Source organism: Rutidosis leptorrhynchoides, chromosome 4 (assembly GCF_046630445.1).
Source record: "Rutidosis leptorrhynchoides isolate AG116_Rl617_1_P2 chromosome 4, CSIRO_AGI_Rlap_v1, whole genome shotgun sequence".
In the NCBI taxonomy this organism is placed as follows: domain Eukaryota; kingdom Viridiplantae; phylum Streptophyta; class Magnoliopsida; order Asterales; family Asteraceae; genus Rutidosis; species Rutidosis leptorrhynchoides.
Window position 1 is genome coordinate 177,792,573 of NC_092336.1, and position 576,716 is coordinate 178,369,288.

The window sequence follows — 576,716 nt, forward strand, 5'->3', positions numbered from 1 at the left end:
TTCTCGTATAATGCGAATTGCATTTTTATAACAAACGATCTCTGCTTTCACTTCTTTCAACCAGTCCATACCGATTATCACATCAAAACTCCCTAACTCTACTGGTATCAAATCAATCTTAAATGTTTCGCTAACCAGTTTAATTTCTCGATTCCGACATATATTATCTGCTGAAATTAATTTACCATTTGCTAATTCGAGTAAAAATTTACTATCCAAAGGTGTCAATGGACAACTTAATTTAGCACAAAAATCTCTACTCATATAGCTTCTATCCGCACCCGAATCAAATAAAACGTAAGCAGATTTATTGTCAATAAGAAACGTACCCGTAACAAGCTCCGGGTCTTCCTGTGCCTCTGCCGCATTAATATTGAAAACTCTTTCGCGGCCTTGTCCATTCGTGTTCTCCTGGTTCGGGCAATTTCTAATAATGTGGCCCGGTTTTCCACATTTATAACAAACTACATTGGCATAACTTGCTCCGACACTACTTGCTCCGCCATTACTCGTTCCGACACCATTTGTTCCTTTCGTTCTATTAACCCCTGGTCCGTAGACCTCACACTTAACCGCGCTATGACCATTTCTTTTACACTTGTTGCAAAATTTGGTGCAGAACCCCGAGTGATACTTTTCACACCTTTGGCATAGCTGCTTCTGATTGTTGTTGTTGCGGTTATTATTGTTGTTGGGATGATTGTTGTAGTTGCTGTTGTTGTTGTTGTTGTTGTTGTTGTTGTTGTTGTTGTTGTTGTTGTTGTTGTTGTTGTTGTTGGGCCATTTGTTGTAGTTGCGATTGATGTTGCGATTGTTGGGATAATTGTTGCGATTATTGTTGTAATTGCTGTTGTTGTTGTATTGGTGATTCTTATCACCGTTTTCCTCCCACTTTCTTTTGACTTGCTTCACATTGGCCTCTTCAGCAGTCTGTTCTTTAATTCTTTCTTCAATCTGGTTCACTAGTTTGTGAGCCATTCTACATGCCTGTTGTATGGAGGCGGGCTCGTGTGAACTTATATCTTCTTGGATTCTTTCCGGTAATCCTTTCACAAACGCGTCGATCTTCTCTTCCTCATCTTCGAATGCTCCCGGACACAATAGGCACAATTCTGTGAATCGTCTTTCGTACGTGGTAATATCAAATCCTTGGGTTCGTAACCCTCTAAGTTCTGTCTTGAACTTATTGACCTCGGTTCTGGGACGGTACTTCTCGTTCATCAAGTGCTTGAATGCTGACCACGGTAGTGCGTACGCATCGTCTTGTCCCACTTGCTCTAGATAGGTATTCCACCATGTTAACGCAGAACCTGTGAAGGTATGCGTAGCGTACTTCACTTTGTCCTCTTCAGTACACTTACTTATGGCAAACACCGATTCGACCTTCTCGGTCCACCGTTTCAATCCGATCGGTCCTTCGGTTCCATCAAATTCCAAAGGTTTGCAGGCAGTGAATTCTTTGTAGGTGCATCCTACACGATTTCCTGTACTGCTAGATCCAAGGTTATTGTTGGTATGTAGCGCAGCCTGTACTGCGGCTATGTTTGAAGCTAGAAAAGTACGGAATTCCTCTTCATTCATATTCACGGTGTGTCGAGTAGTAGGTGCCATTTCCTTCAAAATAGTCAAATGGAACAAGTTAATCATACAGAATATTAAGAGTAGTTAATAGTATTTCGTAGCATAATATGAACTCATTTATAAAAGCTTTTTCTTCATATTAGCATTTTATAAGTTTAAATTCGGGTAGTACCTACCCGTTAAGTTCATACTTAGTAGCTAACATACAATTCAACTACTACAATTCTATATGAAAAACTGATTATAATAATATTTCGTGTTCAAACTTTTACACAATATTTTACAAACTTACAATACAGCTTATTTTACATATAGCATGAAATATAGCACACAATAAATTTGATACAAGATGGTTGTGAAGATAATTCTAGCTAGTACACAAGTCGTTCAGCAAAGGCAATAAAGACACGTAATTCATACGTCCATAAACAAGTCATGCATTCTGGTTTTACTAGGATTACTTCCCATCCTTGGTCTTGTGGAACATAACCGTTATGGCCGTTGATAAGACAGCGTGTTGTAACGTCGTCAAAGGGACGAGGGTTACGTAATGTCCAACAGTCCCGTAACAATCTAAAAACCTCATTTCTTACCCCAATTACCGACTCCGTCACTTGTGGGAACGTTTTGTTTAATAGTTGTAGCCCGATGTTCTTGTTCTCACTTTGGTGAGAAGCGAACATTACTAATCCGTAAGCATAACATGCTTCTTTATGTTGCATGTTAGCCGCTTTTTCTAAATCACGAAGTCCAATATTCGGATATATTGAGTCAAAATAATTTATTAACCCATTGCGTAAAATAGCATTTGGGTTCCCCGAAATAAATGCGTCAAAGTAAACACATCGTAACTTATGGATTTCCCAATGTGATATCCCCCATCTTTCGAACGAAAGCCTTTTATAAATCAAGGCATTCTTGGAACGTTCTTCGAATGTCTTACAAACTGATCTCGCCTTAAATAGTTGTGCCGAAGAATTCTGACCGACTCTAGACAAGATTTCATCAATCATGTCTCCGGGTAGGTCTCTTAAAATATTGGGTTGTCTATCCATTTTGTGTTTTTATACTATAAAATAGACAAGAGTTAGATTCATAAAAAAAAAATACTTATTAATACAAGCAATTTTTACATATATCATAAAGCATAAGCACACTAGATTACATATATTACACCACACGAATACAACTATCTTATTCCGACTCGCTTGTTTCTTCTTCTTCGGTTTTGGTTCGTTTTGCCAAGTTTCTAGGGATATATGATGTTCCCCTAATACGAGCCGTCGTTTTCCACATTGGTTTAGAAAAACCTGGTGGTTTAGAGGTTCCCGGGTCATTGTTACAACTTAAGGACTTCGGGGGTTGACGATACATATAAAGTTCATCGGGGTTGGAATTAGATTTCTCTATTTTTATGCCCTTTCCCTTATTATTTTCTTTTGCCTTTTTAAATTCAGTTGGGGTAATTTCTATAACATCATCGGAATTCTTGTCGGAATCCGATTCATCGGAGAATTGGTAATCCTCCCAATATTTTGCTTCCTTGGCGGAAACACCATTGACCATAATTAACCTTGGTCGGTTGGTTGAGGATTTTCTTTTACTTAACCGTTTTATTATTTCCCCCACCGGTTCTATTTCTTCATCCGGTTCTGATTCTTCTTCCGGTTCCGATTCTTCTTCCGGTTCCGACTCTTCTTCCGGTTCCTCTTCGGGAACTTGTGAATCAGTCCACGAATCATTCCAATTTACATTTGACTCTTCATTATTATTAGGTGAGTCAATGGGACTTGTCCTAGAGGTAGACATCTATCACATAATATCAAATGCGTTAAGAGATTAATATATCACATAATATTCACATGTTAAAAATATATAGTTTCCAACAAAATTTGTTAAGCAATCATTTTTCAAGTAAACACGGTCGAAGTCCAGACTCACTAATGCATCCTAACAAACTCGATAAGACACACTAATGCAAAATTCTGGTTCTCTAAGACCAACGCTCGGATACCAACTGAAATGTCCCGTTCTTATTGATTAAAAACGTTCCATATTAATTGATTTCGTTGCTAGGTTTTGACCTCTATATGAGACGTTTTTCAAAGACTGCATTCATTTTAAAACAAACCATAACCTTTATTTCATCAATAAAGGTTTAAAAAGCTTTACGTAGATTATCAAATAATGATAATCTAAAATATCCTGTTTACACACGACCATTACATAATGGTTTACAATGCAAATATGTTACAACAAAATAAGTTTCTTGAATGCAGTTTTTACACAATATCATACAAGCATGGACTCCAAATCTCGTCCTTATTTAAGTATGCGGCAGCGGAAGCTCTTAATAATCACCTGAGAATAAACATGCTTAAAACGTCAACAAAAATGTTGGTGAGTTATAGGTTTAACCTATATATCAAATCATAATAATAGACCACAAGATTTTATATTTCAATACACATCCCATACATAGAGATAAAAGTCATTCATATGGTGAACACCTGGTAACCGACATTAACAAGATGCATATATAAGAATATCCCCATCATTCCGGGACACCCTTCGGATATGATATAAATTTCGAAGTACTAAAGCATCCGGTACTTTGGATGGGGTTTGTTAGGCCCAATAGATCTATCTTTAGGATTCGCGTCAATTAGGGTGTCTGTTCCCTAATTCTTAGATTACCAGACTTAATAAAAAGGGGCATATTCGATTTTGATAATTCAACCATAGAATGTAGTTTCACGTACTTGTGTCTATTTTGTAAATCATTTATAAAACCTGCATGTATTCTCATCCCAAAAATATTAGATTTTAAAAGTGGGACTATAACTCACTTTTACAGATTTTTACTTCGTCGGGAAGTAAGACTTGGCCACTGGTTGATTCACGAACCTATAACAATATATACATATATATCAAAGTATGTTCAAAATATATTTACAACACTTTTAATATATTTTGATGTTTTAAGTTTATTAAGTCAGCTGTCCTCGTTAGTAACCTACAACTAGTTGTCCACAGTTAGATGTACAGAAATAAATCGATAAATATTATCTTGAATCAATCCACGACCCAGTGTATACGTATCTCAGTATTGATCACAACTCAAACTATATATATTTTGGAATCTACCTCAACCCTGTATAGCTAACTCCAACATTCACATATAGAGTGTCTATGGTTGTTCCGAAATATATATAAATGTGTCGACATGATAGGTCGAAACATTGTATACGTGTCTATGGTATCTCAAGATTACATAATATACAATACAAGTTGATTAAGTTATGGTTGGAATAGATTTGTTACCAATTTTCACGTAGCTAAAATGAGAAAAATTATCCAATCTTGTTTTACCCATAACTTCTTCATTTTAAATCCGTTTTGAGTGAATCAAATTGCTATGGTTTCATATTGAACTCTATTTTATGAATCTAAACAGAAAAAGTATAGGTTTATAATCGGAAAAATAAGTTACAAGTCATTTTTGTAAAGGTAGTCATTTCAGTCGAAAGAACGACGTCTAGATGACCATTTTAGAAAACATACTTCCACTTTGAGTTTAACCATAATTTTTGGATATAGTTTCATGTTCATAATAAAAATCATTTTCTCAGAATAACAACTTTTAAATCAAAGTTTATCATAGTTTTTAATTAACTAACCCAAAACAGCCCGCGGTGTTACTACGACGGCGTAAGTCCGGTTTTACGGTGTTTTTCGTGTTTTCAGGTTTTAAATCATTAAGTTAGCATATCATATAGATATAGAACATGTGTTTAGTTGATTTTAAAAGTAAGTTAGAAGGATTAACTTTTGTTTGCGAACAAGTTTAGAATTAACTAAACTATGTTCTAGTGATTACAAGTTTAAACCTTCGAATAAGATAGCTTTATATGTATGAATCGAATGATGTTATGAACATCATTACTACCTTAAGTTCCTTGGATAAACCTACTGAAAAAGAGAAAAATGGATCTAGCTTCAACGGATCCTTGGATGGCTCGAAGTTCTTGAAGCAGAATCATGACACGAAAACAAGTTCAAGTAAGATCATCACTTGAAATAAGATTGTTATAGTTATAGAAATTGAACCAAAGTTTGAATATGATTATTACCTTGTATTAGAATGATAACCTACTGTAAGAAACAAAGATTTCTTGAGGTTGGATGATCACCTTACAAGATTGGAAGTGAGCTAGCAAACTTGAAAGTATTCTTGATTTTATGAAACTAGAACTTTTAGAATTTATGAAGAACACTTAGAACTTGAAGATAGAACTTGAGAGAGATCAATTAGATGAATAAAATTGAAGAATGAAAGTGTTTGTAGGTGTTTTTGGTCGTTGGTGTATGGATTAGATATAAAGGATATGTAATTTTGTTTTCATGTAAATAAGTCATGAATGATTACTCATATTTTTGTAATTTTATGAGATATTTCATGCTAGTTGCCAAATGATGGTTCCCAAATGTGTTAGGTGACTCACATGGGCTGCTAAGAGCTGATCATTGGAGTGTATATACTAATAGTACATACATCTAAAAGCTGTGTATTGTACGAGTACGAATACGGGTGCATACGAGTAGAATTGTTGATGAAACTGAACGAGGATGTAATTATAAGCATTTTTGTTAAGTAGAAGTATTTTGATAAGTGTATTGAAGTCTTTCAAAAGTGTATAAATACATATTAAAACACTACATGTATATACATTTTAACTGAGTCGTTAAGTCATCGTTAGTCGTTACATGTAAGTGTTGTTTTGAAACCTTTAGGTTAACAATCTTGTTAAATGTTGTTAACCCAATGTTTATAATATCAAATGAGATTTTAAATTATTATATTATCATGATATTATCATGTATGAATATCTCTTAATATGATATATACATTAAATGTCTTTACAACGATAATCGTTACATATATGTCTCGTTTAAAAATCATTAAGTTAGTAGTCTTGTTTTTACATATGTAGTTCATTGTTAATATACTTAATGATATGTTTACTTATCATAGTATCATGTTAACTATATATATATATCCATATATATGTCATCATATAGTTTTTACAAGTTTTAACGTTCGTGAATCACCGGTCAACTTGGGTGGTCAATTGTCTATATGAAACATATTTCAATTAATCAAGTCTTAACAAGTTTGATTGCTTAACATGTTGGAAACATTTAATCATGTAAATATCAATCTCAATTAATATATATAAACGTGGAAAAGTTCGGGTCACTACACATTCATGTTCGGGTCATCGAAATCCGAGCCACGGATCACCCGTTATGACTAAAACATGATTTTGAACGGATTAAAGCTCCAATTGATATATGGCTGATGGTCACGACTTGGTGGCTGTTCTTGGGGGTTCTTGAGTGCACTAATGTGTCGGGTGATTTGGTTAGGCGGAGATATATATAAGACTAGCTGAAAATCGATACCCGGGGCTCAAGTTATGACCCGATGAACTTTTAATTAAAACTTATGGTTATGAACTGGAACTTATGACATAAATAATGATTTTCATTATTAATAAATTACTTATGATATAAAAAGTAATTATTTTAATTTAAGACTTATGATATACATATTTATTATATCATTTATTAATTACATTATGATTAATTAAACATTTGATTAAACTTATGATTAATAATACTTTTATTATTAATGAGAAATACTTATGGTAAGTATTAAACTTATGTTATGAGATTATTATAATAAGACTTATAATAAGGATTAATTAATTATTTAATTATTATAAGGCTTAGTTATTATTTAATTATAATTTAATTATTTAATACTTATGATTTAATGATTATAATTAGAAACTTATGATATGATTAATAATTCATTATTAATTTTTAATTAATAATACTTATGATACGATTAAAATTGATTATTAATTAATAATACTTATATTATGATTAATATTTAATTAACTAATTAAATACTTATGTTATATTAATTATATCATTTAAACTTATGTTAACTTTAATAATTCAATTTAATTTAATTAAACTAATGTTATGACATAATTATACATATATGACTTTAAATAACATTATAACTTATATTATTAATATAATTTATACTTTAAAATTTAATATTGACTTTGCTTGACCAAGGTTGACTTTTGAGTTGACTTTCGATTGACTTTGACTTTTAGTTGACTTTCTACTTAAGGAAACTTTCCTAACTTAAAAACTTTCTAAAAATAGAAACTTTCTAAATATGGAAACTTTTTAAATTTGAAAAACTTTCCAAAAATAGAAACTTTCCTAAAATAGAAACTTTCCTAAAATAGAAACTTTCCAAAAATGGAAACTTGCTAAAAATAGAAACTTTCTAAAAATAGAAAGTACGTGTCCTTACGCTGTTCTGATCAAACCGAAGCATGTTGAGTGTTGTTCTATGTTTACTTACGACAAGTACTATAGCTATCATACTAAGACTTGACCTAAGTTAGTTATTTATATCGAGCTGCTTTGTTTATAGGTTGGCGTTGTGATCATTCTTGATCACTTACTTCATTTGCTGTTCGCATTTTTTTGTGTGGTTACTTCATTTGCTTTAAGGTGAGTTATAGTCCCGTTTTTACATACTTTTCAAAGTATATTTTTGGGATGTGATTACATGCATTTTATTTTTCGTTTAGACGCAAGTGGCAATTAAAGTTAAATTATTCATTTTGAGTTGAACAAAAACATTCCCTAGTCTGGTAACTGTAATCACTGGTTTTTACTGGTGAACGCGAATCCTACGGATAGACCTATCAGGTTTGACAAACCCATTTCGAGCTAGTCGCGCTAGCAATTTATAATCGGAATGTTTAGTACTTCGTATTTAGTTGAAGATACACTTGTTCGGTGTATATTATTTATTGTGTTTGGCAAGGGTAAATAAAGAGTTAAGTGGTTACCAGGTGGCTCATTGATAATGGAATTATGTTTTATGTTTTCTAACATTTTAAATCTTGTGGTCTAAAGTTTTTACGTTTATTTAAACCTATAATTCACTCAACATTTTTTTGACAGTTTACGCGCATGTTTTCATAGGTACTTGAGTTTGTTTGATGCTTCCGCTGTGTTAGAAGAGTATGCATGCATTTGGGCAGATTTTGTTAAACGATTTATGAAACATTAAACTTGCATTCTCTTTTTGAATTATTAAACTTGTGGGTGTTTGGTTGACAACGTTTTTTGTTAACTTTGGTTATTAATATGTTGGGTTGTTTAAACTACATATTTTGGTATGTTTCCTTTTTGGGAAACTTTTGAAATAAAAGAATGCAACGTTGTTTATTAAATTCATTTAAGTTCGATCAAGCTGTGGGACCAAGTGACGGAGCCGTTAAGTGTATTGATAGTCTAATGACCTGTCCTAATCCATTCGGACAAAGTCCATATCGATTACAAACGATTCACAATAGTTGGTTACATCGCGAAGTACTTGACCTCTATATGATACATTTTACAAACATTGCATTCGTTTTTAAAAGACAACCTTTCATTTACATCGAATGTTGATGGCATGCATATCATTTCATAATTTATCCAACTATAATTAACTTAATAATAATCTTGAAGAACTCGACGACTCGAATGCAACGTCTTTTGAAATATCTCATGAATGACTCCAAATAATATCTCTAAGATGAGCAAATGCACAGTGGAAGATTTCTTTCGTACCTGAGAATAAACATGCTTTCAATTGTCAACCAAAAGGTTGGTGAGTTCATTAGTTTATCATAACAATCATTTCCATTATTTTAATAGACCACAAGATTTTCAGTTCTCATAAATATACGTCCCATGCATAGAGGCAAAAAAATATCATTCATATGGATTGAACACCTGGTAACCGACATTAACAAGATGCATATAGAATATCCCCATCATTCCGGGACACCCATCGCACATGATAAAATCGAAGTACTAAAGCATTCCAAATTCCAGAATGGGGCTTGTTGGGCCCGATAGATCTATCTTTAGGATTCGCGTCAATTAGGGGGTATGTTCCCTAATTCTTAGGTTACCAAGCTAAAAGGGGCATATTCGGCTTCGATCATTCAACCATATAATGTAGTTTCAGTTACTTGTGTCTATTTCGTAAAACATTTATAAAAATTGCGCATGTATTCTCAGCCCAAAAATATAAAGGGTAAAAAGGCAAATGAAACTCACTCTTCAATATTTTGTAGTAAAAATATTCGTTCGACTGAACTGAACAATGCAGGTTTGGCCTCGGATTCACGAACCTATATCATCCATATATATATTAATATCTATACTTGTAATTGAACAAAGATATATATTATTATTAGTGATATAATTTTTATTTTAATAATTTATGTTCATTTTATATATACAAATATTAAGTTTCGTTATGTTATATGTAATAAATATATTTATATATTTATATATATATATTATTTGTTAGTTAAAACAGTACTTTAGTAATACTAAGGTAATATTTGAAATGATAATAGTGTTAATACTAATATTAATAAAAATCATAATATTATTTATAATTCTATTAATAAATATATTAATGATAGTTTTCATTAATCAATCTCATAATATTGATAATATCAGTAGTTTTTAATAAAATGATTAATTTAATAGTAATGGTCATGAAAATATTAATTTTTAATAATAATACTTAATCCTTAATAATAATAATAAGTATAAAAATATCTATTTGTTAATTATGATGATAAATTTAATTATAACTCTACTAATAATCATATTAATAATAATGATATTGTCACTAATACTTTTGTGGATAATAACAATAATAATACTAATAACAATCATACTTATAATCATAATAATCATAATATTAATAATAATAATCATAATAATTACAAGTAATAATAATAATAATAATAATAGAAATAAAGTTAAGAGTGTATACCCTTGAAACTTTGCGTAAAAAGAAATGTTCCTGACAGGACTCGAACTCTTGACCTCCCGCTAACACCATAACCCATCAAGCCATTCCTCCATTCATTCTTTTCTGATTTAATACCCACTGAGTTATATATAATCCGTATATATTTATGTTTTATCTACAACCTTAGATTCTTTTAACTTAATTCCAGTTTCATCTTCTACTTAATAATCAAACATCATTACTCATCATCCTAAAATCATCTAATATTATTGACACTATCTTCATCATCTTCGAAATCATAATGGCAACATTATTATTATTGTCACAGATTATCATAGTGGATCATAATCACATCACTTTCCATTGAATCCTTCACTCATTCATACCTCCTACATCATAAAAAAATATATATATATCCAAGTGTCATTACACTATTTTGGTCTGCCACTAAGTTGTCACTAGTCCCACTTGGATCATTTGTCTTGAAGATTAATGATGCTGTGTAAATTAATATTCCATACATCCGTTGTTAACAAAACTCTAACTAGGAACCATCATCAATTTTCAATACGTAGCTTTACCTAGTTGTGTTTGCAAACAGAAACAAGCGGACAGCAGTAGAACACGTTATGTAGCAGCAGTAGCGAGTAATAAGGTAACTTAGAGTGTTGTTTGATTTGGTTATCGAAACAGAAACATAAGTAATTAACTGTAGTAGCAGCGTAAAATTTATTAGTTGGGCTGTTTTCAAATGGAACAAAAATAAATAAGCGTAGGAGTAGTGAGTGGTGGTTGCAACGATGATTAAGGTATTCAAATGGGTAATCGAAAAAGAGAAAAAAATAGTGGGTTTAATGGAAGTCGATGGTGGTTTTTGGGGTTTTTGTTCAATTGTTTTAGGGTATCGAAAAGAAAACGGGAACAATAGCAATCTAAAAGAAGATGTTAAAATAAGTGGGTTTCAGTTCATCATCATCATTATCGTGCCTCATCACATGAAATCACAGAATCATCTTTTCATTCGAACGGTTACTATACATCATCTTCTTCATGTCATCATTACGTCCTCTTCAACGTTCTAATCAGCTTAACATCATTACTGCCACACTCGTCTTCTCCATTCAAGTATCATCAACATTTTAACAAGCATCAATACATCATTATCATCATTACATGATCACAGCTTCATTGTATCACGATTACTCTCATCATCATCTTTTTCGTTGTTAACAGTAATTAGGACTGCAGCGAATTTAAACAAAAATATGGTAGCAGTAACGGTTGTATCAACGGTTAAACTAGGGTGATTTACAATGCTTACATGGTGGTGGTTTCACGTGGTGGTCACGAGTGGTGAGGGTTATAGGGTTGTGATGTTTTACGGTAGTGATTAGAAGGTGACGGTGGTGTTGTATTGATGGGTCACGAAACGAAAATAGAAACATAGTGATGTTCATGATGGTTTGTTGTGATGGTGGCTTCGGTGATGGAGTTTACCGAAGGTGGTGGATCATGGTGCTCAAGGTGGGGAGATGGTGGCGATGATGGGATGGTGGACGGTTGTAGGTTCTCAATGGCGATCACTTGGTTCAGTTTGGTTACCACAAAAAAAATTACAAGGTAGTGATGGTGGAAATCAAGAAGTGAGTGTGTACATGATGTACGTATATGTTATATATAATTTTGTTAGTTTAGTTGAAAGTAGGAACAAACACTGTTAAATCACATGTGTGATTATGAACCAAACAAACACAGTGACACATATATATATATATATATATATATATATATATATATATATATATATATATATATATATATATATATATATATATATATAAAATATTAACTCTTAAATCATAATTGAAAAGTTAAAGAGAAAACAGTGAATGAACAATTAAGCCACCTCCTTTCTTGTTATTTTTAACGACGGTTTTCACGGACTGTGTATCGTGCGAACAGTGGCGGATAAAAGTGTTCAGAAAAATCTCATATTTTTAAATTATCTATATTTATTTATTTTGGTCATAATGATATAAAATTCAATCATTATTTTATTAAATAAAAATTACATCAACTGTCCCTCTCATTTATGGGTAAAATATAAAAAGTGTTAAAACTTAACAAATAATTCCTAAATACATTTTTTAATAAGCCTAAAATTTATAGAACTCATTTAAGTATCACCGTTTACTTTAAAATAATATAAGTTTGAATTTAACTTGTGTAATACCCATCGAATGGCGATTGAGTGTTACTGTCGTTTTCTAATTATATTCGAAATCACAAAATATATATTTTCATACTTTATTTATATATATAGATATGTTGTAAATAATCATCATAATATCATATTTTTATTTTATTTTACATAATTAATTTTTAATACAACAACATATAATAATTAAAGTAAATTTCTAAATTATTGTATATACGTATATATTTAAATACACACAAATCTATTTACAATTAATTGTTCGTGAATCGTCGAGTGGATTCAAAGGACAAATGGATTAATGTAAACTGTTCCAAAATTTTGAGACTCAATTTTTACATACTTTGCTTATCGTGTCGAATTCATATAAATATTAAGTTTAAATTTGGTCGGAAATTTCCGGGTCGTCACAGTACCTACCCGTTAAAGAAATTTCGTCCCGAAATTTGAGTGAGGTCGTCATGGCTAACGATAAAAATGTTTTCATGACGAATATGAGTTGATAATTTGAGTTTTTATCATCATTTAGTAATATTGATAAAACAATTCGATTTCGCGAAGCGTACGAGTGAAGCTATCACAAAAGAGTGAAATGAGAAATAAAGATTCATCTTGACTTTTGAGGTAGTCACTGTTGAATTCCGGAACTCAAGGGATCTAAAGAAAATCTTCGAAATCTAAAAGATTTGATTCTTCAGCGAATAAGGAAATTAAGATCTCTATAATTAAATACGGTGATCTGCCTTGATTACTCTGTCTGATATTTTCATTATAAATTAAACTTTTTCCGTTCCATTACTTTTACTACTCCTATACTTTCTTTCTTAGTTCATACATCGAAAAGATTCTGAAAATGCTTAATCCAGTTCTGATCCTTGTCCTCATCCTTACTATCGCAACAATCATTCTCCTTTTCCAACTTTCACCAGAGGAATCTGCTTTCTTCTACTTCGCCCCTGGGATTATAATGTTTTTAATTCTCCCGTGTCTTTATGTTGCGATAAACATTGATATACACGGTTTGTAATTTATGTGTTGTTATCGGGCTTTATATTCTCCCTTACATTTCGGAGTCCCTGTTTCCATCTTCTATAATCATTGTCATTCACAGTTAATGTTTTCTCCTGTTTGCTGTGATTTATACCCCCTTTCTATTTCGGAGCTTCATGCTTTTATTTTTTTTCTCAAGTAATGGTCCAGAATTCGTAGGTATAGAGTTTCGAATTATCATGATATACAAGGTAGAAAGGAAAGGTAGTAGCAAGATTTGATTTGTCAAATTACCAGAATGTCCGAAAAAGACTGAATCATCAAGAAAATATTTTCTTGATATCTTTGAGGTTAAATAGAATACAAGAGTCGTGTAACATGGCACATGATGACGTTAGGGTCTGTGAATCATCACGTTCCATTAGAAACTCAGCATGACTTACTGTAATATAATCACGTTGATCAAGTGTCATTATATTATACTAACTCATGCATCAATTTCCAACACTACTTCAAAAACATTCATAGTTTAAACTAGAAAGTCTACAGAATATAGAAACTAAACAGTTTCCTTTTATGAGATAACACAGATAGCGCAGAGAGATAATTAATATCGAACGAGAATATTTATGAAAATATCTTCGGAAATATTGATGATATTAATAAGGAGAGATACGTTAATATCTTAGAATTTTAGAATCAAATTGTGATGAAGAAATTCATTCACAATGATTTAGAGTGATTACGGAGCAAGGTATTCGCTAAAGATTTCATCAGAAACAGAATCATCAGGATTCTTTATGTACAAGTTTAGTCCTTGGTATTGGTCCACAGTCTTCTTCATAATTTCGCATAATTCGCTTTTTGGTACTAAATCTTCTATTAAGCGTTTCCAACACTCCATTCTTTATCATCATACTTTTGACTGTTAAGGTCGTTTACAGTTTCTGCTGCTTCATTCGGCTTTTTGAATATTCAGAGTATTGGTTCATAACCTGAGTGCTTTTCAGAATTTTAAAATGGAAGATCAAAATTCTAAGAGATGAATGTTATATGTATACATATAACTGTTGATGAAGAAACGCTGCGAGATTCAAAATACTGATTACTGATTCCCGGTAATTGGTATGGCAATTCTTGTTACAAGATGTGGATGAGTAGATAATGGGGTTTTTTTTAAAAATAATGATTTTTCGGAAAGTCAAAGATCAATGAAGTTGATGGTACATCTGCTGATAATGTGGTGGAATATAAATGGTTCCTCGATAAAGATGACGAAAGGCAACTTATATATCAAGGTTATAATAGAGCTTATTCGAATGAAAAGTCGAAATTGATTTGCTGAAGCTGTGACAAAATTGTCTAATTTGAAAAGGAACTGTAAAGTTATTTTGGGTAATAATAATGCTAAAGGATCTAGCACAGATACATGTTAGAAGTTTATTCAGGTTCCGAGAGTTTTAAGGTGCATAACTATATGAATAAATCTTTCCTTCTGTAGCTGAGATACAGTTGGTTCATTCTCTCGATTGAGGTATTTTCAATAATCATGAAAGGTTTGAACGTAGATTGTAATTGTCAAGATACAAATGAGGTTTAAGGTGAAATCAAGTGGCAAACTTGAAGAAATGTTTAGTTTCATATGTTATAATCACTATTTTAATTCATTTTAATTGTCCATTATTGACAGTCCACAGTTAGCAGTCCACAATTTGTAGTTCAACAATTCATATATAGTTTATTATATAATATTCGAATTAATTAATACGTATCGTGACCCGTGTACATGTCTCAGACTCGATCACAACTCAAAGTATATATATTATTGTAGAATCAACCTCAACTCTGTATAGCTAACTCCAGCATTACTGCATATAGAGTGTCTATGGTTATTCCAAATAATATATATAGATGCGTCGATATGATATGTCAAAACCTTGTATACGTGTCCTGATATTTAAAGTGTGTAAAATAAATAACATAAATTAAATGACGATAAATAAAATTGCGATAATTAAATTGCGATAAATAAATTGCGATAAATAAAATGTAATACGAAATTAACAGTTAGCTAGGAACAGTTAGCGTGGATTCTTAACAAAAATTTTCTCATAGTTAATTTGTTTGTTTCTAACAAATTTTATTTTGTCCAATGTTTTCTTCATTATGCCACTTGTTGGATTCTGATAGGTCAAAATCCAAATATTAAATTGAATGAAAATGGTTATTTTGTGGTGAACGGATTCGTATATCTTGTGGATGTAAGTAGGATAGTAAATGACTGTTGAATCAAATTCGAACAATGTACAATGTAACTTATTAATGTGAAATCTAAATATTCCTTGGGTATTACCTACCCGTTAAAATATTTTCATCATTAACAGTTTTGTACGAAAGAATTTTTTATTTCAATCTTTATGAAAACATATATACATATATATTTCCTTCAGATGTAATCATGGATTTAATGAGTCAATATGATATTAAAATCATTTGATTTACCATTAGAACAAGAATATATAATCTCTAAAACATTAGAGATTACATAATCGCCATGTCGAACGAAAATAAAATAGATAGAACGATACGTAGTATGATGATTATACTCAAGGTACAGAATAAGATGTTGAGACACGGATTGTTGATGGTACTGGTGCTGTTATTGATGGTACTGTTGGTGCCGGTGTTGTTGCTGAAGCTGGTAAATTTTGCACCATATTCTCCAAATTGATTACTCGAGCGTGAAGTTCGTTGACTTCTTCTATTATTCCGGGATGATTGTCGGTCGGAACGAGCGGATGAATAAGGTTTAGAATCTGAGATAGTATGTAATCATGATGAGATATTCTGGAAATGAGGGTGAAAATGGTATTTCGGACTGGTTCACCGGTAAGTGCTTAAGGTTCTTTGCCAAGAGGTGAATTTGGTTAATGGAAAGGATCGCCTTCTTTTTTGTCTCCAATGATTAAGTAGGCTACGAACCCATCAAATGAATTGGTTGATTCATTCTGGTGACACTGCTTTCGGAGCTTAGGTGAAACTCCATATCGGAATAGCTGTCGGAATTCGAGGAATTCGAACTGGTTGAGGGATTCATCTCGTACGATCAGATGAAGGATTTTCGATAAGAAATAGATTATAGGATGTAGATTAGTACCCTGCAATACATAATTTACATATGCATATATAATACTAAAATCCCATAAGTTACGGAGGAATCTACGGAAGCTGTCAAGCAAAGGTAACAGTAACAGATACGTTAAGATATGAATTAACAGATATGCTAAGATATGAGTTTTGTCTATACACTATCTAGGCAATAGAGGTAGTAAGATGTGTCTAGACTTTAAGGGTGATAAGCAAATAATTTTCGACACTAAATGATAAGCAAAACTTTTGACATGCAGGCACAGTCGAAGTCCAGACCCACTAATGCATCTAAACAACTATCAGTTAGACACACTAATGCAAGACCTGGTTCGCTAAGACCACCGCTCTGATATCAACTCTAACGACCCGTCCTAATCCATCCGGACAAAGTCCATATCGATTACAAACGATTCACAATAGTTGGTTACATCGCGAGGTACTTGACCTCTATATGATACATTTTACAAACATTGCATTCGTTTTTAAAAGACAACCTTTCATTTACATCGAATGTTGACGGCATGCATACCATTTCATAATTTATCCAACTATAATTGACTTAATAATAATCTTGAAGAACTCAACGACTCGAATGCAACATCTTTTGAAATATGTCATGAATGACTCCAAGTAATATCTCTAAGATGAGCAAATGCACAGTGGAAGATTTCTTTCGTACCTGAGAATAAACATGCTTTCAATTGTCAACTAAAAGGTTGGTGAGTTCATTAGTTTATCATAACAATCATTTCCATTATTTTAATAAACCACAAGATTTTCAGTTCTCATAAATATACATCCCATGCATAGAGACAAAAAAATATCATTCATATGGATTGAACGCCTGGTAACCGTCATTAACAAGATGCATATAGAATATCCCCATCATTCCGGGACACCCATCGGACATGATAAAATCGAAGTACTAAAGCATTCAAAATTCCAGAATGGGGCTTGTTGGGCCCGATAGATCTATCTTTAGGATTCGCGTCAATTAGGGGGTCTGTTCCCTAATTCTTAGGTTACCAAGCTAAAAGGGGCATATTCGGCTTCGATCATTCAACCATATAATGTAATTTCAGTTACTTGTGTCTATTTCGTAAAACATTTATAAAAATTGCGCATGTATTCTCAGCCCAAAAATATAAAGGGTAAAAAGGCAAATGAAACTCACTCTGCAATATTTTGTAGTAAAAATATTCGTTCGACTGAACTGAACAATGCAGGTTTGGCCTCGGATTCACGAACCTATATCATCCATATATATATATATATATATATATATATATATATATATATATATATATATATATATATATATATATATATATATATATATATATATATATATATATATATATATATTAATATCTATACTTGTAATTGAACAAAGATATATATTATTATTAGTGATATAATTTTTATTTTAATAATTTATGTTCATTTTATATATACAAATATTAAGTTTCGTTATGTTATATGTAATAAATATATTTATATATTTATATATATATATATATATTATTTGTTAGTTAAAACAGTACTTTAGTAATACTAAGGTAATATTTGAAATGATAATAGTGTTAATACTAATATTAATAAAAATCATAATATTATTTATAATTCTATTAATAAATATATTAATGATAGTTTTCATTAATCAATCTCATAATATTGATAATATCAGTAGTTTTTAATAAAATGATTAATTTAAAAGTAATGGTCATGAAAATATTTATTTTTAATAATAATACTTAATCCTTAATAATAATAATAAGTATAAAAATATCTATTTGTTAATTATGATGATAAATTTAATTATAACCCTACTAATAATCATATTAATAATAATGATATTGTCACTCATACTTTTGTGGATAATAACAATAATAATACTAATAACAATCATACTTATAATCATAATAATCATAACATTAATAATAATAATCATAATAATTACAAGTAATAATAATAACAAAAGATATAAAGTTAAGAGTGTATACCCATGAAACTTTGCGTAAAAAAAAATGTTCCTGACAGGACTCGAACTCTTGACCTCCCGCTAACACCACAACCCATCAAGCCATTCCTCCATTCATTCTTTTCTGATTTAATACCCACCGAGTTAAATATAATCCGTATATATTTATGTTTTATCTACAACCTTAGATTCTTTTAACTTAATTCCAGTTTCATCTTCTATTTAATAATCAAACATCATTACTCATCATCCTAAAATCATCTAATATTATTGACACTATCTTCATCATCTTCGAAATCATAACGGCAACATTATTATTATTGTCACAGATTATCATAGTGGATCATAATCACATCACTTTCCATTAAATCCTTCACTCATTCATACCTCCTACATCATAAAAAAAATATATATCCAAGTGTCATTACACTATTTTGGTCTGCCACTAAGTTGTCACTAGTCCCACTTGGATCATTTGTCTTGAAGATTAATGATGCTGTGTAAATTAATATTCCATACATCCGTTGTTGACAAAACTCTAACTAGGACCCATCATCAATTTTCAATACGTAGCTTTACCTAGTTGTGTTTGCAAACAGAAACTAGCGGACAACAGTAGAACACGTTATGTAGCAGCAGTAGCGAGTAATAAGGTAACTTAGAGTGTTGTTTGATTTGGTTATCGAAACAGAAACATAAGTAATTAACTGCAGTAGCAGCGTAAAATTTATTAGTTGGGCTGTTTTCAAATGGAACAGAAATAAATAAGCGTAGGAGTAGTGAGTGGTGGTTGCAACGATGATCAAGGTGTTCAAATGGGTAATCGAAAAAGTGAAAAAAAATAGTGGGTTTAATGGAAGTCGATGGTGGTTTTTGGGGTTTTTGTTCGATTGTTTTAGGGTATCGAAAAGAAAACGGGAACAATAGCAATCTAAAAGAAGATGTTAAAATAAGTGGGTTTCAGTTCATCATCATCATTATCGTGTCTCATCACATGAAATCACAGAATCATCTTTTCATTCGAACGGTTACTATACATCATCTTCTTCATGTCATCATTACGTCTTCTTCAACGTTCTAATCATCTTAACATCATTACTGAGACACTCGTCTTCTCCATTCAAGTATCATCAACATTTTAACAAGCATCAATACATCATCATCATCATCATTACATGATCACAGCTTCATTGTATCACGATTACTCCCATCATCATCTTTTTCGTTGTTAACAGTAATTAGGACTGCAGCGAATTTAAGCAAAAATATGGTAGCAGTAACGGTTATATCAACGGTTAAACTAGGGTGATTTACAATGCTTACATGGTGGTGGTTTCACGTGGTGGTCACGAGTGGTGAGGGTTATAGGGTAGTGATGTTTTACGGTAGTGATTAGAAGTTGATGGTGGTGTTGTACTGATGGGTCACGAAACGAAAATAGAAACATAGTGATGTTCATGATGGTTTGTTGTGATGGTGGCTTCGGTGATGGAGTTTACCGAAGGTGGTGGATCATGGTGCTCAAGGTGGGGAGATGGTGGCGATGATGGGATGGTGGACGGTTGTAGGTTCTCAATGGCGATCACTTGGTTCAGTTTGGTTACCACAAAAAAAATTACAAGGTAGTGATGGTGGAAATCAAGAAGTGAGTGTGTACATGATGTACGTATATGTTATATATAATTTTGTTAGTTTAGTTGAAAGTAGGAACAAACACTGTTAAATCACATGTGTGATTATGAACCAAACAAACACAGTGACATATATATATATATATATATATATATATATATATATATATATATATATATATATATATATATATATATATATATATATATATATATATATATATATATATATATATATATATATATATATAAAATATTAACTCTTAAATCATAATTGAAAAGTTAAAGAGAAAACAGTGAATGAACAATTAAGCCGCCTCCTTTCTTGTTATTTTGTACCGACGGTTTTCACGGACTGTGTATCGTGCGAACAGTGGCGGATAAAAGTGTTCAGAAAAATCCCATATTTTTAAATTATCTATATTTATTTATTTTGGTCATTATGGTATAAAATTCAATCATTATTTTATTAAATAAAAATTACATCAACTGTCCCTCTCATTTATGGGTAAAATATAAAAAGTGTTAAAACTTAACAAATAATTCCTAAATACATTTTTTAATAAGCCTAAAATTTATAGAACTCATTTTCGTATCACCGTTTACTTTAAAATAATATAAGTTCGAATTTAACTTGTGTAATACCCATCGAATGGCGATTGAGTGTTACTTTCGTTTTCTAATTAGATTCGAAATCATAAAATATATATTTTCATACTTTATTTATATATATAGATATGTTGTAAATAATCATCATAATATCATATTTTTATTTTATTTTACATAATTAATTTTTAATACAACAACATATAATAATTAAAGTAAATTTCTAAATTATTGTATATACGTATATATTTAAATACACACAAATCTATTTACAATTAATTATTCGTGAATCGTCGAGAGCAGTCAAATGACAAATGCATTAATGTAAACTGTTCCAAAATTTTGAGACTCAATTTTTACAGACTTTGCTTATCGTGTCGAATTCATATAAAGATTAAGTTTAAATTTGGTCAGAAATTTCCAGGTCGTCACAGACGGGGCCATCACAAATTATTAGGAATGGTGACGGTTTGTGGTGTTTGGTTTTTTGAAGAAGAAGAAGGAGGGTGGTCAGTCGAAAGAAGGAGATGAAAACATACTGTAAAGTGCTAGGTTTCGATGATTTTAATGAAAGTGGTGAAGGTGTTGTAGGGTGTTGGGAGCTCACGGTGGTGGTTGGAGATGACAGGCGGTGATGGAAAATGCCGGTGGTGATCATAGGTGACAGTTGTGATGGTGGGTTTAGTGGAACGTTCCCGGACCTAAACTGAAACAAAACAGAAATAAGTAGCTGCAATCATATGAACAGAAACAGCAGCTCAAAAGGGTTTTTGTTTGGAACAAGAAGTTGGGTTACAAGTGATTGTGGTGTTTTGTGGTTCAACGATTATGTGGTTAGAAGATGATGGTATCCGAAGGTGATGGTGGTTACGGTTACATGAACAAGGAAGAAGAAGGGTGTGTGTTCATATAAGTGTCTGCGTGTATGTATACATATATAGATACAGTAATATGAATTTAATAAAGCAAACAGTAATCTATTTCATGATTCTAATTATCACGGATCAATTAACTATTACACCCTGCCGACAGTTTCACCTGGACTGGTATATCGTACTCCGTTGTGTAACTCAGTGGCGAATAAAAGTGTTCAGAAAAATCCTATATTTTCACAGTAATTATTTATATTTATTTTGGTCATTATGGTATAAAATTTGCTCATTAATTATGAAATAAAAATTACATTAATTATTCACTCCCAACCCCAAGTAAAATATTAAAAGTTTTAAAATTTAACAAATAGCTCCTAAATACATTTTTACTAAGTCTATAATTTATAAAACCCATTTTCGGATCACTGTTTATTTTAAAATCACATAAGTTCGTTTCTAACTTGATTAATAACTATCAAAATGACAAACGAGCGCTGCGAGCATTTATTAAATAAATTCTAAATCACACATATATATATATATTCAATATACTTATATATATATATATATATATATATATATATATATATATATATATATATATATATATATATATATATATATATATATATATATATTATATTATTTACACAAATGAATTAAATCATATAAGTTTCTATTTCAAATTTATATATATATTTAAATATATATGTATTTATTTACAGAGTGAATCGTCGGGAATAGTCGAAGGTCAAATGAATTCATAACATAGTTCAAAATTTTTGAGACTCAACCTTGCAGACTTTGCTTATCGTGTCGAAATCATATAAAGATTAAGTTTAAATTTGGTTGGAAATTTCCAGGTCGTCACATCGGGAGTAGTCATGAGAGCAAATTCTTGAAATCGGTTGGTGTAGCTCATGAGATCAACAGTCACCATTTCTATATTACTAAACCCAAGTCTTTCAGTACTCTTGTATGTAGGGGGCTGGTAGTTCATGAAATTTTGATGTGAATAAATAGTCGAGAGATTTCGCGGTGCGCCATTGTTGCTATTACCTTGCGCGACAGCTAACAGTTGTTGAAATTATGCGGGAGTCAAAGTAACATTTGGAAGAGCATTAGCACCATGAGTTGATTGAGCCATTGATCTTCATTACACGAAACAGTATTAGTTGATGAGTTATGGTGCTAGTAAATCTATAAATTTGCTAAATAAATGCACAAGATTCACACAACGCGTAAAAGGATAATAGGGGAAACAACGAGATGTATTTAAAAACACTTGAATTTCATTAAACATCACAAAGATAACTAACATCTTTTATTACACACGAAACGAAACTATAATAAACTCGAAACGAAACTATAATAAACACAAAACGAAACAAAGGTAGTAGGTTTAGGCAAAGCCTTTACAATGAATGGAAAACACAGATACGAAAATGGAAAAGAAATCCTAAGATCTAATTCTTAGGTGATGGGGGTTGGGTCTTGAAATGTTCCCACAGAAGATCCTTGAGAAACTGCACCTCCTTCTCCAGTTCCTCAATCCTTTGATCTTGAAGCTCAATTTCTCTATCATGTCTCTTAGCAGTCTTTCTAAAGATGTTATACACATCATATGAGTATGTTGACAATTCCTCTTGTTGATCTTCAAGCGTACTAAATTGACCATCCAGAAGTTCCTTTAACTTACCAAATTCTGTCTTCACTTCATGTAAATCACTCTTTACCTTAGCATGTTCAACAGAGTTCGTGCAATGCACGAAAACAGTGGTAAGATGGGGTTCTTTGGATGAACTTGAACTCTCGGTTTTTTTATGTTTCGGGTTCCTTTCTTTTTAAATAAGGTGGTAAGGCAAAAGAGGACTTGGACTTGGACTCTTCCTCGGGTTCTTCCTCGGAAGGCTCCTCCTCCACTTCTTCTTCAATCATCTCTTCCACAAACTCTTCTTCCTCGTCATCCCCATCATAGTTAGCATTTGTGTGGGATTCTTCCATAAGAGGGGAGTCTGGTGGACTAGCATGAATATAATATGGGTGAGTTGGTGATAATGGCGGGGAAACGGGTCCATAAGCCGGTGTGCAGACAGATCTTTCGGAGTCGGATCCCCCAGAGTCAGAAATGATGATTGGGTTACGGTGAGACATCCTAAATGAAAAGAAAGAGAGATGATTAGGTAGGTTCTAAGGATGACGCAAAAGCACAAATAAAATGTAAGGGGAAAAGCACTAGAAACTTAAACAGGAAAGGTTATAGACCTATAGATTGCTAAGGCACCTAACTAACACATAATGCACACATAAAATGCAATCCTGGTTCTCTATAATAGCTAGGCTCTAATACCAATCTGTCACACCCCCTAAATGGGACCGAGGGTCATATGTGACTAACCAATATCACAACACAAGTGTAAAGCAAGAACTACTCTATATGAGACTTTTTTAATATAAACCAATGTATTAAAGCAGCGAAAAGTATTAAGTCATTACAATGAATGTTTTAATGCAATAATATGAATGTATAAATGCGGACTCCAAAAGCAGCAAAGTCCAAGTAGCAAATAACTCTAGCAATCTTTACCTGAGACAAAACATGCTTAAAGTGTCAACCAAAAATGGTTGAGTGAACAACATAGGTTTATAATAGTTTTTAGACCACAAGATTTACTTATAAAGTTTAATCAGTTTGTTAGTAGTGATGAGGTGTATGATATCGAAACTAAACAAGTTACCCCGTGATCACTTTATTCGTTCGTGTCATTAAATCATTATTATGTATCCATTGACCAACGGTCATCCGGATAGAGACGTCACTCTCAATAGCGCTACCCACAAGAATTAAACTTGCCAAAATTTCAGCAACTAACGATATCATGGCAGGGATTAAGCATGAAACAAAGCATGTCATAGCACAGTTTGAGCTAAACAAAATGTTACCTATATAAATATACACCTATGTGATACACTTAACAAGTTATTAATGTACTTATTAGTTATATATATATATATATATATATATATATATATATATATATATATATATATATATATATATATATATATATATATATATAAGTGATAATATATTTAGTGTAATTAAGTGTTACTATATAGTTAAGTGTATAAGTTATACTAATAATAGTATTATTATTTAATTAATCAACTATTATGTATACTTATCATTATATGTTACCTAGATAAATATACACCTATGTGATACATACATGTATATATTCTTTATTTATGATCATACATGTTCATAACTATATAGTATATATATTAGGTGTATGTGTTACATATACATAAGTGTAAGATGGTACATATATATATATATATATATATATATATATATATATATATACACTTATTACTTTTCTTTTTACATTTACTAACCTTATATATTTACACAATACACATTCACACATACATACATACGTACATATACATACATATATACACATACATATACACGTATGTATATATCTAAATATATACACAAGCATATACCTACCTATATATATGTACATACATACGTATGCATGCATGCATGCATGCATGCATGTATATCACTATACTTTACTAATCATAAATTCATAGCTTTTTATCATAATCAAAACCTAATAACATTAACATAAAATCATAAGCTTTCAATTATAGTATTTATCATAATCATAAACTAGTTCAATAACTTATTCATAATCTAAATCTTGAACTTTTAATCATACACATAATCTATATCATGATCATAATCTTCATTTTCAACTTTTATTATTACCTAGCTTATTAATCAATAACCCTAATCTTTCATTATAATAACTAATCATATTCATAAATTAATTTCCTAACTTATTCATAATACTTACAATTTAACATGTTTAATCTTATTAATCCAACGATAATCATACATCTTTTATCATAATCATAATCTTATAATTATACTTTTAACTTTGATCATAACCATTATCATTATTCAATATAATTATCCATACAACATTCATAAATCATATTCATTATCAACTTTAAACATAATTATTATTCATACTTACATAATAACTAATCAAGATCATACTTCATATTCTTAATACTTTTAACAATATACTTATAAGTAACTTAAGAGATTAAAAGTAGGATTAAACTAGGGTTTTTAGGATTACCTTATGAAGGTTAAGATCAAGGATGGATGATGATGATGCGAAGCAGAAAACAGAAACTAGTGGCAGTAACAACGACCCAAAATAGAAGGTTTTTGTGTCCTCTTGATCACGAACAGAAATAGATTACAGCAGCAACAATGGAATTGTTTTCCTAGGCTGTTTGATTCGAGAATTGCAGCTGCAACCTCAGGAGGATGATGGGCGGTTAGGGATGTTGAATGGAGGCTGTTTAGTGCTGGTTTTAGTCGACTGCAAGTGGGGTTTTGTGAGGGTTTACAGTCGACACAGGAGAGGGTTTTTGGGAGCTGTGTAATCGACAGAAAAAGGCTGGATTGTGATGATGATTTACGATGAAGGCTAGGCTGTGGAAGGTGTTATTTAGTTGACTGAAAATAGGAGGGAAGACAGCAGAGAATTTAGTCAAGTAGCTGCAGATTTGTGGGGTTATTTTGTGGTGAACTAATGAAAAACTTGATCCCTTATATAGTTGTGTTTGTTTCCTAATCCCACTCAATTACTTGGAAATCAAGGACACTAATTAGAGTTTGGCTAGAATTGTGAATGCTTAAGGTTCAAGTTAACTTTATTTTTTTTATTTACACGGCATTTAATTTATTTATGTATTATATATATTTTATTATTATTATTATTATTATTATTATTATTATTATTATTATTATTATTATTATTATTATTATTATTATTATTATTATTATTATTATTATTATTATTATTATTATTATTATTATTATTATTATTAATATTATTAATATTAGGGTTACATTTTATTTAATTATTAACCCCTAACTTTTATTAATTTTTATTAAGTTTATATGAATTCTTATTAGATTAATTCATATAATGTCATAATATATTTAATACATTTTATATTATTAATTTAGTGTTAGGGTTTAATATTAACTATTAAATGGTATTAGGGTTTAGCATTTAATGCATAAGGTTAGGTTTAGGGTTTTAAATAATATTAGGGTTTTAGTATTAATTACTTTTTTTATTATATCCGGATAACAACCCTAATGCTAATACACAGAGTATGACATTGAAACCCAAGGGCAATTTGGTAAATTCAGAAGGAAAAAGTGAGTTGTTATAAATTCATCCAGTGTTGTCCGTATGAATGATCTTGTTCACATATTTATAGATGTTATGAGGGAATGGTGACGTGGCACATGTCCGTTTCATGGTTGTAACGAACTTTGCCAATCCCGAGGGGTGAAGTGGCACCTGTCCCTTTCATGGGAATAATCGAGCAGATCCTAACAAACTTTCCTAGATTCGTGGGCTGACATGGCGTGCAGCTTGTTTATATGCTTGTTACGAGATCAAGTACTCGTTCCGGGACAGTGCACTTGTTCCGGGATGAAGCGTCTGCTCCGGGACATCGCACTTGCTCTAGGGCAGGTGCTTGTCCCAGGACGTTACCATTGTACCGGGATGAAATGCTAAGCCAAAAAGTTGTGGTAGTTCTGGTAATGTGGTGCCCCTGACTAGGCCATTATGGGTGAATGCCTTGATTAATCGAAAGGGTTTTTGCTTCGTATTTTACTCCAAGTGTTTCTTCACGGTGTCTGTTATGACCGAGCAAAGTTATTGCCAGTTTGTTCAGCAGGCTTAATTGTGTTAATATAGTCCTTATCTTCTTAGTGTTTTTGCATACGGCTAGCTGATGTCGGTAGCGTGTGTGCTTGTCCAGGCTGGATTTTATATGGCATTCCCGGCTAGCTGCTTATCCGACCGATGTGAGCCTTCCCGGGTGCATGCATAAATAACCTTCTTGTCAGATGCCGGGAAGGAGTTGTTATCCAGGATAGGCCTATGCCGGGTGAAAACCATACCCGGGACGCTGCTTAATAGTTTCTTTTTGAGACGGATCGTTATGCGTATCATTACAAACCTTCATGCATCTCTTTCACCACATCTATTGCTTTCTGTGGTGCTAAACACCTCAAATTTGGACCATTGAAAGATTTTCTATAAATCACACCATTTTCCAAGACGTAAAACGGAGCACTTACCTTTATCCGTCTTGCTTCTGTGACATCACCTGGCAGTGTTCCATCTTTCAAATATTTCACATAGGGAGTCATCCAACACGGTCCTCCTTCTTCAACTGTTGCTACTACCACTTTTTCATCAATTGATTTATCCTTCAAAACTTCCACCAAAACTTTCTTATGCAAGTGGTCAAATGTTAGTGTTGCTAATTTGCTCAAAACATCTGCCTTTGTATTCTTATTTCTTGATATTTGCAAAACCTCCAAAGTTTCAAAAAATTTTAAAATCTTTTCAACCAATTGCAAATATCTTTTCATTGAGATATCCTTTTCTTCAAATGCTCCATTAACTTGTTGTGCTACAATCTGAGAATCTACATATGCACGAAAATGCCTTATTCCCATCTCAGACGCTATGCGGAGGCCGAAAAGCAATGCCTCATACTCTGCTTCGTTATTAGATGCATAAAAACAAAACTTTAGTGCATATGTATGTTCTTCCCCTTCGGGCTGGTAAGCACCAATCATACACCAATTCTTTCCTCACTTGATGCACCATCAGTGTGCAATTCCCACATGCAATTACTGCTTTTAACATCTTGCAAATAATCCACCTTTCCAGTTGTTTCTAAAAGAAAGTCTGCCAAAATTTGCCCTTTAACTGCATTTCATGGTGAGAAATTTATTTCAGATTCTCCCAATTCAACTGCCCATTTTGCTAAATGTCCTGACGATTCTGGATGTTTCAAAATTTGATTTATTGGTTGATCTGTCAAGACGAGAATTGGATGTGCTTGAAAATAATGTCTGAGTCGTCTAGCTGTATGTGTTAAAGCATATACCAATTTTTCAATTGGCGGATAGTTAACTTCACTTTGCTGTAATATCTTACTGACAAAGTATATTGGCATTTGTAACCCGTTCCGTTCTGCGATCAAAACTGAACTAATGGCTTCTGCCGATGCTGCCATATATAAAATTAACGTTTCTCCTGCTATTGGTGCGGTTAAAGTAGGCAATTCTTTTAAGAGTCGCTTAACATCCTGAAAAGTTGTTTCAGCCTCTCCCGTCCACATAAAATCCTTTTTGTTCAAACAACTTTTTAAGACCCTCACAAATGGTAATGATCGATCTGCTGCTCTGGATAAAAACCTTGTTAAGGCTGCCAATCTTCCATTTAAGCTTTGCACTTCTTTCTTTGTTTTTGGAGATACCATATCTTCAATTGCTTGAATCTTTTTTTGGATTGCCTTAATTCCTCTCTCTGTAACAATATGACCTAAAAATTTTCCTTCTTCCACACTAAAAGTCCTCTTAGGATTCAACTTCATATTAACTCTTCGTAATGATTCAAATGTTTCAAGAGTATCTCTCAGCATACTTTTGTGATGACCCGGAAATTTTCGATCGAATTTAAAGTTTAATCTTTATATGTTTCCGACACGATAAGCAAAGTCTGTAATATTAAATTCTCAAAAACTTTGATTTGTGTTCTTATATCCATTTATACCTTTGACTATTCCCGACGATTCACGAACAAATGTGTGTAAATAATATGTATGTATATATATATATATATATATATATATATATATATATATATATATATATATATATATATATATGAATTCTAACCATAAGTAATATTATATATAGTAAAAATTATAAATATTAAACATTTAATATAATGTTAATATATTGTATATTATAAATTTAGTAAATATGATATAATTAATAAATTGTATTATATTAAATTAATTAGAAGTTTCAATTTAGTTGTTGTATTAATGTTATTAATATTGCCTCATTATTATTATTAATACTAATATTAATATCAGTATTATTAATATTATTATTATTATCATTTTCACTATTATTATTATTGTTACTTATTATTATTACTATTATTATTATTATTATTATTATTATTAGTATTATTATTATTATTATTATTATTATTATTATTATTATTATTATTATTATTATTATTATTATTATTATTATTATTATTATTATTATTATTATTATTATTATTATTATTATTATTATTATTATTATCAGTAAGTGTGTTATTTATACTATGATCTATCTTATTGTTATTAATAATATAAATTCTAAATAATATTAAAACTAATACAGATAATAAACTAAAGACGGTTTCATATCCTTTTCAACTTGTGAATTATTTTCTATTCTACTATATGCTTGTGATAAATTGGCTACACAATTATATATCAATGATTGTATATCCATATAGATAATTGCTTACACAAAGAAATGAATATAGGAAAACACACATTTCTACTTTTAAAATTCTGTCTACGTGATTACCCGTGATTTCATACATGTCGACACCCACTTATTAATTATTAAATCAATCATTGATAAAAATCATTCATGTATCAACTGTTATCATTATTTTGATTCATATTCTATTTTTGCTCAACATTCATATCTCCATGAAACTCATCTTCAACTTGAGAACCACTTTAAACCATTGACACTTGCTAACTTTATTCAATCATAACCGTAAACCACCTGCAACTTTGCTACATCTAACTCATCTTGTGTTAGTTGTTGTTCGATTAGAATAAAGGCCACCATGAAACCATCATCACATTAACATCCCCAATTACTACTACCACCTCATCTTTTTGATTGATCATCAACCATGGAACCACTTCCAATTTCAATTGTGCTTCCTCATTCTTCCTTCCTGTTCACCAACCGAAACAAAACTCAAGATGGGGCACGGCTATACACCACCGTAATCACCCATTCAAACTCAGTCCAAGAATAAAGCATGACTGCTACAAGTTTAGGTTCTGTTTTTTCTATTTACAAAGCTTAACCACCACTTCCACCATCTTCCATCACCTTGTTCTTTTTCTCTTTGAAAATCATTAAACTGCCACCACCAACAATTTTGATTAGGATGCTCGACAACCATCACCTCAGCAAACTGTTTGCTGCTACATATCAGGTTCCAAATGACTGTTTTAATTGAAGAAACTGCTACTACATCAATATTTACCGGTATCTTTTATTTCGAGCTCAAACACAAATCAAGCACTATCATTGTGCTACTAACATGCCGCTGCTACAACTACAAGTTACAACACTTTTGACTTTTAATGATAAGTCATGAATCAACCCATAACACCATCGAAGATTGTTACATAAATCGAACCTGTTTACAATTTAATACCCAATCCCTTCATATACAAATCAAACAGCTATATAATGTATTGATTAATAGCTTATGATGAACGATGGCGACTAATAAAAATATATAATTATATAAATTAATAGGTAAATAAATAAAAGAACACAAAATTACGGTTTCTGGCCTCTACTATTACTCGGTGATGATAATAACCAACGATGATTAGATCGATGATTAGATCGATGATGATGATGATGATGATGATGATAATTGATGCAGTACCTGAAATCATACGCTGCTGTGATTGTTTATTTCTCCTAATTAAGCAGACACCAACTACTGCTTCGATTACCCTATTATTATTCGATAACAATGATAATTAAGACTGACGAGGACGATTACACGATGACGATGATGAATCATTGATGATTGTTGTTAATCGATTGATCTGTGATGATAAAGATGATGATTGAATGAATGAAAGATGATGATATTTTTTTTTGCTAATGGCGATCTGATTTGGGGAAGAGGAACCGACAGATACCAAAGAAAAGGGAAATCAGATGGTATCAGATATTATAGGTGGGCTGTTAATGGGCTTGTGCACTTTTGTAAGGCCCAGTAAATTAATATTCATAGTGGACTACCATAAATTCTCTTAAGTCCCAAGTGCAACTAACGCTCGACTCTCCCGCCCAATTTACACCGAGGGTATAATTTTGAATCTTTTACGTCTGATATTATCTTTAAATATTTGATGAGATTATGATTTATGATCAGGAGTTAAATAATGATAAGAAATATAAATATAGATATAGTTGCAAGTATGGATACAAGTATGATAGCTATTATGATTTAATTAAAATATTGATAAAGTTAGGGTTATAAATATAATAATTAAAATGTCAAAAATGAAAACGATTAAAATTATAATTAAGATATGATGGAATATCATTATTAATACTGATATTATTATTGTTATTATTATTATTATTATTATTATTATTATTATTATTATTATTATTATTATTATTATTATTATCAAAACTATTAATAGCAGTATCATTACTAAATATAATTACTTTTAGTATTATTATTATTATTATAAAAAGATACAAATTTTTATTTATTATTATTAATATTATTTTAACAAATAAATAGCTATATAAGAATATATTTAAAACATATCACATAAGAACATTAATATTTTCGTAATAAACATTAATTATTTATCTAAAGTATATAAAATAAATATAGCTAATATAGTTATCAATGCAACAAACAAGTTATTGAAATAACAATTAATAATAATATATAAACCTGTTCAATTAAAAATATATGTTTTAATAAATATATGAATAATATAGGTTCGTGAATCCGAGGCCAACCCTGCATTGTTCAATTTTGTCATATGTATTTTTACTACAAAATACATTAGGTGAGTTTCATTACTCCCTTTTTAAATGCTTTTGCAATATATATTTTTGGGACTGAGAATACATGTGCTGCTTTTATAACTGTTTTACGAAATAGACACAAGTAAATGAAACTACATTCTATGGCTGGATTATTAAAACGAATATGCCCCTTTTTAGTCTGGTAATCTAAGAATTAGAGAACAGACACCCTAATTGATGCGAATCCTAAAGATAGATCTATCGGGCCCAACAAGCCCCATCCAAAGTACCGGATGCTTTAATACTTCGAAATTTATATCATGTCCGAAGGAGGATCCCGGAATGATGGGGATATTCTTATATGCATATTGTGAATGTCGGTTACCAGGTGTTCAATCCATATGAATGATATTTTGTCTCTATGCATGGGACGTATGTTTATAAGAAATGGAAATATGAAATCTTGTGGTCTATTAAAATTATGAAATGATTATTTATGTTAAACTAATGAACTCACCAACCTTTTGGTTGACACTTTAAAGGATGTTTATTCTCAGGTACGAAAGAAATCTTCCGCTGTGTATTTGCTCATCTTAGAGATATTACTTGGAGTCATTCATGACATATTTCAAAAGACGTTGCATTCGAGTCGTTGAGTTCATCAAGATTATTATTAAGTCGATTATAGTAAGATATATTACGAAATGGTATGCATGTCGTCAACTTTCGATGTAATGAAAGTTTGTCTTTTTCAAAAACGAATGCAATGTTTGTAAAATGTATCATATAGAGGTCAAGTACCTCGCGATGTAATCAACTGTTGTGAATCATTTATGATCGATATGGACTTCGTCTGGATGGATTAGGACGGGACATTTCAACTTTCTTCCGTATGACTCTTGATAACAATATCATCAATATAAGCTTCCACATTCCTGCCTATTTGATCTTTAAACGCCTTATCAATCACACGCTGATAAGTTACTCCTACATTCTTCAACCCAAAAGGCATCATGATGTAGCAAAAAATTCTATCTGGTGTGTGGAATGCTGTTTTATCTTAATCCCGTATTGCCATGTGAATTTGATGGTACCTCTTGAATGCATCCAAAAAAGATTTAAATTGATATCCGCTTACTGAATTCACCTTCCAATCTATTTCTAGTAAACGGTAGTTATCCTTTGGGCATGCTTTATTTATGTCTGTGAAGTCCACACACATCCTCCATGTGTTATCTGGCTTTCTAACCATCACTGGATTTGCTACCCATGTCTGGTATTTAACTTCCCTCAATATCCCAGCATCCACTAATTTTTAACTTCTTCTCTAAGAAATTTGCTACGATCTGGAGCCATGCCTCTTTTCTTTTGACATACTGGTGGGATATTAGGATCTACACCGAGCTTATGTTCAGCTATATGACGTGGTACTCCAGTCATATCAGAATCTTGCCATGCAAAAACATCTAAATTGGTTGCTAAAATTTTATAAAGTTTTTCTTTTGTTTCTTTTGCTATCGTGTTTCCAATAATAATTTTCTGATCTGGGAATTCTGGATTTGGTGATACTGACCCATCTTCATAAACAATTAGATTTACAGTAGTTCTATTTATTTGCACACATTCTGTTGCTCTTCTTCGCTCAGCGTATAGCGTGGCAATGCCAGCTATTGTAGGAAATTTCATCATTCCGTGCACCGTTGATGTCACATCTCCAAATGTCATCATATCTGATCGACCTAAAATGACATTATACTGTGGATTCACTTTGACAACCAAAAACTCGATATGAGCTGTTCGTTTAAATGGTGTTTTTCCCAACACTACTTCTAAAACTATGCTTCCTTCTGACCATGTCGGATCATTAGCAAAACTTGCTAAGGGAACAAATGTATCTTTTAGCTTCTCCTTGACTCTTTCAGGTAATTGTACAAAACAATGCTCATACATGATATATGCACCTGCTTCTGTATCAGTATATATTCCTCTAACAACACAATTTGCTATATGAGCTTCAATCGCTACAGGAGCATCAGATGGATTGTTATTAAACATGGAAGGAAAAGCAATTAATTCATGTTTCCAATCTTCTAATACTTCTGCTTTCCTCCGCTATCCAGCTTGCCATGAATGTATCATGTTTGTTTCAATAGGTGTTATCTTACGATTACGCCTCTTGGTGCTCTTGAGAGTTGAGTGATCCTTTAGAACGGATGGCGCCATATGTTGGTACGATTTTTCGTATAGCGTGTGTAAGGTACTAGTACAATACAATAGCTACTTAGTGTTGAGCGTATGATATCGACTAATGTTTGCCCCCGAGAAATAATCTATGCAGACCCAGAACATGGATGGGAGATCTGTGGGGTGGCCTCAATCAGTCTGGGGATCAATCTGTAATTGATCCGTCTAGCGTATTGCTGCTAAGCGGCTAATGTGCATTTAGAGTGAGAAAGAATAGTGTGATAAAGAAAGTGTACTTCTCTCTGACTGAAGTTTCGATGTGAAATGTGGTAACCAGGGGGTCTATTTATAGGCGTAGAATGTTCGAAATTCTCGGGATACACGTGTCAAGCGCTGATTAATTCTGCTATGCAAAGTATCCGGAACTGACCTTGACGTGGCTGACGTGGCTGTGTGCTGCTCACGCGCATAGTAAAAGGGCTTAAGTATAGAAGCTGCATGCAGGGCTTACGCATGACGCTGGGCGGCCTGCTGAACGCTGGGCGGCAGATGTCAAAACTCGCCAAATATTGTTATCTTTTATGCTCTTTGATCCATTTTTCTGTATACAAATGGTGTTTTTATATGTGTATCCCCTAGGATACAACATTAGTTAACATCCACACGAACCACTATAAATCCTTGTGTTCTTTACGTTTATCTTATGCAAACACATACGATTTAATGTTAAAACTCATATTTTGGTCTCAAGACAACAAAAGTAATCGAAAAAGTTTTAACAAATCACTAACGAACTATTCACCCCCCTCTAGTTCCTTACAATTGATATCAGAGCGGTTGCTCTAATCTTTACTCAAAAAATATTTTTGCCATGCCTAAAAACTATTTTGTGCAAAAACCCGAGTGAAAGATCTTGGAACTAAGCTCTACTTGTTTGGAGAACGTAAAACAGATTTTAGATGAGTTAGTCTTGAATCACGATGAACGTTTTCATATGAGAAGCAACTTCAAGACACCCGTGTGATGTGGAGTCAAGGATTGAACCCGAATGCTCAAACTTACATCCATTACATTGCGGAAAAATACCACCATTTACATGGTGAGGTAAACTTGCTTGTTTTTGGTATATTTAATATTTGTGTACTCTAAGTGTTTTGATAATTAACAAAACTATAATTGAAAGAAAACCTAGAACAAAGAAACTTTTTTTTAATAAACCAAGTTAATTTTTGAAAAATAAAGTAAGTAAAGAAAAATGTGGGGTTGGGTCAAAATCACAACTATAGTGTACATAATAGAAGCACACTGAAACTTGCCATGAAACTTAGGTCAATGCAATGTATGTGAGAAGTGAAATTACTTGGCCTTGAATCCTTGCATGAAAAGTTACATGAGTTATTCCTTGATGTGTGCTTGATTAATTGATCATAAATGCTAGAATACGTAGGTTGTCACACATCTTAGAGCCTTAAGTGATAGACATAATATCTAAGATTAGATTCTAAGCATCTCAATAAGTATTCTTGATACTCATATAGTCATACAAAAGGTTACTTAGTGGTAATAATAATTTGAAACTAAAATCACTAGCTTGTAACTATTTTGAACAAGAAAAAGAATTATCTTTCTTCAAAAATGACAAAAAATGGTGATATAGTAAAAGTGATTTTTAAAGTCAAAGATACCAAATGATAAACCAACACTTGGCTATAAAAGAAACCTTGAGTGAACCTATCACAAGTTTTTAGAAAACACACTTCATAAAACTCAACATAGTGCCAAACTAGTCAGCGATCGAGCCTACGGTCGACCGTGGATCGACCGCATGTGCTCTGATCAAAATGTGCTTTCGCAATTCTAAGATTGGCCGTGGTTTGACACTTTTAGATGTTGAATCATTTTAAAATGATTATAACATTAGTTTTTACATTGTTTATTGAGAAGATTTAAACATTTGCTAATGTGAAGCTAATTATTGTCTTTAAAAGACACTCGTTTAAACTGTCAAGTGATTTTCAAACAACTATAAGCATATAAGATCAATTATTCTCACTCAAAATATGAAATTGGTTTGCCAAATTCTAAATATAAACATGTCTAAAAGAACAATAGTCTATTGCTTGAGAAAGGTACTTAGATAATTTATTGTGAGAATATTTGATGCTAACAATCTCGGACCCAACAAACATTGGGTTCCATGTTTTTTGTCTCTAACAAGTTGTATGTTTGCTAACAAGTGTGGTGAAAGACGATGTAATCAGAAGTACTCAAAACACATGTCCATGATAAACATGTTACACCGAGCACAAAGAACATGATGATGGTGATGTAATGTTTGATGGACATATTTGAAGGACCATTATCGGTAGAGGTAACATTTCTTGCAAATAATGTGCTACTTCAATTCTAGTTTGCTATGTGAATATATCTTAACATGCTAGTTAGGTCACAACTTATTTGAAAGTAAAAACATGTTATGCATATAATTAGGTAGAATGTCTTATGTGCTTGCTAGTAAAATTAGAAATAAGATAAAAACAACTCAATATATGCATTTCATCAACACATATTCTTATAAGATTCTACGAACATAAAACTAATCACCTAAGATAAAGTGTGATGGTCATTTGAGTGAATTCATCCTTTAGTTACAATATATATAGGGTCATTCTCATTAAATTGCTTCAACAAAGCAAATACTTGAGAAAAGATGCTAGCATTAAGAGAAGATAAATGACAAGATCACAAAAAGAATCATAACAAACAAATCTTAGGAGACATCAATACGAGACAAATTAGATCTTAAGTGTGTAGTCTAAGTTCTCAGTTTTCTAGGTATAGTGTAGAATTCTAAAGTTCAACTTTGTAGTCTTACTAAAGGGGTTGTATATGATTTCTATAATCTATGCTTTATGAGATGCATTTGTGATAAAATAACTCATTCAAGGCTTACAATTAAATGATATTATTCTTGTCTAAATTGCTAGAGTATTAGTCATTGATAAAAAATGTTAGTTAAATGCATCAGCGTTTGCTGAGTTGTTATGTCTAAAACACATTTAGACATATTAGGATGGATGATTCTAAATCCTTGAGGTTAGAAAGCTTTAAGAATAATTCATGCTCTTAATTTCTAAACTAGGATCAGGTTTGCGTCAAACGAACACCTAGAACAAACAAGTGAAATGAAAGGTTTCACTAACCTTTTAGATAAGTTCTAAGGCATTAGAAAAACCTATGGAAATCAATGCTAGATTATCACCTAAAGGTGTAGGTGTGACTCTAAATATAAGTACGTCTCTACGATACTCTTTAGAAATGAAAACCTCGCAAGGTCCAAATAGACATCCTAACAGGCTAAAGGAATAATCAAACATAACACATGAAAAGTTCAACACAATGTGATTAATAGTTAAGAATGTCCTTGAACTAGAAACAAGAACTAAAGCATTTCAATTATCTAGTTTAACAAAAGCTAATCCTATTGAAAACAAAAGATAAGTTTTTGAAATTAACCATAATAAAAGAACCTCAAAAATGTATGATATCATCTCATGTGTGTTCTTAACATAAGAATAAGTAGATCTCATGCTCTTAATGAAAATTCACGTTGTGAAATTATTTATACACTAGAGCCCAACATGGTTAAACACATTTCACTTAATGAAAATTGGGCAATAACCAAATAATAAGAATTATATTAATTCTTGAGAAATAATGTATATAATCTAGTGAACACACAAAATAAGAATCAAATGGTCTCTTATAAAAGATGATACATAGAGAAAAGAAATTCACTCTAGTTGTTAGATTAGAACCCACAAGGATTTTAATTGATTATGTGTGTATTATAAGAATGAATGTCAAGAATGCATATATACATGAAAATTCCTATTCTCTACTACCACCACATCTCTTGATAGACTTAGGGCATTCTTATTTGGTCATGCATGAAAAATGGTAAAAAGCTTACAATACATTATTTGCTAAAAAGTATTAGAATGAAATCTTAATTATGCAAATAGATGTTCATAACTTGGTCATTTATCCAATTAACCATTTTCCTTGTGATAAGTTCTTTGAACTCATGGATGATAAGTTTGAATATACTTGATAGAGAAACTTGAATGCTTTATTGTATGTTTTACACTCTAGGTGTAAACCGCATAATCTTTGTTTTATATCTCATATGTGCCATATATGCTTTCATTGCTTGTATGATTATGTGTGAAACATCTACTTGTTATATTTGTATGTTCAAATCTACATGTCATACTTGTATGCTCATATGATTATCATGCTTGACAACTTGAGTTATCTCTCTAAAACTTATATTGCTTGAAATCACCTTGAAAAATGTTACCCTATACACCTAAGGACCATTAACTTGCTAACTGAATTTTATTTGTGAGGGTATTATGCTTAATATTTGTGCATCCAACATGCCATATTTTTTTTTATCATACTTATGTGCTTACATGCTTATGATTTATTTGCACACTACAAATAAAAAGACATTTAATGACATACAAAAATTTCCACTGAATGCAAGAAATGTGCCACTATAGCACAATTTGGGAATGTGTAGCATACAAATAAAGTGCCACTGGAAACGGTACCACAAATCCTTTTAGTGGTACTTTTCAAATGTGTTGCTGTAGGTTTATAGGGCTATTGTGGCACATTCTATGAGCCACTGTAAAAATCATGGCTTTCATGACATATACTAAATACCACTAAAATAAGTATCACGTTTGATGACCATCCAAATAGCAAAATCATATCATGAAATCTATTTTTTTTTATATTAAGAACAAGCAAAATGCTTATTGTGATCATAATTGAGTTAATACAACATTAATTGCCTTCACTATTTGTAATTCCGAATATGCATAATGGTTAAAGGACAAGAGATTCAACACAATTCAATTTCAACATTAATAACTACCTAAACAAAACCCTCATTGCAAAAAAAAAAAAAAAAAAAAAAAAGAAAAGAAAAAAATTTTGATCTTCATTAACAATGAAAAAAGTTGATCTTCATAAACTGCAGAATAAGTTGATTTTCTTCATAACAAAGCTGCCCTTTGGACAATACATTTCAGCTCAACTTGTTAGCCTTTATCTGGTTATAAGAACAATATATACCTGCCAAAGAAATTAGACATGGTATCGTCAAAGAAAATTAAAGCAAGATTTATGTTTGATTAATAAAATTCCATAATATTTAGAACTATGTCAAATAAGATTGTGCTTTTGTATTTACCATTTCAATGCAGATCATGTTAATTACGGAGTAGTTCCATGGTATCCTAACTGGCATACAACAAAGAAAAAGAGATGTGAATTAGCAACCTAATTATCAAATATCATCTAAACAAAACATAGTAAGAGTTATAATCACTTTGCTAGCACGCTTTTAAAATAATAACCCAATTTATTCTTTGAAGTATCATCTCTTCTATCACCAACAAAAACACTTATATATACAAAATGAATAATTGAAAAACCTACTATAAGTTTCTGATAGTATGTTGACATGATGATAATTGTCTTAGATCATAATTGTTAAGTGCCTGATAAATAATTTGATATTAAATTGCTTACCATGAGTTCTGTGATTGCTTGTTACGTTATATCATTTAAGTGCACTCTCGGGTTATATTTGGAAAGATAATGAAATAAGCAGTGATTTAACGTATATCATATTTTGATATTAATTTGCAAGCTAAATGCCTACTTGATCTAGTTATTTAAGATATGTTCATCATTACTCATGCCATGGAACATGCCTTTCTTTGATTATCATGATTACTAGCTTGCCATGGATGATTGATACTGGTAGGGTGAATTCTAATTGAGTTTATTATTCATGATTGCTTGTTTTGATGTGATATATGCTTGCTATAATGAAACTTATTCTTAAGTTCTATGTATGCATATATTTCTAACAATACATGTGAGACTTCAAAAGCATTGTTATGCTTTTAACTCATGCAAAGGAAAGTCTAAATATGTCACACTTTCGAGCCGTTAAAAGGATCTTTCGAGAAATCTAAAGGCTCTATGCATCATGGATATCATGTGCCTTGGAGATTCAGGTGATGGTGGATCGCTACTGCTTAGGAGAGTGGTGTATGTGCATTAGTTGGTTTATGCATAACCTCTTGGTTCTTAAAGGAACAAACACATGTAGCTCTCTCTCTACTACCAAAGTCGAGTATATAATGATTGAAAGATCATGTACTCAAGGCTTATGGATAAAATAAAGTTTCCTCGATTAAGGTACCAATTCTTCCGAAACTCATATATGTGTGCATCCTCTTACAAAAATTGGACTAGTCAACCTAATAAGTGTTTATTTGAACACCAAATTAGCTTGATCATTACATGATAAGTGATCATTACATGATAGTTGAAATATTAACATGCTCTATCTATTTAGGTTATACATATGTTCATCACAAAGTATACAAAGATATATGCTCTTAATTGAATAACCTGAAACTTAGTGTATGATTTTTCATTGATAACTTATCATGTGGATAACGTTTCGACTTATCATATCCGCCTTATTGATCACTATTACTTGACATGCTTCGACTAGTATGCTTAAAATGTTGAATAGATGTGCCTCATGCATGTTTTAAGCTTATATGTAAATTAGATCGTTATGCATGATTACGTATATTAGCTTCAACTTGCTACTCTTACTTGTATTCTTACAAGATGTATTCAACATGCTATGCTTATATTATGTGCAATATGCTTGACATGCTATGCTTATGATATGTGCCATATGTATGCCATGCTTGTTCTTACATGCTTGTTTGAAACTACTGCGATAGTATCTATAGTGTTGCATGATATAATTACATGAGCTACTCTTACTTGTTTGCCATGCTATGTTATGCTTGTGTTTTAACATGCTTGCTTGAACCTACTTTCTTTCATACATGCTCTAGCATCTTAGCTTATAAATATGATTGTTATGCATGATTATTTGCTTGACAGTTGATCTCATGTATATTAATTTTTGCATGATACTATCACTTATGTTTCCACATTGTGCTATGTGCAATATGTATACCATGCTATGCTATATGGTTCCACATGCTTGTTTAAACCTACTTGCTTCTATACATGCCTGAAATTGGTAGAACTAGTAGAGTAATGTTGGTACTTTATGTTAGTGTTGCATGATATACTAAGGCTTCTGCTCACTATATGTTTGATATGGCCGAAATGGACGGTTTTGTTTATGCGGTGTCGTTAGGCCACAAGGCGTCAGAATCAACCACCAACAGGAGGGTAATGATTTTAAATTTATATTTAGCAGGGCCTAAATCTTACTACTTCTTATTATGAGTAAGGGATGTATGACCTAGAGTCGTATTTTTAAGATATCAATAGAATCGAACCTATATGTAAAGCTTAAGATAATTCTAAGGTGCAGGAGTAGTGGTTTGTTACCTAATTTTTGAGTTTTCTAGTTTATAAGATAAAGTAAAGTAAATACGATAAAATTTGTAATTCAGATAAGGTTAAAACAAGCGCATGCTATGATTTTGTCAGTTACTTTGCCGGGATTATGGAATGCTGGCTCATGAATAGGTAGTGACCTTGTATTCATTATACTAGTCCAAAATGACCCTGTCATAACACATGTTACTGGGTAATGAGATAGGCTTGAAGATTCTGAATAGACAGCAACATCCCTTACCCCCGACGCCCGTGCAGTCTGACTACAGGCATACACATTCAGACAGCTCATCCAATTGAGCGACTCGGTTGGGTGACGTATTAACATTCCACAAAGGTCTAAACTTTCTTAAGCATAATGGAATACAGGGTTTACCGTATCCGAGAGACGTGATGTGTTTCGATGCTTTCGTTAATGATTGGGTTTAAAAGATAGTTAGGCCGTTAAAAAGAGTTAAACCATAAACAACACCATGACCAAGTCAAGTTTGACTTCCATGAACACGTTTGGTTATCCTAACGGTCCAATCCTTTATTTGTTTAAACAAACAGTTCCTTAATTAACCGAGAATCCCTCAAGCGGAGTGCAATGCTTGAAACCGCATTATGGTGAAGTGTACTAATCAGCACTGATCGGGTTCCATGGCCTTACTTAGCAGAGGTACAGCTTACAACAACCGTTGTGCTTCAGCGTGCACGTACGAAGTTTATATGCTTGGTGGCTACACTAGCATGGTCTAGGACCGACAATGTACTAGGGGTCTAGTTAGATGTTTCACTACGAAAGAGTCCTCAGTCGGAATCCAAGGCTCGGTGCACTTACTACAACCGGTGTGCCTCAGTCAAACTTACGTTGTATCCGATAGACTTCTCTTACCAAGATGTGATGATCCGTCCAAATCCCTTTGAACGAATACATCATTCATCGATTTCACAGTGAGGTACTGACCTCTACATGATACGTTTTGTAAACATTGCATTCTTTTGAAAAGGCACACCATAATTGAATATCAAATTCCAAGGTTTTCAACATCTAATAATTTTTACATATAGACAATCACCGTAAATAATAGTTTACCATAATACATCCGTTGTCAATGTAGTCAAAATAAGATACATAGTGATAATTTTGTGAATGCAAAGTTTTATCGAATAAAGCATATATGACTCCATGCACATAGCTTGTATAACGTATAAGCAAACAGCGAAAGACTTCTAGGAACATGAGAATAAACATGCTTAAAAGTGTCAACACAAAGGTTGGTGAGTTCATAGTTTTAATGTTGCGCATAATCTGTATTTATAAAGGTGGATCACAAGATTTCAGTTATTTCATCCAGAAACGTTTATCAAAATATTCTACGAATTTGAGCACCCTGGTAACTAAACTTTAACGTTATTATAAGTACCCCTGTTTTAACATACATGCAACCAACATGTACAATAGACGCAATCCAACGTGTATTAATCTCAAATAGCATACGTCTGTTTTATAGTTCAGGCTAGGGTTTCTATACCTGGAACAGACGGGGATGTCAAGCCCTATGGATCCATATACAACTATTCGCGCCCACCAGTTCTTATAACCGGCAGTTACTAGTTACCAAAGCTAAGGGATTTTCGGTTCAAACTCGGTGTAGAATTTTGTATGTACTTGTATCCATTATGTTTAAAATAAAGTGCATGTATTCTCAGCCCAAAAATATAGATTGCAAAAGCATTTAAAAAAGGAGCAAATGAAACTCACCTTAGCAGCACATAAGGTCATTCACCGAAATGTGACTGAAACTCGGAATGCAAAATAATCGTAGATCTCAACCTAGAGAACATATGTTGGTCAATACATGTCTAACAAGCTAGGTCTGGTCATAGTGTATCACAATCCTAATGCTCGAGACCGACATATAAAAGTTAACAAAAGTCATCTCAAAAGTCAACCTGACCCAATATGATCTTTAAATCTATACATGTTTATTAACATAGTATAAGTCTTGATAATTGAATGAATTTATAGTTTATCAAACTCAAAATATTATTTATTTCAGGAGCTATATTATATTTGAATTATCATGGCAATCGAAAATGTTTTATTATTTCACATAGTTTTTCAATACATGTAAAATCAGATTATAGTGTTTATAAAGCTTTAAAACATGATAAGACAGTCAACTTTGACAATTGATCAACAGAATAAAACGTGCCTTATATAGAAATTCATTTACTCGATTAGTAATATATAAAAATCCCATTTATCAATCTCATAGACAAGTTGTTTAAATATTAATTTACAGTTTCAAACAAAATTTCAATTAACGTCAATCATAATTCAGTTGACCATAGCTTTTAATCCGTTCATCGAAATCACACGATTTCTAAATGAAAAGTTATTAATTTTTCGATAACTTTCCAACGACATGCATATCATATACTATATATTAGTAGCATATGTATTAAATTCGTAATTCATCATAAACTATTTAATGACGAAATTAAGCATACAAGCATGCATAATCATATATACTCGAGCACTAGACATGGATACACTATTTATATATAAAAGATAAGATATGAATGCTCACGTATCAATATTGTGATTCAATATTGCGGGAAAGTATAAAGACGCAACGGAGATGATAAACACTAGGTTTGGCTTGCGAACAACACCCACGAACATTACCCATAACCTCCATAGCTATAACCCATAGTTTCCTTAGCTCTATCCTGCTGGAAAACCCGTTTTTGAAAATAACTCGCTCATGACCTTGTCGTAGTATTTTATGTATAATAATACTAATAATAATACTCCTAACTATAAGATTAATAATAATGTTAATCTTAATAATAATAATAATAATAATAATAATAATAATAATAATAATAATAATAATAATAATAATAATAATAATAATAATAATAATAATAATAATAATAATTATAATTATAATAATAATAATAATAATAATAATAATAATAATAATAATAATAATAATAATAATAATTATAATTATAATAATAATAATAATAATAATAATAATATAAATATATATAGAGAGAGCAGATAGATGTGTAACTCGTCGAACAATCTGGCCTTTTTATAGTGCATTTTTGATTTTGACTTCTCCACAATCGTGGAGCTTTTGTGCCTTACAGCTCCGCGATCGTGAGCCAGCTCACACCTGATTTGTTTTCTTGTTTGTCGACATATTATTTTATATTTAATATATATAATTTATATTAATTAATTATATATTATATTATATTCTCGTGCATGGTTGACTTGTAGCTTTAGCTCCGTTGTTTTGTACGTTGACGCTCGACTTATGTCCCGGTTCCGATTTCTCGAACGTCCTTTCGTACGCTTAGAAAACGCGTACTTTACGTTTTGCGACGTGTACATTTATCAATAATTAGACTTAATCAATGATAAACTATTTTACCCGAAGTATTACTTAATCATTTGAGTGTTTTGGTCATTTGCTTCTATAAATCATCTTTTCGTTACCTATTAAAATATATTTAATAATATCGAAACGTTTTATATCAAAATTACGTTCTTTTAATAAAACATTTTAATAATAAAAATTCTATTATATTGAAAACGTTTTCTTACATTAAATATTATGATAGTTAAATAATTAACTTATCAAGATCACGAGGAAAAATATTGTAAAGCATGCATTGAAAATTAAGCAGGAATCTCTACTACTTTTGTCTAATTCATGTTATTTGACACTTTGTTCTCACTTGTAGATTACACTACTATTTATTCCGAATATCATTAAAAAGAAAAGTTTTTCTTAAATCACAGTGGACCTCACAACAGAGACCCATAACAATAACACAATCTATAAGAGATTTGATAAATATCTTTTAATTCCGTAGATGAATATATTAAGCATATATTGAGACGAATACGCTTAATGTAAAGTATTATACATTTAATACTTTGTTAACGTTTTCAAGTTTAATATATATATATATATATATATATATATATATATATATATATATATATATATATATATATATATATATATATATACATATATATATACATATTCATATCCATTTATATAATCTTTCGTGAATCTTCGAAATTTGGTCGAGGTTAAATAAATACATGAACATAGTTCAAAATTTTGAGATTCAACTTAACAGACTTTGCTTATCGTGATGGAATCATATAAGATTAAGTTTAAATTTGGTCAGAAATTTCCGGGTCGTCACACAAGGGGTGACACAAATAGTATACTCTGAATCGGGGTTCGCGACTTCTCCATAACAGAGCCAATAACTACGTTCTATTAGTTGGAAAAGCGATTAAGTTCTAAGCATAATCGGAAAGCATCTCAACAACATACACAATGAAAGGACCCGTTCATATACAATATAAACGATTCACAATAGTTGATTTCATCGTGAGGTACTTGACCTCTATATGATACATTTTACAAACATTGCATTCATTTTTAAAAGACAAACTTTCATTTCAATGAAAGTTGACGGCATGCATACCATTTCATAATACATCCAACTATAATTGACTTAATAATAATCTTGATGAACTCAACGACTCGAATGCAACGTCTTTTGAAATATGTCATGAATGACTCCAAGTAATATCTCTAAAATGAGCAAATGCACATCGGAAGATTTCTTTCATACCTGAGAATAAACATGCTTTAAAGTGTCAACCAAAATGTTGGTGAGTTCATTAGTTTATCGTAATCAATCATTTTCATAATTTTAATAGACCACAAGATTTCATTTATTCAATAATCATACACTTGCAAGTGTTTAAAATTCATTCATATAGATTGAACACCTGGTAACTGACATTAACAAAATGCATCTAGAATATCCCCAAACATATAAACATCGAAGTACTAAAGCAGTTCAAATTCTCTCACTGGGGCATGTCAAAGCCCAATGATCTATCTTTAGGATTCGCGTCAATTGGTGGCAATTATAATAAACACCAATTCTTAGGCTACCAAGTTCAACAAGGGCGATATCCGGTATAACAATTGAACCATAGAATGTAGTTTCGATTAATTGTGTCTATTTCGTCAAACATTTATAAAAGTGCATGTATTCTTAGTCCCAAAAATATATATTGCAAAAGCATTAAAAAGGGAGCAAATGAAACTCACGATACGATATTTTGTAGTAAAAATATGCATACGACGATACTGAACAATGCAGGGTTGGCTTCGGATTCACGAACCTATATCAATTATATATCTATTAAAACATATAATGGAAATCACATAATTTCCTTTTTTAATTATATTTTATTTATGTGTTTGTAGTTTATATAATTTATATTAAATTCCATTTAAAAATATATACTTATATTATATCTTAAAGTATATGTTATATATATTTAAAATGATTAGAATTTATACATTTAGTTATATTAATATATCCATGTATATATTTAGTATTATATTAAAAATATTGAATTTGTTGTATGTCGGTATTTATATAAGAAATGTTAATATGTCTTGTATATAGTTATATAGATTATTAATATAGTTGTAGTATATGTACTAAGTAGGTTTTATGTACCAAATATCTATTTGTTAAAAATGAGAGTTTTGATATTAATGATTTTACTAATAATAGTCTACTAATAATAACTTTATTAATGATGATAATACTAATAATAAAAATGATAATGATAATACATATTTTAATAATGATTCTAATAATACTAATAAGTACCTAATGATACTAATACTAATAATAATAATAATAATAATAATAGTTTGTGTTATTTTGATAATAATAATAATCTTAATCATAATAATAGTAATAATACATATATTAGTAATAATAATAATGATAAAAATTATAATTTTAGTAACAATAACATTAATAATAATAATAATAATTTTGGTAATGAAATCTACCTTCCAAAGCTTTTCAAAAAAAATATGTCCCGAACAGGGTTCGAACCCGAGACCTCTCGCTCACCCGCAAACACACTTAACCATTCTGCCATTCTTATTTTTTCTGATTCCTCAACCCAAATATATATATCTAATATTTGTTTCAACTAGTTCATCATCTTCTTACCCTTCTACCTTAAATCCATTCAACCATGGAACTTCAAAAATCAAAATAACGAATTCGGGTTTTCATTTATGACTTGTAAACAACATGAAACAAAAAAATAAAAGTGTTCTTGTAATTAAAAAAATTGAGAAAAAACTGAAAACATCCTACTACTGAAGCTAGTAACTCATTAACAAAAAAATTAATGTTTTCAATTTTGAGTTCGTTTTGGACAATCTTTACAACATGAAATCTGTTTCAAATCATTCGTAAAAACTTTGTGAATCATTAATTTCAACAGAAACATCAATTATAACTCGAATTTGATTGTAGAACAATAGTTGACTTTTTAAAATTGAAACTTTGACTCGTAAATTCGAATTCGTTATTAAGAATTGGAACTTGAGATTTTACAGGAAGTTTAAGTAAATGATTCCTAACAACTCTGCATTTTTAGTTTTTGAAATTTGTTTCAAATTCAAGTTAGTGTATATCACTGTCAAGAACTCATGAACTCAAAAATTGATTTTGAGATTAAGAATGTTATAGGTTATGATTACAACATGAATTGTGTTGCAAATCATTCCTATAATCTTTATGGATCATCAAATTAACTGGAAACATCAAAACAAACTCGAATTTGATTCAAGAACACTTAGTTGACTTTGAAACCCAAAACTTTGACTCTCAAATTAGAAATTAATAGAAAGAATTGAGGATTGAAAACTTACAGATAGTTTAGATAGACGATTCCTAACAAGACTGTATTATTACATTTTGAAAATTCATTCGAAATCAAAATATGGTTAAAAAGATGAAGAACAGAGGATACGAGCTTATATTTGTGATTTTTATGTTTTACTTAATGAATTGTAGAATGTATCTATATGTATATAAATATAGTAATAAGAATGATTTAATAATAATAATAATTAATAATATTAATATAATAATAAAACTGAATTCAAAGAATGCACAGTAACAAATAGTTCAGCAGCTGGTTGTTTGGAGTTTCCTACCGACAGTTTCCATGGACTGTGTATCGTGCGAAATTAGTGACGGATAAAAGTGTTCAGAAAAATCTCATATTTTTAAATTAACTATATTTATTTATTTTGGTCATTATTGAAGGTATTTCGTATGCCCGAGAGACATATTAAATTAATGTGGCTAACATGTTATGATCCAAGTATGGTCATACCCAATAACAAGTTTACCGACACCTTATACGTATTTAATCTTAACGATTGGTTCGTTAAATAAATACGTGACACTTGGATTTTAGAAGATCGAGTTTCTAAAATATTATCACTTGGGATAAATTATTTAGATATTTTATAGTTAATTATTTATAGGTTTAAATAATTATGTTGTGTTATATTTTATAAAGTGGTTTATAAAATAAAAGGAACTTAAAAATGCATTATATTTATAACAAGTTTTATAGAACTTATAACAAGTTTTATAAAACTTATTATATACAAAAGTTATGGGCAGTTTTTTTGGGACTCCAAGGACCTCACCCATGCTTATTCTTTGATGCTTTCAATAACACAATCCCATAGGTGCATGTCTAATACTTGTACCAAGGCTTGACTCCTTTTCTCTAAGGTAAATTGCTAGACTTTCAAAGAAAAAAACTGCACAAAATCCTCTCCTAGACTGCTGTCCAGGCCGTGAGGTATATGCAGCTCCAAGGGGTTCAAAATTTGGTTTTGACAAGCTTTATTCAAGTGTAATTAAATCCTAACTTAAGGCTAGGTGTTGGTGCAAAAGCTTGGGGTATTTCTACTTGAGGTTTCATCCTTTTGAAGCTCCATTCATCATCATCATCTTCATCATTTACTACCTAGCTTGGAGAAGGTATAATCTCTTTTCTTGCTTGTAGTTTGTAAGTATATTTCATAACTTGATCCTAATTGGGATTTAACTTTAATTGGTTAAAGATTAACAAGTCTATAAATGGTTATTTACATGCTTCCGCTTTGAATGATTCTTAAAAGGTTTTAAGTATTATGAAACGTGTTAAATCCCAACAATGGTATCTAGAGCCGAAGTTGTTGAAATATGCTTCGAGATGATTATTAAACTCACTATATATTTTGCATTTTATGTACATGCATGATTGTAAAATGCAAAAATTTATGGTATTGGGTGGGTTTATTATATGGCCGAATTTATGGAGTTCCAAAAGTGGGTTTTGGTTCTTCCATTTGGTTCATACTTGGTTGTATGTTAAAGTTCACAATCTTAGCCTTGACCTTGTGTTTGGTTGCATGCTTGTTTGGTTAATTATTCATTCATTTGGTATGTAATAATAATTATTCTTTTGGCATGTAATTTATTTATTCATTTGGTTATGTAATTTATTTTATATTTGGTATGTAAAATAGATTAGGTTGTATTTTCATTTTCTAGAGAAAAATGTATTAAGATATATTTTTTGTAAAGAGTATGAAGATGAAAGATGGAGCAAAAGAAGAACACATGCATTTGGATGCAAGATTTAGTGGGAGATGTTAAATCTCCTACTTTGTATTATAACCCATTTACCGGTGACATTTGTTTTTGACTAAACAAATGTCCACCAAAAGGCTAGATTGTGAACATATTGTTTTGCATGCTTGGTTGTTTATTGTATGATTGTGGATTGTATGTTTGTATGCTACAAGTTAATCACACAAGTTAACAACAAGAAAAATGACATTTAATTGGTTAAATTAAACATTAAAAACGACATGCAAAACGTCAATTTAAATGGTTAAATTAAAAATGGCTAAAAGGACATTAATAAACGGTTATTAACAACATGATAAGGATCATATATATAAAATGGATTATATCATGTAATTGGCTAAAATTACAAGACTTGAAAATGGATTTCATGCAAACCATACACTAAATGCATGTTGGTGTATGGTGTGAAAGTTTTCTCAAACTAGAATTAACAAAAACTTAAAATCCCTTAATCGACAAGGTAAACAAGTTTAATGCCATCCTTTTGTGGGACACTTAAACATAGTAGGGAACTCATAATGGGATAAAGGTCACCTAACCGTTATGAGCTAACTAATATGGTTAAGGTAAAATTCGCATGCTTGTGGGATAAAGGTCACCTAACCACTTGTATGTTAATTTTACATGTTTACACAAGTAGGACGACTTGATTTGGGAATCATGAACTTAGGGTCACCGAAGCATGAGGAACAAATAGGCGTTGATGGGATAAATATGCCATGCAAAAGGATTGCATGATCCCATAATTTGGAAGTTGCAAAAGGATTGCAATTGTCATATAAATGACTACCTAGCTAAATCAAATAACGGGATAAAGGTCACCTAACTGAAATTTGATTTACCGTTGGATTCTAATATTTAATAAGTCAATTAAAATTTAAAAGGGTATTGTTTATTAAATTTAAAATCGATACTTAAATGAACTTTGTTAAATTTTGTAGATGGCCGCCAATAACAACAACATGCAAAACGCACCTATTAACTTGAACAACCTATCGTTAAGGTCTCTCCTCGAGAAAGACAAACTCAACCATACGAACTTTATGGATTGGTTCCGCAATCTTAGGATTGTCCTCAAACTTGAGGATAAGGCGTATGTGTTGGAAGACCCCATTCCCGATCAACCCGATGAGGATGATACGTAAGGCATGGCTTATTGGGATAAGTATTGCGCCGATTCGGTGCAAGTCGCTTGCCTAATGCTTGGGACTATGATACCCGAACTCCAAAAGGATTTCGAGCATCATACTGCATACGACATGATCACGCAATTGAAGGAGATGTTCCTTCAACAAGCACGTGTCGAGCGCTTCGAGACCGTTCGAGCGCTTCATGCATGTCGTATGGACGACTCCCAATCCATTTCATCTTATGTCCTTAAGATGAAAAGCCTCATTGATCGCACAAACCGTCTTAATCTCAATATATCTAATGAGCTAGCCACGGATCTTATCCTAAACTCCTTGTCAAAGAGGTTTGACCAATTTGTAATTAATTACAATATGAATGGGATGGATAAGACCATTGGTGAACTTCATGGCATGCTTAGGACGGCGGAAACTAGCATGGGTAAGAGGGCTTCACCCGTGCTAATGATCAATGATGGTGGGTCCAAAGGTAACAACACCTCTAAGCCAAAGGCGGCTAAGAGGAAAGGACCCGCCCATCAAGACAAGGGAAAGGGGAGGATGGTTACCCCAACCAAAAACAAGAACAAGAAGCAAAAGGTTACCGGACAAGCAAACCCCAAGGAAGACCCGTGCTTCTGTTGCGGTGAAATGGGTCACTGGAAACGCAACTGCCCGGTCTACCTCAAGGAGTTGAAGGAAAAGAGGGATGCGAGGCAAACCTCAGTAATATATATATGGTATATATAGAGCTTAGTATTACTTCTTCTAATACATGGGTATTAGACACTGGATGTGGAACTCACATTTGCAATTCTTTGCAGGGGTTCAAAAGAAGTAGCAAACAAACGGGAACATCAAGTCTCTTTATGGGTAATGGAGCCAAAGTGCAAGTGAAGGCTCAAGGAGACTTTGTATTAAAGCTTCCAAGTGGTTTGGAACTTATTTTGAACAATGTTTTGTATGCACCAGATTTATGTCGAAACATTATTTCAGTTTCCCGTTTAAAACAATGTGGTTTTTATCTTAATTTTGTTAATGATGATATCCACGTTTATTTAGATAATGTATTCTATTTTAAGGCTTCGCCTTCAAATGGAACTCAAAAGGGATTTGAGTGATTCCTACTTATGGTATTGTCGCCTTGGTCACATAAACAAGAATCGAATGCATACACTTCAAAAGAATGGCCTTTTGAAATCAAATGAACAAGACTCGTTTGATGTATGTGAATCTTGTTTACAAGGCAAAATGACTAAAGCACCTTTCAAAGGGACCTACGAAAGGGCTAAAGACTTATTGGGATTAATACATTCGGATGTATGTGGACCCTTTAAGTCCATAACTAGGAATGGTGAAAGATACTTCGTTACTTTCATTGATGACTTCAGTCGTTTCGGATATGTCTACTTGTTAAGACATAAGGACGAAACTTTTGAAGCATTCAAAGAGTATCAAAACGAAGTACAAAATCAACTCAATAAGACAATCAAGGTACTTCGTACCGATAGAGGAGGTGAATACCTAAGCGATGCCTTCCAAGATCATCTTAGAAGTTATGGGATTATCTCGCAACTTACTCCACCCGGGACACCACAGCTTAATGGTGTGTCCGAAAGGAGGAACCGAACCCTAATGGATATGGTTCGATCTATGATGGCTAGAAGCTCGTTACCTCTATCATTTTGGGGTTATTGTCTATGCTCCGCGGCTCGTATTTTAAATATGGCCCCAACCAAGAAAGTGGAACGAACACCTCATGAGATGTGGTTTGGAAAACCTCCATCTCTATCATACTTAAAGGTATGGGGATGTGAAGCTTACCCTAAGCGTTACGTCCCCAATAAGTTGAATGCTCGATCCACGAAGTGTATCTTCATAGGATATCCCAAGGATGATATGGGATACTATTTCTATGATCCATCCGAGCAAAATGTATTGGTTGCTCGGAAGGCAGAATTCCTTGAAACTAAGTTCCTAATGGAAGGTAATAGTGAAAGGAAGATAGATCTTGAGGAGGTTCAAGATCAAGTAGATGATACACAATTGGTTGACAATGGCACTCAACATGAAAATGTTGAGAATGATCAAATGGATGATCAAAATACACAAGACATTCGCAGATCTGGTAGGATTAGTAATCCTCCTGAGAGATTGGGTTTCTCATGGATGGTTGCTATGTGGTTGATTTGGATGAACCAACAAACTACCAAGATGCTTTATCAAGGATTGATAAAGATAAATGGCAGGAAGCCATGAATGCTGAGATGCAATCCATGTATGACAACCAAGTTTGGGAACTTGTTGAACAACCTACTGGCTCAAGGCTAGTTGATTGTAAATGGCTTTTCAAAATGAAAACCGACATACATGGAAACTTGGATACATATAAAGCTAGACTTGTAGCAAAAGGTTTCACTCAAACTCAAGGGATTGACTATGATGAAACTTTTTCGCCTGTGGCAATGTTAAAGTCTATTAGGATATTACTTGCCATTGCTGCTCATTATGATTATGAAATATGGCAAATGGATGTCAATACCGCTTTCCTAAATGGACATCTTGAGGAAGATGTCTATATGGTTCAGCCTGAAGGTTTTGTTGATCCAAAATATCCTAAAAAGGTATGCAAGTTAAAGAAGTCAATCTACGGATTGAAACAAGCATCTAGAATGTGGAATCATCGTTTTAATGAGGAAGCCAAGAAATTTGGCTTCATTAAAAATGGTGATGAAGCTTGTGTATACAAGAAGGCTAGTGGGAGCACAATCATGTTCCTTGTACTATATGTGGATGATATATTGTTATTTGGAAATGATATTCCTGCAATGCAAAGTGTTAAAACTTGGCTAAGTAAATGCTTCTCCATTAAGGATCTTGGAGAAGCACAATACGTTTTGGGGATTGGGATCTACAGGGATAGATCCAAGAAACTGATAGGTTTGAATCAAAGTGCATACATTGAAAAGATCTTGAAAAGGTTCAAGATGGAGAACTTTAAGAAAGGTTTGGTACCTATTCAAAAGGGAACACTTCTCAGTTCATCTCAGTGCCCCACCACGAAAGATGAACAGGAGAGAATGAAGAAAGTCCCATATGCGTCTGCCATTGGGTCAATCATATATGCAATGATATGCACTAGGCCGGATGTGTCATGCGCTCTTAGCCTGACAAGTAGAGAATAACCCAGGGAACAGTCATTGGATTGCTGTTAAAAGTATATTGAAATACCTTAGGAGGACTAAGGATATGTTTATGATATATGGGTCTGGTGAGGAGGAACTCGCTGTAAAAGGTTACGTGGATGCGAGTTTCCAAACTGATCGAGATGATTCTAGATCACAATCCGGTTATGTCTTCACGTTAAATGGAGGTTCGGTCTCTTGGAAGAGTTCAAAACAGGATGTTGTTACTTTATCCACTACAGAGTCGGAGTACATCACCGCATCATTGGCAGCTCAGGAAGCTGCATGGATGAAGAAATTCATCGACGACTTAGGAGTAGTCCCTTCCATTCAAGACCCTCTTGAGATCTTTTGTGACAACGAGGGTGCGATTGCTCAAATCAAAGAACCTCGTGCTCATCAAAAGACCCGTCACATTGAGCGAAGATTCAACTACATAAGGGATGAAGTTGAAAAGGGAAAGATATGTATTCGCAAAGTTCACACAGATCTTAATATAGCGGATCCTCTCACGAAGCTCTTACATGGATCAAAACATGCAGGACATATTTGTGCATTAGGGCTTCGATATTCTAGTGATTGGTCATGATCTGTTTTAAGTATTGTATCGGAACGAAATTGTTCAAACTCATTAATATAATTATGGCATTAATTTATTTTGAGTTATGTTCCTATTTTACATATTTTATCCATGAGTAATTAATTATTCTAAATTCTGTAGTCGATCACATTTGTGGGAACAAGTGTGAGGTTTAGACTATTATGAACTTGGATTGGTTTACATTCACGGGATGAATGTGGGGCAAGGTTGCAACCAAGGTTCATAGATATTTGTGGGATACAAATATTGGAAGACCCGCCCTCAAGATTTACTAAATGGAGCAGTTGTGGTTGATCACATGTAATCTTGAGTAAAGGCGAATATCATTGTATCCTCTGACCTGAGATGCATATTGGGTTCGGATATTCACTAAGTATTGTACCTTGATTCTTTCCTTCACTATTCTGAAATATGGTAGTTCATAAGGAAGAGCTCAGGTATAATGTAAGGTATATATTTAGGACGTATGTAGTCAAGATGGAATTTGTCCCTCTTATTCGTTGAGAGTCAGATGTCTAAGGCCTGATAAAGTTAAATCTAAAGGAGAGTGATCACTCTGTATCTCTTGGATTTAACATGACATCTAGGACAAAAGGATATAATGAAAAGATTCACCTATTCATATTCGAGATGGGAACTCGAAAGGGATGATGTTATTGAATGGCATAAAGTCATAACATATTGGGGGTGATGGACGGTCGTTAGGTGGTATCCGTCACTTGCATTAATTTCATATGTCTCTCGTGCAAGTGGGAGATTGAAGGTATTTCGTATGCCCGAGAGACATATTAAATTAATGTGGCTAACATGTTATGATCCAAGTATGGTCATACCCAATAACAAGCTTACCGACACCTTATACGTATTTAATCTTAACGATTGGTTCGTTAAATAAATACGTGACACTTGGATTTTAGAAGATCGGGTTTCTAAAATATTATCACTTGGGATAAATTATTTGGATAATTTATAGTTAATTATTTATATGTTTAAATAATTATGTTGTGTTATATTTTATAAAGTGGTTTATAAAATAAAAGGAACTTAAAAATGCATTATATTTATAACAAGTTTTATATAACTTATAACAAGTTTTATAAAACTTATTATATATAAAAGTTATGGGCAGTTTTTTTAGGACTCCAAGGACCTCACCCATGCTTATTCTTTGATGCTTTCAATAACACAATCCCATAGGTGCATGTCTAATACTTGTACCAAGGCTTGACTCCTTTTCTCTAAGGTAAATTGCTAGACTTTTAAAGAAAAAAAACTGCACAAAATCGTCTCCTAAACTGCTGTCCAGGCCGTGAGGTATATGCAGCTCCAAGGGGTTCAAAATTTGGTTTTGACAAGCTTTATTCAAGTGTAATTAAATCCTAACTTAAGGCTAGGTGTTGGTGCAAAAGGTTGGGGTATTTCTACTTGAGGTTTCATCCTTTTGAAGCTCCATTCATCATCATCATCTTCATCATTTACTACCTAGCTTGGAGAAGGTATAATCTCTTTTCTTGCTTGTAGTTTGTAAGTATATTTCATAACTTGATCCTAATTGGGATTTAACTTTAATTGGTTAAAGATTAACAAGTCTATAAATGGTTATTTACATGCTTCCGCTTTGAATGATTCTTAAAAGGTTTTAAGTATTATGAAATGTGTTAAATCCCAACAATTATGGTATAAAATTCAGTCATTAATTTAATAAATAAAAATTACATCAACTGTCCCTCTCATTTATGGGCAAAATATAAAAAGTGTTAAAATTAAATAACTAGATCCTAAATATACTTTTAATAAGCCTATAACTTATAAAACTCATTTTCGGATCACCTTTTATTCTAAAATCATATAAGTTCGTTTTTAACTTGATTAATAACCATCAAGATGATAAACGAGTGCTACGAGCGTTTATTAAATAAATTTCTAAATTAGATATATTCAATGTACTTTTCATATATAGATAGATTTATAGTAATGTCATGTATTATTTTTTTTACACAAATAAACTAACTCATATAAGTTTCTATTTCAAATTAATATATATATATATATATATGTATATATATATATGTATATATATATATATGTATATATATATGTATATATATATGTGTATATATATATATATATATATATATATATATTCATATATATAATATAGACAATTGACCACCCAAGTCGAACGTTAATACTTGTAAAACCTATATGATGACATATATATGGATATATATATATATATATATATATATATATATATATATATATATATATATATTTAACATGATATTATGATAAGTAAACATATCATTAAGTATATTAACAATGAACTACATATGTAAAAACAAGACTACTAACTTAATGATTTTGAAACGAGACATATATGTAACGATTATCGTTGTAACGACATTTAATGTATATATATCATATTAATATATATTAATACATCATTATATCATGATAATGTAATAATTTAACATCTCATTTGATTTAATATACAATGGTTTAAGATTATTTAACAAGATCATTAACCTAAAGGTTTCAAAACAACACTTACATGTAACGACTAACGATGACTTAACGACTCAGTTAAAATGTATATACATGTAGTGTTTTAATATGTATTCATACACTTTTTAAAGACTTCAAGACACTTATCAAAATACTTCTACTTAACAAAAATGCTTACAATTACATCCTCGTTCAGTTTCATCAACAATTCTACTCGTATGCACCCGTATTCGTACTCGTACAATACACAGCTTTTAGATGTATGTACTATTGGTATATATACTCCAATGATCAGCTCTTAGCAGCCCATGTGAGTCACCTAACACATGTGGGAACCATCATTTGGCAACTAGCATGAAATATCTCATAAAATTACAAAAATATGAGTAATCATTCATGACTTATTTACATGTAAACAAAATTACACGTCCTTTATATCTAATCCATATACCAACGACCAAAAACACCTACAAACACTTTCAGTCTTCAATTTTCTTCATCTAATTAATCTCTCACAAGTTCTATCTTCAAGTTCTAAGTGTTCTTCATAAATTCTACAAGTTCTAGTTTCATAAAATCAAGAATACTTCCAAGTTTGCTAGCTTACTTCCAGTCTTGTAGAGTGATCATCCAACCTCAAGAAATCTTTATTATTTACAGTAATATATCTTTCTAATACAAGGTAATACTCATATTAAAACTTTAATTCAATTTCTATAACTATAACAATCTTATTTCGAGTGAAAATCTTACTTGAACTTGTTTTCGTGTCATGATTCTGCTTCAAGAACTTTCAAGCCATCCAAGGATCCTTCGAAGCTAGATCTATTTTTCTCATTTCCAGTAGCTTTATCCAGAAAACTTGAGGTAGTAATGATGTTCATAACATCATTAGATTCATACATATAAAGCTATCTTATTCGAAGGTTTAAACTTGTAATCACTAGAACATAGTTTAGTTAATTCTAAACTTGTTCTCAAACAAAAGTTAATCCTTCTAACTTGACTTTTAAAATCAACTAAACACTTGTTCTATATCAATATGATATGCGAACTTAATGATTTAAAACCTGGAAACACGAAGAACACTGTAAAACCGGACATACGCCGTCGTAGTAACACCGCGGGCTGTTTTGGGTTAGTTAATTAAAAACTATGATAGACTTTGATTTAAAAGTTGTTCTTCTGGTAAAATGATTTTTCTTATGAACATGAAACTATATCCAAAAATCATGGTTAAACTCAAAGTGGAAGTATGGTTTCTAAAATGGTCATCTAGACGTCGTTCTTTCGACTGAAATGACTACCTTTACAAAAACGACTTGCAAATTATATTTCCGACAATAAACCTATACTTTTTCTGTTTATATTCATAAAATAGAGTTCAATATGAAACCATAGCAATTTGATTCACTCAAAACGGATTTAAAATGAAGAAGTTATGGGTAAAACAAGATTGGATAATTTTTCTTGTTGTAGCAACGTGAAAATTGGTAACAAATCTATATTAATCATATCCTAGCTAACTTATATTGTATTATACATGTATTCTAATATATTATGTAATCTTGGATACCATAGACATGTATGCAAATGTTTTGACATATCATATCGACCCATGTGTATATATTATTTGGAACAACCATCGACACTCTATATGTAGTAATGTGGGAGTTAGCTATACAGGGTTGAGGTTGATTCCAAAAATTTATATAGTTTGAGTTCTGATCTAGCCTGAGACGTGTATACACTGGGTCGTGGATTGATTCAAGATAATATATATCAATTTTTTTCTGTACATCTAACGTTAGACAACCAGTTGTAGGTTACTAACGAGGACAGCTGACTTAATAAACTTAAAACATCAAAATGTATTAAAAGTGATGTAAATATATTTTGAATATACTTTGATATATATGTACATATTTGTTATAGGTTCGTGAATCGACCAGTGGCCAAGTCTTACTTCCCGACGAAGTAAAAATCTGTGAAAGTGAGTTATAGTCCCACTTTTAAAATCTAATATTTTTGGGATGAGAATACATGCAGGTTTTATAAATGATTTACAAAATAGACACAAGTACGTGAAACTACATTCTATGGTTGAATTATCGAAATCGAATATGACCCTTTTTATTAAGTCTGGTAATCTAAGAATTAGGGAACAGACACCCTAATTGACGCGAATCCTAAAGATAGATCTATTGGGCCTAACAAACCCCATCCAAAGTACCGGATGCTTTAGTACTTCGAAATTTATATCATATCCGAAGGGTGTCCCGGAATGATGGGGATATTCTTATATATGCATCTTGTTAATGTCGGTTACCAGGTGTTCACCATATGAATGATTTTTATCTCTATGTATGGGATGTATATTGAAATATGAAATCTTGTGGTCTATTGTTACGATTTGATATATATAGGTTAAACCTATAACTCACCAACATTTTTGTTGACGTTTAAAGCATGTTTATTCTCAGGTGAATATTAAGAGCTTCCGCTATTGCATACTAAAATAAGGACAAGATTTGAAGTCCATGTTTGTATGATATTATGTAAAAACTGCATTCAAGAAACATATGTCGATGTAATATATTTCTATTGTAAACCATTATGTAATGGTCGTGTGTAAACAGTATATTTTAGATTATCATTATTTGATAATCTACGTAATGCTTTTGAAACCTTTATTGATAAAATAAAGGTTATGGTTGTTTTAAAAATGAATGCAGTCTTTGAAAAACGTCTCATATAGAGGTCAAAACCTCGCAACGAAATCAATTAATATGGAACGTTTATAATCAATATGAACGGGACATTTCAGTTGGTATCCGAGCGTTGGTCTTAGAAAACCAGAAAATTTGCATTAGTGTGTCTTATCGAATTTGTTAGGATGCATTAGTGAGGCTGGACTTCGACCGTGTTTTCTTTAAAAATGATTGCTTAACATTTTTGTTGGAAACTATATATTTTTAACATGTGAATATTATGTGATATATTAATCTCTTAACGTGTTTGATATTATGTGATAGATGTCTACCTCTAGAACAAGTCCCATTGACTCACCTAATAATAATGAAGAGTGAAATATAAATTGGAATGATTCGTGGACTGATTCACAAGGTCCCGAAGAAGAACCGGAAGAAGAGTCGGAATCGGAAGAAGAATCGGAACCGGAAGAAGAAATAGAACCAGTGGGGGAAATAATAAAACGGTTAAGTAGAAGAAAATCCTCAACCAACCGACCAAAGTTAATTATGGTCAATGGTGTTTCCGCCAAGGAAGCAAAGTATTGGGAGGATTACCAATTCTTCGATGAATCGGATCCCGACAAGGATTCCGATGATGTTATAGAAATTACCCCAACACAATTTAATAAGGCAAAAGAGAACAATAAGGGAAAGGGCATAAAAATAGAGAAATTTGATTCCAAACACGATGAACTTTATATGTATCGTCAACACCCGTATTTCTTAAGTTGTGACAATAACCCGGGAACCTCTAAACCACCAGGTTTTTCTAAACCAATGTGGAAAACGACGGCTCGTATTAGGGGAACATCATATATCCCTAGAAACTTAGCAAAACGAACCAAAACCGAAGAAGAAGAAACGAGCGAGTTGGAATAAGATAGTTGTATTCGTGTGGTGTAATATATGTAATATAGTGTGCTTATGCTTTATGATATATGTAAAAATTGCTTGTATTAATAAGTATTTTTTTATGAATCTAACTCTTGTCTATTTTACAGTATAAAAACACAAAATCGATAGACAACCCAATATTTTAAGAGACCTACCCGGAGACATGATTGATGAAATCTTGTCTAGAGTCGGTCAGAATTCCTCGGCACAACTATTTAAGGCGAGATCAGTTTGTAAGACATTCGAAGAACGTTCCAAGAATTCCTTGATTTATAAAAGGCTTTCGTTCGAAAGATGGGGGATATCACATTGGGAAATCCATAAGTTACGATGTGTTTACTTTGACGCATATATTGCGGGGAACCCAAATGCTATTTTACGCAACGGGTTAAGAAATTATTTTGACTCAATATATCCGAATATAGGACTTCGTGATTTAGAAAAAGTGGCTAACATGCAACATAAAGAAGCATGTTATGCTTACGGGTTAGTAATGTTCGCTTCTCACCAAAGTGAGAACAAGAACATCGGGCTACAACTATTAAACAAAACGTTCCCACAAGTGACGGAGTCGGTAAGTGGGGTAAGAAATGAGGTTTTTAGGTTATTACGAGACTGTTGGTCATTACGTACCCTTCATCCTTTTGACGACGTTACAACACATTATCTTACTATCGGTCACAACGGTTATGTTCCACAAAACAAAGGATGGGAAGTGGTATTAGTAAAACCAGAATGCATGACTTGTTTCTGGACGTATGAATTACGTGTCTTTATTTCCTTTGCTGAACGCCTTATTTATTAACTAGAATTATCTTCGCAACTACTTTGTATCAAAGTTTTATGTGTTATATTTCATGCTATATGTAAAAAAAAGCGGTATTGTAAGTTTGCAAGTTATTGTATAAAGGTTTGAATATGATATTTTTTTTTGTGATTAGTTTTTCCATATAGAATTGTAGTAGTTGAAATGGTATGTTAGCTACTAAGTATGAACTTAACGGGTAGGTACTACCCAAATTAAAGAGTATAAAACGCTAATATGAAGAAAGAGCTTTTATAAATAAGTTCATATTACGCTACGAAATACTATTGACTACTCTTGATATTCTATATGATTAACTCGTTTCATTTGACTATTTTGAAGGAAATGGCACCGACTACTCGACACACCTTGAATGTGAGCGAAGAGGAATTTCGTGCCTTTCTTGCTTCAAACATAGCCGCAGTATAGGCTACGCTACATACCAACAATAACTCCGAATCTAGCAATGTAGCTAATGGCGCAAGAAATCGTGTAGGATGCACCTACAAAGAATTCACTGCCTGCAAACCTTTGGAATTTGATGGAACCGAAGGACCGATCGGATTGAAACGGTTGACCGAGAAGGTCGAATCGGTGTTTTCCATAAGTAAGTGTACTGAAGAGGACAAAGTGAAGTACGCTACGCATACCTTCACAGGTACTGCGTTAACATGGTGGAATACCTATCTAGAGCAAGTGGGACAAGATGATGCTTACGCACTACCGTGGTCAGCATTCAAGCACTTGATGAACGAGAAGTACCGTCCCAGAACCGAGGTCAATAAGCTCAAGACAGAACTTAGAGGGTTACGAACCCAAGGATTTGATATTACCACGTACGAAACACGATTCACAGAATTGTGCCTATTGTGTCCGAGAGTGTTCGAAGATGAGGAAGAGAAGATCGACGCATTTGTGAAAGGATTACCGGAAAGAATCCAAGAAGATATAATTCACACGAGCCCGCCTACATACAACAGGCATGTAGAATGGCTCACAAACTAGTAAACCGGATTGAGGAAAGAATTAAAGAACAGGTGGCTGAAGAGGACAATGTGAAGCAAGTCAAAAGAAAGTGGGAGGAAAACGGTGATAAGAATCACCAATATAACAACAACAGCAATTACAACAATAATCGCAACAACTATCCCAACAATTTCAACATCAATCGCAACTACAACAAATGGCCCAACAACAACAACAATAACAACCGCAACAACAACAATAACCGCAACAACAACAATAACAACTGCAACAATAACAACAATCAGAAGCAGCTTTGCCAAAGGTGTGAAAAGTATCACTCGGGGTTCTGCACCAAATTTTGCAACAAGTGTAAAAGAAATGGTCATAGCGCGGCGAAGTGTGAGGTCTACGGACCAGGGGTTAACAGAACGAAAGGAACAAATGGTGTCGGAACGAGTAATGGCGGAGCAAGTAGTGTCGGAGCAAGTTATGCCAATGTAGTTTGTTATAAATGTGGAAAAGTGGGCCACATTATTAGAAATTGCCCGAACCAGGAGAACACGAATGGACAAGGCCGTGGAAGAGTTTTCAATATTAATGCGGCAGAGGCACAGGAAGACCCGGAGCTTGTTACGGGTACGTTTCTTATTGACAATAAATATGTTTACGTTTTATTTGATTCAGGTGCGGATAGAAGCTATATGAGTAGAGATTTTTGTGCTAAATTAAGTTGTCCATTGACGCCGTTGGATAGTAAATTTTTACTCGAATTAGAAAACGGTAAATTAATTTCAGCAGATTATATATGCCGGAATCGAGAAATTAAACTGGGTAGCGAAATATTTAAGATTGATTTGATACCCATAGAGTTAGGGAGTTTTGATGTAATAGTTGGCATGGACTGGCTGAAGAAGGTGAAAGCAGAGATCGTATGTTTTTTAAAATTTCAATTCGCATTGTACGAGAAGAAGGAGAACCCTTAATGGTGTACGGAGAAAATGGCAACACGAAGCTACATCTTATTAGTAATTTGAAGGCACAAAAACTAATAAGAAAAGGTTGCTATGCTGTTCTAGCACACGTCAAGAAAGTACAAACTGAAGAAAAGAGCATCAATGATGGTCCCTTCGCAAAAGAATTTCTCGATGTATTTCTAAAAGAATTACCGGGACTACCTCCACATCGATCTGTTGAATTTCAAATAGATCTTGTACCAGGAGCTGCACCAATAGCTCGTGCTCCTTATAGACTCGCACCCAGCGAGATGAAAGAACTGTAAAGCCAACTGCAAGAACTATTAGAATGTAGTTTCATTCGACCAAGCACATCACCATGGGGAGCTCCTGTTTTGTTTGTCAAGAAGAAGGATGGTACATTTAGGTTGTGTATTGACTACAGAGAGTTGAACAAACTTACCATCAAAAACCGTTATCCACTGCCGAGAATTGACGACTTATTTGATCAACTACAAGGCTCGTCGGTTTATTCGAAGATCGATTTACGTTCTGGATATCATCAAATGCGAGTAAAGGAGGATGATATTCCAAAAACTACTTTTAGGAAGCGTTATGGTCATTACGAGTTTATGGTTATGCCGTTTGGATTGACTAACGCACCAGCTGTGTTCATGGACCTTATGAACTGAGTGTGTGGGCCATATCTTGACAATTTTGTCATTGTTTTTATCGATGACATACTTATTTACTCAAAGAATGATCAAGAGCACGAAGAAAATTTGAGAAAAGTGCTAGAAGTATTGAGAAAAGAAAAACTGTACGCTAAGTTTTCAAAGTGTGCATTTTGGTTGGAAGAAGTTCAATTCCTCGGTCACATAGTGAACAAAGAAGGTATCCAGGTGGACCCGGCAAAGATCGAAACCGTTGAAAAGTGGAAAACCCCAAGAACTCCGAAGCATATACGTCAATTTTTAGGATTAGCTGGTTACTACAGAAGATTCATCCAAGATTTCTCCAAAATAGCAAAACCCTTGACTGCATTAACGCATAAAGGGAAGAAATTTGAATGGAAGGATGAACAAGAGAAGGCGTTTCAATTATTGAAGAAAAAGCTAACTACGGCACCTATATTGTCATTGTCTGAAGGGAATGATGATTTTGTGATTTATTGTGACGCATCAAAGCAAGGTCTCGGTTGTGTATTAATGCAACGGACGAAGGTGATTGCTTATGCATCTAGACAATTGAAGATTCACGAGCAAAATTATACGACGCATGATTTGGAATTAGGAGCGGTTGTTTTTGCATTAAAGACTTGGAGGCACTACTTATATGGGGTCAAAAGTATTATATATACCGACCACAAAAGTTTTCAACACATATTTAATCAGAAACAACTGAATATGAGGCAGCGTAGGTGGATTGAATTGTTGAATGATTACGACTTTGAGATTCGTTACCACCCGGGGAAGGCACATGTGGTAGCCGACACCTTGAGCAGAAAGGACAGAGAACCCATTCGAGTAAAATCTATGAATATAATGATTCACACAAACCTTACTACTCAAATAAAGGAGGCGCAACAAGGAGTTTTAAAAGAGGGAAATTTAAAGGATGAAATACCCAAAGGATCAGAGAAGCATCTTAATATTCGGGAAGACGGCACCCGGTATAGGGCTGAAAGAATTTGGGTACCAAAATTTAGAGATATGAGAGAAATGGTACTTAGAGAAGCTTATAAAACCAGATACTCAATACATCCCGGAACGGGGAAGATGTACAAGGATCTTAAGAAACATTTTTGGTGGCCAGGTATGAAAGCCGATGTTGCTAAATATGTAAGAGAATGTTTGACGTATTCTAAGGTCAAAGCTGAACATCAGAAACCATCAGGTCTACTACAACAACCTGAAATCCCAGAATGGAAATGGGAAAACATTACCATGGATTTCATTACTAAATTGCCAAGGACTGCAAGTGGTTATGATACTATTTGGGTAATAGTTGATCGTCTCACCAAGTCAGCACACTTTCTGCCAATAAGAGAAGATGACAAGATGGAGAAGTTAGCACGACTGTATTTGAAGGAAGTCGTCTCCAGACATGGAATACCAATCTATATTATCTCTGATAGGGATGGCAGATTTATTTCAAGATTCTGTCAGACATTACAGCAAGCATTAGGAACTCGTCTAGACATGAGTACTGCCTATCATCCACAAACTGATGGGCAGAGCGAAAGGACGATACAAACGCTTGAAGAGATTCTACGAGCATGTGTTATTGATTTTGGAAACAGTTGGGATCGACATCTACCGTTAGCAAAATTTTCCTACAACAACAGCTATCATTCAAGCATTGAGATGGCGCCGTTTGAAGCACTTTATGGTAGAAAGTGCAGGTCTCCGATTTGTTGGAGTGAAGTGGGGGATAGACAGATTACGGGTCCGGAGATAATACAAGAAACTACCGAGAAGATCATCCAAATTCAACAACGGTTGAATACCGCCCAAAGTCGACAAAAGAGCTGCGACGACATTAAAAGAAAAGACATAGAATTTGAAATTGGAGAAATGGTCATGCTTAAGGTTGCACCTTGGAAAGGTGTTGTTCGATTTGGTAAACGGGGGAAATTAAATTCAAGGTATATTGGACCATTCAAGATTATTGATCGTGTCGGACCAGTAGCTTACCGACTTGAGTTACCTCAACAACTTGCGAATGTACATAACACTTTCCACGTCTCGAATTTGAAGAAATGTTTTGCTAAAGAAGATCTCACTATTCCGTTGGACGAAATCCAAATCAATGAAAAACTTCAATTCATTGAAGAACCCGTCAAAATAATGGATCGTGAGATTAAGAGACTTAAACAAAACAAGATATATTGGACCATTAAGAGACTTAATGGATCATGCTTAAGGTTGCACCTTGGAAAGGTGTTGTTCGATTTGGTAAACGGGGGAAATTAAATTCAAGGTATATTGGACCATTCAAGATTATTGATCGTGTCGGACCAGTAGCTTACCGACTTGAGTTACCTCAACAACTTGCGAATGTACATAACACTTTCCACGTCTCGAATTTGAAGAAATGTTTTGCTAAAGAAGATCTCACTATTCCGTTGGACGAAATCCAAATCAATGAAAAACTTCAATTCATTGAAGAACCCGTCAAAATAATGGATCGTGAGATTAAGAGACTTAAACAAAACAAGATACCGATTGTTAAGGTTCGATGAAATGCTCGTAGAGGACCCGAGTTCACCTGGGAGCGTAAAGATCAGATGAAGAAGAAATAACCGCATCTATTTCCAGAAGATTTGTCAACACTTTCAACAGCTTAAAATTTCGGGACGAAATTTATTTAACGGGTAGGTACTGTAGTGACTCGAACTTTTCCATGTTTTTATATATTAAATGAAATTGATATTTACATGATTAAATGTTTCCAACATGTTAAGCAATCAAACTTGTTAACACTTGATTAATTGAAATAGGTTTCATATAGACAATTGACCACCCAAGTTGACCGGCGATTCACGAACGTTAAAACTTGTAAAAACTATATGATGACATATATATGGATATATATATATATATATATACATATATATATATATATATATATATATATATATATATATATATATATATATATATATATATATATATATATATATATATATATATATATATATATATATATATATATATATATATATATATATATAGTTAACATGATATTATGATAAGTAAACACAACATTAAGTATATTAACAATGAACTACATATGTAAAAACAAGACTACTAACTTAATGATTTTGAAACGAGACATATATGTAACGATTATCATTGTAACGACATTTAATGTATATATATCATATTAAGATATATTAATACATCATGATATCATGATAATGTAATAATTTAACATCTCATTTGATTTAATAAACAATGGGTTAACAACATTTAACAAGATCGTTAACCTAAAGGTTTCAAAACAACATTTAACATGTAACGACTAACGATGACTTAACGACTCAGTTAAAATGTATATACATGTAGTGTTTTAATATGTATTCATACACTTTTGAAAGACTTCAAGACACTTATCAAAATACTTCTACTTAACAAAAATGCTTACAATTACATCCTCGTTCAGTTTCATCAACAATTCTACTCGTATGCACCCGTATTCATACTCGTACAATACATAACTTTTAGATGTATGTACTATTGGTATATACACTCCAATTATCAGCTCTTAGCAGCCCATGTGAGTCACCTAACACATGTGGGAACCATCATTTGGCAACTAGCATGAAATATCTCATAAAATTACAAAAATATGAGTAATTATTCATGACTTATTTACATGTAAACAAAATTACACATCCTTTATATCTAATCCATATACCAACGACCAAAAACACCTACAAACACTTTCATTCTTCAATTTTCTTCATCTAATTAATCTCTCTCAAGTTCTATCTTCAAGTTCTAAGTGTTCTTCATAAATTCTACAAGTTCTAGTTTCATAAAATCAAGAATACTTCCAAGTTTGCTAGCTTACTTCCAATCTTGTAGAGTGATCATCCAACCTTAAGAAATCTTTATTATTTACAGTAATATATCTTTCTAATAAAAGGTAATACTCATATTCAAACTTTAATTCAATTTCTATAACTATAACAATCTTATTTCAAGTGGAAATCTTACTTGAACTTGTTTTCGTGTCATGATTCTGCTTCAAGAACTTTCAAGCCATCCAAGGATCCTTTGAAGCTAGATCTATTTTTCTCATTTCCAGTAGCTTTATCCATAAAACTTGAGGTAGTAATGATGTTCATAACATTATTTGATTCATACATATAAAGCTATCTTATTCGAAGGTTTAAACTTGTAATCACTAGAACATAGTTTAGTTAATTCTAAACTTGTTCGCAAACAAAAGTTAATCCTTCTAACTTGAATTTTAAAATCAACTAAACACATGTTCTATATCTATATGATATGCTAACTTAATGATTTAAAACCTGGAAACACGAAGAACACTGTAAAACCGGACATACGCCGTCGTAGTAACACCACGGGCTGTTTTGGGTTAGTTAATTAAAAACTATGATAAACTTTGATTTAAAAGTTGTTCTTCTGGGAAAATGATTTTTCTTATGAACATGAAACTATATCCAAAAATCATGGTTAAAATCAAAGTGGAAGTATGTTTTCTAAAATGGTCATCTAGACGTCGTTCTTTCGACTGAAATTACTACCTTTACAAAAATGACTTGTAACTTATATTTCTGACTATAAACCTATACTTTTTCTATTTAGATTCAAAAAATAGAGTTCAATATGAAACCATAGCAATTTGATTCACTCAAAACGGATTTAAAATGAAGAAGTTATGGGTAAAACAAGATTGGATAATTTTTCTTGTTGTAGCAACGTGAAAATTGGTAACAAATCTATATTAATCATATCCTAGCTAACTTATATTGTATTATACATGTATTCTAATATATTATGTAATCTTGGGATACCATAGACACGTATGCAAATGTTTTGACATATCATATCGACCCATGTGTATATATTATTTGGAACAACCATAGACACTCTATATGCAGTAATGTGGGAGTTAGCTATACAGGGTTGAGGTTGATTCCAAAAATATATATACTTTGAGTTGTGATCTAGCCTGAGACGTGTATATACTGCGTCGTGGATTGATTCAAGATAATATATATCAATTTTTTTCTGTACATCTAACGTTGGACAACTAGTTGTAGGTTACTAACGAGGACAGCTGACTTAATAAACTTAAAACATCAAAATGTATTAAAAGTGTTGTAAATATATTTTGAATATACTTTGATATATATGTACATATTTGTTATAGGTTCTTGAATCAACCAGTGGCCAAGTCTTACTTCCCGACGAAGTAAAAATCTGTGAAAGTGAGTTATAGTCCCACTTTTAAAATCTAATATTTTTGGGATGAGAATACATGCAGGTTTTATAAATAATTTACAAAATAGACACAAGTACGTGAAACTACATTCTATGGTTGAATTATCGAAATCGAATATGCCCCTTTTTATTAAGTCTGGTAATCTAAGAATTAGGGAACAGACACCCTAATTGACGCGAATCCTAAAGATAGATCTATTGGGCCTAACAAACCCCATCCAAAGTACTGGATGCTTTAGTACTTCGAAATTTATATCATATCCGAAGGGTGTCCCGGAATGATGGGGATATTCTTATATATGCATCTTGTTAATGTCGGTTACCAGGTGTTCACCATATGAATGATTTTTATCTCTATGTATGGGATGTATATTGAAATATGAAATCTTGTGGTCTATTGTTACGATTTGATATATATAGGTTAAACCTATAACTCACCAACATTTTTGTTGACGTTTAAAGCATGTTTATTCTCAGGTGAATATTAAGAGCTTCCGCTGTTGCATACTAAAATAAGGAAAAGATTTGGAGTCCATGTTTGTATGATATTATGTAAAAACTGCATTCAAGAAACATATGTCGATGTAATATATTTCTATTGTAAACCATTATGTAATGGTCGTGTGTAAACAGTATATTTTAGATTATCATTATTTGATAATCTACGTAATGCTTTTGAAACCTTTATTGATAAAATAAAGGTTATGTTTGTTTTAAAAATGAATGCAGTCTTTGAAAAATGTCTCATATAGAGGTCAAAACCTCGCAACGAAATCAATTAATATGGAACGTTTATAATCAATATGAACGGGACATTTCAAATACCGAGGTGAAAACGTCACTTTTTAGCCGATATCAATGTTATATCGCACATTCATGCTATACTATTCATTAACTCTGATATGTAGTGGTTCATACGCACTTTTGATCTTACATGCTCTCTAACGATCACATATATTGGTCAAAGGGCTCGCTCCACTATCTTAGTTATGTATGACGCACAATGATTCTTATGCTTGCTATATATTATTATATGTGTGCACTAACCCTTGATTATAGGTTGAGTTCATATGCTTCCTTACTTAGTCTTATGACTAGGTGCATTTCAAGGGGGAGCAATACTATATCCCACCATGCAAGTTTCAAAGGGGAGCATTACTCTAGGGCACGCTTAGTTCCAGAGGGATCTAACCTATTTGCTTCGACAAAAGGGGGGGAAAGTGTATGTTAAGTAACGTTAACACCTGTGTTGTACTGTACATCTAAGCACACTTACATATGTTTGTCATCATCAAAAAGGGGGAGAATGTTGGTTAGTGATCCAATGATAATATTCAAATGTTAACCACTTTGTTTTGATGATGACACCAAGTCTTATGTGGTTAAAAATCGTATAGAACAAAACAAGTTAACGAGACTACACGATCTCTAGCAAACGACCAATGCACATAATAAACAAGTCAAAAGAGTCATTTGAAAAACTCTAGAAGAGCACGAGTGGGTTCACGGTCGACCGTAGGTCTGACCGTGGATGTTCTGTACCTTGGTTCTGAGGAAGAAGGTGCACGGTTGACTCCACGGTCAACCGTAGGTCGACCACAGTTTCTTCTGTTACAATTTCCAACCATTTTGAGTTTGACCACTTTGAGGCATCTATAATTTACAAAACGTTTTTCAATTTGCTTAGAATAGTTGCCTCCTTTGTTTTCAAAAGAGTTTTGAACTAAAAGATGTTAATCTTGATTAATCACACCTAAGGACATCTTAATGACAATTTAACTTGAAATAAGGTTAAACACATAAGTGTTACATCCTCTTACACCTTATTACATAATGTTATTTAAACTATCAAGACATACTAATAATGGTCATTAAATTTCCAATTAAAGAGACGCTCTCCCATTACTATAAGTACCATTTGTATGTATGTAAGTGTGATTAGTTCAAATTTGTCAAAGAGCTTCAACTAGACTCAAACTAGTTCAATTGAGTTGTAACAAAGTTCCAATTTGCAAGATACTTCCATTAAAGAAAAGACAAGTTGGTGAAGACATGGGATATGAGGTTTGGAATGTAATGGTTTATCTCTTTATGATTAGTGTAACTCTCAAAGATTCTTCACAAGAGTTAAAATGGCCACCTTTGGCTTGTTGCAAGCAACCAATCAAGTTAGATACTTCCATCTATATGTTGATGAAGGATTGAAGACTTGGGATATAAAGTTTGGAGTGACATGGTTTGTTATGAGACAAAAATCTGCATTTTTCTTTATGGGAAATCAGTGACACAAGACAAGGACATTTGACTTTCCTCTTTAGCAAGCTCATGTCCACTTCAATGAATGCATCCAAAAGTATACTGTGTCACGACCCTACTTTTTCCGTTATCTTTTACCGTTTGTAGTTAACGTCTGTTAATTGTTATTCGTGCCACGTCATTTTTATGACTTATATTATTATTTTAGTAATATATTTCTTATTATGTGTTATATGATTATTTGTATTCGTATTTAAAATTGTACGTTTCTACGTGTCGTGGATTTCTATCCGGCGAATCATTTCGGTTTTCAAACCAACGATTAGACTTTTGATATTCTTAAACCCAAATTATTTTAATTATGATATTTTTATATCATATGAATATATATAGTATTTATATATTTTATTTTTCGCGCGTGTGTAATTCTTCCGAATATTTAATCGCGTAACGGTGTTTTCGCGTTTCGGGTTTCGTTCGGGCATTCAGGCCACAAGCAATTCATCATTCAACAAAAATGTCCTAGTTATGGGGCCCACCCCACACCTTTCGGCCGAACCCCTTTGTAGGGGGGTGTTTTGTGCATTTTTGTAACTAGTAATCTTATTCCTAATCACCATTTCATAACTCATTTTGAACCTAAATCACATTCTAATTTTTTTCTCTCTTCCTCTTTTTCTCTCTTGAAAGCCGTCGCCCAACACTCCCAAAATCATCATCATCTTCATCAAATTGTTACTCATTTCAAAGGGCTTTTAGTGTAATCAAGTTCACCGTATCGTTCTCTACAAATCTATACTAATCATTTCTTGATTAGGGTATAAATCCTAACCCTAGGTTTTTAAATTTTGATTATTTTACTGATTTTTATATGTATGATGATGTTATAGTACTTGTGTATGATTGTATTGATGTTATTATGCGTAGAAATACTCGATTTACTATGTTTTCGGTATGATTAAAAGCGGACAGCAGCTATTTGTTTGAAATCTATAAAATTAACCTGTGTTTTTGATTAAATAAAGTGTATATATGAGTTCCTCTCATCAATACAATAACTTTAGGCTTTGGATTCATGTTGTTTTGAGTTTCGGATCAAAAGTTATGCCCGATTTAGGGTTTTGATGAAATTAAAATGTAAAAGCTTGTATGATCTGTTGGGGTCTGACTTTGTGACCATTTTTGGAGCCTCTATGGTGTACCATTAGGTTAGGATTGATGATTGGATGAACATTCATGTTCAGGTCATCGAAATCCGAGCCACGAATCACCCGGAATGGCTGAAACAAGATTTAAAATGGATTAATGGTTGTGTTTGGTTCATGGCTGTTCTTCATGACTTATGAACTGACCTTAGGGTTTTCTAGAGTACACTAATGTGTCGGGTTGGTTGGTTAGATGAAGATATATATAAAATTCTTCGAAAACTGACACCCGAGGCAACAAGTACTATAACTATCATACTAAGACTTGATCTAAGTTAGTTATTTATATCGACCTGCTTTATTTATAGGTTGGCGTTGTGGTCATTCTTAATAACTTTATCTTTTACTGTGCACATTACTGTGTTGTTGCTTCGTTTACGTTAAAGTGAGTTATAGTCCCATTTTTCTATTTTAAATCTTTTGGGATGAGAATACATGCATTTTATTTTTACATATTAGAGACAAGTGGAAGTTGGTTTAAATTATTCATTGTGAGTCGAACAGAAATATTCCCTAATCTGGTAATTGTAATCACTGGTTTCTACTGGTGAACGCGAATCCTATGGATAGATCTATCAGGCCTGACAACCCCATTTCGTCCTAGTCGCGCTAGCAGTTATAGACGGAATGTATTAGTACTTCGTATTTTGGAAGATATACCTGTTCAGTGTATAATTTTATATTTCTTTTTGTTAAGGGTATGGAGTTGTTAAGTGATTACCAGGTGGCTCACGGTTTAATGGAATAATGTTTTATATGTTTTCGAGCATATAATTTTGTGGTCCAAAATGAGTCTTTATGTTTTCAAACATAAATTTTTATGGTTTAAATTAAATATTGTTTGCAATATTAAACCTATAATTCACTCAACATTTTTGTTGACAGTTTACTCGCATGTTTTATTCTCAGGTTCATGATTGATTGCTTCCGCTGTGCTTAGAGAGTCTGCATTGTCTGTCGCAGATTTTGATTTAAACATTAACATTGCATTCTAGTTTTATGTTTAATACTTTGTGGGCGTTTTGTTGACTTGGTTTTTGGTCAACTTTAGATATTTACATATGATGGGTTTTTCTAAACTTACACATTTTGGTGGATTTCCTTTATAGGAAATCATTTTTAAATAAAAAATGCAATGTTATTTATTAAATTCATATAGAGTTACGATTAAGTTGTGGGACCAAGTGACGGAGCCGTTAAGGGTACTTGACGGGTTATCACAGTTGGTATCAGAGCCTTAGTTGTAGGAAATTAGGCTGCAATGATGTTGTTACCCCGAGTCAATAGGGTGCATTAGTGATAATGCTAAAAATGAACACATATTTCATAGCATTATTCCTCAAGAAAGACAATATTTTAGTTGCAATTGTTCTATTTACAAGTAATATTCATTTAAATAATAAAAGGTGAAGATAAAAGGCAGATTCGACGATTTAAAGACGCAAACGATCAAAAAGCTCAAAAGTACAAAGTATGATCCAAGAGGTTCAATTTATTGATGAGAAGCGTCTAGAAATGACAAAAGTACAAGTTACAAAACGCAAAGTACAAGATATTAAATTGTACGCAAGGATGTTCGAAAATCCGAAACCGGGACCTAAGTCAACTTTCAACGCACGACGCAACGAAAAATTACAAATCAACTATGCATATAAATATAATATAATATATAAATAATTCTTAAAATTATATATATATATATTATATTTATTTATTAAAAAATCCTTCGGCAAGCTAGGAGCCAAACTTGGATGAGCTGTAATCTACCACTCCGCGATCGCGGAGCTGTGAAGGAGAAACCCTTCGAGATCGCAGAGCACACCAAAACTGAAATGGGGCCTATAAAAGGCAACGCATTCGATCGATATTTTTACACCTTCTTTCCATTTCATATACGTAAAAGATATATATATTTATAATTTATAATTTTAATTTAAGATTAATAATAATAAGGTAATGCTAGCGAATGTTTTACGGTTTTAAGTCAAAATTCTGTCCGTGTAACGCTACGCTATTTTTAATCATTGTAAGTTATGTTCAACCTTTTTAATTTAATGTCTCGTAGCTAAGTTATTATTATGCTTATTTAATGCCGAAGTAATCATGATGTTGGGCTAAATATTAAAATTAGGTAATTGGATTTTGGACCATAATTGGGGTTTGAATAAAAGAACGACACTTGTGGAAATTAGACTATGGGCTATTAATGGGCTTTATATTAACTAAATGATACCTCGTTAATTTAATATATAGACTTATAATTTGACGTATTTATATATAACCACATACGCTTGACCGGGTACGGTGGGCGGGATATCTATAAATACCAATAATTGTTCATTTTACCGGACACGGAACTGGATTAATAGTTAATAGACTTGTTGAAACAGGGGTGGATTACATTCAAGGGTAATTGGTGTAATTGTTAACAAAGTAGTAAAACCTTGGTTTACACGCAGTCGATAACCTGGTGTATTCATTAAACAAAGTATTAAGACCTTGTTACAATTCGAATCCCCAATTAGTTAGAATATTTGACTTCGGGAATAAGAATAATTTGACGAAGACTTCCGCATTTTATGATTATGACTGATGGACTATTATGGACAAATCCGTATGGACATATCAAATAATCCAGGACAAAGGACAATTAACCCATGGGAATAAACTAAAAACAACACGTCAAACATCATGATTACGGAAGTTTAAATAAGCATAATTTCTTTATTTCATATTTAATTGCATTTTTATTTATCGCAATTTCATTATCGTTATTTATTTTACGCTTTAATTTAAGTTATTTTTAATATTTTACATTAGGTTTTAACTGCGACTTAAATTTTAAAATCGACAAACCGGTCATTAAACGGTAAAAACCCCCTTTTATAATAATAATACTACTTATATATTTTTTTATTTTTACAAATATAGTTATTAAAAAAATATAGCGTTAAGCTTGTTTAAAAGATCCCTGTGGAATGAACCGGACTTACTAAAAATTACACTACTGTACGATTAGGTACACTGCCTATAAGTGTTGTAGCAATGTTTAGGTATATCCATTCTATAAATAAATAAATATCTTGTGTAAAATAGTATCGTATTTAATAGTATTTTCTTGTAAAAATTAATAGTATTTTATACCCCTTCGCTTTAACACCAAGTATTTTTGGCACCGCTGTCGGGGAAAGCCGAAGCGAAACGCTATAATAAAAAAATAATAATATATATAAACATAAACTTATTTTTAAGATTTTTATTTAAAAAATTAATAAGTATTTTTATTTTAAGTTTTTAAAATATATTTTTATTTTATAAAAATTATATATCTAATATTTTATAAAACTTAGTACTAAAAAAATATAAAAAATCGAATTGGGCCGAAACCTGTCGAAGCCCAACACTGTTTTTAATAAAATTTTGAATTGGGCCGAACTGTTTTAGCCCAAGTTTTAATCCGGTAATATTGTCCTCCGCGATCTCGGAGCTGACGAGGCAAAAAAGCTAAGCGATCGCGTAGCACACCCTGACACGCCTGGTCAAACCCTAAATCGCATTAATTACGGAGTATTTTTATTTATTATATTTTTAAACCCTAATTTGGTTTATTAAATTAATATTTAGTTTTAGTTTTTAATTAATTTGTATTTTAAGTATTAATTAGTTTTATTATATATAAAAATTAATACTTTTATAAAATAAATATAAAAATAATATTTTTATAAAAATAAATAATTTTATCAATTTTAAGCTTATTTTTATATTTGTATCCTTTTAATCGTTTATTCGTAATATTTGTATTTTCATTGTTCGTAACTAGTTTTAAATTTAGTATTTTGCCGTAGCTTATTTTTATTTCTAGATTTTTAGGCTCTGCCGTAAAATCCCTTAAGTACTTTTTCTTTAGACTAAGATTTAAGTGTTTTAGAATTTTGCGACGCCGTTTTAAGTTTTTAGTATTTTTTTTTAAGTTATTGCCGTTTTAGATATAGTATTCCTTTTAAGCTTTAATACCTTTAGACGTAACTTTTAATTCCTAGTTTTTAGATTTTTATGTTTCGACGCGCTACGTTCTTTTTATTATTTTTCGATTTTTATTTTTCGACGTTTTCCGACGCGCTCTTTTTCTTTCTTATTTTTCGCCACTCTAGTTTTTAGGAATTAGATTTTTTCTATTTCTTCTCTAAAATTTCTTTAAATTTCAACGAAAAATTATTTTAAGTGGTTAAATTGATAGACATCCAAATTTTCTGCTTCGTAGTAATAGTTGGATTTGTTAGTGGCTGAGTTGTGAGCTTCCGATTTAAAGGGTTCTTGCTCCCTGCTGCATCTATTGGCTATTCGAAACGTGGGCAAAAGCAGAAATATCTATTAATTTGATAACTTTAATAATTTTTATCTTTTATAACTAATAGGATATTCAGTGAATGCACCGAGCAAAACGTTCACCACCTTTTGTACGTTCACCACCTGTAACTCGATCAAGACATCTAGCAAATATTGTCGCCGTTGATTTTTCTTTAGAATCGTCATCCAGTCGACCACGTACTCCAATTCAAATTTCCGATAATCCATTTTTTGAACCCGACCTCACAATTGAGAACCCGGAGGATATTCAGGGACAATTCAGAGATCCTGAACCATTAATTTTTCCTCCAGAACCACCAATCATTCAAACAGAGATTGTAGAGGAACCAACTATTAAATCAGAATCCTCTAGTGATTCAGATTCAACAAATTCAATCATGGAAAATCTGGAACCTCTAAGTATGGAAGACCGAATGAGAGCTAAACGCACTGGCCAAGGTCACGCAATTACTCAACCAGACATTAATGCGCCAGATTATGAAATCAAAGGACAAATCCTACACATGGTAACTAATCAATGCCAATTTAGTGGTGCGCCGAAGGAAGATCCAAATGAACATCTTCGTACAATTAAAAGGATCTGCACTCTATTTAAAATAAGAGAAGTGGAGGATGAACAGATATATCTCATGTTATTTCCCTAGACTTTAAAGGGAGAAGCCAAAGATTGGTTAGAATCGTTATCTGAAGGGGCGATTGATACATGGGATGTTTTAGTTGAAAAATTTCTTAAACAATTCTTTCCAGCATCTAAAGCCGTGAGACTTCAAGGAGAAATTGTTATGTTCACGCAAAAGCCAAATGAAACTCTATATGAAGCGTGGACAAGATTTGGAAAGTTATTGAGAGGATGTTCGCAACGTGGTTTAGACACTTGTCAAATAGTACAAATATTCTACCAAGGATGCGACATCACTACAAGAAAAGACATCGATATAGCAGCTGGTGGTTCCATTATGAAGAAAACAGCAACTAACGCTTACAAAATTATTGATAACACTGCTTCCCACTCACATGAGTGGAACCAAGAAAAAGATATCATTAGATCATCTAAAGCAGCTAGAGCCGATTCTAGCCATGACTTAGATTCCATTTCTGCAAAGATAGATGCTGTTGAGAAACGAATGGAAAAGATGACTAAAGATATTCACTCAATACGAATTAGTTGTGAGTAGTGTGGAGGACCACATTTAACAAAAGATTGTCTCAGTATTGAACTAACAATGGAACAAAGAGAGAATGTTTCATACATAAACCAAAGGCCAGGAAATAATTATCAGAATAATTATTAACCGTCAAGACCAATCTACAATCAAAACCAGAATTATAACCGAAATGTTCCATACAACAACCAACAAGGTCCTAGCAATCAACAAGTATCCAATAATACTTACAATCAGCAAAGGCCTATTTTTCAAAATAAACCACCACAAACCGATGATAAAAAGCGAAATTTAGAAGATATGATGTCGAAGCTAGTTGAATCTCAACCACAATTTTTCACATCTCAGAAACAAACCAATGAACAAAATGCTCAAGCATTTAGAAATCAACAAGCTTCTATTCAAAATTTGGAATAAGAAGTAAGTAACCTAGCAAGGTTAATAGGTGAAAGAAAACCGGGAAGTCTACCTAGTGATACAAATGCTAACCCCCGGAATGAAACAGCTAAAGTCATTACCACAAGAAGTGGTATTACACTTAAACTACCTGAAATGCCTGTAATTTCTGACGAAGCTATTCCTACTCCACAAGAACCACAATCTGAACAAGATAAGGAAACAGAACCGGTAGTTGAAAAGGTTAATGAAGATAACACAGTTAAGGCTAAACCTTATGTTAAACCATACCAACCACCACTTCCTTACCCTAGTAAAATGAGAAAAGAAAGACTTGAAGCCGAGCAATCCAAATTCTTGGATATGTTTAAACAAATAAATGTAAATCTTCCTTTCATTGATGTAATTTTAGGAATGCCTAGATATGCTAAATTTCTGAAAGATCTAATCACGAATAGAAAGAAAATGGAAGAACTCTCGGCTGTTACAATGAATGCTAATTGTTCTGCAGTGCTGTTGAATAAGATACCAGAAAAACTTTCAGATCCAGGAAGTTTCACAATTCCATAATTTCTGGGAAGTCTTAGTTCAATAGAAGCATTGGCAGACTTAGGTGCTAGTATAAATTTAATGCCGTATTCACTATACGCTAAACTAGACCTTGGAGAATTGAAACCAACATGAATAAGCATACAACTAGCAGATCGATCAGTAAAATATCCTAAAGGGATAATGGAGAACATGCTAGTTAAAGTTGGTACTTTAGTATTTCCAGTAGATTTTATTATTCTGGACATGGAAGAAGATTCTCGAGTTCCTCTCATATTAGGAAGACCATTCTTAAACACGGCCAAAGCAATAATAGACGTGTTCGGTAAGAAACTGACCCTAAGTATAGAGGACGAGAGTGTTACCTTTTCAGTTGATAGAGCAATGCAATAACCACAATCTGCAGATGATACATGTTATTATATTCAAACTATAGATTCACATGTAGAATTATTAGAAGAATTTCCAGAATTACAAGGAACAGGAGAATGTTCTTTAGGAGAAAGTACTGAAGCAATTGATGAAACTGAAATGTTAGCTACACGTATGGCTAATGGATATGAACCAACAACAGAAGAAATTCAAATGCTAAAAGAGGAAGACATATATCGTTATAAATCATCGATAGAAGAACCACCGACATTAGAGTTAAAGCCACTTCCAAACCATTTGGAATATGCTTATTTACACGGTGAATCTGAATTACCTGTAATAATATCGTCTTCTCTTACTGAAAATGAAAAATCACAACTCATTTCTGGAAAATTCATGATATTAAAGGAATAAGTCCTTCGTATTGTACACATAAAATCCTTATGGAAGAAGGTCATAAAACGTATGTGAAACGCCAACGAAGACTAAATCCTAATATGCAAGATGTTGTTAAGAAAGAAATTATTAAACTGCTAGATGCATGTTTAATTTATCCAATTTCTGATAGTCCATGGGTAAGCCCAGTTCAATGCGTACCTAAGAAGGGTGGCATGACTATCATCACAAATGAGAAAAATGAGCTTATTCCTACTAGGACTGTAACAGGATGGCGTGTTTGTATTGATTATAGAAAACTAAATGACGCCACCAGAAAAGATCACTTTCCCTTACCTTTCATTGATCAAATGTTGGAAAGATTAGTCGGAAATAGTTACTATTGTTTTCTTGATGGTTTTTCCGGATATTTTCAAATTCCAATAGCACCCGAGGACCAAGAAAAAACCACATTCACGTGTCCTTATGGTACTTTTGCTTACAAACGCATGCCATTTGGACTTTGCAACGCCCCTGCAACCTTTCAAAGGTGCATGTTGGCGATTTTTCATGACATGATAGAAGAATGCATGGAAGTTTTCATGGATGACTTTTCAGTCTTCGATGATACATTTGAATCATGTCTAGTTAATCTTGAATGAATGCTTATTAGATGCGAACAATCAAATCTAGTACTTAATTGGGAGAAATACCATTTCATGGTTAAAGAAGGCATCGTTCTTGGTCATAAAATTTCAAAGGAAGGAATTGAAGTGGATAGAGCTAAAGTAGATGTAATTGCTAAACTTCCACATCCCACCAATGTTAGAGGAGTTAGGAGTTTTCTAGGGCATGCCGATTTTTACCGACGTTTCATAAAAGATTTTTCTAAAATTGCCAATCCTATGAATAAACTCCTAGAAAAAGATGCTCCATTCATCTTTTCGGATGAATGTATCAAATCTTTTAATATTCTTAAAGAGAAACTCACTAATGCGCCGATCATGATAACTCCAAATTGGAATCTACCGTTTGAACTTATGTGCGATGCAAGTGATTTTGCAATGGGAGCCGTTTTAGGACAAAGGATTAAAAAATGATTTCAACCTATTTATTATGCTAGTAAGATGTTACAAGGAGTACAAACGAATTACACAACTACTGAAAAAGAACTCCTTACTATTGTCTTTGCTTTTGACAAATTTCGTTCATATCTCGTTCTAGCAAAAATGGTGGTCTATACTGACCATTCTGCTCTTAGATACCTATTTTCAAAACAAGATGCCAAGCCACGATTAATCCATTAGATCTTACTCTTATAAGAGTTTAATATTGAAATCCGAGATAAAAAGGGAGTAGAAAATCTCGCCGCTGATCATCTTTCTCGTCTTGAAAATCCTGAATTAGAAGTTCTAAATGAATCGGCCATACAAGACAACTTTCCTGATGAATATTGATAGTGTTCCAAATGAAAATATATTTAGTAGCAATATCCTCCCAATATGTAAATTATTTAGTTGTAATTGTCCAATTTTAAGTTGTAATCGTTTATATTAAATAAGTGCGAAGACAAAAGGCGAAAACAACGATTTGAAGACGCAAATGACCAAAAAGCTCAAATGTACAAGATACAATCCAAGTGGTTCAATTTATTGATGAGAAACGTCTAAAAATGACAAGAGTACAAGTTGCGGAACGCAAAGTACACGATATAAAATAATACGCAAGGACGTTCGAAAATCCGGAACCGGGACATGAGTCAACTCTCAACGCTCGACGCAACGGACTAAAAATTACAAGTCAACTATGCACATAAATATAATATAATATTTAAATAATTCTTAAAATTATTTATATATTATGTCGGCAAAGCTAAGATCCAAATTGATGTGAGCTGAAAAATCAAACTCCATGACTCGCGGAGTTTGAAGGCCAAAAACTCCACGACTCGCGGAGTTTGAAAAATCAGAAATCCCTATAAAAGGCCACGAATTCTGCGAGTATAACAAACAGAATAATAATAATACTCCGTAGTATAATATAAATAAATATATATATATATATATATATATATATATATATATATATATATATATATATATATATATATATATATATATATATATATATATATATATATATATATATATATATATATATATATATATATATATAGTATAGATTAGTGTTATATTAGATTAGTTTGGGTTATTTAAAAGTTATTTTTACGGGTTTTAAGGTCGGAGCTCTGTTCGTGTACCACTACGCGATAAATAATCAATGTAAGCTATGTTCTCCTTTTTAAATTAATGTCTCGTGCTTAAGTTATTATTATGCTTATTTGAGCCGAAGTAATCATGATGTCGGGCTAAAAATTAAAGACGGGGTAATTGGGTTTTGTACCATAATTGGGGTTTGGATAAAAGAATGACACTTGTGGAAATTAGACTATGAGCTATTAATGGGTTTCATATTAACTAAACAATACCTTGTTAATTTAATATACAAACTTATAATTTGACGTATTTATATATAACCACATACGCTTGACTGGGTACGGTGGGCGGGTTATCTATAAATACCAATAATTATTCATTTTACCGGACACGGAACTGGATTAATAGTTAATAGACTTATTGAAACAGGGGTGAATTACATTCAAGGGTAATTGGTGTAATTGTTAACAAAGTAGTAAAACCTTGGTTTACACGCAGTCGATAACCTGGTGTATTCATTAAACAAAGTATTAAAACCTTGTTACAATTCGAATCCCCAATTAGTTGGAATATTTGACTTCGAGAATAAGAATAATTTGACGAAGGCTTTCGCTCTTTATATTTATGACTGATGGACTATTATGGACAAATTTGTATGGACATATTAAATAATCCAGGACAAAGGACAATTAACCCATGGGCATAAAACTAAAATCAACACGTCAAACATCATGATTATGGAAGTTTAAATAAGCATAATTCCTTTATTTTCATATTTAATTGCACTTCTAATTATTGCACTTTTATTTTTTGTTATTGTATTTAATTTCACTTTTAATTATCGTACTTTTTAATTATCGCACTTTTATTTATCGAAATTTCATTATCGTTATTTATTTTACGTTTTAAATTAAGTTATATTTATTTTACATTCGGTTTTAACTGCGACTAAAGTTTTAAAATCGACAAACCGGTCATTAAACGGTAAAAACCCCCTTTTATATATTATTAATATAATATATTTTGTACAAATATAATTGTTTAAAAATATAGTGTGCAATAAGCCCGCTCCCTGTGGAACGAACCGGACTTACTAAAAACTACACTACTGTACGATTAGGTACACTGCCTATAGTGTTGTAGCAAGGTTTAAATATATCCCATCTGTAAATAAATAAATAACTTGTGTAAAAATGTATCGTATTTAATAGTTTTTCCTAGTAAAATATACACTATTTCGTATTTATTTATTTATTTATTTTTTATTTTTTTTTTTAAATTTTATATTGTTTTTCTAAAATGATATATAAATATATTTATAGAAAAATAAATTAAAAATATAGCGTTTCGCCGAGTCCCCGGCAGGTGCGCCAAAAACTTGATGTCGTAAAGAGGGGGTATGAAATAGTTTATATTTTTACTAGGAAATACTATTAAGTACGTGAAATATTATATATTTTTGATACGAAAAGCGATACAAATTACACAAGTTTTAATTATTTATTTACAAATGGGATATACCTAAACTTTGCTACAACACTATAGGCAGTGTACCTAATCGTACAGTAGTGTAGTTTTTAGTAAGTCCGGTTCGTTCCACAGGGAGCGGGCTTATTGCACACTATATTTTTAAACAATTATATTTGTACAAAATATATTATATTAATAATATATAAAAGGGGGTTTTTACCGTTTAATGACCGGTTTGTCAATTTTAAAACTTTAGTCGTAGTTAAAACCGAATGTAAAATAAATATAACTTAATTTAAAACGTAAAATAAATAACGATAATGAAATTTCGATAAATAAAAGTGCGATAATTAAAAAGTACGATAATTAAAAGTGTAATTAAATACAATAACAATAAATAAAAGTGCAATAATTAGAAGTGCATTTAAATATGAAAATAAAGAAATTATGCTTATTTAAACTTCCATAATCATGATGTTTGACGTGTTGATTTTAGTTTTATGCCCATGGGTTAATTGTCCTTTATCCTGGATTATTTAATATGTCCATACAGATTTGTCCATAATAGTCCATCAGTCATAAATATAAAGAGCGAAAGCCTTCGTCAAATTATTCTTATTCCCGAAGTCAAATATTCCAACTAATTGGGGATTCGAATTGTAACAAGGTTTTAATACTTTGTTTAATGAATACACCAGGTTATCGACTGCGTGTAAACCAAGGTTTTACTACTTTGTTAACAATTACACCAATTACCCTTGAATGTAATTCACCACTGTTTCAACAAGTCTATTAACTATTAATCCAGTTCCGTGTCCGATAAAATGAATAATTATTGGTATTTATAGATATCACGCCCACCGTACCCAGTCAAGCGTATGTGGTTAAATATAAATACGTCAAATTATAAGTATGTATATTAAATTAACAAGGTATTGTTTAGTTAATATAAAACCCATTAATAGCCCATAGTCTAATTTCCACAAGTGTCGTTCTCTTATCCAAACCCCAATTATGGTACAAAGCCCAATTACCCCGTCTTTAATTTTTAGCCCAACATCATGATTACTTCGGCTCAAATAAGCATAATAATAACTTAAGCACGAGACATTAATTTAAAAAGGAGAACATAGCTTACATTGATTATTTATCGCGTAGTGGTACACGAACAGAGCTCCGACCTTAAAACCCGTAAAAATAACTTTTACATAACCTAAACTAATCTAATATAACACTAATCTATACTATATATATATATATATATATATATATATATATATATATATATATATATATATATATATATATATATATATATATATATATATATATATATATATATATATATATATATATATATATTTATATTATACTACGGAGTATTATTATTATTCTGTTTTTTATACTCGCAGAATTCGTGGCCTTTTATAGGGATTTCTGATTTTTCAAACTCCGCGAGTCGTGGAGTTTTTGGTCTTCAAACTTAATTAGGTTTATATTTAATATTAATATTTAGTTTTAGTTTTTAAATTAATTTGTATTTTAAATATTAATTAGTATTATTAAATATATATATATAAATTAATACTTTTATAAAATATATAGGATAAAAATAATATTTTTATAAAAATTATAATTTTTACAACTTTAATTTTATTTTTATATTTTGTATCTTTTTAATCGTTTAATCGTAATATTGTATATTTATCGTTCGTAGCTAGTGTTAAGTTTAGTTTTGCCGTAGCTTATTATTTTTATTTCTAGATTTTTAGGCTTTGCCGTAAAATTCCTTAAGTGCTTTTTCTTTAGACTAAGATTTATGTGCTTTAGAATTTTGCGACGCCATTTTAAGTTTTAATACCTTTTTAAGTTATTGCCATTTGGGATATAGTTTTACTTGTAAGCTTTAATATTTTTAGACGCAACTTTTAATTTTTTTTAGTTTTTAGTACCTTTTAAGTTACGACGCGCTACTTTCTTTTTATTTTTCAACCTTTTATTTTTCGACATTTTTCGACGCGCAATCTTTTTCTTTCTTATTTCTCGACACGCTAGTTTTTAGGACTTAGAAATTTTCTCTACTTCTTCTCTAAAATTCCAAACGAAATATTATTTTAAGCGGTTAAATTGATTGACATCCAAATTTTCTGCTTCGTAGTAATAGTTGGATTTGTTAGTGGCTGAGTTGTGAGCTTCCGATTTAAAGGGTTCTGGCTCCCTACTGCATCTATTGGCTATTCGAAACGTGGGCAAAAGCAGAAAAGTCTATTAATTTGATAACTTATATAATTTTTATATTTATAACTAATAGGATAATTAAAATTTGGTAATAAGCGCATTATGAAAAGTCTCGAAGATATTTTGGAAACTCTTTATGACATACGAAATCAATACTCTCAACCGAGTGCTGATGACAATTTGTTCGGTCAATCTTGGATCACGAATGACGAAACAATAACTGGTTGTGAAATCTGTGGAGATTATCATTCAACATGGGAGTGTTATTATTACGTTCCTATGGAAAATTACGCACCCATGGAACCTGAATGGAATGATTATGAAGAATACAATTCAAATTAGGATTATTCCCAAGAATATTTCCAAACTCAACAACCAGTAGACGAGAAAAATTACGTGTCTGAAAATTTATTAGACAATATGAAAATCAAACTCGAATAACTCAATGCTCAAAATGAACAAATGAGAGAGTTTGTAAACCGGCAAGCTGAAACTCTATCAGACTACACACCTGTTGATCTGAGGAGTATTGGACAAGAAAATCTCATATCATCGAATTTTGATGAATTCGAGAGCTTTGAAATCACCAACTATCCCGATGATACTTTTTATTCAGTCTTACCAATTTCACAACATAATGACACATTAGCCTCTACCGACGAAATCATCAATCCATCAATGGATGATGAAGAAGAAGTAAGGGTGACAAATTGGTACTCTTGGGAAAACGATAACGTTGAAAATTTTACCCCCGAGGCCAAACCAAACTTCACCATTACACAACCTTCCAACCCAATATTCTCAATAGACGAGTCATCTACCGAAAATGAACTACGAGCTGTAATAGATAATGACACCTTGGATTTCACCCAATTGGGTAATAGAGGTGAATACTTTGATCCCGAGAATAAACGGAAGGAAATGTTAGGAATTGTCCACCCTATAGAAATATGTATGTCGGTGTATATCGATCCATTTGACCAAGAACCAGAAAAGAGACATATCCATTTACTAAAAGCTACACTTAAAAAAGAATTAAGTAGTGACGATCGGGTGGGTCTAAACTTTAAACCCATTGATATAATATATACCACCCGAGATGTAAATAACTGGCTCACTATTTTAATTCTTGGAACTTATTCTACCGACTTCACATGTCGTCAGCTAAGTGTGGGGAAGTTTAACCCCACTTATCGTTAAATTAAGGGTTCGGGTTAGTGCATAACTCGTTAATAAAAATGCATGATTAGGGTAAAAGACGCTTTTTCAAATATTAGTAAACAGTTCAGAAAAGCAGCCGTTTTTGAAAAGAAAAAAAAAGCATGTGTGATAAAACAAGAAGGAATGAACGATGAGGCGCGCCATCTATCATTCGACGAGCTTTGTAATTACGAACTGGGTATTTTCAATCATTTTTCTACACTAATCACCCTCATGAATTTATAATTAGAGTCTGATTTCATGCAAATGAGGGCATTGCATGATCTCAAGTGTGGGGAAGGGTTATAAATTCTCTCGGTTTTATACTTGATTTATTTGCCAAATTTTATGAAAATTTGAAAAATTTTCAACTAAATGAATTTAAAATCATGTTTATATATATTTATGAACGGTGAAAACTAGGTGTTAATACCGAAATTATCGTTACCTCGGAAAGGACATAAATTGAGAAACACCCTAAAACGCTTGAATTCATTTAAAATGGAATAAAGGAGAATAAAAAGGCAAAGAAAGAAACTAAGTGTGGGGAGAATGTACCTAGTTATTTAATTAAAAACTATTTAGCACATGTTTCCTTAAAGTTATTGCAGGTGCTTTTGTTTTGGACTAAATTAACTATTTTACCAGATGAAAGAAAAGAAAAGATGGATCTACACGATGAATCAATTCCATCATTAAAAGGAAGTAAAGTCTTCCGAAAAAGACACGCGCTTCTTGATTTAGGTCAAGAAGTTGTCGTCCAGACCAGCTGTAGGTTGACGAAAAACTAGAAAAGTCATCACTAAAATCAGCAGGAAATCCACGGACCTCAGCATCAAACAGGGTCGCCAAGTGGTCAGATTTATCCTAACCATGAGAAGGATTTATCTAGTACAACGGGGGGGGACACCGTGCAAATTAGCTTGATAAGACTAATGAATCAGATCCCCAGAAAGGATAATCTCCATAAAGATTAAAAATCAGCTTTTAAGCCTGATATTACTCAATCCTTGTGATTGACCTTAAAGATTGAGAATTCAAACTCATGGAATTCAATGATATCTAAACTCGAGCTTGAACGAGAAAATATCTTGATCAAATTATAAACCGATTTGTTTTCTGAAAACCCATTTTCAATGCGTTCATTACCATTGAACGTAAAATCCTAGGAATTCACCTGGAATTCATTAGGTCACCTGAACCAAATCCGGTGTCAACCGTAAGAACGGTGGTTGCATAGCATGGTCGGAGACAGGACCTTGTGCCAGACCGAAAAAATTATAGGATGATCTTACTATTGCTCCTACAAAGGATAGTAATAGCATCCGACACGTTTGTGGACCATAATCAAATGCATGTCATTAGACATTGCCTTAACAGTTTCTTGTTCATCGCTTTCCTTAACAACCGGACGGTAGTTTGCCGAAAGGTAATATACGGGACAAGTAAACTGGACGTGTTATTTTCCTAATACAAGGTTAGCAAGTGGGTAACACAAAACCACAAGTGTTGAGCTAAAATTTTCAAATCTGAAACCCACACCACCCACAAAAATATTTTGCAAACACCGGTGAAGGGTTATTCCGGAAAACTTGTCTAGGGTAAAAGCTAGATTGAATTTTCAAAAGATCAAATGTTTTCATAAAGATCTAATTTCCTTAAGGATCTAAATTTTCATAGTCATGTGGGACTGTAAACCGCCTTTCAAATGTGCACTTTGCTTTGGAAACCGAAAGTAAATCGGCTATTTGATTACAAGTGTCGTTGACCTAAACCCGAGGCAACTGTGGATGACACACCCACCTTTAACCATGGTTCTATCGTTACTATCATTGTTTATACCGCCATCTCAAAATCACTGATGTATAAAGTGTGAAGAATAGAGAAGTGATTCGTGTGATGTATTATATTATTTCAAGTTATGTATTGCTTGAGGACAAGCAACGTTCAAGTGTGGGGATATTTGATAGTGCTCCAAATGAACATATATTTAGTAGCAATATCCTCCCAATATGTAAATTATTTAGTTTTAATTGTCCTATTTTAAGTTGTAATCGTTTATATTAAATAAGTGTGAAGACAAAAGGCGAAAACGACGATTTGAAGACGCAAATGACCAAAAAGCTCAAATGTACAAGATACAATCCAAGTGGTTCAATTTATTGATGAGAAACGTCTAAAAATGACAAGAGTACAAGTTATGGAATGCAAAGTACACGATATAAAATAATACGCAAGGACGTTCGAAAATCCGGAACCGGGACATGAGTCAACTCTCAACGCTCGACGCAACGGACTAAAAATTACAAGTCAACTATGCACATAAATATAATATAATATAATATTTAAATAATTCTTAAAATTATTTATATATTATATTTATTTATATATTATGTCGGCAAAGCTAAGATCCAAATTGATGTGAGCTGGAAAATCAAACTCCACGACTCGCGGAGTTTGAAGGCCAAAAACTCCACGACTCGCGGAGTTTGAAAAATCAGAAATCCCTATAAAAGGCCACGAATTCTGCGAGTATAAAAAATAGAATAATAATAATATTCCATAGTAAAATATAAATAAATATATATATAATATATATATATATATATATATATATATATATATATATATATATATATATATATATATATATATATATAGTATAGATTAGTATTATATTAGATTAGTTTGGGTTATGTAAAAGTTATTTTTACGGGTTTTAAGGTCGGAGCTCTGTTCGTGTACCACTACGCGATAAATAATCAATGTAAGCTATGTTCTCCTTTTTAAATTAATGTCTCGTGCTTAAGTTATTATTATGCTTATTTGAGCCGAAGTAATCATGATGTTGGGCTAAAAATAAAAGACGGGGTAATTGGGTTTTGTACCATAATTGGGGTTTGGATAAAAGAACGACACTTGTGGAAATTAGACTATGGGCTATTAATGGGTTTTATATTAACTAAACAATACCTTGTTAATTTAATATACAAACTTATAATTTGACGTATTTATATATAACCACATACGCTTGACTGGGTACGGTGGGCGTGTTATCTATAAATACCAATAATTATTCATTTTACCGGACACGGAACTGGATTAATAGTTAATAGACTTGTTGAAACAGGGGTGAATTACATTCAAGGGTAATTGGTGTAATTGTTAACAAAGTAGTAAAACCTTGGTTTACACTGTAATGACCCGGAATTTTCCGACCAAATTATACTTATGAGATTAATATTTACATAAATTAAACCATACCAACATGATAAGCAATCCAAATTATTGAGACTTGTGTTTTTGAAAAGAGTTTTACACAACGTTTGACCGTCCAATATGACCGATGATATCACGAACTATATAATATACGATAATTATATGTTTGTGTATATATATGTATTTATATATATTTAAAATGATCTAAGGAAGGTTTAACATCTCATTGTGTACTAATGACAATGAGTTATAAGTATATTTTGAAACTACTAACTTAAGTTTTCAAAACGATAACTATACGTAACATTCTTTGATATATATACTTATAATCTTTAATGCTTATACATGTATCGTATATATAATGTATTTAATCACTTTTTAAGGACTTAAATACATAAAACAATATAAGTATATTCACAAAAGATAGCTATATCTGAATTCTCGTTCCGTTTCCTCAAGATTTCTATACGTATATGTAGGGTATATGTACCCGTATCATACCCAGCTTCTATACGTATTTACTATTGGTATATACACATCAAATCAACATCCTAATCAACATTATTACTGCCCTAGATATGAGGTAAGTAGGATTTGTCAAGTAGTATGAATTATTAGTAAGAAAACAAAATTAGGAATCCTTTTTCTTTCTTTATAAACTAAAAACGTTTTTATAAATGAACACCATTTCTTCACTCCATTTTCTCATACCTACACCCTCATTTCTCTCTCAAAATACTCCTAACTTCATACTTGATCATCTCCAAGCATTTTTCCCATCATTTAGCTTCAATTACAAGCCTTAAACACCATAAGAAAACTCTTTCAAGAACACATCAAAATAACCACCCATTTGAAGAAGTTTACTTCCAACCTTTTGATCTAACTCCACCACTCTTTGATTCCAAGATTATTTATTATATTTTGCAGTAACTTTGTCCAAGTAACTTGAGAGAGTAACCTTGTTCATAATCTTATTCAATTCATATTCATATAGCTATCTTATTTTGTGGTATAAAATTTTAACAACAAGAACATAGTTTAAATGATTTCAAACTTGTTCGCAAACTAAATAGATCCTTCTAACTTGACTTTTAAAACACTTCAAGACCTATAATATATCATAATGATATGCTAAACTAACAAGATATAACTTGGTTTTACAAAGAACATCTTAAAAACTGAATCTACGTCGTCGGAGTGCAACCGGGGGCTGTTTTGGGTTGGATAATTAAAAACCATCTTGAACTTTGAATTGGAAGTTCATGTTCTGGAAAAATGATATTTCTTATGAATATGTTAACACATAAAAATTTCATAGTTTTACTCAAAGTGTAAGTATTTTTAGAAAAATGATCATTAAATGTTATTTTTATGATGGAAAAAGATCACTTTCATAAGTTTCACCAAAGTTTGACCAATAACCTATGATTTCGAATACAAACTAAGGTATTTTCACTTCATATTCTTAAAATTTGACTCGATCCAAGGAAGTGGCAAGTTGAACCAACAAAAACGGAGTTGTAATGAAGAAACTACGACTAAAACAAGATTGGGTATCCGAAGCTAGTTTAGCTACGAAAATATTTGGAGAAAAAGTAAATTAATCATATCTTTTCTAATTAATATGATATTTTATATATAATTACTTATGATTTGATTTTATATATTTCAGCACCACCCGTAAACAACACGAGAAGATTAATCATAAGACCTCATGATTGTACGCAACACGTCATTTGACAACACGATACTTCATGTACGCAACACGTCATTTGACAACATGGTACCATGGGTCGAGATTAATTCTGATCAATACGAATACGATGGGGTCTTTATTTATTTTATTTAAGCAACTAATTGTGGACCACTAACATCGGACTGCTAACTACGGACTAAGAAAATATTAAAAGTATTAAAAGTATATATATATATATGTAACGATTACTTAAAAAGAAAATATGTTGATATATTATATATATGGTTAGGTTCGTGATATCTATCGGAGACCAAGTCAAATTAAATACCTTCAAGGCAAAAGTGAGTTTAATTTGCTCCCTTTTTAATTGCTTTTGCAATATATATTTTTGGGCTGAGAATATACATGCGCTGCTTTTATAAATGTTTACAAAATAGACACAAGTACTTAAAAATATATTCTACATTGAGTTGTACCACTGGCATATTTCCCTGTAGCTTGGTAACTACTATTTACATGGGTATTGTAAACGCGAATCCTGTTGATAGATCTATCGGGCCTGACAACCCCAACCGGACTGGATGACCAATATTCAACGGTTGCACAGTACTTCGTTTTGGTGACTACACTTGGTACGGTGTAGTGAGATTTCATAATAAAGGGAATATGCGATGTTGATTAAATGTTAAGTATGGTTACCAAGTGCTCAACCACTTAGAATGCTTTACATACACTTGCGAGTGTATTATGTTTATGATTATGAAATCTTGTGGTCTATTAACATATTGAAATGATTGTTATGATAAACCTATGAACTCACCAACCTTTTGGTTGATACTTTAAAGCATGTTTATTCTCAGGTACGAATTAAGTCTTCCGCTGTGCATTTTTTCAATATAAGGACATTACTTGGAGCCGATCATCGCAATGGGACCAAATGTTGATGACTTCGTCCAGGTGGATTAGGACGGGTCCTTTCAGTTGGTATCAGAGCGGTGGTCGTAGCGAACTAGGTCTTGCATTAGTGTGTCTAACTAGTAGTTGTTAGGATGCATTAATGAGTCTGGACTTCGACCGTGTCTACATGTCAAAAGTTTTGCTTATCATTTCTAGTCGGAAATCATCTGCTTATCATCCTTAGGAAATTACCTGCTTATCATTCATAAGTCTAGACACATTTTACTGCATTTACTTCATTGATAGTGTATAGACGAATTTTTATCTTAGCATATCTGTTATTGCAAACTTTGACTGATATCTTTTCAAAGATTCTCCGTAATTTACGGGATTTTGGTATTATATATACATATGTAAATTATGTATTGAAGAGGACCAAATCTAACTCCTATAATCTATTCCATACTAAAAATTCATTTTCCCCATTATACAAGATGGATTCCGCATCTAGTTCGAATTCTTTAGATTCCGACAGTTATGCCGATATGGATTTCCATTCGGGCTCCGAAAGCAGCGTTACCGGAATGGATCAACCAATTTTCCATCATCTATTCTGGATGAATTGGGGATGGGTTCGTAATATACTAAATCACTGGAGAACAGAAGAAGGTGATCCATTCCATCTACCAAATTGCCCTCTTGGCGATGAACCTGAAGCACTTACCGGCGAACCTATTCGAAACACCATTTTCTCTCTCATTTCTAGAGTATCTCGTCATGATTATATACTATCCCATATTACAAATCTTGTTCATTCGCTCGCTCCAACCACCAATCATCCTGGTGTACTAGCAGAAGTTAACGAACTTCGCACTCGCGTGACGGCTTTGGAGAACATGGTGCGAAGGTTGCATACACCAGCAGCAGCACCAGCAGCATAATCAGCACCACCATCAATAACATCAACAATACCATCATCACCACTAACAAACAACATCCGCATCACATGTCTCGACATCATAATCTGTCCCACAAACATCAACATCATACGCACCATAGATACCAAGGAGTACCAACAATAATGAACGATGAAGTATTAATCCATACCTTCATTGATATTCTGCGAAGAATATGTGGTTTCAAAAAGTTTTAGAGATTTCTTATTCTAGCTCAAACCGAAAAGCAAATGAGATTAATATAATATTAACTCATTAAATTCATGATTTCATCTGAAGAAAATATATATGTATATATATGTTTTCATAAAGATTGTAATTAAAAGTTCTTTTGTACAAAATATTAATGGTGAAATTTTTTCTTAACGGGTAGGTAATACCCGATGAATAATTAGATTTCATCTTAATAAGTTACATTGTACATTCGTCGAAGCTGATTCAACAGTCATTTACTATCCTACTTACAACCACCGATATACGTATCCTTTCACCGCAGAATAACCATTTTCATTCAATTTCATATTTGGATTTTGACTTCCCAGAATCCAACAAGTGGCATATGAAGAAAACATATGACAAAATAAAATCTGTTAGAAACAAACAAATTAACTATGAAAAATTTTGTTAAGAATCCACGATAACTGTTCCAGCTAACTGTTCCTAGCTAACTGATTACATTTTATTTATCGCAGTTTATTTATCTCAATTTAATTATCGCACTTTTATTTATCGTCATTTAATTTCTGTAATTATTTTACGCACTTTAAGTATCGGGACACGCATACAATGTTTTGACATATCATATCGACGCATCTATATATATTATTTAGAATCACCATAGACAATCTATATGCAGTAATGATCGAGTTCTCTATACAGGGATGAGGTTGATTCTACAATAATATATATAGTTTGAGTTGTGATCGAGTCTGAGAGGTATACGGGTCACAACACGTATTAATTAATTCGTATATTATATATTAAACTATATATGAATTATTAGACTGTTACTGTGGACTATCAACTGTGGACTAATGACATTGGACAATTAAAATGAATTAAAATATTGATTATAACATATAAAACTAAACATTTCTTCAATATTGCCACTTGATTTCATCTTAAACCTCATTGTATCTCGACGATTACAATCAATCTATCATGATTCTTAAAAACACCCCAATCGAGAGGATAAACCAACCGCACTTCATCTACGGAAGAAAAGATTGATGCATATAGTTATGCACCTAAAAAACCATCGGAAACTGAGTAAACGTTTGACACGTATCTGTTCTAGTTCCTTTGACATTGTTATTACCGAAGATCGTTTTGCAATCCCTTTCCAAAGTAGCTAATTTTGTCACAGCTCCAGCAAGTCAACTCCGACTTTTCATCCAAAACAACTTTATTATAACCGCGATATATATGCGTACTCTTTATTGTTACTGGGGAACCTTTTATATTCCACAATATTACCATCAGCGATTAATCATTCTAAAAACACAATTCTCCTGAAACTACCTCGGTTTGATAACCGATGACCCAGATCAGTTAAATTTGAAAATGCTGACGAAGCAGTATGTTGTAGATGATCTTAATGGCCAAAAGTTTGATGATAAAGAAAGGAGTGTTAGGAACGCTCCATAGAAAATTTAGTACCGAAAAGCGGATTATGCGAAACTATGAAGAAAGCCGTGGATAAATCACAAAGAATAAGTTTGCCTTCAAAGAATCCAAATGATTATGTGCCTGCTAAAATCGTTAGAAAACATCTTATTTCTCATTCTAAACCTTCACAGACAAATCTTCTTCATCATCCATTGATATTAGAAATTCTAAGATATTCTCGTATGTTCTATTATAAATATCCTCCATATTTCTGGCGATATTTTCACAACTATTCTTATCTGAGATCATTTATCTCTCCGTAATATCTGCAACATAAAAGAAACTGTGTTAGTTTCTAAATTCTGAAACCTTCGAGTTTAAAATATGAATGTTTTGAAGTAGTGTTGGGAACTGAAGCATGGATTAGTATAATATAATAACACTTGATCAACGTCATTATATTACAGTAAGTCATACTGAGTTTCTAATGAAGCATGATAATTCACAGTACCGTCATCATGTGCCATTTACATGACTCTTACATTCTATCTAATCTCTAAACATATCAAGAGAATATTTTTCTGGATGACTCGGTCTTCTCCAGGGTATTCTGGTAATTTAACAAATCAAAATCGTTCTATTACCATTTTCTTCTTAGAGCATTAGCTATGTTCATTCTAAATTTCATATCTACGAATTCCGGACCATTACTCGCTTGACTCGAAGTCGGGAAGAGAAAACGAAAGCATGAAGCTCCGAAAAATAATGAAGAATATAAACTTCGATAATAACCCCAAAATTACAAACCATTTATATCGATGCAGATAGCAATATAGAGACACGGGAGAATTAGAAACACTATAAACACAAGAGTATAGTAGAAGTAAATAGATTCTTCTGGTGGTAGATGAAAAAGAAGAATGACAGATATAAAAGTTAGGAGTATATCAAGAATCAGGACTGGATGGAGCATATTGATGAATGCTTTAAAGTAAGAATCAAGGGAGAAAGAATAGAAGGTGTGAGTCGTGGAAAATAAGGAAACGAAGGGGTGAATTTATAGTGAAATATCCGACAGAGCAATCGAAACAGATTATTGCATATAATCAAAGAAGATCCTGATTTCCTTAATCACCTAAGAACCAAATCTTATTACGTAAAATTCTCTTTAAATCCCTTAAATCCCGGAAATCAATCATAACTACGTCATCGGTTAAGACGAATATATTTTACTCATCTCACTCTTTTACGATAGTCTCATTTATATTCTTCGCATAATCGAATCGTTTTATCTACATTACTCAATGATGATAAAACTCCATTATCACCTTATATTTGTCATGAAAACCTTCTTATTGTTATCCATAACAACCTCTATCAAATTTCGAGGACGAAATTTCTTTAACGGGTAGGTACTGTAATGACCCGGAATTTTCCGACCAAATTATACTTATGAGATTAATATTTACATAAATTAAACCATACCAACATGATAAGCAATCCAAATTGTTGAGACTTGTGTTTTTGAAAAGAGTTTTACACAACGTTTGACCGTCCAATATGACCGATGATATCACGAACTATATAACATACGATAATTATATGTTTGTGTATATATATGTATTTATATATATTTAACATGATCTAAGGAAGGTTTAACATCTGATTGTGTACTAATGACAATGAGTTATAAGTATATTTTGAAACTACTAACTTAAGTTTTCAAAACGATAACTATACGTAACATTCTTTGATATATATACTTATAATCTATAATGCTTATACATGTATCGTATATATAATGTATTTAATCACTTTTTAAGGACTTAAATACATAAAACAATATAAATATATTCACAAAAGATAGCTATATTTGAATTCTCGTTTCGTTTCCTCAAGATTTCTATACGTATATCTAGGGTATATGTACCCGTATCATACCCAGCTTCTATACGTATTTACTATTGGTATATACACATAAAATCAACATCCTAATCAACATTATTACTGCCCTAGATATGAGGTAACTAGGATTTGTCAAGTGGTATGAATTATTAGTAAGAAAACAAAATTAGGAATCCTTTTTCTTTCTTTATAAACTAAAAACGTTTTTATAAATGAACACCATTTCTTCACTCCATTTTCTCATACCTACACCCTCATTTCTCTCTCAAAATACTCCTAACTTCATACTTGATCATCTCCAAGCATTTTCCCCATCATTTAGCTTCAATTACAAGCCTTAAACACCATAAGAAAACTCTTTCAAGAACACATCAAAATAACCACCCATTTGATGAAGTTTACTTCCAACCTTTTGATCTAACTCCACCACTCTTTGATTCCAAGATTATTTCTTATATTTTGCAGTAACTTTGTACAAGTAACTTGAGGTAGTAACCTTGTTCATAATCTTATTCAATTCATATTCATATAGCTATCTTATTTTGTGGTATAAAATTTTAACAACAAGAACATAGTTTGAATGATTTCAAACTTGTTCGCAAACTAAATAGATCCTTCTAACTTGACTTTTAAAACACTTCAAGACCTGTAATATATCATAATGATATGCTAACCTAACAAGATATAACTTGATTTTACAAAGAACATCTTAAAAACTGAATCTACGTCATCGGAGTGCAACCGGGGGCTGTTTTGGGTTGCATAATTAAAAACCATCTTGAACTTTGAATTGGAAGTTCATGTTCTGGAAAAATGATATTTCTTATGAATATGTTAACACATAAAAATTTCATAGTTTACCTCAAAGTGTAAGTATTTTTAGAAAAATGATCATTAAATGTTATTTTTATGATGGAAAATGATCACTTTCATAAGTTTCACCAAAGATTGACCTATAACCTATGATTTTGAATACAAACTAAGGTATTTTTAGTTCATATTCTTAAAATTTGACTCGATCCAAGGAAGTGGAAAGTTGAACCAACAAAAACGGAGTTGTAATGAAGAAACTACGACTAAAACAAGATTGGGTATCCGAAGCTAGTTTAGCTACGAAAATATTTGGAGAAAAAGTAAATTAATCATATCTTTTCTAATTAATATGATATTTTATATATAATTACTTATGATTTGATTTTATATATTTCAGGACCACCCTTAAACAACACGAGAAGATTAATCATAAGACCTCATGATTGTACGCAACACGTCATTTGACAACACGGTACTTCATGTACGCAACACGTAATTTGACAACATGGTACCATGGGTCGAGATTAATTCTGATCAATACGAATACGATGGGGTCTTTATTTATTTTATTTAAGCAACTAATTGTGAACCACTAACATCGGACTGCTAACTACGGACTAAGAAAATATTAAAAGTATTAAAAGTATATATATATGTAACGATTACTTAAAAAGAAAATTTGTTGATATATTATATATATGGTTAGGTTCGTGATATCTATCGGAGAACAAGTCGAATTAAATACCTTCAAGGCAAAAGTGAGTTTAATTTTCTCCCTTTTTAATTGCTTTTGCAATATATATTTTTGGACTGAGAATACATGCGCTGCTTTTATAAATGTTTACAAAATAGACACAAGTACTTAAAAATATATTCTACGTTGAGTTGTACCACTAGCATATTTCCCTTGAGCTTGGTAACTACTATTTACATGGGTATTGTAAACGCGAATCCTGTTGATAGATCTATCAGGCCTGACAACCCCAACCGGACTTGATGACCAGTATTCAACAGTTGCACAGTACTTCGTTTTGGTGACTACACTTGGTACGGTGTAGTGAGATTTCATAATAAAGGGAATATGCGACGTTGATTAAATGTTAAGTATGGTTACCAAGTGCTCAACCACTTAGAATGCTTTACATACACTTGCGAGTGTATTATGTTTATGATTATGAAATCTTGTGGTCTATTAACATATTGAAATGATTGTTATGATAAACCTATGAACTCACCAACCTTTTGGTTAACACTTTAAAGCATGTTTATTCTCAGGTATGAATTAAGTCTTCCGCTGTGCATTTGCTCAATATAAGGACATTACTTGGAGCCGATCATCGCAATGGGACCAAATGTTGATGACTTCGTCCAGGTGGATTAGGACGGGTCCTTTCATACACGCAGTCGATAACCTGGTGTATTCATTAAACAAAGTATTAAAACCTTGTTACAATTCGAATCCCTAATTAGTTGGAATATTTGACTTCGGGAATAAGAATAATTTGACGAAGGCTTTCGCTCTTTATATTTATGACTGATGGACTATTATGGACAAATCCGTATGGATATATTAATTAATCCAGGACAAAGGACAATTAACCCACGGGCATAAAACTAAAATCAACACGTCAAACATCATGATTATGGAAGTTTAAATAAGCATAATTCCTTTATTTTCATATTTAATTGCACTTCTAATTATTGCACTTTTATTTATTGTTATTGTATTTAATTGCACTTTTAATTATCGTACTTTTTAATTATCGCACTTTTATTTATCGAAATTTCATTATCGTTATTTATTTTACGTTTTAAATTAAGTTATATTTATTTTACATTCGATTTTAACTACGACTAAAGTTTTAAAATCGACCAACCGGTCATTAAACGGTAAAAACCCCCTTTTATATATTATTAATATAATATATTTTGTACAAATATAATTGTTTAAAAATATAGTGTGCAATAAGCCCGCTCCCTGTGGAACGAACCTGACTTACTAAAAACTACACTACTGTACGATTAGGTACACTGCCTATAGTGTTGTAGCAAGGTTTAAGTATATCCTATTTGTAAATAAATAATTAAAACTTGTGTAATTTGTATCGCTTTTCATATCAAAAATATATAGTATTTCACGTATTTAATAGTATTTCCTAGTAAAAATATAAACTATTTCATACCCCCTCTTTACGACATCAAATATCTATTGAAGATAGATTATAATGAAATTCCATGGTTTGCAGACTATGCAAACTACTTAGTATGTGGATTCCTTGAAAAAGGGTTGTCGTACTAAAAACGAAACAAATTCTTTAGTGAACACTATTTCTGGGAAGATCCACATTTGTTTAAAAGTTGTCCCGATGGAATAATACGCCGATGTGTATTCCGAGATGAAGCTAGTCAAATTTTAAACCATTGTCACACAGGACCAACAGGAGGGCATTATGGGCCTCAACTCACAGCAAGAAAATTTTACGATGCGGGATTCTATTGGCCTACAATTTTCAAAGACGCACACCTTCTTTGCAAATCCTGTGATGCTTGTCAAAGGGTCGGAAAAATTAGTCAACGTGATGAAATGCCACAAAATGTCATTCAAGTATGTGAAGTATTTGACATTTGGGGTATTGACTTTATGGGTCCATTTTCAAAATCTCATAATAATCTCTACATTCTCGTTGCCATTGATTATGTATCTAAATGGGCGGAAGCACAAGCTCTCCCAACTAACGATGCACGAGTTGTAGTCAACTTTTTAAAACGTCTTTTTGCCAGGTTTGGAACACCGAAAGCTTTAATAAGTGATCGGGGTACTCATTTTTGTAACAATCAACTTGAGAAAGTTCTCAAAAGATATGGAGTAACTCATATAATCTCCACTGCTTATCATCCACAAACAAGTGGACAAGTTGAAAATACCAACCGAGCTGTAAAACGTATTCTAGAGAAAACCGTAGGATCAAATCCGAAGGAATGGTCCATGAAATTAGAGGATGCACTTTGGGCTTTTAGAACAGCCTACAAAACTCCAATTGGAACCACACCTTTTAAACTCGTTTACAGAAAAGCATGTTATCTTCCAGCAGAAATTGAACACAAAGCATTTTGGGCTTTGAAGACATGTAATCTTGATTTGCATGAAGCCGGACGTCTACGGTTAAGTCAATTAAATGAATTAGAAGAATTGAGACATGAAGCATACAAAAATTCGTTAATCTATAAGGAAAGAACGAAGAAATGGCATGATAAAAGAATCAGAAGTTCAAAAGAATTTAAAGAAGGAGACAGAGTTCTTCTTTTCAATTCAAGATTCAAGCTATTTCCTGGAAAATTGAAATCAAGATGGTCTGGACCATTTATAGTCAAAAGAGTTTTCCCATACGGAATAATAGAGTTAATAAATTCAAATGGGATTGAATTTAAAGTTAATGGTCACAGAGTTAAACATTACATACATGGTCCGATGGAAGTTGACAATGAAGTCAATCATAATTTCATCACCCAAGAAAACCTTCAAAATGAAAACATAAATATGTTATCAACAACATATGAAAAATCAAAATTGGAAAATAGGGAGGATTCAAATTGGAGTGATGAAGAAGAATTCTTATACAAACCTCCCATTCCAAGAAACGAAGAAAAATGTGAACAAGAAGTTCAAATAGAAGTGAAAGAACCAAGAAAAGAACACCCGAAAAAGGTTTACAAACCAACTCAACTTACTAAACCAGGAGACCCGGGTGAATTTATCATTTCTTGCTTGCTTAATGATGGTGCTGTATATAATGGACTCACAGATTTAGGAGAAAGTGTAAATATTATGCCTCTTTCCTTATACAAAAGATTAGGTATTGGTAAATTAAAAACAACCAAAATAGGTGTTCAATCATTTGACCTAACCATTAAACACCCGGTTGGAATAGCAAATAATTTACTTGTTAACGTGGGAAGTTTGACCTTTGTTGCAAACTTCATAGTGATTAATATGGAGGAAAACCTTGATATTCCTCTAATTTTAGGTCGCCCATTTTTAGCAACCACCGAGGCATTCATTGATGTAAGAGAAGGAAGAATGACACTTAGGGATGGTGATAAATCGATCACCTTTGTGAACCGAAAGTTTAGATCTCCACCAACCAAAACTGTTAGACCAATAAAAACGCATAAGTGTGGGGAAGATGAAGAAACACTTAATGATGATCCGATCACAAAGAACCCCGTTGATGATACGAAATTAGATGTACCCGTTTTTAACTGTTCAACGAAGAAACTTTATAAACGGATTCACGATGCTAGGATTAAGGGAAACTTTAAGTTATGTAACAGATTAGTATCCAATTTATCGCCAAAATAAAAGGCAATGTTAGTTGAATTTGTGAAAGTTACGGAGGAAATCAACAATTGGCTTGAAGCAAAAGTCAAAGATATACAAGTTGTTGATAGTCCAATTAAAAACGAAGTTAATCACAAATTTGATACCACATCTAACTAAGTGTGGGGAGGTTCGAATCTTTTTAGGGTAATATGTATTTCTGTTAGAGTTAGATATTCTGTTTTCGTGTAGTTCCTGAGAATGGAATCCGAATGGTCTTTCCCTAGCAGACCCTAAAGAACTAGTCTTCTCCCCCCATTCTGAATTTTTATTTTTTTTAGGTTTTACGAGATGAAGAATTCCTTTGATCTGAACCATGGTCTAATGCTACGCGCTTTGATCACTAAGCGTAATAATGACACACTCCCGAGTGACCTGGTATCAGTAATAAGAGCCAAATTAGACGGAGTAAGAAAAGAACTCAGAAATGATCATAATAAGTTACTTTTTGGTAAAGGAAAATCAAAATCCGCATCGAAAAGAAGAGCACGACACCTTGAAAGATGTCATAAATGCGAAAAATGGTCACACGAAGGAAAATGCTCGACGAATCAGACATATTCCAATACCGAGTTAGTTACTTTATGCAGAGAAGGACCGTTCATATGTTTCGAAGAAAAATCGTTGAATGCTCGAGGTTACGCCTATGTAGCTATGGAAAACTAATTAGTCCGACTATCTCACAGGTAAGTATGTACAATTTTTATTTATTTTATTGCTTTTAACCTTTTGATAATAAACGCTAAATCGTTCGCTATAAAGTATTAAATTGGTATTCAATAAAATTAGGTATGCGTAACCGAAATTATTGATATCATACAAAAATTTATTACATCACTTCGAAATTTACCATTTATTCTTATGGTATAAATATCTTTAATCAATCAACCCAAAATATTTCAGAAATTCTTCAGGAGTAAAACTAGGTAATATAGCCGAAATTACTTTACCGAAAAGAGGGGCGTATATTTTTGATAATATTTTATTGATTAAAGTGGGATAAAAGACCAAAAAGATTTTTAATTTTTACTTTATTTTTAAAATTAATGTATTAATATTAAATTATTATTGTAAACTTTTTAAATTAATATATATTTAAGTTTGTAAATATTTGAAAAATTAATATTTTTAATATAAGTTTGTATGTTTTAAAAACAAAAATATAATAAAAGTTTGGTGTGAATTTTAATAAAATGAATTTTTAATTTTATGCATTTTAAATTTAAGTTTGGTATGAAGTTAAAAACAAAAATTTACTTTATCTCATTAAGTTAAAAATATGATTTTTAAAATTCGTCGTAAGTTGAAGACTAGGTCATTGAGCCGAAATTGCTTTACCCGAGGGCGGGACGAAAAATTTTATTATCATTATTTTTAATCTTATTAACTTAAAGTATGCCAAAAAAAATTAAAAAACCCAAAAATCTTTGCTTTTAAAACGACGCTTCAAAAAGACAAATTTTAAAATTTTGCCGAGGGACGGACTAGGACAACGATCCGAAACGACCTCGTCCTAAATAACAAGGAAAACAAAATTTTTAAATTATGTAATTTCTATTTTAAAAGATAAAGGTTTTATATAAAAAAAAAGCCCTTCGAGATCGCGGAGCCAGGAGGCTGTCCTCCTTCGAGATCGCGGAGCAGCAAATTTCCAGAAAGCATAAACTGGTCGACAGACCAGTTTCATACACACACACCCCACATATTTCTGCGAAAAATCCACGAAAAAACACACACAAATCGCCATTTTACACCGTTTTTCATCAAATTTGTTGCTATATATTGATGTGGAGATTCCTACCTAGAAGCCTTTCAAGAAGAATGGTAATTTCTACACCCCTAACACTCTTAAATTCAAATTTTTTGTGTTCTTGAGCTATTTTTTTTTATTTGATTTTTGTTAATTTTTAGTGTAATTAGTGTTAAATTGTTGATATATTATGCATGTATAGCCTAGATTGATGCTATTTAACATGATTTGAAGCCAAAAATTTCAATATTTTTAAAAATCTAAGGTTTGTGTTCTTAAGCAATTTGGGGCTTTTTGATATAAACAGGTTATGGCCGATTTTTGTCATGAATTATTGCTAAATTAAGTAGTGTAACATGTTTAGGTAGCTAAATGATCAAAACTTTGATCCTAAACATGATTTTTAAGAATTAAAGTGGACTTTTTAAGTCTAAAATTCATGAACTTGATTAATTTGATATAAAAGCCATTTGAAACTTGTTTAATTGCTAGTAATGATTATTTTGACATGTTATTTGAGTAGAATGCTTATAAACTTGGTAAACAATTTCATATATGCTTATTTGAAAAAGTGTAGAATTGTTAAAAATATGAAAATGAGCATGAGTTTAATATGGATTAAACATGTCATGTTAGTTATTTTTAATTGTTATTTTGCTAATACCAATGCATTTTTGGATGCACAATTCCTTTTTGTTTAATGTGTTTAGCAGAATGAACGAGGTGAATCTTCATCCGAGCCACAAAATTTGAATACTTATAATGAAAGTAACGACGATCAAGATCTCAGTGAACAATTCAAACAGAATCAACCGCACCCTTTTATTTCATTGTCGCAAGAAGTTGAAGCAAATCTACACCCTAACTTACGATTTGACAGATTTTGGATAGACTATCCAAAATATCAGAGGAACTTGAGGATTCTTTATCCCAAAGATGTTGAAGTGTCCAGGGTGATAGATTGGGCACCATTAGAGACAGTGGGATTGGCCGAGCCAATAAGAGAATTAATTACACAAAGGTATGGTAATTCTACTTTCAATGATTGGATTAATCTATTCACTATACGTAGACATGTGTATAAGGAATGGTGCGTTGAGTTAGTAAGTACTATTGAAATAAATGATGAAGTAACTAGTTTAACGGATAGAAGTTTTATTAGATTTCTATTAGGAGGTGTGATGCGCCGTATGTCTTTATTAGATATGGCCGAAGCTTTGTGTATTTATACGGCTGAAGAATTATTAACTGATGATTGTAGACAATTGATAAGTAATGGTAGAAGGGTTGATTATGATTTTGATAAGAATGAGTTGTGGAGTATAATGACTAGCCATAATCGTTTTCGCGGAGGTCATTATTCTTATATTGATATACATAGAGCTGAGCTTAGGGTAATCCATAGATTCATTTCCAACTCTATTACACAAAGGGGTAGAAATAAAGATAAAGTGACTGAAGATGATTTATTTTATCTGATGTGTATTAGAGACCCAAAGAGCTTTGTAAATATTCCTTATTGTGTGGGCTATTATTTGTCAGATATGATAAAGGGAATGCGAAACAATAGTATTATAGGAGGTGGTATTTTTGTGACTTTAATTGCCGAGTACCTCGGTGTGGATATTACTCGGGGAAGAGAGTTAGTATAAGTACCCATTCCTCGTGATCGGATTGATATGCGGGTATATGCTGGTGCAAAGGTTTTGTTGAAAAGAAATAATGTTGCACTTCCATATCAAGGGAATCATCCACAGGTAGAAAGAGGTCAACAACAAGGTAATGTGGGAGGAGGAAACCAAATGACCGATATACAAAGAATAATGTCCCAAACTGAATACCAACGGGCTATGCAACAAGAGTTTCAGGCTTGGAAATATCATCAAGAATATATCAAAGCCTATTTAGCCTCCCAAGGTAGGAACTACATTCCTACTGAGCCAGTATATTTTCCTCCGTGGACCGAGGATACGAGACCACCTTTTCCTACCTATAACCCATTTCAAGCATATCAAGATAGATACAATGAACCATGGAACCCCTACTGGTTTCAGAATCAACCCTAGTTTACTTAGTCTTATTTATCTTATTTATTTGTAATGTTGCTATATTTAATACTTATGTTGGTATTGTATTAGTTTTTATAATTTTCTAACTTTTATTATTATATTTTAATAATTTTTGAATGTGGGGTAATATACCAAACTTCAAAAATATGTATATATGTTTGCAGTTTATCTTATGTACACAACAGGGTATAACAATGCATTTTCAAAGACTGGCATTAAGTTCAGCAAAAGCTACTAATTTTGACGACAAGATGCAAAATAAATGTGATGAAACAACAAACAGAATGAACAAATGATGTGCACCATTTATCATTCAACAAACAAACAATAATATGTTTGGAAACTTTGGTAAAATTTAATCGTTTTTCTACGCTAATCACCCTCAATAATTTAAATTGTTACTGATTTCTTGCAAATGAGGGCATTGCAAGATCTTAAGTGTGGGAAGAGGTTAAATTCTTTCGGAATTTTAAAAAAATTTAATTTAAACACTTGGTTACCATTCAAAATACTAGTAACGCAGTAGTTGTATTAGAATCTAGTGCTCTCTGATAATAAAGAACGGCCCTAGTCTTATATACTGACTACCCAATTCTAGTAAATTTTTTCAAAATTTTCAATTAAATGAACTCAAAATCATGTTTATACATATTTATGAACGATAAAACTAGGTGTTAACACCGAAATTATTGTTACCTCAGAAAGGACATAAATTGAGAAACAAACCAAAATGTTAGAATTCATTCAAAATGGAATAGAGGATAATAAAAAGACAAAGAAATGAAAATAAAAGCCAAGTGTGGGAAAATTTGCCAAGTTATTTAAAACATATATCACATATTTTTGTACAAATAACTGAAGATGCTTTTGTTTTGGACTAAATTAACTATTTTACCCGATGAAAGAAAAGAAAAGATGGATCTACACGATGAATCAATTCCATCATTAAAAGGAAGTAAAGTCTTCCGAAAAAGACACGCGCTTCTTGATTTAGGTCAAGAAGTTGTCGTCCAGACCAGCTGTAGGTTGACAAAAAATCTAGAAAAGTCATCTCTAAAATTAGCAGGAAATCCACAGACCTCAGCATCAAACAGGGTCGCCAAGTGGTCAGACTTATCCTAACCATGAGAGGATCTATCTCGTAAAATGAGGAGGGAGCCGTGCAAATTAGCTTGATAAGACTAATGAATCAGACCCCCAGAAAAGGATAATTTCCTTAAAGATTAAAAATCAGCTTTTAAGCCTGATATTACTTAATCCTAGAGATTCACCTTAAAGATTGAGAATTACAAACTCATGGAATTCGATGATATCTAAACTCGAGCTTGAACGAGAAAATATTTTGATCAAATTATAAACCGATTTGTTTTCTGAAAATCCATTTTCAATGCGTTCATTACCATTGAACGTAAAATCCTAGGAATTCACCTGGAATTCATTAGGTCACCTGAACCAAATCAGATGTCAATTGTAAAAACGGTGGTTGTATAGTATGGTTAAAGACAGGACCTTGTGCCAGACCGAAAAACTATAGGGTGAGCTTTACTATTGCTCCTACCAAGGATAGTAATTGCATCCGACACGTTATAGACCATAATTAAAAGCATGTCGTGGAACATGGCCTTAACAATTGCTTGTTCAACGCTTTCCTTTACAACCGGATGGTAGTTTACCGAAAGGTAATATACGGAGCAAGTATACTGGACATGTTGCTTTCCTAATACAAGGTTAGCTAGTGGGTGACACAAAACCGCAAGTTTTGAGCTAAAATTTTCAAATTTGAAACCCACCAAACCCACAAAAACAATTTGCAAACACCGGTGAAGGGTTATTCGGGAAAACTTATCTAGGGTAAAAGCTAGATTAAATTTTCAAAAGATCAAATATTTTCATAAAGATCCAATTTCCTAAAGGATCTAAATTTTTATAGTCATGCGGGACTGTAAACCACAATGTTACTATCATTGTTTATACCGTCGTATCAAAATCACTGATGTACAAAGTGTGAAGAATAAAGAAGTGATTCAAGTATGTTTTTATTTCAAGACTATATTGCTCGAGGACAAGCAACGCTCAAGTGTGAGAATATTGATAATGCTAAAAATGAACACATATTTCATAGCATTATTCCTCAAGAAAGACAAGATTTTAGTTGCAATTGTTCTATTTACAAGTAATATTCATTTAAATAATAAAAGGTGAAGACAAAAGGCAGATTCGACGATTTGAAGACGCAAACGACCAAAAAGCTCAAAAGTACAAAGTACGATCCAAGAGGTTCAATTTATTGATGAGAAGCGTCTAGAAATGACAAAAGTACAAGTTACAAAACGCAAAGTACAAGATATTAAATTGTACGCAAGGACGTTCGAAAATCCAGAACTGGGACCTAAGTCAACTTTCAACGCACGACGCAACGAAGCGAAAATTACAAGTCAACTATGCATATAAATATAATATAATATATAAATAATTCTTAAAATTATATATATATATATATATATATATATATATATATATATATATATATATATATATATATATATTATATTTATTTATTAAAAAATCCGCCTGCAAGCTAGGAGCCAAACTTGGATGAGCTGTAATCCACCACTCTGCGATCGTGGAGCTATGAAGGAGAAACCCTTCGAGATCGCGGAGCACACCAAAATTGAAATGGGGCCTATAAAAGGCAACGCATTCGATCGATATTTTACACCTTCTTTCCATTTCATATACGTAAAATATATATATATTTATAATTTATAATTTTAATTTAAGATTAATAATAATAAGGTTATGTTAGCGAATGTTTTAAGGTTGTAAGTCCAAATTCTGTCGTGTAACGCTACGCTATTTTTAATCATTGTAAGTTATGTTCAACCTTTTTAATTTAATGTCTCGTAGTTAAGTTATTATTATGCTTATTTAATGCCGAAGTAATCATGATGTTGGGCTAAATATTAAAATTGGGTAATTGGGTTTTGGACCATAATTGGGGTTTGAATAAAAGAACGACACTTGTGGAAATTAGACCATGGGCTATTAATGGGCTTTATATTAACTAAATGATACCTCGTTAATTTAATATATAGACTTATAATTTGATGTATTTATATATAAACACATACGCTTGACCGAGTATGGTGGGCGGGATATCTATAAATACCAATAATTGTTCATTTTACCGGATATGGAACTGGATTAATAGTTAATAGATTTGTTGAAACAGGGGTGGATTACATTCAAGGGTAATTGGTGTAATTGTTAACAAAGTAGTAAAACCTTGGTTTACACGCAGTCGATAACCTGGTGTATTCATTAAACAAAGTATTAAGACCTTGTTACAATTCGAATCCCCAATTAGTTGGAATATTTGACTTCAGGAATAAGAATAATTTGAAGAAGACTTCCGCATTTTATGATTATGACTGATGGACTATTATGGACAAATCCGTATGGACATATCCAATAATCCAGGACAAAGGACAATTAATCCATGAGAATAAACTAAAAACAACACGTCAAACATCATGATTACGGAAGTTTAAATAAGCATAATTTCTTTATTTCATATTTAATTGCATTTTTATTTATCGCAATTTCATTATCGTTATTTATTTTACGCTTTAATTTAAGTTATTTTTAATATTTTACATTAGGTTTTAACTGCGACTTAAATTTTAAAATCGACAAACCGGTCATTAAACGGTAAAAACCCCCTTTTATAATAATAATACTACTTATATATTTTTATATTTTTACAAATATAGTTATTAAAAAAATATAGCGTTAAGCTTGTTTAAAAGATCCTTGTGGAACAAACCGGACTTACTAAAAACTACACTACTGTACGATTAGGTACACTGCCTATAAGTGTTATAGTAAGGTTTAGGTATATCAATTCTATAAATAAATAAATATTTTATGTAAAATAGTATCGTATTTAATAGTATTTTCTTGTAAAAATTAATAGTATTTTATACCCCTTCGCTTTAACATCAATTAGTGAGTCTAGTCTACAACCCGACCTATAATATATTATTATATGTGATTATTTATATCGTATTGGTATGTATATTGTTTTCATATACGTACATCTCCTTCTTATGTTCTGAATACGGGAGGAACTCCCATTCCGATTTAAATGTATCCTCCAACGCATGGGAGTCTATCTTTTATAAGAACACCTCGGTTAGTGAAATCGAGGGATGTCATTCTTGACTTCTGGAATTCTTGACATTTCTATGTCATCTATTATGGTTATGTATATAACGTTTGAGTTATATTATGCGAGATGTCATTCTTGACTTCTAAATGCTCGGCATTTCAATGTCAGCTATTATGTTTAGGTATATAACATTCTTGTTATATTACGTGCCTTTGCGTCGTTGTGCCTTTGTGATTTGGGTTGCGAACCCGAAACATCATTCTTGACATTTAAAGATTCTTGATACTTCAAAGACATTTTTATGTCATTGTTACTCTTATTCATTACTTTTGATGTTTTTGTCTCTATGTGCTATCCTTAGCACACTGGTTAAGAAATCGTTCTAGAAAAAATTTTGTTGAAATTCGAGGTTGACCACGTGTCCTGACCTTACGTAGTGCTATTGGAATGGAACTATGAATTAGTGAAATATAATAGCGTCTGGCTAACGGGATTATATTATGGTAATTCATATAGAAATTACAATATTGCGACATGAGGATAGAAAGTGAGTCAAAGAAAATTTTTACACCACTCATTCAGAAATTCCCATGTTATTACATGAGTAAGGAAAACACTCATTTTCTTATTTGTTGATATACGAGAAACTCATTTTAACCAAACTACCTATCTAATGCTTTATCCTTCATACCTCACTTGTTAGCAACAGCTTCGCATGTGAACAATTTTGGCCCAAGGACTTATGTCCTGATAATAGTCAAAACGACATTTAATTCATTAGTTTTCATGACCTCGTCACATTTGTTGGTCAATGTCGCACGATGATCCAAGTCCTCCACTCGATCTTCTCCGATCTTACTTCAACTCGTAACCTCTGAAATACGAATACTCTGTTTATCATCAGGATTTTTACACATTTGTTTAATTGGGCGGTCCTCATGAGATTTATGGACAAATAGAAGTAGTATGATTTTCTGTCACGTATGCAAGTTATAAAATCACATATGTACGTATAAAATCAAATAAATAAATTTACCTTAACTTATTTTAGTTAGTACATAATAAATTATACCTTCAATTTTTTTTTTAAAACCACTCCTTTATTGAGTTGTTTAACTGAGTCAAATTGTTTTGTATAAAATGGTACACGTTGTACATACTTCTAAATTTATTAAGAACTTCGTTCCGTTTATGTTGTCACATCAAACGTATAGAGTTTTTTATTTATTTCAAAACTTCATTGATTGATTATATTAAAATTTTCACAATTACACCACAATGTGTTTGGGTTACAGTTCTTCTTGTCCTGTGTTTTAGGATGAAACTTACCATTAATTCCATTGATAAAAACTCTTACACCACTTTGGATGGTGGTTTTATAAAATTTGTTGGGAAGTCATTGTGCTCATAAAATTTTCTCTCTTATGGTTGGACATGGCCGAAACGCAGACCGATAAATCAATTTTCTGAGGTACACTCGGTGGTCGCCCTATTGTAGGAAAGTTTGAGACCTAAATAATTATTGTACAGAAGTGTAAATAATGTACATAAAGTGTGGGAAGCATTGTGTAATTAAAAAGAAGCCAGAGCCTGATCAGACCCTCGTATGTGCCGCGCACAGTTCCTGTGACAGATTCTTGCTTTTAAAATAAAGTTAAATGAGGGGCATTCTTGTCTTTTCACTTGAGGCCGGGTTTAGGTCATTTATGGCCAGTTTTGTGGTGGTTGAAACACATTCAACACAACCACTAACCTTATCTTCAATCCCACTTCAATTTTAGAGTGAGAAACACTTTGAGAGAGAGAAAGCTCAAATCAAGGAGGAAGAAGCTTGATTCGGGTCAAAGCTCGTGTATTAAAGTTGTTCATCTAGTCACTAGCTACATTTTGATTGTGGTGGTATGTCCTAACCTTGATTTTTCTAAATTTGATTTATTTAAGGGTTAGGGTTTGGGTAAATGATGAACATAAAACCCATTGTTGGTGATTTTGGGGTTTTTTGGGTAAGATTGGGTCATGAGGACTCAAAGATGACTAACCTAGGGTTTTGAAATGATAAATGAGCTTATGAGTCTTAATTTGGTTAGTTGATTACTAGCACACCTAGATATTAAGTAAGTGGGTGTTACTTGGGTATGTTGGTGACCCAAATGGTGCGTTAATCTTGAAATGCGTCAAGTGAGCCTTGGGTGAACTAAGTTGTTAAATGTGTATGAAAATACACTAACCTTGCCTTAATAAGGATATTAAGACCATGTTTGGCTAGTGTTAGGGTTAAGAGTGCAAATGGGTTGAAATTGCACTATGGGTCGAATGACACTAGGATGGTTAGTGAGTTGGTTGACCAACTTGATGGTGCGATTGATTATATGCATAATGTGATAGGTACGTTACATTGAAGGTTGCGAGCTTGATCTAGATTTCACCAAAAGCGTTAAGGTGAGTGGAGTAATTATGCATGTATGTATATAGTATATTTATTTGTATGCTATGACATGATCCACGAAGCCGGAAGTGCCATAGTATGTGCTAGTGTGCTATGATGTGAACCACAGAGCTGGTGACATCATGGTACGTGTATTGTAGTGCAAACTACAAAGCCGGTAGCACTAAGGTACGTGTGCTGTAGTGTGAACCACAGAGCCGGTAGCACTATTGCACGAGTGTTGAGGTGTGAACCACGGAGTCGGTATCGCCTCAACGAGAGTATGACTCGAGTTGTGATGTGAACCACGGAGCCGGTAGCATCATGACAATCTGTATGGTGTGAACCACAGAGCCGGTAGCACCATGACGCGCATATGGTTAACCATATAGTTTGTGTATGATTCGTTATATAGCATAATATATTATTTGGTGAATATTCTATCGGTTACGCTAGTTGGGGTATTTGGAGGTGGATAGCTTATACTTGGAGTTTGTATGCTAATTGATATTGCTAGCGAATATGCGGTGTGTGTGTAATTGTATGCAAGTAGGTATATTATATATGTATGTGTATAACTATTGCACTCACTAAGCGTTTTGCTTACGCTCTCGTTGTTTACCTTTTTAGGCTCCGGCGTGGATAAGGGCAAATGTATTCGTTTGGATTAGTGGCTCTCTGGGGATTAGCTTTTGGAAGTTTGACCAAGATATGGGTAGTTTAAACCCCAAACACCATGCTCTAAGTGTCGTTTGGAAATTAAACTTTTGTGGTCGAAACTTGTATTTTGTACAAAATTTGTAATTCGGGACGATGTGGTCCCGGTGTTGTAAAACTCGTTTTTATATTGGGAATCCCTTAGTTTTACTTATTATAACGTGTTGTGAATGTCGTTTTGTCTAAAAGTGTCGAGAAGTGGGAGATCTTTTTGCCCAAGTTAGAAAATCCGGACAGAAGCATTTTGCGCGCCGCGCACAATGAGGGTCGCGCGCTGCGCACCCCTCTGGATAATTTTTTTTTTTCTGTTTTCGGTTGGATAACGGGTTGGGTCGTTACAAGTGGTATTAGAGCATAGTCTAAGGGATTTAGGCGACTTGAGATAGGTGCCTAGACTTAGACTTTATTATGTATGCGCTTTATGCGGGACTTGTAGGAGATGGGTCGGACCGGGATTGATTAGTGCCTAGGTTTATGTGAACTAACCTTGCGCTAATTGTTTTGTGTTGTATTTGCAATTATCAAGAGAGATAGACGTTGTACTAGCAAGTTAGTGCGGCGTGCTCGCCTAACAATGACTAGCTACCATTGTTACGGGTGCAAATCATGTCAAACAAGCAATGTACGATGAGTGTTGAGCAAGATGGGGTGGTTTGGTATGCGTATATCGTTCCGTTTGTTTCATTTTCTAACTTATTCCATTTTATATAATGAAGATGAGGAACGGGCACGATACCGAAAACGGAGGTACGCGCGAGGACTCCGAGTTCATGGCCAAGGTTGAGGCCATTTTGCAAAGGCATCATGCGTCCTTTTTAGCGGATGTTAAGAAGATGTTTCTAGAGTCGGTTGATGATCAAGAGACCGATCTAATCAAGGAACAAATTAATGCTATTATTCACGGTGATAATGTGGGAAGGTGAGACTGTAGTGACCCGAACTTTTCCATGTTTATATATATATATTAAATGAAATTGTTATTTACATGATTAAGTGTTTCCAACATATTAAGCAATCAAACTTGTTAAGACTTGATTAATTGAAATAGGTTTCATATAGACAATTGACCACCCAAGTTGACCGGTGATTCACGAACGTTAAAACTTGTAAAAACTATACGATGACATATATATGGTTATATATATAGTTAACATGATTTTATTATAAGTATGTATCTCATTAAGTATTTTAACAATGAGTTATATACATAAAAATGAGACTATTAATTTAAGAAACTCGAAAACGATATATATAACGATTATCGTTATAACAACGTCTTACTAGGTAGATATGAATCATATTAAGATATTGATACACTTGGTTAATTATGTTAAATGATAAGTAAATATATTATTAAGTGTATTAACAATGAAATACATATGTAAAAATAAGACTACTAACTTAATGATTTCGAAACGAGACAAATATGTAACGATTATCGTTGTAAAGACATTTAACTGTATATATATCATACTAAGATATATTATATATCATAATATCATGATAATATAACAATTTAACATCTCATTTGTTATAATAAAGAATGGGTTAACAACATTCAACAAGATCGTTAACCTAAAGGTTTCAAAACAACATTTACATGTAACGACTAACGATGACTTAACGACTCAGTTAAAATGTATATACATGTAGTGTTTTAATATGTATTCATACACTTTTGAAAGACTTCAAGACACTTATCAAAATACTTCTACTTAACAAAAATGCTTACAATTACATCCTCGTTCAGTTTCATCAACAATCCTACTCGTATGCACCCGTATTCGTACTCGTAAAATACACAGCTTTTAGATGTATGTACTATTGGTATATACACTCCAATGATCAGCTCTTAGCAGCCCATGTGAGTCACCTAACACATGTGGGAACCATCATTTGGCAACTAGCATGAAATATCTCATAAAATTATAAAAATATGAGTAATCATTCATGACTTATTTACATGAAAACAAAATTACATATCCTTTATATCTAATCCATACACCAACGACCAAAAACACCTACAATCACTTTCATTCTTCAATTTTCTTCATCTAATTGATCTCTCTCAAGTTCTATCTTCAAGTTCTAAGTGTTCTTCATAATTTCCAAAAGTTCTAGTTTCATAAAATCAAGAATACCTCCAAGATTGCAAGTTTACTTCCAAGTTTTCTAAATCCATTCCAAGTAATCATCCAAGATCAAGAAACCTTTGTTACTTACAGTAGGTTATCTTTCTAATACAAGGTAATAATCATATTCAAACTTTAATTCAATTTCTATAACTATAACAATCTTATTTCGAGTGGAAATCTTACTTGAAATTGTTTTCGTGTCATGATTCTGCTTCAAGACCTTTCAAGCCATCCAAGGATCCTTTGAAGCTAGATCTATTTTTCTCATTTCTAGTAGGTTTATCCAAGGATCTTGAGGTAGTAATGATGTTCATAACATCATTCGATTCATATATATAAAGCTATCTTATTCGAAGGTTTAAACTTGTAATCACTAGAACATAGTTTAGTTAATTCTAAACTTGTTCGCAAATAAAAGTTAATCCTTCTAACTTGAATTTTAAAATCAACTAAACACATGTTCTATATCTATATGATATGCTAACTTAATGATTTAAAACCTGGAAACATGAAAAACACCGTAAAACCGGATTTACGCCGTCGTAGTAACACCGCGGGCTGTTTTGGGTTAGTTAATTAAAAATTATGATAAACTTTGATTTAAAAGTTGTTATTCTGGGAAAATGATTTTTATTATGAACATGAAACTATATCCAAAAATTATGGTTAAACTCAAAGTGGAAGTATGTTTTCTAAAATGGTCATCTAGACGTCGTTCTTTCGACTGAAATGACTACCTTTACAAAAACGAGTTGTAACTTTTTTTCCCGACTATAAACCTATACTTTTTCTGTTTAGATTCATAAAATAGAGTTCAATATGAAACCATAGCAATTTGATTCACTCAAAACGGATTTAAAATGAAGAAGTTATGGGTAAAACAAGATTGGATAATTTTTCTCATTTTAGCTACGTGAAAATTGGTAACAAATCTATTCCAACCATAACTTAATCAACTTGTATTGTATATTATGTAATCTTGAGATACCATAGACACGTATACAATGTTTCGACCTATCATGTCGACACATCTATATATATTTCGGAACAACCATAGACACTCTATATGTGAATGTTGGAGTTAGCTATACAGGGTTGAGGTTGATTCCAAAATATATATAGTTTGAGTTGTGATCAATACTGAGATACGTATACACTGGGTCGTGGATTGATTCAAGATAATATTTATCGATTTATTTCTGTACATCTAACTGTGGACAACTAGTTGTAGGTTACTAACGAGGACAGCTGACTTAATAAACTTAAAACATCAAAATATATTATAAGTGTTGTAACTATATTTTGAACATACTTTGATATATATGTATATATTGTTATAGGTTCGTGAATCAACCAGTGGCCAAGTCTTACTTTCCGACGAAGTAAAAATCTGTGAAAGTGAGTTATAGTCCCACTTTTAAAATCTAATATTTTTGGGATGAGAATACATGCAGGTTTTATAAATGATTTACAAAATAGACACAAGTACGTGAAACTACATTCTATGGTTGAATTATCGAAATCGAATATGCCCCTTTTTATTAAATCTGGTAATCTAAGAATTAGGGAACAGACACCCTAATTGACGCGAATCCTAAAGATAGATCTATTGGGCCTAACAAACCCCATCCAAAGTACCGGATGCTTTAGTACTTCGAAATTTATATCATATCCGAAGGGTGTCCCAGAATGATGGGGATATTCTTATATATGCATCTTGTTAATGTCGGTTACCAGGTGTTCACCATATGAATGATTTTTATCTCTATGTATGGGATGTGTATTGAAATTTGAAATCTTGTGGTCTATTGTTACGATTTGATATATATAGGTTAAACCTATAACTCACCAACATTTTTGTTGACGTTTAAAGCATGTTTATTCTCAGGTGAATACTAAGAGCTTCCGCTGTTGCATACTAAAATAAGGACAAGATTTGGAGTCCATGTTTGTATGTTATTGTGTAAAAACTGCATTCAAGAAACTGATTTCGATGTAACATATTTGTATTGTAAACCATTATGATAATCTACGTAAAGCTTTTTAAACCTTTATTTATGAAATAAAGGTTATGGTTTGTTTTAAAAATGAATGCAGTCTTTGAAAAACATCTCATATAGAGGTCAAAACCTCGCAACGAAATCAATTAATATGGAACGTTTTTAATCAATAAGAACGGGACATTTCAGAGACTTCCACTATAAGAATTTCAAGGATGCTCAACCTCCCACCTTTGATGGTGAGTGAGACCCACTACAGAGCAACCGTTGGATCTCCGATATGGAGGGGGCTTTCCATACTAGTGAATGCCCTCTCGATAAGAATACAAGGTACGGGCGTAGTATGTTAAGGGGTGATGACAAGTTGTGGTGGGATGCAAAAAATCCAAATCTATGGTGAAAAACAATGTATGGATTTCACGTGGGATGAGTTCAAGGCGGAATTTTTCAAGGAGTACCGAACTTCGGCCGATCTTTCCAGGCTTAAGGACGAGTTGCATGCTTTGAGGCAAGGGTCAATGGATTTGAACACTCTCAAGTCCACTTTCTTATCAAAGACCCAATTTTGCCCGGAGTATGTTGGGAATGATCATATGTTGAAGGAAGATTTCTATCGAACCTTGAATGACAACTACCAAGAGAAGATTAGTAGGAACTCGGTGAAAACTTTTGATGAGTTGTTTGACATGGCTAAAGGTTTTGAGTCGCTCATTTCGAGAAAGAGTGACTTTACTTTTAGCAAAAGAAAGTTTGAAGCTACTAGTCATTCCAACAAGAGAAGTAAGGGTGCGAGTGAGAGTGTCGGTAGTGTGAAGAAGGGTGCGTCCGGGGGTTATGGACCTAAATGTTATAATTGTGGACGACAAGGACACATGGCTCGTGATTGTACAAACTCATTCTCAACACCAAAACTCACTTGCTACAATTTTCAAAAGGAAGGGCACCGAAGGACGGAATGTCTCGAGTTGCGGGGTGATCAAGTTAAGAAGTTAGAGAAGGCGGCGGGTACGGCAAGGGGACGAAATTATTTAATGACTAATGATGAAGCCAAGCAATCAAATAAAGTTGTCTCAGGTACTTTCATGGTTAACTCTAATCCGGCAAGGATACTATTTGATAGCGGTGCTAATTTGTCATTTGTGTCTCCGAGATTTGTGCCTAAACTTAATAAATCGCTAGCTAAGTTAAGTCATCCGGTAGAAGTTGAAATAGCGGATGGTAAGACGATGCTAGGGGTTGATGTTTGTAAAGATTGTAATGTTGTGTTTGGTACCGAAACGTTTAAAATCAATCTCATTCCATTAACTTTGGGTGAGTTTAATATCGTTGTTGGTATGGATTGGCTCGATCGTAATAGAGCCGATATTGCATGCCATGAAAAGTTTATTCGTGTGAAGACCCCAAGTGGGGGAGAGCTAATCATTCATGGTGATAAGCGAAGAAGGCTTGTACCATTATGCACTTATGCACATGCGCGACGTTTTCTTAGTAGTGGTGGCATGGATTTTCTTGCCCATGTAGTTGATACTCGCGAAGAGCCACCATCCATTCGTGAAATTTTGGTGGTTAATGAATTTGAAGACATTTTTCCGGATGAGTTACCCGGTGTTCCAGTGGAAAGACAAGTTGAATTTCGCATTGAGTTGGTTCCAGGGGCTACCCCCATTGCTAAAACTCCTTATCGTTTAGCGCCGACGGAAATGCAAGAGTTGTTGAATCAAACCCAAGAGTTGCTAGAGAAGGGTTTTATCCAACCTAGTGCTTCGCCATGGGGTGCTCCGGTTTTGTTCGTAAAGAAGAAAGACGGTAATATGCGGATGTGCATTGATTATTAGGAATTGAACAAAGTGACGATTAAGAATCGTTACCCACTACCCCGGATTGACGATTTATTTGACCAACTCCAAGGCGCGACGTATTTTTCTAAGATTGACTTACAGTCCGGCTATCACCAAGTGCGGGTTTGTGAGGAAGATATTGAGAAAACGGCCTTTCGAACTTGTTATGGGAATTTTGAATTCGTGGTAATGCCTTTTGGTCTTATGAATGTACCGGTGGCATTTATGGACCTTATAAATCGAGTATGTCAACGTATGTTGGACAAGTCAGTAATTGTGTTCATTGACGACATACTTGTTTATTCGAAAAGTATGAAGTAACATGAACGCCATTTACACGAGGTGTTGAAGACATTGCGAAAGGAGAATTTGTATGCTAAATTCTCCAAGTGTGATTTTGGTTGAGGGAAGTGCAATTCCTTGGCCATATTGTGAACAAAGAAGGTATTCAAATAGATCCGGGCAAGATAGAGACGGTAAAGAGTTGGGGACAACTGACTACACCTACAAAAATCTGAAGTTTTCTCGGATTGGCCGGTTATTATCTTCGGTTTATCCAAGACTTTTCTAAAATCGCTTCTCCATTGACAAAGTTGACGAGGAAGAACGTGAATTTTAATTGGGAGAACGAGCAAGAAATTGCTTTTCAATTGTTAAAAGAGAAATTGTGTCAAGCTCTGGTCTTGGTGTTGCCGGAAGGTGTAGAAGATATTACGGTTTATTGTGATGCCTCATTAAATGGGCTCGGGTGTGTTCTAATGCAAAGAGATAAGGTCATCGCTTACGCCTCTCGAAACTAAAGGAATACGAAAAGAGATATCCGACTCATGACCTTGAATTGGCGGCGGTGGCTCATGCGTTAAATATTTGGCGCCACTACTTATATGGTGTCAAGTGTACGATTTATTCGGATCATAAGAGTTTGAAACATCTTTTTGATCAACGATATTTGAATTATCGTCAACGTAGATGGATGGATGTGGTAAAGGATTATGATTGTGAGATACTTTACCATCCGGGTAAGGCGAATGTGGTCGAGGATGCATTGAGTCGAAAGAGTCAACATCCGGCGATACGAGTAGGATCGTTACGCATGATTATTACTAAAGATTTTCTTGTAAAGCTTGGTGAGATTCAAATTGAAGCTTTTGTTAACAACAAGCATGAAGAACGAATCATGGGGCAAACGAAGTCTATTACCTTATGCCCGGATGGTTTGTTATCTTTTCAAGGAAGAGTGTAGGTACCTAAGATGGGTGATTATCTACAAGTGCTACTAGATGAAGCACATAAGTCAAAGTATTCCATTCATCCAGGTGCGACAAAGATGTATCTTGATTTGAAGAAAGAATATTGGTGGCCGAGCATGAAACGTGATGTTGTTAAGTATGTTGAACAATGCGTCACGTGTTTGCAAGTTAAGGCCGAACACCAAAAGCTGTATGGTATGTTACAACCGTTAGAAATCCCGAAATGGAAATGGGAGCACATTACCATAGATTTCATTACAAAGTTACCAAAGACGGCGAGAACCCAATTTGATAAGATCTGGGTGATAGTTGATCGGTTGACGAAAAGTGCATTGTTTCTTCCTATCTGAGAGACGATATCGTCAGAGACTTTGTCAAAGTTGTTTATCAAGGAGGTGATATCGAGACATGGGGTTCCTATATCTATTTTTTCGGATCAAGATACTCATTTCATGTCTCGGTTTTGGAATAAGTTTCATGAAGATATAGGTACTCAATTGAAGATGAGCACGGCGTATCATCCTCAAACGGATGGTCAAACCGAATGTACGAATCAAACATTGAAGGATATGCTACGGGCGTGTGTTATTGATTTCGGTGGAAGTTGGGATGAGCACTTACCTTTGGTGGAATTCTCGTACAATAATAGTTATCATACTAGTATCGGGATGCCACCTTATGAGATGCTTTATGGGCGCAGTTGTCGAACTCCGATTTGTTGGGGTGAAGTGGGTCAAAAGGAAATCGGGAGTACCAATTTGGTCTTAGAGACGAATACAAAGATTGAGATGATTCGGGCTCGATTAAAGGCGACGCAGGATAGGCGAAAATCTTATGCCAATAAACGTAGGCGACTGATTGAGTTCCAAGAAGCTGACATGGTGATACTTAAGGTTTCTCCATGGAAGGGTATTATTCATTTTCGAAAACGGGGAAAGTTAGCTCCTCGGTTTATTGGGCCATTTAAAATTTTAGCTCATGTTGGTGAAGTTGCGTATCGTTTGGAATTACTCGAAGAGCTTGCGGGGATCCATAATACATTTCATGTTTCCCATCTCCGTAAGTGCCTTGCGGATGATTCATCATGGGTGTCGTTAGAAGAGATTGAGATAAAAAACAAGTTAGAGTATGTTGAAGAGCCGATAGCTATACTTAATGAAAAGGTGAAAATGTTGAGAAATAAAGAATTGAGAACTTTTAAAGTTCAATGGCATCTAGTAAAGGTTCCGAGTTTATGTGGGAACCCGAAGAGTTCGTGTTAGTGTATCTTCCCGCTTGTCATGCGGCTTAGATCGCGAGGACGCGCTCTGATTCAAGTGGGGGAGAATTGTAAGACCCAAATAGTTATTGTACAGAAGTGTAAATAATGTACATAAAGTGGGGGAAGCATTATGTAATTAAAAAGAGGCCAGAGCCTGATCAGACCCTTGTGCGCAGCGCACGCCCTGTTCCTATGACAGATTCTTGCTTTTAAAATAAAGTTAAATGAGGGTCATTCTTGTCTTTTCACTTGAGGCCGAGTTTAGGTCATTTATGGCCAGTTTTGTGGTGGTTGAAACACATTCAACACAACCACCAACCTTATCTTCAATCCCACTTCAATTTTAGAGTGAGAAAGACTTTGAGAGAGAGAAAGCTCAAAACAAGGAGGAAGAAGCTTGATTCGGGTCAAATCTCGTGTATTAAAGTTGTTCATCTAGTCACTAGCTACGTTTTGATTGTGGTGGTATGTCCTAACCTTGATTTTTCTTACTTTGATTTATTTAAGGGTTAGGTTTTTGTAGCGACCCGAACTTTTCCATGATTATATATTATATGAAATTCATATTTACATGATTAAATGTTTCCAACATGTTAAGCAATCAAACTTGTTAAGACTTGATTAATTTAAATGAGTTTTATGTAGACAATTGACACCCAATTTATCCGGCGATTCACGAACGTTAAAACTTGTAAAAATGACATGATGATATATATATGGATATATATATATATATATATATATATATATATATATATATATATATAACATGATATTATGATATGTAAGTATCTCACAAAGTATGTTAACAAAGAGTTATATGCATAAAATGAGACTACTGAATCAAAGAACTCGAAACGATATATATAACGATTATCGTTATAGCAACGTTTTAATTAAAATAAATACATATGTATTGTATTAAGATATTAACACACTATGTTTAACATGATAAAATGATAATTAAATATATCATTAAGTGTATTAACAATGAACTACACGAGTAAAATGAGACTACTAACTTAAGGATTTCGAAACAATATATATATGTGACGATTATCGTTGTAATAGCGTTTTAACATATATATATATATATATATATATATATATATATATATGATATAAGGATATATTAATACACCATGTTATCATGTTAACATTACAATTTAACATCTCATTAAGCATAATAACAATGGATTAATTACATTTAACAAGATCGTTAACTTAAAGGTTTCGAAACAACACTTACATGTAACGACTAACGATGACTTAACAACTCAGTTAAAATGTTTATACATGTAGTGTATTAAGATATATTAATACACTTTTAGAAGACTTTAATACATATATCAAGACACTCATACTTAACAAAAATGGTTACAATTACATTCCCATTCGTTTACATCAACAATTCTACTCGTACTCATTCAGTATTCGTACTCGTACAATACCCAGCTTCTAAATGTATATACTATTGGTATATACATATCAAATCATCACCTTAGCAGCCCTAGATTAGCCATCAAACATGTGGGAACCATTCTTTGTAATCTAGTATGAATTATTTAGCAAGATTATAAAAATATTATTAATCATTCATGAATTATTTACAAGAAAACAAACTTACACATCCTTTATATCTAATCCATATACCACGACCCAAAACACATACAAACACCTTCATTATTCAATTTTCTTCATATAATTGATCTCTCTCAAGTTCTATCTTCAAGTTCTAAGTGTTCTTCATAAATTCTATAAGTTCTAGTTTCATAAAATCAAGAATACTTTCAAGTTTGCAAGATTACTTCCAAGCTTTCAAATCCATTCCAAGTAATCATCTAAGATCAAGAAACCTTTGTTATTTATAGTAGGTTATCTTTCTTATTCAAGGTAATATTCATATTCAAACTTTGATTCGATTTCTATAACTATAACTCTCTTAAATTAAGTAGTAATCTTACTTGAATTTGTTTTCGTGACATGATTCTACTTCAAGAACTTCCAAGCCATCAAAGATCCTTTGAAGCTCAAGTTATTTTTTCATCATTTCCAGTAGGTTTACCTACTATACTTGAGATAGTAATGGTGTTCATAACTTTGACAACCCGGAAATTTCCGACCATATTTAAACTTTATCTTTATATTATTCCGACATGATAAGCAAAGTTTGTTAAGTTAAATCTCAAGGATTTTAAACTATGTTCATACATTCATTTAACCTCGACCAAATTTCTGATGATTCACGAACCATTATTTAATTGGATATGAATATGTATATATAGGTATATGTATATATAATAACTTGAGAATATTAACAAAGTATTAAATGTATAATATCTTACATGAATGTATTTGTTTCAATATGGTTATCGATGGAATTAGAAGATAATATCAAATGATTGATTTATCAGATACATTGTATAATTACAAGTCTCTGTTGAGAGGTCCACTTTGATTTAGGAAACCTTTCTTTTTAACGGTATTCGGAAAATGGTAAAATGATTTGCATATAAGAACAATGTGTCACTTAACGAGAATTAGTCAAAAGTTGTGGAGATTCCCGTTTAATTTTCAAAAACATGCTATACAATGATTGACTCGTGTCCCTTGGTGTCATGACCCGGAAATTTCGGTCAAATTTAAACTCTGATAACTCCGACAAGATAAGCAAATTGATGTGTTGCATTAAAATACTTTTTCAATACATTTAATTAAACATTGGACTTTACCCTACGATTCACGAACAACCTATAATTTAAAACTCGAACCCGTCATGATTTATATATGATTTTACTTTCTTAAACGAAGACGTTTTATAATATAATAATTTCTATTATTATAACCTCTTACCAAAATGATTTTGAATATAATTAGTTCTAGAAAACTAAATTTTATAATATTTATATATGAAATGATAAAAAAATTTACTATTAAACGATGCTATTTCAAATTAAAATTTTTACGTATTAAGTCGTTTTATTTTTATGATATAATTTTTTTAATTTTTTTTAAGAAACGAAGTTATATTAAAAATGTACAATTTGTAAAGCACAACGTACAACAATGTGTAGCTTAAATAGTTGAATTTAAATTAATTCATTTACTATTCATTGAATAGTAAATGAAACGAAATTAATTAATTTACTATTTACATGAAAACGATATGATAGAAATTATTAATTATAAGTCACATAAAATACCCCTGAAGTATTTAATAAATACGACTTTTTTTTAACAATTTACGATTCCATTTGATTCTAAATTTATTATTATATTATTATATAATATTTCAATATTATTATATTATTATATTTATTACATTATTATATTTAAATTAATATTATATTATATATCTTTGTTCAGCCAAAAACTAGGAAAACACATATTACGCGTACAAACTTTATAAACAAATCTTTTTACAACTAATTTTATAAAGCTTAAGACTAAAACAGATATATATGTATATTCAAATATAAAAAGTGGAATTTTTATCCATATTTTTACCCGTCAATTATTAGCAACAGAGTACGAAATACCAGTCCGTGAAAACTGTCGGTATAAACTAACAAAAATGGGGCGGCTAAGATTACACACGTTTGATTCCTTTTATTATTATATTATTATTTTATTATTATATTATTACTTTATTATATTATTATATTATTATATTATTATATTATTATATTATTATATTATTATATTATTATATTATTATAATATTATATTTATTATCTATATATATGTTCGATCATCTGTGAAGACATTCATAAAAAAAAAACTTCACATATTACTCCGTATCATATTCATTATTATTATTATTATTATTATTATTATTATTATTATTATTATTATTATTATTATTATTATTATTATTATTATTATTATTATTATTATTATTATTATTACAACTATTATTACTATTATTAAGATTATTAGTATTATTAATCGTATATAATTATTTATATTAGTTATGTATACATAAAATACTACGACGGGGTTATGTTCGGGTGATTTCAAAACGAGTTTTCAAATGGGTTAAAGCTAAGGAATTTATGGGTTATATCTAAGGAGGTTATGGGTATTGTTCGGTGGTTTTGTTCGTGAATCAAAGGTCAACCTTGCATTTATCATTTCCATTGCATCTGCACACTTTTCCTACAATATTGAACCACAATATTGATACGTGAGTTTCATTTGCCCCCTTTTTAAATGCTGTTGCATTATATATTTTTGGGCTGAGAATACATACGTTATTTTTATAACTGTTTTACGAAATGGACACAAGTACTAAAAACATATTCTACGTTGAGTTGTACCACTTTGCATATTTTTCCCTAATAGCTTGGTTACTAATATTTACATGTTGTAAGAGCATGTAAGCGCGAATCCTATTGATAGATCTATCGGGTTTGACAACCCCAACCGTGTAAAGACCCGTCCTAATCCATAAGAACGAATACAATAACATATGATTACAATGCGAGGTATTTGACCTCTATATGATACATTTTACAAACATTGCATTCACTTTAAAAGACAAACTTTCATTACATCGAAAGTTGATATGCATGCATACCATTTCATAATATCCATCTATAAATGATCTAATCTGTCATTTACTTAATCATAATCTTTACTGAACTCAATGACTTGAATGCAACATCTTTTGAAATATGCCATGAATGACTCCAAGTAATATCTTTAAAATGAGTAAATGCACAGCGGAAGATTTCTTTAACACCTGAGAATAAACATGCTTTAAAGTGTCAACCAAAAGGTTGGTGAGTTCATTAGCTTATCATAAACGATCATTTTCATCATTTTAATAGACCACAAGATTTTCATTTCCATTTCTCATAAATATACGTCCCATGCGTAGAGACAAAAATATTCATATGGATTGAACACCTGGTAACCGACATTAACAAGATGCATAAAAGAATATCCCCTATCATTCTGGGACATCCATCGGACATGATAAAACAACTTCGAAGTACTAAAGCATCCGGTACTTTGGATGGGGTTTGTTAGGCCCAATAGATCTATCTTTAGGATTCACGTCAATTAGTAGATCGATTTACTAATTCTTAGGCTACCAAGCAAAAGGGGCATATTCGGCTTCGATCATTCAACTATAGAATGTAGTTTCAATTACTTGTGTCTATTTCGTCAAACATTTATAAAAGCGCATGTATTCTCAGTCCCAAAAATATATATTGAAAAAGCATTTAAAAAGGGAGTAATGAAACTCACCGTAATGTATTTTGTAGTAAAAATACATATAACGACATTGAACAATGCAGGGTTTGGCCTTGGATTCACGAACCTATATCATTTGTATTTCTATTAAAACATATAATAGAAATATCATAATTTCATTTATTTAATATATATATTATTTTTATATATTTTGTAGTTATATAAGGTTTATACTAGATTCCTTTTTAAAACATATATTTTATTTTATATCTTAAATTATATGATATATGTATATATATATATATATATATATATATATATATATATATATATATATATATATATATATATATATTGTATATGTATTTAAAGTGCTTAATATAGTTATATTAATATATCCATATTTATATATATAATTGTTTAGTGTTATATTTAAAAAACAATAGTTTGTTATATGCAAATATTTATATAAATAAAATTAATAGGTTTGATATATATATATATATATATATATATATATATATATATATATATATATATATATATATATATATATATATATATATATATATATAGTTATGTAAAATATTAATATAATTATAATATATATGTAATAAGTATATTTTATGCACAAAATATTCATTTGTTTAAAAAAAATAATTTTGTTAATAATAATGATTTACTAATAATAATAATAAATTTGTTAATAATGATACTAATAATGATTTTATTAATATTGATACTTATAATAATAGTAATAAAAATCTTATTAATAATGATAATCATATTACTTAATAATAATACTTATTTTGATAATAATGTTAGTAATAACAATAATAATAATAATCATCATAATTGTAACTAGGGTTATGGTAATAATAATAAATGGTAGTTATACTTACATTAGTAATAATAACAGCAATAACTAATATTCGTAATACTTATTAATAATAATTCTTATACTTAATGATAATAATAATGATATCCTAATTATAATAATACTTATATCAATATTACTACTACTAATAATAATAACCCTAATAATATTTAATGATGTTACTTGGTAACAAAATGATAATAATATTAATATTATTTATAATTGTAATTATATTCATAATAATAACTAACACTTATTTTTAGCGTTACTAATAATAATAATTATAATACTTGTAATAATAATAATAACTAATAATAACAATACTAATAACAATAATAGAAATAATATTTATAATACTAATAATAATAACAATAATAATAATAACAATAATAATAATAATAATAATAATAATAATGATAATAATAATAAACATAATAATAACAATAATAATAATTATAGAGATAAAATAAAAAGTGTATACCCCTTCATAAGCTTTTTATAAAAAGAAATACCCTGGACCGGGCTTGAACCCGTGACCTCTCGCACACCTGAAAAACACTCTGACCAGTTGGGCTGTTGCCCGTTTCCTAACTTAATATAGAACCAAAATTTATTTACCCTTATATGTTTTCTGTTTCTAATTTCTTCCCTTTCCCTTCCACAGAAACAAATCGATTAGAGACTCAAACCAAAATCAACAACATACTGAGATGATTTTTGAATATTCAGACAAAAACAGGAACGATCCATTTTAGTTATTCAAATTAATTAAAACAGATGGAAAATTAAAAAAAAAAACACTGAAGAACACGTTTGACCTTTAAATCAAATTCGAACTTAGAGGCTGTTAAAGACTATGATTCCTTCATCAAAAAAGTTTTAAATCGTTCATGTAAACTATCTAAATCCTCAATTTAATCTAAAACATCAAAACAACTTCGAATTTTTCGATGAACAAAACTTTTGACTTTTTGCAATTAAAGTTTGACTCGAAAATTTTGATTCGTTAGGAAGAATTGGAAGTTCAAACTTTGCAGAAAGATTTGGTAAAAGCATCCTAACAAAATTACACTAATAGATTTTGAGTTTGAGTTTGAAATCGAGCTGTTGTGGTTCTAGTTCATAAACAGGGTGTAACGACCTGTTTTCAGTGTTTTATTCTTTTCAATTCGAGTTCAATTGTGAGGATAGGATTAGATATAGATAGAAGTCGAATAATTGATGCAGTTGTATCGATGGAATAACACTGGACTTTATCAATTATGTATAGGATTGAAATTGACAGGTTCATGATCCAGTACACTCAAAAATATAAATAAATAAAAAGGAGAATGTGATTATTAACAGAATTTGAAGTCTTGTGTTTAATTTAGAATCAAATCGTACTAATTTTTGTTAGAAAACAGATTACCTTTAATCTTGAAAGTGATTGAAAGTTAAATACATTCCATTCTATATTTGTAATTGTATATTCATGTATTTTATACATCTGTATACGTATATAATTATCTGTTCTTATCTATATATATCGTTAATCTGTATCTATATATGGGTATATAATAGTATGTATATATTTCAATAATTATATGCTATAATTAGTCTTTTTATATAATTGTATTAATATTACACTTAATATTGTAATTGATAATAAAAGTAATAATATAATAAAAATAATAATAATGTCATAATAATAATAATTTTTAGTGTAATTGATAATAATAATATTATTAATGGTAATTATAATACTAATATTAATAATAATTATTTTTATAGTATTTATAATATTAATAAGTAATAATAATGATATTAACTATAAAACAGATAGTAATACTTTTATTCATAATGATAATACTATTTGTATTATTTATGATAATAATTGTGATTATAAAAATAATAATCATATTAATAATTAAATTTTACTATTAATTATATCATAATGAAAGAAATAACTATATTTTAACTTGTAATCATTTTTGATATATTAATGTTACATATTATTAATTATATAGTACTCATATTATAAAATAACACATTTGAATATTTAACATCTATATATTTTGTATATATTACAACATGCCTATAATATTAATTGTGTACCGAATTTATATATATATTTATATATATTTATTTTAATATTATTTTAATTATTTTGTATATTACTCTTCATATTTAATTCAAATTAATATATACACCTACCTATATATATTTATTCACATATTTATTTACAAACATTTATTCGTGAATCGTCGGGAATAGTCAAGGTCAAATGCATTCTTGAAAAATAGTTCTAACATTTTGAGACTCGGTTTAATAGACTTTGCTTATCGTGTCGAAACCATATAAAGATTAAGTTTAAATTTGGTCGGAAATTTCTGGGTCGTCACAAACCGGGCTAGTTGCTCTAGTATCGTAAACGGTTGCATAGTACTTCGTTTTTACTACACTTGGTACAGTGTAAGGAGATTTCATAATAAAGGGAATATGCTACATTAATTTTTAAGTATGGTTACCGAAGCGCTCAGCAACTTATAGAATACTTTTATACACTTGCGAGTGTACGGATATTTATGAAAACTGAAATCTTGTGGTCTATTACTATTACAAAAATGATTGATTATGATAAACTAATGAACTCACCAACCTTTTAGTTGACACTTTTAAGCATGTTTATTCTCAGGTATGAAAGAAATATTCCGCTGTGCATTTGCTCATTTTAGAGATATTACTGGGAGTCATTCATGGAATATTTTAAAAGACGTTGCATTCAAATAATTTGAGTTCAAAAAGATTGTTAATAGATGAATGTCAGATTAGTCAATTATATTTAGGAACATGAGAATATCATTGGTATGCATATTTGTAAACTTTCGTTGAAATGAAAGTTAGTCTTTTTAAAATAATGCAATGTTTGTAAAACGTATCATATAGAGGTCAGTACCTCGCAAAGTAATCAACTATTATGAATCGTTTATAATCGGTATGAACGGGTCATTAAAGTTGGTATCAGAGCTGGGGTAAGCTGTTTAATCGGCTTAATCGTAGAGGGGGTTCTCATAGTGTTACCTGTGATGAAGCATTGGCTCTTACTCCTCACGGTCCGATTATGGTTGGTTTTGCCGAGAGGCATGGCCGTAAAATCAGTGTCTGAGGTACGCTCAGTGGTCACCAGGCGGGTATCTGGGAAGGCACTGAGTAGGATACGTCCACAACATTAAAGTTGGTATCAGAGCGGTGGTCTTAGCGAACCAGGTCTTGCATTAGTGTGTCTAACTGATAGTTGTTAGGATACATTAGTGAGTCTGGACTTCGACCTTAGCTGCATGTCAAAAAGTTTTGCTAATCATATCCTGTCGAAAATTACATGCTTATCATTCTTAGCCTAGACACATCTTACTGCATTGATTGCATAAATAGTGTATAGACAAAATTCATATCTTAGCGTATCTGTTACTGTAAACTTTACCTGACATATTCCGTAAATTCCTCCGTAATCTACGAAATCTTTTGTTCTATATATATATATATATATATATATATATATATATATATATATATATATATATATATATATATATATATATATATATATATATATATATATATAGATATTCTATATAATTAGAATACCATCTGATAGTTGGAAATCATTGTATATCAAAAAATCCTTTATTCAATCGTACGAAATGGAACTCTCCACTAGTTCAAGTCCCTCGAATTCCGATATGAAATTCCACTCAAGCTCCGAAATCAGTGTGACCGGAATGGATCAACCAATTAGCCATCATCTATTCTGGATGAATTGGGGGTGGGTTCGTAGTCTACTTAATCATTGGAGACAAGAAGAAGGTGATTCCTTCCATCCACCACATTACCCTCTTGGCGAAGAACCTGAAGCACTTACCGGCGAACCTGTTCGAGACACCATTTTCTCTCTCATTTCCAGAGTATCTCGTCATGACTATATACTATCTCAAATTCTAGATCTTATTCATCCACTCGTCCGAACCGACAATCATCCCGGTGTAATAGAAGAAGCCAACAAGCTTCGCGCTCGGGTAGTGGCTTTAGAGAATATAGTGCAAAGGTTACAAGCACCAGCAGCAGCACCGGCAGCAACAGTACCATCACCACCACCAACAGCAATATCCACACCCCACACTTTAACATCACAATCGGTACCTCGAGAATCAACGTCACACACACCATAGATACCAAGGAGTACCAACAACAACAAATGATGAAGTATTGATTCATAACTTCATCGGAGAAATATTCTACGGTGATTATGTAATCTCTAATGTTTTAGAGATTATTTATTCAAATCATAGCCGTAAACTAAGATGAATGGATGGTTAGAAATGATACAGGGAAGAATAGAAACTTTGACAAGGATGTTGCATGAATTACAAGCTAGACTTGTTTACCAGCAGCATCAACAGTACCGCCAGCATCACCGTCAGTATTACCAACACCAGCAACACCTGTAAAACTACAAGCTCTATCAATTACATAACCACCAACTATATCGACAACACAGTCACCAATAGGTATATCGAAAATAACGAGTTATGAAGTATTAACTCATTTCCAATGAAGGATTTAGATGTATATCTTATATATATATATAAATTTTTAAACCATAATAAATCTATCTGTACTAAGCTATTATGTGTGAATCTTAACTACTCGGTCAATTCATATTACTAAAATGCTATGATGTACATCATTCGTCAGCGACTTAATCATCGTTAACTACAATCTCTGTTTCAATTCAATGAATTCCATTTCATAATAAATCAAGTGTATTATTCAAATATATGTTTGATTTTACACTTTCATCATCGATGTACTCGAAACTTTTCAGATAACATCATTCGTACCTTGCGAAGTTCACAAGATTCCACGAACAGCAACATCATGCATCAACAAATAACGAAGTATTGATTCATAATTTCAATTTCATTGAAGAAATACTTCGTAAAAGTTATGTAATTTCTAAAGTTTTTAGGGATTACTCAATTCTAGTTTCAACCGTAAATCAAATAAGTTTAATTTAATAATAACTCATTAAATCTATGTTACTTCTAAAGAAAATATACACATATATATTTTCATAAAGACTGTAATAAAATTCTTTTGTACAAAGTATTAATTGTGAAAAAAAAATTTAACGGGTAGGTAATACCCGAGAGATATATAAATTCACAATTAATATGTTACATTCTTCGAATCTGATCCCACAATCATCAACAATACTCACTACTTTCACAACAATATACATTCTTTCATAGAAATCAAAACAACTATACTCATTCAAATTCAATTACATATTCTGATTTTGAAATCTCAGAATTCAATTCGAGATATAACCGGTATCATCACTCTTAGATTCCTGCATCTTTCAAAGCTATACTTTGACTTCAAAACTGTGCTAGAACATCATATGTATATTAACGATTACGATCTGTGTTCAAACCCTCTGAAATTTCTGAAGACACTTCAAATAATGAACAATCGAGATGATGATCCCACCACATGTTATCCACAGTTATGTACCTGAAAAACTCTTGAAACTAAAGTCATAATTTAACACGTATCTGTGTCAGACCCATTTTTATTAGCTAAAATAACTTTTCAATCCCTTCTAAAAATAGACAGTTTTGTCACAGCTCTAGCAAACCAACTCCAATTATTCATTCGAATAAGCCTCATTATAACGATCACCCTTTCATCATTGTTACCGGGGAACCTTTCATATCTCGCCACATTAGCAGTAAACTTATCAACAACTTCATTGATCTTTAAGCCTCTCCGAAAAATCACTATACTTATTCATTGAAACCTTATCATGTACTCATTTGCATCTTGTAATGGTAGTTGCCATACCAAAAGCTTGAATCATTATTCTCAAATTTTCGCAGCAATTTTACGCCAACAGTTATATATATACATATAAACGTTTACCTCCAAGACTTACAGTCTTCGAATGTGCAGTTTCTGAAAAACACCCTAAACTGCGAACTGGTTCTCAAAATTTTAAAAAATGCTGATGAAGCAGCAAAAACAGTAAACGACCTTAACAGTAAAAAGTTTGATGATAAAGAATAGTGTGTTGGCAAAGTTCAGAAAAAAGAAGGTTTGGAACTGAAAAACAGATTGAACAAACCATGAAGGTGGCTGTGGACAAATCACAAAGACGAAATCTACCTTCAAAGAATCCAAATGATTTAGTATCTACTGAAGTCATTAACGAATACCTTGCTCCTGACTCTAAACCCTTGCGGACAATATTCTTCATCATCCTCTGATCTTAGATATTCTAAGATATCATCATATCTTTCATTATAAATATCTTAGATATTTCTGAAGATATTTTCATAACTTTTCTTAGCTAAAATCAATTATCGCTTCACGATATCTGTGTTACCTCATAAAAGAAACTATTTTTAGTTTCTAAGTTCTGAAACCATTGAGTTTAAAATATGAATGTTTTTGAAGTAGTGTTGGGAACTGAAGCATGAGTTAGTATAATATAATGACACTTGATCAACGTGATTATATTACAGTAAGTCATGCTGAGTTTCTAAATGGAACGCGATGATTCACAGATCATAACGTCATCATGTGCCATGTTACACGACTCTTGTATTCTACTTAACCTCTAAACATATCAAGAAAATATTTTTCTTGATGATTTGGTCTAGACCGAGGTATTCTGGCAATTTGACAAATCAAGATCGTGCTATTACAATTTCCTTCTTAGAACATTAATTATGTTCATTCCGAAATTCATATCTACAAATTCTGGACCATTACATGCAGTGCTTAATGGCAAGAAGAGAAAACAAAAGAATAAAGTTCTGAAATAGAAATTGGAGTATAAATCGCAGCAAATAGGAGAGAGCATTAACTGTGAATGATAATGATTATTGAAGACAGAAGCAGGGACTTTGAAATATAATGGGAGATTAAAACCCAACAACAACCCAGAAATTACAAACCATATATATCAATGCATATAGCAATATAAAGACAGGGAGAACTAAAAACACTATAAAACCAAGAGTATAGTATAAGTAAATATATTCTTTCGGCAGTAAAAGTAAAAGAAGAATGATTGATATAAAAGTTAGGAATATATCAAGAAGCAGAACTAGATGGAGCATATTGACGAATGATTCAAAGTATGAATTAAAGGAGAAAGAATAGAAGGTGTGAATTGTAAGGAAACGAATGGGTGGATTTATAGTAAAATATCCGACAGAGCAATCAAAACAGATGATCAGATTTAAAATGGATCCTAATTTCCTTGATTACCGATGAATCAAATCTTATTACGAAGATTTTCTCTAAATCCCTTGAACTCTGGAAATCAATCCTATCTACGTCAAAAGATATGAGGAATCTACATTTATTCATTTCACTCTTCTGTGATAACTTCACTCGTACTCTTCACAAAAATCGAATTATTTTATCTATATTACTCAATGATGGTAAAACTTTAATTTCCAGCCCATATGTGTCATAAAGACATACTTATTGTCAGCCATGACCATTCCAATCAAATTTCGGGACGAAATTTCTTTAACGGGTAGGTACTATGACAACCCGGAAATTTTCGACCAAATTTAAACTTTATCTTTATATTATTCCGACATGATAAGCAAAGTTTGTTAAGTTAAATCTCAAGGATTTTAAACTATGTTCATACATTCATTTAACCTCAACCAAATTTTTGACGATTCATGAACCATTATTTAATTGGATATGAATATGTATATATAGGTATATGTATATATAATACCTTGAGAATATTAACAAAGTATTAAACGTATAATATCTTACATGAACGTATTTGTTTCAATATGGTTATCGATGGAAGTAGAATATGATATCAAATGATTGATTTATCAGATACATTGTATAATTACAAGTCTCTGTTGAGAGGTCCACTTTGAATTAGGAAACCTTTCTTTTTAACGGTTTTCGGAAAATGGTAAAGTGATTTTCATATAAGAACAATGTGTCACTTAACAAGAGTTAGTCAAAAGTTGTGGAGATTCCCGTTTAATTTTTCAAAAGCATGTTATATAATGATTGACTCGTGTCCCTTGGTGTCATGACCCGAAAATTTCGGTCAAATTTAAACTCTGATAACTTCGACAAGATAAGCAAATTGATGTGTTGCATTAAAATATTTTTTCAATACATTTAATTAACCATTGGACTTTACTCTACGATTCACGAACAACCTATAATTTAAAACTCGAACCCGTCATGATTTATATATGATTTTATTTTCTTAAACGAAGACGTTTTATGATATAATAATTTCTATTATTATAACCTCTTAATAAAATAATTTTGAATATAATTAGTTCTAGGAAACTAAATTTTATAATATTTATATATGAAATGATAAAAAAAATTACTATTAAACGATGCTATTTCAAATTAAAAATTTTACGTATTAAGTCATTATATTTTTATGTTATAATTTTTTTAATTTTTTTAAGAAACGAAGTTAAATTAAAAATGTACAATTTGTAAAGCACAATGTACAACAACGTGTAGCTTAAATAGTTGAATTTAAATTAATTCATTTACTATTCATTGAATAGTAAATGAAATGAAATTAATTAATATACTATTCATATGATAGAAATTATTAATTATAAGTTACATAAAATACCCCTGAAGTATTTAATAAATACGACTTTTTTTAACAATTTACGATTCAATTTGATTCTAAATTTATTATTATATTATTATATTTTATTTCAATATTATTATATTATTATATTTATTACATTATTATATTTAAATAAATATTATATTATATATCTTTGTTCAGTCAAAAACTAGGACAACACATATTACGCGTACAAACTTTATAAACAAACTTTTTTACAACTAATTTTATAAAGCTTAAGACCAAAACAAATATATATGTATATTCAAATATAAAAAGTATTATTTTTATCCATATTTTTACCCATCAATTATTAGCAACAGAGTACGAAATACCGGTACGTGAAAACTATCGGCATAAACTAACAAAAATGGGGTGACTAAGATTACACACGTTTGATTCCTTTTATTATTATATTATTATTTTATTATTATATTATTACTTTATTATATTATTATATTATTATAATAATATATTTATTATCTATATATATGTTCGATCATCTGTGAAGACATTCATAAAAAAAAAACTTCACATATTACCCCTTATCATATTCTTTATTATTATTATTATTACTATTATTATTATTATTATTATTATTATTAAGATTATTAGTATTATTAATCGTATAAAATTATTTATATTAGTTATGTATACATAAAATACTACGACGGGGTTATGTTCGGGTGATTTCAAAACGAGTTTTCAAATGGGTTAAAGCTAAGGAATTTATGGGTTATATCTAAGGAGGTTATGGGTATTGTTCGGGGGTTTTGTTCGTGAATCAAAGGTCAACCTTGCATTTATCATTTCCGTTGCGTCTGCACACTTTTCCTACAATATTGAACCACAATATTGATACGTGAGTTTCATTTGCTCCCTTTTTAAGTGCTATTGCATTATATATTTTTGGGCTGAGAATACATGCGTTATTTTTATAACTATTTTACGAAATGGACACAAGTACTAAAAACATATTCTACGTTGAGTTGTACCACTTTGCATATTTTTCCCTAATAGCTTGGTAACTAATATTTACATGTTGTAAGAGCATGTAAGCGCGAATCCTATAGGTAACTAATATTTAAAAGAATGCAATGTTTGTAAAACGTATCATATAGAGGTCAGTACCACACAATGTAATCAACTATTATGAATCATTTATAATCGGTATGAACGGGTCTTTAAAATAACCTTGTTCGATTCATATATATATATATATATATATATATATATATATATATATATATATATATATATATATATATATATATATATATATATATATATATATATATATATATATATATATATATATAACTATCTTATTCGAAGAATATAACTTGTAATCACTAGAACATAGTTTAGTTAATTCTAAATTTGTTCGCAAACAAAAGTTAATCCTTCTAACTTAACTTTTAAAATTAACTAAACACATGTTCTATATCTATATGATATGCTAACTTAATGATTTAAAACTTGGAAACACGAAGAACACCGTAAAACCGGACATACGCCGTCGTAGTTAAACCGGAGGCTGATTTGGATTGGATAATTAAAAACTATGATAACCTTTCAATTAAAAGTTGTTCTTCTGGGAAAATGATATTTCTTATGAACATGAAACTATATCCAAAAATCATGGTTAAACTCAAAGTGGAAGTATGTTTTTCAAAATGGTCATCAAGATGTCGTTCTTTCGACAGAAATGACTATCTCTTTCAAAAACAACTTATAACCTGTATTTCTGACTATAAACCTATACATGTTCTGTTTAGATTAATAAATTATGGTTTGATACAAAACCATAGCCTTTTGATTCACTCAAAACGGATTTGAAATGAAGAAATTATGGGTAAAACAAAATTGGATAGAATTACTAGTTTAGCTACGAAAATTTTATAACAAATCTATACTAACCATGTTGTGACAACCCGGAAATTTCCAACCAAATTTAAACTTTATCTTTATATTATTCCGACACGATAAGCAAAGTTTGTTAAGTTAAATCTCAAGAATTTTAAATTGTGTTCATACATTCATTATAACCTCGACCAAATTCCGACGATTCACGAACCGTTATATATAAATAAATATGTATATATATGTATATATATATTATAACTTGAGAATATTAATAAAGTATTAAACGTATAATACTTTACATGAACGTATTTGTTTCAATATGTTTATCGATGGAATTAGAAGATAATATCAAATGATTGATTTATCAGATACATTATGATATCATTATGGGTCTATGTTATGAGGTCCACTGTGATTTAAGAAATCTATTCTTTTTGACAACATTCGAAAAATGGTAAAGTGATTTATAAGTAAGAACGTGAAGTGTAAATAACTTAGATGTTGGATATCAACAAGTTAAGTAACTCGACATTTTTCATTAAGATGATTTCATACGTTTATTTAACCTTTGAACTTTATCCCATACTTCACCAACAAACTGTAATTTAAAAACTTGAAACCTATTATGAATATATATGATTCTACTTTTCTAAAACATTTTATGATATATAATGATTTCCATTATTTTAACCTTTAAACAAAATGATTCTTAAAAATATATTTGGTTTTGGAAAACAAAATTATTATATTTATTTGATTTAGTTTCAAACGTACAAAAACATTTTCAGTTTAAAAAGAACTTTATTATTAAAACGTATATAACTTTTATAAATATCTAGAACCACTTTTGACAACTCATTACTTAACCAGTATGATAAAGATAACGATATTTATATTTTATTTTATTAAATATATATAACGATTTAAATTAATATTATATATATTTATACGCGTATTATACGTACATAGTTTTATACTTTTACTATACTTAAACTTTACCTTTACTTTATTTTTACTTTAGTTTAACTTTAATAATTCACTTTAATAATTCATACTTTAATAATTCATACTTTAATAATTCACTTTAATAATTCATACTTTAATAATTTACTTTTTTAATTCATACTTTAATAATTTACTTTAATAATTCATACTTTAATAATTCACTTTAATAATTCAAAAATCTATTATAAATAGAATTCAATAGGTTTCATTATTTCATAGAAACTTGAAAATATTTTTCTCTAAACTCTAAACTCTCTCAATCGATTTACATATATATATTTACTCCGTATTATTTCAAGATATTATTAGTATACATAAAATATTACGTCAGAGTGCTGTCCGAGTGATTTCGAAATTGTTTTTCGAGTGGGATTGGATTAAGGAAATTATGGGTTATAGCTATGGAGGTGATTGGGTATGGTTCATGGGTATGCTCGTGAGGTCAATATAGTGTTTATCATCTCCGTTGCGTCTACGTACCTTTCCTGCAATATTGAATCTCAATATTGATACGTGAGTACTCATAATTTAACTTTTACATACTAATAGTGTATCCCTGACTAGTGCTCGAGTATATAGGATTATGCATGTTTGTACTTTTGATATTTCCTTTAGTTAGGTTATGTTGAATCCTGAATTAGTTATATATGCGACTGAGATAAGGTATAAGATATGCATGTCGTTGGAAAGCTAGTGAAAAATTAAGAACTTTTCATTTAGATATCGAATGATTTCGATGAACGGATTTGAAGTTATAGTCCATCGAATTTTTGTATTATTATTAAAAATGATTATTATTATCGTCGTTCTAGTTTTATCTTATTATTATTATTATTATTATTATTATCTTTATCAATAAAAGGATTTATCATTAAAAAATGTTATTTTTTTATTATTACTATCGTTATTATCGTTAAAGTTATAATTAGTATTATTATTATTATCCAATTATTATTATTATTATTATTATTATTGGTATTATTATTATTATTATTATTATCATTATTAATATATACATCATTATTTAAAAATGGTTATTGTTATTGTTATTATTATTATTACTATATTATCATTAAGATAATTATTAGTATTATCGTTAATAATGTTATAGTAACTATCATTATTAATATTAGTGTAATTAAAACAAATATTTGTAACACCTAATTATTTTGATTACTATTATTATCATTATTACCAACACGATATAAAAGACGATTAAAAGCTATTAAACGAAACGATTAGGAAATAATGGGTAAGAGTATCATGATGAAATTAAAATATTATAAGATATTGATTTAGATAAAATTATCGTTCTTATTATTTTTATCATTACTATTATTATTAAAATTATCGTTAGTATTAAAACTATCATTTTAACAAAAATTATCATTTTAATAGAAATGTCATTGTTACTATAAAATATCATTATTATTATTATTATTATTATTTTAAATAGAATTATTATTTTAAAGATAATATTAAAAATTATCGTAAATATTAAAGTTATCATAATTAGAATTATCGTTTTATCATAATGTCATCTTAGTAATTATAAATATTGATATTTTTATAATAATAATTATTATTACAAAATAATACAATTTTTACTTACTATCATTATAGATATTATTTTATCAAATAAATATTTGATACAAACATATTTTACTACGTGTAATAACTTACTTTAATAATACCTATCATATTATCTTTATAATATTAAATGAACCCTATAAATTTTATTACTTAATATATATAAAAGTATATTTTATTATATAAATATAATATAAAATTTTATTTATTAATAAATAAATTATATTATTTACTCTAATAAATCTTTTAAAAATATTTAAAAATATAAAACGACGATATTTAAACTATATATTAATCATGTATAGATTTTTGGAAATTATTTTGATTCAAATTTACTTTTGTTGACTTTTGCATATTAGTCTCGAGCATTAGGATTGTGGTACACTATGACTTGACCTAATTTGTTATACAAATATTGACCAACACATAAATATATATAATTAATTTAGGTTCGTGAATCCGAGGCCAACCTTGCACTTGTTCAATGACGTTATATGTATTTTTACTACGAAATACAGTATGGTGAGTTTCATTTACCTTTTTACCCTTTATATTTTTGGGACTGAGAATACATGCGCTTTTATAAATGTTTGACGAAATAGACACAAGTAATTGAAACTACATTCTATGGTTGAATTATCAAAATCGAATATGCCCCTTTTTATTAAAGTCTGGTAATCTAAGAATTAGGGAACAGACACCCTAATTGACGCGAATCCTAAAGATAGATCTATTGGGCCTAACAAACCCCATCCAAAGTACCGGATGCTTTAGTACTTCGAAATTATATCATGTCCGAAGGAGGATCCCGGAATGATAGGGGATATTCTTATATGTATCTAGTTAATGTCGGTTACCAGGTGTTCACCATATGAATGATTATTTTTTGTCTCTATGCATGGGACGTATATTTATGAGAACTGGAAATGAAATTCTTGTGGTCTATTAAAATGATGGAAATAAATGATTATGATAAACTAATGAACTCACCAACCTTTTGGTTGACACTTTAAAGCATGTTTATTCTCAGGTGTTAAAGAAATCTTCCGCTGTGCATTTGCTCATTTTAAAGATATTACTTGGAGTCTTTCATAGCATATTTTGAAGAACGTTGCATTAGAGTCATTGAGTTCATCAAAGATTATTATTAAATCAATTTATAGTTGGATAGTGGATATTATGAAATGGTATGCATGCCTGTCAATTTTTGATGTAAAGAAAGATTGTCTTTTAAAAACGAATGCAATGTTTGTAAAATGTATCATATAGAGGTCAAATACCTCGCAATGTAATCAACTATTGTGAATCGTTTATAATGTATATGAACGGGTCCTTTCAGTTGGTATCAGAGCGGTGGTCTTAGCGAACCAGGTCTGCATTAGTGTGTCTAACTGATAAGTCGTTAGGATGCATTAGTGAGTCTGGACTTCGACCGTGTCTGCATGTCAAAAGTTTTGCTTATCATTTCTAGTCGGAAATCATCTGCTTATCATCCATAGGAAATTACCTGCTTATCATTATTAGTCTAGACACGTCTTGCTACATTAATTGCATGAGTAGTGTATAGACAAAATTCATATCTTAGCATATCTGCTAAATCATATCTTATCGTATCTGTTACTTTAAACTTTGCCTGACATATCCCGCAAATTCCTTCGTAATCTATGAAATCTTTTGATCTCTATATATAGATATCCTACGTAAATAGAATACCACCCGATAACCGAAAAATCATTTTTATATCGAAAATCCTTTATCCAATCGTACGAAATGGAATTTGTCATCAGTTCAAGTCACTCGGATTCTGAAATGGAATCTCACTCAAGCTCCGAAAGCAGTGTGACCGGAATGGATCAACCAATCAGACATCACCTATTCCGGATGAATTGGGGATGGGTTCGTAGCCTCCTCAATCATTGGAAACAAGAAGAAGGCGATCCTTTCCATCCACCACATTGCCCTCTTGGCGAAGAACCTGAAGCACTTACCGGCGAACCTGTTCGAGACACCATTTTCTCTCTCATTTCCAGGGTATCTCGTCACGATTATATACTACATCAAATTCTAGATTTTATTTATCCGCTCGTTCCGACCGACAATCATCCTGGAATAATAGAAGAAGTCAACGAACTTCGCGCTCGGGTAGTGGCTTTGGAGAATATGGTGCAGAGATTACAAACACCAGCAGCAGCACCAGCAGCATAATCAGTACCACCATCATCAACGCTAACAGTACCATTACCACCTCCAACCACAACCGCGTTGTAAACCTCAACTTCACAATCTATCCCACGAGCATCAACGTCATACGCACCATAGATACCAAGGAGTACCAACAACAATAACTGATGAAGTATTAATTCATAACTTCATTGGAGAAACATTCCGCGGCGATTATATAATCTCTAAAGTCTTAGAGATTATCTAATCTAGCCCTAACCATAAATCAGTTAAGCGAACCAAAATGATAGAAGGAAGAGTAGAAACTCTGATAAAAATGGTGTGTGATTAACAAGTTAAACTTGTTTTACCAACAGCATCAATAGTACCGTCAACGTCACCAGCATCGTCAGTACAGTCAACATCAGAATCAACAACACCTATAACATCACAAACTCCGTCAGTTCAAGAATCACTGTGGACATCATTACGAATCAATAACGTGTATATTGTATCAACAAGTTATGAAGAATTAACTCATTCCCTCTGAAGAAATTATATATATATATATTTTGAAATAAAAAATAAATCTTTCCGTGCTAAGCTATTGTGTGTGAATCTTAACTACTCGGTTAATTCATATTACAAATATGCAATAATGTACGTCCCTCGCCCGCGACTTAACCATCGTTAACTACAATCTCTGTCTCAATTCAACAAATTCCAATTCCTAATAAATCAAGTATATATTTGATTTTACACTTCATCATTGATGTAACCGAAACTTTTCAGATAACATCATTCGTACTTTGCGAAGTTCACAAGAATTTAACGAAAACCAACATCACATCTCAACAAATAACGAAGTATTGATTCATAATTTCAATATTATTGAAGAAATACTTATGTAACCTCTAAAGCCTTCAAGGAATTATTCAATTCTAGTTCCAACTGTAAATCGAATGAGTTTAATTTAGTAGTAACTCATTAAAATCTATGTTACATCTGAGGAGAATATATACATATATATTTTCATAAAGACTGTAATAAAATTCTTATGTACAAAATATTAATTGTAAAATTTTTTTTAACGGGTAGGTAATACCCGAGAGATATATATAAATTCACAATTAATATGTTACATTCTTCGAATCAGATTAAGCAAATTATCAATTATACTTCCTACTTTCACAATAATATACATTCTTTCATAGAAATCAAAACAATCATACTCATTCAAACCCAATTACATATTCTGCTTTTAAAATCTCATAATTCAATTCGAGATATAACCGGTACCATCACTTTTAGATTCCTACATCTTTCAAAGCTATACTTTGACTTCAAAAGTGTGTTAGAACATCAAATGTATACAAACGATTACAATATGTGTTCAAACCCTTCAAAAATCTCTGAAGACACTTCAAATAATGAGCAATCGAGATGATGATCCAACCACATATTACCCACAGTTATGTACTTAAAAAGCTCTCGAAACCAAAGTCATAATTCAACACATATCTGTGTCAGATCTTTTGGCATTTATTAGGAAAAATAACCTTGCAATTCCTTTGCAAAGTAGCAAATTATATCACAGCTCCAGCAAGACAACTTCGATTTTTTCATTCGGAGTAGCCTTATCATAATTTTGATATATGTGATTACCCTTTTGTTACCGGAGAACCTTTCATATTCCACCACATTAGCAATAAACTTACCAACAACTTCACTGATCTTGGGCATTCCGAAGAATCTTTATATTTATCGAAACCTCATCATTTACTCATCTGCCTCTTGTAATGAGAATTGCCATACGAATCATTGGGAATTAGCAATCAGTATTTTGAAATCTCACAGCATGTTGACGCCAACAGTTATACATAACGTCTATTTCCAAGGCTTACATACTTCGAATGTGAAGTTTCTGAAAAACATTCTGAACCGCGAACTAGTTCTCGAAATGCTGATGAAGCAACAAAAACTGTAAATGACCTTAGCAGTAAAAAGTTTGATGATAAAGATTAGTGTATTAACAAACCTCAGAAATAGAGAAGTTTTGGAACTGGAAAACGGATTGAGCAAAGTATGAAGGAGGCTGTGGACAAATCACAAAGACTGAACCTGCCTTCAAAGACTCCAAATGATTCAGTGTCTGCTGAATTCATTAACAAATACCTTGCTCCTGATACAAAACCCTTACAGACAATATTCTTCATCATTCTCTGATATTAGAAATTTTAAGATATCATCGTATCTTTCATTATAAATATCCTCCATATTTCTGAAGATATTTCCATAACTATTCTTATCTGGAATCATTTATCTCTTTGCGCTATCTGTATTACATCAAAAAGGAAACTGTTTAGTTCCTATACTCTGTAAACCTTTGAGTTTAAAATATGAATGTTTTTGAAGTAGTGTTGGAAACTGAAGCATGAGTTAGTATAATATAATGACACTTGATCAACGTGATTATATTACAGTAATTCATGCTGAGTTTCTAAATGGAACGTGATGATTCACAGATCATAACATCATCATGTGCCATGTTATACGACTCTTTTATTCTATTTAACCTCTAAAATATCAAGAAAATATTTCTTGATGATTCGGCCTTTTCCAAGGTATTCTAGTAATTTGACAAGTCAAGATCGTGCCATCACAATTTCCTTCCTAGAACATTAAGAATGTTCATTCCGAAATTCATATCTGTGAATTCTGGACCATTACAAGCGGTGCTTAATCGCAAGAAGAAGAAACGAAAGGACAAAACTCCGAAATAGAAATTGGGGTATAAATTGCAGCAAATAAAAGAGAGCATTAACTATGGATGCCAATGATTATAGAAGATAGAAACAGAGACTTTGAAATATAAGGGAAGATATAAAGCCCAACGACAAACCAAAAAAATTATAAATCATATATATCGATGCATATAACAATATAAAGACACGGGAGAACTAGAAATACTATAAACCCAAGAGTATAGTAGAAGTAAATAGATTCTTCCGGCGGTAGATGAAAAAGAAGAATGATCGATATGAAAGTTATAAGTATATTGAGAATCAGAACTGGATGGAGCATATTGATGAATACTTTAAAATATGAGTTGAGGGGGAAAGAATAGAAGGTGATGAAACATGACTAGGAACTTAGAAATCAACAGATTTAACTCACACAATGACGGAATAAGTGAATCAAACCCTCTAGTGAATAGGTTAAGCTTTTTGGGATTAATTTAGTCATACCACAACTAAATCAAGTGTGATTAGATCAACACCTAGAGATATTATTCACCACCTGGGTGATTTGGGTTGAGAGAGAATCGGAGGAACTCACCATATCTGAGTGTGTGTAACAAATGAGAGGCTTAACCTAAAATGAAGAACATAAGACTTTATATACCCCTGCTGTTGACTCACCCGTACGATTCATCCATCACACATACGAGTTGGCTTCATCAGCCGTACGGGTGATCACTCACTCGTGTCTTCTCATTTTGGTTGTAATTGTGACTTAGCTCAGCATCAACCGTGCGTATGAGCCTGTCAACCGTACGAGTGAGGCTTCACTCGGACGTCTGACTAAGTCTAACATAGTCAAACATCTAAATCTCGTTCCTGCAGTTGCTGTAACCACATACAAACACGGATAGGATAATAACGAACGATCATGGTGGCCTATAAACTGTTGTACCTGCAATGGACGTGGGTAGATGTCCAGGGACTTGCATAAAATGCATCAACAGAAGGTGTGAGTTGTAAGAAAACGAAGGAGGTGAATTTATAAGAAAATCTCCGACAGAACAATTAAAATGGACGATCGCATTTAAAGCGGATCCTAATTCCTTTTGTTACCGGAGAATCAAATCTTATTACAAAGATTTTCTTCAAATCCCTTGAAATCTGGAAATCAATCATATCTACGTCAAATGATAAGATGAATCTACACTTACTCATTTCACTCTTCTATGTTAGCTTCATTCGTACTCTTCATATAAATGGATTGTTTATCTAAATTATTCGCTGATGATAAAACTCTAATTTTCAGCCTGTATGCATCATGAAAACATAATTATTATCATTCACGACCTTTCCACTCAAATTTCGGGACGAAATTTCTTTAACGGGTAGGTACTGTGACAACCCGGAAATTTCCAACCAAATTTAAACTTTATCTTTATATTATTCCGACACGATAAGCAAAGTTTGTTAAGTTAAATCTCAAGAATTTTAAATTGTGTTCATACATTCATTATAACCTCGACCAAATTCCGACGATTCACGAACCGTTATATATAAATAAATATGTATATATATGTATATATATATTATAACTTGAGAATATTAATAAAGTATTAAACGTATAATACTTTACATGAACGTATTTGTTTCAATATGTTTATCGATGGAATTAGAAGATAATATCAAATGATTGATTTATCAGATACATTATGATATCATTATGGGTCTATGTTATGAGGTCCACTGTGATTTAAGAAATCTATTCTTTTTGACAACATTCGAAAAATGGTAAAGTGATTTATAAGTAAGAACGTGAAGTGTAAATAACTTAGATGTTGGATATCAACAAGTTAAGTAACTCGACATTTTTCATTAAGATGATTTCATACGTTTATTTAACCTTTGAACTTTATCCCATACTTCACCAACAAACTGTAATTTAAAAACTTGAAACCTATTATGAATATATATGATTCTACTTTTCTAAAACATTTTATGATATATAATGATTTCCATTATTTTAACCTTTAAACAAAATGATTCTTAAAAATATATTTGGTTTTGGAAAACAAAATTATTATATTTATTTGATTTAGTTTCAAACGTACAAAAACGTTTTCAGTTTAAAAAGAACTTTATTATTAAAACGTATATAACTTTTATAAATATCTAGAACCACTTTTGACAACTCATTACTTAACCAGTATGATAAAGATAACGATATTTATATTTTATTTTATTAAATATATATAACGATTTAAATTAATATTATATATATTTATACGCGTATTATACGTACATAGTTTTATACTTTTACTATACTTAAACTTTACCTTTACTTTATTTTTACTTTACTTTAACTTTAATAATTCACTTTAATAATTCATACTTTAATAATTCATACTTTAATAATTCACTTTAATAATTCATACTTTAATAATTTACTTTAATAATTCATACTTTAATAATTTACTTTAATAATTCATACTTTAATAATTCACTTTAATAATTCAAAAATCTATTATAAATAGAATTCAATAGGTTTCATTATTTCATAGAAACTTGAAAATATTTTTCTCTAAACTCTAAACTCTCTCAATCGATTTACATATATATATTTACTCCGTATTATTTCAAGATATTATTAGTATACATAAAATATTACGTCAGAGTGCTGTCCGAGTGATTTCGAAATTGTTTTTCGAGTGGGATTGGATTAAGGAAATTATGGGTTATAGCTATGGAGGTGATTGGGTATGGTTCATGGGTATGCTCGTGAGGTCAATATAGTGTTTATCATCTCCGTTGCGTCTACGTACCTTTCCTGCAATATTGAATCTCAATATTGATACGTGAGTACTCATAATTTAACTTTTACATACTAATAGTGTATCCCTGACTAGTGCTCGAGTATATAGGATTATGCATGTTTGTACTTTTGATATTGCCTTTAGTTAGGTTATGTTGAATCCTGAATTAGTTATATATGCGACTGAGATAAGGTATAAGATATGCATGTCGTTGGAAAGCTAGTGAAAAATTAAGAACTTTTCATTTAGATATCGAATGATTTCGATGAACGGATTTGAAGTTATAGTCCATCGAATTTTTGTATTATTATTAAAAATGATTATTATTATCGTCGTTATTATCGTCGTTCTAGTTTTATCTTATTATTATTATTATTATTATTATCTTTATCAATAAAAGGATTTATCATTAAAAAATGTTATTTTTTTATTATTACTATCGTTATTATCGTTAAAGTTATAATTAGTATTATTATTATTATCCAATTATTATTATTATTATTATTATTATTGGTATTATTATTATTATTATTATTATCATTATTAATATATACATCATTATTTAAAAATGGTTATTGTTATTGTTATTATTATTATTACTATATTATCATTAAGATAATTATTAGTATTATCGTTAATAATGTTATAGTAACTATCATTATTAATATTAGTGTAATTAAAACAAATATTTGTAACACCTAATTATTTTGATTACTATTATTATCATTATTACCAACACGATATAAAAGACGATTAAAAGCTATTAAACGAAACGATTAGGAAATAATGGGTAAGAGTATCATGATGAAATTAAAATATTATAAGATATTGATTTAGATAAAATTATCGTTCTTATTATTTTTATCATTACTATTATTATTAAAATTATCGTTAGTATTAAAACTATCATTTTAACAAAAATTATCATTTTAATAGAAATGTCATTGTTACTATAAAATATCATTATTATTATTATTATTATTATTTTAAATAGAATTATTATTTTAAAGATAATATTAAAAATTATCGTAAATATTAAAGTTATCATAATTAGAATTATCGTTTTATCATAATGTCATCTTAGTAATTATAAATATTGATATTTTTATAATAATAATTATTATTACAAAATAATACAATTTTTACTTACTATCATTATAGATATTATTTTATCAAATAAATATTTGATACAAACATATTTTACTACGTGTAATAACTTACTTTAATAATACCTATCATATTATCTTTATAATATTAAATGAACCCTATAAATTTTATTACTTAATATATATAAAAGTATATTTTATTATATAAATATAATATAAAATTTTATTTATTAATAAATAAATTATATTATTTACTCTAATAAATCTTTTAAAAATATTTAAAAATATAAAACGACGATATTTAAACTATATATTAATCATGTATAGATTTTTGGAAATTATTTTGATTCAAATTTACTTTTGTTGACTTTTGCATATTAGTCTCGAGCATTAGGATTGTGGTACACTATGACTTGACCTAATTTGTTATACAAATATTGACCAACACATAAATATATATAATTAATTTAGGTTCGTGAATCCGAGGCCAACCTTGCACTTGTTCAATGACGTTATATGTATTTTTACTACGAAATACAGTATGGTGAGTTTCATTTACCTTTTTACCCTTTATATTTTTGGGACTGAGAATACATGCGCTTTTATAAATGTTTGACGAAATAGACACAAGTAATTGAAACTACATTCTATGGTTGAATTATCAAAATCGAATATGCCCCTTTTTATTAAAGTCTGGTAATCTAAGAATTAGGGAACAGACACCCTAATTGACGCGAATCCTAAAGATAGATCTATTGGGCCTAACAAACCCCATCCAAAGTACCGGATGCTTTAGTACTTCGAAATTATATCATGTCCGAAGGAGGATCCCGGAATGATAGGGGATATTCTTATATGTATCTAGTTAATGTCGGTTACCAGGTGTTCACCATATGAATGATTATTTTTTGTCTCTATGCATGGGACGTATATTTATGAGAACTGGAAATGAAATTCTTGTGGTCTATTAAAATGATGGAAATAAATGATTATGATAAACTAATGAACTCACCAACCTTTTGGTTGACACTTTAAAGCATGTTTATTCTCAGGTGTTAAAGAAATCTTCCGCTGTGCATTTGCTCATTTTAAAGATATTACTTGGAGTCTTTCATAGCATATTTTGAAGAACGTTGCATTAGAGTCATTGAGTTCATCAAAGATTATTATTAAATCAATTTATAGTTGGATAGTGGATATTATGAAATGGTATGCATGCCTGTCAATTTTTGATGTAAAGAAAGATTGTCTTTTAAAAACGAATGCAATGTTTGTAAAATGTATCATATAGAGGTCAAATACCTCGCAATGTAATCAACTATTGTGAATCGTTTATAATGTATATGAACGGGTCCTTTCACATGTCCTAACTAACTTATCCTATATTCTATATATATATAATATACCTTGATACACCATAGACACGTATACAATGTTTTGACATATCATACTGACATCATCTATATATATTATTTTGGAATAATCGTAAGACACTATATGCGGTAATGCTCGAGTTAGCATATAATGGGTCGAGGTTGATTCTAAAATAATATATATACCATGGGTTGTGATCGATTCTGAGACATGTATACACTGGGTCGTGGATTGATTCGAGATAATATGCATAATATGATATATATATATAGATATATATATATATATATATATATATATATATATATATATATATATATATATATATATATATATATATATATATATATATATTGATTTATTTATGTACTACTAACTGTGGACTACTAATTGTGGACTACTAACGTTGGACTGCTAACTTAACAACTTAAATCGTCAACATGTAATAAAATATGATATGAATATATTTCTTTCATATATTGATATATGTATATAGTTGTTATAGGTTCTGTGAAAGTGAGTTATAGTCCCACTTTTAAAATCTAATATTTTTGGGATGAGAATACATGCAGTTTTATAAATGTTTTACAAAATAGACACAAGTACGCGAAACTACATTCTATGGTTAGATTATCGAATCCAATATCACCCTTTTAGTCTGGTAATCTAAGAATTAGGGAACAGAAACCCTAATTGACGCGAATCCTAAAGATAGATCTATTGGGCCTAACAAACCCCATCCTGGTTACGGATGCTTTAGTACTTCGATTTTATCATGTACGATGAGAGTCTCGAAATGATGGGGATATTCTAGATGCATTTTGTTAATGTCGGTTACCAGGTGTTCACCATATGAATAATTTGTATCTCTATGCAGTTTGCGAAATGCCTGATATGAGATGGATGTTTATGAAAATTAAAATGAAATCTTGTGGTCTATTATTACGAATTGATAAATATATAGGCTAAACCTATAACTCACCAACATTTTTGTTGACGTTTTAAGCATGTTTATTCTCAGGTGATTTTTAAGAGCTTCCGCTGTTGCATGCTAAATTAAGGACAAGATTTGGAGTCAGCATGCTTGTATTATATTGTTTAAAAACTGCATTCGAGAACTTACTTTGTTGTAACATATTATTATTTGTAAACCGCTATGTAATGGTTGTGTGTGAGCGTTATATTTTAGATTATCATTACTTGATAATCTAGGTTATGTCCTTTAAACCTTTGTTAACAAAATAAAGATTATGGTTTGTTTTAAAAATCGGATGCAGTCTTTGAAAAACGTCTCATATAGAGGTCAAAAGCTCGCAACGAAACCAATTAATATGAAATGTTTATAATCGATATGAACGGAACATTTTAGTTGGTATCCAAGCGTTGGTCTTAGAGAACCAGAAATTTGCATTAGTGTGTCTTATCGAGTTTGTTAGGATGCATTAGTGAGTCTGGACTTCGACCGTGTTTACTCTAAAAACGATTGCTTAACACTTTTTATTGGGAACTATATATTTTTACATGTAAATATTATGTGGTATATTACTAATGTGTTAGTTAATGTGTGATAGATGTCTACTTCCTGTACCAATCCCATCGACTCACCTAATAATAATGAAGAGTCGAATGTATTTTGGGAAGATTCAAAAATTCCAGAAGAAGAAGATGAACCGGAAGAAGAAGATGAACCCGAAGAAGAAGAGGAACCGGAAGAAGAGGAACCAGAAGAAGAAGAGGAACCGGAAGAAGAAGAAGTTCTGGATGAGGAAATAATAAAAATCACAGAAAAACCGTTAAATAAAAGAAAATCTTCAACCAATGGACCAAAGTTAAAAATGGTTTGTGGTGTCTCCGCTGAGGAGGAAAAATATTGGGAAGATTACCAATTTTTTGATGAATCGGATCCCGATGAGAATTCCAATAAAGTAATAGAAATTTCCCAGGCCCAATTTAATAAAGCAAAAGAAAACAATAAGGGAAAAGCTATCAAAATAGAGAAACCTGACCCCAAACCCGATGAACTATATGGTAACATGAAATACCCTGACGGAATATACCGTAAACATCCATATTTCTTAAACTTTAACTATAGCCCGTGAACATCTAAACGACCGGATTTTTCTACACCACTTATGAAAAGGTCGGCTCGTATTAGAGGATCACCATTTATCCCTAGGAAATTAGCAAAACGAACCGAGTTCGAGGAGGAATAAACGAGTGAGTCCGAATAAAGAGTTGTAATCCTTTACTTTTATCATACCATGCAATATATGTATTGTAGTGTGCTTGTACTTTTATGTTATATGTAAAAATTGCTTGTATTGTTGGATAATTATCTGTTACGAATCTAATCTTCGTCTATTTTACAGTATAAAAACACAAAATGGATGTTAAGGATAGACAAGCAAATATTTTAGTAGACCTACCATGGGATATGATTGATGAAATCTTGTCTAGAGTTGGTCAGAATTCATCAGCTTAATTGTTTATGGAAAAATTAGTTTGTAGGACATTTGAAAGACGTTCCAGGCATCCCTTGATTTATAGAAGGCTTTCCTTTGATAGGTGGTGTATCTCACACTGGGGACACCCTAAGTTGGCTCGTGTTTCTTTGAGGCTATGTGTGCGTGAAACCCTAATGCACTTTTCCGCTTCTGGTTGAGGGCCTATTTTGACTCCCTATATCCCAATATAGGACTTTGTTCTTTAGAAAGGACTTCAAACATGCAACTCAAAGAAGCATGTTACGTTTACGGATTAGTGATGTTCGTCTCTCATCAAATTGAGAAAAAGAACATCGGGTTGCAACTACTTAATAAAACAATTCCACGGGTGACGAATTCAGTAATTGAGGTGAGAAATAAGGTTTTTAAGTTGTTACGGAACTGTTGGTTATTTCGTAACCCCTGTCCTTTTGACGACGTTACAATGTGCTGCCTTACGAACGGCCACAACGGTTATTCCTCCCGTTCTTATTGATTAAAAACGTTCCATATTAATTGATTTCGTTGCGAGGTTTTGACCTCTATATGAGACGTTTTCAAAGACTGCATTCATTTTTAAAACAAACCATAACCTTTATTTCATAAATAAAGGTTTAAAAAGCTTTACGTAGATTATCAAATAATGATAATCTAAAATATCCTGTTTACACACGACCATTACATAATCGTTTACAATACAAATATGTTACATCGAAATCAGTTTCTTGAATGCAGTTTTTACACAATATCATACAAACATGGACTCCAAATCTTGTCCTTATTTTAGTATGCAATAGCGGAAGCTCTTAGTATTCACCTGAGAATAAACATGCTTTAAACGTCAACAAAAATGTTGGTGAGTTATAGGTTTAACCTATATATATCAAATCGTAACAATAGACCACAAGATTTCATATTTCAATAAACATCCCATACATAGAGATAAATATCATTCATATGGTGAACACCTGGTAACCGACATTAACAAGATGCATATATAAGAATATCCCCATCATTCCGGGACACCCTTCGGATATGATATAAATTTCGAAGTACTAAAGCATCCGGTACTTTGGATGGGGTTTGTTAGGCCCAATAGATCTATCTTTAGGATTCACGTCAATTAGGGTGTCTGTTCCCTAATTCTTAGTTTACCAGACTTAATAAAAAGGGGCATATTCGATTTCGATAATTCAACCATAGAATGTAGTTTCACGTACTTGTGTCTATTTTGTAAATCATTTATAAAACCTGCATGTATTTTCATCCCAAAAATATTAGATTTTAAAAGTGGGACTATAACTCACTTTCACAGATTTTTACTTCGTCGGGAAGTAAGACTTGGCCACTGGTTGATTCACGAACCTATAACAATATATACATATATATCAAAGTATGTTTAAAATATATTTACAACACTTTTAAATCCGGTTGATTCATACTGTGTTTTTCGTGTTTCCAGGTTTTAAATCATTAAGTTAGCATATCATATAGATATAGAACATGTGTTTAGTTGATTTTAAAAGTCAAGTTAGAAAGATTAACTTTTATTTGTGAACAAGTTTAGAATTAACTAAACTATGTTCTAGTGATTACAAGTTTAAACCTTCGAATAAGATAGCTTTATATGTATGAATCGAATGATGTTATGAACATCATTACTACCTCAAGTTCCTTGGATAAACCTACTGGAAATGAGAAAAATAGATCTAGCTTCAAAGGATCCTTGGATGGCTTGAAAGTTCTTGAAGCAGAATCATGACACGAAAACAATTTCAAGTAAGATTTCCACTCGAAATAAGATTGTTATAGTTACAGAAATTGAATTAAACTTTGAATATGATTATTACCTTGTATTAGAAAGATAACCTACTGTAAGTAACAAAGGTTTCTTGATCTTGGATGATTACTTGGAATGGATTTAGAAAACTTGGAAGTAAACTTGCAATCTTGGAAGTATTCTTGATTTTATGAAACTAGAACTTTTGGAATTTATGAAGAACACTTAGAACTTGAAAATAGAACTTGAGAGAGATCAATTAGATGAAGAAAATTGAGGAATGAAAGTGTTTTTAGGTGTTTTTGGTCGTTGGTGTATGGATTAGATATAAAGGATATGTAATTTTGTTTTCATGTAAATAAGTCATGAATGATTACTCATATTTTTGTAATTTTATGAGATATTTCATGCTAGTTGCCAAATGATGGTTCCCACATGTGTTAGGTGACTCACATGGGCTGCTAAGAGCTGATCATTGGAGTATATATACCAATAGTACATACATCTAAAAGCTGTGTATTGTACGAGTACGAATACGGGTGCATACGAGTAGAATTGTTGATGAAACTGAACGAGGATGTAATTGTAAGCATTTTTGTTAAGTAGAAGTATTTTGATAAGTGTCTTGAAGTCTTTCAAAAGTGTATGAATACATATTAAAACACTACATGTATATACATTTTAACTGAGTCGTTAAGTCATCGTTAGTCGCTACATGTAAATGTTGTTTTGAAACCTTTAGGTTAACGATCTTGTTGAATGTTCTTAACCCATTGTTTATTATAACAAATGAGATGTTAAATTATTATATTATCATGATATTATGATATATAATATATCTTAGTATGATATATATACAGTTAAATGTCGTTACAACGATAATCGTTACATATATATCTCGTTTCGAAATCATTAAGTTAGTAGTCTTATTTTTACATATGTATTTCATTGTTAATACACTTAATAATATATTTACTTATAATTTAACATAATTAACCAAGTGTATCAATATCTTAATATGATTCATATGTACCTAGTAAGACGTTGTTATAACGATAATCGTTATATATATCATTTTCGAGTTTCTTAAATTAATAGTCTCATTTTTATGTATATAACTCATTGTTAAAATACCTAATGAGATACATACTTACAATAAAATCATGTTAACTATAAATATAACCATATATATGTCATCGTATAGTTTTTACAAGTTTTAACGTTCGTGAATCACCGGTCAACTTGGGTGGTCAATTGTCTATATGAAACCTATTTCAATTAATCAAGTCTTAACAAGTTTGATTGCTTAACATGTTGGAAACACTTAATCATGTAAATAACAATTTCATTTAATATATATATAAACATGGAAAAGTTCGGGTCACTACAGTACCTACCCGTTAAATAAATTTCGTCCCAAAATTTTAAGCAGTTGGAGGTGTTGACGTATCTTCTGGAAATAAATGCGGGTATTTCTTCTTCATCTGATCTTCACGCTCCCAGGTGAACTCGGGTCCTCTACGAGCATTCCATCGAACCTTAACAATCGGTATCTTGTTTTGTTTAAGTCTCTTAACCTCACGATCCATTATTTCGACGGGTTCTTCAATGAATTGAAGTTTTTCATTGATTTGGATTTCGTCCAATGGAATAGTGAGATCTTCTTTAGTAAAACATTTTTTCAAATTTGAGATGTGGAAAGTGTTATGTACAGCCGCAAGTTGTTGAGGTAGCTCCAGTTGGTAAGCTACTGGTCCGACACGATCTATAATCTTGAATGGTCCAATGTACCTTGGATTTAGTTTCCCCCGTTTACCAAATCGAACAACGCCTTTCCAAGGTGAAACCTTAAGCATGACCATTTCTCCAATTTCAAACTCTATATCTTTTCTTTTACTGTCCGCGTAGCTCTTTTGTTGACTCTGGGCGGTTTTCAATCTTTGTTGAATTTGGATGATTTTCTTGGTAGTTTCTTGTATTATCCCCGGACCCGTAATCTATCTATCCCCCAATTCACTCCAAAAAATCGGAGACCTGCACTTTCTACCATAAAGTGCTTCAAACGGCGCCATCTCAATGCTTGAATGGTAGCTGTTGTTGTAGGAAAATTCTGCTAACGGTAGATGTCGATCCCAACTGTTTTCGAAATCAATAACACAAGCTCGTAGCATGTCTTCAAGCGTTTGTATCGTCCTTTCGCTCTTCCCATCAGTTTGTGGATGATAGGGAGTACTCATGTCTAGACGAGTTCCCAATGCTTGCTGTAATGTCTGCCAGAATCTTGAAATAAATCTGCCATCCCTATCAGAGATAATAGAGATTGGTATTCCATGTCTGGAGACGACTTCCTTCAAATACAGTCATGCTAACTTCTCCATCTTGTCATCTTCTCTTATTGGCAGGAAGTGTGCTGACTTGGTGAGACGATCAACTATTACCCAAATAGTATCATAACCACTTGCAGTCCTTGGCAATTTAGTAATGAAATCCATGGTAATGTTTTCCCATTTCCATTGCGGGATTTCAGGTTGTTGTAGTAGACCTGATGGTTTCTGATGTTCAGCTTTGACCTTAGAACATGTCAAAAATTCTCCTACATATTTAGCAATATCGGCTTTCATACCTGGCCACCAAAAATGTTTCTTAAGATCCTTGTACATCTTCCTCGTTCCAGGATGTATTGGGTATCTAGTTTTATGAGCTTCTCTAAGTACCATTTCTCTCATATCTCCAAATTTTGGTACCCAAATTCTTTCAGCCCTATACTGGGTTCCGTCTTCCCGAATATTAAGATGCTTCTCCGATCCTTTGGGTATTTCATCCTTTAAATTTCTCTCTTTTAAAACTCCTTGTTGCGCCTCCTTTATTTGAGTAGTAAGGTTAGTGTGAATCATTATATTCATAGATTTTACTCGAATGGGTTCTCTGTCCTTTCTACTCAAGGCGTCGGCTACCACATTTGCCTTCCCTGGGTGGTAACGAATCTCAAAGTCATAATCATTCAACAATTCAATCCACCTACGCTGCCTCATATTCAGTTGTTTCTGATTAAATATGTGTTGAAGACTTTTATGGTCGGTATATATAATACTTTTGACCCCATATAAGTAGTGCCTCCAAGTCTTTAATGCAAAAACAACCGCGCCTAATTCCAAATCATGCGTCGTATAATTTTGCTCATGAATCTTCAATTGTCTAGACGCATAAACAATCACCTTCGTCCGTTGCATTAATACACAACCGAGACCTTGCTTTGATGCGTCACAATAAATCACAAAATCATCATTCCCTTCAGGCAATGACAATATAGGTGCCGTAGTTAGCTTTTTCTTCAATAATTGAAACGCCTTCTCTTGTTCATCCTTCCATTCAAATTTCTTCCCTTTATGCGTTAATGCAGTCAAGGGTTTTGCTATTTTGGAGAAATCTTGGATGAATCTTCTGTAGTAACCAGCCAATCCTAAAAATTGACGTATATGCTTCGGAGTTTTTGGGGTTTTCCACTTTTCAACGGTTTCGATCTTTGCCGGGTCCACCTGGATACCTTCTTTGTTCACTATGTGACCGAGAAATTGAACTTCTTCCAACCAAAATGCACACTTTGAAAACTTAGCGTACAGTTTTTCTTTCCTCAATACTTCTACACTTTTCTCAAATGTTCTTCGTGCTCTTGATCATTCTTTGAGTAAATAAGTATGTCATCGATGAAAACAATGACAAACTTGTCAAGATATGGCCCACACACTCGGTTCATAAGGTCCATGAACACAGCTGGTGCGTTAGTCAATCCAAACGGCATAACCATAAACTCGTAATGACCATAACGCGTCCTAAAAGCAGTTTTTGGAATATCATCCTCCTTTACTCGCATTTGATGATATCCAGAACATAAATCGATCTTTGAATAAACCGACGAGCCTTGTAGTTGATCAAATAAGTCGTCAATTCTCAGCAGTGGATAACGGTTTTTGATGGTAAGTTTGTTCAACTCTCTGTAGTCAATACACAACCTAAATGTACCATCCTTCTTCTTGAAAAGCAAAACAGGAGCTCCTCATGGTGATGTGCTTGGTCAAATGAAACCACGTTCTAATAGTTCTTGCAGTTGGCTTTGCAGTTCTTTCATCTCGCTGGGTGCGAGTCTATAAGGAGCACGAGCTATTGGTGCAGCTCCTGGTACAAGATCTATTTGAAATTCAACAGATCGATGTGGAGGTAGTCCCGGTAATTCTTTTGGAAATACATCGGGAAATTCTTTTGCGACGGGAACATCATTGATGCTCTTTTCTTCAGTTTGTACTTTCTCGACGTGTGCTAGAACAGCATAGCAATCTTTTCTTATTAGTTTTTGTGCCTTCAAATTACTAATAAGATGTAGCTTCATGTTGCCCTTTTCTCCGTACACCATTAAGGGTTCTCCTTCTTCTCGTACAATGCGAATTACATTTTTATAACATACGATCTCTGCTTTCACCTTCCTCAGCCAGTCCATGCCAACTATTACATCAAAACTCCCTAACTCTACTGGTATCAAATCAATCTTAAATATTTCGCTACCCAGTTTAATTTCTCGATTCCAGCATATATTATCTGCTGAAATTAATTTACCGTTTGCTAATTCGAGTAAAAATTTACTATCCAACGGCGTCAATGGACAACTTAATTTAGCACAAAAATCTCTACTCATATAGCTTCTATCCGCACCCGAATCAAATAAAACGTAAGCAGATTTATTGTCAATAAGAAACGTACCCGTAACAAGCTCCGGGTCTTCCTGTGCCTCTGCCGCATTAATATTGAAAACTCTTCCACGGCCTTGTCCATTCGTGTTCTCCTGGTTCGGGCAATTTCTAATAATGTGGCCTGGTTTTCCACATTTATTACAAACTACATTGGCATAACTTGCTCCGACACTACTTGCTCCGCCATTACTCGTTCCGACACTATTTGTTCCTTTCGTTCTGTTAACCCCTGGTCCGTAGACCTCACACTTCGCCGCGCTATGACCATTTCTTTTACACTTGTTGCAAAATTTGGTGCAGAACCCCGAGTGATACTTTTCACACCTTTGGCATAGCTGCTTCTGATTGTTGTTGTTGTTGCGGTTGTTATTGTTGTTGGGATGATTGTTGTAGTTGTTGTTGTTGTTGTTGTTGTTGTTGTTGGGCCGTTTGTTGTAGTTGCAATTGATATTGCGATTGTTGGGATAATTGTTGCGATTATTATTGTAATTGCTGTTGTTGTTGTATTGGTGATTCTTATCACCGTTTTCCTCCCACTTTCTTTTGACTTGCTTCACATTGGCCTCTTCAGCCGTCTGTTCTTTAATTCTTTCCTCAATCTGGTTCACTAGTTTTTGAGCCATTCTACATGCCTGTTGTATGGAGGCGGGCTCGTGTGAACATATATCTTCTTGGATTCTTTCCGGTAATCCTTTCACAAACGCGTCGATCTTCTCTTCCTCATCTTCGAACGCTCCCGAACACAATAGGCACAATTCTGTGAATCGTCTTTCATACGTGGTAATATCAAATCCTTGGGTTCTTAACCCTCTAAGTTCTGTCATGAGCTTATTGACCTCGTTTCTGGGACGGTACTTCTCGTTCATCAAGTGCTTGAATGCTGACCACAGTAGTGCGTACGCATCATCTTGTCCCACTTGCTCTAGATAGGTATTCCACCATGTTAACGCAGAACCTATGAAGGTATGCGTAGCGTACTTCACTTTGTCCTCTTCAGTACACTTACTTATGGCAAACACCGATTCAACCTTCTCGGTCCACCGTTTCAATCCGATCGGTCCTTCGGTTCCATCAAATTCCAAAGGTTTGCAGGCAGTGAATTCTTTGTAGGTGCATCCTACACGATTTCCTGTACTGCTAGATCCAAGGTTATTGTTGGTATGTAGCGCAGCCTGTACTGCGGCTATGTTTGAAGCTAGAAAAGTACGAAATTTCTCTTCATTCATATTCACGGTGTGTCGAGTAGTCGGTGCCATTTCCTTCAAAATAGTCAAATGGAACAAGTTAATCATACAGAATATTAAGAGTAGTTAATAGTATTTCGTAGCATAATATGAACTCATTTATAAAAGCTTTTTCTTCATATTAGCGTTTTATAAGTTTAAATTCAGGTAGTACCTACCCGTTAAGTTCATACTTAGTAGCTAATATACAATTCAACTACTACAATTCTATATGAAAAACTGATTATAATAATATTTCTCGTTCAAACTTTTATACAATATTTTACAAACTTACAATACCGCTTATTTTACATAAAGCATGAAATATAGCACACAAGAACTTTGATACAAGATGGTTGTGAAGATAATTCTAGCTAGTACACAAGTCGTTCAGCAAAGGCAATAAAGACACGTAATTCATACGTCCAGAAACAAGTCATGCATTCTGGTTTTACTAGGACTACTTCCCATCCTTGGTCTTGTGGAACATAACCGTTATGGCCGTTGATAAGACAGCGTGTTGTAACGCCGTCAAATGGACGAGGGTTACGTAATGACCAACAGTCTCGTAATAACCTAAAAACCTCATTTCTTACCCCAATTACCGACTCCGTCACTTGTGGGAACGTTTTGTTTAATAGTTGTAGCCCGATGTTCTTTTTCTCACTTTGGTGAGAAGCGAACATTGCTAACCCGTAAGCATAGCATGCTTCTTTATGTTGCATGTTAGCCGCTTTTTCTAAATCATGAAGTCCTATATTCGGATACATTGAGTAAAAATAATTTCTTAACCCGGTGCGTAAAATAGCATTTGGGTTCCCCGCAATATATGCGTCAAAGTAAACACATTGTAACTTATGGGTTTCCCAATGTGATATCCCCCATCTTTCAAACGAAAGTCTCTTATAAACCAAGACATTCTTGGAACGTTCTTCGAATGTCTTACAAACTGATTTTGCCGTAAATAGTTGTGCCGAAAAATTCTGACCGACTCTAGACAAGATTTCATCAATCATGTCTCCGGGTAGGTCTCTTAAAATATTGGGTTGTCTATCCATTTTGTGTTTTTATACTGTAAAATAGACAAGAGTTAGATTCATAAAAAAAATACTTATTAATACAAGCAATTTTTACATATATCATAAAGCATAAGCACACTATATTACATATATTACACCACACGAATACAACTATCTTATTCCGACTCGCTCGTTTCTTCTTCTTCGGTTTTGGTTCGTTTTGCCAAGTTTCTAGGGATATATGATGTTCCCCTAATACGAGCTGTCGTTTTCCACAACGGTTTATAAAAACCTCGTAGTTTAGAGGTTCCTGGGTCATTGTTACAACTTAATGGCTTCGGGGGTTGACGATACATATAAAGTTCATCGGGGTTGGAATTAGATTTCTCTATTTTTATGCCCTTTCCCTTATTATTTTCTTTTGCCTTTTTAAATTCAGTTGGGGTAATTTCTATAACATCATCGGAATTCTCGTCGGAATCCGATTCATCGGAGAATTCGTAATCCTCCCAATATTTTGCTTCCTTGGCGGAAACACCATTGACCATAATTAACCTTGGTCGGTTGGTTGAGGATTTTCTTTTACTTAACCGTTTTATTATTTCCCCCATCGGTTCTATTTCCTCCTCCGGTTCCTCCTCTTCCGGTTCTGATTCTTCTTCCGGTTCTGATTCTTCTTCCGGTTCTTCTTCGGGAACTTGTGAATCAGTCCAATATATATTCGACTCTTCGTTATTATTAGGTGAGTCAATGGGATTTGTGCTAGAGGTAGACATCTATCACACAATATCAAACATGTTAAGAGATTAATATATCACATAATATATACATGTTAATAATATATAGTTTCCAACAAAAATGTTAAGCAATCATTTTTAAAGAAAACACGGTCGAAGTCCTGACTCACTAATGCATCCTAACAAACTCGATAAGACACACTAATGCAAATTTTCTGGTTCTCTAAGTCCAACGCTCGGATACCAACTGAAATGTCCCGTTCTTATTGATTAAAAACGTTCCATATTAATTGATTTCGTTGCGAGGTTTTGACCTCTATATGAGACGTTTTTCAAAGACTGCATTCATTTTTAAAACAAACCATAACCTTTATTTCATAAATAAAGGTTTAAAAAGCTTTACGTAGATTATCAAATAATGATAATCTAAAATATCCTGTTTACACATGACCATTACATAATGGTTTACAATACAAATATGTTACATCGAAATCAGTTTCTTGAATGCAGTTTTTACACAATATCATACAAACATGGACTCCAAATCTTGTCCTTATTTAAGTATGCAACAGCGGAAGCTCTTAGTATTCACCTGAGAATAAACATGCTTTAAACGTCAACAAAAATGTTGGTGAGTTATAGGTTTAACCTATATATATCAAATCGTAACAATAGACCACAAGATTTCATATTTCAATACACATCCCATACATAGAGATAAAAATCATTCATATGGTGAACACCTGGTAACCTACATTAACAAGATGCATATATAAGAATATCCCCATCATTCCGGGACACCCTTCGGATATGATATAAATTTCGAAGTACTAAAGCATCCGGTACTTTGGATGGGGTTTGTTAGGCCCAATAGATCTATCTTTAGGATTCGCGTCAATTAGGGTGTCTGTTCCCTAATTCTTATATTACCAGACTTAATAAAAAGGGGCATATTCGATTTTGATAATTCAACCTTAGAATGTAGTTTCACGTACTTGTGTCTATTTTGTAAATCATTTATAAAACCTGCATGTATTCTCATCCCAAAAATATTAGATTTTAAATGTGGGACTATAACTCACTTTCACAGATCTTTACTTCGTCGGGAAGTAAGACTTGGCCACTGGTTGATTCACGAACCTATAACAATATATACATATATATCAAAGTATGTTCAAAATATATTTACAACACTTTTAATATATTTTGTTGTTTTAAGTTTATTAAGTCAGCTGTCCTCGTTAGTAACCTACAACTAGTTGTCCACAGTTAGATGTACAGAAATAAATTGATAAATATTATCTTGAATCTATCCACTGAAAGGACCCGTCCTAATCCATCCGGACGAAGTCTTCAACAGTTGGTCCCATTGCGAGGTTCTGACCTCTAAATGCCATGAACGACTCAATGTAATATGAGCAAATGCACAGCGGAAGATTTCTTTCATACCTGAGAATAAACATGCTCTAAAGTGTCAACCAAAAGGTTGGTGAGTTCATTAGTTTATCATAAATAATCATTTCATAATTTTAATAGACCACAAGATTTCATATTTCCATTTCTCATAAACATACGTCCCATGCATAGAGACAAAATATCATTCATATGGATTGAACACCTGGTAACCGACATTCACAATATACATATAAGAATATCCCCATCATTTCGGGATCCTCCATCGGACATGATATAAATTTTGAAGTACTAAAGCATCCGGTACTTTGGATGGGGCTTGTTGGGCCCGATAGATCTATCTTTAGAGTTCGCGTCAATTAGGGTGTCTGTTCCCTAATTCTTAGATTACCAGACTTAATAAAAAGGGCATATTCGATTTCAATAATTCAACCATATAATGTAGTTTTGATTTACTCGTGTCTATTTCGTAAAACAGTTATAAAAAACAGCGCATGTATTCTCAGTCCCAAAAATATATATTGCAAAAGCATTTAAAAAGAGATTAATGAAACTCACCTAATGTATTTTGTAGTAAAAATACATATGACTATATTGAACAATGCAGGGTTGGTCTCGAATTCACGAACCTATATCGGTTATATATATATTAACACATATAATTGTAATCGAACAAATTTATATATTATTGTTAATGATATAATCGTTACATTAATAAATTATATGTTTCATTAATAATTAATTTAAATATTTTTATTTTATGTACTTTAGATAAGTATTTATTATAAAACGTTAATATAGATATGCTATATGTATTAACCATAGTGTTATATAACTAAAAATCATTTGATAAAATAATAATAATAATAATTACAATAATATTAAAAAAAATTTAGAATACAACATTTGAAGAAAAACAAGCTTTTAAAAAGAATATAACTCTGCACGGGCTCGAACTCGCGATCTCCTAGGAGTTTAACAGCTTACTTAACCACCCGGCTACCAATGCGATTATATAAATTTGTGAAATTATTAATATATAATGTTTTGTATAAGTCTGATCTTGAAACCCAATCCCCATTTTAAGAGCCCGATAGCTAGCCCAAAGTAATAATTATTCAAGCCCAAGATAGTTGGCCCAAGTTGTTGAGTTAAATAACAAAAATTTTCGCAGCAAGCTGGGATTGAACCTCTAACCTCTCGTTCCCCAACCATACTCCCAACCATTCCTCTGTTTCGTATTTTCTGATTTAATTGATACATAAATTCTTTTAACCCCTTGTATTATGTTCTCGTTTTCATAACAAAACCCATTTAATCCTCTCCTTCTCAATCACCATCATCAACCCTCGTACATCATCATTATCTTCACAATCACACTCATCAACTTCGCTCATCATAACAGTATCACCATGTTCCTTCTTTGCATAAAAAAAAATATAATATAGAAATTGTAGCTGCAGTCGACTGTAGCCCTTTAAACTATCATCACCTTTATCATTTTCTCTGCAACACGAGGTGGCAGCAACAGTATACGGTAGCGACAATAGGAAAATTATAGCTGTAGCAGCAGTAACAGAAGTTAGAGTTTAAGGTTGGTGTTGGTTACGAAACAAAAACGAAATAGGTGATGGTGGTGATGGTTCGTGTAATAACCGATGGTGGCGGTCTTTGTGGTGATCAACGATGGTTTGAGGTTTCAACGAAGTGAGAGGGAGAGATATATATAGAGAGAGAAGAGGAAAATAAAGAGAGATATGTGATGGTGAATATGGTGGTTTTTGGTGAAGGTGAAGATAGCATGGGTGCTCGATCGAAAAATGAAGGTGGTAGGTGGTTTGATGGTCAAGGTGGTGGCCGGTAATTGGTGGTGGTGTTACAGTTGTGATGGCCGTCAGTGGTGTAGGTTGTGGTGTGTAGAGTGATGGAAGGTGGTTAAATGAAGAAGAAAAAGAAGAAGGTGAGTGTAAGTTTTGTAAGTGGGTTTTTTTTTTTAAATTTCATATATGTATGTACATATGTATGAATAAGAATCAGTGGAAACAAAAGCAAAACAGTAGCGAATCATTGGTTAATTATTTGATGATGGGTTAAGAGGGATTTATGGTACTGAGTAAAATATTCTCGAATATTGAAGAGGAGAAAAGAAAAAAAAATAAGTAAGATGAAAACCATGAAATGGGTCATTTAAAAGGAATGCTTAAATAATTAGGAGTTGGTTTAAATTTATTTTGCTGGCAATTATGAGTTATCATATAACATGTGGTAGACTTTTTGGTAGTGGGAGACAGAAAACCAAATGGCTTTTGGTCTAATAAAAGTGATTTTGGTGGGTTGTATAACAGAATGCAAAAAGGTGATGTACAAGTGTAGTTCCAATCCTCATATATATAATATAATATATATATGTGATATTATATTAATAATTATAATCAATCAATAACGATAATTGAATTAAGCACAATTGAATTAAGCAGCCATAATCTTGTTAATTTATGCCAATGGTTTTAGCACTACCCATATATCGGGCTCCGTTGTTAAACAGTGAAGGATAAAAGTTTTCTGAAAAATCTTAAATTTTTAAATTAACAATATTTATTTATTTTAGTCATTATGGTGTAAAATTTAGTCATTAATTATTGAATAAAAATTACATTAATTATTCACTCCCAACCCCAAGTAAAATATAGTTATTGTTAAAATTTATCAAATAACTTCTAAGTATATTATTATTATTATTATTATTATTAGTATTATTATTATTATTATTATTATTATTATTATTATTATTATTATTATTATTATTATTATTATTATTATTATTATTATTATTATTATTATTATTATTATTATTATTATGCCTATAATTTTATAAAACTCATTTTTTGAATCACCGTTTATTTTAAAATCATATAAGTTTGTTTAAATAACCATTTAAATGATAAACGAGTGTTATTATTGTTTCCTAAATAAATTCAAAACCATTTATTTTTGAATTACATTATATTTACATTAACTAACAATTTAATTATTAACTCAAATCATCAAATCATATAATGCTTTATTTAATATCTCTAATTATTATTTATATACCTATATATATATATATATATATATATATATATATATATATATATATATATATATATATACATATTTATTTACAAACAATCGTTCGTGAATTGTCGGGAATAGTCAAGGTCAAATGCATTCATGAAAAAATAGTTCCAACATTTTGAGACTCGGTTTAATAGACTTTGCTTATCGTGTCAGAATCATTTACAAATTAAGTTTAAATTTGGTCGGAAATTCCCGGGTCGTCACAGTACCTACCCGTTAAAGAAATTTCGTCCCGAAATTTGAGTGAGGTGGTCATGGCTAACAATACAAATGTTTTCGTGACGAATATGAGTTGATTAATAGAGTTTTATTATTGTAGAGTAATATGGATAAAACAATTCGATTAATCGAAGCGTATGAATGAAGTTATCACAAAAAAAATTGAGATGAAGAAATGGAGATTTTCCATAACTTTTGACGTAGTCGCGATTGAATTTCGGATTTCAAGGGATTTAAAGAAAATCTTCAAAATCTAAGAGATTTGATTCTTTGGCAAATAAGGAGATTAAGATATCTATAATTAAATACGGTGATCTGCCTCGATTACTCTGTTTGATATCTCCATTATAAATTTAACTCCTCCGTTCCATTATTCTCACCATTCCCATACTCTCTTCCTTAGTTCATACATCCAAAAGATTGTGGAAATGCTTAATCCAGTTCTAATCCTTGTCCTTATCCTTACTATCGTAACAATCATTATCCTTTTCCAACTTCCACCCGAGGAATCTGCTTACTTCTACTTTGCTCTTGGAGTTATAGTGCTTTTAATTCTCCCGTGTCTTTATGTTGCGATAAACATTGATATACACGGTTTATAATTTATGGGTTGTTATCAGGCTTTATATCTCCCCTTATATTTCAATGTCCCCATTTCTGTTTCCTATAATCATTGTCATCCACAGTTAATACTCCCTCCTATTTGCTGCGATTTATATTCCAATTTCTATTTCAGAGCTTTATCCCTTCGTTTCTTCTTCTGGCGATTTGGCATCTCTTGTAATGGTCCAGAATTCGCAGATATAAGTTTCATAATGAACATTGTTAATGTTCTAAATAAGAAGGAACGTAATAGCACGATTTGATTTGTCAAATTACCAGATTCACTGAGAATAGAACTATCAAGAATATACTTTCTTGATATGTTCAGAAGTTAAGCAGAATGACAGAGTTATGTAACATGGCACATGATGACGTTATGATCTATGAATCATTACGTCCCATTAGAAACTCAGCATGACTTACTGTAATATAATCACGTTGATCAAGTGTCATTATATTATACTAACTCATGCATCAGTTCCCAACATTACTTCAATAACATTCATAATATAAGCTTGAAAGTTTACAGAATATAGAAACTAACAGTTTCTATATGATGTAATACTGATAGCACGGAGAGATTAATGATTTCAGATAAGAATAGTTATAAAATATCTCCAGAAATATGGAGGATATTTATAATGAAAGATACGATAATATCTCGAAATATCTAAGATCAGAGGACGATAGAAATTATTATCTGCAAGGGTTTAGAGTAAGGAGCAAGGTATTCATTAAAGACTTTAGCAGACATTGAATCATTTGGATTCTTTGAAGTCAAAATTATTCTTTGTGATTTGTCCACGGCTTTCTTCATAGTTTCACATAATCTGCTTTTCGGTACTAAATTTTCTATTGAATGTTTCCAATATAATGATACACAGGAAGCACGAGGAGGTATATAATTTCGGACGAGAATATTTATGAAAATATCCTCAGAAATATCGAAGATATTGATGATGATATTTTGAAATTTCTATGTTCGATGGTTGATGGAGAAAGATTTTCCGTAAGATTTTAACATGACTTCGGAGTAAGATATTCTCTAAAGATTTCATCGGATCCAGAATTACCTGGATTCTTTGAATATAGGGTTTGGTCCTTGCATTTTTCCTTGGTCCCTTCGTGGTTAGCTCAATCCGTTTTTCAGTTCCAACTTTTCTGAGCTTTTCCAACATACTATTCTTTATCATCAAACTTCCAATGATTAAGGTCGTTTACGTTTGTCTATGGTTTCTGCTGCTTTATTTAACTTTTTCAACATTCATAGTATTGATTTGTGACTGAGTGCTTTTCAGAATTTCAGAATGAGAGATCATAATTCTAAGAGATAAATGTTGTACATATAACTGTTGATGTAAGTATGCTGTGAGTTTTTCAAGGTATTGATTGCTGATTCTCGGTATTTGGTACGGCAATTCTCGTTATCAGATGCATATGAGTATATGATAGGGTTTCAATGAATAAATATAATGATTTATCAGAGAGATTTAAGCCAAAAAGCAACGAGGTTGCTGGTACGTCTGCTGGTAATATGGTGGAATATAAAAGAATTCTCCGGTATCAAAAGGGTAATTGTATATATCAGGATTATAGTAAGGCTACTTCGAATGAAAAGTTGAAGTTGACTTGCTGGAGCTGTGACAAAATTGGCTACTTTAAAAAAAAAAAGGAATCGCAAAGTTATTTTTTGCTAATAAATGTCAAAGGATCTGACGCGGCTACGTGTTAAACTTTTACTCGGTTGCCGAGAGTTTCTCAGGTGCATAACTATATGCATAAATATTTGTTTCCGTAGACGAAGTGCGGTTGGTTCATCCTATCATTTGAGGTTTTTTCAAGAATCATGAAAGGTTTGAACGCAGATTGTAATTGTCAAGATACAATTGAGGTTTAGGATGAGTTCAAGTGGCAAACTTGAAGAATTGTTTAGTTTCATATATTATAATCAATATTTTAATTCATTTTAATTGTTTAATGTTATTAGTCCACAGTCGATAGTTCACAGTTGACAGTCCAATAATTCATATATATAGTTTAATATATAATATTCGAATTAATTAATACGTGTTGTGACCCGTATACGTCTCAGACTCGATCACAACTAAAACTATATATATTATTGTAGAATCAGCCTCAACCTTGTATAGAGAACTCGATCATTACTGCATATAGAGTGTCTATGGTGATTCCAAATAATATATATAGATGCGTCGATATGATATGTCAAAACCTTGTATACGTGTCCCGATATTTAAAGTGCGTAAAATAAATAACAGAAATTAAATAACGATAAATAAAGTGCGTAAAGTAAATAACAGAAATTAAATAACAATAAATAAAATTGCGAGAATTAAAATTGCGATAAAATAAATTGCGATAATTAAATGGCGGTAAATAAAATATAATATGGAATTAACAGTTAGCTAGGAACAGTTAGCTAGGATTTTGTTAGCGTGATTTCTTAACAAAATTTCATATTGTTAATTAGTCTGTTTCTAATCAATTTTTATTGTGTCCATTATTTCTTCATTATGCCACTTGTTGGATTCTGATAGGTCAAAATCCAAATATAAAATTGAACGAAAATGGTTATTTTGTGGTGAACGGATTCGTATATCTGTGGTTGTAAATAGGATAGTAAAATAACAGTTGAATCAGATTCGTAGAATGTACAGTATAACTTATTAATGTGAAATCTAAATATTCCTTGGGTATTACCTACCCGTTAAAATATTTTCACGTTTAACACTTTGTACGAAAGAATTTTTAATTACAATCTTTATGAAAACATATATACATATATATTTTCTTCAGATGTAATCATGGATTCATTGAGTTAATATGATATTAAACTCATTTGGTTTACCGTTAGAACTAGAATATATAATCTCTAAAACATTAGAGATTTCATAATCGTCATGTCGAACGAAGATAAATGAGGTAGAACGATACGTAGAATGAAGATCATACTCAAAGTACATATGATGATATTGAAGCATAGATTGTTGATGGTACTGGTGCTGTTATTGATTGTACTGTTGGTGCCGGTGATGTTGCTGAAGCTGGTACATTTTGCACCATATTCTCCGAATTGATTATTCGAGCGCGAAGTTCGTTGACTTATTACTCCAGGATGATTGTCGGTCGGAACGAGCGGATGAATAAGGTTCGGAATTGTGGATAGAATATAATCTTGTCGAGTTACCCTGGAAATGAGACTGAAAATGGTGTCTCGAACAGGTTCACCGGTAAACGCTTCAGGTTCATTGTCAAGAGGTGAATTCGGTTGGTGGAAGGGATTACCTTCTGCGCGTTTCCATTAATTAAGTCGACTACGAACCCATCAGATGAATTGATAATGGCTGATTGGTTGATTCATGCCGATGACGCTGTTTTCGGAGCTTAGGTGAACATCTATGTTGGAATAGCTGTCAGAATAACTATCGGGATAGCTATTGGAATCTGAGGGGCTCGAACTAGTTGCAGGATTCATCTCGTACGATCAGATGAAGGATTTTCGATAAGAAATAGATTATAGGATGTAGATTAGTACCCTGCAATACATAATTTACATATGCATGTATAATACTAAAATCCCATAAGTTACGGAGGAATCTACGGAAGTTGTCAGGCAAAGTTACAGTCAGATATGCTAAGATATGAAGTAGCAGATATGCTAAGATATGAATTTTGTCTATACACTATTCATGCAGTCAATGCAGTAAAACGTGTCTAGACTAAGAATGATAAGTAAGTGATTCTCTAAGAATGATAAGCATGTAATTTTTGACACAAAATGATAAGCAAAACTTTTGATATGCAGACACGGTCGAAGTCCAGACTCAATAATGCATCCTAACGACTTATCAGTTAGACACACTAATGCATACATGGTTCGCTAAGACCACCGCTCTGATACCAACTGAAAGGACCCGTCCTAATCCATCCGGACGAAGTCTTCAACAGTTGGTCCCATTGCGAGGTTCTGACCTCTAAATGCCATGAACGACTCAATGTAATATGAGCAAATGCACAGCGGAAGATTTCTTTCATACCTGAGAATAAACATGCTTTAAAGTGTCAACCAAAAGGTTGGTGAGTTCATTAGTTTATCATACATAATCATTTCATAATTTTAATAGACCACAAGATTTCATATTTCCATTTCTCATAAACATACGTCCCATGCATAGAGACAAAATATCATTCATATGGATTGAACACCTGGTAACCGACATTCACAATATACATATAAGAATATCCCCATCATTCCGGGATCCTCCATCGGACATGATATAAATTTTGAAGTACTAAAGCATCCGGTACTTTGGATGGGGCTTGTTGGGCCCGATAGATCTATCTTTAGTGTTCGTGTCAATTAGGGTGTCTGTTCCCTAATTCTTAGATTACCAGACTTAATAAAAAGGGCATATTCGATTTTGATAATTCAACCATATAATATAGTTTTGATTTACTCGTGTCTATTTCGTAAAACAGTTATAAAAAACAGCGCATGTATTCTCAGTCCCAAAAATATATATTGCAAAAGCATTTAAAAAGGGATTAATGAAACTCACCTAATGTATTTTGTAGTAAAAATACATATGACTATATTGAACAATGCAGGGTTGGTCTCGAATTCACGAACCTATATCAGTTATATATATATTAACACATATAATTGTAATCGAACAAATTTATATATTATTGTTAATGATATAATCGTTACATTAATAAATTATATGTTTCATTAATAATTAATTTAAATATTTTTTTTATGTACTTTAGATAAGTATTTATTATAAAATGTTAATATAGATATGCTATATGTATTAACCATAGTGTTATATAACTAAAAATCATTTGATAAAATAATAATAATAATAATAATTACAATAATATTAAAAAAAAATTTAGAATACAACCTTTGAAGAAAAACAAGCTTCTAAAAAGAATATAACTCTGCATGGGCTCGAACTCGCGATCTCCGAGGAGCTTAACTGCTTACTTAACCACCCGGCTACCAATGCGATTATATCAATTTGTGAAATTATTAATATATAATGTTTTGTATAAGTCTGATCTTGAAACCCAAGCCCCATTTTAAGAGCCCGATAACTAGCCCAAAGTAATAATTATTCAAGCCCAAGATAGTTGGCCCAAGTTGTTGAGTTAAATAACAAAAATTTTCGCAGCAAGCTGGGATTGAACCTCTAACCTCTCGTTCCCCAACCATACTCCCAACCATTCCTCTGTTTCGTATTTTCTGATTTAATTGATACCTAAATTCTTTTAACCCCTTGTATTATGTTCTCTTTTTCATAACAAAACCCATTTAATCCTCTCCTTCTCAATCACCATCATCAACCCTCGTACATCATCATTATCTTCACAATCACACTCATCAACTTCGCTCATCATAACAGTATCACCATGTTCCTTCTTTGCGTAAAAAAATATAATATAGAAATTGTAGCTGCAGTCGACTGTACCCCTTTAAACTATCATCACCTTTATCATTTTCTCTGCAACACGAGGTGGCAGCAACAGTATACGGTAGCGACAATAGGAAAATTATAGCTGTAGCAGCAGTAACAGAAGTTAGAGTTTAAGGTTGGTGTTGGTTGCGAAATAAAAACGAAATAGGTGATGGTGGTGATGGTTCGTGTAATAACCGATGGTTGCGGTCTTTGTGGTGATCAACGATGGTTTGAGGTTTCAACGAAGTGAGAGGGAGAGATATATATAGAGAGAGAAGAGGAAAATAAAGAGAGATATGTGATGTGAATATGGTGGTTTTTGGTGAAGGTGAAGATAGCATGGGTGCTCGACCGAAAAATGAAGGTGGTAGGTGGTTTGATGGTCAAGGTGGTGGCCGGTAATTGGTGGTGGTGTTACGGTTGTGATGGCTGTAGTGACCCGAACTTTTCCATGTTTATATATATTAATTGAGATTGATATTTACATGATTAAATGTTTCCAACATGTTAAGCAATCAAACTTGTTAAGACTTGATTAATTGAAATAGGTTTCATATAGACAATTGACCACCCAAGTTGACCGGTGATTCACGAACGTTAAAACTTGTAAAAACTATATGATGACATATATATGGTTATATATATAGTTAACATGATATTATGATAAGTAAACATATCATTAAGTATATTAACAATGAACTACATATGTAAAAACAAGACTACTAACTTAATGATTTTGAAACGAGACATATATGTAACGATTATCGTTGTAACGACATTTAATGTATATATATCATATTAAGAGATATTCGTACATCATAATATCATGATAATATAATAATTTAAAATTTCTTTTGATATTATAAATATTGGGTTAACAACATTTAACAAGATCGTTAACCTAAAGGTTTCAAAACAACATTTACATGTAACGACTAACGATGACTAACGATGTAGTGTTTTAATATGTATTCATACACTTTTGAAAGACTTCAAGACACTTATCAAAATACTTCTACTTAACAAAAATTCTTACAATTACATCCTCGTTCAGTTTCATCAACAATTCTACTCGTATGCACCCGTATTCGTACTCGTACAATACACAGCTTTTAAATGTATGTACTATTGGTATATACACTCCAATTATCAGATCTTAGCAGCCCATGTGAGTCACCTAACACATGTGGGAACCATCATTTGGAAACTAGCATGAAATATCTCATAAAATTACAAAAATATGAGTAATCATTCATGACTTATTTACATGAAAACAAAATTACATATCCTTTATATCTAATCCATACACCAACGACCAAAAACACCTACAAACACTTTCATTCTTCAATTTTATTCATATAATTGATCTCTCTCAAGTTCTATCTTCAAGTTCTAAGTGTTCTTCATAAATTCCAAAAGTTCTAGTTTCATAAAATCAAGAATACTTTCAAGTTTGCTAGCTCACTTCCAATCTTGTAAGGTGATCATCCAACCTCAAGAAATCTTTGTTTCTTACAGTAGGTTATCATTCTAATACAAGGTAATAATCATATTCAAACTTTGGTTCAATTTCTATAACTATAACAATCTTATTTCAAGTGATGATCTTACTTGAACTTGTTTTCGTGTCATGATTCTGCTTCAAGAACTTCGAGCCATCCAAGGATCCATTGAAGCTAGATCTATTTTTCTCTTTTCCAGTAGGTTTATCCAAGGAACTTAAGGTAGTAATGATATTCATAACATCATTCGATTCATACATTTAAAGCTATCTTATTCGAAGGTTTAAACTTGTAATCACTAGAACATAGTTTAGTTAATTCTAAACTTGTTCGCAAACAAAAGTTAATCCTTCTAACTTGACTTTTAAAATCAACTAAACACATGTTCTATATCTGTATGATATGCTAACTTAATGATTTAAAACCTGGAAACACGAAAAACACCGTAAAACCGGATTTACGCCGTCGTAGTAACACCGCGGGCTGTTTTGGGTTAGTTAATTAAAAACTATGATAAACTTTGATTTAAAAGTTGTTATTCTGAGAAAATGATTTTTATTATGAACATGAAACTATATCCAAAAATTATGGTTAAACTCAAAGTGGAAGTATGTTTTCTAAAATGGTCATCTAGACGTCGTTCTTTCGACTGAAATGACTACCTTTACAAAAACGACTTGTAACTTCTTTTTCCGACTATAAACCTATACTTTTTCTGTTTAGATTCATAAAATAGAGTTCTATATGAAACCATAGCAATTTGATTCACTCAAAACGGATTTAAAATGAAGAAGTTATGGGTAAAACAAGATTGGATAATTTTTCTCATTTTAGCTACGTGAAAATTGGTAACAAATCTATTCCAACCATAACTTAATCAACTTGTATTGTATATTATGTAATCTTGAGATACCATAGACACGTATACAATGTTTCGACCTATCATGTCGACACATCTATATATATTTCGGAACAACCATAGACACTCTATATGTGAATGTTGGAGTTAGCTATACAGGGTTGAGGTTGATTCCAAAATATATATAGTTTGAGTTATGATCAATACTGAGATACGTATACACTGGGTCGTGGATTGATTCAAGATAATATTTATCGATTTATTTCTGTACATCTAACTGTGGACAACTAGTTGTAGGTTACTAACGAGGACAGCTGACTTAATAAACTTAAAACATCAAAATATATTAAAAGTGATGTAAATATATTTTGAACATACTTTGATATATATGTATATATTGTTATAGGTTCGTGAATCAACTAGTGGCCAAGTCTTACTTCCCGACGAAGTAAAAATCTGTGAAAGTGAGTTATAGTCCCACTTTTAAAATCTAATATTTTTGGGATGAGAATACATGCAGGTTTTATAAATGATTTACAAAATAGACACAAGTACGTGAAACTACATTCTATGGTTGAATTATCGAAATCGAATATGCCCCTTTTTATTAAGTCTGGTAATCTAAGAATTAGGGAACAGACACCCTAATTGACGCGAATCCTAAAGATAGATCTATCGGGCCCAACAAGCCCCATCCAAAGTACCGGATGCTTTAATACTTCGAAATTTATATCATATCCGAAGGGTGTCCCGGAATGATGGGGATAATCTTATATATGCATCTTGTTAATGTCGATTACCAGGTGTTCACCATATGAATGATTTTTATCTCTATGTATGGGATGTGTATTGAAATATGAAATCTTGTGGTCTATTATTATGATTTGATATATATAGGTTAAACCTATAACTCACCAACATTTTTGTTGACGTTTTAAGCATGTTTATTCTCAGGCGATTATTAAGAGCTTCCGCTGTCGCATACTTAAATAAGGATGAGATTTGGAGTCCATGCTTGTATGATATTGTGTAAAAACTGCATTCAAGAAACTTATTTTGTTGTAACATATTTGTATTGTAAACCATTATGTAATGGTCGTGTGTAAACAGGATATTTTAGATTATCATCATTTGATAATCTACGTAAAGCTTTTTAAACCTTTATTGATGAAATAAAGGTTATGGTTTGTTTTAAAATGAATGCAGTCTTTCAAAAACGTCTCATATAGAGGTCAAAACCTCGCAACGAAATCAATTAATATGGAACGTTTTTAATCAATAAGAACGGGACATTTCAGTTGGTATCCGAGCATTGGTCTTAGAGAACCAGAATTTTGCATTAGTGTGTCTTATTTAGTTTGTTAGGATGCATTAGTGAGTCTGGACTTCGACCGTGTTTACTTGAAAAATGATTGCTTAACAAATTTTGTTGGAAACTATATATTTTTAACATGTGAATATTATGTGATATATTAATCTCTTAACGCGTTTGATATTATGTGATAGATGTCTACCTCTAGAACAAGTCCCATTGACTCACCTAATAATAATAAAGAGTCAAATGTAAATTGGAATGATTCGTGGACTGATTCACAAGTTCCCGAAGAGGAACCGGAAGAAGAGTCGGAACCGGAAGAAGAATCGGAACCGGAAGAAGAATCGGAACCGGATGAAGAAATAGAATCGGTGGGGGAAATAATAAAACGGTTAAGTAAAAGAAAATCCTCAACCAACCGACCAAGGTTAATTATGGTCAATGGTGTTTCCGCCAAGGAAGCAAAATATTGGGAGGATTACCAATTCTCCGATGAATCGGATTCCGACGAGAATTCCGATGATGTTATAGAAATTACCCCAATTGAATTTAAAAAGGCAAAAGAAAATAATAAGGGAAAGGGCATAAAAATAGAGAAATCTAATTCCAACCCCGATGAACTTTATGTGTATCGTCAACCCCCGAAGTCCTTAAGTTGTAACAATGACCCGGGAACCTCTAAACCACCAGGTTTTTCTAAACCAATGTGGAAAACGACGGCTCGTATTAGGGGAACATCATATATCCCTAGAAACTTGGCAAAATGAACCAAAACCAAAGAAGAAGAAACAAGCGAGTCAGAATAAGATAGTTGTATTCGTGTGGTGTAATATATGTAATATAGTGTGCTTATGCTTTATGATATATGTAAAAATTGCTTGTATTAATAAGTATTTTTTTTATGAATCTAACTCTTGTCTATTTTACAGTATAAAAAGACAAAATGGATAGACAACCCAATATTTTAAGAGACCTACCCGGAGACATGATTGATGAAATCTTGTCTAGAGTCGGTCAGAATTCTTCGGCACAACTATTTAAGGCGAGATCAGTTTGTAAGACATTCGAAGAACGTTCCAAGAATGCCTTGGTTTATAAAAGGCTTTCATTCGAAAGATGGGGGATGTCACATTGGGAAATCCATAAGTTACGATGTGTTTACTTTGACGCATATATTGCGGGGAACCCAAATGCTATTTTACGCAATGGGTTAAGAAATTATTTTGACTCAATATATCCGAATATTGGACTTCGTGATTTAGAAAAAGTGGCTAACATGCAACATAAAGAAGCATGTTATGCTTACAGATTAGTAATGTTCGCTTCTCACCAAAGTGAGAACAAGAACATCGGGCTACAACTATTAAACAAAACGTTCCCACAAGTGACGGAGTCGGTAATTGGGGTAAGAAATGAGGTTTTTAGATTGTTACGGGACTGTTGGACATTACGTAACCCTCGTCCCTTTGACGACGTTACAACACGCTGTCTTATCAACGGCCATAACGGTTATGTTCCACAAGACCAAGGATGGGAAGTAATCCTAGTAAAACCAGAATGCAAGACTTGTTTCTGGACGTATGAATTACGTGTCTTTATTGCCTTTGCTGAACGACTTGTGTACTAGCTAGAATTATCTTCACAACCATCTTGTATCAAATTTATTGTGTGCTATATTTCATGCTATATGTAAAATAAGCGGTATTGTAAGTTTGTAAAATATTGTGTAAAAGTTTGAACGCGAAATATTATTATAATCAGTTTTTCATATAGAATTGTAGTAGTTGAATTGTATATTAGCTACTAAGTATGAACTTAACGGGTAGGTACTACCCAAATTTAAACTTATAAAACGCTAATATGAAGAAAAAGCTTTTATAAATGAGTTCATATTATGCTACGAAATACTATTAACTACTCTTAATATTCTGTATGATTAACTTGTTCCATTTGACTATTTTGAAGGAAATGGCACCGACTACTCGACACACCATGAATATGAATGAAGAGGAATTCCGTACTTTTCTAGCTTCAAACATAGCCGCAGTACAGGCTGCGCTACATACCAACAATAACCTTGGATCTAGCAGTACAGGAAATCGTGTAGGATGCACCTACAAAGAATTCACTGCCTGCAAACCTTTGGAATTTGATGGAACCGAAGGACCGATCGGATTGAAACGGTGGACCGAGAAGGTCGAATCGGTGTTTGCCATAAGTAAGTGTACTGAAGAGGACAAAGTGAAGTACGCTATGCATACCTTCACAGGTTCTGCGTTAACATGGTGGAATACCTATCTAGAGCAAGTGGGACAAGACGATGCGTACGCACTACCGTGGTCAGCATTCAAGCACTTGATGAACAAGAAGTACCGTCCCAGAACCGAGGTCAATAAGCTCAAGACAGAACTTAGAGGGTTACGAACCCAAGGATTTGATATTACCACGTACGAAAGACGATTCACAGAATTATGCCTATTGTGTCCGGGAGCGTTCGAAGATGAGGAAGAGAAGATCGACGCGTTTGTGAAAGGATTACCGGAAAGAATCCAAGAAGATATAAGTTCACACGAGCCCGCCTCCATACAACAGGCATGTAGAATGGCTCACAAACTAGTGAACCAGATTGAAGAAAGAATTAAAGAACAGACTGCTGAAGAGGCCAATGTGAAGCAAGTCAAAAGAAAGTGGGAGGAAAACGGTGATAAGAATCACCAATACAACAACAACAGCAATTACAACAATAATCGCAACAATTATCCCAACAATCGCAACATCAATCGCAACTACAACAAACGGCCCAACAACAACAACAACAACAACAACAGCAACTACAACAATCATCCCAACAACAATAATAACCGCAACAACAACAACAATCAGAAGCAGCTATGCCAAAGGTGTGAAAAGTATCACTCGGGGTTCTGCACCAAATTTTGCAACAAGTGTAAAAGAAATGGTCATAGCGCGGCGAAGTGTGAGGTTTACGGACCAGGGGTTAATAGAACGAAAGGAACAAATGGTGTCGGAACGAGTAATGGCGGAGCAAGTAGTGTCGGAGCAAGTTATGCCAATGTAGTTTGTTATAAATGTGGAAAACCGGGCCACATTATTAGAAATTGCCCGAACCAGGAGAACACGAATGGACAAGGCCGTGGAAGAGTTTTCAATATTAATGCGGCAGAGGCACAGGAAGACCCGGAGCTTGTTACGGGTACGTTTCTTATTGACAATAAATCTGCTTACGTTTTATTTGATTCGGGTGCGGATAGAAGCTATATGAGTAGAGATTTTTGTGCTAAATTAAGTTGTCCATTGACGCCTTTGGATAGTAAATTTTTACTCGAATTAGCAAATGGTAAATTAATTTTAGCAGATAATATATGTCGGAATCGAGAAATTAAACTGGTTAGCGAAACATTTAAGATTGATTTGATACCAGTAGAGTTAGGGAGTTTTGATGTGATAATCGGTATGGACTGGTTGAAAGAAGTGAAAGCAGAGATCGTTTGTTACAAAAATGCAATTCGCATTATACGAGAAAAAGGAAAACCCTTAATGGTGTACGGAGAAAAGGGCAATACGAAGCTACATCTTATTAGTAATTTGAAGGCACAAAAACTAATAAGAAAAGGTTGCTATGCTGTTCTAGCACACGTCGAGAAAGTACAAACTGAAGAAAAGAGCATCAATGATGTTCCCATTGCAAAAGAATTTCCCGATGTATTTCCGAAAGAATTACCGGGATTACCCCCACATCGATCCGTTGAATTTCAAATAGATCTTGTACTAGGAGCTGCACCAATAGCTCGTGCTCCTTACAGACTCGTACCCAGCGAGATGAAAGAACTGCAAAGCCAATTACAAGAACTTTTAGAGCGTGGTTTCATTCGACCAAGCACATCACCGTGGGGAGCTCCTGTTTTGTTTGTCAAGAAGAAAGATGGTACATTCAGGTTGTGTATCGACTACCGAGAGTTGAACAAACTTACCATCAAGAACCGCTACCCACTACCGAGAATCGACGACTTATTTGATCAACTACAAGGCTCGTCTGTTTATTAAAAGATTGACTTACGTTCCGGGTATCATCAAATGCGGGTGAAAGAAGATGATATTCTAAAGACTACTTTCAGAACACGTTACGGTTATTACGCGTTTATGGTCATGCCGTTTGGTTTAACTAATGCACCAGCTGTGTTCATGGACCTTATGAACCGAGTGTGTGGACCATACCTTGACAAGTTTGTCATTGTTTTCATTGATGAGATACTTATTTACTCAAAGAATGACCAAGAACATGGTGAACATTTGAGAAAAGTGTTAGAAGTATTGAGGAAGGAAGAATTGTACGCTAAGTTTTCAAAGTGTGCATTTTGGTTGGAAGAAGTTCAATTCCTCGGTCACATAGTGAACAAAAAAGGTATTAAGGTGGATCCGGCAAAGATAGAAACTGTTGAAAAGTGGGAAACCCCGAAAACTCCGAAACACATACGCCAGTTTTTAGGACTAGCTGGTTACTACAGAAGGTTCATCCAAGACTTTTCCAGAATAGCAAAACGCTTGACTGCATTAACGCATAAAGGGAAGAAATTTGAATGGAATGATGAACAAGAGAAAGCGTTTCAGTTATTGAAGAAAAAGCTAACTACGGCACCTATATTGTCATTGCATGAAGGGAATGATGATTTTGTGATTTATTGTGACGCATCAAAGCAAGGTCTCGGTTGTGTATTAATGCAATGAACGAAGGTGATTGCTTATGCGTCTAGACAATTGAAGATTCACGAACAAAATTATACGACGCATGATTTGGAATTAGGCTCGGTTGTTTTTGCATTAAAGACTTGGAGGCACTACTTATATGGGGTCAAAAGTATTATATATACCGACCACAAAAGTCTTCAACACATATTTAATCAGAAACAACTGAATATGAGGCAGCGTAGGTGGATTGAATTATTGAATGATTACGACTTTGAGATTCGTTACCACCCGGGGAAGGCAAATGTGGTAGCCGATGCCTTGAGCAGGAAGGACAGAGAACCCATTCGAGTAAAATCTATGAATATAAATGATTCATAATAACCTTACTACTCAAATAAAGGCGGCGCAACAAGGAGTTTTAAAAGAGGGAAATTTAAAGGATGAAATACCCAAAGGATCGGAGAAGCATCTTAATATTCGGGAAGACGGAACCCGGTATAGGGCTGAAAGGATTTGGGTACCAAAATTTGGAGATATGAGAGAAATGGTACTTAGAGAAGCTCATAAAACCAGATACTCAATACATCCTGGAACGGGGAAGATGTACAAGGATCTCAAGAAACATTTTTGGTAGCCGGGTATGAAAGCCGATGTTGCTAAATACGTAGGAGAATGTTTGACGTGTTCTAAGGTCAAAGCTGAGCATCAGAAACCATCAGGTCTACTTCAACAACCCGAAATCCCGGAATGGAAATGGGAAAACATTACCATGGATTTCATCACTAAATTGCCAAGGACTGCAAGTGGTTTTGATACTATTTGGGTAATAGTTGATCGTCTCACCAAATCAGCACACTTCCTGCCAATAAGAGAAGATGATAAGATGGAGAAGTTAGCACGACTGTATTTGAAGGTAGTCATCTCCAGACATGGAATACCAATCTCTATTATCTCTGATAGGGATGGCAGATTTATTTCAAGATTCTGGCAGACATTACAGCAAGCATTAGGAACTCGTCTAGACATGAGTACTGCCTATCATCCACAAACTGATGGGCAGAGCGAAAGGACGATACAAACGCTTGAAGACATGCTACGAGCATGTGTTATTGATTTCGGAAACCGTTGGGATCGACATCTACCGTTAGCAGAATTTTCCTACAACAACAGCTACCATTCAAGCATTGAGATGGTGCCGTTTGAAGCACTTTATGGTAGAAAGTGCAGGTCTCCGATTTGTTGGAGTGAAGTGGGGGATAGACAGATTACGGGTCCGGAGATTATACAAGAAACTACCGAGAAGATCATCCAAATTCAACAACGGTTGAAAACCGCCCAAAGTCGACATTAAAAGAAAAGATATAGCATTTGAAATTGGAGAGATGGTCATGCTTAAAGTTGCACCTTGGAAAGGCGTTGTTCGATTTGGTAAACGAGGGAAATTAAAACCAAGGTATATTGGACCATTCAAGATTATTGATCGTGTCGGACCAGTAGCTTACCGACTTGAGTTACCTCAACAACTCACGGCTGTACATAACACTTTCCACGTCTCGAATTTGAAGAAATGTTTTGCTAAAGAAGATCTCACTATTCCGTTAGATGAAATCCAAATCAACGAAAAACTTCAATTCATCGAAGAACCCGTCAAAATAATGGATCGTGAGGTTAAAAGACTTAAGCAAAACAAGATACCAATTGTTAAGGTTCGATGGAATGCTCGTAGAGGACCCTAGTTCACCTGGGAGCGTGAAGATCAGATGAAGAAGAAATACCCGCATCTATTTCCAGAAGATTCGTCAACACCTTCAACAGCTTAAAATTTCGGGACGAAATTTATTTAACGGGTAGGTACTGTAGTGACCCGAACTTTTCCATGTTTATATATATTAATTGAGATTGATATTTACATGATTAAATGTTTCCAACATGTTAAGCAATCAAACTTGTTAAGACTTGATTAATTGAAATAGGTTTCATATAGACAATTGACCACCCAAGTTGACCGGTGATTCACGAACGTTAAAACTTGTAAAAACTATATGATGACATATATATGGTTATATATATATATAGTTAACATGATATTATGATAAGTAAACATATCATTAAGTATATTAACAATGAACTACATATGTAAAAACAAGACTACTAACTTAATGATTTTGAAACGAGACATATATGTAACGATTATCGTTGTAATGACATTTAATGTATATATATCATATTAAGAGATATTCGTACATCATAATATCATGATAATATAATAATTTAAAATCTATTTTGATATTATAAACATTGGGTTAACAACATTTAGCAAGATCGTTAACCTAAAGGTTTCAAAACAACATTTACATGTAACGACTAACGATGACTTAACGACTCAGTTAAAATGTATATACATGTAGTGTTTTAATATGTATTCATAAACTTTTGAAAGACTTCAAGACACTTATCAAAATACTTCTACTTAACAAAAATGCTTACAATTACATCCTCGTTCAGTTTCATCAACAATTCTACTCGTATGCACCCGTATTCGTACTCGTACAATACACAGCTTTTAGATGTATGTACTATTGGTATATACACTCCAATTATCAGCTCTTAGCAGCCCATGTGAGTCACCTAACACATGTGGGAACCATCATTTGGCAACTAGCATGAAATATCTCATAAAATTACAAAAATATGAGTAATCATTCATGACTTATTTACATGAAAACAAAATTACATATCCTTTATATCTAATCCATACACCAACGACCAAAAACACCTACAAACACTTTCATTCTTCAATTTTATTCATATAATTGATCTCTCTCAAGTTCTATCTTCAAGTTCTAAGTGTTCTTCATAAATTCCAAAAGTTCTAGTTTCATAAAATCAAGAATATTTTCAAGTTTGCTAGCTCACTTCCAATCTTGTAAGGTGATCATCCAACCTCAAGAAATCTTTGTTTCTTACAGTAGGTTATCATTCTAATACAAGGTAATAATCATATTCAAACTTTGGTTCAATTTCTATAACTATAACAATCTTATTTCAAGTGATGATCTTACTTGAACTTGTTTTCGTGTCATGATTCTGCTTCAAGAACTTCGAGCCATCCAAGGATCCATTGAAGCTAGATCCATTTTTCTCTTTTCCAGTAGGTTTATCCAAGGAACTTAAGGTAGTAATGATGTTCATAACATCATTCGATTCATACATTTAAAGCTATCTTATTCGAAGGTTTAAACTTGTAATCACTAGAACATAGTTTAGTTAATTCTAAACTTGTTCGCAAACAAAAGTTAATCCTTCTAACTTGACTTTTAAAATCAACTAAACACATGTTCTATATCTGTATGATATGCTAACTTAATGATTTAAAACCTGGAAACACGAAAAACACCGTAAAACCGGATTTACGCCGTCGTAGTAACACCGCGGGCTGTTTTGGGTTAGTTAATTAAAAACTATGATAAAATTTGATTTAAAAGTTGTTATTCTGAGAAAATGATTTTTATTATGAACATGAAACTATATCCAAAAATTATGGTTAAACTCAAAGTGGAAGTATGTTTTCTAAAATGGTCATCTAGACGTCGTTCTTTCGACTGAAATGACTACCTTTACAAAAATGACTTGTAACTTATTTTTCTGACTATAAACCTATACTTTTTATGTTTTGATTCATAAAATAGAGTTCAATATGAAACCATAGCAATTTGATTCACTCAAAACGGATTTAAAATGAAGAAGTTATGGGTAAAACAAGATTGGATAATTTTTCTCATTTTAGCTACGTGAAAATTGGTAACAAATCTATTCGAACCATAACTTAATCAACTTGTATTGTATATTATGTAATCTTGAGATACCATAGACACGTATACAATGTTTCGACCTATCATGTCGACACATCTATATATATTTCGGAACAACCATAGACACTCTATATGTGAATGTTGGAGTTAGCTATACAGGGTTGAGGTTGATTCCAAAATATATATAGTTTGAGTTGTGATCAATACTGAGATACGTATACACTGGGTCGTGGATTGATTCAAGATAATATTTATCGATTTATTTCTGTACATCTAACTGTGGACAACTAGTTGTAGGTTACTAACGAGGACAGCTGACTTAATAAACTTAAAACATCAAAATATATTAAAAGTGTTGTAAATATATTTTGAACATACTTTGATATATATGTATATATTGTTATAGGTTCGTGAATCAACCAGTGGCCAAGTCTTACTTCCCGACGAAGTAAAAATCTGTGAAAGTGAGTTATAGTCCCACTTTTAAAATCTAATATTTTTGGGATGAGAATACATGCAGGTTTAATAAATGATTTACAAAATAGACACAAGTACGTGAAACTACATTCTATGGTTGAATTATCGAAATCGAATATGCCCCTTTTTATTAAGTCTGGTAATCTAAGAATTAGGGAACAAACACCCTAATTGACGAGAATCCTAAAGATAGATTTATCGGGCCCAACAAGCCCCATCCAAAGTACCGGATGATTTAGTACTTCGAAATTTATATCATATCCGAAGGGTGTCCCGGAATGATGGGGATATTCTTATATATGCATCTTGTAAATGTCGATTACCAGGTGTTCACCATATGAATGATTTTTATCTCTATGTATGGGATGTGTATTAAAATATGAAATCTTGTGGTCTATTATTATGATTTGATATATATAGGTTAAACTTATAACTCACCAACATTTTTGTTGACGTTTTAAGCATGTTTATTCTCAGGTGATTATTAAGAGCTTCCGCTGTCGCATACTTAAATAAGGACGAGATTTGGAGTCCATGCTTGTATGATATTGTGTAAAAATGGCATTCAAGAAACTTATTTTGTTGTAACATATTTGTATTGTAAACCATTATGTAATGGTCGTGTGTAAACAGGATATTTTAGATTATCATCATTTGATAATCTACGTAAAGCTTTTTAAACCTTTATTGATGAAATAAAGGTTATGGTTTGTTTTAAAATGAATGCAGTCTTTCAAAAACGTCTCATATAGAGGTCAAAACCTCGCAACGAAATCAATTAATATGGAACGTTTTTAATCAGTAAGAACGGGACATTTCAATGGCCGTCGGTGGTGTAGGTTGTGGTGTGTAGAGTGATGGAAGGTGGTTAAATGAAGAAGAAAAAGAAGAAGGTGAGTGTAAGTTTTGTAAGTGGGTTTTTTTTTTAATTTCATATATGTATGTACATATGTATGTACATATGTATGAATATGAATTAGTGGAAACAAAAGCAAAACAGTAGCGAATCATTGGTTAATTATTTAATGATGGGTTAAGGGGGATTTATGGTACTGAGTAAAATATTCTCGAACATTGAAGAGGAGAAAAGAAAAAAAAAATAAGTAAGATGAAAACCATGAAATGGGTCATTTAAAAGGAATGCTTAAATAATTAGGAGTTGGTTTAAATTTATTTTGCTGGCAATTATGAGTTATCATATAACATGTGGTAGACTTTTTGGTAGTGGGAGACAGAAAACCAAATGGCTATTGGTCTAATAAAAGTGATTTTGGTGGGTTTTATAACAGAATGCAAAAAGGTGATGTACAAGTGTAGTTCCAATCCTCATATATATAATATAATATATATATGTGATATTATATTAATAATTATAATCAATCAATAACGATAATTGAATTAAGCACAATTGAATTAAGCAGCCATAATCTTGTTAATTTATGCCAACGGTTTTAGCACTACCCATATATCGGGCTCCGTTGTTAAACAGTGAAGGATAAAAGTTTTCTGAAAAATTTTAAATTTTTAAATTAACAATATTTATTTATTTTAGTCATTATGGTATAAAATTTAGTCATTAATTATTGAATAAAAATTACATTAATTATTCACTCCCAACCCCAAGTAAAATATAGTTATTGTTAAAATTTATCAAATAACTTCTAAGTATATTATTATTATTATTATTATTATTATTATTATTATTATTATTATTATTATTATTATTATTATTATTATTATTATTATTATTATTATTATGCCTATAATTTTATAAAACTCATTTTTTGGATCACCGTTTATTTTAAAATCATATAAGTTTGTTTAAATAACCGTTTAAATGATAAACGAGTGTTATTATTGTTTCCTAAATAAATTCAAAACCATTTATTTTTGAATTACATTATATTTACATTAACTAACAATTTAATTATTAACTCAAATCATCAAATCATATAATGCTTTATTTAATATCTCTAATTATTATTTATATACCTATATATATATACATATTTATTTACAAACAATCGTTCGTGAATTGTCGGGAATAGTCAAGGTCAAATGCATTCATGAAAAAATAGTTCCAACATTTTGAGACTCGGTTTAATAGACTTTGCTTATCGTGTCAGAATCATTTACAAATTAAGTTTAAATTTGGTCGGAAATTCCCGGGTCGTCACATCCACGACCCAGTGTATACGTATCTCAGTATTGATATCAACTTAAACTATATATATTTTGGAATCAACCTCAACCCTGTATAGCTAACTCCAACATTCACATATAGAGTGTCTATGGTTGTTCCGAAATATATATAGATGTGTCGACATGATAGGTCGAAACATTGTATACGTGTCTATGGTATCTCAAGATTACATAATATACAATACAAGTTGATTAAGTTATGGTTGGAATAGATTTGTTACCAATTTTCACGTAGCTAAAATGAGAAAAATTATCCAATCTTGTTTTACCCATAACTTCTTTATTTTAAATTCGTTTTGAGTGAATCAAATTGCTATGGTTTCATATTGAACTTTATTTTATGAATCTAAACAGAAAAAGTATAGGTTTATAGTCGGAAAAATAATTTACAAGTCATTTTTGTAAAGGTAGTCATTTCAGTCGAAAGAACGACGTCTAGATGACCATTTTAGAAAACATACTTCCACTTTGAGTTTAACCATAATTTTTGGATATAGTTTCATGTTCATAATAAAAATCATTTTCCCAGAATAACAACTTTTAAATCAAAGTTTATCATAGTTTTTAATTAACTAACCCAAAACAGCCCGCGGTGTTACTACGACGGCGTAAATCCGGATTTACGGTGTTTTTCGTTTTTCCAGGTTTTAAATCATTAAGTTAGCATGTCATATAGATATAGAACATGTGTTAAGTTGATTTTAAAAGTCAAGTTAGAAGGATTAACTTTTATTTGCGAACAAGTTTAGAATTAACTAAACTATGTTCTAGTGATTATAAGTTTAAACCTTCGAATAAGATAGCTTTATATGTATGAATCGAATGATGTTATGAACATCATTACTACCTCAAGTTCTTTGGATAAACCTACTGGAAATGAGAAAAATAGATCTAGCTTCAAAGGATCCTTGGATGGCTTGAAAGTTCTTGAAGCAGAATCATGACACGAAAACAATTTCAAGTAAGATTTCCACTCGAAATAAGATTGTTATAGTTACAGAAATTGAATTAAAGTTTGAATATGATTATTACCTTGTATTAGAAAGATAACCTACTGTAATTAACAAAGGTTTCTTGATCTTGGATGATTACTTGGAATGGATTTAGAAAACTTGGAAGTAAACTTGCAATCTTGGAGGTATTCTTGATTTTATGAAACTAGAACTTTTGGAATTTATGAAGAACACTTAGAACTTGAAGATAGAACTTGAGAGAGATCAATTAGATGAAGAAAATTGAAGAATGAAAGTGTTTGTAGGTGTTTTTGGTCATTGGTGTATGGATTAGATATAAAGGATATGTAATTTTGTTTTCATGTAAATAAGTCATGAATGATTACTCATATTTTTGTAATTTTATGAGATATTTCATGCTAGTTACCAAATGATAGTTCCCACATGTGTTAGGTGACTCACATGGGCTGCTAAGAGCTGATCATTGGAGTGTATATACCAATAGTACATACATCTAAAAGTTGTGTATTGTACGAGTACGAATACGGGTGCATACGAGTAGGATTGTTGATGAAACTGAACGAGGATGTAATTGTAAGCATTTTTTGTTAAGTAGAAGTATTTTGATAAGTGTCTTGAAGTCTTTCAAAAGTGTATGAATACATATTAAAACATTACATGTATATACATTTTAACTGAGTCGTTAAGTCATCGTTAGTCGTTACATGTAAATGTTGTTTTGAAACCTTTAGGTTAACGATCTTGTTGAATGTTGTTAACCCATTGTTTATTATAACAAATGAGATGTTAAATTGTTATATTATCATGATATTATGATATATAATATATCTTAGTATGATATATATACAGTTAAATGTCGTTACAACGATAATCGTTACATATGTCTCGTTTCGAAATCATTAAGTTAGTAGTCTTATTTTTACATATGTATTTCATTGTTAATACACTTAATAATATATTTACTTATCATTTAACATAATTAACCAAGTGTATCAATATCTTAATATGATTCATATGTACCTAGTAATACGTTGTTATAACGATAATCGTTATATATATCGTTTTCGAGTTTCTTAAATTTATAGTCTCATTTTTATGTATATAACTCATTGTTAAAATACCTAATGAGATACATACTTACAATAAAATCATGTTAACTATATATATAACCATATATATGTCATCGTATAGTTTTTACAAGTTTTAACGTTCATGAATCACCGGTCAACTTGGGTGGTCAATTGTCTATATGAAACCTATTTCAATTAATCAAGTCTTAACAAGTTTGATTGCTTAACATGTTGGAAACACTTAATCATGTAAATAACAATTTCATTTAATATATATATAAACATGGAAAAGTTCGGGTCACTACATTCCCCACTTGATCAAGGATGGGAAATAGTATTAGTAATGTGACAACCCGGAAATTTCCGACCAAATTTAAACTTAATCTTTATATGAGTTCGACAGGATAAGCAAAGTCTGTAATGTTGAGTCTAGAAAATTTTGGAACGATGTTCATATATTCAATTGACCTTCGACTTCTCTCAACAATTCACGAACAATTAATTGTAAATAAATATGTGTGTATGTAAATATAAATGTAAGTATAGATATAATAATAATTGGAAATAATAAAATTTAAAATAAACATTAAAGTTAAAAATGTAAAATAATATATATAATAGCTAAGTTACTATTAGAATGAATATATATATGTATATGAATGATTTCTATATAATTAATAATATATGTACATTGTATTATATATAAATTATACAAATATTACATATTCAAATATGTTATTATATTACATAAGTATTAAATAATTTATAACATGTAAGGTTAAAATATGAAATCTTATTACAAGTTAAAATTTAGTTGTTATAGTAATATTATTATTGCTTTCATTATTCTAATTAATATTAACATTAATATTAATATCAGTATTATGAATATTATTATTTTAACATAATATGTAGATATAAAATTTGATTTGTTATATTATTATTAATGTTATTAATACAAAAGTATTATTATGAAAATTATCATCTATTATGATTACTGAAATTACTTTCATCATTAAAAATATAATCTTGTTAGTTTATTTTTAACATAAATATTATTATTATTATTAGTATTATTATTATTTTTTATTTTAATACTAACAACATATTTATAATCAGGATATTTATTATTTATTTATATTAAATATAATATATAAGAACTGATATATAATACGCGTATAAAATATAATCAGTGAACCATCACTTTCAGTTTTATTTTTGTTTTATTATTTTTCTATTTACTTGTGATTATCTGTCGACTTATATCCTCAATACATAGATCGAATTCCTCAGTTTGTTGAAAAATCACTCGAGTTTCACTATCAAATATCAATTATCATTTATCAATTACATCCACAATTTATCTGTTGAATTAAGCGAAAAAGAAGAAGAAGAAAACAGGTTCTGTTCTTCGTACGCATACCTTTTTACTCAAATATTGATTTCGAATGATTTTGCAAAATCTAAAAATGCCATTGTGTTAGGAATCCCTGATCAAATCTATCTGCAAAGTTTGAAACTCCAATTTTCAATATCGAGCTCGAATTTTGAAGTCAAAATTATTATTTAAAAAGTCAAACGAATCGTTCATCATTAAATTCGAGTTTGTAACTATGTGTCAACTTCAATTAACGATTTCAATAGTTTACATGAATGATTTCTAACATATTTCATGTTATAACTATCGCCTAAAACGTTCACAAATTTGAATTCAATTTTTTTCTGAAACCGTAACAGCAGCAAGGGCTGTTCTTAATTTTTTTATTTTTTTTTAACTGAGTAATCATTTATCGTTGGTGTATCTTTTATAAATCTTATAACTAATTATGAAACACATTATAAGTTCAATTTGATTACTGGTCGACTGAAGATGAAAAGTAAATAAGAACACATATTACAGTTTATATTTATTTAGATGGGAATTAATTCAGAAAAATTTTATTAGTCAAATGGTTCGGTGTGTTTGCATATTAGCGGGAGGTCGCGGGTTCGAGCCCGGTCCAGGGCATTTCTTTTTAAGAAAAGTTTCTTAGAGGGTATACACCCTTATTTTATTATTATTATTATTATTATTATTATTATTATTATTATTATTATTATTATTATTATTATTATTATTATTATTATTATTATTATTATTATTATTATTATTATTATTATTATTATTATTAACATTATTACTATTATTGTTAATTATTGATATTATTCTAACTATTACTACTATCCAAATTAGTATTAATATTAGCATTACTATGAATAGAATAAGTGTTATTATTATTATTATGATTATGATTAAGAATATTGTTACTATATGCCATTAATATTATTATTATTGTTATCTATATAAAAATCAATAAAGGTAGTTTTATTAAAACCTTATAATTATTAGTATTATTAATATAAGTATTATTATTATCACTACTATTATGATTATTAATATTATTACTATTATTATGAAAATGATACAAATTATTATTATTTCCATTAGAATTAGTATTTGTAATATTTTATAACTATTAGTATTATCGTTATATATTATTACTATTAATAATGTTATCAAATCATTATAAATATTATTATTAATATTATCATGAGAATTATTAATATATAATTACTAAAATCATTATCGTAAATATCATTAACAGTAAAATTTATATTTTACAGTTATTATTATTAATATCATTATCATCATCATTATCATTAAAATAATTATTAACATTATTACCTTTATTAGTAATAATAAGTATTATCAGTATTATCCTTTTTACCATTACTAACATCATTATAAATGCTACATTATTTTTAACAAACAAATTATATATATATATATATATATATATATATATATATATATATATATATATATATATATATATATATATATATATATATATATATATAATTTGTTTACTACATATAATATAACAAGATTAATATTTTTATATAACAAAATGAATATAAGAAACATATATATATTATTAATATAAAAATGATATAACTAATAAATTTATATATATATTTGTTCGATTACAACTATGTATATTAATAAATATACAAATGATATAGGTTCGTGAATCTGAGGCCAACCTTGCATTGTTCAATATCTTCATATGTATTTTTACTACAAAATACAGTATTATGAGTTTCATTTGCTCCCTTTTTAAATGCTTTTGCAATATATATTTTTGGGACTGAGAATACATGCGCTGCTTTTATAAATGCTTTAAGAAATAGACACAAGTAATTGAAACTACCTTCTATGGTTGGATTATCGAACCGAATATGCCCCTTTTTAGCTTGGTAGCCTAAGAATTGGTGTTTATGATAATTGCCACCAATTGATGTGAATCCTAAACATAGATCTATGGGCACTAACAAGCCCCAGTCAGAGAATTTAAAATGCTTTAGTACTTCGATTAATCATGTCTGATGTGAGTCCCGGAATGATGGGGATATTCTATATGCATCCTGTTAAGGTCGGTTACCAGGTGTTCAATCCATATGAATGAATTTTAATTCGCGAGTTACGTGTGTCAATATATGAAATCTTGTGGTCTATTAGAATGATGGAAATGAATGATTATGATAAACTAATGAACTCACCAACCTTTTGGTTGACACTTGAAAGCATGTTTATTCTCAGGTATGAAAGAAATCTTCTGCGGTGCATTTGCTCATTTTAGAGATATTACTTGGAGTCATTCATGACATATTTCAAAATACGTTGCATTCGAGTCGTTGAGTTCATCAAGATTATTATTTAGTCAACTATAGTTGGATATATTATGAAATGGTATGCATGTCGTCAACTTTCGATGTAAAGAAAGTTTGTCTTTTAAAAACGAATGCAATGTTTGTAAAATGTATCATATAGAGGTCAAATACCTCGCGATGTAACCAAATGTAATGTATTCGTCCAGATGGATTAGGACGGGTCATTAGAAGTAAAACCCGAATGCATGACTTGTTTCTGGTCTTATGAATTACGTGTCTTTAATGCCTTCACTGAACAATTTAAACTTCACTAGAATTGTCTTCACAACTGCTTTGTATCAAAGTTATTATGTGCTATATTTCAAGCTGTATGTAAAATAGTGGTATTGTACATTTGTAAAATATTGTATTAAAATTTGAACGCGAAATATTATTATCAGTTTTTCATGATAGAATTGTAGTTGTTGATTTGTATATTAGCTACTAAGTATGAACTTAATGGGTAGGTACTACCCGAATTTGAATTATAAAACGCTAATATGAAGAAAAAGCTTTTATAAATAAGTTCATATTATGCTACGAAATACTATTGACTACTCCTAATATTCTATATGATTAACTGAACTCATTTGGCTATTTTTGAAGGAAATGGCACCGACTACTCGACACAACATGAACATGAGCGAGGAAGAATTATGTGTTTTCCTTGCTGCGAACATAGCCGCAGTACAAGCTGCAATGCAAAAAAACAACAACAACTCTGAATCTAGCAATGGAACTAATTTCACAAGAAATCGTGTAGGATGCTCCTACAAGGAATTTACTGCCTGTAAACCTCTTGAGTTTGATGGAACCGAAGGACCAATCGGACTAAAACGGTGGACTGAGAAGGTCGAATCGGTGTTTGCTATAAGTAAATGTGCTGAAGCAGACAGAGTAAAGTAAGCTACGCATACCTTCACAGGTACTGCGTTAACATGGTGGAACACCTATCTCGAACAGGTGGGACAAGATGCTGCTTACGCGCTACCGTGGTCAGCATTCAAACAAATGATCAATGAGCAGTACCGTCCCAGAAACGAGGTCAATAAGCCCAAGGTAGAGCTTAGAGGATTACGAACGCAAGGATTCGATATTACCACATACGAACGACGATTCACAGAGTTGTGCCTATTGTGTCCAAGAGTGTTCGAAGATGAAGAAGAGCAGATCGGCGCGTTTGTAAAAGGGTTACCAGAAATGATTCAGGAGGATGTGAGTTCAAACGAGCCCACCTCCATACAAAAGGCAAGTCGAATGGCTCACAAACTCATAAACCAGATTGAGGGAAGAATTAAAGAGCAGGCGACCGAGGAGGCCAAAATGAAACAAGTCAAGAGAAAATGGGAAGAAAACAGTGACAAGGCTCACCAACACAACAACAGTAACTATCGCTTCAACAATCAACACAACAATCACAACCATAATCGCAACATTTTTCGCAATAACAAACGCAACAACAACCATTCCAACAACAACAACTACTACAACAACCGTCCCAACAACAATAACAATCGCAACAACAACCATTTTAATAACAACAATGGCAACAAAAACCAGAAAATTCTGTGCAAAAGTTATGAAGGGTACCATCCGACTAATTACTATTCGGTATCATGTACCAAGTGTAATAGAATGGGGCATAGTGCGGCAAAGTCTGAAGTTTACGGACCAGGGGTTAAAGGAACATAATATGCCAACATTACTAGTTTCGGATGCAGGAAGAAGGGCCATTACAAAAGTATGTGTCCAAACCAAGGGAATAATAATGGTCAAGACCTAGGAAGAGTCTTCAACATTGATGCGGTAGAAGCGCAGGAAGACCCGGAGCTTGTTACGGGTATGTTTCTTATTGACGATAAACCTGCTTATGTTTTATTTGATTCGGGTGCAGATAGAAGCTATATGAGTAGAGATTTTTGTGCTAAATTAAATTATCCATTAACGCCTTTGGATAATAAATTTTTACTCGAATTAGCAAACGGTAAATTAATCACAGCAGATAAAATATGTCGGAATCGAGAAATTAAACTGGTTGGTGAAACGTTTAAGATTAATTTGATACCAGTAGAGTTAGGGAGTTTTGATGTGATAATTGGCATGGACTGGTTGAAGAAGGAGAGAGCAGAGGTCGTATGTTACAAAAATGCGATTCGCATTATGCGCGAGAAGAGAAAACCCTTAATGGTGTACGGAGAAAAGAGCAATGCAAAGTTAAATCTTATTAGTAACCTGAAGTCGCAAAAGCTAATAAGAAAAGGTTGCTATGCAGTTCTAGCACACATCGAGAAAATCAATCCCGAAGAAAAGAACATCAATGATGTTCCCATCGCAAAAGAATTTCCTGATGTATTTCCGAAAGAATTACCGGGACTACCTCCACACCGATCTGTTGAATTTCAAATAGATCTTGTACCAGGAGCTGCACCAATAGCTCGTGCTCCTTACAGACTCGCACCCAGTGAGATGAAGGAATTACAAAGCTAATTACAAGAACTTTTAGAGTGTGGTTTCATTCGACCAAGTACATCACCGTGGGGAGCTCTGATGTTGTTTGTTAAAAAGAAGGATGGTACATTCAGGTTATGTATCGACTATCGAGAGTTGAATAAACTTACCATCAAGAACCGTTATCCACTACCGAGAATCGATGACTTATTTGATTAACTACAAGGCTCGTCGGTTTATTCGAAGATTTATTTACGTTCCGGGTATCATCAAATGCGGGTGAAGGAGGATGATATTCCGAAGTCTGCATTTAGAACGCGTTACGATCATTATGAGTTTATGGTTATGCTGTTTGGATTGACTAACGCACCAGCTGTGTTCATGGACCTCATGAACCGAGTGTGTGGACCATATCTTGACAAGTTTGTCATTGTTTTCATCGATGACATACTTATTTACTCAAAGAATGATCAAGAGCATGGAGAACATTTGAGAAAAGTGCTAGAATTGTTGAGGAAGGAAAAATTGTACGCTAAGTTTTAAAAGTGTGCATTTTGGTTGAATGAAGTTCAATTCCTTGGACACGTAGTGAACAAAGAAGGTATTCAAGTTGATCCGTCAAAGATTGAAACCGTTGAAAACTCGGAAACCCCAAAAACTCCGAAACATATACGCTAATTTTTAGGATTGGCTGGTTACTACAGAAGATTCATCCAAGATTTTTCCAAAATAGAAAAACCCTTGACTGCATTAATGCATAAAGGGAAGAAATTTGAATGGAAGGATGAGCAAGAGAAAGCGTTTCAATTGTTGAAGAAAAAGCTAACTACGGCACCTATATTATCATTGCCTGAAGGGAATGATGATTTTGTGATATATTGTGATGCCTCAAAGCAAGGTCTCGATTGTGTATTAATGCAACGAAAGAAGGCAATTGCTTATGCATCTAGACAATTGAAGATTCATGAGCAGAATTATACGACTCACGATTTGGAATTAGGCACTGTTATTTTTGCATTAAAAATATGGAGACATTACTTATATGGGGTAAAATGTACCATATATACCGACCACAAAAGTCTCCAACATATATTTGATCAAAAACAACTAAACATGAGACAACGTAGGTGGATTGAGCTGTTAAATGATTACGACTTTGAGATTCGTTACCACCCGAAAAGGTAAATGTGGTAGCCGGTGCCTTGAGTAGAAAGGAAAGGGAACCTATTCGAGTAAAAGCTATGAATATAATTATTCATATTAACCTTACTACTCGAATAAAAGAAGCACAACAAGGGGTTTTAAAAGAAGGAAATTTGAGGAATGAAATACCCAAAAGATCGGAGAAACATCTTAATATTCGGGAAGACGGAACCCGGTATAAGGATGAAAGAATTTGGGTACCCAAGTTTGGAGATATGAGAGAAATAGTACTTAGGGAGGCACATAAAACCAGATATTCAATACAATCTGGAGCTGGAAAGATGTACCAAGATCTCAAGAAACACTTTTGGTGGCCGGGTATGAAGGCTGATATCAATACATACGTAGGGGACTGTTTGACTTGTTCTAAAGTCAAAGTTGAACATCAGAAACCATCGGGTCTACTTCAACAACCAGAAATTCCAGAATGGAAATGGGAAAACATTACCATGGATTTCATTACTAAATTGCCAAGGACTGCAAGTGGTTATGATATAATTTGGGTAATAGTCGATCGTCTTACCAAGTCAGCACACTTTTTGCCAATGAGAGAAGATGATAAAATGGAGAAATTAGGACGACTATATTTAAAGGAAGTTGTCTCCAGACATGGAATACCAATCTCTATTATCTCTGATAGGGATGATAGATTTGTTTCAAGGTTTTGGCAGACGTTACAACAAGCATTGGGGACTCGTTTAGATATGAGTACTGCCTATCATCCACAAATCTATGGACAGAGTGAAAGGACGATACAGACCCTTGAAGACATGCTACGAGCATGTGTTATTGATTTTGGAAATAGTTGGGATCGACATCTACCGTTAGCAGCATTTTCCTACAACAACAGTTACCACTCGAGTATTGAGGCGACACCGTTCGAGGCACTTTACGGTAGAAAGTGCAGATCTCCGATTTGTTGGAGCGAGGTGGGGATAGACAAAGTATAGGTCCAGAAATTATCCAAGAAACTACTGAGAAAATCATTCAAATTCAACAACGGTTGAAAACCGCCCAGAATCGACAAAAGAGCTACACGGACATTAGAAGAAAAGATTTAGAATTTGAAATCGGTGACATGGTCATGCTTAAGGTATCACCTTGGAAAGGTGTTGTTCGTTTTGGAAAACGGGGGAAACTAAACCCGAGATACATTGGACCATTCAAGATTATTGACCGTGTTGGACCAGTAGCTTATCGACTTGAATTACCTCAACAACTAGCTAGCGTACATAACACCTTCCACGTCTCGAATTTAAAGAAATGCTTAGCTAAAGAAGATCTCACTATTCCTTTAGACGAAATTAAAATTAATGAAAAACTACAGTTCGTTGAAGAACCCGTTGAGATAATGGATCGTGAGGTTAAAGGACTTAAGCAAAACAACATACCAATCATTAAAGTTTGATGGAATGCTCGTAGAGGACCTGAGTTCACCTGGGAGTGTGAAGATCAGATGAAATAGAAATACCCGCACTTATTTCCAGATGATGCATCAACACCTCCATCTACTTAAAATTTCAGGACGAAATTTATTTAACGGGTAGGTACTATAGTGACCCGAACTTTTCCATGATTATATATTATATGAAATTCATATTTACATGATTAAATGTTTCCAACATGTTAAGAAATCAAACTTGTTAAGACTTGATTAATTGAAATGAGTTTTATGTAGACAATTGACACCCAATTTGTCCGGCGATTCATGAACGTTAAAACTTGTAAAAACGACATGATGATATACATATGGATATATATATATATATATATATATATATATATATATATATATATATATATATATATATATATATATATATATATATATATATATATATATATATATATATATATATATATATATATATATATTGATAAGTAAGTATCTCACAAAGTATTTTTAACAAAGAGTTATATGCATAAAATGAGACTATTGAATCAAAGAACTCGAAACGATATATATAACGATTATTGTTATAGCAACGTTTTAATTAAAATAAATACATATGTATTGTATTAAGATATTAATACACTATGTTTAACATGATAAAATGATAATTAAATATATCATTAAGTGTATTAACAATGAACTACACGAGTAAAATGAGACTACTAACTTAAGGATTTCGAAACAATATATATATATATATATATATATATATATATATATATATATGTAACGATTATCGTTGTAATAGCGTTTTAACATATATATATATATATATATATATATATATATATATATATACACATATATATATATATATATATATATATATATATATATATATATATATATATATATATGATATTAGGATATTTAATACACCATGTTATCATGTTAACATGTTAACATAACAATTTAACATCTCATTAAGCATAATAACAATGGATTAATTACATTTAACAAGATCGTTAACTTAAAGGTTTCGAAACAACACTTACATGTAACGACTAACGATGACTTAACAACTCAGTTAAAATATATATACATGTAGTGTATTAAGATGTATTAATAAACTTTTGGAAGACTTCAAGACATATATCAAGACACTCATACTTAACAAAAATGGTTATAATTACATTCCCATTCGTTTACATCAACAATTCTACTCGTACTCATTCAATATTCGTACTCGTACAATATCCAGCTTATAAATGTATATACTATTGGTATATACATATCAAATCATCACCTTAGCATCCCTAGATCAGCCATCAAACATGTGGGAACCATTCTTTGTAATCTAGTATGAATTATTTAGCAAGATTACAAAAATATTATTAATCATTCATGAATTATTTACAAGAAAACAAACTTACACATCCTTTATATCTAATCCATATACCATGACCCAAACACATACAAACACCTTCATTCTTCAATTTTCTTCATCTAATTGATCTCTCTCAAGTTTTATTTTCAAGTTCTAAGTGTTCCTCATAAATTCTATAAGTTCTAGTTTCATAAAATCAAGAATACTTTCAAGTTTGCAAGATTACTTTCAAGCTTTCAAATCCATTCCAAATAATCATCTAAGATCAAGAAACATTTGTTATTTACAGTAGATTATCTTTCTTATTCAAGGTAATATTCATATTCAAACTTTGATTCGATTTCTATAACTATAACTATCTTAATTCAAGTAGTAATCTTACTTGAATTTGTTTTCGTGATATGATTCTACTTCAAGAACTTCCAAGCCATCAAATATCCTTTTAAGCTCAAATTACTTTTTCATCATTTCCAGTAGGTTTACCTACTATACTTGAGGTAGTAATGGTGCTCATAACCTTGTTCGATTCATATATATATATATATATATATATATATATATATATATATATATATATATATATATATATATATATATATATATATATATATCTTATTCGAAGAATATAACTTGTAATCACTAGAACATAGTTTAGTTAATTCTAAACTTGTTTGCAAACAAAAGTTAATCCTTCTAACTTAACTTTTAAAATCAAGTAAACACATGTTCTATATCTATATGATATGCTAACTTAATGATTTAAAACTTGGAAACACGAAGAACACCGTAAAACCTGACATACGCCGTTGTAGTTAAACCGGGGGCTGTTTTGGGTTGGATAATTAAAAACTATGATAACCTTTGAATTAAATGTTGTTCTTCTGGGAAAATGATATTTCTTATGAACATGAAACTATATCAAAAAATCATGATTAAACTCAAAGTGGAAGTATGTTTTTCAAAATGGTCATCAAGATGTCGTTCTTTCAATGGAAATGACTATCTCTTTCAAAAATGACTTGTAACCTGTATTTTAGACTATAAACCTGTACTTTTTCTGTTTAGATTAATAAATTATGGTTCAATACGAAACCATAGCCTTTTGATTCACTCAAAACGGATTTGAAATGAAGAAATTATGGGTAAAACAAAATTGGATAGAATTACTAGTTTAGCTACGAAAATTTTATAACAAATCTATACTAACCATATCCTAACTAACTTATCCTATATATATATATATATATATATATATATATATATATATATATATATATATATATATATATATATATATATATATATATATATATATATATATATATACCTTGATAGACCATAGACACGTATACAATGTTTTGACATATCATGACATCGTCTATATATATTATTTTGGAATAACCGTAAGACACTATATGCGGTAATGCTCGAGTTAGCATATAATGGGTCGAGGTTGATTCTAAAATAATATATATACCATGGGTTGTGATCGAGTCTGAGACATGTATACACTGGGTCGTGGATTGATTCGACATAATATGCATAATATATATATATATATATATTGATTTATTTATGTACTACTAACTGTGGACTACTAATTGTGGACTACTAACGTTGAACTGCTAACTTAACAACTTAAATCGTCAACACGTAATAAAATATTATATGAATATATTTATTTCATACATTGATATATGTATATATTTGTTATAGGTTCGTGAATCGACCCGTGGCCAATTCTAATTTTCGACGAATTGAAAATCTGTGAAAGTGAGTTATAGTCCCACTTTTAAAATCTAATATTTTTGGGATGAGAATACATGCAGTTTTATAAATGTTTTACAAAATAGACACAAGTACGCGAAACTACATTCTATGGTTGGATTATCGAATCGAATATCACCCTTTTAGTCTGGTAATATAAGAATTAGGAAACAGAAACCCTAATTGATGTGAATCCTAAAGATAGATCTATTGGGCCTAACAAACCCCATCCGGGTTACGGATGCTTTAGTACTTCGATTTTATCATGTCCGATGAGAATCCCGGAATGATGGGGATATTCTAGATGCATTTTGTTAATGTCGGTTACCAGGTGTTCATCCATATGAATGATTCTTATCTCTATGCAGTTTGCAAAATGTCTGATATGAGATGGATGTTTATGAAAATGAAAATGAAATCTTGTAGTCTATTATTACGAATTGATAAATATATAGGCTAAACCTATAACTCACCAACATTTTTGTTGATGTTTTAAGCATGTTTATTCTCAGGTGATTATTAAGAGCTTCCGCTGTTGCATGCTAAATTAAGGACAAGATTTGGAGTCAACATGCTTGTATTATATTATTTAAAAACTGCATTCGAGAACTTACTTTGATGTTACATATTAATATTTGTAAACCGCTATGTAATGGTTGTGTGTGAGCGTTATATTTTAGATTATCATTACTTGATAATCTAGGTTATGTCCTTTAAACCTTTGTCGACAAAATAAAGATTATGGTTTATTTTAAAAATCGGATGCAGTCTTTGAAAAACATCTCATATAGAGGTCAAAACCTCGTAACGAAACCAATTAATATGAAACGTTTATAATCGATATGAATGGGACATTTCAGGCTTGGGTAAATGATGAACATAAAACCCATTGTTGGTGATTTTGGGGGTTTTTGGGTAAGATTGGGTCAGGAGGACTCAAAGATGACTAACCTAGGGTTTTGAAATGATAAATGAGCTTATGAGTCTTAATTTGGTTAGTTGATTACTAGCACACCTAGATATTAGGTAAGTGGGTGTTATTTGGGTATGTTGGTGACCCAAATGGGTGTGTTAATCTTGAAATGGGTCAAGTGAGCCTTGGGTGACCTAAGTTGTTAAATGTGTATGAAAATACACTAACCTTGCCTTAATAAGGGTATTAAGACCATGTTTGGCTAGTGTTAGGGTTAAGAGTGCAAATGGGTCGAAATTGCACTATGGGTCGAATGACACTGGGATGGTGAGTGAGTTGGTTGACCAACTTGATAGTGCGATTGATTATATGCATAATGTGATAGGTACGTTACATTGAAGGTTGCGAGCTTGATCTAGCTTTCACTGGAGGCATTAAGGTGAGTGGAGTAATTATGCATGTATGTATATAGTATATTTATTTGTATGCTATGGCATGATCCACAGAGCCGAAAGTGCCATAGTATGTACGAGTGTGCTATGATGTGAACCACGGAATCGGTGACATCATGGTACGTGTATTGTAGTGCGGACCACGGAGCCAGTAGTACTAAGGTACGTGTGTTGTAGTGTGAACCACGGAGCTGGTAGCACTATAGCATGAGTGTTGAGGTGTGAACCACGGAGCCGGTATCGCCTCAATGAGAGTATGACTCAAGTTGTGATGTGAACCACGGAGCCGGTAGCATCATGACAAAGTGTATGGTGTAAACCACAGAGCCAGTAGCACCATGAGGCGTGTATGGTTAACCATATAGTTTGTGTATGATTCGTAGTATAGCATAATATGTTATTCGGTGAATATGCTATCGGTTACGCTAGTTGGGGTATTTGGAGGTGGATAACTTATACTTGGAGTTTGTATGCTAATTGATATTGCTAGCGAATATGCGGTGTGTGTGTGTGTAAGTGTATGCAAGTAGGTATATTATATATGTATGTGTATAACTATTGCACTCACTAAGCATTTTGCTTACCCTCTCGTTGTTTACCTTTTTAGGCTCCGGCGTGGATAAGGGCAAAGGTATCCGTTTGGATTAGTGGCTCTTAGAGAATTAGCTTTTGGAAGTTCGACCAAGATATGGGTTGTTAAACCCCAAACACCATGCTCTAAGTGTCGTTTAAAAATTAAACTTTTGTGGTCGAAACTTGTATTTTGTACGAATTTCGTAATTCGAGACGATGTGGGCCCGGTGTTGTAAAACTCATTTTTATTTTGGGAATCCCTTAATTTTACTTATTATAACTTGTTGTGAATGTTGTTTTGTCTAAAAGTGTCGAGAAGTGGGAGATCTTTTTGCCCAAGTTAGAAAATCCGGACAGAAGCATTGCGCGCTCCGCTCACAATGAGGGTCGCGCCCCGCGCACCCCTCTGTATAAAAAAAAAAAATTTGTTCTATTTTTGGTTGGATAATGTGTTGGGTCATTACAGAAAGGCACTGGGTGAGTTTCTACCCCAACTGTTGTTATAGTTGGTATCATGGATATATATTACACTAAACCGTTTGAGAAGTTTCTACTCTCGATATTCACGGCTAACCGCAATAACCTCGTAAACATCAATCCTATGATTCAATACTTTGAGGTGCACGGAATCATTTTCGGAGATTCATCTCACCTGGAGTCGGCCATTCTTTATAACCCATGGTTCACGTTTCTTTTCATCTGCACATATATTTAAGAATAAGGATGAATCCTAGATTGAATCGCTCATTGTGCGAGGAAGTTCACTCTCGTTAAGAGATCACACCTTTCGTACGTCTTCTTTTAGGAAATGTAATGAAAATTTACTTTGAAATCTATGATCCTCGTTATCCCCTTTGAAGGAATTGCCTTAAACATCTATACCACTGATATGACTACTCTATATATTTCTTCCTTCGTTGGTTGCAACTATATCTCATTCATCCTAGTTCGTCCCCTTGGGGCGCTCCTGTTTTGTTTGTTAAAAAGAAAGATGGTTCATTTCGTTTATGTATTGATTATATCGAGTTGAACAAGCTTACTGTTAAGAACCGTTACCCTCTTCCGAGAATTGATGATCTGTTCGATCAGCTTCAAGGTTCGTCTGTTTATTCTAAGATCGATCTTCGTTCCGGTTATCACCAATTGCGCGTCAAAGAAACTGATAATCCGAAAAACTTCTTTTCTTACCCGTTATGATCACTATGAATTTCTAGTGCCATTTGGATTGACTAACGCACCTGCAGTGTTCATGGACCTCATGAACCATGTGTGTAGCCCTTATCTGGACAAATTCGTTATTGTTTTCATCGATGATATTCTTATCTATTCCAAGAGTGATGATAAGCACGAAGAGCATTTGAGATTAGTGCTTGATTTGTTAAGAATAGAGGAGGTGTATGCTAAATTTTCGAAGTGTACGTTATGGTTGAAGGAAGTTCAATTTCTTGGACACGTTGTTAGTAAAAAAGGAATTCAAGTTGATCCGGCCAAGATTGAGGCAATTGAGAAGTGGAAAATTTTGAAAACTCCCACTCAGGTTCATTAGTTCCTAGGTTTGGCAGGATATTATAGAAGGTTCATTCAAGATTTCTCACGAGTAGCAAAACCTCTGACTGCTTTAACGCATAAGGGGAAGAAGTACGAGTGGAAGAGTGAAGAAGAGTCTGCTTTTCAAACATTGAAGAAGAAGTTAACTTCTGCTCCGACATTATCACTACCTGAGGGTAATGATGATTTTGTTGTCTATTGTGACGCTTCGTGTCAGGGCTTTGGTTGTTTTTTGATGCAGCGAAAGAAAGTCATTGCTTACGCGTCACTTCAGTTGAAGATTCACGAACAAAATTATACTACCCATGATTTAGAATTGGGAGCTGTTGTGTTTGCACTCAAGATTTGAAGACATTATTTGTATGGGGTCAAAAGTACAGTGTACACTGATCACAAAAGTCTTCAACATATCCTTGATCAAAAACAGTTGAATATGAGACAGCGAAGATGGGTTGAATTGTTGAACGATTATGATTGTTAACTCCTTTATCATCCGAGAAAAGCCAATGTTGTGGCTGATGCTTTTAGTTGTAAAGAGATAGTTGAACCTCGTAGGTTTAGAGCCTTGAATATGACAATTCGAACAAACCTCGCAAGGAAGATTCTTGCGGCACAACAAGAAGCCTTGAAGGAGGAGAATTTTGTAAACGAGACGGTCAGAGGCTTGAGTAAACAGTTTGAGGTACGAGCAGATGGTACTCGGTATTTTGCAGGACGTCTTTGGGTTCCGAAATTTGGTGATTTACGACAACTTGTTTTAGATGAAGATTATAAGTCAAGATACTCTATTCACCCTGGTTCGGGGAAGATGTATCATTATCTTAAGGAGCTATACTAGTGGCTTAATTTGAAAAATGATGTGGCTACTTATGTGGCTAAGTGTCTGACCTGTGCTAAGGTTAAATCTGAACATCAACAACCGTCCGGACTTTTGGTGCAACCTGAAATTCCCGAGTGGAAGTGGGAAGGGATTACAATGGATTTTATTACGAAGTTACTGAGGGTTATGGGTGGTTATGACACCATTTGGGTTATTGTTGACTGACTCACAAAGTCATCGCATTTCTTGCTGATAAAGGAAACAGATTCGATGGAGAAGCTTACTTGTTTATATTTGAAAGAAATTATTTCTAGACATGGTGTTCCCGTATCTAGTATTTCAGACCGAGACAGTCAATTTACATCGAGGTGTTGGCAGTCCTTACAGGAAGCTTTGGGAACAAAATTGGATATGAGCACTGCTTATCATCCACAAACGGATGGTCAGAGTGAAAGGACCATTCAAACGTTAGAATACATTCTGCGAGCGTGGGTTATTGATTTTGGTAATGGATGGGATAGATACTTGCCACTGGCTGAGTTTTCTTATAATAACATCTATCATGCGAGTATTAAAGCCGCACCGTTTGAGACACTATAGGGTAGAAAGTGTAGGTCTCCTATATGTTGAAATGAGGTTGGGGATCCTCAACTCACAGACCCAGAAATTATTCATGAGACTACCGAGAAGATAGTGCAGATTAAAGAAAGATTGAGAACCGGCAGGAGTCACCAAAAGAGTTTTGCCGATGTTAGAAGGAAAGATTTATAATTTCAAGTTGGTGATCGTGTCATGTTGAAGGTATCACCTTGGAAAGGTGTGGTACGTTTTGGTAAGAGGGGAAAGTTGAATTCTCGATTTGTTGGACCGTTTGAGATTATCGAAAGAATTGGACCTGTGGCTTATCGTTTGACATTGCCACAAGAGCTTAGCGATGTTCATGACGTTTTTCATGTATTGAATTTAAGAAGTGTTTGGCCGAGGCCGATGAAACCATTCCTCTTGATGAACTTCATGTTAATAAACAACTCCATTTTATTGAGGAACCTGTCGAGATTATAGATTGAGAGGTTAAGACACTCAAACAAAGTAGGATTCCTATCATCCGAGTTAGATGGAATTCCAGACGTGGACCCGAGTTCACTTTGGAACGTGAAGATCAGATGAGGCAGAAGTACCCACATTTTTTCCCAGATGACGAGTCAACCCCTGCACTGTAGTGACCCGAACTTTTCCATGTTTATATATAAATAATGAAATTGTTATTTACATGATTAAGTGTTTCCAACATGTAAAGCAATCAAAATTGTTAAGACTTGATTAATTGATATAGGTTTCATATAGACAATTGACCACCCAAGTTGACCGGTGATTCACGAACGTTAAAACTTGTAAAAACTATATGATGTCATATATATAGTTATATATATAGTTAACATGATATTATGATAAGTAAACATATCATTAAGTATATTAACAATGAACTACATATGTAAAAACAAGACTACTAACTTAAAAAGAGACATATATGTAACGATTATCGTTGTAACAATATTTAACTGTATATATATCATATTAAGATATATTAATACATCACATTATCATGATAATGTAATAATTTAACATCTCTTTAGATATAATAAACAATGGGTTAACAACATTTAACAAGATCGTTAACCTAAAGGTTTCAAAACAACACTTACATGTAACGACTAACGATGGCTTAACGGCTCAGTTAAAATGTATATACATGTAGTGTTTTAATATGTATTCATACACTTTTGAAAGACTTCAAGATACTTATCAAAGTAGTTCTACTTAACAAAAATGCTTACAATTACATCCTCATTCATTTTCATCAACAATTCTACTCGTATGCACTCGTATTTGTACTCGTACAATACACAGCTTCTAAATGTATTTACTATTGATATATACACTCCAATGATCAGCTCTTAGCAGCCCATGTGAGTCACCTAACCATGTGGGAACCATCATTTAACATCTAGTATGAAAAATCTCAGAAAATAACAAACTAATGGAGCCTATATGATACCTCCATATTCACGTGATTTAGGGAGTCCACAAACACATTCATTTTTCAACTTACATGCATCAAACTACTCTCTCTCAAGTGTTCTTCCATTGTTCTAAGTGTTCTTCATCATCTTCATCAAAATCTAGCTCAATCTAGTTCATAAATCCATACATAAACCAAGTTATAAAACAACTACTCAAGAACACACCAACAACACTTCCAAGTTTGCTAGCTTACTTCCAATCTTGCAAATCCACTTTGAGTGATCATCCAACCTCAAGAAATCTTTCTTATTTACAGTAAGATATCTTTCTAATATAAGTTAATACTCATATTCAAACTTTGATTCAATTTCTATAATTTTAACAATCTTATTTCGAGTGGAAATCTTACTTGAATTTGTTTTCGTGTCATGATTCTACTTCAAGAACTTTCAAGCCATCCAAGGAACCTTTGAAGCTAGATCTATTTTTCCCATTTCTAGTAGGTTTATCCACAAAACATGAGGTAGTAATGAGGTTCATAACATCATTCGATTCATATATATAAAACTACCTTATTCGAAGGTTTAAACTTGTAATCACTAGAACATAGTTTAGTTAATTCTAAACTTGTTCTATGCTGTGCTACCACACGTTGAAAAAGGAAAACCCTTATTAGTAACCTGAAGGAAGAAAAACTAATAAAAAAAGGTTTCTATGCTGTGCTACCACACGTTGAGAAAGTCAATTCTGAAGAAAAGAACATCGATGATGTTCTTGTCGCGAAAGAATCTCCCGATGTATTTCCGAAAGAATTACCGGGACTACCTCCACATCGATCTGTTGAATTTCAAATAGACCTTGTACCGGGAGCTGTACCAATAGCTCGTGCTCTATACAGACTCGCACCCACTGAAATGAAGGAACTTCAAAGTCAGTTACAGGAACTTTTAGAGCGTGGTTTCATTCGACCAAGCACATCACCGTGGGGAGCTCCTGTTTTGTTTGTCAAGAAGAAGGATGGTACATTTAGGTTGTGTATCGACTACCGAGAGTTGAAAAAATTTACCATCAAGAACCGCTACCCACTACCGAGAATCGATGACTTATTTGATCAACTACAAGGCTCGTCAGTTTATTCGAAGATTGATTTACGTTCTGGGTATCATCAAATGCGGGTGAAGGAGGATGATATTCCAAAGACTGCTTTTAGGACGCGTTACGGTCATTACGAGTTTATGGTTATGCCATTGGGTTAACTAACACACCAGCTGTGTTCATGGACCTCATGAACTGAGTGTGTGGGCCATATCTTGACAAGTTTGTCATTATTTTCATCGATGACATACTTATTTACTCGAAGAATGATCAAGAGCACGAAGAACATTTGAGAAAAGTGCTAGAGTTGCTGAGAAAAGAAAAACTGTACGCTAAGTTTTCAAAGTGTGCATTTTGGTTGGGAGAAGTTCAATTCCTCGGTCACATAGTGAACAAAGAAGGTATTAAGGTGGATCCAGCAAAGATTGAAACCGTTGAAAAATGGGAAACCCCGAAAACTCCGAAGCATATACGCCAATTTTTAGGATTAGCTGGTTACTACAGAAGGTTCATCTAAGATTTTTCCAGAATAGCAAAACCCTTGACTGCATTAACGCATAAAGGGAGGAAATTTGAATGGAAGGATGAACAAGAGAAAGCATTTCAATTATTAAAGAAAAAGTTAACTACGGCACCTATATTGTCATTACCTGAAGGGAATGATGATTTTGTGATATATTGTGACGCCTCAAAGCAAGGTCTCAGTGTGTATTAATGCAACAAACGAAGATAATTGCTTATGCGTCTAGACAATTGAAGATTCACGAGCAGAATTATACGACACATGATTTGGAATTAGGCGCGGTTGTTTTTGCATTAAAGACTTGGAGGCACTACTTATATGGGGTCAAAAGTATTATATATACCGACCACAAAAGTCTTCAACACATATTTAATCAGAAACAACTGAACATGAGGCAGCGCAGGTGGATTGAATTTTTGAATGATTACGACTTTGAGATTCGTTACCACCCGGGAAAGGAAAATGTGGTAGCCGACACCTTGAGCAGAAAGGACAGAGAACCCATTCGAGTAAAAGCTATGAATATAATGATTCACAATAACCTTACTACTCAAATAAAGGAGGCACAACAAGGAGTTTTAAAAGAGAGAAATTTAAAGGATGAAATACCCAAAGGATCGGAGAAGCATCTTAATATTCGGGAAGACGGAACCCGGTATAGGGCCGAAAGAATTTGGGTACCAAAATTTGGAGATATGAGAGAAATGGTACTTAGAGAAGCTCATAAAACCAGATAATCAATACACCCTGGAACGGGGAAGATGTACAAGGATCTCAAGAAGCATATTTGGTGGCCGGGTATGAAAGCCGATGTTGCTAAATACGTAGGAGAATGTTTGATGTGTTCTAAGGTCAAAGCGGAGCATCAGAAACCATCAGGTATACTTCAACAACCCGAAATCCCGAAATGGAAATGGGAAAACATTACCATGGATTTCATCACCAAATTGCCAAGGACTGCAAGTGGTTTTGATACTATTTGGGTAATAGTTGATCGTCTCACCAAATCAGCACACTTCCTGCCAATAAGAGAAGATGACAAGATGAAGAAGTTAACACGATTGTATTTGAAGGAAGTCGTCTCCAGACATGGAATACCAATCTCTATTATCTCTTATAGGGATGGCAGATTTATTTCAAGATTCTGGCAGACATTACAGCAAGCATTAGGAACTCGTCTAGACATGAGTACTTCTTATCATCCACAAACTTATGGGCAGAGCGAAAGGACGATACAAACGCTTGAAGACATGCTACGAGCATGTGTTATTGATTTCAGAAACAGTAGGGATCGACACTTTCCATTAGCAGAATTTTCCTACAACAATAGCTACCATTCAAGCATTGAGATGGCGCCGTTTGAAGCACACTATGGTAGAAAGTGCAGGTCTCTGATTTGTTAGAGTGAAGTGGGGGATAGATAGATTACGGGTCCGGAGATAATACAAGAAACTACCGAGAAGATCATCGAAATTCAACAACGGTTGAAAACCGCCCAAAGTATACAAAAGAGCTACGCTGACATTAAAAGAAAAGATATAGAATTTAAAATTAGAGAGATGGTCATGCTTAAAGTTGCACCTTGGAAAGGCGTTGTTTGATTTGGTAAACGAGGGAAATTAAATCCAAGGTATATTGGACCATTCAAAATTATTGATCTTGTCGGACCAGTAGCTTACCGACTTGAGTTACCTCAATAACTCGCAGCTGTACATAACACTTTCCACGTCTCGAATTTGAAGAAATGTTTTGCTAAAGAAGATCTCACTCTTCCGTTAGACGAAATCCAAATCAACGAAAAACTTCAATTCATCGAAGAGCCTGTCGAAATAATGGATCGTGAGGTTAAAAGGCTTAAGCAAAACAAAATACCAATTGTTAAGGTTCGATGGAATGCTCGTAGAGGACCCGAGTTCACCTGGGAACGAGAAGATCAGATGAAGAAGAAATACCCGCACTTATTTCCAGAAGATACGTCAACAACTCCAACTGCTTAAAATTTTGGGACGAAATTTATTAAACGGGTAGGTACCGTAGTGACCCGAACTTTTCCATGTTTATATATATATATAATGAAATTTTTATTTACATGATTAAGTGTTTCCAACATGTTAAGTAATCAAAATTGTTAAGACTTGATTAATTGATATAGGTTTCATATAGACAATTGACCACCCAAGTTGACCTGTGATTCACGAACGTTAAAACTTGTAAAAACTATATGATGTCACATATATGGTTATATATATAGTTAACATGATATTATGATAAGTAAACATATCATTAAGTATATTAACAATGAACTACATATGTAAAAACAAGACTACTAACTTAAGGTTTTCGAAACGAGACATATATGTAACGATTATCGTTGTAACAATATTTAACTATATATATATCATATTAAGATATATTAATACATCATATTATCATGATAATTTAATAATTTAACATCTCTTTAGATATAATAAACAATGGGTTAACAACATTTAACAAGATCGTTAATCTAAAGGTTTCAAAACAACACTTACATGTAACGACTAACGATGGCTTAATGACTCAGTTAAAATGTATATACATGTAGTGTTTTAATATATATTCGTAAACTTTTGAAAGACTTCAAGACACTTATCAAAGTACTTCTACTTAACAAAAATGCTTACAATTACATCCTCATTCATTTTCATCAACAATTCTACTCGTATGCACTCGTATTTGTACTCGTACAATACACAGCTTCTAAATGTATTTACTATTGGTATATACACTCTAATGATCAGCTCTTAGTAGCCCATGTGAGTCACCTAACTATGTGAGAACCATCATTTAGCATCTAGTATGAAAAATCTCACAAAATAACAAACTAATGGAGCCTATATGATACCTCCATATTCACGTGATTTAGGGAGTCCACAAACACATTCATTTTTCAACTTACATGCATCAAACTACTCTCTCTCAAGTGTTCTTCTATTTTTCTAAGTGTTCTTCATCATCTTCATCAAAATCTAGCTCAATCTAGTTCATAAATCCATACATAAACCAAGTTATAAAACAACTACTCAAGAACACACCAACAACACTTCCAAGTTTGCTAGCTTACTTCCAATCTTGCAAATCCACTTTGAGTGATCATCCAACCTCAAGAAATCTTTCTTATTTACAGTAAGATATCTTTTAATATAAAGTAATACTCATATTCAAACTTTGATTCAATTTCTATAACTTTAACAATCTCATTTCTAGTGAAAATCTTACTTGAATTTGTTTTCGTGTCATGATTCTACTTCAAGAACTTTCAAGCCATCCAAGGATCCTTTGAAGCTAGATCTATTTTTCCCATTTCTAGTAGGTTTATCCACAAAACATGAGGTAGTAATGAGATTCATAACATCATTCAATTCATATATATAAAACTACCTTATTCGAAGGTTTAAACTTGTAATCACTAGAACATAGTTTAGTTAATTCTAAACTTGTTCGCAAACAAAAGTTAATCCCTCTAACTTGAATTTTAAAATCAACTAAACACATGTTCTATATCTATATGATATGCTAACTTAATGATTTAAAACCTGAAAACACGAAAAACACCGTAAAACCGGATATACGCCGTCATAGTAACACCGCGGGCTGTTTTGGGTTAGTTAATTAAAAAGTATGATAAACTTTGATTTAAAAGTTGTTCTTCTGGGAAAATGATTTTTCTTATGAACATGAAACTATATCCAAAAATCATGGTTAAAATCAAAGTGGAAGTGTGTTTTCCAAAATGGTCATCTAGACGTCGTTCTTTCGACTAAAATGACTACCTTTAAAAAAACAACTTGTAACCTGTATTTCCGACTATAAACTTATACTTTTTCTATTTAGATTCATAAACTTAAGTTCAATATGAAACCATAGCAACTTGAATCACTCAAAACGGATTTAAAACGAAGAAGTTATGGGTAAAACAAGATTGGATAAATTTTCTTGTTGTAGCTACGTTAAAATTGGTAACAAATCTATATTAATCATATCCTAGCTAACTCATATTGTATTATACATGTATTCTAATATATTATGTAATCTTGTGATACCATAGACACGAATACAATGTTTTGACATATCATATCGACCCATCTATATATATATTTCGGAACAACCATAGACACTCTATATGCAGTAATGTTGGAGTTAGCTATACAGGGTTGAGGTTGATTCTAAAATATTATATATACTTTGAGTTGTGATCTAGCCTGAGGCTTGTATACACGAGGTCATGGATTGATTCGAGATAATATATATTGCTTTATTTTCTGTACATCTAACTGTGGACAACTAGTTGTAGGTTACTAACGAGGACAGCTGACTTAATAAACTTAAAATGGCAAACGTATTAAAAATGTTGTAATTATATTTTGAACGTACTTTGATATATATGTACATATTTATTATAGGTTCATGAATCGACCAGTGGCCAAGTCTTACTTCCCGACGAAGTAAAAATCTGTGAAAGTGAGTTATACTTTTAAAATCTAATATTTTTGGGATGAGAATACATGCAGCTTTATAAATGCTTTACAAAATAGACACAAGTACATGAAACTACTTTCTATGGTTGAATGATCGGAGCCGAATATTCCCCTTTTTGCTTGGTAGCCTAAGAATTAGGGAACATCACTAATTTTGAGAATTAGTGCACGCCTAATTGACGCGAATCCTAAAGATAGATCTATTGGGCCTAACAAACCCCATCCAAAGTACCGGATGCTTTAGTACTTCGAGTTTTATATCATGTCCGATGGATGTCCCGGAATGATGGGGATATTCTCATATGCATCTTGTTAATGTCGGTTACCTGGTGTTCACCATATGAATGATTTTTATCTCTATGTATGGGATGTATATTGAAATATGAAATCTTGTGGTCTATTATTACGATTTGATAAATATATAGGTTAAACCTATAACTCACCAACATTTTTGTTGACGTTTAAAGCATGTTTATTCTCAGGTGATTATTAAGAGCTTCCGTTGTTGCATGCTAAAATATGGACAAGATTTGGTGTCAGCATGCTTGTATAATATTGTTTAAAACTGCATTCGAGATTTACTTTGTTGTAACATATTAATATTGTAAACCAATATGTATTGGTAGTGTGTAAGTGTGATATTTTAGATTATCATTTCTGGATAATCTAAGTGGTGACTTTTTAACCTTGTCGATAAAATAAAGGTTATGATTTGTTTTTAAAAACGAATGCAGTCTTTAAAAAACGTCTCATATAGAGGTCAAAACCTCGCAACGAAATCAATTAATATGGAATGTTTATAATCAATATGAACGGGACACTTCATGCACCTGCTTAAATATCGGGACAAAATTTTCGTAACGGGAAGGTACTGTCACGACCCTACTTTTTCCGTTACCTTTCATCGTTTGTAGTTAACGTCTATTAATTGTTATTCATGCCACGTCATTTTTATGACTTATATTATTATTTTAGTAATAATGTATTCCTTATTATGTGTTATATGAATATTTGTATTCGTATTTAAAATTGTACGTTTCTACGTGTCGTGGATTTCTATCCGGCGAATCATTTCGGTTTTCAAACCAACGATTAGACTTTTGAGATTCTTAAACCCAAATTATTTCAATTATGATATTTATATATCATATGAATATATATATATATATATATATATATATATATATATATATATATATATATATATATATATATATATATATATATATATATATATATATATATATTTTATTTTTCGCGTGTGTTTAATTCTTCGGAATATTTAATCGCGTAACGGTGTTTTCGCGTTTTGGGTTTCGTTCCGACATTCGGGACGCAAGCAATTCATCATTTAACATAAATGGCCCACTTATGGGGCCCACCCCACACCATTTGGCTGAACCCTTTTGTAGAGGGGTGTTTTGTGCATTTTTGTAACTAGTAATCTTATTCCTAATCACCATTTCATAATTCATTTTCAACCTAAATCACATTCTAATTTTTTTTTCTCTCTTCCTCTTTTTCTCTCTTGAAATCCATCACCCAACACTCCCAAAATCATCATCTTCTTCATCAAATTGTTACTCATTTCAAAGGGCTTTTAGTGTAATCGGATTCACCGAATCGTTCTCTACGCATCTATACTAATCATTTCTTTATTAGGGTATAAACTCTAACACTAGGTTTTTAAATTTTGATTATTTTTATATGTATGATGATGTTATAGTACTTGTGTATGATTGTATTGATGTTATTATGCGTAGAAATACTCGATTTACTATGTTTTCGGTATGATTAAAAGCGTACAGCAGCTATTTGTTTAAAATCAGTAAATTTAACCTGTGTTTTTGATTAAATAAAGTGTATAGAAGAGTTCCTCTCATCAAGACAATAACTTTAGGCTTTGGATTCATGTTGTTTTGAGTTTCGGATCAAAAGTTATGCCCGATTTAGGGTTTTGATGAAATTAAAATGTAAAAGCTTGTATGATCAGTTGGGGTCCGACTTTGTGACCATATTTGGAGCCTATAGGGTGTACCATTGGGTTAGGATTGATGATTGGATGAACATTCATGTTTGGGTCATCGAAATCCGAGCCACGGATCACCCGGAATGGCTAAAACAAGATTTAAAACGGATTAATGATTATGTTTGGTTCATGGCTGTTCTTCACAGCTTATGAACTGACCTTAAGGTGTTATTTAGTACACTAATATGTCGGGTTGGTTGGTTAGACGAAGATATATATAAAATTCTTCGAAAACCGACACCCGAGGCTCAAGTTATGACCCGACGAACTTTTAATTAAACTTATGGTTATAAAATTTATACTAAGGTTATAAATAATGATTTACGTTATAATTAAATTACTTATGATATAAAAGTAATTATTTTTAATTAAGACTTATGATATATATTTATTATATCATTTAATAATTATTTTATGATTTAATTTTTCTTATAATTAAACTTGTGATTAATAATACTTTTATTATTAATGAAAAATACTTATGATAAGTATTAAACTTATGTTATGAGATTATTATATCAAGACTTATAATAAAGATTAATTATTTATTTATTTATTATGAGACTTATTTATTATTTAATTATAATACAATTTAATTATTAAATACTTATGGTTTAATAATTATATTAAAATACTTATGATATGATTAATAATTCATTATTAATTAATAATACTTATGATATGATTAATAATTCATTATTAATTAATAATACTTATGTTATGATTAATATTTAATTAGTTAATTAAATACTTATGTTATATTAATTATATCATTTAAACTTATGTTAACTTTATAATTTAATTTAATTCAATTAAACTTATGATATGACATGATTATACAAATATAACTTTAAATAACATTATAACTTATGTTATTAATAGAATTTTCACTTTAAATTTCAATGTTGACTACGGTTGACCAAGGTTGACTTTTAAGTTGACTTTCGGTTGACTTTGTTGACTTTTCGAATTAAGGAAACTTTCTAAAAATAGAAACTTTCCAAAAATGGAAACCTGCTAAAAATAGAAACTTTCTAAAAATAGGAAGTACGTGTTATACGATGTCCTGATCATACCGAATCATACCGAGTGATGTTAGACGAAGACATGATTATACAAATATGACTTTAAATAACATTATAACTTATGAACTGACCTTAGGGTGTTCTTGAGTACACTAATGTGTCCGGTTAGTTGGTTAGACGAAGATATATATAAAATTCTTCGAAAACCGACACCCGAGGCAACAAGTACTATATCTATCATACTAAGACTTGACTTAAGTTAGTTATTTATATCGACATGCTTTATCTATAGGTTGGCGTTGTGGTCATTCTTGATCACTTTATCTTTTGCTGTGCACATTACTGTGTTGTTGCTTCGTTTATGTTAAGGTGAGTTATAGTTCCATTTTTCTATTTTAAATCTTTTGGGATAAGAATACATGCATTTTATTTTTACATATTGGACACAAGTGGAAGTTGGTTTAAATTATTCATTGTGAGTTGAACAGAAGTATTCCCTAATTTGGTAATTCTAATCACTGGTTTCTACTGGTGAACGCGAATCCTATGGATAGATCTATCGGGCCTGACAGCCCCATTTCGTGCTAGTCGCGCTAGCAGTTATAGACGGAATGTATTAGTACTTCGTATTTTGGAAGATACACATGTTTAGTGTATATTTTTATATTCGTTTTTGTTAAGGGTATGGAGTTGTTAAGTGATTACCAGGTGGCTCACGGGTTAATGGAATAATGTTTTATATGTTTTCGAGCATATAATTTTGTTCCAAAATGAGTCTTTATGTTTTCAAACATAAATTTTTATGGTTTAAATTAAATATTGTTTGCAATATTAAACCTATAATTCACTCAACATTTTTGTTGACAGTTTACTCGCATGTTTTATTCTCAGGTTCATGATTGATTGCTTCCTCTGTGCTTAGAGAGTCTGCATTGTCTGTCGCAGATTTAGATTTAAACATTAACATTGCATTCTACTTTTAGGTTTAATACTTTGTGGGTGTTTTGTTGACTTGGTGTTTGGTCAACTTTGGATATTTACATATGATGGGTTTTTCTAAACTTACACATCTTGGTGGATTTCCTTTATAGGAAATCATTTTTAAATAAAGAATACAATGTTATTTATTAAATTCATATAGAGTTACGATCAAGCTGTGGGACCAAGTGACGGAGCCGTTAAGGGTACTTAATGGGTCATCACACGATGAAGGTTAAGGAATTCGAGGTGTATTAAGCTTCTTTTGAAAGATCTATATTGGGTAAATAAGCTAAAAATTCAAAGAAAAAAAAGCTCCAACGGATATATTGAAAAGCTGTCCAGTATGAGTGATATCGGCTAAAAAGTCACGTTTTTACCCCTGATATTATCCCCATTTATGATAAAGTAATTGACTTTATCATCTAAATAAGCATTAATTTGCTTCATTTGGTAGATTATGTCATTACGAAGGCTATGTTTCAAGAATCACTAAAAACGCATGAAAAACGAGGAAAAATGATCAAAACCGGCTAAGACGTTTAACTCGCGTTTAAATAACTTATTTTATAATTTTTGGAAAAGTTTATTTACTTAATCTCATGTTGTAGGATATTTAATTATGAACGCGTGGGCGCAAGAATCGTCCGAAACGGAGCAAAAACGAAGATTCCAGAGCGAAAACGGTGAAAGACAAGTTACGATCCAGGTCATATGGCTTGCCTGTATGTAAAACAGTCTGCCAGCATCTAGGCACCAAAAACGGCTTGCCCTAGCATACGGCCTTGAAAAACGGCCTGCCAGTATGAAAAGCGGCTTGCCAGTATGAAAAACGGCCTGCCAGCCGTTAGCCAGCCATTTTTCAGCAAAAATCCTACCTGCCGTCCTACCTGCTGTCCCACTTGCCAGGGTTATTTTGCCAACTTATTTACAACTTTTCCATCAAGCCTTTCCTATCATCCAACCATTTCAACACACACCTTCTTCACTTCTCTCTCTAAAACATCTCTCTATAGTCGCTCTCTAGTAATCTATAGGAGATTAGTTCTCTCTACTTTCTCTCTCTAGATTCTAGAGAGAGAGAAATATAGAGATTAGGAAAATAATTATCTCTCTATTGTCGCTCTCTAGTGATCAATATGAGAATAGTATGTAGTTACTAGTAGAAGCTATCAAGCATTGTAACGCTATGGATATTATGAAGAAAATACAAGTGTTATTCTGCCAACATTATTCGGTAATATCTATCCTTTATTTTATTAATTTATTATAATATTCTTGTTTTATGTTGTGATTTATTAATATTAGAAATGCTTGTTGCCATGATGTGTGAGTAATTTCTTGATTTAATAATGTTAGTTAGGGATGATTGTCGTGTCGTACTCGCTTTCAGTCTATGATATTAAACCTCGTTATTATCGTCCTTCCACCAATAAACGTGATTAAGACCTTTTATAAAGTCGACTATTATAAGGTAATTAAGTATTTGTGTTTATACATTGGTCAAGGTATGAACCCATCAGAAATACTATAAAGTACATGGGGAATTACCGTAGGACCAGATCAAGACATTGGTCAAAAGTATAAGAATCGAGGAAATACTGTTGTAACACTAGAGTACAGTGTTGATGTACTATGGGACCACTTGAGCATGGTCAAGGTTAGAAGCTATGGAACCACTATAAGTCTAGTACATGGTGGATAACTAAGGGATTTATTGGGTAGATTTAAGTAAGGGTTGGTTTAAATCATAAATGGGAGTTTAATGCACTATAAGACAAACTAAGCTTATAAATCTTTAAGGATGACTGAGCACCATCAGAGGTTCTAATTTGTCTACAAACCCTTAGATTTTACCAAACCATTAACAGAAATGAATTCAAAATACAATCATAACCACTCACTTGAGTTATACACTAAGGTGTTAAGAAAGGTTGGATATACTATATATGGCTATGCTACTTCATTCGTGCACCCAAGGTATGCATTCCAAAACGGGCCGCTTATATCCTTAAACTGGATAAAGCGTCGGGAGTTGACATAGTCCATCCAATCAGAATCATGATAGCCTAGTTCCTCGTGACATGCTAATCGAGAAATCAATTAGTAGGGAATTTTGTGTTTACACCAAGGTATATCTATCCAATGAGCGTCTCGCAATCATCCTGACACTACGTTATCTTAAATCATGGTGAACCACGTCTTCTCTGTCCTTAGCTGTTGTATGCTAGCTAGCTTATTTTAATTATATTCCTTTAATATTTTAAATACAATTATAAATCAAATCAACCCAATTATTGCCTTTACATAATTTGATATTCCGGATAAAGTGGTATCTAGAATAAACCGGTTGGACTTGGTTGTTGGATTTTCCGAACAGTCGCCAATTTATTGGGACCAAAAGGATCCTGCCTGAAATGTCCCGTTCATATTGATTATAAATGTTCGATATTAATTGATTTCGTCGCGAGGTTTTAACCTCTATATGAGACGCTTTTCAAAGACTGCATTCACTTTTAAAACAACCATAACCTTTATTTTATCTATAAAGGTTTAAAAAGCGTTACGTAGATTATCAAATAATGATAATTTAAAATATACCGTTTACACACGAACATTACATAATTGTTTACAATAAGAATATATTACATCAAAAATAATTTTCTTGAATGCAGTTTTTACATAATATCATACAAGCATGGACTCCAAATCTTGTCCTTATTTTAGTATGCAACAGCGGAAGCTCTTAATAATCACCTGAGAAAAAACATGCTTAAAACGTCAACAAAAATGTTAATCATACAGAATATTAAGAGTAGTCAATAGTATTTCGTAGCATAATATGAACTCATTTATAAAATGTAACGACCCTGGATTTTCCAACGTTTATTTATTAATAATTGTTATTATTAATACTTGTGATTTAACGAATGTATGTTATTACATTTACATGTTGCCATGATTGCCCGTACTTGACTTTAAATGCCCGAAACGTCTTTATGACACACGAAACTTACACGAATAATATTTTCAGATATTATTTACATTCATGATTAAGTTTTATTAATCATTTTAATTAACTATGGTTATTAGTTAGTTACTTGGGCTTTTAATTGGATTAACTTGTTAATTACATATATACTTGGGCTTTGAATTGAACATGGGCTTATAAAGCCCACCCTACTTCTTTCATGGACTCTTTAGCCCATCCCCACATGTGTAAGTATTACTTAGAATTGTAACTAGTTAGTTAATACTTGTAGGAATCTAATTACTTGTTCTTTCCCATAAACAACCATCTTATATCCACCTTTTAAGGCTTTACCATGCAAGACCTCATGGACATTCTTCTCCCCCTTGACCCATCCTAACCGTCAGCCTTTATGGCCTTTAGGGGGTTTTGGTTTCATTTCTTTTTGTATTACTCTCACTTGTATTCACTTCACATTTCAAACACACACTACTTGCTTCCAAATTCTCTCAACTTTTTCTCTCTTTTCTCTCTCAAGTCTTGTAAGTAATATGAACATTCTTCTTCTCTTTTCTTTGTCTAAAAACCGAATTCCATACTTGAACATCATCATCATTCACTTGTTTTGTTACTTGTCTTTGTTTAATTACTTACTAGCTGTTAATGTTGTTGTTATTCTTTACTAGTTTCAAGAATCAAACTTACTAGTTTCATTCTTCTTTTATCTTGTATTACAAGAACACTCAAGAACATAAACTTACTAGTTTATGATTCTACTTTTATTGTTTCAAAAGATTTAAGGTTCATGTGTTGTAAATCATACTTGTAATTCATGTTAGTAAACTTTAAAGTTTACTTTCTTAAAGATCAAACTTTGGTTTGAATCTTTAAAGTATGCAACCCATGAACTTATTAACTTGTTTACCTAGCTTATTTACTTCATTTACTTGCACTTTAATTTCATGATTTATGTTCTTGTTGGTCAAGTGTTACTAGTTAACATTGATCTCATTAATCTTGAACTAAAAGTTAACTTTAAAAGTTCAAGAACATGTAAGTAAGTTTTCTCTAATTATAACTTTGTACACTTATGTTACATCTAGACTTTTGAGTCTTGGATCTTCAAGATCAAACTAAGAACTATGTTCTACAACTTAAGATCTTGATTTCATAAGTTCACTTTTAAGTTTGTAACTTATTATTAGTTTTAAAGTTCATGTATGTGTTAGATCTAAGACTTTGATGTAACTTTGGTTCATCAAAACACTTGCAACACTTAAGTGAGTTGTGCTTCATGTCTTAGACTTACACTTGGGTTATGATGGTCAAATCTTGGTGAAAATGATGCAAACACATCAACGAGTTGTACACTTGAAGCTATATGCATCAAGGATGAGAACCATGATAAGCATCGAGCACCAAGAACCACCGGAACCTACTGACCCTACTGTTCTACTGTTTCTGTGTCTGACCCGTACGACCTGGGCTACTGTAATTATGATTTTCAGATATCTCTGTTCTAGTAGATAACTTTTCATATAGGACTCGTCTTAATCCGAGTTACGGTTTAGGATTTATGGCCCTCCGATCGTCACTATGTCCATTTAACGTTGTGCTGAAAATTCTGACCTACTCGCACTTAGACCGTCGCCACGGTCAAACAAAGACGAGTTTGCTTCTGCAATTTTTACCACAACTAAAGGACTCATAGACATAGCCATGGCCACTGGTCTCACCTTATTTCAGTAGGTATAGAGGCCGTGGTGACTGACCGAACTCAGCCTTTGTTTTAAACTACTTTCATGAACGAAACTTAATTTACACCTTTTGTTTGATGATGAATGATGATGACCCTTAAGACCTTATTTACATACTTTTAAACCTATTCGGACGATTTACTAACTTAGTACTATTTGACTTAGGTTGAGGACCCATTTAGACAACCTTCATTACTTGCTTACTTTCCGAGTCATACTTTACCGCTATTTTATCATTGTGAGTTATAGCATTCACTTTTTACTTTAACTTATTTTGGGAACTGAGAATACATGCGGATTTTATGTTTTACATACTAGGCACGAGTACTTAAACTTTATATATGTGTGGGTTATATAACGGCAAAACCATTCCCTTTAGCTCGGTAACGTTTAGTCATTGGTTTTTGAACCGGTGAACGCGAATCTTAGATATGGATCCATAGGGTTTGACATCCCCACTCGGGCTAGTAGCGCTAGAATTTAACGAGTGTTTAATACTTCGTAAACATACGCACTTGCCAAGTGTACTTTCAGGGGGTATAAACGTTAAGTTAGTTACCAAGTGCCCACGGTTAACATATACTTTATCATACTGTTTTGAAACGCTCTTTGTAGCACTGAAATCTCGTGGCCTACCTTACATACTGTTATACTTAAACTATAGCTCACCAACCTTTGTGTTGACATTTTAAGCATGTTTTTCTCAGGTGCTTAAGGTTTGCTTCTGCTGTGTACTAGTCTTGCCGTAGACACCCGCTGCTCTAGTGTTATCACCGCATGAACTACTTTATCTTGCATTCAAACTTTAATACATTTGAAACTATGTTTTGTAATGACCTAAGGGTCACATACATTTATTCATGCTTGCTATTCGTAGAAGCATACTGTTGGTGTAAAACAATTGACGTCGGTTATGACGTCATCTTTTTATCGTGAATGCAACTTCTTTTAGTACAGCATGTAGTACTTAACCTTGTAATGATCCTGTTGTTGATGATTCATACACGATGGTTTTGTACGGCGCATCACATTTGGTATCAGAGCCAGGTTGTAGGGAATTAGGTTGCATTAGTGAGTCTAAGACCGACTCGAGTAGGATTCACTAATAGGACTAATCTACAACTTACTAGTTTACTTGTTTCCGCTGAAGTTTCTGCATGCTGCTGCTTACTTTTACTGCTATATGCCGTATGCTACTACATGATTTCACTACCGTATGATATTACTTGCTTTCGATTGCATGCTACTTCTGTACGATTCGTTATTATTGCCATGCTACTTGTTGTTATACATGATTTAAACTGTTGGCCTAATACATGCTTGCTTTATGACTTACTGACATGGAAAAATTTATTTTTCCTTGTTCAGATGTCGGATATTCCACCTGCTATCATTTTGGGCAGTTCAGACTCGTCAGCCACCCCACCTGCTGCTGCAGCCGACACACCGATCCCGCTACCCACGAGTGACCCCGACGCTTCATCTTCCGGGACTAGCAGCCAGGTGCCTGCCCTATTGGTTACTTCTAGCGGAGCCCAGGACCCTTCGGAGATTCCAGCTCCATCTGCCCCCAGACCCTCAGGATCCCAGCCCCGCTCCGGTGAGATTGTGATTCCCGCAGAGTTCGGGGAAGGTCCTTTCCATAACCGGTATCTCCATTGGTGCCAACGCGCCCCTGATGGACGTCTCATTCCGATCGGACCCACTCGTTACCAACAGATGATGGCCGCTCAAGGACGACCAGTTCAGCCACCCGTACAGTCACCACATGATTCGGACGACCCGTCATCCACTGATGCTTCATCCGACAACACCTCCTCAGACGACTCCAGTGATGATGAGGACCCTGCTGATGTACCTATTCAGCCACCCTTCACCCCGTCGAAGAAGCGGTATCGCTTCGACGGTACCATCATTCCGGGGATCAACGGAGGACGAGCCTTCACTGACGCATTTGGTCGACGTCGTAGGATTACTGCTCGTAAGCATCTTGTGCCGTACCCTGCCGACCCACAAGTGCATAAGGCACCCCGTTACGTACTGACTATTTTTGGAGCTGGAACATCTGCACCCCGTTATGTAATGTCTGCACCACCGGCACCACCTGCTCCACTGGCACCACCTGCACCACCAGCACCACCTGCCCCACGATCTCCCACAGTCGAGGAATTGACAAGGGAGGTGGAGATCCTCCGAGCTCGGGTAGCTGAGCTTGAGGAGCAGATGTCTCATGTTATGGACATCCTACACCCACCTTCACCGTAGGGCTTTTGTATTTAGATTTCATTATGTAATCTAGTTGTAGTTTTATGTTTTACTTATGTATTGTACGGACTTATTCAGATGTATGAAACTTATTATTATTAATGAATGGAACTTTGCGTTATTTAATTCTTGCACGATGTTCTATTTACATTAATGTACGATGATTTTGTGGTATTTGTACCTAGATGCGTTATTTAATAACATGTGATGTTTTGATTCCATGTTGGTTACTATATACTGTATTATTACTATTTGAATGCTGGATTTTGACTTGAGACAAAATTTTTGTTTAGAACATCATGGCTAACGGTCGATCCACACCTACTGCTGCTCAAATTGAAGAGATGATCCAAGAACGTGTAGCCGCAGCCATTGCGGAAATGCAATCCCAAGCTCCACCGCCACCCCCACCGGTTATTCAACCCGTTCGAAATGGGTGTACTTACAAGGAATTCCAGAGCTGTAAACCACACAACTTCAGTGGAACCGAGGGACAGGTTGGTCTCACCAGATGGTTCAAGAAACTTGAATCAGTATTCCGAGTTAGCAACTGTTCGGAGGACAGCAAAACCAAATTTGGTTCTTGTGCGCGGCGCGCTCACGTGGTGGAACACAATGGCACAGGCACAAGGCATTGATGAGGCGTATGCTACGCCATGGGAAGAATTTAAGTGTGCCATGATTGAGGAGTATTGTCCGAGAACCGAGATACAAAAGATGGAAATGGAATTCATGCAGTTAAAGGCCGTTGGGAATGACCTTGATGGTTACAACAGGAGATTTTTGGAAGTAGCCCTGATGTGTCCGACAATGGTCACCCCAGAATTCAAGCGAATGGAGAGATACTTCTGGGGACTCCCTAAGAGCATTAAGGGAAACGTCACCTCGTCCAAACCACCAAATGTTCCCGAAGCGATGCGCATGGCGTATACTTTAATGAATCAAATAACCATCGATGAACCGGAGAAAACTAAGACTGAAGCGGGTACTAGCGAGAAGCGCAAATGGGATAACCACAACAACAACAACAACAGGGGAAGAAACTATGAACAGAACCCGACAAAACGACATGAGGGTTTCAGAGGAAACAACAACAGTGGAAACCCTAACCCCAACAACAACACCAACTCTAACCCGAACTACAAGGGAACCTTACCACAATGCAAGAGGTGTTACAAACACCACGCTGGGTATTGCAATGTTGTCTGCGAGAAGTGCCAACGGTCTGGGCATATCGGAAAAGACTGCAAGGTCACCACTTTGAATGGGAAGCCGAACACCAATGGGCCAAAGAAATGTTATGAATGCGGGCAGACGGGCCATTTCAGAAATGCGTGTCCAAATAAACGAAAAGATGGCGGACCACCGCGCGCTAGAACTTTCAATGTTAATGCAAGGGACGCACGCGAAAACCCCGACTTGGTGACGGGTATATTCAAAATCAACAATCTTTTAGCTTCTGTCTTGTTTGATACTGGTACGGATAGAAGTTATGTATGTAGACATTTTTGCGATAAGATTAATTGGTCATTAGTCCCGTTAAAAGAGAGTATGCTTGTCGAGGTCGCCAATGGAAAACTTGAAAAGGTTGACCATATTAGTCGTGGAGTTATTATCAACATAGCTGGTGCAGATTTCGAAATTGATTTGATACCTATCAAATTGGGAAGTTTTGACGTGATCGTCGGTATGGATTGGTTGAGTAAGATAAGAGCCGATATTATCTGTGGAGATAAATCTCTTCGTATACCACAAGGAGATGGTGAACCACTGGTTATTTATGGAGAGAGATGTACCTCGAAGTTGAACCTCATTAGTTGCGTGAAAGCGCAAAAGATTATAAAGAAGGGACGTCTTGCTGTCCTAGCGCATGTGAAAACGGTAGAAACTGAGGTGAAGAGCGTGAACGACGTTCGAATTGTGAACGAATTTTCTGAGGTCTTCCCAGAGGAAATGCCTGGATTGCCACCGCAGAGAGCAGTAGAGTTTCAAATTGACTTAGTGCCAGGAGCTGCACCTGTAGCTCGCGCACCTTATAGACTCGCACCTTCCGAGATGCAAGAATTACAGAGTCAACTACAAGAGCTGTTAGACCGTGGATTTATCCAACCAAGTTTCTCGCCTTGGGGCGCACCTGTTCTGTTTGTGAAGAAGAAGGATGGATCCTTCCGTATGTGTATCGACTACCGTGAACTCAACAAATTGACAATCAATAATCGGTATCCTCTTCCTAGAATTGACGATCTTTTTGACCAACTACAGGGATCGAGCGTTTACTCAAAGATCGATTTACGATCCGGTTATCATCAGTTGAGGGTGAAGGAAAGTGACGTGATGAAAACTGCATTTAGAACTCGTTATGGTCATTATGAGTTTCTCGTGATGCCATTCGGATTAACCAATGCACCTGCCGTGTTCATGGATCTCATGAATCATGTCTGCAAGCCATACTTGGATAAGTTTGTTATCGTCTTCATAGATGATATCCTCATCTACTCTAAGAGCGAAGAAGAGCATGAGCAACACCTCCGATTAGTACTTGAACTCTTGAGACAAGAGCAACTTTACGACAAATTCTCCAAGTGTGAATTTTGGCTGAAGGAAGTCCAATTTCAGGGTCATGTTGTGATCGACCAGGGTATCAAAGTTGATCCCGCCAAGATTGAAGCTATCAGCAAGTGGGAGACCCCCACTACTCCGACGCATATTCGCCAATTCCTAGGTCTCGCCGGTTACTACTGAAGGTTTATTGAAGGATTTTCTCTGATTGCGCGTCCTTTGACCGCGCTGACTCACAAGGGTAAGAAGTTCATTTGGGAACCCGCACATGAATCAGCATTTCAAACTTTGAAGAAGAAGTTAACCACCGCACCTATCCTATCACTTCCTGAGGGCAGTGACGACTTTGTTGTTTATTGAGATGCATCGAAGAGTGGTTTTGGTTGTGTACTGATGCAATGATCAAAAGTTATTGCCTATGCCTCCCGACAACTGAAGATTCACGAATGGAACTATACTACACATGATCTCGAACTTGGAGCTGTTGTCTTTGCGCTCAAATTGTGGAGACACTATCTTTATGGAACTAAGAGCACTATCTTCACCGATCACAAGAGTCTCCAACACATCTTCGATCAGAAGCAATTGAATATGAGACAGCGTCGATGGATCGAGATGCTCAACGACTACGATTGTGAACTACGTTATCATCCTGGCAAGGCCAATGTTGTAGCTGACGCTTTAAGCTGAAAGCAGAGGACGGCACCTCTTCGTGTTAGGGCTCTAAACATCACCATCCATTCAAACCTCAACAGCCAGATCAGAGTAGCCCAAGATGAGGCTCTTAAGGAGGAAAATATATCTCATGAGCATTTGAACATACTTATCTCTCGATTCGAGTTAGGGAGTCTGGACTCCGATGTTATGCTGGAAGAATCTGGGTACCTTATTATGGAGATCTACGGAACCTTATACTTGATGAAGCCCACAAGTCGAGATATTCGATTCATCCCGGAGCGGGCAAGATGTACCACGACCTTAAAGAACAGTATTAGTGGCCGAATCTTAAGAAAGACGTTGCAACCTATGTTGGTAAGTGTTTAACTTCCTATAAGTTAAAGCCGAGCATCAGAGACCTTATGGGTTACTTCAACAACCAGAAATCCCACAATGGAAGTGGAAACGGATAACAATGGATTTCATCACCAAGCTACCAAAGACGGTGGGCAGATACGATACCATTTGGGTTATTGTTGACCGCCTTACCAAATCTGCACACTTCCTAGCGATGAAGGAAACTGATACGATGGAAAGACTTGCTCAACTATACATCAAGGAGTTTGTATCTCGTCATGGTGTACCTTTATCGATCATCTCAGATCGCGATCCCCGTTTTGCTTCTAGATTCTGGCGTTCTTTGCAAGAAGCCATGGGAACTCGTCTTGACATGAGTACTGCTTATCACCCTCAGACTGACGGGCAAAGTGAATGAACGATTCAGACCTTGGAGGACATGTTGCGTGCAAGCGTCATTGATTTTGGAAAGGCTTGGGAAAGGCATTTTCCATTAGCCGAATTCTCGTACAACAACAGTTATCACTCGAGCATTAATGCTGCACCTTTTGAAGCATTGTATGGCTGCAACTGCCGATCTCCTATTTGTTGGGCCGAAGTAGGCGAAAAGCAAATCACCGGACCTGAGGTAGTCCACGAAACGACGGAGAAGATTGCTCAGATTCAAGCTAGACTTAAGACTGCCCGCGATCGTCAAAAGAGTTATGCCGATCTTAAACGTAAGGACTTTGAATTCAACGTGGGCGACCGTGTAATGTTAAAGGTTGCACCTTGGAAAGGTGTGATCCATTTTGGAAAACGTGGAAAGTTAAACCCACGATACATTGGTCCTTTTGAAATCTTAGAACGTGTTGGACCCGTTGCTTACCGTTTGGATCTACCAGCATAGTTGAGCTCAGTTCATCCTACCTTCCACGTGTCAAACTTAAAGAAGTGTCTTGCTACACCCGAACTTATCATACCACTTGAAGAACTTACAATTGACGACAAACTCCACTTTGTGGAAGAACCTGTTGAAATTATGGATCGTGAGATCAAAACTTTGAAATGCAACAAGATTCCGATCGCCTGAGTGCGATGGAATGCCAAACGAGGACCTGAGTTTACTTGGGAACGAGAGGATCAAATGATGCGGAAGTATCCTCACCTTTTTCCGACTCCTCCATCTACCTCAGCTTAAAATTTCGGGACGAAATTTTCTTTAACAGGTGGGTAATGTATGTTAATTGTTAATAATTGTTATTAATACTTGTGATTTAACGAATGTATGTTATTACATTTACATGTTGCCATGATTGCCCGTACTTGACTTTAAATGCCCGAAACGTCTTTGTGACACACGAAACTTACACGAATAATATTTTCAGATATTATTTACATTCTTGATTAAGTTTTATTAATCATTTTAATTAACTATGGTTATTAGTTAGTTACTTGGGCTTTTAATTGGATTAACTTGTTAATTACATAAATACTTGGGCTTTTAATTGAACATGGGCTTATAAAGCCCACCCTACTTCTTTCATGGACTCTTTAGCCCATCACCACATGTGTAAGTATTACTTAGAATTGTAACTAGTTAGTTAATACTTGTAGGAATCTAATTACTTGTTCTTTCCCATAAACAACCATCTTATATCCACCTTTTAAGGCTTTACCATACAAGACCTCATGGACATTCTTCTCCCCCCTTGACCCATCCTAACCGTCGGCCTTTATGGCCTTTAGGGGGTTTTGGTTTCATTTTTTTGTATTACTCTCACTTGTATTCACTTCACATTTCAAACACACACTACTTGCTTCCAAATTCTCTCAACTTTTTCTCTCTTTTCTCTCTCAAGTCTTGTAAGTAATATGAACATTCTTCTTCTCTTTTCTTTGTCTAAAAACCGAATTCCATACTTGAACATCATCATCATTCACTTGTTTTGTTACTTGTCTTTGTTTAATTACTTACTAGTTGTTAATGTTGTTGTTATTCTTTACTAGTTTCAAGAATCAAACTTACTAGTTTCATTCTTCTTTTATCTTGTATTACAAGAACACTCAAGAACATAAACTTACTAGTTTATGATTCTACTTTTATTGTTTCAAAAGATTTAAGGTTCATGTGTTGTAAATCATACTTGTAATTCATGTTAGTAAACTTTAAAGTTTACTTTCTTAAAGATCAAACTTTGGTTTGAATCTTTAAAGTATGCAACCTATGAACTTATTAACTTGTTTACCTAGCTTATTTACTTCATTTACTTGCACTTTAATTTCATGATTTATGTTCTTGTTGGTCAAGTGTTACTAGTTAACATTGATCTCATTAATCTTGAACTAAAAGTTAACTTTAAAAGTTCAAGAACATGTAAGTAAGTTTTCTCTAATTATAACTTTGTACACTTATGTTAGATCTAGACTTTTGAGTCTTGGATCTTCAATATCAAACTAAGAACTATGTTCTACAACTTAAGATCTTGATTTCATAAGTTCACTTTCAAGTTTGTAACTTATTATTAGTTTTAAAGTTCATGTATGTGTTAGATCTAAGACTTTGATGTAACTTTGGTTCATCAAAACACTTGCAACACTTAAGTGAGTTGTGCTTCATGTCTTAGACTTACACTTGGGTTATGATGGTCAAACCTTGGTGAAAATAATGCAAACACATCAACGAGTTGTACACTTGAAGCTATATGCATCAAGGATGAGAACCATGATAAGCATCGAGCACCAAGAACCACCGGAACCTACTGACCCTACTGTTCTACTGTTTATGTGTCTGACCCGTACGACCTGGGCTACTGTAATTATAATTTTCAGATATCTCTGTTTAATTAGATAACTTTTCATATAGGACTCGTCTTAATCCGAGTTACGGTTTAGGATTTATGGCCCTCCGATCGTCACTATGTCCATTTAACGTTGTGCTGAAAATTCTGACCTACTCGCACTTAGACCGTCGCCACAGTCAAACGAAGACGAGTTTTCTTCTGTAATATTTACCACAACTAAAGGACTCATAGATGGAACCATGGCCACTGGTCTCACCTTATTTCAGTAGGTATAGAGGCCGTGGTGACTGACCGAACTCAGCCTTTGTTTTAAACTACTTTCATGAACGAAACTTACTTTACACCTTTTGTTTGATGATGAATGATGATGACCCTTAAGACCTTATTTACATACTTTTAAACCTATTCGGACGATTTACTAACTTAGTACTATTTGACTTAGGTTGAGGACCCATTTGGACAACCTTCATTACTTGCTTACTTTCCGAGTCATACTTTACCGCTACTTTATCATTGTGAGTTATAGCATTCCCTTTTTACTTTAACTTATTTTGGGAACTAAGAATACATGCGAATTTAATGTTTTACATACTAGGCACGAGTACTTAAACTTTATATATGTGTGGGTTATATAACGGCAGAAACATTCCCTTTAGCTCGGTAATGTTTAGTCATTGGTTTTTGAACCGGTGAACGCGAATCTTAGATATGGATCCATAGGGTTTGACATCCCCACTCGGGCTAGTAGCGCTAGCATTTAACGAGTGTTTAATACTTCGTAAACATACGCACTTGCCAAGTGTACTTTCAGGGGGTATAAACATTAAGTTAGTTACCAAGTGCCCACGGTTAACATATATTTTATCATACTGTTTTGAAACGCTCTTTGTAGCACTGAAATCTCGTGGCCTACCTTACATACTATTATACTTAAACTATAGCTCACCAACCTTTGTGTTGACATTTTAAGCATGTCTTTCTCAGGTGCTTAAGGTTTGCTTCCGCTGTGTACTAGTCTTGCCGTAGACACCCGCTGCTCTAGTGTTATCACCGCATGAACTACTTTATCTTGCATTCAAACTTTAATACATTTGAAACTATATTTTGTAACGACCTAAGGGTCACATACATTTATTCATGCTTGCTATTCGTAGAAGCATACTGTTGGTGTAAAATAATTGACGTCGGTTATGACGTCATCTTTTTATCGTGAATGCAACTTCTTTTATTACAACATGTAGTACTTAACCTTGTAATGATCCTGTTGTTGATGATTCGTACACGATGGTTTTGTACGGGGCATCACATAAAAGCTTTTTCTTCATATTAGCGTTTTATAAGTTTAAATTCGGGTACTACCTACCCGTTAAGTTCATGCTTAGTAGCTAATATACAATTCAACTACTACAATTCCATATGAAAAACTGATTATAATAATATATCACATACAAATATTCTTCAAACTTACAACTTCGCTATATTACATATAACATGAAATATAGTACACTTTGATACAGGACAGTTTTTGAAGATAAACCTAGTTAATACGCAAGTTGTTCAGCAAAGGAAATAAAGACACGTAATTCATAAGTCCAGAAACAAGTCATGCATTCTGGTTTTACTAAGACGACTTCCCATCCTTGGTCTTGTGGAAAATAACCGTTATGACCATTGGCTAGGCAGCACGTTGTAATGTCGTCAAAAGGACGAGGGTTTCGTAATGTCCAACAGCCCCGTAATAATCTAAAAACCTTGTTTCTCACCCCCAACTACTGAATCTGTCACTTGTGGGAAGGTTTTATTTAAAAGTTGCAATCCGATGTTCTTTTTCTCACTTTGGTAAGAAGCGAACATCACTAACCCATAAGCATAACATGCTTCTTTATGTTGCATGTTAGATGCTCTTTCTAATTCACGAAATCCTATGTTGGGATATGTTGAGTCAAAATAGGTTCTTAACCCGTAGCGTAAAATTGCATTTGGGTCCCCCGAAATTAACGCTTTAAAGAAAACACGTCGTAACTTGCGGTCTCCCCAATGTGATATACCCCACCTATCAAAGGAAATCCTTTTATAAACTAAGGCATTTCTAGAAAGTCTTTCAAATGTTTGACAAGTTAATTTTGCCATAATTAATTGTGCTGATGAATTCTGACCGACTCTAGACAAGATTTCCTCAATCATATCCTCTGGTAGATCTTCTAAAATATTCAGTTGTCTACCTTTAACGTCCATTTTGTTTTTATACTTTAAAATAGACAAGGATTAGATTCGTAAAAGATAATTAACAAACAATACAAGCAATTTTTACATAGAACATAAAAGTATAAGTACACTACAATACATGTAATACACAATATGATTACAACCCTCTAATCTGAATCACTGGTTTCTTCTTCTTCGGACTTGGTTCGTTTTCCTAATTTTCTAGGAATATATGGTGTTCCTCTAATACGAGCCGCGTTTTCCACAATGGTTTAGAAAAACCTGGTGGTTTAGAGGTTCTCGGGTCATTGTTACATTTTAGGAAATACGGATGTTGCCGATACATAAAAAGTTCATCGGGGTTGGAATCGGGTTTCTCTATTTTTATACCTTTTCCCTTATTATTTTCTTTCGCTTTATTAAATTGGGTCGAGGTAATTTCTATAACATCATCGGAATCCTCATCGGGATCTGATTCATTGGAAAATTGGTAATCTTCCCAATATTTTGCTTCCTCGGCGGAAACACCATTGACCATTATTAACTTTGGTCCGTTGGTTGAGAATTTTCTTTTATTTAATCGATTTACTATAGGTATCAATATTTCTTCCTCTGGAACCTCTTCTTCTTCCAGTTCCTCCTCCTCTGGTTCCTCCTCTTCCGGTTCCTCTTCTTCCGGTTCCTCCTCTTCCGGTTCCTCCTCTTCCGGTTCCTCTTCGGGAATTTGTGAATCTTCCCAAAACATATTCGACTCTTCATTATTATTAGGTGAATCGATGGGATTTGTACTAGTGGTAGACATCTATCACACAATATCAAACACATTAAGAGGTTAATATATCACATAATATTTACATGTTAATAACATATAGTTTCCAACAAAAGTGTTAAGCAATCATTTTTAAAGAAAACACGGTCGAAGTCCAGACTCACTAATGTATCCTAACAAACTCGATAAGACACACTAATGCAAATTTCTGGTTCTCTAAGACTAACGCTCGGATACCAACTGAAATGTCCCGTTCATTGAACGTTCCATATTAATTGATTTCGTCGCGAGGTTTTGACCTCTATATGAGAAGCTTTTCAAAGAATGCATTCATTTTTAAAACAACCATAACCTTTATTTTATCTATAAAGGTTTAAAAAGCATTACGTAGATTATCAAATAATGATAATCTAAAAAATACCGTTTACACACGAACATTACATAATGGTTTACAATAAGAATATATTACATCAAAAATAAGTTTCTTGAATGCAGTTTTTACATAATATCATACAAGCATGGACTCCAAATCTTGTCCTTATTTTAGTATGCAACAGCGGAAGCTCTTAATAATCACCTGAGAAAAAACATGCTTAAAACGTCAACAAAAATGTTGGTGAGTTATAGGTTTAACCTATATATTATCAAATCATAATAATAGACCACAAGATTTCATATTTCAATATACATCCCATACATAGAGATAAAAATCATTCATATGGTGAACACCTGGTAACCGACATTAACAAGATGCATATAAGAAAATCCCCTATCATTCCGGGAAATCCTTCGGACATGATAAAAAATGAATTCGAAGTACAAAAGCATCCGGTACTTTGGATGGGGTTCGTTAGGTCCAATAGATCTATCTTTAGGATTCGCGTCAATTAGTAAATTGGTTTACTAATTCTTATCCTACCAAGCAAAAGGGGCATATTCGGCTTCGATCATTCACCCATATAATGTAGTTTAATTTACTTGTTTCTATTTCGTAAAACATTTATAAAACTGCATGTATTCTCATCCCAAAATATTAGATTTTAAAAGTGGGACTATAACTCACTTTCACAGATTTTTACTTCGTCGGGAATTAAGACTTGGCCACTGGTCAATTCATGAACCTATAACAAATATATACATATATATCAAAGTATGTTCAAAATATATTTACAACATTTTTAATACGTTTTAATGTTTTAAGTTTATTAAGTCGACTGTCCTCGTTAGTAACCTACAACTAGTTGTCCATAGTTAGATGTACAGAAATAAATTGATATATATTATCTTGACCCAATCCATGAACCAGTGTATACACGTCTCAGGCTAGATCACAACTCAAAGTATATATATTTTTAGAATCAACCTCAACCCTGTATAGCTAACTCCAACAACAACAACAACAACAACAACAACAACAACAACAACAACAACAACAACAACAACAACAACAACAACAACAACAACAACAACAACAACAATACCCAATCCAACAAAAGTGGGGGTATGGGGGAGGTGAGTGTAGACAATCATTCCTCGTACCCTAGATTAGAAAGAAGTCACTACTCCACCCGCGGGTATAGAACCCGCGCCTAGATAAGGTCGTCCCTCCCTTTACTCTAGCGCAAAAGAGATTGCTTCCTAAAGGACCAAATAATATATAGTGTCTATGGTTGTTCCAAATAATATATATACATGGGTCAATATGATATGTCAAAACATTTGCATACATGTCTATGGTATCCCAAGATTACATAATATATTAGAACACATGTATAATACAATATAAGTTAGCTAGGATATGATTTGTATAGAATTGTTACAATATTTCCCGTAGCTACAACAATCAAAAAAAATATCCAATCTTGTTTTACCCATAACTTCTTCGTTTTAAATCCGTTTTGAGTGAATCAAATTGTTATGGTTTCATATTGAACTCTATTTTATGAATCTAAACAGAAAAAGTATAGGTTTATAGTCGGAAATATAAGTTACAAGTCATTTTTGTAAGAGGTAGTCATTTCAGTCGAAAGAATGACGTCTTGATGACCATTTTGAAAAACATACTTCCACTTTGAGTTTAACCATGATTTCTGGATATAGTTTCATGTTCATAAGAAAAATCATTTTCCCAGAAGAACAACTTTTAAATCAAAGTTTATCATAGTTTTTAATTATCAAACCCAAAACAGCCTGCGGTGTTATTACGACGGCGTATGTCCGGTTTTACGGTGTTTTTCATGTTTCCAGGTTTTAAATCATTAAGTCAGCATATCATATAGATATAGAACATGTTTTTAGTTGATTTTAAAAGTCAATTTAGAAGGATTAACTTTTGTTTACGAACAAGTTTAGAATTAACTAAACTATGTTCTAGTGATTTCAAGTTTAAACCTTCAAATAAGGTAGTTTTATATATATGAATCGAATGATGTTATGAAAATCATTACTACCTCGGGATTTGTGGATAAACCTACTAGAAATGAGAAAAATAGATCTAGCTTCAAAGGATCCTTGGATGGCTTGAAAGTTTTTGAAGCAGAATCATGACACGAAAACAAGTTCAAGTAAGATTTCCACTCGAAATAAGATTGTTATAGTTATAGAAATTGAATCAAAGTTTGAATATGAGTATTACCTTGTATTAGAAAGATATCTTACTATAAATAAGAAAGATTTCTTGAGGTTGGATGATCACTTTACAAGATTGGAAGTAAGCTAGCAAACTTGGAAGTATTCTTGATTTTATGAAACTAGAACATATAGAATTTATGAAGAACACTTAGAACTTGAAGATAGAACTTGAGAGAGATCAATTAGGTGACTCACATGAGCTGCTAAGAGCTAATAATTGGAGTGTATATACCAATAGTACATACATCTAAAAGCTGTGTATTGTACGAGTATGAATACGGGTGCATACGAGTAGAATTGTTGATGAAACGGAACGAGGATGTAATTGTAAGCATTTTTGTTAAGTAGAAGTATTTTGATAAGTGTCTTGAAGTCTTTTAAAAGTGTATGAATACATATTAAAACACTACATGTATATACATTTTAACTGAGTCGTTAAGTCATCGTTAATCGTTAGATGTAAATGTTGTTTTGAAACCTTTAGGTTAACGATCTTATTAAATGTTGTTAACCCATTGTTTATTATATCTAAAGAGATGTTAAATTATTACATTATCATGATATTATGATATATTAATATATCTTAGTATGATATATATATAGTTAAATGTTGTCACAACGATAATCGTTTCATATATGTCTCGTTTCGAAATCATTAAGTTAGTAGTCTTGTTTTTACATACGTAGTTCATTGTTAATACACTTAATGACATGTTTACTTATCATTTATCATGTTTATATAATGTATCAATATCTTAAAATGATTCATATGTAATTTGTAAGACGTTGTTATAACGATAATTGTTATATATATCGTTTTTGAGTTTCTTAATTCAATAAACTCATTTTTATGTATATCACTCATTGTTGATATACTTAGTGAGATACTTACTTATCATAATATCATGTTAACTATATATATATATATATATATATATATATATATATATATATATATATATATATATATATATATATATATATATATATATATATATATATCCATATATATGTCATCATATAGTTTTTACAAGTTTTAATCGTTCGTGAATCACCGGTCAACTTGGGTGGTCAATTGTCTATATGAAACCTATTTCAATTAATCAAATCTTAACAAGTTTGATTGCTTAACATGTTGGAAACACTTAATCATGTAAATAACAATTTCATTTAATATATATATAAACATGGAAAAGTTCGGGTCACTACACTGCCTCTCCACACAAGGTGTACCTGGCCACTAGTCTTGGATACTAAATTGTGTACAAACCCATCTTAATCACTAAATTATCTTAATAAGATCCGTTTCAAATTCAACCGCTCAAGGAACGACCCTAGGTCATATTTTCCCTTGCTAACCCATAGGAAGGAATAATTGAGTTAGGCCCAACATATATAAATTAAACAATCAACTTCTTCTGTTGATATCATGAATTGACATTTTGCGACCTCACGACACCGCGTAAATAAACCGTCCGATTCGGGCATATCATAAAGAGTAGTATAATTTTTGGTGCAGCTGCCGGAGAGCGGTAGTACGATTTGGAGCCTGTTTAGATTAGTTAGTTTTTAAGAGACCCTTTTGACTAAGACTAGCTTTGTCAGAAGTTACTAATTTACCATAGTTAGGTTAGATAATATTAGCTTAATTTAGATTAATTAAAAAGTTTAAAATGGACTTCCTTATTAGTGAACCTTTAGGATGGTTTAACCTACTTAGACCGCTAAGAATTCTTCTGACACATCCTTTCTTTTATCTGATATCATACATTGTACCCATCCGACGAGATCCACATTTACCTGCCGATAGTTCGATGATGGCCGCACGCATCTCTCTCGTTGACATCACCAAACCCTCATTAGAAGGACGAGGAGGACCGATACTCTATCCAGAATGGAGCGTCTTTTGTGCTTAAGCATAGCATCATATAACTCATTTACAACCATTGCCAGTTCCACGGCTTACCAATTGATGATCCCAACTCTCACTTAGATAGATTCCTCTCCTTATCCAACTCATATAAGCAGAACGGGGTTGAACAAGATGTAGTTCGCCTGTATCTGTTCCCATGTTCCTTAACTCTTCATGCAAAAGCCTGGTTCGAGGGATTAGAACCCAACTCTATCACCTCATGGGAGAAAATGGCAACAACTTTCTTAATCAAGTACTTCCCCCATCAAAACAAATCAAACTTAGGAATGATATCGTAAACTTTCAACAAGCATACAATGAATCACTCTACACTGCATGGGAAAGATTCAAACATTTGCTTCGAAGATGCCCGAACCACCGTCTTGAGAGCTCTGTTCAAATTTTGACCTTCTACAAAGGTCTGAATCAGAACAAAAAGTCTACTCTTGATGTTGTTTCTCAAGGTAACTGAATTGACCCGTTCATATACATTATAAACGATTCATAATAGTTGATTACATCGCGAGGTATTTGACATCTATATGATACATTTTACAAACATTACATTCGTTTTTAAAAGACAAACTTTTCTTTACAACGAAAGTTGACGGCATGCATACCATTTCATAATACATCCAACTATAATTGACTTAAAAATAATCTTGATGAACTCAATGACTCGAATGCAACGTCTTTCAAAATATGCCATGAATGACTCCAAGTAATATCCTTAAAATGATCTAATGCACAGCGGAAGATTTCTTTAATACCTGAGAATAAACATGCTTTAAAGTGTCAACCAAAAGGTTGGTGAGTTCATAGGTTTATCATAACAATCATTTCAATATATTAATAGACCACAAGATTTCCGTTTATAAATATATGTACACTCGCAAGTGTATAAAACCGTTCTGCTTATGTTGAGGCCTCAGTAACCAACCTTAACAATAATATAATAAGTCATCTTCGCAAAGATGGATACGTACACTCCCAAGTGTATAAATAATCCTCGAAGTACTAAACATCCGCCCACTAGCTCTTATGTCTAGTGCAGCCTACAGGATGGGGGTGTTAAGCCCGATAGATCTATCTTTAGGATTCGCGCTCGCATGCTCTTATAACATGTAACTAAATTACCTAGCACATCAATCCGCAGAATTATCATTTTTGATCACTTGTCTCTATTTCGTAAAGCATTTATAAAAGCAGCGCATGTATTCTCAGCCCAAAAATATATATTTCAAAAGCAATTAAAAAGGGAGCAAATGAAACTCACCATACTGTATTTCGTAGTAAAAATACATATAACGTCATTTAACAAGTGCAAGGTTGGCCTCGAATTCACGAACGTATCAATATTGAGATTCAATATTGCAGGAAAGTACGTAGACGCAACGGAGATGATAAACACTAGATTGACCTCACGAGCATACCCATGAACTATACCCATCACCTCCATAGCTATAACCTATAATTTCCTTAGCTTCGACTCATTCAAAAAAACTATTTTGAAATCACTCGGACATCACTCTGTCGTAATATTTTATGTATACTAATAATATCTTGAAATAATACAGAGCAAATATATATATATATGTAAATCGATTGAGAGAGTTTAGAGAAATATATTTTCAAGTTTCTATGAAATAATGAAACCTGTTGAATTCTATTTATAATAGATTTTTGAATTATTAAAGTGAATTATTAAAGTATGAATTATTAAAGTGAATTATTAAAGTATGAATTATTAAAGTGAATTATTAAAGTATGAATTATTAAAGTGAATTATTAAAGTATGAATTATTAAAGTGAATTATTAAAGTATGAATTATTAAAGTGAATTATTAAAGTTAAAGTAAAGTAAAAGTAAAGTAAAGGTAAAGTTAAAGTATAGTAAAAGTATAAAAACTATGTATGTATAATACGCGTATAAATATATATAATATTAATTTAAATCGTTATATATATTTAATGAAATAAAATATAAATATCATTATATTTATTATACTGGTTAAGTAATGAGTTGTCAAAAGTGATTCTAGATATTTATAAAAGTTATATATATTTTAATAATAAAGTTCTTTTTAAACTGAAAACGTTTTTGTACGTTTGAAAATAGATTAATAGAATATTATGGAAACCAATTCTCCACTAACTTTTGTCTAACTTTCGTAAATGACACTTTTTGTTTTTATTTATAAATAGCTTTACAAATTATTCCGAATATCGTTAAAAGGAATAGATTTTCTCAATCATAGTGGACCTCTCAACAAAGACTTGTAATCATAATTCAATGTTTCTGATAATTCAAGCATTTAATATATTTTTTTTAATTTCGTCGATAATCATATTGAAACAAATACGTTCATGTAAAGCATTATACGTTTAAATACTTTTTTGACATTTTCAATTTATAATATATACACATATACATACATATTCATATATGTTCATTTAATGGTTCGTGAATCATTGGAATTTGGTCGAGGTTTAAATGAATGTATAAACATAGTTTAAAATCCTTGAGATTTAACTTAACAAACATTGCTTATCGTGTCAGAATAATATAAAGATAAAGTTTAAATTTAGTCGGAAATTTCTGGGTCGTCACAGTACCTACCCGTTAAAGAAATTTCGTCCCCGAAATTTGATAGAGGTCGTCATGACTAACAATGAGAATGTTATTATGACGATTATAAAGTTTTATCATGTCTAAGAAGTATGGATAAAATAATTCGATTACTCGAAGCGTATGAGGGAAGTTATCGTAAATGAAGGAAATAAGATTATAGTGATTCGTCATATCTTTTGACGTCATCACAATTGATCTCCGAATTTAAAGAAAATCTTTGTAATCTATGTTGGATTTGATGCTTCGGTGATTAAGGAGATTATGATTCTCTTCGAATTAATACGATAATCCATCTTGATTTCTCTGTCGGGTATTTCACTATAAATCCACCTCCTTCGTTTCCTTACAACTCACACCTTCTATTCTTTCTCCCTCAACTCATATTTTAAAGTATTTGTCAATATGCTTCATCCAGTACTGATTCTCGATATACTCCTCACTATCATATCTGTCATTCTTCTTTTTCATCTGCCTCCGAAAGAATCTATTTACTTCTACTATACTCTTGGTTTTATAGTGTTTTTAGTTCTCCCGTGTCTTTATATTGCTATATGCATTGATATATACGGTTTGTGATTTCTGGGTTGTTGTTGGGTTTTATATCTTCCCTTATATTTCAAAGTCCTTGCTTCTTCTATAATCATTGTCATCCACAGTTAATGCTCTCTTCTATTTGCTATGATTTATACTCCCATTTCTAGTTCGGAGCTTTGTCCTTTCGTTTCTTCTTCTTGCGATTAAGCACCGCTTGTAATGGTCCAGAATTCGCAGATATAAATTTCGGAATGAACATTGTTAATGTTCTAGGAAGGAAATTGTAATGACACGATCTTGATTTGTTAATTTACCAAAATACCCTAAAAAGACCGAATCATCAAGAAAATATATTCTTGATATTTTTAGAGATTAAATAGAATACAAGAGTCGTGTAACATAGCACATGATGACGTTATGATCTGTGAATCATCATGTTCCATTTAGAAACTCAGTATGAATTACTGTAATATAATCACGTTGATCAAGTGTCATTATATTATACTAACTCATGCTTCAGCTCCCAACACTTCTTCAAGAATATTCCTATTTTAAACTCGAATGTTTCAGAATTTAGAAACTAAAATAGTTTCCTTTATGATATAATACAGATAGCGCAAAGAGGTAAATGATTTCAGATAAGAATAATTATAAAAATATCTTCAGAAGTATGGATTATATTTATAATGAAAGATACGATGATATCTTAGAATGTCTAATATCAGAGGATGATGAAGGATATTGTCCGCAGGGGTTTAGAGTTAGGAGCAAGGTATTCGTTAATGACTTCAGCAAGTAATGAATCATTTGGACCCTTTGAAGGCAGGTTCAGCCTTTATGATTTGTCCACAGCCTCCTTCATACTTTGCTCAATCCGTTTTCCAGTTCTAAAGCTTCTCTTTTTCTGAGCTTTGCCAATATACTATCCTTTATAATCCAACTTTTTACTGTTAAGGTCGTTTACAGTTTTTGTTGCTTCATCAGCATTTTTCAAAATTTCGAGAACTGGTTCGCAGTTTAGGGTGTTTTTCAGAAATTTCTCATTCAAAGAATGTAAGTCTTGGAGGTAGACGTTGTGTGTATATGTAATTGTTGATGTAGACATGCTGCAAGGTTTCAAAATACTGATTGCTGATTCTCAATAATTGGTATGGCAATTCTTGTTATAAGGTACGAATAAATATATGATAGGGTTTCGATAATTATAATGATTTTTTTTTTTTTGGAAAGTCAAAGATCAGTGAAGTTGTTGGTAAGTTTATTGCTAATGTGGTGAATATAAACGATTCCCCGGTAACGTTGGCGAAAGGGCAACGTATTTATCGAGGTTATAATAAGACTAGTCCGACTGAAAAGTCGAAGTTGACTTGCTGGAGCTGTGACAAAACTGTCTACTTTGAAAAGGAATTGAAAAGTCATTTTAGCTAATAAATGCCAAAGGGTCTGACACGGATACGCGTTGAACTATGACTTTGGCTTCGAGAGCTTTTTAGGTACATAAATGTGGGTAATATGTGGTTGGATCATCATCTCGATTGTTCATTGTTTGAAGTGTCTTCGAAAACTTCGGAGAGTTTGAACACAGTTTGTAATCGTTAATATACATATGATGTTTTAACACAGTTTTGAAGTCAAAGTATAGCTTTGAAAGATGTAGGAATCTAAGAGTGATGTCTTCTGTTAAATCATGACTTGGATTTTGATTTGTCAAAATCAGAATGCGTAATCAAATTTGGGTGAGAATGGTTGTTTTGATTACTATACAAGAATGTATATTGTTGTGAGATTTTGGGAGTATAGTTGATGATTTGCTTAATCAGATTCGAAAAATGTAACATATTAATTGTGAATTTATATATCTCTCGGGTATTACCTACCCGTTAAAATTTTTTTTTTTCACAATTAATATTTTGTACAACAGAATTTTATTACAGTCTTTATGAAAATATATATGTGCATATTTTCTTCAGATGTAACATAGATTTAATGAGTTAATATTAAATTAAACTCATTTGATTTACGGTTGAAACTAGAACTGAATAATCCCTAAAGACTTTAGAAATTACATAACTTCTACGGAGTATTTATTCAATAAAATTGAAATTATGAATTAATACTTCGTTATTTGTTGGTGTTTGTAACCCTTGCACCATATTCTCTAAAGCCACTACTCGAGCGCGTAGCGCGTTGACTTCTTCTGTTACACCGGGGTGATTGTCGGTTTGGACGAGCGGATAAATAAAATCTAGAATTTGATGTAGTATATAATCATGACGAGATACTCTGAAAATGAGAGAGCAAATGGTGTTTCAGACCGGTTCGCCGGTAAGTGCTTCAGGTTCATCGCCAAGAGGGCAATGTGGTGGATGGAAAGGATCACCTTCTTCTTGTCTCCAATTATTGAGGAGGCTACGAACCTATCCCCAATTCATCCAGAATAGATGATGGCTAGTTGGTTGATCCATTCCGGTCACACTGCTTTCGGAGCTTGAGTGAGATTCCATATCGGAATTCGAGGGACTTGAACTAATGACGAATTCCATTTCGTTCGATTGAATAAAGGATTTTTCGATATGAAATGATTTTTCGGCTATCGGGTGGTATTCTAATTACATAGAATATCTATATATATATAGCGCAAAAGATTTCGTAGATTACGGAGGAATTTACGGAATATGTCAGGCAAAGTTTACAGTAACAGATACGTTAAGATATGAATTAGCAGATACGCTAAGATATGAATTTTGTCTATACACTATTCATGCAATCAATGCAATAAGATGTGTCTAGACTAAGAATGATAAGCAAGTAATTTCTGACAAGAATGATGAGCAAAACTTTTGACATGCAGACACGGTCGAAGTCCAGACTCACTAATGCATCCTAACGACTATCAGTTAGACACACTAATGCAGACCTGGTTCGCTAAGACCACCGCTCTGATTCCAACTGAAATGACCCGTTCATATACATTATAAACGATTCATAATAGTTGATTACATCGCGAGGTATTTGACCTCTATATGATACATTTTACAAACATTACATTCGTTTTTAAAAGACAAACTTTTCTTTACAACGAAAGTTGACGGCATGCATACCATTTCATAATACATCCAACTATAATTGACTTAAAAATAATCTTGATGAACTCAATGACTCGAATGCAACGTCTTTCAAAATATGCCATGAATGACTCCAAGTAATATCCTTAAAATGAGCTAATGCACAGCGGAAGATTTCTTTAATACCTGAGAATAAACATGCTTTAAAGTGTCAACCAAAAGGTTGGTGAGTTCATAGGTTTATCATAACAATCATTTCAATATATTAATAGACCACAAGATTTCCGTTTATAAATATATGTACACTCGCAAGTGTATAAAACCGTTCTGCTTATGTTGAGGCCTCAGTAACCAACCTTAACAATAATATAATAAGTCATCTTCGCAAAGATGGATACGTACACTCGCAAGTGTATAAATAATCCTCGAAGTACTAAACATCCACCCACTAGCTCTTATGTCTAGTGCAGCCTACAGGATGGGGGTGTTAAGCCCGATAGATCTATCTTTAGGATTCGCGCTCACATGCTCTTATAACATGTAACTAAATTACCTAGCACATCAATCCGCAGAATTATCATTTTTGATCACTTGTCTCTATTTCGTAAAGCATTTATAAAAGCAGCGCATGTATTCTCAGCCCAAAAATATATATTGCAAAAGCAATTAAAAAGGGAGCAAATGAAACTCACCATACTGTATTTCGTAGTAAAAATACATATAACGTCATTTAACAAGTGCAAGGTTGGCCTCGGATTCACGAACGTATCAATATTGAGATTCAATATTGCAGGAAAGTACGTAGACGCAACGGAGATGATAAACACTAGATTGACCTCACGAGCATACCCATGAACCATACCCATCACCTCCATAGCTATAACCCATAATTTCCTTAGCTTCGACTCATTCAAAAAACTATTTTGAAATCACTCGGACATCACTCCGTCGTAATATTTTATGTATACTAATAATATCTTGAAATAATACAGAGCAAATATATATATATATATATATATGTAAATCGATTGAGAGAGTTTAGAGAAATATATTTTCAAGTTTCTATGAAATAATGAAACCTATTGAATTCTATTTATAATAGATTTTTGAATTATTAAAGTGAATTATTAAAGTATGAATTATTAAAGTGAATTATTAAAGTATGAATTATTAAAGTGAATTATTAAAGTATGAATTATTAAAGTGAATTATTAAAGTTAAAGTAAAGTAAAAGTAAAGTAAAGGTAAAGTTAAAGTATAGTAAAAGTATAAAAACTATGTATGTATAATACGCGTATAAATATATATAATATTAATTTAAATCGTTATATATATTTAATGAAATAAAATATAAATATCATTATATTTATTATATTGGTTAAGTAATGAGTTGTCAAAAGTGATTCTAGATATTTATAAAAATTATATATATTTTAATAATAAAGTTCTTTTTAAACTGAAAACGTTTTTGTACGTTTGAAAATAGATTAATAGAATATTATGGAAACCAATTCTCCACTAACTTTTGTCTAACTTTCGTAAATGACACTTTTTGTTTTTATTTATAAATAGCTTTACAAATTATTCCGAATATCATTAAAAGGAATAGATTTTCTCAATCATAGTGGACCTCTCAACAGAGACTTGTAATCATAATTCAATGTTTATGATAATTCAAGCATTTAATATATTTTTTTTAATTTCGTTGATAATCATATTGAAACAAATACGTTCATGTAAAGCATTATACGTTTAAATACTTTTTTCACATTTTCAATTTATAATATATACACATATACATACATATTCATATATGTTCATTTAATGGTTCGTGAATCATTGGAATTTGGTCGAGGTTTAAATGAATGTATAAACATAGTTTAAAATCCTTGAGATTTAACTTAACAAACATTGCTTATCGTGTCAGAATAATATAAAGATAAAGTTTAAATTTAGTCGGAAATTTCTGGGTCGTCACAGTAACTTCAAGAACTTCACTGCTGATGAGGCCTGGAGATTGATTGAGGAAATGACTAGGCACTATCACTATTAGAACACAGAAGAGCACATTTCATCAGCAACACCGCTTTCTGCCTCCGATCCTATCGAAAATAAAACCATCAAATTTCTCTTGGACCAAATAGAAACCCTCACCAAAGAAGTCGGAGAGCTAAAGAAACTCCCGTAACATGTGTCTCAAGTGCAATTATGCCAGAATTTTACTGACCCACATCCGATCAAGGTATACGAATGTGAGGACTCTGTTGTCTACTCCAATAATATCCTAGCTCATCCGCACAACCAAACTACCAAAACCACTACCCCACCAGAGACAAATCCAGACGATGTCCTACTGCGAATCATCTCCATGATCACAGCAAGACAAGACGCAACTAACCATGACTAATTACTTGAGTAGTCTTGAAAATCAAATAAGCCAGCTAAATCAACGTCTCGATTATCTTGGTTGTCCTAAAAATGACACAAAGGTGGCATATAGCCAACCTTCAGTTCCTTCTAAGGAGAAGAAACTAACTAATACCCGTTCAGTAGTAGTCATTAAGTCATCACCTAAACCTATTGGGAAAGCACTCATTCCATTTCCAGCCCGTCTCAAGCAAAGACATAACAAGATGAAATCTTTCAAGCTTGACGGTAAATTTTTGGACACTGTGTCTAAAAATTCTCATAGTAAGAAGTATTTTAGGAAACTCCTATCAACCAAGGATAAGGTACCCAAAGTACCCAATGTCCCGCTACGGATTGTTCAGCCATTCTCTTTAATACTCTTCCTGAAAAACTAGGAGATACTAGACGATTTACCCTTCCTTGTTCTATCTACCAATTTGGTACTATATATTCTCTTGATGACCTTGGTGCCAGCATCAATCTCATGCCCTACTCACTATTCCAAAAACTCGAAATTGGAAACCTTAACTCTACCAAAATAAGCATCCAGCTAGCTGGCCAATCTACTAGATATCCTAAGGGAATAGCTGAGAATGTCATGGTTAAGGTCGACAAATTCCTTTTTCTGACTGACTTTGTGGTTATGGATTTTAAAGAAGACGTGAAAACCCTTATCATCTTAGGAAGGCCTTTCATGAATATAGCCAAAGCGATCGTTGACGTTTATTCACGGACTATCACCTTGAGAGCCCGTGGAGAAGAGGTCACTTTCACGATCGAGGAGTCTGTATGTCCTTCTGATGGGAACGGCAAAATAAATACCATCTCCACTAGGAAAGTTACCTTTTATTTCGAGAATGAAGAGAAGAAGATAGAAGTAGAAGACAATAGAATAACCACTCCACACCTACCCAATCTTCACTCCCACCTTATTTTGATCTTTTAATGACTAGAGAGGATTTCGTTCTAGAAGAAATCTCTGAACCAATTATACTTGAAACTCCCGACCAGAGTGATGAGGAGGGGGATGAAGAAATAGAAATGGAAAGCCAGGATAAGAAGAAAGAGATGGAGGATTCTAGCACCAAAGTAGTTGTTAATGTTTCTACCCTATTGGAGACATCAATGGACATCGTCCCACCTCCATGCCCAGAGTACAACATTACGACCAACCTGAAGTCACAAAGAAGAAAGACGGGTTTTGTGTCAGGGCTACCCTATAAACCATCACTCAAATACATAATGAAATACACATCATGGAGTGATGAGGATCCCTTTGACCATCCCGCACAAATCAAGGAGGTAAAAGAAGCTGATAGCTTTGTTATACCTCAAGCTAAACAAAGCATTCACTTCAAACCACCTTCTTATCTCATTGGACATACCTTATTCTATGTTCGCTTCAATCCCATCGGTATGTTCCAATATTACCTCTTGTGTCTACTGATGAATGTAAGGGAGCCGCCTAGATTTTTTGAGAAATAAGGCTAGAGTAAGGCTCGTGACTCGAACAAAAATAAGTGCTTCTCGGGAGGCAACCCGCGTGTTTATTTTTATATAGCTTTAGTTTTAGTTAGATTAGGATAATTAGGTTAATTGAATAAGTGAAAAGTGAAACTTAAAATAAAATTTTCAACGTTTCTTAGGACAAATTCACTTCTCATACTTGTCTTGGGCTTAAGTGAATTAATTGCGACATTATTTTAAAAGTCTTAAAATTAAAGGCTTTAAGTATGGGATTAAGTTTTTTAGTCATACAGTGATTTGTTGAATTTTCAAAAATCTAATTTTGAAACCCCCAAGTTTTCAATAACTTTTTCATCAAAACGCAAATCAGTGAGTCTATGTCCTAAAGCTTAATCACCTGTCTAGGTTTGATCTTTTCCATTTTTACAAGTAATAGACAGTTATTGATGCCTGTGGTGGAGACTCTTTAAAAAATGATAAAACGACAAGGAAACCCGTTGATTATTTCATTGCAAGTTATTGGTGGATGGTGTATGGAGGATGAAAACACCCTAATGAGCTCTAGTACACTTCAAGAAGACCGATTCGAATCCAGCAAAAGATGGTTCCGACTCAATCTACCTTCAGATCCTCAGCTCACAGCCACACCCAAGGGGAGTAACGTGTTACTCTCTCTTCGTTTGTTTATTTTGCTTCGTTATATGTTCAAACTATACCCTATTGATATCGGCTAAAAAGTCACGTTTTCACCCCAGTATTAAGGCCTAAAATCAATAAAGTTCCAAACTTTATCGCCAAAATACCCGCTTCGTAGGTTAAAATTGAAGAACAAGTGATTACGAAGAGGTGCAAGAAGAATCAAGTAAATCGGAGCTAAAACGAAGATTCTAGAGCGAAAACGGTGAAAGACAAGAAATCAAGTTACGATCAAGCAAAGCAGCAAGCCAAACGGCTTGCCAAACGGGTTACCAAACGGCTTTCCTGGCTTGCAAACAGCCTGCCACACGCCCAAGTTAAACAGCCATTGCAAACGGGCAGGTCTGGCAAACGGCCCCTGCAAACGGCCTGCCAAATGGCTTGCCAAATGGCCTGCTAGGCGTTTGCAGGCAAATTTCAAGCTTATTTAAAGGGTCTTTGTCATTCATTCCAACACACACTTCAATTCACTTCTTTCTCTCTCTTGTACAATATTAGTCATACTCTCAAGTTCTTCGACTTCGTGCGAGAAACCTACTACCCGGAGAAGAACGCCGAAGATTGTATTAGGAGCGGTCTGGAGTTTGAAGTTGGCACTTTTGTATTCAGAGCTCGTTCAATCTACTGCTACTTCTATCCTTTATCTTTATATAATATTTTCCATTATTATGCTTTGTGATACTGTTGCCATGATTAGCGAGTAGTTATCTTTAAGTGTATGTTATGATGTAGTCAGTTATAATGCCAAAATTATATTATGGTTTGTATATGTTGTCAAAATGTTTTTCGATTATGCTTTGAACTCAATCGCTTTTCCAACTAATAGAACGTAGTTATTGGCTCTGTTATTGGGAAGTCGCGAACCCCGATTCTGAGTAAACTATCTGTGTCACCCCTTAGTAAGAAAAGTCTATCGGATACAACGTGAGTTTGACTGAGGCACACCGGTTGTAGTAAGTCCACCGAGCCTTGGATTCAGACTGAGGACTCTTTCGTAGTGAAACATCTAACTAGACCCCTAGTACATTGTCGATCCTAGACCATGCTAGTGTAGTCACCAAGCATATAAACTTCGTACCTGCACGTTGAAGCACAACGGTTGTTGTAAGTTGTACCTCTGCTAAGTAAGGCCATGGAACACGGTTAGTGCTGACTAGTACACTTCATCATAACACGGTCTCAAGCATTGCACCCCGCTTGAGGGATTCTTGGTTAATTAAGGAACTGTTTGTTCGAACACATAAAGGATTGGACCGTTAGGATAACCGAACGTGTTCATGGAAGTCAACTTGAGTTGGCCATGGTGTTCTTTATTGTTGAACTCTTTTTAAGGGCCTAACTATCTTTTAAAATCAATCATTAATGAAAGCATTGCGGCACATCACGTCTGTCAGATATGGAAAACCATGTATCCTATTATGCTTAACAAAGTTTAGACCTTTGTGGAATGTTAATACATCACCCAACCGAGTCGCTCAAATGGATGAGCCATCTGAACGTGTATGCCTGTAGTCAGACTGCAAGGGCGTCGGGGGTAAGGGACGTTGCTGTCTATTCAGAATCTTCAAGCCTATCATTTTACCCAGTGACATGTCTTATGAGAGGGGCTTTTAAGACTAGTGTAATGAATACAAGGTCACTGCCTATCCATGAGCCAGCATTCCATAATTCCGGCAAAGTAACTGACAAAATCATAGCATGCACTTACTTTAGCTCTATCTGAATTACAAATTTTATCATATTTACTTTACTTTATCTTATAAACTAGAAAACCCAAAATTAGGTAATAAACCACAACTCCTGCACCTTAGAATTATCTTAAGCTTTAGATATAGGTTTGATTCTACTGATATCTCAAAAATACGACTATAGGTCATACTTCCCTTACTCATAATAAGGAGTAGTAAGATTTAGGCCTCGCTAAATATAAATTTAAAACCATTACCCCCTTGTTGGTGGTTGATTATGATGCCTTGCGGCCTAACGACACCGCATAAACAAAACCGTCTGTTTCGGCCATATCACCTATCCTAAGCATATCACTAAGTGTGAGATTCCAACCCACTATTGAGCTTAGATACATTTTTTGACGTGTTCAAACTCTAAGTGTGGGATTTTAGCTCCCTAAAATTTAAGAATGAACATTAGGGACAATGTTCCTCTAAGTGTGGGATAGCGGTGTAGGACACCGTAAATAGCTACGGGATGCTCGAAAAATGTTCTTAACTTAAAATTTTACTAAGCTTTTCGAGTATACCTGCTATTTAGATTATTTGTCCTTAACGTAAATTTTTCAAATTTTTTGGCTAAATGATACCTTCTGAAAAAGTACCTTCAAAAATCAAGCGTGTTTGTTCTAAAATTAAGACAAATGAGGATAGAAATCTTCTTAAGGATGAACCGATTCTCTAAAAGAGCATTGCATGACTAGGCATTATCGACCAAATATAATTACTTTGAGGCACCCTAAAAAAATGGCCCGATAAGCATTCATTTTTAATGCTTCACTATCTTTTCCGTTGAGAGTACCGATGTTAGCATTTAGAGTTAGAAGTTGACCTTGACATACATTTCGAGGCCAATGGAGAAGTTAAAAACATCCGTTTTTGTTTCCACTCCACGCATTTAAACCGACCAACTCACGCTAAAGAGCTGATGAATCAGAAAATACTCACCCCCAAATTCACTATCAAATACGTTACCCTATCCACCCTCTTTTCTTCCTCATTTCCAAAAATCTAGAAAATCAAAGAGATAGATCGACCAAGTTTGTTTCAAACACTTGTCAAAAAATTCCGAAATTCTAGACTGTTTTTGATAGATCAAAAAGACCTATTTCTGGTGAAATACCTTTCTCTCTGGGCACAAGAAGAAATAGACAAAGTTATGAAGATGGGATATGCAAAAAAAAATATAGTTGAGCAAAGTCTCAAAAATAAAGAAGAGAAAAGTCTTCAAATAAAAGCATATATCTCCAAGAAAATGAGAATTGTGACCCAGGAAGATTGCAGAAAAGAAGCAATGTCTTTGCTAAAAATCAGCATTCTTTAAAGGAACTCTTCAACAAAAAATAGAGCACCATCTTTCCTAGAAAAATTATATCCTCATGAAACCGAAATCTATCGAATCTCTATAAATTTAAATGATCCGAAAATCACCTTTTTCGCCATATAAAAACCTTCGCTTTTCTCTGTAAACCAACCTTTAAACCCGCTCTTTCTCTTGAAAGAATGATTAGGGAGAAGATCAGTGTTGTCCTTATCTAATCCGTGGAGATTTGATTCTTGGTCAAGCCTATGACAATACTTGCAACATGACTGACTATGAGCGAATTCATTTCATAAATTGATAGGGAACCCCCAAACACTTGAGTGATTTAAGTGACCCATGTAAAGAAGTCAAAGTCATGTAACCTCCCCTCATGCTTACAGAGATAGTTTCTACCCTTTTAGAAAACGAATTGTTTGATTTTGCTCTTATAATAAATAACAAGCCACTTGAATAATAGAATGGAAACCTCAGAAGCATCCTTGAACTCAAATTAAAAGAAAGGTTTGCTTGAGGACAAGCAATGTCTAAGTGTGGGATATTTGATATCGGCTAAAAAGTCACGTTTTTACCCCCGATATTAGCCCCATTTATGATAAAGTAAATGACTTTATCATCTAAATAATAATTTATTTGCTTCATTTGGTAGATTATGTCATTATGAAGGATATGTTTCAAGAATCACTAAAAACGGATGAAAAACGAGGAAAAACGAGCAAAACCGGCTAAGACATTTAACTCGCGTTTAAATAACTTATTTTATAATTTTTGAAAAAGTTTATTTACTTAATCTCTTGTTGTAAGATATTTAATTACGAACGCGTGAGCGCAAGAATCGTCAGAAACAAAGCTAAAATGAAGATTACAGAGCAAAAACGGTGAAAGACAAGTTACGATCCAGGTCTCTAGTGATCTATAGGAGATTAGTTCTCTCTCTACTTTCTCTCTCTAGATTCTAGAGAGAGAAAAGTACAGAGATTAGGAAAATAATTATCTCTCTATTGTCGCTCTCTAGTGATCAATAGGAGATTAGTATGTAGTTACCAGTAGAAGCTATCAAGCATTGTAACACTATGGATATTATGAAGAAATACAAGTGTTATTCTGCCGACATTATTCGGTAATATCTATCATTTCTTTTATTAATTTATTATAATATTCTTGTTTAATGTTGTAATTTATTAATATTAGAAATGCTTGTTGCCATGATGTGTGAGTAATTACTTGATTGTTTACCATGATTTAATAATGTTAGTTAGGGATGATTATCGTTTCATACTCGCTTTCTGTCTATGATATTAAACCTCGTTATTATCGTCCTTCCACCAATAAACGTGATTAAAACCTTTTATAAAGTCGACTATTATAAGGTAATTAATTATCTATGTTTATAAATTGGTCAAGGTATGAACCCATCGAAAATAATATAAGGTACATGGGGAATTACCGTAGGACCAGATCAAGACATTGGTCAAGAGTATAAGACTCGAGGAAATACTGTTGTAACAGTAGAGTACAGTGTTGATGTACTATAGGACCACTTGAGCATGGTCAAGGTTAGAAGCTATAGAACCACTATAAGTCTAGTACATGGTGGATAACTAAGGGATTTATTGGGTAGATTTAAGTAAGGGCTGGTTTAAATCATAAATGGGAGTTTAACGCATCCAATACAAACTAAGCTTAAAAATCTTTAAGGATGACTGAGAACTATCAGAGGTTTTAATTTGTCTACAAACCCTTAGATTTTACCAAACCATTGACATAAAGGAATTCGAAACACAATCATAACCACTCATTTGGTTGATACACTAAGGTGTTAAGAAAGGTTAGATATACTATATATATGGCTATGCTATTTCATTCGTGCGCCCAAGGTATGCATTGCATCCAAGATGGGCCGCTTATATCCTTAAACTGGATAAAGCGTCAGGAGTTAACATAGTCCATCCAATCAGAATCACGATAGCCTAGTTCCTCATGACATGCTAATCGAGAAATTAATTAGTAGGGAATCTAGTGTTTACACCAAGGTATATCTATCCAATGAGCGTCTCGCAATCATCCCGACACTACGTTATCTTAAATCATTGTGAACCACGTCTTCTCTGTCCTTAGCTGTTGCATGCTAGCTAGCTTATTTTAGTTATATTGCTTTAATATTTTAAACACAATTATAAATCAAATCAACCCAACTATTGCCTTTATATAATTTGATATTCCGGATAAAGTGGTGTCTAGAATAAACCGGTTGGACTTGGTTAACAATCGCCAATTTATTGGGACCAAAAGGATCCGGCCTCTCCACACAAGGTGTACCTGGCCACTAGTCTTGGATACTAAATTGTGTACAAACCCATCTTAATCACTAAATTATCTTAATAAGCTCCGTTTCAAATTCAACCGCTCAAGGAACGACCCTAGGTCATATTTGCCCTTTCTAACCCATAGGAAGGAATAATAGATTTAGGCCCATCATATATAAATTAAACAATCAACTTCTTCTGTTGATATCCTGAATTGACGTTTTGCGACTTAACGACACCGCATAAATAAACCGTCCGATTCGGGCATATCAATAAGCGAGATCGATGCACGGTCGACAGTGAAGTCAACTGTGCAACATCTAATAGAATTTTGCCTTTCCTATAAATACCAACATTTGCCAAACTTGAAGACCACCTATTTCCAACACACTTTCAAATCAATATGAGCTGATCTCTTAAGCTTCAACAACACATCTTTAGAGAGATCATGATTAAGAGAGAAAGAGAAATTCTAATTAATTAGTAGAATTATGTGTAAACTCAAAGGTTAATTTCTATCATTTATGAGTTTTTAAACTACATTCTTTGATAGTAATCAAAGAAGTAGTATTAGTTCTTGTGGTAAGAACATCATTGTACTTAGTGATCCCTCTTCCTTAAAGGGAATTAGGAAGTTTGTTAAAATTCTAGTGAGAAATTTGGTGCTTGTCCAAGGTGAAGATAAGTGAGATCTAGGTAGTCTTTGCGGTGATTGAAGATGGTGATGATGTAGCTTATTGAAGAGCTTTTGGTGTAACCGGATCTCCGCCGTATTTGGAGAAAGCTAGTGAAGATAACTCTCGATTAGTAAATCGAGGAGTGGATTAAGGTGGATTAGTTAACATCCACCCGAACCACTATAAATCCTTGTGTTTGTGTTCTTTACGTTTATCTTTTGTAAACACATACGATTTTATGTTAAAACTCATACTTTGGTCTTAAGACAACAAAAGTAATCGAAAAAGTTTTAACAAATCACTAAAGAACTATTCACCCCCTCTAGTTCCTTACATACTCATATTCTATATATTTCAAGCAATATAGTTCATTAAATGCACTAATCCATTGAGTTTTTCTAAACAGGACTTTAAAAGCTCACTTTACGGAAAAGCTGTAAAAAGAGCTTGAATTAGGGTTTTCTAACCATAATTTCTGAGAACCACCAAGAAGACCATCACAAGAGCTAAAGATCACTAACCAGAGATGTCCGCACTTATTCAAGACATGTATATGAAGATCCTTCAAGCACCTAGAAGCTCATCTGATTCATATACAAAGATTAAGAGGTTTTAAGACTTAAACACACTGAAAACACACACAAAACCCTAATCACATAATACTTCAATTACAACCACAAAGAACATCCAGAAGTGATTCAGGGGATTGTGTGTGACTACTATGAATCTAAGGAACCCTTAGAAAGTGTATATACTGAATTTCAAGCTAAAACGTATATCAATGCTTAAACAACGTAATATCAGAAATCCGTATACGACAAACGCAGAGTGAAAATGCACAACTGGCCAACTAGTTACACCAAGTGGATACCCAATTGGTGCAAATGGCAACCGAGTTACCACAACTGGTGACCCAGTTTGCATAACTGGAGACCCGGTTGTGATAACTATCGACTCAGGATTTTCAACTGGCGACTCGAAAATGAAAACTCGCGACTCCGAAATGAAAACTAGTAACTGGGAAATGAAAATTGGTGAACCAGAAATGTAAAATGGTGACCCAGACTTCATAATTGGCGACCCATATTACGAAAATGGGGACCCGGGTTAGCAACTGGCGACTCGGGTTAACTAACTGGCGTCTCAGAGCTTGAAACTGGCAACTTGTGGCTAATAATTGGTCACTCGTGGTTAAGCAACTGGAGACCCGGGAATATAATTTGCAACCCAGTATTACTATAAATAGAGACCCACAATCGTTGTTGAATCCCCAAAGTGATTAAGGATTTAATTATGACAAAACATCAATATGTACACTAATTGTTATGTGCGGCCAACATAGGTGTATTTATATTTAGACAGCATTGTTTGTTGTGTCAAGTGTCTCAGTATGCTGCCTGGTCTATCAACACAAAATAGACAGCATTCTTCAACCAGCACAGGATGTGTGCCCAGCCAGTATAGAATATCGAGTGAACCGATTGAAGAACCAGCATAGCTGGTAGCAGCATACCACACTTAGACAATTATGCTCCATTACAAGCATAATAGTTTTCTTAGTGGTCTACATCAATTGTACTATTTAACAGCAGTCGAAGACAAAAGTTGAACAGTAAAGGACACACGTCGACGGCTAACAAGTGATCTTACAAGACCACGTAGGAATACAGAAGTTTAATGCATGTGCATACATGGGTTAATACTTTGTGAACGCCTAGGGAACCCAACATTCTGTTTATTTATTCAAATAGTATGTCCAAACCAATTTGGGTATTCCTGCAAATAGCCATCAAAGTGGAAAAAGAGAGTGCACACTTTATGATGGTGTTGTCGACTCAAGTATAGACATCCTATGTACCAGTGGACAATAGACCAATTACCTGGTTAATATGACTCCTATAAATAGATAACTCCACTAGTGTAATATTTAGTTGTGTGGGTGTTAATTAAATAGAGTCAAAACTGTGTAAAGCTTAAGATATCCTCTCAAGCTATTTTTGGTGTAATCTATATCAACCAACTATTTATTCTTCCTTAGAATAGTTGTGATTCTTTGAGATTTATATCAATAAAAGAATAAGTTGGATATTACCCCTGACTTTTATTTAATTACGTGTTTAAATACAATTAACTGCTACATTATCAGTCCATAGAAAAATAAATTGTATTCACCCCTCCACAATACTTCCTGTTGTTAATTCGGGACCAACAACTGGTATCAGAACTTCATTCTTGATAATTTCATATCTTGAATCTGAATTCTCTAATGGCTGCATATAGTAACACACTTTATCTCGAAAATGGTTCTTCCAATAGACCACCCAAGTTTTATGAAGATGAATATGAGACTTGGAGAGATAGGTTTATGTTTCATCTTGAGTCAATTGACCTACTTATACCTGGCATTGCAAACAATGGCCCATATATCCCTACTAAAACTCTTGATAGTGTACCTGCAACTGCAGACACTCCTGCTATCAAAGGGAGAGAGGTTATTCTTCCTCCATCCAGATGGTAGGATGAAGACAAACGTTGTGTTGGGCTTGACCAAAAAATCAAAAGTATGATAGCTATTACACTACCTAATCATGTGTTCAAATTGATTAAGAGGAAAACATTTTCTAAATCTATTTTAGACTATCTTGACATCACTTATGATGCAAAAGATGAGGTTAGGAAAAACAAAATCATTGCTTTAAAAAGGGAATATGAGCTCTTTTTTGCTTATAAGAATGAGACCTTGAAACAGACCTTCATTAGATTTAATTCTCTGGTTGCTGACATGGATAGTTTGAAAGTCAAATACATTGACTTTGAATAGGTCAACAAATTCATTGATTCATTACCTGCAAAGTGGAAACCTGTCACTGACCCCTTAAGGACAACCCATACTTTAAAAAATTTTGATATGTCATCTCTGTATGGTACACTTTGGAACCATGAGAAGGCAGAAGCAAAACTTGAATTAAATTTAAAAGAAAACTTTATGTCTGCCCCCACCAGCTCAAAATCCACTAAGTCAGATGATACTGCTCTTGTTGTTGCTACTAAAAAGAAGGCACAAAAAGCCTTATTGATTCAAAAGTTGTTAGTAGAAGAAGAGTCAGCTGTGGATGATGAGGATGTAGTGACCCGAACTTTTCCATGTTTATATATATTAATTGAGATTGATATTTACATGATTAAATGTTTCCAACATGTTAAGCAATCAAACTTGTTAAGACTTGATTAATTGAAATATGTTTCATATAGACAATTGACCACCCAAGTTGACCGGCGATTCACGAACGTTAAAACTTGTAAAAACGACATGACGATATATATATGGATATACATATGGTTAACATGAGATTATGATAAGTAAGTATCTCCATAAGTATATTAACAATGAGTTATATACATATAAACAAGACTACTAACTTAAGGATTTCGAAACGAGACATATATGTAACGATTATCGTTGTAACGACATTTAAATGTATATATATCATATTAAGATATATTAATATATCATAATATCATGATAATATAATAATTTAACATCTCATTAGATATAATAAATAATGGGTTAACAGCATTAATTGAGATCGTTAACTTAAAGGTTTCAAAACAACACTTACATGTAACGACTAACGATGACTTAACGACTCAGCTAAAATGTATATACATGTAGTGTATTAAGATGTATTAAAATACTTTTGGAAGACTTCAAGACATATATCAAAACACTCATACTTAACGAAAATGGTTAAAGTTACTTTCACATTCTTTTCTTTCATCAAGAATTCTAGTCGTATTTTTACCCGTATTATACACAGCTTCAAAACGTACTTACTATGGGTATATACCAATAGGAACTAGCATGGGATTCCACTCTTGATTATGTCATGTATGAATAATCAATTTTAACTTCTACCATGAGCTAGTCAACTAACTAGAACTCCTTTTAACCCCACTCACCACTCACCAATTACTACTCATCATTCACTCCATTTCACTTCCAATTCTCTTTCTAATTCTCTTTCTAATTCTCTCTCAACACACCCACACTATTATGAACGTATTTTTCCCGTAATTAATCATCATCTTCATCAAAAATCACTTCAAGAATCAAGCTATAATCATCATAGGAAGAACACTTCAAGAACACTTCAAAAATCCCTTCAAGTTTACTAATTTACTTCCAAGCTTTCTAATCCATTCCAAGTAATCATCTAAGATCAAGAAACCTTTGTTATATACAGTAGGTTATCTTTCTTATTCAAGGTAATATTCATATTCAAACTTTGATTCAATTTCTATAACTATAAACTATCTTAATTCGAGTAAAAATCTTACTTGAACTTGTTTTTGTGTCATGATCCTACTTCAAGAACTTTCAAGCCATCCAAGATCCTTTGAAGCTAGATCATTTCTTGTCACTTCCAGTAGGTTTACCTACTAAACTTGAGGTAGTAATGATGTTCATAACATCATTCGATTCATATATATAAAACTATCTTATTCGAAGGTTTAAACTCGTAATCACTAGAACATAGTTTAGTTAATTCTAAACTTGTTCGCAAACAAAAGTTAATCCTTCTAACTTGACTTTTAAAATTAACTAAACACATGTTCTATATCTATATGATATGCTAACTTAATGATTTAAAACCTGGAAACACGAAAAACACCGTAAAACCGGATTTACGCCGTCGTAGTAACACCGCGGGCTGTTTTGGGTTAGTTAATTAAAAACTATGATAAACTTTGATTTAAAAGTTGTTATTCTGAGAAAATGATTTTTATTATGAACATGAAACTTTATCCAAAAATTATAGTTAAACTCAAAGTGGAAGTATGTTTTCTAAAATGGTCATCTAGACGTCGTTCTTTCGACTGAAATGACTACCTTTACAAAAACGACTTGTAACTTATTTTTCCGACTATAAACCTATACTTTTTCTGTTTATATTCATAAAATAGAGTTCAATATGAAACCATAGCAATTTGATTCACTCAAAACGGATTTAAAATGAAGAAGTTATGGGTAAAACAAGATTGGATAATTTTTCTCATTTTAGCTACGTGAAAATTGGTAACAAATATATTCCAACCATAACTTAATCAACTTGTATTGTATATTATGTAATCTTGAGATACCATAGACACGTATACAATGTTTCGACCTATCATGTCGACACATCTATATATATTTCGGAACAACCATAGACACTCTATATGTGAATGTTGGAGTTAGCTATACAGGGTTGAGGTTGATTCCAAAATATGTATAGTTTGAGTTGTGATCAATACTGAGATACGTATACACTGGGTCGTGGATTGATTCAAGATAATATTTATCGATTTATTTTCTGTATATCTAACTGTGGACAACTAGTTGTAGGTTACTAACGAGGACAGCTGACTTAATAAACTTAAAACATCAAAATATATTAAAAGTGTTGTAAATATAATTTGAACATACTTTGATATATATGTATATATTGTTATAGGTTCGTGAATCAACCAGTGGCCAAGTCTTACTTCCCGACGAAGTAAAAATCTGTGAAAGTGAGTTATAGTCCCACTTTTAAAATCTAATATTTTTGGGATGAGAATACATGCATGTTTTATAAATGATTTACAAAATAGACACAAGTACGTGAAACTACATTCTATGGTTGAATTATCGAAATCGAATATGCCCCTTTTTATTAAGTCTGGTAATCTAAGAATTAGGGAACAGACACCCTAATTGACGCGAATCCTAAAGATAGATCTATTGGGCCTAACAAACCCCATCCAAAGTACCGGATGCTTTAGTACTTTGAAATTTATATCATATCCGAAGGGTGTCCCGGAATGATGGGGATATTCTTATATATGCATCTTGTTAATGTCGGTTACCAGGTGTTCACCATATGAATGATTTTTATCTCTATGTATGGGATGTGTATTGAAATATGAAATCTTGTGGTCTATTGTTACGATTTGATATATATAGGTTAAACCTATAACTCACCAACATTTTTGTTGACGTTTAAAGCATGTTTATTCTCAGGTGAATACTAAGAGCTTCCGCTGTTGCATACTAAAATAAGGACAAGATTTGGAGTCCATGTGTGTATGATATTGTGTAAAAACTGCATTCAAGAAACTGATTTTGTTGTAACATATTTGTGTTGTAAACCATTATGTAATGGTCGTGTGTAAACAGGATATTTTAGATTATCATTATTTGATAATCTACGTAAAGCTTTTTAAAACCTTTATCTATGAAATAAAGATTATGGTTTGTTTTAAAAATGAATGCAGTCTTTGAAAAACGTCTCATATAGAGGTCAAAACCTCGCAACGAAATCAATTAATATGGAACGTTTTTAATCAATAAGAACGGGACATTTCAGTTGGTATCCGAGCGTTGGTCTTAGAGAACCAGAATTTTGCATTAGTGTGTCTTATCGAGTTTGTTAGGATGCATTAGTGAGTCTGGACTTCGACCGTGTTTACTTGAAAAATGATTGCTTAACAAATTTTGTTGGAAACTATATATTTTTAACATGTGAATATTATGTGATATATTAATCTCTTAACGCGTTTGATATTATGTGATAGATGTCTACCTCTAGAACAAGTCCCATTGACTCACCTAATAATAATGAAGAGTCAAATGTAAATTGGAATGATTCGTGGACTGATTCACAAGTTCCCGAAGAGGAACCGGAAGAAGAGTCGGAACCGGAAGAAGAATCGGAACCGGAAGAAGAATCGGAACCGGATGAAGAAATAGAACCGGTGGGGGAAATATTAAAACGGTTAAGTAAAAGAAAATCCTCAACCAACCGACCAAGGTTAATTATGGTCAATGGTGTTTCCGCCAAGGAAGCAAAATATTGGGAGGATTACCAATTCTCCGATGAATCGGATTCCGACGAGAATTCCGATGATGTTATAGAAATTACCCCAACTGAATTTAAAAAGGCAAAAGAAAATAATAAGGGAAAGGGCATAAAAATAGAGAAATCTAATTCCAACCCCGATGAACTTTATATGTATCGTCAACCCCCGAAGTCCTTAAGTTGTAACAATGACCCGGGAACCTCTAAACCACCAGGTTTTTCTAAACCAATGTGGAAAATTACGGCTCGTATTAGGGGAACATCATATATCCCTAGAAACTTGGTAAAACGAACCAAAACCGAAGAAGAAGAAACAAGCGAGTCAGAATAAGATAGTTGTATTCGTGTGGTGTAATATATGTAATATAGTGTGCTTATGCTTTATGATATATGTAAAAATTGCTTGTGTTAATAAGTATTTTTTTTATGAATCTAACTCTTGTCTATTTTACAGTATAAAAACACAAAATGGATAGACAACCCAATATTTTAAGAGACCTACCCGGAGACATGATTGATGAAATCTTGTCTAGAGTCGGTCAGAATTCTTCGGCACAACTACTTAAGGCGAGATCAGTTTGTAAGACATTCGAAGAACGTTCCAAGAATGCCTTGGTTTATAAAAGGCTTTCGTTTGAAAGATGGGGGATATCACATTGGGAAATCCATAAGTTACGATGTGTTTACTTTGATGCATATATTGCGGGGAACCCAAATGCTATTTTACGCAATGGGTTAAGAAATTATTTTGACTCAATATATCCGAATATTGGACTTCGTGATTTAGAAAAAGCGGCTAACATGCAACATAAAGAAGCATGTTATGCTTACGGATTAGTAATGTTCGCTTCTCACCAAAGTGAGAACAAGAACATCGGGCTACAACTATTAAACAAAACGTTCCCACAAGTGACGGAGTCGGTAATTGGGGTAAGAAATGAGGTTTTTAGATTGTTACGGGACTGTTGGACATTACGTAACCCTCGTCCCTTTGACGACGTTACAACACGCTGTCTTATCAACGGCCATAACGGTTATGTTCCACAAGACCAAGGATGGGAAGTAATCCTAGTAAAACCAGAATGCATGACTTGTTTCTGTATGAATTACGTGTCTTTATTGCCTTTGCTGAACGACTTGTGTACTAGCTAGAATTATCTTCACAACCATCTTGTATCAAATTTATTATGTGCTATATTTCATGCTATATGTAAAATAAGCGGTATTGTAAGTTTGTAAAATATTGTGTAAAAGTTTGAACGCGAAATATTATTATAATCAGTTTTTCATATAGAATTGTAGTAGTTGAATTGTATATTAGCTACTAAGTATGAACTTAACGGGTAGGTACTACCCGAATTTAAACTTATAAAACGCTAATATGAAGAAAAAGCTTTTATAAATGAGTTCATATTATGCTACGAAATACTATTAACTACTCTTAATATTCTGTATGATTAACTTGTTCCATTTAACTATTTTGAAGGAAATGGCACCGACTACTCGACACACCGTGAATATGAATGAAGAGGAATTCCGTACTTTTCTAGCTTCAAACATAGCAGCAGTACAGGCTGCGCTACATACCAACAATAACCTTGGATCTAGCAGTACAGGAAATCGTGTAGGATGCACCTACAAAGAATTCACTGCCTGCAAACCTTTGGAATTTGATGGAACCGAAGGACCGATCGGATTGAAACGGTGGACCGAGAAGGTCGAATCGGTGTTTACCATAAGTAAGTGTAATGAAGAGGACAAAGTGAAGTATGCTACGCATACCTTCACAGGTTCTGCGTTAACATGGTGGAATACCTATCTAGAGCAAGTGGGACAAGACGATGCGTACGCACTACCGTGGTCAGCATTCAAGCACTTGATGAACGAAAAGTACCGTCCCAGAACCGAGGTCAATAAGCTCAAGACAGAACTTAGAGGGTTACGAACCCAAGGATTTGATATTACCACGTATGAAAGACGATTCACAGAATTGTGCCTATTGTGTCCGGGAGCATTCTAAGATGAGGAAGAGAAGATCGACGCGTTTGTGAAAGGATTACCAGAAAGAATCCAAGAAGATATAAGTTCACACGAGCCCGCCTCCATACAACAGGCATGTAGAATGGCTCACAAACTAGTGAACCAGATTGAAGAAAGAATTAAAGAACAGACTGCTGAAGAGGCCAATGTGAAGCAATTCAAAAGAAAGTGGGAGGTAAACGGTGATAAGAATCACCAATACAATAACAACATCAATTATAACAATAATCGCAACAACTATCCTAACAATCGCAACATCAATCGCAACTACAACAAACGGCCCAACAACAACAACAACAATAATAGCAACCACAACAATCATCTTAACAACAATAATAACCGCAACAACAACAACAATCAGAAGCAGCTATGCCAAAGGTGTGAAAAGTATCACTCGGGGTTCTGCACCAAATTTTGCAACAAGTGTAAAAGAAATGGTCATAGCGCGGCGAAGTGTGATGTCTACGGACCAGGGGTTAACAGAATGAAAGGAACAAATGGTGTCGGAACGAGTAATGGCGGAGCAAGTAGTGTCGGAGCAAGTTATGCCAATGTAGTTTGTTATAAATGTGGAAAACCGGGCCACATTATTAGAAATTGCCCGAACCAGGAGAACACGAATGGACAAGGCCGCGGAAGAGTTTTCAATATTAATGCGGCAGAGGCACAGGAAGACCCGGAGCTTGTTACGGGTACGTTTCTTATTGACAATAAATCTGCTTACGTTTTATTTGATTCGGGTGCGGATAGAAGCTATATGAGTAGAGATTTTTGTGCTAAATTAAGTTGTCCATTGACGCCTTTAGATAGTAAATTTTTACTCGAATTAGCAAATGGTAAATTAATTTCAGCAGATAATATATGTCGGAATCGAGAAATTAAACTGGTTAGCGAAACATTTAAGATTGATTTGATACCAGTAGAGTTAGGGAGTTTTGATGTGATAATCGGTATGGACTGGTTGAAAGAAGTGAAAGCAGAGATCGTTTGTTACAAAAATGCAATTCGCATTATACGAGAAAAAGGAAAACCCTTAATGGTGTACGGAGAAAAGGGCAACACGAAGCTACATCTTATTAGTAATTTGAAGGCACAAAAACTAATAAGAAAAGGTTGCTATGCTGTTCTAGCACACATCGAGAAAGTACAAACTGAAGAAAAGAGCATCAATGATGTTCCCGTCGCAAAAGAATTTCCCGATGTATTTCCGAAAGAATTACCGGGATTACCCCCACATCGATCCGTTGAATTTCAAATAGATCTTGTACCAGGAGCTGCACCAATAGCTCGTGCTCCTTACAGACTCGCACCCAGCGAGATGAAAGAACTGCAAAGCCAATTACAAGAACTTTTAGAGCGTGGTTTCATTCGACCAAGCACATCACCGTGGGGAGCTCCTGTTTTGTTTGTCAAGAAGAAAGATGGTACATTCAGGTTGTGTATCGACTACCGAGAGTTGAACAAACTTACCATCAAGAACCGCTACCCACTACCGAGAATCGACGACTTATTTGATCAACTACAAGGCTCTTCTGTTTATTCAAAGATTGACTTACGTTCCGGGTATCATCAAATGCGGGTGAAAGAAGATGATATTCCAAAGACTGCTTTCAGAACACGTTACGGTCATTACGAGTTTATGTTCATGCCGTTAGGTTTAACTAATGCACCAGCTGTGTTCATGGACCTTATGAACCGAGTGTGTGGACCATACCTTGACAAGTTTGTCATTGTTTTCATTGATGACATACTTATTTACTCAAAGAATGACCAAGAACACGGTGAACATTTGAGAAAAGTGTTAGAAGTATTGAGGAAGGAAGAATTGTACGCTAAGTTTTCAAAGTGTGCATTTTGGTTGGAAGAAGTTCAATTCCTCGGTCACATAGTGAACAAAGAAGGTATTAAGGTGGATCCGGCAAAGATAGAAACTGTTGAAAATTGGGAAACCCCGAAAACTCCGAAACACATACGCCAATTTTTAGGACTAGCTGGTTACTACAGAAGGTTCATCCAAGACTTTTCCAGAATAGCAAAACCCTTGACTGCATTAACGCATAAAGGGAAGAAATTTGAATGGAATGATGAACAAGAGAAAGCGTTTCAGTTATTGAAGAAAAAGCAAACTACGGCACCTATATTATCATTGCCTGAAGGGAATGATGATTTTGTGATTTATTGTGACGCATCAAAGCAAGGTCTTGGTTGTGTATTAATGCAACGAACGAAGGTGATTGCTTATGCGTCTAGACAATTGAAGATTCACGAACAAAATTATACGACGCATGATTTGGAATTAGGCGCGGTTGTTTTTGCATTAAAGACTTGGAGGCACTACTTATATGGGGTCAAAAGTATTATATATACCGACCACAAAAGTCTTCAACACATATTTAATCAGAAACAACTGAATATGAGGCAGCGTAGGTGGATTAAATTATTGAATGATTACGACTTTGAGATTCGTTACCACCCGGGGAAGGCAAATGTGGTAGCCGATGACTTGAGCAGGAAGGACAGAGAACCCATTCGAGTGAAATCTATGAATATAATGATTCATAATAACATTACTACTCAAATAAAGGAGGCACAACAAGGAGTTTTAAAAGAGGGAAATTTAAAGGATGAAATACCCAAAGGATCGGAGAAGCATCTTAATATTCGGGAAGACGGAACCCGGTATAGGGCTGAAAGGATTTGGGTACCAAAATTTGGAGATATGAGAGAAATGGTACTTAGAGAAGCTCATAAAACCAGATACTCAATACATCCTGGAACGGGGAAGATGTACAAGGATCTCAAGAAACATTTTTGGTGGCCGGGTATGAAAGCCGATGTTGCTAAATACGTAGGAGAATGTTTGACGTGTTCTAAGGTCAAAGCTGAGCATCAGAAGCCATCAGGTCTACTTCAACAACCCGAAATCCCGGAATGGAAATGGGAAAACATTACCATGGATTTCATCACTAAATTGCCAAGGACTGCAAGTGGTTTTGATACTATTTGGGTAATAGTTGATCGTCTCACCAAATCCGCACACTTCCTACCAATAAGAGAAGATGACAAGATGGAGAAGTTAGCACGACTGTATTTGAAGGAAGTCGTCTCCAGACATGGAATACCAATCTCTATTATCTCTGATAGGGATGGCAGATTTATTTCAAGATTCTGGCAGACATTACAGCAAGCATTAGGAACTCGTCTAGACATGAGTACTGCCTATCATCCACAAACTGATGGGCAGAGCGAAAGGACGATACAAACGCTTGAAGACATGCTACGAGCATGTGTTATTGATTTCGGAAACAGTTGGGATCGACATCTACCGTTAGCAGAATTTTCCTACAACAACAGCTACCATTCAAGCATTGAGATGGCGCCGTTTGAAGCACTTTATGGTAGAAAGTGCAGGTCTCCGATTTGTTGGAGTGAAGTGGGGGATAGACAGATTACGGGTCCGGAGATTATACAAGAAACTACCGAGAAGATCATCCAAATTCAACAACGGTTGAAAACCGGCCAAAGTCGACAAAAGAGCTACGCTGACATTAAAAGAAAAGATATAGAATTTGAAATTGGAGAGATGGTCATGCTTAAAGTTGCACCTTGGAAAGGCGTTGTTCGATTTGGTAAACGAGGGAAATTAAATCCAAGGTATATTGGACCATTCAAGATTATTGATCGTGTCGGACCAGTAGCTTACCGACGTGAGTTACCTCAACAACTCGCGGCTGTACATAACACTTTCCACGTCTCGAATTTGAAGAAATGTTTTGCTAAAGAAGATCTCACTATTCCGTTAGATGAAATCCAAATCAACGAAAAACTTCAATTCATCGAAGAACCCGTCGAAATAATGGATCGTGAGATTAAAAGACTTAAGCAATACAAGATACCAATTGTTAAGGTTCGATGGAACGCTCGTAGAGGACCTGAGTTCACCTGGGAGCGTGAAGATCAGATGAAGAAGAAATACCCGCATCTATTTCCAGAAGATTCGTCAACACCTTCAACAGCTTAAAATTTCGGGACGAAATTTATTTAACGGGTAGGTACTGTAGTGACCCGAACTTTTCCATGTTTATATATATTAATTGAGATTGATATTTACATGATTAAATGTTTCCAACATGTTAAGCAATCAAACTTGTTAAGACTTGATTAATTGAAATATGTTTCATATAGACAATTGACCACCCAAGTTGACCGGCGATTCACGAACGTTAAAACTTGTAAAAACGACATGACGATATATATATGGATATACATATGGTTAACATGAGATTATGATAAGTAAGTATCTCCATAAGTATATTAACAATGAGTTATATACATATAAACAAGACTACTAACTTAAGGATTTCGAAACGAGACATATATGTAACGATTATCGTTGTAACGACATTTAAATGTATATATATCATATTAAGATATATTAATATATCATAATATCATGATAATATAATAATTTAACATCTCATTAGATATAATAAATAATGGGTTAACAGCATTAATTGAGATCGTTAACTTAAAGATTTCAAAACAACACTTACATGTAACGACTAACGATGACTTAACGACTCAGTTAAAATGTATATACATGTAGTGTATTTAGATGTATTAAAATACTTTTGGAAGACTTCAAGACATATATCAAAACACTCATACTTAACGAAAATGGTTAAAGTTACTTTCACATTCTTTTCTTTCATCAAGAATTCTAGTCGTATTTTTACCCGTATTATACACAGCTTCAAAACGTACTTACTATGGGTATATACCAATAGGAACTAGCATGGGATTCCACTCTTGATTATGTCATGTATGACTAATCAATTTTAACTTCTACCATGAGCTAGTCAACTAACTAGAACTCCTTTTAACCCCACTCACCACTCACCAATTACTACTCATCATTCACTCCATTTCACTTCCAATTCTCTTTCTAATTCTCTTTCTAATTCTCTCTCAACACACCCACACTATTATGAACGTATTTTTCCAGTAATTAATCATCATCTTCATCAAAAATCACTTCAAGAATCAAGCTATAATCATCATAGGAAGAACACTTCAAGAACACTTCAAAAATCCCTTCAAGTTTACTAATTTACTTCCAAGCTTTCTAATCCATTCCAAGTAATCATCTAAGATCAAGAAACCTTTGTTATATACAGTAGGTTATCTTTCTTATTCAAGGTAATATTCATATTCAAACTTTGATTCAATTTCTATAACTATAAACTATCTTAATTCGAGTAAAAATCTTACTTGAACTTGTTTTTGTGTCATGATCCTACTTCAAGAACTTTCAAGCCATCCAAGATCCTTTGAAGCTAGATCATTTCTTGTCACTTCCAGTAGGTTTACCTACTAAACTTGAGGTAGTAATGATGTTCATAACATCATTCGATTCATATATATAAAACTATCTTATTCGAAGGTTTAAACTCGTAATCACTAGAACATAGTTTAGTTAATTCTAAACTTGTTCGCAAACAAAAGTTAATCCTTCTAACTTGACTTTTAAAATTAACTAAACACATGTTCTATATCTATATTATATGCTAACTTAATGATTTAAAACCTGGAAACACGAAAAACACCGTAAAACCGGATTTACGCCGTCGTAGTAACACCGCGGGCTGTTTTGGGTTAGTTAATTAAAAACTATGATAAACTTTGATTTAAAAGTTGTTATTCTGAGAAAATTATTTTTATTATGAACATGAAACTATATCCAAAAATTATAGTTAAACTCAAAGTGGAAGTATGTTTTCTAAAATGGTCATCTAGACGTCGTTCTTTCGACTGAAATGACTACCTTTACAAAAACGACTTGTAACTTATTTTTTCGACTATAAACCTATACTTTTTCTGTTTAGATTCATAAAATAGAGTTCAATATGAAACCATAGCAATTTGATTCACTCAAAACGGATTTAAAATGAAGAAGTTATGGGTAAAACAAGATTGGATAATTTTTCTCATTTTAGCTACGTGAAAATTGGTAACAAATATATTCCAACCATAACTTAATCAACTTGTATTGTATATTATGTAATCTTGAGATACCATAGACACGTATACAATGTTTCGACCTATCATGTCGACACATCTATATATATTTCGGAACAACCATAGACACTCTATATGTGAATGTTGGAGTTAGCTATACAGGGTTGAGGTTGATTCCAAAATATGTATAGTTTGAGTTGTGATCAATACTGAGATACGTATACACTGGGTCGTGGATTGATTCAAGATAATATTTATCGATTTATTTTCTGTATATCTAACTGTGGACAACTAGTTGTAGGTTACTAACGAGGACAGCTGACTTAATAAACTTAAAACATCAAAATATATTAAAAGTGTTGTAAATATATTTTGAACATACTTTGATATATATGTATATATTGTTATAGGCTCGTGAATCAACCAGTGGCCAAGTCTTACTTCCCGACGAAGTAAAAATCTGTGAAAGTGAGTTATAGTCCCACTTTTAAAATCTAATATTTTTGGGATGAGAATACATGCAGGTTTTGTAAATGATTTACAAAATAGACACAAGTACGTGAAACTACATTCTATGGTTGAATTATCGAAATCGAATATGCCCCTTTTTATTAAGTCTGGTAATCTAAGAATTAGGGAACAGACACCCTAATTGACGCGAATCCTAAAGATAGATCTATTGGGCCTAACAAACCCCATCCAAAGTACCGGATGCTTTAGTACTTCGAAATTTATATCATATCCGTAGGGTGTCCCGGAATGATGGGGATATTCTTATATATGCATCTTGTTAATGTCGGTTACCAGGTGTTCACCATATGAATGATTTTTATCTCTATGTATGGGATGTGTATTGAAATATGAAATCTTGTGGTCTGTTGTTACGATTTGATATATATAGGTTAAACCTATAACTCACCAACATTTTTGTTGACGTTTAAAGCATGTTTATTCTCAGGTGAATACTAAGAGCTTCCGCTGTTGCATACTAAAATAAGGACAAGATTTGGAGTCCATGTGTGTATGATATTGTGTAAAAACTGCATTCAAGAAACTGATTTTGTTGTAACATATTTGTGTTGTAAACCATTATGTAATGGTCGTGTGTAAACAGGATATTTTAGATTATCATTATTTGATAATCTACGTAAAGCTTTTTAAAACCTTTATCTATGAAATAAAGGTTATGGTTTGTTTTAAAAATGAATGCAGTCTTTGAAAAACGTCTCATATAGAGGTCAAAACCTCGCAACGAAATCAATTAATATGGAACGTTTTTAATCAATAAGAACGGGACATTTCAGAGGATAGTGTGACTGAGTTAAAGGATAGCAGTGATGGTGATGATGTTGAAGGGTTTCTGAAGAAATGGCATTACTGGCAAGGCGTTTCAAGAAATTCAACCATAGTAGGAGCAGTAAACCATACAAAGTCAGCAAGAAACCCAATGCTAGGTATACAAGCAAGTCAGTATCGGGCCTCAAATCTGAGTGTTATAATTGTGGGAAGGTAGGACACTTGAAAACCTTCTATACATGCTAATTCTTTTTCAAAAGCTGATAAGTACAAGAACAAGTAAAAACCTATGAAGGCCCAGATGAAGGAGAACTCAAAGGCTGAAAAGAATGAGAAAAAACCAGAGAAAGTGTTAGTTGCTGAGCATCATAATTGGGATGAAACCAGTTCATTATCTTCATCTTCAGATAGTGAAAGTGGTGAGAAGTGCATTGGTTATACATCTGGTAAAAAGCTGTGTTTGATGGCCAGAAAAGTTGGGGAAGTTGATGAGGAAGAAAGTGGTAGTACATTTTTTAGCTGATATGAGGGAAGCTGACCAGAAAAGGGACTCAATTCAATGGAAATTTGAAATGATGTATAAGGGCATTCGAAACAAGAAAATATGGTATCTCAATAGTGGTTGTTCGAGACATATGACCGGATGTAAGTCAAGAAAAGATTGGTCCAATTGTTTCATATGGAGATAGTTCACTTGGTTACCCAAGAGTTTTGGTACTTTGACAAATGGGAATGTTACATTCACCAATGTAGCATATGTCATTGGGCTTAAACACAACTTACTCAACATAAGCCAATTGACAAACAAAAGAATGATAGTCCAATTCAGAAAGAAAATTGGCACTATTTTTTATAAGACATGGAAGCCTCTGCTAACAGCAAAAAGACATGAGAACATGTATCAAATTGACATGAACACGGCAGTCACAATAACTAATACTTGTTTTTATGCAAAGTCCGCACACAACCTCAAGTAGTTATGGCACAAGAGAATCTCACATCTCAACTTTAAAGTTATTCACAAACTCTCAAGCAATTGATATGGAACGATTGATGATAACAGATTAAACTTGCGGTAACAATCCAAGTATGCATATATATATATATATATATATATATATATATATATATATATATATATATATATATATATATATATATATATATATATATATATATATATATATATATATATATATATATAAGAACAAACTCCAGTTATTTTATTCAAAAAATTAAAAGTAGTACGAAGTGCCGCACGAAAATGTGCTCCCACAGTTTTAATGTAATTAACCATGAAATCAAATAATAAAAAGTGCGTTTCAAATAATGAAAGAGATGGTTTATTGTTGTTTCAAACTTATTATGCTACGTTGATTAAGGAGTCAGAAGCTTGACTAGCCAGTTCTTCAAGGTCTTCAGTTATCCTTGAAGTCAGGCCCTTCTTCATTTGCACTCTTCATTTCATTGTATTGGAGCTTCCTCCCTCCACACTTAGCTTTTTCTTTAGTGGTGGAAATAGCATTAACAACTTCATATTCATAGTCTTCTTCGATAGGTGTTATATCAATTGTTTCCCTCTCATCGTTATCACGTAAGGTTATTGTTACTCGTTTCATATCAATGGTTGCCTTGGCGGTGGTTAAGAATGGGAGTCTTAGGATTATCGGATTATCAGTATTTTCTGGGAGGTCGACGATTGTAAATTTGACTAAGAAAGTAAGTGCTTTGATGTTAACCCTTATTTCTTTGGCAATTCCCAAAGCATGATGGGCGGAGTTGTTAACGAAGTGTATTAATCTTCCGGCATGATGAAAGAAACCTAGGCGGACATGATGGAACATAGAGAATGGCATAATATTAATGCTGGCTCCCAGGTACGCTAATCCCATAAATGTAGAACCATAAATGTTGCAAGGAATGCAAAATGTTCCAAGATCGGTTTTGATTGTGGGGAAATCACTTGTTTCATTTTAACTCTCTTCTTCATCAAGATATTCAATCTCACATTCTTCGGGTGGTAAATTTTCTATAATGTTTTTGAAATCATCGAATGTGAACTCGAAAGGAGGTTCTTCCTCATTGTCGATTTTGAACAGAACATTAACTTTCTCTACCTCTTTGTTTGGAGTGACTATGATCATTTCTACCGTGTCTTTTTCTCTTAATATGTGGGCATTGTATTTCAAATCAATAGTGGGCTTCAGCGATTGAAAGGAATGATCGACCCATGATAGTAGTAAAATCAGGGTTGCTAGGGAGATTTAGAACCATAAAGTTCGCCAAATATGATAGTTTCCCGACTTTAACCTATACTTTCATACCCATGCCTAATGATTGTATTGTTGAGTCATTGAGCAATCCCACATCCTTATATTTTGGCTCTAAGGGACCTAAATTGCATTATTGATGAAAGGAAAATGGCATGCGACTGAATGACTCCGGTGTTCGCTAAAGCCATAACCCGATGTTCTTGAATTATACATGGAATGAGAATCATCAAGGGTCAGGTTTGATTTCAAGGAATTCACTTGTGAGGTAGATGGCTTTATAATTCATTTTCTCTGAGGTTTCTACCCGCTCTTCATAATCGAGAATATCTCTAACGGTTAATCCAAACCTTGTGAAAGAAGAGATAAGGTTCTTAAGTTCCTCATAATTCTTAGCGGGGTCGTCAGAGTTTTCCTTCTCAGTTGTTAAAGTGTTGACCTTAACGTTGTCATCTTTGACCTCTTTTCTAAAAAGGTTATCTAATCTAAATTCGTTCTCAGTGATGATATCCTTTTTATTCCCACGACGATCTTTTTCCTTTCAGGCTTTTGGCCTCTCTGCCTTATCAAGTCTTTCAATTAATTAACCTGCAAGTTTTCTTAAGGGCACATATGAGTCAGGTTCATAAATTCTTCCTTTTATAGGATTGCAAGGCATATACCCACGATAAGGAAAATTTTCGTGAATACCGAATAATTTTCCCTCGAGTGCTTGTGGGTAGGAATATGTGGCTAATATTATCTCTCGTTTAGGATCATCAAGGGTGATGGTCTTGATTTTCATCATGTTGACATGTGCTTGTTGAACATGATTAGTAGGTTGCGTGGCTTGCTCCTTAGGTTTTGCTAGTTCGAAAAGTTTTGCAACATTTCGTTTAATGCTCTAATTTGAAGCTTGATGTTTTAATTGAGCTTGAGCAAGTTGAGTTTTCAAATTCTCATTTGTCCCTGCTTGACTTTTTATGAATGTATTCAACTGTTTTTGAGAGATAGCAACTTGCTTCTCTAGAATTTTGAGCATTAGGGAATGGTGTTCGGTTTGAAAAATTGTAAAAACCCAGCGGGTTGTATCATGGAGCATAGTCGTAGTTGTTGTTTAGGCAGGATTAAAATTTAGGAGCGTTTTGGAAATTACGGTTGATGTAATTCACATCTTCAATTTTTCCCATCGTACTTTTACGGGGACAGTCTTTTGGTAAGTGGGATCCTCCACAATCACATCCAACTTTAATGGTGTGCATTTCTTTGACGATTTTCTCTATTTGTCATCCTAGATTCGCAATGTTAGCGTTCATTGCAGCCATATCATCTTTATCATCGTATTTTCTTCCAATGATGTTTATAGATCGTGGGATCTCTAGGCTATCATGCCACTTGTGGAAGTGAGATGCCAAGTTAGTTATAAGTTCATATGCTTCGTCAGGTGTTTTCTTCATGCGAGCACCACCAGCAGCGGTGTCTATGTCTTTTCGGGTAGAAATGTTTGCACCTTTATAGAAAAGAAAGACTTTCTGGAAAGTATTGAGCCTGTATTGCGGACATCCTCTTAACACATTTCCAAAACGGGACCATGCATCGTATAGAGTCTCGTTGGTCTTTTATTAGAATTGATTAATCTTAGTTGGTGATTAACATATTTGGATGTAGGAAAGAGTTTTCCTAATAAACGGTCAACTAATGTTTCCCATGATGTAATATCTCCTTCGAAAAGAGATTCTAAGCATTCTTTTGCTTCTCCTTTAAGAATTCAAGGAAACAATCAGAGGTAAACAATTTCTTTTCAGACTTAACTGATTTTAAAGAGTGTGCATATGTTGAGGAAAGTACGGAGATGCTCTTTAGCGTCTTCTGTAGGTAGTCCGTGAAAAGAGTGATCTCGTAGTAAATGGATAAATTTTGCCTTGATCTCAAAGTCTTTTAGAACTTCGGGATGCACTATTGCATGAACTTGACCAACTCGGGTGTTCTTCATCATGGCTTCAATAGATTGATTATATTTTTCACCCATATCTAGCTCGGGAGAAACGGGCAATTTAGAAAAGGAATTAATCATACTAGATTGATCGGTTGGTGGCTTGGGCACCTCAGTTTCTGGTATTAATAGACTCGATTGCAGTCCCTTGGATAGTCCTTCAATGATCAGATCTTTCAAAACTTTCTTACTTCCTTCCATGTGCATCTCTCATTTCAACAGAGAAGGGAATTAACGTGCATACACTTTAGCTACCCATGGCTGCTTCCATCAGGAACATTTTGGATTAATTTCTAATGACTCTCTTCCTACTGCCTCCCTTGCCTAAATAGGTCAGTCCACCGTGTGTCTGTCTTCCAGTACCTTAGTAATAGGCTTTCTTCACCTTGTTGGCTATGCATATGATCTTGTCGGGGTCTGATTGTGGTTCCATAAGTTTGAAGTTCGTAGATTGTTGCATGCATTAGCGGGTATAGAAAAGAAAAAACTTCCCCTAAAAAGGGATTCACGAAAGCTTTTAATTAATAAAAATATAAGAAAATAAAATAAAAAGGAAAATGGATAGAAAGGAATGAATGAAAATTCACCACTCTTTGGCTTCACAAGTAATAAATGATCATCTTCGAGAACCAACAATAAAACTATCTTGGCCAGATACCCGTTAGGTAGGGCATGATTCTTTAAATCGAAAATTCTAGCAACCCAAGCTGGTTGAACCTAGACACCAAGCGTCTTGCAATGTTTCAAGAAAAGGAAAGTTTTAAAACTTCGCTACCTCCCCAACAGCGGCGCCAAAAGGAGCTGTCGTCTGTGCAGTCGTGTGCATGTGGAGAAGCAACTATTTTAAATTTATAAACCAATACTACTACAACTTTGCACTAACGAGCAGTGTCCCGGTCGATGTAGAGCACTGTGCGTAGGTAAAGGGTCATCCCAAGAGAGGTAGTCTAGGAGTCAGTGAATTTATTATTCTGTCTTTTTCTCTTTTCTATTTTCTATTTTATATATATTAATGATAATTAGGGGTTTGTATTGCAGGAACAATGACAATCAGATATAATGGAAATAGTAATAAATAAAGGAAAGGAAGGATGTTGGTTCAGTCGGGGATTTCATATGTAATCGAACTACAAAGTTACGGATGTCTTCTCAAATGACTTTAAGTGTCAAACATGAATAGCGGGGTTGTTAGGCCAACTATTCTCGAAGTGTACCAAACTTTCATTTAAGTTTCACTAAGATTCAACGTATGATCATACTACGGGACTTGGCGGTTCCACCCGCACATACCAAATACATTAAGAGGTCCAATTCATTAATGTTCCAATATCATGATTGTAAGTCGGTCTAGTGTAGCAAATTGACATGTAAGGTCTTATGGACGCCCTTGAGATAATCATATCTATCACAATACGATTGACTACACATGCAACAACACCAAACTTAAAACAATAGGTCTATTTAACTATGCCCGTAAGAATTTTCAGAAAGAATTTTAAAACAGAGTATTGATCTTCAGTTCAGACCAAGCTTCCAGTTGTTATCCACTCGCCGGCTGGTATATTGAACAAGCAAAGCTGTCGGCTGGCCATAGACAGCCACCGGCTAAGCTAAGCTTTTACCAGACTTTTCACAGAGACCTAATGTTCTTTAGTTCCACCGTCGGCTAGCCATAGACAGCTGCCGACTTGGTTTAACAAACGCAGACATATTCCTAATTATGAAAGAAAGTGTTCGAATTTTTTTTCTGGTTTTGAAGGTCTCAGGCCGCCGGCCTCGCCACTCAGGTCGCCGGCCCTACTTGACTAAGTTCTCTATTCGAATTACAATTTATCCCTTTTACCCAAACCAACACCCTTAGGGTGTTTAGCGACTCATAATGATAATGATAAAGCAGATAATAAAGATAAACATAATAATCTTCAAGAACAATAATAATTAAAACAGGATTATACTTTGAATAAAAAATGAACAGCGGGAATGTGAATTGCAGAAATCTTGAATAAAAGATACAATAATTGGTTTTGCATGTAAAATAACTTCGATAAATGTAATAACAAGAACTGAAAGTAACTTGAAAGTGTAAATTTGGTGTAAACTGGAAATGAAACGGAACATAAAGTAAAACATAAACTACAATGTAAACTAACTTTAATCAAATCGTAAACCGGAGGCCTCTTTAGATAAGCAAATTTCAGCTCCCTGTCTGGTGGTGTCAACTACCGACCTCAGAAAGGTAGTGAAGTTGAGACTGCAATCTTCAGTTATGTAAAGGATATTCTGTATCTTAGCTGGCATGCTTAGCCGGCGGCGTTGGCTTCTTTGCCAACGACCTGAGGAAATTATGTGATTTGTTACCATAATTATTGAATCGCGTTAATCATTTCTCTAAATAGAACCGGCGGCCTGGACTTCTTGGCCTCCTTCCTGAGCTGTCTCTGGAATCTTCTTAACTAAACTCGTATTATTTTATTATTTAGATTTGCCACCCTATTGAGCATCTTGGCTGCAATATTGAGTATTGCGCGGAAACTTTTCTTTAGTGTTCAACTTTATACAAGACACAGAAATGGATTATTCCATTTTAAAGTTATGGATTTGTGACGACCCGGGAATTTCCGACCAAATTTAAACTTGATCTTTATATGTTTTCGACACGATAAGCAAAGTCTGTAAGGTTGAGTCTCAAAAAGTTTGAATTGTTTCATATATTCATTTAACCTTTGACCATTCCCGACGATTCACGAACCTTAAATCGTAAACAGACACGTAGATATAAATAATTATACATGTAAATAATTATATATTATAAATTAAATATATTAATGAAATATTATATGATTATTAAATATTGCATAAGTAATAAAATGTAATATTAATATATGTAATTACAAATTAAAATATAGTTATTATGATAATGTTATTATAATTACTTTTTATTATTATCATTAAATAAAAATTAATTGAAATAATAATATCAGTATTATGAATGTTATTATTTGAATATATATAAAATATAGGTATAAAATTTGATACATTTAAATTATTATATTAATATTAATATTACTAATATTATTGTTATCATTATTAATATCATGATAATTAGTAATAAAATTATAATTTACATTCAAATGAATTATTAACTATTAGTAAACTTATCATTTTTTTGTTATCATTATTTGTTATTATCAATATTATCATATTAGTATTATTATTATCTTTATCTTTATTCTTAAAGATTATTATTATTAAACTAGCATTTATATTAAAATTATAATTTTTGTTATCATTATTATTGTTAACAAGTATTAATAATATTATTATTATTGTTGTTATTATTAGTTTCTTCATCAGTATTAAAAATTAATGCATGTATAATTGATATTATTATGTTTTCTGTATATATTTTATATACATATATAAATATCATCGAAATACGACTTTACAAATACTGATATATATAAATATATATATATATATATATATATATATATATATATATATATATATATATATATATATATATATAAGTTACAGCTATATACTTATATACAAATATTTATACGGTTATATATACATATGTATATACGGGAATTTTCATATTCAGTTGTAAGTCGTTATCTAAACTGTGGAATCTGTCCCCTGGATCTAACAACTCGAATCAATTATCTCTAACACAAACAAAATTAGTTAAGGGCCGATCTCACTTTTACAATTTTCCTTCTGAGCGAATATTTCTTGTCAAATCCATCAAACTACAAAACAAATGACGATCAAATCTTCATACCGTAACAATTGATTTATTATCATATCATACATATATACATTGTTGCAAATGAGAATGAAAAACATCAAGTAACGAAACCAAAACTTACTCTCTATCTATTCCTCCCTAAGGATATATACACATACATACCTTCTTGATTTCATCTTCGATGAACCATCATAACCCGCCACGAGAAACACCATCTCTTCACCATCACTTTAATTACTAATTGATTTCTGTTTGCACGATTATTACCAAACACCACAATAACCTCATCGTGAGCTGTGACCTGCTGATCTTGTATGCTATCTTCTGCTCTAGTTCAACATCCACGATCATCTCTTTCTCTCTCTATATCTCTCTTTCAATCTTTTATTTCTGCAAAACCTACTACTGCCTTGTCAACTATTTTACAGCCAAGGATCATCATCTTAGAACCACCAATAAAGGTTACTACTAGCAGCTTCTGTTTTTGCTTCTAGTCAAACCACCAACACATCATCATTTCCAAACACAAACCACCAACAAGTTACTATGATTGTTTCTTGTTTCGTTTAACCACCAAAACACAACCCAAAACACTACCTGTTATTTTGTTTTTCTATTCCAAATGTGCCACAAAAACTTTTGATATTCGATGCTTGTTGCTACAACTGCGTTTTTTTTCTTTTCTGTTTGAAATAACGTTGAATGATGATGCTTTATTAATAATGAAGAGGAAGTGATACTACAGCTGTAAGTTAAATACTCTAATTCAGTAAAACACAAACATCACCATCGATTTTCTTTTTATTCGTGGTGTTCCCTACTTGCTTGACTAGCGAATATTATGCTTCTTTTTTTTGTTTTTTTGCCGACACTTTACCAAGGAGATAATGAGTTATATATTGAGATGTTAAAATCATGGTAGGGTCTGAGCATAAGTGTCGAGCTGTACATGGATGATCGACTAATCAGAAAACTAGAACAAACTTAGTTTAATCATGGGCCGCCGCTATCTTTCTTTTTCTGTTTCTAGGCCGAGGGCCTGCTTAAAATTCTGTTGGGCTTACCATGTTTGGGGCTATGAAAATGGCCTAGTAACACAATTATACTAGTGGGCTTCTTTTGGATTTATGTTTGTAAAATGCCATCGGGATAATGATTTATATGATTCATTGTTATTAACGATGACGGTTATGTAGAAGATGATGATAAGATGGACCGTGAGTGGTTATGGTTATATTATGTCTAAAATGCTAAACGAATTGATGATGATGATGATGAGTGAAAATGGTGAAATGATAAATGGTGATTATAATATAAAGATACTATGTTTATGAGATGAAACAATAGGTAAAATGCGAGGATTAATCCACGAGTGAGTCAAGCAGTTAAGCGGTTAATTGGTTTGGTATTGTGTTTGTTAACCGAGAGGTCTCGGGTTCAAGCTCGGACAGTGGCGTAATTTTTTTAGAGCTAGATACTTCAAAGGTAGTATTTTTATTACTATTATTATTATTTTTAGCATTATCATTACTATTATGAATATTATTATTTTTATTAATATTATTATTATTAACACTATTATTAGTATTATTATTAGTATGATTACTAAAAATTTTATCATTAGTATTATTATTATCACTATTATTAAAAGTGTTAATTTTAATATTATCATTATTATTATTATTATTAGTCTTATCATTATTAATATTATTAACACTATTATTATTATTATTATTATTATTATTATTATTATTATTATTATTATTATTATTATTATTATTATTATTATTATTATTATTATTATTATTATAATAGCATGAAATAACTTTTATCTATTATTATCAATATTATTTTATCGAATAACTATTTGTTATATAAAACCATATTTACTACATAACATAACTATATTGATATTTTTTACAATAAATATTAATAAACGTAATTAATTAGGTTATTAATGAAAAACATAATTTAAGTAACAATTAATACATTAATAATACATAAATTGTTCGATTACCATTATATGTGTTAATATATATACAAATGATATAGGTTCGTGAATTCAAGGCCAACCCTGCATTGTTCAGTTGTTCAATGTCGTCATATGTATTTTTACTACAAAATACAGTATTGTGAGTTTCATTACTCCCTTTTTAAATGCTTTTGCAATATATATTTTTGGGACTGAGAATACATGCGCTGCTTTTATAAATGTTTTATGAAATAGACACAAGTAATCGAAACTACATTATATGGTTGAATGATCGAAGCCGAATATGCCCCTTTTTACTTGGTAACCTAAGAATTAGTAAACCAGTCTACTAATTGACGCGAATCCTAAAGATATATCTATTTGGCCTAACGAACCCCATCCGTTGTAGCGGATGCTTTAGTACTTCGATGTTGTTTTATATCATGTCTGAAGGATTTTCCGGAATGATAGGGGATATTCTTATATGCATCTTGTTAATGGCGGTTACCAGGTGTTCAATCCATATGAATGATATTTTTGTCTCTATGCATGGGACGTATATTTATGAGAACTGGAAATAAAATTCTTGTGGTCTATTAAAATGATGGAAATTATTATTTATGTTAAACTAATGAACTAACCAACCTTTTAGTTGACACTTTAAAGCATGTTTATTCTCAGGTATGAAAGAAGTCTTCCGCTGTGAAATTGCTCATTTTAAAGATATTACTTGGAGTTATTAATGACATATTTCAAAAGATGTTGCATTCGAGACGTTGAGTTCATCAAGATTATTATTAAGTCAATTATAGTTAGATATATTATAAAATGGTATGCATGCCGTCAACTTTCAATGTAAATGAAAGTTTTTCTTTTAAAAACGAATGCAATGTTTATAAAATGTATCATATAGAGGTCAAGTACCTCGCGATGTAATCAACTGTTGTGAATCGTTTATAATCGACATGGACTTCGTCCGGATAGATTAGGACGGGTCTCTACAGGATTCATCCATTTCCTTAAATAGATGGTGACAACTTGTCAATAATACAAGACACGGAAATGGATTCATCCATTTTCAAGTTATGTTGAGAAAATTGCCCCAAAATCCTAAGGATTTCATGGAATTGCTCCATAACAGGCCTATTGTCAACCATCTTGTAATTATTGAATTTACTAACAAGAAACTTCTTACTAGAAGCATCTTCAACCATATACTTGGCTTCCAACAAATCCCACAATTCCTTAGCACTTCCAGCAGATTGATAAACATCAAAAAGAATATCAGACATACCATTCAAGATGTGGCCACGAAAAATGAAATCATCATTGTCCCACTTGTACCTCTTCTGGGTTTGTTCTAGAGTTTCATTCTCCATTTCCACAGGCACCGGGGTTGATATAACATACGCAACCTTCAAAGTTGTCAACAAGAACATCATATTTTTCTATCATCGCCTGAAATCAACACCATCAAACTTTTCAAGTTTTGCAAACTTGTTTGGAATCTCCTTCACTGATTCACCGACTATGATTCTTGCAAATACTTGATTCGAATGTTATATAAATGGGGCTTGGGTTGCCAGAATCTTAACAATCGGATTGATCCTTGAATCGTGAAGCACTTTTCGAATCAAGTATTTCGACCCATAATTTTCTTATTTAGGTCTGGCGGCCTGGACTTCTTGGTCGTCATCCTGAGCTGTCTCTGGAATCTTCTTAATTAAAGTCGTATAATTTTCTTATTTATATTAGTCGTCATATTGAGCATGTTGGCCGCAAGATTGATTTTTGCGCGGGAACTTTTCTTCAGTGTTTGACTTTATTTTAAATTCATTTTGACTTTAGTGAGGCCGCCAACCTGAGCAGTTTCTCAGGATTTCTTTGGTTCTTTATCTATTCATATTTTGGCTTGTTTTCTCTATAATTGTACCTGTAAAGATCATAAATAAACTTTTTCACACGATTAATAGCCTTTGCTCATTTTCCCCCAATAAGCAAATGAATATGTCAAATACGTGCGAAGTTGAGGAAGATAGCACCGTAAAAAAGGTATAAAAATCGGTCTATCAACAACATAGTTAAACCACGTTCTACTGGTTGAAAAAGCGATTAAATTTAAAACATAAACGGGAAAGAATCACAACAACATCACATTTCACGGTTACATCTCGTATTCTTAATTAACTACATCGCTTCTACACATAAAGATAACTACTCGCTAATCATTGCAATTTCATTATCTAGCATAATAATGAAACACATTATGAAAGATAGATAAGGAATAGAAATAATCGTAGATTAAACGAGTTCTGAGATTACAAAAGTGACGACTTCTGACGCACCTCTAATCTTTTGCAGACTCTGTTTACGTGCTAACTCTAGGTGGTTACCGCTAATCGATAACCTAATTATGATCCTAAATTGAGAAAACTAGTGAGAGGGTGAGATTGTGAGAGGGTGAGATTGTGAGTGGGATAAGTGTGTTGAAAGTGTTAAATGAAGTGATCTTTTTATAGCCAAAAAAATCTTTGATGGATCGTTCCCACTAGCCATTCCTAGGCTTTTATTTTGACGTTGACCGTTCCAATATGACGTTCTAGGCCATAAAGAACTTCATGTTTCTAATCTTGAATGTTGTTGAGGGGAGTTCTTTGTTTTTCGAGATGATTTTCTCAAACGGATGAGCCCCTCTTGCTCTTGTATCCAGGTATGCAGTAATTGGGCCGAGGAGTTCCATTTTCTTTTCTTCATTTTTATCTAAGTTTTCTATTTCTTGATTTAACTCAACGAGCCTTGAATATCTGGGAATGTATTTTTTTCGTCGATGTGATTTCGTTTACGACCGTTGGGTAATATTCATTTGCATCCTTAGTTTTCCTTGAAAATCAGAGGATAAATCTCAGTCATTGGATCAATATAATTAATGACTAGGTATAAAAATGTTGGACATTCACATGTGATTGGATCTCAAGCAAAATTTTTCTCTACAACCGTTATAGAACGACCCTAAACTATACTTTCCACTATTAACCATCGATCTATATGTAAATTATATATATCAGTGGTTTCAATATTTTGAAGTCTACTCTATAATGTAATTTGTGTTTATTTGGTTATTAAAGGGACCATGTTGGATTTCAAATATAGTACATTAGGCCCTGAATTTCTAATAAGAGGTCATATTCAAACCCTACCATTAGGATATCTTGGAGCGACCAGAAAAAAGGTCGTATCGTAAATGCGCATGGGATAAACCGGTTGGGCCGGTTTACCCGTTTATAACTTTTGTTTGTAAGACCATTTCAATAGTTGGCTTGGTTCACAATACGACTAACCGATAAACAACATGTATATGTATTCCTGCAGTTCGCCTTTTATTATTACATTTTGACAAGCAACTCTTAACAGTTCAGAAACATCTAAGCCCTCAAGTTAAAACCACCAGTTAAATGAGCCCCGACAGCTCGTTTATAAGTGTACCACCTAGCCACAAGAAGATAAGCTCCAAGATTTATCAAACTCAATAAACTCAAAAGCCAGAAGAAATTTTGCAACGACACGTGATTTAAATTATCATCATCAGGTATCCAACCCGGTTTACCTCCTTTAGTAGTAATCCTTCTTACAATCGTCACAAGTAACGAACTCAAATAACTCCCAAAAGAAACTGTTGATAGCGATAACGCAGAACACAAACTCCTCATAGAATCAGGAGCTTGATCGTAAAAGAACTCAATATGTCCAATGAACGTAAAAACTTCCGCACAACCAATCAAGAAATACTGCGGGACCTGCCAGAAAACCGACATGGGAATATTCTTTAAATCGTAGTAATTGTTTCTTCTAATAATTCTGAGCCTAAAGATTTCTAAAACTCCGGCTGACAGTATTGCGTAAATAGAGATTAATAAACCGATGCCTATTCTTTGGAGCTGCGTGATGCCCGCTTTGTGGCCTGTATATTTTCGGGTATATGGTACAATGACCCTGTCGTAAACCGGGATCCAGAAAAGTACACTAAGGATATCGAAGATTCTAATCGTTTCAGGTTGCTGGATCTTGAATTTTATTACTGTGAGGTCCATTTTAGAACCTTGTAGTATGAACAGATCGCTCATTTGACGGTAGACTGTGCTGAAGATGATAGTTGTTGCCCATATCGGAAGCAGTTTGATGATGGATTTGAATTCTTCTACTTGGGTCACGGTGCACAGACGCCATGGATCGATGGATGTTTTAAATTGATCTGATTGTAACTCTACAGCTGCCTTGTCCAAGAAACTACAAAATTAACATATAAGTTTATAGTAACCATGTTTAAGTATACAAGTTTTGACACAAGTTCTTAAAAATGTTTCTTTTTTTTTTTTTTTCTTTTTTATGGGATAATAGGTGTTTAAGGGCAACCCAACCCTGACCAAAATAAAAGGTTACCCATTTACCGAACCTGTTATAACTTAATATAAGCTACCTGCTTCCCACACCTGACCTGCCACTTTTGTTACCTCCATAGCAGTAGTACCCGTTGCCTTAGAAGTTGGGGCCTGCCATGTGGGAGCCACCAAACGGGCGCAGGTTCGAGTCCCACTCTTGGCAAGGATTTACAGTCCTTGACAAAGTGGGATGATACTCGATCCTGCCACATGGGGGTATTCGGTGGAGGTATATTACAAGCATCTGATTCTTACTGGGTGGATTTGGTGGGTTTTCAAAAGAAACACAGTATTTGGGTGTTCATGCCGATCTACAGCTTTTGCCAATAACCATGTTATCTTTTTTATAAGAGCTTGTTAACTTGGTTACCTAAAATCTTTGGTATGCTCAATCTTGCGACTTCCAACGATAGTAGACTTGGCGTCTCTGGTTTCATACAAATTCGACTTGTCGATAGGCAAATGGACCCCACGTTTCCTCCAAGAAGCCACAATGACCTGAAAAATCCGAGTAAATGGGCTTCCACTCGGTTTTTGATACCGGTACAAATGAGTTCCTGAGTAGAACGATCCAACCGCAATCGACATGGCCACAGCTGGTAGACCAAACTTCCAACCCCAACCTCTATCTTGGATCACAGCTTGAATTGATGTAGTAAGTAATGCACCGATACTGCTTGCGAAATAGAACCAATTGAAGAAAGAACTCTTGCGTTTGTTCTCAACCTCATCAGCTTCATCAAATTGATCCGCACCGTAGGTTGAGACACATGATTTGATCCCTCCCGTGGCAAGGGCCACAAGATAAAGTGCCACGTATGCAATCTCAATGTCTGCACTGGTAGCTTTGCAATTCCCTTTTGACTTACATGATGGTTTTAATCCTGGTACGGATGCAGATATCGTCAATAAAGACATTCCCTGTGGGAAAAAAGTCGAAATAAAGGAGTTATTATATGAATTGAACCCTTTAACAGCAAAAGAATTGAAATTATAAATTGTAGAAAAAGCTTTAAGCATACTAAGACATAGATGATGGAGAAAATGAAAATGATCCAATATCTGCCTATATAGGCATCAGCAAAAAAAGCCCCAATCAATGGCGTGAGATAACACGTTCGAGACCAATTCAAGACGGTTTTAGACGCAGTAGCGTGATGTTGATCAAGTCTAGTCTCAAAATAAGGAGATAGATTTCTTATCACTCCATAAAATGCAAATCTTTCACAGCACTCATTTCCTGTTAAAGAGATTATATTGTTAAAACCACATCCCATAACCTATGTTAAATATAAATATTAACATTAACATTCATAATAATAAAAAAATAAAATAAAAAGGTCAATGTTTGACAGTTAGGTGTCAATTGTATTGCTTTTTAACTTCAATATTGACATCAAATGAATCATTTATCGTATCAAACACTCGTTAAGTACTAAAAACTATATCAAAAGTATCAGGAAAATCATAATATGGAGATTGAAAAGTGACAATATATGTATTAAATTTATAGTTGAGAAATACTAGGTTTGACTCCTTAAAGTCAAAGTGGACGATTTACCGAGAATATAAGGACAGGCCTTCCAGGTTCCTGTAATCCTCTTGTCAGCAGGATTGTTTTGGTAATCAATTGTGCCATCTTTAGTGTATGTATCTTCTTGTACGTTAATCGGTATGTTTCTAAAGACTATTTCAGGCATACTCTCAAAGTTTGTACTCTTCCAAATAGTGTTGTTACGACCGTTTGATTGTCACTTAAAGTCCTCAATTGCTGCAAATTTACAAACGAAATGTACAAGATTTAGCATCTATGAGATGTGTATGAGCAAGTAAATTGCAAAGAACAAATTTGTTAAGTATACTTTACAACAATCAATTACTCCCTACAAAATATATTTATGTCATGATTAAATGTTGATATTTAACTAAACTAACCATCAGCCTGATAGATATTATTTTATTATAAAGAAAATAACAGAGACCAAAAAAATTATTACGTCACATTTACTTAAATTCTTGAAATCACTGAAAATTCAAGGTTGGTACAAACACCCAAAGTTCAAAATCAAAACTGTTTTACGAAACATATATTTAAACAACAAAAGCTGAAAATGATATAAATATGAAGGATTACCTGAGTTGATGGAAGTTTCACTAGGTAATAAGAATAGAACTAATGGCAAATGCTTTAAAAAGAGAAATTATTGGTTAGGGGTTTAAAATAAGTACTTAATTCGGTTTAATTTTTACTTAACTGTTGTTGTAATGATGAATTAGGAATCTATTAATTGTTTGCGCCGAAAGATTGAAAAGAAATGGACATTCGGTATGTTATGTTGTTGGGAGGGGTATTATTTATACCATTTGTATTTGTATTGGCATTTTGAGGTCGTGTGAAGTTTGTGAATGAAGTTAAAAGTTGTTCGAAGTAGAGATGTCATCGGGTTACATTTGGCCAGATATAGGTAATCTTAGACACAACCCGACTAGAAAACTCTGTCTAAAATTCGGACCCATATTCGCTGGGTTCTTATTTACTTACTATCATATTTCGAGTTTCCCCATAAGTAAACAGACATCCTCATTTACTTACTAACTTTCGCGTTAACGGACTTCTCCACAGGTATCGAATATGTCCGTTATTAATTATTCTCATACACCATTCATCTACTTATGTTTGTGTTTCAATAATGGTATTAGAATGAGTACCAAATCAAACTAATTTAATTTAAAATATCGAATAATAGTACAATACTACATTGCACCTTATATTATTTTTAAAATTTATTATGTATTATTGATATTGAAATACCCTTCGGGTCAGGTATACGGGTCACGTATATGAGTTTATATCTAACCCCGTGTCACACCCCCCTAAATAGGACAGGGGGTCATATGTGACTAACCAATATCATAACACAAGTGTAAAGCGAGAACGACTCTACATGAGACGTTTTAACAAAATTTGATTTGCAGCGGAAACATAATAATGTTTTACATAATGAAATTCATATATAAATAACAAATGATAAGTTTAATATGTGGACTCCAATGCAACAGCTAACTAAGCATCATAGGGCAGCACACAAGCTAATCTTCACCTGAGACAAACATGCTTAAAATTTCAATACAAAGGTTGAGTGAACATCATAGGTTTAATAATCATAATAAGTTTTAGACCACAAGATTTAGTTCAAAACATCAAAATATTCAATATGCCATGAGTTATAATATCGAACTGAACATTAACCCCTGACACTGTACGGGTGTCGGCAATCATTATTATGTACCCCCTTGACGATCACGCCAATGGGTAGAGACGTCACTCTCAATAGGCCTACTCACAATAATTAAGCTTGCAAAATTCCAATTCCAGCAATTAATGATATTATGGCGGGGATTTGCATGTAAAAATAAATACATGTTTAATAAAAGTCTCACGAAGATTCATATCAAATAGTTTAGTTACTTGTGTCTAAATTGTAAATCATTTTAAAGCAAGCATGTGTCTCATCCCAAAGTTTATAAAACAGTTAAGAAATAGTAGAAAGAGGGGCTATCAAGTTCACCTTAGTAGCAAGTAAGTAATTCCACGCAAGGAAGTATGAACGGAGTATGAAATTGGAGATCTCAACCTAGAGATATAACCTTTGATTAGTTAATGTCTAATAGACATAAAGTTTGTTTATTAATATAGTAAACTATATTAACAGTGACGGTTTTCGAGAAAAGTACCTATTCTCAAAAGTTTCTATTTTTGAAAACCTACTATTTATGGAAAGCTTCCACTTATAGTAAGCTTCTAGTTTAAGAAGTTTGGATTATAATTCTTAACAAAGATGTTGTACAATCTCGCCCAAACTTCGTTGCTAGCATGCAAGTCACTCGAATGGTCTGTTGTTACCGGGCGCCCAGGATTCTTGACCAGAATCTAAGTCATGGCATTCAAAATCCACAAGCGGTTCCCATAAGGCAACAAGGACCACCCTAGGCCACAAGTAGCGGTGATGTTTGTAGACTTTGTACGTTATCTTTAATTATAACCTTCACGTTATAGGTGTATACACATAACAAGTTATTAATATACTTATTAGTTATATATATATATATATATATATATATATATATATATATATATATATATATATATATATATATATATATATAATATACTTAGTGTAATTTATGGTGTTACTATATAGTTAAGTGTATAAGTTATAATAATAGTAGTATTATTCTTTAATTAATCAACTATTATGTAAACTTATCATTATATATGTTACATATATAAATATACACCTATGTGATACATACATACATACATACATACTATATATATATATATATATATATATATATATATATATATATATATATATATATATATATATATATATTCTTTATTATTATCATCATATATGTGTTTATAGCTATATGATATATATGTATATTATATGTAAGTGTTACGTATACATTAGTGTAAAGATGATACATATATACATACACTTATTACTTTTCTTTTTATATTTACTAATCTTATATAACTTACACAATACACACTCATACATACATACACACGTACGTATGTATGTATTTACATATACACACACATATATCTACAATGTATACATGTACATACATACGTATGCATGCATGCATGTATATCATTATCCTTATACTTTACTAATCCATAAAATCATAACCTTTTTATTATAACAACTCATCATAACCATAATTCCTAATCTTACTAACCATATACTTTTAAGTTGACAAATCTTATTAATCATCATCATAACTTCCATTATATCTTTTAATCACAATCTCTATCTATTAATCAACTTCATATCATGATCATATCTTAACCCTACTACTTGTAATTTAACATACTAAAGCTCATTAACATAATAACTAATCAACAATTATTAATACTTCATAATAAAGATTATACGAATATACTAACTAACTTATAACCTAAATACTTTTAACCTTTTTCATAACCATTTTAACATCATCATTAACTTTATTACTAATAATAATCATATTCTTTATCATCTATCATCATGATCATACTTAATTCACCATAATACATAATACTTATAAATAACCTAAAAGTAATCGAATTAATAAATAACATGAAGCTAGGATTTAAGGCTACCTTAGTAGAAGACAGAGATCAAGATGATGATGATGATTGTGGACTGCAGCAGAAAAGAGAAACCAGCAGCTAGACTCACAATCAAACAGGAGGTTTTTCTTGGCTTGTTTGATCACGAAAACAGCACGAAGATCCAGAAGCAAAACGAAGCAACAAGGACTTGATGTTGGGCTGTTCGATGGTGAATTGCAGTAAGAGAATAGCAGCAACAAGTGTTCGATTAGGGGCTGTTGGTGGTCAAAACAGAAACTGAACAGTAGCAGGAAAACAATGGCGATTGCAGGCTGTTGAAGGGTCACGTTTTGCAGCAGCAAAACAGAATAATAATGGGCTATTTGGATGTCGAAAGGAGGCTGTTAGAGGTTGTTTTTGGTGGGGCTTATGTGTCGATGCAGGTGGGATGAAGGCTGCCAAAAGTCAGTCGACTATAGCAGCTCACGAATGGGATTTTTGGGTCGACAAAAAGAGGGAAAACAAGCTGGAAAAGTGTCGACTAACGCAGTAAATAAGGAAGGATTTTTGGGGTTTATTTTTGTGGTGTTATTATGAAATAATATGATGCCTTTTATAGATGAGTTGGGTTTCCTAATCTCACTCAATTTGCTTGGAGATCAAGGATTATGAGTTAGAGTTTGGCTAGGAGAGGTTTCCTTTGTGATCAAGTTGGTTTCCTTTTTTTTATTAAGCTAGCCGAAATTTATTAACAATTATAATTGTTTTATATTTTTTATAGAATCGGCATATTGTACATATATACATATTTATATATATACTTTTTATATAATTACAGATATCATTTTATTTATTATTTTGGTCCCATAGATTTAATTATCTTCATTTGTTCCCAAACATATCATAGTTTATATAATTGATACACTTATTATATATATATATATATATATATATATATATATATATATATATATATATATATATATATATATATATATATATATATATATATATATATATATATATATACTATAAATATAATATTTATACATTTTATTTTGATCATAGTAATAACATTAATAATAATAATAGTTATTAGGGTTTGGGTTTAATATTTAATATTAAATGATATTACGGTTTCGTATTTAATGTATAGGGTTAGGTTTAGGGTTTTAAATAATATTAGGGTTTTAGTATTAATTACTTCATTTACTATATCCGGATAACAACCCTAGTTATAATGTACAAACAAACAATGAACCCTAAGGGCATTTCTGTAATTTCATAAAAAATGAGGGTTGTTATAGTACCTCGCCGTTAATTTAAACTTCGTCCCGAAGTTTCTGATGGACTGCACGGACGCATCAGCGGTTGAGAAGAGATGGGATATTTTCGCTTCATCTGGTCTTCACGTTCCCAGGTTTACTCGGGGCCTTTAAGTGAATACCAACCGATTTTGACAATAGGAACTGTTGTCCTGTTTCAAGCGTCTGATCTCACGATCCATAACTTCTACAAGTTTGTAAGTAACTAGAGGGGGGGTGAATAGTTACTTAGTCAATTTTTAAAAATTTCTTTGGCGTTTTGTTGAACTTGAACTTGATATAGTGTGATTTGAAATGTTTGTTCTCTAACAATGCTAGCAATACAAATATATGTCAAATTGTAAATAAAAGATAAGGGAAGAGAGAACAAACACAACGATTTATAGTGGTTCGGGAAGATGTTAACTAATCTTCCTTAATCCACTCCTCAATTCTACGAATTGAAATTTTTCTTCACTATGATACTCCAAACTAGGTGGAGTGTCCGGATATAACACTAGTACTTCGATAAGCCGCACCTTGTGAACTCTTACGTCCCTTTGAAGACTTCACAAATGTAGTGACCCGAACTTTTCCATGTTTATATATATATTAATTGAGATTGATATTTACATGATTAAATGTTTCCAACATGTTAAGCAATCAAACTTGTTAAGACTTGATTAATTGAAATATGTTTCATATAGACAATTGACCACCCAAGTTGATCGGTAATTCACGAACGTTAAAACTTGTAAAAACTATATGATGACATATATATGGATATATATATATATATAGTTAACATGATACTATGATAAGAAAACATATCATAAAGTATATTAACAATGAACTACATATGTAAAAACAAGACTACTAACTTAATGATTTTTAAACGAGACATATATGTAACGATTATCGTTGTAAAGACATTTAATGTATATATATCATATTAAGAGATATTCATACATGATAATATCATGATAATATAATAATTTAAAATATCATTTGATATTATAAACATTGGGTTAACAACATTTAACAAGATCGTTAACCTAAAGGTTTCAAAACAACACTTACATGTAACGACTAACGATGACTTAACGACTCAGTTAAAATGTATATACATGTAGTGTTTTAATATGTATTTATACACTTTTGAAAGACTTCAATACACTTATCAAAATACTTCTACTTAACAAAAATGCTTACAATTACATCCTCGTTCAGTTTCATCAACAATTCTACTCGTATGCACCCGTATTCGTACTCGTACAATACACAGCTTTTAGATGTATGTACTATTGGTATATACACTCCAATGATCAGCTCTTAGCAGCCCATGTGAGTCACCTAACACATGCGGGAACCATCATTTGGCAACTAGCATGAAATATCTCATAAAATTACAAAAATATGAGTAATCATTCATGACTTATTTACATGAAAACAAAATTACATATCCTTTATATCTAATCCATACACCAACGACCAAAAACACCTACAAACACTTTCATTCTTCAATTTTCTTCATCTAATTGATCTCTCTCAAGTTCTATCTTCAAGTTCTAAGTGTTCTTCATAAATTCCAAAAGTTCTAGTTTCATAAAATCAAGAATACTTTCAAGTTTGCTAGCTCACTTCCAATCTTGTAAGGTGATCATCCAACCTCAAGAAATCTTTGTTTCTTACAGTAGGTTATCATTCTAATACAAGGTAATAATCATATTCAAACTTTGGTTCAATTTCTATAACTATAACAATCTTATTTCAAGTGATGATCTTACTTGAACTTGTTTTCGTGTCATGATTCTGCTTCAAGAACTTCGAGCCATCCAAGGATCCATTGAAGCTAGATCCATTTTTCTCTTTTCCAGTAGGTTTATCCAAGGAAATTAAGGTAGTAATGATGTTCATAACATCATTCGATTCATACATATAAAGCTATCTTATTCGAAGGTTTAAACTTGTAATCACTAGAACATAGTTTAGTTAATTCTAAACTTGTTCGCAAACAAAAGTTAATCCTTCTAACTTGACTTTTAAAATCAACTAAACACATGTTCTATATCTATATGATATGCTAACTTAATGATTTAAAACCTGGAAACACGAAAAACACCGTAAAACCGGATTTACGCCGTCGTAGTAACACCGCGGGCTGTTTTGGGTTAGTTAATTAAAAACTATGATAAACTTTGATTTAAAAGTTGTTATTCTGAGAAAATGATTTTTATTATGAACATGAAACTATATCCAAAAATTATGGTTAAACTCAAAGTGGAAGTATGTTTTCTAAAATGGTCATCTAGACGTCGTTCTTTCGACTGAAATGACTACCTTTACAAAAACGACTTGTAACTTATTTTTCCGACTATAAACCTATACTTTTTCTGTTTAGATTCATAAAATAGAGTTCAATATGAAACCATAGCAATTTGATTCACTCAAAACGGATTTAAAATGAAGAAGTTATGGGTAAAACAAGATTGGATAATTTTTCTCATTTTAGCTACGTGAAAATTGGTAACAAATCTATTCCAACCATAACTTAATCAACTTGTATTGTATATTATGTAATCTTGAGATACCATAGACACGTATACAATGTTTCGACCTATCATGTCGACACATCTATATATATTTCGGAACAACCATAGACACTCTATATGTGAATGTTGGAGTTAGCTATACAGGGTTGAGGTTGATTCCAAAATATATATAGTTTGAGTTGTGATCAATACTGAGATACGTATACACTGGATCGTGGATTGATTCAAGATAATATTTATCGATTTATTTCTGTACATCTAACTGTGGACAACTAGTTATAGGTTACTAACGAGGACAGCTGACTTAATAAACTTAAAACATCAAAATATATTAAAAGTGTTGTAAATATATTTTGAACATACTTTAATATATATGTATATATTGTTATAGGTTCGTGAATCAACAGTGGCCAAGTCTTACTTCCCGACGAAGTAAAAATCTGTGAAAGTGAGTTATAGTCCCACTTTTAAAATCTAATATTTTTGGGATGAGAATACATGCAGGTTTTATAAATGATTTACAAAATAGACACAAGTACGTGAAACTACATTCTATGGTTGAATTATCGAAATCGAATATGCCCCTTTTTATTAAGTCTGGTAATCTAAGAATTAGGGAACAGACACCCTAATTGACGCGAATCCTAAAGATAGATCTATTGGGCCTAACAAACCCCATCCAAAGTACCGGATGCTTTAGTACTTCGAAATTTATATCATATCCGAAGGGTGTCCCGGAATGATGGGGATATTCTTATATATGCATCTTGTTATTGTCGGTTACCAGGTGTTCACCATATGAATGATTTTTATCTCTATGTATGGGATGTGTATTGAAATATGAAATCTTGTGGTCTATTGTTACGATTTGATATATATAGGTTAAACCTATAACTCACCAACATTTTTGTTGACGTTTAAAGCATGTTTATTCTCAGGTGAATATTAAGAGCTTCCGCTGTTGCATACTAAAATAAGGACAAGATTTGGAGTCCATGTTTGTATGATATTGTGTAAAAACTGCATTCAAGAAACTGATTTCGATGTAACATATTTGTATTGTAAACCATTATGTAATGGTCGTGTGTAAACAGGATATTTTAGATTATCATTATTTGATAATCTACGTAAAGCTTTTTAAACCTTTATTTATGAAATAAAGGTTATGGTTTGTTTTAAAAATGAATGCAGTCTTTGAAAAACGTCTCATATAGAGGTCAAAACCTCGCAACGAAATCAATTAATATGGAACGTTTTTAATCAATAAGAACGGGACATTTCAGTTGGTATCCGAGCGTTGGTCTTAGAGAACCAGAAAATTTGCATTAGTGTGTCTTATCGAGTTTTTTAGGATGCATTAGTGAGTCTGGACTTCGACCGTGTTTTCTTTAAAAATGATTGCTTAACATTTTTGTTGGAAACTATATATTTTTAACATATGAATATTATGTGATATATTAATCTCTTAACGTGTTTGATATTATGTGATAGATGTCTATCTCTAGAACAAGTCCCATTGACTCACCTAATAATAATGAAGAGTCAAATGTAAATTGGAATGATTTGTGGACTGATTCACAAGTTCCCGAAGAGGAACCGGAAGAAGAGTCGGAACCGGAAGAAGAATCGGAACCGGAAGAAGAATCGGAACCGGATGAAGAAATAGAACCGGTGGGGGAAATAATAAAACGGTTAAGTAAAAGAAAATCCTCAACCAACCGACCAAAGTTAATTATGGTCAATGGTGTTTCCGCCAAGGAAGCAAAATATTGGGAGGAATACCAATTCTCCGATGAATCGGATTCCGACGAGAATTCCGATGATGTTATAGAAATTACCCCAACTGAATTTAAAAAGGCAAAAGAAAATAATAAGGGAAAGGGCATAAAAATAGAGAAATCTAATTCCAACCCCGATGAACTTTATATGTATCGTCAACCCCCGAAGTCCTTAAGTTGTAACAATGACCCGGGAACCTCTAAACCACCAGGTTTTTCTAAACCAATGTGGACAACGACGGCTCGTATTAGGGGAACATCATATATCCCTAGAAACTTGGCAAAACGAACCAAAACTGAAGAAGAAGAAACGAGCGAGTCGGAATAAGATAGTTGTATTCGTGTGGTGTAATATATGTAATATAGTGTTCTTATGCTTTATGATATATGTAAAAATTGCTTGTATTAATAAGTATTTTTTTATGAATCTAACTCTTGTCTATTTTACAGTTTAAAAACACAAAATGGATAGACAACCCAATATTTTAAGAGACCTACCCGGAGACATGATTGATGAAATCTTGTCTAGAGTCGGCCAGAATTCTTCGGCACAACTATTTAAGGCGAGATCAGTTTGTAAGACATTCGAAGAACGTTCCAAGAATGTCTTGGTTTATAAGAGACTTTCGTTTGAAAGATGGGGAATATCACATTGGGAAACCCATAAGTTACGATGTGTTTACTTTGACGCATATATTGCGGGGAACCCAAATGCTATTTTACGCAACGGGTTAAGAAATTATTTTGACTCAATATATCCGAATATTGGACTTCGTGATTTAGAAAAAGCGGCTAACATGCAACATAAAGAAGCATGTTATGCTTACGGATTAGTAATGTTCGCTTCTCACCAAAGTGAGAACAAGAACATCGGGCTACAACTATTAAACAAAACGTTTCCACAAGTGACGGAGTCGGTAATTGGGGTAAGAAATGAGGTTTTTAGATTATTACGGGACTGTTGGACATTACGTAACCCTCGTCCCTTTGATGACGTTACAACACGCTGTCTTATCAACGGCCATAACGGTTATGTTGCACAAGACCAAGGATGGGAAGTAGTCCTAGTAAAACCAGAATGCATGACTTGTTTCTGGACGTATGAATTACGTGTCTTTATTGCCTTTGCTGAACGACTTGTGTACTAGCTAGAATTGTCTTCACAACTATCTTGTATCAAAGTTATTGTGTGCTATATTTCATGCTTTATGTAAAATAAGCGGTATTGTAATTTTGTAAAATATTGTATAAAAGTTTGAACGCGAAATATTATTATAATCAGTTTTTCATATAGAATTGTAGTAGTTGAATTGTATATTAGCTACTAAGTATGAACTTAACGGGTAGGTACTACCCGAATTTAAACTTATAAAACGCTAATATGAAGAAAAAGCTTTTATAAATGAGTTCATATTATGCTACGAAATACTATTAACTACTCTTAATATTCTGTATGATTAACTTGTTCAATTTAACTATTTTGAAGGAAATGGCACCGACTACTCGACACACCGTGAATATGAATGAAGAGGAATTCCGTACTTTTCTAGCTTCAAACATAGCCGCAGTACAGGCTGCGCTACATACCAACAATAACCTTGGATCTAGCAGTACAGGAAATCGTGTAGGATGCACCTACAAAGAATTCACTGCCTGCAAACCTTTGGAATTTGATGGAACCGAAGGACCGATCGGATTGAAACGGTGGACCGAGAAGGTTGAATCGGTGTTTGCCATAAGTAAGTGTACTGAAGAGGACAAAGTGAAGTACGCTACGCATACCTTCACAGGTTCTGCGTTAACATGGTGGAATACCTATCTAGAGCAAGTGGGACAAGATGATGCGTACGCACTACCGTGGTCAGCATTCAAGCACTTGATGAATGAGAAGTACCGTCCCAGAACCGAGGTCAATAAGCTCAAGACAGAACTTAGAGGGTTACGAACCCAAGGATTTGATATTACCACGTACGAAAGACGATTCACAGAATTGTGCCTATTGTGTCCGGGAGCATTCGAAGATGAGGAAGAGAAGATCGACGCGTTTGTGAAAGGATTACCGGAAAGAATCCAAGAAGATATAAGTTCACACGAGCCCGCCTCCATACAACAGGCATGTAGAATGGCTCACAAACTAGTGAACCAGATTGAAGAAAGAATTAAAGAACAGACTGCTGAAGAGGCCAATGTGAAGCAAGTCAAAAGAAAGTGGGAGGAAAACGGTGATAAGAATCACCAATACAACAACAACAGCAATTACAACAATAATCGCAACAATTATCCCAACAATCGCAACATCAATCGCAACTACAACAAACGGCCCAACAACAACAACAACAACAACAACAGCAACTACAACAATCATCCCAACAACAATAATAACCGCAACAACAACAACAATCAGAAGCAGCTATGCCAAAGGTGTGAAAAGAATCACTCGGGGTTCTGCACCAAATTTTGCAACAAGTGTAAAAGAAATGGTCATAGCGCGGCGAAGTGTGAGGTCTACGGACTAGGGGTTAATAGAACGAAAGGAACAAATGGTGTCGGAACGAGTAATGGCGGAGCAAGTAGTGTCGGAGCAAGTTATGCCAATGTAGTTTGTTATAAATGTGGAAAACCAGGCCACATTATTAGAAATTGCCCGAACCAGGAGAACACGAATGGACAAGGCCGTGGAAGAGTTTTCAATATTAATGCGGTAGAGGTACAGGAAGACCCGGAGCTTGTTACGGGTACGTTTCTTATTGACAATAAATCTGCTTACGTTTTATTTGATTCGGGTGCGGATAGAAGCTATATGAGTAGAGATTTTTGTGCTAAATTAAGTTGTCCATTGATGCCTTTGGATAGTAAATTTTTACTCGAATTAGCAAATGGTAAATTAATTTCAGCAGATAATATATGTCGGAATCGAGAAATTAAACTGGTTAGCGAAACATTTAAGATTGATTTGATACCAGTAGAGTTAGGGAGTTTTGATGTGATAATCGGTATGGACTGGTTGAAAGAAGTGAAAGCGGAGATCGTTTGTTACAAAAATGCAATTCGCATTATACGAGAAAAAGGAAAACCCTTAATGGTGTACGGAGAAAAGGGCAACACGAAGCTACATCTTATTTGTAACGACCCAAACCAAACCACGTCAAAACCCCGTTAATTTTCACAACATAAAAAAAAAATTTCTGGTGCAGTTCATTCGCGCGGCGCGCCAGGTGGGCGCGCGGCGCGCCAAATCACCTGGACAGCCCGCTGTCCCCGGAAGTCAATTTAACGAAAATGTTTGTCTAGTTCCCGACACATTTAGCCAGAACGCTTTTAACCGTACGTTAATATATGTAAAACTAGCACATAACTAAGGTTTGAGCGAGTTTTACAAAGTGGGGCCCACACGTGCCCAAATTACCCTTTAAGTATAAAAATACAATTTTAGACCATAAGACTCTTAATACAAGACAAAGCCGAGCATGGCGATTGGGGATACGCTACCCAATCCTAATCAATCCAAAAGCAAGTCTCTAAAGCAACTATGCACGTCTTCTAGTCCTCGCGCTTACCCGAGCCACCAATCCACATGCGATCTATAAAAAGAGTCAACAACGAGAGGGTAAGCTAACGCTTAGTGAATGATATACTACATACATATATATGTATAAAATGAATACGCCACACAAACAAATACCGCATACCGTAGCATCCAAATATAAAGCAACTACACTAAGCATACCGTACAATCTCTAAGCATCAAGCTAAAGGTACAACAACAAATATGAGTCCACCAACGACAAAGTGAACATCTCCAAATAGCTACACCCGGAGGGTTAGCTACAACACAACAATACATTAATATATATAACAATATAAACGAACAAGGTTAACACCTTAACCCAATACCGAGAACCAAATACCACAATGAAGATTGGCCGAACTACACGAGCCTTAGTAATCCGAAACCACACGAGATTACTATCTTCACATCATCGAGGTTGGCCGAACTACACGAGCCTTAGTAATCCGAAACCACACGAGATTACTACCTCAATAAGATGACCGAACTACACGAGTCACCATGAATCCGAACTACACGAGATTCATTTGATAAGATGACCGAAACTACACGCGTCATCGTGAATCCGAAACCACACGCGATTCACTTCTCCAACTCAAACCCACGGTCAAGGGATTATAAAATCCACCACATCGGGGCCACAACATCCAAATCACAATCACGTGTGATAATGTACACACGAACGTGTACTTCGCCAAAGATGGTCAACCAAAACGCACAACCGTGCCAATTGGACTTATACAAAAGTCCATCAAGTCCACCTACATGTGAAGTGAGCTCTATAGCCGAGATTCACTTCACCCGACCCGCACCCATCCTACACATACATATGTACATAGGATAATATCACTCACTTTGAAGTCTTGAAGAAAGCTTCCAAGTAATCCGCAACTCGCCAATGGAAAATACCTATTCCATTATCACAATTACAACAATACACTTAGAGTGGATTTACAAATCAACCCAATTCGTCACTTAATGCAATTTCGACCCAAATGCACTTCCAAGCACAAACCGTGCCCAAAACTAACCAATAATCACTAACACAAGTGAGAATGGTCCTAATACGCCAATTAAACCCGAACTCAAGTGTTAAACACGTGTCATACCCATTTTGACACTTAAACCCTAATTTTGACCCATAAAGGTCAAAATCTCATTCTCTACCAATTTTGACACCAAAACACATTTAACACGGTTTAATATTCCAACTTAATCCATTTTAAGTTCATAAACCTCATTAAGTCACCAAATGGGTCATAATCACCCCCAAACCCTAATTTGACCCAAAGTCACAATTAGTCAACCAAATACCCTAAATGGGTTTCAACACTTCCATAATCACTAACTTAAGTGATTAAACTCAAATTAAAGTTCTAAACATGGCCAATTAGTTCACCAAACCCAAAATCCACCAACAATTAACAACAAACCCGATTACTAGCTTCACTAAACCCATTTCATCACATAAAAGGGTTTTACAACTAATTAACTCAAAACCCTAACTTGAATATCAAATTAGATAATTGAAATTCGGAGTTTGAGCTTACCAATACTATCACCGTGTAGCCGAGAACGAAAGGAACAACTTTAAAACCCGAGACTTTGAACGATTCGAGCTTCTTCCTCACCAAAACCTCCAATCTCTCTCTAAACTCTTACTCTCTCTCTAAAAATGGATGAAGATGATGAGTGGATGTGAATGGGATCCAAAACTGATCCAAACTAGCTCATAAGCCTCACAAATCCGGCCTCAAGTGAAATTACCCATTTGCCCTTCACTTAAACCAATTAAAAACAAGGGATTCTGTCAGCAGCAAACGGCGCGGCGCGCCAATTCCCCGCGCGGCGCGCGACATAACTGAAACAGATTCTTTTGCATTTTAAACTTTATATAAATAATCCGCGAAACCCAATCTCGAACGTCTTAATACACAAACAAGCAAGATAAATATTCGGGTCTTACAACTCTCCCCCACTTAAACTCGATCACGTCCTCGTGATCCTCATCACTTAACCAAGTGGACCTCACCCTACGGTCCTCGACATAAGTCCCAATCCGACTTTCCTAAGCAATTCCTTCCCAACGAACCGCCTTCCACAACTAAATCGTCACCCGCGATTTATTCAAATCACCATCCGAGCACTAAAACCATGCTCATTCCCTAACATCGGGAAAACTCAACCAATCTCATACCGAGATATCAATCCCTTAGCGTACTATTACCGAGTACAACGCTAAAAGCAACCAAGTCTCAACCTAAAGTCAACAACCCGAAACGATGAAGAACGAACCAAACGAATCCTTACGGACAACACCAACCACTAACATCCCTTGTAGTGCGCAATACGACCAAAGCGCAACTACCGTAACATCATAACAAACGGCTAAAACCGATAACGTCCAAAACGATGATGGCAACGCTAAACCAAGGTGTACAAAATCGACTTTCGTCACACCCGTAACAACATGTGAGCGAAACACGGCTATCGCATCACTAATCACACAACACGAAGGCTGGCCGAAAACACACGCGCCTTAGTGAATCCGAACTACACGCGACTCACTACCTTCACCACAACAACAATCGGGAATGGCCGAACTACACGCGCCATAGTGAATCCGAACTACACGTGAGTCACTATCCCGGAGGAATGACCGAACTACACGAGTCATTTGTGAATCCGAACTACACGAGACTCACTCCTCAATACAATGACCGAAACCACACGAGTCATTTGTGAATCCGAACTACACGAGATTCACTTCCACAACATCGAGGTTGGCCGAACTACACGAGCCTTAGTAATCCGAAACCACACGAGATTACTACCTCAATAAGATGACCGAACTACACGAGTCACCATGAATCCGAACTACACGAGATTCATTCGATAAGATGACCGAAACTACACGCGTCATCGTGAATCCGAAAACACACGCGATTCACAACCATGATGAAGTCAGCGGACCCGAAGATCATGCTTCACCAATCTCAACACCGGATGAAGTCAGCGGACCCGAAGATCATGCTTCACCGATATAACACCACGCTCATGATGAAGTCAGCGGACCCCGAAAGTCATGCTCCACCAATCACGTACTCCCATGATGAAGTCAGCGGACCCTAAAGATCATGCTTCATCAATCAACCGTACCATAATGAAGTCAGCGGACCCCGAAGGTCATGCTTCATAAATCATCAATACCACGATGAAGTCAGCGGACCCTAAAGATCATGCTTCATCGATCACATACGCACTTTCGGCCTCAAACAACGAGTAGTGCAACATCGCGACCTGCTACACTATAGTGAATCCTAACGGATACCACTAACCATCCCCACAATCGAGCAAGAACCACCTATATCAGACATAGGTACCAAACAATGATTCCCCAAAAGAGAATCCGACACACACCTCCCTTAACCGAAGGATTTCACCTTGCTCACCAAACACGTCCATTATCTCTCAACGAGATTTACCACATTACCACCTCAGTGGTAATTCCAATCCAATATCATAAGTACAATTTAACCAAAATTGTACTCTACCACAAGTTGACCAAAACTAGGTCTCGACGAAATTTCCGGATCTACCAAAAGCATCATCCGAAATATCACACTAAAACTTCCTCATGCGGGAGTGCGACTCCCCCACTTGGAACCACGTTCCCATAACACAATTCGTACAACCGTACAATGCTACCGAAGGTAGACTTTACCAACAATTGGGTACACGCGACCCATCCTACATCTTGCTCTAACCTCGAGCACACAAAGGATTTCAAATGATCCTTAGACACTTCAAACGAAAAGTGTACCACGATTTCGCAAACCATACTCTCGCAATCATTCAATTGCTTAGTTGTCAATTTCACCGAGTCACTCGTGTACTTAAGGGTTCCTCCCGGTATCCTAAGTACAATGTGACTACAACACAATCGGAGTCGACACCACGCTAGTAGGTATAAAAGAGGCACCTAATGTCGCGTCATAAAGACTCCATTACCAACACACATCGAGATTTTAAACACTCGATCTCAAAGGTTCCAATCACCCGACGAACCTCGTGGTTCATCAACTTCAACACACAAGCGAACACGCGCTTAACAATCGAACACCAAAACGATTTCCGTGGCTTGGTAGAAACATACCCCAATTACTAAGGAATGCTTGGTTGCACCAAGTCTTACGCCCTTCGCCCGACAATCAAACATCACCTTAGGGTACTTCCATTAGGAACGTCACCCATAGCGTAACATGCACAACAAAGACATACAACTCAAACTCAACCGGCATTTTATAAATAATCAAAAGACCTATTTATTAAAATGAAACGTACCTTAACGTCTCCTCGCCGCACCCGTCCCCGCTAACTTGGGACATTCCGACTTACGATGTCCTTCCTTTTGGCAATTGAAGCACACCATACTACCACCCTTTGGTACCGAACATTCCCAAGACTTGTGACCCCTTACGCCACAATTGTAACATCTAGCCGCACTAGAATCCGATATACCCGTTCTCGTACCACCCGTGCTCACACTCGGACCCTTAGTCCTCTTACTCGGAGCACCATAAGAAACAACTCTTCTCTCACTTGAAGATTCACCCCTCTTCGATCGTGAATACGACTCGAAACCTCTAGCCAAGTCGAATAATTCCGAAAACGATTTCGCTTGACCCCGACTAATCTTACCCTTCAAGTCATCATTCAAGGTCCGATAGAAATCCCCCATTAACAAACGATCATTCCCCAAATACTCCGGACAAAAACGAGCCTTCGCCATAAAGGTCGTCTTAAGAGTACTCAAATCCATAGATCCTTGTCGCAAATTTCGCAACTCATTACGCAATTCCCACAAATCGGCCGAAGTCCGGAACTCCTCAAAGAATTCTTCCTTAAACTCGTCCCATGATAAGGCCATAAACGTCTCACCACCGACAAGATCAATCTTACCATCCAACCAATCCCTTGCCCTACCCCGCAACAAACTCGTAGCGAGTCTCGTCTTCCTCTCGGGAGGGCAATCAATAGTACGAAAACACCCTTCGACATCCGAAATCCATGTTGTGCTCACCAAAGGATCCGGTTTTCCGTCGTACATCGGGGGTTTAGTCCTCATGAAGCTTTTAAGATAACGCTCCATTTCACTACTACTTTGAAGTTCGGAATACCTCCTTTCCATTCTTTCTTCTAACGCACCCATTTGCTCCGCAACGGCGGCCGCAACCCTAGCGTTAAACTCCACGTCATTCGCCTCGGTCTCGTTTCGCGTCGTCATTCTAAAGAATGCAAAACGATTAGTCCACGAACGTGTAAAACCGTACGCACGACACAGCCTCATCTTGCTAAACACTCATCGTACATCACTTGTTAGACACGATTTGCACCCGTAATAAGGTTTGCAAGTTCTTATTACGCACACATGCCGCATCGACTCGTTAGTACAACGACCGTCTCGCTCGATGATATACACAAACACAACCAAAATTCTACGCGGTACAAACACACGCGAGAATTATTATCACAACACAACAACATATTAATAATATCCGCATTACTAATATAAACGTTAGTCAACCTATAGCCAAGGCACTAACCAAACCCATTACGACCCGTAATCCTACAAGTCCCGCAACAAATTAAGCACACACGAAAGTCTAAGTCTAGGCACCTATCTCAAGTCACCTAAATCCCTTAGACCATGCTCTGATACCACTTGTAACGACCCAAACCAAACCACGTCAAAACCCCGTTAATTTTCACAACATAAAAAAAAAATTTCTGGTGCAGTTCATTCGCGCGGCGCGCCAAATCACCTGGACAGCCCGCTGTCCCCGGAAGTCAATTTAACGAAAATGTTTGTCTAGTTCCCGACACATTTAGCCAGAACGCTTTTAACCGTACGTTAATATATGTAAAACTAGCACATAACTAAGGTTTGAGCGAGTTTTACAAAGTGGGGCCCACACGTGCCCAAATTACCCTTTAAGTATAAAAATACAATTTTAGACCATAAGACTCTTAATACAAGACAAAGCCGAGCATGGCGATTGGGGATACGCTACCCAATCCTAATCAATCCAAAAGCAAGTCTCTAAAGCAACTATGCACGTCTTCTAGTCCTCGCGCTTACCCGAGCCACCAATCCACATGCGATCTATAAAAAGAGTCAACAACGAGAGGGTAAGCTAACGCTTAGTGAATGATAATATACTACATACATATATATGTATAAAATGAATACGCCACACAAACAAATACCGCATACCGTAGCATCCAAATATAAAGCAACTACACTAAGCATACCGTACAATCTCTAAGCATCAAGCTAAAGGTACAACAACAAATATGAGTCCACCAACGACAAAGTGAACATCTCCAAATAGCTACACCCGGAGGGTTAGCTACAACACAACAATACATTAATATATATAACAATATAAACGAACAAGGTTAACACCTTAACCCAATACCGAGAACCAAATACCACAATGAAGATTGGCCGAACTACACGAGCCTTAGTAATCCGAAACCACACGAGATTACTATCTTCACATCATCGAGGTTGGCCGAACTACACGAGCCTTAGTAATCCGAAACCACACGAGATTACTACCTCAATAAGATGACCGAACTACACGAGTCACCATGAATCCGAACTACACGAGATTCATTTGATAAGATGACCGAAACTACACGCGTCATCGTGAATCCGAAACCACACGCGATTCACTTCTCCAACTCAAACCCACGGTCACGGGATTATAAAATCCACCACATCGGGGCCACAACATCCAAATCACAATCACGTGTGATAATGTACACACGAACGTGTACTTCGCCAAAGATGGTCAACCAAAACGCACAACCGTGCCAATTGGACTTATACAAAAGTCCATCAAGTCCACCTACATGTGAAGTGAGCTCTATAGCCGAGATTCACTTCACCCGACCCGCACCCATCCTACACATACATATGTACATAGGATAATATCACTCACTTTGAAGTCTTGAAGAAAGCTTCCAAGTAATCCGCAACTCGCCAATGGAAAATACCTATTCCATTATCACAATTACAACAATACACTTAGAGTGGATTTACAAATCAACCCAATTCGTCACTTAATGCAATTTCGACCCAAATGCACTTCCAAGCACAAACCGTGCCCAAAACTAACCAATAATCACTAACACAAGTGAGAATGGTCCTAATACGCCAATTAAACCCGAACTCAAGTGTTAAACACGTGTCATACCCATTTTGACACTTAAACCCTAATTTTGACCCATAAAGGTCAAAATCTCATTCTCTACCAATTTTGACACCAAAACACATTTAACACGGTTTAATATTCCAACTTAATCCATTTTAAGTTCATAAACCTCATTAAGTCACCAAATGGGTCATAATCACCCCCAAACCCTAATTTGACCCAAAGTCACAATTAGTCAACCAAATACCCTAAATGGGTTTCAACACTTCCATAATCACTAACTTAAGTGATTAAACTCAAATTAAAGTTCTAAACATGGCCAATTAGTTCACCAAACCCAAAATCCACCAACAATTAACAACAAACCCGATTACTAGCTTCACTAAACCCATTTCATCACATAAAAGGGTTTTACAACTAATTAACTCAAAACCCTAACTTGAATATCAAATTAGATAATTGAAATTCGGAGTTTGAGCTTACCAATACTATCACCGTGTAGCCGAGAACGAAAGGAACAACTTTAAAACCCGAGACTTTGAACGATTCGAGCTTCTTCCTCACCAAAACCTCCAATCTCTCTCTAAACTCTTACTCTCTCTCTAAAAATGGATGAAGATGATGAGTGGATGTGAATGGGATCCAAAACTGATCCAAACTAGCTCATAAGCCTCACAAATCCGGCCTCAAGTGAAATTACCCATTTGCCCTTCACTTAAACCAATTAAAAACAAGGGATTCTGTCAGCAGCAAACGGCGCGGCGCGCCAATTCCCCGCGCGGCGCGCGACATAACTGAAACAGATTCTTTTGCATTTTAAACTTTATATAAATAATCCGCGAAACCCAATCTCGAACGTCTTAATACACAAACAAGCAAGATAAATATTCGGGTCTTACATTATTAGTAATTTGAAGGCACAAAAACTAATAAGAAAAGGTTGCTATGCTGTTCTAGCACACGTCGAGAAAGTACAAACTGAAGAAAAGAGCATCAATGATGTTCCCATTGCAAAAGGATTTCCCGATGTATTTCTGAAAGAATTACCGGGATTACCCCCACATCGATCCGTTGAATTTCAAATAGATCTTGTACCAGGAGCTGCACCAATAGCTCGTGCTCCTTACAGACTCGCACCCAGCGAGATGAAAGAACTGCAAAGCCAATTACAAGAACTTTTAGAGCGTGGTTTCATTCGACCAAGCACATCACCGTGGGGAGCTCCTGTTTTGTTTGTCAAGAAGAAAGATGGTACATTCAGGTTGTGTATCGACTACCGAGAGTTGAACAAACTTACCATCAAGAACCGCTACCCACTACCGAGAATCGACGACTTATTTGATCAACTACAAGGCTCGTCTGTTTATTCAAAGATTGACTTACGTTCCGGGTATCATCAAATGCGGGTGAAAGAAGATGATATTCCAAAGACTGCTTTCAGAACACGTTACGGTCATTACGAGTTTATGGTCATGCCGTTTGGTTTAACTAATGCACCAGCTGTGTTCATGGACCTTATGAACCGAGTGTGTGGACCATACCTTGACAAGTTTGTCATTGTTTTCATTGATGACATACTTATATACTCAAAGAATGACCAAGAACACGGTGAACATTTGAGAAAGGTGTTAGAAGTATTGAGGAAGGAAGAATTGTACGCTAAGTTTTCAAAGTGTGCATTTTGGTTGGAAGAAGTTCAATTCCTCGGTCACATAGTGAACAAAGAAGGTATTAAGGTGGATCCGGCAAAGATAGAAACTGTTGAAAAGTGGGAAACCCCGAAAACTCCGAAACACATACGCCAGTTTTTAGGACTAGCTGGTTACTACAGAAGGTTCATCCAAGACTTTTCCAGAATAGCAAAACCCTTGACTGCATTAACGCATAAAGGGAAGAAATTTGAATGGAATGATGAACAAGAGAAAGCGTTTTAGTTATTGAAGAAAAAGCTAACTACGGCACCTATATTGTCATTGCCTGAAGGGAATGATGATTTTGTGATTTATTGTGATGCATCAAAGCAAGGTCTCGGTTGTGTATTAATGCAACGAACGAAAGTGATTGCTTATGCGTCTAGACAATTGAAGATTCACGAACAAAATTATACGACGCATGATTTGGAATTAGGCGCGGTTGTTTTTGCATTAAAGACTTGGAGGCACTACTTATATGGGGTCAAAAGTATTATATATACCGACCACAAAAGTCTTCAACACATATTTAATCAGAAACAACTGAATATGAGGCAGCGTAGGTGGATTGAATTATTGAATGATTACGACTTTGAGATTCGTTACCACCCGGGGAAGGCAAATGTGGTAGCCGATGCCTTGAGCAGGAAGGACAGAGAACCCATTCGAGTAAAATCTATGAATATAATGATTCATAATAACATTACTACTCAAATAAAGGAGGCGCAACAAGGAGTTTTAAAAGAGGGAAATTTAAAGGATGAAATACCCAAAGGATCGGAGAAGCATCTTAATATTCGGGAAGACGGAACCCGGTATAGGGCTGAAAGGATTTGGGTACCAAAATTTGGAGATATGAGAGAAATGGTACTTAGAGAAGCTCATAAAACCAGATACTCAATACATCCTGGAACGGGGAAGATGTACAAGGATCTCAAGAAACATTTTTGGTGGCCGGGTATGAAAGCCGATGTTGCTAAATACGTAGGAGAATGTTTGACGTGTTCTAAGGTCAAAGCTGAGCATCAGAAACCATCAGGTCTACTTCAACAACCCGAAATCCCGGAATGGAAATGGGAAAACATTACCATGGATTTCATCACTAAATTGCCAAGGACTGCAAGTGGTTTTGATACTATTTGGGTAATAGTTGATCGTCTCACCAAATCAGCACACTTCCTACCAATAAGAGAAGATGACAAGATGGAGAAGTTAGCACGACTGTATTTGAAGGAAGTCGTCTCCAGACATGGAATACCAATCTCTATTATCTCTGATAGGGATGGCAGATTTATTTCAAGATTCTGGCAGACATTACAGCAAGCATTAGGAACTCGTCTAGACATGAGTACTGCCTATCATCCACAAACTGATGGGCAGAGTGAAAGGACGATACAAACGCTTGAAGACATGCTACGAGCATGTGTTATTGATTTCGGAAACAGTTGGGATCGACATCTACCGTTAGCAGAATTTTCCTACAACAACAGCTACCATTCAAGCATTGAGATGGCGCCGTTTGAAGCACTTTATGGTAGAAAGTGCAGGTCTCCGATTTGTTGGAGTGAAGTGGGGGATAGACAGATTACGGGTCCGGAAATTATACAAGAAACTACCGAGAAGATCATCCAAATTCAACAACGGTTGAAAACCGCCCAAAGTCGACAAAAGAGCTACGCTGACATTAAAAGAAAAGATATAGAATTTGAAATTGGAGAGATGGTCATGCTTAAAGTTGCACCTTGGAAAGGCGTTGTTCGATTTGGTAAACGAGGGAAATTAAATCCAAGGTATATTGGACCATTCAAGATTATTGATCGTGTCGGACCAGTAGCTTACCGACTAGAGTTACCTCAACAACTCGCGGCTGTACATAACACTTTCCACGTCTCGAATTTAAAGAAATGTTTTGCTAAAGAAGATCTCACTATTCCGTTAGATGAAATCCAAATCAACGAAAAACTTCAATTCATCGAAGAACCCGTCGAAATAATGGATCGTGAGGTTAAAAGACTTAAGCAAAACAAGATACCAATTGTTAAGGTTCGATGGAATGCTCGTAGAGGACCCGAGTTCACCTGGGAGCGTGAAGATCAGATGAAGAAGAAATACCCGCATCTATTTCCAGAAGATTCGTCAACACCTTCAACAGCTTAAAATTTCGGGACGAAATTTATTTAACGGGTAGGTACTGTAGTGACCCGAACTTTTCCATGTTTATATATATATTAATTGAGATTGATATTTACATGATTAAATGTTTCCAACATGTTAAGCAATCAAACTTGTTAAGACTTGATTAATTGAAATATGTTTCATATAGACAATTGACCACCCAAGTTGATCGGTAATTCACGAACGTTAAAACTTGTAAAAACTATATGATGACATATATATGGATATATATATATATAGTTAACATGATACTATGATAAGAAAACATATCATAAAGTATATTAACAATGAACTACATATGTAAAAACAAGACTACTAACTTAATGATTTTTAAACGAGACATATATGTAACGATTATCGTTGTAAAGACATTTAATGTATATATATCATATTAAGAGATATTCATACATGATAATATCATGATAATATAATAATTTAAAATCTCATTTGATATTATAAACATTGGGTTAACAACATTTAACAAGATCGTTAACCTAAAGGTTTCAAAACAACACTTACATGTAACGACTAACGATGACTTAACGACTCAGTTAAAATGTATATACATGTAGTGTTTTAATATGTATTTATACACTTTTGAAAGACTTCAATACACTTATCAAAATACTTCTACTTAACAAAAATGCTTACAATTACATCCTCGTTCAGTTTCATCAACAATTCTACTCGTATGCACCCGTATTCGTACTCGTACAATACACAGCTTTTAGATGTATGTACTATTGGTATATACACTCCAATGATCAGCTCTTAGCAGCCCATGTGAGTCACCTAACACATGTGGGAACCATCATTTGGCAACTAGCATGAAATATCTCATAAAATTACAAAAATATGAGTAATCATTCATGACTTATTTACATGAAAACAAAATTACATATCCTTTATATCTAATCCATACACCAACGACCAAAAACACCTACAAACACTTTCATTCTTCAATTTTCTTCATCTAATTGATCTCTCTCAAGTTCTATCTTCAAGTTCTAAGTGTTCTTCATAAATTCCAAAAGTTCTAGTTTCATAAAATCAAGAATACTTTCAAGTTTGCTAGCTCACTTCCAATCTTGTAAGGTGATCATCCAACCTCAAGAAATCTTTGTTTCTTACAGTAGGTTATCATTCTAATACAAGGTAATAATCATATTCAAACTTTGGTTCAATTTCTATAACTATAACAATCTTATTTCAAGTGATGATCTTACTTGAACTTGTTTTCGTGTCATGATTCTGCTTCAAGAACTTCGAGCCATCCAAGGATCCATTGAAGCTAGATCCATTTTTCTCTTTTCCAGTAGGTTTATCCAAGGAAATTAAGGTAGTAATGATGTTCATAACATCATTCGATTCATACATATAAAGCTATCTTATTCGAAGGTTTAAACTTGTAATCACTAGAACATAGTTTAGTTAATTCTAAACTTGTTCGCAAACAAAAGTTAATCCTTCTAACTTGACTTTTAAAATCAACTAAACACATGTTCTATATCTATATGATATGCTAACTTAATGATTTAAAACCTGGAAACACGAAAAACACCGTAAAACCGGATTTACGCCGTCGTAGTAACACCGCGGGCTGTTTTGGGTTAGTTAATTAAAAACTATGATAAACTTTGATTTAAAAGTTGTTATTCTGAGAAAATGATTTTTATTATGAACATGAAACTATATCCAAAAATTATGGTTAAACTCAAAGTGGAAGTATGTTTTCTAAAATGGTCATCTAGACGTCGTTCTTTCGACTGAAATGACTACCTTTACAAAAACGACTTGTAACTTATTTTTCCGACTATAAACCTATACTTTTTCTGTTTAGATTCATAAAATAGAGTTCAATATGAAACCATAGCAATTTGATTCACTCAAAACGGATTTAAAATGAAGAAGTTATGGGTAAAACAAGATTGGATAATTTTTCTCATTTTAGCTACGTGAAAATTGGTAACAAATCTATTCCAACCATAACTTAATCAACTTGTATTGTATATTATGTAATCTTGAGATACCATAGACACGTATACAATGTTTCGACCTATCATGTCGACACATCTATATATATTTCGGAACAACCATAGACACTCTATATGTGAATGTTGGAGTTAGCTATACAGGGTTGAGGTTGATTCCAAAATATATATAGTTTGAGTTGTGATCAATACTGAGATACGTATACACTGGATCGTGGATTGATTCAAGATAATATTTATCGATTTATTTCTGTACATCTAACTGTGGACAACTAGTTATAGGTTACTAACGAGGACAGCTGACTTAATAAACTTAAAACATCAAAATATATTAAAAGTGTTGTAAATATATTTTGAACATACTTTAATATATATGTATATATTGTTATAGGTTCGTGAATCAACAGTGGCCAAGTCTTACTTCCCGACGAAGTAAAAATCTGTGAAAGTGAGTTATAGTCCCACTTTTAAAATCTAATATTTTTGGGATGAGAATACATGCAGGTTTTATAAATGATTTACAAAATAGACACAAGTACGTGAAACTACATTCTATGGTTGAATTATCGAAATCGAATATGCCCCTTTTTATTAAGTCTGGTAATCTAAGAATTAGGGAACAGACACCCTAATTGACGCGAATCCTAAAGATAGATCTATTGGGCCTAACAAACCCCATCCAAAGTACCGGATGCTTTAGTACTTCGAAATTTATATCATATCCGAAGGGTGTCCCGGAATGATGGGGATATTCTTATATATGCATCTTGTTATTGTCGGTTACCAGGTGTTCACCATATGAATGATTTTTATCTCTATGTATGGGATGTGTATTGAAATATGAAATCTTGTGGTCTATTGTTACGATTTGATATATATAGGTTAAACCTATAACTCACCAACATTTTTGTTGACGTTTAAAGCATGTTTATTCTCAGGTGAATATTAAGAGCTTCCGCTGTTGCATACTAAAATAAGGACAAGATTTGGAGTCCATGTTTGTATGATATTGTGTAAAAACTGCATTCAAGAAACTGATTTCGATGTAACATATTTGTATTGTAAACCATTATGTAATGGTCGTGTGTAAACAGGATATTTTAGATTATCATTATTTGATAATCTACGTAAAGCTTTTTAAACCTTTATTTATGAAATAAAGGTTATGGTTTGTTTTAAAAATGAATGCAGTCTTTGAAAAACGTCTCATATAGAGGTCAAAACCTCGCAACGAAATCAATTAATATGGAACGTTTTTAATCAATAAGAACGGGACATTTGAACAAACACCTGTAGCTCTTACCACAAGATCCTAATGAACTTATCCTAGTGAAAACATAACTATCCTCTAGATCCCTTTAAGAAGATAGTTTACAAGTAAACTTACAACTTTAAGCTTACAAGTACTCTTGCTAGAATCACTCTAAAAGATTACAAATTAAGTATAAGAATGATATCAGTAAGTATGAGAAAATATGAGTGCAAGAGGTGAGTCTTCAAATGCTTCAAGGCTTGGCTTTTATAGGAAAGAGAAATCTGCCTGGAAGTCATACCGCTCACTGCACGGTCGACCGTGGTTCGACCGTGTACCCCTGACATCTGATTCTTAAGGCCGTTTTTGTCCTTTGAAATTTGTCAATTTCCCTTGTTGAATAGCTGCAACTAGTGGCCAATTACTTCTAAAATTATCCTCATTACCCTTTATGTTTTGGACATAAACTTGGAGGTTGACATGTCCTCTAAAGAAGAAAGTCTTCAATCTTTGACCATTTGTCATTGATTACTCAAAGAGGTAATTGCAGATTTTTTGTCTCTTGACAAACCATTAACTTCCAAAATCTTCATCTACCTTTCTTAATCACTTGTCATTTAGCTTATGGGAGTTTCTTGCCCTTTAGAACATTGTTACAACTTAAATGAACTAGTTTGAATCTAGTTTGTATATGATGATTCTTGTTACATCTTGAGCTAATTACATTTTCATACAAATAATGATACATAAAACTAATGGGAGAGCAACTCTTTAGTTGGGACTTTAATGACCATTATTAGTATGTTTAGATGATACTATGTATTGGGGTAAAGAGATATGACACTTGAGTGTTTTAGCCTAAATCAAGCTTAAAGTGTCATTAAGATATCATTAGGTGTGATTAGTGAAAATTAACATCTTTTGGTTCAAAACTCTTTTTAGATCAAAGAGGGCAACTATTATAAGCATGTTAAAAAAGGTTTTGTAAATTATAGATGTCGGAAACTAGTCAAACTTTATTTGGTCAAGATTGGTAACAGAGAAAACTGCGGTCGGGCTGCGGTCGCCCGTGAGGTCAGCCGTGGGTTTGCAGTTTTAGAAAAGCTTGAACTCGTTGGTGCAGGACACACACGGTTGATGTCACGGTCGACCGTGGTGCAGCCGTGTAGCATTTTTTCCAAGATGGTTTCTTAATTATTGGTCTTTTGCTAGAGAGAGTTTAGGCTCATGAACTCATGTCGTCCTACATATGATTTAACTACTTAGTTCTTGTGTGTCATCATCAAAACAAAGTGATTAACTTTTAAATATTATGCTTTGAATCTTAACCAACATTCTCCCCCCCATTTTGATGATGTCAAACATATGAGTAAGTGTTAACTATGTAGGTCGACATAAGTATTAACATCACTTACCATACATTTTCTCCCCCTTTTGTCAAAGCAAAAAGGTTAGTCCCACTTGGAACTAAGCGCGCCCTAGAGTAATGCTCTCCCTTAAATTGTACACACTTATCAATTTTTCTTGTTAATAAAATGGCTCTCCCTCGAACCAATAGTAGACATAAAAAGTAACAAACATGATAAGCATAGCAAGTGCATTACAATAATTAATTCATAACAAGCGTTAATCCTAGGACAAGTGTTCTTTCTACCCGCCCTTATAATTGTTCTTAACCAACATTAAGTTCTTTTAAGTATAAATTCCATTGGTGCTAAACGCATCCGAGATTATCGAGCTTTCATTTTCGGACGAGAGAATGATCACTTGATGAGCCTCCCAATAAGTAATAGGAATTGTTGACACGGGTTGAGGGACATGAGAAGCGTTGATGGCATTAACGAATCGGAAAAGCCGATTAAGATGATTTGAATACGAAAGTGGACGAGTTCCTAGTTCTCGAAGGTAATCCATGCTTTGAGTAGTGAGATAAGCAAGATTTATGGGTTCTTGAGTGAGAAGTTACCACATGACAATGACTTCGGTTCCGGAGATGTGAGCGGCGGTAGGTTCCCGACAATAGACATTGTTCCGAATGACATTAAGAATAAGTTGAAGATCATGGCGGATGTCGTCATCTTGAATGCTAAGCCGTTGATTGAGGTTTCGTTGTACTCCCGGAGTGGTGATGAGATCTAAGATGGGTTGCAACGGAAACGTAGGATTGAGTGATCTTAGATCGGTTGAAGGAGTATAGAAGGAACGCCCATTCGAAGGAATTGCCATAATGGTTCTGAATTGTTCAAGGGACCAAGTGTAAGGTGTATTAAAAAGTCAAAATGCCACTTAATCAGGGTTGGAAACATCAAGATTAGCATAGAATTCCCTAATGAGAGTTGGATAAATGGTTTCATCTAGCTCAAGAAATGAGAAACAATTGTTATGGGTAAAAGGTTGAGTTAGCTCGGGAAACTCGGTATGATGAACAACACGCTCCTCATGAAGTGTTCTAGTCTTCATGTGTTGCCTATTATTCATGATACGTTGATTTATCGTGTTGGTCATTTCCTTGAATAGATTTGAAAGAGTATGGACCACTTTTTGAAGAATACTTGAAGGTAGGATAAAAGTAAAACCATAAATTCAGTTGTTAGGGTTTAAGGAAGAGATGTGGTTGGTGGAAAAGTTGTTTGGATATTAAAGGAGTTGCATAAAAGACAAAGAAATTCGTCAGACATCAGGCGGCTCTCATCACAGTCGACCGTGGTTCGACCGTGCGTGATCAGGATCAAATTTTACGGAGTATGTTCCATCATTCCCAACCCATTCCTAAGCAAGTTAAAGGTTTCCTTTTTAAGGGGCTTAGTGAATATGTCAGCTATGTTTTTAGCATATTCTACCTTATCTATCACAATATTACCGTTTTGGACGTGGTCACGAAGGAAATGGTGCCTAATGTCTATGTGTTTAGTCCTAGAGTGTAATATTTGATTTTTCGATAGGTCTATAGTACTTTTATTATCACAACATATGGGTATTTCAGATGAGATGATACCGTAATCGAGGAAGGTTTGCTTCATCCATAGCACTTGTGCGCACGCTCTTCCCATCACTACATATTTGGCTTCGGTGGTAGACAATGCGATGGATGTTTACTTCTTTGAGAACCATGACGTTAAGCAAAGCCCCACGAACGCGGATACTCCACTTGTGCTTATTCTATCAATCATTGATCCACCATGATCGGAATCCGCAAAGCACATAATATCAATCCCGGTAAACTTTGGATACCGTAACCCAAGATGCATTGTTCCTTTTAAGTATCTAAAGATTCTTTTAACGGCCTCTACGTGCGACGTCTTTGGATTCTCTTGAAATCTTGCACATAAGCACACGCTAAACATGATGTCGGGCCGACTTGCCGTTAAATAAAGAAGGTATCCAATCATTCCCCTATATTTAGTACTATCAAATGGTTCTCCTTCTCCTTCTAAAGTAAGTTTCACATTTGTTGCCATCGGAGTCGCCATTCGTTTCGAGTTCTCCATTCCGAATTTCTTGAGCATTTCATGAACGTATTTTTGTTGATTGATGAATGTTCCATCTTCTAGTTGCTTGATTTATAGTCTAAGAAAGAATTTGAGTTCACCCATCATGCTCATTTCAAACTCATCATGCATTAACTTAGAAAACTCATTGCTAAGAGACTCGTTAGTAGATCCAAATACAATATCATCAACATATATTTGAATTATGACTAAATCCTTTTCATGCCTTTTGATAAAGTGTGTATTATCAATTTTTCCCATTTCAAACCCATTATTTATTAAGAATGTTCTAAGTCTTTCATAGCATGCTCTAGGGGCTTGTTTAAGTCCATAGAGAGCCTTTTTAAGTTTATAAACATGATAAGGTTTTTCGAAATCTTCAAACCCCGGAGATTGTGATACATAAACTTCTTCATTTATTATACCATTTAAAAAGGCACTTTTGACATCCATTTGATAGAGTTTGAAATTATGAGCACATTCATATGCAAGAAGTATTCTTATTGACTCTAGCCTAGCGACGGAAGCAAATGTTTCATCATAATCAATTCCCTCTTGTTGGCTATATGCTTATGAAACTAGTATAGCTTTGTTTCTAACTACTTTGCCATCCCCATCTAGTTTATTTCTATAGACCCATTTTGTACCTATGATGTTGCTTTCACTCGGTAAAGGAACCAAATCCCATACATCACTTCTTTGGAATTGATTTAATTCCTCTTGCATAGCTTCTATCCAACTTTCATCTAATAGGGATTCCTTAACATTTTTGGGTTCTATTTGTGAAATAAAAGCATAGTTGGCAATTAGGTTAAATACTTGTGACCTAGTGGTTCTAGTGTTGATGTTGTGACGACCCGAGAATTTCTGACTAAATTTAAACTTAATCCTTACAGGAATTCGACACGGTAAGCAAAGTCTGTAATGTTGAATCTCAAACATTTTGAACTATTTATATGGAATCATTTAACCTTTGACTAAGCCGACGATTCACGAACAATTTTTTGTAAATAAATATTTATATATATATATATATATATATATATATATATATATATATATATATATATATATATATATATATATATATATATATATATACATTTATACTTTAAATTTATTGTTTTAATATATATTTAATATACATATCTATGTAATAAAAGTTGACAAAACATAATTGTAGATATTGCCATTTGAAAATATATGTATGTAAATTCTATACATAGATATTATTATATGTATGTTGTTATATATATAAAATTTATAAATATTCAATATTCAATATACATTATTATATTAGTAAATATTACATAATTTGTAATATGTAAGAGTAATATATTAAATTTTATTACAGGTTAAAATAAAATTGCTATAGTAATATTATTATTTACCTTCAATGAAAATATCAACATTGATAGTATTAATATTATTATTTTAAAAACATAGCATAAAAATATGAAAGTTGATATAACTTGATATATTATTATTACTTACATTATTATTATTATTATTATTTCTATTTCTATTAGTTAGTATTATAAATATTGATTAGTGTAATTATTATTAAGAATTATAAATATTATGATTCTCATTATTATTATCATTATTAATATCACTATTACGTTATAACGAGTAGGAAAATTTTGATTAAGATTATTATTACTATTATTATTTTTACTATTAACATTAAAATCATTATTATTAATATTATTAGAAAATAATACAAATTATTACTTGTATCATTAAGAATAATATTATTATCAATCTTATAAATTTTTATTAACAAACTTATTAAGAAATATCATGTTGGTTATTATTAATGCCCTAATATTATTATCATTATTGTTTCTATTTATTAATATGTGTATTTTATCAATAATAATTAATATAATAATTATTATTTAGTATTAATATTGTTATTAATGTATTTATTACTTATTAAAAACTTATTTATATAATTAATATAAAAAATGTACGATTCAGTTAAAGCATCTATTAAACTGTATATGGCTTTGTTTTCTTGTCTCAAACACTGTACTAAGATTCCAAATCAAAAGCAGAAGTATCCAAATTAAGTTAACCATCACTATCTGATTTGTTTTTTTTTCTTTTTTCCCTGTTACTGAATATATTTCCTGTCGACCAGTAATGGTTTATATAATCGATCACATTCTGTAATAAGGGATACAGTCGACTTACACTATCATTCACCAATCAAAAGAAAACCCTTTACAGCTTTTTAATAAATCAATTAAACAGAAAAAGAATGAAAAACACAGGTTATACTCTGTACCCGTTTTAATTTGTGAAAAGCTTGAATTCGTTTTCAATTTAAAAATCTGTAAACGTAATGTTGTTAGGAATCTCCTAATCAAACTTTCTGTAAAGTTACAGCCATCAATTCTTTCTATCAACTACGAATTTTCGAGTCAAAGTTTCGAATTCAAAAAGTCAAACTTGTGTTCTTCATGAAATTCAAGCTTATTTTTAATCTTTCTGATTCAATTGGAAATACAGAACGCTTCTAAGAAAGAATTGGAAACTATTTTGTGTTATATAAATCACCTAAAACGATCTGGATTTTAAAAAGTGATTATGAGTTCTTCAACCATTAACAGCGACTGTTTTTTTTAAAAAATTTTTTATTTTTCTGCTGTTAATAAATTCTGTTAATAATAAATATAATCCAACGATTTTTGTTTCGATTTAATATTTTAAAGACACCACTAAATTGTTTTAGGATTAATTTTGATTCTTAATTAGTTTGAAAAACTGATGATGAAGAAGAAGATGCAGTTAATTAGATACGGGATATATATTATTATTTCCTGTATTATTTCAGAAAAAGGGCTACAGCCCAATGGTTCAAAGGAGAGTCAGGTTAGCGAGTAGTCCTGGGTTCGAGTCCCTGGGGAGGCAGCCTATTTTTTTAGGCTCCGTTCTTTGAAGGTAGCTCATTTTTTTTAGTTTTATTATTATTATTATTATTATTATTATTATTATTATTATTATTATTATCATTAATGTTATTATTATTATAAATATAATTATTATTGTTATTATTATGATTATGATTATTGTTATTGTTATTGTTATTGTTATTAGTTATTAATGTTATTATTAGTAAGTATTACTATTATTATTATTAGTATTGTTAAGTTAACTATTATGATTACTAACATACTAAAATCTATTAAATATTAGTAATATCGTTATAATTACAATTATAATTTTTATTATTATTATCATAGTTGTAGGTATTATTATTTTACCACTATTACTATTAAGATAATTATTATAATTAATATCATTATTATTATCACTATTATTATTATCCCTAATATTCTATTAATATCAAGTTATAGTTATTATTGTTACTTTCACTATTAATATTATTATTATTAACATAAAGTATTATCGTTAATATTATCATCATTTTTTTTTATTAATATAATTATCACTACCATTATATTGAAATTATCTTTTATCAAAAATTAACATTTTCAATCAAGTTATAATAATTATTAAAATTTCATGCAGTTTAGTATTATTGTTATGAACCATATTACATATAACAAATTATATTTTTTATATAATACTAAAACATATATAAATATATTAATGAATAATTATTAATAAATTTCAATGTATATATATACAAAATAGATATATAACATATAATTTAAGTTATAATACATATAAACAAAGTATATGTATAAAATAAAAATTAATATTAAATTCCTATAACTACAAATCATAAATGTTATATAATTAATGAATAAGATTATAAGTTTTCTATTATAAGTTTTAATAGGTATACAATTGATATAGGTTCGTGAATCCGAGGCCAACCCTGCATTGTTCAATGTCGTCATATGTATTTTTACTACAAAATACAGTACAGTGAGTTTCATTTGCTCCCTTTTTAAATGCTTTTGCAATATATATTTTTGGGACTGAGAATATATGCGCTGCTTTTAAAACTGTTTTACGAAATAGACACAAGTAATCGAAACTACATTATATGGTTGAATGATCAAAATCGAATATGCCCCTTTTAGTCTGGTACTCTAAGAATTAGGGAACAGACACCCTAATTGACGCGAATCCTAAAGATAGATCTATCGGGCCCAACAAGCCCCATCCAAAGTACCAGATGCTTTAGTACTTCGAAATTTATATCATGTCCGAAGGAGGATCCCAGAATGATGGGGATATTCTTATATGCATCTTGTGAATGTCGGTTACCAGGTGTTCAACCCATATGAATGATATTTTTGTCTCTATGCATGGGACATATGTTTATGAAAAATGGAAATATGAAATATTGTGGACTATTAAAATTATGAAATGATTATTTATGTTAAACTAATGAACTCACCAACCTTTTGGTTGACATTTGAAAGCATGTTTATTCTCAGGTATGAAAGAAATCTTCCGCTGTGTAATTACTCATTTTAAAGATATTACTTGAAGTCATTCATGACATATTTCAAAAGATCTTGCATTCGAGTTGTTGAGTTCATCAAGATATAGTTAGATATTATATAACGGTATGCATGACGTCCACTTTCGATGTAATGAAATATTGTCTTTTCAAAAACGAATGCAATGTTTGTAAAATGTAGCATATAGAGGTCAAGTACCTCGCGATGTAATCAACTGTTGTGATTCGTTTATAATCGATAAGGATTTCGTCCGGATGGATTAGGACGGGTCCTTTCAGTTGGAATCAGAGCGGTGGTCTTAGCGAACCATGTCTGCATTAGTGTGTCTAACTGATGAGTCGTTAGGAAGCATTAGTGAGTCTGGACTTCGACCGTGTCTGCATGTCAAAAGTTTTTTCTTATCATTTTTGTCGGAAATCATCTGCTTATCATCCTTAGGAAATTACCTGCTCATTATTCTTAGACTAGACACGTTCTACGGCATTGACTGCATGAATAGTGTATAGATAAAATTCACATCTTAGCGTATCTGTTACTGTAGACTTATCTGATATATTCCGTAGATTCTTCCGTAACTTATTTGATTTTAGTATTATATATGCATATGTAAATTATGTATTGCAGGGTACTAATCTACATCCTATAATCTATTTCTTATCGAAAGTCTTTCATCTGATCGTACGAGATGAATCCCTCAACCAGTTCAAATTCCTCGAATTCCGATAAACATTCCGATAGGGAGTTTCACCTAAACTCCGAAAGCAGTGTCCTAGAATAAATCAACCAATTCATTTGATGGGTTCGTAGCCTACTAAATCAATGGAGATAAGAAGAAGGCGATCCTTTCCACCCACCAGATTTCCCTCTTGGGGATAACTTGAAGCACTCACCGGCGAACCAATCCGAAACACCATTTTTACCCTCATTACCGAATATCTCGCCATGATTATATACTATCTTAAATTCAAAACCTTATACATTCGCTCGTTCCTACCGACAATCATCCCGGAGTAATAAGTCAACGAGTTTCACACCCGAATTATAGTCTTGAAAAATATGGTGCAAAATGTACCAGCTTCAGCAACATTACTGGCATCAACAGTATCACCAATAACAACATCCGCATTCCTAGTCTCAATTTCACAATCTGTTCCACGAATATCAATATCATACGCACCATAGATACCAAGGAGTACCAACAACAATTAATGATGAAGTATTGAACCATAATTTCATTAATATTCTGCGAAGAATATGTGGATCCTAATAGTTTTAGAGATTACTTATTCTAGCTCAAACCGAAAGTCAAATGAGTCTAATATTATATTGACTCGTTAAATCCATAATTACATCTGAAGAAAATATATATGTATATATATATTTTCATAAAGATTGTGATTTAAAATTCTTTCATACAAACTGTTAATGATGAAAATATTTTAACGGGTAGGTAATACCCGAGGAATATTTAAGATTTCACATTAATAAATTATACTGTACATACTTCAAATCTGATTCAACAGTCATTTCCTATCCTACTTACATTCACAAATATATGAATCCGTTCACCACAGAATAACCATTTCCATTCAAATTTCATATTTGAATTTTGACCTATCAGAATCCAACAAGTGGCATAATGAAGAAAACATTTGACGGAATAAAATTTGTTAGAAATAAACAAATTAACTATGAGAAATTTTGTTAAGAATCCACGCTAACAAAAATCTTAGCTAACTGTTTCTAGCTAATTGTGGACTAATCAACTGAGGACTACCAACAGTGGACAATTAAAATGAATTAAAATATTGATTATAACATATGAAACTGAACAATTCTTCAAGTTTGCCACTTGATTTTCATCTTAAACCTCATTTGTATCTTGACGATAAACCTCATTTGTATCTTGACGATAAACCTCATTTGTATCTTGACGATTTCAATCTGCGTTCAAACCTTTCGTGATTCTTGAAATCACCTCAATCGGGAGGATGAATCAACCGCACTTCATCTACGGAAGGAAAGATTTATGCATATAGTTATGCACCTGAGAAACTCTCAGCAACTGAGTAAAAGTTTAACACGTAGCCGCGTCAGATCCTTTGGCATTTATTAGCAAAAATAACTTTGTGATCCCTTTTCAAGGTAGCCAATTTTGTCACAGCTCCAACAAGTCAACTTCGACTTTTCATTCGAAGTAACCTTACTATAATCCTGATATAGACGATTACCCTTTTGATACCGGAGAATTCTTTTATATTTTACCATATTACCAGCAGACATACCAGCAACCTCGTTACTTCTTGGCTTAAATCTCTCTGACAAATCATTATATTTATTCATTAAAACCCTATCATATACTCATCCGTCTTGTGACGAGGATTGCCATACCAATTACCGAGAATCAGCAATCAGTACTTTGAAAACTCACAGCATATCTACATCAACAGTTATATATATGACATTTATCTTTTAGAATTATTATCTCTCCTTCTGGAATTCTGAAAAGCCAGTCACAAATCAATACTCTGAATGTTGAAAATGTTGAATGAAGCAGCAGGAACCATAGACAGCCGTAAACGACCTTAATCATCGGAAGTTTGATGATAAAGAATAGTATGTTGGAATAGCTCAGAAAAGTTGGTACTAGAAAATGGATTGAGCTAACCACGAAGGAGACCAAGGACAAATACAAGGACCAAACCCTATATTCAAAGAATCCAAGTAATTCTGAATTCGATGAAATCTTTAGAGAATATCTTGCTCCGAAGTCATGTTAAAATCTTACGGAAAATCTTTCTCCATCAACCATCGAACTTAGAAATTCCAAAATATCATCATTAATATCTTAGATATTTCTGAGGATATTTTCATAAATATTCTCGTCCGAAATTATATACCTCTTCATGCTTTCTGTGTATCATTATATTGAAAACATTCAATAGAAATTTAGTACTGAAAAGCAGATTATGCGAAACTATGAAGGAAGCCATGGACAAATCACAAAGAATAAGTTTGACTTCAAAGAATCCAAATGATTCTATTTCTGATGAAGTCTTTAGCAAATACCTTGCTTCCGAATCTAAACCCTTACGGATAAATCTTTATCATCATCCATCGATATTAGAAATTACAAGATATCATCGTATCTTTTATTATAAATATCCTCCATATTTCTGAAGATATTTTCATAAGTATTCTTATCTAAAATCATTAATATCTTCATGATATCAGTGTTACATCATATAGAAACTGTTAGTTTCTATATTCTGTAAACTTTTGAACTTAAAATATGAATGTTATTGAAGTAATGTTGGGAACCAAAGCATGAGTTAGTATAATATAATGATAGTTGATCAACGTGATTATATTACAGTAAGTCATGCTGGGTTTCTAAATGGAACATGATGAATCACAGATTATAACATCATCATGTGTCATGTTACATAACTCTTTCATTCTGTTTAACTTCTGAACATATCAAGAAAATATGTTCTTGATAGTTCTATTCTCAGTGATTCTGGTAATTTGACAAATCAAATCGTGCGATCATGTTCTTTCATGCTTAGAACATTATAATCATTCGAAACTCTATATCTACAAATTCTGGACCATTATTCGCTTGACTTGAAGTCGGGAAGAGAAAACAAAAGCATAGAGCTTTGAAATATAAGGGAGAATATAAAGCCCAATAACAACACATAAATTACAAACCGTGTATATCAATGTTTATCGCAACATAAAGACACGGGAGAATTAAAAACATTATAATTCCAAGGGTGAAGTAGAAGAAAGCATATTCCTCTGGTGGAAGTTGGAAAAGGAGAATGATTGTTGCGATAATAAGGATGAGGACAAGGATCAGAACTGGATTAAGCATTTTCAGAATCTTTTAGATGTATGAAACAAGAAGGAAAGTATAGGGAGGGTGAGAATAATGGAACGGAAGAATTTAATTTATAATGAAAATATCAGACAGAGTAATCAAAGCAGATCACCGCATTTAATTCGAGAAATCTTAATTTCCTTATTCGCCGAAGAATCAAATCTTTTTGATTTCGAAGATTTTCTATAAATCCCTTGAATTCCGGAATTCAACCCTGTCTCCGTCAAAAGTTAAGACGAATCCTTATTTTTTTTCTTCCTATTTCAATCTTTTGTGATAGTTTCATTCGTACGCTTCGAATAATCGAATTGTTATTCCATATTACTCAATGAGGATAAAACTCTATTTAACAACTCATATTCGTCATGAAAACATTTTTTATAGTTATTTATGACGACCTCACTCAAATTTCGGGACGAAATTTCTTTAACGGGTAGGTACTGTGACGACCCGGGAATTTCTGACTAAATTTAAACTTAATCCTTACAGGAATTCGACACGGTAAGCAAAGTCTGTAATGTTGAATCTCAAACATTTTGAACTATTTATATGGAATCATTTAACCTTTGACTAAGCCGACGATTCACGAACAATTTTTTGTAAATAAATAATTTTATAAATATATATATATATATATATATATATATATATATATATATATATATATATATATATATATATATTTATGAATATAAATGTATACTTTAAATTTATTGTTTTAATATATATTTAATATACATATCTATGTAATAAAAGTTGACAAAACATAATTGTAGATATTGCCATTTGAAAATATATATATGTAAATTCTATACATAGATATTATTATATGTATGTTGTTATATATATAAAATTTATAAATATTCAATATTTAATATACATTATTATATTAGTAAATATTACATAATTTGTAATATGTAAGAGTAATATATTAAATTTTATTACAGGTTAAAATAAAATTGCTATAGTAATATTATTATTTACCTTCAATGAAAATATCAACATTGATAGTATTAATATTATTATTTTAAAAACATAGCATAAAAATATGAAAGTTGATATAACTTGATATATTATTATTACTTACATTATTATTATTATTATTTCTATTTCTATTAGTTAGTATTATAAATATTGATTAGTGTAATTATTATTAAGAATTATAAATATTATGATTCTCATTATTGTTATCATTATTAATATCACTATTACATTATAACGAGTAGGAAAATTTTAATTAAGATTATTATTACTATTATTATTTTTGCTATTAACATTAAAATCATTATTATTAATATTATTAGAAAATAATACAAATTATTACTTGTATCATTAAAAATAATATTATTATCAATCTTATAAATTTTTATTAACAAACTTATTAAGAAATATCATGTTGGTTATTATTAATGCCCTAATATTATTATCATTATTGTTTCTATTTATTAATATGTGTATTTTATCAATAATAATTAATATAATAATTATTATTTAGTATTAATATTTTTATTAATGTATTTATTACTTATTAAAAACTTATTTATATAATTAATATAAAAAAATGTACGATTCAGTTAAAGCATCTATTAAACTGTATATGGCTTTGTTTTCTTGTCTCAAACACCGTACTAAGATTCCAAATCAAAAGCAGAAGTATCCAAATTAAGTTAACCATCACTATCTGATTTGTTTTTTTTTCTTTTTTCCCTGTTACTGGATATATTTCCTGTCGACCAGTAATGGTTTATATAATCGATCACATTCTGTAATAAGGGATACAGTCGACTTACACTATCATTCACCAATCAAAAGAAAACCCTTTACAGCTTTTTAATAAATCAATTAAACAGAAAAAGAATGAAAAACACAGGTTATACTCTGTACCCGTTTTAATTTGTGAAAAGCTTGAATTCGTTTTCAATTTAAAAATCTGTAAACGTAATGTTGTTAGGAATCTCCTAATCAAACTTTCTGTAAAGTTACAGCCATCAATTCTTTCTATCAACTACGAATTTTCGAGTCAAAGTTCCGAATTAAAAAAGTCAAACTTGTGTTCTTCATGAAATTCAAGCTTGTTTTTAATCTTTCTGATTCAATTGGAAATACAGAACGCTTCTAAGAAAGAATTGGAAACTATTTTGTGTTATATAAATCACCTAAAACGATCTGGATTTTAAAAAGTGATTATGAGTTCTTCAACCATTAACAGCGACTGTTTTTTTTAAAATTTTTTTATTTTTCTGCTGTTAATAAATTATGTTAATAATAAATATAATCCAACGGTTTTTGTTTCGGTTTAATATTTTAAAGACACCACTAAATTGTTTTAGGATTAATTTTGATTCTTAATTAGTTTGAAAAACTGATGATGATGAAGAAGAAGATGCAGTTAATTAGATACGGGATATATATTATTATTTCCTGTATTATTTCAGAAAAAGGGCTCCAGCCCAATGGTTCAAAGGAGAGTCGGGTTAGCGAGTAGTCCTGGGTTCGAGTCCCTGGGGAGGCAGCCTATTTTTTTAGGCTCCATTCTTTGAAGGTAGCTCATTTTTTTTTTTAGTTTTATTATTATTATTATTATCATTAATGTTATTTTTATTATAAATATAATTATTATTGTTATTATTATGATTATGATTATTGTTATTGTTATTGTTATTAGTTATTAATGTTATTATTAGTAAGTATTACTATTATTATTATTATTATTAGTATTGTTAAGTTAACTATTATGATTACTAACATACTAAAATCTATTAAATATTAGTAATATCGTTATAATTACAATTGTTAGTTTTATTATTATTATCATAGTTGTAGGTATTATTATTTTACCACTATTACTATTAAGATAATTATTATAATTAATATCATTATTAATATCATTATTATTATTATCCCTAATATTCTATTAATATCAAGTTATAGTTATTATTGTTACTTTCACTATTAATATTATTATTATTAACATAAAGTATTATCATTAATATTATCATCATTTTTTTTATTAATATAATTATCACTACCATTATATTGAAATTATCTTTTATCAAAAATTAACATTTTCAATCAAGTTATAATAATTATTAAAATTTCATGCAGTTTAGTATTATTATTATGAACCATATTACATATAACAAATTATATTTTTTATATAATACTAAAACATGTATAAATATATTAATGAATAATTATTAATAAATTTCAATGTATATATATACAAAATAGATATATAACATATAATTTAAGTTATAATACATATAAACAAAGTATATGTATAAAATAAAAATTAATATTAAATTCCTATAACTACAAATCATAAATGTTATATAATTAATGAATAAGATTATAAGTTTTCTATTATAAGTTTTAATAGGTATACAATTGATATAGGTTCGTGAATCCGAGGCCAACCCTGTATTGTTCAATGTCGTCATATGTATTTTTACTACAAAATACAGTACAGTGAGTTTCATTTGCTCCCTTTTTAAATGCTTTTGCAATATATATTTTTGGGACTGAGAATACATGCGCTGCTTTTATAACTATTTTATGAAATAGACACAAGTAATCGAAACTACATTATATGGTTAAATGATCGAAATCGAATATGCCCCTTTTAGTCTGGTAATCTAAGAATTAGGGAACAGACACCCTAATTGACGCGAATCCTAAAGATAGATCTATCGGGCCCAACAAGCCCCATCCAAAGTACCGGATGCTTTAGTACTTCAAAATTTATATCATGTTCGAAGGAGGATCCCGGAATGATGGGGATATTCTTATATGCATCTTGTGAATGTCGGTTACCAGGTGTTCAACCCATATGAATGATATTTTTGTCTCTATGCATGGGACGTATGTTTATGAAAAACGGAAATATGAAATCTTGTGGTCTATTAAAATTATGAAATGATTATTTATGTTAAACTAATGAACTCACCAACCTTTTGGTTGACATTTGAAAGCATGTTTATTCTCAGGTATGAAAGAAATCTTCCGCTGTGTAATTACTCATTTTAAAGATATTACTTGGAGTCATTCATGACATATTTCAAAAGATGTTGCATTCGAGTTTTTGAGTTCATCAAGATTATTATTAAGTCAATTATAGTTAGATATTATATAATGGTATGCATGACGTCCACTTTCGATGTAATGAAATATTGTCTTTTCAAAAACGAATGCAATGTTTGTAAAATGTAGCATATAGAGGTCAAGTACCTCGTGATGTAATCAACTGTTGTGATTCGTTTATAATCGATATGGATTTTGTCCGGATGGATTAGGACAGGTCCTTTCAGATGTCTCCTATGACTTAGTCTATAGGATGATCTTTTATATTTTAATATCTATTGAGGACGCTAAGTTATCCTTACTTGGTTTCAAATGAGATCCGTCCTCATTTGTGTCATTGAACTCGACTTGAGTTGGCATCATTTCTATAGCATCTTGTTCGATCACCTCATCATCCTCTAAAGGTTTAGTCTTAGGTGGTGGAGGAGTTGTGACATCTAGGGATTCTTCTATGACATTTGTATATTTATTTAGAACCCTATATGCCTTACTTTCTAACGAATATCCTAAGAATACTCCTTCGTAAGCTTTAGGCTCAAACTTTGTAAGATATTCCTTTTTGTTTAGGATAAAGCATTTACACCCGAATACTCTAAGATGACTTACGGTTGGTTTTCTACCATTTAAGATTTCATAAGGTGTTTTATCCATTGATGGCCAAATTAAGACTCTATTTTGAATGTAGGTGGAGGTGGCAACAGCTTCACTCCAAAACTTTTGAGGTATTGATTGTTCATTTAACATAGTTCGACTCATTTCTTGAAGAGTTCATTTTTTCCTTTCAACAACCCCATTGGATTGAGGTGTGCGAGGAGCTGAGAAGTTATGAGTAATACCATTTAAATCACAAAAGACTCCAAATTGAGCATTATTATCAAATTCTCTACCATGATCCATTCTTATTGTTACTATAGTACAACCAAGCAAGTTTTGTATCTTAGTAGCAAAAATTATAAATCTTTCGCATGCTTTATTTTTATGTTTTAGAAATAGTGTCCATGTATATCTTGAAAAATCATCTACTATTACTAAAGTATAAAAATTTCCTCCATAACTTTGAACGGTCGATGGCCCAAATAAGTCCATGTGCAAAAGTTCTAAACATCTTTTAGTAGAAATGAAATTCTTAGGTTTATGACTTGTATGAACTTGTTTTCCTACTTTGCATGCATCACAAAAATGGCTTTCATATTTTAATTTAGGCAAGTCTCTAACTATGTCTTTTGAGGATATGTTATGAATTAGTTTCATGTTAGCATGCCCTAATCTCCTATGCCACAATGTAGTAGTATCATGTATAGATGTGAGACAAATATCTACATGCTTAAAGTCGTCTAATTTTCATGTATAAAGACCTTTCTTCCTAATTCCATTTATGACACTTTTACCATCTTTTATTATGTGTGATGAATTTTTAGTAAATGTCATGTTATATCCTTTGTCACATATTCTTCCTACACTTAGCAAGTTAAAACTTAAGTTTTTAATGTGCAACACATTATTAAGTGTAATCTTTTGGTTAGTAATGTTACCTTTACCGACGATTTTTCTATTCACATCGCCACCAAAGATTACATCACCTCCATTATGCTCCGAATACTTTGTGAAGAATTCTTTGTTACCCGTCATGTGTGTTGTACATCCGCTATCAATTATCCATTCCTCATTTTGTACAACACCATTGAGACAAACCTATATTTGATTAATCAATAATTTTGGTACCCAATGTTTGTTGGGTCTGGGATGATTAGCATTAAAGATTCTTACTCTAACCCATTTCTTAACAATTTTAATTTTGTTGTTCCTTTTAGTTTTGACGCTATTCTTAGAGTTTTGATTAATCATTTTTCTTGAAGAACTTTTTGCAAATGATTTGATTTCTCTTTCTCTTGTCTTAACTTGATTGGTTGTGAAGGCCTTTGGTTTTGGTGTTTCTACTACTTGAGGTCTAACAAACACTATGGACTTATGTTTGGATGACTTTGTTTCAAGAGTATTTTCCTTGTATCCTAGCCCTTGTGAAATGTCCCGTTCTTATTGATTAAAAACGTTCCATATTAATTGATTTCGTTGCGAGGTTTTGACCTCTATATGAGACGTTTTTCAAAGACTGCATTCATTTTAAAACAAACCATAACCTTTATTTCATCAATAAAGGTTTTAAAAAGCTTTACGTAGATTATCAAATAATGATAATCTAAAATATCATGTTTACACACGACCATTACATAATGGTTTACAATACAAATATGTTACAACAAAATAAGTTTCTTGAATGCAGTTTTTACACAATATCATACAAGCATGGACTCCAAATCTCGTCCTTATTTAAGTATGCGACAGCGGAAGCTCTTAATAATCACCTGAGAATAAACATGCTTAAAAAGTCAACAAAAATGTTGATGAGTTATAGGTTTAATCTATATATATCAAATCATAATAATAGACCACAAGATTTCATATTTCAATACAAATTCCATACATAGAGATAAAAATCATTCATATGGTGAACACCTGGTAACCGACATTAACAAGATGCATATATATAAGAATATCCCCATCATTCCGGGACACCCTTCGGATATGATATAAATTTCGAAGTACTAAAGCATCCGGTACTTTGGATGGGGTTTGTTAGGCCTAATAGATCTATCTTTAGGATTCGCGTCAATTAGGGTGTATGTTCCCTAATTCTTAGATTACCAGACTTAATAAAAAGGGGCATATTCGATTTCGATAATTCAACCATAGAATGTAGTTTCACGTACTTGTGTCTATTTTGTAAATCATTTATAAAACCTGCATGTATTCTCATCCCAAAAATATTAGATTTTAAAAGTGGGACTATAACTCACTTTCACAGATTTTTACTTTGTCGGGAAGTAAGACTTGGCCACTGGTTGATTCACGAACCTATAACAATATATACATATATATCAAAGTATGTTTAAAATATATTTACAACACTTTTAATATATTTTGATGTTTTAAGTTTATTAAGTCAGCTGTCCTCGTTAGTAACCTACAACTAGTTGTCCACAGTTAGATGTACAGAAATAAATCGATAAATATTATCTTGAATCAATCCACGACCCAGGGTATACGTATCTCAGTATTGATCACAACTCAAACTATATATATTTTGGAATCAACCTCAACCCTGTATAGCTAACTCCAACATTCACATATAGAGTGTCTATGGTTGTTCCGAAATATATATAGATGTGTCAACATGATAGGTCGAAACATTGTATACGTGTCTATGGTATCTCAAGATTACATAATATACAATACAAGTTGATTAAGTTATGGTTGGAATAGATTTGTTACCAATTTTCACGTAGCTAAAATGAGAAAAATTATCCAATCTTGTTTTACCCATAACTTCTTCATTTTAAATCCGTTTTGAGTGAATCAAATTGCTATGGTTTCATATTGAACTCTATTTTATGAATCTAAACAGAAAAGTATAGGTTTATAGTCGGAAAAATAAGTTACAAGTCATTTTTGTAAAGATAGTCATTTCAGTCGAAAGAACGACGTCTAGATGACCATTTTAGAAAACATACTTCCACTTTGAGTTTAATCATAATTTTTGGATATAGTTTCATGTTCATAATAAAAATCATTTTCTCAGAATAACAACTTTTAAATCAAAGTTTATCATAGTTTTTAATTAACTAACCCAAAACAGCCCGCGGTGTTACTACGACGGCGTAAATCCGGTTTTACGGTGTTTTTCGTGTTTCCAGGTTTTAAATCATTAAGTTAGCATATCATATAGATATAGAACATGTGTGTAGTTAATTTTAAAATTCAAGTTAGAAGGATTAACTTTTGTTTGCGAACAAGTTTAGAATTAACTAAACTATGTTCTAGTGATTACGAGTTTAAACCTTCGAATAAGATAGTTTTATATATATGAATCGAATGATGTTATGAACATCATTACTACCTCAAGTTTAGTAGGTAAACCTACTGGAAGTGACAAGAAATGATCTAGCTTCAAAGGATCTTGGATGGCTTGAAAGTTCTTGAAGTAGGATCATGACACAAAAACAAGTTCAAGTAAGATTTTTACTCGAATTAAGATAGTTTATAGTTATAGAAATTGAATCAAAGTTTGAATATGAATATTACCTTGAATAAGAAAGATAACCTACTGTATATAACAAAGGTTTCTTGATCTTAGATGATTACTTGGAATGGATTAGAAAGCTTGGAAGTAAATTAGTAAACTTGAAGGGATTTTTGAAGTGTTCTTGAAGTGTTCTTCCTATGATGATTATAGCTTGATTCTTGAAGTGATTTTTAATGAAGATGATGATTAACTACTGGAAAAATACGTTCATAATAGTGTGTGTGTGTGTTGAGAGAGAATTAGAAAGAGAATTGGAAGTGAAATGGAATGAATGATGAGTGGTAATTGGTGAGTGGTGAGTGGGGTTAAAAGGAGTTCTAGTTAGTTGACTAGCTCATGGTAGAAGTTAAAATTAATTATTCATACATGACATAATCAAGAGTGGAATCCCATGCTAGTTCCTATTGGTATATACTCATAGTAAGTACGTTTTGAAGCTGTGTATAATACGGGTAAGAATACGACTAGAATTCTTGATGAAAGAAAAGAATGGAAAAGTAACTGTAACCATTTTTGTTAAGTATGAGTGTTTTGATATATGTCTTGAAGTCTTCCAAAAGTATTTTAATACATCTAAATACACTACATGTATATACATTTTAACTGAGTCGTTAAGTCATCGTTAGTCGTTACATGTAAGTGTTGTTTTGAAACCTTTAAGTTAACGATCTCAATTAATGTTGTTAACCCATTGTTTATTATATCTAATGAGATGTTAAATTATTATATTATCAAGATATTATGATATATTAATATATCTTAATATGATATATATACATTTAAATGTCGTTACAACGATAATCGTTACATATATGTCTCGTTTCAAAATCCTTAAGTTAGTAGTCTTGTTTATATGTATATAACTCATTGTTAATATACTTATGGAGATACTTACTTATCATAATCTCATGTTAACCATATGTATATCCATATATATATCGTCATGTCGTTTTTACAAGTTTTAACGTTCGTGAATCGCCAGTCAACTTGGGTGGTCAATTGTCTATATGAAACATATTTCAATTAATCAAGTCTTAACAAGTTTGATTTCTTAACATGTTGGAAACATTTAATCATGTAAATATCAATCTCAATTAATATATATAAACATGGAAAAGTTCGGGTCACTACAGTACCTACCCGTTAAATAAATTTCGTCCCGAAATTTTAAGCTGTTGAAGGTGTTGACGAATCTTCTGGAAATAGATGTGGGTATTTCTTCTTAATCTGATCTTCACGCTCCCAGGTGAACTCGGGTCCTCTACGAGCATTCCATCGAACCTTAACAATCGGTATCTTGTTTTGTTTAAGTCTCTTAACCTCACGATCCATTATTTCGACGGGTTCTTCAATGAATTGAAGTTTTTCATTGATTTGGATTTCGTCCAACGGAATAGTGAGATCTTCTTTAGCAAAACATTTCTTCAAATTTGAGACGTGGAAAGTGTTATGTACAGCTGCGAGTTGTTGAGGTAGCTCCAGTTGGTAAGCTACTGGTCCGACACGATCTATAATCTTGAATGGTCCAATGTACCTTGGATTTAGTTTCCATCGTTTCCCAAATCGAACAACGCCTTTCTAAGGTGAAATCTTAAGCATGACCATTTCTCCAATTTCAAACTCTATATCTTTTCTTTTACTGTCCGCGTAGCTCTTTTGTCGACTCTGGGCGGTTTTCAATCTTTGTTGAATTTGGATGATTTTCTCGGTAGTTTCTTGTATTATCTCCGGACCCGTAATCTGTCTATCCCCCACTTCACTCCAACAAATCGAAGACCTGCACTTTCTACCATAAAGTGCTTCAAACGGCGCCATCTCAATGCTTGAATGGTAGCTATTGTTGTAGGAAAATTCTGCTAACGGTAGATGTCGATCCCAACTGTTTCCGAAATCAATAACACAAGCTCGTAGCATGTCTTCAAGCGTTTGTATCGTCCTTTCACTCTGCCCATCAGTTTGTGGATGATATGCAGTACTCATGTCTAGACAAGTTCCCAATGCTTGCTGTAATGTCTGCCAGAATCTTGAAATAAATCTGCCATCCCTATCAGAGATAATAAAGATTGGTATTCCATGTCTGGAGATGACTTCCTTCAAATACAGTCGTGCTAACTTCTCCATCTTGTCATCTTCTCTTATTGGCAAGAAGTGTGCTGACTTGGTGAGACGATCAAATATTACCCAAATAGTATCATAACCACTTGCAGTCCTTGGCAATTTAGTAATGAAATCCATGGTAATGTTTTCCCATTTCCATTCCGGGATTTCAGGTTGTTGTAGTAGACCTGATGGTTTCTGATGTTCAGCTTTGACCTTAGAACACGTCAAACATTCTCCTACATATTTAGCAATATCGGCTTTCATACCTGGCCACCAAAAATGTTTCTTGAGATCCTTGCACATCTTCCCCGTTCCAGGATGTATTGAGTATCTGGTTTTATGAGCTTCTCTAAGTACCATTTCTCTCATATCTCCAAATTTTGGTACCCAAATCCTTTCAGCCCTATACCGGGTTCCGTCTTCCCGAATATTAAGATGTTTCTCCGATCCTTTGGGTATTTCATCCTTTAAATTTCCCTCTTTTAAAACTCCTTGTAGCGCCTCCTTTATATGAGTAGTAAGGTTATTATGAATCATTATATTCATAGATTTTACTCAAATGGGTTCTCTGTCCTTCCTGCTCAAGACATCGGCTACCACATTTGCCTTCCCCGGGTGGTAACGAATCTCAAAGTCGTAATCATTCAATAATTCAATCCACCTACGCTGCCTCATATTCAGTTGTTTCTGATTAAATATGTGTTGAAGACTTTTGTGGTCGGTATATATAATACTTTTGACCTCATATAAGTAGTGCCTCCAAGTCTTTAATGCAAAAACAACCGAGCCTAATTCCAAATCATGCGTCGTATAATTTTGTTCGTGAATCTTCAATTGTCTAGACGCATAAGCAATCACCTTCGTTCATTGCATTAATACACAACCGAGACCTTGCTTTGATGTGTCACAATAAATCACAAAATCATCATTCCCTTCAGGCAATGACAATATAGGTGCCGTAGTTAGCTTTTTCTTCAATAACTGAAACGCTTTCTCTTGTTCATCATTCCATTCAAATTTCTTCCCTTTATGCGTTAATGCAGTCAAGGGTTTTGCTATTCTGGAAAAGTCTTGGATGAACCTTCTGTAGTAACCAGCTAGTCCTAAAAACTGGCGTATGTGTTTCGGAGTTTTCGGGGTTTCCCACTTTTCAACAGTTTCTATCTTTGCCGGATCCACCTTAATACCTTCTTTGTTCACTATGTGACCGAGGAATTGAACTTCTTCCAATCAAAATGCACACTTTGAAAACTTAGCGTACAATTCTTCCTTCCTCAATACTTCTAACACCTTTCTCAAATGTTCACCGTGTTCTTGGTCATTCTTTGAGTAAATAAGTATGTTATCAATGAAAACAATGACAAACTTGTCAAGGTATGGTCCACACACTCGGTTCATAAGGTCCATGAACACAACTGGTGCATTAGTTAAACCAAACGGCATGACCATAAACTCGTAATGACCGTAACGTGTTCTGAAAGCAGTCTTTGGAATATCATCTTCTTTCACCCGCATTTGATGATACCCGGAACGTAAGTCAATCTTTGAATAAACAGACGAGCCTTGTAGTTGATCAAATAAGTCGTCGATTCTCGGTAGTGGGTAGCGGTTCTTGATGTTAAGTTTGTTCAACTCTCGGTAGTCGATACACAACCTGAATGTACCATCTTTCTTCTTGACAAACAAAACAGGAGCTCCCCACGGTGATGTGTTTGGTCGAATGAAACCACGCTCTAAAAGTTCTTGTAATTGTCTTTGTAGTTCTTTCATCTCGCTGAGTGCGAGTCTGTAAGGAGCACGAGCTATTGGTGCAGCTCCTGGTACAAGATCTATTTGAAATTCAACGGATAGATGTGGGGGTAATCCCGGTAATTCTTTTGGAAATACATCGGGAAATTCTTTTGCAATGGGAACATCATTGATGCTCTTTTCTTCAGTTTGTACTTTCTCGACGTGTGCTAGAACAGCATAGCAACCTTTTCTTATTAGTTTTTGTGCCTTCAAATTACTAATAAGATGTAGCTTCGTGTTGCCCTTTTCTCCGTACACCATTAAGGGTTTTCCTTTTTCTCGTATAATGCGAATTGCATTTTTGTAACAAACGATCTCTGCTTTCACTTCTTTTAACCAGTCCATACCGATTATCACATCAAAACTCCCTAACTCTACTGGTATCAAGTCAATCTTAAATGTTTCGCTAACCAGTTTAATTTCTCGATTCCGACATATATTATCTGCTGAAATTAATTTACCATTTGCTAATTCGAGTAAAAATTTACTATCCAAAGGCGTCAATGGACAACTTAATTTAGCACAAAAATCTTTACTCATATAGCTTCTATCCGCACCCGAATCAAATAAAACGTAAGCAGATTTATTGTCAATAAGAAACGTACCCGTAACAAGCTCCGGGTCTTCCTGTCCCTCTGCCGCATTAATATTGAAAACTCTTCCGCGGCCTTGTCCATTCGTGTTCTCCTGGTTCGGGAAATTTCTAATAATGTGGCCCGGTTTTCCACATTTATAACAAACTACATTGGCATAACTTGCTCCGACACTACTTGCTTTACCATTACTCGCTCCGACACCATTTGTTCCTTTCGTTCTATTAACCCCTGGTCCGTAGACCTCACACTTAGCCCGCTATGACCATTTCTTTTACACTTGTTGCAAAATTTGGTGCAGAACCCCGAGTGATACTTTTCACACCTTTGGCATAGCTGCTTCTGATTGTTGTTGTTGTTGCGGTTATTATTGTTGTTGGAATGATTGTTGTAGTTGCTGTTGTTGTTGTTGTTGTTGTTGGGCCGTTTGTTGTAGTTGCGATTGATGTTGCGATTGTTGGGATAATTGTTGCAATTATTGTTGTAATTGCTGTTGTTGTTGTATTGGTGATTCTTATCACCGTTTTCCTCCCACTTTCTTTTGACTTGCTTCACATTGGCCTCTTCAGCAGTCTGTTCTTTAATTCTTTCTTCAATCTGGTTCACTAGTTTGTGAGCCATTCTACATGCCTGTTGTATGGAGGCGGGCTCGTGTAAACTTATATCTTCTTGGATTATTTCCGGTAATCCTTTCATAAACGCGTCGATCTTCTCTTCCTCATCTTCGAATGCTCTCGGACACAATAGGCACAATTCTGTGAATCGTCTTTCGTACGTGGTAATATCAAATCCTTGGGTTCATAACCCTCTAAGTTCTGTCTTGAGCTTATTGACCTCGGTTCGGGGACGGTACTTCTCGTTCATTAAGTGCTTGAATGCTGACCACGGTAGTGCGTACGCATCATCTTGTCCCACTTGCTCTAGATAGGTATTCCACCATGTTAACGCAGAACCTGTGAAGGTATGCGTAGCGTACTTCACTTTTTCCTCTTCAGTACACTTACTTATGGCAAACACCGATTCGACCTTCTCGATCTACCGTTTCAATCCGATCGGTCCTTCGGTTCCTTCAAATTCCAAAGGTTTGCAGGCAGTAAATTCTTTGTAGGTGCATCCTACACGATTTCCTGTACTGCCAAATCCAAGGTTATTGTTGGTATGTAGCGTAGCCTGTACTGCGGCTATGTTTGAAGCTAGAAAAGTACGGAATTCCTCTTCATTCATATTCACGGTGTGTCGAGTAGTCGGTGCCATTTCCTTCAAAATAGTCAAATGGAACAAGTTAATCATACAGAATATTAAGAGTAGTTAATAGTATTTCGTAGCATAATATGAACTCATTTATAAAAGCTTTTTCTTCATATTAGCTTTTTATAAGTTTGAATTCGGATAGTACCTACCCGTTAAGTTCATACTTAGTAGCTAATATACAATTCAACTACTACAATTCTATATGAAAAACTGATTGTAATAATATTTCGCGTTCAAACTTTTATACAATATTTTACAAACTTACAATACCGCTTATTTTACATAAAGCATGAAATATAGCACACAATAACTTTGATACAAGATAGTTGTGAAGATAATTCTAGCTAGTACACAAGTCGTTCAGCAAAGGCAATAAAGACATGTAATTCATACGTCCAGAAACAAGTCATGCATTCTGGTTTTACTAGGACTACTTCCCATCCTTGGTCTTGTGGAACATAACCGTTATGGCCGTTGATTAGACAGCGTGTTGTAACGTCGTCAAAGGGACGAGGGTTACGTAATGACCAACAGTCTCGTAAATACCTAAAAACCTCATTTCTTACCCCAATTACCGACTCCGTCACTTGTGGGAACGTTTTGTTTAATAGTTGTAGCCCGATGTTCTTGTTCTCACTTTGGTGAGAAGCGAACATTACTAACCCGTAAGCATAACATGCTTCTTTATGTTGCATGTTAGCCGCTTTTTCTAAATCACGAAGTCCTATATTCGGATATACTGAGTCAAAATAATTTCTTAACCCGATAGCATTTGGGTTCCCCGCAATATATGCGTCAAAGTAAACACATCGTAACTTATGGATTTCCCAATGTGATATCCCCCATCTTTCGAACGAAAGCCTTTTATAAACCAAGGCATTCTTGGAACGTTCTTCGAATGTCTTACAAACTGATCTCGCCTTAAATAGTTGTGCCGAGGAATTCTGACCGACTCTAGACAAGATTTCATCAATCATGTCTCCGGGTAGGTCTCTTAAAATATTGGGTTGTCTATCCATTTTGTGTTTTTATACTGTAAAATAGACAAGAGTTAGATTCATAAAAAAATACTTATTAATACAAGCAATTTTTACATATATCATAAAGCATAAGCACACTATATTACATATATTACACCACACGAATACAACTATCTTATTCCGACTCGCTCGTTTCTTCTTGTTCGGTTTTGGTTAGTTTTGCCAAGTTTCTAGGGATATATGATGTTCCCCTAATACGAGCCGTCGTTGTCCACATTGGTTTAGAAAAACCTGGTGGTTTAGAGGTTCCCGGGTCATTGTTACAACTTAAGGACTTCGGGGGTTGACGATACATATAAAGTTCATCGGAGTTGGAATTAGATTTCTCTATTTTTATGCCCTTTCCCTTATTATTTTCTTTTGCCTTTTTAAATTCAGTTGGGGTAATTTCTATAACATCATCGGAATTCTCGTCGGAATCCGATTCATCGGAGAATTGGTAATCCTCCCAATATTTTGCTTCCTTGGCGGAAACACCATTGACCATAATTAACCTTGATCGGTTGGTTGAGGATTCTCTTTTACTTAACCGTTTTATTATTTCCCCCACCGGTTCTATTTCTTCTTCCGGTTCCGATTCTTCTTCCGGTTCCGATTCTTCTTCCGGTTCCGACTCTTCTTCCGGTTCCTCTTCGGGAACTTGTGAATCAGTCCACGAATCATTCCAATTTACATTTGACTCTTCATTATTATTAGGTGAGTCAATGAGACTTGTTCTAGAGGTAGACATCTATCACATAATATCAAACACGATAAGAGATTAATATATCACATAATATTCATATGTTAAAAATATATAGTTTCCAACAAAAATGTTAAGCAATCATTTTTAAAGAAAACACGGTCGAAGTCCAGACTCACTAATGCATCCTAACAAACTCGATAAGACACACTAATGCAAATTTTCTGGTTCTCTAAGACCAACGCTCTGATACCAACTGAAATGTCCCGTTCTTATTGATTAAAAACGTTCCATATTAATTGATTTCGTTGCGAGGTTTTGACCTCTATATGAGACGTTTTTCAAAGACTGCATTCATTTTAAAACAAACCATAACCTTTATTTCATCAATAAAGGTTTAAAAAGCTTTACGTAGATTATCAAATAATGATAATCTAAAATATCCTGTTTACACACGACCATTACATAATGGTTTACAATACAAATATGTTACAACAAAATAAGTTTCTTGAATGCAGTTTTTACACAATATCATACAAGCATGGACTCCAAATCTCGTCCTTATTTAAGTATGCGACAGCCGAAGCTCTTAATAATCACCTGAGAATAAACATGCTTAAAACGTCAACAAAAATGTTGGTGAGTTATAGGTTTAACCTATATATATCAAATCATAATAATAGACCACAAGATTTCATATTTCAATACACATCCCATACATAGAGATAAAAATCATTCATATGGTGAACACCTGGTAACCGACATTAACAAGATGCATATATATAAGAATATCCCCATCATTTTGGGACACCCTTCGGATATGATATAAATTTCGAAGTACTAAAGCATCCGGTACTTTGGATGGGGTTTGTTAGGCCCAATAGATCTATCTTTAGGATTCGCGTCAATTAGGGTGTCTGTTCCCTAATTCTTAGATTACCAGACTTAATAAAAAGGGGCATATTCGATTTCGATAATTCAACCATAGAATGTAGTTTCACGTACTTGTGTCTATTTTGTAAATCATTTATAAAACTTGCATGTATTCTCATCCCAAAAATATTAGATTTTAAAAGTGGGACTATAACTCACTTTCATAGATTTTTACTTCGTCGGGAAGTAAGACTTGGCCACTGGTTGATTCACGAACCTATAACAATATATACATATATATCAAAGTATGTTTAAAATATATTTACAACACTTTTAATATATTTTGATGTTTTAAGTTTATTAAGTCAGCTGTCCTCGTTAGTAACCTACAACTAGTTGTCCACAGTTAGATGTACAGAAATAAATCGATAAATATTATCTTGAATCAATCCACGACCCGGTGTATACGTATCTCAGTATTGATCACAACTCAAACTATATATATTTTGGAATCAACCTCAACCCTGTATAGCTAACTCCAACATTCACATATAGAGTGTCTATGGTTGTTCTGAAATATATATAGATGTGTCGACATGATAGGTCGAAACATTGTATACGTGTCTATGGTATCTCAAGATTACATAATATACAATACAAGTTGATTAAGTTATGGTTGGAATAGATTTGTTACCAATTTTCACGTAGCTAAAATGAGAAAAATTATCCAATCTTGTTTTACCCATAACTTCTTCATTTTAAATCCGTTTTGAGTGAATCAAATTACTATGGTTTTATATTGAACTCTATTTTATGAATTTAAACAGAAAAGTATAGGTTTATAGTCTGAAAAATAAGTTACAAGTCATTTTTGTAAAGGTAGTCATTTCAGTCGAAAGAACGACGTCTAGATGACCATTTTAGAAAACATACTTCCACTTTGAGTTTAATCATAATTTTTGGATATAGTTTCATGTTCATAATAAAAATCATTTTCTCAGAATAACAACTTTTAAATCAAAGTTTATCATAGTTTTTAATTAACTAACCCAAAACAGCCCGCGGTGTTACTACGACGGCGTAAATCCGGTTTTACGGTGTTTTTCGTGTTTCCAGGTTTTAAATCATTAATTTAGCATATCATATAGATATAGAACATGTGTGTAGTTAATTTTAAAAGTCAAGTTAGAAGGATTAACTTTTGTTTGCGAACAAGTTTAGAATTAACTAAACTATGTTCTAGTGATTACGAGTTTAAACCTTCGAATAAGATAGTTTTATATATATGAATCGAATGATGTTATGAACATCATTACTACCTCAAGTTTAGTAGGTAAACCTACTAGAAGTGACAAGAAATGATCTAGCTTCAAAGGATCTTGGATGGCTTGAAAGTTCTTGAAGTAGGATCATGACACAAAAACAAGTTCAAGTAAGATTTTTACTCGAATTAAGATAGTTTATAGTTATAGAAATTGAATCAAAGTTTGAATATGAATATTACCTTGAATAAGAAAGATAACCTACTGTATATAACAAAGGTTTCTTGATCTTAGATGATTACTTGGAATGGATTAGAAAGCTCGGAAGTAAATTAGTAAACTTGAAGGGATTTTTGAAGTGTTCTTGAAGTGTTCTTCCTATGATGATTATAGCTTGATTCTTGAAGTGATTTTTGATGAATATGATGATTAACTACTGGAAAAATACGTTCATAATAGTGTGTGTGTGTTGAGAGAGAATTAGAAAGAGAATTGGAAGTGAAATGGAGTGAATGATGAGTGGTAATTGGTGAGTGGTGAGTGGGGTTAAAAGGAGTTCTAGTTAGTTGACTAGCTCATGGTAGAAGTTAAAATTAATTAGTCATACATGACATAATCAAGAGTGGAATCCCATGCTAGTTCCTATTGGTATATACTCATAGTAAGTACGTTTTGAAGCTGTGTATAATACGGTTAAGAATACGACTAGAATTCTTGATGAAAGAAAAGAATGGAAAAGTAACTGTAACCATTTTTGTTAAGTATGAGTGTTTTGATATATGTCTTGAAGTCTTCCAAAAGTATTTTAATACATCTAAATACACTACATGTATATACATTTTAACTGAGTCGTTAAGTCATCGTTAGTCGTTACATGTAAGTGTTGTTTTGAAACCTTTAAGTTAACGATCTCAATTAATGTTGTTAACCCATTGTTTATTATATCTAATGAGATGTTAAATTATTATATTATCATGATATTATGATATATTAATATATCTTAATATGATATATATACATTTAAATGTCGTTACAACGATAATCGTTACATATATGTCTCGTTTCGAAATCCTTAAGTTAGTAGTCTTGTTTATATGTATATAACTCATTGTTAATATACTTATGGAGATACTTACTTATCATAATCTCATGTTAACCATATGTATATCCATATATATATCGTCATGTCGTTTTTACAAGTTTTAACGTTCGTGAATCGCCGGTCAACTTGGGTGGTCAATTGTCTATATGAAACATATTTCAATTAATCAAGTCTTAATAAGTTTGATTGCTTAACATGTTGGAAACATTTAATCATATAAATATCAATCTCAATTAATATATATAAACATGGAAAAGTTCGGGTCACTACACCTTGTTTGTCATTTGTTGATTTTTGAACACCTAAGATGTTTTCTAACATTTTACTACTTCCGTCATATTTTGAAAACTTAATTTTATTTTCAAGTAGTTTGTTAGTTTTGTTCAAGGCATAGTTTTCATGTTTTAAGTAATCACATGTAAGACATTCTTGTGAGTTAGATATTCTTTCTTTAAGTTGTAATATTTCTAACCTAAGCAAGTTATTTTGTTCCTTTAGACTTGTGTTTTTGTCACTTACTTTACTACTCAAGGTACACAATTTAGCAAAGTTGTCAATACTAAACTCAAAGGAATTTCGAAGTACCTCATTGTCGGTTTGTCCGACTTGTGATCCTTTGTCGTCATCACTTGGTGTGTCAATGGCCATGAGACATGTTTCCTTTCCTTCTTCTTGAGTGTCATTTTCTTCATCATCCCACGCACCTCCAAGAAAAGCCTTTTCATTCTTTCTTTTAGGACATTCACTTATTAAGTGATTTTGATCACCACACCCAAAACATTTTCGTACAAACTTTTTCTTGGGATTGAATGGCGTCTTTCTTTGTTCCATCGGAGGGCGAACTTGGTTTCCCTGTCTTCGATAGAATTTCTTGAATGAGCGAACAATAAATGCGAGTTGCTCATCATCATTGAGAATATCATCATCGTCATCATCAGTGTCATATTCATCATGAATCTTAGCCTTTAGAGCGATTGACTTTTTCTTTTCTCTCTTGGCCTTTTCTAACTCATCATCTTTATCTAGGATGACCTCATGTACTTTGAGATTTCCAATGAGTTCATCTAGAGTTAGCTTTTCCGTATTCTTTGATTCGTCAATTGCCATCACCTTTGGTCTCCATCTTGATGGTAGAGCCCTTAAGAACTTACAAACATATTGCTTATCCATGTAAGTTATACCTAGAGCTTTCAAACTTGAACAAATATTATTAAATCTAGTGTAGGCACTATCTATTTTTTCATAATCTTCAATAGCAAATTGTTCATATTTAGTTATAAGCAATTCTACTTTATTTTCTATGACTTGTGGGTTTCCAAGATGAGTAACCATGATACTATCCCAAATTTCCTTAGCACTACCCATCATAAACACCCTCTTATATTCTTTCCTAGGCAATGCATTAAAAATGGTCATTTTAGCCTCATAGTTTTTACCTACTTCTATTTTATGTTCCTTGGTCCATTCTTCTTCGGGTATATATATTTTAGTTTTCTTATCATCACTAAGCTTAAATGGAGCATGATCACCTTTAGTAATAATGTTCTAATAGTCTATATCTTTGGAACGGACATACGTTTCAAAACGATGCTTCCAATCGTAAAATCCTTCACTTTCAAGAAGTGGAGGTCTTTGCATGGAACATCCTTCACTATAGTTCAAGTTCTCAAATTTTTGTTCCATGATCTTAAACTCTAAGATTTGCAAAAATTAGTTTTAATTTTGAATTAGTAATTTTTGACAAAACGTTTAGAGCAACCGCTCTGATACCAAATGTAAGTAACTAGAGGGGGGTGAATAGTTACTTAGTCAATTTTTAAAAATTTTTCTTGGCGTTTTGTTGAACTTGATATAGTGTGATTTGAAATGTCTGTTCTCTAACAATGCTAGCAATACAAATATATGTTAAATTGTAAATAAAAGATAAGGGAAGAGAGAACAAACACAACGATTTATAGTGGTTCGGGAAGATGTTAACTAATCTTCCTTAATCCACTCCTCAATTCTACTAATTGAGATTTTTCTTCACTATGATACTGAAGGGACCCGTCCTAATCTATCTGGACGAAGTCCATATCGATTACAAACGACTCACAATAGTTGATTACATCGCGAGGTACTTGACTTCTATATGATACATTTTACAAACATTGCATTCGTTTTTAAAAGACAAACTTGCTTTACATCGAAAATTGACGGCATGCATATCATTTCATAATATGTCCAACTATAATTGACTTAGTAATAATCTTGATGAACTCGACGACTCGAATGCAACGTTTTTTGAAATATGTCATGAATGACTCCAAGTAATATCTTTAAAATGAGCAAATGCACAGCGGAAGATTTCTTTCGTACCTGAGAATAAACAGGCTTTCAAGTGTCAACCAAAAGGTTGGTGAGTTCATTAGTTTAACATAAATAATCATTTCCATCATTTTAATAGACCACAAGATTTTCATTTCTCATAAATATAATCTCATATCAGGCATTTCGTACGGCATAGAGATAAAAATCATTCATATGGATTGAACACTTGGTAACCGACGTTAACTTAATGCATAGAATATCCCCAAAATAGAACCTATCGTCTGTATAATAATCTCGAAGTACTAAAGCATTCGTACCCCGAATGGGACTTGTCAAGGTCCATATATCTATCTTTAGGATTCGCGTCAATCAGGGGCCATTTCCCTAAATTCTTAGGTTACCAGACTTGAAGGGCGATATTCGGTTAATAATCCAACCATAGAATGTAATTTTAAGTACTTGTGTCTATTTCGTAAAATATTTATAAAAGCAGCGCATGTATTCTCAGTCCCAAAAATATATATTGCAAAAGCATTTAAAAAGGGAGCAAATGAAACTCACCATACTGTATTTTGTAGTAAAAATACATATTATGACATTGAACTAGTGTGGGTTGGCCTCGGATTCACGAACCTATATCATTTGTATATTTATTAATATTCATAGTTGTAATTGAACACACATATATATATGTATAAATGTATTAGTTATATCATTTTCATGTTAGTAATATATATATATATCTATATATATATATATATATATATATATATATATGTTTTATATGTTCATTATGTATATATATATATATATATATATATATATATATATATATATATATAAATATTAAATTTTGTTATGTTATATGTGTTAAATATATACATTTATGTATGTATTAATTTGTTAATCAAAACAGTAGTTCTAATTATACTAAGTTAATATTAGTAAAAATAATGATAATAACATTAGTAATATACCTATGTTAACAATAACTCTATTAATGATAATAACAATGATATTAATAATAATACTTGTAAAAATATTAATTTTACTGTTAATGAGAGTTATGATATTAATTTTTAATAATTACATAATAAAAATACACGTGATAATATAAATAATAATACATATGTTAATATTACAATTCTATTATTTATAAAAAGATATTAATACTAATATTTACGAAAAATAATAATAATTTGTATTATTTTCGTAATGATAATAATCGTAATCATAATTTTGATACTAATACTAAAATGGTAAAAATTATATTTTTAGTAATACTTATAATAATACTATGATAACATTAATAATATTACTACATAATAATAATACCGGGAATGATAGTAATATTAGTAATAAATATACTTAGTAATGATAATAATATAACTAATAATGATAATCATGATATTACTAATAATGAATAGCATAATAATAATGATAATAATAATAATAATAATAATAATAACAATAATAATAATAATAATGGTCATAATACTTATAACTTTGTTACAATACTAATTATAATACTTATGATAATTATAATTCTAGTTGTATTAACAATAACTAATAATAACAATAATAATATTAACAACAACAATAATAATAATAATGAAAATGGTAGTAATAATAATAATAATAATAATAATAATAATAATAATAATAATAATAATAATAATAATAATGAAATTGAACATTTAAAAGTGTATACCCTCTTTTAAAGCTTTTCCAAAAATATTTGCCCATGACAGGACTCGAACCCGCGACCACCCGCTCACACTCAACACTCCCTAACCACGGCTCCATTTGTGCTTTTTCTGAATATTATACTTTCTGACATAATATAACCCGTATTACATTATTCCTATCTTCTTCTTCCTTCTCAAATTTCAAGTTTTCATTCGACTCACATCCTAATTCCTAACCCCATTGATTATTTGATGTAACAGAAACTGTATAACATCGTGAATTCAATTAATAGAAAAAAAAATAAAAAACTGAAGAATAGCAGCAGCCTCCTTCGTCGCTGTTATGACAAAAAAATGATTTCCTAGTTTAAGATCGTATTAGACAAATGTTAAAACACAAAATATATTTTAATTCAATCCTATAAACTCTTGAAATCTTTAATTTAACTGGAATCTTCAAAACAAATTCGAATTTCACCAAGAACAAAAGTGTTGACCTTTTGGTTTAAAAGTTTGACTCAAAAATTCGACGTCGATATAACGAATTGGGATTTGATATTTTGCAGAAAGTTTGAATGTATGATTTCTAACACAACTGCGTTATTAGATTTTGTAGTTTGATCCGAAAATCAATTATGGATAAAATGGGTTTACGAAGAAGAAAAAGAAAAAAATAATAATAATATAACAGAGTTATTGATGTGGTTTTTCCTTCACAATTGCAGTAGTATAATATCTATATTGAATCTGAATAATCGAGTAATACACTGGTAACTCACGGGTTTTTTTTTTTTTTTTTTTTTTTTTTGTATTGTGGTGTAACAAAGTCAACACAAGCTCATAGGTAGAACAGAAATATATATAAAAAAAAACTATATCAGATTGTGATATCTATATATCGTGTACTACCTATTTTTTTTATTTGCAATTTATTTGAATATTCTTTAATTATATCTATATTTATATATTTAGTCCTAATATTTGTGTATATCTTTATTTATCTATAATAACTAAACTTTTTAATTAATACATATAACAATAATAATAATATTCCTAGTATCATAACTATTAATAATAAAATTTATGGTAATCTAATGATAATAATAATAATATTATTATTAATAATAATGATAACCATAACTATGGAATTTATAACAATAATATTATTTATAATAATACTAATATTATTAATGATAATAATAATATTAGATACTATAATAATTTATACAACAAATTTCATGTCTATATGTTATATATTGAAAATAATACTATTAATATTACTGATTTTAATATTAGTATTAGTATTGATAATACTTATGAAAGTAATAATAATATCCTTAGTATAACAACTATGTTTTTAATTTGTAATTAACTTTAATATATTAATATTTTTTAATATTTAATTTTTATATATATATATATATAATAACTTATTTTGAGTATGGAATTTTTATACATTTTAATATATACTACATTATACCTATAATAATAATCATGTATAGAAATTGTATACATATACATATATATTTATATATAGATTCTTTCTAATAACAACCTTCTATCTTGACTATATGTTGTTACATATTTAATTCTGATGATTAAATTCGTATTCAATTGTTATATAATATATATATATATATATATATATATATATATATATATATATATATATATATATATATATATATATATATATATATATATATATATATATATATATATATATATATATATATATATATTCATTTACAACACTTGACCGCGAATCGTCAGAAGTGGTCGTAGGTCAAATGAATTCATGTAAACAGTTCCAAAACCTTTTTGAGACTCAACATTATAGACTTTGCTTATCGTGTCGGAAATATATAAAGATTGGGTTTAAATTTGGTCGAAAATTCTCGGGTTGTCACAGATACTCCAAACTCGGTGGAGTATCCGGATACAACACTAGTACTTCGATAAGCCGCACCTTGTGAATTCTTACATCCCTTTAAAGACTTCACAAACACCTATAGTTCTTACCATAAGATCCTAATGAACTTATCCTAGTGAAAACACAACTATCCTCTAGATCCCTTTAAGAAGATAGTTTACAAGTAAACTTATAGCTTTAAGCTTACAAGTACTCTTGCTAGAATCACTCTAAAAGATTACAAATTAATTATAAGAATGATATCAGTAAGTATGAGAAAATATGAGTGCAAGAGGTGAGTCTTCAAATGCTTCAAGGCTTGGCTTTTATAGGAAAGAGAAATCTTCCTGGAAGTCATACGGCTCACTGCACAGTCGACCGTGGTTGGACCGTGTACCCCTGACATCTGATTCTTAAAGCCGTTTTTGTCCTTTAAAATTTGTCAATTTCCCTTGTTGAATACCTGCAACTAGTGGCCAATTACTTCTGAAATTATCCTCATTAACCTTTATGTTTTGGACATAAGCTTGGAGGTTGACATGTCCTCTAAAGAAGAAAGTCTTCAATCTTTGACCATTTGTCATTGATTACCAAAAGAGGTAATTGCAGATTTTTATCTCTTGACAAACCATTAACTTCCAAAATCTTCATCTACCTTTCTTAATCATTTGTCATTTAGCTTATGGGAGTTTCTTGCCCTTTAGAATATTATTACAACTTAAATGAACTAGTTTGAATCTAGTTTGTATATGATGATTCTTGTTACATCTTGAGCTAATTACATTTTCATACAAATAATGATACATAGAACTAATGGGAGAGCAACTCTTTAGTTGGGACTTTAATGACCATTATTAGTATGTTTAGATGATACTATGTATTGGGGTAAAGAGATATGACACTTGAGTGTTTTAGCCTAAATCAAGCTTAAAGTGTCATTAAGATATCATTAGGTGTTATTAGTGAAAATTAACATCTTTTTGTTCAAAACTCTTTTTAGATCAAAGAGGGCAACTATTATAAGCATGTTAAAAAAGGTTTTGTAAATTATAGATGTCGGGAACTAGTCAAACTTTATTTGGTCAAGATTGGTAACAGAGAAAACTGCGGTCGGGCTGCGGTCGTCCGTGAGGTCAGCCGTGGGTTTGCAGTTTTAGAAAAGCTTGTACTCGTTGGTGCAGGACACACACGGTTGATGTCACGGTCGACCGTGGTGCAGCCGTGTAGCATTTTTCTCAAGATGATTTCTTAAGTATTGGTCTTTTGCTAGAGATAGTTTAGGCTCATGAACTCATGTCGTCCTACATATGATTTAACTACTTAGTTCTTGTGTGTCATCATCAAAACAAAGTGATTAACTTTTGAATATTATGCTTTGAATCTTAACCAACAAAGTTCTTTTATGAAGTGCATTTTATTATCAATGCGGAGGTAATTCAAAAGGATAACATGAGTGTCATCTGACTAGGTTTCCTTAAAATGGATTGTGATATTTTAGTCGTACAAGCATTTCAGTAAGTTGGACACCTGAAATGTGCAATGAACATTACTAAGTTTATTTGAAACCTTGAGCGTTTATGTCGCCTTTAGGACAGACAATCAGAGAGAAGTACTTGGAGATCACAGCCATGTAATTTGATGCATGACTTGTGTTTGTTAGAGATGGTATCAACTTCAAATTCCGAAAGGTAACCATAGATATGATACCTTTGGTTTTCAAGAAATGTCTAATGTGAATAAACGAAACGAGATTCCAGTTGAGAAGTCACTAATCAAGCTTATATGCAAAGCAAGTCATAATTACTAAGATGCCCTTAGAATGGTATGAAAGATTAACGAAAGATTATAATACATGTGAACTTATCCTTGGAAAGAGTTTTTAAAAGCACATTTGTAGAATGTATTTATAGCTATATATTGAAACAGAGGTCGAAACTTGACTAGGATAACATCTAGTTGTAACTAGTGAGGAAGAAATGTTTAGATTAAACACATAAACATCATAAACGTTTAAGGTAACTCATTCACATGGGATAGCGAGGATTATAAATTATATTTCTGATAGGAAACTGCACGAAAGGTGTGATCTCTTAATGAAAAAAATGTTCTTGCACATATGTCGAGTCGATCTATCATTCACTTATGAGTTTCAGTGCTGACGAGAAGAAATGTGAATCATTGGCTATAAAGAATTGTTTTCACCAGGTGAGGAAATCTCCGAAAATGCTTTCTTGTGCCAAAGATCATAAAACTGACGTTTACGAGGGTGTTGTGGTTTAGCCATGAAATATCGGAAGTAGAAACTTCTCAAACGAACTTAGTGAAATCTCTATTTGTGATACCAGTGTAAGCCTCCCTTAAGGATAGGTGTGACCACTGTGCGTATCTTAGACACTCATTTCACAGCCCGCATATATGCCACAGCCAACCCTAAAGAATAGTTGATGAGCGCAAGAGTTATGTTTTGTTCTTGAACGAAGGATAAGAAGAAATGTGATACAATGATAGTGTGGAGTAATACGAATTTTTTATATATATAATAAGTCAAAGTAATTTTGGAAAGTTTGAGACATTTTGATGTGAAACGAAGTTCTTAGTAAAACTGGAGTTATGTGCAACGTGTACTATTTTGAGTAAAATAACTTTTGAATTCAAATGTAAAAGAATTGATTTGTAAAAATGAAGGTATAATTTGATATGTACTAGTCAAAATAAGTAAAGGTAAACTTTATTTACTTTATTATGTAAATATATACGATTTATAAAATTTGCACGAATGGCAGTAAATAAATTTATTTTATAAAATTTTGAGAGGATCGCACAGTAAAATAGTGTGTGTGAAATTTTGGTAAATAGAATTTTCATATTTCGGAGGTTACGAGTTGGAAAAAGATTGATGAAGACCGAGTGAATGATTTTTGAAACTTTCGGGTGATATTTAAGCAAAAATGTTACGAGTTAATGAAAACTATTGAATTTAAATGTGGTTAATGACTATTATAAGTCTTAGATTTCAAAATGTTCATTTGTGAAGCTGTTGCTGTCAAGTGAGATATGAATGGTAGAGTATGAGAACGTGAAATTAATCCCCTGTTGACTTTGAAATGCCAATAGGTCATGACTAATATTGGAGTCGAAAGTCTAGCTGTAAGTGCCCTTATTATATACTCATGGATTGAGTCTGTCATTCATAAAGATTTCAGAATAACTTGAGCATGAATAATCTGATGTTCACACAGACAAGTATGAAGACATGCTAATGCAGTGGTTTTCGACTATATGATGATCATTGAAAATCAATTTATCAAGTTCTCGCTAAATCTGTGAGTATTGCCGGAATGGTATGAATTTCCCCAATGAGTAAGGGCGATGTAAGGATGTGGTGTCACTTGCCTATTGTTAGAACCATTAATATATAATCATTTAATGATACGACTAACATTCTTTTAACACCGAGGGGAAATCGTAAGATTTTTCAAGAAAACGATTCAAAGGTCGCGACTTATTGTTTAGGTACAACAAATCACCCGTTGGTTTACCTTAGGTAACTTAATGGTAATCATATTAATGCTACCTTCGATCATATAGAGCGTGTGAGGGATAACGTGCTTTTCAATATGGTGATGGAAATATATGTATACTTCAGCCTTAACTGGAAAGAAGTGTGGATACTATCCACTAGAGTATGATGAGGTTCTCTTAATTGCTATAGTAGTTTTCAGATGGGATTAGGGTGGGTTTAGCTCAAGCCGCAGCTCGCGAGAAAATGAAAAAAAAACTTCAGGTCACTTAAGAATATGCATCCTTCCTTCTAACGAGGATATGGTAGTGATTAAGCGTGAATATTAAGCGTCAAAGATAAAGAATTAGGTTTTTTAAAGAATGATTGCAAAATTTTACAACCTTTATGGTATAAGAGGGATTGTTAATCTACTAGTGGGTATGAGATAGATAGTTTGGTTGAAACGATCTCTTCGTATCTATAAATCGGATGATAATTACCCTTCATGTAATAACATTGAGATTTTTGAATTAATGTATTGGGAATTTTTCTTTGATTCACTTTTTATTCCATATTTCATGATATTGAAATTTCTATATGAATTACCGTGATATAATCACGTTAGCCTTGCGTCTTATATTTCACTAATTCATACTTCCACTTCAATATCACCCCATAAGGTCAGGACACGTGATCAAACTTAGATAGTTAACGTGGGAGTGTTGAGTCACGAGTGACATCCCTTCGCGTGAGTCAAAAATACTTTGAATCACAATGGCGAAGTCAGGTCATAAGATACGTATGGATATGATAACAATCACATACTAACCGATCCTTTACAGTCGGGATCAGGCAAGATGATAGGGTTTTGGCTTGATATCCTTAGCAAAGGATACAGAATATCAATAGAAGTAAGATGAAATAGCAGTATAAAGATCAAAGGAAAAGCGCTTAAAACTAAGGCAGGAAAGGTTATAGTCCTAAAGATTGCTAAGGCACCCTAGCTAACACATAAGACATACATAAAATGCAATCCTGGTTCTCTATAACAACCTGACTCTGATACCAATCTGTCACACTCCCCTAAATAGGACATGGGGTCATATGTGACTAACCAATATCATAACACAAGTGTAAAGCGAAAATGACTCTACATGAGACGTTTTAACAAAATTTGATTTGCAGTGGAAACGTAATAATGTTTTACATAATGAAATTCATATATTAATAACAAATGATAAGTCTAATATGTGGACTCCAATGCAACAGCTAACTAAGCATCATAGGGCATCACACAAGTTAATCTTCACCTGAAACAAACATGCTTAAAATGTCAACACAAAGGTTGAGTGAACATCATAGGTTTTACAATCATAATAAGTTTTAGACCACAAGATTTAGTTCAAAACATCAAAATATTCAATATGCCATGAGTTATAATATCGAACTAAACATTAACCCCTGACACTGTACGGGTGTCGGCAATCATTATTATGTACCCCCTTGACGATCACGCCAATGGGTAGAGACGTCACTCTCAATAGGCCTACTCACAATAATTAACCTTGCAAAATTCCAATTCCAGCAATTAACGATATTATGGCGGGGATTTGCATATAAAAATAAATACATGTTTAATAAAAGTCTCACGAAGATGCATATCAAATAGTTTAGCTACTTGTGTCCAAATTGTAAATCATTTTAAAGCAAGCATGTGTCTCATCCAAAGTTTATAAAACAGTTAAGAAATAGTAGAAAGAGGGGCTATGAAGTTCACCTTAGTAGCAAGTAAGTAATTCCACGCAAGGAAGTATGAACGGAGTATGAAATTGGAGATCTCAACCTAGAGATATAACCTTTGATTAGTTAATGTCTAATAGACATAAAGTTTTTTTATTAATATAGTAAACTATATTTACAGTGAAGGTTTTCGAGAAAAGTTCCTATTCTCAAAAGTTTCTATTTTTGGAAACCTACTATTTATGGAAAGCTTCCACTTATAGTAAGCTTCTAGTTTAAGAAGTTCGGGTTATAATTCTTAACAAAGATGTTGTACAATCTCGCCCAAACTTCGTTGCTAGCATGCAAGTCACTCGAATGGTCTGTTGTTACCTGGCGCCCAGGATTCTTGACCAGAATCTAAGTCATGGCATTCGAAATCCACAAGTGGTTCCCATAAGGCAACAAGGACCACCCTAGGCCACAAGTAGCGGTGATGTTTGTAGACTTTGTACGTTATCTTTAATTATAACCTTCACGTTATAGGTGTATACACATAACAGGTTATTAATATACTTATTAGTTATATATATGTATATATATATATATATATATATATATATATATATATATATATATATATATATATATATATATATATAGGTGATAATATGCTTAGTGTAATTTATGGTGTTACTATATAGTTAAGTGTATAAGTTATAATAATAGTAGTATTATTCTTTAATTAATCAACTATTATGTAAACTTATCATTATATGTGTTACATATATAAATATACACCTATGTGATACATACATACATACATATATATATATATATATATATATATATATATATATATATATATATATATATATATATATATATATATATATATATATATATATATATATATTCTTTATTATTATCACCATGTATGTGTTTATAGCTATATGATATATATGTATATTATATGTAAGTGTTACATATACATTAGTGTAAAGATGATACATATATACATACACTTATTACTTTTCTTTTTATATTTACTAATCTTATATAACTTGCACAATACACACTCATACATACATACACACGCACATATGCATACATATATACATATACATATACACGTATGTATATATTTACATATACACACACACATATATCTACAATGTATACATGTACATACATACGTATGCATGCATGCATGTATATCATTATCCTTATACTTTACTAATCCATAAAATCATAACCTTTTTATTATAACAACTCATCATAACCATAATTCCTAATCTTACTAACTATATACTTTTAAGTTGATAAATCTTATTAATCATCATCATAACTTCCATTATATCTTTTAATCACAATCTCTATCTATTAATCAACTTGATATCATGATCATATCTTAACCCTACTACTTGTAATTTAACATACTAAAGCTCATTAACATAATAACTAATCAACAATTATTAATACTTCATAATAAAGATTATACTTCATACATGAATATACTAACTAACTTATAACCTAAATACTTTTAACCTTTTTCATAACCATTTTAACATCATCATTAACTTTATTACTAATAATAATCATATTCTTTATCATCTATCATCATGATCATACTTAATTCACCATAATACATAATACTTATAAATAACCTAAAAGTAATCGAATTAATAAATAACATGAAGCTAGGATTTAAGGCTACCTTAGTAGAAGATAGAGATCAAGAAGATGATGATGATTGTGAACTGCAGCAGAAAAGAGAAACCAGCAGCTAGACTCACGATTAAACAGGAGGTTTTTCTTGGCTTGTTTGATCACGAAAACAGCAGGAAGATCCAGAAGCAAAACGAAGCAACAAGGACTTGATGTTGGGCTGTTCGATGGCGAATTTAAGCAAGAGAATAGCAGCAACAAGTGGTCGATTAGGGGCTATTGGTGGTCAAAACAGAAACTGAACAGTAGCAGGAAAACAACGGCGATTGTAGGCTATTGAAGGGTCACGTTTTGCAGCAGCAAAACAGAAGAATAATGGGCTGTTTGGATGTCGAAAGGAGGCTGTTAGAGGTTGTTTTTGGTGGGGCTTATGTGTCGATGCAGGTGGGATGAAGGCTGCTAAAAGTCAATCAACTATAGCAGCTCACGAATGGGGTTTTTGGGTCGACAAAATGAGGGAAAACAAGCTGGAAAAGTGTCGACTAATGCATCAAATAATGGAGGATTTTTGGGGTTTATTTTTGTGGTGTGATTATGGAATAATATGAAGCCTTTTATAGATGAGTTGGGTTTCCTAATCTCACTCAATTTGCTTGGAGATCAAGGATTATGAGTTAGAGTTTGGCTAGGAGAGGTTTCCTTTGTGATCAAGTTGGTTTCCTTTTTTTTATTAAGCTAGCCGAAATTTATTAACAATTATATTTTTTTAAATTTTTTTTTTGTTATAAAATCGGCATATTGTACATATATACATATTTATATATATATATATATTTTTTATATAATTACAGATATCGTTTTATTTATTATTTTGGTCCCATAGATTTAATTATCTTCATTTGTTCCCAAACATATCATAGTTTATATAATTGATACATTTATTATATATATATATATATATATATATATATATATATATATATATATATATATATATATATATATTTTTACTATAAATATAATATTTATACATTTTATTTTGATCATAGTAATAACATTAATAATAATAATAGTTATTAGGGTTTGTGTTTAATATTTAATATTAAATAGTATTAGGGTTTAGTATTTAATATATAGGGTTAGGTTTAGGGTTTTAGTTAATATTAGGGTTTTAGTATTAATTACTCAATTTACTATATTCGGATAACAACCCTAGTTATAATGTACAAACAAATAATGAACCCTAAGGGCATTTCTGTCATTTCATAAAAAATGAGGGTTGTTATACCTCGTCCCCGGATCCGACCCCGCAAAAAACTTTTAAACTATCCTCATACCCGGACCTAGACCTGTATACCCGGATACGAACCCGACCCCAACCCAAATTAGATTCCATGTTATTAAAAGATGAGCATAGATGAAGTACTGAAATTTGTAGCCCTTTGAATTACAGACGTTTGAGCTTATAATTCAACAAAATTAGATTCCTCATGAAAAACAAGTAGTTAAACTCACATAATTTGCATTATCAACAAATTACTTTACATGGTTTAAGTCTTACTAACGGCATATCTTGATGTGCGATTAAAAGCGATCAAAGTATAACCCGGTTAAGCAGCTTACATCTGAGTAAAAATTCTGCCTTTAGATAGTTTGAACATGAAAACCTTATTCATTTACCCATTTACACTTTACTCTTGGATAATTTCCATCATTCCTTCAAAAGAAATTGCTTATGTTTAAACTTTGACAATTAATTTGAAAGAGTGTGATTGACGTGTCAATGTATGATTGAGAGTTGGTTGAAAATGTACTTGAACAAGTTGTGAAAAGAGTAAAAAAATGTGTAGACCTCGCAGTTCATTGTCAAAGAGATGATGGAAGCACAAACGACCAACCACAACGCCCACAAGATCGGGAGGATTGTGGCTCCTTAATGTTCATAACAGAGCTCGTGCACATGCGTATTACAAGTGACCTTAAATTATGACACCATTATTTTTTATTGGTATTTGATATACTTATTGATAGTCGTGTGTGGTGTGCTTATGCTGAATCAACCTTTAAACTTATAAACTTATAAACGTATACTACAATGACTCACACACACACTTACGAACAGGGTCTCGATCGGTGTAGTGAAGTATTGGTAAGTAGAAGATCGTCCCAAGAGAGGTGCAGAAGTCAAAGGTTGGTGAATTTTTTATTCTTATTTCAATAATTATAATTATAATTGGGGGATTGGTTATTGCAGGAGCAATGAAATTGATTGTTGTTTGAGATGAATAAATGATAAAATGAAGGATGTTGATTCGGTCGGGGATTATTGCTTAAATTCGGATATTAGTTTACGAACATATTTTCGAATAACTCTAAGTTTCAGACACAAGGAGTGATGTGATTAGCCGACTACACTCAAAGCATGGTTAAAAAACAATAACGATTATAGACCGATTGTTAGATTAAATAATTTCAAACTATAGTTCAACGCATGTTTAAACTAACGGGGCCTAATCGAATTCTGTGAGATTAACCAAATTATATTGCAAGGTGGATGTACAATGTGATATCATGATTGTAAGTTTTGGCAATTTATGATTAACATACAAGATGCTAGGACTTTTGATCAGTGCAACCTAGTGAATCCACTCTAGAATTATGATATACAGCTAGTGGAGCTAATCGTACCGGTTATTAATGTATTAATGCGTTACAATTAACTACGCATGTAAACATGAATCAAACTTAGAACAATGGGTCAATTTAATTAGGCAAGGAAACAAATACATTCGAAAGTATTCAGGAACCAAGTTTTATATTCGGTTCATGTCTAGACGTCGGTTGTTTCATCCAGCTGCCATTTGACATGTTGAACAAGCAGAGCCGCCGGTTGGCAATAGACAGTCGCCAACTAACTCTAGCTTTTCCCCAAATTTAGCATATACCTTTGTAATGTTGACTTCGCCGCCGGCTATCCATAGACAGCCGTCGGCTGGGGATGTTAAAATACGAAAACATTCTAAAATTCATAGACAACAATCGAACAATTTTTGCAATTTCAAGATTCTCAGTCGTCGGTTGGCACCACCCAGCCACCGGCTGAACTTGAACAAAATTAATTCGATTTCAGCTTTTATCCCTTTTCATCCAAACCAACACCCAAATGGTTGTTTTATGCATGTTTAAAAGAAAACAAATAAAGCAATTAAAATGCATAATAATCAATGTAAAGAATAAGAAAGTAATACCGCAATTACACCTCAAACTATTAGAAGAAACTGATAAAGATTGAAAGACAATTCTTTATTGAAACTTGTAGTCGATGCTACAATTACTTGAATAATCAAAATTGTACTTGAAATCAAAATTACAATACTTGAAACTTAATTTTGAAATGTAAGTTGAGGTGGAACGGAAATTCGAAACTAAACTACAAAGTAACCTAGAGAGAAAATTGAAAAGAATTGCACATGAAGTGAGGAACCGGTATGTCTTTGTATAGGCAAAATCTAGCCGTCGACTAGGCATTTCCAGTCGCTGGCTGGAGTCTTCCGTTATCACTTAGGCCGGCGGATGATTTTGAATCATCGGCGTCTTTTATTTCTCGAAAGATTGACTCATTTAATGCTAGACGCTCGGCCAGCAGCTAAGGATCTTAGGCCGGTAGCGGAGAGCGAAAAATCTGGGATCTTCATAATGGCTATAAAACTCCGCATAGTTTCCATACATTAGGCCGGAGGATGGAGCACAATTTGGACATAAATTTTTCTCCATGTTAACTGAAGTTTGATTGTCGTTGACCTTGGTTGGGCCAGTATGGTGTTTCCGCTAGCGGCCTGAGCTTTGATTCCCTAGATTTCTTTGCTCTCTTGATAACTTCATATTTTTAGCTGTAGTTCCTTGAATTATATATGTTTAGATCAAAATAACACTTTTTCACACAGATAGTAGCCGGTGCTCATTTTTCCCCAATAAGCAAAGGAATTGGTTAATTGCGTGAATAAAAAGAAACAACATCGCCATAGAAAGTGTTTATTTGATATTAGAGGCCAGGGTTATAGAATATGATCATCGGATTGTTCCTTGAATCGTGTGAACACTTTTCTAATCAAGTATTTTGACCTTATTAGCCTGGGGTTGCACGAAATATTGATTGGAATAAGACAAGTTATGATTTGTCATTCAGGATAAAAGATAACTGATATCGGCTAAAAAGTCACGTTTTCACCTCGGTATTAAGGCCCAAAAATAATAAAGTTCTAAACTTTATCGCAAAAATACCCGCTTCGTCGGTTAATTGAAGAACAAGTGATTACGAAGATGGTGCCAAAAGAATCAAGAAAATCGGAGCTAAAACGAAGATTCTAGAGTGAAAATGGTGATAGACAAGAAATCAAGTTACGATCCAGCAAATTAGCAGGCCAAACGCCTTGCCAAACGGGCTGCCTAATGGCCTGCCTGGCTTGCAAACGGCCTGCCACACACCCAGATCAAATGGCCTCAGTAAATGGGCTGGTCTGGCAAACGGCCTCAGTAAACGGCTTGCCAAACAGCTTGCCATCCATTTGCAGGAAAAAATCAAACTTATTTAAAGGGTCTTTGTCATTCATTTCAAACACACACTTCAATTCACTTTTTTCTCTCTCTTGTACAATATTAGTCATACTTTTAAGGCTTTCGACTCCGTGCGGGAAACCTAGTACCCGGAGAAGAATGCTGAAGATTGTATTAGGAGCGGTCTGAAGTTTGAAATTGTCACTTTTATATTCGGAACTCGTTTAATCTACTGGTACTTCTATCCCTTGTCTTTATATAATGTCTTCCATTATTATGCTTTGTGATGCTATTGCCATGATTAGCGAGTAGTTATCTTTAGTGTATATTATGACGTAGTCAGTTATAATGCTAAAATTATATCACTTGTGTATGTTGTCAAAATGCTTTCGAATTATGCTTTGAACTCGATCACTTTTCCAATTAATAGAACGTAGTTATTGGCTCTGTTATTGGGAAGTCACGAACCCCGATTCAGAGTACACTATCTGTGTCATCCCTAGGTAAGAGAAGTCTATCGGATACAACGAGAGTTTGACTGAGGCTCACCGGTTGTAGTAAGTCCACCGAGCCTTGGATTCTGACTGAGGACTCTTTCGTAGTGAAACATCTAACTAGACCCCTCGTACATTGTAGGTCCTAGACCATGCTAGTGTAGTCACCAAGCATATAAACTTCGTACGTGCACGCTAAAGCACAACGGTTGTTGTAAGTTGTACCTCTGCTAAGTAAGGCCTTGGAACACGGTTAGTGTTGAATAGTACACTTCACCATAATGCGGTCTCAAGCATTGCACCCTACTTGAGGGATTCTTGGTTAATTAAGGAACTGTTTGTTCGAACACATAAAGGATTGGACCGTTAGGATAACCGAACGTGTTCATGGAAGTCAACTTGACTTGGCCATGGTGTTCTTTATGGTTAAACTCTTTTAAGGGCCTAACTATCTTTTAAAACCAATCATTAACGAAAGCATCGAGGTACATCACGTCTCTCGAATATGGAAAACCATGTATTCTATTATGCTTAAGAAAGTTTAGACCATTTTGGAATGTTAATACGTCACCCAACCGAGTCGCACAATTGGATGAGCCATCTGAACGTGTATGCCTGTAGTCAGACTGCACGGGCGTCGGGGGTAAGGGACGTTGCTATCTATTCAGAATCTTCAAGCCTATCGTATTACCCAGTGACATGTCTTATGACAGGGGCGTTTAGGACTAGTGTAGTAAATACAAGGGCACTGCCTATCCATGAGCCAGCATTCCATAATTCCGGTAAAGTAACTGACGAAGTCATAGCATGCACTTGTTTTAGCTTTTTCTGAATTACAAATTTTATTGTATTTACTTTACTTTATCTTATAAACTAGAAAACCCAAAATTAGGTAATCAACCACTACTCCCGCATCTTAGAATTATCTTAATAGATATAGGTTCGATTCTACTGATATCTCAAAAATACGACCCTAGGTCATACTTCCCTTACTCATAATAAGGAGTAGTAAGATTTAGGCCCCGCTAAATATATATTTAAAACCCATCACTGCCTTGATTGCGGTCGATTCTGACGCCTTGCGGCCTAACGACACCGCATAAATAAAACCGTTCGTTTGACCGTATCACGGTGGTGACATCAATAACAAATATAAGCAAATATAGATTGTATATTCTAGATGTTGTATGTAGAAAGCATGCATAGATTAATCAAAATCTGTAACTCGTCTCCAGGAAATGGAATTAACTATTTATACTAGTCGAAAAGGTACAATTAAAGAGTTGCAAGATTTGTTAATGGTCATAATCAAATGACACGACACTTGGTAATCAACACCCTTGAAATGGTGTTAGGCTTAAAACCCATGTAAAACCATGCCTTAACTTCCAGCAAAACTTTGCAACTTTTAGAGAACCATTTCACCCTATCTGTCAAGAATTACCACATGTTCAATGAGCCCGGTATGGCACATTATGCCACAACACTTCTGTTTTTGTAGCCACCACGTGGCATGTTGTGACACTTTCTGGCACGGTGTACCACTTCTGGATTGCCAAGTTTAAGCCTTTTCAAGGTTACCAAGCTCACTTTCGACTCTCGCAATCTATTTGACTCTTTACGAACGTGTACTCCACACTTCACCTAATCCATTTTAGAGTATCAATAGATTACTAACACTTTCTACCTAATAAATCCAATTCACTAATACAATTCGTTGGATCACACTAAATCACCAACAACCCCTACCCCATTTTAATGTAATCCTTGATTTACTAAAACTCAACAAACAGTCAAACTAATGCATAAATGGAAATGTTTCATAAATTAAATTTCCGCATTAGTATATTACACATTCCAAGTATTCAAAACTCAGGGTGCTTTAACGTTTGAACCCTCTAATCCATATGAATACGAAAAGATAATATACACATCAGTTTCGTACTCTCTATCATATAAACTTGACACTTTACAATGTAGTGACCCGAACTTTTCCATGTTTATATATATTAATTGAGATTGATATTTAAATGATTAAATGTTTCCAACATGTTAAGCAATCAAACTTGTTAAGACTTGATTAATTGAAATATGTTTCATATAGACAATTGATCACCCAAGTTGACCGGTGATTCACGAACGTTAAAACTTGTAAAAACTATATGATGACATATATATGGATATATATATAGTTAACATGATACTATGATAAGTAAACATATCATTAAGTATATTAACAATGAACTACATATGTAAAAACAAGACTACTAACTTAATGATTTTTAAACGAGACATATATGTAACGATTATCGTTGTAAAGACATTTAATGTATATATATCATATTAAGAGATATTCATACATGATAATATCATGATAATATAATAATTTAAAATCTCATTTGATATTATAAACATTGGGTTAACAACATTTAACAAGATCGTTAACCTAAAGGTTTCAAAACAACACTTACATGTAACGACTAACGATGACTTAACGACTCAGTTAAAATGTATATACATGTAGTGTTTTAATATGTATTTATACACTTTTGAAAGACTTCAATACACTTATCAAAATACTTCTACTTAACAAAAATGCTTACAATTACATCCTCGTTCAGTTTCATCAACAATTCTACTCGTATGCACCCGTATTCGTACTCGTACAATACACAGCTTTTAGATGTATGTACTATTGGTATATACACTCCAATGATCAGCTCTTAGCAGCCCATGTGAGTCACCTAACACATGTGGGAACCATCATTTGGCAACTAGCATGAAATATCTCATAAAATTACAAAAATATGAGTAATCATTCATGACTTATTTACATGAAAACAAAATTACATATCCTTTATATCTAATCCATACACCAACGACCAAAAACACCTACAAACACTTTCATTCTTCAATTTTATTCATCTGATTAATCTCTCTCAAGTTCTATCTTCAAGTTCTAAGTGTTCTTCATAAATTCCAAAAGTTCTAGTTTCATAAAATCAAGAATACTTTCAAGTTTGCTAGCTTACTTCCAATCTTGTAAGGTGATCATCCAACCTCAAGAAATCTTTGTTTATTATAGTAGGTTATCATTCTAATACAAGGTAATAATCATATTCAAACTTTGGTTCAATTTCTATAACTATAACAATCTTATTTCAAGTGATGATCTTACTTGAACTTGTTTTCGTGTCATGATTCTGCTTCAAGAACTTCGAGCCATCCAAGGATCCATTGAAGCTAGATCCATTTTTCTCTTTTCCAGTAGGTTTATCCAAGGAACTTAAGGTAGTAATGATGTTCATAACATCATTCGATTCATACATATAAAGCTATCTTATTCGAAGGTTTAAACTTGTAATCACTAGAACATAGTTTAGTTAATTCTACTAGAACATAGTTTAGTTAATTCTAAACTTGTTCGCAAACAAAAGTTAATCCTTCTAACTTGACTTTTAAAATCAACTAAACACATGTTCTATATCTATATGATATGCTAACTTAATGATTTAAAACCTGGAAACACGAAAAATACCGTAAAACCGGATTTACGCCGTCGTAGTAACATCGCGGGCTGTTTTGGGTTAGTTAATTAAAAACTATGATAAACTTTGATTTAAAAGTTGTTATTCTGAGAAAATGATTTTTATTATGAACATGAAACTATATCCAAAAATTATGGTTAAACTCAAAGTGGAAGTATGTTTTCTAAAATGGTCATCTAGACGTCGTTCTTTCGACTGAAATGACTACCTTTACAAAAACAACTTGTAACTTATTTTTCCGACTATAAACCTATACTTTTTCTGTTTAGATTCATAAAATAGAGTTCAATATGAAACCATAGCAATTTGATTCACTCAAAACGGATTTAAAATGAAGAAGTTATGGGTAAAACAAGATTGGATAATTTTTCTCATTTTAGCTACGTGAAAATTGGTAACAAATCTATTCCAACCATAACTTAATCAACTTGTATTGTATATTATGTAATCTTGAGATACCATAGACACATATACAATGTTTCGACCTATCATGTCGACACATCTATATATATTTCGGAACAACCATAGACACTCTATATGTGAATGTTGGAGTTAGCTATACAGGGTTGAGGTTGATTCCAAAATATATATAGTTTGAGTTGTGATCAATACTGAGATACGTATACACTGGGTCGTGGATTGATTCAAGATAATATTTATCGATTTATTTCTGTACATCTAACTGTGGACAACTAGTTGTAGGTTACTAACGAGGACAGCTGACTTAATAAACTTAAAACATCAAAATATATTAAAAGTGTTGTAAATATATTTTGAACATACTTTGATATATATGTATATATTGTTATAGGTTCGTGAATCAACCAGTGGCCAAGTCTTACTTCCCGACGAAGTAAAAATCTGTGAAAGTGAGTAATAGTCCCACTTTTAAAATCTAATATTTTTGGGATGAGAATACATGCAGGTTTTATAAATGATTTACAAAATAGACACAAGTACGTGAAACTACATTCTATGGTTGAATTATCGAAATCGAATATGCCCCTTTTTATTAAGTTTGGTAATCTAAGAATTAGGGAACAGAAACCCTAATTGACGCGAATCCTAAAGATAGATCTATTGGGCCTAACAAACCCCATCCAAAGTACCGGATGCTTTAGCACTTCGAAATTTATATCATATCCGAAGGGTGTCCCGGAATGATGGGGATATTCTTATATATGCATCTTGTTAATGTCGGTTACCAGGTGTTCACCATATGAATGATTTTTATCTCTATGTATGGGATGTGTATTGAAATATGAAATCTTGTGGTCTATTATTACGATTTGATATATATAGGTTAAACCTATAACTCACCAACATTTTTGTTGACGTTTAAAGCATGTTTATTCTCAGGTGAATATTAAGAGCTTCCGCTGTTGCATACCAAAATAAGGACAAGATTTGGAGTCCATGTTTGTATGATATTGTGTAAAAACTGCATTCAAGAAACTGATTTCGATGTAACATATTTGTATTGTAAACCATTATGTAATGGTCGTGTGTAAACAGGATATTTTAGATTATCATTATTTGATAATCTACGTAAAGCTTTTTAAACCCTTATTTATGAAATAAAGGTTATGGTTTATTTTAAAAATGAATGCAGTCTTTGAAAAACGTCTCATATAGAGGTCAAAACCTCGCAACGAAATCAATTAATATGGAACGTTTTTAATCAATAAGAACGGGACATTTCAGTTGGTATCCGAGCGTTGGTCTTAGAGAACCAGAATTTTGCATTAGTGTGTCTTATCGAGTTTGTTAGGATGCATTAGTGAGTCTGGACTTCGACCGTGTTTACTTGAAAAATGATTGCTTATCAAATTTTGTTGGAAACTATATATTTTTAACATGTGAATATTATGTGATATATTAATCTCTTAACGCGTTTGATATTATGTGATAGATGTCTACCTCTAGAACAAGTCCCATTGACAAACCTAATAATAATGAAGAGTCAAATGTAAATTGGAATGATTCGTGGACTGATTCACAAGTTCCCGAAGAGGAACCGGAAGAAGAGTCGGAAACAGAAGAAGAATCGGAACTTGAAGAAGAATCGGAACCGAATGAAGAAATAGAACCGGTGGGGGAAATAATAAAACGGTTAAGTAAAAGAAAATCCTCAACCAACCGACCAAGGTTAATTATGGTCAATGGTGTTTCCGCCAAGGAAGCAAAATATTGGGAGGATTACCAATTCTCCGATGAATCGGATTCCGACGAGAATTCCGATGATGTTATAGAAATTACCCCAACTGAATTTAAAAAAGCAAAAGAAAATAATAAGGGAAAGGGCATAAAAATAGAGAAATCTAATTCCAACCCCGATGAACTTTATATGTATCGTCAACCCCCGAAGTCCTTAAGTTGTAACAATGACCCGGGAACCTCTAAACCACCAGGTTTTATTAAACCAATGTGGATCACGACGGCTCGTATTAGGGGAACATCATATATCCCTAGAAACTTGGCAAAACGAACCAAAACCGAAGAAGAAGAAACAAGCGAGTCGGAATAAGATAGTTGTATTCGTGTGGTGTAATATATGTAATATAGTGTGCTTATGCTTTATGATATATGTAAAAATTGCTTGTATTAATAAGTATTTTTTTTTATGAATCTAACTCTTGTCTATTTTACAGTATAAAAACACAAAATGGATAGACAACCCAATATTTTAAGAGACCTACCCGGAGACATGATTGATGAAATCTTGTCTAGAGTCGGTCAGAATTCTTCGGCACAACTATTTAAGGCGAGATCAGTTTGTAAGACATTCGAAGAACGTTCCAAGAATGCCTTGGTTTATAAAAGGCTTTCGTTCGGAAGATGGGGGATATCACATTGGGAAATCCATAAGTTACGATGTGTTTACTTTGACGCATATATTGCGGGGAACCCAAATGCTATTTTACGCAATGGGTTAAGAAATTATTTTGACTCAATATATCCGAATATTGGACTTCGTGATTTAGAAAAAGTGGCTAACATGCAACATAAAGAAGCATGTTATGCTTGCGGATTAGTAATGTTCGCTTCTCACCAAAGTGAGAACAAGAACATCGGGCTACAACTATTAAACAAAATGTTCCCACAAGTGACGGAGTCGGTAATTGGGGTAAGAAATGAGGTTTTTAGATTGTTACGGGACTGTTGGACATTACGTAACCCTCGTCCCTTTGACGACGTTACAACACGCTGTCTTATCAACGGCCATAACGGTTATGTTCCACAAGACCAAGGATGGGAAGTAGTCCTAGTAAAACCAGAATGCATGACTTGTTTCCGGACGTATGAATTACGTGTCTTTATTGCCTTTGCTGAACGACTTGTGTACTAGCTAGAATTATCTTCACAACCATCTTGTATCAAATTTATTGTGTGCTATATTTCATGCTATATGTAAAATAAGCGGTATTGTAAGTTTGTAAAATATTGTGTAAAAGTTTGAACGCGAAATATTATTATAATCAGTTTTTCATATAGAATTGTAGTAGTTGAATTGTATATTAGCTACTAAGTATGAACTTAACGGGTAGGTACTACCCGAATTTAAACTTATAAAACGCTAATATGAAGAAAAAGCTTTTATAAATGAGTTCATATTATGCTACGAAATACTATTAACTACTCTTAATATTCTGTATGATTAACTTGTTCCATTTAACTATTTTGAAGGAAATGGCACCGACTACTCGACATACCGTGAATATGAATGAAGAGGAATTTCGTACTTTTCTAGCTTCAAACATAGCCGCAGTACAGGCTGCGCTACATACCAACAATAACCTTGGATCTAGCAGTACAGGAAATCGTGTAGGATGCACCTACAAAGAATTCACTGCCTGCAAACCTTTGGAATTTGATGGAACCGAAGGACCGATCGGATTGAAACGGTGGACCGAGAAGGTCGAATCGGTGTTTGCCATAAGTAAGTGTACTGAAGAGGACAAAGTAAAGTACGCTACGCATACCTTCACAGGTTCTGCGTTAACATGGTGGAATACCTATCTGGAGCAAGTGGGACAAGACGATGCGTATGCACTACCGTGGTCAGCATTCAAGCACTTGATGAACGAGAAGTACCGTCCCAGAACCGAGGTCAATAAGCTCAAGACAGAACTTAGAGGGTTACGAACCCAAGGATTTGATATTACCACGTACGAAAGAAGATTCACAGAATTGTGCCTATTGTGTCCGGGAGCATTCGAAGATGAGGAAGAGAAGATCGACGCGTTTGTGAAAGGATTACCGGAAAGAATCCAAGAAGATATAAGTTCACACGAGCCCGCCTCCATACAACAGGCGTGTAGAATGGCTCACAAACTCGTGAACCAGATTGAAGAAAGAATTAAAGAACAGACTGCTGAAGAGGCCAATGTGAAGCAAGTCAAAAGAAAGTGGGAGGAAAACGGTGATAAGAATAACCAATACAACAACAACAGCAATTACAACAATAATCGCAACAATTATCCCAACAATCGCAACATCAATCGCAACTACAACAAACGGCGCAACAACAACAACAACAGCAACTACAACAATCATCCCAACAACAATAATAACCGCAACAACAACAACAATCAGAAGCAGCTATGCCAAAGGTGTGAAAAGAATCACTCGGGGTTCTGCACCAAATTTTGCAACAAGTGTAAAATAAATGGTCATAGCGCGGCGAAGTGTGAGGTCTACGGACCAGGGGTTAATAGAACGAAAGGAACAAATGGTGTCGAAACGAGTAATGGCGGAGCAAGTAGTGTCGGAGCAAGTTATGCCAATATAGTTTGTTATAAATGTGGAAAACCGGGCCACATTATTAGAAACTGCCCGAACCAGGAGAACACGAATGGACAAGGCCGTGGAAGAGTTTTCAATATTAATGCGGCAGAGGCACAGGAAGACCCAGAGCTTGTTACGGGTACGTTTCTTATTGACAATAAATCTGCTTACGTTTTATTTGATTCGGGTGTGGATAGAAGCTATATGAGTAGAGATTTTTGTGCTAAATTAAGTTGTCCATTGACGCCTTTGGATAGTAAATTTTTACTCGAATTAGCAAATGGTAAATTAATTTCAGCAGATAATATATGTCGGAATCGAGAAATTAAACTGGTTAGCGAAACATTTAAGATTGATTTGATACCAGTAGAGTTAGGGAGTTTTGATGTGATAATCGGTATGGACTGGTTGAAAGAAGTGAAAGCGGAGATTGTTTGTTACAAAAATGCAATTCGCATTATACGAGAAAAAGGAAAACCCTTAATGGTGTACGGAGAAAAGGGCAACACGAAGCTACATCTTATTAGTAATTTGAAGGCACAAAAACTAATAAGAAAAGGTTGCTATGCTGTTCTAGCACACGTCGAGAAAGTACAAACTGAAGAAAAGAGCATCAATGATGTTCCCGTCGCAAAAGAATTTCCTGATGTATTTCCGAAAGAATTACCGGGATTACCCCCACATCGATCCGTTGAATTTCAAATAGATCTTGTACCAGGAGCTGCACCAATAGCTCGTGCTCCTTACAGACTCGCACCCAGCGAGATGAAAGAACTACAAAGCCAATTACAAGAACTTTTAGAGCGTGGTTTCATTCGACCAAGCACATCACCGTGGGGAGCTCCTGTTTTGTTTGTCAAGAAGAAAGATGGTACATTTAGGTTGTGTATCGACTACCGAGAGTTGAACAAACTTACCATCAAGAACCGTTACCCACTACCGAGAATCGATGACTTATTTGATCAACTACAAGGCTCGTCTGTTTATTCAAAGATTGACTTACGTTCCGGGTATCATCAAATGCGGGTGAAAGAAGATGATATTCCAAAGACTGCTTTCAGAACACGTTACGGTCATTACGAGTTTATGGTCATGCCGTTTGGTTTAACTAATGCACCAGCTGTGTTCATGGACCTTATGAACCGAGTGTGTGGACCATACCTTGACAAGTTTGTCATTGTTTTCATTGATGACATACTTATTTACTCAAAGAATGACCAAGAACACGGTGAACATTTGAGAAAGGTGTTAGAAGTATTGAGGAAGGAAGAATTGTACGCTAAGTTTTCAAAGTGTGCATTTTGGTTGGAAGAAGTTCAATTCCTCGGTCACATAGTGAACAAAGAAGGTATTAAGGTGGATCCGGCAAAGATAGAAACTGTTGAAAAGTGGGAAACCCCGAAAACTCCGAAACACATACGCCAGTTTTTAGGACTAGCTGGTTACTACAGAAGGTTCATCCAAGACTTTTCCAGAATAGCAAAACCCTTGACTGCATTAACGCATAAAGGGAAGAAATTTGAATGGAATGATGAACAAGAGAAAGCGTTTCAGTTATTGAAGAAAAAGCTAACTACGGCACCTATATTGTCATTGCCTGAAGGGAATGATGATTTTGTGATTTATTGTGATGCATCAAAGCAAGGTCTCGGTTGTGTATTAATGCAACGAACGAAGGTGATTGCTTATGCGTCTAGACAATTGAAGATTCACGAACAAAATTATACGACGCATGATTTGGAATTAGGCGCGGTTGTTTTTGCATTAAAGACTTGGAGGCACTACTTATATGGGGTCAAAAGTATTATATATACCGACCACAAAAGTCTTCAACATATATTTAATCAGAAACAACTGAATATGAGGCAGCGTAGGTGGATTGAATTATTGAATGATTACGACTTTGAGATTCGTTACCACCCGGGGAAGGCAAATGTGGTAGCCGATGCCTTGAGCAGGAAGGACAGAGAACCCATTCGAGTAAAATCTATGAATATAATGATTCATAATAACATTACTACTCAAATAAAGGAGGCGCAACAAGGAGTTTTAAAAGAGGGAAATTTAAAGGATGAAATACCCAAAGGATCGGAGAAGCATCTTAATATTCGGGAAGACGGAACCCGGTATAGGGCTGAAAGGATTTGGGTACCAAAATTTGGAGATATGAGAGAAATGGTACTTAGAGAAGCTCATAAAACCAGATACTCAATACATCCTGGAACGGGGAAGATGTACAAGGATCTCAAGAAACATTTTTGGTGGCCGGGTATGAAAGCCGATGTTGCTAAATACGTAGGAGAATGTTTGACGTGTTCTAAGGTCAAAGCTGAGCATCAAAAACCATCAGGTCTACTTCAACAACCCGAAATCCCAGAATGGAAATGGGAAAACATTACCATGGATTTCATCACTAAATTGCCAAGGACTGCAAGTGGTTTTGATACTATTTGGGTAATAGTTGATCGTCTCACCAAATCAGCACACTTCCTGCCAATAAGAGAAGATGACAAGATGGAGAAGTTAGCACGACTGTATTTGAAGGAAGTCGTCTCCAGACATGGAATACCAATTTCTATTATCTCTGATAGGGATGGCAGATTTATTTTAAGATTCTGGCAGACATTACAGCAAGCATTAGGAACTCGTCTAGACATGAGTACTGCCTATCATCCACAAACTGATGGGCAGAGCGAAAGGACGATACAAAAGCTTGAAGACATGCTACGAGCATGTGTTATTGATTTCGGAAACAGTTGGGATCGACATCTACCGTTAGCAGAATTTTCCTACAACAACAGCTACCATTCAAGCATTGAGATGGCGCCGTTTGAAGCACTTTATGGTAGAAAGTGCAGGTCTCCGATTTGTTGGAGTGAAGTGGGGGATAGACAGATTACGGGTCCGGAGATTATACAAGAAACTACCGAGAAGATCATCCAAATTCAACAACGGTTGAAAACTGCCCAAAGTCGACAAAAGAGCTACGCTGACATTAAAAGAAAAGATATAGAATTTGAAATTGGAGAGATGGTCATGCTTAAAGTTGCACCTTGGAAAGGCGTTGTTCGATTTGGTAAACGAGGGAAATTAAATCCAAGGTATATTGGACCATTCAAGATTATTGATCGTGTCGGACCAGTAGCTTACCGACTAGAGTTACCTCAACAACTCGCGGCTGTACATAACACTTTCCACGTCTCGAATTTGAAGAAATGTTTTGCTAAAGAAGATCTCACTATTCCATTAGATGAAATCCAAATCAACGAAAAACTTCAATTCATCGAAGAACCCGTCGAAATAATGGATCGTGAGGTTAAAAGACTTAAGAAAAACAAGATACCAATTGTTAAGGTTCGATGGAATGCTCGTAGAGGACCCGAGTTCACCTGGGAGCGTGAAGATCAGATGAAGAAGAAATACCCGCATCTATTTCCAGAAGATTCGTCAACACCTTCAACAGCTTAAAATTTCGGGACGAAATTTATTTAACGGGTAGGTACTGTAGTGACCCGAACTTTTCCATGTTTATATATATTAATTGAGATTGATATTTAAATGATTAAATGTTTCCAACATGTTAAGCAATCAAACTTGTTAAGACTTGATTAATTGAAATATGTTTCATATAGACAATTGACCACCCAAGTTGACCGGTGATTCACGAACGTTAAAACTTGTAAAAACTATATGATGACATATATATGGATATATATATAGTTAACATGATACTATGATAAGTAAACATATCATTAAGTATATTAACAATGAACTACATATGTAAAAACAAGACTACTAACTTAATGATTTTTAAACGAGACATATATGTAACGATTATCGTTGTAAAGACATTTAATGTATATATATCATATTAAGAGATATTCATACATGATAATATCATGATAATATAATAATTTAAAATCTCATTTGATATTATAAACATTGGGTTAACAACATTTAACAAGATCGTTAACCTAAAGGTTTCAAAACAACACTTACATGTAACGACTAACAATGACTTAACGACTCAGTTAAAATGTATATACATGTAGTGTTTTAATATGTATTTATACACTTTTGAAAGACTTCAATACACTTATAAAAATACTTCTACTTAACAAAAATGCTTACAATTACATCCTCGTTCAGTTTCATCAACAATTCTACTCGTATGCACCCGTATTCGTACTCGTACAATACACAACTTTTAGATGTATGTACTATTGGTATATACACTCCAATGATCAGCTCTTAGCAGCCCATGTGAGTCACCTAACACATGTGGGAACCATCATTTGGCAACTAGCATGAAATATCTCATAAAATTACAAAAATATGAGTAATCATTCATGACTTATTTACATGAAAACAAAATTACATATCCTTTATATCTAATCCATACACCAACGACCAAAAACACCTACAAACACTTTCATTCTTCAATTTTCTTCATCTAATTAATCTCTCTCAAGTTCTATCTTCAAGTTCTAAGTGTTCTTCATAAATTCCAAAAGTTCTAGTTTCATAAAATCAAGAATACTTTCAAGTTTGCTAGCTTACTTCCAATCTTGTAAGGTGATCATCCAACCTCAAGAAATCTTTGTTTATTACAGTAGGTTATCATTCTAATACAAGGTAATAATCATATTCAAACTTTGGTTCAATTTCTATAACTATAACAATCTTATTTCAAGTGATGATCTTACTTGAACTTGTTTTCGTGTCATGATTCTGCTTCAAGAACTTCGAGCCATCCAAGGATCCATTGAAGCTAGATCCATTTTTCTGTTTTCCAGTAGGTTTATCCAAGGAACTTAAGGTAGTAATGATGTTCATAACATCATTCGATTCATACATATAAAGCTATCTTATTCGAAGGTTTAAACTTGTAATCACTAGAACATAGTTTAGTTAATTCTAAACTTGTTCGCAAACAAAAGTTAATCCTTCTAACTTGACTTTTAAAATCAACTAAACACATGTTCTATATCTATATGATATGCTAACTTAATGATTTAAAACCTGGAAACACGAAAAACACCGTAAAACCGGATTTACGCCGTCGTAGTAACACCGCGGGCTGTTTTGGGTTAGTTAATTAAAAACTATGATAAACTTTGATTTAAAAGTTGTTATTCTGAGAAAATGATTTTTATTATGAACATGAAACTATATCCAAAAATTATGGTTAAACTCAAAGTGGAAGTATGTTTTCTAAAATGGTCATCTAGACGTCGTTCTTTCGACTGAAATGACTACCTTTACAAAAATGACTTGTAACTTATTTTTCCGACTATAAACCTATACTTTTTCTGTTTAGATTCATAAAATAGAGTTCAATATGAAACCATAGCAATTTGATTCACTCAAAACGGATTTAAATGAAGAAGTTATGGGTAAAACAAGATTGGATAATTTTTCTCATTTTAGCTACGTGAAAATTGGTAACAAATCTATTCCAACCATAACTTAATCAACTTGTATTGTATATTATGTAATCTTGAGATACCATAGACACGTATACAATGTTTCGACCTATCATGTCGACACATCTATATATATTTCGGAACAACCATAGACACTCTATATGTGAATGTTGGAGTTAGCTATACAGGGTTGTGGTTGATTCCAAAATATATATAGTTTGAGTTGTGATCAATACTGAGATACGTATACACTGGGTCGTGGATTGATTCAAGATAATATTTATCGATTTATTTCTGTACATCTAACTGTGGAAAACTAGTTGTAGGTTACTAACGAGGACAGCTGACTTAATAAACTTAAAACATCAAAATATATTAAAAGTGTTGTAAATATATTTTGAACATACTTTGATATATATGTATATATTGTTATAGGTTCGTGAATCAACCAGTGGCCAAGTCTTACTTCCCGACGAAGTAAAAATCTGTGAAAGTGAGTTATAGTCCCACTTTTAAAATCTAATATTTTTGGGATGAGAATACATGCAGGTTTTATAAATGATTTACAAAATAGACACAAGTACGTGAAACTACATTCTATGGTTGAATTATCGAAATCGAATATGCCCCTTTTTATTAAGTCTGGTAATCTAAGAATTAGGGAACAGAAACCCTAATTGACGCGAATCCTAAAGATAGATCTATTGGGCCTAACAAACCCCATCCAAAGTACCGGATGCTTTAGCACTTCGAAATTTATATCATATCCGAAGGGTGTCCCGGAATGATGGGGATATTCTTATATATGCATCTTGTTAATGTCGGTTACCAGGTGTTCACCATATGAATGATTTTTATCTCTATGTATGGGATGTGTATTGAAATATGAAATCTTGTGGTCTATTGTTACGATTTGATATATATAGGTTAAACCTATAACTCACTAACATTTTTGTTGACGTTTAAAGCATGTTTATTCTCAGGTGAATATTAAGAGCTTCCGCTGTTGCATACTAAAATAAGGACAAGATTTGGAGTCCATGTTTGTATGATATTGTGTAAAAACTGCATTCAAGAAACTGATTTCGATGTAACATATTTGTATTGTAAACCATTATGTAATGGTCGTGTGTAAACAGGATATTTTAGATTATCATTATTTGATAATCTACGTAAAGCTTTTTAAACCCTTATTTATGAAATAAAGGTTATGGTTTATTTTAAAAATGAATGCAGTCTTTGAAAAACGTCTCATATAGAGGTCAAAACCTCGCAACGAAATCAATTAATATGGAACGTTTTTAATCAATAAGAACGGGACATTTCATACAATCCATGTGTTCCAATCCATTCATGAATATATGGAAAACTAAGTCCAAAGCTTTCTTGAAGCGGCAAAACTTCATGTTCATATTGGTAGTTTACTTTAATCTTGCTCCCGCAATACAATATTTCAAGAAAACTATTAAAAAGTTATACTTCAACCTCACTTTATCTTATGGGTCCGAACACATACCTTGGGATCATAATGTACATGTGTTCCAACATTCAGAAAGTAGGCTTTCCAAATTGAATTCAACTCCTAGCATTATATTAGAAGGGAATTGGGTATCCCACTTTGGAAGATCTAATTGGACTTCAATCCCACATCATTAGCCGACTTATGCGCACTTAATCCTCGGACTAATTCTTTTGTCAAGTGATTTTCCATATTTTGTTATCACCCAACAAAATCCACATATATCACTCCATTCTTGATTAACTCATGAAACACAATTTTTCTAAGGCATAAGTGTCTAGACTTTCACTTGTATATGTCTTAGTCAAAGGATATCCCATAATCAGGGATCTAATTGGACTTTAATCTCATCCATTTCGACTTCAATCAATTTACCTTTTTGTAATCCTATTTAACCAAGGACTTACTAAATTCTTATTCTATCATAAGAAACTTGTGAGTACACCAATTAATTGATTGATCGATCATTGTATATGTCCACTTTTATACGACCCACCAATGTAATCCTATAATTTGTATACCATTGGTAATGTATCCCCATTAGCACACAATTATTACCATTACATCAGATAGTGAGATTATTATTTTAAAAATACCGTAGTCAATCCACTTATAAAACTAAGAAGAAATGACAACAAGTTTATAGTGTGAATAATCTCAATATCAATCTTTTGATCCAAAATACCTCATCTATACCATGTGTGAATTCCAACAACTTGTAAATGTTTCATCTTCTTGATTAATAGTGAACTCAACACTTTCTTAATATGCTTTAAGAATTCTCATTGTTAATTAAATCATAATCTATGGTTGGCTTCTACAAGTATTTAAATACTTAAATCACATCACAATGTATTTTCTAGTAAGACCCTGAACTTTGTACATCAGAAAATGTTCCCGAAAGTGTCAGCAAATGTGTGCACAAGAAACTGCCACTAAAAGTCTACTTATACTTATGCAGTTTCAGAATTTACATCAGAATCAGAATCAATAAACTTCAGTCCCTGAACTTCAGAATCAGAAAAATGGGCTGATTTCCTTTTCAGTTATAGTGTGCGGCGCGCAAAATGTGCTGACAGCAAGCTTCGTGATTTTTCAAGTTTTTGAAGGGTGTTTTGGTCCTTTCACTTTGGAGTCGGGTTTTTGGCCACAAAACTAACCTAAGACTCACTAGAAGCTCATTTCTTATCCACAAACACTCCCATCTTATCTTAGAGAGAGAGAGTGAGTTATAGAGAGAGGAAGCTTGAGTTGGTGATGAAGATGGTGATTTTTGCCTAAATTAGAAGCGGGTTTTGGTTCTCCTTGGTGTTTCTTGTTACTAGCTTGGTTTTGGAGTTCAGGTAAACCCTAAATTTGATTTAATTACTCTGATTTTTATTTGGGGTTAGGGTTTGTGCTAGTTAGGGTTATAAACCCCATTTCTTGTGAAATTTGAGGGTTTTGGGTATTGTTAGTGTAAGTAAACTCGATTATTATGGGTTTAGGGTTTGATGATGAATTTGGAAGTATTTGTCATGGATTTGGGTGTTAGTCACTAGTTTGTAAGTGTATTGATGGTTTTAATGTTCTTAAGAACAAGTTTACTAGTCAAAATGGGTGTTGACTTGGTTTGGTGTCAATATGAGTTTTGAGTCAACTTTTGGTGAATCAAGTATGTAAATACTTGATTTAGGTGTTAATTGGAGTTTTAGAAATATAATCACTAGCCGTTAGTGATTTTGGGCATTTTTGTATCTTACGTCAAAATGGGTAAGTTGATTGGGTCAAATTTGATGATGACAGTAGTTTTGGTCAAATGGATGTTTAAACACTTGTGATAAGTGTTAAATGGCGTTTTTGGAAGTAATCACACATGAGAAGTGATTTTGAGTCAAAGTGATGTTTTAACATAAGTCAATTATGGTCAAAAGCGATATGGGTCAATATTGCACATGTTGTAGTTTTTGGTGTAAATGGCGTTTGAAATGATCACTACCTAAGTAGTAATCTAGTTTCGGGACCTAGGTTAGTCTAATTGGTGTATAGTATAATTTGGGTTAAATTGTACTTTGTATAGTGGGTTTGAATCACCACCCGAAGTGGTAATTGGTTTGTGTCCATTAGGTGTTAAATGGGCGGGTTTTGGTGAGCAACGTATGATCCCTCAGCTAAGGGATGTTTATGTCGGGTTTTCTTTTAGAGAATGGCTATTTATGTATATGTGTGATATAGGTGGTTACTTGCTCTGATTTGAGGACGGAGATCATGTTATACATGACTTGTGCGGGCATTCCAAGGTGAGTGGAATAATTATACGTATATGTATATAATGTATTTATTTGTGTGCTATGTTATGAACAAAAGAGCCGGTAGTGCCATAGCATGTGCGAATGTGCTATGATGTGGACCAAAGAGCCGGTAGCATCATGGCATGTGTGTTGTAGTGTGAACCAAAGAGCCGGTAGCGCTATATCATGAGTTGTTAGGGTGTGAACCAAAGAGCCTGTAGCACCTTAACGTGAGTTTGTTAGAGTGTGAACCAAAGAGCCGATAGCACTTTAGCATGAGTATGACTCAGTGTTATGATGTGAACCAAAGAGCCGATAACATCATGAAAAATGCGTAGTGGCGTGAACTAAAGAGCCGGTAGCGCCATAGCATGTGACGCATGGTATGAACCAAAGAGCTGGTAGCATCATAGCGTGGGTATGGTTAACCATATTGTGTGTGTGTGCGCTGTTTATTTAGCATTTAATACTGTGATGAATATATGTTATTGGTTATGCTAGTGATATGCTACTAACGGACGGTTTTATTTGTGCGGTGTCGTTAGGTCGCAGGATGTCCGATTTGGTAGCACACAGTGTCTTCGTTTATTTATATTTTGCGGGGCCTAAATTTACTTTTACTTTCTAAGGTGTAGAAGGTGTAAGTTAACCTAGTGTCATATTTTTTTTGCTGATTAATGAATTGAAGATCAAGTGGATAATTGTCTTTTAGTTAAATTAGGTGGATAAAAGATAGTAGTTGATTTTAGCTAAAAGTCCTAAGTGCGGAAAAGTAAATAAAGTGGAAGGATATCCGTAGTATGCAGATCAGGGAAATTTTGACCAAGATATTAGTATTGGGTTAGGGAAGGTAATTATGCTTATGTTAAGACCATGCTTGGTATGATGTAGATCTGGTTGGATGAGCCAATTACACAGACCTACTTATCTCTGAACTCTCGGAGTCCTTTTTGAGCAGCGAGAAGTATGTCACTTGGTCGTATAATTGAAAGGTAACAATACCTCGAAGGTTATCCTCGGTAAAGTACTAGATTTATTAGTGAGTTAAGCTCTAATCCTAACTCTCGTTATCAGTTTAGGTAATGAATAACAACGTGTCGTGTTGATTGAACACTGGTCACAAACGGAAGAAATCCGTCGGTTTAAGTTAGCAAAACCTTAAATGAAAACTAACAGCCATTCCATCATACTAATGAGATCATATCAATTCAAACATTATACAACATCACAGTTAATATATTGATAGTAAAGCAGATAGAAACCTAATGAATACCTAAACAGTCGATATGACTAAGACCTAAGGCAACAATCAAACAAGAACATGCAATAGGCTTGGGTCACACAGTGAAGGCACTAACTAGATCTTAACAGCTCCTAAGAGGTCTCTTTCGAAGAGTCAATAGGCATACTAGGTCATTCATGTCTCAATTCCTAAGTTTCGTGTCCTAAAAGCGCATTAAATGCCTCTCGGGAACTCCGGCCATACCGAGTTCATAGAATCTTCAGATACAGTATAACCAGGGGTCTTAATCCTATGAAGTAGCTAATTTTATATAGGTGGACAAGTCCTGATCACAACCTAGGTTGGTCAATCCTTAAGATGCTAGCATACAAATCTATCAGACTTCCTAGTTCAGTATTATAACAGTAATCGTACTAAATTAAAATAATTACGCTAACCCAAACTTCTATCATGGCAACATACAGATTAATTAAGCTATCATGGTAATATTTGTGATGACCCGAATTTTTCTGACTACTTGATTATACTATTTATATGATTTAATAATTTCAACATGATAAGCAATGAATTTTAATAAGTCTTGAACCTCCGGAAAGAATTTTATATAAGCAGTTGATCACCCTTTTATTCCTACGATTCACGAACGTCATAACTTGTATTAATTATATATATGTGTATATATACATATATTTAACTTGAAAATATGATAATTAAATATCTCATTAAGTATATTAACAAAGTATTATATATATATTTTCATACTACTAATTTAAAGAGTTTTTGAACAATATATATGTTACTATTTAAACGACGTAATTAACTTAAATTAAAATGTATGTACATACAAAGTATTACGAGTGTAAATACATCCTTAAAAGTATTGAATACACTTTATAATATACCAATACATATAAAGGATAGCTATACTCGTATTTTCGTTCAATTTCCTCAAGAATTCTACTCGCATTCATACGGTATTTTTACCCGTATTATACACAGCTTCTAGAAGTATTTACTATTGGTATATACCAATAGAAATCTGCAATTATTTGTGTAATATGATATTCATGACCTAATCAATTTAATATGTCATCCATGACTTAATACATTTTAACTTAACTTAGATATTTTCACTAAAAACCAAATTTTCAAGCCTTTAAATAAGCACCATTTCTAACTCATTTTTACACACACTTGCAAGAACTCTCTCAAGTTTTGTTCTACTAGTTCTTTCCAGAAACTTTACATTCTAAACTTGAGGTAAAAACTCTACTTCAACTCTTGTTCAATTCATATGTTTATAGCTATCTATATAAGAGTTTATAAACTATAACATAGTTTAGTTGATTCTAAATTTTTTTGAAAAATTAATCTAATCTTTCTAAATTAACTCTAATAACACTTATTTATATGTATTATGATGTTATATTAAGTTAATATAAGAACTTATAACTTGTACATATGAAGAACACCTTAAAACTTAACATATATCCTTTAATCTCCATTCGGTAAAAAGCGGGCTGTTTTGGGTTGGGAATTAAAAACCTATCTTAGACTTTGAGTTCGAGGCTAAGACTTTGGAAATATGTTAATATATGTAAATAAGACTTTCATTATTTTTTTCATGATTTTAGACAAAGTGGAAGTATTTTATCAAAAATCATATCTTGGGTGGATGCCGGGATTTTCCCAAATCTGTCCACCGACACAAAAAGAGGGTAAAGCTCTAAAAATTACTACTTGGGCTAATATTTTCAAATTGGTTTTGTTAAATTTACTTCTTAAGGAATCCATAGCAATTTGATTCACTTTAAACGGAGTTGTAATGAATATTTGGCGAGTAAAACAAAATCTGCTAAAATTAACATTGTATGGACGAAATTTATATTATAAAAACTATATTAACCATATCCTTGCTAACTTTTCCTATATCCTATATATATTTGGACATGTTATCATTAGTATAAAAAAATATTATAATCTTGGTTAATTCCGAGATTGTATATATATAATAATCTTGGTACGTTCCATGACAATACGTGCACAATACGTTTTGATAAATCCTAAGACAATACGTACACAATACGTCTTAGTTAATTCTAAGACAATATGTATACAATACGTCTCTAGATTGATGCAAGACAATACGTACACAATACGTCATGGGGAAATTCTAAGATTATATATATATACCGATTAATGGACTTTTCGAACTATTTTGGACTACCAACATAAAATGTTAAAAATTATTATATAAGTATTCTATGAACTTGCTTTATTTTATATGTCGTATTATTATCTGAATCGTTATTATTCTTATAGGTTCGTGAATCCAAGGACGACGATCATATTTTTAATAAGTTGAAAACTTATTATTAATATACTTTTACTACTGTGAGTATATAGTCCCATTTTTTAAACTCTAAAATATTTTGGGATGAGAATACATGCATTTTATGTTTTACGCTGTGACAACCCGGAAATTTCAACCAAATTTAAACTTTAATCTTTATATGTTTCCGACACGATAAGCAATATTTGTTAAGTTAAATTTCAATAATTTTAAACTATGTTCATACATTCATTCAACCTCGACCAAGTTCCAACGATTCACGAACTATTAAACGAATATGATTATATATGTATATGTGTATATATATTATAACTTGAAACGTAAACAAAATATTAGATTAAATACTTTATATGATTGTATCTGTTTCAAAATGTTTATCAATGAAATTAGAAGATAAGATCAAATGATTGAATTATCAAATATATTGAATTATGATTACAAGTCTCTGTTGAAAGGCCCACGTTGATTTGAGAAATCTTTCCATTTTAACAATATTCGAAAAATGGTAAAGTGATTTATAAATAAGAACAAATTGTCAATCATTGAGAACTAGACAAAGGATAGTGGAAGATTGAATCTCATAAAGACTCGATTGATCTATTTAGTTTCAAACGTACAAAAACGTTTTCAGTTTAAAAAGAACTTTATTATTAAAACGTATATAACTTTTATAAATATCTAGAACCACTTTTGACAACTCATTACTTAACTTGTATGATAAAGATAATGATATTTATATTTTATTTTATTAAATATATATAATGATTTAAATTAATATTATATATATTTATACGCGTATTATACATACATAGTTTTATACTTTTACTATACTTAAACTTTACCTTTACTTTATTTTTACTTTACTTTAACTTTAATAATTCACTTTAATAATTCATACTTTAATAATTCTCTTTAATAATTCATACTTTAATAATTCACTTTAATAATTCGTACTTTAATAATTCACTTTAATAATTTAAAAATCTATTATAAATAGAATTCAATAGGTTTCATTATTTCATAGAAACTTGAAAATATTTTTCTCTAAACTCTCTCAATCGATTTACATATATATATTTACTCCGTATTATTTCAAGATATTATTAGTATACATAAAATATTATGACGGAGTGCTGTCCGAGTGATTTCGAAATTGTTTTTCGAGTAGGATAGGATTAAGGAAATTATGGGTTATAGCTATGGAGGTGATTGAGTATGGTTCATGGGTATGCTCGCGAGGTCAATATAGTGTTTATCGTTTACGTTGCGTCTACGTACCTTTCCTGCAATATTGAATCTCAATATTGATACGTGAGTACTCATAATTTAACTTTTACATACTAATAGTGTATCCCTGACTAGTGCTCGAGTATTTAGGATTATGCATGCTTGTACTTTTGATATTGCCCTTAGACAGGTTAGGTTGAATCTTGAATTAGTTACACTTGCGGTTGAGATAAGGTATAAGATATGCATGTCCTTGGAAAGCTAGCGAAAAATTAAGAACTTTTCCTTTAGATATCGAATGGTTTCGATGAACGGATTAGAAGTTATAATCAATTGAATTTTCGATATTTTTATTAAAAATGATTATTATTATCGTCGTTTTAATCGTCGTTCTAGTTTTATCTTATTATTATCATTATTATTATCTTTATCAATAAAAGGGATTTATCATTAAAAATTGTTAATTTTTTTTATTATTACTATCGTTATTATCGTTAAAGTTATAATTAGTATTATTATTATTATCCAATTATTATTATTATTATTATTATTATTATTATTAGTATTATTATTATTATTATCATTATTAATATATATATCATTATTTAAAAATGGTTATTTTTATTGTTATTTTTATTATTACTATATTATCATTAAGATAATTATTAGTATTATCGTTAATAATGTTATAGTAACTATCATTATTAATATTAGTGTAATTAAAACAAATATTTGTAACACCTAATTATTTTGATTACTATTATTATCATTATTATGGACACGATATAAAAGACGATTAAAAGCTATTAAACGAAACGATTAGGAAATAATGAGTAAGAGTATCATGATGAAATTAAAATATTATAAGATATTCATTTAGATAAAATTATCGTTCTTATTATTTTTATCATTACTATTATTATTAAAAGTATCGTTAGTATTAAAACTATCATTTTAACAAAAATTATCATTTTAATAGAAATGTCATTGTTACTATAAAATATCATTATTATTATTATTATTATTTTAAATAGAATTATTATTTTAAAGATAATATTAAAAAAATTATCGTAAATATTAAAGTTATCATAATTAGAATTATCGTTTTATCATAATGTCATCTTAGTAATTATAAATATTGATATTTTTATAATAATAATTATTATTACAAAATAATACAACTTTTACTTACTATCATTATAGATATTATTTTATCAAATAAATATGTGATACAAACATATTTTATTACGTGTAATAACTTACTTTAATAATACCTATCATATTATCTTTATGATATTAAATGAACCCTATAAATTTTATTACTTAATATATATAAAAGTATATTTTATTATATAAATTTAATATAAAATTTTATTTATTAATAAATAAATTATATTATTTACTCTAATAAATCTTTTAAAAATATTTAAAAATATAAAAATACGATATTTAAACTATATATTAATCATGTATAGATTTTTAAAAATTATTTTGAGTCAAATTTACTTTTGTTGACTTTTGCATATTAGTCTCGAGCATTAGGATTGTGGTACATTATGACTTGACCTAATTTGTTAGACAAATATTGACCAACACATAAATATATATAATTAAATTAGGTTCGTGAATCTGAGGCCAACCTTGCACTTGTTCAATGACGTTATATGTATTTTTACTACGAAATACAGTATGGTGAGTTTCATTTGCCTTTTTACCCTTTATATTTTTGGGACTGAGAATACATGCGCTTTTATAAATGTTTGACGAAATAGACACAAGTAATTGAAACTACATTCTATGGTTGAATTATCGAAATCGAATATGCCCCTTTTTATTAAAGTCTGGTAATCTAAGAATTAGGGAACAGACACCCTAATTGACGCGAATCCTAAAGATATATCTATTGGGCCTAACAAACCCCATCCAAAGTACCGGATGCTTTAGTACTTCGAAATTTATATCATGTCCGAAGGAGGATCCCGGAATGATAGGGGATATTATTATATGTATCTAGTTAATGTCGGTTACCAGGTGTTCACCATATGAATGATTATTATTTTCTCTATGCATGGGACGTATATTTATGAGAACTGGAAATGAAATTCTTGTGGTCTATTAAAATGATGGAAATAAATGATTATGATAAACTAATGAACTCACTAACCTTTTGGTTGACACTTTAAAGCATGTTTATTCTCAGGTGTTAAAGAAATCTTCCGCTGTGCATTTGCTCATTTTAAAGATATTACTTGGAGTCTTTCATAGCATATTTCGAAGAGCGTTGCATTCGAGTCATTGAGTTCATCAAAGATTATTATTAAATCAATTTATAGTTGGATAGTGGATATTATGAAATGGTATGCGTGCCTGTCAATTTTCAATGTAAAGAAAGTTTGTCTTTTAAAAACGAATGCAATGTTTGTAAAATGTATCATATAGAGGTCAAATACCTCGCAATGTAATCAACTATTGTGAATCGTTTATAATGTATATGAACGGGTCCTTTCAGTTGGTATCAGAGCGGTGGTCTTAGCGAACCAGGTCTGCATTAGTGTGTCTAACTGATAAGTCGATAGGATGCATTAGTGAGTCTGGACTTCGACCGTGTCTGCATGTCAAAAGTTTTGCTTATCATTTTGTGTCAAAAATTAACTACTTATCATCCTTAGGAAATTACCTGCTTATCGTTTTTAGTCTAAGACACGTCTTGCTGCATTGATTGCATGAATAGTGTATAGACAAAAATTCATATCTTAGCATATCTGCTAAATCATATCTTATTGTATCTGTTACTTTAAACTTTGCCTGACATATCCCGCTAAGTCCTCCGTAATCTACGAAATATTTTGATATATATATATATATATATATATATTCTATGTAATTAGAATACCATCCGTTAGCCAAAATCATTTCATATCGAAAAAAAAAATCCTTTATCCAATCGTACGAAATGAAATTCGTCATCAGTTCAAGTCACTCAGATTCTGAAATGGAATCCCATTCAAGCTCCGAAAGCAGTGTGACAGGAATAGATCAACCAATCAGTCATCACCTATTCTGGATGAATTGGGAATGGGTTCGTAGCCTCCTCATTCATTGGAGACAAGAAGAAGGTGATCCCTTCCATCCACCACATTGCACTCTTGACGAAGAACCTGAAGCACTTACCGGCGAACCTGTCCGAAACACCATTTTCTCGCTCATTTCCAGAGTATCTTGTCACGATTATATATTACATCAAATTTTAAGATTTTATTTATCCGCTCGTCCGAACCGAAAATCACCCCGGTGTAATAGAAGAAGTCAACGAGCTTCGCGCTCGGGTAGTGGCTTTGGAGAATATGATGCAGAGATTACAAACACCAGCAGCAGCATCAGCAGCATAACCAGTACCACCATCATCAACGCCAACAGTACCATTACCACCTCCAACCACAACCGCGTCGTAAACCTCAACTTCACAATCTATCCCACGAGCATCAACGTCATACGCACCATAGATACCAAGGAGTACCAACAACAATAACTGACGAAGTATTAATTCATAACTTCATTGGAGAAACATTCCGCGGCGATTATGTAATCTCTAAAGTCTTAGAGATTATCTAATCTAGCCCTAACCATAAATCCGTTAAGCGAACAAAAATGATAGAAGGAAGAGTAGAAACCCTGACAAAAATGGTGTGTGATTAACAAGCTAAACTTGCTTTACCAACATCATCAACAGTACCGTCAGCGTTACCAGCATCGTCAGTACAGTTAACATCTGAATCAACAACACCGATAACATCACAAACTCCGTCAGTTTAAGAATCACTGTGGACATCATTACGAATCAATAACGTGTATATTGTATCAACGAGTTATGAAGAATTAACTCATTCCCTCTGAAGAAATTATATGTATATATATATATATATATATATATATATATATATATATATATATATATATATATATATATATATATATATATATATATATATATTTTGAAATAAATCTTTCCGTGCTAAGCTATTGTGTGTGAATCTTAACTACTCGGTTAATTCATAGTACAAATATGCAATAATGTACGTCCTTCGGCCGCAACTTAACCAGCATTAACTACAATCTATGTCGCAATTCAACAAATTCCAATTCATAATAAATCAAGTATATATTTGATTTTACACTTTCATCATCGATGTACTCAAAACTTTTCAGATAACATCATTCGTACTTTGCGAAATTCACAAGAATTCCACGAACCGAACATCATACATCAACAAATAACGAAGTATTGATTCATAATTTCAATGTCATTAAAGAAATACTGCGTAAAAGTTATGTACTTTTTAAAGCCTTTCGGGATTATTCGATTCTAGTTTCAACCGTAAATCAAATGAGTTTAATTTAACATTAACTCATTAAATCTATGTTACATCTGAAGAAAATATACATATATATATTTTCATAAAGACTGTAATAAAATTCTTTTGTACAAAATATTAATTGTGAAATTTTTTTTTAACGGGTAGGTAATACCCGAGAGATATATAAATTCACAATTAATATGTTACATTCTTCGAATCTGATTCAGCAAATCATCCATTATACTCCCTACTTTCACAACAATATACATTCTTTTATAGAAATCAAAACAACCATACTCATTCAAAATTTAATTACATATTCTGATTTTGAAATCTCAAAATTCAACTTGAGATATGACCAAAATCATCACTCTTAGATCCTTATATCTTTCACAAGCTATATTTTGACTTCAAAACTGTGTTAGAACATCAAATGTATGTTAACGATTACAATCTGTGTTCAAACCCTTCGAAAATTTCTGAAGACACTTCGAATGATGAGCAATCGAGATGATGATCCAACCACATGTTACCCACAGTTATGTACCCAAAAAAACTCTTAAAACTAAAGTAAAAGTTTAAACAACGTATCCGCGTCAGATTCTTTGGCATTTATTAGCAAAAATAACTTTGCGACTCCTATTCAAAGTAGCCAGTTTTGTCACAGCTCCAGCAAGTCAACTTCGACTTTTCAGTCAAACTAACCTTATTATAACCTTGAGATATACACCATCGTTACCAGGAAACCTTTTACATTCCACCACATTATTAGCAGATGTACCAACAACTTCATTACCCTTTGACTTTAGCCTCTCCAAAAAGTCATTATAATTATTCATTGAAACCCCATCATTTACTCATTCGCATCTTGTAATGAGAATTGCCATACGAATCATTGGGAATTAGCAATCGGTATTTTGAAATCTCGCAGCATGTCTACGCCAACAGTTATATGTGTATATATAACGTCTATCTTCTGGACTTAATTTGAATGTGAAGTTTCTGAAAAACACTCCGAACTACGAATTGGTTCTCCGAAAATGGAAAAATTGCTGATGAAGCAGCAAAAACTATAAACGACTTTAAACGGTAAAAGCTGGATGATAATGATGAAGTGTGCTGGCAAAGCGTAGAAAAAGAGAAGTTTTGGAACTGGAAAACGGATTGAGCAAAGTAGGAAGGAGGCTGTGGACAAATTACAATGATTGAACCTGACTTCAAAGGATCCAAATGATTCAGTACCTGCTGAAGTCATTTACGAATACCTTGCTCCTGACTCTAAACTCCTGCGGACAATATTCTTCATCATCATCTGATATTAGAAATTCTAAAATATCATCATATATTTTATTATAAATATCCTCCATATTTCTGAAGATATTTTCTTAATTTTCTTATTTGAAATCATTTACCTCTTCACGCTATCTGTATTACATCATAAAAGAAACTATTTTAGTTTCTAAATTCTGAAACATTCAAGTTTAAGATAGGAATATTTTGAAGTAGTGTTGGGAACTGAAGCATGAATTAGTATAATATAATGACACTTGATCAATGTGATTATATTACAGTAAGTCATGCTGAGTTTCTAAATGGAACGTGATGATTCACAGATCATAACATCATCATGTGCCATGTTATACGACTCTTGTATTCTATTTAACCTCTAAAATATCAAGAAAATATTTCTTGATGATTCGGCCTTTTCCAAGGTATTCTAGTAATTTGACAAGTCAAGATCGTGCCATCACAATTTCCTTCCTAGAACATTAACAATGTTCATTCCGAAATTCATATCTGTGAATTCTGGACCATTACAAGCGGTGCTTAATCGCAAGAAGAAGAAACGAAAGGACAAAACTCCGAAATAGAAATTGGAGTATAAATTGCAGCAAATAAAAGAGAGCATTAACTGTGAATGATAATGATTATAGAAGACAGAAGCAGAGACTTTGAAATATAAGGGAACATATAAAGCCCAACGACAAACCAGAAATTATAAACCATATATATCAATGCATATAGCAATATAAAGACACGGGAGAACTAGAAACACTATAAACCCAAGAGTATAGTTGAAGTAAATAGATTCTTCCAGCGGTAGATGAAAAAGAAGAATGACCGATATGAAAGTTAGAAGCATATCGAGAATCAGAACTGGATGGAGCATATTGTGAATACTTTAAAATATGAGTTGAGGGGAAAAGAATAGAAGGTGATGAAATATGACTAGGAACTTAGAAATCAACAGATTTAACTCACACAATGGCAGAATAAGTGAATCAAACCCTCTAGTGAATAGGTTAAGTTTTTCTTTTTTGATTAATTTAGTCAAACCACAACTAAATCAAGTGTGATTAGATCAACACCTAGAGCTATTATTCACCACCTGGGTGATTTGGACTGAGAGAGAATCGGAGGAGCTCACTAGATCTGAATGTGTGTAGCAAATGAGTGGCTTAACCTAAAATGAAGAACATAAGACTTTATATACCCCTGTTGTTGACTCACCCATACGATTCATTCATCACACGTACGAGTTGGCTTCATCAGCCCTACAGGTGATCACTCACTCGTGTCTTCTCATTTAGGTTGTAATTATGACTTAGCTCAGCATCAACCGTGCGTATGAGCCAGTCAGCCGTACTAGTGAGGCTTCACTCGTACGTCTGACTAAGTCTAACATAGTCAAACATCTAAATCTCATTCCTGCAGTTCCTGTAACCACATACAAACACGGATAGGATAATAACGAGTAATCATGGTGGCCTGTAAACTGTTGTACCTGCAATAGACGTGGGTAGATGTCTAGGGACTTGCATAAAATGCATCAACAGAAGGTGTGAGTTGTAAGGAAACGAAGGAGGTTAATTTATAAGAAAATCTCCGATAGAACAATTAAAATGGACGATCGCATTTAAATCTGATCCTAATTCCCTTGATTACCGGAGAGTCAAATCTTATTAAGAAGATTTTCTTCAAATCTCTTGAAATCTGGGAATCAATCATACCTACGTCAAATGATAAGATGAATCTACACTTACTTATTTCACTCTTCTATGTTAGCTTCATTCGTACTCTTCATATAAATGGACTGTTTATCCAAATTATTCGCTGATGATAAAACTCTAATTTTCAGCCCGTATGCATCATGAAAACATACTTATTATCATTCACGACCTTTCCACTCAAATTTCGGGACGAAATTTCTTTAACGGGTAGGTAATGTGACAACCCGGAAATTTCCAACCAAATTTAAACTTTAATCTTTATATGTTTCCGATACGATAAGAAATATTTGTTAAGTTAAATTTCAAGAATTTTAAACTATGTTCATACATTCATTCAACCTCGACCAAGTTCCAACGATTCACGAACCATTAAACGAATATGATTATATATGTATATGTGTATATATATTATAACTTGAAATGTAAACAAAATATTAGATTAAATACTTTATACGATTGTATCTGTTTCAAAATGTTTATCAATGAAATTAGAAGATAAGATCAAATGATTGAATTATCAAATATATTGAATTATAATTACAAGTCTCTGTTGAAAGGCCCACGTTGATTTGAGAAATCTTTCCATTTTAACAATATTCGAAAAATGGTAAAGTGATTTATAAATAAGAACAAATTGTCAATCATTGAGAACTAGACAAAGGATAGCGGAAGATTGAATCTCATAAAGACTCGATTGATCTATTTAGTTTCAAACGTACAAAGACGTTTTCAGTTTAAAAAGAACTTTATTATTAAAACGTATATAACTTTTATAAATATCCAGAACCACTTTTGACAACTCATTACTTAACTTGTATGATAAAGATAATGACATTTATATTTTATTTTATTAAATATATATAACGATTTAAATTAATATTATATATATTTATACGCGTATTATACATACATAGTTTTATACTTTTACTATACTTAAACTTTACCTTTACTTTATTTTTACTTTACTTTAACTTTAATAATTCACTTTAATAATTCATACTTTAATAATTCACTTTAATAATTCATACTTTAATAATTCACTTTAATAATTCATACTTTAATAATTCACTTTAATAATTCAAAAATCTATTATAAATAGAATTCAATAGGTTTCATTATTTCATAGAAACTTGAAAATATTTTTCTCTAAACTCTCTCAATCGATTTACATATATATATTTACTCCGTATTATTTCAAGATATTATTAGTATACATAAAATATTATGACGGAGTGCTGTCCGAGTGATTTCGAAATTGTTTTTCGAGTAGGATAGGATTAAGGAAATTATGGGTTATAGCTATGGAGGTGATTGAGTATGGTTCATGGGTATGCTCGCGAGGTCAATATAGTGTTTATCATTTACGTTGCGTCTACGTACCTTTCCTGCAATATTGAATCTCAATATTGATACGTGAGTACTCATAATTTAACTTTTACATACTAATAGTGTATCCCTGACTAGTGCTCGAGTATTTAGGATTATGCATGCTTGTACTTTTGATATTGCCCTTAGACAGGTTAGGTTGAATCTTGAATTAGTTACACTTGCGGTTGAGATAAGGTATAAGATATGCATGTCCTTGGAAAGCTAGCGAAAAATTAAGAACTTTTCCTTTAGATATCGAATGGTTTCGATGAACGGATTAGAAGTTATAATCAATTGAATTTTCGATATTTTTATTAAAAATGATTATTATTATCGTCGTTTTAATCATCGTTCTAGTTTTATCTTATTATTATCATTATTATTATCTTTATCAATAAAAGGGATTTATCATTAAAAGTTGTTAATTTTTTTTATTATTACTATCGTTATTATCGTTAAAGTTATAATTAGTATTATTATTATTATTATTATCCAATTATTATTATTATTATTATTTTTAGTATTATTATTATTATTATTATTATCATTATTAATATATATATCATTATTTAAAAATGGTTATTTTTATTGTTATTATTATTATTACTATATTATCATTAAGATAATTATTAGTATTATCGTTAATAATGTTATAGTAACTATCATTATTAATATTAGTGTAATTAAAACAAATATTTGTAACACCTAATTATTTTGATTACTATTATTATCATTATTATGGACACGATATAAAAGACGATTAAAAGCTATTAAACGAAACGATTAGGAAATAATGAGTAAGAGTATCATGATGAAATTAAAATATTATAAGATATTGATTTAGATAAAATTATCGTTCTTATTATTTTTATCATTACTATTATTATTAAAAGTATCGTTAGTACTAAAACTATCATTTTAACAAAAATTATCATTTTAATAGAAATGTCATTGTTACTATAAAATATCATTATTATTATTATTATTTTAAATAGAATTATTATTTTAAAGATAATATTAAAAAAATTATCGTAAATATTAAAGTTATCATAATTAGAATTATCGTTTTATCATAATGTCATCTTAGTAATTATAAATATTGATATTTTTATAATAATAATTATTATTACAAAATAATACAACTTTTACTTACTATCATTATAGATATTATTTTATCAAATAAATATGTGATACAAACATATTTTATTATGTGTAATAACTTACTTTAATAATACCTATCATATTATCTTTATGATATTAAATGAACCCTATAAATTTTATTACTTAATATATATAAAAGTATATTTTATTATATAAATTTAATATAAAATTTTATTTATTTATTAATAAATAAATTATATTATTTACTCTAATAAATCTTTTAAAAATATTTAAAAATATAAAAGGACGATATTTAAACTATATATTAATCATGTATAGATTTTTGAAAATTATTTTGAGTCAAATTTACTTTTGTCGACTTTTGCATATTAGTCTCGAGCATTAGGATTGTGGTACATTATGACTTGACCTAATTTGTTAGACAAATATTGACCAACACATAAATATATATAATTAATTTAGGTTCGTGAATCCGAGGCCAACCTTGCACTTGTTCAATGACGTTATATGTATTTTTACTACGAAATACAGTATGGTGAGTTTCATTTGCCTTTTTACCCTTTATATTTTTGGGACTGAGAATACATGCGCTTTTATAAATGTTTGACGAAATAGACACAAGTAATTGAAACTACATTCTATGGTTGAATTATCGAAATCGAATATGCCCCTTTTTATTAAAGTCTGGTAATCTAAGAATTAGGGAACAGACACCCTATTAAAGTCTGGTAATCCTAAAGATAGATCTATTGAGCCTAACAAACCCCATCCAAAGTACCGGATGCTTTAGTACTTCGAAATTTATATCATGTCCGAAGGAGGATCCCGGAATGATAGGGGATATTCTTATATGTATCTAGTTAATGTCGGTTACCAGGTGTTCACCATATGAATGATTATTTTTGTCTCTATGCATGGGACGTATATTTATGAGAACTGGAAATGAAATTCTTGTGGTCTATTAAAATGATGGAAATAAATGATTATGATAAACTAATGAACTCACCAACCTTTTGGTTGACACTTTAAAGCATGTTTATTCTCAGGTGTTAAAGAAATCTTCCGCTGTACATTTGCTCATTTTAAAGATATTACTTGGAGTCTTTCATAGCATATTTCGAAGAACGTTGCATTCGAGTCGTTGAGTTCATCAAAGATTATTATTAAATCAATTTATAGTTGGATAGTGGATATTATGAAATGGTATGCATGCCTGTCAATTTTCGATGTAAAGAAAGTTTGTCTTTTAAAAACGAATGCAATATTTGTAAAATGTATCATATAGAGGTCAAATACCTCGCAATGTAATCAACTATTGTGAATCGTTTATAATGTATATGAACGGGTCCTTTCATACGCCATGGACACAAGTACTTAAAATATATTCTACATTGAGTTGTACCACCTTGCATATCTTCCCTAATAGCTTGGTAACTAATATTTACATGTTGTAAGAACATGTAAGCGCGAATCCAAATGATAGATCTATCGGGTTTGACAACCCCAACCGGGGTAGTCGCTCTAGTATCGTAAACGGTTGCATAGTACTTCATTTTTACTACACTTGGTACAGTGTAGGGAGATTTCATAATAAAGGGAATATGCCACATTAATGGTTAAGTATGGTTACCGAAGCGCTCAACAACTTATAGAATATCTTTATTGAAATGTTAGTAACTATGAAATCTTGTGGTCTATATTTATATCGATGCTAGCTTTAAACCTATATATCTCACCAACCTTTGTGTTGACTGTTTAAGCATGTTTATTCTCAGGTCCTTAAGAAAGTCTTCCGCTGTCACATTATCTGAGCAACCTTTGCATGGAGTCTCATGCTTTTGTTTAAAAGAGGGTTGCATTCAATAAAACTTTGGTCATGTATTATATTCGACTGTTATGTCACCTTTGTAATATTTGAAAATCAATGTATCATGGGGATTATTTTGTAAATAATCGCCCATATGTTTAAAACTCATATTATGTATAATAATGGTGTGCTTTTTATGAAACTAATGCAATATTTTCTAAAACGTATCATATAGATGTCAATTACCTCGCTATGGGACCAATGAATAACGTACTGCGTTTATAGTAATATGGACGGTTCGTTTCAGTTGGTATCAGAGCAGAGGTCTTAGCGAACCAGAAATTGCATTAGTGTGTCTGACCGGTATTTGTTAGGATGCATTAGTGAGTCTGGACTTTGACCGAACTTGTTTTGAAAACCATTGCTTATCATTTTTGGTCGAAAATTAAATACTATAACATGTAAATATTATGTGGTATATTACTAATGTGGTAGTTAATGTGTGATAGATGTCTACTTCTAGCACCAACCTAATTATCACATTTAGCAACTCCGAAGAGGAATCTCCAGCAAAAGTACCAATCATTGACTTATCTGATGACCACGATGAATCGAAGAAAGATGTATCAATCATATATATAACTGATGACGATAATGACCTAGAGTGGGATGCATTTTGGGAAGATTCACAAATTCCAGAAGAACCAAAAGTGAAAGAGCCTGAAAACGATCCTGAGGCGGAGGAGGAAGTCAAAGAAATTTCTAAACAAGATTGGAATAACGCAACAAGGGATGTTAAACTTCCTATTGTAGTAGGGCTTGAGAACCGACACCTTTTACCACCAAACCACCCTTATCATATAAATCTCCCTGATAATCCCACCAAGATACCAAGTACCTCCAACCCACGACCAACAACAAAATACACTATGCGTCTATCCCTCATTCTACCTAAACAAATTGATTCACCAACAACTAAAAGGCCGCGTCGTTTTTGAATCACCTCCCGCTATGATAACATTTCACGCCATGTATAATATTATGTAGTGTGCTTTATTTTATCCTACATATGTATTATGTAAAATAAACCTATGTGAAATACATGTATTGTATTGTTATATCATGAATAAGCGTGAAATGATTATGTGATTTTACTTTAAATTTTTCATAATAGAATATTATCTAGATTGTAGTAGTTAATTTTTGTACTAAGCTATTAAGTATGAACTTTAACGGGGAGGTAATACCCTAGAAATAGTTATAAAATGCTAATAAGAAGAAAATGCTTTTATAATAATTGGTTCATATTATTAATATGCCATGATGTACCATTAATTACTGAAAGGACCCGTTCATATACATTATAAACGATTCACAATAGTTGATTACATCGCGAGGTATTTGACCTCTATATGATACATTTTACAAAAATTGCATTCGTTTTTAAAAGACAAACTTTCTTTACAATGAAAGTTGACGGCATGCACACCATTTCATAATACATCCAACTATAATTGACATAATAATAATCTTGATGAACTCAATGACTCGAATGCAACGTCTTTCAAAATATGCCATGAATGACTCCAAAGTAATATCCTTAAAATAAGCTAATGTACAGCGAAAGATTTCTATAATACCTGAGAATAAACATGCTTTAAAGTGTCAACCAAAAGGTTGGTGAGTTCATAGGTTTATCATAACAATCATTTCAATATATTAATAGACCACAAGATTTTCGTTTATAAATATATGTACACTCGCAAGTGTATAAAAGTATTCTATAAGTTGTAGGCACCCGGTAACAAGCCTTAACGTTCATGTTTTACCCTCTGAAGTACACCAGATCAGGTGTGTTTAAAATAACCTCGAAGTACTAAAGCATCCCATAGTCAGGATGGGGTTTGTCAGGCCCAATAGATCTATCTTTAGGATTCGCGCCTACCGTACATAGACAAGTAGTTTAATGTTACCAAGCTAAGGGTATATTTCTGGTTTAAACCCACGTAGAATTAGTTTTAGTACTTGTGCCTATTTCGTAAAACATTTATAAAAACAGCGCATGTATTCTCAGTCCCAAAAATATATATAAAAGGGAGCAAATGAAACTCACCATACTGTATTTCGTAGTAAAAATACATATAACGTCATTTAACAAGTGCAAGGTTGGCCTCGGATTCACGAACCTATATTAATTATATATATTTATATGTTGGTCAATATTTGTCTAACAATTTTTGATCAAGTCATAGTGTACCACAATCCTAATGCTCGAGACTAATATGCAAAAGTCAACAAAAGTCAACTTAACCCAAAATGACTTCTAAAATTTATACGTGTTTATTATATAACTGAACTATAGTCATTTTATATATTTAAATATATTTATTAGATTTTATAATAATAAAAGTCATTTATTAATAAAAATTTATATTAACGTTTATATATGATAAAATATACTTTTATATATCTTAAGTAGTAAAATTTATAAAGTTCACTTAATATCTTAAAACTATAGTGGTAAGTATTATTAATGTAATTATATTACGCGTGGTGAAAAATATCTTTGTATCCCCTATTTATTTGATAAAATAATATTGATCATAATAATAATAAGTAAAAGTTGTATTATTTTGTAATAATAATTATTATTATTCTATAAAAAATAACAATATTTATATTTACTAAAAATGTTATTATGATAAAATGATAATACTAACATAATAGTAATAATGATATTTTATAATAACAATGATATTTCTATTAAAATAATAACGACGATAGTAATAATAATCATTTTAACAATAATACTAAAATTCAGTTGACTATAACTTCTAATCCGTTCATCGAAACCATTCGATATCTAAATGAAAAGTTCTTAATTTTTCGCTAGCTTTCCAATGACATACATATCATATACCATATCTCAGTAGCATATGTATCTAATTCAGGATTCAACAAACCTATCTAAGGACAATATCGAATGTACAAGCATGCATAATCCTATATACTCGAGCACTAGTCAGGGATACACTATTGAAATATAAAAGTTAAGTTATGAGTGCTCACGTATCAATATTGAGATTCAATATTGCAGGAAAGTACGTAGACGAAACGAAAATGATAAACGTTAGGTTGACCTCACGAGCAATACCCTCGATCAATACCCATAACCTCCATAGCTATAACCCATAATTTCCTTAGCTCTATCCCGTTTGAAAACTTATTTTAAAATCGTCTGAATATAACTCCGTCGTAGTATTTTATGTATACTAATAATATCTTGAAATAATACAAAGAAAATATATATGTGTAATTCGATTGAGAGAGTTTAGAGAAATATATTTTCAAGTTTCTATGAAATAATAAAACTTATTGAATTCTATTTATAATAGATTTTTGAATTATTAAAGTGAATTATTAAAGTATGAATTATTAAAGTGAATTATTAAAGTATGAATTATTAAAGTGAATTATTAAAATATGAATTATTAAAGTGAATTATTAAAGTATGAATTATTAAAGTGAATTATTAAAGTGAATTATTAAAGTATGAATTATTAAAGTGAATTATTAAAGTATGAATTATTAAAGTGAATTATTAAAGTATGAATTATTAAAGTTAAAGTAAAGTAAAAGTAAAGTAAAGGTAAAGTTAAAGTATAGTAAAAGTATAAAACTATGTATGTATAATACGCGTATAAATATATATAATATTAATTTAAATCGTTATATATATTTGATAAAATAAAATGTAAATATCGTTATTTTATCATACTAGTTAAGTAATGAGTGGTCAAAAAGAATAGATTTATTAAATCACAGTGGACCTCATAACATAGGCCCGTAATCATATCATAATGTATCTGATAATTCAATCATTTGATATTATCTCTTAATTCTGTCAATAAATATATCGAAACAAATACGTTCATGTAAAGTATCATATATCTAATACTTTGTTAATGTTTTCAGTTAATATTATATATTATATATACATATCTATATACACATAATTTTTCGTGAATCGTCGAACACGGTCAAAGGATAATTGATTACATGAATGTAGTTCCAAACTTTTTTAGATTCAACATTACAAATTCTGCTTATCGTGTCAGAAACATATAAAGGTTAAGTTTAAATTTGGTCAGAAATTTTCGGGTCGTCACAGTACCTATCCGTTAAAGAAATTTCGTCTCGAAATTTGATCGAGGTCGTCATGGCTAACTATAAAAATGTTTTCATGACGAATATGAGTTGGTAAATAGAGTTTTATCATCATTGAGTAATATAGATAAAACAATTTGATTACGCGAAGAGTATAAGTGAAGCTATCGCAAAAGAGTGAAATGAGTAAACGTATATTTATTTTAACCGATGACGTAGTTATGATTGATTTCCAGAATTCATTGAATTTAAAGAAAATCTTTGCAATAAGATTTAGTTCTTCGGCGATTAAGAAAATCATGACCTTCTTTGATTAAATGCGATAATCTGTCTCGATTTCTCTGTCTGATATTTTACTATAAATCCACCCCCTTCGTTTCTTTATTTCCACAGCTCACACCTTCTAGTCTTTCTCCCCAATTCATACTTTAAAGCATTTGTTAATATGCTTCATCCAGTATTGATTCTTGATATACTCTTAACTTTCATATCTGTCATTCTTCTTTTTCATCTACCACCGGAGGAAGTTATTTTCTTCTACCATTACCTTGGGGTTATTGTGTTTTTCATTCTCCCGTGTCTTTATATTGCTATACGCATTGATATACAATGTTTGTAATTTCGAGGTTGTTATCGGGCTTTATATTCTCCATTATATTTCGGAGCTTCATGCTTTTATTTTCTCTTCCCAGCCTTAAGTCAAGCGGATAATGGTCCAGAATTCGTAGATATGAATTTTTGGATGAACATAGTTAATGTTCCAAGAACAAAATCATAATGGCACGATCGTAATTTGGCAACTTACCAGAATATCTGAAAATATAGAGCTATCAAGATGATATGTTCTTAATATGTTTGGAAATTGGGTAGAATGTAAGAGTCGTGTAAATAGTACATGATGACAGTATGTTCTATGAATCATCACGTTCCATTAGAAACTCAGCATGACTTACTGTAATATAATCACATTTATCAAGTGTCATTATATTATACTAACTCATGTTTCAGTTTCCAACACTGCTTTAAAAACATTCCTATTTTAAATTCGAATTTTTTTTTTCTTCAGAATTTAGAAACTAACACAGTTTCTTTTTATATTGTAACGCAGATATTGCGAAGAGATAAAAGATTTCGGATAAGAATAGTTGTGAAAATATCTTCAGGAATATCGAAGATATTTATAATAAAAGATACGATAATATCTTAGAATTCTTAACATAGATGGATGATGAAGAAGATTTGTCTGTGAAGGTTTAGAATAAGAAGTAAGGTGTTTGCTAATGATTTCAGTAGATACTGAAACATTTGGATCCTTTGAAGGCAGGTTTAGTCTTTGTGATTTGTCCACAGCCTCCTTCATGGTCTGCTCAATCCATTTTCCAGTTTCAAACCTTCTCTTTTTCTCAGCTTTACAACCATACTATTCTTTATCATCAAACTTTTGACTGTTAAAGTCGTTTACAGTTTTTGCTGCTTCATCAGCATTTTTCCAATTTCGGAGAACTAGTTCATAGTTTGGGATGTTTTTTATAAAATTCACATTCGAAGTATGTAAGTCTAGGAGATAGACGTTATATGTATACATATAACTTTTAACGTAAAATTGTCGCGAAATTCAAAATACTGATTGCTAATTCCCAGTAGTTGGTGTGACAATTATTGTTACAGGATGTAGGTGAGTACATGATGGGGTTTTAATGAATAAGTATAGTGGATTTTCGGAGAGGCTTAAGTCAAAGGTTAATGAAGTTTTTGATAAGTTTACTGCTAATGTGACGAGATATGTAAGGTTCCCCGATAACCATGATGAAGGGTTTATTCGTATAAACAAATGAAGGTGATTTGCTGGAGCTGTGACAAAACTGTCTATTTTGGAAAGAGATTGAAAAATTATATTTGGTAATAAATATCAAAGGATCTGACATGGATACATGTTAAACTATAACTTTGGTTTCGAGAGCTTTTCAGGTGCATGATAGTGGGTAATGTGTGGTTGGATAATCATCTCGCATGTCTTTAGGAATTTCGAAGTGTTTGAACACATATTGTAATTGTTAATATACATATGATGTTCTAAGATTTTGAATGATACAAATATTTTTGTGAGTTCCATGAATAGAAATGAGGTTCTAGGACAGTTTTGAAGTCAAAGTATAGTTTTTAAAGATGTAGGAATCTAAGAGTGATGATTTCGGTTATATCTTGAATCGAATTCTGAGATTTTAAAATCAGAATATGTAATTAGATTTTGAATGAGTATGGTTGTTTTGATTTCTATAAAAGAATGTATATTGTTGTGAAAGTAGGGAGTATAATGGATGACTTGCTGAATCAGATTCGAAGAATGTAACATATTAATTGTGAATTTATATATCTCTCGGGTATTACCTACCCGTTAAAAAAAATTCACAATTAATATTTTGTACAAAAGAATTTTATTACAGTCTTTATGGAAATATATATGTGTATATTTCTTCAGATGTAATATAGATTTAATGAGTTAATATTAAATTAAACTCATTTGATTTATGGTTAAGGCTAGGATAGATAATTTCTAAACTTTAGAAATTACATAATCGCCGTAGAATGTTTCCCCAATGAAGTTATGAATCAATACTTAATCGTTGTGGTATTCCTTGGTATCTACATGGCTTATGACGTCGATGCTCGTGGGATAGATTATGAAGTTGAGGTTTGCGATGCGGTTGTTGTTGGTGGTGGTAATGGTACTATTGATGTTGTTGATGGTGGTACTGGTTATGCTGCTGGTGCTGCTGCTGGTGTTTGTAATCTTTGCACCATATTCTCCAAAGCCACTACCCGAGCGCGAAGCTCGTTGACTTCTTCTATTACACCGGGGTGATTGTCGGTTCGGACGAGCGGATAAATAAGATCTAGAATTTGGTGTAGTATATAATCATGACGAGATACTCTGGAAATGAGAGAGAAAATGGTGTTTCAGACAGGTTCGCCAGTAAGTGCTTCAGGTTCATTGCCAAGAGGGCAATGTGGTGGATGAAAGGGATCACCTTCTTCTTGTCTCCAATGGTTAAGTAGATTACGAACCCATCCTCAATTCATCCAGAATAGATGATGGCTAATTGGTTGATCCATTCCGGTCACGCTGCTTTCGGAGCTCATGTGGAAATCCATATCGGCATAGCTGTCGGAATTCGAGGAACTCAAACTGGTTGAGGGATCCATCTTGTATGATCAGGGAAAGAATTGTTTTGTATGAAATAGATTGTAGAATTTAGATTTGGTATTCTTCAATACATAATTTACATATGTATATATAATACCAAAATCCCATAAATTACGGAGGAATCTTTGAAAGATGTCAGTCAAAGTTCACAGTGATATGCTAAGATAAGAATTCGTCTATACACTATTATGCAATAAATGTAGGAAAAGGCTTCTAGACTTAAGAATGATAAGCAGGTAATTTCCTAAGGGTGGTAAGTAGATGATTTCAGACTAAAAATAATAAGCAAAACTTTTGACATGCAGATACGGTCGAAGTCCAGACTCACTGATGCATCTTAACAACTATCAGTTAGACACGCTAATGCCAGCCTGGTTCGCTAAGACCACCGCTCTGATACCAACTGAAAGGACCCGTTCATATACATTATAAACGATTCACAATAGTTGATTACATTGCGAGGTATTTGACCTCTATATGATACATTTTACAAAAATTGCATTCGTTTTTAAAAGACAAACTTTCTTTACAATGAAAGTTGACGGCATGCACAACATTTCATAATACATCCAACTATAATTGACATAATAATAATCTTGATGAACTCAATGACTCGAATGCAACGTCTTTCAAAATATGCCATGAATGACTCCAAGTAATATCCTTAAAATAAGCTAATGCACAACGGAAGATTTCTATAATACCTGAGAATAAACATGCTTTAAAGTGTCAACCAAAAGGTTGGTGAGTTCATAGGTTTATCATAACAATCATTTCAATATATTAATAGACCACAAGATTTTCGTTTATAAATATATGTACACTCGCAAGTGTATAAAAATATTCTATAAGTTGTAGGCACCCGGTAACAAGCCTTAACGTTCATGTTTTACCCTCTGAAGTACACCAGATCAGGTGTGTTTAAAATAACCTCGAAGTACTAAAGCATCCCATAGTCAGGATGGGGTTTGTCAGGCCCAATAGATCTATCTTTAGGATTCGCGCCTACCGTACATAGACAAGTAGTTTAATGTTACCAAGCTAAGGGTATATTTCTGGTTTAAACCCACGTAGAATTAGTTTTAGTACTTGTGCCTATTTCGTAAAACATTTATAAAAACAGCGCATGTATTCTCAGTCCCAAAAATATATATAAAAGGGAGCAAATGAAACTCACCATACTGTATTTCGTAGTAAAAATACATATAACGTCATTTAACAAGTGCAAGGTTGGCCTCGGATTCACGAACCTATATTAATTATATATATTTATATGTTGGTCAATATTTGTCTAACAATTTTTGGTCAAGTCATAGTGTACCACAATCCTAATGCTCGAGACTAATATGCAAAAGTCAACAAAAGTCAACTTAACCCAAAATGACTTCTAAAATTTATACGTGTTTATTATATAACTTAACTATAGTCATTTTATATATTTAAATATATTTATTAGATTTTATAATAATAAAAGTCATTTATTAATAAAAATTTATATTAATGTTTATATATGATAAAATATACTTTTATATATCTTAAGTAGTAAAATTTATAAAGTTCACTTAATATCGTAAAACTATAGTGGTAAGTATTATTAATGTAATTATATTACGCGTGGTGAAAAATATCTTTGTATCCCCTATTTATTTGATAAAATAATATTGATCATAATAATAATAAGTAAATTTGTATTATTTTGTAATAATAATTATTATTATTCTATAAAAAATTAACAATATTTATATTTACTAAAAATGTTATTATGATAAAATGATAATGCTAACATAATAGTAATAATGATATTTTATAATAACAATGATATTTCTATTAAAATAATAACGACGATAGTAATAATAATCATTTTAACAATAATACTAAAATTCAGTTGACTATAACTTCTAATCCGTTCATCGAAACCATTCGATATCTAAATGAAAAGTTCTTAATTTTTCGCTAGCTTTCCAATGACATGCATATCATATACCCTATCTCAGTAGCATATGTATTTAATTCAGGATTTAACAAACCTATCTAAGGACAATATCGAATGTACAACCATGCATAATCCTATATACTCGAGCACTAGTCAGGGATACACTATTGAAATATAAAAGTTAAGTTATGAGTGCTCACGTATCAATATTGAGATTCAATATTGCAGGAAAGTACGTAGACGAAATGAAAATGATAAACGTTAGGTTGACCTCACGAGCAATACCCTCGATCAATACCCATAACCTCCATAGCTATAACCCATAATTTCCTTAGCTCTATCCCGTTTGAAAACTTATTTTAAAATCGTCTGAATATAACTCCGTCGTAGTATTTTATGTATACTAATAATATCTTGAAATAATACAAAGAAAATATATATGTGTAATTCGATTGAGAGAGTTTAGAGAAATATATTTTCAAGTTTCTATGAAATAATAAAACATATTGAATTCTATTTATAATAGATTTTTGAATTATTAAAGTGAATTATTAAAGTATGAATTATTAAAGTGAATTATTAAAGTATGAATTATTAAAGTGAATTATTAAAGTATGAATTATTAAAGTGAATTATTAAAGTATGAATTATTAAAGTGAATTATTAAAGTGAATTATTAAAGTATGAATTATTAAAGTGAATTATTAAAGTATGAATTATTAAAGTGAATTATTAAAGTATGAATTATTAAAGTTAAAGTAAAGTAAAAGTAAAGTAAAGGTAAAGTTAAAGTATAGTAAAAGTATAAAACTATGTATGTATAATACGCGTATAAGTATATATAATATTAATTTAAATCGTTATATATATTTGATAAAATAAAATGTAAATATCGTTATTTTATCATGCTAGTTAAGTAATGAGTGGTCAAAAAGAATAGATTTCTTAAATCACAGTGGACCTCATAACATAGGCCTGTAATCATATCATAATGTATCTGATAATTCAATCATTTGATATTATCTCTTAATTCTGTCAATAAATATATCGAAACAAATACGTTCATGTAAGTATCATATATCTAATACTTTGTTAATGTTTTCAGTTAATATTATATATTATATATACATATCTATATACACATAATTGTTAGTGAATCGTCGAACACTGTCAAAGGATAATTGATTACATGAATGTAGTTCCAAACTTTTTGAGATTCAACATTACAAATTCTGCTTATCGTGTCAGAAACATATAAAGGTTAAGTTTAAATTTGGTCGGAAATTTTCGGGTCATCACAATTACTCACTACATCTATAATATTCTATGTGACTAATTATCTTATATGTTTATTGAAGAAACATGGCTCGATTAAACCGAATGACGGAACAAGAAATTGAGGAGCTTATCAACCAACGTGTAAACGACCGTATGCTTTGGGTCGAAGCGGCAAGAGCATCAGCAAATAACACCAACCCTCGTGTTGGATGCACATATAAAGCATTTCAAGATTGCAAACCTTCATCATTCAGCGAAACAGAAGGACCAGTCGGTTTAACCCGATGGTTCGAAAAGCTCGAGTCCGTATTTAAAATCAGTAGTTGTGCGGAAGGGGATAAGACAAAGTATACTTCATGCACATTACAGGATGGTGCACTTACATGGTGGAAAAACTATGTAAAAGCTGTACGGGGCGATGATGCATATGATACTCCTTGGGAGGAGTTGAAAAATATGCTAATCAATGAATACTGCCCAAGGAACGAGGTTAGAAAAATGGAAGCCGAGTTACGAAATCTGAAAGTTGTCAGAACCGAACTTACCAACTATAACAGGCGATTCATGGAATTAGCCTTGTTATGTCCTGAATTGGTACCAACGAAAGAGCGAAAGATTGAATTGTACAAAGATGGTCTGCCAAAGAACATCAAGGCCAATGTACAGCATCCAAACCCAAGACAATTCATGAAGCTATAACCATGGCAAACGAGCTAATGGATCAGATCATCCTAGATAAGAACGCATCAAATACAGATGCCAAGGTATCGGATAACAAAAGAAAGTGGGTTGGAAACCGTGATCGAGGTCACCAACAACAATCTCTTAAGAAACAGGAAACCACGCAAGGTGCGGGTAGTGATTTGAAATGTCCCGTTCATATTGATTATAAATGTTCCATATTAATTGATTTTGTCGCGAGGTTTTAACCTCTATATGAGACGTTTTTCAAAGACTGCATTCATTTTTAAAACAACCATAACCTTTATTTTATCTATAAAGGTTTAAAAAAAATTACGTAGATTATCAAATACTGATAATCTAAAATATACCGTTTACATACGACCATTACATAATGGTTTACAATAAGAATATATTACATCAAAAATAAGTTTCTTGAATGCAGTTTTTACACAATATCATATAAGCATGGACTCCAAATCTTGTTCTTATTTTAGTATGCAACAGCGGAAGCTCTTAATAATCACCTGAGAATAAACATGCTTAAAACATCAACAAAAATGTTAGTGAGTTATAGGTTTAACCTATATATTATCAAATCATAATAATAGACTACAAGATTTCATATTTCAATATACATCCCATACATAGAGATAAAAATCATTCATATGGTGAACACCTGGTAACCGACATTAACAAGATGCATATAAGAATATCCCCTATCATTCCGGGAAATCCTTCGGACATGATAAAAACAACATCGAAGTACTAAAGCATCCGGTACTTTGGATGGGGTTCATTAGGCCCAATAGATCTATCTTTAGGATTCGCGTCAATTAGTAGATCGGTTTACTAATTCTTAGGTTACCAAGCAAAAGGGGCATATTCGGCTTCGATCATTCACCCATATAATGTAGTTTCATTTACTTGTGTCTATTTTGTAAAACATTTATAAAATTGCATGTATTCTCATCCCAAAATATTAGTTTTTAAAAGTGGGACTATAACTCACTTTCACGGATTTTTACTTCGTCGGGAAGTAAGACTTGGCCACTGTCGATTCACGAACCTATAACAAATATGTACATATATATCAAATTATGTTCAAAATATATTTACAATATTTTTAATACGTTTTAATGTTTTAAGTTTATTAAGTCAGCGGTCCTCGTTAGTAACCTACAACTAGTTGTCCACAATTAGATGTACAGAAATAAATCGATATATATTATCTTGAATCAATCCATGACCCAGTGTATACACGTCTCAGGCTAGATCACAACTCAAAGTATATATATTTCTGGAATCAACCTCAACCCTGTATAGCTAACTCCAACATTACTGCATATAGAATGTCTATGGTTGTTTCAAATAATATATATACATGGGTCGATATGATATGTCAAAACATTTGCATACGTGTCTATGGTATCCCAAGATTACATAATATATTAGAATACATGTATAATACAATATAAGTTAGCTAGGATATGATTTGGATAGAATTGTTACAATATTCCCGTAGCTACAATAATCAAAAAATATCCAATCTTGTTTTACCCATAACTTCTTCGTTTTAAATCCGTTTTGAGTGAATCAAATTGCTATGGTTTCATATTAAACTCTATTTTATGAATCTAAACAGAATAGGTATAGGTTTATAGTCGGAAATATAAGTTACAAGTCATTTTTGTAAGAGGTAGTCATTTCAGTCGAGAGAACGACGTCTTGATGACCATTTTGAAAAACATACTTCCACTTTGAGTTTAACCATGATTTTTGGATATAGTTTCATGTTCATAAGAAAAATCATTTTCCCAGAAGAACAACTTTTAAATCAAAGTTTATCATAGTTTTTAATTATCATACCCAAAACAGCCCGCGGTGTTACTACGACGGCGTATGTCCAGTTTTACGGTGTTTTTCGTGTTTCCAGGTTTTAAATCATTAAGTTATCATATCATATACATATAGGACATATGTTTAGTTGATTTTAAAAGTCAAATTAGAAGGAATAACTTTTGTTTGCGAACAAGTTTAGAATTAACTAAACTATGTTCTAGTGATTTCAAGTTTAAACCTTCGAATAAGATAGATTTATATGTATGAATCGAATGATGTTATGAACATCATTACTACCTCAAGTTTTGTGGATAAACCTACTGGAAAAGATACAAATGAATCTAGCTTCAAAGGATCCTTGGATGGCTTGAAAGTTCTTGAAGCAGAATCATGACACGAAAACAAGTTCAAGTAAGATCATCACTCGAAATAAGATTGTTATAGTTATAGAAATTGAACCAAAGTTTGAATATGAGTAATACCTTGAATTAGAAAGATAACCTACTATAAATAACAAAGATTTCTTGAGGTTGGATGATCACTTTACAAGATTGGAAGTAAGCTAGCAAACTTGGAAGTATTCTTGATTTTATGAAACTAAAACTTATAGAATTTATGAAGAACACTTAGAACTTGAAGATAGAACTTGAGAGAGATCAATTAGATAAAGAAAATTGAAGAATGAAAGTGTTTGTAGGTGTTTTTGGTCGTTGGTATATGGATTAGATATAAAGGATGTGTAATTTTGTTTACATGTAAATAAGTCATGAATGATTACTAATATTTTTGTAATTTTATGAGATATTTCATGCTAGTTGCCAAATGATGGTTCCCACATGTGTTAGGTGACTCACATGGTCTGCTAAGAGCTGATAATTGGAGTGTATATACTAATAGTACATACATCTAAAAGCAGTGTATTGTACGAGTACGAATACGGGTGCATACGAGTAGAATTGTTGATGAAACTGAACGAGGATGTAATTGTAAGCATTTTTGTTAAGTAGAAGTATTTTGATAAGTGTATTGAAGTCTTTCAAAAGTGTATGAATACATATTAAAACACTACATGTATATACATTTTAACTGAGTCGTTAAGTCATCGTTAGTCGTTACATGTAAATGTTGATTTGAAACCTTTAGGTTAACGATCTTGTTAAATGCTGTTAACCCAATGTTTATTATATCTAATGAGATGTTATATTATTATATTGTCATGATATTATGATATATTAATATATCTTAATGTGATATATATACATTTAAATGTCGTTACAACGATAATCGTTACATATATCTCGTTTCGAAATCATTAAGTTAGTAGTCTTGTTTTTACATATGTAGTTCATTGTTAATATACTTAATGATATGTTTACTTATCATTATCATGTTTATATATAGTGTAACAATATCTTAAAATGATTCATATGTGTAACATCCCACCTTTTTCCGTTTACTTTTCCGTTTAACTATTTAAATTCCGTTATATGTTTATGACATCCCTCGTTAATACGCTTTTTTAAAATATCTCGTTTAGGTAATTCACGCACTCGCAACCGAACTAGAGGGACCATTGTGGCCAAGAGAGCAAAGAGGTGACTAGGTCAACTAGTCAACCCTTCACTCTCACCCATTCATTATCTCTATCATTTTCCCTTTTTCTTTAATACTTCCACAAAATCTCTCAAACACCAATCCAAGAAATCATTATCTAAATCCAAGCTAGCGGGTGTCTTGCAAAACAAATTACATATTTGGAATCCTTGTAACTTCCACTTCGATTCCATACCGATTTCATTACATTTGGGTAACTTTCTAAAATCACTAGATTTTGTGTTCTTGATGTTTTTAACTTATAAAGTTGTTAATTAGTGTCTATGGCTCAAGTCTAACATGAATATATGATTTATATGTTCGATTTTGTTATTTGAAGTAACTAGCATGAACATAAACTTTGGTGTGTTTGATTTGGTGATTTGGTTGATTGAATGATATTTAATGCCATAAATGCATGTATTAAATGTGTTCCTTACATCACTAGCTTCAATTTCATGTGTAGGTTGCTTGAGAAAACTCCATAAACTTGATTAGTGATTTTGGTGAATTTGGGTTAGGGTTTGATAAGCTTGAAATGAATATTTGATGCATTGAATGTCATGATTTATTGTTAGTAAGTAGTTAGTTGTATTGTATACTCGATTACCTACAAAACAGCAATGTCGTATGTATGCATTAAATGTCTGAATCATAAATGTGCACTTATCAAATTTAAGTATTAAATGCGTGCATTAATTGATCATTTACTTTGGAAAGCTGATCATTACAAATTACGTTTTTGGTTGCTGAAATGTATTTAGTTGTGTTCTTTGTCAAATTACCATTCTAACGATATAAGATACGAGTTCTAAGTATTAGCGGTTTGCGAGTTATGCTAGAAAGTGTTTTGAATTGAGACTTGGACATTTGAGACTGACCAGGTACCAGTTCCCGTGTATTGTCGCGGCGTGGCAATCCTGGGTCGCGGCGCAGCCTAAGCCGTGTTCAGGTTCTGACCTACATGTCAATTATATGAAAAATGTTTGGCACCCTATGGACCTCCGATTCACATGAGACTTGTTCTAACATGTTTATATATGAATAAAAACCTCAGAAAAAAAGTTCGGGACCCGACCCGAACGTGTTGACTTTTTCGTTGACTTTGATCGACCAAAGTTTGACTTTTTGTCAAACTTAACCAAATGATTATGCAACCTTCCTAACTTGTTTCTATACTTGTATTTTGCATTAAACTTGACAATTTGATTCACATGCTACATAATCAAGTCGTAACGAGCCATAGGACTAATTGAACATCTTTGACCTATCGTGTTTACCGTTATTGATACGACCTATTTGTTTAGGTCAAGACTAGCATTATCCTTCGCACACGTTACTTTGTGAAGTACTTTTCATACGTGCACTCAAGGTGAGATCATAGTCCCATCTTTCAAACAACTTTTATGCTTTAAACTATGGGATGAGAAAGATATACGTATCATACTTTTACACATTGAACACAAGTACGAAAACGAACATTCCACGTACGAGTTTGAACAAAAATCCTCAATTCAATTATCATTAGTTACACTTGCAGGGTGTAAACGTGAACTTATATTATGTGATCACATGGGCTTGACGAGCCTCATTCGGACGGTTCGCTACCGTTAGCGGATGAAATATATTTTCGGGTCTAGTGTATGTTCTAACACTACGCAAAGGGTACAAAATAGTTAAGTTTGATAATTGGGTGCCCGCGAAACAAATTACAACTTTGGAATGCAAATGATTTAGATAATCATATTATATTAAATCTTGTGGTTCAAATGCAACGTTTACTAAAACACCTATGATTTCACCAACGTTTTCGTTGACAGTTTTCTATATGTTTTCTCAGGTCCTTGAAAGCTACTTGATACATGCTTCCGCACTCTTTTTGATACTTGCTTGGATGTCGAGTATACATGCATAGTTGGAGCGTCTTTTGACTACTTTAAATTGTGTCGCATAGGTTTCATTCATACGTTAAACTTTGTAATGTAACTAGTCTTTTGAACTACATTTGTAAACTTGAAACATCCTTTTACTTATGAAATGAATGCGACATATTTTGGTCAAACGTCATGTTAAAGACTTATGACCACGTAACGGGACCTAAGTAGTCGGCATCGTCAAACATGATTTGGTCGGGTCGCTACAGATGGTATCAGAGCGTTGGTTGTAGGGATTTAGAGTTCATTGGTGTCGACCCCGAGTCATAGGGTACATTGGTGAGTCTAGACTACAACCGGCATATAGACTTGAAGTAGGGATTACTTGACTACTTGTGCATTACACTCGAAGTCGTCTATCATATCTAATTCTTATTCAATCTTAATCTCACGTTACTTGATTTAATTGACGCGCCACCTTGACTATATGAATTAGTGTCGAATGCACATATGAATTAGGGTAATATAATTTCCGGGATTATATTACGGTGACTAATATGAACATTCCGACATTACGACATAAAGAATTTAAGGCGATTCAAGGAAAATTTCTCTCTATCCTTATTCCATATCATGGTTAGTATTATTAAGAATACTAATCAACGGTATTCTTGTGTTTTGAAGGAACAATGCCTCCTCGTCGTGTTCCACGCCATGAGACTCCCGAACAAGCACTACAACGAATGATAGCCACCGCCGTGGAAGCGGCCATGGCCAATCACTCCTCCAACAATAACAACAACCACAACAACAATCAAGGGGCCGGTAACTCAAACGAAAGGTGCTCCTACAAAGCCTTCATGGGATGCAAACCTCACACTTTTGATGGAACCGGGGGACCGGTTGTACTCACTCGATGGTTCGAACAAACGGAAGCCGTTTTTAGCATAAGCGGTTGTCGAGACCAAGATAAAGTCAAATATTCCACCCACACCTTTGCCGGTATCGCCCTCACGTAGTGGAACACGTATGTACAATCGGTGGGTACCGATGAAGCTCACACCCTCTCTTGGGCCGATTTGAGGGAAAGGATGATCGTCGAATTTTTCCCTCGTGAAGAAACCCGAAAGCTCGAACAAGAGCTAAGAACTTTAAAGGCGGTCAGAAACGATCTCAAGGCCTACAATCAACGATACGCCGAGCTATCCTTGATGTGTCCCAACCTCGTGAACCCAGAATCTCAAAGGGTTGAACTCTATATGGATGGTCTTCCAAAGAGCATCAAACAAGGAGTGATGTCATCCAAACCCGCTAACCTACAACAAGATTTGAACATGGCCCGCCAATTGATCAAAACGGTTGACGAAATCGTAGTTCCGGCTCCTAAGGCCGAGGATAAATCGGGCGGCAACAAAAGAAAATGGGAAGCCCCCCAATCAAGCAACAACTACAACAACAACTTCACCAAAAAGCCTTTCACCTCCGACGCCAAGAAAAGTTATGGCAGAAATAAACCCTTTTGCAACAAATGCCACAAACACCACTATGGTGAATGTAGCAATCTATTTTGCCACCGGTGCCAAAGGGGTGGTCATGTGGCCAACGATTGTAGAAGTGCCGCCCCCGTCGCTCAAAAGGTGCCCAATGCACCAAAACCGGGTACTTGTTATGAATGTGGCCAAACGGGTCATTTTAGAAATGCATGTCCGAAGAAGAAAGGCAACACCAACACACGCGGACGAGCTTTCAACATCAACACCGAGGAAGCCCGAGATGACAATGAATTAGCCACGGGTATGTTTCTCCTCAACAACACTTATGTTACTTGTTTATTCGATTTGGGTGCCGATAAGAGTTTTGTATCCAAGACTTTGACTCATTCTTTTAATACTCCACCACGTCCACTAGATACCACTTATACCATTGAAGTGGCCAACGGAAAACTATTGAGTGCCAACACATATTACCGGGGGTGTACGTCAAACATTTTGGGTAATGAGTTTGAAATTGACTTGATACCCATGGAACTAGGAAGCTTCGATGTAATAATCGGTACGAATTGGCTAGCCAAAATGAAATCTCACATCCTTTGTGATCTTAACGCAATCCGAATTCCTATCGAGAATGGTGAACCTTTGATCGTCTATGGCGATAAGAGTTGCACCGGACTCAACCTCGTTTCATGCATTAAAGTTAGAAAACTACTCCGTAAGGGTTGTTTTGCGATCCTTACTCACGTTAAGAAAGTCGAGTCCGATGATAAGCACATCGATGATGTGCCAATTGTTAGTGACTATTCCGATGTATTTCCCGACGAATTGCTGGGTCTTCCACCTCATCGACCGGTTGAATTCCAAATCGATCTTATTCCGGGAGCCATGCCAGTAGCACGTGCACCATATAGACTCGCTCCTTCCGAAATGCAAGAATTGCAAAGTCAAATCCAAGAACTACTTGATCGTGGTTTTATCCAACCTAGCCATTCACCTTGGGGCGCTCCGATTTTGTTTGTTAAAAAGAAAGACAGATCCCTACGAATGTGCATTGATTATCGTGAACTAAACAAATTGACGGTTAAGAACCGATATCCTCTTCCTCGCATCGATGACCTCTTTGATCAACTACAAGGGTCTTGTGTATATTCAAAAATCGATCTCAGCTCGGGTTATCATCAATTAAGGGTTAAGGGGGAAGATGTCTCCAAAACTGCTTTCCGAACTCGTTATGGTAGCTATGAATTTCTTGTAATGCCATTTGGTCTCACTAACGCACCGGCGGTGTTCATGGATCTTATGAACCGCGTGTGCAAACCGTATCTTGACAAATTCATTATCGTGTTCATCGATGATATTTTGGTCTATTCAAAAAGCGAAGAAGAACACGAGGAACACCTCCGACTTGTGCTTGAACTTTTAAGACAAGAACGACTCTATGCCAAATTCTCCAAGTGTGAATTTTGGTTAAAGGAAGTTCAATTTCTTGGTCATGTTGTAAGTGACCAAGGTATTAAAGTCGATCCAACAAAAATCGAAGCCATTAGTAAATGGGAGACTCCTACTATTCCTACTCACATTCGTCAATTCTTGGGTCTCGCCGGATACTACCGTAGATTCATCAAAGATTTCTCTTTGGTTGCTCGTCCTCTAACCGCTTTAACTCACAAGGGAAAGAATTCAATTGGGCGACCGAACAAGAATCCGCATTTCAAATCTTGAAAACAAAGCTAACCACCGCTCCTATCTTGTCACTTCCCGAAGGCAATGACGATTTTGTTGTGTATTGCGACGCCTCGAAAAATGGTTTTGGGTGTGTGTTGATGCAAAAAACGAAAGTCATTTCTTATGCTTCTCGACAACTCAAAATTCATGAACGAAACTACACGACACATGATCTCGAACTCGGAGCCGTTGTCTTTGCACTTAAAATGTGAAGACACTATCTTTATGGAACCAAGAGTACTATCTTTACCGATCACAAAAGTCTCCAACACATCTTCGACCAAAAGCAACTAAACATGAGACAACGAAGGTGGATTGAAACCTTAAACGATTACGATTGCGAGCTTCGTTACCATCCCGAGAAGGCAAATGTAGTAGCCGATGCCTTAAGTCGAAAAGAAAGAGCGGTGCCTCTTCGTGTCCGAGCCATAAACATCACCATCCACACCAACCTTAATAGCCATATTCGGGTAGCCCAAGATGAGGCTCTCAAGGATGAAAACGTTTCACACGAGCTCTTGAACATTCTCTTCTCTCGATTCGAAGTTAGGGAGACCGGACTTCGATATTTTGCCGGAAGGATTTGGGTGCCTAGTTATGGGGACCTACGAAGCCTTATTTTAGATGAAGCCCATAAGTCACGATACTCGATTCACCCCGGTGCCAATAAGATGTACCACGACCTTAAAGAACAATATTGGTGGCCGAACATCAAAAGGGACGTAGCTACCTATGTTTCCAAGTGTTTGACATGTTCCAAAGTCAAAGCCGAACACCAAAGACCGTCCGGGTTACTTCAACAACCTGAAATCCCGCAATGGAAGTGGGAAAGAATAACGATGGACTTCATCACCAAGTTACCAAAAACGACGGGCGGTTATGATACCATTTGGGTTATTGTTGACCGTCTCACCAAAACCTCACACTTTCTCGCTATGAAAGAAACCGACAAAATGGAGAAACTTACACAACTTTACATAAAGGAGATCGTAGCCCGACACGGTATACCTTTATCGATTATCTCCGACCGAGATGGCCGTTTTGTTTCTAGATTTTGGCGTACCTTGCAAGAAGCGTTGGGAACGCGTTTAGACATGAGCACCGCATATCATCCCCAAACCGATGGACAAAGCGAATGCACAATTCAAACCTTGGAGGACATGTTACGAGCTTGCGTGGTTGATTTTGGAAAAGCTTGGGACAAGCACTTACCTCTCGCCGAGTTCTCTTACAACAATAGTTATCACGCGAGTATTAAAGCCGCACCTTTTGAAGCGTTATATGGCCGAAAATGCCGTTCTCCTCTTTGTTGGGCCGAAATAGGCGACGTACAAATCACCGGACCCGAACTCATTCACGAAACCACCGAGAAGATCGTTCAAATCCGAGATAGGCTTCGGATGGCTCGGAGTCGTCAAAAGTGCTATACCGACAAAAGACGCAACGACCTTGAATTTCAAGTCGGTGACCGCGTCATGTTAAAAGTCGCACCTTGGAAAGGTGTCATTCGTTTTGGAAAATGTGGGAAATTAAATCCGCGATATATTGGTCCTTTCGAAATCTTGGAGCGTATTGGAACCGTTGCTTATCGTTTAGATCTTCCGCCTCAATTGAGCTCCGTTCATCCTACCTTCCATGTATTTAACTTGAAAAAGTGTCTTGCTAAACCCGATATCGTCATCCCTCTCGAGGAACTTACTATTGATGACAAACTTCATTTTGTGGAAAAACCGGTTGAAATTATGGACACCTCCGTCAAGACATTGAAACAAAGCCGAATCCCGATTGTCAAAGTCCGTTGGAACGCCAAAAGAGGAGCCGAGTTTACTTGGGAAAGGTAAGATCAAATGCAAAAGAAATACCCTCACTTATTCCCGATTCCGGAAACGCAAGATTTTGAGGAAGAAACCACGACCGCTACGACTACTTAAATTTCGGGACGAAATTTCTTTTAAGGAGTAGGTAATGTAACATCCCGCCTTTTTCCATTTACTTTTCCGTTTAACTATTTAAATTCCGTTATATATTTATGACATCCCTCGTTAATACGCGTTTTTAAAATATCTCGTTTAGGTAATTCACGCACCCGCAACCGAACTAGAGGAACCATTTTGGCCAAGAGAGCAAAGAGGTGACTAGGTCAACTAGTCAACCCTTCACTCTCACCCATTCATTATCTCTTTCATTTTCCCTTTTTCTTTAATACTTCCACAAAATCTCTCAAACACCAATCCAAGAAATCATCATCTAAATCCAAGCTAGCGGGTGTCTTGCAAAACAAATTACATATTTGGAATCCTTGCAACTTCCTCTTCGATTCCATACCAATTTCATTACATTTGGGTAACTTTCTAAAATCACTAGATTTTGTGTTCTTGATGTTTTTAACTTATAAAGTTGGTAATTAGTGTCTATGGCTCAAGTCTAACATGAATATATGATTTATATGTTCGATTTTGTTATTTGAAGTAACTAGCATGAACATAAACTTTGGTGTGTTTGATTTTGTGATTTGGTTGATTAAATGATGTTAAATGCCATAAATGCATGTATTAAATGTGTTCCTAACATCACTAGCTTCAATTTCATGTGTAGGTTGCTTGAGAAAACTCCATAAACTTGATTAGTGATTTTGGTGAATTTGGGTTAGGGTTTGATAAGCTTGAAATGAATATTTGATGCATTGAATGCCATGATTTATTGTTAGTAAGTAGTTAGTTGTATTGTATTCTCGATTACATACAAAACGGCAATGTCGTATGTATGCATTAAATGTCCGAATCATAAATGTGCACTTATCAAATTTAAGTATTAAATGCGTGTATTAATTGATCATTTACTTTGGAAAGCCGATCGTTACAAATTACGTTTTTGGTTGGTGAAATGTATTTAGTTGTGTTCTTTGTCAAATTACCATTCTAACGATATAAGATACGAGTTCTAAGTATTAGCGGTTTGCGAGTTATGCTTGAAAGTGTTTTGAATTGAGACTTGGACATTTGAGACTGACCAGGTACCAGTTCCCGTGTATTGTCGCGGCGCGGCAATCCTGGGTCGCGGCGCGGCCTAAGCCGTGTTCAGGTTCTGACCTACATGTCAATTATATGAAAAATGTTTGGCATCCTATGGACCTCCGATTCACATGAGACTTGTTCTAACCTGTTTATATATGAATAAAAACCTCAGAAAAATAGTTCGGGACCCGACCCGAATGTGTTGACTTTTTCGTTGACTTTGACCGACCAAAGTTTGACTTTTTGTCAAACTTAACCAAATGATTATGCAACCTTCCTAACTTGTTTCTATACTTGTATTTTGCATTAAACTTGACAATTTGATTCACATGCTACATAATCGAGTCGTAACGAGCCATAGGACTAATTGAACATCTTTGACCTATCGTGTTTACCGTTATTGATACGACCTATTTGTTTAGGTCAAGACTAGCATTATCCTTCGCACACGTTACTTTGTGAAGTACTTTTCATACGTGCACTCAAGGTGAGATCATAGTCCCATCTTTCAAACAACTTTTATGCTTTAAACTATGGGATGAGAAACATATACGTATCATACTTTTACACATTGAACACAAGTACGAAAACGAACATTCCACGTACGGGTTTGAACAAAAATCCTCAATTAAATTATCATTAGTTACACTTGCAGGGTGTAAACGTGAACTTATATTATGTGATCACATGGGCTTGACGAGCCTCATTCGGACGGTTCGCTACCGTTAGCGGATGAAATATATTTTCGGGTCTAGTGTATGTTCTAACACTACGCAAAGGGTGCAAAACAGTTAAGTTTGATAATTGGGTGCCCGCGAAACAAATAACAACTTTGGAATGCAAATGATTTAGATAATCATATTATATTAAATCTTGTGGTTCAAATGTAACGTTTACAAAAACACTTATGATTTCACCAACGTTTTCGTTGACAGTTTTCTATATGTTTTCTCAGGTCCTTGAAAGCTACTTGATACATGCTTCCGCACTCTTTTTGATACTTGCTTGGATGTCGAGTATACATGCATAGTTGGAGCGTCTTTTGACTACTTTAAATTGTGTCGCATAGGTTTCATTCGTACGTTAAACTTTGTAATGTAACTAGTCTTTTGAACTACATTTGTAAACTTGAAACATCTTTTTACTTATGAAATGAATGCGACATATTTTGGTCAAATGTCATGTTAAAGACTTATGACCACGTAACGGGACCTAAGTATTCGGCGCCGTCAAACATGATTTGGTCGGGTCGCTACAATATGTAATTAGTAAAACATTGTTATAACGATAATCATTATATATATCGTTTTCTAGTTTCTTGATTCAATAGTCTCATTTTTATGTATATAACTCATTGTTAAAATACCTAATGAGATACTTACTTATCATAATATCATGTTAACTATATATATATACATATATATGTCATCATATAGTTTTTACAAGTTTTAACGTTCGTGAATCACCGGTCAACTTGGGTGGTCAATTGACTATATGAAACCTATTTCAATTAATCAAGTCTTAACAAGTTTGATTTCTTACCATGTTGGAAACACTTAATCATGTAAATAACCAATTCATTTAATATACATAAACATGGAAAAGTTCGGGTCACTACATGGTTCAAGCTCGGGTTACAAAAGGGCATAATCCCTTATGTAACAGATGCCACAAACATCACACTGGTTTTTGTAATGTGGTGTGCAACAAATGTAATCGAAGGGGTCATCTTGCTGAAGATTGTTGGGTTCCCGTTATAAATACAAATGGCACCAAGACTCCTGCCTCCAATGCAAATAGAACTGCCTTGGCTACTGTTACTTGTTACGAGTGTGGGAAACAGGGTCATATTAAGAGCCAGTGCCCGAATCCAGAGAAGAATAACGGACTTACATGGGGAAGAGCATTTGTTATTAATGCTAGAGAGGCGTGTGAAGACCCGGAGCTTGTTACGGGTACGTTTACCATTAATGACTTATCTGCATCTATTATATTTGATACTGGTGCCGATAGAAGTTACATGTGTAGAGACTTTTACGCTAAATTGAATTGTTCATCATTACCTCTAGATGCTAAGTACATGATTGAGTTAGCTAATGGTAAACTAACTAAAGCCGATAAAATTTGCCGTGATTGTAAAATAAATTTAGCTGGAGAAATGTTTAAAATTGATTTGATACCCGTAGAATTAGGAAGTTTTGATGTAATAGTCGGCATGGACTGGATGTCCAAAATAGGAGCTGAAGTTGTGTGTGCCAAGAAGGCAATTCGTATTCCCCGTAAGGATAAAACGGAAGTAATGATTTATGGAGAGAAGGGTAACTCAAAGCTAAAACTCATTAGCTGCTTGAAAGTACAAAAGTTCTTGAAGAAAGGGTGCTATGCTATCCTAGCACATGTTAATAAAGTCAAAACAAAGGAGAAAGAGAAGAGCATCAACGACGTGCATGTGGCAAGAGAATTTCCTGAAGTCTTTCCGGAAGAGTTGCCGGGATTACCTCCATTTAGATCTGTAGAATTTTAAATAGATCTAGTACCAGGAGCTGCACCAGTGGCTCGTGCTCCATACAGACTTGAACCGTCTGAGATGAAAGAGTTACAAAGCCAGTTACAAGAATTACTGGACCGTGGATTCATTCGACCGAGTACTTCACCATGGGGAGCTCCGATTTTATTCATCAAGAAGAAATATGGATCCTTTCGAATGTGTATAGATTATCGCGAATTAAACAAGTTAACTATCAAGAATCGGTACCCATTACCGAGAATTGATGACTTATTTGATCAGTTGCAAGGATCACGTGTTTACTCCAAAATTGATCTAAGATCGGGTTATCATCAGTTGCGTGTCAAAGAAGAAGATATTCTGAAAACCGCATTTCGGACACGCTACGGTCATTATGAACTTTTAGTCATGCCGTTCGGGCTGACAAATGCACCAGCTGTATTCATGGACCTCATGAATCGGGTATGCAGTTCGTATTTGGATAAGTTTGTTATTGTCTTTATTGATGTCATTCTTATTTATTCTAAGAATGAAGCAGAACATGAACAACATTTAAGGTTGGTGCTGGAACTGTTAAAGAAAGAACAATTATACGCAAAATTTTCCAAGTGCGCCTTTTGGCTGAAGGAAGTACAGTTCCTTGGTCACATTGTCAGCAGTGAAGGAATTCAGGTTGATCCAGCCAAGATTGAAGCCATTGAAAAGTGGGAGACCCCAAAGACTCCAACGCAAATACGCCAATTTTTGGGTCTTGCTAGCTATTACAGAAGGTTTATTCAAGATTTTTCCCGGATAGCCAAACCATTAACAACATTAACACACAAAGGGAAGAAGTATGAATGGACTTCTGAGCAGGAAGCCGCATTTCAATTATAGAAGAAGAAGTTAACTACATCGCCTATTCTATCGTTACCTGAAGGGAACGATGATTTTGTAATTTATTGTGACGCTTCGCGACAAGGTTTTGGTTGTGTCCTCATGCAACGAAAGAAGGTTATTGCATATGCATCCCGACAACTGAAGATTCATGAACAAAATTATATGACTCATGATCTAGAATTGGGAGCAGTGGTGTTTGCATTAAAGATTTGGAGACACTACTTGTACAGGGTTAAATGTACTGTGTATACCGATCATAAAAGCTATCAACATATCTTCAACCAAAAACAACTGAACATGAGGCAACGTAGGTGGGTCGAGCTGATAAACGACTATGATTGTGAAATTCTATATCATCCTGGGAAAGCAAATGTAGTAGCAAATGCTTTAAGCAGAAAGGAAATAGAGCCGATTCGAGTACGAGAAATGAATATGAAGATTCGTACGAACCTCACTACCCAAATTAAGGAGGCTCAACAAGGAGCTCTTTCTGAAGAAAACTTTGGAAATGAGATGCTTAAAGGGTTAGATAAACAGCTTGTTACACGGGAGGACGGAACCCGATACTTCGCTGGACGCATTTGGGTACCGAAGTTTAAAGGGTTAAGAAAATTGGTTTTGGATGAGGCACATAAGACGAGATACTCGATACATCCCGGAGCTGGAAAGATGTATCAAGATCTTAAAGAACACTTTTGGTGGCCAAATTTGAAAGCTGATATTGCAACGTACATCGGAGAATGTTTGACTTGCTCCAAAGTCAAGGCGGAACATCAGAAACCGTCAGGTCTGCTTCAACAACCAGAAATCCCGGAATGGAAATGGGAATGTATTAATATGGATTTCGTCACGAAGCTACCAAAGACTGCATGGGGTTACGACACCATTTGGGTAATTGTCGATCGTCTCACCAAATCTGCACATTTCCTACCTATGAAGGAAATGGATAAGATGGAGAAATTGGTGCGATTATACACGAAGGAAGTTGATTCAAGACATGGAGTACCTATCTCCATTATATCCGATCGCGACAGTCGGTTTACGTCAAGGCTTTGGCAATCACTACATGAAGCTCTAGGGACTCGTCTGGATATGGCAATCATCCTCAGACCGATGGGCAAAGTGAAAGGACCATTCAGACTCTTGAAGACATGCTTAGAGCATGTGTGATCAATTTCGGAAACGGATGGGATAAATATTTACCATTGGCAGAATTCTCGTATAACAACATTTATCATACGAGTATTAATGCTGCACCATTCGAAGCACTTTATGGAAGAAAGTGTAGATCCCCTATCTATTGGAACGAAGTAGGTGATAGACAACTGACTGGTCCCGAGATCATACAGGAGACTACTGATAAGATTGTGCAAATCAAGGAGAGATTGAAGACCGCCCAAAGTCGTCAAAAGAGCTATGCTGATGTTCGAAGGAAGCCGTTAGAATTTCAGGTTGATGACATGGTTATGTTAAAGGTGTCACCTTGGAAAGGTGTGATACGCTTTGGTAAGAGGGGTAAATTGAACCCAAGATACGTAGGACCATTCAAGATCATCGAACGTATTGGACCGGTGGCTTATCGACTTAAGCTACCACCACAACTTGCTGGAGTACACAATACATTTCACGTCTCGAACCTAAGGAAATGCCTTGAAAAAGAAGACCTCACTGTTCCTCTTGAAGAAATCCAAATCGACGAGAAACTGCATTTTATAGAAGAGCCTGTCGAAATCATGGACCGTGAAGTCAAACAGCTCAAGCAAAGCAACATACCTATAGTTAGGATTCGTTGGAATGTCCGAAGAGGTCCCGAGTTCACTTGGGAAAGATAAGACCAGATGAAACAGAAGTATCCACATCTGTTTACAAACACCGCCCATTAAATAGGTACTACTTCCAATTTCGGGACGAAATTTCTTTAACGGGTAGGTACTGTGATGAACCAGATTTTTACGACTACTTGATTATACTATTTATATGATTTAATAATTTTGACATGATAAGCAATGAATTTTAATAAGTCTTGAACCTCCGGAAAGAATTTTATATAAGCAGTTGACCAACCTTTTATTCCTACGATTCACGAACGTTATAACTTGAATTAATTATATATATGTGTATATATACATATATTTAACTTGAAAATATGATAATTAAATATCTCATTAAGTATATTAACAAAGTATTATATATATATATTTTCATACTACTAATTTTAAGAGTTTTTGAACAATATATATGTTACTATTTAAACGACGTAATTAACTTAAATTAAAATGTATGTACATACAATGTATTACGAGTGTAAATACATCCTTACAAGTATTTAATACACTTTATAATATACCAATACATATAAAGGATAGCTATACTTGTATTTCTGTTCAATTTCCTCAAGAATTCTACTCGCATTTATACGGTATTTTTACCCGTATTATACACAGCTTCTAGAAGTATTTACTATTGGTATATACCAATAGAAATCTGAAATTATTTGTGTAATATGTCATTCATGACCTAATTAATTTAATATGTCATCCATGACTTACTACATTTTAACTTATCTTAGATATTTTCACTAAAAACCAAGTTTTCAAGCCTATAAATAAGCACCATTTCTAACTCATTTTTACACACACTTGCAAGAACTCTCTCAAGTTTTGTTCTACTACTTCTTTCCAGCAACTTTACATTCTAAACTTGAAGTAAAAACTCTACTTCAACTCTTGTTCAATTCATATGTTTATAGCTATCTATATAAGAGTTTATAAACTAGAACATAGTTTAGTTGATTCTAAACTTGTTTGAAAAACTAATCTAATCTTTCTAACTTAACTCTAATAACAGTTATTTATATGTATTAGGATGTTATATTAAGTTAATATAAGAACTTATAACTTGTACATATGAAGAACACCTTGAAACTTAACATACATCCTTCAATCTCCATTAAGGTAAAAAGCGGGCTGTTTTGGGTTGGGAATTAAAAACCTATCTTAGACTTTGAGTTCGAGGCTAAGACTTTGGAAATATGTTAATATATGTAAATAAGACTTCCAGTATTTTTTTCATGATTTTAGACAAAGTGGAAGTATTTTATCAAAAATCATATATTGGGTGGATGCCGGGATTTTCCCAAATCTGTCCACCGACACAAAAAGAGGGTAAAGCTCTAAAAATTACTACTTGAGCTGATCTTTTCGAATTGGTTTTGTTAAATTTACTTCTTAAGGAATCCATAGCAATTTGATTCTGTAACAACCCAAACCAAACCACGAACAACCCTTGATTTAATATCAAAATAAAAATAAAAAATTTCTGTGTTCAGCTGGTGGCGCGGCGCGCCAAGCATTTGCGCGGCGCGCAGAATGCCCTGGACAGGCTGCTGTCCCAAAAAGTCAAATACACGAAAATGTTTGACCGTTTCCTGACACAATTAGACAAAACGCTTTTCACCACATATTCAAATATGTAAAACTAACACGTTCCATTAATAAAAAGGGTTTTACGACACCGGACCCACATATGCCCAAATTACCCCTTTAAGTACAAATTACATGTTTTCGACCACAAGACTTTTAATACAAATAAAGTCGAGCATGGCGATTAGGGATAAGCTACCCAATCCTAATCAATCCAAAAGCAAGCCTTCTAAAGCAACTACGCAAGTCTACTAGTCTCCGATTGCCCGAGCCACCGCATCCATGCAAATCTATAAAAAAAAGTCAACAATGAGAGGGTAAGCTAACGCTTAGTGAGTGATAACATGCTACATACATATATATGTATAAAATGGACACGCCACACAAATAATCAAATACCGCATACCGGAGCATCCAAGCATAAAGGCAAGCTAAGCTAAGCATACCGTATAATCACTAAGCAACAAGCTAGTAACAACAACCATAAATTAAGTCACCAACGACGATGTGAACAACGCCAATAAACTACACCCGGAGGGTTAGCTATATCACAACAATACATTAATATATATAACAGAGCGTAAAACCACCCAAGGTTAACCAATCGCACAAAGGAATGGTACTCGAATTTCCCATCGGTGTTTGTAACAACCGTTAGTGTACAACACATATATCACTAACCCTTGGACAACACATATCCGTTCATGAAACCATTACCGTACAACGCATATATCACTAACTTGGACAACACATATCCATTCATAAAGTCATTAGCGTTCAACGCATATATCACTAACTTGGACAACACATATCTATTCATAAAGTCGTTAGCGTACAACACATATATCACTAACTTGGACAACACATATCCATTCGTAAAACCGTTAGCGTACAACACATATATTACTAACTTGGACAACACATATCCATTCATAAAAATAAACACATCACAATTCAATATCAACCCTTCGCCATTGGGGTTATCCAATTCACAATCACGTGTGATAATGTACACACAAAACGTGTACCTCGCCAAAGGTGGTCAACCAAAATGCACATCCGTGCTAATTGGATCTATACAAAAGTCCATCAAATCCACCTATATGTGAAGTGAGCTCTATAACCGAGAACAACTTCACCCGACCCGCACCCATCCTACACATACATATGCACATAGGATATTAACACTCACCTTGTCGCCTTGAGGAATGCCACCGAATAATCTGCAATCGCCGATGGAATGTACCTATTCCATTTATCACATAACAAGTAACACAATTAGGGTAGATATACAAATCAACCCAAATTGACAACTAGTGCAATTTCGACCCAAATGCACTTCCAAGCACAAACCGCGCCCAAACTAACCAATAATCACTAACACAAGTGAGAATGGTCTTAATATGCCAATCAAACCCAAACATAGGTGTTAAACACCTATCTTGCCCAAAATGACACTTAAACCCTAATTTGACCCATAAGAAGTCAATATCACGCCATTAGCAAGTTTTGACACCAAAACATATTTAACTCGGTTCCATGCTTCAACTTAATCCATTTCAAGCTTATAAACCTTATTAAATCGACAATCGGGTCATAATCATCAACAAACCCTAACTTTGACTCTAGTCAAAATTAGTCAACCACAAGAATCCTAAAGGTCTCAAATACATTAGTAATCACTAATACTAGTGATTATACACCATTCTTAAGTCTTAAACATGGTTAAATCATTAACCAACCCAAAACCCGCCTTTAACACTTATAAACCCGAATCTTGGTGTTAATCTTCAATTAACAACTAAATGGGTTCCATCTATGAATCATAAAATCAAAAGCCCCAAATTTGAATGATGAACACAAAAACGAAATTCGGAGTTAGAGCTTACCACTAGTATCACAGTGTAGCTAAGAACGAGGAGAACAAACTTGTCTACTACGCCAAAGATCAATACCCGCTTCTTCCTTTCCACAATTCCCTTTGAATCAAATGGGTGTTTGAGTTCTTGAGAGAAAAATGAAAAGAAAAGGAAAAAGAAATGAATAAATGAAATGGGTGGATGAGGTTAAGTCCACAAATCTGGCTCAAATGAGAAAAGACCAAAACGCCCTTTTTAAAACTCTAAAATAACAAAGGAGTCTGCCAGCGACCATTTGTGCGGTGCGCCATGACCCCGTGCGGCACGCGACTGGGCAGAATCAGAATCCAGGTTCTTACAACTCTCCCCCACTTAAAATCGATCACGTCCTCGTGATCTTCACCACTTAACCAAACGGACCACACTCCACGGTCCTCAAACATAAGTCCCAACCGACTTTCCTAAGAAATTCTTCCCAATGAATCGCCTTTAGCAACTAAATAGTCACCTGCGATTTATCAAATCCACAATCCGAGCATTAAAACCATGCTCATTCCCTAACATCGGGAAAACTCAACCAATCTCATACCGAGATATCAATCCCTTAGCGTACCCTTACCGAGTACAACGCTAAAAGCAACCAAGTCTCGACCTAAGGTCAACAACCCGAAACGATGAAGACCGAACCAAACAAACCCTTACGGATAACACTTACCACTAAACATCCCTTGTAGTGCGCAATATGACCAATACGCAACTACCGTAACATCGTAAACAAACGGCTAAAACCGATAGCGCCCAAAACGACTATGGAAACGCTGATCCCAAGGTGTACAAAAATATACTATCGTCACCCCCGTAACAACATGTGAGCAAAACACGGCTATCGCATCACTCAACACACAACATGGTCCTCACGACCCCACCATCGGCGTATAAAACTTCCGATAGTTCCCACAACATGGTCCTTACAACCCCACTATTGGTGTATCAAACAACCAATAGATCACACGACGTGGTCCTTACGACCCCACCATTGGTGTATAAAATGACCAATAGATCAAACATCATGGTCCTTACGACCCCACCATCGGTGTATAAAACAACCGACAGATCACACAACACGATGGCTGGCCGAAAACACACGTGCCTTAGTGAATCCGAACTACACGCGACTGACTACCTTTACCACAACAACACTCGGGATTGGCCGAACTACACGCGCCTTAGTGAATCCGAACTATACGAGAGTCACTATCCCGGAGGAATGACCAAACTACACGAGTCATTTGTGAATCCGAACCACACGAGACTCACTCCTCAATACAATGACCGAAACCACACGAGTCATTTGTGAATCCGAACTACACGCGACTCACTTCCACAATAAGATGACCGAAACCACACGCGTCATCGTGAATCCGAAACCACACGCGATCCACTACCATGATGAAGTCAGCGGACCCTGAAGGTCATGCTTCACCAATCTCAACACCGGATAAAGTCAGCGGACCCCGAAAGTCATGCTTCACCGATATAACACTACGCCCATGATGAAGTCAGCGGACCCCGAAGGTCATGCTCCACCAATCAACAATACCATGATGAAGTCAGCGGACCCCGAAGGTCATGCTTCATCAATCAACGCCCTTTTGGCCTCGAACAACGAGTAGCGTAACATCGCGCTCTGCTACGCCATAGTGAATCCTAACGGATACCACTAACCATTCACACAATCGAGCAAGAACCGCCTATATCAAACATAGGTACCCAATAATAGTTCTCCAAAAGAGAACCCGTCTCACACACATCCCTTAACCGAGGGATTTCACCTTGCTCGCCAAACACGTCCATCATCTCTCAACGAGATTTACCATCTTACCACCTCGGTGATAATTTACAAATCCAAAATCATAAGTACAATTTAACCGAAATTGTACTCTACCACAAGTAGACCAAAACTAGGTCTCGACCAAATTTCCGGATCCACCAAAAGCATCATCTGAAATCTCACACCAAAACTTCCTCGGGCGGGAGTGTAACTCCCCCACTTGGAACTACGTTCCATATCCGCACCTCGTACAACCGTACAATGCTACCAAAGGTAGACTTTACCAACAATTGGGTTCACACGACCCATTACCATCTCTTGCTCCAACCTTGAGCATACCAAGGATCTTAACATATCCTTAAACACTTCGAACGAAAAGTGTACCACCAATTACACAAACCATACCCTCGCAATCATCCAATTGCTTTAGTTTGTCAACTTTCACCTAGTCACTCATGTACTTAAGGGTTTCACCTCGGTACCCTAAGTACAATGTAACCACAATACAATCGGAGCCGAACACCACGCTAGTAGGTATAAAAGAGGCACCTAATGTCGCGTCATAAAGACACCATTACCAACCTACATCGAGACTTTAAACACTCAATCTCAAGGGTTCCAACCACCCGACGAACCTCACGGTTCATCCATTTCAACACAAAAGCGAACACGCGATTAACAACTGATACCAAAACCCATTTCCTTGGCTTGGTAGAAACATTTCCCAAATACTAAGGAATGCTTGGTTGCACCAAGTCTTACACCCTTCGCCCGACAATCAAACATCACCATAGGGTACTTCCATTAGGAACGTCACCCATAACAACAATATGCACAACATAAGGCATTTAATAAATCTCAAACACAAATGGCACTTTATAAATAATCAAAGGACATATTTATTTAAAACGAAACGTACCTTAACGTCTCCTTGTCGCACCCGTCCCCGGCAACTTGGGACATTCTGACTTACGATGTCCTTCTTCTTGGCAGTAGAAGCACACCATGCTATCACCCTTTGGTATCGAACATTCCCAAGACTTGTGACCCCTCTTGCCACAATTGTAACATCTAGACGCACTAGAATCCAGTATACCCGTCCGTGTACCACCTGTGCTCACACTTGGACCCTTAGTCCTCTTACTCGGAGCACCATACGAAACAACCCTTCTTTCACTTGAAGGTTCACTCTTCTTGGATCGTGAATATGACTCGAAACCTCTAGCCAAGGCGAATAATTCCGCAAACGATTTTGCTTGACCCCGGCTAATTTTACTCTTCAAGTCATCATTCAAGGTCTGATAGAAATCTTGCATCAACAAATGGTCATTCCCCAAATACTCCGGGCAAAAACGAGCCTTCGCCATAAAGGTCGTCTTGAGAGTATTCAAATCCATAGAACCCTGTTGCAAATTTCGCAACTCATTACGCAATTCTGACAATTCAGTCGAAGTCCGAAACTCCTCGAAGAATTCCTTCTTAAACTCGTCCCCCGATAACACCATAAACGTTTCACCACCGGCAAGATCAAACTTACCATCCAACCAATCCCTCGCCCTACCCCTCAACAAACTCGTAGCGAGTCTCGTCTTTTTCTCGGGAGGGCAATCAATAGTACGAAAACACCCTTTGACATCCGAGATCCAAGTTGTGCTTATCAAAGGATCCGGTTTCCCGTCATACATCGGGGGTTTAGTCCTCGTGAAGCTCTTAAGACAACGCTCCATTTCACCACTACTTTGAAGTTCGGAATACTTCCTATCCATTTCTTCTCGAAACGCACTCATTTGCTCCGCAACGGCGACCGTAACTCTAGCGTTAATCTCAGCGTTGTTCATGTCGATCACACTTCCCGTCGCCATTCTAAGGAATGCAAAGCGATTAGATCACGAACGTATAAAACCACACACGCAACACTGCCCCATCTTGCTAAAAACTCATCGTACATCACTTGTTAGACACGATTTGCACCCGTAATAAGGTTTACAAGTCCTTATTACGCACACACGCCGTATCGACTTATTAGTACAACGACCGTCTCGCTCGATGCTATAAACAAACACAAAAGAAATTCTACGTAATATAAACACACGCGAGAATTATCATCACAACACAATCATATATTAATAATATCCGCATTACTAATATAAATGTTAGTCAACCTATAAACAAGGCACTAACTAAACCCATTCCGACCCGTAATCCTACAAGTCCCGTAACAAATTAAGCACACACAAAAGTCTAAGTCTAGGCACCTATCTCAAGTCACCTAAATCCCTTAGACCATGCTCTGATACCACTTGTAACAACCCAAACCAAACCACGAACAACCCGCGATTTAATATCCAAAAAAAAAAAATATTTCTGTGTTCAGCTGGTGGCGCGGCGCGCCAAGCATTTGCGCGGCGCGCAGAATGCCCTGGACAGGCTACTGTCCCAAAAAGTCAAATACACGAAAATGTTTGACCGTTTCCCTACACAATTAGACAAAACGCTTTTCACCACATATTCAAATATGTAAAACTAACACGTTCCATTAATAAAAAGGGTTTTACGACACCGGGCCCACATATGCCCAAATTACCCCTTAAGTACAAAATACAAGTTTTCGACCACAAGACTTTTAATACAAATAAAGCCGAGCATGGCGATTGAGGATACGCTACCCGATCCTAATCAATCCAAAAGCAAGCCTTATAAAGCAACTACGCAAGTCTACTAGAGTTACCAAGGTATGTAGGCCCGTTCAAGATCATCGAACGCATCGGACCGGTAGCTTATCGACTCGAGTTACCACAACAACTCGTCGGAGTACATAATTCATTTCACGTCTCAAACCTCATGAAATGTCTTGCAAAGGAAGATCTCACCATTCCTCTTGAAGAAATCCAAGTCGATGAGAAACTACAATTCATAGAAGAACCAGTCGAAATCATGGATCGTGAAGTTAAACGGCTCAAGCAGAGCAACATACCAATCGTTAAGGTTCGTTGGAATGCTCGAAGAGGTCCCGAGTTTACTTGGGAATGAGAGGATCAGATGAAACAAAAGTACCCACATTTTTTTCCCGAGAACGCAAAATAGGTACAACTTTAAAATTTCGGGACGAAATTTATTTAACGGGTAGGTACTGTAACGACCCGGATTTTTCCGATCGTTTTACACTTATAAGATTAATATTTACATAAATTAAACCTTACCAACATGATAAGCAATCTAAATTGTTGAGACTTATGTTTTTGAAAAGAGTTTTACACAACGTTTGACCGTCCAATTTGACCGATGATATCACGAACTATATAACATACGATAATTATACGTTCGTGTATATATATGTATTTTTATATATTTAACATGATCTAAGAATGTTTTAATATCTCATTGTGTACTAATAACAATGAGTTATAAGTATATTTTGAGACTACTAACTTAAGTTTTCAAAACGATAACTATATGTGACGTTCTTCGACTTAAATACTTAAAACTTATAATGCTTATACATGTATCGTATAGATATGTATTTTATCACTTTTAAAGGATTTATATACATAAAACAATATAAGTATATTTATAAAAGATAGCTATATTTGAATCCTCGTTCCGTTTTCTCAAGATTTTTATACGTATATCTAGGGTATATGTACCCGTATCATACCCAGCTTCTATACATATTTACTATTGGTATATACACATCACAATCACTTTATTAGCAGCCATGAGTCAGTTCATATTCTTAAAATTTGACTCGATCCAAGGAAGTGGCAAGTTGAACCAACAAAAACGGAGTTGTAATGAAGAAACTACGACTAAAACAAGTTCGGGTATGCGAAGCTAGTTTAGCTACGAAAATATTTGGAGAAAAATTAAATTAATCATATATTTCTAATTAATATAATATTTCATATATATTTACTTATGATTTGATTTTATATATTTCAGGACCACCCGTAAACACCACGAGAAGATTAATCATAAGACCTCATGATTGTACGCAACACGTCATTTGACAACACGGTACTTTATGTACGCAACACGTCACTTGACAACATGGTACCATGGGTCGAGATTAATTCTGATCAATACGAATACGATGGGGTCTTTATTTATTTTATTTAAGCAACTAATTGTGGACCACTAACATCGGATTGCTAACTACGGACTAAGAAAATATTAAAAGTATTAAAAGTATATATATATATATATATGTAACGATTACTTGAAAAGAAAATATGTTGATATATTATATATATGGTTAGGTTTGTGATATCTATCGGAGACCAAGTCGTGATAAATACCTTCAAGGCAAAAGTGAGTATATAATCACACTTTTAAACTCTAAATATTTCGGGATGAGAATACATGCATTTTATGATTTACGTTATGGACACAAGTGATTAAAAATATATATTCTACGTTGAGTTGTACCACTGGCATACTTCCCTGTAACTTGGTAACTACTATTTACATGAGGTATTGTAAACGCGAATCCTGTTGATAGATCTATCGGGCCTGACAACCCCAACCGGACTGGACGACCAGTATTCAACGGTTGCACAGTACTTCATTTTGGTGACTACAGTTGGTACGGTGTAGTAAGATTTCATAATAAAGGGAATATGCCACGTTGATTAAATGTTAAGTATGGTTATCAAGTGCTCAACAACTTAGAATATTTTTATTAAAACGTTTATATATGAAATCTTGTGGTCTATATTTATAACGCTGCCGGCATTAAACCTATATCTCACCAACTTTATGTTGACGTTTTAAGCATGTTTATTCTCAGGTGATAACTAAAAGCTTCCGCTGCAACATGTTGAATTTAAGCACGATCTTGAGTATGTATATTTGTGTCAAAAATAAAACTGCATATCGGAGGATTTGTAATGTAAAATATGTTGGAGGTCGTATTGTTATTATCACATGTAAAGTTTGTAAGTCTAAGATTATCGCTAAACGATAATCATTATTAAGTTGTTTAAACCTTGTATTTGTCATAAAAGCTATGGTTTGTATTGTAAAAACGAATGCAGTTTTTGAAAAATGTCGCATATAGAGGTCAATACCTCGCGATGAAATCATATGTTATTGTATTCATCCTTATGGTTAAGGTCGGGTTATGACATGTGGTATCAGAGCGTTGGTCTTAGAGAACCAGAAAATTTGCATTAGTGTGTCTTATCGAGTTTGTTAGGATGCATTAGTGATTCTGGACTTTGACCGTGTTTGATTTCGAAAACTATTGCTTATCCTTAGGTTGGTTAAAAAAAATTAATATGTAAATATTATGTGGTACTAACGTGCTAGTTGTTATGTGATAGATGTCTGGCTTAGAACTTGTTATCACATTCAGCGACTCCGAACTAGAATCTTCAGATGGTGTTCCAGTCATTAACCTGTCCGATGATAAAAACGATACCTTTGGGGAAGACTCACAATTTTCGGATGAATCAATTGAAGAGGAACCGGAAAGTGATCCTGAGGAGGAAGAAATACAGGAAATTACGAAAGACAAGTTTGAAAGAGGAAAGAAACGAAAGGCTACTGAATTGGAAAATCCAAATCCCAAGTTTAGTGAGGATGTTGTGGCACCAACTCCACCAGACACTTTCACCCCTATTCCCGCTATTCCTATTAGTTCTATCCCGGCATCCAGTTCTTCAGCCCCTCTGCCAAAACGCAGGGAGACAGTCAAGATAACCTATAAGCGAATTCTTTGAACACAAACGTTTTGGGTTAAATGATGCGCTGTTGTTTTAAACCATGGGATCATATAACGTTTTGTATAATATTACTAGTGTGGTTTGCTTAATGTTTGATGTAAGATAAGCATATGTAAAATAGTGAAGTGTGAAATGCAATAATTTTCCATGGTTGAGTATTATTTGGGTGATAGTAATTGATTTCTGTACTAAGCTATTAAGTATGAACTTTAACGGGTAGGTACTACCCTAGATATAATTATAAAACGCTAATAAGAAGAAAAGGCTTTTATAATAATAACTGGTTCATATTATTAATAAGCTACGATGTACTGTAAATGCATACTACATCTATAATATTCCATGTGAATAATTATTATTTTTCATTCTTATTGAAGATTATTGCGCGATTGAACCGAATGACTGAACAAGAAATCGAGGAACTCATCAATCAGCGAGTGGACGACAGAATGTTATGGGTCGAGGCTGAGAGAGGTGCTACAGTTAACCCAAATCCTCGTGTGGGATGTACTTACAAAACTTTTCAAGGTTGCAAGCCCTCATCATTCAGTGGAACAGAAGGACCAGTCGGTTTAACCCGGTGGATCGAAAAGATTGAGTCTGTGTTTAAAATCAGTGGTTGTATTGAGAAGGACATGACCAAGTATGCATCGTGCACCTTACAAGATAGTGCACTCACATGGTGGAAAAACTATGTGAAGGCTGTAGGAGGAGATGTAGCTTATGATACTCCCTGGGAAGAATTCAAAACAATGCTAATCAACGAGTATTGTCCAAGGAATGAGGTTAGGAAGTTGGAAGCTGAATTACGAAGCCTGAAAGTTGTTGGTACTGAACTCACCAACTACAATCAGCGATTCATGGAATTAGCTTTGCTATGTCCCGAATTGGTACCAACCGAAGAACGGAAGATAGAACTGTACAAAGATGGTTTGTCTAAAAATTTCAAAGCAAATGTTACAGCATCGAAACCCAAGACTATTCATGAAGCCATCACCATGGCGAACGAGTTGATGGACCAGATTATTCTGGATAAGAACACCGATGTCAAGACATCGGGAAACAAAAGAAAGTGGGAAGGTAATCATCAACAATCCAACAAGAAACAAGAAACCACGCAAGGTGCGGGTAGCGGTTCGAACTCAGGTTACAAAGGACGAAATCCTTTATGTAACAGATGCAACAAACATCACTCTGGTTATTGTAATGTGGTGTGCGAAAATTGTAATCGAAGGGGTCATCTTGCTGAAGATTGTCGGATTCCTGTTACAAATACAAATGGCACCAAGACTCCTGCTACTAATGCAAATAGAACTGCCTTGGCCACTGTTACCTGTTATGGGTGTGGGAAACATGGTCATTATAAGAGCCAGTGTCCGAATCCAGAGAAGAATAATGGATCTGCACGTGGAAGAGCATTTGTTATTTAATGCTAGAGAGGCGTGTGAAGACCCGGAGCTTGTTACGGGTACGTTTACCATTAATAACTTATCCGCATCTATTATATTTGATACTGGTGCTGATAGAAGTTACGTGAGTAGAGACTTTTACGCTAAATTGAATTGTTCATCATTACCTCTAGATGCTAAGTACATGATTGAGTTAGCTAATGGTAAACTAATTAAAGCCGATAAAATTTTCCGTGATTGTAAAATAAATTTAGCCGGAGAAATATTTAAGATTGATTTGATACCCGTAGAATTAGGAAGTTTTGATGTAATAGTCGGCATGGACTGGATGTCCAAAATAGAAGCTGAAGTTGTGTGTGCCAAGAAGGCAATTCGCATTCCTCGTAAGGATAAAACGCCAGTAATGATTTATGGAGAGAAGGGTAAATCAAAGCTAAAACTCATTAGTTGTTTGAAAGCTCAAAAGTGCTTGAAGAAAGGGTGTTATGCTATCTTAGCACATGTTAATAAAGTCAAAACGAAGGAAAAAGTGAAGAGCATCAATGGTGTACCTGTGGCAAGAGATTTTCCTGAAGTCTTTCCGGAAGAGTTGCTGGGATTACCTCCATTTAGATCTGTAGAATTTAAAATAGATCTAGTACCAGGAGCTGCACCAGTGGCTTGTGCTCCATATAGACTTGCACCGTCTGAGTTAAAAGAACTTCAGAGTCAGTTAAAAGAATTACTGGACCGTGGATTCATACGACCAAGTACTTCACCGTGGGGAGCTCCGATTTTATTCGTCAAGAAGAAAGATGGATCTTTTAGGATGTGTATAGATTATCGTGAATTAAATAAGTTAACTATCAAGAATCGGTATCCACTACCGAGAATTGACGACTTATTTGATCAACTGCAAGGATCATGTGTGTACTCTAAAATCGACTTAAGATCGGGCTATCATCAATTACGTATCAAAGAAGAAGATATTCCGAAAACTACTTTTCGGACACGTTATGGTCATTACGAATTTTTGGTTACGCCGTTTGGGTTGACTAATGCGCCAGCTGTATTCATGGACCTCATGAATCGAGTTTGTAGTCCGTATTTAGATAAGTTTGTTATCGTTTTCATTGACGATATTCTTATCTATTCCAAGAGTGAGCAAGAGCATGAGCAGCATTTAAGGTTGGTATTAGAATTGTTAAGAAAAGAACAGTTATACGCCAAATTTCTAAGTGTGCATTTTGGTTAAAAGAAGTGCAATTTCTTGGCCACGTTGTTAGTAGCAAAGGAATTCAGGTTGATCCAGCTAAAATTGAGGCCATTGAAAAATGGGAGACTCCTAAGACACCAACGCAGATACGCCAATTTTTGGGTTTAGCTGGTTATTATAGAAGGTTTATTCAAGATTTTTCCCGAATAGCTAAACCATTAACAGCGTTAACGCAAAAAGGGAAGAAGTACGAATGGACTTCTGAGCAGGAAAGTGTATTTCAATTACTGAAGAAGAAGTTGACTACAACACCTATTTTATCATTACCTGAAGGGAACGATGATTTTGAGATATATTGTGACGCTTCGCGATAAGGTTTTGGTTGCGTCCTTATGCAACGGAAGAAAGTTATAGCATACGCATCCCGACAATTGAAGATTCACGAGCGGAATTATACGACGCATGATTTAGAATTGGGAGCAGTAGTGTTTGCATTGAAGATATGGAGACACTATTTATATGGGGTTAAATGCACTGTGTTTACTGATCATAAAAGCCTTCAACATATTTTTGATCAGAAACAGCTGAACATGAGGCAACGTAGGTGGGTCGAGCTGATAAACGACTATGATTGTGAGATTCGCTATCATCCCGGGAAAGCGAATGTAGTGGCCGATGCTCTAAGCAGAAAGGAACGGGAACCAATTCGAGTACGAGCGATGAACATAAAAATTCGCATGAATCTCAACTCACAAATCAAAGAGGCTCAACGAGAAGCTCTTACTAAAGAAAACATAGGAAATGAAATAATGAAGAAGTATGGTGAAAGGTCCCGTTCTTATTGATTAAAAACGTTCCATATTAATTGATTTCGTTGCGAGGTTTTGACCTCTATATGAGACGTTTTTCAAAGACTGCATTCATTTTAAAACAAACCATAACCTTTATTTCATCAATAAAGGTTTAAAAAGCTTTACGTAGATTATCAAATAATGATAATCTAAAATATCCTATTTACACACGACCATTACATAATGGTTTACAATACAAATATGTTACAACAAAATAAGTTTCTTGAATGCAGTTTTTACACAATATCATACAAGCATGGACTCCAAATCTCGTCCTTATTTAAGTATGCGACAGCGGAAGCTCTTAATAATCACCTGAGAATAAACATGCTTATAACGTCAACAAAAATGTTGGTGAGTTATAGGTTTAACCTATATATATCAAATCATAATAATAGACCACAAGATTTCATATTTCAATACACATCCCATACATAGAGATAAAAATCATTCATATGGTGAACACCTGGTAACCGACATTAACAAGATGCATATATAAGAATATCCCCATCATTCCGGGACACCCTTCGGATATGATATAAATTTCGAAGTACTAAAGCATCCGGTACTTTGGATGGGGTTTGTTAAGCCCAGTAGATCTATCTTTAGGATTCGCGTCAATTAGGGTGTCTGTTCCCTAATTCTTAGATTACCAGACTTAATAAAAAGGGGCATATTCGATTTCGATAATTCAACCATAGAATGTAGTTTCACGTACTTGTGTCTATTTTGTAAATCATTTATAAAACCTGCATGTATTCTCATCCCAAAAATATTAGATTTTAAAAGTGGGACTATAACTCACTTTCACAGATTTTTACTTCGTCGGGAAGTAAGACTTGGCCACTGGTTGATTCACGAACCTATAACAATATATACATATATATCAAAGTATGTTCAAAATATATTTACAACACTTTTAATATATTTTGATGTTTTAAGTTTATTAAGTCAGCTGTCCTCGTTAGTAACCTACAACTAATTGTCCACAGTTAGATATACAGAAATAAATCGATAAATATTATCTTGAATCAATCCACGACCCAGTGTATACGTATCTCAGTATTGATCACAACTCAAACTATACATATTTTGGAATCAACCACAACCCTGTATAGCTAACTCCAACATTCACATATAGAGTGTCTATGGTTGTTCCGAAATATATATAGATGTGTCGACATGATAGGTCGAAACATTGTATACGTGTCTATGGTATCTCAAGATTACATAATATACAATACAAGTTGATTAAGTTATGGTTGGAATAGATTTGTTACCAATTTTCACGTAGCTAAAATGAGAAAAATTATCCAATCTTGTTTTACCCATAACTTCTTCATTTTAAATCCGTTTTGAGTGAATCAAATTGCTATGGTTTCATATTGAACTCTATTTTATGAATATAAACAGAAAAATTATAGGTTTATAGTCAGAAAAATAAGTTACAAGTCGTTTTTGTAAAGGTAGTCATTTCAGTCGAAAGAACGACGTCTAGATGACCATTTTAGAAAAACATACTTCCACTTTGAGTTTAACCATAATTTTTGGATATAGTTTCATGTTCATAATAAAAATCATTTTCTCAGAATAACAACTTTTAAATCAAAGTTTATCATAGTTTTTAATTAACTAACCCAAAACAGCCCGCGGTGTTACTACGACGGCGTAAATCCGGTTTTACGGTGTTTTTCGTGTTTCCAGGTTTTAAATCATTAAGTTAGCATATCATATAGATATAGAACATGTGTTTAGTTGATTTTAAAAGCCAAGTTAGAAGGATTAACTTTTGTTTGCGAACAAGTTTAGAATTAACTAAACTATGTTCTAGTGATTACAAGTTTAAACCTTCGAATAAGATAGCTTTATATGTATGAATTGAATGATGTTATGAACATCATTACTACCTTAAGTTCCTTGGATAAACCTACTGGAAAAGAGAAAAATGGATCTAGCTTCAACGGATCCTTGGATGGCTCGAAGTTCTTGAAGCAGAATCATGACATGAAAACAAATTCAAGTAAGATCATCACTTGAAATAAGATTGTTATAGTTATAGAAATTGAACCAAAGTTTGAATATGATTATTACCTTGTATTAGAATGATAACCTACTGTAAGAAACAAAGATTTCTTGAGGTTGGATGATCACTTTACAAGTTTGGAATTGAGCTAGCAAACTTGAAAGTATTCTTGATTTTATGTAACTAGAACTTGTAGAATATATGAAGAACACTTAGAACTTGAAGATAGAACTTGAGAGAGATCAATTAGATGAATAAAATTGAAGAATGAAAGTGTTTGTAGGTGTTTTTGGTCGTTGGTGTATGGATTAGATATAAAGGATATGTAATTTTGTTTTCATGTAAATAAGTCATGAATGATTACTCATATTTTTGTAATTTTATGAGATATTTCATGCTAGTTGCCAAATGATGGTTCCCACATGTGTTAGGTGACTCACATGGGCTGCTAAGAGCTGATCATTGGAGTGTATATACCAATAGTACATACATCTAAAAGCTGTGTATTGTACGAGTACGAATACGGGTGCATACGAGTAGAATTGTTGATGAAACTGAACGAGGATGTAATTGTAAGAATTTTTACTAAGTAGAAGTATTTTGATAAGTGTCTTGAAGTCTTTCAAAAGTGTATGAATACATATTAAAACACTACATGTATATACATTTTAACTGAGTCGTTAAGTCATCGTTAGTCGTTACATGTAAATGTTGTTTTGAAACCTTTATGTTAACGATCTTGTTAAATGTTGTTAACCCAATGTTTATAATATCAAAAGAGATTTTAAATTATTATATTATCATGATATTATGATGTACGAATATCTCTTAATATGATATATATACATTAAATGTCGTTACAACGATAATCGTTACATATATGTCTCGTTTCAAAATCATTAAGTTAGTAGTCTTGTTTTTATATATGTAGTTCATTGTTAATATACTTAATGATATGTTTACTTATCATAATATCATGTTAACTATATATATAACCATATATATGTCATCATATAGTTTTTACAAGTTTTAACGTTCGTGAATCACCGGTCAACTTGGGTGGTCAATTGTCTATATGAAACCTATTTCAATTAATCAAGTCTTAACAAGTTTAATTGATTAACATGTTGGAAACATTTAATCATGTAAATATCAATCTCAATTAATATATATAAACATGGAAAAGTTTGGGTCACTACAGTACCTACCCGTTAAATAAATTTCGTCCCGAAATTTTAAGCTGTTGAAGGTGTTGACGAATCTTCTGGAAATAGATGCGGGTATTTCTTCTTCATCTGATCTTCACGCTCCCAGGTGAACTTGGGTCCTCTACGAGCATTCCATCGAACCTTAACAATTGGTATCTTGTTTTGCTTAAGTCTTTTAACCTCACGATCCATTATTTTGACGGGTTCTTCGATGAATTGAAGTTTTTCGTTGATTTGGATTTCATCTAACGGAATAGTGAGATCTTCTTTAGCAAAACATTTCTTCAAATTCGAGACGTGGAAAGTGTTATGTACAGCCGCGAGTTGTTGAGGTAACTCAAGTCGGTAAGCTACTGGTCCGACACGATCAATAATCTTGAATGGTCCAATATACCTTGGATTTAATTTCCCTCGTTTACCAAATCGAACAACGCCTTTCCAAGGTGCAACTTTAAGCATGACCATCTCTCCAATTTCAAATTCTATATCTTTTCTTTTAATGTCAGCGTAGCTCTTTTGTCGACTTTGGGCGGTTTTCAACCGTTGTTGAATTTGGATGATCTTCTCGGTAGTTTCTTGTATAATCTCCGGACCCGTAATCTGTCTATCCCCCACTTCACTCCAACAAATCGGAGACCTGAACTTTCTACCATAAAGTGCTTCAAACGGTGCCATCTCAATGCTTGAATGGTAGCTGTTGTTGTAGGAAAATTCTGCTAACGGTAGATGTCGATCCCAACTGTTTCCGAAATCAATAACACACGCTCGTAGCATGTCTTCAAGCGTTTGTATCGTCCTTTCGCTCTGCCCATCAGTTTGTGGATGATAGGCAGTACTCATGTCTAGACGAGTTCCTAATGCTTGCTGTAATGTCTGCCAGAATCTTGAAATAAATCTGCCATCCCTATCAGAGATAATAGAGATTGGTATTCCATGTCTGGAGACGACTTCCTTCAAATACAGTCGTGCTAACTTCTCCATCTTGTCATCTTCTCTTATTGGCAGGAAGTGTGCTGATTTAGTGAGACGATCAACTATTACCCAAATAGTATCAAAACCACTTGCAGTCCTTGGCAATTTAGTGATGAAATCCATGGTAATGTTTTCCCATTTCCATTCCGGGATTTCGGGTTGTTGAAGTAGACCTGATGGTTTCTGATGCTCAGCTTTGACCTTAGAACACGTCAAACATTCTCCTACGTATTTAGCAACATCGGCTTTTATACCCGGCCACCAAAAATGTTTCTTGAGATCCTTGTACATCTTCCCCGTTCCAGGATGTATTGAGTATCTGGTTTTATGAGCTTCTCTAAGTACCATTTCTCTCATATCTCCAAATTTTGGTACCCAAATCCTTTCAGCCCTATACCGGGTTCTGTCTTCCTGAATATTAAGATGCTTCTCCGATCCTTTGGGTATTTCATCCTTTAAATTTCCCTCTTTTAAAACTCCTTGTTGCGCCTCCTTTATTTGAGTAGTAAGGTTATTATGAATCATTATATTCATAGATTTTACTCGAATGGTTTCTCTGTCCTTCCTGCTCAAGGCATCGGCTACCACATTTGCCTTCCCCGGGTGGTAACGAATCTCAAAGTCGTAATCATTCAACAATTCAATCCACCTACGCTGCCTCATATTCAGTTGTTTCTGATTAAATATGTGTTGAACACTTTTGTGGTTGGTATATATAATACTTTTGACCCCATATAAGTAGTGCCTCCAAGTCTTTAATGCAAAAACAACCGCGCCTAATTCCAAATCATGCGTCGTATAATTTTGTTCGTGAATCTTCAATTGTCTAGACGCATAAGCAATCACCTTCGTTCGTTGCATTAATACACAACCGAGACCTTGCTTTGATGCATCACAATAAATTACAAAATCATCATTCCCTTCAGGCAATGACAATATAGGTGCCGTAGTTAGCTTTTTCTTCAATAACTGAAACGCTTTCTCTTGTTCATCATTCCATTCAAATTTCTTCCCTTTATGCGTTAATGCAGTCAAGGGTTTTGCTATTCTGGAAAAGTCTTGGATGAACCTTCTGTATTAACCAGCTAGTCCTAAAAACTGGCGTATGTGTTTCGGAGTTTTTGGGGTTTCCCACTTTTCAACAGTTTCTATCTTTGCCGGATCCACCTTAATACCTTCTTTGTTCACTATGTGACCGAGGAATTGAACTTCTTCCAACCAAAATGCACACTTTGAAAACTTAGCGTACAATTCTTCCTTCCTCAATACTTCTAACACCTTTCTCAAATGTTCACCGTGTTCTTGGTCATTCTTTGAGTAAATAAGTATGTCATCAATGAAAACAATGACAAACTTGTCAAGGTATGGTCCACACACCTGGTTCATAACGTCCATGAACACAGCTGGTGCATTAGTTAAACCAAACGGCATGACCATAAACTCGTAATGACCATAACGTGTTCTGAAAGCACTCTTTGGAATATCATCTTCTTTCACCCGCATTTGATGATACCCGGAACGTAAGTCAATCTTTGAATAAGCAGACGAGCCTTGTAGTTGATCAAATAAGTCATCGATTCTCGGTAGTGGGTAGCGGTTCTTGATTGTAAGTTTGTTCAACTCTCGGTAGTCGATACACAACCTGAATGTACCATCTTTCTTCTTGACAAACAAAATAGGAGCTCCCCACGGTGATGTGCTTGGTCGAATGAAACCACGCTCTAAAAGTTCTTGTAATTGGCTTTGCAGTTCTTTCATCTCGCTGGGTGCGAGTCTGTAAGGAGCACGAGCTATTGGTGCAGCTCCTGGTACAAGATTTATTTGAAATTCAACGGATCGATGTGGGGGTAATCCCGGTAATTCTTTCGAAAATACATCGGGAAATTCTTTTGCAATGGGAACATCATTGATGCTCTTTTCTTCAGTTTGTACTTTCTCGACTTGTGCTAGAACAGCATAGCAACCTTTTCTTATTAGTTTTTGTGCCTTCAAATTACTAATAAGATGTAGCTTCGTGTTGCCCTTTTCTCCGTACACCATTAAGGGTTTTCCTTTTTCTCGTATAATGCGAATTACATTTTTGTAACAGACGATCTCTGCTTTCACTTCTTTCAACCAGTCCATACCGATTATCACATCAAAACTCCCTAACTCTACTGGTATCAAATCAATCTTAAATGTTTCGCTAACCAGTTTAATTTCTCGATTCCGACATATATTATCTGCTGAAATTAATTTACCATTTGCTATTTCGAGTAAAAATTTACTATCCAAAGGCGTCAATGGACAACTTAATTTAGCACAAAAATCTCTACTCATATAGCTTCTATCCGCACCCGAATCAAATAAAACGTAAGCAGATTTATTGTCAATAAGAAACGTACCCGTAACAAGCTCCGGGTCTTCTTGTGCCTCTGCCGCATTAATATTGAAAACTCTTCCGCGGCCTTGTCCATTCGTGTTCTCCTGGTTTGGGCAATTTCTAATAATGTGGCCCGGTTTTCCACATTTATAACAAACTACATTGGCATAACTTGCTCCGACACTACTTGCTCCGCCATTACTCGTTCCGACACCATTTGTTCCTTTCGTTCTATTAACCCCTGGTCCGTAGACCTCACACTTCGCCGCGCTATGACCATTTCTTTTACACTTGTTGCAAAATTTGGTGCAGAACCCCGAGTGATACTTTTCACACCTTTGGCATAGCTGCTTCTGATTGTTGTTGTTATTGCGGTTATTATTGTTGTTGGGATGATTGTTGTAGTTGCTGTTGTTGTTGTTGTTGTTGTTGGGCCGTTTGTTGTAGTTGCGATTGATGTTGCGATTGTTGGGATAATTGCTGCGATTATTGTTGTAATTGTTGTTGTTGTTGTATTGGTGATTCTTATCACCGTTTTCCTCCCACTTTCTTTTGACTTGTTTCACATTGGCCTCTTCAGCAGTCTGTTCTTTAATTCTTTCTTCAATCTGGTTCACTAGTTTGTGAGCCATTCTACATGCCTGTTGTATGGAGGCGGGCTCGTGTGAACTTATATCTTCTTGGATTCTTTCCGGTAATCCTTTCACAAACGCATCGATCTTCTCTTCCTCATCTTCGAACGCTCCCGGACACAATAGGCACAATTCTGTGAATCGTCTTTCGTACGTGGTAATATCAAATCCTTGGGTTCGTAACCCTCTAAGTTCTGTCTTGAGCTTATTGACCTCGGTTCTGGGACGGTACTTCTCGTTCATCAAGTGCTTGAATGCTGACCACGGTAGTGCGTACGCATCGTCTTGTCCCACTTGCTCTAGATAGGTATTCCACCATGTTAACGCAGAACCTGTGAAGGTATGCGTAGCGTACTTCACTTTGCCCTCTTCAGTACACTTACTTATGGAAAACACCGATTCGACCTTCTCGGTCCACCGTTTCAATCCGATCGGTCCTTCGGTTCCATCAAATTCCAAAGGTTTGCAGGCAGTAAATTCTTTGTAGGTGCATCTTACACGATTTCCTGTACTGCTAGATCCAAGGTTATTGTTGGTATGTAGCGCAGCCTGTACTGCGGCTATGTTTGAAGCTAGAAAAGTACGGAATTCCTCTTCATTCATATTCACGGTGTGTCGAGTAGTCGGTGCCATTTCCTTCAAAATAGTCAAATGGAACAAGTTAATCATACAGAATATTAAGAGTAGTTAATAGTATTTCGTAGCATAATATGAACTCATTTATAAAAGCTTTTTCTTCATATTAGCGTTTTATAAGTTTAAATTCGGGTAGTACCTACCCGTTAAGTTCATACTTAGTAGCTAATATACAATTCAACTACTACAATTCTATATGAAAAACTGATTATAATAATATTTCGCGTTCAAACTTTTACACAATATTTTACAAACTTACAATACCGCTTATTTTTCATATAGCATGAAATATAGCACACAATAAATTTGATACAAGATGGTTGTGAAGATAATTCTAGCTAGTACACAAGTCGTTCAGCAAAGGCAATAAAGACACGTAATTCATACGTCCAGAAACAAGTCATGCATTCTGGTTTTACTAGGATTACTTCCCATCCTTGGTCTTGTGGAACATAACCGTTATGGCCGTTGATAAGACAACGTGTTGTAACGTCGTCAAAGGGACGAGGGTTACGTAATGTCCAACAGTCCCGTAACAATCTAAAAACCTCATTTCTTACCCCATTTACCGACTCCGTCACTTGTGGAAACGTTTTGTTTAATAGTTGTAGCCCGATGTTCTTGTTCTCACTTTGGTGAGAAGCGAACATTACTAATCCGTAAGCATAACATGCTTCTTTATGTTGCATGTTAGCCGCTTTTTCTAAATCACGAAGTCCAATATTCGGATATATTGAGTCAAAATAATTTCTTAACCCGTTGCGTAAAATAGCATTTGGGTTCCCCGCAATATATGCGTTAAAGTAAACACATCGTAACTTATGGGTTTCCCAATGTGATATCCCCCATCTTTCAAACGAAAGTCTCTTATAAACCAAGACATTCTTGGAACGTTCTTCGAATGTCTTACAAACTGATCTCGCCTTAAATAGTTATGCCGAGGAATTCTGACCGACTCTAGACAAGATTTCATCAATCATGTCTCCGGGTAGGTCTCTTAAAATATTGGATTGTCTATCCATTTTGTATTTTTATACTGTAAAATAGACAAGAGTTAGATTCATAAAAAAAAAATACTTATTAATACAAGCAATTTTTACATATATCATAAAACATAAGCACACTATATTACATATATTACACCACACGAATACAACTATCTTATTCCGACTCGCTCGTTTCTTCTTGTTCGGTTTTGGTTCGTTTTGCCAAGTTTCTAGGGATATATGATGTTCCCCTAATACGAGCCGTCGTTGTCCACATTGGTTTAGAAAAACCTGGTGGTTTAGAGGTTCCCGGGTCATTGTTACAACTTAAGGACTTCGGGGGTTGACGATACATATAAAGTTCATCGGGGTTGGAATTAGATTTCTCTATTTTTATGCCCTTTCCCTTATTATTTTCTTTTGCCTTTTTAAATTCAGTTGGGGTAATTTCTATAACATCATCGGAATTCTCGTCGGAATCCAATTCATCGGAGAATTGGTAATCCTCCCAATATTTTGCTTCCTTGGCGGAAACATCATTGACCATAATTAACCTTGGTCGGTTGGTTGAGGATTTTCTTTTACTTAACCGTTTTATTATTTCCCCCACCGGTTCTATTTCTTCATCCGGTTCCGATTCTTCTTCCGGTTCCGATTCTTCTTCCGGTTCCGACTCTTCTTCCGGTTCCTCTTCGGGAACTTGTGAATCAGTCCACGAATCATTCCAATTTACATTTGACTCTTCATTATTATTAGGTGAGTCAATGGGACTTGTTCTAGAGGTAGACATCTATCACATAATATCAAACGCGTTAAGAGATTAATATATCACATAATATTCACATGTTAAAAATATATAGTTTCCAACAAAATTTGTTAAGCAATCATTTTTCAAGTAAACACGGTCGAAGTCCAGACTCACTAATGCATCCTAACAAACTCGATAAGACACACTAATGCAAAATTCTGGTTCTCTAAGACCAACGCTCGGATACCAACTGAAATGTCCCGTTCTTATTGATTAAAAACGTTCCATATTAATTGATTTCGTTGCGAGGTTTTGACCTCTATATGAGACGTTTTTCAAAGACTGCATTCATTTTAAAACAAACCATAACCTTTATTTCATCAATAAAGGTTTAAAAAGCTTTACGTAGATTATCAAATAATGATAATCTAAAATATCCTATTTACACACGACCATTACATAATGGTTTACAATACAAATATGTTACAACAAAATAAGTTTCTTGAATGCAGTTTTTACACAATATCATACAAGCATGGACTCCAAATCTCGTCCTTATTTAAGTATGCGACAGCGGAAGCTCTTAATAATCACCTGAGAATAAACATGCTTATAACGTCAACAAAAATGTTGGTGAGTTATAGGTTTAACCTATATATATCAAATCATAATAATAGACCACAAGATTTCATATTTCAATACACATCCCATACATAGAGATAAAAATCATTCATATGGTGAACACCTGGTAACCGACATTAACAAGATGCATATATAAGAATATCTCCATCATTCCGGGACACCCTTCGGATATGATATAAATTTCGAAGTACTAAAGCATCCGGTACTTTGGATGGGGTTTGTTAAGCCCAATAGATCTATCTTTAGGATTCGCGTCAATTAGGGTGTCTGTTCCCTAATTCTTAGATTACCAGACTTAATAAAAAGGGGCATATTCGATTTCGATAATTCAACCATAAAATGTAGTTTCACGTACTTGTGTCTATTTTGTAAATCATTTATAAAACCTGCATGTATTCTCATCCCAAAAATATATGATTTTAAAAGTGGGACTATAACTCACTTTCACAGATTTTTACTTCGTCGGGAAGTAAGACTTGGCCACTGGTTGATTCACGAACCTATAACAATATATACATATATATCAAAGTATGTTCAAAATATATTTACAACACTTTTAATATATTTTGATGTTTTAAGTTTATTAAGTCAGCTGTCCTCGTTAGTAACCTACAACTAATTGTTCACAGTTAGATATACAGAAATAAATCGATAAATATTATCTTGAATCAATCCACGACCCAGTGTATACGTATCTCAGTATTGATCACAACTCAAACTATACATATTTTGGAATCAACCTCAACCCTGTATAGCTAACTCCAACATTCACATATAGAGTGTCTATGGTTGTTCCGAAATATATATAGATGTGTCGACATGATAGGTCGAAACATTGTATACGTGTCTATGGTATCTCAAGATTACATAATATACAATACAAGTTGATTAAGTTATGGTTGGAATAGATTTGTTACCAATTTTCACGTAGCTAAAATGAGAAAAATTATCCAATCTTGTTTTACCCATAACTTCTTCATTTTAAGTCCGTTTTGAGTGAATCAAATTGCTATGGTTTCATATTGAACTCTATTTTATGAATCTAAACAGAAAAAGTATAGGTTTATAGTCAAAAAAATAAGTTACAAGTCGTTTTTGTAAAGGTAGTCATTTCAGTCGAAAGAACGACGTCTAGATGACCATTTTAGAAAAACATACTTCCACTTTGAGTTTAACCATAATTTTTGGATATAGTTTCATGTTCATAATAAAAATCATTTTCTCAGAATAACAACTTTTAAATCAAAGTTTATCATAGTTTTTAATTAACTAACCCAAAACAGCCCGCGGTGTTACTACGACGGCGTAAATCCGGTTTTACGGTGTTTTTCGTGTTTCCAGGTTTTAAATCATTAAGTTAGCATATCATATAGATATAGAACATGTGTTTAGTTTATTTTAAAAGTCAAGTTAGAAGGATTAACTTTTGTTTGCGAACAAGTTTAGAATTAACTAAACTATGTTCTAGTGATTACAAGTTTAAACCTTCGAATAAGATAGCTTTATATGTATGAATTGAATGATGTTATCAACATAATTACTACCTTAAGTTCCTTGGATAAACCTACTGGAAAAGAGAAAAATGGATCTAGCTTCAACGGATCCTTGGATGGCTCGAAGTTCTTGAAGCAGAATCATGACACGAAAACAAGTTCAAGTAAGATCATCACTTGAAATAAGATTGTTATAGTTATAGAAATTGAACCAAAGTTTGAATATGATTATTACCTTGTATTAGAATGATAACCTACTGTATGAAAAAAAGATTTCTTGAGGTTGGATGATCACCTTACAAGTTTGGAATTGAGCTAGCAAACTTGAAAGTATTCTTGATTTTATGTAACTAGAACTTGTAGAATATATGAAGAACACTTAGAACTTGAAGATAGAACTTGAGAGAGATCAATTAGATGAAGAAAATTGAAGAATGAAAGTGTTTGTAGGTGTTTTTGGTCGTTGGTGTATGGATTAGATATAAAGGATATGTAATTTTGTTTTCATGTAAATAAGTCATGAATGATTACTCATATTTTTATAATTTTATGAGATATTTCATGCTAGTTGCCAAATGATGGTTCCCACATGTGTTAGGTGACTCACATGGGCTGCTAAGAGCTAATCATTGGAGTGTATATACTAATAGTACATACATCTAAAAGCTGTGTATTGTACGAGTACGAATACGGGTGCATACGAGTAGAATTATTGATGAAACTGAACGAGGATGTAATTGTAAGAATTTTTGTTAAGTAGAAGTATTTTGATAAGTGTCTTGAAGTCTTTCAAAAGTGTATGAATACATATTAAAACACTACATGTATATACATTTTAACTGAGTCGTTAAGTCATCGTTAGTCGTTACATGTAAATGTTGTTTTGAAACCTTTAGGTTAACGATCTTGTTAAATGTTGTTAACCCAATGTTTATAATATCAAAAGAGATTTTAAATTATTATATTATCATGATATTATGATGTACGAATATCTCTTAATATGATATATATACATTAAATGTCGTTACAATGATAATCGTTACATATATGTCTCGTTTCAAAATCATTAAGTTAGTAGTCTTGTTTTTACATATGTAGTTCATTGTTAATATACTTAATGATATGTTTACTTATCATAATATCATGTTAACTATATATATAACCATATATATGTCATCATATAGTTTTTACAAGTTTTAACGTTCGTGAATCACCGGTCAACTTGGGTGGTCAATTGTCTATATGAAACCTATTTCAATTAATCAAGTCTTAACAAGTTTAATTGCTTAACATGTTGGAAACATTTAATCATGTAAATATCAATCTCAATTAATATATATAAACATGGAAAAGTTCGGGTCACTACATATGGGAAACAACTCGTTATACGGGAAGACGGAATTCGATATTTTGCAAACCGTATTTGGGTACCAAAGTTGGGTGGATTATGGAAGTTGATATTGAACGAGGCACATAAGACAAGATACTCGATACATCCTGGAGTTGGAAAGATGTATCAAGATCTTAAGACGCATTATTGGTGGCCTAATTTAAAGACAGATGTTGCAACATATGTTGGGGAATGTTTAACTTGTTCCAAAGTCAAAGCAGAACACCAGAAGCCGTCAGGGTTACTTCAACAACCAGAAATCCCAGAATGGAAATGGGATGGTATTACCATAGATTTCATCACAAATTTACCTAAGACTGCCTGGGGTTATGACACCATTTGGGTAATAGTTGATCGTCTCACCAAATCTGCACATTTCTTGCCTATAAAGGAAACAGATAGAATGGAGAAACTATTACGATTATACATAAAGGAAATTGTTTCAAGGCATGGAATACCTATTTCCATTATATCCGATCGTGATAGTAGATTTACATCAAAGTTTTGGCAATCACTACAGGAGGCCCTGGGAACTCGTTTGGATATGAGCACCGCATATCATCCACAAACTGACGGGCAGAGTGAAAGAACAATTCAGACTCTTGAAGACATGCTCAGGGCATGTGTGATCGATTTTAGAAACGGATGGGATAAGTATCTACCATTAGCAGAATTCTCGTATAATAACAGTTATCATGCGAGCATTAAAGCTGCACCATTTGAAGCACTGTATGGAAGGAAGTGTAGATCCCCTATCTGTTGGAATGAAGTAGGAGATCGATAATTAACTGGTCCCGAGATCATACACGAAACGACTGAGAAGATAGTACAAATCAAGGAAAGATTGAAAACAGCCCGTAGTCGCCAAAAGAGCTACGCGGTTGTCCGAAGGAAACCATTAGAGTTTCAGATTGGTGACATGGTTATGCTAAAGGTGTCACCTTGGAAAGGTGTAATACGTTTTGGAAAAAGGGGTAAACTGAACCCAAGGTATGTAGGCCCGTTCAAGATCATCGAACGCATCGGACCGGTAGCTTATCGACTCGAGTTACCACAACAACTCGTCGGAGTACATAATTCATTTCACGTCTCAAACCTCAAGAAATGTCTTGCAAAGGAAGATCTCACCATTCCTCTTGAAGAAATCCAAGTCGATGAGAAACTACAATTCATAGAAGAACCAGTCGAAATCATGGATCGTGAAGTTAAACGGCTCAAGCAGAGCAACATACCAATCGTTAAGGTTAGTTGGAATGCTCGAAGAGGTCCCGAGTTTACTTGGGAATGAGAGTATCAGATGAAACAAAAGTACCCACATTTTTTTCCCGAGAACGCAAAATAGGTACAACTTTAAAATTTCGGAACGAAATTTATTTAACGGGTAGGTACTGTAACGACCCGGATTTTTTCGATCGTTTTACACTTATAAGATTAATATTTACATAAATTAAACCTTACCAACATGATAAACAATCTAAATTGTTGAGACTTATGTTTTTGAAAATTGTTTTACACAACGTTTGACCGTCCAATTTGACCGATGATATCACGAACTATATAACATACGATAATTATACGTTTGTGTATATATATGTATTTTTATATATTTAACATGATCTAAGAATGTTTTAACATCTCGTTGTGTACTAATAACAATGAGTTATAAGTATATTTTGAGACTACTAACTTAAGTTTTCAAAACGATAACTATATGTGACGTTCTTCGACTTAAATACTTAAAACTTATAATGCTTATACATGTATCATATAGATATGTATTTTATCACTTTTAAAGGATTTATATACATAAAACAATATAAGTATATTTACAAAAGATAGCTATATTTGAATCCTCGTTCCGTTTTCTCAAGATTTTTATACGTATATCTAGGGTATATGTACCCGTATCATACCCAGCTTCTATACGTATTTACTATTGGTATATACACATCACAATCACTTTATTAGCAGCCATGAGTCAGCCAATTTTGGATCTTAGCATGCATGATTAATCAATTTGGCATATTACAAGACTTTTGCACAATATTACAATTTTATACATCTTTTCACCACCATTTATACTCCATTCCATTTTCATTTTTACTACACATTTTCTCTAACCAAAAACACACTCTTAGGAACCTTAAGTGTTCTTCACAATCCCAGCAAATAACCATGAAGATCTAACTTCAAAAATAACCCTTAATCATCATAAGAAAATCCATTCAAGAACACTTCAAAAATCCTTCCAAGTAAACAAGTTTACTTCCAACCTTTCAATCCAACTCCACCACTCTTTTGATTCTAGGATTTTTCTCATCTCTTACAGTAACTTTGTCCAAGTAACTTGAGATAGTAACTTTATTCATAATCTTATTCAATTCATATTCATATAGCTATCTTATTTTGTGGTATAAAATTTTAACAACAAGAACATAGTTTGAATGATTTCAAACTTGTTCGCAAACTAAATAGATACTTCTAACTTGACTTTTAAAACACTTCAAGACCTGTAATATATCATAATGATATGCTAACTTAACAAGATATAACTTGGTTTTACAAAGAACACTTTAAAAACTGAATCTACGTCGTCGGAGTGCAACCGGGGGCTGTTTTGGGTTGGATAATTAAAAACCATCTTAAGCTTTGAATTGGAAGTTCATATTCTGGAAAAATGATATTTCTTATGAATATGTTAACACATAAAAATTTCATGGTTTAACTCAAAGTGTAAGTATTTTTAGAAAAATGATCATTAAATGTTATTTTTATGATGGGAAATGATCACTTTCATAAGTTTCAACAAAGTTTGACCTATAACCTGTGATTTGAATACAACCTAAGGTATTTTCAATTCATATTCTTAAAATTTGACTCGATCCAAGGAAGTGTCAAGTTGAACCAACAAAAACGGATTTGTAATGAAGAAACTACGACTAAAACAAGATCGGGTATGCGAAGCTAGTTTAGCTACGAAAATATTTGGAGAAAAATTAAATTAATCATATATTTCTAATTAATATGATATTTCATATATATTTACTTATGATTTGATTTTATATATTTCAGGACCACCCGTAAACAACACGAGAAGATTAATCATAAGACCTCATGATTGTACGCAACACGTCATTTGACAACACGGTACTTTATGTACGCAACACGTCACTTGACAACATGGTACCATGGGTCGAGATTAATTCTGATCAATACGAATACGATGGGGTCTTTATTTATTTTATTTAAGCAACTAATTGTGGACCACTAACATCGGACTGCTAACTACGGACTAAGAAAATATTAAAAGTATTAATAGTATATATATATATATATATATATATATATATATATATATATATATATATATATATATATATATATATATATATATATATATATATATATATATGTAACGATTACTTGAAAAGAAAATATGTTGATATATTATATATATGGTTAGGTTTGTGATATCTATCGGAGACCAAGTCGTGATAAATACCTTCAAGGAAAAAGTGAGTATATAGTCCCACTTTTAAACTCTAAATATTTCGGGATGAGAATACATGCATTTTATGATTTACGTTATGGAAACAAGTGATTAAAAATGTATATTCTACGTTGAGTTGTACCACTGGCATACTTCCCTGTAACTTGGTAACTACTATTTACATGAGGTATTGTAAACGTGAATCCTGTTGATAGATCTATCGGGCCTGACAACCCCAACCAGACTGGACGACCAGTATTCAACGGTTGCACAGTACTTCGTTTTGGTGACTACACTTGGTACGGTGTAGTAAGATTTCATAATAAAGGGAATATGAGACGTTGATTAAATGTTAAGTATGGTTATCAAGTGCTCAACAACTTAGAATATTTTTATTAAAACGTTTATATATGAAATCTTGTGATCTATATTTATAACGCTGCCGGCATTAAACCTATATCTCACCAACTTTATGTTGACGTTTTAAGCATGTTTATTCTCAGGTGATAACTAAAAGCTTCCGCTGCAACATGTTGAATTTAAGCAAGATCTTGAGTATGCATATTTGTGTCAAAAATAAAACTGCATATCGGAGGATTTGTAATGTAAAATATGTTGGAGGTCGTATTGTTATTATCACATGTAAAGTTTGTAAGTCTAAGATTATCGCTAAACGATAATCATTATTAAGTTGTTTAAACCTTGTATTTGTAATAAAAGCTATGGTTTGTATTGTAAAAACGAATGCAGTTTTTGAAAAATGTCGCATATAGAGGTCAATACCTCGCGATGAAATCATATGTTATTGTATTCGTCCTTATGGTTAAGGTCGGGTTATGACAACAAGTCCATCAAATCCACCTATATGTGAAGTGAGCTCTATAACCGAGAACCACTTCACCCGACCCGCACCCATCCTACACATACATATGCACATAGGATATTAACACTCACCTTGTCGCCTTGAGGAATGCCACTGAATAATCCGCAATCACCGATGGAATGTACCTATTCCATTTATCACATAACAAGTAACACAATTAGGGTGGATATACAAATCAACCCAAATTGACAACTAGTGCAATTTCGACCCAAATGCACTTCCAAGCACAAACCGAGCCAAAACTAACCAATAATCACTAACACAAGTGAGAATGGTCTTAATATGCCAATCAAACCCAAACATAGGTGTTAAACACCTATCTTGCCAAAAATGACACTTAAACCCTAATTTGACCCATAAGAAGTCAATATCACGCCATTATCAAGTTTTGACACCAAAACATATTTAACTCGGTTCTATGCTTCAACTTAATCCATTTCAAGCTTATAAACCTTATTAAATCAACAATCGAGTCATAATCATCAACAAACCCTAACTTTGACTCTAGTCAAAATTAGTCAACCACAAGAACCCTAAAGGTCTCCAATACATCAATAATCACTAACACTAGTGATTATACACCATTCTCAAGTCTTAAACATGGTTAAATCATTAACCAACCCAAAACCCGCCTTTAACACTTATAAACCCGAATCTTGGTGTTAATCTTCAATTAACAACTAAATGGGTTTCATCTATTAATCATAAAATCAAATGCCCCAAATTTGAATGATGAACACAAAAACGAAATTTGAAGTTAGAGCTTACCATTAGTATCACCGTGTAGCTAAGAACGAGGAGAAAAAACTTGTCTACTACGCCAAAGATCAATACCCGCTTCTTCCTTTCCAAAAATCCCTTTGAATCAAATGGGTGTTTGAGTTCTTGAGAGAAAAATGAAAATAAAAGGAAAAAGAAATGAATAAATGAAATGGGTGGATGAGGTTAAGTCCACAAATCTGTCTCAAATGCAAAAAGACCAAAATGCCCTTCTTAAAAATCTAAAATAACAAAGGAGTCTGCCAGCAACCATTTATGCGGCACGCGACTGGGCAGAATCAGAATCCAGGGTCTTACAGATTCACTTTAAACGGAGTTGTAATGATTATTTGGCGAGTAAAACAAAATCTGCTAAAATTAACGTTGTATGGACTAAATTTATATTATGAAAACTATATTAACCATATCCTTGCTAACTTTTCCTATATCCTATATATATTTGGACATGTTATCATTAGTATAACAAAATATTATAATCTTGGTTAATTCCGAGATTGTATATATATAATAATCTTGGTACGTTCCATGACAATACGTGCACAATACATTTTGATAAATCCTAAGACAATACGTACACAATACGTCTTAGTTAATTCTAAGACAATACGTATACAATACGTCTCTGGATTGATGCAAGACAATACGTACACAATATACCGTGGGGAAATTCTAAGATTATATATATATACCGATTAATGGACTTTTCGAACTATTTTGGACTACCAACATAAAATGTTAAAAATTATTATATAAGTATTCTATGAACTTGCTTTATTTTATATGTCGTATTATTATCTGAATCGTTATTATTGTTATAGGTTCGTAAATCCAAGGACGACGATCATATTTTTAATAAGTTGAAAACTTATTATTAATATACTTTTACTACTGTGAGTATATAGTCCCATTTTTTAAACTCTAAAATATTTTGGGATGAGAATACATGCATTTTATGTTTTACACCATGGACACAAGTACTTAAAATATATTCTACGTTAAGTTGTACCACCTTGCATATCTTCCCTAATAGCTTGGTAACTAATATTTATATGTTGTAAGAACATGTAAGCGCGAATCCTATTGATAGATCTATCGGGTTTGACAACCCCAACTGGGCTAGTCGCTCTAGTATCGTAAACAGTTGCATAGTACTTCGTTTTTACTACACTTGGTACAGTGTAGGGAGATTTTATAATAAAGGGAATATGCCACATTAATGGTTAAGTATGGTTACCGAAGCGCTCAACAACTTATAGAATATCTTTATTGAAATGTTTGTAACTATGAAATCTTGTGGTCTATATTTATATCGATGCTAGCTTTAAACCTATATATCTCACCAACCTTTGTGTTGACTGTTTAAGCATGTTTATTCTCAGGTCCTTAAGAAAGTCTTCCGCTGTCGCATTATCTGAGCAACCTTTGCATGCAGTCTCATGCTTTTGTTTAAAAGAGGGTTGCATTCAATAAAACTTTGGTCATGTATTATATTCGACTGTTATGTCACCTTTGTAATATTTGAAAATCGATGTATCATGGGGATTATTTTGTAAATAATCGCCCATATGTTTAAAACTCGTATTATGCATAATAATGGTGTGCTTTTTATGAAACGAATGCAATATTTTCTAAAACGTATCATATAGAGGTCAATTACCTCGCTATGGGACCAATGAATAACGTACTGCGTTTATAGTAATATGGACGGGTCGTTTCAGTTGGTATCAGAGCAGAGGTCTTAGCGAACTAGAAATTGAGTGTGTGTTGGAATGGATGGAGAGAGCCCTTTAAATAGACTTGATTTTTGCCTGCAAATGGCTGGCAGGCCGTTTGACAGGCCCTTTTTGGAGGTCGTTTGCTAAAGCAAGCCATTTATCGAGCCTGTTTGCTCTGACCGTTTGGCAGGCCGTTTGCCATACTGGCAGGCCGTTTAGCAAGCCGTATGGCAGGCCGTTTGCTGTCCTGGTCAGCCTGATTTCACTGGATCGTAACTTGATTTCTTGTCTTTCACCGTTTTCGCTCTAGAATCTTCGTTTTAGCTCTGTTTTACTTGATTCTTTTTACATCGCCTTCGTAATTACTTAATCTACAAAATCAACCGAAAAACAATAATTTTACCGACAAAGTTTAAATCTTTATTGTTCTAGGGCTTAATATTGGGGATAAAAATGTGACTTTTTGCCCGATATCAAATACCCCACACTTGGCTTTGCTTGTCCTCAAGCAAAAAGCGGGAATATAAGGATCTTTCTAATAGACTCTCCCTTGCCCCACTCGTAGATCTTTTTATTATTCCTTCATTAGAAGTCGGCACATCTTTCGAAAGTATTAGAAAAAGTTTCGAGCTTCGATGGTTTGGTCGCTAGATTTCAATTGCGTCCATCGTGAAAAAGGCATACTTTCCAACTCTCAGATGTAGAGTATACATGATCAGGCTCCTTACTAGCAGATCACTCATATCACTCAAGTGTTTAGGGTGTCCTATTCTAATTGCATTTTCGCTCAGAAACCAGTCGTGTAACAGTTCTCATCATAGGCTTGGTAAAGCATCGATATCTCCACCGGTTAAGTAAGGACGGCACTGATCTTATTCCTAAGCATTCTTTCAAGAGAAAGACGGGTTATAGGGTTTTGGTCAGGAATTTATGGATCGGTGAAAGGTATCCAGATCTTTTGATTTTTGAGAGAATTGATAGACTTTGATTCTTCAGAGTATCCATTTTTGGATAGAGAACGGCCTAAAATTCCGTAAAAGTTTTCTTCGGAAGAGGAGGATTTTGCTAAGACTTTGTCTAGAATTTTCTTTTGCTCTTCCGGCATTCTTCTTTAGGGCACCTTCTCGGGTTTTTCTTTGCCTTATTCATAGAGACTTGCTCTAGAGACTTCGCTCTTTCAAAAAAAAAAAAAAAATTTCGGCATACCCTTTCTTCATAACTTTTGTCTTTCATTCCTGGTGCCCAGAGAGGAAGTGATAATCCACTGAAAATAGGTCTTTGACCTATCAAAAAGAATCAGGGGTTCGGAATCTTTCAACAATTGCTTTTGAAGCGAATTTGATCAATCTATCTCTTTATAAATCTCTGGATCTTTTGATGAATGGAAAGGGGGATGAATGTGAATGGTGTATTTTGGGAGTGAATTTGGGGTGAACATTTCTGATTCATCAACTCTTTATGTGAGTTGGCCGGTTTAAATTGCGTGGAGTGGAAACGTAAACGGATGACTTTTTGTCTTCTCTATTCAGAATGATTTTGGAAGGAGTATCGTACCTGCACCACGTATGGCGCTCACTAACCATTGGTCTTGAAACGTATGTCTGAACCAAGTTCTAACTTGAACGGTACACCGGCACGCTCATCAAATGAAATAACAAAGTACTGTAGATTTGATGGGTCATACAGATACTTTGGGTCCAAGATTCCTTACCTTTTGGGGAGTAAAGGGTCGTGCTTGATCATGCGTAGCCTTTTACATATTTTCTTAAAAGAAATCTTTTGACACAAAACATAAGTTTCAGCTTAATCGTTCCGTTCTAATAAATGTTCTGAAAACCGATTTTTAGCAATTTTATTAGATCTTTTGGGCAAAAACAAGGTAAGAATTTTTCAAAATTACCCAATATCCATTGCTTAATTACTTTTTGGACAAAAGAATTTTTCAAAACTTGGCGTTTTATGGTTACTCGACTTTTAAAGGTTTAAAACCTTTACCCATTACCCCACACTTAGAAGAACATTATCCCTAATGTTCTCTAGAAAGAATATTTTAATACTTTATAATTTAAGGACATTAACTTCTAAAATTCTAAGTTAGTTGCGGGGGTTACCCCACACTTAGAGATTTTAGTGTGTTATAATCGAAATAGGTTTGAGGAAGGATTACTTCCCTATGGTCATGTTACTTTCCTAGTGCTGGGCCTTCCTACGGTCAATCTCCTAGGGACCAGTCGCTTTTGATAATATTTCTACATGAAGAACAAAAAGAGAAAGGCAGCATTTCCACTATATATAACTTTTTTAGTACAATGCTTCAAAAAGATAAAACTAAAAGTAAAATAAAGTAAAATAAAATAGTCTATGGGATACTATCCTGGTCAATGTGCTGACTCGGCTCTGCGAAGTATCTGAAGATCTCATCATCATCCTCTAGTCTTGGCAAGTACTCGAGAGGCTGCCCTATATCCAACTCAGGTCCTAGTAGTGAATCCAGACATAGGTCTGACGACAACTCCAGGTGGGATAGGCTCTGGAAAGGCTCCTCATCAGGTATGCTCTCTGTGATCTCAAATGCCTGGACCGTTGGTGGCTCACTGAAATGGGAATAGTGACTAAGTGATAACCCTCAGGTAGCTCAGTGACTAGAACTGGCTCGGTGACTGGAGCAGGCTGCGTGATGGGAATAGGAGTAGCATGTGCAGGCATGGCAGCTGAGGAAACTGAGTGAACTGAGGCCGTTGTGGAATGCCTGGGTGTAGCTTATCGTGTCGGCTGAACACGGCGCGCTAGCCTAAATGAAGACGGGCCCAAAGTACTGCGCGGCATCCCCTCATGTTGAAGGTATGCTCTAAGAGCTCGGTAGAGCCTCTGCTGGTCTCTGAGTAGTGCCCATGCAACATCAGGGTCACTTAAAGTGGCTCCATAGTGTATCACTGTCTGTGGCTCATGTGTCTCTGGCAGCTGTGTGTGCTCGGCTGGTCTCCTAGCTAAACGTCTAGATCGTCGAACGGGAGGAGCTGGCGGTGCTATGTCAATATCCTCTTCAACGCTCTCCAATATCAATCGCCTTGGGCCTAATTGCACTGTTGATGGCCTGTTCTGATTAGCACTGCTTCCGGATGAGTAAACTCTAGGAGTCCTCCTTCTGCGAACTGGGATGTAAACTGAAGCTCCTGAACTTGGCATTTTTGCTTGAACACATTCAACAAACTTGTAAGTACTAAGCGCAAGTACGAAGCTTAGTTGTTAGTACACAGAGATAATATCTTAAGACTGAAAGTAATCGAAATAAAAATAAGGATAAGCAAGGGGTGCCTCCCAAGAGCGCTTTATTTATCAAGTCGTTACAGCTCGACTTTTTCTTGCCAGATCTTCAGAATGGATCGAAGGAGAAGAGGTGCTCCTCCTTATCGTGATCTTCTAGATAAGCTTTTAACCAGTGGCCGTTGACTATGAAGTTGCCAGTAGGTCCTTCCAATTACACGACTCCGTGTGGAAAAGCATGTACAACTTTGTATGGGCCACTCCATCTTGATCTAAATTTTCCAGCAAACTTCTTGTACCGAGAATTGAAGAGCAGAACTTTATCTCCAGGGGCGAACTTTGTAGGAATCAATTTTGCGTCATGCGTAAGCTTTGTCCGTTCCTTGTAGATGTATGACGTTTCGTATGCTTGGTCGCTTAATTCGGCGAGCTCGTTCATTTTCATTTTTTGATGTTTTGTGGTAACTGAGGGATCGAGGTTATAGGTCTTCAGTGCCCAGAGAGCTTTATATTCAAGTTCCAGCGGAAGGTGACAGGCTTTTCCATAGATCATGCGGTAGGGTGTAGTTCCTAGAGGATTCTTGTAAGCAATCCAGAATGACCACAGAGCATCATCTAGTTTTTCGGACCATTTATTCCCATCATGGCCAATAGTTCGTTCTAAGATTATTTTGAGTGCTCTGTTCGTGACCTCTGCTTGTCCGTTGGTCTGCGGATGATTGGCAGTGGACATTTTGTGGGTAACTCTGTATTGTTGCATCACCTTCATAAATTGAGTATTACAGAAGTGTGTGCCTCTATCACTTATTATAGCACGGGGAGCCCCAAATCTGCAGAAGAGTCTCTTCAGGAAGTTGGTGACGACTTTGGCATCATTAGTCGGAAATGCTTGGGCTTCGACCCATCTGGAGACGTAATATACTGCTACGAGGACATATTCTTTCCCATTAGACTTTGGGAATGGGCCCATGAAGTCTAATCCCCACATATCAAAGATCTCGCAAGTTTGGATATTAGTCTGAGGCATCTCATTCTTCATAGATATAATACCTTGCCTTTGGCATGCGTCGCAATGCTTTACAAGCTATTGCGCATCTTGGAATATAGATGGCCAATAGAATCCTGATTCGTAGACTTTTCTTGCGGTTAAATTTGCTCCATGATGACCTCCAGCTGGTCCATGGTGACATTGGTGAAGAATCCCTGCTGCTTATTTTTCGTCTACGCACCTCCTGATTATCTGATCAAGGCAAATTCTAAACAGGTAAGGATCTTCCCAGTAGTAGTACTTGGCATCCCTGAAGAACTTCCTTCTTTGGGAGGTGCTCATTCCCTTCTGTACTACTCCGGCAACTAGGTAGTTGGCCATGTCGGCATACCAAGGAGTGTCAGTAAATTGTGATCCTATGTGAGTTTGTCCTAAACTCATACGCTGTTCTTCCGGAAATTTATCTTTGATATCTCGTTCAGCAAGTTGTTCCATCGCTGGGTTCTCCAAACGACTAAGATGGTCTGCTGCGACGTTTTCTGCTCCTTTCTTATCTTTAATCTCAATATCGAATTCCTGAAGGAGTAAGATCCATCGTAGAAGTCTTGGTTTCGCGTCTTGCTTAGTGAATAGATATTTTAGGGCTGAATGATCTGTATAGACTGTAGTTTTGGACAGGATGAGATAGGAACGAAATTTGTCAAAGGCGAATACTACGGCTAGCAGCTCCTTTTCTGTGGTAGTGTAATTCTCTTGAGCTCCAGTTAAGGTTTTGCTTGCGTAATAGATTGAAAGTGCTTATCTACCCGTTGTCCAAGCACAGATCCAACTGCGAAGTCACTCACATGTGTTAGTTGTTCTTTAAGATAGTTGAATGCTTTTCGACATTCTTTATCGAAGACAAACGGGACTTCCTTTCCTTGGAGATGAGTGAGAGGTCGTGTGACCTTTGAAAAATCCTTAATGAAGCGTCGGTAGAAACCGGTGTGTCCTAGGAAGCTCCTTACCGCTCTTACTGTGGTAGGTTCTGGAAGCTTAGTAATGGTCTCAATCTTAGCCCTATCAACTTCTATTCATGCTTTTGAAATCTTATGTCCTAAAACTATCCCTTCTTTTACCATGAAGTGACATTTTTCCCAAATCAGAACTAAATTTGACTCTTCATACCTGGTGAGCATCTTGTCAAGGTTTGATAGGCACGAATCAAAGGTACTACCAAAGACTGAGAAGTCGTCCATGAAGACTTTCATACAACGTTCAATCATGTCGTGGAATATTGCCACCATGCATCGCTAGAATGTAGCTGGTGCAATGCATAACCCAAAGGGCATGCGTCGATAAGCAAATGTTCTATAAGGACAGGTAAATGTTGTTTTCTCTTGGTCCTTTGGATCGAGGGGAATTTGAAAGTAGCCGGAAAAACCGTCAAGGAAACAGTAGTATTCATTTCCTAATAAACGTTCCAACATTTTATCGATGAAAGGTAATGGAAAATGATCCTTTAGAGTTGCATCGTTTAGTTTACGATAATCTATGCAAACCCTCCAACCGGTGACTTCCCGAGTTGGAATAAGTTCATTATTCTCATTTTGAATTACGGTTGTCCCTCACTTTTTGGGTACCACTTGAACAGGACTAACCCATGGTGAATCAGAGATAGGATAGATCATACCGGCGTCCAGAAGTTTGATTACTTCTTTCTTGACGACTTCTTGAATCATAGGGTTGAACCTTCTTTGCATCTGAACTGAAGTTTTGAAATCATCTTCCATGAAGATCTTATGGGTGCAATAGTTGGGGCTGATCCCTTTGATGTCGGGGATCTTCCAAGCAATTGCCTTCTTATGTGATTTTAATACTTGAATCAATTTTGCCTTCTCTTGTGGCGTGAGGTCTTTCGAGATGATTACAGGGAGTCGCGATTCTCCTTCTAAGAATGCATACTCCAGATTGTTGGGTAACTTCTTTAATTCCAATTCCGGAGGTTCCTCGATAGATGGATTCATCCTAGCTATTTCCTTTCGGTCTAACGAGTCATACTTCTACTGGAATTCTGATTCTTCAGTAACGGTCACTGATGCTATTTGTTCTTTATTTCTGGAAATTATCCTTCTTAATGCTTCTTCTTCAGAAACGTCTTCTTTAGTTTCGAAGGTAGGTTCGGGAATTTCCTCACAGTCCTTCTTTGACTGGGGTTTCTGATATACCGGAATGAAATCTGTTTCTTCATTCGGTCTTCTCCTTAGTAGAGGTAAAGGAATGCCTTGTCCTAGCGGTGCTATTTGAATAGTCTTGCCAAGAAAGTTACTTTCAGAGAGGGGAGATATGTGTTGACTAAGGTTTATGGCTGAATGGTTGTCGAGATTTCCTTCAGGAGGTGTAAAGAACAGATCCTTAGAAATTTGATCTTGACTACATATAGCCATGGTCTCTTCCAGGTATTCGTTGAGGAGTTCTTGAAAAGAATCAGAGAGATTCACATCTTCTTCCTTAGGATGGTTCATGAGGTGATCAACATTGAATGTGATTTCTTCTCCTCCAACCCTTAACTTCAATGATTTCTCGTGAACGTTAATTACGGCATTGGCAGTATTTAGGAATGGTCTACCAAGAATGAGTGGGACCTTCGTGTCTTCCTCAATATCCATAATGACGAAATCAATGGGAAACGCGAACTTATCCACTCTAACTAGGACATTCTCAGCTATTCCCCGAGGAATCTTAACTGATCTGTCCGCGAGTTGGATAGTCATTCTGGTAGGCCTTTAGTCATTTAATCCTAGCTTTTTGAATAATGAATAGGGCATTAGGTTTACACTGGCTCCTAAGTCTGCTAACGCATTGCTAATTTGGACATCTTGCAGGTAGCAAGGTACCATAAATCTTCCTGTATCTCCTAACTTAGGGGGAATTCTATGTTGTAACACTAACGAGCATTCTTCACTTAAGGGCAAGCTAACTATCTATCTTAATCTCTCTTTGTTTGAAAGCAGTTCTTTGAAAAATTTAGCGCATTTTGGCATTTCTACCAAAGCATCTACTAGTCATACATTCAAATGCAAATTCTTGATAAGATCCCAATACTTAGCGAATTGCGCTTTTTGTTTTTCCTTCCTAAGCCTACCTGGGAAAGGTATGCGGGCGCGCGGAATAATTTCCAGGGCCTTAGGAGAGATAGGTTCCGGCGGGTTGACCACTGGGTCAATTAGCACAGGTTCCTTATCGAAAAAATCTTGTATGGGTATATTGACAGTTGTTTCCTTCCCTCATCTAGTAATTACTAGGGCATCAAACTCACTGCACTCTATTTCAACTTTAGTGGTTAATCGTTTAAGCGTAAGCTGAAAATTGGTGATTAATTCTTAAAAAGTCTTTATCAAAGTGTCGAACTTATTTTGACATTCTATGACTTGAAGGTTTATCGTTTATTGCTTTTTCATAAATTCAACTAAAATTTCCCTAGAGTGGAGAGTAGGTTTGTGCAACTAGAAGATTATATTATGATTCGAGCTATTTTGCTGTTTATGTGCCCATCTAGGGTAATGATACCTTAGATTGGTTCTAGTAGCATCAAAATTTATAGGAATTGGTAAATTTTGAAGAGTGAGGGTGAGATCTTGTAACCTGATTTCCAGCATTTTTACCGTATGAGCGAAGACGTCATCCTTCTCAGCAGCTTCATTATTCCAATCTTCCTGTTGTGCAGCTATTGTATCCAAGAGAATTCATGCTTCGTCTGCTGTTCGAGACATGAAATTGCCTTGCGAGGCCATGTCTAGGAGAGACTTATCATCCTTGGTCAAATCATTGTAAAACGTACAGATTATGTCTGCCCGGCTTAACGAATGATTCGGACATCTTTTAAGCAACATCTTTATTCTATTCCATGCAAAACACAATAACTCATTTTCTTTTTGAGAAAATTTTGTGATGTCATTTCTTAAACAGGTTTGCAGGGAGGGTGGATAAAATTTGTTTAGAAATTTCGTGGCTAAATCCTCCCATATATGGATTGAATTTGGGTTAAGTTCGTCAAACCATGCTAAAGCTTGTGCAGAAAGTGAATATTGAAAAAGATGAAGTTTTAAAATGTTTTTCTCGTTTTCTTTCTTCTTAAAAGAGTCAACCAGACTGATAAATTTGTTTAAATGAAAGTTTGGATCGTCAGTCGGTAATCCTTGAAATTTACAAATCATACTGACTAGTTTAATCATGTGTGAACTGACTTCAGGAATTCCTTCGGTTCCTAAGGTGATTGGTCCTCCTCTTTCCTCTAAGCATGATTTATGCATAGAAGCAAGGGTGTCTTGTTGTTCCAATTTTTTTGTTTAAAAATACTTAAAAGTAACTTTTAGAAAATATTAATTTACTAAAAGGATCGTTAATTTAATAAAAACAATTATTCTTGAAATTCGGTCGCTAACCAGATCGGATATCTTTACTGATAGTATTTCTTACAGATTACTTGTATCGAGGTGGCCAGGCCAACTACGGAGAGGCAGGATCCTTTTGGTTCCAATATAATTGGAGACTGTTCGAAAAATCCAACAACCAAGTCCGTGTATAATTGTCTTTCTTAGACACCACCAAACAATACTTTGTCTATCTAAAAATCTTTCTCGATCAAAATATTCGATTCCCCGGCAGCGGCGCCAAGAAAAGCAGTGATATGTTACTAACGGACGGTTTTATTTGTGCGGTGTTGTTAGGTCGCAGGATGTCCTATTTGGTAGAGCACAGTGTCTTCGTTTATTTATATTTTGCGGGGCTTAAATTTACTTTTACTTTCTAAGGTGTAGAAGGTGTAAGTTCACCTAGTGTCGTATTTTTTTGCTGATTAACAAATTGAAGATCAAGTGGATAATTATCTTTTAGTTAAATTACCTGGATAAAAGATAGTAGTTAATTTTAGCTAAAAGTCCTAAGTGCGAAAAAGTAAATAAAGTGGAAGGATATCCGGAGTATGCAGATCAGGGAAATGTTGACCAAGATATTAGTATTGGGTTAGGGAAGGTAATTATGCTTATGTTAAGACCATTCTTGGAATGATGTAGATCTGGTTGGATGAGCCAATTACACAGACCTACTTATCTCTGAACTCTCGGAGTTCTCTTTGAGCAGTGAAAAGTATGTCACTTGGTCGTATAATTGAAAGGTAACAATACCTCGGAGGTTAACCTCAGTAAAGTACTAGTTTATTAGTGAGTTAAGCTCTAATCCTAACCCTCGTTATCAGTTCAGGTAACTGAATAACAACGTGTCGTGTTGATTGAACACTAATCACAAACGGAAGGAATCCGTCGGTTTAAGTTGGCAAAACCTTAAATGAAAACTAACAACCATTCCATCATACTAATGAGATCATATCAATTCAAATATTATACAGCATCACAGTCAATATACTGATAGTAAAGCAGATAGAAACCTAATGAATACCTAAACAGTTGATATGACTAAGACCTAAGGCAACAATCAAACAAGAACATGCAATACGCTCGGGTCACACAGTGAAGGCACTAACTAGATCTTAACAGCTCCTAAGAGGTCTCTTCGGAACATTCAATAGGCATACTAGGTCATTCATGTCTCAATTTCTAAGTTTCGTGTCCTAAAAGCGCATTAAAAGCCTCTCGGGAACTCCGGTCATACCGAGTTCAAAGAATCTTCAGATACAGTATAACCAGGGGTCTTAATCCTATGAAGTAGCTAATTTCATATAGGTGGACAAGTCCTGATCACAACCTAGGTTGGTCAATCCTTAAGATGCTAGCATACAAATCTATCAAACTTCCTAGTTCAGTATTATAACAGTAATCGTACTAAATTAACATAATTACGCTAACCCAAACTTCTATCATGGAAACATACAGATTAATTAAGCTATCATGGTAATATCGAAACGCATTATTAAACATAAAAAGTAAGAACACATGTTTAATACAAAAGACAAGCGTTTCGGATAAAAACCTGAAAAGGCTGAAGAAATCTGCCCGAGATCGCAGGGACTCGCCGGGATATCCTCCGGAAAATAAAAGCTAAGCTAACTACTACTAAAGACTAACTAAAAGCTTGAAAATATTAAATGAATTACAAATTGAGTGTGTGTTGGAATGGATGGAGAGAGCCCTTTAAATAGACTTGATTTTTGCCTACAAACGGCTGGCAGGCCGTTTGGCGGGCCCTTTTTGGAGGCCGTTTGCTAAGGCAAGCCATTTATCGAGCCTATTTGCTCTGACCGTTTGGCAAGCTGTTTGCCATACTGGCAGGCCGTTTGGCAAGCCGTATGGCAGGCCGTTTGCTAGCCTGGTCAGCCTGATTTCACTGGATCGTAACTTGATTTCTTGTCTTTCACCGTTTTAGCTCTATAATCTTCGTTTTAGCTTCGTTTTACTTGATTCTTTTTACATCGCCTTCGTAATTAATTAATCTACAAAATAAACCGAAAAAACGATAATTTTGCTGACAAAGTTTAAATCTTTCTTGTTCTAGGGCTTAATATTGGGGATAAAATGTGACTTTTTGCCCGATATCAGCTAGCTTGCGGTATTGGAGATTATTAACCTTATACTTTGTGATGATATGCTAATTAGATTGCTAGCATGTATGCGGTAATTGTGTAAGTGTTTGCAAGTAAGTAGATTATATGTGTATATGTATAATTATTGCATTCACTAAGCTTTATGCTTACCTCTCTCGTTGTTTACCTTTTTATAGGTGTCATTAATGCGGAGTTACCTAGTTGCTAGACTAGGGTTGATAGATGTTGTTTAAGCTTGGAGGATTAGCTTTTGGATATTGGATGCGAAATGGGGATTTGGTAGTCCCCGGGATTATGCTCTTGGTATCGGGTTGGGTTATAGAGTTCTAACTCGTCTAAATTTATATTTGAGTCGAAATTACACCGTTTGGTTGTATGGGGTTGTTGAAACCTTTTGTATACTCGTAATCATTTGAATTATAGGATTTGTGTCGGTCGTTGAACGAGTTAATACTTAAAGTATTTGTGTTTGAGAAAATGGGCTTGTACATGTAAAGAAAAACTGGTCAGGGGCTGTTGTGTACTAGAGCGCGCCGCGCAAGTGGTCAAGATCAGGTAATTAGTGTTGAGTACAAGTTCTGGATTCGTTTCACGCGTTAGCGTGCGCTGCGCACCCATATGCGCGCCGCACATATGGACTGGCCAAATTTAATTGTTGTTTTAAAAAAAAAGCGTGTTTTTCTCGTGTTACGTTTTGGGGTCGTTTCATTTCTATGATTATACTAGACTATGCTCAATATTTTCAACACATATGCTATATTGGTCACTTGATGTCATCACACACATCATACTACCAATTTTTAAAGCATAAATTACATTCAATACGATACCGGTATTTATAGACAATTAAACAACATGTAATCCAAATTTCATATTAAAATATATTCGTTTCACTCACTTGTACCATCTTGATGGACAATCAAATGGTTTGTGAACGTAACTCATGTGAAGAACCAATAAATAAAGACTTCATGTTAATTTTATTTGGTAACAACCAGTCCATACAAGATTGTTTTGTGATTGTTCCAATGGATTATCATCACCCGTCAAATAACCTAACAGTTATTACCAATAAGCCATTTTGACTTATCAACAATCGCAATTTTTAATAACCCATAAGGGGTGCCCATGTCAACATCCAAAAGAATATATTAAAAACCTTCATTTATCGACACCACCCATCCAATCATAATTGTACCGACATACATAACTACATTTGATTATAACATGCATGACGGTTTGTACGCAACTGCCAAAATACGTAGTCTCTTATTCAAATAATGATTTTCTATTTTGACTCAACCATCAAAATACATATTATTAATTTCCAATTCACTAATAAACAGAAAGCCTTTGATCAAGAAATTCGGTTCATAAAACTGGCCATTCATTCATACATATAACCGTACATACACAATATATAAATGAAATATAGTAATAAAATGGTGTGTAATCCACCAACTAGTTTTGTAAACACTTTCGCAATCATTGTGATGGGTGGATGGAGAAATCATAAGACCATTTTATCACGAAAAATACATCCCATGTGCGACTATAATGAATCCTTTCGGTGATATATATAACAACTGTTATAATTCAGTAGGCTTATAACTACCTTTAGTGGTTTGATTCTTGATGTTATAATTCAGTAGGCTTATAACTACCTTTAGTGATTTGATTCTTGATTTAGAATACTAATAATGAAGTGTAAGAACAAAGATGATAATGGAGAGAAAGAAAGAAACACTTTGTAAGTGTGAGAAATGGTGCAAGTTTAATGCTTGCATTCATGGCTATTTATAGCAAAAATATCACAAGTTTAGGTAATACAATAATATTACTTTTGTGTATCAATAATTGACTATCCATCTATATATATATATTTATATATTATAACACTCCCCCTTGGATAGCAATTTTGTTTGTTGAAGATCAACTATAAGTTACTGCCTCGTTAAAAACCTTGCTAAAGAAAACCCAGTGGGAAAAACTTTAGCTAAGGGAAAAAGAGTGCAGCATGGAGTTGACTCCCCCTCAAGTAGACATCGCTTCGGTTGTTACATCTTTTGAACATGTCTCATGCCAATGTTATGAACGTGTGTTCTGAAAATAGCAGTTGGAAGTGCTTTCGTGAAAAGATCAGCAGAGTTTTTGCTGGATTGAACATATCTCATTTCAATCTCGTTGTCCTTAATGAGATTTTGAGTGTATGAGAAGAATCTAGGAGGTATGTGTTTGGTTCGGTCACTTTTGATATACCCTTCTTTCATCTGTGCTATGCAAGCTGCATTATCTTCATAGATAATTGTTGGACTTTTATCGCGTTCTAGTCCACAAGAATCAGTAATGATTTGTGTCATTGATCTCAACCAAAAACATTCCCGAGTAGCTTCATGTAATGCAATCACTTCGGCATGATTTGATGATGTAGCAACAAGTGTTTGTTTTTGAGAACGCCATGATATTGCAGTACCTCCATTTAGGAATACATATCCAGTTTGAGATTTAGCTTTATGTGGATCAGATAAATAACCTGCATCAGCATAACCAACCAAATCTTGTTTTGATTCGTTAGAATAAAATAATCCTAAATCAGTAGTTCCTCGAAGGTATCGAAATATGTGTTTGATCCCATTCCAGTGTCTTTTGGTAGGAGCAGAGCTGAACCTTGCCAACAAATTAACTGCAAAAGAAATGTCAGGTCTTGTACAATTTGTAAGATACATAAGAGCTCCAATTGCACTAAGATATGGTACTTCTGGTCCAAGAATATCTTCATGATCTTCACATGGACGAAATGGATCAGTTTCAACATTGAGTGATCTAACAACCATAGGAGTACTTAATGGTTTTGCCTTGTCCATATTGAAACGTTTCAAAATCTTTTCAGTATATGTTGTTTGATGTACAAGTAAACCATTAGGCATATGCTCAATTTGTAAACCAAGGCAATACTTGGTTTTTCCGAGATCTTTCATTTCAAATTCTTTCTTTAGAAGTTGAATGGCTTCATAGATCTCTTTATTTGTACCTATGATGTTAAGATCATCAACATAAACAGCTATGATCACATATCCGGATGTTGTTTTCTTAATGAAAACACAAGGGCAAGTAAGGTTATTTGTATACCCTTTGCTTATCAAGTAATCACTTAATCGGTTATACCACATACGACCCGATTGTTTTAACCCATATAAAGATCTTTGTAATTTAATCGAATACATTTCTTTGGGTTTTGCATTTGATGCTTCTGGTACCTTAAATCCTTCAGGTATCTTCATATATATATCACTATCAAGTGATCCATATAGGTAAGCAGTCACAACATCCATGAGATGCATTTCTAAATTTTTAGAAACTGCCAGACTGATTAAGTACCTAAAAGTAATTGCATCCATAACAGGGGAATAAGTTTCTTCATAATCAATTCCCGGTCTTTGAGAAAAACCTTGAGCTACAAGTCTAGCTTTATACCTTGTAACTTCATTTTTCTCATTTCTTTTTCGGACAAAAATCCATCTGTATCCTACAGGTTTCACATCTTTAGGAGTGAGAATGATGGATCCGAAAACTTTTCTTTTATTGAGTGATTCTAATTCAGCTCGTATTGCTTCTTTCCATTGAGCCCAATCATGTCTATTTTGACATTCAACCATAGATGTTGGTTCTGGATCATCATCATTATTCATGATGTCATATGCAACATTAAATGAAAATTTCTCATCAAGATTTTTCATTTCATTTCGGTTCCATAATATTTTTGAATATGCATAATTGATTGCAATTTCTGTATTGACATCATCAATCTCCTCTGCAGTAGGAGTACTGATTTGTGGTTCTTCTTGAACACTTTCTTTTACTTCATTATCAGCTGATTTTCTTTTTCGAGGATTTTTATCCTTTGAACCAATTGGTCTTCCACGTTTCTGAAGTGGCAAAGATTCATGAGTGACGTTATTGCCAGCTTTTGGAATTTCAATTCGAGCTGGAGTATTTACTGCTGGTATATATGATTTTGTCACCGTTTTTGTATCTGTAAATGCATCAGGCAATTGATTTGCAAGTTCTTGTATATGCATTATCTTTTGAACTTCTGTCTCGCATTCTTTTGTGCGAGGATCAAGATACTTTAATTGAGGTTCACACCATGAAACATCATTTTCTTTATTTTTCATTTCTCCCCCTAATCTAGGGAACAATGTTTCATTAAAATGACAATCAGCAAAACGTGCTGTAAAAACGTCACCTGTCATAGGTTCAATATACCTTAATATTGAAGATGTTTCATATCCAACATATATTCCCAACCTCCTTTGAGGACCCATTTTTGTACGTTGTGGTGTCGCAATTGGAACATACACTGCACAACCAAATGTTCTAAGATGGGAAATATTTGGCTCTTGACCAAAAGCAAGTTGTAGGGGGGAATATTTATGACTTGCACTTGGTCTGATGCGAATCAATGCAGCAGCATGTAAAATTGCATGACCCCATATAGATACAGGGAGTTTTGTTCTCATTATCAATGGTCTAGCGATTAACTGTAAACGTTTAATCAATGACTCGGCTAAACCATTTTGTGTATGCACATGAGCAACAGAATGTTCAACAACAATTCCTATAGACATGCAATAGTCATTAAATGCTTGAGATGTAAATTCACCAGCATTATCAAGTCTCACCCTTTTAATGGTGTAATCAGGAAAATGAGCTCTCAATTTAATAATTTGGGCAAGAAATTTTGCAAATGCCACATTACGGCTTGATAACAGACAAACATGAGACCATCTGCTAGATGCGTCTATTAGAACCATGAAATATCTAAATGGTCCACATGGTGGATGAATTGGTCCACACATATCACCTTGAATTCTTTCAAGAAACAATGGTGATTCTTTCTCAACCTTAAGTGGTGAGGGTCTAGTTATCAATTTTCCAAGAGAGCAAGATGTACATGGAACCATTGTATCATGATGGATTTTTCTATCCTTTAGTGGATGTCCATGAGTACATTCAATAATCCTTTTCATCATTGTTGATCCTGGATGGCCTAATCTGTTATGCCATAAACTGATTACACCAGGATCAATATATTTTTCGTTAACTACCATATGTATTTCTGGTACATTTATATGTGTATAATGTAATCCAGAACTAAGTCTTGGCAGTTTTTCAACCACATGACTCTTGTCAGTGATACTTAAATATTTCTCATTTTCTGTTGTCACTGACTGATAATCATACCCGTTAAGGTATATGTCGGAGAAACTCAATAAATTTCTGCTTGACTTGGGAGAAAATAAGGCATCATTTATTAAAAATTTTGTACCATTTGGTAGTATGAAATTTGCCTTTCCTATCCCTTTTATCAAGTTAGCAGGTCCTGATATTGTATGTATAGTTCCTTCCGTTGGTTTTAGATCAATAAAATATTTCTCGGATTTAAGTATAGTGTGTGTAGTTCCACTGTCTGCTATACAGAGATCTCCACCACTTGATTGATGTTGTATTCCAGCAAAATTCATATTGAACTTCATATATAAGAAATAAATAGTGAGTACATTAATATTACACAATATTTTAAACGCAAATAGATAGTACTGAAACATTTAGCAAACATAATGACAAAGACAGACGATATTAAATCGTTTATTTTTCGAAAGACACACAACTTAAACATTCAAGAAATCTTCATATAAATCAGATGGTTTCTCAGTGACTGTTGGATCGACGTTATCCACAAAGTTTACTTCCTTTTCTTTATCTTTCAGCGAATCCTGATACATCTTAACAAGATGTTTAGATGTTCGGCAAGTATTAGCCCAGTGGCCCATTCTACCACATCTGTAGCAAGATTCTTCAGAATTTTTAGAAGAATTATCTTCAACATCTTGTTTAGTGGGCTTGTTTTGTGGTTGATATTTATATTTTCGTGGATTATTATTTCTTTGACCACCACGGCAACGACCACGACCACGTCCTCGCCCATTACCATTACCATAAGGATGGTTTCTACCATAGTTATGGCTTTTGGCATGATGATGGTGATGGTTATTATAACCACGACCTTGCCCGCGTCCTTGTCCCTGTTTATAATTATTTGCAGTATTTGCTTCAGGGATTGCAAGTGTACCAGTAGGACGGGATTGCTGATTTTTCATTAATAGCTCATCATTTTGCTCTGCAACTAAGAGATATGAATTAAGTTCAGGATATGTTTTGAACTTTAGCATTCTCAAATTTCTTTGCACTGTGATGTTTGCAGCATTCATTGTGGAGAAAGTTTTCTCCATCATGTCTGCATCACTTATTTCATGTCCACAGAATTTAAGTTGTGAACATGTATTATACAGAGCTGAGCTATATTCATTTACTTTCTTAAAGTCTTGGAACCTTAATGTTCTCCATTGTTCCATAGCAGCTGGAAGTAAAATTTCTCTTTGATTATTGAATCTGCTTTTGAGACCTTCCCATAAAACATGGGGATCTTCTACAGTCACATAATTATTTTGTAAGCATTCATCAATATGTTGATGAATAAAGCAACATGCCGTTGCTTGTTCTTTTTCAGAACAAGTGTTGTTTTCATTTATGGCTTCAAGAATACCCATTGATTTAAGATGCATTTTTACTTTTATAACCCATGGCATATAGTTGTTTCCAGTTGATTCTAAAGGAGTAAATTTAAGCTTTTCCAGATTCGACATTTTCTATTAAAACAAACAACATGATAAATTATAGTCACTTTATATTCATAAGTATATAAAAATTAAACATAAATTTAATATAACATAAATGATAAGTAGGTGACAGTGTCGACCATATGTAAGCAATCATTAATAAATGTTATATAACATAAATATAAATATTAGTAAACATAAATGATAATTAGGCGACAGTGTCGGGCATATAAATGTTAGATAATAGAAATATAAATGTTAGTAACATAAATGATAATTAGGCGACAGTGTCGGCCATATAAATGTTAGATAATTGAAATATAAATGTTAGTAACATAAATGATAATTAGGCGACAGTGTCGGCCATATAAATGTTAGATAATTGAAATATAAATGTTAGTAACATAAATGATAATTAGACGACAGTGTCGACCATATATTATTCAGGTGGTATAACCGACCATATATCATTTAGGTGGCAGAGCCAACCATAATTAGTATTAAGATTATCGTGCTGATAACGTGTTATAATTCAGTAGGCTTATAACTACCTTTAGTGGTTTGATTCTTGATGTTATAATTCAGTAGGCTTATAACTACCTTTAGTGATTTGATTCTTGATTTAGAATACTAATAATGAAGTGTAAGAACAAAGATGATAATGGAGAGAAAGAAAGAAACACTTTGTAAGTGTGAGAAATGGTGCAAGTTTAATGCTTGCATTCATGGCTATTTATAGCAAAAATATCACAAGTTTAGGTAATACAATAATATTACTTTTGTGTATCAATAATTGACTATCCATCTATATATATATATTTATATATTATAACAACAACAAATACATTTATAAGCACAACAATTGTCATGACCAATAGGAATTTAAGACAAATTGTGAAGCTCAAATTCATCTCCATCAAAATTTTGAAAACCGATTCATATATACATCAAAAGTGATGCTCTTTAGACAATCATCGAATTCATATGGAGTGGCAAATAGACAATCATAATTCAATAGAGTAAAAGAACAGAAATATGTACCTGAATAAGATTGATTAAAAATGTTGATCCACCACTTGAATCTTCAATCCATCAACTTGATTATTTATTTCTTCTTATGCACTTCCAATTTTAACACCATGGAAGTCATATCTTTTCTGCTATCTACGAAAATCAATTCCTTCAAACTTCTCAAGTTTGGCAATCTTGGAAATCATCTCCTTCACAGATTCATCGACCATTATTCTTGCAATTACTTGATTAGATTATTAGGTATTAGAGGCTAGGGTTGTAGAATATGATCACCAGATTATTCCTTGAATCGTGTGAACACTTTTCTAATCAAGTATTTTGACCCTATTGGCCTCGGGTTGCACGAAATCTTGATTGTGATAAGACAATGAATGATTTGTTATCTAGGCTAATAGATAACAAATCTAAGCAATTATAGATTGTATAGTCTGGATGTCGTATGTAGAAAGTATGCATAGAATAATCAAAAGCTGTAACCCTTCTCCACAAAATGGAGTATTCTATTTATAATAGTCGAAAAAGTGCAATTGAAGAATTGCAACCTTTGGTAATGGTTATAATCAAATGACATAACACTTGGTAATCAACACCTTTGAAATGGTGTTAAAATAGGTTTAAAATTCATGTAAAACTGTGCCACTTTCTGGCACGGTGTGCCACTTCAGGATTGCCAAGTTTAGGCCTTTTCAAGGTTATCAAGGTCACTTTCGACTCCCACAATTTATTTGACTCTTTACACGTGTACTTCACACTTCATCGAATCAATTTTAAAGTATCAATAGATTACTAACACTTTCTACCTAGTAAATCCAATTCACTAAAACAATTTGTTAAATCACACTAAAATCATCAACAGTGTTGATAAATGTGTAATATTGCGATATCACTTACTCCTTAATATAAAATTCGTATGTATACATCATTAATAGATGGAGATAACATTCGTTATAGACAAAATCTAGATCAACGTACTCGACTCCTATTTGACCTAGGATGTATAAATGAAATATATAAAAATAACCAAATGGACTATAGATGTGATTTACCTATCATATTTAAGGGTTAATTAATTTTGAGTTTTAGCGATAGTATTTGATTAGTGATTACCGAGTTTAGAAGATACAGCTAATCAGAAAAAGTAATTATGTGACAAATTTTAATGAGGAAGATGATAATGACTTGACTTGATCGAACTTCTAGAATTCATAGTATGAGTATGTTTGTTAAAATTAGTTGGTAGCTTGTACATTTACCAAAGTTAAACAAGTAAAAAAAAAACTCACAACTTGTAGCTGGTAGTTAGTTTTTTATATGTATTTAGGTATTTTATTTTTTATTTTTGAAAAGCAAGCAAATATATATATGTATAAACAACTGTACAAATGTACAAAGAATCCCACAAACGATGGCAGCATGGGCAAATGAATATGTACAGTGAGCCTACAATACCCAAGCTGCATAATAAGGAAACCAAATAACAGAAACACAACTTCAAAGCGCAAATCAACAAATAATTTAGCCTACACCCGTTCTATTGTTTGTCGTAACCACATAGAATCCCGGATTGATGTTCCACTAATGCCACTCCAACGATACCTTCTTGAGCCTTTTCGAGATCCTCCCAAAACTCAATGATTGCGCCTCGGATAGGATATTTGCAGTGTTCCACTCTTTATTCTTAAACACTTTGGTCTAGTTCCACTCTTTTCGAGATCCACCCGTTCTATGTATTTAGGTATTTAACATAGTATTTGGAACTGTTTAAATGAAAAAGTATAATGACAAAAGGCTAGATGATTTTTTTTCACATGTTATTTTTAGTAGTTTTTAGCTTTTTTTCTCCGTCTAAAAGCTTTAACCTCTTTTAACCAAACAATACTTTTTATTAAAAATGATTTTTTTCATAAAAGCGAGAAGTTCCAAAAGCTCAAATACAAACTTACTCTATTTTTCTTTAATGATTTATAAAATCATCTCTTGTCATATAAAACATCCTCTCATATCAAATAGTTCCTTATAACTTGACGGTATCAACAACACTCATCAATTTTGAAGTTATGAACACAAAGTTTTCTCTTAAAAAAATAATAATACTGTTTGTATGCTGTTATTTTAACGTCCTCTCAAAAATCTTGGAAACAGTAGTGGGAAACAGGATATTAAATTTTTTTTATTTGTCTAACTTTGGATTTTACTGTAAAATCTTTAATTAATGTTAAGAACGGATATAACATAAGTAATGGCATCTTAATAAAACTTTTAATCTTTCAAATATAATTATAATTATAATATAATTATAATAATAAGTAAAAGTAAAATGTCTAAATAAATCACATCACAAACTCATCAATTATAAAAACAACCTAATTATTTAAGGTCTAAATTGGATGCTAAGACACCAAACAAACACAACATATTGGTCATAAAAACCAAACAGTTTGAAAAGATTAATAAACATAACACATGTTAAAGACCTTTAAAATCTAACGTTATCTTAAGTTCTTAACCATAATCACTACTGAATTTTCTATACGGAAAATAATTACCATAACTCTAAAAGTTATGGTTATACATTAATTTTGCAAATTTAGTTTTTCGAAAATAAAACTACATTTTTTTTGGGTAAGTGAGGAAACCCTCCTATGAACGAGCACATTGGCTCCCCCATAGAAGGTAAAACCTCGGGTAATCAAGCCCCCCTAGCGCGAGACCTGGTACCGGGTGAATTGCGCATTATGCGCACCCTCTAGTCACGCTCCCTTTTTGAACAATTTGGCATAGCTAGGAATTGAACTCGGGTGGTGTGCCTCATTGGGCAACTCGGTGGTCACTCAGGCAAGCCTGCATGGTTTAAAACTACATATTTTCATGACATACAATTACAAAAATTTAAAGACAAATAGTTAAACAATACGATTTACGAGCATCTTGATCAATTTCCCTTTTAGAAATCACTTTTATTTCATAGTAAATGATTCCATACCACTATCAACTTTATCAAATATCAAATAAAAGCCCAATAGACATGAAACTATCAACTTATTAAATTTCAATTCGATTTAATTCTTACTCCCCAAACTAATTTGAATCAGCCCCAGATCTGGCCCATATATAGATATAGATATAGATAATAATATAATAATAATAATAATAATAATAATAATAATAAAAAAGCCTAGCCCTCACATCTAAGTTAAAATATCTGTTTCTCCAAATTAAAATTAATTCTAATTAATTATAGTTAAAGTATTTACCAAAATATTGCACATAATATCAACACATATTTAATACAGTAATACTCGTATGTTTGATTCCACGTACCATAAAATATTTACATATTTTGGAATGTTTGATTCCACGTACACTACAACAAATTTATCGATTCCTCACACATTTTTCTTCACACTTGGTGAAAGCGTGTTACGAATGCTCACAATTCAAGGTGTGTTTAAATGTATACACATTTACAAGTGTGAGGATACATTTTTCATAGAAGAGGTTCACTTTGCCGAGTGTGAGTAAAAATTGCACAATCCTCACACTTTTGTCCATGAAAATGATGTAGTCCTTATCATACAAATATAAAAACATATTGTTTTTTTAAATATTAATATATTAATAATAATAATAATAATAATAATAATAATAATAATAATAATAATAATAATAATAATAATAATAATAATAATAATAATAATAATAATAATATTCTTATTATATCATATTATTCAGTATTTTCCATATTATATCTCTATCTCTGTATCTAGCGTAATACTAAATCTCTATCAGCACCTATACCTGAAACCCCAAATTCGATTCTAGGGTTTATCTCTTACAAATAAATTGGAAGAAAACATCATTAACTAATTCGTTCGTGAGGGATTACAAATAGTTGAGCTCTTCAAATCATCCATAAGTTTTCTTGCGATTATATTGTATCAAGCCTTAAGTTGCAACTATTTTTTCTGTCAAACTTCCGATTGGCTCACGTCAGGTAAATTGACGAATTTGTGCGTTGATTTAATGATTCGATTATACAAACTTATATCATTGATCATCAAACTTGCTGTTAATTGATAGTATCATCAGCGACAAGCATCCACTCAGCTTTCAACGATTCACCGAGTGACATCCAATCTACACTCCGATAATTTTCAGTGATTTAAAGGTATGATGATCACAAACTTTCATTGTTAACCTCTATCTATATCACTATGAATTATCCATGATTTTGTTGAAGTTTTGATACTCGTGTTTTGTGAGTTTTTAAGATTGTTTGTATATATGTAACTTTGTGTACTTGTATATGTGACAACCTGCAAATTTCCGACCAAATTTAAACTTGATCTTTATATGTTTCCGACACGATAAGCAAAGTCTGTAATGTAGAATCTCAAAAATTTTAAACTATGTTCATACATTCATTTAACCTCGACCAAATTCTGACGATTCACGAACCATTATATAATGGGATATGATTATATATATGTATATATATTATAACTTGAGAATATTAACAAAGTATTAAACGTATAATACTTTACATGAACGTATTTGTTTCAATATGATTATCGATGGAATTAGAAGATAATATCAAATGATTAATTTATCAGATACATTGTATGATTACGAGTCTCTATTGAGAGGTCCACTTTGATTTAGGAAACCTTTCCTTTTTAACGGTATTCAGAATAATTGGTAAAGTGGATTTCAAGTAAGAACAAAAGTGTCATTTAACGGGAACTAGACAAGGGTTAGTGGAGATTCCTATTTAATTTTCAATTCATGCTTTATAATATTTTTTTTCCTCGTGGTTTTGGTGAGATAATTATTTACCTTTCATTTTGTTTAATGAGAATGTAAGAACGTGTAGTGTAAATAACTTTGATGTTGGATATCAACAAGTTAAGTAAATCAACGTTTAACATTAAATTATTTCATACAATAACCAATGGACTTTATCCTATGCTTCACCGACAATCGATGATCCAGAAACTTGAAACCTATTATGCGTCATATATGATTTTACTTTTCTAATTTATGTTATGATATAACGATTCTTACTATTTTAAAACTTTTAACAAAATGATTTTTAAATATAATTAGTTTTAGAAAACGAAAATTTATATAATTATTTGATTTAGTTTTAAACGTACTAAAACGTTTTCAGTTTAAAAAAAAGAAGAACTTTATTATTAAAACGTTTTATAAGATAATATGTTTATGAATTTAAATTTGAAGAACTTAATTTAAGCTTTATATTATAGATCTTGCAAAAAAATTTTTTTATTATTACTAAATAATAATTTCGAAACGATTTTAAAGAATAATGAACTTTGAAATATATTTAGTTTTATAAATTATATAATATATTATTATTTTGAAATGAAAGTATATATATATATATATATATATATATATATATATATATATATATATATATATATATATATATATATATATATATATATGTGTGTGTGTGTGTGTGTGTGTGTGTGTGTGTGTGTATGTATATATGTATATATAACGAGAAGATGATTTATAGAAGCAAATGATCAAAACACGCAAATGATTTATTTACATTTTAAGTGATATAGTTTATTGATAATCTAAGTCTATATTTTGACTAGGGTACGAGTCACGAAACGTAAAGTGCTAGTTTTCTAAACGTACGAAAATGCGTTCGGGAAACCGAAACTGAGACATATGTCGAGCGTCAACATGCAAGTTATCGAAACTAATTTGACAAGTCAACTATGCATGTGAGTATAATAGAATATATAATTAATTATATAAATTAAATATATTATATATATTATTAATAAAACCGTCGGTAGTGTAAAACAAACAAGAATGGGCTGGCAAAGCTTCCCATGCAATCGCATGGGAGTTACACCACATAGCCATACGATCGCATGGCAGTGTGGCAATCGAATTATCTATAAAACGCGATTGATTTCAGCTTTCAACACACACATATATCCATCTTCTTCTGTCTCACTCCGTATATATATTTATTAATTATATTATTATTATTATTATTATTATTATTATTATTAATATTAAGATTATTAATATTAATCTTATTATTATTAGTATTAGTATAGTATTATGAGGAGCGATATTATTAGTATTATACACAAAATACTACGACGAGGTTCTGCCCGCGTGTTTTCAAAACAAATTTTTCGAGAGGGATAGAGCTAAGGAAATTATGGGTTATAGCTATGGAGGTTATAGTTATTGTTCAGGGGTATGCTCATGAGGGAAATCTAGTGTTTATCATTTCCGTTGCGTCTACGTACTTTCTTGCAATATTGAATCACAATATTGATACGTGAGCACTCATAACTTAACTTTTATATATTAATAGTATATCCCTTACTAGTGCTCGAGTATATATGATTATGCTTACTTGTATGATTAACTTTGTCGTTAGATAGTTTATGATAGATCATGAATTTGATACATATGCGACTGAAATACGGTATATGATATGCATGTCGTTGGAAAGCTGTCGAAAAATTAATGACTTTTCATTTAGAAAGTGTATGATTTTGTTGAACGGTTTAAAAGATATAGTCAACTGAATTATCGTTAATTTTAGTATTATTATTAAAAATGATTATTATTATCGTCGTTATTATTATCTAATAATAATAATAATAATTATTATTATTATTATCATTATCATTATTAATATAAGTATCATTATTTAAAATTGTTATTGTTATTATTAATACTATCGTTATTATCACTAAGGTTATTATTATTATTATTATTATTATTATTATTATTATTATTATTATTATTATTATTATTATTATTATTATTATTATTATTATTATTATTATTATTATTATTATTTTTATTATTATTATTATTATTATTATTATTATTAGTATTATCATTAATATTATTATAATACTTATTAGTATCATTATCATTAAAACTAATATTAGTATCATCTAATTATTATGATTGCTATTATTATCATTATTATGAATGCGATATAAAAGAGGACTAAAAGCTATTAAATAAATCGATTAAGAAATAATGAGTATAAGAATCATGATAAGATATTGATTTAAATAAAAATATTGTTTTCATTATTTTTATCATTATTATTATTAAAAGTATTATTAATATTAAAACTATCATTTTTACTAAAATTATCATTTTAATAGAAATATCAATGTTATTATAAAATATCACTATTATTATTATTATTATTTTAGTATTATTATTAATAAAAACTATCATTTTGAATAGAATTATTATTTATATAAAATATTATAATTATTACTGTAATATTAAAAAGTATCGTTATTATTAAGATTATCATGATTAGAATTGAAAGGATCCGTCCTAATCCATCTGGACGAATACATTATATTTGGTTACATCGCGGGGTACTTGACCTCTATATGATACATTTTACAAACATTGCATTCGTTTTTAAAAGATAAGCTTTCATCACATCGAAAATTGATGGCATTCCTACCATTTCATAATATATCCAACTATAATTGACTTAATAATAATCTTGATGAACTCAACGACTCGAATGCAACGTCTTTTGAAATATGTTATGAATGACTCCAAGTAATATCTCTAATATGAGCAAATGCACAGTGGAAGATTTCTTTCATACCTGAGAATAAACATGCTTTAAAGTGTCAACCAAAAAGTTGGTGAGTTCATTAGTTTATCATAATCGATCATTTCCATAATTTTAATAGACCACGAGATTTCATTTTTCATAAACATCATTCTCATATTAGGCATTTCGCAAACTGCATAGAGATAAAAATCATTCATATGGATTGAACACCTGGTAACTGACATTAACAAGATGCATATAAGAATATCCCCTATCATTCCGGGACATCCATCGGACATGATAAAACAACATCGAAGTACTAAAGCATCCACTACACCGGATGGGGTTTGTTGGGCCCAATAGATCTATCTTTAGGATTCACATCAATTAGTAGACTGGTTTACTAATTCTTAGGTTACCAAGCAAAAAGGGGCATATTCGGCTTCGATCATTCAACCATAGAATGTAGTTTCAATTACTTGTGTCTATTTCGTCAAACATTTATAAAAGCGCATGTATTCTCAGTCCCAAAAATATATATTGCAAAAGCATTTAAAAAAGGAGTAATGAAACTCACAATACTGTATTTTATAGTAAAAATACATATGACGACATTGAACAAATGCAGGGTTGGCCTTGGATTCACGAACCTATATCATTTGTATATATATTAAAACGTATAATCGTAATCGAACAAATTTGTATATTATTATTAGAGATGTAATTTTTATATCAATAACTTATTTACTTCATTGTATAAAAGTATTTATATATTTAAGTTATGGTTATTAATTATATTTTATATAAATAATCTTTTGTTTGCGAAAAATAGTTATAATAATATTGGAATAAGTATAATGATATTAATAATAATTATAATACTACTAATAATGATAATGATAGTATTAATAATAGTTTTTATTAAAAAAATAATAGATTAATATTATTGGTACTTTTAGTAATAATTATATTAATTTTTAATAATAACGATACTAATAATAATCCTAATCATAATAACTTATATTTATATTAATAATACTTAATAATAACACTAATAATACTTAATGATTAATCATAGTATTTATGTTAACATAATAATGTTAATGATAATACATCTATTAGTGATAATAATAATAATAACCAATATATTTATAACACTTAATAATAATAATACTAATACTTATTAATATTAATATTAATGAAAATGAAAATGATTTATATTACTTTCATAATAATATATGCATACAAAATTTTATATTTATAACCATAATAATCATAACTTTCGTGGTTAATTTTAAAACTTATTACTATAGCTTTTATATCTATAATTTTAATCGTAACCATAACTGAACATTCATTCATATCATTATAACAATTTTTCCATAATCTTTGCCATAACATCTTTTATTCTTAATATGCTTATGTTATTATCGTATTTATAATTAACTTAATCCTAACATTAATTGTAACAATAATAATAATAATAATAATAATAATAATAATAATAATAATAATAATAATAATAATAATAATAATAATAATAATAATAATAATAATAATAATAATAATAATAATAAAAATGGTAATAAAAACTACCTTCCAAGATTTTTAGTAAAAAAAATGCCACGAACCGGGCTCGAACCCGTGACCTCTCGTAAACTCGCTAACACCCTGAACCACTCATCCAATTTAGTTTTTCTGTTTTATACTCCCTCAATTTAAATATAACCAGTAATATTATTTGGTTCATCTTCATCTTCTTTAGAACCATTCGATCGACCAGAGATTTTCCACAACCAAAACAACAGTTATACATTTGGTTTATAATTCTAAATTGAAAAAGAAACAATCTAATTGAGTTGATGCTCTTTGACAGATAAAAGTTTAAACAGCAACAAGCAGTGAAAAGCTCGATAAAAGTAAAACGATGAACTCAAACACAATTTTAAAATCTGAATCGTTTTAGATGGTGTTTTTAACAAGAAATAGTTTCTAAATTGTTCTTAGAATCTTTCTGTAACTCCAATTGAACCTATAACATCCAATTGAAATCAAATTTTTGTCAAGAACACGACTTTTGACTTTTTAAGGATTAAGTTTGACTTGAAAATTAAGTCTCGATAGGAAAAATTGAGACTTGAAACTTTGTGGATAGTTTGAAACAAAGATTTCAATCATAACTGCATTGTTACATTTTTAAAACTCATTCGAATTCGAAATATGTTTTAAAAGTTGAAGAAACAGAGGTACGAGCTTTAAAATATATAAATCTGTTTAATTTGACATATAAAAACGGATGTAAAATTTCACCGGTGATTGTAAATTGATATTGAGGTGAGAAGTCGACTGATATCCTCTAGCAATGAATAAGATCAAGTTTTATAAGAGTCTTCGTTTGACAGAAGAAAACAAGCAGGTACCGAAAATATATAAAAATATTTAAAAGGGGAAAGGGATTGCTAACAAGAATTGTTTGTATATATTAGAAAGAATAGACTTTTTTGACTCAACATAGATGAAGGACAATCAATTACATGATCAGATGTTGATGGAAAACAGATTCCATACCTTTATCATTTTTATACATAATTAAAACTAATAAATAATAATTGTATTATTAATAATAATATAGATATTTATAAATAATAATAATACTGAAATATTATTAAAAATAATAAGATAATAATATTGTTAATAATTATTATCATAAAAATAATATTTAGGAATATGATATTAATGGTTATCATAAATGTTTATAATGATATTATTAATGATAATATTAATAAATTGTATTATTCTTGTAATAATAATGCTGTTAATATATAATTATAATAATGATTAATAATAACGAATTACATACCTGATTTTTCCTATCTATATATTATACATTATAATAATATTAGTAATAAAAATAATAATATTAATATTAATAATGATAATGAGAGTAATAATAATAATATTGATATATTACCATATTTAAACTTGTGATTATATTTAATATAATAACTTTTACATATGTTGTTTTTATATATATATATATATATATATATATATATATATATATATATATATATATATATATATATATATATATATATATATATATATATATATATATATATATAATAATAATAATAAATCCTGAATATTTAATATTTATACATTATATAAAATTTACATACAATATTAGTTTTGTATAGACATTATATATAAATATTTATTTTAATAGTAATATAATTATTATTTTACATTTTTAAACCTACTGATGAAATTGTATTTTTTTATGATTTCAAATTATGTATTCTTATATTTATACATTACAATATATAATAATAATAACAATTTATTAATAATAAAACTACTAGTAATGATAATAAGATTAATATAACAACTTTGTTCAAACTTTTTAATTAAGTTTAATTATATTTTCATTTATTATATCATATCTACCAATTGTAAAATTTATTGAATTTGTAATATTACCTGTGTATAGAATTTAGTTACACATATATGTTTACATATTTATTTACACCAAATTGTTCGTGAATCGTCGATAATAGTCAAGGTCAAATGCATTCATGAAAAATAGTTCCAACATTTTGAGACTCGGTTTAATAGACTTTGCTTATCGTGTCGAAATCATACAAAAAAATAGGGTTTAAATTTGGTCAGAAATCTCCGGGTCGTCACAAGAATTATCATAATTGATATCATCATTAGTAAATATAAATATTGTTTTTATTATTAGTAGAATAATAATTATTATTATTACAAAATAATACAACTTTTATTTATTATTATTATTATCAATATTATCTTATCAAATAAATATGTGATACAAAGATATTTTTACCACACGTAATATAATAGTACATACTACTATATTTTGATGATAATAAGTTAACTTTATAAATTATATTACTTAAGATATATAAATGTATATTTTTATCATATATAAATTTTTATATAAATTTTATTACAAATTTTTATTTATTAATAAATGACTTGTACTATTTTGTACACTAATAAAATCTGATAAATATATTTAACGACTATTTAAGTTATATAATAAACATGTATAGATTTTGTAAATCATCTTGGGTCAAATTGACTTTTGTTGACTTGTGCATATCGATCTCGAGCATTAGGATTGTGATACACTATGACTTGACCTAAATTGTTAGACAGATATTGACCATTATATATATATATATATATATATATATATATATATATATATATATATATATATATATATATATATATATATATATATATATATATATATATATATATATATATACTTAATATAGGTTCGTGAATCCGAGGCCAAACTTACACTTGTTCAGTACCGTCATATGCATTATTGCTACGAAATTCAGTTTTGTGAGTTTCATTTGCTCCCTTGTTAAATGCTTTTGCAATATATATTTTTGGGACTGAGAATACATGCGCTTTTATAAATGTTTGACGAAATACACACAAGTAATTGAAACTACATTCTATGGTTGAATTATCGAAATCGAATATGCCCCTTTTAGTCTGGTAATCTAAGAATTAGGGAACTGGCCCCTAATTGACGTGAATCCTAAAGATAGATCTATGGGCACTAACAAGCCCTAGTCAAAGAATTTGAACTGCTTTAGTACTTCGAATTTATCATGTCTGAAGGGAGTCCCGGAATGATGGGGATATTCTATATGCATCTTGTTAAGGTCGATTACCAGGTGTTCACAATATGAATAATTTTTTTATCTCTATGTATGGGATGTATATTTATGAGAAATGGAAATGAAAATCTTGTGGTCTATTAAAAATGATGGAAATGAATATTGATGATAAACTAATGAACTCACCAACCTTTTGGTTGACACTTTAAAGCATGTTTATTCTCAGGATTGAAAGGAATCTTCCGCCGTGCATTTGCTCATTTTAAAGATATTACTTGGAGTCATTCATGGCATATTTCAAAAGACGTTGCATTCAAGTCATTGAGTTCAATAAAGATTTTGATTAAGTAAATGACAGTTTAGGTCATTTATAGTTGGATATTATGAAATGGTATGCCTGCCTGTTAACTTTCGATGTAATGAAAGTTTGTCTTTTAAAAACGAATGCAATGTTTGTAAAATGTATCATTTAGAGGTCAAATGTCTCGCAATGTAATCATATGTTATTGTATTTGTCCTTATGGATTAGGATGGGTCATCTCATGTGATATCAGAGTGGTGGTCTTCGCGAACTAGTTCTTGCATTAGTGTGTCTAACTGATAGATATAAAGATGCATTAATGAGTCTGGACTTCGACCGTGTCTGCATGTCAAAAGTTTTGCTTATCATTTTTGTCGAAAATTACCTTCTTATCATTCTTAGTCTAGACACGTCTTACTGCATTGATTGCATGAATCGTGTATAGACAAAATTCATATATTAGCGTATCTGCTAATTCACATCTCAGCGTATCTGTTACTGTAAACTTTGCCTGTCATATCCCGTAAATTTCTCCGAAATCTACGAAATCTACGAAATCTTTTGCTATATATATATATACATATATATATATATATATATATATATATATATATATATATATATATATATATATATATATATATATATATATATATATATATATATATATATATATATTCTATGTAATTAGAAAACCATCTGATAGCCGGAAATCATTTCATATCGAAAAATCCTTTATTCAATCGTACGAAATGGAACTCCCCACTAGTTCAAGTCCCTCGGATTCCGATATGGAGTTTCAATCGAGCTCCGAAAGCAGTGTGACCGGAATGGATCAACCAATTAGTCATCATCTATTCTGGATGAATTGGGGATGGGTTCGTAATCTACTTAATCATTGGAGACAAGAAGAAGGCGATCCCTTCCATCCACCACATGCCCTCTTGGCGAAGAACCTGAAGCACTTACCGGCGAACCTGTCCGAGACACTATTTTCTCTCTCATTTCCAGAGTGTCTCATCACGATTATATACTATATCAAATTCTAGATCTTATTCAACCGCTCGTCCGAACCACCGATCATTCCGGTGTAATAGAAGAAGTTAACGAGCTTCGTGCTAGAGTGGTGGCTTTAGAGAATATGATGCACAACTTGCAAGCATCACAAGCACAACAAGCACCACCAACATCAGCACCATCACCATCAGCAACACCACCAACAACAACCACATCGCGAGCCTCAATATCACAAGCACCAGCAGTATCACCGGCATCAACAGTGCCACCATCACCAACACCAACAGTACCATTACCACATCAACAATAACATCCGGATCCCACACTTCGACATCACAATCTGTACCTCGAGCATCGACGTCATACGCACCATAGATACCAGGGAGTACCCACAACAATAAACGATGAAGTAATGCTTCATAACTTCATTGGAGAAACATTCTGCAGCGATTATGTAATCTCCAAAGTCTTAGAGATTATTTATCCAAACCGCAAATCAGATGAATGGATAGAAGTAACAGAGAATAGAAACCCTTACAAGAAAGGAGCATGAATTAAAAACTAGACTTGTTTTACCAGCAGCATCAACAGTACCGTCAGCATTGTCAGCATCAACAGCACCTACAACATCACAAGACCATATCCATAATCACCGCAAACATCATCACTAATCAACAATGAGTATATTGTATCAATGAATTACGAAGTATTAACTCACTTCCACTGAAGAATTTATATGTATATCTTACATATATAAAGTTCTGAAACCACAATAAATCTTTGTACTAAGCTATTATGTATGAATTGAGTAGATATTACTCGGTTAAATTCATATTACTAATATGCTATAATGTACATCCTTCGTTAACAACTTAACCATCGTTAACAACAATCTCTGTTTCAACTCAATGAATTTCAATTCATAATAAATCAAGTGTATTAATCCGTTACATGTTTGATTTTACACTTTCATCTTCAATGTACTCGAAACTTTCTAGAAACATCATTCGTACCTTGCGAAATTCACAAGAATCCCACGAACACCAACATCATTCACCGAGTAAATATCAATAAAAATGAATAATGAAGTATTGATTCATAATTTCATTTACGTCGAAGTGAGAATCCATGAAGATTACGAAATTTCTAAAGTTTTAGAGATTATTCATTTATAGTTCCAGCTGAAAATCAAATGAGCTTAATATGATATTAACTCATTAAATCTGTATTACATTTGAAGAAAATATACATATTAATATTTTCATAAAAATTGTAATAAAATTCTTTCGTATAAAAGATTACTTGTGAATTTTTTTTTAACGAGTAGGTAATACCCGAGAGATATATAAATTCACAATTAATATGTTATATTCTTAGATTCTGATTCAACAAATCATCCACTATACTCAAAGATACATTCTTTTATAGAAATTAAAACAACCATACTCATTCAAATCCAATTACATATTCTGATTTTGAAATCTCAGAATTCAATTTGAAATATAACCGGTATCATCACTCTTAGATTCCTACATCTTTCAAATCTATACTTTGACTTCAAAACTGTGCTAGAACATCATTTCTATTCATAGAACCCAGGAAAATATTTGTATCATTCAAAATCCTAGAACATCATATGTATATTAATGATTACCATCTGTGTTCAAACCCCTCAAAATTCCTGAAGACACTTCAAACAATGAACAATCGAGATGATGATCCAACCATATGTTACCCACAGTCATGTACCTAAAAAACTCTCGAAACCAAAGTTATAGTTTAACACATATCCGTGTAAGATTCTTTGACATTTATTAGCAAAAATAACTTTGCGATTCCTTTTCAAAGTAGCAAATTCTATCACAGCTCCAGCAAGTCAACCTCAATTTTTCATCCGGAGTAGCCTTATTATAACCCTGATATATACGATTACTCTTTTGTTACCAGAGAACCTTTTATATTCCATGACATTATCAGCAGTTGTACCAGTAACTTCGTTACCCTTTGGCGTAAGTCTCTCCGAAAAATCATTATATGTACTCATTGAAACTCCATCATCTACTCATCTGCATCCTGTAACAATAATTGTCATATCAACTATCGGAAATCATCAATCATCAATCTCGAATCTCGCAGCGTTTTCGCTTCAACAGTTATATATATATACATATAACGTCTATCACCTGAACTTACATATTTCGAATGTGAAGTTTCTGAAAAACACCCTAAACTGCAAACTAGTTCTCCAAAATTTTGGAAAATGCTGATGAAGTAGTAAAAACTGTAAACGACCTTAACAGTCAAAAGTTTGATGATAAAGATTAGTGCGTTGGCAAAGCTCAGAAAAAGAGAAGGTTTGAAACAGGAAAATAGATTGAGCAAAACATGAAGGAGGCTGTGGACGAATCACAAAGACTAAATTTGCCTTTAAAGAATCCAAATGATTAAGTGTCTGCTGAAGTCTTTAGCAAATACCTGCTCATTACTTTAAAACCCTTGCGAACAATATTCTTCATCATCCTCTGATCTTAGAAATTCTAAGATATCATCGTATCCTTCATTATAAATATCCTCGATATTTCTGAAGATATTTTCATAACTATTATTATATGAAATAATTTATCTCTTCGCGCTATCTGCATTACATTATAAAAGAAACTATTTTAGTTTCTAAATTCTGAAACCTTTGAGTTTAAATTATGAATGTTTTTGAAGTAGTGTTGGGAACTGAAGCATGAGTTAGTATAATATAATGACACTTGATCAACGTGATTATATTACAATAAGTCATGCTGAGTTTCTAATGGAACATGATGATTCACAGACCATACTGTCATCTTATGCCATGTTACATGACTCTGGTATTCTATTTAACCTCTAAAAATATCAAGAAAATATTTTCTTGATGATTCGACTTTTTTCGAGGTATTCTAGTAATTTGACAAATCAAGATCGTGCCATTACAATCTCCTTCTTAGAACATTAACTATGTTCATTCCGAAATTCATATCTGTGAATTCTGGACCATTACATGCTGTGCTTAATGGATAGAAGAGAAAACAGAGCATGAAGCTCCGAAATAGAAATGGGGGTATAAATCGCAGCAAATAGGAGAGAGCATTAACTGTGGATATCGATGATTATAGAAAGACAGAAGCAGGAACTCTAAAAGATAAGGAAAGATATAAAGCCCGATGACAACACATAAATTACAAACCGTGTATATCAATAAGTATTGCAACGTAAAGATACGGGAGAACTAAAAACACTATAAAGCCAAGAGTATAGTAAAAGTGAATAGATTCCTTCGGCGGTAGATGAAAAAGAAGAATGATAGATATAAAAGTTAGAAGTATATCAAGAATCAGAACTGGATGAAGCATATTGACGAATACTTTAAAGTATGAGTTGAGGGAGGAAGAATAGAAGGTGAGCTGTGGAAATAAAGAAACGAAGGGAGTGGATTTATAGTGAAAAATCTGACAGAGCAATCGTGACAGGTTATCGCATTTAATCAAAGAAAATCCTAATTTTCTTAATTACCGAAGAATCAAATCATATTACGAAGATTTTTTTTAAGTCCCTTGAGCTCCGGAAATCAATCCTATCTATGTCAAAAATATGACGAATCTACATTTATTCATTTCACTCTTTTGTGATAACTGAAATGTCCCGTTCATATTGATTATAAACGTTCCATATTAATTGATTTCGTTGCGAGGTTTTGACCTCTATATGAGACGTTTTTCAAAGACTGCATTCGATTTTAAAACAAACCATAACCTCTATTTTATCGATAAAGGTTTAAAAATGAAAAAAAAATAGCGTTTTCACACGACCATTACATAATGGTTTACAATAATATTACACAACAATATATGTCTTCGAATACAGTTTTCAAACAATATTAAACAAGCATGGACTCCAAATCTTGTCCTTAATTTAGTATGCAACAGCGGAAGCTCTTAACAATTATCTGAGAATAAACATGCTTAAAATTTCAACAAAAATGTTGGTGAGTTATAGGTTTAACCTATATATTTATCAATCGTAATAATAGACCACAAGATTTCATATTTTCATTTTTCATAAACATCATCCCATACATAGAGATAAAAATTATTCATATGATGAACACCTGGTAACCGAAATTAACAAGATGCATATAAGAATATCCCCATCATTCCAGGACATCCATCGAACATGATATAAAAACTCGAAGTACTAAAGCATCCGGTACTTTGGATGGGATTTGTTAGGCCCAATAGATCTATCTTTAGGATTCGCGTCAATTAGGGGTGCACTAATTCTCAAAATTAGTGATGTTCCCTAATTCTTAGGCTACTAAGAAAAAAGGGGCATAATCGGCTTCGATCATTCACCCATATAATATAGTTTTGATTTCTTGTGTCTATTTCGTAAAAAATTTATAAAACTGCATGTATTCTCATCCCAAAATATTAAAATATTTAAAAGTGGGACTATAACTCACTTTCACAGATTTTTACTTCGTCGGGAAGTAAGACTTGGCCGCGGGTTGATTCACGAACCTATAACAAATATGTACATATATATCAAAGTATGATCAAAATATATTTACAACATTTTTATTAAGTTTTAATGATTTGAGTTTGTTAAGTCAGCAGTCCTCGTTAGTAACCTACAAATAGTTGTCCATAGTTATATGTACAGAAATAAAGTAATATATAATATCTCAAATCAATCCACGACCTAGTGTCTACAAGTCTCAGACTCGATCACAACTCAAAGTATACATATTATTTTGGAATCAACCTCAACCATGTAAAGCTAACTGAATCATAACTGCATATAGCATGTCTATGGTTGTTTCGATATATATATATATATATATATATATATATATATATATATATATATATATATATATATATATATATATATATATATATATATATATATATAGATGGGTCGATATGATATGTCAAAACATAGTATTCGTGTCTATGGTATCCCAAAATTACATAATATATGTTAGAATACATGTATAATATAATATAAGTTAGTTAAGTTATGATTTATATAGATTTGTTACAAATTTCACGTAGCTACAACAAGCAAAATTTTCCAATCTTGTTTTACCCATAATTTCTTCGTTTTAAATCCGTTTTGAGTGATTCAAGTTGCTATGGTTTCATAATGAACTGAAATTTATGAAACTAAACAGAAAAAATATAAGTTTATAGTCAGAAATATATGTTACAAGTCAATATTGTAAGAGGTAGTCATTTCAGTCGAAAGAATGACGTCTTGATGACCATTTTGAAAAACATACTTCCACTTTGAGTTTAACCATAATTTTTGGATATAGTTTCATATTCATAAGGAAAATCATTTTCCCAAAAGAACAACTTTTAAATCAAAGTTTATCATAGTTTTTAATTAACTAACCCAAAACAGCCCGCGTTGTTACTACGACGGCGTATGTCCGATTTTACGGTGTTTATTTTTGTGTTTTCAGGTTTTAAATCATTAAGTTAGCATATCATATAGATATAGAACATGTGTCTAGTTTATTTTAAAAGTCAAGTTATAAGGATTAACTTTTGTTTGCGAACAAGTTTAGAATTAACTAAATTATGTTCTAGTGATTACAAGTTCAAACCTTCGAATAAGATAGTTTTATATATATGATTTGAATGATGTTAAGAACATCATTACTACCTCAAGGTTTGTGGATAAACCTACTGGAAATAAGAAAAATAGATCTAGCTTCAAAGGATCCTTGGATGGTTTGAAAGTTCTTGAAGTAGAATCATGACACGAAAACAAGTTCAAGTAAGATTTCCACTCGAAATAAGATTGTTATAGTTATAGAAATTGAATCAAAGTTTGATTATGAGTATTACCTTGAATTAGAGAGATATATTACTATAAATAAGAAAGATTTCTTGAGGTTGGATGATTACTTAAAATGGATTTGCAAGATTGAAAGTAAGCTAGTAAACTTGAAAGTGTTCTTGATATTTTCTTGAGTAGTTGTTTTGTATGTTGATCTAGGTTACCTAGATTAAGCTAGATTATGAAGGAAATGATGAAGAACACTTAGAACACTAAGAGAGTAATTGAGAGAGAGTAATTTGAGGCATAAAAATGGAAATCAAAGTGTGTTTGTGGTTGGTGAAATGAGGCGTGAAAATGGAGTCAATATAGGCTCCATTACTTTGTTGTTTTGTTAGATATTTCATGCTAGTTGCCAAATGATGGTTCCCACATGTGTTAGGTGACTCACAAGGGCTGCTAAGAGCTAATCATTGAAGTGTATATACCAGTAGTAAATACATTTAGAAGCTGAGTATTGCACGAGTATGAATACGAGTGCATACGAGTAGAATTGTTGATGAAAATGAATGAGGATGTAATTGTAAGAATTTTTGTTAAGTAGAAGTACTTTGATAAGTGTCTTGAAGTATTTCAAAAGTGTATGAATACATATTAAAACACTAAATTTATATACATTTTAACTGAGTCGTTAAGTCACCGTTAGTCGTTACATGTAAGTGTTGTTTTGAAACCTTTAACTTAACGATCTTGTTAAATGTTGTTAACCCATTATTTATTATATCTAATGAGATGTTAAATTATTACATTATCATGATATTATGATGTATTAATATATATTAATACGATATATATACATTTAAATGTCGTTACAACGATAATCGTTACATATATGTCTCGTTTCGTAATCCTTAAGTTAGTAGTCTTGTTTTTACATATGTAGTTCATTGTTAATACACTTAATGATATGTTTACTTATCATTTATCATGTTTAAACATAGTGTATCAATATCTTAATATGATTCATATGTATTTAGTAAAACGTTGTTATAACAATAATCGTTATATATATATCGTTTCGAGTTTCTTAATTCAATAAACTCATTTTTATGTATAACACTCATTGTTAATATACTTTGTGAGATACTTACTTAACATAATCTCATGTTAACCATATATATGTCTATATTATGTAGTTTTTACGAATTTGTAACGTTCGTGAATCGCCGGTCAATTTGGGTGGTCAATTGTCTATATGAAACCTATTTTAATTAATCAAGTCTTAACAAGTTTGATTGCTTAACATGTTGGAAACATTTAATCATGTAAATATCAATTTCATTTAATATATATATATATATATATATATATATATATATATATATATATATATATATATATATATATATATATATATATATATATAAACATGGAAAAGTTCGGGTCACTACAATACCTACCCGCTAAATAAATTTCGTCCCAAAATTTTAAGCTGTTGAGGGTGTGGACGAACCTTCTGGAAATAGGTGCGGGTATTTCTTCTTCATCCGATCTTCACGCTCCCTGGTGAACTCGGGTCCTCTGCGAGCATTCCATCGAACCTTAACAATTGGTATCTTGTTTTGCTTAAGTCTTTTAACCTCACGATCCATTATTTCGACGGGTTCTTCGATGAATTGAAGTTTTTCGTTGATTTGGATTTTGTCTAATGGAATAGTGAGATCTTCTTTAGCAAAACATTTCTTCAAATTCGAGACGTGGAAGGAGTTATGTACAGCCGCGATTTGTTGAGGTAACTCAAGTCAGTAAGCTACTGGTCCGACACGATCAATAATCTTGAATGGTCTAATGTACCTTGGATTTAATTTCCCTCATTTACCAAATCGAACAACGCCTTTCCAAGGTGATACCTTAAGCATGACCATCTCTCCAATTTCAAATTCTATATCTTTCCTTTTAAGGTCCGCGTAGCTCTTTTGTCGACTCTGAGCGGTTTTCAACCGTTGTTGAATTTGGATGATGTTCTCTGTAATTTATTTGATTATCTCCGGACCCGTAATTTGTCTATCTCCGACTTCACTCCAACAAATCGGAGACCTGCACTTTCTACCATAAAGTGCTTCAAATGGCGCCATCTCAATACTTGAATGGTAACTGTTTTTGTAAGAAAATTCTGCTAACGGTAGATGTCGATCCCAACTGTTTCCAAAATCAATAACACATGCTCGTAGCATGTCTTCAAGCATCTGTATCGTCCTTTCGCTCTGCCCATCAATTTGTGGATGATAGGAAGTACTCATGTCTAGACGAGTTCCCAATGCTTGCTGTAATGTCTGCCAAAACCTTGAAACAAATCTGCCATCCCTATTAGAGATAATAGAGATTGGTATTCCATGTTTGGAGAAAACTTCCTTCAATTATAATCGTGCCAACTTCTCCATTTTATCATCTTCTCTCATTGACAGAAAGTGTGCTGATTTGGTGAGACGATCGACTATTACCCAAATAGTATCATAACCACTTGCAGTCCTTGGCAATTTAGTAATAAAATCCATGGTAATGTTTTCCCATTTCCATTCCGGGATTTCAGGTTGTGGAAGTAGACCTGATGGTTTCTGATGTTCAGCTTTGACCTTAGAACATGTCAAGCATTCTCCCATATATCTAGCAATATCGGCTTTCATACTCGGCCACCAAAAGTGCTTCTTGAGATCTTTGTACATCTTTCCCGCTCCGGGATGTATTGAGTATCTGGTTTTATGTGCTTCCTTAAGTACCATTTCTCTCACATCTCCAAACTTTGGTAACCAGATTCTTTCTGCCCTATATCGGGTTTCGTCTTCCCGAATATTAAGATGTTTCTCCGATCCTTTGGGTATTTCATTCTTCAAACTTCCCTCTTTTAAAACTCCCTGTTGCACCTCCTTTATTTGAGTAGTAAGGTTAGTATGAATACTTATGTTCATAGCTATTACTCGTATATGTTCTCTATCCTTTCTGCTCAAGGCGTCGACTACCACATTTGCCTTCCCCGGGTGGTAACGAATCTCAAAGTCGTAATCATTCAACAGTTCAATCCACCTACGCTATCTCATGTTCAGTTGTTTCTGATTAAATATATGTTAGAGACTTTTGTGGTCGGTATATATAATACTTTTGACCCCATATAAGTAGTGCCTCCAAGTCTTTAATGCAAAAACAACAGCGCCCAATTCCAAATCGTGAGTCGTATAATTTTGCTCGTGAATCTTCAATTGTCTGGACGCATAAGCAATTACCTTTGTTTGTTGCATTAATACAAATCCGAGGCCTTGCTTTGAGGCGTCACAATATATCACAAAATCATCATTCCCTTCAGGCAATGACAATATAGGTGCCGTAGTTAACTTTTTCTTCAACAATTGAAACGCTTTCTCCTACTCATCCTTCCATTCAAATTTCTTCCCTTTATACGTTAATGCAGTCAAAGGTTTTGCTATTTTGGAAAAATCTTTGATGAACCTTCTGTAGTAACCAGCCAGTCCTAAAAATTGGCGTATATGCTTCGGAGTTTTCGGGGTTTCCCACTTTTTAACGGTTTCAATCTTTGCTGGATCCACCTAAAACCTTCTTTGTTCACTATATGTCCGAGGAATTGAACTTCTTCCAACCAAAATGCACACTTTGAAAACTTAGCGTACAGTTTTTCCTTCCTTAACAACTCTAGCACTTTTCTCAAATGTTCTTCATGCTCTTGGTCATTCTTTGAGTAAATAAGTATGTCATCGATGAAAACAATGACAAACTTGTCAAGGTATGGTCCCCACACTCGGTTCATGAGGTCCATGAACACAGCTGGTGCGTTAGTCAATCCAAACGGCATAACCATAAACTCGTAATGACCGTAACGCGTCCTAAAAGCAGTTTGGAATATCATCCTCCTTCAGCCGCATTTGATGATACCCAGAACGTAAATCAATCTTCAAATAAACCGACGAGCCTTGTAGTTGATCAAATAAGTCATCGATTCTCGGTAGTGGGTAGCGGTTCTTGATGGTAAGTTTGTTCAACTCTCGGTAGTCGATACACAACCTAAATGTACCATCCTTCTTCTTGACAAACAAAACAGGAGCTCCCCACGGTGATGTGCTTGGTCGAATGAAACTACGCTCTAAAAGTTCTTGTAATTAGCTCTGAAGTTCCTTCATTTCGTTGGGTGCGAGTCTGTATGGAGCACGAGCTATTGGTGCAGCTCCCGGTACAAGGTCTATTTGAAATTCAACGGATCGGTGTGGAGGTAGTCCCGGTAATTCTTTCGAAAATACATCGGGAAATTCTTTTGTGACGGGAACATCATTGATGTTCTTTTATTCGGAATTGACTTTCTCGAAGTGTGCTAGCATAGCATAGCAACCTTTTCTTATTAGTTTTTGTGTCTTCAGATTACTAATAAGATTTAACTTCTCGTTGCTCTTTTCTCCGTACACCATTAAGGGTTTTCCTTTTTCTCGTATAATGCGAATTGCATTTTTGTAACAAACGATCTTTGCTTTCACTTCTCTCAACCAGTCCATACCGATTATCACATCAAAACTCCCTAACTCTACTGGTATCAAATCAATCTTAAATGTTTCGCTAACCAGTTTAATTTCTCGATTCTGACATATATTATCTGCCGAAATTAATTTTCCATTTGCTAATTCGAGTAAAAATTTATTATCCAAAGGCGTCAATGGACAACTTAATTTAGCACAAAAATCTCTACTCATATAACTTCTATTCGCACCCGAATCAAATAAAACATAAGCAGATTTATTGTCAATAAGAAACGTACCCGTAACAAGCTCTGGGTCTTCCTGTGCTTCTGCCGTATTAATATTGAAAACTCTTCCGCGGCCCTGCCCATTAGTATTCCCCTGATTCGGGTAATTTTTAATAATGTGGCCCGGTTTTCCACATTTATAACAGACTACGTTGGCATTACTTGCTCCGACACTACTTGTTCCGGCATTACTTGTTCTGACATTATTTGTTCCTTTAGTTCTGTTATACATTGGTCCGTAGACCTCACACTTTGTCGCGCTATGACCATGTCTTTTACACCTGTTGCAAAATGTTGTGCAGAACCCCGGGTGATACTCTTCACACCTTTGGCATGGCTGTTTCTGATTATTGTTGTTGTTAGGTTGTTATTGTTGTTGGGACGATTATTGTAATTGTTGTTGTTGGGATGTGTGTTGTAGTTGTTGTTGTTAGGATTGCGATTGTTGTTGTTGTTGCGATTTATGTTGAGGTTGTTGGGATAGTTGTTGCGATTGTGGTTGTAATTGTTGTTGTTGTTGTACTGGTGACTCTTGTCACTGTTTTCCTCCCACTTCCTCTTAAGTTGTTTTGTGTTGGCTTCTTCGGCCGCCTGTTCTTTAATTCTTCCCTCAATCTGATTTATGAGTTTATGAGCTATTCGACTTACCTTTTGTATGGAAGCGGGCTCGTGTGAACTCACATTTTCTTGAATCCTCTCTGGTAATCCTTTTACAATCACGTCGATCTTCTCTTCTTCATCTTCGAACATTCCCGGACACAATAGGCACAACTCTGTGAATCGTCGTTCATACGTGGTAATGTCAAACCCTTGGGTTCGTAACTCTCTAAGCTCTGCCTTGAGCTTATTGACCTCGTTTCTAGGACGGTACTGCTGGTTCATCAAGTGCTTGAATGCTGACCACGGTAGTGCGTAAGCAGCATTTTATCCTACCTGTTCAAGATATATGTTCCACCACGTTAACGCAGTACCTGTGAAGGTATGCGTGGCGTACTTAACTTTGTCCTCTTCAGTACACTTACTTATGGCAAACACCGATTCGACCTTCTCAGTCCACCGTTTTAATCCAATTGGACCCTCGGTTCCATAGAATTCCAGAGGTTTGCAGGCAGTGAATTCTTTGTAGGAGCATCCTACATGATTTCTTGTGGAATTAGTTCCACTGCTAGATCCAGAGTTATTGTTATTTTGCATCGCAGCCTGTACTGCGGCTATGTTTGCTGCAAGGAAAACACGGAAATCTTCCTCGCTCATGTTCAAGTTCTGACGAGTCGTCGGTGCCATTTCCTTCAAAAATAGCCAAAAGAATTGAGTTAATCATATAGAATTTAAGAGTAGTCAATAGTATTTCGTAGCATAATATGAACTTATTTATAAAAGCTTTTTCTTCATATTAGCATTTTATATTTTTTAACTCGGGTAGTACCTACCCGTTAAGTTAATACTTAGTAGCCACTATACAATTCAACTACTACGATTCCATATGAAAAACTTTTTACAATAATAATTCGCGTTCAAACTTTTATACAATAATTTACAAACATACAATACCACTATTATACATATAGGATGAAATATAGCACATAATAACTTTAATACAAGGCAGTTGCGAAGACAAATCTAGTTAATACGCAAGTCGTTCAGCAAAGGCAATAAAGAAACGTAATTCATAAGTCCAGAAACAAGTCATGTATTCGGGTTTTACTAGTATTATTTCCCATCCTTGGTCTTGTGGAAAATAACCGTTGTGACTGTTGGCTAGATAGCATGTTGTAACGTCGTCAAAAGGACGAGGGTTACGTAATACCCAACAGCCCCGTAACAATCTAAAAGCCTTGTTTCTCACCTCAACTACCTAGTCCGTCACTTGTGGGAACATTTTATTTAAAAGTTGCAACCCAATGTCCTTTTTCTCAATTTGGTGAGAAGCGAACATTATTAACCTGTAAGCATAACATGCTTCTTTATGTTGCATGTTAGAAGCTCTTTCTAAAGAACGGAGTCCTATGTTGGGATATGTTGAGTCAAAATAGGTTCGTAACCCGTAGCGTAAAATTGCATCTGGGTTTCCCGCACTAAATGCCTTAAAGAAAACTTGGCGTAACTTAAAGTATCCCCAATGTGATATACCCCATCTTTCAAAGGAAAGCCTTTTATAAACTAAGGCATGCCTGAAATGTCTTTCAAATGTTTGACAAACTAATTTTGCCGTAAATAATCGTGCTGATGAATTCTGCCCGACTCTGGACAAGATTTCATCAATCATATCCCCTGGTAGGTCTTCTAAAATTTTTGGTTGTCTATCCTTAATGTCCATTTTTGTTTTTATACTATAAAATAAACAAGGATTAGATTCGTAAAAGATAATTAACAAACAATACAAGCAATTTTTACATATAACATAAAAATACAAACACACTACAATACATATATTACACAGCATGATTACAACTCTTTATTCCGACTCACTCGTTTCTTCTTCTTCGGACTTAGTTCGTTTGGCTAATTTCCTAGGGATACATGGTGATCCTCTAATATAAGCCATCATTTTCATAAATGGTTTAGAAAAACCTGGTGGCCTAGATGTTCCCGGATTATTGTTAAAATCTAAAAAATAATACGGGCGTTTACGATACACATAAAGTTAATCGGGGTCGGAAATAGGTTTCTCTATTTTGATGCCCTTTCCCTTATTATTCTCTTTTGCCTTATTAAATTGAGTTGGGGTAATTTCTATAACATCATCGAAATCCTCGTCGGGATCCGATTCATCAGAAAATTGGTGATTTTCCCAATATTTTGCTTCCCTGGCGGAAACACCATTGACCATTTTTAACTTTGATCCATTGGTTGAGGATTTTCTTTTATTTAATCATTTTATTGTAGGTATTAATATTTCATCCTCTGAAACCTCTTCTTCTTCCAGTTCCTCTTCTTCCGGTTCCTCCTCTTCCGGTTCCTCCTCTTCTGGTTCTTCCTCTTCCGGTTCTTCCTCAGGAATTTGTGAATCTTTCCAAAATATATTCGACTCTACATTATTATTAGGTGAGTGGATTGGATTTGTACTAGAGGTCTACATCTATCACACAATATCAAACACGTTAAGAGATTAATATATCACATAATATTTACCTGTTAATAATATATAGTTTCTAACAAAAATAAAATGTTAAGCAATCGTTTTTAAAGAAAACACGGTCGAAGTCCAGACTTACTAATGCATCCTAAAAGACTCGGTAAGACACACTAATGCAATTTTCTGGTTCTCTAAGACCAACGCTCGGATACCAACTGAAATGTCCCGTTTATATTGATTATAAACGTTCCACATTAATTGATTTCATTGCGAGGTTTTGACCTCTATATGAGATGTTTTTCAAAGACTACATTCAATTTTAAAATAAACCATAACCTCTATTTTATCGATAAAGGTTTAAAAATGATAAAAAAATAGCGTTTTCACACGACCATTATATAATGGTTTACAATAATATTACACAACAATATGTAGTGACCCGAACTTTTCCATGTTTATATATATTAAATAAAATTTTTATTTAAATGATTAAGTGTTTCCAACATGTTAAGCAATCAAACTTATTAAGACTTGATTAATTGAAATAGGTTTCATATAGACAATTGACCACCCAAGTTGACCGGTGATTCACGAACGTTAAAACTTGTAAAAACTATATGATGTCATATATATGGATATATATATAGTTAACATGGTAATATGATAAGTAAATATATCATTAAGTATATTAACAATGAACTACATATGTAAAAACAAGACTACTAACTTAAGGATTTTGAAACGAGGCATATATGTAACGATTATCGTTGTAACGACATTTAATTGTATATATATATATATCATATTAAGATATATTAATACATCATAATATCATGATAATGTAATAATTTAACATCTCTTTAGATATAATAAACAATGGGTTAACAACATTTAACAAGATCGTTAACCTAAAGGTTTCAAAACAACACTTACATGTAACAACTAACGATGACTTAACGACTCAGTTAAAATGTATATACATGTAGTATTTTAATATGTATTCATACACTTTTGAAAGACTTCAAGAAACTTATCAAAGTACTTCTACTTAACAAAAATGCTTACAATTACATACTCATTCATTTTCATCAACAATTCTACTCGTATGCACTCGTATTCGTACTCGTACAATACCCAGCTTCTAAATGTATTTACTATTGGTATATACACTCTAATGATCAGCTCTTAGCAGCCCTTTTGAGTCACCTAACACATGTGGGAACTATCATTTGGCAACAAGCATGAAATATCTCATAAAATTATAAAAATATTAGTAATCATTCATGACTTATTTACAAGTAAACAAAATTACATATCCTTTATATCTAATCCATATACCAACGACCAAAAACACCTACAAATACTTTCATTCTTCAATTTTCTTCATCTAATTGATCTCTCTCAAGTTCTATCTTCAAGTTCTAAGTGTTCTTCATAAATTCTATAAGTTCTAGTTTAATAAAATCAAGAATACTTCCAAGTTTGCTAGCTTACTTCCAATCTTGTAAAGTGATCATCCAACCTCAAGAAATCTTTCTTATTTATAGTAAGATATGTTTCTAATACAAGGTAATACTCATATTCAAACTTTGATTCAATTTCTATAACTATAACAATCTTATTTCGAGTGGAAATCTTACTTGAACTTGTTTTCATGTCATGATTCTGCTTCAAGAACTTTCAAGCCATCCAAGGATCCTTTGAAGCTAGATCTAATTTTCTCATTTCCAGTAGGTTTACCTACTAAAATTAAGGTAGTAATGATGTTCATAACATCATTCGATTCATACATATAAAACTATCTTATTCGAAGATTTAAACTTGTAATCACTAGAACATAGTTTAGTTAATTCTAAACTTGTTCGCAAATAAAGTTAATCCTTCTAACTTGACTTTTAAAATCAACTAAACACATGTCCTATATCTATATGATATGCTAACTTAATGATTTAAAACCTGGAAACACGAAAAACACCGTAAAACAGGATATACACCGTCGTAGTAACACCGCGGGCTGTTTGGGTTAGTTAATTAAAAACTATGATAAACTTTGATTTAAAAGTTGTTCTTCTGGGAAAATTATTTTTCTTATGAACATGAAACTATATCCAAAAATCATGGTTAAACTCAAAGTGGAAGTATGTTTTCAAAAATGGTCATCTAGACGTCGTTCTTTCGACTGAAATGACTACCTTTACAAAAATGACTTGTAACCTATATTTCTAACTATAAACTTATACTTTTTCTGTTTAGATTCATAAAATTAAGTTCAATATGAAACTATAGCAACTTGAAACACTCAAAACGAATTTAAAACGAAGAAGTTATGGGTAAAACAAGATTGGATAATTTTTCTTGTTGTAGCTACATGAAAATTGGTAACAAATCTATATTAATCATATCCTAGCTAAATCATATTGTATTATACATGTATTCTAATATATTATGTAATCTTGGGATACCATAGACACAAATACAATGTTTTGACATATCATATCGACCCATCTATATATATATTTCGGAACAACCATATACACTCTATATGCAGTAATGTTGGAGTTAGCTATACAGGGTTGAGGTTGATTCCAAAATATTATATATACTTTGAGTTGTGATCTAGCCTGAGGCTTGTATACACGAGGTCGTGGATTGATTCAAGATAATATATATTTCTTTATTTTCTGTGCATCTAACTGTAGAAAACTAGTTGTAGGTTACTAACGAGGACAGCTGACTTAATAAACTTAAAATAGCAAAACGTATTAAAAATGTTGTAAATATATTTTGAACATACTTTGATATATATGTACATATTTGTTATAGGTTCGTGAATAGACTAGTGGTCAAGTCTTACTTCCCGACGAAGTAAAAATCTGTGAAAGTGAGTTATAGTCCCACTTTTAAAATCTAATATTTTGGATGAGAATACATGCAGTTTTATAAATGTTTTACAAAATAGACACAAGTAAATGAAACAACATTCTATGGCTGGATTATTAAACCGAATATGCCCCTTTTTAGTCTGGTAATCTAAGAATTAGGGAACAGACACCCTAATTGACGTGAATCCTAAAGATAGATCTATTGGGCCTAACGAGCCCCATCCAAATTACTAGATGCTTTAGTACTTCGAATTCATCGTGTCCGAAGGGAGTCCCGAAATGATAGGGGATATTCTATATGCATCTTGTTAAGGTCGGTTACTAGGTGTTCACCATATGAATGATTTTTATCTCTATGTATGGGATGTATATTGAAATATGAAATCTTGTGGTCTATTATTACGATTTGATAAATATAGGTTAAACCTATAACTCACCAACATTTTTGTTGACGTTTAAAGCATGTTTATTCTCAGGTGATTATTAAGAGCTTCCGCTATTGCATGCTATTATATGGACAAGATTTGGTGTCAGGATGTTTGTATAATATTGTTTAAAACTGCATTCGAGATTTATTTTGTTGTAACATATTAATATTTGTAAACCAATATGTATTAGTGTGTAAGTGTGATATTTGTTAGATTATCATTTTTGGATAATCTAAGTGGTGTCTTGTTAACCTTGTCGATAAATTAAAGGTTATGGTTTGTTTTAAAAATGAATGCAGTCTTTGAAAAACGTCTCATATAGAGGTCAAAACCTCGCAACGAAATCAATTAATATGGAATGTTTATAATCAATATGAACGGGACATTTCAGTTGGTATCCGAGCGCTGGTCTTAGAGAACCAGAATTTTTGCATTAGTGTGTCTTACCGAGTTTGTTAGGATGCATTAGTGAGTCTGGACTTCAACCGTGTTTTTCTTCAAAAAAAAAACGATTGCTTAACTTTTTTGTTGGAAACTATATATTATTAACATGTAAATATTATGTGATATATTAATCTCTTAACGTGTTTGATATTGTGTGATAGATGTCTACCTCTAGTACAAATCCCATCGACTCATCTAATAATAATGAAGAGTCAAATATACTTTGGGAAGATTCACAAATTCTCGAAGAGGAACCGGAAGAAGAGGAACCGGAAGAAGAGGAATTGAAAGAGGAGGAACCGGAAGAAGAGGAACCAGAAGAGGAGGAACTAGAAGAGGAAGAATCGGAAGAAGAAGAGGTTCCGGAGGAAGAAATATTGATACCTACTGTAAATCGGTTAAATAAAAGAAAATTCTCAACCAACGAACCAAAGTCAATAATAGTCAATGGTGTTTCCGCTGAGGAAGCAAAATATTGGGAAGATTACCAATTTTTTGATGAATCGAATCCCAATGAGGATTCCGATGATGTTATAGAAATTACCTCGACCCAATTTAATAAAGCAAAAGAAAATAATAAGGGAAAAGGTATAAAAATAGAGAAACCGGATTCCAACCCCGATGAACTTTATATGTATCGGCAACGTCCGTATTTCCTAAAATGTAACAATAACCCGGGAACCTCTAAACCACCAGGTTTTTCTAAACCATTGTGGAAAAAGACACCTCGTATTAGGGGAGCATCATATATCCCTAGGAAATTAGCAAAACGAACCAAGTCCGAAGAAGAAGAAACGAGTGAGTCGGATTAAAGAGTTGTAATCATATTGTGTAATATATGTAATATAGTGTGCTTGTGCTTTTTTGATAAATTTAAAATTGCTTGTATTGTTTGTTAATTATCTTTTATGAATCTAACCCTCGTCTATTTTTACAGTATAAAAACACAAAATGGACGTTAAGGGTAAACAACCGAATATTTTAGAAGACCTACCAGAGGATATGATTGATGAAATCTTGTCTAGAGTCGGTCAGAATTCATCAGCACAATTAGTTATGGCGAAATTAACTTGTCAAACATTTGAAAGACTTTCCAGAAATACCTTAGTTTATAAAAGCCTTTCCTTTGATAGGTAGGGTATATCACATTGGAGAGACCGTAAATTACGCCGTGTTTTCTTTAAAGCGTTAAATGCGGGGAACCCAAATGCAATTTTTCGCTATGGGTTAAGAACCTATTTTGATTCAACATATCCCAACATAGGATTTCATGAATTAGAAAGAGCTTCTAACATGCAACATAAAGAAGCATGTTATGCTTACGGGTTAGTGATGTTTGCTTCTCACCAAAGTGAGAAAAAGAACATCGGATTACAACTATTAAATGAAACATTCCCACAATTGACGGACTCAGTAGTTGGGGTAAGAAACAAGGTTTTTAGATTGCTACGAGGTTGTTGGGCATTAGGAAACCCACGTCCTTTTGACGACATTACAACATGCTGCCTAGCCAATGGTCATAACGGTTACTTTCCACAAGATCAAGGATGGGAAGTCGTTTTAGTAAAACCAGAATGCATGACCTGTTTATGGACTTATGAATTACATTTCTTTATTGCCTTTGCTGAACAACTTGCGTATTAATTAGAATTACCTTTATAGCTGCCGTGTAGCAAGTTATTATGTGCTATATTTCATCCTATATGTATAATAGTGGTATTGTATGTTTGTAAAATATTGTATAAAAGTTTGAACGCGAAATATTATTGTAATAAGTTTTTCATATAGAATCGTAGTAGTTGAATTGTATAATAGCTACTAAGTATGAACTTAACGGGTAGGTACTACCTGAATTAAAACTATAAAATGCTAATATGAAGAAAAAGCTTTTATAAATAAGTTCATATTATGCTACGAAATACTATTGACTACTCTTAAATTCTATATGATTAACTCAATTCTTTTGGGCTATTTTTGAAGGAAATGGCACCGGCGACTCGTCAGAATTTGAACATGAGCGAGGAAGACTTCCGTGTTTTCCTTGCAGCAAACATAGCCGTAGTACAGGCTGCGATGCAAAATAACAATAACTCTAGATCTAGCAGTGGAACTAATTCCACAAAAAATCGTGTAGGATGCTCCTACAAAAAATTCACTGCCTGCAAACCTTTGGAATTTGATGGACCCGAAGGACCAATTGGATCGAAACGGTGGACTGAGAAGGTCGAATCGGTGTTTGCCATAAGTAAGTATACTGAAGAGGAAAAAGTTAAGTACGCTACGGATACCTTCACAGGTACTGCGTTAAATTGGTGGAACACCTATCTTGAACAGGTAGGACAAAATGCTGCTTACGCACTACCGTGGTCGGCATTCAAGCAATTGACGAACGAGTAGTACCGTCCTAGAAACGAAGTCAATAAGCTCAAGGTAGAACTTAGAGAGTTACGAACACAAGGATTCGACATTACCACATATGAACGACGATTCACAGTGCCTATTGTGTCCGGGAGTGTTCGAAGATGAAGAAGAGAAGATCGACGCGTTTGTAAAAGGGTTACCATTAAGGATTCAAGAAGATGTGAGTTCACACGAGCCCGCTTCCATACAGATGGCAAGTCGAATGGCTCATAAACTCATAAATCAGATTGAGGGGAGAATTAAAGAACAGGCGGCCGAAGAAGCCAACACGAAACAACTCAAGAGGAAGTGGGAGGAAAACGGTGACAAGAGTCACCAGTACAACAACAATAACAATTACAACCACAACCGCAACAACAATCGCAACAATAACCGCAATCCTAACAATAACTACAACAAACGTCCCAACAATAACAACAACAATTACAACAACCGTTTCAACAACAATAACAATCCCAACAACAACCTCAATAAGAACAAACAACAGAAACAACCATGCTTCAGGTGTGCAGAGTACTATCCGAATGTGTTTTGCACAACAGTTCGCACCAAGTGTAAGAGAAGTGGTCATGGCGCGGCAAAATGTGAGATTTACGGACCAAAGAACAACAAAAATAAAGAAACAAATAAAGTCGGAACAAATAATGCCGACGTAGTTTGTTATAAATGTGGAAAATCGGGACACATTATTAGAAATTGCCTAAACCAAGGGAATACTAATGGGCAAGGCTGAGGAAGAGTTTTCAATATTAATGCGGCAGAAGCACAGGAAGACCCGGAGCTTGTTACGGGTACATTTCTTATTGATAATACATCTGCTTATGTTTTATTTGATTCGGGTACAGATAGAAGCTATATGAGTAGAGATTTTTGTGCAAAATTAAGTTGCCCATTGACGCCTTTGGATAGTAAATATTTACTCGAATTAGCAAACGGTAAATTAATTTCAGCAGATAATATATGTCGGGATAGAGAAATTAAACTGGGGGATGAAACGTTTAAAATTGATTTAATACCAGTCGAGTTAGGGAGTTTTGATGTAATAATTGGCATCGACTGGTTGAAAAAGGTGAGAGTAGAGGTCGTTTGTTACAAAAATGCGATTCACATTATGCGTGAAAAGGGAAAACCTTTAATGCTGTACGAAGAAAAGAACAATGCGAAATTAAATCTTATTAGTAGTTTGAAGGCGCAAAAACTAATAAGAAAAGGTTGTTACGTCATTCTAGCACACATCAAGGAAGTTAAACCTGAAGAAAAGACATCAGTGATGTTCCCGTCGCAAAAGAATTTCCCGATGTATTTCTGAAAGAATTACCGGGATTACCCCCACATCGATCCGTTGAATTTCAAATAGATCTTGTACCAGGAGCTGCACCAATAGCTCGTGCTCCATACAGACTCGCACCCAGCGAAATGAAAGAATTACAAAGTCAGTTACAAGAACTTTTAGAGCGTGGTTTCATTCGACCAAGTACATCACCATGGGGAGCTCCTGTTTTGTTTGTCAAAAAGAAGGATGGTACATTTAGGTTGTGTATCGACTACTGAGAGTTGAAAAAACTTACCATCAAGAACCGCTACCCACTACCGAGAATCGACGACTTATTTGATCAACTACAAGGCTCGTCGGTTTATTCAAAGATTGATTTACGTTCTGGGTATCATCAAATGCGGGTGAAGGAGGATGATATTCCAAAGACTACTTTTAGAATGCGTTACGGTCATTACGAGTTTATGGTTATGCTGTTTGGGTTGACCAACACACCAGCTGTGTTCATGGACCTCATGAACCGAGTGTGTGGACCATACCTTGACAAGTTTGTCATTGTTTTCAGCGATGACATACTTATTTACTCAAAGAATGACCAAGAGCATGAAGAACATTTGAAAAAATTGCTAGAGCTATTAAGGAAGGAAAAAATGTACGCTAAGTTTTCAAAGTGTGCATTTTGGTTGGAAAAAGTTCAATTTCTCGGTCACATAGTGAACAAAGAAGGTATTCAGGTGGATCCATCAAAGATTGAAACCATTGAAAAGTGAGAAACCCCGAAAACTCCGATGCATATACGCCAATTTTTAGGACTGGATGGTTACTACAGAAGGTTCATCCAAGACTTTTCCAGAATAGCAAAACCCTTGACTGCATTAACGCATAAAGGGAAGAAATTTGAATGGAAAGATTAACAAGAAAAAGCGTTTTAATTGTTAAAGAAAAAGTTAACTACGACACCTATATTGTCATTACCTGAAGGGAATGATGATTTTGTGATATATTGTGACGCCTCAAAGCAAGGTCTCGGTTGTGTATTAATGCAAAGAACGAAAGTAAATACTTATGCGTCTAGACAATTGAAGATTCACGAGCAGAATTATACGACACATGATTTGGAATTAGGCGCGGTTTTTTTTGCATTAAAGACTTGGAGGCACTACTTATATGGGGTCAAAAGTATTATATATACCGACCACAAAAGTCTTCAACACATATTTAATCAGAAACAACTGAACATGAGGCAGCGTAGGTGGATTGGATTGTTGAATGATTACGACTTTGAGATTCGTTACCACCCGGGGAAGGCAAATGTGGTAGCCGATGCCTTGAGCAGAAAGGACAGAGAACCCATTCGAGTAAAAGCTATGAATATAATGATTCACAATAACCTTACTACTTAAATAAAGGAGGCGCAACTAGGAGTTTTAAAAGATGGAAATTTAAAGAATGAAATACCCAAAGGATCGGAGAAGCATCTTAATATTCGGGAAGACGGAACCCGGTATAGGGTTGAAAGAATTTGGGTACCAAAATTTGGAGATATGAGAGAAATGGTACTTAGAGAAGCTCATAAAACCAGATACTCAATACATCCTGGAATGGGGAAGATGTACAAGGATCTCAAGAAACATTTTTGGTGGCTGGGTATGAAAGCTGATGTTGCTAAATATGTAGGAGAATGTTTGACGTGTTCTAAGGTCAAAGCTGAGCATCAGAAACCATCAGGTCTACTTCAACAACCCGAAATCCTGGAATGGAAATGGAAAAATATTACCATGGATTTCATCACTAAATTGCCAAGGACTGCAAGTGATTTTGATACTATTTGGGTAATAGTTGATCGTCTCACCAAATCAGCACACTTCCTGCCAATAAGAGAAGATGACAAGATGGAGAAGTTAGCACGACTGTATTTGAAGGAAGTCATCTCCAGACATGGAATACCAATCTCTATTATCTCTGATAGGGATGGAAGATTTATTTCAAGATTCTGGCAGACATTACAGCAAGCATTAGGAACTCTTCTAGACATGAGTACTGCCTATCATCTACAAACTGATGGGCAGAGCAAAAGAATGATACAAACGCTTGAAGACATGCTACGAGCATGTGTTATTGATTTCGAAAACAGTTGGGATCGACATCTACCGTTAGCAGAATTTTTCTACAACAACAGCTACCATTAAAGCATTGAGATGACACCGTTTGAAGCACTTTATGGTAGAAAGTGCAAGTCTCCGATTTGTTGGAGTGAAGTGGGGGATAGACAGATTACGGGTCCGGAGATAATACAAGAAACTACCGAGAAGATCATCCAAATTCAACAACGGTTGAAAACCGTCCAAAGTCGACAAAAGAGCTACGCTGTTATTAAAAGAAAAGATATAGAATTTGAAATTGGAGAGATGGTCATGCTTAAAGTTGCACCTTGGAAAGGCGTTGTTCGATTTAGTAAAAGAGGAAAATTAAATCCAAGGTATATTGGACCATTCAAGATTATTGATCGTGTCAGACCAGTAGCTTACCGAATTGAGTTACCTCAACAACTCGCGACTGTACATAACACTTTCCACGTCTCGAATTTGAAGAAATTTTTTGCTAAAGAAGATCTCACTATTCCATTAGACGAAATCCAAATCAATGAAAAACTTTAATTCATAGAAGAACCCGTCGAAATAATGGACCGTGAGGTTAAAAGACTTAAGAAAAACAAGATACCAATTGTTAAGGTTCAATGGAATGCTCATAGAGGACCCGAGTTCACCTGGGAATGCGAAGATCAGATGAAGAAGAAATACCCGCACTTATTTTTCCAGAAGATACGTCAACACCTCCAACTGCTTAAAATTTCGGGACGAAATTTATTTAACGGGTAGGTACTGTAGTGACCCGAACTTTTCCATGTTTATATATATTAAATGAAATTGTTATTTACATGATTAAGTGTTTCCAACATGTTAAGCAATCAAACTTATTAAGACTTGATTAATTGAAATAGGTTTCATATAGACAATTGACCACCCAAGTTGACCGGTGATTCACGAACGTTAAAACTTGTAAAAACTATATGATGTCATATATATGGATATATATATAGTTAACATGGTATTATGGTAAGTAAACATATCATTAATTATATTAACAATGAACTACATATGTAAAAACAAGACTACTAACATAAGGATTTTGAAACGAGGCATATATGTAACGATTATCGTTGTAACGACATTTAATTGTATATATATCATATTAAGATATATTAATACATCATAATATCATGATAATGTAATAATTTAACATCTCTTTAGATATAATAAACAATGGGTTAACAACATTTAACAAGATCGTTAACCTAATGGTTTCAAAACAACACTTACATGTAACGACTAACGATGACTTAACGACTCAGTTAAAATGTATATACATGTAGTATTTTAATATGTATTCATACACTTTTGAAAGACTTCAAGACACTTATCAAAGTACTTCTACTTAACAAAAATGCTTACAATTACATCCTCATTCATTTTAATCAACAATTCTACTCGTATGCACTCGTATTCGTACTCGTAAAATACCCTGCTTCTAAATGTATTTACTATTGGTATATATACTCCAATGATCAGCTCTTAGCTTCCCTTATGAGTCACCTAACATATGTGGGAACCATCATTTGGCAACTAGCATGAAATATCTCATAAAATTACAAAAATATTAGTAATCATTCATGACTTATTTACAAGTAAACAAAATTACACATCCTTTATATCTAATCCATATACCAACGACCAAAAACACCTACAAACACTTTCATTCTTCAATTTTCTTCATCTAATTGATCTCTCTCAAGTTCTATCTTCAAGTTCTAAGTGTTCTTCATAAATTCTATAAGTTCTAGTTTCATAAAATCAAGAATACTTCCAAGTTTGCTAGCTTACTTACAATCTTGTAAATTAATCATCCAACCTCAAGAAATCTTTCTTATTTAAAGTAAGATATCTTTCTAATACAAGGTAATACTCATACTCAAACTTTGATTCAATTTCTATAACTATAACAATCTTATTTCGAGTGGAAATCTTACTTGAACTTGTTTTCGTGTCATGATTCTGCTTCAAGAACTTTCAAGCCATCCAAGGATCCTTTGAAGCTAGATCTATTTTTCTCATTTCCAGTAGATTTACCTACTAAAATAAAGGTAGTAATGATGTTCATAACATCATTCGATTCATACATATAAAACTATCTTATTCGAAGATTTAAACTTGTAATCACTAGAACATAGTTTAGTTAATTCTAAACTTGTTCGCAAATAAAGTTAATCCTTTTAAATTGACTTTTAAAATCAACTAAACACATGTTCTATATCTATATGATATGCTAACTTAATGATTTAAAACCTGGAAATACGAAAAACACCGTAAAATCGGATATACGCCGTCGTAGTAACACCGCTGGCTGTTTTGGGTTAGTTAATTAAAAACTATGATAAACTTTGATTTAAAAGTTGTTATTCTAGGAAAATTATTTTTCTTATGAACATGAAACTATATCCAAAAATCATGGTTAAACTCAAAGTGGAAGTATGTTTTCCAAAATGTTCATTTAGACGTCGTTCTTTCGACTGAAATGACTACCTTTACAAAAATGACTTGTAACTTGTATTTCCGACTATAAACTTATACTTTTTCTATTTAGATTCATAAACTTAAGTTCAATATGAAACCATAGCAACTTGAAACACTCAAAACAGATTTAAAACGAAGAAGTTATGGGTAAAACAAGATTGGATAATTTTTCTTGTTGTAGCTACGTGAAAATTGGTAACAAATCTATATTAATCATATTCTAGCTAACTCATATTGTATTATACATGTATTCTAATATATTATGTAATCTTGGGATACCATAGACACGAATACAATGTTTTGACATATCATAACGACCCATCTATATATATTTCGGAACAACCATAGACACTCTATATGTAGTAATGTTGGAGTTACCTATACAGGGTTGAGGTTGATTCCAAAATATTATATATAATTTGAGTTGTGATCTAGCCTGAGGCTTGTATACACGAGGTCATGGATTGATTCAAGATAATATATATTGCTTTATTTTCTGTACATCTAACTGTGGACAACTAGTTGTAGGTTACTAACGAGGACATCTGACTTAATCAACATAAAACAGTAAAACGTATTAAAAATGTTGTAAACATATTTTGAACATACTTTGATATATATGTACATATTTGTTATAGGTTCGTGAATCGACTAATGGCCAAGTCTTACTTTTCGACGAAGTAAAAATATGTGAAAGTGAGTTATAGTCCCACTTTTAAAATATAATATTTTGGGATGAGAATACATGCAGTTTTATAAATGTTTTACAAAATAGACACAAGTAAATGAAACTACATTCTATGGCTGGATTATTAAACCAAATATGTGAAATGACCCGTTCATATTGATTATAAACGTTCCATATTAATTGATTTCGTTGCAAGGTTTTGACCTCTATATGAGACGTTTTTCAAAGACTGCATTCATTTTTAAAACAACCATAACCTTTATTTTATCAATAAAGGTTTTAAAAATATTACGTAGATTATCAAATAATGATAATCTAAAATATACTGTTTACACACGACCATTACATAATGGTTTACAATAGAAATATATTACATCGACATATGTTTCTTGAATGCAGTTTTTACACAATATCATTCAAACATGGACTCCAAATTTTGTCCTAATTTTAGTATGCAACAGCGGAAGCTCTTAGTATTCACCTGAGAATAAACATGCTTTAAACGTCAACAAAAATGTTGGTGAGTTATAGGTTTAACCTATATATATCAAATCGTAACAATAGGCCACAAGATTTCATATTTCAATACACATCCCATACATAGAGATAAAAATCATTCATATGGTGAACACCTGGTAACCGACATTAACAAGATGCATATATAAGAATATCCCCATCATTCCGGGACACCCTTCGGATATGATATAAATTTCGAAGTACTAAAGCATCCGGTACTTTGGATGGGGTTTGTTAGGCCCAATAGATCTATCTTTAGGATTCGCGTCAATTAGGGTGTCTGTTCCCTAATTCTTAGATTACCAGACTTAATAAAAAGGGGCATATTCGATTTCGATAATTCAACCATAGAATGTAGTTTCACGTACTTGTGTTTATTTTGTAAATCATTTATAAAACCTGCATGTATTCTCATCCCAAAAATATTAGATTTTAAAAGTGGGACTATAACTCACTTTCACAGATATTTCCTTCCTCGAAAATAAGACTTGGCCACGGATTGATTCACGAACCTATACAAATATGTACATATATATCAAAGTATGATCAAATATAATTACAACCATTTTATTATGTTTTAAAGATTTGAGTGTATTAAGTCAGCTGTCCTCGTTAGTAACCTACAACTAGTTGTCCACAGTTAGATGTACAGAAATAAATCGATATATATATTATCTTGAATCAATCCACGACCCAGTGTATACACGTCTCAGGCTAAATCACAACTCAAAGTATATATATTTTTGGAATCAACCTCAACCCTGTATAGCTAGCTCCAACATTACTGCATATAGAGTGTCTATGATTGTTCCAAATAATATATATACATGGGTCGATATGATATGTGAAAACATTTGCATACATGTCTATGGTATCCCAAGATTACATAATATATTAGAATACATGTATAATACAATATAAGTTAGCTAGGATATGATTTGTATAGATTTGTTAAACATTTCCCGTAGCTAAAAAGATCAAAAATATCCAATCTTGTTTTACCCATAACTTCTTCATTTTAAATCCGTTTTGAGTGAATCAAATTGCTATGGTTTCATATTGAACTCTAATTTAAGAATCAAAACAGAAAAATTATAGGTTTATAGTCGGAAATTTAAGTTACATGTCAATTACTAAAGAGGTAGTTATTTCCGTCGAAAGAACGACATCTTGATGACCATTTTGAAAAACATACTTTCACTTTGAGTTTAACCAAGATTTTTGGATATAGTTTCATGTTCACATGAAAAATCATTTTCCTAGAAGAATAACTTTTAAATCAAAGTTTATCATAGTTTTTAATTATCCAAACCAACACAGCCCCCGGTTTCACTACGACGGCGTATATTCGATTTTATGGTGTTCATCGTGTTTCCAGGTTTTAAATAATTAAGTTAGAATATCATATAGATATAGAAAATGTATTTATTTGATTTTAAAAGTCAAGTTAGAAGGATTAACTTTTGTTTGCGAACAAGTTTAGAATTAACTAAACTATGTTCTAATGATTACAAGTTTAAACCTTCGAATAAGATAGCTTTATATGTATGAATCGAATGATGTTATGAACATCATTACTACCTCAAGTTTTTTGGATAAAACTACTGGAAATGAAAAAAATGGATATAGCTTCAAAGGATCCTTGGATGGCTTGAAAGTTCTTGAAGCAGAATCATGACACGAAAACAGTTCAAGTAAGATTTTCACTCGAAATAAGATTGTTATAGTTGTAGAAATTGAATCAAAGTTTGAATATGAATATTACCTTGAATTAGAAATATAACCTACTGTAAATAACAAAGATTCCTTAATCTTAGATGATTACTTGGAATGGATTAGAAAGCTTGGAAGTAGACTTGCAAACTTGGAAGTATTCTTGATTTTTATGAAACTATACTTATGGAATTTATGAAGAACACTTAGAACTTGAAGATGGAACTTGAGAGAAATCAATTAGATAAAGAAAATTGAAGAATGAAAGTGTTTTAGGTGTTTTTGGTCGTTGGTATATGGATTAGATATAAAGGATATGTAATTTTGTTTTCATGTAAATAAGTCATGAATGATTACTAATATTTTTGTAATTTTATGAGATATTTCATGCTAGTTACCAAATCATGGTTCCCACATATGTTAGGTGACTCACATGGGCTACTAAGAGCTGATCATTGGAGTGTATATACCAATAGTACATACATCTAAAAGCTGTGTATTGTACAAGTACGAATACAGGTGCATACGAGTAGAATTGTTGATGAAACTGAACGAGGATGTAATTGTAAGAATTTTTGTTAAGTAGAAGTACTTTGATATATGTCTTGAAGTCTTTCAAAAGTGTAAGAATACATATCAAAACACAACATGTATATACATTCTAATGGAGTCGTTAAGTCTTCGTTAGTCGTTACATGTAAGTGTTGTTTTGAAAGCTTTAAGTTAACGATCTCAATTAATGTTGTTAACCCAATGTTTATTATATCAAATGAGATGTTAAATTATTATATTATCAAGATATTATGATGTATGAATATCTCTTAATATGATATATACATTAAAATATCGCTACAACAACAATCGTTACATATAAGTCTCGTTTCTTAATTCTTGAGTTAGTAGTCTTGTTTTTACATATGTAGTTCATTGTTAACACACTTAATGATATATTTAAATATCATTTTATCATATTAAATATAGTGTATCAATATCTTAATATGATACATATATATTTAGTAGACGTTATCATAACGATAATCGTTATATATATCATTTTGAGTTTCTTAACTTAGTAATCTCATTTCTTATGTATATCACACATTGTTAATATACTTAGTGAGACACTTACTCATCATAATCTCATATCAACCATATATATATATATATGTCTATATATACCACAACATGTAGTTTTTACAATTTTGTAACGTTCGTGAATCGCCGGTCAACTTGGGTGATCAATTGTCTATATGAAACTTATTTCATTTAATCAAGTCTTAATAAGTTTGATTGCTTAACATGTTGGAAACATTTAGTCATGTAAATATCAATCTCAATTAATATATATAAACATGGAAAAGTTCGGGTCACTACAGTACCTACCAGTTAAATAAATTTCGTCCCGAAATTTTAAGCAGTTGAAGGTGCTGACGAATCTTCTCGAAATAGATGCGGGTATTTCTTCTTCATCTGATCTTCACGCTCCCAGGTGAACTCGAGTCCTCTACGAGCATTCCATCGAATCTTAACAATCGGTATCTTGTTTTGGTTAAGTCTCTTAACCTCACGATCCATTTTTTCGACGGGTTCTTCAATGAATTGAAGTTTTTCATTGATTTGGATTTCGTCCAATGAAATAGTGAGATCTTCTTTAGCAAAACATTTCTTCAAATTCGAGATGTGAAAAGTGTTATGTACAGCCGTGAGTTGTTGAGGTAGCTCCAGTTGGTAAGCTACTGGTCCGACAATCTTGAATGGTCCAATGTACCTTGGATTTAGTTTCTCCCGTTTACCAAATCGAACAACGCCTTTCCAAGGTGAAACCTTAAGCATAACCATTTCTCCAATTTCAAACTCTATATATTTTCTTTTACTGTCCGCGTAGCTCTTTTGTCGACTCTGGGCGGTTTTCAATCGTTGTTGAATTTGGATGATTTTCTCGTTAGTTTCTTGTATTATCTTCGGACCCGTAATCTGTCTATCCCCCACTTCATTCCAACAAATCGGAGACCTGCACTTTCTACCATAAAGTGCCTCAAACGGCGCCATCTCAATACTAGAATGATAACTGTTGTTGTAGGAAAATTCTGCTAACGGTAGGTGTCGATCCCAACTGTTTCCGAAATCAATAACACATGCTCGTAGCATGTATTCAAGCGTTTGTATCGTCCTTTCACTCTGCCCATCAATTTGTGGATGATAGGCAGTACTCATGTCTAGACGAGTCCCCAATGCTTGTTGCAACATCTGCCAGAACCTTGAAACAAATCTACCATCCCTATCAGAGATAATAGAGATGGGTATTCCATGTCTGGAGACAACCTCCTTCAAATACAATCGCGCCAACTTCTCCATTTTGTCATCTTCTATCATTGGCAGGAAGTGTGCTGACTTGGTGAGATGATCAACTATTACCCAAATAGTATCATAACCACTTGCAGTCCTTGGCAATTTAGTAATGAAATCCATGGTAATGTTTTCCCATTTCCATTCTGGGATTTCAGGTTGTTTTAGTAGACCTGATGGTTTTTGATGTTCAGCTTTGACCTTAGAACACATCAAACATTCTCCTACATATTTAGCAATATTGGCTTTCATACCCGGTCACCAAAAGTGTTTCTTGAGATCTTTATACATCTTCCCCGCTCCAGGATGTATTGAATATCTGGTTTTATGTGTTTCTTTAAGTACCATTTCTCTCACATCTCCAAACCTTGGTACCCAAATTCTATCAGCCCTATATCGGGTTCCGTCTTCCCGAATACTAAGATGTTTCTCTGATCCTTTGGGTATCTCATTCTTCAACTTTCCTTCTTTTACAACCCCCTGTTGCGCCTCCTTTATTTGAGTAGTAAGGTTAGTACGAATAATTATATTCATAGCTTTTACCCGTATAGGTTCTCTGTCCTTTCTACTCAAAGCGTCGGCTACCACATTCGCCTTCCCCGGGTGGTATCGAATCTCAAAATCATAATCATTCAACAGTTCAATCCACCTGCGTTGTCTCATATTCAGTTGCTTCTGATTAAATATATGTTGTAGACTTTTGTAGTCGGTATATATAATTCTTTTGACTCCATATAAATAATGCCTCCAAGTCTTTAATGCAAAAACAACAGCACCCAATTCCAAATCGTGAGTTGTATAATTTTGCTCGTGAATCTTCAATTGTCTAGACGCATAAGCAATCACCTTCGTTCGTTGCATTAATACACAACTGAGACCTTGCTTTGATGCGTCACAATAAATCACAAAATCATCATTCCCTTCAGGCAATGACAATATAGGTGCCGTAGTTAGCTTTTTCTTCAATAACTGAAACGCCTTCTCTTGTTCATCCTTCCATTCAAATTTCTTCCCTTCATGCGTTAATGCAGTCAAGGGTTTTGCTATTTTGGAGAAATCTTGGATGAATCTTCTGTAGTAACCAGCCAATCTTAAAAATTGACGTATATGCTTCTGAGTTTTTGGGGTTTCCCACTTTTCAACGGTTTTGATCTTTGCCGGGTCCACCTGGATACCTTCTTTGTTCACTATGTGACCGAGGAATTGAACTTCTTCCAACCAAAATGCACACTTTGAAAACTTAGCGTACAGTTTTTCTTTCCTCAATACTTCTAGCACTTTTCTCAAATGTTCTTCGTGCTCTTGATCATTCTTTGAGTAAACAAGTATGTCATCGATGAAAACAATGACAAACTTGTCAAGATATGGCCCACACACTCGGTTCATAAGGTCCATGAACACAGCTGGTGCGTTAGTCAATCCAAACGGCATAACCATAAACTCGTAATGACCATAACGCGTCCTAAAAGCAGTTTTTGGAATATCATCCTCCTTTACTCGCATTTGATGATATCCAGAACGTAAATCGATATTCGAATAAACCGACAAGCCTTGTAGTTGATCAAATAAGTCATCAATTCTCGGCAGTTGATAACGGTTTTTGATGGTAAGTTTGTTCAACTCTCTGTAGTCAATACACAACCTAAATGTACCATCCTTCTTCTTGACAAACAAAACAGGAGCTCCCCATGGTGATGTGCTTGGTCGAATGAAACAATGTTCTAATAGTTCTTGCAGTTGGCTTTGCAGTTCTTTCATATCGCTGGGTGCGAGTCTGTAAGGAGCACGAGCTATTGGTGCAGCTCCTGGTACAAGATCTATTTGAAATTCAACAGATCGATGTGGAGGTATTCCCGGTAATTCTTTCGGAAATACATCGGGAAATTCTTTTGCGACGGGAATATCATTGATGCTCTTTTCTTCAGTTTGTACTTTCTCGACGTGTGCTAGAACAGCATAGCAACCTTTTCTTATTAGTTTTTGTGCCTTCAAATTACTAATAAGATGTAGCTTCGTGTTTCCCTTTTCTCCATACACCATTAAGGGTTCTCCTTCTTATCGTACAATGCGAATTGCATTTTTGTAACATACGATCTCTGCTTTCATCTTCTTCAGCCAGTCCATGCCTACTATTACATCAAAACTCCCTAACTCTACTGGTATCAAATCAATCTTAAATATTTCGCTACCCAGTTTAATTTCTCGATTCCGGCATATATAATCTGCTGAAATTAATTTACCGTTTGCTAATTCGAGTAAAAATTTACTATTCAACGGCATCAATGGATAAATTAATTTAGCACAAAAATCACTACTCATATAGCTTCTATCCGCACCCGAATCAAATAAAACATAAGCAGATTTATTGTCAATAAGAAACGTACCCGTAACAAGCTCCGGGTCTTCCTGTGCCTCTACCGCATTAATATTAAAAACTCTTTCGTGGCCTTGTCCATTCGTGTTCTCCTGGTTCGGGCAATTTCTAATAATGTGGCCCGGTTTTCCACATTTATAACAAACTACATTGGCATAACTTGCTCCGACACTACTTGCTCCGTCATTACTCGTTCCGACACCATTTGTTCCTTTTGCTCTATTAACCCCTGGTCCGTAGACCTCACACTTCGCCGCGCTATGACCATTTCTTTTACACTTGTTGCAAAATTTGGTGCAGAACCCCGAGTGATACTTTTCACACCTTTGGCATAGCTGCTTCTAATTGTTGTTGTTGTTGTGGTTGTTATTGTTGTAGGGATGATTGTTGTAGTTGTTGTTGTTGTGCCATTTGTTGTAGTTGCGATTGATGTTGCGATTGTTGGGATTGTTGTTGTTGTATTGGTTACTCTTATCACCGTTTTCCTCCCACTTTCTTTTGACTAGCTTCACGTTGGCCTCTTCAGCCGCCTGTTCTTTAATTCTTCCCTCAATCTGGTTCACTAGTGTGTGAGCTATTCTACAAGCCTTTTGTATGGAGGCAGGCTCGTGTGAACTTATATCTTCTTGGATTCTCTCCGGTAACCCTTTCACAAACGCGTCGATCTTCTCTTCCTCATCTTCGAACGCTCTTGGACATAATAGGCACAATTCTGTTAATCGTCTTTCGTACGAAGTAATATCGAATCCCTGTATTCGTAACCCTCTAAGTTCTGACTTGAGCTTATTGACCTCGATTCTGGGACGGTACTTCTCGTTCATCAAGTGCTTGAATGCAGACCACGGTAGTGCGTAAGCAGCATTGTGTCATACCTGTTCAAGATAGGTGTTCCACCATGTTAACATAGTACTAGTGAAGGTATGCGTAGCGTACTTAACTTTGTCCTCTTCAGTACACTTACTTATGGCAAACACTGATTCGACTTTCTCGGTCCACCGTTTCAATCCAATTGGTCCTTCGGTTCCATCAAATTCCAAAGGTTTGCAGGCAGTGAATTCTTTGTAGGAGCATCCTACACGATTTCTTGCGCCGTTAGCTACATTGCTAGATTCAGAGTTATTGTTGGTATGAAGCGCAGCCTATACTGCGGCTATGTTTGCAGCAAGAAAGGTACGAAATTCCTCTTCGCTCATATTCATGGTCTGTCGAGTAGTCGGTGCCATTTCCTTCAAAATAACCAATTGAATCGAGTTAATTATACAGAATATTAAGAGTAGTAAATAGTATTTCGCAGCATAATATGAACTCATTTATAAAAGCTTTTTCTTCATATTAGCGTTTTATAAGTTTAAATTCGGGTACTACCTACCCGTTAAGTTCATACTTAGTAGCTAATATACAATTCAACTACTACAATTCCATATGAAAAATTGATTATAATAATATATCACATACAAATATTCTTCAAACTTACCACTTCGCTATATTACATATAACATGAAATATAGTACACTTTGATACATGACAGTTTTGAAGATAAATCTAGTTAATACGCAAGTTGTTCAGCAAAGGAAATAAATACACGTAATTCATAAGTCCAGAAACAAGTCATGCATTCTGGTTTTACTAAGACGACTTCCCATCCTTGGTCTTGTGGAAAATAACCGTTATGATCATTTGCTAGGCAGCATGTTGTAATGTCGTCAAAAGGACGAGGGTTTCGTAATGTCCAACAGCCTCGTAATAATTTAAAAACCTTGTTTCTCACCCCAACTACTGAATCCATCACTTGTGGGAAGGTTTTATTTAAAAGTTGCAATCCGATGTTCTTTTTCTCACTTTGGTAAGAAGCGAACATCACTAACCCGTAAGCATAACATGCTTCTTTATGTTGCATGTTAGAAGCTCTTTCTAATTCACAAAATCCTATGTTGGGATATGTTGAGTCAAAATAGGTTCTTAACTCGTAGCGTAAAATTACATTTGGGTTCCCCGCATTTAACGCTTTAAAGAAAACACGGCGTAACTTAAAGTCTCCCCAATGTGATATACCCCACCTATCAAAGGAAAGCCTTTTATAAACTAAGGCATTTCTGGAAAGTCTTTCAAATGTTTGACAAGTTAATTTCGCCATAACTAAATGTGCTGATGAATTCTGACCGACTCTAGACAAGATTTCCTCAATCATATCCTCTGGTAGGTCTTCTAAAATATTCGGTTGTCTACCCTTAACGTCCATTTTGTTTTTATACTGTAAAATAGACAAGGATTAGATTCGTAATAACAAACAATACAGGCAATTTTTACATAGAACATAAAAGTACAAGCACACTACAATACATTTATTACACAACATGCTCACACCCCTCTAATCTGAATCACTGGTTTCTTCTTCTTCGGACTTGGTTCTTTTTCCTAATCTTCTAGGGATATATGATGTTCCTCTAATACGAGTCATCATTTTCCACATTGGTTTAGAAAAACCTGGTGGTTTAGAGGTTCTCGGGTTATTGTCATGATATTAAAAATACGGGTGTTGACGGTACATATAAAGTTCATCGGGGTCGGAATCAGATTTCTCTATTTTGATGCCTTTTCCCTTATTATTTTCTTTTGCCTCATTAAATTGGGTCGGGGTAATTTCTATAACATCATCGGAATCCTCATCAGGATCCGATTCATCGGAAAATTGGTAATTTTCCCAATATTTTGCTTCCTTAGCGGAAACACCATTGACCATTATTAACTTTGGTCCATTGGTTGAGGATTTTCTTTTATTTGACCGGTTTTCTGTGGTTCCTACTATTCCCCCCTCCGGAACCTCTTCTTCTTCCGGTTCCTCTTCTTCTGGTTCCTCTTCTTCCGGTTCCTCTTCTTCCGGTTCTTCGGGAACTTGTGAATCTTGCCAATATATATTCGACTCTTCATTATTATTAGGTGAGTCAATGGGATTTGTGCTAGAGATAGACATCTATCACACAATATCAAACATGTTAAGAGATTAATATATCACATAATATTTACATGTTAATAATATATAGTTTCCAACAAAAATGTTAAGCAATCATTTTTAAAAAAAACACGGTCGAAGTCCAGACTCACTAATGCATCCTAACAAACTTGATAAGACACACTAATGCAAATTTTCTGGTTCTCTAAGACTAACGCTCGGATACCAACTGAAATGTCCCGTTCATATTGATTATAAACGTTCCATATTAATTGATTTCGTTGCGAGGTTTTGACCTCTATATGAGACGTTTTTCAAAGACTGTATTCATTTTTAAAACAACCATAACCTTTATTTTATCAATAAAGGTTTTAAAAACATTAGGTAGATTATCAAATAATGATAATCTAAAATATACTGTCTACACACGACCATTACGTAATGGTTTACAATAGAAATATATTACATCGACATATGTTTCTTGAATGCAGTTTTTACACAATATCATTCAAACATGGACTCCAAATCTTGTCCTTATTTTAGTATGCAACATCGGAAGCTCTTAGTATTCACCTGAGAATAAAGATGCTTTAAACGTCAACAAAAATGTTGGTGAGTTATAGGTTTAACCTATATATATCAAATCGTAACAATAGACCACAAGATTTCATATTTCAATACACATCCCATACATAGAGATAAAAATCATTCATATGGTGAACACCTGGTAACTGACATTAACAAGATGCATATATAAGAATATCCCCATCATTCCGGGACACCCTTCGGATATGATATAAATTTTGAAGTACTAAATCATCCGGTACTTTGGATGAGGTTTGTTAGGCCCAATAGATCTATCTTTAGGATTCGCGTCAATTAGGGTGTCTGTTCCCTAATTCTTAGATTACTAGACTTAATAAAAAGGGGCATATTTGATTTCGATAATTCAACCATAGAATGTAGTTTCACATACTTGTGTCTATTTTGTAAATCATTTATAAAACCTGCATGTATTCTCATCCCAAAAATATTAGATTTTAAAAGTGAGACTATAACTCACTTTCACAGATATTTCCTTCCTCGGAAATAAGACTTAGCCACGGATCGATTCACGAAGCTATACAAATATGTACATATATATCAAAGTATGATCAAAATATAATTACAACCATTTTTATTATGTTTTAAAGATTTGAGTGTATTAAGTCAGCTGTCCTCGTTAGTAACCTACAACTAGTTATCCACAGTTAGATGTACATAAATAAATCGATATATATATTATCTTGAATCAATCCACGACCCAGTGTATACACGTCTCAGGCTAAATCAAAACTCAAAGTATATAAATTTTTGGAATCAACCTCAACCCTGTATAGCTAACTCCAACATTACTGCATATAGAGTGTCTATGATTGTTCCAAATAATATATATACATGGGTCGATATGATATGTCAAAACATTTTCATACGTGTCTATGGTATCCCAAGATTACATAATATATTAGAATACATGTATAATATAATATAAGTTAGCTAGGATATGATTTGTATAGATTTGTTAAACATTTCCCGTAGCTAAAAAGATCAAAAATATCCAATCTTGTTTTACCCATAACTTCTTCATTTTAAATCCGTTTTGAGTGAATCAAATTGCTATAGTTTCATATTGAACTCTAATTTAAGAATCGAAACAGAAAAATTATAGGTTTATAGTCGGAAATTTAAGTTACATGTCAATTACTAAAGAGGTAGTCATTTCCGTCGAAAGAACGACATCTTGATGACCATTTTGAAAAACACACTTTCACTTTGAGTTTAACCAAGATTTTTGGATATAGTTTCATGTTCATATGAAAAATCATTTTCCCAGAAGAACAACTTTTAATTCAAAGTTTATCATAGTTTTTAATTATCCAAACCAAAACAGCGCCCGGTTTCTCTACGACGACGTATATCCAATTTTATGGTGTTCATCGTGTTTCTAGGTTTTAAATCATTAAGTTAGCATATCATATAGATATAGAACATGTGTTTATTTGATTTTAAAAGTCAAGTTAGAAGGATTAACTTTTGTTTGCGAACAAGTTTAGAATTAACTAAACTATGTTCTAGTGATTACAAGTTTAAACCTTCGAATAAGATAGCTTTATATGTATGAATCGAATGATGTTATGAACATCATTACTACCTTAAGTTTTTTGGATAAAACTACTGAAAATGAGAAAAATATATCTAGCTTCAAAGGATCCTAAGATGGCTTGAAAGTTCTTGAAGCAGAATCATGACACGAAAACAGTTCAAGTAAGATTTTCACTCGAAATAAGATTGTTATAGTTGTAGAAATTGAATCAAAGTTTGAATATGAATATTACCTTGAATTAGAAAGATAACCTAATGTAAATAAAAAAGGTTCCTTGATCTTAGATGATTACTTGGAATGGATTAGAAAGCTTTGAAGTAGACTTGCAAACTTGGAAGTATTCTTGATTTTTATGAAACTGCACTTATGGAATTTATGAAGCACACTTAGAACTTGAAGATGGAACTTGAGAGAGATCAATTAGATTAAGAAAATTGAAGAATGAAAGTGTTTGTAGGTGTTTTTGGTCGTTGGTATATGGATTAGATATAAAGGATATGTAATTTTGTTTTCATGTAAATAAGTCATGAATGATTACTAATATTTTTGTAATTTTATGAGATATTTCATGCTAGTTGCCAAATGATGGTTCCTACATGTGTTAGGTGACTCACATGGGCTTCTAAGAGCTGATCATTGGAGTGTATATACCAATATTATATACATCTAAAAGCTGTGTATTGTAGGAGTACGAATACGGGTGCATACGAGTAGAATTGTTGATGAAACTGAACGAGGATGTAATTGTAAGCATTTTTGTTAAGTAGAAGTACTTTGATATGTGTCTTGAAGTCTTTAAAAAGTGTAAGAATACATATCAAAACACAACATGTATATACATTCTAATGGAGTCGTTAAGTCTTCGTTAGTCGTTACATGTAAGTGTTGTTTTGAAACCTTTAAGTTAACGATCTCAATTAATGTTGTTAACCCAATGTTTATTATATCAAATGAAATGTTAAATTATTATATTATCAATATATTATGATGTATGAATATCTCTTAATATGATATATACATTAAAATATCGCTACAACGACAATCGTTACATATAAGTCTCGTTTCTTAATTCTTGAATTAGTAGTCTTGTTTTTACATATGTAGTTCATTGTTAACACACGTAATGATATATTTAAATATCATTTTATCATATTAAATATAGTGTATCAATATCTTAATATGATACATATATATTTAGTAGACGTTATCATAACGATAATCGTTATATATATCATTTCGAGTTTCTTAACTTAGTAATCTCATTTCTTATGTATATCACACATTGTTAATATACTTAGTGAGATACTTACTCATCATAATCTCATGTCAACCATATATATATGTCTATATATACCACAACATGTAGTTTTTACAATTTTGTAACGTTCGTGAATCGCCGGTCAACTTGAGTGATCAATTGTCTATATGAAACTTATTTCATTTAATCAAGTCTTAACAAGTTTGATTGCTTAACACGTTGGAAACATTTAGTCATGTAAATATCAATCTCAATTAATATATATAAATATGGAAAAGTTCGGGTCACTACAATATGCCCCTTTTTAGTCTGGTAATCTAAGAATTAGGAAACAGACACCCTAATTGACGCGAATCCTAAGGATAGATCTATTGAGCCCAACGAGCCCCATCCAAAGTACCGGATGCTTTAGTACTTCGAATTCATCATGTCCGAAGGGAGTCCCGAAATGATAGGGGATATTCTATATGCATCTTGTTAAGGTCGGTTACCAGGTGTTCACCATATGAATGATTTTTATCTCTATGTATGGGATGTATATTAAAATATGAAATCTTGTGGTCTATTATTACGATTTGATATATATAGGTTAAACCTATAACTCACCAACATTTTTGTTGACGTTTAAAGCATGTTTATTCTCAGGTGATTATTAAGAGCTTCCGCTGTTGCATGCTATTATATGGACAAGATTTGGTGTCAGCATGTTTGTATAATATTGTTTAAAACTGCATTCGAGATTTATTTTGTTGTAACATATTAATATTTGTAAACCAATATGTATTGATAGTGTGTAAGTGTGATATTTGTTACATTATCATTTCTGGATAATCTAAGTGGTGTCTTGTTAACCTTGTCGATAAAATAAAGGTTATGATTTGTTTTAAAAACGAATGCAGTCTTTGAAAAACGTCTCATATAGAGGTCAAAACCTCGCAACGAAATCAATTAATATGAAACGTTTATAATCAATATGAATGGGACATTTCACAATATATGTCTTCGAATGCAGTTTTCAAACAATATTAAACAAGCATGGACTCCAAATCTTGTCCTTAATTTAGTATGCAACAGCGGAAGCTCTTAACAATTACCTGAGAATAAACATGCTTAAAACGTCAACAAAAATGTTGATAAGTTATAGGTTTAACCTATATATTTATCAATCGTAATAATAGGCCACAAGATTTCATATTTTCATTTTTCATAAACATCATCCCATACATAGAGATAAAAATCATTCATATGATGAACATCTGGTAACCGACATTAACAAGATGCATATAAGAATATCCCCATCATTCCGGGACATCCATCGAATATGATATAAAAACTCAAAGTACTAAAGTATCCGGTACTTTGGATGGGGTTTGTTAGGCTCAATAGATCTATCTTTAGGATTCGCGTCAATTAGGGGTGCACTAATTCTCAAAATTAGTGATGTTCCCTAATTCTTAGGCTACCAAGCAAAAAGGGGCATATTCGGCTTCGATTATTCACCCATATAATGTAATTTTGATTTCTTGTGTCTATTTCGTAAAACATTTATAAAACTGCATGTATTCTCATCCCAAAATATTAAATTTTTAAAAGTGGGACTATAACTCACTTTCACAGATTTTTACTTCGTCCCAGTGTCTACAAGTCTCAGACTCGATCACAACTCGAAGTATACATATTATTTTGGAATCAACCTCAACCCTGTATAGCTAACTCAATCATTACTGCATATAGAGTGTCTATGGTTGTTCCGAAATATATATATAGATGGGTCGATATGATATGTCAAAACATTGTATTCGTGTCTATGGTATCCCAAGATTACATAATATATGTTATAACACATGTATAATACAATATAAGTTAGTTAAGTTATGATTTGTATAGATTTGTTACAAATTTCACGTAGCTACAACAAGCAAAATTTTCCAATCTTGTTTTACCCATAATTTCTTCGTTTTAAATCCGTTTTGAGTGATTCAAGTTGATATGGTTTCATAATGAACTGAAATTTATGAAACTAAACATAAAAGTATAAGTTTATAGTCAAAAATACAGGTTACAAGTCAATATTATAAGAGGTAGTCATTTCAGTCGAAAGAACGACGTCTTGATGACCATTTTGAAAAACATACTTCCACTTTGAGTTTAACCATGATTTTTGGATATAGTTTCATATTCATAAGGAAAATCATTTTCCCAGAAGAACAACTTTTATATCAAAGTTTATCATAGTTTTAAATTAACTAACCCAAAACTGCCCGCGGTGTTACTACGACGGCGTATGTCCGGTTTTACGGTGTTTTTTTTCCGTGTTTTCAGGTTTTAAATCATTAAGTTAGCATATCATATAGATATAGAACATGTGTCTAGTTGATTATAAAAGTAATATTAGAAGGATTAACTTTTGTTTGCGAACAAGTTTAGAATTAACTAAACTATGTTATAGTGATTACAAGTTCAAACCTTCGAATAAGATAGTTTTATATATATGATTTGAATGATGTTATGAACATCATTAATACCTCAAGTTTTGTGGATAAACCTACTGGAAATGAGAAAAATAGATCTATCTTCAAAGGATCCTTAGATGACTTGAAAGTTCTTGAAGTAGAATCATGACACGAAAACAAGTTCAAGTAAGATTTCCACTCGAAATAAGATTGTTATAGTTATAGAAATTGAATCAAAGTTTGTGTATGAGTATTACTTTGAATTAGAGAGATATCTTACTGTAAATAAGAAAGATTTCTTGAGGTTGGATGATTACTTAAAATGGATTTGCAAGATTGAAAGTAAGCTAGCAAACTTGAAAGTGTTCTTGATGTTTTCTTGAGTAGTTGTTTTGTATGTTGATCTAGGTTACCTAGATTGAGCTAGATTATGAAGGAAATGATGAAGAACACTTAGAACACTAAGAGAGTAATTGAGAGAGAGTAATTTGATGCATAAAAATGGAAATCAAAGTGTGTTTGTGGTTGGTGAAATGAGGCGTGAAAATGGAGTCAATATAGGCTCCATTACTTTGTTGTTTTGTTAGATATTTCATGCTAGTTGCCAAATGATGGTTCCCACATGTGTTTGGTGACTCACAAGGGATGCTAAGAGCTGATCATTGAAGTTTATATACCAATAGTAAATACATTTAGAAGCTGAGTATTGTACGAGTACGAATACGAACGCATACGAGTAGAATTGTTGATGAAAATGAATGAGGATGTAATTCTAAGAATTTTTGTTAAGTAGAAGTACTTTGATAAGTGTCTTGAAGTCTTTCAAAAGTGTATGAATACATATTAAAACACTACATGTATATACATTTTAACTGAGTCGTTAAGTCACCGTTAGTCGTTACATGTAAGTGTTGTTTTGAAACCTTTAAGTTAACGATCTTGTTAAATGTTGTTAACCCATTGTTTATTATATCTAATGAGATGTTAAATTATTACATTATCATGATATTATGATGTATTAATATATCTTAATACGATATTTATACATTTAAATGTCGTTACAACGATAATCGTTACATATATGCCTCGTTTCGAAATCCTTAAGTTAGTAGTCTTGTTGTTACATACGTAGTTCATTGTTAATACACTTAATGATATGTTTACTTATCATTTATCATGTTTAAACATAGTGTATCAATATCTTAATATGATTCATATGTATTTAGTAAAACGTTGTTATAACGATAATCGTTATATATATCGTTTCGATTTTCTTAATTCAATAAACTCATTTTTATGTATAACACTCATTGTTAATATACTTAGTGAGATACTTACTTGACATAATCTCATGTTAACCATATACATGTCTATATCATGTAGTTTTTACGAATTTGTAACGTTCGTGAATATCCGGTCAATTTGGGTGGTCAATTGTCTATATGAAACCTATTTCAATTAATCAAGTCTTGACAAGTTTGATTGCTTAACATGTTGGAAACATTTAATCATGTAAATATCAATTTCATTTAATATATATATATATATATATATATATATATATATATATATATATATATATATAAACATGGAAAAGTTCGGGTCACTACAATAACTTCACTCGTACTCTTCACAAAAATTGAATTGTTTTATCTATATTACTCAATAATGATAAAACTATAATTTTCAGCTCGTATGCGTCATGAAAACATACTTATTGTCAGCCATGACCATCCCGATCAAATTTCGGGGACGAAATTTCTTTAACGGGTAGGTATTGTGACAACCCGGAAATTTCTGACCAAATTTAAACTTGATCTTTATATGTTTCCGACACGATAAGCAAAGTCTGTAATGTTGAATCTCAAAAATTTTAAACTATGTTCATACATTCAATTAACCTCGACCAAATTCAGACGATTCACGAACCATTATATAATGGGATATGATTATATATATATATGTATATATATTATCACTTGAGAATATTAACAAAGTATTAAACGTATAATACTTTACATGAACATATTTGTTTCAATATGATTATCGATGGAATTAGAAGATAATATCAAATGATTAATTTATCAGATACATTATATGATTACGAGTCTCTGTTGAGAGGTCCACTTTGATTTAGGAAACCTTTCCTTTTTAACGGTATTCGGAATAATTGGTAAAGTGGATTTCAAGTAAGAACAAAAGTGTCATTTAACGGGAACTAGCTAAGGGTTAGTGGAGATTCCTATTTAATTTTCAATTCATGCTTTATATTATTTTTTTCCTCGTGGTTTTGGTGAGATAATTATTTTACCTTTCATTTTGTTTAATGAGAATGTAAGAACGTGTAGTGTAAATAACTTTGATGTTGGATATCGAAAAGTTAAGTAAATCAACGTTTTACATTAAATTATTTCATACAATAACCAGTGGACTTTATCCTATGCTTCACCAACAATCGATGATCTAGAAACTTGAAACCTGTTATGCGTCATATATGATTTTACTTTTCTAATTTATGTTATGATATAACGATTCTTACTATTTTAAAACTTTTAACAAAATGATTTTTAAATACAATTAGTTTTAGAAAACGAAAATTTATATAGTTATTTGATTTAGTTTTAAACCTACTAAAACGTTTTCAGTTTTAAAAAAAAAGAACTTTATTATTAAAAAATTTTATAAGATAATATGTTTATGAATTTAAATTTGAAGAACTTAATTTAAGCTTTATATTATAGATCTTGCAAATATTTTTTTTATTATTATTAAATAATAATTTCGAAACGATTTTAAAGAATAATGAACTTTGAAATATATTTAGTTTTGAAAAATTATATAATATATTATTATTTTGAAATGAAAGTATATATATATATATATATATATTTACAATGAATTAAGATTTAATATTAATTTAACTATAAAACGTTTATTTAAAATAATACTATATATATATATATATATATATATATATATATATATATATATATATATATATATATATATATATATATATATATATATATATATATATATATAACGAGAAGATGATTTATAGAAGCAAATGATCAAAACACACAAATGATTAATTTACATTTTGAGTGATATAGTTTATTGATAATCTAAGTCTTTATTTTGACTAGGGTACGAGTCACGAAACGTAAAGTGCTAGTTTTCTAAACGTACAAAAATGCGTTCGGGAAATCGAAACCGGGACATATGTCGAGCGTCAACATGCAAGTTATCGAAACTAATTTGACAAGTCAACTATGCATGTGAATATAATATAATATATAATTAATTATATAAATTAAATATATTACAGTAAAACCTCTGTAATTTAATACTCGATAAATTAATAACCTCGATAAAATTAATAATTTGTCCGGTCCCAACTTGGGACCACTACAAAATTGGATCCCAATCGATAAAATAATAAGATAATAATTTTATTGAAATCCCAATGTAAACATATTGGTCCCAGTGAAACCATAAATTAATAATTATAATATTTTTTTTTTGAAATCCCAATGTACATTGAGCTTGACAATTTTATTAATGTGTGAATGTACATACATGAGAAATTTGAAGGTCATTGTTTATGTTTTATTCAAATAGGAAAGAGAACGAACATGGTAATTGATATGCCACTAACAGACGGTTTTATTTGTGCAGTGCCGTTAAGTCGCATGATGTTCGATTCGGTAGCACACAGTGTCTTCGTTTATTTATATTTTGTGGGGCCTAAATTTACTTTTACTTTCTAAAGTGTAGAAGGTGTAAGTTAACCTAGTGTCGTATTTTATGCTGATTAACAAATTGAAGATCAAGTGGATAATTGTCTTTTAGTTAAATTACCTGGATAAAAGATATTAGTTGATTTTAGCTAAAGGTCCTAAATGCAGAAAAGTAAATAAAGCGGAAGGATATCCGGAGTATGCAGATCAGGGAAATGTTGACCAAGATATCTGTATTGGGTTAGGGAAGGTAATTATGCTTATGTTAAGACTATGCTTGGAATGATGTAGATCTGGTTGGATGAGCCAATTACACAGACCTACTTATCTCTGAACTCTCGGAGTTCTCTTTGAGCAGTGAGAAGTATGTCACTTGGTCGTATAAATGAAGTGTAACAATACCTCAGAGGTTATCCTCAGTAGAGTACTAGGTTTATTAGTGAATAATAGCTTGCCGTGTTGATTGAACACTGATCACAAACGGAAGGAGTTCATCGGTTTAAGTTGGCAAAACCTTAGGTGAAAACTAACAACCATTTCATCATACTAATGAGATCACAATAATTCAAACATTATACAGCATCACAGTTAATATACTGATAGTAAAGCAAATAGAAACCTAATGAATACCTAAAAAGTTGGTATGACTAAGACCTAGGGCAACAATCAAACAAGAACATGCAATAGGCTTGGGTCATACAGTAAAGGCACTAACTAGATCTTAACAGCTCCTAAGAGGTCTCTTCGAAACAGTCAATAGGCATACTAGGTCATTCATGTCTCAATTCCTAAGTTCCGTGTCCTAAAAGTGCATCAGATGCCTCTCGGGAACTCTGGCCATACCGAGTTCATAGAATCTTCAGATACAGTATAACCAGGAGTCTTAATCCTATGAAGTAGCTAATTTCATATAGGTGGACAAGTCCTGATCACAACCTAGGTTGGTCAATCCTTAAGATGCTAGCATACAAATCTATCAGACTTCCTAGTTCAGTATTATAACAGTAATCGTACTAAATTAACATAATTATGCTAACCCAAACTTCTATCATGGCAACATACAGATTAATTAAGCTATCATGGCAATATCGGAACGCATTATTAAACATAAAAAGTAAGAGTACATGTTTAATACAAAAGACAAGCGTTTCGGATAAAAACCTGAAAAGGCCGAACAAATTTGCCCGAGATCGCAGGGACTCGCCGGGATATCGTCCAGAAAATAAATGCTAAGCTAACTACTAATAAAACTAACTAAAAGATTGAAAATATAAAATAAATTGCAAGTTGAGTGTGTATTGGAATGGATGGAGAGAGGCCTTTAAATAGACCTCATTTTTGCCCGCAAACGGCTGGCAAGCCGTATGGCAGGCCGTTTGGCCGGCCGTATTTGGCAGGCCGTTTGCATGGCAAGCCGTATTAAGGGGCCGTTTGGTGGACCATTTGGCAGGCGGTACCCCATACTGGCAGGCCGTATGGCAGGCCGTTTTTGGTTCTGGTCAGCCTTGATTCACTGGATCGTAACTTGATTTCTTGTCTTTCACCGTTTTCGCTCTAGAATCTTCGTTTTAGCTCCGTTTTACTTGATTATTTTTGCATCGCCTTTGTAATTACTTAATCTACAAAATCAACCGAAAAAGCGATAATTTTACCGACAAAGTTTTAATATTTATTGTTCTAGGGCTTAATTTAGGGGGTAAAAACGTGACTTTTTGCCCGATATCAAATACCCCACACTTAGCCTTGCTTGTCCTCAAGCAAAAAGCGGGAATATAAGGATTTTTCTAATAGATTCTCCCTTGCCCTACCCGTAGATCTTTTTATTATGCCTTCATCAGAAGTCAGCACATCTTTCAAAAGTATTAGAAAAAGTTTCTAGCTTTGATGATTTGGTCGCTAGATTTCAATTGCGTCCATAGTGGAAAAGGCGTACTTTCCAACTCTCAGATGTAGAGTATACATGATCAGGCTCTTCACTGATGGATCACTCATATCACTCAAGTGTTTAGGGTGTCCTATTCTAATTGTATTGTCGCTTAGAAGCCAGTTGTGTAACAGTTCTCATCATAGGCTTGGTAAAGCATCGATATCTCCACCGGTTAAGTAAGGACGGCACTGATCTTCTTCCTAAGCATTCTTTCAAGAGGAAGACGGGTTATAGGGTTTGATTGGAAATTTATGATTTGGTGAAAGGTATCCAGATCTTTTGATTTTTGAGAGAATTGATAGACTTTGATTCTTTAGAGTATCCGTTTTAGATAGAGAATGGCTTAGAATTCCGTAAAGGTTTTCTTCGAAAGAGGCGGATTTTGCTAAGACTTTGACTAGAATTTTTCTTTTGCTCTTCCAGCATTCTTCTTCAGGGCATCTCCTCGGGTTTCTTTTTGCCTTATTTAGAGACTTTGCTCTTTCAGATTAATAATTTTTTTTTTCAGCATACCCTTTCTTCATAACTTTTGTCTTTCGTTCCTGGTTCCCAGAGAGGAAGTGATAATCCACTGAAAATAGGTCTTTGACCCATCAAAAAAAATCAGGGGTTCGGAATCTTTCAACTAGTGCTTTTGAAGCGAATTTGATCTATCTATCTCTTTATTAATCTCTGGATCTTTTGGTAAATGAAAAGGGGAGTGAATGGTAAATGGTGTATTTTAGGAGTGAATTTGGGGTGAATATTTCTGATTCATTAACTCTTTATGTGAGTTAGTCGGTTTAAATTGCGTGGAGTGGAAACGGAAATGGAGGGTTTTGTCTTCTCTATTCAGAATGATTTCGGAAGAAGTATCGCACATGCACCACGTATGGTGCTTACTAACCATTGGTCTTGAAACGTATGTCTGAACTAAGTTCTAACTTGGACCGTACACCAGCACGCTCATCAACTGAAATAACAAAGTACTGTAGATTTGATGGGTCATACAGATACTTTGGGTCCAAGATTCCTCACTTTTTAGGAGTAGGGGTCGTGCCTGATCATGCGTAGCCTTTTACATATATCTTAAAAGAAATCTTTTGACACAAAACATAAGTTTCAGCTTATTCATTTTGTTCTAATAAATGTTTCGAAAACCGATTTCTAGCAATTTTATTAGATCTTTTGGGCAAAAACAAAGTAAGAATTTTTCAAAATTACCCAATATCCATTGCTTAATTACTTTTGGACAAAAGAATTGTTTCAAAACTTGGCAATTTATGGTTACTTGACTACTTCGACCTTTAAAAACCTTACCCATTACCCCACACTTAGAAGAACATTGTCCCTAATGTTCTCTAGAAAGAATATTTTAATACTATATAAATTAAGGACATTGACTTCTAAAATTCTAAGTTAGTTGCGGGGGTTACCCCACACTTAGAGATTTTAGTGCATTATAATCGAAATAGGTTTGAGAAAGGATTACTTCGCTATGGTCAATCTCCTACGGACCAGTCTCCTTTGATAATATTTCTGCATGAAGAACAAAAAGAGAAAGACAACATTTCCACTATATATATTTTTCAGTACAATGCTTTAAAAAGATCAAAGATAAAATAAAGATAAAGTAGTCTATGAGATACTATCCTGGTCAATGCACTGATTCGGCTCTGCGAAGTATCTGAAGATCTCATCATCCTCTACGTTCGGCAAGTACTCGAGAGGCTGCCCTATATCCAACTCAGGGCCTAGTAATAAATCTAGACATAAGTCTGACGACATCTCCAGGTGGGATAAGTCTGGGAAAGGCTCCTAGTTAGGTATGCTCCCAGGGATCTCAAATGTCTGGGCCGTTGGTGGCTCCACTGAAATGGGAATAGTGACTAGGTGACAACCCTCTGGTAACTCAGTGACTGGTACTGGCTTGGCCACTGGAGCCGGCGGCGTGATAGGAATAGGAGTAGCGTGTGCAGGCATAGCAGCTGAGGCAATTGAGTAAACTGAGGCCGGTGTGGAACGCCTGGGCGTAGCTTGTTGTGTTGGCTGAACACGGCGCGCTAGCCTAAATGAAGACGGGCCCAGAGTACTACGTGGCATCCCCTCGCGCTGGAGGTATGCTCTCAGAGCTCTGCAGAGTCTCTGCTGATCTCTGAGTAGTGCCCATGCAACATCAGGGTCACTCAAAGTGGCTCCGTAATGTATCACTATCTTTGGCTCATGCGTATCTGGCAACTGCGTGTGCTCGGCTGGTCTCCTGGCTAAACGTCTAGATCGTTGAACGGGAGGAGCTGGCGGTGCTGTGCTGATATCTTCCTCAACGCTCTCTAATATCAATCGCCTTGGGCCTAATTTCCCTGTTGATTGCCTGATCTGATCAGCAATGCTTCCGGAAGAGTAAACTCTAGGAGTCCTCCTCCTGCGAACTGGAATGTAAGCTGAAGCTCCCGAACTTGGCATTTCGCCTGAACACATTCAACAAACTTGTAAGTACTAAGCGCAAGTATGGCGCTTAGTTGTTAGTACACAGATAATATCTTAAGACTGAAAATAATTGAAATAAAAATAAATAAGTAATAAAAAGGATAAGAAAAGGGTGCCTCCCAAGAGCGCTTTGTTTATCAAGTCGTTACAGCTCGACTTTTCCTTGTCAGATCTTCAGAATGGATCAAAGGAGAAGAGGTGCTCCTCCTTATCATGGTCTTCTAGATAAGCTTTCAACCGGTGGCCATTGACCTTGAAGTTACCAGTAGGTCCTTCCAATTCCACAGCTCTGTGTGGAAAATCTTGTAAAACTTTATATGGACCACTCCATCTTGATCTAAATTTTCCCACGAACTTCTTGAACTGAGAATTGAAGAGAAGAACTTTATCTCCACGGGCGAACTTTGTAGGGATCAATTTTGCATCATGCATAAGCTTTGTTCGTTCCTTGTAGATGTATGACGTTTCATATGCTTGGTCCCTCAATTCGGCGAGTTCGTTCATTTTCATTTTCCTATGTCTTCCGGTAACTGAGGGATCGAGGTTGCAGGTCTTCAGCACCCAGAGAGCTTTATATTCAAGTTCCAGTGGAAGGTGACAATGTTTTCCATAGATCATGTGATAGGGTGTAGTTCCTAGAGGATTCTTGTAGGCAATCCGGAATGCCCACAGAGCATCATCTAGCTTCTCGACCCATTTATTTCCATGATGGCTGACAGTTCGTTCTAAGATTCTTTTGAGTGCTCTGTTCGTGACCTCAGCTTGTCCGTTGGTCTGCGGATTATAGGCAGTGGATATTTTGTGGGTAACTCCATATTGTTGCATCACCTTCATAAACTGAGTATTACAGAAGTGTGTGCCTCTATCACTTATTATCGCACGGGGAGCTCCAAATCTGTAGAAGAGTCCCTTCAGGAAATTTGTGACGACTTTGGCATCATTAGTTGGAAATGCTTGAGCTTCGACCCATTTGGAGACGTAATCTACTACTACGAGGACATATTCTTTCCCGTTAGACTTTGGGAATGGGCCCATGAAGTCTAATCCCCATATATCGAAGATCTCGCAAGCTTGGATATTAGTCCGAGGCATCTCATTCTTCATAGAGATAATACCTTACATTTGGCATGCGTCGCAATGCTTTACAAGCTCTTGCGCATCTCGGAATATAGACGACCAGTAGAATTTTGCTTCGTAGACTTTTTTCGCGGTTAAATTTGCTCCATGATGACCTCCAGTTGGTCCATGGTGACATTGGTGAAGAATCCCTGCTGCTTTCTTTTCATCTACGCGCCTCCTGATTATCTGATCAGGGCAAATTCTAAACATGTAAGGATCTTCCCAGTAGTAGTACTTGGCATCCTTGAAGAACTTCCTTCTTCGGGAGGTACTCATTCCCTTTTGTACTATTGCGGCAACTAGGTAGTTGGCCATGTCGGCATACCAAGGAGTGTCAGTAAATTGTGATCCTATGTGAGTTTGTCCTAAACTCATAAGTTCTTCTTCCGGAAATTTATCTCTGATATCTTGTTCAGCAAGTTTTTCCATTGCTGGGTTCTCCAAATGACTAAGATGATCTGCTGCAACGTTCTCTGCTCCTTTCTTATCTTTAATCTCAATATCGAGTTCCTGAAGGAGTAAAATCCATCGTAGAAGTCTTGGTTTCGCGTCTTGCTTAGTGAATAGATATTTAAGGGCTGAATGATCTGTATAGACTGTAGTCTTGGACAGAATGAGATAGGAACGGAATTTATCGAAGGTGAATACTACGGCTACCAGCTCCTTCTCCGTGGTAGTGTAATTCTCTTGAGTTCCGGTTAAGGTTTTGCTTGTGTAATAGATTGGATGAAAGTGTTTATCTACCCGTTGTCCAAGCACAGATCCAACTGCGAAATTACTTGCATCACACATGATCTCAAAGGGTAGACTCCAATTAAGAGCTATCATGATGGGTGCATGTGTTAGCTGCTCTTTCAGATAGTTGAATACTTTTTGACATTCTTCGTCGAAGACAAACGGGACTTCCTTCCCTAGGAGATGAGTGAGAGGTCATGTGACCTTTGAAAAATCCTTAATGAAGTGTCAGTAAAAACTGATGTGTCCTAGGAAACTCCTTACCGCTCTTACTGTGGTAGGTTCTGGAAGTTTAGTAATGGTCTCAATCTTAGCCTTATCAACTTCTATTCCTACTTTTGAGATCTTATGTCCTAAAACTATCCCTTCTTTTACCATGAAGTGACATTTTTCCCAATTCAGAACAAAATTTGACTCTTCACACCGGGTGAGCATCTTGTCAAGGTTTGAAAGGCATGAATCAAAGTTACTACCAAAGACTGAGAAGTCGTCCATGAAGACTTCCATATAACGCTCAATCATGTCATGGAATATCGCTACCATGCATCGCTGGAATGTAGCTGGTGCATTGCATAACCCAAAGGGCATGCGTCGATACGCAAATGTCCATAGGGACAGGTAAAGGTTGTTTTCTCTTGGTCCTTTGGATCGAGGGGAATTTGAAAGTAGCCGGAAAACCGTCAAGGAAACAGCAGTATTCATTTCCTGATAGACGTTCCAACATTTGATTGATGAAAGGTAATGGAAAATGATCCTTCCGGGTTGCATCATTTAGTTTACGATAATCTATGCAAACCCTCCAACCGGTGACTTCCCGGGTTGGAATAAGCTCATTATTCTCATTTTGAATTACGGTCGTCCCTCCCTTTTTGGGTACCACTTGAACAGGACTAACCCATGGTGAATCAGAGATGGGATAAATCAGACCGGCGTCCAGAAGTTTGATTACTTCTTTCTTGAAGACTTCTTGAATCATAGGGTTGACCTTTCTTTGCTTCTGAACTGAAGTTTTGAAATCATCTTCCATGAAGATCTTGTGGGTGCAATAGTTGGGGCTGATCCCTTTGATGTCGGAGATCTTCCAAGCAATTGCCTTCTTATGTGATTTCAAAACTTGAATCAATTTCGCCTTCTCTTGTGGCGTGAGGTCTTTCGATATGATCACAGGGAGTTGCGATTCTCCTTCTAAGAATGCATACTCCAGATTGTCGGGTAACTTCTTCAATTCCAATTTCGGAGGCTCCTCGATAGATGGCCTCATCCTAGCTATCTCCTTTCAGTCTAATGAGTCGTACTTCTCCTAGAATTCTGATTCTTCAGTAGGGGCCACTGATGCTATCTGTTCTTCATTTCTGAAAATTGTCCTTCTTAATGCTTCCTCTTCAGAAACGTCTTCTTTAGTTTCAAAGGTAGGTTCGGAAAATTCCTCACAGTCTTCCCTTGACTGGGGTTCCTGATATACCGGAATGAAATCTGTTTCTTCATTCGGTCTTCTCCTTAATAGAGGTAAATGAATGCCTTGTCCTAGTGGTGTTATTTGAATAGTATTGCTAAGAAAGTTACTTTCAGAGAGGGGGGATATGTATTGACTAAGGTCTATGGCAGAATGGTTGTCAAGATTTCCTTTAGGAGGTGTAAAGAATAGATCCTTAGAAATTTGATCTTAACTACATATAGCCATAGTCTCTTCTAGGTATTCGTTGACGAGTTCTTGAAAAGAATCAGAGAGATTCACATCTTCTTCCTTAGGATGGTTCATGAGGCGATCAACATTGAATGTGATTTCTTCTCCTCCAACCCTTAACTTAAATGATTTCTCATGAACGTCAATTATGGCCTTGGCAGTATTTAGGAATGGTCTGCCAAGAGTGAGTGGGACCTTCATGTCTTCCTCAATATCCATAATGACAAAATCAGCGGGAAACGCGAACTTATCCACTCTAACTAGGATATCCTCAGCTATTCCCCGAGGAATTTTAACTAATCTGTCCACGAGTTGGATAGTCATTCTGGTTGGCCTTAAGTCATTTAATCCTAGCTTTTTGAATAACAAATAGGGCATTAGGTTTACACTGGCTCCTAAGTCTGCTAACGCATTGCTAATTTGGACATCTTGTAGGTAGCAAGGTACCGTAAATCTTCCTGTATCTCCTAACTTAGGGGGAATTCCATGTTGTAACACTAACGAGCATTCTTCACTTAAGGGCAAGCTAACTATCTCTCTTAATCTCTCTTTATTTGAAAGCAGTTCTTTGAAAAATTTAGCGCAGTTTGGCATTTCTACTAAAGCATCTACTAGACGTACATTCAAATGCAAATTCGTAATAATATCCCAATACTTAGCGAATTGCGCTTCTTGTTTTTCCTTCCTAAGCCTACCTGGGAAAGGTATGCGGGCGCGCGGAATAATTTCCGGGGCCTTAGGAGAGATAGGTTCCGGTGGATTGACGACTAGGTCAATTGGCATAGGTTCCTTATCGAAAAAATCTTGTATGGGTATATTAACAGTTGTCTCCTTCCCTCCTCTAGTAATTACTAGGGCATCAAACTCACTACACTCTATATCAATTTTAGTGGTTAATTGTTTAAGCGTAAGCTGAAAATTAGTGATTAATTCTTCAAAAGTCTTTACTAAAGTGTCGAACTTGTTCTGGAATTCTATGACTTGAAGGTTTATCATGTATTTCTTTTTGATAAATTCAACTAAAATTTCCTTAGAGTAGAGAGTAGGTTTGTGCAATGAGAATATTATATTATAGTCCGAGCTATTTTGCTGTTTGTGTGCCCATCTAGGGTAAGGATACCTTAGATTGGTTCTAGTAGCATCAGAGTTTCTAGGAATTGGTAAACTTTGAAGAGTGAGGGTGAGATCTTATAACCTGGTTTCCAGCATTTTTACTGTATGAGTGAAGACTTCATCCTTCTCAGCAGCTTCATTGTTCCAATCTTCCTGTTGTGCAGCTATTGTATCCAAGAGATCCCATGCTTCATCTGCTGTCCGGGACATGAAATTGCCTTGCGAGGCCATGTCTAGGAGAGACTTATTATCTTTGGTCAAACCATTGTAAAGCGTACAGATTATGTCTGCCCGACTTAACGAATGATTCGGACATCTTTTAAGCATCATCTTTACTCTATTCCATGCTAGACACAATGACTCATTTTCTTTTTGAGAAAAGTTTGTGATGTCATTTCTTAAACAGGTTTGCAGGGAGGGTGGATAAAATTTATTTAGAAATTTAGTTGCTAAATCCTCCCATGTATGGATTGAATTCGGGTTAAGTTCGTCAAACCATGCTGAAGCGTGTGCAGAAAGTGAATATTGAAAAAGATGAAGTTTTAAAAAGTTTTTATCGTTTGATTCCTTCTTAAAAGAGTCAACCAGACTGATAAATTTGTTTATATGAAAGTTCGGATCGTCAGTCGGTAATCCTTGAAATTTACAGATCATACTGACTAGTTTAATCATGTGTGAACTGATTTCAGGAATTTCTTCGGTTCCTAAGGTGATTGGTCCTCCTCTTTCCTCTAAGCATGACTTATGTATAGAAGCAAGGGTATCTTGTTGTTCCATTTTTTAGATTTTCTGTTTTAAAAATACTTAAAAGTAACTTTTAGAAAATATTAATTTACTAAAAGGATCGATAATTTAATAAAAACAATTGTTCTTGAAATTCGGTCGCCAACCAGATCGGATATCTTAACTGATAGGACTTCTCACATATTACTCGTATCGAGGTGGCCAGGCCGACTACGGAGAGGCAGGATCCTTTTGGTTCCAATATAATTGGAGACTGTTCGGAAAATCCAACAACCAAGTCCGTGTATAATTGTCTTTCTTAGACACCACCAAATAATACTTCGTCTGTTTAAAATCTTTCTCGATCAAGATATTCGTTCCCCGGCAGCGGTGCCAAATAAGCAATTGATATGCCACTAACGGACGGTTTTATATATGCGGTGTCGTTAAGTCGCAGGATGTCCGATTCGGTAACACACAGTGTCTTCGTTTATTTATATTTTGCGGGGCCTAAATTTACTTTTACTTTTTAAGGTGTAGAAGGTGTAAGTTAACCTAGTGTCGTATTTTATGCTGATTAATGAATTGAAGATCAAGTGGATAATTGCCTTTTAGTTAAATTACCTGGATAAAAGATAGTAGTTGATTTTAGCTAAAGTTCCTAAATGCAGAAAAGTAAATAAAGTGGAAGGATATCCGGAGTATGCAGATCAGGAAAATGTTGACCAAGATATCAGTATTGGGTTAGGGAAGGTAATTATGCTTATGTTAAGACTATGCTTGGAATGATGTAGATCTAGTTGGATAAGCCAATTACACAGACCTACTTATCTCTGAACTCTCGTAGTTCTCTTTGAGTAGTGAGAAGTATGTCACTTGGTCGTATAATTGAAGTGTAACAATACTTCGGAGGTTATCCTCAGTAGAGTACTAGGTTTATTAGTGAGTTAAGCTCTAATCCTAAACCTCGTTATCAGTTTAGGTAACTGAATAACAACGTGCCGTGTTGATTGAACACTGATCACAAACGGAAGGAATCCGTCGGTTTAAGTTGGCAAAACCTTAGGTGAAAACTAACAACCATTTCATCATACTAATGACATCACAACAATTCAAACATTATACAACATCACAGTTAATATATTGATAGTAAAGCAGATAGAAACCTAATAAATACCTAAACAGTTGGTATGACTAAGACCTAGGGAAAAAATCAAACAAGAACATGCAATAGGCTTGAGTCATACAGTAAAGGCACTAATTAGATCTTAACAGCTCCTAAGAGGTCTCTTCAGAACAGTCAATAGGCATACTAGGTCATTCATGTCTCAATTCCTAAGTTCTGTGTCCTAAAAGTGCATCAGATGCCTCTCGGGAACTCCAGCCATACCGAGTTCATAGAATCTTCAGATACAGTATAACCATGGGTATTAATCCTATGAAGTAGCTAATTTCATATAGGTGGATAAGTCCTGATCACAACCTAGGTTGGTCAATCCTTAAGATGCTAGCATACAAATCTATCAGACATCCTAGTTCAGTATTATAACAGTAATCGTACTAAATTAACATAATTACGCTAACCCAAACTTCTATCATGGCAACATACAGATTAATTAAGCTATCATAGCAATATCGAAATGCATTATTAAACATAAAAAGTAAGAGTACATGTTTAATACAAAAGACAGGCATTTCGGATAAAAACCTGAAAAGGCCGAACAAATCTGCCCTAGATCGCAGGGACTCGCTGGGATATCCTCCGGAAAATAAAAGCTAATCTAACTACTACTAAAACTAACAAAAGATTAAAAATATAAAATGAATTGCAAGTTGAATGTGTGTTGGAATGGATGGAGAGAGGCCTTTAAATAGACCTCATTTTTGCCTGCATACGGTTGGCAAGCTGTATGGCAGGCCGTTTGGCAGGCCGTTTGCATGGCAAGTTGTATTAAGGGGCCATTTGCTGGACTGTTTAGCAGGCTGTACCCCATACTAGCAGGTCATATGGCAGGCCGTATGGCAGGCCATTTTTGGTCCTGGTCAGCCTTGATTCACTGGATCGTAACTTGATTTCTTGTCTTTCACCGTTTTCGCTCTAGAATCTTCGTTTTAGCTCCGTTTTACTTGCTTCTTTTTTCATCGCCTTTATAATTACTTAATCTACAAAATCAACCGAAAAAGCGATAATTTTGCCGACAAAGTTTTAATCTTTATTGTTCTAGGGCTTAATTTAGGGGGTAAAAACATGACTTTTTGCCCGATATCAGTAATTTCGAATTTTGATGCATAAATTTGAAACTTGCTCACAAATAAAAGTCAATTTTTTAAATTCATAATTTATTAATTTATCGATATAATAATATCTCGCTAAATTAATAAAATATCTACGTCCCAACATTATTAATTTATAGAGGTTTCACTGTATATATATTATTAATAAAACCGTCGGCAGTGTAAAACAAACAAGAATGGGCTAGCAAAGCTTCCCATGCGATCGCATGGGAGTTACACCACATAGCCATGCGATCGTATGGCAGTGTGGCAATCGAATTATCTATAAAACACGATTGATTTCAGCTTTCAACACACACATATATCCATCTTCTTCTGCATCACTCCGTATATATTTTTATTAATTATATTATTAATATTATTAATATTAAGATTATTAATATTAATCTTATTATTATTAGTATTAGTATTATTAGGAGCGATATTATTAGTATTATACATAAAATACTACGACGAGGTTCTGTCCGCGTGCTTTCAAAACAAATTTTTCGAGAGGGATAAAGCTAAGAAAATTATGGGTTATAGCTATGGAGGTTATAGGTATTGTTCAGGGGTATGCTCATGAGGGCAATCTAGTGTTTATCATCTCCGTTGTGACTACGTACTTTCCTGCAATATTGAATCACAATATTGATACGTGAGCACTCATAACTTAACTTTTATATATTAATAGTGTATCCTTGACTAGTGCTCGAGTATATATGATTATGCATACTTGTATGATTAACTTTGTCGTTAGATAGTTTATGATAGATCATGAATTTGATACATATGCGACTGAAATACGGTATATGATATGCATGTCGTTGGAAAGCTGGCGAAAAATTAATAACTTTTCATGTAGAAAGTGTATGATTTCGATGAACGGTTTATAAGATATAGTCAACTGAATTATCGTTAATTTTAGTATTATTATTATTAAAAATGATTATTATTATCGTCGTTGTTATTATTATCTAATAATAATTATTATTATTACTATCATTATCATTATTAATATAAGTATCATTATTTAAAATTGTTATTGTTTTTATTAATACTATCGTTATTATCACTAAGGTTATTATTATTATTAAAATTATTATTATGATTATTATTATTATTATCATTATTATTATTATTATTATTATTATTATTATTATTATTATTATTATCATTATCATTAATATTATTATAATAATTATTAGTATCATTATCATTAAAACTAATATTAGTATCATCTAATTATTATGATTGCTATTATTATCATTATTATGAATGCGAGATAAAAGAGGACTAAAGCTATTAAACAAATTGATTAAGAAATAATGAGTATAAGAATCATGATAAGATATTGATTTAAATAAAAATATTGTTTTCATTATTTTTATCATTATTATTATTAAAAGTATTATTAATATTAAATCTATCATTTTTACTAAAATTATCATTTTAATAGAAATATCAATGTTATTATAAAATATCACTATTATTATTATTTTAGTATTATTATTAATAAAAACTATCATTTTGAATAGAATTATTATTTATATAAAATATTATTATTATTACTGTAATATTAAAAAGTATCGTTATTATTAAGATTATCATTATTAGAATTATCATAATTGATATCATCATTAGTAAATATAAATATTGTTATTATTATTAGTAGAATAATAATAATTATTTTTATTACAAAATAATACAACTTTTATTTATTATTATTATCAATATTATCTTATCAAATAAATATGTGATACAAAAATATTTTTACCACACGTAATATAATAGTACATACTACTATATTTTGATGATATTAAATTAACATTATAAATTATATTACTTAAGATATATAAATGTATATTTTTATCATATATAAATTTGAATATAAATTTTATTATAAATTTTTATTTATTAATAAATGACTTGTACTATTTTGTACACTTATAAAATCTGATAAATATATTTAACGACTATTTAAGTTATATAATAAACATGTATAGATTTTGTAAATCATCTTGGGTCAAATTGACTTTTGTTGACTTGTGCATATCGATCTCGAGCATTAGGATTGTGATACACTATGACTTGACCTAAATTGTTAGACAGATATTGACCATTATATAAATATATATATACTTAATATAGGTTCGTGAATCCGAGGCTAACCTTACACTTGTTCAGTGCCGTCATATGCATTATTGCTACGAAATTCAGTTTTGTGAGTTTCATTTGCTCCCTTTTTAAATGCTTTTGCAATATATATTTTTAGGACTGAGAATACATGCGCTTTTATAAATGTTTGACGAAATATCACAAGTAATTGAAACTACATTCTATGGTTGAATTATCGAAAATGAATATGCCCCTTTTAGTCTAGTAATCTAAGAATTTAGGAACTGGCCCCTAATTGACGCGAATCCTAAAGATAGATCTATGGGCACTAACAAGCCCCAGTCAGAGAATATGAACTGCTTTAGTACTTCGAATTTATCATGTCTGAAGGGAGTCCCGGAATGATGGGGATATTCTGAAATGTCCCGTTCTTATTGATTAAAAACGTTCCATATTAATTGATTTCGTTGCGAGGTTTTGACCTCTATATGAGATATTTTTCAAAGACTGCATTCATTTTTAAAACAAACAATAACCTTTATTTCATAAATAAAGGTTTAAAAAGCTTTACGTAGATTATCAAATAATGATAATCTAAAATATCCTGTTTACACCCGACCATTACATAATGGTTTACAATACAAATATGTTACATCGAAATCAGTTTCTTGAATGCAGTTTTTACACAATATCATACAACATGGATTCCAAATCTTGTCCTTATTTTAGTATGCAACAGCGGAAGCTCTTAGTATTCACCTGAGAATAAACATGCTTTAAACGTCAACAAAAATGTTGGTGAGTTATAGGTTTAACCTATATATATCAAATCGTAACAATAGACCACAAGATTTCATATTTCAATACACATCCCATACATAGAGATAAAAATCATTCATATGGTGAATACCTGGTAACCGACATTAACAAGATGCATATATAAAAATATCCCCATCATTCCAGGACACCCTTCGGATATGATATAAATTTCGAAGTACTAAAGCATCCGGTACTTTGGATGAGGCTTGTTGGGCCCAATAGATCTATCTTTAGGATTCGCGTCAATTAGGGTGTCCGTTCCCTAATTCTTAGATTACCAGACTTAATAAAAAGGGGCATATTCGATTTCAATAATTCAACCATAGAATATAGTTTCACGTACTTGTGTCTATTTTGTAAATTATTTATAAAACCTGCATGTATTCTCATCCCAAAAATATTAGATTTTAAAAGTGGGACTATAACTCACTTTCACAGATTTTTACTTCATCGGGAAGTAAGACTTGGCCACTGGTTGATTCACGAACCTATAACAATATATACATATATATCAAAGTATGTTCAAAATATATTTACAACACTTTTAATATATTTTGATGTTTTAAGTTTATTAAGTCAGCTGTCCTCGTTAGTAACCTACAACTAGTTGTCCACAGTTATATGTACAGAAATAAATTGATAAATATTATCTTGAATCAATCCACGACCCAGTGTATACGTATCTCAGTATTGATCACAACTCAAACTATATATATTTTGGAATCAACCTCAACCCTGTATAGCTAACTCCAACATTCACATATAGAGTGTCTATGGTTGTTCCGAAATATATATAGATGTGTCGAAATGATAGGTCGAAACATTGTATACGTGTCTATGGTATCTCAAGATTACATAATATACAATACAAGTTGATTAAGTTATGGTTGGAATAGATTTGTTACCAATTTTCACGTAGCTAAAATGAGAAAAATTATCCAATCTTGTTTTATCCATAACTTCTTCATTTTAAATCCGTTTTGAGTGAATAAAATTGCTATGATTTCATATTGAACTCTATTTTATGAATCTAAACAGAAAAAGTATAGGTTTATAGTCGGTAAAATAAATTACAAGTCATTTTTGTAAAGGAAGTCATTTCAGTCGAAAGAACGACGTCTAGATGACCATTTTAGAAAACATACTTCCACTTTGAGTTTAACCATAATTTTTGGATATAGTTTCATGTTCATAATAAAAACTATTTTCCCAGAATAACAACTTTTAAATTAAAGTTTATCATAGTTTTTAATTAACTAACCCAAAACAGCCCGCGGTGTTACTACGACGGCGTAAATCCGATTTTACGGTGTTTTTCGTGTTTTCAGGTTTTAAATCATTAAGTTAGCATATCATATAGATATAGAATATGTGTTTAGTTGATTTTAAAAGTCAATTTAGAAAGATTAACTTTTATTTGCGAACAACTTTATAACTAACTAAACTATGTTCTAGTGATTACAAGTTTAAACCTTCGAATAAGATAGCTTTATATGTATGAATCGAATGATGTTATGAATATCATTACTACCTCAAGTTCCTTGGATAAACCTACTGGAAATGAGAAAAATAGATCTAACTTCAAAGGATCCTTGGATGGCTTGAAAGTTCTTGAAGCAGAATCATGACACGAAAACAATTTCAAGTAAGATTTCCACTCGAAATAAGATTGTTATAGTTATAGAAATTGAATTAAAGTTTGAATATGATTATTACCTTGTATTAGAAAGATAACCTACTATAAGTAACAAAGGTTTCTTGATCTTGGATGATTACTTGGAATGGATTTAGAAAACTTGGAAGTAAACTTGCAATCATGGAAGTATTCTTGATTTTATGAAACTAGAACTTTTGGAATTTATGAAGAACACTTAGAACTTGAAGATAGAACTTGAGAGAGATCAATTAGATGAAGAAAATTGAAGAATGAAAGTATTTGTAGGTGTTTTTGGTCGTTGGTGTATGGATTAGATATAAAGGATATGTAATTTTGTTTTCATGTAAATAAGTCATGAATGATTACTCATATTTTTGTAATTTTATGAGATATGTCATGCTAGTTGTCAAATGATAGTTCCCACAAGTGTTAGGTGACTCACATGGGCTGCTAAGAGATGATCATTGGAGTGTATATACCAATAGTACATACATCTAAAAGCTGTGTATTGTACGAGTACGAATACGGGTGCATACGAGTAGAATTGTTGACGAAACTGAAAAAGGATGTAATTGTAAGCATTTTTGTTAAGTAGAAGTATTTTGATAAGTGTCTTGAAGTCTTTCAAAAGTGTATGAATACATATTAAAACACTACATGTATATACATTTTAACTGAGTCGTTAAGTCATCGTTAGTCGTTACATGTAAATGTTGTTTTGAAACCTTTAGGTTAACGATCTTGTTGAATGTTGTTAACCCATTGTTTATTATAACAAATGAGATGTTAAGTTGTTATATTATCATGAGATTATGATATATAATATATCTTAGTATGATGTATATACAGTTAAATGTCGTTACAACGATAATCGTTACATATATGTCTCGTTTCGAAATCATTAAGTTAGTAGTCTTATTTTTACATATGTATTTCATTGTTAATACACTTTTTTTTTTTTTAACGGCCAAAATTTTATAAAAACACACCGACTCTCTAGAAAGAAACTAGAGAAGCCGCAACCAACCAATTACAAAGGGTTCATGAGCCAAGAGGCCCAAGAAATATTACATTTTCCTCTATATCTAGTCCAAAAGTAAGAAAAATTACAAATAGAATCAAAAATCTCGGATTTCTTCACCATCAAATTGTTGAAAACAATACCATTCCTATGCTTCCACACGAACCAGAAACACGCTGCAGCAATAGCAATTACCTTGTTCTTGCATTCTTCTGAACCACTCCAGTGCTCGAACCATAAAATCCAATCAGACCATGAGTTGAAAACCGGCATGTTGCAATCGACCCATCTTCTAATCTTAACCCAAATTTGCGACGCCACTTCACATACAAAAAAGATATGATCACGAGTCTCCAAATTCTGAGAACAAACTGGGCATGTTATAGAATTAATCTCTAAACCGCGCATCAATAAATTTAAACGTGTTGGTAACCTTTCCACGCCCAAACGCCATAACAACACATTAACTTTTCGAGGAATAGGTTTATACCAATTTGTAACAGGAGACATCGAAGGCAACATAATACTGTCAACATGTTTCCTGGTGGAATTAACCGCAAAAAGACCATCCGAAGATAAAGACCATGACCATGTATCATGCTGAGGGCCAATCGAAAAAGACGACAACTCAGCTAGCATGTTGCTAAACATGGTTTCGTTCCTGCTTCCCAAACCACTTCGAGACCAATTCCAAATCCAAGCACCATTTATATAACGATCACACACTAGACAATCCATGTTAGAGTCCAAATGAGCAAGACGATTATACCTAACCATCAACGGACCATCACCAATCCAATGATCTTTCCAAAATTTAGTCGAATTGCCATTACCAACTTTTCTACGTAAGGAATTTAAAGGGATAATATTTTTCTTATGCATATCTTGAACAGAAGAAATAATATTAACCCAAATACTCTTACCTTTGTATGAGTTATCCAAAACACCACCATCTGTTCCATGAATAGACCCAATAACAGAGGACCATAAACAATCAGGATAAGTGTTTAATCTCCATCTCCATTTTTGTAAAAGAGCAATATTAAGAGCTTTAATACTCCCCACATTTAACCCTCCTTTTTCCAACGAAGCCATAACATTAGACCACTTAATCCATACCATTTTCTTGTCGTCCTCATTTCTACCCCAAAAAAAAGAATTCCTAATCGATTCAAGCTTTTTTAACACACCTTCCGGACATCTAAACATGGACAAAAAATAAATTCCAAGGCTCCCTAAAACCGATTTCACCAATGTCAATCTACCTCCTATGGATAAAAGATTAGATTTCCAAGACGATAACCGGTTTTTGAAGCGGTCTATAAGCGTGTTCCAATTACTAATGATGTTCATATTATAACCCATGGGAAGGCCGAGATAATGAAATTGATTGTTACCTATCAAGCATCCTGCACTCCTAGCCATAAACATAATATCTTCCTCTTGAACACCAACTCCATGAATACTTGATTTAGCAACATTTAGATTAAGACCCGAAGCCGCATAAAAAATATGAAAGACGCGTAATATATTTTCCATATCTGAAGAACTCCACTCTGTAGTAACGATCACATCATCTGCATAAATTAAGTGTGATATATTAATATCATAGTTTCCGAATCGAGTACCACTGATAAGGTTCGATTCAACAGCCTTTTTTAAGAGTAAGTGAAGACCCTCCATGACAATAATGAATAAAAACGGACTTAGAGGATCTCCTTGTCTTAAACCCCTCTTTATAATGAATTCCTTCGTCGGACTTCCGTTAATAAGAACCGAGGATCTAGAGGAATTAAGACATAAATTTATCCAATCACGCCATCTTTGACCAAACCCCAACAACTCTAACATAAGATCAAGAAATTTCCAATTAACGGTATCATACGCCTTCTCAAAATCAACTTTAAAAATCATAAGTTTTTTCTTCCGTTTCTTATACCAATTCATGATCTCGCTCAACATCATCGGGCCATCTAAAATTTGTCTTCCAGAAATAAAAGCCGATTGTTCCGGGCTTATCAACTTATCGATCACATTAGCTAAACGGTTAGCTAAAAGTTTAGCAACAATTTTATACTGCATACCAATTAAAGAAATGGGCCTATAATCTTTAATCCCGATAGGATTAGAAATCTTCGGGATTAAAGTGATAAAAGCCGAACCCACTCCATTAGGAAAGGACATCATATCCAATGCACTACGAGTAGAAACAAAAACGTCTTCCTTCATCAGATGCCAATTCTCTTTAAGAAAATGAAAGGAATACCCATCTGGACCCGGAGCTTTGGTACTACCACAAGACCAAACCGCCTGTTTTATTTCATCATTAGAAACCATTGATTCAAGACTCAAATTGTCTTCAGTAGACAATCTCCTATCTGTGGTCATGAAAGGAATATCACAATCTTCATCACGCACACTGAACTTATCTTTATAAAACTTCCAAAATTCATATTTAATCCGACCCGGGTTCATAATCCACTCTCCATTAACCGAAATACCATTGATCATTTGATATCTTCTGTTATTCTTCAATAAAGTATGAAAAAAGTTCGAATTTTCATCACCTTCAACATCCCATTTAACTCTCGCTTTTTGATACAAATCCATATCCTCCAACCGAGCCAAATCATTCAATTCATTTGTAACATTTGTCCTCTCGTCTAACTCCTCAAGAGAGGCACAATTGTTATCCAACCTCATATCAATATCATCCAAACGAGTTTTTAACTCAATCTTCCTGTTATGGTCAGATGATCTAGAATCAAACAACCAAGATTTTAACTTAGATTTTAAGAAGTGGAGTTTATAGAAAAAATTCTTGTTAATGAGAGCCTCTGACTTCCACACGCTAACAACGAATTCTTCAATGCCTTTACGTTTTAAACAAGAAGAAAACATCTTAAAGGGGATGGGACCAAAATCAATTTGCACAACCTGAAGAAGAAGAGGAACATGATCAGACCATGCCCTATTCAAAGCACACATCTTCAAATCTCGAAACAAATCTGATACATTCTGAGAAACAAAAATTCGATCAATACGACTCATCTTAGAACCGCTCTTATTCATCCATGTATATCTTCTACCACCCATAACCATATCATGAAGGTTATTCCCATTTATAAACTCATTGAACAGATCCGCTGCGTTTGCGTTGTAGACACAACCAAAACGATCCTCTTCACTTCGAACCTCATTAAAATCGCCCAGAAGGATAAATGCACCCGAATGTTGACTCATAAAATTAGAAAGCGTCTGCCATAGTTGTTGTTTCGCTTGAAGAACTAAAGGACTGTAAACATTGATCAAGTACATGTCAATATCTACATTTGTCCACTTCCCTTTAACAATAATAAAAGAATCTTCACACCATATTTGATCCTTACGAAATATCGAAGGATCCCACATAGAAATCAAACCACCCGACCAACCTCTAGCCAAAGAAACCGCATAATCAAAATTATAATTGCCCCACATCATTTTTAATCGACATAACTCCAATCTTGTCATTTTAGATTCTTGAATCCCGAGGAATTGAACTTTATTTTTGATACAAATCTCCTTCACCCATACTTGTTTACGCCTTTTCTTACAACCTCGAATATTCAAAGATAACACAATCATTGATCCACAACGTTCACACCAATTCTATCGATGAGCTTCTCAAAACAATTGCTATAACCTTTAACATCATAACCCATTTTTTCTCCAACTGCAATAATTTTTTCCAGTTCATTAAAGATCGAAATACCTCTAACATGTTTTTGGGTTGCACTTAGATGAGATTCTGATGTTACTTCTTTTTTGGATTTAGTAGATTGATTGCTTCCTACTTTATTCATAGGAGTTTCATCAACCTTTGATCCATTGTTCTCATTGTACTTCTCTTCTTCCAAATCGACAAAATTCTCCCCCTGGTTATAATCTTGTTCCTCTTCCTCATTGTTCATTTTCTCCTTTGAATCACCTTCTACATGTTCCTCCATGTCCTTTTCCACATTTGAATTATCCTCATCATTAACCAACTGTTCTGATTCCCTATCCTCCTCTTCATCACTATCGGTATCATCATTAACCAACTGTTTTGATTCCCTATCCTCCTCTTCATCACTATCGGTATCATCATTAACGTTATCATTATCTTCTTCCATATTGTCAAGTTTCAAGTTCCATGCCCCCACCTCATGAATGTGAACTATGTAATCATGTTTATGGATTATCACTTTAACATCCTCCATAATAGTGTTCATCTGTCTAGTAGCAACACAAATTCTACCCATAGACATTGGGTTCGCCTTTTCTTTTTCAAAGAACTGAAATTTCCCAATAGTAGAGACCACTTTGACAAAAGCCTTTGATCCCCATGCTTCTAATGGCAAACCATATAAATCAACCCACACAAATCTTTCATCCGGTACAAAATTAGCAGATAAAGATCTACAGATCGTGTAGAGAGATTTCAGAAAGATATTCTCTTTAAACTTCAAACATGTGACTTCTGAACCAAGTTGGACCCACAGCCAAAACCCACCAACATGACTAATTGAAATATCTGTAAAACCTTCTTCTCCACAAATTCGTTTGAAATTGATCATGGAGTCAATGGTTTTCATCTTCAACAACATGACCTCCTTCTTAACAGGGATTTTAATCAGATCTTTTTCAAGCAACACTATTTGTTTCATTGGCTTGGAGCCGTCACTAACATTTCTACGTATCGCAGATGCATAAGAATTACCTGTATTGTTGCCCGTGTTATTCTCCATGTTCACCGTTTTCTCCTCGTTCCCGAAAGTATTATTCTGCACAGATTCCTTATGATCCCTCACTTCTTGATTTTTCACTGATCCATTCACCTCTTTACGTTTTGGACGTTGGAATCGAGCAACCGATGCAAATAAATGATAATTACCAATCCAAATCGTACGCAAAGATTTGGTCATTAATTCAACATCCTTCACTCCAAAAAAGCGAACAAATCCAAAACGTAAACCTTGTTTTGTACGCTTGTTAGCCACAACCGCATCCGCCACTTTACCAAACGACTCGCAGGCCTTCCACAATCTACTGCGATCGAAATCGTTTGGAAAATTTGAAACGAAAAAAGTAGTTGAAATACGTTCGATATCGTTCCTGTATGGGTTTTCAATTGGACGATGAATACCCCTATCGTTCCAGCTCCAATTGGTGTTACCATTGATGTTAGTCATGATTATGAACCCTCCCACCGCCCACTGGATCGCCTCCTGAGATCAACTCTTGATTATGTTGGAAAAATCGGTGTGAGGGGGAAGGTGGAGGGATTGATGAGAGAGAGAGATGCAGTTGACGATGTTGTTGTAGATGATGAGCTCCGGCGTTTGGTCCCGCCGGAGTAATGACGAAGATGGTGTCCGATTTAGATTCAGTGTGAACACAATAAAAAGTTTTAACTGTTTAATCACTTTGCGTTTGGTTTTTTGTAGTAGTGTAATTTTGTTCGTTAATACACTTAATAATATATTTACTTATCATTTAACATAATTAACCAAGTGTATCAATATCTTAATATGATTCATATGTACCTAGTAAGACGTTGTTATAACGATAATCGTTATATATATCGTTTTCGAGTTTCTTAAATTAATAGTCTCATTTTTAAGTATATAACTCATTGTTAAAATACCTAATGAGATACATACTTATAATAAAATCATGTTAACTATATATATAACCATATATATGTCATCGTATAGTTTTTACAAGTTTTATCGTTCGTGAATCACCGGTCAACTTGGGTGGTCAATTGTCTATATGAAACCTATTTCAATTAATTAAGTCTTAACAAGTTTGATTGCTTAACATGTTGGAAACAATTAATCATGTAAATAATAATTTCATTTAATATATATATAAACATGGAAAAGTCCGGGTCACTACAGTACCTACTCGTTAAATAAATTTCGAATGTTGAATGTTGAATAACAATCTTGTTGAATGTTGTTAACCCATTGTTTATTACAACGATAATCGTTACATATATGTCTCGTTTCGAAATCATTAAGTTAGTAGTCTTATTTTTACATATGTATTTCATTATTAATACACTTAATAATATATTTACTTATCATTTAACATAATTAACCAAGTGTATCAATATCTTAATATGATTCATATGTACCTAGTAAGACGTTGTTATAACGATAATCGTTATATATATCGTTTTCGAGTTTCTTAAATTAATAGTCTCATTTTTATGTATATAACTCATTGTTAAAATACCTAATGAGATACATACTTATAATAAAATCATGTTAACTATATATATATAACCATATATATGTCATCGTATAGTTTTTGCAAGTTTTAACGTTCGTGAATCACCGGTCAACTTGGGTGGTCAATTGTCTATATGAAACCTATTTCAATTAATCAAGTCTTAACAAGTTTGATTGCTTAACATGTTGGAAACACTTAATCATGTAAATAACAATTTCATTTAATATATATATAAACATGAAAAAGTTCGGGTCACTACAGTACCTACCCGTTAAATAAATTTCGTCCCGAAATTTTAAGCAGTTGGAGGTGTTGACGTATCTTCTGGAAATAAATGCGGGTATTTCTTCTTCATCTGATCTTCACGCTCCCAGGTGAACTCGGGTCTTCTACGAGCATTCCATCGAACCTTAACAATCGGTATCTTGTTTTGTTTAAGTCTCTTAACCTCATGATCTATTATTTCGACGGGTTCTTCAATGAATTGAAGTTTTTCATTGATTTGGATTTCGTCCAACGGAATAGTGAGATCTTCTTTAGAAAAACATTTCTTCAAATTCGAGACGTGGAAAGTATTATGTACAGCCGCGAGTTGTTGAGGTAACTCAAGTCGGTAAGCTACTGGTCCGACACGATCAATAATCTTGAATGGTCCAATATACCTTGGATTTAATTTACCTCGTTTACCAAATCGAACAACGCCTTTCTAAGGTGCAACTTTAAGCATGACCATCTCTCCAATTTCAAATTCTATATCTTTTCTTTTAATGTCAGCGTAGCTCTTTTGTCGACTTTGGGCGATTTTCAACCGTTGTTGAATTTGGATGATCTTCTCGGTAGTTTCTTGTATTATCTCCGGACCCGTAATCTGTCTATCCCCCACTTCACTCCAACAAATCGGAGACCTGCATTTTCTACCATAAAGTGCTTCAAACGGCGCCATCTCAATGCTTGAATGGTAGCTGTTGTTGTAGGAAAATTCTGCTAACGGTAGATGTCGATCCCAACTGTTTCTGAAATCAATAACACATGCTCGTAGCATGTCCTCACGCGTTTGTATCGTCCTTTCGCTTTGCCCATCAGTTTGTGGATGATAGGCAGTACTCATGTCTAGACGAGTTCCTAATGCTTGCTGTAATGTCTGCCAGAATCTTGAAATAAATCTGCCATCCCTATCAGAGATAATAGAGATTGGTATTCCATGTCTGGAGACGACTTCCTTCAAATACAATCGTGCTAACTTCTCCATCTTGTCATCTTCTCTTATTGGCAGGAAGTGTGCTGATTTGGTGAGACGATCAACTATTACCCAAATAGTATCAAAACCACTTGCAGTCCTTGGCAATTTAGTGATGAAATCCATGGTAATGTTTTCCCATTTCCATTCCGGGATTTCGGGTTGTTGAAGTAGACCTGATGGTTTCTGATGCTCAGCTTTGACCTTAGAACACGTCAAACATTCTACTACGTATTTAGCAACATCGGCTTTCATACCCGGCCACCAAAAATATTTCTTGAGATCCTTGTACATCTTCCCCGTTCCAGGATGTATTGAGTATCTGGTTTTATGAGCTTCTCTAAGTACCATTTCTCTCATATCTCCAAATTTTGGTACCCAAATCCTTTCAGCCCTATACCGGGTTCCGTCTTCCCGAATATTAAGATGCTTCTTCGATCCTTTGGGTATTTCATCCTTTAAATTTCCCTCTTTTAAAACTCCTTGTTGCGCCTACTTTATTTGAGTAGTAAGGTTATTGTGAATCATTATATTCATAGATTTTACTCGAATGGGTTCTCTGTCCTTCTGCTCAAGGCGTCGGCTACCACATTTGCCTTCTCCGGGTGGTAACGAATCTCAAAGTCGTAATAACTCAACAATTCAATCCACCTACGCTTCCTCATATTCAGTTGTTTCTGATTAAATATGTGTTGAAGACTTTTGTGGTCGGTATATATAATACTTTTGACCCCATATAAGTAGTGCCTCCAAGTATTTAATACAAAAACAACCACGCCTAATTCCAAATCATGCGTCGTATAATTTTGCTCGTGAATCTTCAATTGTCTAGACGCATAAGCAATCACCTTCGTTCGTTGCATTAATACACAACCGAGACCTTGCTTTGATGCGTCACAATAAATCACAAAATCATCATTCCCTTCAGGCAATGACAATATAGGTGCCGTAGTTAGCTTTTTCTTCAATAACTGAAACGCCTTCTCTTGTTCATCCTTCCATTCAAATTTCTTCCCTTTATGCGTTAATGCAGTCAAGGGTTTTGCTATTTTGGAGAAATCTTGGATGAATCTTCTGTAGTAACCAGCCAATCCTAAAAATTGACGTATATGCTTCGGAGTTTTTGGGGTTTCCCACTTTTCAACGGTTTCGATCTTTGCCGGGTCCACCTGGATACCTTCTTTGTTCACTATGTGACCGAGAAATTGAACTTCTTCCAACCAAAATGCACACTTTGAAAACTTAGCGTACAGTTTTTTTTCCTCAATACTTCTAGTACTTTTCTCAAATGTTCTTCATGCTCTTGATCATTCTTTGAGTAAATAAGTATGTCATCGATGAAAACAATGACAAACTTATCAAGATATGGCCCACACACTCGGTTCATAAGGTCCATGAAAACAGCTGGTGCGTTAGTCAATCCAAACGGCATAACCATAAACTCGTAATGACCATAACGTGTTCTAAAAGCAGTCTTTGGAATATCATCTTCTTTCACCCGCATTTGATGATACCCGGAACGTAAGTCAATCTTTGAATAAACAGACGAGCCTTGTAGTTGATCAAATAAGTCGTCGATTCTCGGTAGTGGGTAGCGGTTCTTGATGGTAAGTTTGTTCAACTCTAGGTAGTCGATACACAACCTGAATGTACCATCTTTCTTCTTGACAAACAAAACAGGAGCTCCCCACGGTGATGTGCTTGGTCGAATGAAACCACGCTCTAAAAGTTCTTGTAATTGGCTTTGCAGTTCTTTCATCTCGCTGGGTGTGAGTATGTAAGGAGCACGAGCTATTGGTGCAGCTCCTGGTACAAGACCTATTTGAAATTCAATGGATCGATGTAGGGGTAATCCCGGTAATTCTTTCGGAAATACATCGGGAAATTCTTTTGCGACGGGAACATCATTGATGCTCTTTTCTTCAGTTTGTACTTTCTCGACGTGTGCTAGAACAGCATAGCAACCTTTTCTTATTAGTTTTTGTGCCTTCAAATTACTAATAAGATGTAGCTTCGTGTTGCCCTTTTCTCCGTACACCATTAAGGGTTTTCCTTTTTCTCGTATAATGCGAATTGCATTTTTGTAACAAATGATCTCTGCTTTCACTTCTTTCAACCAGTCCATACCGATTATCACATCAAAACTCCCTAACTCTACTGGTATCAAGTCAATCTTAAATGTTTCGCTAACCAGTTTAATTTCTCGATTCCGACATATATTATCTGCTGAAATTAATTTACCATTTGCCAATTCGAGTAAAAATTTACTATCCAACGGCGTCAATGGACAACTTAATTTAGCACAAAAATCTCTACTCATATAGCTTCTATCCGCACCCGAATCAAATAAAACGTAAGCAGATTTATTGTCAATAAGAAACGTACCCGTAACAAGCTCCGGGTCTTCCTGTGCCTCTGCCGCATTAATATTGAAAACTCTTCCGCGGCCTTGTCCATTCGTGTTCTCCTGGTTCGGGAAATTTCTAATAATGTGGCCCGGTTTTCCACATTTATAACAAACTACATTGGCATAACTTTCTCCGACACTACTTGCTCCGCCATTACTCGTTCCGACACCATTTGTTCCTTTCTTTCTGTTAACCCCTGGTCCGTAGACCTCACACTTCGCCCCGCTATGACCATTTCTTTTACACTTGTTGCAAAATTTGGTGCAGAACCCCGAGTGATACTTTTCACACCTTTGGCATAGCTGCTTCTGATTGTTGTTGTTGTTGCGATTGTTATTGTTGTTGGGACGATTGTTGTAGTTGTTGTTGTTGTTGTTGTTGTTGTTGTTGTTGTTGTTGTTGTTGTTGTTGTTGTTGTTGTTGTTGTTGTTGTTGTTGTTGTTGTTGTTGTTGTTGTTGTTGTTGTTGTTGGGCCGTTTGTTGTAGTTGCGATTGATGTTGCGATTGTTGGGATAATTGTTGCGATTATTATTGTAATTGCTGTTGTTGTTGTATTGGTGATTCTTATCACCGTTTTCCTCCCACTTTCTTTTGACTTGCCTCACATTGGCCTCTTCAGCCGTCTGTTCTTTAATTCTTTCCTCAATCTGGTTCACTAGTTTGTGAGCCATTCTACATGACTGTTGTATGGAGGCGGGCTCGTGTGAACTTATATCTTCTTGGATTCTTTCCGGTAATCCTTTCACAAACGCGTCGATCTTCTCTTCCTCATCTTCGAACGCTCCCGGACACAATAGGCACAATTCTGTGAATCGTCTTTCGTACGTGGTAATATCAAATCCTTGGGTTCGTAACCCTATAAGTTCTGTCTTGAGCTTATTGACCTCGGTTCTGGGACGGTACTTCTCGTTCATCAAGTGCTTGAATGCTGACCACGGTAGTGCGTAAGCATCATCTTGTCCCACTTGCTCTAGATAGGTATTCCACCATGTTAACGCAGAACCTGTAAAGGTATGCGTAGCGTACTTCACTTTGTCCTCTTCAGTACATTTACTTATGGTAAAAACCGATTCGACCTTCTCGGTCCATCATTTTAATCCGATCGGTCCTTCAGTTCCATCAAATTCCAAAGGTTTGCAGGCAGTGAATTCTTTGTAGGTGCATCCTACACGATTTCCTGTACTGCTAGATCCAAGGTTATTGTTGTTTGTAGCGCAGCCTGTACTGCGGCTATGTTTGAAGCTAGAAAAGTACGGAATTCCTCTTCATTCATATTCACGGTGTGTCGAGTAGTCGGTGCCATTTCCTTCAAAATAGTCAAATGGAACAAGTTAATCATACAGAATATTAAGAGTAGTTAATAGTATTTCGTAGCATAATATGAACTCATTTATAAAAGCTTTTTCTTCATATTAGCGTTTTATAAGTTTAAATTCGGGTAGTACCTACCTGTTAAGTTCATACTTAGTAGCTAATATACAATTCAACTACTACAATTCTATATGAAAAACTGATTATAATAATATTTCGCGTTCAAACTTTTATACAATATTTTACAAACTTACAATACCGCTTATTTTACATAAAGCATGAAATATAGCACACAATAACTTTGATACAAGATAGTTGTGAAGATAATTCTAGCTAGTACACAAGTCGTTCAGCAAAGGCAATAAAGACACGTAATTCATAAGTCCAGAAACAAGTCATGCATTCTGGTTTTACTAGGACTACTTCCCATCCTTGGTCTTGTGGAACATAACCGTTATGGCCGTTGATAAGACAGCGTGTTGTAACGTCGTCAAAGGGACGAGGGTTACGTAATGACCAACAGTCTCGTAATAACCTAAAAACCTCATTTCTTACCCCAATTACCGACTCCGTCACTTGTGGGAACGTTTTGTTTAATAGCTGTAGCCCGCTGTTCTTTTTCTCACTTTGGTGAGAAGCGAACATTACTAACCCGTAAGCATAGCATGCTTCTTTATGTTGCATGTTAGCCGCTTTTTCTAAATCATGAAGTCCTATATTCGGATACATTGAGTCAAAATAATTTTTTAACCCGTTGCGTAAAATAGCATTTGAGTTTCCCGCAATATATGCGTCAAAGTAAACACATCGTAACTTATGGGTTTCCCAATGTGATATCCCCCATCTTTCAAACGAAAGTCTCTTATAAACCAAGACATTCTTGGAACGTTCTTCGAATGTCTTACAAACTGATCTCGCCTTAAATAGTTGTGCCGAGGAATTCTGACCGACTCTAGACAAGATTTCATCAATCATGTCTCCGGGTAGGTCTCTTAAAATATTGGGTTGTCTATCCATTTTGTGTTTTTATACTGTAAAATAGACAAGAGTTAGATTCATAAAAAAAATACTTATTAATACAAGCAATTTTTACATATATCATAAAGCATAAGCACACTATATTACATATATTACACCACATGAATACAACTATCTTATTCCGACTCGCTCGTTTCTTCTTCTTCGGTTTTGGTTCGTTTTGCCAAGTTTCTAGGGATATATGATGTTCCCCTAATACTAGCTGTCGTTTTCCACAACGGTTTAGAAAAACCTGGCAGTTTAGAGGTTCCCGGGTCATTGTTACAACTTAAGGACTTCGAGGGTTGACGATACATATAAAGTTCATCGGGGTTGGAATTAGATTTCTCTATTTTTATGCCCTTTCCCTTATTATTTTCTTTTACTTTTTTAAATTCAGTTGGGGTAATTTCTATAACATCATCGGAATTCTCGTCGGAATCCGATTCATCGGAGAATTGGTAATCCTCCCAATATTTTGCTTCCTTGGCGGAAACACCATTGACCATAATTAACCTTGGTCGGTTGGTTGAGGATTTTCTTTTACTTAACCATTTTATTATTTCCCCCACCGGTTCTATTTCCTCCTCCGGTTCCTCCTCTTCCGGTTCTGATTCTTCTTCCGGTTCCTCTTCGGGAACTTGTGAATCAGTCCAATATATATTCGACTCTTCGTTATTATTAGGTGAGTCAATGGGATTTGTGCTAGAGGTAGACATCTATCACACAATATCAAACATGTTTAGAGATTAATATATCACATAATATATACATGTTAATAATATATAGTTTCCAACAAAAATGTTAAGCAATCATTTTTAAAGAAAACACGGTCGAAGTCCAGACTCACTAATGCATCCTAACAAACTCGATAAGACACACTAATGCAAATTTTCTGGTTCTCTAAGACCAACGCTCGGATACCAACTGAAATGTCCCGTTCTTATTGATTAAAAACGTTCCATATTAATTGATTTCGTTGCGAGGTTTTGACCTCTATATGAGACATTTTTCAAAGACTGCATTCATTTTTAAAACAAACAATAACCTTTATTTCATAAATAAAGGTTTAAAAAGCTTTACGTAGATTATCAAATAATGATAATCTAAAATATCCTGTTTACACCCGACCATTACATAATGGTTTATAATACAAATATGTTACATCGAAATCAGTTTCTTGAATGCAATTTTTACACAATATCATACAACATGGACTCCAAATATTGTCCTTATTTTAGTATGCAACAGCGGAAGCTCTTAGTATTCACCTGAGAATAAACATGCTTTAAACGTCAACAAAAATGTTGGTGAGTTATAGGTTTAACCTATATATATCAAATCGTAACAATAGACCACAAGATTTCATATTTCAATACACATCCCATACATAGAGATAAAAATCATTCATATGGTGAACACCTGGTAACCGACATTAACAAGATGCATATATAAGAATATCCCCATCATTCCGGGACACCCTTCGGATATGATATAAATTTCGAAGTACTAAAGCATCCGGTACTTTGGATGAGGCTTGTTGGGCCCAATAGATCTATCTTTAGGATTAGCGTCAATTAGGGTGTCTGTTCCCTAATTCTTAAATTACCAGACTTAATAAAAATGGGCATATTCGATTTCGATAATTCAACCATAGAATGTAGTTTCACGTACTTGTGTCTATTTTGTAAATCATTTATAAAACCTGCATGTATTCTCATCCCAAAAATATTAGATTTTAAAAGTGGGACTATAACTCACTTTCATAGATTTTTACTTCGTCGGGAAGTAAGACTTGGCCACTGGTTGATTCACGAACCTATAACAATATATACATATATATCAAAGTATGTTCAAAATATATTTACAACACTTTTAATATATTTTGATGTTTTAAGTTTATTAAGTCAGCTGTCCTCGTTAGTAACCTACAAATAGTTGTCCACAGTTAGATGTACAGAAATAAATCGATAAATATTATCTTGAATCAATTCACGACCCAGTGTATACGTATCTCAGTATTGATCACAACTCAAACTATATATATTTTGGAATCAACCTCAACCCTGTATAGCTAACTCTAACATTCACATATAGATTGTCTATGGTTGTTCCGAAATATATATAGATGTGTCGAAATGATAGGTCAAAACATTGTATATGTGTCTATGGTATCTCAAGATTACATAATATACAATACAAGTTGATTAAGTTATGGTTGGAATAGGTTTGTTACCAATTTTCACGTAGCTATAATGAGAAAAATTATCCAATCTTGTTTTACCCATAACTTCTTCATTTTAAATCCGTTTTGAGTGAATCAAATTGCTATAGTTTCATATTGAACTCTATTTTATGAATTTAAACAGAAAAGTATAGGTTTATAGTCGGAAAAATAAGTTACAAGTCATTTTTGTAAAGGTAGTCATTTTAGTCGAAAAAACGACGTCTAGATGACCATTTTAGAAAACATACTTCCACTTTGAGTTTAACCATAATTTTTGGATATAGTTTCATGTTCATAATAAAAATTATTTTCCCAGAATAACAACTTTTAAATCAAATTTTATCGTAGTTTTTATTTAACTAACCCAAAACAGCCCGCGGTGTTACTACGACGGCGTAAATCTTATTTTACGGTGTTTTTCGTGTTTCCAGGTTTTAAATCATTAAGTTAGCATATCATATAGATATAGAATATGTGTTTAGTTGATTTTAAAAGTCAAGTTAGAAGGATTAACTTTTATTTGCGAACAAGTTTAGAATTAACTAAACTATGTTCTAGTGATTACAAGTTTAAACCTTCAAATAAGATAGCTTTATATGTATGAATCGAATGATGTTATGAACATCATTACTACCTCAAGTTCCTTGGATAAACCTACTAGAAATTGGAAAAATAGATCTAGCTTCAAAGGATCCTTGGATGGCTTGAAAGTTCTTGAAGCAGAATCATGACACGAAAACAATTTCAAGTAAGATTTCCACTCGAAATAAGATTGTTATAGTTATAGAAATTGAATTAAAGTTTGAATATGATTATTACCTTGTATTAGAAAGATAACCTACTGTAAGTAACAAAGGTTTCTTGATCTTGGATGATTACTTGGAATGGATTTAGAAAACTTGGAAGTAAACTTGCAATCTTGGAAGTATTCTTGATTTTATGAAACTAGAACTTTTGGAATTTATGAAGAACACTTAGAACTTGAAGATAGAACTTGAGAGAGATCAATTAGATGAAGAAAACTGAATAATGAAAGTGTTTTTAGGTGTTTTTGGTCGTTGGTGTATGGATTTGATATAAAGGATATGTAATTTTGTTTTCATGTAAATAAGTCATGAATGATTACTCATATTTTTGTAATTTTATGAGATATTTCATACTAGTTGCCAACTGATGGTTCCCACATGTGTTAGGTGACTCACATGGGCTGCTAAAAGCTTATCATTGGAGTGTATATACCAATAGTATATACATCTAAAAGCTGTGTATTGTACGAGTACGAATACGGGTGCATACGAGTAGAATTGTTAACGAAACTGAACGAGGATGTAATTGTAAGAATTTTTGTTAAGTAGAAGTATTTTGATAAGTGTCTTGAAGTCTTTCAAAAGTGTATGAATACATATTAAAACACTACATGTATATACATTTTAACTGAGTCGTTAAGTCATCGTTAGTCGTTACATGTAAATGTTGTTTTGAAACCTTTAGGTTAACGATCTTGTTGAATGTTGTTAACCCATTGTTTATTATAACAAATGAGATGTTAAATTGTTATATTATCATGATATTATGATATATAATATATCTTAGTATGATGTATATACAGTTAAATGTCGTTACAACGATAATCGTTACATATATGTCTCGTTTCGAAATCATTAAGTTAGTAGTCTTATTTTTACATATGTATTTCATTGTTAATACACTTAATAATATATTTACTTATCATTTAACATAATTAACCAAGTGTATCAATATCTTAATATGATTCATATGTACCTAGTAAGACGTTGTTATAACGATAATCGTTATATATATCGTTTTCGAGTTTCTTAAATTAATAGTCTCATTTTTATGTATATAACTCATTGTTAAAATACCTAATGAGATACATACTGATAATAAAATCATGTTAATAGTCTCATTTCGATAATTCAACCATAGAATGTAGTTTCACGTACTTGTGTCTATTTTGTAAATCATTTATAAAACCTGCATGTATTCTCATCCCAAAAATATTAGATTTTAAAAGTGGGACTATAACTCACTTTCATAGATTTTTACTTCGTCGGGAAGTAAGACTTGGCCACTGGTTGATTCACGAACCTATAACAATATATACATATATATCAAAGTATGTTCAAAATATATTTACAACACTTTTAATATATTTTGATGTTTTAAGTTTATTAAGTCAGCTGTCCTCGTTAGTAACCTACAAATAGTTGTCCACAGTTAGATGTACAGAAATAAATCGATAAATATTATCTTGAATCAATTCACGACCCAGTGTATACGTATCTCAGTATTGATCACAACTCAAACTATATATATTTTGGAATCAACCTCAACCCTGTATAGCTAACTCTAACATTCACATATAGATTGTCTATGGTTGTTCCGAAATATATATAGATGTGTCGAAATGATAGGTCGAAACATTGTATATGTGTCTATGGTATCTCAAGATTACATAATATACAATACAAGTTGATTAAGTTATGGTTGGAATAGGTTTGTTACCAATTTTCACGTAGCTATAATGAGAAAAATTATCCAATCTTGTTTTACCCATAACTTCTTCATTTTAAATCCGTTTTGAGTGAATCAAATTGCTATAGTTTCATATTGAACTCTATTTTATGAATTTAAACAGAAAAGTATAGGTTTATAGTCGGAAAAATAAGTTACAAGTCATTTTTGTAAAGGTAGTCATTTCAGTCGAAAAAACGACGTCTAGATGACGATTTTAGAAAACATACTTCCACTTTGAGTTTAACCATAATTTTTGGATATAGTTTCATGTTCATAATAAAAATTATTTTCCCAGAATAACAACTTTTAAATCAAATTTTATCGTAGTTTTTAATTAACTAACCCAAAACAGCCCGCGGTGTTACTACGACGGCGTAAATCCGGTTTTACGGTGTTTTTCGTGTTTCCAGGTTTTAAATCATTAAGTTAGCATATCATATAGATATAGAACATGTGTGTAGTTAATTTTAAAAGTCAAGTTAGAAGGATTAACTTTTGTTTGCGAACAAGTTTAGAATTAACTAAACTATGTTCTAGTGATTACGAGTTTAAACCTTCGAATAAGATAGTTTTATATATATGAATCGAATGACGTTATGAACATCATTACTACCTCAAGTTTAGTAGGTAAACCTACTGTAAGTGACAAGAAATGATCTAGCTTCAAAGGATCTTGGATGGCTTGAAAGTTCTTGAAGTAGGATCATGACACAAAAACAAGTTCAAGTAAGATTTTTACTCGAATTAAGATAGTTTATA

At 33.3% G+C, this 576,716-nt stretch overlaps 3 protein-coding genes across 3 annotated transcripts; all 3 read right to left on the minus strand.

Annotated features, from left to right (window-relative positions):
• Nucleotides 1-28,016: 28,016 nt before the first annotated feature.
• LOC139841245 (uncharacterized) lies at nt 28,017-28,652 on the minus strand. Its single transcript, XM_071831472.1, has one exon. It carries the CDS (start codon nt 28,650-28,652, stop codon nt 28,017-28,019), a length of 636 nt encoding a protein of 211 aa, XP_071687573.1.
• A 259,884-nt stretch (nt 28,653-288,536) lies between these two features.
• LOC139841247 (protein NRT1/ PTR FAMILY 8.1-like) lies at nt 288,537-291,250 on the minus strand. Its single transcript, XM_071831475.1, has 4 exons — nt 291,112-291,250; nt 290,573-290,790; nt 289,921-290,471; nt 288,537-289,398 (listed from the first exon to the last, which is right to left on the minus strand). The coding sequence occupies exons 1-4, from the start codon at nt 291,248-291,250 to the stop codon at nt 288,537-288,539; spliced, it is 1,770 nt and encodes a 589-aa protein (XP_071687576.1).
• A 30,033-nt stretch (nt 291,251-321,283) lies between these two features.
• Nucleotides 321,284-321,679, minus strand: LOC139841248 (uncharacterized mitochondrial protein AtMg00810-like). The gene has a single exon (XM_071831476.1). The coding sequence runs from the start codon at nt 321,677-321,679 to the stop codon at nt 321,284-321,286; it is 396 nt and encodes a 131-aa protein (XP_071687577.1).
• Nucleotides 321,680-576,716: the final 255,037 nt, after the last annotated feature.

What these genes read in the sequence shown, in the direction of transcription:
- LOC139841247 (XM_071831475.1), bottom strand. Translation starts at nt 291,250, where the DNA reads ATGCCTGAAATAGTCTTTAGAAACATACCGATTAACGTACAAGAAGAT. An exon ending in GGCCTGTCCTTATATTCTCG is followed by an intron (nt 290,791 to 291,111) that starts GTAAATCGTCCA and finishes TCTCTTTAACAG; the next exon opens with GAAATGAGTGCTGTGAAAGA. An exon ending in TCTCCATCATCTATGTCTTA is followed by an intron (nt 290,472 to 290,572) that starts GTATGCTTAAAG and finishes TTTTTCCCACAG; the next exon opens with GGAATGTCTTTATTGACGAT.
- LOC139841248 (XM_071831476.1), bottom strand. Translation starts at nt 321,679, where the DNA reads ATGGAGAACTCGAAACGAATGGCGACTCCGATGGCAACAAATGTGAAA.
- LOC139841245 (XM_071831472.1), bottom strand. Translation starts at nt 28,652, where the DNA reads ATGATTGGTGCTTACCAGCCCGAAGGGGAAGAACATACATATGCACTA.